This window comes from Stegostoma tigrinum, chromosome 8, assembly GCF_030684315.1.
Source record: "Stegostoma tigrinum isolate sSteTig4 chromosome 8, sSteTig4.hap1, whole genome shotgun sequence".
Taxonomy (NCBI): Eukaryota; Metazoa; Chordata; class Chondrichthyes; order Orectolobiformes; family Stegostomatidae; genus Stegostoma; species Stegostoma tigrinum.
Window position 1 is genome coordinate 62,166,601 of NC_081361.1, and position 576,716 is coordinate 62,743,316.

Genomic DNA, 576,716 nt, shown 5'->3' on the forward strand with positions numbered 1-576,716 from the left:
CTGTCATACCAATCTGAAGCCCATCTAACCTACACTATTCCATGTACGTCCATATGCTTGCCCAATGACGACTTAAATGTACTTAAAGTTGGCAAATCTACTACCGTTGCAGGCAAAGCGTTCCATTCCCTTACTACTTTCTGAGTAAAGAAACTACCTCTGACATCTGTCCTAAATCTTTCACCCCTCAATTTAAAACTGTGCCCCCTCGTGCTCGCCGTCACCATCCGAGGAAAAAGGCTCTCCCTATCCACCCTTACAGGGGAACTTAGCTGCTTGGATACAGAATTGGCTGGCCAGCAGAAGACAGCGAGTGGTAGTAGAAGGAAAATATTCTGCCTGGAAGTCAGTGGTGAGTGGAGTTCCACAGGGCTCTGTCCTTGGGCCTCTACTGTTTGTAATTTTTATTAATGACTTGGACGAGGGGATTGAAGGATGGGTCAGCAAGTTTGCAGACGACACAAAGGTTGGAGGTGTCGTTGACAGTGTAGAGGGCTGTTGTAGGCTGCAGCGGGACATTGACAGGATGCAGAGATGGGCTGAGAGGTGGCAGATGGAGTTCAACCTGGATAAATGCGAGGTGATGCATTTTGGAAGGTCGAATTTGAAAGCTGAGTACAGGATTAAGGATAGGATTCTTGGCAGCGTGGAGGAACAGAGGGATCTTGGTGTGCAGATACATAGATCCCTTAAAATGGCCACCCAAGTGGACAGGGTTGTTAAGAAAGCATATGGTGCTTTGGCTTTCATTAACAGGGGGATTGAGTTTAAGAGTCGTGAGATCTTGTTGCAGCTCTATAAAACTTTGGTTAGACCGCACTTGGAATACTGCATCCAGTTCTGGGCGCCCTATTATAGGAAAGATGTGGATGCTTTGGAGAGGGTTCAGAGGAGGTTTACCAGGATGCTGCCTGGACTGGAGGGCTTATCTTATGAAGAGAGGTTGACTGAGCTCGGTCTCTTTTCATTGGAGAAGAGGAGGAGAGGGGACCTAATTGAGGTATACAAGATAATGAGAGGCATAGATAGAGTTGATAGCCAGAGACTATTTCCCAGGGCAGAAATGGCTAGCACGAGGGGTCATAGTTTTAAGCTGTTTGGAGGAAAGTATAGAGGGGATGTCAGAGGCAGGTTCTTTACGCAGAGAGTTGTGGGAGCATGGAATGCGTTGCCAGCAGCAGTTGTGGAAGCAATGTCATTGGGGTCATTTAAGAGACTGCTGGACATGTATATGGTCACAGAAATTTGAGGGTGCATACATGAGGATCAATGGTCGGCACAACATTGTGGGCTGAAGGGCCTGTTCTGTGCTGTACTGTTCTATGTTCTATGTTCTATGTTCTACTGAGAGTCACCTGCCCAGGAATACCTTTCTCGGCCTCAACTGCTGGACACAATGTATACCTGACAGATTGGGGCTCAAGAGGCAAGGCAATCTGGACTATCTTGGGAAGAGGTTCCAGGAGTGCATGTCTGTTACTTCTCCTCCCTGTGTGTTCTTGTTGGCACCATCGTATCGGCTTGAGAGGAGCAACCTTAAGTCATTACTAATGCTGAGCACCAGTGGCTGGACTGATAGAGTGCAGGTTTGAGCAAATATCTAACAAACACTGAGTGTTCTGCTGGATCTGGACTCCAAAGTGAGTGAAAGTGGCAACATTGTGCTGTGGAGAACAACACAAGAATACAATGTGTGTTGTTTTCCCTAGCACATCGTTGCCACTCTAACTCGGGGAACTGCTTAATGATGTAAGTTCACTTTACAAGAAAACTTCCAACAGATTTATTTAACAGACAAACCAATAACATGCAGTTATGAACTAACTTCCTTATTCTAACATGCTGTTTCCTCATCTCATCAAGACTGCTATCATGTGGTGTTAACTTGGTTCTTCACTCATAAGCGTTGTTGCAATCCGAATTGATATTATACTGGACAAGTCTAGAGGTTTAAGGTGAATGAATCTTTAATTCCTAGACCGAAACCTCTGGAGCTATCATTCACCTGAATTTAAATGATTCAGCTTTTTTTTTCAATTCACTCATGGGATGTGGGCATTGCTGACTGACCAGCATGTTCCAGCATGAAAACGTGGCGCTAAGCTGCCCTCTTAGACTCCTGCAGTTCTGATGTGGAGTCACCAGATTCAAAGCATTAACTGTGCTTTCTTCCCATAGATGCTGCAGACCTTCTGAGCTTCTTCAGCAATTTCTGTTTTTGTTTCATAGAACATAGAACAGTACAGCACAGAACAGGCCCTTCAGCCCACGATGTTGTGCCGACTCAGATGTTCAGCATCCAAGAGAAACTGCAAATGGTTGACACAAATTCGCCATCCGTGGAAGCTAGCTGTCAATCAATTTGAAATACTTACCAGAGTAGTTGCTAAGTGCTGGCACAAAACGGAATCAGCACTTGTAAGTCGGATGTGCAACAAAAGGGCACATAAAAATCAACAATATCTACTGATGAACAGAATGGGTGCAAATGGAGCATAGATAATGAAAGTTAGGAATTTGGTGTAGAAAGGTCTGTGAATCCAATAGTTTACAAAAGGATGAGAAAGTAAGTAATTAAAATTATTATCTCATGTTTTGGTGCAAATTAGTGTGTAAAGAGGAAAAATACTGCAAACCACGAAGTTGATTAAGCTGTTAACTTGGCAGGGCAGATTTTTTTTTTTCCCCGGGCTGCTATATATGCTGGTGTTTGTGAGCACCAAGGCCACAAAACACAGTCACAAAATTGTTTCAAGATGTAGGCAGCAGAATTTTGAATAGCCTCAAGATTATTGGAACGCTGAAGATGGGAGAGTGCATTAGAATAATCGATGAAAGTTTCAGTGATTGATGGGACAAGACGGGGTGAAGCTGAATGATCTCACAAAAGTGGGAATATAGGGTTAGAGAGCAACACACGTTACTGAGATTAGTGAAAGTAAAAATAAAGCAAGTGCAGCTGGTGGAACAGAGCTTGCCATGAAGTAACTGAAAATACTTTTGTTACTGACATTTCATTCATTTCAACCAAATGGTACACAGTACTATAGACAAATGCAACAGTAAATTACAATGTAAAGATTATTGAAACTTGAACAACAGCCTCATCACAAATGAAGAGGGTCCAAAGGGACAACAAGGGTAAATCTCAAGGTAAATCCACAGACAGGAAAAAGACATCTCATAGGCAAGCTTATAAAGGTGCAAATTAAATCCAAAATATAAATATGATTATATTTTCAGATCCAGGGCACAATTCTAGGAGAATCACTAACGTACAGCAAAATTACAAGTCAAACCACAGGATGCTGCCCAAAAAATTACTGGAAAATGAGTTTTGAGGTGGTAAGGAGGCCCCTGTATAACCCAATTTTCCTACAAACAAGGACCGTGTAAAAAGAAAACTAAATGAAGTGATACATCAAATATGTGAACAGTGTCTTTATTTTTCAATTTATTCACACCGCACCTCATTTAAAAGCATTAAGGAATGTTGGGAGTTAGTTCAGAAAAACTCAGTAATTCTATTCTGTTTACTGTGCTTTCTTTGGGCAAATGTAGTAAAGTCCGCTACGTTGTCAATGCAGCTTAAAACATTCTCTGTGATTTCATGCTGCAGTATAAATTTCCAGAGCACTTCTAAGGCTCTTGTGGTTTCAGCTAGGGAAACAAGTGTGTGAGCCAGTGACATTCATCAGACTCTTCAGCGTCTTCAGCTTCCTCGGGATCCTCAGTGCAAGAACATACCACATCAATGATTGTCTCATCTGTCAGTTCTGTTGTGCAGTGGACAATGACATCCACCTCAGCATAAGTTTGCATGGTCATATCTTTATGTTATGATGATGGATCAGAACCCGAAATACGCTAAGCCTCTTTAGTCCTCTAAGGAATCAAAACTACAGAATCTTAAACCATCTACACAACTAAGGATAACCTCAAATACCAACATCAATATAATGGTTAAATTCCACTGAAATGGCCATAATATTCAACTATCCACTCTTCATGTACAGTTCTGAGATTAACCTGTCCATGTGTGCCTTTTTTAAACTTTCTTCTATTTGGATTCACATCTTATTTCTAACATGTGTAGACGTGCTTTGTTCATATTTCTTCACATGTGTAACAATTAATAAACTTGTCTTTTTCATTAATTCAAGAAAGACTGGCTTAATTTTCTCCTTTTTAAAAGCTTAGGTTCATTTGGTCTGGAAGAAAGGTATTCACGAAGGAAGAAATACTTTTGAAAGTAGCCTGTTGCATCTGACTGAGTGGGTGTGTGAATAACCTTACTGATTTGGGGTAACTGTCTGAACTGTAACAAGTTGGAGAACCTCATCTCTGGCATTATTCTAACAGGACATTATATTTTACAGAGGATATACATTACTGTTTGGTTATACTTCCCTGATATTCCAATAATTAAATGATATGAAAGAAACAGAAGGTTTGAAAATATTTTAGAATCCTGAAGTTAACCCCGTGTGGCTTACATCTCAGGAAAATTTAAGTATATTCTTGACCATGGAAAAAGTATTAATTTAAAATAATTCTGTAAATGTTTAAGTGAATACCTGTTAAGGCTGCTGTTATATTAATGCACAGTGCTTTGAAGCTGTTACCTGTGAAACAGTAATTCACATCCATGGTTTCCTAACAAGTATATTGCAAATTTTATCCCATGCCGGGGAATATAGGAATATAAGACTATTTCTCATTGTATGTTAAATTCTCAATGCAGAATCATCCGACTTTTGCAAATCTTCTTTTCAGATAGTGATCATCTTTAGTAGAGATTGGGATTAAACTGTCTGCTTGTTCTCCCGATCATGCAGCAGTGAACTGAGAGACTGAAAAATGAAATGAAAAAAAAACCAAATGTGACTTAATTCATCTCATGAAAGAAGTTTGTTATACTTAGAATTTGTTTGTCATGTTAGTCTGAGGCCAGTGGCCTGGTGACCTGAGACTTTAAATGTGAAAGATACAGTCAGCAAAACATAAATTCAGAAATCAGAACAAAATAATAATTTGGGTAATGTTAAGCAGAGTGTATCAGAAAGATACAGAGAAATTTCTTTTAACTAAAAAGTGACAAACTTAAAGTAATTAGTATTGACAAAGAAAAATTGCCAAAGGCTGAAAAATTCCTCTGACCTGATAGTCTGGGGTTTTAGTGGAGGTAGTTACAGACATATTGAATGTAAAGGTTTTAAAGTTCAAGAACTCCCTGATTCTAGAACAGTCCCATATATTAGAAGGTAGTAAATGTAATTCACTACTTAAGAAAGGAGGGTCAGTGAAAACAGGGAACTATAGGTGTGTTAGCCTAAAATCAGCAGTAGGGAAAATGCTATAACCTGTTATTGAGAATGCAATAACTGGGCGTTTGGAAAACAATAACAAGATTAGGCAGAGTCAAGTTGGTTTTTTGCAAGGAAACTTGGAGTTGTAGTACATTGAGAGCATCAGTAAAATACCATAGAAAGGATTGCTATACAACACTAGGGTTTATGTTGTTGTGGCAAAAATATGGATTGAGGATTGGTTAAGGGACATAAAACAGATATTAAGAATAAATTGATCATTGCTAGATGGACATGTTGTCATGACTGAAGTGCTTGCATGAATCAAAACTTAGTTCCCAGCAACTTACAATTTATTTCAATAGCCAATATATCTGGGTTTGTTGATGGTACAGAGCTAAGTAGTATAAAAAAAGCTGTGAGAAAGAATCTTCAAATGGGTTTGTGCTTGAGAAAGAAAGTGGAAAATGTGCTCATGTTTGTATTTCCTTATAATATTAAAGATTCAGACCAATGCAAACAGAAGAGATTATATTGTACCAAAGCATTGTTCCTACAGATCTTCAAAGGGCAAAGGTTCAAATAAAAAGATGTACAACTAATTATTAATATAAACATTAATTATTGCTGGCAACACGAATAAGTAAGTACTTGATTCAGTCCTAATAGATTTATCAGTATTACTTGTTTTCGATTGACCACTGGTTCCTAAACTCTCCCAATTTCAATTTCTGTTTAGTTTGATGGATATGAAAACCAGGCTGTTTGGATAATGGCAACCAATCTGCACCATCAGTTCTCTACCCCAGTGTCAAATTGAAAATCTACCCCTGTGCAGTACATACGAACAGCTCAGGGTGATGTGCTTTTTGGTCTTTCTCTCCCCACTTTTGGGGAGATGCTTAGAGCTCTGCTTTGTGATAATGACAAAGATCATAGACAATTTTCTTGGGAATTATAGATGTGGATCAACTTTGAACATCTGAACAACTTGCACTGCACTATATAACCATGCAATTCTTTAACCAAAATATCTTCCAAATGCTTAAGATTTAAAACCCCATCATTGTCTAGTCAAACAAATAGGCTTTTTTTTATCAAAAATAAACTGTGTGGTAAATATTTATTAATATATAATCACTCTTTATACAAGTTATTAAGTAATCAATCAGGTGAAGGGCAATAGCTTAGCTTGTACATAATTTTACATACACAGTTTACTAACAATTGTTCTTCTTAACTTCAAGGTTTTATAAAATGTCAAATTAAAATAAGTTACATTTAGATATTTAATCAATACCAAGTACAAAGAAACAAATAGTTATAAAATATTCATAAAAGAACAGAAAAGAGCAAATCCAATTTTATGGGTAAATACTAAGTTATCACTTCTACTTAATGTAATGGGAATTGATACTAACTTTTTTTGATAAAATGTGTAACTTCTAACAAATATACTCCAATTGTGGGTTTGTGTGGATAAAACTTAAACAATCAGATTAGGGATTTAAGGTCTCAAAGAGTTGATTAATCACAAGAGGAGCACATGTCCTGAGGTATCAGTCACTCGTGCTTTCAGGAGTATGTGAAGAATGGTATTGGCTGATCTCAGTGTTCTAATAAACTGACTTAATATGGGTCCTTTCCATGCTTTCTGTATTCAGACAAAACCCAATCACATTTAAACTGTCCAGGGGAGTTTCCCAATGGAAAGAAAACAAAACAAATAAGCAAAAACAGAGGTTAAGTCAAACAGTATGGATTTTCAATTCCAACCAGCTGCCAGATAAAAACCTCTTTTGTAAGAGGTCTGGGAACAGGTCATGGGTGCCTACTTCAGAGAATGGTTTTGGAACAAGAGGCCACATGGACAGCAGAGAATAACAAATGATACTGATGTGGAATTAAAGGATGTAGTTATCGCCAGTGCCTCAGGAATAATTATCATCCATGTTTTGAAATGCAAACAATCTTCAACTAATATTAGAAGTCAGCATATAAATAATCTACAATTAATGCATCTTGCACTTTCAATTAGTTTTATCAGTATCTAGACCTTTTTTGTTGTTCTGCTTCAAAAATTACATCAGTTATTTTTGCAGTAAAACCAAATTTAACAAATTAGCCTTAATAAAGGAATATCAAATTTTAACAACTCAAGGCCAGTTTTATGCATAATTTTATTCCTGCAAGAGGTTTCAGTTTAGAGGTGGCAAAAAACTGCGAAGGGGATGTTAGCCTATTCCCTAGATTCAGACAAGTTGCACAAAAAGGGAAGAAATATCGTCTAAAGGATACGTGGCATATTTAATAAACAAAGAAAATCTGTATATAAGAGTAAATCAAATGATATGGCTTTATGAACTGCAGAGCGTCTGATTACTCCTTGAAAGAACTTTGACTTCTGCCTCGTTAATAGTAATCTGAATCTTTTACTCGCAATGCTTACCAGAACCTTTTCCTGCTAGCTCATTACTTCGTGTGTACGATAACAAAACTGGTATAGACATTGCACCAGAATTGAATAACTAGTGCGAAACAACTTATACTTCTGCTCTTTTTGGCAAAATGCAACCTTCATTTGGAAACTGATTTGAGCCTAAAAAAAGATCCGCACAATAGATACAGAAAACAGAGACAATCACTTGATCTATTTTTAACTCATTTATCCAGGATAAATTAAAAATACCTCTTTCACTGTCGTGACATTTTCCGGTGCCATATTTTGACATGTATTATGGTACTTGAAAGGCCTTTGTGAGTGTTGATGCCACTTTTTAATTAAAAAGTCCACAAGTAGTTTTGAATTTCTCTTTCAGCAATTTTGACCTAACTCTATTCTGTTGTGTACACTAGTATAACATGTACGTCTGTTACTTGTACATTCTGTATGCATATAATCTATGCTCTGCCTACACACTTCGATAAAACAATTTGAGTCTCCTGTCAATGCTACAAGATTTTGGTTTGCCCAAAGACTACTTATAATTCAATCATTTAAAATTAGAAATTAACATTGCTGCTCTTCTCTGTATGGTTTCCAGAATTTGAGTATATCCCTTGTGTCTTAGTGATCAAAGTTATGTACGGTATTCAAGCTTTCGAAGCAATGTTATTATCGATGAGCATTAACCCCACAGACAAAATAAAATATATTGATTTACATCATTACTTTCATGTACTGAAGATTTTTAAGGTGGTTTTAAGTGCGTTATCCGAGGTCTAAATTTTAAGTGTATGAACATAAAATAAGTAAAATCCATTAATTGGACGCTGGGAGGATCTCTTGATACCATTAGCTGGTATTAGATACTTGGGACATAAGGGGGCGCTAAAGCACAAAACAAGCAGAAGGAAGGAGGCGCTTTGAATTCAGTGCTTAATTTTTCTTTAAAAATCCGCCACAAATTAATTTTCAACAGTTATTTGTGGTGGATTTAGAATGAAACATCGTTTCAACATCATAATTTGTGGAAAACATGAAATGAATAGAACCCTCACTGCAGATGCACTGTGAGGAAATAGCTTTGTCACTAAACTCATGCACGGATTTATTTAACTAAAATGCATACGCTTTGCAAGTTATGATTTAACATAATAAACGTCGCAACTGGCCCTTTAAAAACTAAAACTAGCAGATGGTGTACTTATCTTTACGGGTCGGTCTGTTTTCAATTCTACCACCAACATTTTGAACACGTACGTCAATAATCACACTCGGGAGCGTGTTTATGATTTTACGAACTGAATGTGTTTTAAATTCAGTAGTTTATGTCGTCAATAGTATGAAAATATGCGAAGTCAAAATGAAAGGAATAAGTGCAGATAACGCCTGAGTCATCAAAATAGCGGATTACTCTTACCTGACACTAATATATTTTCCAAGTTCAAAGACTTGCAGATTGCTCCTGAAATTAAAGACAGCCAATCACTCGATGAGCACCGCAACTCAACAATCTCCTCTGAATGATTTACTGCTGATGGAACTCACTCGACAGGGCCAGTAAACCTGTGGTTTTACTTTTTCTGCGTCTCGCTGTATCAAAGGCAGGCTGGCGATATTTGTGTCATTAGTTTTCAGGCACCTGCGAGAATTTACACTCGACATTTCACCGAAAAAGACGAATGAATTACATTGCACAACATGTCAGTAATACTTACGTCTTCGTGATTTTTTGGGAATTTAGATTGTAAACTAAATCGCGGGCACACTGCACAGTTGAAACTAAACCGCTAGCTGTTCGCATCGACACCTGAGTAGTTAATCGCACAACGGGAACTGCACAACCCTCCAAACATTCAGCGAGAAACTCGCTCCTACTTCGATGCTATTTCGTGAGAAAATAGACCTTATTTTTTATTAGCTGAAAAGTCTCGTGTAAAACTCAATAAACCGTTTTTTTGTACTATAAGACAGATTCTAAATGGTTTTTGTAGAAAAGCAAATCAGAATAGGCATATTGCTCACAATGAATGCAAAATAGGACGTACTTTCATCCGAAAGGCCATGAGCTAGTATTGCCTTGAACATTTAAAAACTTTTTTTTCGTTTTGATGCTATAACGTCTGTGAGCAAATATGGTCATTGATGAAGTGGCACGTCAATTCTAACCAGTAACTTTGCCCAACCTGTGAGGAAACCGGGCTCTTCGTGCGAAATTTGTTTCTAGTTATCAGTTTCGTCGATTCAAACGCTTAACATTGATTCATAATCCAGGATATTCAAATATTTCACCAACTGTTTTCGGATCACTGTTATTTGTCAAGACTTGCTACCCAAATTACTAAATATTTTAAATACCCATGATTTTGAAATGTTAAAATGCATTCATTATTTGTTGTTACAAAATTTGCCATTTAATTAAATGCGAATAGTGTAACGGGAGTCTATGAAAGAAGCAAGAAAGATATTTTGTAAGATAAATGTTTATCGGCCATCTAAATTTATGAAGTGTTTTCTCCAACAAGTAACAGCATTGCCAACACTGCGGTCAAAGAACCATCTCTCTAAACTCTAGAATCAGTCAACTGGCGTTATATTTGTCTCGGCTATTGATATTTTACTTGTAATTATAATTTTCAGCGCATTTTCCAAATAATAATCAAGAAGTTAAATATCTCTCAAGGAAGAAGTCCTTTCAAATGACATTTATGTCTCTTCTACACGTTTTGATGCAATGGAGACAACCAGTTTTGTTCCGATTTTCACTGAATATTAAAAATTTATGAATAATAAATGTCGTAACCTTTAATAGCTTACGCTTTTCTTAATGTTTAAAACTACTGAACAAGTAACTACATACTGACTACCAACTATTTTCCGACTTGCCGTTAAATGATTTAATTTTTGTCATTTGAACACATTTTTCTAAGCAATTTTGACGACGTAAACACGAGCTTTACGTATCTGAAAAATACTTAGGCGAAAGCTCCTTAATGTACCGCTTGTTAAGTATTTCAGGAATATATCGAGTCGATATTTCCACAATATTATGCTTAGTAATGCTTCGTTTGTCATTGTAAAATATGTTTGCAATTAATTAAACAAAGTGGCATCAAAAAGGTTGAGGTTTTGCTCATTCCAAAGCAAGATGGGGTGTAAATCAGATTAATATCGACGTTCAGGTTTTAAATTAATGAAACCTTCAGTGTTGTCTGTAATAAACCGCAGCCTGACAGAGACCGAGCGAAAGTCCAAATGTTGTGACCTTACATAACCGCGGTGGCAGTCCTCTGTATCCTACCGCCCATGGCAGTAATCCCAGATATACAAACTCATCCTGAACAAATTCAGCTGTGAAGGTTTGTTCAGATGTTGGCCACTTTCCTAGTACAGACATGCTGCTACCATCCTAAATACAGTGTTTTTTCCAATTAAAGTGGAATTAGGCAACCCAATCAAATTAGCTGTTATTAAAACCCTGTTTATTAAATCATTGTATTGTAGCCATATTATATTTCACTGCCTTAAAGATCCGCACATTGTTTTGTCATACTGCCTGCAAACATGTGCGTTGGGTGAAATGACGGGATAATTATACGAAGTCTAGTAAAATGGCGCAGATTAAATTGCATTTCTTACAATAATAGCAGCGATATTTGTGTGAAAGTAAAAACTGGTCAAAAAAAATTCTGTGGCGGATATTAATCCGACAGGTTTATAGAAATTTCCCTGTTGGAACAAATTTCGTACGTGTCTTTCTGGGCATCAGTATATGAGCGGTAGCTGCAATTTGAACACTGTCCTTTTAGACATCATGTTTACCCAGTCATACTTGATGCAAGAAAGTAAATAGATCAACTCAGCCAGAGTGCCGTTTAGCAGGATTAGGTTGCCATGGTTACGAGTTTGATGAGTTATGCAATCTTAATTCAATGCAGTGAGCCATTCTTTATTATACCTAGACGGTCATGAAGTTTTAATGTCACTGGGATGTATTCTTCGGATTTAGTTGAAAACATCAGACATTTCATGGATCCTTTTTTCTTATTTTAGAATTGTTTACAAAACTAATAAAGCCTGGAAAGACAACACCTCACCAACTTTATGTATTCGCTGAAATCAGAAATTTGCTGCAGTGTTTTTCGACTCTGGGTTTTCGATGACCACAACTAAATATCTCCCATTTCTTCGTTCTCGTCAAGCGAAGATGAGGTGCACCAAAATAATTTCGAAAAATATGCATAAATTATTGTACTGTCAGTTTTGCTTTGATCAAATTAAATATTTAAATCAAAATGAGTGTCCAGAAATTTGTTTACAAAATAACTTTTATTTCTATCAAATGCAAACACATAACTTTGACTGTTTACATGAAAATAAATGCTAGATTCAACACAGACCAGCACCAAGCTTCTATATACAATGTAAATGCATGACTGAACATTATACTACCGTCTTGCTGCAGCCTTTGCCTAAATAACAAATACAAATGCAGCTGGTTATCCTTACTTTTCATATATACACACATTTGCCAAAGTCTACTTGAAAGAAACAGTCGCAAAGCAAGTCCCAACTCAAAAGTCTATATTACATTTAATCTGCACCTTTACAAAGGTACGTAGAGGGCTTTCCGCTGTACCATGTGAATAACTTTTTTCTACAAAACACATTAATAATTTAGGATTAATTATAGACATTACACTCGTATCTACGTACACAATAGTCAAAAAAGGAATTTAGTGAGTATGGCTATGAATTACAATACCAGCGAAGTATACCGTTGACAAAATTGCACGTCAGCACTTTTAATGTACAATCATGTTTATTATTAAATATTTAACTTTCTCCTGTGCCTGTTCTATAATAATCACGTTGGCACGGGACAGTTTCGACAATTGGGCCAGTGCTTTGTCAAATTTTAGGATGCCTGAGAGTGTTGCAACTTACTGTTTATCCGGGTTATTATTTACAACTGATCCGTAAAGTCCATTAGTGTACACTTGATCTTTGTGTAAGTTGGACCTATCTCGCATGAGGTCGCTGAAGGCGTAATCCATTGGTGGACGAAAGCCCAGTGTTGGGACAAGGCCCGTTGTTGAATAAGGCGTCATGAAAGCAAGTCCCCGACTATGGGTCGAATACGCCAAGCGAAGAGGATTGAGTCCTAGATGTGGCCCAATGGCATAGGCGTTGGGATCTGTAGTAAAATGGGCCGCATTAGGTTGCAGTGGCGAAAAAGCAGACCTGTTGCCCAGCGTCCCAATGGTCGGGGGCACCGCCCCAGCTACCAGAGGCCGATGTGATGTAGGTCCTTGAACAGCCTGATGAGTCCTATCACGGTGCCAAGTTTCTTCGGAAACCTTTTCTTGCTCTCGGTTGTTCAGAATCTGCTCGATGGCTTGGACAACGTCCCCTCCGCAACCTTGCAGGACTAGCTCCAGAACACTTCTCTTGTGTGAGGGGAAAACCCTGGTTAGAATTTCAATAGGAGTTCTCTGACGGGAACCTGTGGACGGGGTACCGTCTCTCTCGTCCTTTTCCGTCTCTGACCCGGAGTCAGAGCCCAGTGGCGTGATGGTCCTTGGGCTGTCTTGTCCTTCTTTAAGAACTTTACAGATGGGAGAACTAAGAAATGATTCTCCATCTCCGTTCTCTGATCCAGATCCATGGCGAACGTCTGGCGACGAAGTCCCAGGCACACTACCTGTACCCGGCTCACTGTCACCCGGGATTGGCTTCACTAAGGACTGCTGAGGAGTACCAGCTCTTGGCATTAAACTCTTTTGAAATAATTCATACTTCTGGAGTTTAGTTTCTGCAAATCAAGAAATTTAACAGGTTTTAAACTATGATAATCCATAATGAAGTTGTTTTAAAAAATTAAAGACATTGTTTATGAAATCAATAAACATTCCAGATGAAAATAAAGATTACAAAGAGACAATGGAATTGTGAAAACTTCTGGTGGTGTGCATAAGTTGCATCTATGTCAGCTAACAATTCGACATCAGTAAATGTATTTGACATATGACCACATCGGAATATTAGGGCTTAATGTTATGTTTCCAAAACAAGCCCCAACATCGAAACTGCCCCTCAATTAATGGCGATTTGTTTAAACGTTTTTGTAACTGCTGTTATGTAAATTGTATCTGCAATTACTTTGCTTCTTAATCGTTACTGTCAATTGAATCAAACATTTTTTGGAAATTCTAAAAGTCTGGTAAGTGACTTCTCCGGTTAAACAAAAAAAGGCAACAAACGATCGGAAGATCAGTGATTAAAATCAGAGAAGGGACAAGAGTTCTGGTAGGGTCACAGTTTATCGTGTCAGTTATTCCCAAATAAACCAATTCCCCAATAATATGACAGTACAATTATTTATCAAATTGTGGAAATGTTTAATGGAATGGTTTTCTGGGGAATAACGTATTGTTATCAATGTTAAAAATCAACAAACATTGTTAAATTGTTCCTTCATAGCGCCGTCCTTTGACACAAGCTCGATTTTTTTATTTTAAGTAAACATCAAAATCGCATTATTCCCATTCTTTTTCCATGATTATATAAAATGGTACAAATATTTGTGTGATCTGTATGCGAGAAATTGATAGAAATGGAATTGAATGCTTTCTGCAGTAAACGCTGTGATAACCGAAATCCGAAAAAAGGGCAATTCTCCAAAAAGAAACACAATTACAAATTGTGGGGCTGGATGAACACAGCAGGCCAAGCAGCATCTTAGGAGCACAAAAGCTCCTATTATCTCTGATCACAATTACAAATACTAGTTTTCATGGAAAATTTTGTTTTCTCGAAATCGTCAGTGGTTGAAGATTTACATTCTAAAACGGCGAGTGTGTTCCTTAATCCAGGCTTTGCATCGAACGACCTACACTGAATGTCTGAGGCCTGGAGAATTCCACTGCTGCTCGGGGCGGGGACAGTGTGAAGTTGCCTACTCTTCAGTCCGCAACAAATGAAACTTTCCGAGCAGCATTGCATTTGTAAGTTTGACCGGTTACTGTTTAGTTATTTGGCAAAACCACATTAAAATATTTAATTGTATGCGGCGCGCGGATTAATTGTTACTACGATCTTAAAATAAACAAGGTTTCATGGCAGAAACCTTCCCACGAATACGGCTTATTTATGGGATTTCTCGATCGGCTTTATTTCGTTGAACAGAACTGGACGGACGATTATTGTCGAGTGCTGTAAATATAAACAAGGAGCTTACAATGGACCAAATAAAAGTTTTGTAAACTTTGGGAGAGGGTGTTACCTGCGTTACCCTCGGAACAGACCGAACCAAACACATCGTAAGAAGATCGAGATGGGATTATGCCGTTCGCAGCTGCAATGGCCAATCCTTCCGCCGTCCCGTACAGAAGTTGCAGCTCCCGGGCTTCGTTTTCTTCCTGCGCCTGCTGCCTTCTCAGGGCTACCTGGGCCGCCATCACTCTCTGCCTTTCGGCGATAAGGGTACACTTGGCGCACATGCAATCCTTCCAGCGACAGTAGCGTTTGTGGCCCTTCAGAGCCGAGACGACCCCATGGTTTCGACAGCGGGCGCACTTGGGAGTCCTGGGATACTTTTCGGTGGCACGTAGGAGCAGAGGCGGAGCGCGGAGGAGAGTCCCCGACACTGAGACAGGTATAGCTGTCGGAGTAGTCTGGCTGGTCGAGAGCTCCGTGCGCAATTCCATCACTTGAAAAATAGATTGCCGCTAATTCCTGCCTTAAATTTCAGTCTCAAACTAGTTCTTCAAGCTGTGCCTGAAACAGTTGCGACCAGCACGTATTAATGCGCGGAGAAGATTAGGAGAGGCGCTAAGATCGGTGTGGGAGAAGGCGATGATATGGACGGTATTAACATTAATGCTGCTGGATACAGAGGTTCAATGAGTCCACTCCCGCGCTCTCTCTATTGTTGCTCGTTACGTTTTCATTAGAATGAAATTGACAACATGTGGCGCCTGCGATTGGCCGAATGGCACGCGGCTGAAAGCACACTCCTGATTGGCTCTGGTTACTGTTACCTAGTGTCCACCTGAACCTTCCAAAATAACCAAGTGCCAACTACAACAGTATCCTACAGGTACAACTGAGACCCAAACTAAACTTAAACAGCAACTTTGTTCTGTAGTTTACACCCGGCGTTGTTTGGAGACGGTGGTGCAGTTAACAACAGTAACCAAATGTGAAATTCCACTTTCTTTTGCAGGCAGTCGTTATCATGATGATGTAATTACCGAGTAACTCCGACGTTGAATTCTGGGTAAGTAACACTTTATTAATTATTTCCATTGGTAGTTGCAAAAGGTTTTTAAAATTAGCCTGCTGTCGGCAACAGGTACAGTTTTCAGCAGAGACTATAGTTCTATTTATGCGTTCGAGACTAGGCATAGGCAAACGAACTTTTATCATTCTCCCCCCACCCCCACATTGCCGGATCGATATAAACCCATTTAGCTGTTAATCTTTTTGGGGCGTAAAAAGGGTGTGGGAACAAGTTATTTAAAATGTCGTGAAGAAATTAAATAATTATAGTTTTAAAGTGTACATGAAACATTTTATAATCAAATTAATAGTTGGCCAGTAGGCTTTAAAGGTAACAACAGTCGATATTCAATCGTCATTCTGGCGCAGTGACGGTAAACTATATACCGTCGACCCGAGTCAAAGGGTGGGTGGGGAATCCTTGAAGTTCGCTTATCAAATTTGAGTATGCCTTTATCTGCTGCAAGAAATTGAGACATTAAACTGTATCGTTTATATAATGCTTTAGTGGATGCTTTGTATCCCCAATAGCACTTACCCCTCCCACCCCCAAACCCAAACCCCTTCAAATCTATATGAATAAACCGTAACAGTGAGCTCCACCTCAGCAGAATTCACTTCAGTCAAACTTCTGTTTGCTCTTTCCAAAACACAATCCAACAACATCCCGGCTGGAGGAGCAACGTACAACGGACGAGAGAGGCAACAATAACGCGATTCATACAGCCGCAGAACTATGTTCCGGAAATGGCGGTGGACCTTAACTGTTGCTCCCATCCCATCTCATACGTTGTTTATGATTAAAAGATGCAACTTCATCTCGTTGTGCTGCATTACCTGTATAACTGAAGACATGTAGGAACAGGGAAAAAATATTTGCCCCTTCCAATAGTGAACGTCTTGCGAACAACGCTAAATTTCAGATGTTTGTTTAATTACCTGTACCCTTCAAATGGAAAAGAAACTAATTTAGTTCAATATTTACACGACTGAAACTGGAAGCAACTGGCAGAGAGATTCCGTATTAAATGGAGCTTTGCTGTTATAACCTGTCTGTAAAGTATTATGTGCGATGTTGACTATACTTAACGGTAGTTTCTAAGAAGACGGATCAATGTTTATTAAAACCGCAAGTGTGCCTTCAGGACAGCAGCGTACTAGGTTCAACATTCGAGTGTGATTTATTTTGTTTCCATAATTGGTGATAATTAAGATTAATTGACAAAACATGCCCAGCTATCCACTTGATTAATTAATTGTCCCTAAGTTGCACGTTCGCAACAGAACATATATCTAAACAGCACAACGTTATTTGAAACAATAGGTTAAACAGTTTAGACCAAGCGTATACTGTGTTGCGTAATCAACAGTGGAACAAAAATACTCTAAATTTACAAAGGTCCTGCCGAGCTGCCATTCTTCAAACTAGCATCAATCAATCAGTTGCCAAACAGCTCCTCCCCGATGAGAGCACTCGGGTAATTTAACTGGTAATTTCATCCGCTGTCACGTTTATTCACTGCAAGATGCATCGTTTAACCTGAATCGGCTAGATTCTTTGGAGTAAATTTCGCGCCTCGATACCAAAGAATTGCGCGACGCGGTTTTAATTAAGAGAAAGGGCTGAATTTCAGATTTATGTGGTTACCCCATTCACGTGACTGCTAATTGGACATGTGAAATCAAAGTTTTTGGCTGGAGAAATATAACGTTGATTTGTAGGTTTATTAAAACGAATTATGTTGTAATGTGGAGCGTACAAATAGATTGATTTACCACGCCTGCAAGGGCTCTTTGATGTTGGAAATGTGCAGGTTGCCGAGCAAAAGGGCGCCTATCTTGTTGCATATTCTATTTTGAACTTCATAATTCCAAAATATTTATTAAAATATCTATCAGAGTTAAGAACAGAAAATATGAAATGCACAGCCCATCAGTCAGCATCTGAGGAGAGAAGTACAAGCAATAACTATTCAGTTTGATTTTTTTTAGAAAAAACAAACATTTTCTGTCATTGTGCGATTACAAACACTGAACTCTTTGACAAAATGACACTGTTTCAGATTTGTGTATTTGCATCGCTAAAATTTTGCAATCAGAATAAATATAAGAACTAATGGACATTGATTGGCCAGTGTGAAAACAGTAGCATTAAAAACACCATCTCTTTTTTTTCCCTTCATCGTATCATCACATTTTTTTTCAAATGCCAAGATTTTTACTCAAAATCAAGTAACGGTTGAGTTGCGTACCCGAGAATGTTAAATGCATCTTAATCAGTGCATGGACTTAAATAACTTTTGATAACAAAATGACGACAGTGAAATAATAATAATAATGTCGGTGGATGTATATGTTTTTGGAGACATAAGACAATGTGACGTTGCAGGGTTTGGTTATGGTTAGAAAGCACATTTTGTTTATATGAAGAAAACATCACGAATGTATTTTGTACCAAGTCATAAACGTAACTACTTTTCAATTAATACTGTGTTTGTTTAAAACCTCTGAATATCCAACGTTAATTAATTCGTACCGAATTTATCGAAACAAGGGGCTTGGCTGTGCTGATATTCTGCACAATGAACCAAACTACTTTGAATATGTGGCCACCGAGTGCGCATCGAAGAAAAATACGATTGTCAACGCTTCTCCCTGCAATGTATGTGATCGAGATCTAATCTTGAGCGTTCCAAAATGTATTTATTTTTTTAAGTGCAGCAGATGGACCTCTGTCTACCTTCAATTCTATTTATTCAAATGAACTTTAAAAGCGAAAAACATAGATTAATGCAACGTTCTATTCAAAACAATGTTATTTAGTTTAAACCAAAAATGTTGTATTGCCTTTTAACAAAATGTATGAGCAATCATATATGGACATTTTACTGTCCTCTCCGAAGTATGTGCAACACTGGAGGCTGGTTTCTTTGTAACAAATGATTTTTTTAAAAAAAAAGTGGTTATTGAACAATTTGCACTATCAATGCGTGGCCGGCTGTTTTTTTCTATTATTTCAGCAATAGTTTGCTGAAAACCACAGGTCAATATCCTTTTAAGTGTGTAACTATTTATATAAACTTTTCAAATTAAACTAAATTACGTATTTATCCATTGGCAAATTATCACAGCGATATTCTTATTCGGGTAAATATTCTCACTTCTGGCTGTCAATTAAGTAACAAAACTGACCAATATTAATGCTTATGTAAGTACTCTCTTTTTCCGCTGGAATTATCCGTAAGTGTTTATTATCTGTTCTCTTTCCCTTTCATAGATGACAGTCCTTATGTACCTGCTAATGTAAGTGGTCTTTAAGGTTTCATTTGTTCCAGGGCTGTTCCATTGACTTTTTCATTGTTTACTGAATGAATCAGTGTAAGTAAATGCCATCTGTTTCCCGCTGGTTTAATCTGCACCTTTAATTACCCAGCCAAGAGTCTAATAGAGATGATATTAAACTAAATCTTTTTGACATTAAAAGTAATTATCTCAGGACGAATCTTACACCAATGAAAATTACCTCGAAGACATCCGATTTTGATGCTCGCTTTCGCAAACGTCAGTCAAGTAGATTTACACAATATTAAAGTTTTTGCACCCTGATATCACTACGCAGTTGATGTCAATGGTGTTGATTACCATGTTTCGTGCGGTTCCAATTACAACATAAGCTACTTTTCAAACAGAAACCCTGATGATTCCTAACGTTCGAGATGTCATATGCGTTTACCAAGGACGAAAATAAACCATATATTTCCGATTTCAACATCATGAAACAATCTTGTTTCTTGCTAGGCTGTCGGGCAATGCTTTTCCAGAAATGCGCTTTTAAAAAAATTGCGCTGTCATATTCGAAAGTAAACAAATTACTGGTCTCGGTATAGGTGTTTTCATGCGGTAGAATATAGCATGAAAAGGATAGCGTTATATAAGCAAAATGAAGTACACATATCCTTTATATATGCACACAAACGAAACGTGTGCACACAACATCCAAATTCATTAGTACACACGCTAACTAACTGTCAAACTTCATCTTGTTAAATAGGTTAGCCTTTAAAAGGCGGTAAATTGTAAATGCGGTTTGATATTTGGTTAACCCGTATTTATTGTGGTCTCGGTTTAAATCGAATCATAGTTTCACAGTGACTGAGTCACTTCTTTTTCCTTCAAACAATTCACCTTTGAACAAGCGAGTCTTTATAAACTATTCTGGAGCAAATCCAGGAACATCTTCTTAAAACCCGTAGACGATTGAGTTTTTCCAGGTTTTTAAATTTTTACAAAGGAGAAGATTGACCCAACGTATGTAGCAGCATGTCGCTGACCCTGGCTCCCTGGTGCGGCATTCTCACGGCTTGTTGGCTACTGCTGTCCCACCTGAAGGCTGCCCAGTCCCGGACTGCCATTGAGCCGCTCCCTGGAGCGGGAGCTGAAACAATTAGGTTACTACAAGGTTAGAGTAGCACATATAACATCAGATAAGCTTTGGGAAACCCAGCACTTTATGCACGCTTCGTCTCCTAACTAAGTGTTCATTAGGTTGTTAACCTCTTTGAGAAGCAAAGGGCATGTGATAATGTCCTCTTCACAAATGCAATCCTTCCCTTAAGGCAGTTCACAAAACCTAAAATACCTGTGGAATACAGAACTGGACTGTACAATTCCTACTTTTCAATATTTTCCTTGTTATGCAAATAATTATATGTTAATTATATATGTTCATTTGCGTGCTGTTCTGATAACGAGCATGTTACAATTAAACGACGTGTTAATTATTTTCTCCTTTTTTTAATATAGTTAATCCATTTCTTCTGTTGAATTTATATTTGGATGGTCCCGGTCGTTTAGAATACGTTTACAGCATAAAATACGCTGCTTAAGTTAAATTGTAATTCCAGCATGTTTATTGCGTTGATATTGCAGTGATGAACTATTATACACGCTATCAATTTCTCCGTATTACTTTCAAACAATTGCCAGTGAATGCAAATCAATATTCTCAACAAAATTTCATTTGAGCCAGTTTTACGACAAAAACGTAATAAACCGATCATTCCCGCAAGTTTATGCGTGTAATAAGTGTGCAATGGTGTAGAGTTTTGTACAAATTGATGATTAAATTTAAGATCGTAATTTGTTTTACCCAGGTTTCTCAAAAATATGGAACCTCGCAAAACAAAGATTACACATTGTTCTTTATAGGAGTTGGGTTAGAGGCAATATCTGACAGAAGGCTATCCATGGCCAATTCATTCTGTTTAATCGCCTTCAAGAATCGCTGTTGGCAGCATGTCGGACCTCTTCAAGTTTAGAAAGTGAATGGCTTTTTAAGCAAACAGCCTCACCTTTAAAGAAATCCGCTAGTTCCGTTTAATAATGCTCTTATTTCTAATTGATGGATTTCCAAGGAAGAGCCCGAAATGAGTAACTCTGACCAGATTCCCATAGCTATTGTGTGAGTTTTCGGTTCTTTTAGGACCATTTCTGTCTCTTTATTTTCTAACCCCTCAGGCATGGATTAAAGCGTCAGACAATTTTATCTTCGCACCTCTGCGCGGTTAAAGGCACTTTGAGGTAATGTGAATAGAGGGCTTTAAGAGAAAAAAAGTTGCATGTTATTATAACTGCACCACTGATCATTCTGAAAGGGTCTACGGCAACTGTAGGAACAAACATCTACAAAGTACTAATTGATCACTTAAAACGGCGGTCTGTGCACCACATCTTTCGGAGACTAGCTTCAAAAGTGTTTACAAAGGAGATGCGTTGGTTTAATGGGAAACTGCCAACAGCAATAGCAATAGCACGTGTCTTTTTATGCAACTAAAAATAAGTTTATTTTTGGGTTAAGCAAAAATAGTGCTGATTACTGCAATGAAAACGATCCTAATGAGATAATAATGCATAGGAATATTTAATCTGGTCGACCAACGTCATTAAATGTGATTCGCTTCAAATGGCATTAGAATAGTCGATTAAAGTTTATATAATATCAATACGAGTTAGATATTAAGGATACTTATTTGCTCTCTTCAACATGAAAACGGATTTCATTTCTTGTGCACCAGGTATTCGCTGTAATTAAAATTCAAACCCCGTAACATACATCTGCTTCGTCTTTGCCAAATGAATTGAAGAGGAAAAAAGATTGCATTTAGATCACAGATGGGTGCAGGTTTTGGAAGAAATTTGAGAAACACCATTGTCCGAAATCAAAACTCAATGTGTTCGCTGAAAGGAGTATTCTTTAGCCTTCGGAGTTGTATTAGACTTGTTTTTTAAACTTGAAGTGTTCCACACAATTACTCCGGTCCTAAATGTCACAACCATTCTGATTCCAAGCGTGGCTGATTCTAAATGTTATAAAAAGCTAAAGAAAAAGAGTACAATTATGAAGCAATAATTATGCTACTTTGTTCGCACGCCAAATCTTCCAAGGAAGCCGTTCCTTGCAGCATAGACGTTCACCGTTCCAGGCAGCTCCTTTTAAATGAGGTGGTAGATGTAGTTGCCAAGTAGCTTATCAGATTTACAGCACCAGTAGGAGGGTTATAGTAAAGACAAAGGGTTATAGTAAAGACAATTCCTAACAACAAAACTTGAAGTTAATTATCTGGAGTTCAATGTAAAGATCATGAAATAATATACACCAAAGTAGCCAGTAACTTAAACAATGTGCAATTTTCAATAATTAGTTCTACAAGTAAAACAAAGAAAATAGATGTATATTACAAAACTCTGAATTCCCTTTGTACAAAAAGTATGTAAAGACGATAAATTTAAAATGTAGTGGTTAAATGCTTAGCTTTGATTTATTTTGAATGAATTTTCGTTCGGATTTGTATACGTTACCGTAAGATTTTACGTAGTTTAACGCATGTAATGTTTCATATGAACATTAATGAAGGTAACGTATTTAACAACCAGAGAACTGAACATATTTTACTTCTAATCACAGTCAAGCTAAAAAATACGATTATAAATGCCAATATCTCCAGAAATGTTCCGCCTGTATTTCTTTATGTGTAGATTTAATTACCTCAATATTAGCGCATGGATATGAATATAAACTTTTCATTAAGATGTTAGCTTCAGTTGGGACATCAGTAACTGTTCATTTGAAATGAAAAAAAAATAAGATTCGATACCCTAGCGTGTTGTCTTGTCCAGTATTTAATTAAAATGCCATCAATTTCTTGGTAATTAATTAGATGAGGTACAAACAAAGGTAAACAGTGTACAATTTTACTGTTAAATATTAACAGTTGAAAAATGGCAGCAAATAGAAATATAAACTTTACTCACTGTTAGAAAGGTGATGCGACTAACGTTATTGTGTAGAGGCTGGGAAGTTTAGAAGTTCCTGTTTTATTGTATCGGTATCAATATTTATTGATTAGTTTTTAATAAATAGGCAGGCTAGCGTTTTAATTGTGTGTTTGACATCGTGAAGCCTGATTTACAAACAACATTCCTCTTCCTGAAGAAAAACAAGCGCAAGGGAAAGACATTGCCATTGTTTGAACTATAGCATTTATGTCAAAACATATTAAACTCTATCCTACTTTAAATGAGAGACTGATTTCTATCCAGTGCTAGTTTGGTGTATCCTCATCAGGCTTTACTTTTGATACGGAGGATTGTACAGCTGGCTGACATTTAGTCTCGAGAAGTCTGAAAGGAATCCCGTGTTGAAAATAAAATGGCCAAAAGACTAGATTTGACCACAGTACAGAACACTTCTGAATTTGTAACATGACAATCGGACACTATAGGACTTGTTCTTTTTAAGACAAATTTCATCTTCTCTTTTAAAAAAAACTGACACATCATTTAAATGAATAGTACCTTTACCTGGGAAGTTTTGAAAGGTTACGTTCCTTGTTAATATACAAAAAGGCAATTAGTTGTGTGGTTTACGCCATCTAGCATAGATTTTGCTTCTAGTTATCAACTGTGTCAACCCTAAAGTGCTAATTTTAAAAATCTATTGAAAGTGCTTCGTATAATTCATTCCTCTCGTACATGACCGTGAACGATAACTTTACAGGAAAGATATTTTTAAACTTAACGCAATTCTAAAAATATTACAATATACACAAATAAACTTAGGAATTTTCAATGTGAAGATTAAAGATCCAGCGACCTATCAGCTGTGTCACTTATTAATGGGGATTTAAACTTATTGAATCAACTTAATGGATATACATTATAAATCAAATTTCTTTCAAAAGTTAAAATTCATCGAGAAATTTTCAATAGGGCATTGTTTGACAGTTAAATTATGCTTAAAGTACAGTATGTACTGAGATGATGCGGCACTTTTACAACTTGCCACTATCTAAAGTGTAAGCAGTGGACACGTAATGCTAAAGTATACTGTGATTTGATTATATTCGAACAGGAATATTTACAAAGAACAAAGCAAAATTAATTGTGTGAAAGTAAATGAAGGCATGACACACTCACTTCGAAATATAGTTTGACTGTTAGGCCACCATATGTGCTAAGGAGGCCATTCTACACTAGAAGGCCATTAAGTGCTTGCATTGCCAAGTTATTGGAGCTTGTGTTTTAATTTAACAAGACAATTTTATAGTTTCCTCGCCGAACAACTCCATTAGTCACCACTGGAGTGTGATATTACTCTCGACAAATCCGAGTTTAACACGGACTTGCTGCGGTGCAGCGATTTATTTGCAGCAAGATATACTCATTAAATTATATCTTGTGGTTAAGTTACCATTATTTGTCATGTAAGATAAACTTGATAAATTGCATTCCGTTTTCTCATAGTTGAAATGTTAAGTATTTAGCCACACTGATGTCAATAATTACCCCTTCCCAGCAAATCATTTACTAACGCTCAACTATCAAGAGCGATTACATCAAGTAAATGTTAGCCATGCGATTTATAAGCACGACTGTGGATGATAGCTGCACGCATCTCTTAAAGACATTTGATTAATCCTCTATCTCCCCCAAAATGCCACCAGCCTGAATTTTTACGGACATGTAAGAATTGGTTTTAAAAACACATGCATGCGAATGAAAGAAATGCCATGATTGTTGTTTTTAACTGAAAAGATTTTGCAACAGACCTAAAATTGCCCGAAGCAACTCGTTAAAACTACGCGATAACCATTTTTGTCAAATCTGTTGCCTGCGTTTATTCACTTGGAAATATTAATCCATGAGTGCAGCTCACAAAGCCATTGCAAATTCTAGGCTGTGATCTTTATGGTGCTAAAAGACTGACAGGCATCAAAGCAAAAACTTTCAGACTTTAGTTACAGCACGTGTACAGATGGTAGGGGTTGTCTTTCAGTAACTTCACAGATTTTTTGATGAGCAAAGATCGTGGCTGTGTAAAGTAGACAATGAACTATAGGCTCCGATCTATCGACCCTTTTGATTAAAACTGCATGGGAAACGTATACACACAGCAGGGCCAATGCACAAAATGTACTTGCGAAAGTTAATTCCAAGCGTCAGTAATCATTTGTTTCAGGGCATTTGACCAAAATAAGATAACAGTTCAATACATTTTGCACTGAGTACTTATTTAAAATGACGGATTTTAAAACAATATAATTATACATCATATGTACATGGAAAGCTTTATGCTAGATTCCATTCTAAAAGACCAGAAGCCAACTTTCAAGTATACGTTAATTAAGCATAGATCAAGTTGCCTTACTTTTGTTACAGGAGTTTCATTATTCAACACAGTACAACTGAGAAGACGTCACTAATCAATGGTATTTTGTTTACCGCTGCACCCACATACAATCTTAGTTGGAGCAGCTCAACAGGTTCATAATCCAGTATATCTATCCACCAGTGTAGCTTCCAGGGCCCTGTAAAAATGTCATGGGAAAAGAGGTGTTACATTTAATTTCAGGATAAGGGAATGGACCTCAGATACCTTCCTGTATGTTCATGGCACGGTAGATGCTGTTTCCCATTTGTAACTCACTTAAAAAGTAGATTAGACTGTACAGTTACCCTCATTTTTTTTTCAATTATTCCAATGAGAAAAACAACACAATCCAACTAAATTGAACCAAAATACTCTGTGGATGCTGTAAACCTGAAATATAAGCAGAAAGAACCAAAGAAAGCTCAGCAGGTATGGCAGCCTGAACACAGAGAAACTGAGTTAATATTTTGAACCTAATCTGATTTTTTCAGACATCAGGGCTCACTGACTCAAAATGTTAACTCGGTTTCTCTCTCCACAGAAACTGCCAGGCCTGCTGAGTTTCTCCATTATTTTGTTTTTTTATTACAATCCATTAAATTCTTAAGTTTAATATGAACCAGTCCATATTCAAATCGCTCACCAAACTTTACGATCAACATAAATCACTCTGTTTTGTTATTTCCAATCTAGTGGTCATTTAGCAAATGTAAAAATGCCTTTTGGAGAATCTTCCTACAAGCACAATAAGAAGAGATCTGGAAAATACAGTTAGTTGATATTTGCATGTAACTGCAAAATAGAACCTGCTACAATGTTTCGAGATGAACTGAATGTTTTCTCCCCATGCAACAGCATTTGATTTGTGCTGGTGTTTTGATCTTTAATAAATGATATACAGAAACATATGAAGTGAAATTAGTCATCAATATTATGAAATAATTCCATTTGTTCCATAACACAAACATTAGGTTTATTACCCCAAAATATGTTCAAGTCTTGACCAGCTAATTAGCAACATATGTTGTTAGGAAAGGATTCCTTGAAGTGTGAATCTTAGAATATTTTGACTAAATGCCATTTTAACCAAGTATCATGAAGACACGATGAGTTTTCTTGTATCAATCACCACATGACCAGAAGGATGTAGATTCTTTGGAGAGGGAACAGAAAAAGTTTACTAGATGTTGCCTGGTATGTGGCATTTTAGGAATGAAGAAAGTTTGTTTGCAGTAGAATGGAGGAGGTTGAGGGGTGACCTGAAAGAAGTTTATAAGATTGCGAATGGCATGGATAGACTGGAATATATGAGGCTTTTTCAGAGGATGGAGGGGTCAATTACCAGGGGGCACAGGTTCAAGGTGCAGTGAGGGTCATTTAAAAGAGATGGTGTGAGGCAGGTTTTTCACACCAAGGGTGGTGAGTGCCTGGAGCATGCTGCCCGAGCAGGTGGTGGAAACAGACACAAAAGCAGCTTTCAAGAAGCACCTGGACAAATACATGAAAAAGGAGGAAATAGAGGGATACGAATCCTATAAGTGAAGACAGTTTTAGGTGGAAAGGTAAAATGTGTTGGCAGAAACTTGCAGGGCTGAAGGGGCTGTTCCTGTGCTGTATTGTTAGACCATAAGACACAGGAGTGGAAGTAAGGCCATTCGGCCCATCAAGTCCTCTCCGCCATTTAAATCATGGCTGATGGGCGTTTCAACTCCACTTCCCTGCACTCTCCCCACTGCCCTTGATTCCTTTTGAGATCAAGAATTTGTCGATCTCTGCCTTGAAGGCATCCAATGCCCCAGCCTCCACTGCACTCTGCGGCAATGAATTCCACAAGCCCATCACTCTCTGGCTAAAGAAATGTCGTCTCATTTCAGTTTTAAATTTACCCCCTCTAATTTTAAGGCTGTGCCCACGGGTCCTAGTCTCCCCGCCTAACGGAAACAACTTCCTAGCGTCCACCCCTTCTAAACCATACATTATCTTGTAAGTTTCTATTAGATCTCCCCTCAACCTTCTAAACTCTAATGAGTACAATCCCACGATCCTTAGCCGTTCATCATACGTCAAACCTACCATTCCAGGTCCTAGCGTCCACCCCTTCTAAACCATACATTATCTTGTAAGTTTCTATTAGATCTCCCCTCAACCTTCTAAACTCTAATGAGTACAATCCCACGATCCTTAGCCGTTCATCATACGTCAAACCTACCATTCCAGGGATCATCCGTATGAATCTCCGCTGGACACGCTCCAGGGCTAGTATGTCCTTCCTGAGGTGTGGGGCCCAAAATTGGACACAGTATTCTAAATGGGGCCTAACTAGAGCTTTATGAAGTCTCGGAAGCACATCACTGCTTTTATATTCGAACCCTCTTGAGATAAACGACAACATTACATTTGCTTTCTTAATTACGGACTCTACCTGCAAGTTAACCTTTAGAGAATCCTGGACCAACACTCCCAGATCTCTTTGCACTTCTGATTTGCAAATTTTCTCACCGTTTAGAAAATAGTCCATGCCTGTATTCTTTTTTCCAAAGTGCAAAACCTCACATTTACTCACATTGAATTTCATCAGCCATTTCCTGGACCACTCTCCTAAACTGCCTAAATCTTTCTGCAGCTTCCCCACCTCCTCAGTACTACCTGCCTGTCCACCTATCTTCGTATCATCGACAAACTTCGCTAGAATGCCCCCAGTCCCTTCATCCAGATTGTTCTTCGTATCTCACCTTATTAACTATGTACCACACCCCTAAGACCAACCCCTCCCAATGTTAACCCATGATAAGACAGAAAGAGGCAAAATGGCTGGTTTTGCATCTGACATTTGGCTCCTTAGTCCCTAGGGGCAGAGTAACCTAACCCTCTCTGTCCCAAGTAGCTGCCTGACTATAGCCAAGTCCCTGGTCTGGCATCGGAGGCTGCACTTGACTTCCTGATTGAAGGGTGTCTCCATTGACATGACTGAATACCACTCCCCTCAAAATGGCCATTTCATTGAAGCACATGCAGAATGTTTGTTGCATCAGTTGTCGGCACATGGTACAAGTGTAACAGTAACAAAGCATAGTTAACTGCTGCAGTATGTCCACCCCTTGATTGGTAATTCCTGACAACCTTGACAAGTTGTTTGGCTTTGTGTCTGCACTAAAAAAAATCGCGATAAGGCAAAACTAGCCTGTTGCAAACCAATAAGTAGACATTAAGTGAGTGAGCATCTGAAAGTGAGCAGTCCTGAAATGCCTGGCCCAAACCTTGAGTTGAGTGCTTCTGTAAGGGCATAAAGCATCCTTGCAGCAGCACTGCAATAAGAGATGCCAGAGGACTCCAATGTGCAGCATTGAAGTGTAGAGCTGTACTGATAGATCAGAAGTGTGCCATGACTGTGAAGAGGGTCTGATTCCAATGCCCATGGCAGGGCGTGCAGGCAGTCACAGCTCATACAACATGCCCTGCAATGTTAGTGACTGCTGTTTGGGGTGAAGAGCCAGAAGGGCAAGCAGCTAGCTAGAGTTGCCAGATATGTGCTTTAACTTTAATGTTGGGAACTCTCATGTCATGGTTTCTATGAAGTGTATGGTACAATAGATACCTGCCTATTAATGAGGAGAAATTTGCTGTAAGTTAGGCTGACAATAAGCAATAATTCCTGTTAATAGACATCTTGATGCTCACTACTGAGAATCACATCTCAACACCCTGAAATCTGTTGGAAGATGTGATCTGTTCTCCCAGCATCAGAAAAGACCTCACTGGATTTCTTGCATGATTCTCTCAGATTTCACGCATTGCCAATGTCGTTCAAGGCCTAAAGATTCTGGTTTAACTCAACTGTGTTTTAAGTAGCATGGAAACAAAACATATTTCATAATTTTGGAAGATTCATTATTAAAAATTGAGAATTATGTCAAGTTAAAAGCAAATAACTCACAATCACATAATTGCATTTATAGCTTTTAGGTCACCATATGATGCATATTTCAATAATTATCAAAGTTCCAATGGAAATTTGATGACCACATTTGTAGGAGGAGGAAGTAGATATATGAGTTAAATTAGAAGCTATATCAATAGATGACTTTACTTGGAGCGTATGAGGTGCTTAATCTAAGTAGAAGTCAATAATGGAAAATATTTTGTGCTGATGTTTACATAACATTTTGTTGAAGAGTTTAAACCTTCATGAAGAATCTTTTTCAGACAACAAAAAACAATACTGTATCCAATCTTTAAACTACAAAATAACTTAAGAAAATAAGTCTTGGGCTGTAAGAATTGGGATAACTTAATTGCATTGCTAGGATAGACGCATGCAGATCTCACTTTATGCTTTTCCACGATACATTTAATCTGCTCATTGTGTACTGGTATAACAGGCCAATTATAAGCCAACATTTGATATTTATTCACTGCCATGTACAAATTAATGTGGTCTGGGTTAAATAGTTACTTCTGATGCATGAAATACTATTTACTGGAAAATGCATGAGAACAACTATATTTTCTTGTTGTTAGATGTGATTGTAGATACCATGTTGCTAGTACACTATGCACAAGTTAAGATAGCTAGCCTTATCTAGTCACAGGTAAAACTACGTCCAAAATGTGAAAAGAGACAAAATGTATTTAAAAAAAATCAATCATGCAGTAATATGAACAGGATGGATTGTCCTTAAACAAAGACAGCACTCATAATTCTTGCAATTTCTATCAGTATGTCCATTGAGGCAGTTTCCATAGGCTAGCTTGGATACATGATTTGTGATGCTAAGTATGTGGGCTTAATTCTCTTACCAACTGAAGTCACTATGCTGGCCTTGCCTTCTCAATATGATGGCCTTCAGGTTAAACTGGCCAACCAATTGTATGTCTCTCTAACAAGACAGCAGACTATGGCAACTTTCACAATATTCACTTTCACAATGGACATGCCATGAAATAATGCCTTACAATTTCAGTATTTTTCCCAGTAATCCAAAAGATGTTGAGAAATAGCCGATGATCCAGCATTATAAGGATATATATCATTTCATGTGGTAGAGGTGAAAATAATTTTAAAATTTCCTACTTGTGTTAAATGTTTGATCTCAAAGACAAGGTATACAGTGCTTTAAAATGACACAAGAAACTTTTTCTGTTGTCAGCTACAAAATTCCATCTTGATTCCCTAGCAGTCACATCAATTTTAGTTGACCTTGCTGAATCTGAATTTCTGCCTTCGGATATGCTGGTATCATGACAGTCTCGATGCTATTTACCCAGGAATTGCAGTTAGTCATCAATGCCTAGACTCTGGTCATGCTGAAAATTAAAGCATTGATTGCAAATGCTGCTTTTGAGCAATATCTTACTTCTCCATTGCAGGCTCGTTCCAAAATCAATACATAATTAAACAAAACTAAAAGCAGCATATATCCTGCTTCAAAATTATTCCTCAGTTCAACATTCAATATATAATTTTAATCCAAGTTGCGAAATGTAATACAACTACTATTTTTGTGGCTCCTCAATTTTTTTTCTGTGTTTAACTACTTAACCTAAGACTCCCGTCATGGATTTTTTGCTATTTTTTCTGAAATATTTCTCTTGGTTCATCTCTAGCAAAGCAAGTTAATTTATTTGATTTTTGAAGTTAATAAATATTGAAACAATGTATACTATATCACTCCTTGTTATTGCTGTTTCATTGAATATTCTTTCCTTTAATAAAAACAGGAAATTATGATCAAAGGTTATTAAGTTGAAATATTAACTCTGTTTCTGTCTTGATAGATGCTGTCAGACTTGTTGATTATTCTAGCACTTCTTTGAAAAAGAAAGTATTTCCAACATATGCAGTGTTTTGCTTTTGTGTTTTTACAATGTTAGCTGCCTATGGCATTTATATATTGCTAAAAATTGATATAAAGTAAAAACTTTTCTTCTGGTACTCATGAGGACCAACACACAAGAAACCAAATTTGGACAGGGAATTACATAACCAATTTATGCAATTTAAAAAGAAAGCTTTTTCAAACTTGAAAACACTCATATCCAACATTCAATGTGATCCTGCTATTAGACAACATGGATTAAATATTACCAACTGCGTGCTAAAAATTACACTGGAAACTAATTTGTCTGTTGGACTGTCAAATGATGTATATATGTGTTAAATGCATCAACTCACAGGACCCCATACTATGCATGGTAAATGAATTCATCCATGTGCTGCAACTTTTTCATTGAGGAAAAGACATGGAAACTGCCAGTGCAGGCTATATTTTCATGTCAAAGCCCTAAAAATCAGAAATAACAGTGTGGAGCTGGAGGAGCACAGCAGGCCAGGCAGCATCAGAGGAGCAGGCCTGATGCTGCCTGGCCTGCTGTGGTCCTTCAGCTCCACACTGTGTCATCTCTGACTCCAGCTTCGGCAGTTCTTATTAACCATAAAAATCAGATACCATCTGCCTGATCTGAGATCACTGATGCCAGCAGAGATGGTGGCACTGTGATAAACAGTGGGAGGGAGTTGTCCTGGAAGTCATCAACATTAACTTTAGATACCATGAAGTCTCATAGCACCAGGTCAAACATGGGCAAAGGAAAGAAAACTCCCTACTAATTACCACATACTGTCTTCCTTTGGTTGTGCTTTGCACGCTGAACAACATTTGAAGGAAGCATTGAGGGTGGCAAGGGTGCAGAATTTTCTCTGGCTCAGGGATTTCAATACCCATGACCAAGGTTGGCTTGGAGGCGGCACTACTGATTGAGATGGTCAAGTTATAAAGGGCATTGCTTCTAAACTGGGTTTATGGAAGGTAGTGAGGAAAGCAACAAGAGGGTAAAACATCTGTGGCCTCATCCTTACCAATTTTCCTGCCACAGATGCATCCATCCATGACAACATTTGTCAGAGTTACCATTGAACAGTCCTTGAGGAGATGAAGTCCCACCTAAATGTTGAAATATCCTCTATTGCTCGGTGTGGCACTATTACTGTGCTAGTTGGAACAGACATCTGACTGATCTAGTAACTCAAGATCAGGTGTCCATGAGGCACTGTAGGACATTAACAGCAGTAGAATTGTATTCTAACACAGTCTGCTACTCCATAGTCCCCACTGAACTGTTGCCATCATGCCAGAGGATCAAACCTGTTTAACTGAACAGTGTGGGAGGACATACCAGGGCAGCACCAGACATATCTAAAAATGAGTGAAGCCAAAAACATACTACAAGCATGCCAAACAATACAAGCAGCAAGTGCTGAACAGAGGTAAGAGATCCCACAAACAATGGATCGGAATTAAATTTTGCTGTCCTCTATCTTTAGGCCATACGTGGGAATGTTCACTGGTAATTCCACAATGTTTAGGACCAGTTGTGACCGCTCAGATACTGAAGCAGACCATGTCCAAATACAGCAAGAAATGGACAATATTCAGGCTTGGGCTGAAATCAGTATGTAACATTCATACCACACCAATGTCAGGCAGTGACTATCTTGAGTAAGAGATGATCTAAACACCACTCCTTGAAATTCAATAGTGTCACCATGACTGAATCCCCCACTGTACTATGGTTACCATTGCCCAGTGTTAGAAAGGGATTTTAAACAGGAGCCTTGGGTCTTGTGTTCAGGAGTACAAATTGATGTTTATTCAAGGCGCCTTACCAATGCAGTATGGGAGAGACCTCTGGAGACAGACTCCAAGACACTCTATCTCTCCCAATAAACCTGTTCTGAGGAAGGGTCATTAGACCTGAAACATTAACTCTGATTTCTCTCCAACATTGCTACCTGACCAGCTGACTTTTTCTAGCAATTTCTGTTTTCATTTCTAATTTCCAGCACCTGCATTTCTTTTGGTTTTATTAATTAGTCCCATTCTCCCTTTCTGTCCAAACTAAGCAACACATTTTAAATTAATTTGCTATAAGCATGCCACCTGAGCTTCCCTGATCAAAAATGTTGATGTTTACATTCCTATGAGGCACTTCCTTATCTTATCTGGTTGCCATGAGCATGAAGCCCATGATTCTAGCTGTGGAATCTGCTGTCTTCAACAAACAACTCTCTTCAGCTACCTTATGTTATCTAAAAACCACAGGTAGCTATTCTGTTACATTCAGCCACAGGCAGCTCCATCACTGAATTGGACTTGCCATTTTAATAAAGTGCCTACCAGAGCAGGTCAGATACTAGAAATGCCACAGTGAGTAATTAACCTCCCGACTCACCAAAGTCTGCCCACCATCTACAAGGGTCAAGTGTGTGTGCGATGGAAAACTCCTCACCTGCCTGGATGAGTGCATCTCCAACAATAATATGGAAGCTTGACACCAATCACAATAAAGCAGTCTGCTTGATTGGAACCACATCCATAAACTTCCACTCCCTCCACTACCAATATCTAGAAGCAGCAGTGTATATCATCAACAAGATGCACTGCAGAAATTCACCAAAATCCTCAGACACCACCTTCCGAACCCGCTACCATTTAGAAGGACAAAGGTAGCAGATATTTGGGAACCAACACCAACTGCAAATTCCCCTCCAAGCCACTTGCCATCCTGACTTGAAAATATGCCACTATTCCTTCAGTGTTGCTGGGTCAAAATCCTGCGATTCCCTCCCTAAATGGTATTGTGGGTCTACCTACAGCACAAATACTTTTGTGATTCCAGAAAGCAGCAGCACCACCTTTTCAAGGCCAACTAAGAATGAGCAATAAATGCTGGCCCAGCCAGTGATACACATGTTCCACGAGTGAATGAAAACTGAAGTCTAAACAAACAGAACACATTTCTCATGCTATATACATTTTGAGTTCTCTTTCCAAATATGGTTTCCTCCAATCAGTTCTGATGCATGCCAGATGAGAAGGTTTTTTTAACAATGCTTAGACTCCATACGCCTAGCAAATACATGTAGAGAAATATGGAAACATGTGAATTAGCTTAGTATTTTGCCACATTTTTAAATCTTTCATTTATAGTGAATTATGATAATACATCAAGCAGAAAAAACATAGCAAGCATTTTTACAATAACTCATGTTGAGATGAATTCCAGATAGCAAATAATTTTGTATCGTTGCTGGAAGGAGAAATGTTACACAGGCAATAGGATAATTGTTCCTTATTTTTGAATACTCTTTGAGACCCCTGGTATTATTCTATATACTAGAATGGGCAAATTGCCATCTATAGTTTACTGCATCATTCCAAGAATGCAACTTCTGGTATTGCAGGTTTTTTTCCCTGCACGCAGCATTGAATTGCCAGCTTAGATTATGCAGCCAGGCCCGAGATACTTCTAAAAAGTAGTCACTATGAACAATTATGTTTTGAAGTATTAGGCAATGGCACACAACCAGAGCTGGAATTTGTATTTGTATTGGACAAATAGTAAAAGTTGTTGGGTCAGGTTGGGTGCATACACAGCTCAGGAAAACTTTGGAGCTGCTCCCATTTTTCTGACTTATTTTACCAGAAATGTGGCACAAGGAAATCTACAGGAAAGTGACAAAAGTGGATCAGAGAAAGTACCTGTGAATTCTCCTTCTTCATCCTTATTTCCAGAATCAAACCCATTTTTTAAATATTTAAGCTTTCATACCAAAGACTGATCATAACCTGATGCTTCTGAGTGGCTATCTGCATCTCTTCATCCTTTTCTTCCCCTTATACTTGGTGGCTGATCACATCACCATTTCAGCTCTACTCTCTGAGACTTCTTCCCTCAACAATTCTGCTTATCTTTTTCATCTCACAAAACTATCTCAAAATCCATCTCTCCCACTACATTGATGGTTACGTTTCCTAATATCCCTCACCAATGTTAGGCACTCAGTATCTTTTATCTATTTGTTTCTCTGGACAATTTTGCATTTTATGTGCTTTGGAATAGGACCAGTTCTATTCCGATCAGACAGAGAGTCTACTCAGGAAGGGAATTTCCGCTCCATGTTTCTTGAAGCCCACTCGCAGTAGCAGGAGCGAAATTTCAGGGATGACAGCAGGTTGGATTTTGTTTAATTGCATGTAACTTTTAGTACGGACTGTTGGAGTCCATTAAATGTTTATAATTTGCCTCATTAAAAAGACCGAAGTAACCTTTAACACATGTCAAAATGCATGTGACTTTACCATACTAAAGAGTAATAAGACATTGAGTCCTTGTCAGCTCTCTATAAAACAATCTACTCAGTCACGTAATACTGCTCCATCCTTGCAGCCCTGCAAGTTTATTTCCCTCAAGTGCTCATTCAATTTCTTTGAAATAATTTGCCAACTTTGCTTCCACTACATGGGCTGAGTTGCAGATCTTTATCACTTAATGCAGAAGCATTTTTTTGTTGATATCCCCTCCTTGACCAAAAGCTTAAATCTATCTTCTGTAGATCTTGTAGCATCAGCAAATGGCTTTTTTTAAAAATCAAAATTACCCAAACCTGCCATAATCTAGTAGACCTTTGAAAGATAGACCCTCAACTTCTTTGCTTCAAGGAGTAAAGCTCTTGCTCCGCACATTCAAGGATTTTCACATAATTTCCCAGGCTTGGGAGATAAGACAACAAGAAATTGAGAGTCATAGGAGTGAGATTTTGGGAAATAACACAGTGAGAATTCACAGTATAAAGCAGAAATAGTTTGGGAGCCAAAGCAGTGAGTGTTCAATAGGTAACGCAATGAGTGTTTGGGGGACAAAACAGTAAATGTAAAAGGGATAAAGCAGTGAGAGCTTGAGAAATAAAACAGTGATCATTCAGGAGCTGAAACAGGAGTGTTCAGGGGCTGAAGCAGCTAGTGTTTGTTGGTTAAGGCAGTGAGAGTGCGAGGAATAAAGCAATGAGCATTCGGGGATAAAATAGAAAATTTGGGGAATAAAACTGCAAGTGGTTGTGGGATGAAGACTTTGAGAGTTTGGGGGGTAAGTAGCTGGTGTTCATTGGGTAAAGCAGTTAGTGTTTGATGGATAATACGATGAGTATTTGAGGGAATAAATTAGCAAGTGCTTGAGAGATAAAGCTGTGTGATTTTAGGGGACACGGCAGCAAACATATGTGGGATAAACCAGCAGCCATTAGGGGTATAGAGCAGTGAGTGGGACCAAATTGGTAAACATTTGGGGGATAAAGTAACAATCATTCAAGGGATAAAGCAGAAAGAGTTTGGTGGGTAAAGCAGGGAGTGTTTAGGGAATAAAGCAGCAAGCAGTTGGGTAAAGCAATGAGATACTGCAGTGGCTTTTCAAGGGTTAAAGCAGAAAGCATTAAGGAGAGAAAGCAACGAAAAATTGGGGATAAATTAGTGTGTGATGTAGTAATAGCAGTTTGTGATGGGGTAAAAACGCAATTTATGGTGGTGTAATAACGCAGAGTGTGGTGGAGTATTATGCAAAGAGAAAGGGCTAATTAATAATCCCAGTATATAGGAACCTCTGGGGAGAAGTAACCATAACATGGTAGGATTTTATATTAAATTTAAAAGTGATGCTGTTCAATCCACAACTACGAACCTCTAAATCCAAATAAAGGAAACCCATGTTGGCAAGAGGGACAAGTAGCTTTGAAAGATGGAAATCTACATTAAAAGATATGATGACAGAAATGTAGTAGCTAGCTTTAGAAAAGTAATACCTGATTTAAAACAAATATCCATTCCTTTAAGACACAAACATCCAAAAGGCAAAGGGATGCAGTTAACAAGAGGAGATAAAGACTTTTTATTACTTTAAAGAAAGAGGCTTCAAAGTTGCCAGCTGATCTGCTTCCATCCATGAATATCCTTTCACAATATACAAAATGGGAATGAAATGAAAAAAAAAACAGCTTCTGACCTGCCTTTGGAAATAGAAGAGCATGCTTGTAACTGTATTGCTACATTACATCTGTCTGAATGACTGACTACCATTGTAACTTCAGTTACGAGAGTGAAGCCATACAAATTACCTGTCCTTAGACAGGATTCTAATATGTTATGGCCCTAAGTGAGTGCTGCTTTTTCCGTAATGCTCAGTGTAGCATAGCTTTTCGGCATTATTCATTGTGGGTGTATAACATTCTGGAAAGCCGTCATAAAGTTAAAAACATTAACTTTTAATAATCAATAAGAGTAGAAAAGGTAAAGCAAACAAAATAGCTGGCATTTGTTTCTGGGAGTATATAGGGGCTGCTTGCATTTTTACAGACAACAAAATAACAGTGAGTGAATTATCAATTCACCAAACTCGTGCCTATTGGAAATTGGTATCAATTAAGAACCAAACGGAAGCTTGGGGACTGCTTTGCGGAACACCTACGCTTTGTTCACAACAAACAACTACACCTCCCAGTCAGGAACCATTTCAATTTCACCCCCCACTCCTCGGATGACATGTCCATCCTGGGCCTCCTGCATTGCTACAATGATGCCACCCGAAAGATGCAGGAACTGCATCTCATATTTCGCTTGGGAACCCTGCAGCCCAAGGATATCAATGTGGACTTCACAAGCTTCAAAATCTCCGCTCCCCCGACCACATGCCAAAACCAGCCCAGCTAGCCCCCGCCTCCCTAACCATTCCTCCCACGCCTATCCCTTACCCACTAATCTCATCCTGCCCCCCTGGCCTGCCCGTCCTCCCTCGGCTGACCTATCCCCCCCAACTCCCCACCTACATTCACCTTCACTTTCTCTAACCCTGCCTCTTTGACCTGTCTGTCTCCTCTCACCTTGCCTTCTCCTTTATCCATTTTCTATCTGCCTCCCCCGTCTGCCTATTATTTCAGAATTCCCTATCCCTCCCCCATTTCTGAAGATGGGTCCCAACCTGAAATGTCAAGCTTTCCTGCTCCTCTGATGCTGCTTGGCCCATTGTGTTCATCCAGCTTCACACCGTGTTATATCAATTAAATCCTGTCTAGTTGTTTGTAACCAATGCCACACCACTTTATCATGTGGAAGGAGATGCTCTACCTGCCCAGTGTTCTCATTTTTCTCCTCAGCAGACTGCTGCTGCTCTCCCAACTCTTCAGCATCAATAGTATCCCCCCTTTGCCTGCTCCGGTTGTGCAAAGTACAGCATGCAGGGATTATGTGTCACACCCTCTTTGGACAGTGTTGCAAGAACCTCATGGACTGATTCAAGAATCAGAACCTCATCTTTGGGATGCATATTATCTGGTCAGCATGATCATGATGGAAGATTGACTGCCTTACATCTTCCTTAGGGGATTGCCTTACTGAGTCATCTCCATTGTTACAGAGGGTAGCTCTCATTTCCCAGTGCCATCATTCTTGTAAGTCATCTATCCCTTGAAATAAAGGAAGAACATGAGCGTTCCAAAAGATAGAAGCATTATGGCAGCTTCCAGGATACTTGTTCCACACTTTGAAGATCTGGTACAAATGATCATCAACAACTTGCACATTGATGGAACAGAACCTGTTTCTGCTGGTGAAATCTGTTGTGTAATGATAGAGTGACAATACAATGTGTGTAGCACCCTGTAGCAGTGGGAAAGCCAGATGTTGGTAAAGTTTGCTGTCCATTCCAGAGCATTGGCCATGAAACAGGGAAATGAAATGAAGTGTTTTGAAGTGTTAGAAATTGAATCAGTAACAGCATTGATACATTTGTGGAGTGAGGATTGAAAGGTTCCACACAAGTCTCCATTGGTTCCTTGGAAACAACCAGTTGCATAAAAACAGATGCAACTTGATGGCCACTGGGATTGAATGGCCACAAACCCCTTCAGTTTGTAAGTTCTACTCCAGCAGGAAGAAAAGTTCTGTCACGGTGTCTCAGAACATCATCAGTCTGGTGTGACACTGTACATCTTTCATCTAGAGGAAATGGTATTGAGGATGATAGACTCTGGACCTCCTTACCACCTCAATATCCTGAGGAGATACCAACCGATTATATCTGTTTTCATGGAAGAAGGTGCAAAAGAAAAACCTTCCAGAAATACTAGAGAACAAAAACAAGGAACCAGTGAAAAAGTGCCAATGAAAAAATGTGGTCCTGGCAAAATTATTGAAATTGGAAGCTACTAAATCCTTTGGACCTGATTATTAATATTCCAGTGTTAAAAGAAATGGCTGTAGGGGTAGTGGACATATTGGTGATCACCTTCCAAAACTGAATAAATTCCTGAACAGTCCTGCAGATTACAGGGTAGCAAATGGATATCCACTATTTAAAAAGCAGAAAGTAGAGAAAATTGAGAAGTACAGATCTATCAATGGTAGGAGCTAAAATGCTGCAATGTATTATAAAAGACATGATAACTGGGCATTTAGAAAATAATAGAGATAACAAAGTGTAGAGCTGGATGAACACAGCAGGCCAAGCAGAATCTTAGGTGCATAAAAACTGACGTTTTGGACCTAGACCGTTCATCAGAAAAGGGGGAGGGGGAGAGGGTTCTGAAATGAATAGGGAGAGAGGGGGAGGCGGATCGAAGATGGATAGAGGAGAAGATAGGTGGAGAGGAGACAGATAATATAAAGGGGCAGGGATGGAGCCAGTAGAGGTGAGTATAGGTGGGGAGGTAGGGAGGGGGTAAGTCAGTTCAGGGAGTACGGACAGGTCAAGGGGGTGGGATGAGGTTAGGAGGTAGGAAAGGAAGGTGCAACTTGAGGCGGGAGAGGTGATAGGTGAGAGGAAGAACAGGCTAGGGAGGCGGGAACGAACTGGGCTGGTTTTGGGATGCAGTGGGGGGAGGGGAAGAACTGGGCTGGTTTTGGGATGCAGTGGGGGAAGGGGAGATTTTGAAGCTTGTGAAATCCACATTGATACCATTGGAGTGCAGGGTTCCCAAGCAGAATATGAGTTGCTGTTCTTGCAACTTTCGGGTGGCATCATTGTGGCACTGCAGGAGGCCCAGGATGGACATGTCATCTAAGGAATGGGAGGGGGTGTTGAAATGGTTTGTGACTGGGAGGCGCAGTTGATGGTTGCGAACCGAGTGGAGGTGTTCTACAAAGCAGTCCACAAGCTTCCGCTTGGTTTCCCCAATGTAGAGGAAGCCACATCGGGTACAGCAAATGCAGTATACCACATTGGCAGATGTGCAGGTAAACATCTGCTTGATGTGGAAAGTCTTCTTGGGGCCTGGGATGGGGGTAAGGGAGGAGGTGTGGGGGCAAGTGTAGCACTTCCTGCAGTTGCAGGGGAAGGTATGGGTGTGGTGGGGTTGGAGGGAAGTGTGGAGAGGACAAGGGAGTCACGGAGAGAGTGTTCTCTCCGGAAGGCAGACAAGGTTGGGGAAGGTAAAATGTCTTTGGTGGTGGGGTCGGATTGGAGATGGCAGAAGTGTTGGAGGATGATGCGTTGGATCCGGAGGTTGGTGGGGTGGTATGTGAGGACTAGGGGGATTCTCTTTTGGTGGTTATTGCGGGATGGGGTGTGAGGGATGAGTTGCGAGAAAGGCAGGAGACACAGTCGAGGGCGTTCTCGACCACTGCGGGGGTGCGGGGAGTTGTGGTCCTTGAAAAATGAGGACATCTGACATGTACGGGAGTGGAATGCCTCATTCTGGGAGCAGAAGCAGTGGAGGCGAAGGAATTGGGAATAGAGGATGGAATTTTTGCAGGAAGGTGGGTGGGAGGATATGTATTCTAGGTAGCTGTGGGAGTCAGTTGGCTTGTGGACTTTCCACATCAAGCAGATGTTCACCTGAACATCTGTCAATGTGGTATACTGCATCCACTGTACCTGTTGTGGCTTCCCCTACATCAGGGAAACCAAGCGGAGGCTTGGGGACCACTTTGCAGAACACCCACGCTCAGTTAGCAACAAATAACTGCACCTCCCAGTCGTGAACCATTTCAACTCCCCCTCGCATTCCTTAGACGACATGTCCATCCTGGGCCTCCTGCAGTGCCGCAACGATGCCACCTGAAGGTTGCAAGAACAGCAACTCATATTCCACTTGGGAACCCTGCAGCCCAATGGTATCAATGTGAATTTCACAAGCTTCAAAATCTCTCCTCCCCACACTGCATCCCAAAACCAGCCCAGCTCTTCCCCGCCTCCCTAACCTGTTCTTCCTCTCACCTATCCCCTCCTACCACCTCAAGCCGCAACTCTATTTCCTACCTACTAACCTCATCCCGCCCCCTTGACCTGTCTGTCCTCCCCGAACTGACCTATCCCCTCCCTACCTCCCCGCCTACACTCACCTCTACAGGCTCCATCCCCGCCCCTGTAACTTATCTGTCTCCTCTCCACCTATCTTCTCCTCTATCCATCTTCAATCTGCCTCCCCCTCTCCCCCTCCCCCTTTTCTGTTGAAGGTTCTAGGCCCGAAATGTCAGTTTTTGTGCTCCTAAGATGCTGTTTGGCCTGCTGTGTTCATCCAGCTCCATACCTTGTTATATCGGATTCTCCATCATCTGCAGTTCCCATTATCTCCGATACAATTTAGAAAATAATTGTGGGATCAGATAGATTCAATGTAGAATTATGAAAAGGAAATCATTTATGATGAAACAGTTGGTTTTTTAATTAAGTAAATAACAGGGTAGCGGGGATCAAGTGTATCTGGTATATTTGGATTTTCAGAAGGCTTTTGATAAGATCCTACACATCAGTTTAGTTAACAAAATCAGGGCACGAGAGATTTTGGGTGATATAGTGGCAGGGATTGAGAATTGGTTCATGGACAGAAAATGGAAAATAGGAAGAACCGGGTCTTTCACAGGTTGACAGGCTGTGATTAGTATGGTACTTCAAGGATCAGTGCATGTGCCCCAACTATTCACAATGTATATTAGTGACTGGAATATGAGAAGTAAATATAACATTTTCAAATTCGTTAATGTCACATAGCTAGGTTGAACTGTCAGTAATGAGGAGGATGAAGAAGATTTCAAAATAATTTAGATGGGCCAAGTGAATGGGTGAAAATATGGGAGCTAGTAGAAATGGTATTCCTTCTATCAGAATTTTCTGCATCCCATTCAATCTGCTGTTTGTATCCCATTTCACTAAATATTTTTTGTTGCAGTGGTGAATGTCACCATCACTTGGTATATTTGGAAAACTCTTCAAATTTCCCTCTGCATTATGATTTTCAATGTGTATAAAACAATCATTGACAATGATCCTCCATTCTGACAAACAAACATTGATCATAACATCGTAACTTGCTGTTTTCTGTGATTAAGCAAATGTAAAAGATTTTATTTCAGCTCGGTCAAAGTGACTTTCAAAAATGTATCTAATCAAAAATTCTGCTTACATGCAAGTGACATTCAAAAACGATTTCAAAGTAACAGCCTTCTTTTCTTTTGAAATGCATTTCTTTTTCCTGTATAGGACAGGGAGCAGTTTATGGTGCTTCATACTATAAATAAATTTAGAACTGTAGAAAACTGTCCAAGATTGTTATGATCTTTACAATTTTGTCTGCTGTAAAGACTGACCCTTCAACCCACATACCAGTGTGAGTAATATCCGCTGAAATGGAGAATACCAAATGGATATTGCAGGCACCATGGACTTCCTGAGGAAGTCCTGGATGCAGCCACTAGACTGTTAGAAAGCTGCTGGTAGCTGATTTGGATATTAAGCTCTCCACCCAGAAATCATTCAAAAGGTGAACAGTAAAATAAGTATTATCTTTTAGGTGCAGAGCCTGTTTGCAAGGATTTTGAAATTGTTCATGAATATCTTCAGTTGTTTATTCCAGGTTTTCTGTTAATGAGATGTTTCTACTTTTTAAATAATTATACAGTTAAAATTTGTCGTGCTAATGAAATTTTTTTGAACTATTTGGAACGACCGCCAACTAATGGTGTTTTGTCGGCTTTATCAAGTCAAGAACCTATTTTTAGATATGTCTCATGCTGTTTCTGGCACGCCTTCCAGTACTCTTCATTGAATGCTGGGTTAATGGTAGCGGTAGAATGAATATATTGTCAGCCATATAATTACAGGCTGTGATTGAATATAATTATGCTGCCATTGATCAGGCATAGTACCTCATCAATCACTAATCTTGAATTGTTAAGATTTTAAATCTATCCCATTTAGCATAGTAGCAGTGATGCACAACATGAAGGTATAATACTTTCATGGACAAATGCACAGGCAGATTGATGAGGATGAGGACTAGAAGATTACGTACATTTGTTGGCTTCTCACCACCCTACTGCATATCTAGTCTAGCAGTTATGTCTTTTAGAACATGGCCATATTGGTCAATATTAGTACTAGTGAGCCATTAATAGTGATGGACATTGAAGTTCCCACCCAGAGTACCTTTGTAACCTTACCAACCTCAGTGCATCTTCTAGGTGGAGTTCAGGTTGGAGGAGAACTGATTCATAAGATGAAGGGATGTGACGGGTGATAATCAGCAGGAGGTTTCCTTGCCCATGTTTTACTTGATGCCAGGGGGCTTAATGAGATCCAAAGTCCTTGTTAAGGACTCGCCAGATAATCTTGTGCAACTGCATACCACTGCACTGCTACCTGCGCGAGGTCTGCCTCTGTCAGTAGGACAGGGCATACCTAGGGATGGTGATGGTGTTGTCTGTGACATTGTGTGCAAGGTATGATTCAATGTGTATGCTTGTGTAAAGATGTTACTGGACTAGTACGTAGGAGAGGATGCCCAGTTTTGGCAGACATCCCCAGATATCGATAAGCCGGGCTTTGCAGAATCAATAGGACTGCATTTGTTTGTTGCTGGTGCCTTAGTCATTGCCAGTTCATCTGGTCATTCCTCTTATCTGGTTTTGTCAGACACAACTGAGTGGCTTGCTAGGCCAATGCTGTGGATCTGGGATCACATATAGGCCAGACCAGGTGAGGATGGCTGATTTTATTTATCTAAAAGCCATTAGAGAACCAGATTGGATTTTACGCCAGTCACTTGGAGGACAATTGTTTGAGGAATAGGGGAAGTGAAAAACCTTGGAGGCCATGTCTTCATCTTCCTTAAGGTGTGGATATGTTTGTGAAGAAGGCCTGTGGGAAATATTCCTTCATTGAGTGTGCCATTGAATATAAGAGCAGGGATATAATGTTAGAGCCATATAATACACTGGCTAGGCCACAAGCAGTGTTCTGTCTACAGTTCTGGTCATCACCTGAAAGCAGGCACATAAATGTTGTAGAGAGAACGCAGAGGAGACTTACAAGAATGTTGTCGTGGCTTGAAAATTGCAGCAATGACAAAAAAATTAGATGGCTTGGGGTTGTTTCTTTAGAGCAGAGAAGGATGAGAAATAATGTAATTGAGATGTACACAAGAATGAGGGACTTGACAGAATGGACAGGGAAGATCTGTTTCTCCTAGAGGAGAGGTCAATTACCAGAAGGTACAGATTAAAGGTGATTGGTGGAAATTTAGAGGGGATGGTAGCAAAAGTTTTTTCATCCAGAGGATGATAGGAATTGGCTATCCAGTTTGGTAATTGAGTAAGAAACCCTCAACTCATTTAAAGAGGACAATGGATCTGCACCTGAGGCACTGTAACCTGCAAGGCAACAGATCAGGTGATGGGAAGTTGGATTAGAATATGCAGGTAGTTTATTCAGCCAATACAGACATGATGGGCTGAATGGACTCTTCCATTCTATAATTTTCCTATGGTTTTGTGATCACCATTAGCTTTTCATTCATCTACATCGAGGAATATAAACTCATATTCCCCTAGATCATTGACACGGATCTGTGCATTGTGAGTCTTGTGACAATTATACTATGTCATCATCTGTTTCCTCCATTGTTAGAAGATACAAGTCTCAATGAATCATTACAAAATAGAGATGATATCAAGTCTCTTGACATATACTTTGCAAAAAAAATCACAAAATCAATCAGCTAATTTAATGTTATTAGTTACATTATATTATAGTTTCATACAAATTCCACTCAACTGAAGGGATATAGAAACCATTTCTGTACTTATAATTTAAAATTAATGCCTAGTTCTTTGAGAAATGAGTGCAGATTGCAGCATAGCAGCAACATATTCATAATCACTCAAAAGGTGTTATTGTACATTTTTAAATGAAAGCTGTTTTGGTGAAAAATTGTAGCAATCACGTTTAATCAGCCACTGGGTGGGAGAAATTGTAACTTCACCATCTTATTCAAAACAAAGTATTGAAAGACGTTTAATTTTTACACCTATGAAATCTTGATTGTTTTAATTGTGACTCGTGGACTATGGTGTGTGTTGTCGTCACCTGAATTTATTCTAGGATATAGATTTGCACTTTATTGTGAGAGATAGTATACTTTCAGTTCTAAGTTTCATGATGGACTGCAGGCAACCCAAGCTAGTTTATTTAAGATGTGTCCCAGAGGCAGCCAGTAGGCGTCAAAGTTGAAGTATTTAGAAGCTATAGAAGTTTTTAAGGGCTGTGTTGTGGGTTGAATATAGAGCCCAAAGTATTTGCTTTAGATTTAGAACATAGAACATAGAACAGTACAGCACAGAACAGGCCCTTCAGCCCACAATGTTGTGCCGACCATTGATCCTCATGGATGCACCCTCAAATTTCTGTGACCATATGCATGTCCAGCAGTCTCTTAAATGACCCCAATGACCTTGCTTCCACAACTGCTGCTGGCAACGCATTCCATGCTCTCACAACTCTCTGCGTAAAGAACCTGCCTCTGACATCCCCTCTATACTTTCCACCAACCAGCTTAAAACTATGACCCCTCGTGCTAGCCATTTCTGCCCTGGGAAATAGTCTCTGGCTATCGACTCTATCTATGCCTCTCATTATCTTGTATACCTCAATTAGGTCCCCTCTCCTCCTCCTTTTCTCCAATGAAAAGAGACCGAGCTCAGTCAACCTCTCTTCATAAGATAAGCCCTCCAGTCCAGGCAGCATCCTGGTAAACCTCCTCTGAACCCTCTCCAAAGCATCCACATCTTTCCTATAATAGGGCGCCCAGAACTGGACGCAGTATTTCTGGGTTTTCTTAATTCCATTTATAAGCTCTCCTGTTCTTTTTTTGTAACCTTCCAATTTTTTTTACCATCACTTATTTTATGCACTTGTTAAAAACTGTTTTAATATTTCTTGCTGGATTTCATTGATTCTAAGTTTAATCAATTGCTCGGTCATCCCTTACTGATTCTTAAAACATTTTGAATCCTCAGGGTTGCTATTTTATTTGGCAAAATAGTAAACCACATGCTTAAATCTAATAACATTTTTACCTCATCTAATTACAAGTAGCTGTGTTAAATTTTCTTTACTAATGGAGGTTTTATTCTTGAAGTATGTTCATTAAGAACCATTAATTTAGGAATGAATGTGTGTTCTATTTGACTTGTAGAAATGACCATATACCTTAGGGTTTGAATTTTGAACTTAGTGGCAAATGGATTTCAGTCTGTATGTGCGAGGGGGACACGTAATTAACTTGTCAGTCTTTTTTGAGCCATGATTTTTAAATGTGTGAGGGAACAGTTCCTGCAGTGAAAATTGGAATTTGCTTGCGTGTGAGAGTTTTAAATTTAAAGGAGTAAATACTGGAAAACGTTAGCTTGCTTTCAGTTTGGAAGAAGCAGGAATTAATTTTTATTGTGCTTGGGATAAACCCATAGATTGTAAATTGTGTGGTTTCAGAAGACCTACTTGAGGTTAGGTGTAAAAACAGTTTCTCTTGAAGAAAGGATTAGTCACAACAGTTTGTAAATGGGTTACTTCAGTGTCAAGGTTTTGGAATAAAAATTCCAAATCAAAGGTGCTCGGTTAGAAATCTGAAGGAGTGATTTGAAGTGAAGAATGTCCAATCTCAGTTCTGATAAATCAAATAAAACACCAAACTCTCATGATGGAGAATTGAAACAGTTAGTTCAAACCTATAGCTGGATAGTGAAGGGAACTATCTTTGGCATTTGAATGCTGTAAATTGGTAGCATTGGGACTCAATATTTTGAAATCTTTTAAATTGTGTTTTTTATATAAATAGCTTGGTTTGTTTTACTTTATTTTTTTTACAATAAATATATTTTATTACAGAAACTAAATCTGCAACATTGTGCGCTCATGTTTCATTACAAGACCACCACATTAATAATAAAAACATTATTAAGAGAGATTTCAGCCTCGTGTCTGACTTATCCAGTGATAACATCAGCTGGGATCAAAACAATTGTTTTGATTTTAAAAATTTTTTGCCTCTTATTTTCAAGCACTATTCCATTCTTTACCTTCACTGATTTGATTCCTGTTTCCTGAAGGCCTCTTTGTATGATCTGATTCCGTTTTGCTGCTTCTTATTGCGTGACAAGATTTTCGATGCAGTTTTCTTATCAATTTATGTATTTCTTTTTACGTGTCAGTCTCTATGTACTAAACTTGTACTTCTGCTTTGACTGTTCTATTTCATTTATTATTTATTGCTGTTTTTTCTTGACTTAAGTATATTTCAATTGAATTGATATAATCTACTGTTATGAGAATACATATTAAGAGAATAGTTCCGTTCCTGTGGGAATCTAGAACTTGGGAGCACAGTTTCAAAATAAGGGGTGTCCTATTCAAAGCGGATATGAGGAATATTTTTTCTCTGAGGGCCATTACTGTTTGAAATTTGCTCCCTGATGAGCAATGTAGTTCATTGAGTAAATCTAAGATTGAGTATGATAGATTTTTGGTTGATGAAGGATTCAAAAGTAATGGGGAAAAGTAGGAAAGTGAGTTAAGGACACTTAAGAGCAGCCATGACTTTATTGATGAGTGAAGCAGGTTCGATAGCGCTGAATGGCTTACCCTGCTCCAGTTTCTTAATGTTCAGTTTCGCCTGCAATTGATCTTTTCTTGTTCCACGTGTGGTTTACTTATATGCTACCTTCCATATTCTTCATTTGTTGCCATGATCAGGTCTGATCTGCTGCTTTCTTCCAAAATTTCATTTCTTGGAAATGCTACTCAGAAAGCCTGTTTCCAGTTTGGTATTTTGCATCAGTTCTACATTACATCTAGCAATAGTCTGTTTCTATGAAATATAATTTTTAAATGTTTGAATTGACTTGGATGCGGAAGTAGTCTGAGATGACACGCTTCTTCTTTCTGCTGTGATGTCTAATAGTCAACTTCTTAATTTTACAGCCAATAAAGATATGATCCATTTGATTTTCAGTGCCACATTCATTCTATCATACCACTTTCAATGGTATTATCAAACTAGATCACAGAATTTATTACTTATTTATATCACCTTGCATCTCCATCATTGTGTGGCCACATTGTTCTTATCTGCAAACACTGCAGAAAGAATTGTGCTTTTGAACTGGTTTGTCCCAAGTCCCTCTTAATGTTATACTTGTTTCTCTTTTGCATTGTCCATTGTGCATGCTTTTATACAAGTACAATATTGTATATTTTAGAACTCAACTGAGCAATTAAAGATGAAACTACTCCTTACTAAAAACTGAAGGAACTGCAGATGCTGTAAATCAGAAACAAAAACAGAAGTTGTTGGAAAAAACTCAGCAGGTCTAGCAGCATCTGTGAAGAGAAATCAGAGTTAATGTTTCAGCTTTGGTGACCCTTTCTCAGGACTGATGGCAGCTAGGAAAATGTAGGTTTTTATGCAGAAGATAGGGTGGGGATAGGCAGAGAGGAGTAAATGATAGGTGGGTATAGATCCCAAAGAGAAAGAAAAAAAATGGTTACGCAGACAAAGGAGTGGATAACAATCTGGCTAGGGGGTGAATAATTGTTAATGGAGACTGTAATGACTAAAATCAGTTGTGTGTAATGGCAGACTATGTGATGAGATATCTGAGAGCTGGCCCTCAGCCTCTGCGATGTTGGTGTCAGTACGCCAGAATACGACAGCACCACCAGGCTTAAGAACAATGTCAGTGCTGTATCTAAGTGCATGGAGTGCAGTCAGTTTGGTGGAGATTGGTTGGTTTGGATGAGGGGGTGGGACAGAATAATTGAGGTGGCCAATGTCACGTCAACAGTTCTCAATGAACAGGTAAAAGGCCGGTGGGAGGGGTCCAGGTGGAGTGAGTGTTGGAGGTCAGTGAAGGGGTCCAGAAAAGGCATGGAGTCAAAGACAACGGAAGAAGAGAATGTAAGGTCGTGCCTGAAATTTGTTAAGGTGGGAACACAAAGGAATAAAGCTGAGACCTCAGCATTGGACAGGCAGAAGCTTAGGAGGGATGATGAATATCCAAAGGGAGGGGATTGCATCAGAGGGAACAGGAGAGCAGGAAAGTTCCAGAGGGCTATGTGTATCTCTGAATCGTTGCATCTTGTGGGTCTCAATGCCTGAAAGGAAAAGAAAAGAAGTTTCTTGTTAGCAAGGCGAATGAGCTGGAGGATGAAGTGGAACTGCAGAGTGGTGGAGCCCTGAGCCAGCGTGATGTGATGCTGTTGGCAAGAGAGATGAAGATGTTGTGGTTGGTTACATTACATTGGACAAACAGGAAGGAAATTAACCACAACAGTACAACGAACATCAACTGGCAACAAAAAGACATGACCAATACGCACTCATCTCCATCCACATTGATAAGGAAAACCACCAGTATGAATGAGACAACACCAGGATCTGCGGACAGGCAAAACAGAGGCAAGCACGGGAATTCTTAGAGGCCTAGTTCTCCACTAGAGAAAACCATTAATAAACACATAGAGCTCGACGCCATGTACACTCCATTGCGATGGAAAACCAAAAGTGAGGTAATCCAGCTCAATGGATAGAGTGAAAATGACAGGCAGGAAAACACAACAGCACTTCTTCGGAGGCTGCACTGATGACATCACTCAGCAGGGTACTGAAACATCTGCGGAACAACGAACCAGCTTGGTGAGCAAACCAATCACAAAATCCACATCCCAAGTTACAAATCCACTCGAAAACCTTAGAGAGGTCAAGAGTGTGCATGCAACACCCATATGGCACCCGAGGTTTGGCGAGAGCAACTGTCTGTGGCATGTTGAACATCATGGAGGGACCTATGATCCTGGGTGAATTCAAAATATGACGGATGAAACTTCAATTCTCTCTGACTCCATCCACTCACCCAATCCTACCTCCTGTTGAGAATTCACCATCCCTCCTAATTTTCCACTCCCTGATGCTGAATGCTTGATATTCAGCAAAGATCTCAGCTTTATCCCTTTGTGTCCTCATATAAATGAATTTCAGGGCAGGACATGACATCAAACTCTTGTTCTGTCATCTTCGCTTCTGTGCCCATTTCTTTGGACAAATGTCCTCTCCCCATCCTACAGACCTTTTCGCCCACGTCCAACACTCTCCCTCCACCTGGACTCCTCCTGCTGGCCTTTTACCTGTTCATTGCAAACCGTCCACATGATATTGGTCACCTCAATTTCTCAGCCGCCACCACCACCACCGCTCCCCCCCAACCCATCTCCCTTCCAACTAACTGCACTCTGTGCTCTTAAATCCAACCCTGGCTTTGTTATTAAGTCTGCTGGTAAGGATGGTGCTGCCACAGACTGGCGTACTGATGTCTACATTGCAGAGGCTGAGTGCCAGGTCTCAGATACCTCATCGCATGGCCTGCCATTACACCCTATCTACTCCTAGTGACTAACAGTCTTTGTTAATAGCAATTCACCCTCCCAGCCAGATAGTTATCCAGTCCTTTGTCTATCCAACTGTTTTTCTCTCTCTTTGGGCTCTATCCTCACCTACTACTTAACTCTTTACCCACCACCCCCACCCTACCTTCTGTATAAAACCCCACATTTTCTGAACTATCTTCAGTTCTGACAAAGGGTCACTGCAGCCAAAACATTAACTCTGATTTCTCCTCACGAATGCTGCCAGACCTGCCGAACTTTTCCAGCAACTTCCGTTTGTGTTTCGGATTTACTTAGCATTTGCAGTTCCTCTGATTATAATTTAGTATTTGACTCACTGCTCCATCTCTTCTAGGCATGCCCACCTTGAAGAAGTTCTGCTCCTCTCTCCAATGGGATTTCATTTCCAATCTTTTTTCTTGTCCATTGACGTTAATTTCACTGTCACATGTTTCATCAGGTATTTGCTAAAACTCATTTCCACAGCCATATTACATTCCTCAGTGACTGCCACCAGCTCAGACTCAACCCACATAGATTCCAACTGAAGTTTCATTTCTCATGTTTTGAATTCACCCGGGGTTATAGGAACTCCATGATGTTCAACATTCCACAGATAGTTGCACTCACTACATCTGGAGATCCACACTCTGTGCTGCACCACTCTGCAGTTCCACTTCATCCTATGGCTCATTCACTCTGCTAACAAGAAACTCCCCCCCACCCCCGACTCTTTCAGGCATCAAAGTGCACAAGATGCAACTACTCAGATACTCATGGCCTTCTGGAACCTTCCTCCCCTCCTGTTCCATCTGACTCCATCCTCTCCCCTAATCCTACCTCCTGATGGGCATTCACCATCATTCCTAACCTTCTGTATTCCAATACTGAATGCTCTGTAGTCATCAAAAGTCTCAGCTTTATCCCTCTATGTCCCGATCTTAATGAATTTCGGGCAAGGCATGACATTGAACACTTCTTCCATCATCTTCACCAACATGCCCTTTTCTTGGACAAGAGTCCTCTCCCTGTTCTACAGACCGTGTCCCATAGACCCCTTCACCCACCTCCAACACACTCCTTCCACCCGGACCCCTCCCGCTGGCCTTTTACCTGCACTCAATCTATTCATCGAGAACTGTCAACACGATATTGGTCGCCTCAATTTCTCTGGCCCCCTCACCCAATCCAACCTGTCTCCCTCCCAACTGACTGCACTGTGCGCGCTTAGGTCCAATCCTGGCTTTGTTTTTAAGCTTGCCGATAAGGGCGGTGCTGCCATAGTCTGGCATACTGACCTCTACATTGCAGCAACTGAGTGCCAGCCCTTAGATACCTCATCACATTGTCTGCTATTACACTCTATCAATTGTTAGTCACTACCTGTCTCCATTAACATCAATTCACTTTTCCAGCCAGATCATTACCCAGTCTTTTCTCTGTCCAACTGTTTCTCTCTCTTTGGGCTCTATCCCCATTTATTGCTTACTCCTTAACCCCCACCACCACTTTATTTTCTGCTATAAAAACCCACATTTTCCTAGTTACCATCAGTTCCGAGGGTCACTGGATCTGAAACATTAGCTCTGATTTCTCTTCACAGATGCTGCCAGACCTGCTGAGTTTTTCCAGCAACTTCTGTTTTTGTTTCTGAAACTACGCCTTATTTTACTTGTGATTTTGTAATTTCCTATCAGAGAAGTGAACTATTTTTATAGGAGGCATTTTTTTCATGACCAGAATAAAGCAATATTTCATCACTTACAAGGTATGAGGATCTTAGATGCAATGATGGAATGGTCCTGTCTAGCAGCTTTATTTAAATGTAGACAAATGTGGCATGACACTCTTGAAGCGTAAAAAAGAATATGTTCCTTTCCAAACAGAAACTAACCTCCAATGTTATTGCAGCTCACCCTGTTCAGATATGGTGCGGCTTTTTTCTAAACAATGCTTAAAATAGAAAAAATAAATACATTTTTTGACACTCTTGCAGCATAAGGCTAATACATTCACCTAATAAACCCACCTGTTAGCATACCACAAAGAATGCCATCGACTGCACATCTGTGCTCCTTTGTGTTGGTTACTTTTAAACAGAACATGAATGGCATTTCTGACAACACTATAAATTTAGCTAAGTTAACCAATTGAGTAACACAAGACATGGTATAAAATCAATTCAGTACCAGAGTGAAACTTGGAAGGCTTAGGGTTAACTGAACTTGGGTGACTTACATGAAGTGTTTTCCCTTTGCTTACACCTAAGTGAGCGTAAAATGTAATTCATCACTGACAAGATGAACAAACTCCCAAACCATTCCCAGGCAGTTTACACATGAAAGCTATAGGCTGTGCCAATTTAGAAGAATTTTGCTTGTTAGAATATCACAGGGTTGTGCACTGAGTGTCAAAGGTCCAATATTCAAGCTCAGCTGTGGAGCATTCCTGCAAATTCAGGCATTCCATAAAGCAATTTGTTCTCCTTCTTTCCCCTGGATTAAGTGCAGTGATTGCAAATTTTCATTACGTCTCCAACATTGTCAAAAAGGTGACAGTTGTGGAGGTCTGATTTGAGAAAAGCCTTGATGGAATCAATTGGTTTAATCTTTCTGGCAATTCTACTAATGCTGCATCTAGAAATATCCAATATTTATTGCAAAGAACAAAATTATTTCCATTGTTTGTTGGTATGTACAATAAATGAGGCTATAAGGGGTATGAATGCTATATATACACTGGAACATGCACAAAGATGGCCCAAGTGGTATACAGTCAGAAGACACCATAGGAGTCAACAACATTGGTTCCAGATTCCATTTATTCACATGGCATCAATGGGTAAAGAAACCTCTCACTGACTATCACAAAGCACACTCCAACTGATAAATCAATGCTCTTCCATACCAAACACCACTGGGGAAAGTCTTTCAAGGTAGGTCACATGGCTACAGAATGTATCCTGAGTGGGGGACATCAATGTCCATCAGTAAGTGTGGCTTGGTAACTCCACTCCTACGCAAGAAAGCCCAGTCTTAAAGAACATGTGTCCAATATGATCTGTGAAGAAAAACCTACTTGACCTCATTCTCACTAACCTAGCCATCAGACACCTTTGTTCATAACAACTCTTACGATTGACCACTGCAGTCCTTGTACAGATGAACATTAACTTTCATACTGAGTTACGTCTCTATTATGACTTTTCACACTGTCATGGAGTTAAATGAGATAGACTTGGTATTTTAATCCAAATGTACTTATTTCATATACTTGATTGTCCTTGCTGCTCTACTGTAGCTACTTGATCTCTATTATGAGGCACCAACACATGTAAAACCATCTTAGAAGCACTTCAGTAAAGGGGGAATGGGTCCCTCTTGGCTGCAATGGTGGTGTCCCTGCCACGGACCAGGGAGTGCCTGGATCAAGTCCCACCTACTCCACAGGTACATAATAGCATCTCTGAACAGTTAGATTAGGAATAATAGGCTAAATAAACATGGGGAAGTGTGTCTACCACCAGAATAGTCTGAAAACGCCCAATCGTGGATGTGAAGCAGATTCAGGCCTGGTTAGGACTTGGATTGGCGATTGTCTGGGAATACCAGGTGCAGTAGAAGGAGCCCTCTTGTGACATAGCGGTAGTATTACCTACCCCTGGACCAAGAGAACTAGGTTCAAGTCCCACCTGCTCAAGAGATGTGTAATAAACTCTCTGAACAGGTTGATAAAATATGTCAAATTAAAAAAAGAGTACAGGCCAGACTGTATCAGAGATAATGGGAACTGCAGATGCTGGAGAATCCAAGATAACAAAGTGTGAAGCTGGATGAACACAGCAGGCCAAGCAGCATCTCAGGAGCACAAAAGCTGACGTTTCGGGCCTAGACCCTTCATCTGATGAAGGGTCTCGGCCCTAAACGTCAGCTTTTGTGCTCCCGAGATGCTGCTTAGCCTGCTGTGTTCATCCAGCTTCACACTTTGTTATCTACAGACCAGACTGTTCCTTTTGAGCATAAAATAATGGATGTATCATTTTAAAACTGGGCATCTTTAAGGTGCCGTGGGCCACCAGCAGCAGAACTGTTTTCAAACATAATTTGATAACCAATGGACAGGCATCTACCTCTTTCTACAATTACTAACAAATCAGAATGATCTACCTTAGTTCAATAGGACATGAAGACATGGCTAAAGTAAATAAGGAAAATAGGTTAGAAGATAAATGCCTGCTACTGCTGAGCTACCATTTTAAGGTATTTTGTAGCTTTTAAAGAGTTCCACTGAAGGAGAAAGATTCTATGACCCAGATGAACCATCTATGGCTAACCAAGAAAGTTGGATGATACCAAATTGAAATAAAAGACAAACTATAATCTGCAGACCAGGTAGGTCAGTGATTGTCAAAAAAAACAAAATAGAGTTATATAGCATAGAAACAGGCCCCTCGGCCAACTATGTCTATGATGACCAATAGACATCAAAATCCAAATAATCCTATTTACTTGCACTTGGTCCATAGCCTACTATACCCCCGCATTTTAGGTAATCCTACAGAAGCACCTATACTTCTTAAGTGTTGCAAGAGTACCTGTCTCCATCACACTCTTAGGCAGTACATTCCATATGGCTACCACCCTACAAGTGAAATTTGTTTTTTCTCTGATCTCCTTGAAACCACTTGCTTTTCACCTTAAACTAATGCCCTCTGGTCTTAAAAACATCTACCGTGAGGAAGAAATTCTCATGATCTACTTCGTCTATACGTCTCATAATTTTGTACATCTCAATCAGTTCCCACCCCTTGGCTTCCTCTGGTCCAAAGAAAACAAAACCAGCCTACCCAGTCTCTCCTTACAACAGAGAATTTTCATCCCATGCATCATCCAGGTGAACCTCTTGTGCACCTTAAGTATAATTATGTCCATTGATAGCATGATCAGAACTTCATATAGTATTCCACCATGGCCTAACCAATGTTTTATAAGGTTGTAACAAGCTCCTAGATACTACACTCTGACTAATGAAGGTAAGTATTCTGTTTGGCTTCTTCACCACCTTGTCGACCTGTACTGACACTTCAATGGAATTGCATACCAGATCTCTTTGTTCCTTAGTACTTCCCAGGGGCCTATCATTCATTGTGTATATCCTTCCTTTATTAGACCTCCCAAAATGCATTACCTCTCACTTATCAGGATTAAAATTCCTTCTGCCATTGCCCTGCCCAATTTACCAGCTGATCAGTAATCAGCTTTTGTGCTCCTAAAATGCTGCTTGGCCTGCTGTGTTCATCCAGCTCCACACTTTGTTATCTAGTATCAGACAGGAACCTGAGGCCATCCCCCTCATTATCAACGACCCCATTAATTTTCAAGTCATCAGCTTACCAATTATTTCTTGTGCATTCACATCCAAGTTATTAATGTATGTAACAAACAGCAAGGGTCCTGGGCACTGATCTCTGAGGTATAATGCTGGTCATAGACTTCCAATTACAAAAAAAATCCTTCACTATCACTCTTTGCCTCCTCTTTGTAAGCCAATTCTTGGATCCAGTTTGCCTACTTGCCTTGGATCCCATGGTCTCTTACCTTTTGGATCAGCCTCCCATGTGTGACCTTATCAGAGGCCTTACTGAGATCCATGTAAACTGTGTCAGCTGCACTATCCTCATTAATATATTTAGTCAGCTTTTAAAAACCTCAACTAAATTAGTCAGACTGGATGTCACTCTCACAAATGATGAGTAAAATATTAATTAGAAAATGGTAAAAGCCAGCAAGACTTACTTTTTTACAAGTACATTAAGAGGAATTGAAGAGCTCAAATAAATGCTGATCCCTTTTATGTTGAGACTCTGGAATTAATAACTAACAAGGAAATTGGAAGGACTCTCAACAAATGTTTTGTGTCGGTTTCCACGATAAAAGACAAAAAGCATTCCAAGAAAAGCTGTAAGGGAGCAAAGAAAGAGTGGAATATGCCTTGACAATCTTGACCATATTTGTTAGTCTTTAGCTTTTCTCCCATCTTCGTCTGTGATCTTTCCGGCTATATCCTATTCTTGAGATGCTTGCTGATGTCCAATTCTTCCTTAAATTTCAGATTACCCAATGGTATCGTGCTAGATAAAATATTCAATTGATGCAGAAATGATCTTACCTCCAACATAAGGTTAGACACAGGATTTTCTTTATGATTGAAAAGCATTAAGTACTATGTTAAACTCCTCAGGTATTAAAACAGTTTTTTTTTCTCATATGCAAAGCATGAACAACATTCAAGCTTGGACTGATGAACCACAATTAATAAGGGAGTCTAACCGTTTACTCGTGATATTTAACAGCATCAGACTGCTGAATTCCCACAACATCTTGGATGTTACAACTGACCAGAAACTTAACAGGAATACCCATTCATGGCTGGGAATTCTGCAATAAGTAATTCACCTCCTGATACTCCAAGGCCGGACTATCAGCTGCAAGGCGCAAGTCAGAGATGTGTGACAAAATATTTTCTAGCACCAAAATATAGTGGTGGTAATGTGCACCATATGTAAGAGGTCCTACAGCAACTTACCACGGCTTCTTTAACGCACCTTGCAAATCTGGAGGACACAGGCAGATGATGCATGGAAACACCGTGTCCTCAGGTACCGTACTCCCTCTGAAAACTGTCAGCATCACCCCCATTCACATATACTTGCTGCCATCTGTAAATGAAAACTGTTGCCCTACCTACAAAATTCCCTTCCTCTGAACTTGCTGCTATGCTTCAAATTTATACTCATTTTTCCCAAAACTTCATTTGTATCTCTGCAGGTTCTGGTACCAGCCAGAGTACCAAAATGTCTCCAAGTCCTAAACAACATTTTCTGATCCTCTGACTCTAACCTCATTAGGAAGCCTTTGTTTGATCCATGATTAGTAACTTTACCTACAGCTGACTGTTGCATTCCAGCCAAAATCAATGCATCTTTCCTCCTTCAAGGTTCTCCTAAAAATCTTACTGATCGAGCTTTGAGTTACAGTTCCTAATTTCGTTCTTTGGTTTGCAACCTATTCTTTCATTTTCAACTTTGGGATATTGCTATTGTTTAGAAATTGAAGGTGGTATTGAATTTAGCTAAGAAATAAAGAAAAACAAACTATTGCAAAAGAGAAAAAACTGAATTTAAATATCTCAAGCAGCTAAGCAGATGGCGGAAAAATGGACAGTATAAAAACTTGAGTCTAATTATTTGTACAAGTCCAATGAAGGCTTAAGACAAATATACAGAATTATATTTATTGTAAAAAGTTTTAAATATTGCAATGCATTTGCAGTTGAAATGTCTGTTCTTAATGTCTATCAAAATTATGTCATTGGAAACTCATGTTCACTTACATGTAGGTTTCACGCTACCTTAAAAGCTGAAACATGAATCTTTATCGTGAAAATTATTGAAAGTGCTACTTTTTTATCCGACACTAAGGTAGCAGAAAGGAACCTGCATGCTCTGCCAAATACCCTGTAACGTTGTACAAGGCTAGTTGTACTAGGCAACTTATTAGGCTGCAGAAAAAGATTAGAATAGATATATTGATAATGACTTTTACTGTTTAAAGGAAAACCAGTACGGTTTTAAAAGTTGAATGTTTTCATTCATGTTCAGGATGAAAGCATAGTTTATCATTTGGTTAACTTTCATCAAATGGTTTTACTGCACACCAATGCTAAGACTAAGACTAACACAAGTCATATTTGATATAAGGAAATTCATACAACAAACTGCAATGTTGGATAGCATTTTAAATTTAGGACTTAAGCAAATTTTCCAGTCACAGTTAATTTTGACATCTCAGTGATATCAATATAAAAATAACACTGATACTTACTTTAGAAATAATGCAAATAGACACAAATAGTTTCCAACATACTTATTCAGAGTGATACAATGTTTGGTCCACTTACCATATTAAATATTCTATATTTGAAATTTCATATTCAATATTAATATGATAAGTGGACCAAACACTGTACCACTCTAAATAAGTGTGTTGGGAACTATTATATTTAGAATTTTATCCAAAGGCAGATTATGTTCCAATAATCCTCCCTAAATATGATGTAGCTCACACAATGCATGTCTACTGTAATTAACATATACAGGTAGTACTTCCATAAAATCACCTACATCTTCTTGCACCAGTATAGCCATGAACATGATTACCCAGATGTAAATACATTCTCATCTATCAATATCATTCTTAATAATGAACCTTCACATTTTTGCTTGACAAGAAGAAACCTCCACACCAGCTGTATTTTCTTTTACATTGAGGAAAATATTAGCTCTCGCCTTACTTCAACAACTGTAAAATTTAATTTCCCAATTAAAAAACCCAGATGTTGTGTAGCCTTGGCCCGGGAATTATTTTACTGAGGTATCCATCAGTCTGCTGTCAAATAATTAACTGGTTAAAATGATATTTCTGATTTTTTAAGCATTTTTCTTTATCAACTTGTTTGGGTATATTTTGACTTACTTACATGGCCAACACATCCAAACATGGACTCAAGCCCAGATCTTCTGACCCAAAGAACAAAACACTATCACATTTGACCTGTAAATGGGTACTTTGATATTCAATGCCAACCCGATCAAAGATGGCTATCATTGCCAGCAGTGACCGATAGCATTCATGGGTTTGTGAATCTTATAGTCATTCCATTAAAAGTATCTTATCAAAATGTCTCATGGCAATATACAAAAAGAACCAGAACACAGCAAAAATGGCTGGTGCTAACCACCAGGGCATCCTACCAAATACAGAGTTAGTCCTCTACTAATGCATATTGTTAGAAGTTTAACTGGGACTTAAAAATGGAAGGAATAGACTTTTGAATGCTTCTACCATGGTTTTCACCAGCTTGTCCAGAAAGCCACATTAGCCAACTACTCAAACAGCATCCTATTCTGCAAGACAGCCATACTGAGTATATTATTACATTTGATGAGCACCCTGGTGCAAATGTGCACTGATTTCTAGAAATATATTTTCAGTGACAATCTATTGAAACTGTATCCCATTGATTGTTGCTTCTAACAGGTATCATCTTGAATTTTTGTTTTGTCTAAAGCCCATATAAGGCCAATTCTGTGCACTTACATCCACCTTGTAATGTTGTAGAAGTTCTTCAAGATGAGATTGTGATGTTTTATGTGGTATAAAAAGTATCTTGCAACTATTACCGAGATAAACCCACAAGATACAGTGGCATATAACTGCACACAGTTGCACTTTAATAGATTAATAATTCAGGAGACTGAAGTAATGAGCTGGAGACATAAGTTCAAATTCCACAATGGCAGCTGGTAAACTTAAATTCAACAAATTAAACAAATTGAGATTAAAAATTAAGTATCAGTAGTAGTAGTAGTAGTGATCATGAAACTAATGGATTGGCATAAAAACCCATGTGGTTCACTTACATCCTTTAGGGAAGAAAATCTGTATGCCCTTATCCATACGAGGAAATCAACCCCCATTGCAAAGCAGTTAACTCTTATTCCCCGTCTGAAATGGCTTAGCTTGTCACTTCATTCTGATTATGAAAGTAGATCACTAGCACTTTTGTGGGCAATTAGGGATGGACAATAAATTCTGGTAACGCCAATAATGTTCATATCTCATAAATTAATTAAAAAACAAACAGATTTTGGACATTAAAAGAGTATCAAAATCCTGGTATCAAAATCAATTCCCAGTACACAAAACAAAAAAAACTGTGGCAACTTTACATCAAAGACTCAAAGAATACTCCATGTTAAAACGAATATTCTCACAAAGTCTGATGTACAAAAAGATTTTTGGTTGGAGCAGATTAGAAGACATAAAAATTCTTTCCAAGCTGGAAAACATTGAAATCATACTTTTACCATGGCACAGATTAATATTTGAAACATTACCAAGCCTTCTGAAACATCTGATCAACAGAAACTTTGTACTCAATTGTTCTTGGTTGTACTGAATATAGGCCATTCTTGGGGCTTCACTTTGCAGTTACATCTTCCTGTATTCTTTCCAAACAATGATCACTTCTTTTCTTCTTCGAGTTATTAACTAGTTTTTGCTAAATGCTTTGATCAATTTGGAATCTATCAGCATTTTCCAATAAAGCATTTCACATTTTGTACATTCTTTTCTCGAAAACTAAGAAAAATTAAAGTCAAAAATGTTTATGATCATAAACTTTCATTTTGGTTTTACCAATTGATGGAAATTATCTGTTTATGCCATTGATTCCTTTTATCATTTTGCACATACTTCAGACCTAGAGAACACAAGATGGATTTCCACTAATGGTTCCTCATAATTAATACACTTCAGCTCTGGTATCTGTTTTTAGGGTTATTCTTTTCATGCAGTAAGCGCTAAAAACTGCACATGGTATTTCAGCCATGACAGACCCATCATACTGCACAGGCTCATTACCCCTATTTCTACTGATAAAATCTTGACTTGTACATCATCTAGATGCCTTTGCTTAATAATAAGACTGAGAAACTTACCAGTTGAAATTCTTATGCCTTTATTATTCCTCATTTACATATATTAAATGAGATCTGTCACTTACCTGCCATTTTCTTAGATGGTTTATGCTTTCTTGTAATCTGCCTTTTTCTTGGCAGTTCATTATTTTCCGTAGATTTCTATTTTAAGCACACTTTGGTCAGCCCACAAATTATTTCTGAGTGGTGTAACTGTTCTTTTCTATTTAAAGTTGAAATGTAGGTAACCTTGGTTTGTTGATATGCATTTCACAAATATGAATTAACCAACTTACGCTTATCATACTTCCATGGCTTGAGGACATCTCAAGTAGTTTACAGCTAATGAAGTACCTTTACATGTAGTCACTATTGTATTGCAGGATATAATGCAATGTAATGCTTTGTTGAGGCCTTTGTTCAATTTGTAAAAACCAACAACTTGCAGCAAAAGCTGCTCTAGTTACATCTAAATGGACTTGCTTAACTTAACTGAAAATAGAATGTTATAGGGAGGACTAGATCATTACTGTGTGATCTAGGAGACTAGATAGAAAATGATGAGAACATTGGTAAAGGATTAACTTCAGTGTGCTTGGGCATAACACTCTTGACTAGTCTTCTCTCTACATCAGTTTATTCCTGTATAATATATACCAACAATTTAGTTACTTCTCTGACTCCCGAAAGGAGAAAGAAGCAGCTCTGAGCATGTGGAATAGGTTCAACAAGAAATAAGGCTGCAAATGGAAAATTATATCCTTACATTTTACCAAAGCCAAAAACCAAATAAGAAATCACATGGTATAAAAATCATACACATTCCAAATAATACTGTAAATCTCCAAGGCCAAGAATGACCCCTTATCTACTGTGAAATCATAAATTAGGCTTTATGTAGAAATCCAGACATGGAATTATGCACATTTATGAGCATAGTCTCAAGTATGTATTGAATTAAAACAAATACAGAATTTTGAATCAAAGCACTTGCTCCAAAAAACTCGGTGAATTGTAATACAGGGTTTGTGGTTGAATGGGTACAAAGAAACCAACTCTAAACTAAGATAATTCTCTTCACCTTTGAATAGTGCATTGATGAATAAACATAGGCCAGAATAGTGTGAAGGGTGGAAGTCAGTGTTCATCACAGATCGCTATCCTCCTATATATCTTTGTAAACATCTACAATTCTTGAGAGGTTGGCAGCATACAGGCATTTTACAATGATGATGTTGATTTAAGAGTTCTGGAAGAGGCAGATAGTTGTAGCATGTGGCTGGACAAAACAAAGGAGGATCTTGCATCTTTCAGACATAAGCTGAGCTTTTATCAACTATCTGGGAAGTCAGAGTCCCATGGATGAATTCATTCCTTTGCTTCCAGGAAGAGTGTTTCCTGAGGATAGAGTTTCACTTCCATTAATGTTTCAGTTGGATCAAACTGAGTCACCTGTTGGAAAAAGACAGTCCCCATTAGATAGTATTTCATTATAAAACTTCTAATTTTGACGTGTTTTATTAGCTTACTGTTTCAATGGCAGAAAACTGGATTAAGCAATAGGTGTCATCATTTTCCCCACACAGTAGACTTGATACCTTATAGTAAGAAGCATGTCTAAGAACAAACTGTTCACTGCTCATTTAACCTGAAACCTGAAGATCTGTGCATTTAGACAGTTCTTTGCTACATACAAATTCATGTACTCATCTGTAAACCATTTTACCTATATTAGAAACACTGTCCTCTTCTGAACAGTGAACTCCCTTGACAACTTGACCTGAATTTTGATCACAGGAGCTGAGGTCTTCCATTAAAGTGGAACTGGGGCATGACTTTAGTATAGCAGAACAGCTGCCTGCCACAAAGATGAGTTCTTACATCTTTTTATTTTCCTACCTTAGTGTATTTGCTAAACGTTGTAAACTTCTGAGCATCCACACTGAGTTCATACAGAAGGGAGGGTAGCAAATCGCTGAGGGGGGTATTGGAGGTCAGTTCCTACTAGCAACTTCAACAATGTGATGATAAAGGGTACAATAAACAGTCAGCTTTATCAAATTTAGCATCAAACCCTATGCAATTATTTGTAACAAATTTCATTATCCACAGAAATGGTAATTCCACAAAAACAAGAATTAGGAGCAGCAGTAGGTCATGCAGCCCCTTGAAGCTACACACCATTCAAAAAGGTCATGACTGACCTAATTTGGCCTCAACTTCACTTTCTAGTTTACCAGCAGTCACTAAGGAGATCTATAATCAGCGGGGAAGAACTGATATCTCTGGCACAGATTATGGGTAATATTTAGGATAACACTTGGCCTTATTTGTGTTGCATCACAATCCAACTGCTTTATATCTATGGCCAATATATTGTACTCTCTCTCCTATTCCTACCAGAAAATCCAATAAGCAGCAAGGATGCTTGCAAAGCTGCCAGATAAAACTGCTGTTGTACTTCCCATCTTTCTTTGTTCGATTGGAAAAATGTGCACAAGAGAAGGCATTAGGTCCTTGCTGGAATAATTGCTCACAATACAAGTCAAAAATAGTTCAGGCAAGAGAGAAAGTATCCTTCATACGAAAGTGCTTAGTCTGAATACATACATGAACTAATTTGTCATTTTTCAAAGTTTAATTTTATATGCTTATCCCTCACAGTGTATTAGTCGAGATTAGAGAAAGAACAATTACATTCGTGACATTGTATTAGAATTCACATTTAAGTCTATAAAAGTTGTAAAAGAATCATCTGTTAAGTAACAAACGAAAGTAACATTTAAACACTGCTTCACAACAACTAGAGCATAGTGCCCTTTCAGGAACTATTGTGCAAGTGCAGTGGGGTGGTAACAAGGTCATTGTGGTTCATTAGAAGAAAAATTCCTGCAATTCAGTATTCAAGCAGGTGGGATGTTGAAAGTATTAATATATGCATTATCACCATTCACAATCACAGTACAATTCAAGTATTTAAATACTTTTCAACTATACTCAGTAATGTTGGGGCTTACCTCTTTAAGACTATATTTAACAAAATTTTAGTAGTTTAGACAAAGCACATATCATGCTAAATTTTCATTTTAGTCAGCTGGTTAACTAGTTTATGAAAAACTCAGTTTGTAAAAGCGATCAATATTACTAAAAAAGTGGAAAGCATTTGTAATTGCATGAACTTTAAAAAGAAACAAAGACTTCAATTTACACCTGTTGCCCACTTCAAACTTTTAACATTTATGAAAGGTCAAATGATATAAAAATTAGCTATAACACCAGAAGACAAAGTTTAAATCAATTGTACACTTCTGTTAATTGCAATGAAACAGTACACACACTTACACTTCATGCTACAAATCATTTAAACGATTTTAGCTTCCAGCTAACACCAACCACACCGTTGACTGTTGGACTTATTACGAGTAAGGTATCATAAGTAGCTAGCACCATTCATACTAGACTACACCTCATAGAGGAGAGGGCACTAAAGCAGGGGCAGGTATTCACAGGTGTGAAGGGAATGGCTTTCATCCAGGGAATGCAAAACATGGAGGAATCAGTGTTCCTAGATCTTTGAAGGCTTCAATGCAAGCTTTGCTGCAAGGACTTCGAGGCCATCAAGGTATGCACATAAAGGACAATGAGAGCAGATAGTTATAAAGGTCAATATCAAAAGTCTAACTCCAAGAATCTGACCAAATTACCGCAATTTGTTCAATGACCTAATAAGAGTGTGTTCAAGGTCAGTGATTACATTTTCAAACGTTATTTTCTACCAAATGAGTTTAACTAAACTAAGACACTGCACAAATCATTATACCTACACAGAAGATGGTGTAGTGGTAATGTGGCTGGACTGGTAATCTAGAAACTCAGGTAACGCTTTGGGGACCTGGACTTGAATCTCAATCTGAATTTTAAAATATGTGGAATTAATAGCTTAATAATGGATGTGAGTTTGCTCACTGAGCTGGAAGGTTAGTTTTCAGACGTTTCGTCACCATTCTAGGTAACATCATCAGTGAGCCTCCGGTGTAGCACTGGTGTTATGTCCCGCTTTCTATTTATCTGTTTAGGTTTCCTTGGGTTGGTGATGTCATTTCCTGTTCTTTTTCTCAGGGGATGGTAGATTGGCTCCAAATCAATGTGTTTGTTGATGGAGTTCCAGTTGGAATGCCATGCTTCTAGGAATTCTCGTGCGTGTCTCTGTTTGGCTTGTCCTAGGATGGATGTGTTGTCCCAGTCAAAGTGGTGTTCTTCCTCATCTGTATGTAAGGATACGAGTGATAGTGGATCATGTCGTTTTGTGGCTAGTTGATGTTCGTGTATCCTGGTGGCTAGCTTCCTGCCAGTTTGTCCAATGTGGTGGATACTACATTGATTGTTGCCGTGTAGGGGTGCCCTCATTCTGAGATTATTCATTAGTCAATTGCACTATACCATATCTAGTATCAGAGATAATGGGAACTGCAGATGCTGGAGAATCCAAGATAATAAAGTGTGAGGCTGGATGAACACAGCAGGCCCAGCAGCATCTCAGGAGCACAAAAGCTGACATGTCGGGCCTAGACCCTTCATCAGAGAGGAGGATGGGGAGAGGGAACTGGAATAAATAGGGAGAGAGGGAGAGAGGGGGAGAGGGGGAGGCGGACCGAAGATGGAGAGAAAGGAGAGGATAGTGGAATTCCATCCCCTATTCCCAATTCCTCTGCCTCCGCCGCATCTGCTCCCACAATGAGGAATTTCATCCCCTATTCCCAATTCTCCGCCTCCGCCGCATCTGCTCCCACGATAAGACATTCCACTCCCGCACATCCCAGATGTCCAAGTTCTTCCAGGACCGCAACTTTCCCCCCACAGTGGTCGAGAACGCCCTTGACCGCGTCTCCCGCATTTCCCGCAACACATCCCTCACACCCCGCCCCTACCACAAACGTCCAAAGAGGATCCCCCTCGTTCTCACACACCACCCTACCAAACTCCAGATACAACGCATCATCCTCCGACACTTCCGCCATTTACAATCCGACCCCACCACCCAAGACATTTTTCCAACCCCACACCTGTCTGCTTTCCGGAGAGACCACTCGCTCCGTGACTCCATTGTTCGCTCCACACTGACCTCCAACCCCACCACACCCGGCACCTTCCCCTGCAACCGCAGGAAATGCTACACTTGCCCCCACACCTCCTCCCTCACCCCTATCCCAGGCCCCAAGATGACTTTCCACATTAAGCAGAGGTTCACCTGCACATCTGCCAATGTAGTATACTGCATCCACTGTACCCGGTGTGCCTTCCTCTACATTGGGGAAACCAAGCGGAGGCTTGGGGACCGCTTTGCAGAACACCTCCGCTCGGTTCGCAATAAACAACTGTACCTCCCAGTCGCAAACCATTTCCACTCCCCCTCCCATTCTTTAGATGACATGTCCATCATGGGCCTCCTGCACTGCCACAATGATGCCACCCGAAAGTTGCAGGAACAGCAACTCATATTCCGCTTGGGAACCCTGCAGCCCAATGGTATCAATGTGGACTTCACCAGCTTCAAAATCTCCCCTTCCCCCACCGCATCCCTAAACCAGCCCAGTTCGTCCCCTCCTCCCCACTGCACCAAACCACCAGCCCAGCTCTTCCCCTCCACCCACTGCATCCCAAAACCAGTCCAACCTGTCTCTGCCTCCCTAACCTGTTCTTCCTCTCACCCATCCCTTCCTCCCACCCCAAGTCGCACCTCCATCTCCTATCTACTAACCTCATCCCACCTCCTTGACCTGTCCGTCTTCCCTGGACTGACCTATCCCCTCCCTACCTCCCCACCGATACTCTTCTCTCCACCTATCTTCTTTTCTCTCCATCTTCGGTCTGCCTCCCCCTCTCTCCCTATTTATTCCAGAACCCTCACCCCATCCCCCTCTCTGATGAAGGGTCTAGGCCTGAAACATCAGCTTTTGTGCTCCTGAGTTGCTGCTGGGCCTGCTGTGTTCATCCAGCGTCACATTTTATTACCATATCTAGTATAGCCTCCTCTCTATTTCAAAACATGCTATTATAAGACATTATCCAAAAATAATTCTATGAAGTTCTCATGTAAGCTACCTTTACCCATCTGATTATGGCTCTGTCTATACTGTCTAAATCCCCAATGATTATTGCTGTGCCTTCCCGAAAAGCTCCCAATATTTTTTCCTTTATTGTCCATGCATTAAATATGCATGACCCTGTAGGGGACTCTGGAACTGTCTGAGAAGAAGGGAAATGAGCTGTTGTTCTACCTGGCAGCAACATGTCTGTTGTTGAAGGCTTATGTCAGCCATCAACAACTGGTCAACATCAGGCCTTCCTAGAGCACCTCTTGTCACATGTAGCAGGAATCTGGGAACTGTCCTGATCACTGTGGGAAATGAACTGTAAGGCACCTATGCAGATTGCCAATTTCAGCAACAACGACATTTACTTCCAACCGAGATTGTTCATAGGTGTCCTGAAACCTGTCCCTAGTATGGATTGTGGACCCACTGGAGGAGACATCTCTAATCTCATGTCAAGAATGGACATTGGCAAGTTGGATGAGACCAAACGGAGGTTGCTTAATCCTATTCTCACCATCATGTGTGGATTTTAAACTAGTGGCACACAGATGTTGGTCTATTTATGTGAAAAGTTTTAATAAATGATAAGGCTGGTCTTTTCGCTGCCATGATTTTAAATCAGTATGTGTCACAGAGCAGATGACCGAAGGCTTCTTGAAATATTGGTGGAAGTTTGTTCGCATTACAGAGATTTATAAAAAGGAGAGAAAACACTGAAAGACATTAGCTTGCTTCTAATTTAGAATAATCAAGGAATGAGTTTTAGCTTAGAAAAATCAAGAGACTCGGAAGGTTTTGGGCAGTTCAAAGACAACCTGAATGCATGTCAGATGCTAATATAGTATTGCTCCTAGAAAAGGAGATTATTCAGAGCAGTTAAGGAAATTGGTTACCTCACTGAAATAATTTAGATTGTGAAAATTCCAGACCAGGAATGTTTGGTTAGAATTTGCATTGGTTATTCAAAGCTGAGAAAGTCTAAGATTTCAGCTACATGAGGATTCAAATGCAACACTTCAAAGCTCACAGGATAGGAATTGCCATTATCACCTTCATGCGCATGAAAGCTTTTCGTGACCCGTGTTTTCAATCTCTCTTTACGTACCTGGATAATATACTCATTTTCAATGTCACATTTGAAGAGACTCTTAAAAGACGAGACACCGTCTCAGCTTGCTCGTTACAGTTTAACTTGAAAATCAAACCAGAAAAGTGCCAACTTTTCCAGATAAAAGTACAGTATCTTGGGCACTTTGTTACAAAGGAAGGCATTATTCCTGTGGGGAGAAATCTGAGCAGTAGAGTAGCAGCCCTGACCTAAGACAAGGAGGGAACTGCATGGGTTCCCTGGTCTAGATGGATACTCTAGGTAATGACATTTAGTCACTCTACTCTATGGTTTGCTGAGGAAATCGGAAAATTCTAAAGGATTGATTGAAGGAGCATGTATGAAGCATGATGCTGCACAGTACATCTCAAGGAGTTGGACCCCAGTGTGAAGACTTCTTTTGAGTGCTCAAGCAAAATCTTGTCTCATAACCTCTCTTTGACTACCATAATTTCTATCTCCATCTCAAACTGGGGAGCAACACCAACTTTCTTGGCCTAGAAATGCTGCTCTCAGAAGTTCAAAGGCAGAAGAGTGGTTATTGCAGTCAGGGTCACAAGCCAAACAAGAGGAAATGTAGAATTACTCCAGTGTGAAACTTGAACTGCTAGCTTTGAGGTTGGCTATTTCACAAAGGTTCAGAGGCAGTCTGATGCAGAGTTTGAAGTATTTACAGACAACAGCCCACTCAGCTACTTTCAAACTTGTTAATCTTTGAACAACAGAATTTGCTGAGTTTCAGCTGCAGATCTGGTACTAGTCAGTCAAAGGTAATGCAACACTCTGATGCCCTTAGTTGAAATATGGCCACAGGAGGGATCTCACCTCTGCCAAGCTGAACGGGTCTGTAGCTGATGCCATGTCCCAAGTCAAAGTCAATATTTTGTCCCTGATTCCCTATGGCATTTTGCCTAAGATTCAGCAGGGTGTTGCCAACTGATTTAAGAATAAAATCCAAAACTGGTCTAGTCAAGCAAAATTAAGTATGGTTTCACTTTTTTTGCAACTACCTTGAAACACTACCTCAGATAGTTTCAACTGCAACTAGTACTGGAGTGCCCAATATTCACCATCCCACTGCTAGTTGATGAAGAGATCCAAACAGGCATAGAGACTGTTGAGATGCTGAATAGAGGAAGAAGTCGTCACCAGCTGGTCATGACAGGGAGAGAGGTGAAGCAATATGTTTTCCTGAGACCCTCAAGGGCCAAATGATCATAGCAGTTCGTAATCAAGCATGACACCAAATGATGCAAAAGATAACTGCTGCAGAAAGCAGTGGTACTGTGCCAGGACAGCTGTTGATATTGATGACGACTGTCAAAATTGTGAAAGGTATACTTTTGTGAAAGCAACCTCACTGCAGCACGGGATTCTAGGTCACCAAGAGACCTCTAGAGGTCTTTGAAATGGCTTTCATAGTCCTTCAGTCTAGTAGTAATGGGTCTGAGCATGTTGTCATATTCAGGGATGTCCTCATGCAGTTAAATGTAGGCCATTCTCACCAGTGGCCAATAGTCCTCAACTACAGTCAGAATGCCAGCTCATGGTTTGTCTGTCTGTTCTGGTGTTGCATGTCAGATTTTCAGTGAACATGAGTTCAAATGAACTTTGGGAAGTCTTTCGCATTGTTAGGAGTTGCATTACCCCCTATCATCCAGAGGAAATGGACAATGCAAACAATTTAAACTAAACTCTACTCTTATGTCCTGAGAGAAAACGAAAGTGGTCCTAATACGTGCTGGAGTTGGTTTATTCTTATAATAGTATCTCTAATTATCTGCAGGCTATTTTCTACACCCTTTCTTCTTTCAACGAAACCCTATCCTTACTATGGATGCTTTCCTTGGGCTCACCACACCTTCTGATGGATGTGTCAGGCCAACGAGTGGACAGCATCACATGATACTAAGCCAGGAATTTGAGACCATGTCCTAGAGGACAGAGAGAAGCACTCAGAAGAAAAACATTAAATGATTGCAAGGCTATGGACTGACCTTCTAATTGGGGCAATAAGTTTACAGAATCAGAGTAAGAGGGGTAGAAATAAGAAGCTAGGTATCTGGTATCCTGAACCCCATAGATCAAGTGGTTAGACACAGTCGGTCACACCTGTGTTGCTGAACTAACAGCTGGAGGGCAGTTCATAAAATGGTTCATGGAAGGAAGTTGCTTAAGATCATAATCTGGTGGAGTATGTGGAGACAAGAAGCTCACTCAGAAGTTTTGCAGAATGAGTAGTGTCAGTTCTTGACAGCTCAAGTGAAAATCGAGTTGGATAACAATAAAGAACTCTGTGATGGCTTGTGTATTGTGACACCATGACGTGCATGCAACCTGGGGAGGCCTGCTCCAACCCTGGCAAACAAACAGGAATGTTGGAGGGGATACTGAAGAAATGGGTGCACCAATCATATGACTCTTGGACACCTGACTGACCTCAACCTCAATGTGGGTAATCATCCACAAGGCCTGGATCCCCTGGAAAATACCCAAACAGGTGAGAGGCTGAGAAGGTCCTTGAGTGAATGCTGGATATCTCCTCAACCCTCATCATTTACCTAGACTGATGATGCAAAAACAGAATGCTGCCACTAATGTGGACCGACAGATTTTAGCCATCATGGCACAACTGAACCTTGCTTTATGATCTTGAACTTTCTATGTGTTCAAAACCCTTGCTACAGTAATTACAGCTTTCTCTTTCACATTGTGTCTACTCTTCGATGCACAACATCTTCCCACACTTGATCTCTTGACTCCACAGTTCAGTTTAAATTCCTCTCCGCCTCCTTAGTTATGTGGCTCACAAGAAAACTGGCCCTGGTATAGTTCCGGTGGAGACTGGAATCTGTACAATGGGACACTTTCCCTGGTGCTGGTGTTACGGCACATGAATTAGAGCCCACTTTTTCCAAATCAGTCTTTGAGCCATACATTCACCCCTCTAACCTGATTTGCCCTCTACCAATTTGCACACGATCAGGAAAGAATCCAGAGACGATGACTGTGAGACTCTGCTTCTTAATTTGGTGCCTAGATTCTCATACTCACGATGTAGAATCTCTTTCTTCAGTCTGTCTATGCCATTTGTACCTAAATGAACCACAATGACTGGATTCTCCCTCAACCACTGCAAGGTCCTCTCAACTCTGAAGAAATGGCTTGACATATGGAACCGGGCAGGCAACACTATCCCCTCAGGACTCATACTCTTTGAAGCAAGGTCAAAAATCACGCAACACTGGGTTATCGCCCAACTGGTTTATTTAAAAATGCAAGCTTTTGCAGTGCAAGTCACAGAATTTGTAAGTAGAAAGGTAACAACCCTAAAAGTGGCCACCTCTTGTTGAATTTTTAATCAGTTAGGAGGCTGACTACTGATTAAAATGCAAAATCCAGATTCCTCTCAAGTCATTGTCCTGAGATAATTAAGCTTTTTATCAAAGTATACAAGAGGTGACATCTCAGGTCAGACAAAGCATTTTAGGTGTGAGATCTTACTTAGAATCTGCTCGTTTTAAACTGGGGCAAGTTGTATATTTTCTGAACAAAACAGAATGTAGGTGCAACTACACCAACATCTCGGATGAAATAATTCCTGCGTGTGTCTCCATGTGTGTGGCGGAACGACGGGGAGAGGGAGCGGTGTGTGTGTGTGGCGGAACGACGGGGAGAGGGAGCGGTGTGCGTGTGTGGCGGAACGACGGGGAGAGGGAGCGGTGTGCGTGTGTGGCGGAACGACGGGCAGAGGGAGCGGTGTGCGTGTGTGGCGGAACGACGGGGAGAGGGAGCGGTGTGCGTGTGTGGCGGAACGACGGGGAGAGGGAGCGGTGTGCGTGTGTGGCGGAACGACGGGGAGAGGGAGCGGTGTGTGTGGCGGAACGACGGGGAGAGGGAGCGGTGTGTGTGTGTGGCGGAACGACGGGGAGAGGGAGCGGTGTGTGTGTGTGGCGGAACGACGGGGAGAGGGAGCGGTGTGTGTGTGTGTGTGGCGGAACGACGGGGAGAGGGAGGGGTGTGTGTGTGGCGGAACGACGGGGAGAGGGAGCGGTGTGTGTGTGTGGCGGAACGACGGGGAGAGGGAGCGGTGTGTGTGTGTGGCGGAACGACGGGGAGAGGGAGCGGTGTGTGTGTGTGTGTGGCGGAACGACGGGGAGAGGGAGGGGTGTGTGTGTGGCGGAACGACGGGGAGAGGGAGCGGTGTGTGTGTGTGGCGGAACGACGGGGAGAGGGAGCGGTGTGTGTGTGTGTGTGGCGGAACGACGGGGAGAGGGAGGGGTGTGTGTGTGTGGCGGAACGACGGGGAGAGGGAGCGGTGTGTGTGTGTGGCGGAACGACGGGGAGAGGGAGGGGTGTGTGTGTGTGGCGGAACGACGGGGAGAGGGAGCGGTGTGTGTGTGTGGCGGAACGACGGGGAGAGGGAGCGGTGTGTGTGTGTGGCGGAACGACGGGGAGAGGGAGCGGTGTGTGTGTGTGGCGGAACGACGGGGAGAGGGAGCGGTGTGTGTGTGTGGCGGAACGACGGGGAGAGGGAGGGGTGTGTGTGTGTGGCGGAACGACGGGGAGAGGGAGGGGTGTGTGTGTGTGGCGGAACGACGGGGAGAGGGAGCGGTGTGTGTGTGTGGCGGAACGACGGGGAGAGGGAGGGGTGTGTGTGTGTGGCGGAACGACGGGGAGAGGGAGGGGTGTGTGTGTGTGGCGGAACGACGGGGAGAGGGAGGGGTGTGTGTGTGTGGCGGAACGACGGGGAGAGGGAGGGGTGTGTGTGTGTGGCGGAACGACGGGGAGAGGGAGGGGTGTGTGTGTGTGGCGGAACGACGGGGAGAGGGAGGGGTGTGTGTGTGTGGCGGAACGACGGGGAGAGGGAGGGGTGTGTGTGTGTGGCGGAACGACGGGGAGAGGGAGGGGTGTGTGTGTGTGTGTGTGTGTGTGTGTGTGTGTGTGTGTGTGTGTGTGTGTGTGTGTGTGTGTGTGTGTGTGTGTGTGTGTGTGTGTGTGTGTGTGTGTGTGTGTGTGTGTGTGTGTGTGTGTGTGTGTGTGTGTGTGAAAAAGAGAGAGACACACACAGCGACGGCGGGGAGGGGGTGGGTACTCAATGGACACCTCCATAGGAACAGGATATGATGCTCAACGTTAAGGGCTCAGTTGTTAGCACTGCTGCCTCATAGTGCCAGGGATCCAGGTTTGATTCCAGCCTTGGGCGACTGTCTTGTGTAGAGTTTGCACATTCTCCCCGTATCTGCATGGGCTTCCACAGGGTGCTCGGGTTTCTTCCCACAGTCCAAAGTCATTAAGTGATTTGGCCATGCTAAAATTGCCCATAGGGAGGTGTGGATTAGGTGGGTTATAGGTGGGATGTTTTGAGGGTCAGTGTGGACTTGTTGGGCCAAAGGGCCTGTTTCCACAGCGTAGGGATTCTACGATTCTGTTCTATGATAACTCATTGATTGTCAATTCTGTCATGCCACAGTGTAAAACCATAATGACTTCTTCAGAAGACAGACACAAGATACAACCATCAAGGTAACCTTCGTCATCTAGTACTTCCCCAGAGTGGAGAAACTACGCATGTTCTTCACAGCCTTCAATACATTGTCAACAACAATGAATACCTCACCATAATCTTCCCTATGCCTGCACTGCTCACCTTCAAACACCCAACAAACCTGAAACAGACCATTTATTCACAGCAAACTACCCAGGGCTTCAGGGCAACATCAACCACAAAACACACAACTCTACCATGGTAATGCCTGCAAAACATGTTAGATCATCGACATGGATACTACGACACATGTGGGAACACCATCCACCATGTACATAGCGGATACTCAAGTGACTCAGCCAATGTTGTCTCTGTCATACGATGCAGACTAGGATACCCCGAGGCATGGTATACTGATAAGACTACGCAGACACTACGACAAGAGATGAATGGACACCGGGCACTGACCAGTGGACAGGGGTGTTCCCTCCCAGTGGGGGAACACTTCAGAGGTCATGGACATTTAGCCTCCAATCTTCAGGTAGGCGTCCTCCAAGGTGGACTTAAAGATACAAAGCAAAGCAAAATCGCTGAGCAGAGGCTGATAGCCAAGTTCCATACCTATGAGGATCACCTCAAGCATGACCTTGAGTTTATGTCACACTGCAGGTAACCCCATCACGCTATATAATTAAGCCGAACTGCTCTTCCACTGAAGACTTCGTTAAAACTCTATTTAAAACTGACAACTGCAGAATTTAAACTGTACATTTAAAAAGGAACAAAAATCAGCTATTTATAAAAGATCTTGCCCACTAACTGGGAGAATTCAGTCCTCCACTTGTTTTCTCCTCTCGGTTCTGCTGACTGTCATGATGTCCTCCCCTTAACCTTTCTGCTGGAAGATAAGGACTGCCTTTCTCCAGATCTTCCTCCCACCTGTTCCTCTAGGTGCTGCTGGCTCCATGATGTTTCCTCTCGAAGCAGAGCACCATGAATCTTGACACATGCACTAAATACTCCAGTAGCATTCCCACTATTTTTTGCACTGGACATCCTCACCAATTACTTGCTCCTCATCTCCCTTTATCAAGAGTATTAAAAATAAATTCCCACCACACTTCAGTTGTAAAAATGAATCATGGGATTAGAAATGTTATCTGTTTCTACAGCACTGTTTCTTTTTCAGATCATCATCACTTTGTTTTTATATTATTAAACAAGTTCATCATATCGGTATGCTAGACCCAATCATTTAAGTTGCTTCATCCTCACAATATTCAGTATACCTGCGACTCCTCAGATACTGAAGCAGCCACTTTCCATATGCAGCAAGATCTGGATTACATCCAAGCATGAAGTGATGAGTGGCGAGTAACATTCACACCATTCAACTCTCAGGCAATGGTCACCTCTAACAGGACCGAATCTAACCATTTGCCCTTGAATTTTAATAGAAATACCATCATTGATTCGCGGGTTTCCAACATTGAGATTACTATTGATCAGAAACTTAGCTGTACCGCCATATACAGGTGGTGACAATAGTAAGGGGCGAGAAAGTTGCAGTGAGTAACTCACCTCCTGACTGCCAGGTGCCCACTTAGCATCAACAATGTTCAATTGCTCCTTAACAGCAAACTTGAGACCTTTACTATCTAGAAGGACAAGGGCAGCAGATGCACAGGAACTCCATCACCTGCAAGTTCCCCGACAAGTCACACTGCCTCCTGACTTGGAACTGCAGCACTGATCCTTCACTGGTGCTGGGTCAGAATCCTGGAACTCTCTTCCAAATAGCACTCTGGGTGTACCTACATTCCAAGGACAGCAGCAGTTCAAGATGGCAGCTTGACAGCACCTTCCCAGTGCAACTTGGCATTGCAATAAATGCTGGCCTACCCAGCGATACCCACATTCCAAGAACAAATAATAAACTGTATACTGACTGGGTCAACTCTACTTATCACCAGTTTCTCTCTATTGTTAAACTATTAGATTGTTTATCTGATATTGAGTATTCAATAAACAGAAATTTCTACATATTAAACATTGAGAAGATTGAAGATTCTTCTTACTACTTCAAACTCCAATTTGTAACAAATTATTCTCTCCTAGAAAACCAGATGGTTTTAACCTTGGTATCATATCTGAGATAAACTGACCACGTATTCTGCCATCAGTAACATAGCTTACTTTTACATCCTGCAGTTACTTGACTTTATCCTTGTCTCAGTTCATCATCCACTGAAACCTTCATTCATGGCCTAATGCCCTGAACCTGCCTGCTCCAATACAGTGATAATGGGAACTGCAGATGCTGGAGAATTCCAAGATAATAAAATGTGAGGCTGGATGAACACAGCAGGCCAAGCAGCATCTCAGGAGCACAAAAGCTGACGTTTCGGGCCTAGACCCTTCATCAGAGAGGGGGATGGGGAGAGGGAACTGGAATAAATAGGGAGAGAGGGGGAGGCGGACCGAAGACGGAGAGTAAAGAAGATAGGTGGAGAGAGTATAGGTGGGGAGGTCATAGGTCAGTCCAGGGAAGACGGACAGGTCAAGGAGGTGGGATGAGGTTAGTAGGTAGATGGGGGTGTGGCTTGGGGTGGGAGGAAGGGATGGGTGAGAGGAAGAACCGGTTAGGGAGGCAGAGACAGGTTGGACTGGTTTTGGGATGCAGTGGGTGGGGGGGGAAGAGCTGGGCTGGTTGTGTGGTGCAGTGGGGGGAGGGGACGAACTGGGCTGGTTTAGGGATGCAGTAGGGGAAGGGGAGATTTTGAAACTGGTGAAGTCCACATTCATACCATATGGCTGCAGGGTTCCCAGGCGGAATATGAGTTGCTGTTCCTGCAACCTTCGGGTGGCATCATTGTGGCAGTGCAGGAGGCCCATGATGGACATGTCATCTAGAGAATGGGAGGGGGTGTGAAAATGGTTTGCGACTGGGAGGTGCAGTTGTTTGTTGCGAACTGAGCGGAGGTGTTCTGCAAAGCGGTCCCCAAGCCTCCGCTTGGTTTCCCCAATGTAGAGGAAGCCGCGCCGGGTACAGTGGATGCAGTATCCGGTGCGGCTTCCTCTACATTGGGGAAACCAAGCGGAGGCTTGGGGACCGCTTTGCAGAAGAACCTCCGCTCAGTTCGCAACAAACAACTGCACCTCCCAGTCGCAAACCATTTCCACTCCCCCTCCCATTCTCTAGATGACATGTCCATCATGGGCCTCCTGCACTGCCACAATGATGCCACCCGAAGGTTGCAGGAACAGCAACTCATATTCCGCCTGGGAACCCTGCAGCCATATGGTATCAATGTGGACTTCACCAGCTTCAAAATCTCCCCTTCCCCTACTGCATCCCTAAACCAGCCCAGTTCGTCCCCTCCCCCCACTGCACCACACAACCAGCCCAGCTCTTCCCCCCAACCCACTGCATCCCAAAACCAATCCAATCTGTCTCTGCCTCCCTAACCGGTTCTTCCTCTCACCCATCCCTTCCTCCCACCCCAAGCCGCACCCCCAGCTACCTACTAACCTCATCCCACCTCCTTGACCTGTCCGTCTTCCCTGGACTGACCTATCCCCTCCCCACCTCTACTCTCTCCACCTATCTTCTTTACTCTCCATCTTCGGTCCGCATCCCCCTCTCTCCCTATTTATTCCAGTTCCCTCTCCCCATCCCCCTCTCTGATGAAGGGTCTAGGCCCGAAACGTCAGCTTTTGTGCTCCTGAGATGCTGCTTGGCCTGCTGTGTTCATCCAGCCTCACATTTTATTATCTCGGAATGCTCCAATACAATTCCAGCTGCTTTCCCACATGCATGCATTGTAAACTTGAGGTCATCCCAAATCTCTGCCCAGGTTTTAATTTTGCACTAAGTTCTGTTCACATATCATCTGTGAACACTAGCCTACATTAGCTATTGGTCAATCAAAATGTTCATTTTAAAATGCTCATCCTTATTTTCAAATCTCTCTATTTCTGTAATTTCCTGCAACCGTGTGAGATATCTATGATCATTTAATTCTGGCTTTCTGAGCATCCCTGATTTTAAACACTTGCACAATTGCGGCTGTGACTTCAGTAGCCTTGGCCTGAAATTCTGGACTCCCTACCTAAAACTCTTCAGCTCTCCACCTTATTTTCCTCCTTCAAGTCATTCCTTGAAAACACTTTGACGTAGCTTTTGTTCTGGTCTAACACTTCCTTATGAGGTTTGGTGTCACATTTGCTTTTTTATTGCTCCTACCATGTTGCATTACATTAAAGGTTCTATATACATAGTAGTTACTGCTGTTGATACAATTACGACAATGCCCTCATTAGATCATGATTAGCTGGATAGAAAGGGGCTGTCTGGAGTGCTACTGCCCAGGCTATATCTAATTCTCGTCCTTCTTATGAATCATCAGCTGCTCACAGTATAACAGATATACACGTTCTATTCCCTTCAAGATGATGCAATTCTGTAGCATGAAGCACAACACAATGAGTCTTAATACCAAGTCAAAGGACTCCTCGGCTCCTCCAAAACAGTCTAGGCAGGAGAAGCAATGCTTCAGGACACCAATCTTGATCATACTTGTGTGGCACCATGGCTTTCTTGTATGCATTCTATGCACAAGGGCATGAGTTGTGCAAGATCAGCCATTTTATTAGTGGATTACACACTCTTTAGTTCACTGTGATGACTCAAGGGACAAGCAAAAATGGTGGCCAGCCAGCAACACCCACGTCCCACAGAGAATAAACAAAAATGCAAAATTGAAGTGTTTTAACTGCTTCAGGATACAGGACATTGCTCTGCATGATGTTTTGCTGTTGATCACACACTAGAATGGAATTCTTTCCAGTTCTGAGAAAGGGCAACATCCAACATCAGTGAAGAGACATGTATGCAAACAATGGCACATTACATCATGGGGAAACATAATGCGTGTTCAAACCACCTGGCAAAAAAATTAAAATATAGATATTTTAACTGAATAAGCAACCTTGCAAAACAGGTAACAGAAAGGTGCGAGAGGTTACAAACAGCTAGATGGAGGAGTTCATTGGCATGGTCACCTTCAAGAGCAATTGACAAGGTAGCAGCTATAGTTGCAGCAGGCAGATGATTCCAGTGACGATGTCCTGACATCTCAAATGTTATTACTGGCTGAGGTTAAGGTGGAGAAATGTTTGCTGATATGGCCTCCCACTGCTCTCCAACCCATTCCTCATCTCCCTTTTCCAGCAGCTTGGTCTGTTCTGTAAGGCCACTGTTGACTCTCCAAGTCACAATATATTCCAAGGGGAATGTCTGATAATGCATAATCAAAACACCAAAATAGGGTAGGAAAACTTGTTACAATCACAAAATCTCAAAAACTACAAAAACTAAAACAAAACTGTGCACGGTAAAAGCATTGCGTAATCAAATTTTCGAAAGGTCCCAACCCGAAATGTCAGCATTCCCGCTCCTTTGATGCTGCCTGGCCTGCTGTGTTCCTCCAGCTCCACACTGTGTCATCTCAAATTTTCAAAATACCTGGATTTGTCAAACTTCTTGTCTAATATCCATCATCAGATGATAAGAACTTTCCTCAAATCATTCCTGGAGAAAATCAATGTCATCGGTAGGGACTGAAGACAAAGTTCATTCCTGAGCCAGCAACCCCATCTCTCCACCTATTTATTATCTAAACTGAGCCAGATCACTGGTGACCTAGCTGACACTGAACTTTGCTTTTCATAGAATCATCAGAGAATCCCTACAATGTGGAAACTTCGGCCCAACAAGTCTACACCAACCCCTGGAGCATCCCATCCAGACCCATTCCCCTTTAACCCACCTAAGCAACGCATCCCTGAACACTATGTGCAATTTAGAATGGCCACTCCAGCTAACCGCACATCTTTGGACTGTGGGAGGAAACTGGAGTACCGGAGGAAACCCAAACAGACACGGGGAGAATGTGCAAACTCCACACAGACGGTTGCCCAAGGGTGGAATTGAACCTGGATCCCTGGCACGGTGAGGCAGTTGTGCTAACCACTGGGCCACCATGCTGCACCCATGTCCTCACCATCACAAAAAGTAGCTGCATTTTTCTCCCTACAACCATCCACAATCTCATCAGTTGCTGAAACTCAGATCTATCTGTTTACTACTACTTAAATTTACAATTCCATTGCTTTCTTGTTTGGCTTCCCTCGATAAACTTGAACTCATCTGAAGTTCTGCTCCCGATATCCTAACTCCAGGTTTGCTTCCCCATCAGCCATATTTGCCAACCAACTGCGACAATTCCTTAATTTTAACATTTACGTTACTGTTTTAAGTACCTCCATGATTTTGTTCTTTCCTATCACTTGTGATAAAAGGTGTGTGAAAAACATCATGATGTTTGGAATATGGATTGTTTTAGTAAAACACAAATGGATATGGGTTAGTGTTCAACAGGCCAGAAGCTCATTCGAGTGAGTTACATGTACCATTGAAAATTGCCCTGATTGCCAACAAGGGATTGGGAGAACCGTGAAGGAAGATACCACGAGTGTTAACAGACTAACATTTATACCTTGAGGTTTATGACACGCAGTGTAAGTGTATTAAGTAATTAACTTTGCACTGAATTCAGTTCAGAAAACATCAAAGTTTTAGTTGGGAAGAATTAAGAGTTGAGTTCAGAACAAAGGTTTAGTTTCTTTCCTAGCAGACTATAGTTCAGAAGCAATCAGTCACTGCTACAGAAGTGTTTTTCTATTTACAATGTTTCCAAGCAAACAGAAATTGGGACTAAGTTTTCAGGGTGTTTGAGCTGAAAAACACCAGACCATTAGAATTATGGAAAGTTCATGCCAATATGAAATTTTCCCTACAGCTCAAGAAAAAAAAACTGGAAGGAGTCAGTCAAGTCGAAGCTTAAAGAGCTGAAATAAAAGGGTAATTTCTCTGTAATAGATAATGATGGGAAAAAAGTTGAAACTTGGTTTTAATGTTTATATTAAGATCTTTTCGAGTTCTTAAAATATAAAGCTTCCTTCATTCGCGTAATAAAATCGTGTTCACTTGTTCGAAAATACCTGCAGTCTCATGTGAATATATTAGTGACCAACCTCCATATTTATGAACAAAACAAAAAAAAGTCCAATCAAGGCAAGTTTCATTCTTGGATTTGACTTGTCCAGATCATAACGCTCTACAATCCTGATCACTTCTGTATCCTGAATTTTTGTCGCTCTACTTTTTGGAACAGTGCATTCAGTGGCCTCAGTGTTATATGTGAGAATTCTCATTTAAAAATTCTTGAAACTTTCTTATCCCCTTCAAAATACTCTTCCAGCCTACTTCTTAAAGTTAGCTTTTGATCATTGGTCCAAGTATCTCATGACTCAGGACAAAAGTTTGTTTGATGAACAACCTTGGAATGTTTTAGGTGAAGGTGTGATAGAAATGAAAGCTGCGTGTGACTGCTGCAGCAAAATTGTCCATTTTACAATCTAATGTCTGCTTGCTAGATCCATTGTTGGGGTTCTTTTCCTCACTCTCAGTAACTGTGGTATGATCAACCCGGGCACCAGGGTTTTCTTTATCAGATAGATTTTCTTAATTTAGTTAGTCCAAACAAGTTGCCGGCAATTGCAGCAGACATAGGTACTTCCTCTGTTGGTGGGGATGCATTGACCAAGCCGGAATCTTTCTAGTTTTAGTGTTTCCCATGACAAATGGAGTGCGTGCATTGTTTATGTACATCAAATGAAAATCGCACTACAACTTTATGGGTTCCAAATATTTGTTGAAGTGCCATTCCACAGAATAAATTGCACCAAATTTTAAATGGGCTGGATCGTGGATATTTTCACAGAAAAAAATACTAACTCGCTTTTTAATTTTGCAGACATTTCATGTGAACACCACAGTTGTCAAAACAATGTTTCTGTGATACAGCAAATCTCCAAAAATAGTGCCAGTTATGCATATCATTTTGTTTTTCCTTAGGGTATAGATCTTGCTGTAATATTCAACCTTACCTTGCTGGAAAATTGGAATGAAAATCAGAATTTACACAGTAAAGCTTTGAAGTGGGGTTAGATTTCAAATTTCTAATCATTAGCGGCTTTTTCTTCCTCTGTCATTGCTAACACAAAACATGGTAATTTCCCCCGGCGCCCATTTTTAAGTACACTTCATTGAAAGTTAATATTCTGGTTAGGTGCAACTGCAAAAAGAGTGAATTCTGTCAGTGGAAAAATATCTTTGGGTTTGTACAATTTTGGATATTTTACCACGAAGCTAGTTGACAGCATGTATTTTGACCACACTGCTTGCATTCTCATTTGTAAATCTGGACTCAGCTGCGTAGCAGCTTTGGAAGTGGCTGATCTATGATGCAAAAATACAGTCTAATCTCAATACATATACTTTTTCCAGCAAGGCAAGGTTAGCTTTTCTAGCCTGATTGCATCAATTTAACAGTGGGAGAAGTCGAATCATGCATCCTCTTCATTTTGCCTGAAAAAGATCTGCAGGTAGTTAATTGGAATTGCTCGTCTTACTAGGGGCTAAAGATGAAAGGGTTGTTAAATTTGATGTCATTTTTCTGGAGTTGTTTTCATATAGTTGATGATCTTACATTTTCCTCAGGTGTAAATTATTATACTTTTAGCTAGTTATATTTGCAAACTTCTCTTTCCCACTTGATTTGTTGTGCTTCAGTAAGGAAGGCTGTCGTACTTGAACAACTAATCTAGATCAGGAATTTAATTCAAATTTAGTGAAAAATGTTACTAGTCAGGTGGAAATTATAATTCACATTTAAGCAAAAAACTGAATTCAGACAACAAACTAAGCAATGAATTTAAAAAGTATTTTTGATCCGGAACATTTTGATTCCGATTAACAAATAAGATATATTTAAATGATGAATAGACCATATATATTATATATTTCAAAATTCCACAAGCTTCCTTTGTGATACAGGTATGAAAGATCCCCTGTTTATGCTTTCTCACCATAGAGTCCATCTGCTACAGTCAATTGCACTAGAGTACTGTAATGATATTACATTGGGATTTATAAATCTCAGCTCAAATGTATGTACCAGAAGGAGGTAATTTTCTCGCTCTAACTCATATCACTTTCATTTTATGGTTTGCATCTAATTTGATAGCACTTCTTTTCAAATCCCCATAGGTAATACAATTCTATGGAGTAGAACAAGAAATCATGTTGGGAGCCAGATGCATCCAGAGCTCACCAACTCCAGTGACAACAGCATGGAATACAAATATCTTTTAATGAACATTGTTCACTAGACTGTAACCATACGAACTGGGGTGTATTCAAGGTCATGGGCATATCTTAACAAATACATTTTCCAACTTTGTGCTATCAGTTTAAATACTAATAATGACCTGAAATTACAAACTCAATTTATTTACCTGCAAGGCTGTACGAAGGGAACACATACATATGGACCGTACACAGGGATCATGTCTCTTGTTGCCCTTCAAACACTGAATTCCCCAAGGAGAGCAGAGTTTGCAAATGTTTACACCATTATCCAATTAACAGACAATAACACTCCAACATCTGTCAACAAACAAAGCTGTTGTTTTGCTTTGCTGCAAGGCATTTCTGTTCATTTGGCTTGTCTATGAGCTTAATTAACACACCATACTGGCCTATTATAAATAAACTTTCTGCTCTCTTATTTTGTATGGCTGTTTACAATATCCTTTTGTTAGTTTGTTCTGGTCCTTTATTCATCAACTTTGTATGGTGACTTAATTTACTCATTTCATGAAGGGTATTAAGTATATCATTGGATTTTATAGAAAATGGAAATTGAAAACAATTTTACAATGATTTGAGCCAGAATATCTTTTGAAAAACAAAATAAAAACTATATCAAATAGAAAAAATGCAAAATGACTACAGGAATGAAAATAGACTTGAATTTGAGTTTGTAAAAATAGTGGAACAAAGTTTTGGAAGCTGTCAACAGCAGGCAAGACAGGATAAAAGAATGTGCATTGATAAATGACTGTGAAGACTGAAAGATGCCAAAGGCACAGATGCTGATAGGGCAGAGACTTTTTGTCAGCATTTTCATGAAGCACAACTCATTACTTTATCTTCTGCCACACTTCCAAATGTGTAATAAAGCCAATTTGACTCCAGTTCATGATGTCAGCCTTAGTTTTGGTAAAAATTTTAAAACAATTTTATATTCTGTTATTACATTGTTTCATAATTTTTGGTAGCAGTTTAAAATGATTTATGAATATAAATGTTAATACATATTTCAAATAATAACATCTCTGCCTTCTAACCCTGACATTGTGATCTTGCAGGAGCAGCTCATCAATTTCAAGTATATTACTGGTCAAGACTATTACTTTGCCAAAAGGTCATTCATAAATATACACACATATACAAAAGACTGTATGATCTTTTCTGATGTTGCACATGGAAATTCAAGACATATCTTAAGATGAAATGGAATTTTGGTAATGGGATAATTGGATTAACGTCCAATCTACATCATAAATTATACATTTTATTTTGTCATCATAAATGCTGCATAGTTGCTTACAAAAACTGTCTACATTAATATAGTACGATTATGCCCATCGATTAGTGATGGCTCCACCAATTTCTGTGAAAATCTGAGCAACCTAATCTCCAAAACGAGGGCATTCTGCTGTTAATCAGATAATTATAAATTTATTAGTTAAGTACTGGTCTCTAATCAAGCAGTTTATTTTAAACCAAACATTTTCTAAACTGCATTTATCCCCTACTACATTTATAAAGAGGAGGTGGATTTTGGTTGGGATGATTGCTTAAATAAATTCAATTATCAAAAATACTCATTGGTTGCATTGTTTCAGATGGCTGCACCACAAAAATAACAAACTGTCAGAGGCAGTTCATATAGCATGTACTGCGATTGTTCTAGCAGGTAAGTCCATTTTATCAAGATCAAGATTCAAATTAAATGCATCTCCCTTTCACTCAGAGAATTTGTGAAGGATATACTATTCACAAATGCCCTCCTTTTGAGATGGTATCTGAACAGCCATAGAAACTATGTTCAATATTTGCATTCCAACTGATTGTCAAATTATTTATGTTCCGCACCATTTAACTGATATACTACTCAATTTTGCTGCTCAACCCTTCCTAAGCGTTGTAATAACTTCAACAAATTCACACAATCTGCAACTCTGGTCATAATGAAAGAAGGAGTTAATATTATTTATTTCAAATTAACATCCACTATTTTCTACTTGATATTATCTGATGCCTTTTGTTCTTCATGGAGGCAAGTATAGAAATTGAGTACAAAATGAATCAACCTAGCACTCTATGTCAGTGCTGATGTTTGAAAAGTCAAAGTACTAGACTCACTACTGGATTGGCTCAAAAAGCAAACATGTACGAAACTGAAAATCTATAATTTAATAATAGAAGTGCATTCAAAATATGCATGCACAATGCTAAAGTAATTTCCACTTCAGTAAAAAAAAAAACTGGACAGTATAATTGCATTCGCCATCTGTTCTAAAATTAATATTGCACTGGCAGTGATAATATAGAGATTATTAATGAAGGAAGAAGAAGGGGAAGTGACTTCATGAATACTTAAGCAATTTTGTTCAAGTCAGAAATGTGCAGGTCTAGGTGAAGGCCATGTGATATAAATAAAAAAATTCAGATAAAGTTAATAAAATCCGAATTGGAAAGTAGATATGTCAAGCAGGAGCATAATGGAGTCAGAATGAATGGGTCTTCGTTTGATATGAACAATCATAACAATCTGGGGATTGTGATGACTGTTGGATCCACTATTTTTGCAATGCATGTCATCTCATTATATATGTTTGTCACTTTGCAATTAACTTCATAGATCAACAACTTTATAAACTATATCCTGTGGTTTGTTAAGATTTATAAGTTTTGGCACAGATCTGTAGCTCGGGTTGTGGGTGAGGTTGTTGACTTGCTCATTGAGCTGGTTGGTTAAGATGTTCTTCTCGATTGTTTCATTTTCTGTATTTAATGCCTGCTTAAGCCTTCACAGCTGCCTTATTTTTTGTAAGAAGGAAAATAACAATGCAGAACATTGAGAAAGATAATGGTTCTGAAGGGATTCATGTTCATGTACACTGATTGCACCCATTTGATTGATACCACACAGACTGTGGGTAGGGATAAGTAGATCTACTCTAGCTTTTGGAAGGAACAGATGTCCCTGTACCAACCAAGGTCTTAGTAATTATGCCTGAACAAATGCTATCATGCAATAAATCTTGTTACTCAAAAGCGATGCCTCATCTGTACATGCAGTATAGCAGTGTATCTTCTACTACAAATCAGTGGATATGTCAAGACAAAGGAGAACTGCAGGCAGCAAACTACTTCAAACAATCTTTACCCAGTACAACGTACTGGTTAATGTTTCAAATACCATAAGGTCTACTTGGACTTTAATAAAGCTTTTGACAAGGTTCTGCATGGTAAACTGGTTAGTAAAGTTAGATCACATGGGATTCAGGGAGAGCTTGCCAGTTGGATACAAAGTTGACTTGATGGTAAGAGACAGAGGGTGGTGATGGAAGGTTGTTTTTCAGACTGTAGACCTTTGACCAGTCACGTTCCACAGGAATTGTGCAGGGTCCACTGTTGTTTGTCATTTATGTAAATGGTTTGGATGAAAATTTAGGATACATGGTAAGTAAGTTGTGGATGACACCAAAATTGATGGTATAGTGGACAGTGAAGAAGGTTTTTTAAGATTAAAAAGGGATCTTGATCAATTGGGCCAACGAGCAGAGGAGTGACAAATGGAGTTTAATTTGGACAAATGTGAGATGTGGTGAGATGAACAAGGACAGAAATTATATAGTAAATGGTGGGGCTCCTGGGTAGTGTTTTCAAAGAGAGACCTCAGGTGCAAGTACACAGTTCTTTGAAAGTTGCGTCACAGGTAGATGATGGTTAAGACGATGTCCCGCATGCTTACCTTCATTGTTCAGACTACTGAGAATATTGAGAATAAGAGTTGGGACATGGGTGAGGCTTTTGGAGTACTGTTGCTCTCCTGTAGGAAGGATATTATTAAATTGGGCAGGGTTCATAAAAGATTTACAAGGATGTTTTTGGGACTGGAGCATTTGAGCTATAAGGACAGGCTGGATAGGCTGAAACTTGTATCACTGAAGCGTAGGAAGTTGAGGGCTAACATTGTAGAAATTTATAAAATCTTGACGGGCAGAGAAGATGAATAGCAAAAGGTCTTCTCCCTAGAGTAGAGGAGTTCAAAACTAGAAAGCATGTTTTTAAGGAAAAAGATTTAAAAGGGACCTGAGGGGCAATTGTCAGGTGGTTTGTATGTGGAATGAACTGCTAGAGGGAACGGTTGATGCAAGTACAGTTACAACATTTAAAGACATCTGGACAGGTACATTAATAGAAAAAGGTTTAGAGGGATATGGGCCAAATGCAGGCAAGTGGGACTAGCTTAGTTTGGAAAACTTGGTCAGTATGGGTAAGTTAGAAAGAAGGGTCTGTTTCTGTGCTGGATGATTCTATGACTATCTGTAAAAATAGCATATTTTGTACTGCAACAATATGGCAGAGACCTAGGTATTAGTTGATATCGAGAGGAGTTTTTCAGAACTACTTATGGAGTTAATGCTGATAAAAGGAATTAAGAATTTAAGCTTTTGAAAGTTTGCACAGTAGGTTTTACTAAATCTGACCAGAAGGATTCTTTTAAAGAGAAGCTGCTGATTTTCTTCTCATTTTTTTCATATATCAGAAGCTACACAAAGTGGTTAGTATTTCACAATGTTATTGCATGGCAGAAAGTAAAACGAAAAGAACCAAATAGAATATAATCTGTTTGGAATGAAGATCAAATTATTTGAAAGCGTGTATAATACAAATTGTAGCAGACTCATAAAATAATAACATGAAACACTTACATCTCTTCTAGGGAAGGTACTCAGCAGTTTGTATTCATCCCTTGGGAAGCCTTTGGAAGCCACAAAATCAAAGACAACTTGGAGCCTGTTGCTGGCTAGGAAACGCCGTTCAAAGAATTCCCCACGTGGTGTTCTGATGCGTAGCTTGCTGACAAGTTCAATGCTCTCCTCCCTTGGCTCTGGGGGTAATGATTGCTCAAGGGACAATCGAATAGCCTGGACAAATAAAGAAGCAAAAACCTGAGCAAGTCCTCAGGTCAACTTTATCTTTCTTCTATCTTTATTAGTGGTGCACAAAATATTGACAAAATAAAGATTTAGTCTGTGCAAACACAGATATGACTTATACTCTAACGTCCAAATTAACACGAGGAAAGCATGGCTAACAAACAAATGGTGGTTGGTCATCCCACAGAACACATTAAATAGACCAAAAAAACTCCTTTGGATTTTTCAGCAATTCTGTCAGAAATTAAACGTCACCAAATATCAATATAACTTCTCAAGGGATTACAATTCTTTACTTGCGATGACTTGACCTTGAAACTCCTTCAAAGGCTGTTGTCATAGAATCCCTAGAGAGTGCAAGCAGGACATTCCGCCCACTGAGTCCGAATCGACCCTATGAAAAGCATCCCATGCCACGCCTGGATCCCTGTATTTCCCATGGCTAATCCACCTAGCCTGCACCATTTTGGACTGTGAAAGGAAACCGGATACTGGAAGAATGTGCAGATTCCACACAGACAGTTGTCCGAGGGTGGAATTGAATGCGAGTCCCTCGCACTGTGAGATAGAACTGCTGATCACTGAGCCATTGTGTGGCTGCTCACGTTCTGGTGTCCACCCTTTCCTGGGACGATGTTCCTCTGGATTCTTGGAAAATGCACTCCAACACTTAACCACAGGAGCTACTCCAGCTTTTCACCGTGAGGTTCACTAAACCAGTGCTACCCCAGGATTTGTTTCCTGAACTGTAATCTTGCTCAAGGAGTCCGAGCAAAACTGGAGTCAATGGGATTCGGGAAGTAAGCTCTCTTTGGATTGGAATCATTCTTGGCACAAAGGAAGATGATTTTGATTGTTAGGAGTCAATTGTCTCAATTCCAGGACATCTCTGCAAGGGTTTCTCAGGGTCCTTGGAGCAACCATCTTTAGCTGATTCATGAATGACCTTCCCTCCAACAGAAGGTCAGAAGTGAGTACGTCCACTGATGATTGCACAATGTCCAGCACTATTCAGGACTCTTCAAACAATGCAGTCCACGGCCAAATGGTGCAAGACCTGGACAATATCCAGGCTTGGACTGACAATGGCAAGTACCATTCATGTTATATGAGTGACAGGCAACGACTATCTCCAACAAGAGAATCTAGCCATTGCTTCATGATATTCAATGGTATTTCCAATACTGACCTCCTCACTATCAACATCATGGGAGTTACTTTTGACAAGAAACTGAACTGGCCTAGCTAAATACTGTGGCTCCAAGAGCAAGTTGGAGGCTCGGAATCTTGCAGTGATTAACTCATCTCCTGACTCTCCAAAGCCTGGACACCACCTACAAGTCACAAGGAGTGTGATAACATTACTTGTTTGAAAGACTGCAGCTTTAACAACACTCAAAAAGCTTGACACTATCCAGGATAAAGCTGCCTGTTTGACTGGTATCAAATCCACAAATGTTCACTCCCTCCACCACTGTCGCTCAGTAGTACATACCAGCTACAAGATGCTCTGCTGAAATTCACCAAGGCTCCTGAGATAGCACTTTACAAACCAGAGACCACTAGATACATTAGAACACCATCCTGACTTGGAAATATATTGCTGCTGCTTCAGCATTTTTTTTCTTTATTCATTCACAGGATGAGGGTGTCACTGGCTAGACAGAATTTATTACCCATCCCTAATTGCCCAGAGGGAAGTTAAGAGTCAACCACATTGTTGTGGGTCTGGAGTCACAATTAGGCCAGATCAAATAATGATTTTTTCCAACAATTGACAGTGGATTCACGGTCATCATTAGACCCCGAATTCCAGATATTTTATCTAAATTCAAATTCCACCTTCTAAGATGGCGGGATTCGAACCTGGGTCCCCAGTACATTATCGGGGTCTTGGTATTATCACTGGACTGTTAATCCAATTGGGTCGTTGACTCCTCCTTTTGCTGGATCAAAATCCTGGAAACCCCCTCCCTAACCGCACTGTGGACCTTCCAATAGTGAATGGGGTTCAAGCAGGGAGCTCACCATCAACTTTTCAAGGGCAATTAACCGGGGATGGGCAACATAAGATGGATCAGGCAGTGATGCTCATGTCTTAAGAATAAGTTTAAAAAAAAGAGTTGCAATACTGTTTGTTTGACCTTCAACTTCCATTCTCTGCTGCACTCGATTATTAACGACACACAGTTTCTTCTGAGCTCTTCACTGCTCCTAAGCCCTCACTATTCAGAGCTATTCAACTGCTTTAGCATTTCTCTGAGCTCCAACTACTTTCAGGTAGTTCTGTTGCCCAACTATAAATTGTGTGCAGAGTTGTTTCAAGCCCTACAAAGCTCGTTGGAATCTTCTTCTTTCTCATTACTATCCCCATCAATATCCCTCTATTAATATCTCCATCCTGCCTGTCAAACTGTTTTACCATTCCCATGCACTTCTTGTTCGCAGAAGGCTGACTGTACTGTTTTCACTAATTATATTATGGTGCAGCCACTTTTCTTCCAGCTTGAATGCCTTTGATTCTTATGCTTGCAAATACATATAGAAATCTACACAAAGCTACAGTACACAATAATATGCATGTGTGTATGTGCATGTAACATGTATATGTATTGAAAACAACATATCTACAACTATTCAACAATATTACTAATGCTATTGACTTTAAAGCACAGAATTTTTAATTGGCAGAGATAAAGCAATTACCTTATCAGGGAATTAAAAACATCAGTAGCTCATTAAACTCTTTCCTGTTGCATATGGTCAATTCCCAAAGTTACTATTCTCCAAGGCTTCTCTATACTACGTGAGTTAACAAAGAAGACTGCCTTACAAGAGTACAACTTTGTTCATCAAAACAATTAGAATGATAATGTTAATAATACTAGGTAGAACAAATACCAAGCTGAATAAACATTGATTTGGCCACTAGAAAAACAAATACAGGAAGCTGCTTTATTCCTGCAAAGAATACTACAGCTGTGTGTGAAAATTAGAATTCGAACAGAAATTGTGGGCAAGTGAGTATTATATATGAGAAGCAACAGTCAGCAAGATTCAAACGCGAAAAATAAGCGCCAGACTTACTGCTGGTAACAATGAAAGCTGTTTAGTCTTGCAGGTAAACATCTCATATTACGCTGGCTTTTAACTAGTAAACTCATTCAGCCGCAATAAAAATTTAGCCCAAAAGCAACATTACAGAAAGCATACTAAGGTTCGTAAGGGTTTGGAGTTAAATCCAACTGATTTGCATAGTAATCTAACTTAGCCAAATTACATGTATGTGCTCTGATAAAAAGCTACAGGATCATAACCCTAATCTGCACCTTCTCCAGTCCTGTAAAGCTAAGGCCAAAGTAGCTTTGTCAAAAGGCATAATGCTGCAGATGCTGGAAATCTGAAACAGAGAATGCTGGAGAAACTTGGTAGGTGTGGCAGCATCTGCAGACAGAGAAGAAGGGTGAACTTTTTGAGTCTGGAATAGCTTCTTCAGAACTGCAAGATTTTGGAAACATTTTTATACACATCAAAAGAGGCAGAGGACCAGTACAAAAGACAGTTGGGGGGGGGGGGGTGCTGATAGTGCAGAAAGAGAAAAAGATGTAAAATGGGCGTAAATTAAGGAGTGAAAGCAAGGGAATAGGCTCTCTTGGCTAAAAGCAAATCAAAGACGACACAATCAAGACAAGGCTGTGTGTGGGGGAATGTAAAAAACAGGAAAACAGAAATAATGTTTCAGAGACAGTAGGAACTGCAGATGCTGGAGAATCTGAGATAACAAGGTGTAGAGCTGGATGAACACAGCAGGCCAAGCAGCATCAATGGACTGGATTAGATTAGATTAGATTCCCTACAGTGTGGAAACAGGCCCTTTGGCTCAACAAGTCCACACCACCCCTCCGAGTATCCGAGCCAGACCCATCCCCCTATAACCTACACACCTCTGAACACTACAGGTAATTTAGCATGATCGATCCACCTAGCCTGTACACCTTGGGACTGTGGAAAAAATCAGACAAATCTTTCTGAAGAAGGATCTAGGCCTGAAACGTCAGCTTTCCTGCTCCTCTGATGCTGCTTGGCCTGCTGTGTTCATCCAGCTCTACACCTTGTTATAACAGACATAATGTGGTTAGTTTCTGAAGTTAGTGAATTCAATATTGAGACCTCAAGCCTGTAAACTGTCTAACAGGAAAATAGGTTGTTGCTCCTTGAGTTTGTGTTGGGCTTTGTTAGAAAATTGCAGGAGGCCTACAGCAGAAGTGCTAGCATGAGAACAAGGGGTTTTCCTGAAATGGCAATCAACTGGAAGCTCGGGTCATTTCTATAGGCAGAGTAGAGGCATTCTGCAAAGCGGTCACCTGTCTGCATTTGTAATGTAAAGAAGACTACATTGTGAGCGGTTAATGGAATATACCGGATTGCATGTGAAACAATATTTCATCTAGAAGATTTGTTTGGCGCCTTGGTCAGTGAGGAAGGAGATGGTGATTGGGAAAGTGTTATAACTTTTGTGATTGCAATTAAAAGTGCCATGGAGGAGTATGAAAATTTTCATGAGGATGAAGGAATGGATTGGGTGTCAGCGAGAGAGCAGTCTTTGCAGAATGCTGACAATGGAGGAGAGGAGAAAGTAGGTTTGGTGGTGGCAGCCTGCTGGAGTTGATGGAAATGGCAGAGATGGTCCTTTGAATATGGAAACTGATGGGATAAAAACAAGGACAAGGGAATCCTATCATTGCTCTGGGAATGAGGGGAACAGGTGAAGGCAGATGTGTGAAGTTGGACATGGCTGAGGGCCCTGTCAACCACAATTTTGAAGGGGGTGCTGCTGGATTCCTCTGTTGAGGAAAAGGAAGTAGTGTCAGATGCAGCCTCGTGGAAGATGGCATCATCAGAATGGATGCGACTGAGACAAAGAAATTAAGAGAATGGAATGAATCCTTCCAAGAAGTAGCGTGTGAGGTGGTGTAGTTGAGGTACCCAAGCACATACTAGGTGACTGCTTTGTGGAAAACCACTGTTAAGTCTTTTGAATTGGACCTCTGTTTCTGTAAAAAGTGTCTAAATATATTCTCCAGCATCTTTTAATTCTGAAGAAGCATGTCATACCAGACTCAAAACGTTAACTCTGTTTCTCTATGTACGGATGCTGCCACATCTGTTGAGTTTCTACAGCATTCTCTATGATTGCTAGTAGTTTTGTCTTCATGCCTCATGAAGATCAGTTCACTCAGTACAGATCTGACCTTCTGGCTACGGTTCTGTGTCTTAGAACATTTTTTGGATAACTGTCATCATAACAACTTGTAATGAGCCTTTCACAAAATATAATGTACCAAGGCACTTCATAGGAGCATTCTATTAAATATAACACCAAATTACCTAATAAGGTATTAGGCTGGATGAAGAGTAGCTTGGTCATGGGATGAGGATTTAAAGATCCTTAAAAAAGGAAACAACTGCACCTCCCAGTCGCGAAACATTTTAACTCCCCCTCCCATTCCTCAGATGACATGTCCATCATGGGCCTCCTGCAGTGCCACAATGATGCCACCTGAAGGTTGCAGGAACAGCAACTCATATTCCGCTTGGGAACCCTGCAGCCTAATGGTATCAATGTGGACTTAACAAGCTTCAAAATCACCGCTCCCCCCACTGCATCATAAAACCATCCCTGCTCATCCCCTCCATCCACTGCATCCCAAAACCAGCCCAGCCTGTCTCTGCCTCCCTAACTGTTCTTCCTCTCACACATCCCTTCCTCCCACCTCAAGCCGCACCTCCATTTCCTACCCACTAACCTCATCCCTCCTCCTTGACCTGTCCATCTTCCCTGGACTGACCTATCCCCTCCCTACCTCCCCACCTATACTCTCCTCTCCACCTACCTTCTTTTCTCTCCATCTTTGGTCCACCTCCCCCTCTCTCCCTATTTATTCCAGAACCCTCTCCCCATCCCCCTCTCTGATGAAGGGTCTCGGCTCGAAACGTCAGCTTTTGTGCTCCTGAGATGCTGCTTGGCCTGCTGTGTTCATCCAGCTTCACACTTTGTTATTCTCCAGCATCTGCAGTTCCCATTATCACAAGCTATAGGGAGGGCATTTCTGGGACTTAGGGTCTAAACAACTGAAAGTCTGGCCACCATTGGTGAAGTCAGGGTGCTCAACAGGACACAACTAAATGATTACACATTTTCCTGAGGGATATGGGGCTGGTGGATATTATGATGATGCAGGGGGACACAGCCATGGAAACTTCTGAAAAAAAACGGGAATTTTAAAGTTGAACGGTTGATTGACTCCAAGTCAACATAGATCAGCAAGCCCTAGGGTGATAGTTGAAGCAGGTTGTGTGCAAGTCAAGGCAAGAGCAGAAAACGTTTGGCTGAACTCATATTTACGCAAGATTCAATCTGGGGGATTCTCAGAAGTGCAATGAAGGCTGAAGTAGGCACATTTTTAATCAGTAAAGAAATCAAGGGTTATGGGGAAAAGGCAGGAAGATGAAACTGACAATTATTAGATCAGCTGCGATCTCATTGAATGGCGGAGCAGGCCCAATAGGCATGATGGCTACTCAAAGGAGCAGAAATGGGTCAAGTCTCAAGGTAACGAAGGCATGAACCAGGTTGCAGCAGCAATTTGTTGACACAGGGCAAACTGTAATGATTTTAGACAGGTGGAAATGGGCAGGAATACAGAGAGGATGGTGAGGAGGTATGTCATGGTTTACATAGAATATAATTGGTGACCTTGCTAAGTCCTGTTTCAATATTGTGGCCAGAGAATAAACCTTTGATGAATGATTCAGAAATGAAGAAAAAAATTGTTCTGAAACTCCGTAACTCTTTATTTATGATTTCTGATGTAGCAAAAATATTGGCGTAGCTAATCTCAGGGACAACTATGCCATCAAGTTATGAGCAGACTGTTGTCGAGAGAGGGATACAAGTTGAGAGATAGGAAATGCATTTTGTGCAGAGTTGTAAACAATGGTTCTTTGTTTTCAACTAAGTTTCATGGAGGCTAACTTGATGGGGTACTACTTTACAGAGTACTTAACTCAAAAATTTAATGAGTAATGGAATTCTGAGTAATGAGGGAAGAGGTACTTGTAAAGGTCCCATTCTTTACAACCCAAAAGTGGCCCAAAAGATGGAGTAGGACACAGTAAGAGCCAAACCTGAAGCCCCGAGGTATTAATTAGGTAAGCAGATAGATGATTAGTTGGTGACCCTTAACATTTTTACGCTCTAAAATGGGACAGTAGTTTAAATTAATTCCAGGAAGATTCAAGTGCAATACTGAATACTGTATTATGGTTGAACTATGTGGATTACTTAATATAACAAAATTAATCATTCAATAATGATGCGAAATGTCAAAACCTAAACTGTTAAATGAAATACATTAAAGATGACAAAGCAAATGATGTGTTGCAGCCATAATACTTGGGAGCTGGTTGACACGAGTGTGATCGACTGCAACTATGTACATGGAAAAACCTACAGCTTGTAAAACCTTGGTTCAGAGTTGATGAGCTGGAGTTTGAGCTTTGGACACTGTGAACATCAGGAAGGAGGAAGTTACTTGAACACTTTATTCCAGGAAACAGGTACATCTCTTAGGTAGTGTCAGATTTGTTTTGTGGTCAGAGACAGAACAAAGGTAACTACTATTGAGGCGGGTATGAGTATTCAAAAGGGAGAACTAGAGAAGCCTCAGCCCTTGTACATGCTCTGCAGGAAGAGATCTTGTGGTCTGTGTGGACTAGAGCTCGTACTTAAGGATGGATGAGCAAACTGACCATAATAGGATGGTACGGGGGAAATTCAAGGGAGACGGAGTTAAAAGGAATGTATTAGCAATGGAGGACAGGAAAGCTGGGGGGGATAGATAATGTTGGCTGAAGCCAAGATTAAGCGTTCTGCTTGGCACCAAGGTTAAGGACATCTGCTCAGGGCTGAACAGGGTCATGGAGGAGGAGGGGAAGAATTCAGTTGTTGACTTCCACATAGGATCAAATATTGCAGGGCCAAGCAAGAGATTCTGCTAAGGGTTATCAGTAGCCAGTAGCTAAACTAAAATGCAGAGGCACAAAGGTAATAATATTTGAATTAATACCTGAACCATTTAGAAATTGCCATATCAGAATTAAGACCCGAGAATTGAATGCGTGCTCAAAGATGTCAGTGGAGAAAAATGGGTTTCGATTCATGGGGTACTGGCACCATACTGGGGAAAGAGAGAGGTGTACCACTGGGTAGATCTCTAGATATGATTGGACCCGGGCAAGTTACAGGTACAATGGTTTCATATTTGATAGAGGAATCACTGTTTCCTGTGGCCTGCTTGGATGCCATCAACATAGATGATATTGAGAAATAGGGATATTAATGTGAGCAATGAACATACCGGCATTGGGCAAGTAAGGTCAGAAAGTTGAATATGTGGTTCATACAGCAGCTTGTATCAAATTGTTTCCATTCATGGGGCATTGGCACCAGTATTGGAGAGAGAAGGTTGTGTATCATTGAGATGACCTTCACTCAAACCATACTTGGATTAATGCCTCCCGTAACTGTATAACCAGCACTAAAAAGTGCAGTGAGGTTGAGGGTTTGAACCAGGGCAGATTTAGTAAGTCAAAAAAGGCCGAGGGCATCATTCAAAAATTAATGGATGAACTGACAGCTCTGGAATAAATAAATAGATATGATGGCAAAGTCACAAAGTTACCAAAGTTGGAAACTAAATTGTTGAGGATGGCTCAGTGGTTAGCACTGCTGCCTCACAGCGCCAGCGACCCAGGTTCGATTCCACCCTCGGGTGACTGTGTGTGTGGAGTTTGCACATTCTCCCTGTGTCTGCATGGGTTTCTTCTGGGTGCTCCGGTTTCCTTCCACAATCAGAGGTGCAGGCCTGTTAATCCAGAGACCCAGATAACATTCTGGGGAATGTGAGGCTGGATGAACACAGCAGGCCAAGCAGCATCTCAGGAGCACAGAAGCTGACGTTTCGGGCCTAGACCCTTCATCAGAGATGAAGCTTCTCTGATGAAGGGTCTAGGCCCGAAACGTCAGCTTTTGTGCTCCTGAGATGCTGCTTGGCCTGCTGTGTTCATCCAGCCTCACATTTTATTATCTTGGAATCTCCAGCATCTGCAGTTCCCATTATCTCTAACATTCTGGGGAGCTGGCTTCGAGTCCTGCCACTGCAGATGGTGGACTTTGTTTAGATTAGATTAGATTATATTATATTAGATTCCCTACAGTGTGGAAACAGGGCCTTCGGCCCAACAAAGTCCACACTGCCCCTTGGACTATCCCATCCCCCTATAACCCACACACCCCTGAACATTACAGGCAATTTAGCATTGCCAATCCACTTAGCCTGCACATCTTTGGACTGTGGGAGGAAGCCAGAGCACCCGGAGGAAACCCAAGCAGACACGGGGAGGCTGTGCAAACTCTGTACAGACAGTTATCCGAGGCTGGAATCGAACCCAGGACCCTGGTGCTGTGAGGCTGCAGTGCTAACCATTGAGCCACCGTGCTGCCCTTGTATTCATAAATACCTGGAATTTAGAGTCCAATGATGACTGTGAATTGTTGATTGATGGAAAAACCCATCTGGTTCATTAATTTCCTTTAGAGAAGGAAACAGTCATCCTTACCTGGTTTGGCCTACATGTGACTCCAGTCCCACAGGTGGTTGACTCTTAACTGCCCTCTGGGCAATTAGGGATGGGCAATAAATGCTGCCTAGCCAGCGACACCCTCATCCCATGAATGAATAAAGGGGAAAAAAAAAGGCTAGGAGGATTGGCCATGCTAAATTGCCTACAGTGTTCAGGGATGTATAGATTTGGTGGGTTATAGGAGGCTGTGTCTGGGTGGGATGCTCTGAGGGTTGGTGTGGACTTGTTGGGCCAAAGGGCTTGTTTCCTACATGGTAAGAATTCTTTGAAGGTGACAATTTAGAAGAAGAGCAATAAAGGAAAACAAAGTGCGACAAAAGTTACATCAGTTCAATAGCAAAACGTGATCTAGGCTCAGAAGATCATGATGTAGAATCAGTTTGGGTAGAGATAAGAAATAAAAAGGGGAAAAAAGCCACTGGTCAGAGTAGTTTACAGACCACAAACCGTAACTGCTTTGTAGGACAGAGTACAAATCAAGACATAATGGAAGCTTGTGGGTAATTTTAATCTTCATTCAGATTGCACAAATCAAACTGGAAGAGCAATGGGTGAGAATTCTGTGCCAGGTAACTCACCTCCTGACTTCCCAAAGCTTGTCCGCTATATTCTGTCAATGTGTTAAAATCCTGGAAATAACTCCTTGTGGCACCGTGGGTATCACATGGTCTGCAGTTGCTAAAGGAGGCAGTTAACTACTCTGCTCTCTAGGGCAAACAGAAATGGGCAATAAATACTGGTCTTTCCAGAGGCACTCAATCTGTGAGAGTGCATAATTAAAAAAAAAGATGCCTGAAGAACAATGGCGTTAACGGTCATGACCTATACTTACACAGTGGCTTAAAAACAGGTGCTTATTTACTTGGTGAGATCATTTTGGAAGTAGTGATGCATATAAATAATTATAATTAAGGAGGGTTCAACTGGTTTGTTGAGGTTTGAACAACATAACACCTGACTAACAAGTAATAAAAATATTTGTTTCCCGTTGAAAGTAACTCCTGAACCAAATAATTGATTAAACACAAATGAAATCACCTGTTTGCCAATCCTGGGAATGAAGCATTGCTTCAACTCCCACTTCCTAAAACAAGCCTTAAATTTGTCTCATATTATTAGTCATAATTAGTGAAGAGAAGATAATTTCACATCTTGACCGTAGCAGTTATTTCACATTTAATTACATTTGGAGTATTTATTTCAAACAACATCAAACCTCAAATTCTTTAGAAAGCTTTATGGATAAATTTTAAGTTATTTTCTACACTGTGACCATAAACATTACGGCTTCCATACTTTGCCACTAACTTATCAAAATGAAATATTTTATTTATACTGAAAATTGTGAATAGTATATTGGATTACATTTTAAGATCGGGGAATGCTAACAATCCAAGGACCAGGATGTCACCACAAGATCAACAGCCACAAGGACTCCAAGCAGTACTGTATCAAAATGGGATTTGTGCAAAAATTGCTCTGTAACAACAAGTTATCAGTTTCTTTTAAACATAGGTCTGTTTGAGACTTCCAAGTAAATTCAATCCTACTCGACTTTCCAATAGAGTATGAGATTAGTAATTCTGTCAAGTCAGAGAGTGCTACAGCACAGAGATAAGCCCTTTGGCCCAAATGGGTCCATGCCGACCAAAATGTCCATCCACATTAACCTGATTTCCCTGCACTTGGTCTATAGCCTTCTAAACCTCTTCTATCAATGTATTCATCCAAATGCCTTTTAAATGTTAATGTACCTACCTCAACCACTTCCACTGGCAGCTCATTCCATATGTGTAATACCTTCTGGTGTAAAAAAGTTGCCCCTCAGGATCCTGCGTATTCTTTCCCCTCTTAAACAGATGCCTTCTAGTCCACGATTCCCCAATCCTGGGAAAAAGACTGCATGCATTCACCTTATACATGCCTCTCATGATCTTACACACTTCTATTAGATTCCCCCTCAGTCTTCCAAGCTCTAAAGAAAAAAGTCATAGCTTGTCCAACCTCTCCCTATAACTTGGAGTCCCAATGTCTTTGCAAATTTCTCCTGCCCTCTTTCCAGTTTGAGAACATCCTTCCTACAGCAAGGTGACTAAAACTGAACATAATCCTCCGACACTTTCGCCATTTACATACAACGCATCATCCTCCGACACTTTCGCCATTTACAATCCGACCCCACCACCCAAGACATTTTTCCATCCCCACCCCTGTCTGCTTTCCGGAGAGACCACTCTCTCCGTGACTCCTTTGTTCGCTCCACACTGCCCTCCAAACCCACCACACCCGGCACCTTCCCCTGCAACCGCAGGAAATGCTACACTTGCCCCCACACCTCCTCCCTCACCCCTATCCGAGGCCCCAAGATGACATTCCACATTAAGCAGAGGTTCACCTGCACATCTGCCAATGTGGTATACTGCATCCACTGTACCCGGTGCGGCTTCCTCTGCATTGGGGAAACCAAGCGGAGGCTTGGAGACTGCTTTGCAGAACACCTCCGCTCAGTTCGCAACAAACAACAGCACCTCCCAGTCGCAAACCATTTCCACTCCCCCTCCCATTCTCTAGATGACATGTCCATCATGGGCCTCCTGCACTGCCACAATGATACCACCCGAAGGTTGCAGGAACAGCAACTCATATTCCGCCTGGGAACCCTGCAGCCTAATGGTATCAATGTGGACTTCACCAGTTTCAAAATCTCCCCTTCCCCTACTGCATCCCTAAACCAGCCCAGTTCGTCCCCTCCCCCCACTGCACCACACAACCAGCCCAGCTCTTCCCCCCCACCCACTGCATCCCAAAACCAGTCCAACCTGTCTTTGCCTCCCTAACCGGTTCTTCCTCTCACCCATCCCTTCCTCCCACCCCATCTACCTACTAACCTCATCCCACCTCCTTGACCTGTCCGTCTTCCCTGGACTGACCTATCCCCTCCCTACCTCCCCACCTATACTCTCTCCACCTATCTTCTTTACTCTCCATCTTCGGTCCGCCTCCCCCTCTCTCCCTATTTATTCCAGTTCCCTCTCCCCATCCCCCTCTCTGATGAAGGGTCCAGGCCCGAAACGTCAGCTTTTGTGCTCCTGAGATGCTGCTTGGCCTGCTGTGTTCATCCAGCCTCACATTTTATTATCTTATAATACTCCTTGTGCAGCCTCACCAACGTTCTGTACAACTGCAACATGACTTCCTAACTTCTGTACTCAGGGACCTGACTGATGAAGGCCAGTGTGCCAAATACCTTGTTCACTCTCCATGCAATAGTAATCATTAGTCATTTTTTCCTGAAATGAAAGCAGCAATACAAATTTGAAAATCACAGGATAAAGCCTCAGTAAAGATTTCAATTAGTACAGACATTATATTCATGCTGGGACAGATTAAGCAGCAGTTAAATAAATGGTATTGGCTAAACATTGAACACTTAATTTGTAAGATGGCTAGACTGGTGGTCTGTGCCAACGGCAAGTCTGTTCAAAATTGGGCCGTAGTACTGCAGGGCCAATGAGACAACCTTGACTGCCATTGCGTGAAAAAAGAATGCTCGCCAAACAAACAGGCTGAGGTGCAGTCAAAAACAGCACCAGATAAATTTAAAGAAGCAAATGAAGCTGCATTGCTGCATCTCCACACGGAGTAGCCTTGTAGTATGGCTACTATAAATCCCCATACACATCCATTCATTTGCAAAAGATGAGAAACATAAGGGAGATTACCTACCAAATTCCCTAGCACAAACTGGAAGACCACAAACGTTTTCTCTACTTGGATATTTTGGGATAAAAATAAAGATAGCCACTGAAAATTAGGATTGTACAAAGTCAATGCCTCAGGTCTGTGGGAAAAGGTCCAAAATATCTGCTAAGTCATGGGAACTGCTGGACTATCAGCTTCAACTGAAGGTAAAATTTAGAATTCAATATCTAGAGTTGATGTCTTAACAGGCAACAGAAACAAGAATCAATTAATTAGTTTGTTAGAAGGTGCTCTGACTAGGATAAAGCCTGTAATTTCTGAGGCTGAGCTGTCTAGAGTGGATAATGGAGCTGGTTATTATTTCAGTGCCCAAACGTTTTCTAAAAATATCTCTTGCAGCAAAAGAAATTTCATGATATCAACACATTGCTAAATGATAGCACCACTGTAGCTGGACAACATCACCTGCCCTCATTAGGTGTAACTACAATACTGACAGGCGAGGACGTCGGGAGCAAGCAAGTTATGTGCTAAGTGTAGTCTGTGCACCCAATGCTGGGCTTACCAATGCCCGAGAAATCTGCATTTAAAGTATTAATACATCTGGATCGTGGGAAGTCAAGATCTAACCAATTAACTATATATAATGGGTCACCAGTCTCTTGCCTTTGTGCACTGACAATTAAACGACTGCAATCCGACAAGGACAGCACAAGTATTTTACTTGGTGAATGTGAATGGACCAGCAATAGTAGGACTACCAGTGTGTCCAGAATGCAACATTGTGAGCATTCATAAAATTATCAAGATATTAACAGCAGCAGAAGAAGCCAAGAATTTTAAGGTGACAGGAGAAAGAATTAAGAGGGGCCTGACAGGCAACTTCTTTCACATAGAGGGTATTTCATATGCAGAACGAACGGCCAGAAGAAGTGATAGATGCAGGTACAGTTACAACATTTAAAAGATATTTGGACAGGAACACAAGTAAGAAAGGTTGAAAGGGATGTGGGCTAAATACAAGCAGTAGGACAAGTTTAGTTTGGGAAACTTGGTTGGCAAGGCAACAAGTTAGACCAAAGGGTGTGTTTCCTGTATGACTCTACGACTTGCAGCATTGGTCTAGGCTCTACAACAAATATATCCAGGCAGATATATCCAATACCATAGGAAAATTCAAAGGTGCTGCGGTATTGCATCTCAGAGAAGATGTAATTGCATCAAATAACCCTCACAGAAAACGTGAAGCTTAAGAGTGAGCCGAAAGATGTGGGCATAATAGTATTCACCGTGTACACCAGCACAGGCTGGTGGAATTCTATTACATCCATGCTAAATCAGGTATGCAAGACTTTTTTGTAGTGTGATAACCACACAAAATTTCCAAATTAGAACAAGTGAAACTCAAATACACAGGAGCTGAATATCTTTCCAAGATGGATGCCAAGAATGGATACTGAACAGTTCATTTTGTAAAGCAATCTCAAGAACGCAGCACTTTCAGAATGCTATTTGGAAGATATTGCTTCAAAGAGTACTTTTTTTTCTATGTGTCAGTCAAGATTTGATCCAGTAGCTTACAAACAGAATTACAAGAGGTATTCCTCAATGTGTATGTTTTGATGATTACATCGGAGTGATAGGCAAAAATCTAAGAATGGCAGAACTGAAATCAACACTCACTAATGGTGCCTGCTTGTCATGAAGTACTCATCTTCAAAAGCAAGAATTGTGAGGTGAATGGCGTTCAGATGAATGTTTTAACCTTATCTATCCAGGTTATGGAATCCATCCTAACCCAGCAAAGTCAAACATGTATGACATAAGCTTACACAACAAAGATGCCGTATAGCCTGCTTCAAATTTTTTATCCAACATCGCTGTTACAATGGAGGCTGGAATACTACATTGTCTCTCTTTCTCTCGTCATGCCACTACACTAGTCACAACAAAAATTTAAATGCTTTACCCAGTTATAAATATGGTGAATAATGCACTTTATCTATTTTAGGTTCAGAACAAAAAGATGTTATTAGAATAACAAGGCTTATTAATTAAGACGTAAAGCCAACATGGTTTGAAATATGAATGTATGGATATTCAGGCTTCGGAATACACCACACACCCATGCAATAAAGAAAACAAAAAGAAGATTTTCTCTGCAGAGCTTAACCTTGGGAAACAACACATATGGGCAAGAATATTGTTAATTCTCAATGAATAAATGTAACAGAAATGAAATATTCCAGATTGCCTTCAGTTTGGTATTCTTGCACAAACAGGTCACTCATTAGACACAGAACACTGTCACTGGTAACTTCAATGACAGTTGGTTCAGGAGATATCTTCCTGAATCTTTGAGGGAGAACAGATATTTTGATTTTTCAGATCTCACACATTGTTCTCAAAAGTGTATATTAGAAAGGCGGTGAAGTGTAGTTTTCACAGGCTACACCCCAACTAAATTCCAAACAATCACAAACAGTCATGCCTCTGACTGCTACAAACTCAAGCATTTACTTGTAGTAAATCCAAGCAGTTAGTTGATAAATGACTACAATAACCAGATTCAGATAATACAAATAAACTGAAGAAACTCCAAAGCGGCACAGTGGTTAGCACTGCTGCCTCACAGTGCCAGGAATCCGGGTTCAATTCCAGCCTTGGGTGACTGTCTGTATGGAGTTTGTACTTTCTCCCCGTGTCTGCGTGGGCTTTGTCCCAGGTGCTCCGGTTTCCTCCCAAAGTCCAAAGATGTGCAGGCCAGGAGGATTGGACATGCTAAATTGCCTGTAGTGTTCAGGGATGTGTAGATTAGGTGCGTGAGAGGGGAGATGGGTCTGGATGGGATGCTCTGAGGGTTGGTATGGCCTTGTTGGGCCGAAGGGCCTGTTTCCACACTGTAGGGATTTTATGATTCTTTGGCAGCATCTGTAGAGAGAAAAACAGAGCTAACATTTCAAGTTCAATCTGACTCTTCTTTGGAACTGTTGTGAAGCAGATGAGTTGAGACAGGGCCAATTTCAGGCAATAGCATGCAGGTGGGAATAGGCAGGAATGGGTAGAGGACATGGAGGGAAAACACAGCTTGTCACAGTCACATAGGAAATAATTTATGACTTTGGTAAGAGCTGTTTCATTTCTGTGGAAGGCAAAGTGAGCCCGATTTGAAGACTCAAAAGGGAACACATTAGTACACAATATGACAGTATTGATGGAGGATGTATTTAAAGCTGATTTGATGAATTTAAGTCAGCACAAAACAATCAACTTCAGGAACAAACAGCCAAGATCCACAACCTACTCCAACTGCACACAGAACACACAAAGATACAGTTGGATAACTAAGATGTAAAAGACCATCATGACAACAACCAACATTAACATCACATAACAGACCAACACACATACACGTTGAGAACCAAGCATGAAGTCTAGAATTCCAAAAGGTTAACCATCACGAGATCCAGAAGAATTGTCAAATGACTTATATGTTGTACAGACTCAGACTCAAATCCATAAATTTTACAACTTTTTTGTTGCTTTGCAGTTTTGCAGAGGCTTTTTGTTTGTGTATTTTCAGTCTAATTGCATGTGTCAGGACTGCGTCTTTTTTGTATATTGAAAAACTGGGAATTGGAATGAGAAAGGTGGTTTAAAAGACAGTGGTTGAAAGGCTGGCTGCAATTTTGCAAGTGATTAATCTTGAACCCATTGCAGGCATTGTTTAAGCAACTGTTTAAACAAACAGTAATTGCAATTTGAGTTGCAGGTGGATTTTGAGTTGTTGGGTGTGCACTGATGCAGCTTTTGCATGATTGGTTTATGTACTACTGATCAATTGTTGAATGACAGAGACCTTCTTGCTTCACAAAAACTGTGACTGGTTCTCAGGTAACTGAACAGCTTGAGGCTGAGAACAAGTTACAGATGAAGAGGTTCTTGCCCAGCTCAAATAAAGTTCCTGTTCTCTGCAGTCTAAACTCACAGTAAACCTGAAGAAAATCGATTTGTCTTCCCCGTAACAGTTGTTGTATGCTGTGACTTTTAACCGATAGGTCAAAGGGTCTTTCAAAAGAAACCAGCCAGCCACCTCCTGTCTCTCACCAACTAGAGGAAGCAACCAACCACAAAAAGATGACAGAGGCAACTGCTGGCCAGCAGAAGAGTTATGAATATCAACTCATCAAATTACCTAGGAACAAACTGTCTTTCCAGACTTTGTCCTCTGCCCAAAACCTGTCTGTTTATCTGTGTGTAAGGCGGAGTTTATAAGAGGATTAATGTTTGAATTAGTAGTGTTTTCTGCCAATATTTGGAATAAGTAGTGATTCTGATTAAGTATAGAAACCTGCACTGTAATTTATAAATTCGGTAGCTTTTATGAGGACTCCAGGAATAGCACTTGGTGATTTCCACAGCGCTAGCTCAACGAGTCGCATAACACGTAATTTTATCCATGAAAAAAAAGCGGCTTTGTATTGCTCCTTCAAAAGTCGAGTATGCTAACAAGCCAAGGTCTAGGATAATATGCATGGTAATTTAACATGAGAGTTCCAAGCAACAGCATGCTAGAATAAGGGCGTGTACATTTATTGGTCTGTAACTCTGAGTTATCAGTTTGTGAGTAAACTTGAGATTTTCAAGTAAATTGAACCTAGGCCACTTACCAATCCAGTGTGATCATGCTGATTCTGTGATAAGGTTCACAAGAATAAAAATATGATAAAGTGCTCACTGCTAAGATTATTTCTGTCAAAATGATAAACTGCATCATTCACTGTGAGCAACTGAACAGGAAATCTGATTCAGATAATAATCATAGATCTACTTGAACCTTACACACACCATCCAGAGAAAGCAAAATTGAGCTAATTATCTGTCATGTTTCATCCCAGGTGCTTTATAAATGGAACTGGTCTCCCTACCTGACACTAAGTAGTAATAAAAAGCAAGGATAGTAGGAACTGCCGATGCTGGAGAATCTGAAATAACGGCAGTGAAGAGCTGAATGAACACAGCAGGTCAAGCAGCATCCGAGGAGCAGGAAAGCTGGCATTTCGGGTCGAGACCCTTCTTCAGACACTGGACACTAACCTACCGCAACGCGCAGATGGTGAAAGAAAACTTCACCAATTTGTGTGGGTTCTGGTGCTTTTCATTGACTCTCTTTTTGACCATAGAACATATAGTTAATTTAGGTGGCACTACAGCTACATCCTCCTTGAGAGCCCTTAAAACCATTAGTACTATTTCTGAGAGGGGTACTTGCTGGGGCCATGGAGGCCAAGAACAACAATCTACTCTGCCTTAAGCAGTGAACAGAAGAATGGAGAGGATTCTAAGTGGATGACAAGTCTCCAACTGTCTGCTTTCCTGCAGATATGATAAAAGCCTGATAGCAGGGCATGTTGCCTTTTCATGACTCCAGTGGATCTGCACCTTGGATATTACCTTCTCTGCAGCAAGACAACTAGGTGGACTGCATTGCCTTGGCTGTAGGTGGAGTCTCTCAGATCTCAGCTCCTACAAATTGCGGAGCATGAGCTTCTCGTCACTATGCTATAGGAGGAATATGATTGTACTAAAGGGGATGAGGAGGAGATTCATTAGGATGTTGCCTGGGCTGGAACATTTTAGCCATGAAAAGGTCTGGATAAGCACAGGTTGTTTTCTTTGGAACAGAGCAAATTGAAAGTGAACCTGATAGAGGTGTATCAGATAATGAGCAGCATGGACATGGTGAATAGAAAGCAGCTGTTCATCTTAATTGAAGGGTCAATAACAAGGGGGAATAATTTTAAAGTGAAAAAAAGGAGGTTTGTAGGGGATTTGAGGAACAATGTTTTCACCTATAGGTTTGTAGGGGTCTGGCATTCACCGCCTAGGAGTGTAGCTGAGGTGGCACACAACCATTTAAAAGTACTTGGAAGAACAATTGAAGTGTCATAACATTCAAGGCTTTCAGCACAGTGTGGGCCATAGATTCAAGACGGTGACAGAGTAGAACACTCCTGCCAGAGCACCTCTGCTCCGCCTGTTCTTTTTCTTTCATTTTAATTTTTATTCTCTCTTTTTCTCTTCTTCTCTCCCCTTAGCACTGGAGGCAAATCCTGGTGCAGCGGCAAGCACTAGCAGCAAGTCCCTGGAGCAGCGAACCCTGGTACAGCACATGGACTACGAGCCCCGGAACAGCACGGGCAATGAGCTCTGAAACAGCGCATGGGTTACAAGCCTCACAGCAGCATAGGGAAGCAGCCCCTGAGCATCATGCAGGCAGCGAGTCCTGGGTAACACAGGGTCACCATCCTGGCACCTATCTTGAAGCAGCTGAGTGCTGGTACGGAGCGGTCTGGGGTTTGGAGCAGACTGAGGATGACTGTTGGACTCAGGTATTGCGCAGCAGTCAGACCACATGCAGAGGCCCTGAGCTGAGCTGCTACACGGTAACGTCTATTTGAAATTTCCTACCTTATCATAATGTCAACCTTTTAATGATGTCCTATTTTTAAATTACTTTTTAATTCTGCAAGTAATGCAATTACTTTTATTCCTTTGCTGTATCCAAGAATAGTACCTAGCCACTTGTACCCAAGATGTCACTATAAGAAAGCAGACTTTGTAAAAGCTTTTCACTGTACTCCTACAACGGAGTACATGTGACAATAAAAGGATATTGTAAGGTATGGAAAGTGGGTTAATGTTGTTAGTAGTACACTTTTAGCGGTCCAGATCTGATGCGCCAAAGGGCTTCTCCATTTTTATGTTTTATGAACCGCACAACATTCCCAGTTAACCATCCATTCTCTCTCTCTCTCCCTCTCCCTCTCTTTACAAGTAAAACAACAGAAAATTCTGGAAATGCTTAGTAGGCCAGGAGGCATCTGTGGAGATAATTAATATTTCAGGTTGATAACCTTGCATAAGAACTGAGAAAACTGAACTGAGCAAACAAAAAGGAGTTGAGGAAGGAAAGAACAACGAGAGCGGAAGGCAGAAGAGATAACACAAAAAAAAAATTTCATGGTACAAAAGCCAAAGTGAATGATAATGGGAAAAGCAGAGAAACATAAGATGTTCCAGTGTGGACAATTCAATGTTTTCTTGCAACAAAAGGTGTGCTTGATGTTTGAATGGCTGGATATCTGCCTTCAGAATGCAAGCAAAGAAATAGTCATTTGTCAGTTTGGAACTTGATTGACTTGCTGAAAAAATGCACCTTTTGTCCATACTTTTCATGTTGCACTTATAGGACAATTTTCATGAATATCAATACAAGTTGAAAATGAAGATTTATACTGGTTGATAGCATTGATGTTCGTACCATAACCAATGCTGCTTATATCCACTTCTGCAATATTACATAACTTCACGTCTGAATCAGCTCATGACCTTCTGAAACACTCACCTGTGCAATGATTTCATTTAGATTTGACGATTCCAAATAAATTCCTGGCTGAGCTTTTACATTGCATCCTCCATAAACTTGAGGACATCTAAAATCTGATACCTGTTTTTTAACCTGCCATGTGTCCTAAGATCACCATGACCAGCCATGTCCGTTCTTATTTTTGAATCACTCCATGATCTTGTCCTTCCTATCCTGCAAACTCCTCGGACCCTACAGCTGTGCTATCTGTACTTTTCTAATTCAGACTTATTGCACAGTTCCAGTTATAGTTGTTCCACCATTGGTGGTCTTGCTTTTATTGCCCAGGAACCAAACTCTGCAATTTATTCCCAACACTTGTTTAAGTTGTTTTCATTATTTAAGAAACCTCTTAAAGCAATGTAAAGATTGCTCACAAGTTATCTGACCTAATAGCTTATGTAGTTCAGTCTCATGCTTTGCTTTGTATTGCTCCCGTGAAGTGCTTTGGAATGTTTCATCATGTTAAAGGTGCTGTAAAGTGGATAGAGAAGCAACTTTTAATCCATGTTAATTCAGTTCCCTCCCTTGTAGACTTCGCCAAAACAGTTTCTTCTGATGTTGACAAGGGCACTAATTGTTAAAGCAAACAATTTTAAACATAGAAATAAATTTTTAAAAAAAACTTTACTCGGTGAATGGTACTTCTATACAATGAAGTTTTTGAAATATCATTAACAGCAAGACCTCCTGAGGAAAGTTTACATATAATTCAAAGTGCAAATATAATTAAATGATGCAGCCTTACCTCACGCTCTTCTTCTTGTTCTTTTTTAATCTGCTCTTGGCGTACCTGTTCTGCTATTTCTCTTTCTTGTGCTTCCCTCTGATTTGGAAAAGAGGAGCGATTTGGAGTTTGAACACGAAATTTAAAAGCAATTTAAGGTATCACTTTAAAAATGCAGTACTTAACAAGAATATCATTTTATCATTTGAACTTCTACTTCTGATTAGTTGACGCAAAGGCACAAGTATTCATACAGCATATGAACAAAGGGCAGAAGTAGGCCATTCAGCTCCTCAAGACTGCTCCACCTTTAAAAGATCATGAGTGATCTGATTGTAAGTTCAAATCCATATTCCTGACTACCCTGATAACGTTTCACTCTTTTGCACATCAAGAATCCATTCCACCTCTGCCTTAAAAGCATTCAAACACTCTTCTTCAACTGCCTTTTCAGGAACAGTTCCAAAAATTAATCGCCTTCTACAAGAAAGAATTTCACCTTATCTGTCTCAAAATGAATGACACTTTATTTTTAAATGGAGACCCCTAGTTCGAGATTCTCCCATAACAGGAAGCATCCTCACCTTATCTACCCTGTCAAGGCCTTTCATGACCTTATATTTTTCGGTCCAGTCACCTCTTAGTCCTTTAAACTCCAGGGGATACAAGCTCAGTCTGACCAATCTTTCCTCACAAGACAATCTTCCTATTCCAGTTTTAGACTAGTAAACCTCTGAATTTGAATTTGAATTTTATCCTACATTAAACTAAATATAAAATTTACTTAATATGCACACATTTCTAATAGCAAAAGAGCAAGAGGATAAAAGATATGGATTGAGAGGCCTACCCACAATGAGACTCATAGCACAGCGACATCTTAAACAAATTAGTGCAAAGGACTAGTGAATATTTTTAATCTTTAAAGCAAGAATAAAGTCTTCAATTTTTGTTTAGATGTCCAGTGCTTCTCTTCGCTCTTTTCTTAAAAGTAAAAGGTTATCTATTAGGTTGATACTTTTCAGTTCATAAAAATTAAGTATCATTACAGTAAATAAAACTGCAGACACTGGGATTTGAAACAAAAACAGTCAACTACTAGAGAAAATCAATGCATCCACCAGCATATGGGGAGAGAAAAACCGAGCTAACATTTCGAGCCTACTGACCCTTTATCAAACTGTTCTGACACCATCCAATACAAAATACACTTTCCACCACTGATACTCAATTGTAGCAGCGTGTACCAATATCAGCACTGCGGAAATTCACTAAAATTCTAAAACAGCATCTTCTGAATTCACGACCATTAATCCATTTAGAAGTACACGGGCAGCTGATACATGGAAACATCACTACCTGCAAGTTCTCCAAGCCCTCACCATTCTAACTGAGAAATATAACACCATTCCTTCAATGTCACTGAGTCAAAACCTTGGAATTCCTTCCCCTTTCTGATCTTTCAGTTATCTTTCATTTCAGCTTTTTTAAATATATATTCTGGTTTTGTAACCAAGGTGGTGCTGAAGGACGGTGACTTCGTACACATTTCACCGTATTCACATTTTCCTTTACTTCAGTACATCTGCAAGCAAAATCTAATTCTAAAATTCTAATGCTATTGTGGGTCCACTTACATGATGTGGACTGCAGTAGTTCAAGGCAGCTCACTACCATCTTTTCAAGGGCAACTAGAGATGGGTAATAAATGTTGGCCCAGCCAGCAATGCCCATGTCCCAAGACTGAATATAAAAAAAAGCTAGCAACCAGTTTCAGCAGGTAATAGGGAAAGCAAATGGAACGTTGGTGTTTATTTCAAAGGGACTGGAGTATAAAAGGCTGGAAGTTCTGCAAAACTAAACAAGGCATTAGTCAGACCATAGCTAGAATAGTGTAAATGGCTTTGGACTCCTTACCTAAGGAAAGAAAGATATACTGGCATTGGAAGCAGTCCAGTGAAGGTTCACTGGGTAAGAGAAGAAACTGAGTAAAAGAATGAGAGGAGATCTTATTGAAGCTTACACGAAAGATGTTTTACATGGATTGGATGATAAACACATTTATTAATGTACAGTGAGAAGAGTATTTTAAGAAGTTGAAATGTTGCGGATGAATTTGTTTTGAAGGTATTTAAAAATAAAAAATAAACCTTATTATTGCTATGAGGTTAATTGGTCCAATACAGTGGGTGAATGGGCGTGGATGGGCCATAGTTTGTCATGGAGATAAGAGGGGAATTGGAGTTTAGTAGAATTCAGTATAATAATAAGGCATGGGCAAAACCATTTGAACTTACTTTTTGAGATGATTCCCCATCTCGACTATGGTTCATGACATCTCTGAGGTGCTGCAAACCACAAATTCATTCAAACCAACCCAACAACACAAAAATTGTAGACAGTTAGGATTATCTTTTTAGGCAATATTTAAAGCAGCTCTAGTGAAAACCAGAAAACTCAGGAATGAGGTTGGGAATCTGGGAATTGTGTTCCAGCCTTCATTTTCAGTTCTCCACAGAATCTTTCTGCTCCATAAAAAGAGCTCCGAGTCCAAAAACCAGCTATTTTATTCATGAAAATTTTGAAAATAATGGAGTAATCTTTCAACCACTGATGTATTTAAAAAAAATTCTTCTTGCAAATCAATGCCATGACTATCTATCACCCGTTCTTAAACGTTGACAATATCAGTGTTGCGCACATCCAAAGAAATGTCAATGAGAAAAACTACATTTTTGAAAACAAACTATGATAACTTCAGAGATAATGTGAACAGCAGATGCTGGAGATTCCAAGATAATAAAATGTGAGGCTGGATGAACACAGCAGGCCAAGCAGCATCTCAGGAGCACAAAAGCTGACGTTTCGGGCCTAGACCCTTCATCAGAGAGGGGGATGGGGGGAGGGAACTGGAATAAATAGGGAGAGAGGGGGAGGCGGACCGAAGATAGAGAGTAAAGAAGATAGGTGGAGAGAATGTAGGTGGGGAGGTAGGGAGGGGATAGGTCAGTCCAGGGAAGACGGACAGGTCAAGGAGGTGGGATGAGGTTAGTAGGTAGCTGGGGGTGCGGCTTGGGGTGGGAGGAAGGGATGGGTGAGAGGAAGAACCGGTTAGGGAGGCAGAGACAGGTTGGACTGGTTTTGGGATGCAGTGGGGGGAGGGGATGAACTGGGCTGGTTTAGGGAGTGTTGGAAGCGGATGAAGGGGTCAGTGGAAGGAGGGTTGGGTTCCCGGTTGAAGAAGTAGGCATGGAGGCGAAGACGGCGGAAAAACTGCTCTATGTCCGACCGTGACTGGTATTCGTTGATGCGTGGTTGTAGGGGGACAAAGGTGAGCCCCTTGCTAAGGACTGACCGTTCGTCCTCCACCAGTTTCAAAATCTCCCCTTCCCCTACTGCATCCCTAAACCAGCCCAGTTCATCCCCTCCCCCCACTGCACCACACAACCAGCCCAGCTCTTCCCCCCCACCCACTGCATCCCAAAACCAGTCCAACCTGTCTCTGCCTCCCTAACCGGTTCTTCCTCTCACCCATCCCTTCCTCCCACCCCAAACCGCACCCCCAGCTACCTACTAACCTCATCCCACCTCCTTGACCTGTCCGTCTTCCCTGGACTGACCTATCCCCTCCCTACCTCCCCACCTACACTCTCTCCACCTATCTTCTTTACTCTCTATCTTCGGTCCGCCTCCCCCTCTCTCCCTATTTATTCCAGTTCCCTCCCCCCATCCCCCTCTCTGATGAAGGGTGTAGGCCCGAAACGTCAGCTTTTGTGCTCCTAAGATGCTGCTTGGCCTGCTGTGTTCATCCAGCCTCACATTTTATTATCTATGATAACTTCAGAACTTGTTCTAAAATAACTTATAGAAAAAGACATACTGAACCAACTTTGATAAGAGGGAAATGGAGTTGAAAAAGAGATAATTTTGACAAGGCCTTTCCCTGGTCAGTCTGAATGATTGCATAATTTTCTGTTGATAGAAATACTAAGCCACATTTTTGCAGGTGCATCCTTGACATCAACCAGACATTATTTTTTAAAAGATGAAGATCTTAAACGTAATGATATCCTACTAGATGCATTAAAATTGATAATAAACAAGCACGAACAAACCTTAGCTCGATCCGCTTCTAGAGAAACTCTGTATGCCTCATCCTGTTCTCGTTTCACCCTTTCTCTTGCTTCACGTTCATCCTTACAAAAGTAAAACATTGATAAAATTAGTGGGAATCAAAGCATCCTCTATGAGTTGACTAATATCCAATTTTCCCTTTAACTCCAGTTTGATGTAGGCAACTGGCTTATTGTGCTGTGTAATCCTTTTAAAGAGACCTAAAAATGAGGAACCAGGCATTTTATACGGAACGTTAATTGTGTGTGGCCTGCTTGTGCTCTGCACAGCACATTCCTAATTGCTGGGAAGAGTATTAGTATAAGGGCCTGTTGTGCACCAAGTGTTGTGAATTATGTAATCTCATCAGTTTGCTGTCACTTTTAAATGATTATAAATACTGAGTTACAAAGACAATATTGTAGCAGATTCAATGTTAATTGCTATATTTAGAATTGAATAACATTCTAGAATTTAAATGAATTAGCAAATCTGAAATTAAAACCTAGTCGAGTGGTGACCATGAAACCACCTTTACTTGTCATTTCAACCCACCTGGGTTAACTAATGTCCTTTAAGAAAGATAATCTGTCATCCCTAACTAGTTGTGGATGATTCCAGAACTACAGCAATGTAGGTGACATATAACTGTACTCTGAAATAGTCTAGCAAGCCACTCAGCTGTACCAAACAGCCACAAAGCCTAGAGAAAGGAATGAAACCGATGTACCATCTAGCATCGGCCTAGGCACCAGAAATAAAACCAGCAACACCTCGTCGAACCCACAAAGTCCTCTTTAACCACGAAAACCAAAAGAACTGCGGATGCTGTAAATCAAAAACTAAAATACAAATTTCTGGACAAGCTCAGCGGGTCTGGCAGCATCTGTGAAGAGAAATCAGAGTACAACATTTTGAGTCCGGTAATCCTTCTTCAGCTTTGGTTTTTGTTTCCTCTTTATTGCCCAGCCTGGTAGCCTTGAGAAGGTGAAGGTGAGTTGTCTTCTTGAACCACTGCAGTCCATGTTCTGTAGGTACAACGGCAATGCTGTCTCACAGAGTAGTTAAGCAAAAGCCTGACATAGTCATCGAATCATACCTTTCAGACTATGTCATAGACAACACCTTCACCATCCCTGGATATGTTCCCTACCACAAGAAGGTAGATGCATCAAAATGTGGCAACACAGTGGTATAGTCAGGTCAGAGTTACTCTGGAAGTACTCGGCATTGACTCCAGACCCAATGAAATCCAATGGCGTAAGATATGGGCAAGGAAACAACTGATTATCACCAATTTACTGCACCCCTCTTGGTAGATGAAAAGTACTTAATGCTAAACACCACTTGGAGGAAGAGTGGCAAAGGTGTAGAATGTACTCTGTGCGAGGAATGTCAATGTCCATATCAGGAGTAGCATCACTAGTAACTGAGCTGACTGAGTCTGAAAGGACATAACTTCTAGATTGGATCCACGGCAAAAGCGTGAGGAAGCCAACAAGAGGGAAATATCTAATTAACCAGATGTTCACCAAACAACCTATTGCGCTATCACTAAGAGTGACCACTGCAAATTTCATCTTCACAATGAGGTTACCCTCCGTTGTGTGGCACCACTACCATGTCAAATAGGTCTGAGTTGAAACATATCTGGCAACTCAAAATTGGGCATATATGAGACACTGTGGACCATTAGCAACAGCAGAATTGTACTCAACCATAATCTGCAACCTCAGAGGCCAACAGATCCCTTGCTCTACCATTACCACAATGCTCAGAGAACAACCCTGGTTCAACGAAGAGTCCATGTCAGCACAGCAAAAGCAGCACCAGACATATCTAAAAATGAGGAGTCAACATGGTGAAGTTTGGTGGACTACTTGTATGCCAATCAGCGGAGGCAGCATGCAATAAAATGGCCAAGTGATCCCACAAGCAACAGACCAGATCTAAGCTCTGTAATTATGCCACATCCAATCATGAATGGTGGTCAACAGTTAAACAGGAGCTGGTGGTTCCACAAATATTCCAATCCTTAATGATGGGGAATCCAATGAATCCAAGAGAATGAAAAAACAAGGTTGAAGCATTTGCATCCATCTTTCAGCAGAAGTACCAAGTGGATGATTCATCTTGGCCTTTCCTGAAAACCACCTAGCATTACAGGTGCCACTCTTCAATCAATTTGATTCACTCCAGCTGATATCGAGAAATGGCTGAAGGTACCGGATACTGCAAAGGCTATGATTCCTAACAATGTTCTAGAAATAATACTAAAAACAAGTGATCCAGAACTAGCTATGCCCCTATCCAAGCTTTTTAAGTACAGCTAGGGCACTCGCACCTACCCAATAATGTGAAAAACTGTACAGATCCTCCACGCAAAAAGCAGAGTAAATCTACCCAGGGCAGTTACCACCTTATCAGTCTACTCTCTATCAACAGTAAATCACTAGAAGAAGGCATCAACATTGCTTTCAAGCAGCACTTGCAAAAGAATAACTTGACCACTGATAGTCAGTATAGGTTTTGCCAGGGACACTCGCCTCCTGAAGTCATTACAAAGAATGGTCCAAACATGGTCAAAGACCTGAAATTGATGTGGTGAGAGTGACTATCCTTGAAATCAAAGTATCATTTGACTGAGAATGGGATCAAGTAACTCCAACAAAACTGGAATCAAAGAAAATCAAAGGGAAAACTCTCCACTGGTTGGAGTCGTACCAAACTTAATACAAAACACACATGGTTTTAGAGATAATGGGAACTGCAGATGCTGGAGAATCCAAGGTAATAAAATGTGAGGCTAGATGAACACAGCAGGCCAAGCAGCATCTCAGGAGCATAAAAGCTGACGTTTCGGGCCTAGACCCTTCATCAGAGAGGGGGATGGAATAAATAGGGAGAGAGGGGGAGGCGGACCGAAGATGGAGAGAAAAGAAGATAGGTGGAGACAGTATAGGTGGGGAGGTAGGGAGGGGATAGGTCAGTCCAGGGAAGACGGACAGGTCAAGGAGGTGGGATGAGGTTAGTAGGTAGGAGATGGAGGTGCGACTTGGGGTGGGAGGAAGGGATGGGTGAGAGGGAGAACCGGTTAGGGAGGCAGAGACAGGTTGGACTGGTTTTGGGATGCAGTGGGTGGAGGGGAAGAGCTGGGCTGGTTGTGTGGTGCAGTGGGGGGAGGGGGACGAACTGGGCTGGTTTAGGGATGCGGCGGGGGAAGGGGAGATTTTGAAGCTGGTGAAGTCCACATTGATACCATTGGGCTGCAGGGTTCCCAAGCGGAATATGAGTTGCTGTTCCTGCAACCTTCGGGTGGCATCATTGTGGCACTGCAGGAGGCCCATGATGGACATGTCATCTAAAGAATGGGAGGGGGAGTGGAAATGGTTTGCGACTGGGAGGTGCAGTTGTTTGTTGCGAACTGAGCGGAGGTGTTCTGCAAAGCGGTCTCCAAGCCTCCGCTTGGTTTCCCCAATGTAGAGGAAGGCACACCGGGTACAGTGGATGCAGTATACCACATTGGCAGATGTGCAGCTGAACCTCTGCTTAATGTGGAATGTCATCTTGGGGCCTGGGATAGGGGTGAGGGAGGTGGTGTGGGGGCAAGTGTAGCACTTCCTGTGGTTGCAGGGGGAGGTGCCGGGTGTGGTGGGGTTGGAGGGCAGTGTGGAACGAACAAGGGAGTCACGGAGAGAGTGGTCTCTCCGGAAAGCAGACAGGGGTGGGGATGGAAAAATGTCTTGGGTGGTGGGGTCGGATTGTAGATGGCGGAAGTGTCGGAGGATGATGTGTTGTATCCGGAGGTTGGTGGGGTGGTATGTGAGAATGAGGGGATTATACACATGGTTTTGCAGGTCTCACCCCCAGGACTTTGCCGGAGGAGTTCTTCATTGTGGTATTCTAGGAAGTACTGATGGTTTACAACATAAGTACATCCTAGTGAGAAAGGAGGATTCCAAAATGGGGATAAACCAATGGGGGTTAACCAAGGAATATAAGGATAGTGTGACAATACTATGGCTATGGTACCAAGAGGTGTATTCTGTCCTGCCTTTTTTTTAAAATGAAGAAAGGTTGAGACAGAGGGTGTAAAGTGTTCAAAGCCAATAAAGTAAGCTGCCTGTGAAGACTTTTGGTTTTGGTTTTAAAAAGTTCAAACAAACAATAGAAGCAGCTTGAACAGGTAGGGTCACGCTTCCATAGATCCAGGGTTTTTAGTTTTGGCTTTCAGCGCTTGCTGGAGTCTTGAAGCCGGATGTGGAGGCTCTCATTTCTCTGTCTATTACAGCTTTTCAAGAGTGTTATTATGGGAGGTTACTATTTTGGAAGAGTAAATTAGTAGTAGTTTATATATACACATGTTTATATGCATATTTTCTTCCTTATTTCGACAGCTACAGTTAAGCCAGTTCTTTTATTTTTACCTTCACTCTATTTTAACTGTCGTGTAAAAATGAAGTGTGCTTTGCTTAAAGTCAGAAATCACATGACATCAGGCTATAATCCAACAGGTTTATTTGAAAACACGAGCTTTTGGAACGTAGTCCCTTCATCAGGTGAAGTGAGAAAGCAGCACAATAATACAGAATTTCTAATAAAAGATCAAAGGGTCACGCAACTGATGAGGATGTATTAAACAACCTTAAGATGCTGTCAAGTCTTTAATCAGTTAGAAGGTTTTAACTGATTAATATGTACATGTAAATCCCCGTATTTCATTCAAGTCACTGCCTTCAGAGAACTGAAGGTTTTATCAGTGTAAAAGAAGAGGTGACATTTTAGGTCAGACAGTGCATGTTTGGTGTGAGGCTTTGTTTGAAATCTGTTTACATTTTGGTTCGGAGTCAGACTGGTTTAATTTCTAAAGTAGAAATTTATAAAATGCAACATTGACTGTGTGCTTTTTGAACAAAATGGATTGTATCTGCAAATACAAATTCACCCCATAGATTTATATGTGTGCACACGTGTGTGGGAGAGTGAGTATGAATGAGAGTGAGTCAGAGTGAGCAAGGCGAGTGTGTGTATCAGAGAGAGAGAGTGAATACATGTGGGGGAAGGAGGCAGTGAGTGTGGTTTGTGTGTGTGAGAGAGAGACAGAGACACATTAGGGGAGAAAAAGAGTGTGTGCACGCCCAGTGGGGGGACAGAGTGAGAGAAAGTGGAGAGAGTGTGTTTGTATGGTGTGTGTGAAAGTGAGAGAAAGTGGAGTGTGAGAGTGTGTGTGTGTGTATGTGTGTGTGTGTTTGTGTGGGAGAGTGAGATGGAGGGAAGAGACAAAGTGTGTGTGTGTGTGTGTGTGTGTGTCTATATATTTATGCACGATAGTCTGACTGCAAAACAAAACAAAACAAACAGATTTTAAGATAATAAAATGGGAAGCTGGATGAACACAGCAGGCCAAGCAGCATCTCAGGAGCACAAAAGCTGACATTTCGGGCCTGGACCCTTGATCAGATTCTGAAGGGGGGGGGGGGGGGGGTCTAGGCCCGAAACGTCAGCTTTTGTGCTCCTGAGATGCTGCTTGGCCTGCTGTGTTCATCCAGCTTCACATTTTATTATCTTGGATTCTCCAGCATCTGCAGTTCCCATTATCTCTGAGAAACAGATTTGAAACAAGGCCTCACACTTAACATGCACTGTCTGACATAAAATGTCACCTCTTCCTTACACTGATAAAACCTTTTGTTCACTCAGGGCAATGACTTGAAAGAAATTTGTAGATTTAGATATGCATATTAATCAATTAAAACCTTTTAACTGATTAAAGATTTAACAGTATCTTAGGTTTGTCTAATATATCCTCATCAGCGGTGTAACCCTTGGGTCTTTTATTCATAAATTTTGTGTTTTGCGTGCTTCTTTCTCACTTCACCTGATAAAGGGGCTACACTCCGCAAGCTTGTGTTTTCAAATAAACCTGTTGGAAACTAACAAAAATTGAAAGATCTGCGCCTGCGGTAAATCAGGAACAAAAACAAAGTAGCTGGAAATGCTCAGAGGTCTGGCAGCAAATGTGAAGTAAAAAATTAGAGTTAACATTACCGGTCTGGTGACCCTTCCTCAGAACTCAGACTATACACACACACACACACACACACACACACGCACACACACACACACTCAGACAGATCCTCTCAGATACACACTGTCTCTCAAGCACAGAGAAATGCACACACTCTGGGTTCTGAAGCGTCATTGGACCTGAAACATCAACTCTGATTTTTTTCTTCACAGATGCTGCCTGACCTGTTGAACCTTTCCAGCAACTTTGTTTTTGTTCCTGTTGGACTATGAACACAGCAGGCCAAGCAGCATCTCAGGAGCACAAAAGCTGACATTTCGGGCCTAGACCCTTCAGAGAGGGGGATGGGGTGAGGGTTCTGGAATAAATAGGGAGAGAGGGGGAGGCGGACCAAAGATGGAGAGAAAAGAAGATAGGTGGAGAGGAGAGTATAGGTGGGGAGGTAGGGAGGGGATAGGTCAGTCCAGGGAAGAGGGACAGGTCAAGGAGGTGGGATGAGGTTAGTAGGTAGGAGATGGCGGTGCGGCTTGGGGTAGGAGGAAGGGATGTGTGAGAGGAAGAACAGGTTAGGGAGGCAGAGACAGGTTGGACTGGTGTTGGGATGCAGTGGGTGGAGGGGAAGAGCTGGGCTGGTTGTGTGGTGCAGTGGGGGGAGGGGACGAACTGGGCTGGTTTAGGGATGCGGTGGGGGAAGGGGAGATTTTGAAGCTGGTGAAGTCCACATTGATACCATTGGGCTGCAGGGTTCCCAAGCTGAATATGAGTTGCTGTTCCTGCAACCTTCGGGTGGCATCATTGTGGCACTGAACGAGGCCCATGATGGACATGTCATCTAAAGAATGGGAGGGGGAGTGGAAATGGTTTGCGACTGGGAGGTGCAGTTGTTTCCCATTGTCACAGAGTGTCATTTCAGACCTTGTTCACCCCAGTCCAACACTAGCACCATTGCATCGTTGCTCAATGTCGAGCAGTTTGACCAATCAAATTGCAGACTGCAACTTGCAAAAATAAGAAAAAGTCAGGGTCCAGGCTATTTTCTTAACATATTTTGAGGGAATTTGGTCTGGTTGATAACAATGGCATCAAATGAGAAAAAACATACAAATGCAGCGAAGAGGATTAGGAAAGTTGTAAAAGTTTGCAATTCAATACTTGACAAGCAATATCAGGGAGGATAGTAACAGCTTCTTTAAATTACAGTGTACCTTGACAGACACAGCTCATGAGCAGTAAGTAGAGAGTCTCAATAAGGACTAGGAATTGGCATGGGCTTGGTGGCCAGAAGGGCCTGTTCCTGTGCTCTATAGAGACAGCAAGGCCAAAGTGATCACACGCACCTTAGAGGATAGGGTAATAATAAGGGAAACCAGGAAATGACAGAGGAGTTGAATAAATATTTTGCATCCGTCTTTACAGCAGAAGATACTAATAGCATTCCAAAAATACTAAATAATCAAGGGGCTAAAAGAGGAGAGGAAATAAAATAACTATAACTAAAGGAAAAAGTGCTGAAGAAACTAATGGAGTTAAAGTCCAACAATGCGGTTGGGCCTGACAGGTTGCATTGCAAGATGTTAAAAGAAGTAGCTACAGAGGCAGTGGTTGAGCTGGTAGTAATCTTCCAAGAATCCTTAGATCTGGAAGGGCCTCACAGGATTGGAAAACTGGCAACGTAACAGCTGTATTTAAAAAGTGAAGGAGACAAAAAAGTATTTAAAAAAAGGTTAGTTAGCTTCACATCTTTTATTGGAAAAATGTTAAGAGGTTATTATAAAGGATGCAATAGCAATGGATTTAGAAATAGATAATATGATCAAGGAGGGTCACGAAGAGGAAATCATACCTGACAAATTTATTAGAAAATTCTGAGAGGGTAACAGGGTGGAAAAAAGGGAAGCTGTGCATGTAATATATTTGGACTTCCAGAAGTAAAAGATTGGCTAATTAATAGAAGACACAGAGCTCAGGTAAGGGAATGTCCTGTAAGGAGTGTTTTGTTCAGCTGGGCCAGTATAGAAAGATGAGAGGAGAGCTGATTGAAATATATAAAATTTTAACAGGGCTAGAAAGACTAGGTGCATGGATGATTTTTTTTTTTCCCCCTGGTTGGGGAGTCTAGAATCAGGAATATGGCACTCAGATTGAGGATCAGCCTTGATCCTATTGAATGGTGCAGCAGGATCAAAGGGACGAATGGCCGACTCCTGCTTTTAGTTGCTATATTTTTCCTAAGTGACACAATGTTCATAAGTGATAAACAGACTTCAGGCTTTAATTTATTCTTACCTTCCAATTATGTGTTTGGTTAATGCTATCATCAAGTGTCTCTATCTTTTGAATTTCAATTGTAACTAACCATCAGCCTAAGTTTTATCTCCAAATCTTTAAATCTCAAAAATTCAACTATTTAATTGTACCAAGGTGGCAATTGATAGGATTTGAATTTTCTTTGCTACTATATTAAGGGAACTGTTAAAATTTGGGTATAGTGGCACGAGTAACTTTTGTATGGCGTTCTCGCTGGAATTTAGAAGCTTTCCTGTGCGTGTGGTTGCTGGGGATGAATCAATTCATCCTGGGACATTGTTGCAGGAGCTCCTCAGGTTAGTGCCCTACACCCAACCATCTTCACCAATAGTCTTCCCTCCACAATAATGTCAGAAGTGGGGATGCTTATCAACGATTGCACAATGCTCAGTAACATTCGCATGCTCAGATCCTGATGCAGGCCACGTTCATATATAGCAAGATCTGGAAAACAATCAGGTTTGGGTTGATAACTGCAAGTAATACTTGTGCCACGCAAGAACAAGGCAATGGTCAACTCCAATAAGAAAGAATTATCGGAGCCACTTGGCCTTGACCGTTAATAGCATTACCATTGCTGAATCCCCCAATGTCAACATTCTGAAGGTTACCAATGACCAGAAAGTGAACTGACCCAGGCATATAAATACTGAGACCGTAACTGCAGGTCACAGGCTCAGAATTTTGCAGCAAATAACTCACCTCCTGACTCCTCAACAGCTGTCCATCATCTACAAGAAACAAGTTATCAGAGAGACAAAATACTCTCCACCTCCTGGATGAGTGTGGATCCAACATGAAATGTTACAGCACTCAGGATAAAGCAGCCCACTTGATTGTCACCCCATCCATCATCTTCACTTCACCATTCACTTCTTCTACACTGATGCACAGTTGCAGCAGTGAATACCACCTGCAAGATGCACTGCAGCAACTCTAAAAGGGTCTTTTTGAACTGCACTTTCCAAAGTTGCAAGGACGAGGAACATATGCACGGGAGCGTCCCTAACTGAAAATTTCCCTCATAGGCATACATCAACCTAACTTGGAACAATATCACCATTCCTTCACTGTTGCTGGGTCAAAATCCTGAAATTTCTTTCGGAATGGCACTGTTGATGTACCTACACGACAGAAACTAGAGTGGCTAAAGAGCGCTGCTCGTTATCATCGTCTCAAGGACGATGAATGCTGGTCTCACTAGAAATGCATATATCAAGTGAACAAACAGAAAACACAAAGAGGATCCAATTATACCACAACGCTACCCAAACAAGTAATGACAGGATCCTCTTATGGTAGAGTCAGAGTAGTACAGCATGTAAACAGGCCCTTCAGCCCAAACTGGTCCATGCTGACCACGGTGCCCACTCAGTTAGTTCCAACTACCCGCATTTGGTCCACATCTCTCTAAACCCTTCCCATCCATGTACCTATCCCGAATTTTTTTTTAAAATGTTGCTTTTGTACCTGCCTGAACCACTTTCTCCGGCAGCCCATTTCATATACATACCACTCTGTGTGAAGAAATTGTCCCTCAGATCCTTCCTAAATCTTTGCCCTCTCACCTTAAATCTAAGACTTCTTGTTTTCAATTCCCCATTCATGGGAAAAAGACTGAATGCATTCATCCTATCTATGACCCTAATAATTTTATACACCTCAATAAGGTCAGGTCTCATTCTCCTACATTCCAAGGAATAAAGTCCAATCCTGTCCATCCTCTCCCTATAACTCAGGCCTACTATTCCTGGCAACATCCTCATAAATCTTCTTTGCACACTTTCTGGTTTAACTAAGTTCCTCTAAGAGGGCAACCGAAACTGTACACAACAGTCCAAGTGCAGCCTCATAAACGACTTAGACAACTGTAACATAAATTCCCAACTCCTCTACTCAATGCCTCGAACGATGACGGCCAGCACGCTAACTGCTTCCTTCAACACCCTGGCCACCTGTGACGCTGCTTTCAGTGAACTATGTACTTGTACTCCGAGGTCCTTCTGTTCCACAACCCTCCTCAGGACCTTACCATTTACTATATCAAGTCCAACCTTGGTTTGACTTTCTAAAGTGCAACACCTCACACTTATCTGTATTGAACTGCATTTGCCAATCTTCAGCTCACATTCCTATGTGATTAAGATAATTTTTGATCACTTTCTTCGCTATCGATGATACTGCCTAATTTTGTATCATCCGTAAACTTACAAATCATCCCTTCCATTCACATCCAGATCATCGATGTAATTAACAAAACTAAAAAAAATTTGCAATGTGAATAGCTTCTGCCCATAGATACGCACCTCAATTTTTAAAGACAAACTATGAAAATGGTGGCGAGCTATAAATAACAAGTTTCATTGCCTCTGATAAATTTGACAATCCAAAGGGTAATGAGATGATTGTTTGAAAAAGAACAACGTACAAGGCTTTGATAAGAAGACAAAGGGATGGCACACAGTAAGATACTAATTTGGAGGCCTGGTACAAACATAAAGGGATGATGGCCTCATTCTCCATTGAGACGTCAATAATTCTGCAAGTTAGCATTTGGAGCAAGTAGCAACCAGACTAAATCAGGGCATCCTGTCCATGTCTAAGAATACTAAATACTGAAAATGGTACATTTCCACACAGATATATTCATATTTCACACAAACAATGTAACTTCTTACTCTCCTCCCACACACTTTAACCTTTTGAGTGAGAACAAGTCTATCAAAACAAAAGTAATGCAGTGGCAAGAAAGTGATTAGAGATCAGAATATAACTATTTTCTGTTATTTTTACCTCAGTATTTATTGTTAGAGGGATGAGTCTGCCTCAGGCAACTCTGCTCAATGATGAGGAATGTCCTATTACAATGGCTGTGAACGGTTATAGATAACCGGGTTGAACAGACGAACTGCTTATTGCTTTTGACATGAGGTTTTGAACCTTTCAAGAAACAAATTTAATGCCTAGCTCTTTCAGAATTTAAATAATTTTCAACATAATGCTTTGAAAAAATGATGTCAATACACTATTAAAACAGAAGCAAGATCAGGTAATTTAATCTTTTCAGACAGCTCTACCATTGTGATCATGGTTGATGGATGGTTTGTGCCATATTCCTTAAAACATTTGAATAACAAAAAGCTATCAATCTTAGATTTAAAATATACAATTACTCTGACATTGCTCTTTGCAGAAGAGAGTTTCAATCTTCTATCACCCTTAATGTCACAGGTGTTTTCCAATTTCATTCCTGAAAGGTCCTAGTTTTGACACAGTGGCTTCAAGTGTTACCTCTCACTGGGGCAGCATGCTGAAAATTAAGATCTGCTATTCCTGAAGGCATCACAAAAGTCAAAGAATTTAAAACAAGTGCACAAAATTCCCTAATTTAACTGATTTTCAGACCCGGATTGAGAGAAAGCATGGACCAGATTTCTGTACTTAATAAGATTCACTATTTTTTACAAGTGATTAAGACTCTAGCTACAGGTAAACAGGTACAAACCCATTTACAAATGACAAACAAAAGTTTTAATCCGCTTATTAACTAGCCCCTAACACAGACAGAGACACCAGAATAAAACATCATGGGCAGAGAAACTCCAGGAAATGGTTCAATGGTTCCTGAATATGAATTGCTGAAATGATCCATAAGATTCCTAACAAAAACAAAACTTGCTCAAAAAACTCATGTCTGGCAGCACTTGTGGAGAGAAATCAGAATTATATTTCGGGTCCAGTGACACTTCTTCAGAATTGACAGTAACTAGGATAAGGTTGGTATTTATACAGAAGATGGGATAGGGGAGGGGTGCAGAGTAAACAACAGGTGGAAATAGAACCTAGAGAGAAAAAACAATTGGACCAAGGAGTGGATAAAGGTCAGCCTAGGAGAATTAAAAGCTCTTAACTGGAATATTAGTAGTTGACAATGGATGGTGTGCGGTAGCAGCCCATGTGATAACAAGAGATAATGGGAACTGCAGATGCTGGAGAATCCAAGATAAAAAGTGTGAAGCTGGATGAACACAGCAGGCCAAGCAGCATCTCAGGAGCACAAGAGCTGACGTTTCGGGCCTAGACCCTTGATCAGAGAGGTACAATCTAGGCCCGAAAACGTCAGCTCTTGTGCTCCTGAGATGCTGCTTGGCCTGCTGTGTTCATCCAGCTTCACACTTTGTTATCATGTGATAACACAGCCTGGTCTGTGGGGGTGGGGGAAAAGACATGGGGAATGCTGTTCAAGCCCTAATATTGTTGAACCTGACATGAAGTCCAGAATGCTGCAGAATTCCGCAGAAGAAATGAAGGTGCTGTTCCAGTTTGCGCTAACCTTTGCTGGAACAATGCGGTAAGCCTGAGACAGAGGTATTGGCCAGGGAATACAGTGGTACTGGCAGGCAACTGGAAGCTCAGGGTCTTTTTTGAGGACAAAATGTAGGCATTCCTCAAAGCAGTCAAAGAACAAAGAATAAAGAACAAAGAAAATTACAGCACATGAACAGGCCCTTCAGCCCTCCAAGCCTGGATTCATCCAGATCCTCTATCTAAACCTGTCGCCTATTTTCCAAGCATCTGTATCCCTCTGCTCCCTGCCTATTCATGTATCTGTCCAGATACATCTTAAATGATGCTATCATGCCCACCTCTACCACTGGCAATGCGTTCCAGGCACCCACCACCCTCTAAGTACATAGAACTTAGAACACAGAACAATACAGTGCAGAACAGGCCCTTCGGCCCTCGAAGTTGCGCCAACCTGTGAACTAATCTAAGCTCCCCCCCCCGCCGCAATATCCCATCAGTATCCACATGCTAATCCAAGGACTGTCTAAATGCCCCTAATGTGGCTGAGTTAACAATATTGGCAGGCAGGGCGTTTCACACCCTTACCACTCTCTGGGTAAAGAACCTGCCTCTGGCATCTGTCTTAAATCTATCACCCCTCAATTTGTAGCTATGCCCCCTTGTACAAGGTGAAGTCATCATCCTCGGAAAAAGACACTCACTGTCCTCCCTATCTAATCCTCTGATCATCTTGTATGTCTCTATTAAATCCTCTCTTAGCCTCCTTCTCTCCAATGAGAACAGACCCAAGCCCCTCAGCCTTTCTTCATAGGGCCTGTGCTCCAGATCAGGCAACATCAAAGTGAGATTGAGGGAGGTGGATGGAAACAGTTCAGGTCACTTTTTCAGGGAGAAGCAGAGAGTCCTGACACCATTCTAATGGGGGATGGACGTGTGAAAGGATTGCATGTCCATGGTAAAGAGGTGGCAGCTGGAGACTGCAAACTGGAAATTCAGAAACTGATGTAGCAAGTCAAAGGAATCACAGATATAAGAGGGAAGAGACTGGACAAGAGGAGAAAAAAAACCAAGTTAAGATAGGAAGAGATGAGTTCGGTGGAACAGGAGTAGACAGAAACAATGGGTCTGCCTGGGCAGTCCTGTTTGTGGATTTTGGGAAGGAGGTAGAAGCGTGCTTTGAGGAATTCGGATACTATGAATTTGGAGACAGTGGAGGGAAGATCACCAGATGAAATGACGTTAGGGACCGTTGGGGACAGAGTGGTCTGGTGTTCCATGATGGGGTCATGATCAGAGGAGATAGGAGGAGGTATCAGAGAGCTGGTGCTCAGCTTCTGTAATGTAGAGGTCAGCCTGCCAGATAACAACAGCGCTAGTCTTGTCAGAAGGCTTGATTACAAAGGGCTGGATCTGAGAGCATGGAGTGCCAATCAGTTCAGAGGGACTTAGGCTGGAATGGGTAAGGGAGGGGGTGTTCTCCCTTGACAGTTCTCAATGAATAGATCAAGTGCAGGTAAGAGACCACAGGGAAGTGTCTAGGTAAAGGGAAGTGTTGGAGACAGATGAAAGGATCTGTGGGACAGGGAAAAGATTCTTGTCTAAAGAAATGGGCACAAGGCTGAAGAAATTGGAAGAAAAGTTCAATATCGTGTCATGTCCGAAATTCATTTTGGGGGGAATGCAGAAGGACAAAACTAAGACCTTTGCTAAGTACAGAAAGTTCAGCATTAGGCAGAAGGTCAGAAGGAATAGTAAATACACAACAGATGGTGCAGTTGGGTGTGGTTGGTGGTCAGAGGAGGAAGGTTCTACAGGGGCATGGGTATCTCTGAGTTGTCGCATCAATGATTCCCATGATGGTCAGAATGCTACTTTTCAGTCATTTCACTTCAGATGCTTTCACTGCTTTATAAGAGAAACAAATGATTGGTTCTCTTATAAAAGGTTTCTGATTTATCAAAAATTACAGATTGCAACAGTTGGTTTTCTCCTGGTTTAAAATGGGTTTTGACTGCAAAGAACTGACAGAAAACTTTTGTGCTAGTGGAGGTCAAGATGCTTCTCTCCTTTGTTCCCAGCCCTAAGGTATTCAGTTACCTGAGAACCAATTGCACAGTCGTTAACTTTTATAAGCAACAATTTATACTACTCCATGGACCTCAGCAATTTCTTGTTGCCACCCTGCTGCATCTGGACACAGAACCCCTCAGCTCTGAATTGTCTGCAATCACTTCAATTATTGCTTCAATTCAAACAGCTTGTTACACAACGCTTGCCGTATGTGTCAAGTTACTGACTTTTCAAAACAAGCAGCCATCCTTTAAAACACTGACCTGAAAACAGTTTTCCCCCATTTCAGCCCACAATTTTAAAAAGCACAAAAAGGTAAAGACACAGTCTTTACACAAGTCAGAGACTTCCAAATCACTGGAGATAGGATAAATCGGGAGAACTGTTTCTCTTCATAAATTGAAAATTTTCATTCAATTCTTTCTTACTCCTCTAAATTCTATGGAATACAAACCATTTGCTCAACCTTTTCTTGCCATTTAACTCTTTGAGGTCACACTGAGGCAAATCTTGGCTATTCTCCCTCCAAGCAACTATTTTCTTCCAAGGGTGTAGGGTTCCAGAACTGCTCAGTGCGTCAGCCGTGATCAAACGTGGGCTTTATCGTGTTGTGGCATTTCATAAATCTTATATTCTGGGTCTTCAGATACAAAGGCCAATATCCCAAAAGCCATTTTGATTACTTTCTATATTCGTTCATGACATTTTAAATATTCATGTACTTGGGCCGTCCAAGTCTCTTTGGACCTCCACTATTTCTAGTTTTTCACTATTTAGGAAGTACTCAGTCCAATCCTTTTTAGGTCTGCAATGGGCCACCTCTCAAAAATTTGCCTGAATTAAAATCCATTTGTCACAGTTGGTCCATCCATTTTATCTTCAAATACAACTTTGTAGTTTCCTTGAAAATGGATTTAGTTACATATTCCAAAATTATGTATCGCCTGCTAATGAACTTTACCAGGAACTGAGTGCCATTGACATTAGTGAACACCCACATCATACCGAAATTGGAACCTGAAGTGGTGTGCCATTGTTGCTGCCTCTCACTTATCAACACATTGGCCACCTCCCTTGCTGCTCCCTTTGCTGTCCTGCTACCAATCTCTCAGCACGAACACTGTCACCCCACCATCTACTGGCTTCCTTCTCTCAATCTCACTGGGCACCCTCTGTGCTGCCCAGGAGCTGCAAATTCTGCAACAAATTGTCAAAGACAATGAGACATGTAGTTCAAAAGGACAGGTTGGCCATAACGACACAGGCGCTCTATGGGCTGTAAGTTCGTCCACTAAAAATGCACTGATAACAAATATAGCCTATTCCACAACCCGATTCCTTCAATGAAATAAATGAATCAAAGTTTCAAACATAACTTTCATGATTTACAATTGGCCTTGAATTAAAATCCTTCAGTATTTTCTTGATTAAAATATCCATGTTTCCAAAGCAGCTGAAATAAAGGAGAACTATGAAAGTTTTTAAACTGAGTGTAAGATATTCAGTAATAATTTTCTTTCTGAAGGAATACAAGCTGTCACAAACATTTTCATTTAGTTATGTGAAGTGATAATTCTTTATGACAAGCTATTTCCATAAATGGCATACAATAATGCCAAATGTTTGTGAACTGAGATTACAAAGCTAGTTAGAGATGCACAGTGTAATTTTAATTATCTGTCATGAATATAAACTTCACACATGAATTTCTGCAAATGTTTCACCCAAGTCAGTGACATACTTGAACTTGATTGATAGCTTACCTGACAATACATGCAGCCCAGATTTTTCAATCAGGTGCTGCGGCACGTCAAAACTATTTAAGAATAACTCCATTTATCATGAATGAAGGAGGCTTCCCATGAATCACAGTAATTACACAGAATGCATCAGTCACAAGCCTCCGTAACGCAAAGTACCAGGTCAACGTCTCGAAAATATGACAACATGCTTTCACTCAACTTTTAACCATACTAGAACTACAGTCATAACTGCTTTATAAAGGCAGATCACTGAATTTTATTTTTGAGCTTTCATAATTATCTAATAATATTTAACTGTGAACTACATATGAAGCATTAAAGAAGAGAGAATCCAACAAAAGTTCCTTGACATTCAAAAGTATCACTGTTGCTGAATCCTGCTTCATCAACATTCTGGGGGTTACCATTTACATAAAACTGCAGTGGACTAGCCATATAAATATTATGGCTACAATAGCAGATCAAAGACGGGGAATTCTGCAGCGAACACCTCACCTCCTGACTCCCCAAAGCCTGCCCACCATCTGCAAGGCACATGTCAAAAGTATCATGAAATACTCTTCAACTGCCTGGTTGAGTTCAGTGATAAAAAAGTCAAGCTCACTGGCATTCAGGACAAAGGAACTGACTTGATAGATATCTCAATCATTTTGAATGTTCACTCTCTCCACCACTGATATGGAATGAAATGGTAACATGAAGCAGTATGTATCATGTACACAATGCACAACAGCAACTCACCAAGACGCTCTGATATCACCTCCTCAACTCTGGCCCTAATCACCCTTATGTTCAGGGGCTCCAGTTACAAAGGAACACCACCACCTTCAAGTTCACTTCAAAATCACACATTATCCTAATTAAAAATATATCACACTTCTCCTCAATGAAAAACTGAAACCTCCTTCTTGATAGGACTGTAGATGTACCTACATCACTGCAAAAGCTGAAGGCAGTGGCCCAGCAGCAACACCAACAGCGTAATCAAGATGAATAACTGAAGTTTACCTAGCCTTTTAAATATCTTATAAAATAATAAAGCCAGGATTGAAAACAACACAAAATATTTAGTTCATATGGGCTAGCAATGTAAAATATATAGCACACTAGCCAAATGGCAGCCATAGGATACTGTTGGGGTGTGTGACTAACTTGCGGTGGGCGGGATGAGGAGTGGGGGTATGGGCAATGCAAGAGGAATGAGGGATGGAGAGTGAGTAAGGAGTGAGGGGGTTGGGAGTGGTGGAGAGAGAGAGAGAGAGAGAGGTGAGGGATAGGATGTAGGTGAGGAACGAGGTAGTCCAGGGTGGGGAGTGGATGTAGAAATATGGGAGTACGAGGTGTCGAGTGTCTGAGGAGTGAGGGGTGGAGTGCAGGGAGTAGATGTCAAATGAGGGGAATTGGGAAGTGGGAGTGCAGATGAGGAATGAGTGAGGGATGAAGATTGTGTGTGAGGTGAGTTGGTGGGTGGGAGGTGAGTGGGTCAGAGGGTGAATGACAGGTGAATGGGTCAGGTTGGGTGAGCAGTGAGCAAACACTCAGTGGGGTTGGGGCTTGGATGAATGATGAGTGGGGTGGTGAATGAGATGAGATTGTCAGAGGCAGGGGTTCGTAGAGGGGTGCAATGATTAAGGAATAAGCTGCATCAACTTGCAATAAATAACAACAGGTCCACATCCAGATCATACCATTAATTTGGCAGGCTGTGCTGCGATTATAACAAGGGTCAGAAATCAAATTATCATGATTTTGTTTCAAGAACAATATTCTACATTTAGAATTATCAGTAAGCAAGACTTCAAAGATAAAACTTGCTAAATTTTAACTGTCAAAAACACAATCCAGGAGTCCAAGTGAAATATTATCTGTTCAATGTTGTGTTGTTACACCAACAGTAATGCAACTAACACTGTAAAACAAACTTGTTTTGTACTAAGATGGTTCATCATTTTTCAGAATTGTGAACATAAGACCATAAGACACAGGAGTGGAAGTAAGGCCATTCGGCCCATCAAGTCCACTCCGCCATTTAAATCATGGCTGATGGGCATTTCAACTCCACTTCCCTGCACTCTCCCCATAGCCCTTGATTCCTTCTGAGATCAAGAATTTGTCAATCTCTGCCTTGAAGGCATTCCAACATCCTGGCCCCCACTGCACTCTGTGGCAATGAATTCCACAAGCCCACCACTCTCTGGCTGAAGAAATGTCATCTCATTTCAGTTTTAAATTTACCCCCTCTAATTTTAAGGTTGTGCCCACGGGTCCTAGTCTCCCTGCGTAACGGAAACAACTTCCTAGCGTCCACCCCTTCTAAACCATACATTATCTTAAAAGTTTCTATTAGATCGCCCCCCCCCGAGCCTTCTAAACTCTAATGAGTACAATCCCAGGATCCTTAGCCGTTCATCATACGTTAAACCTACCATTCCAGGAATCATCCGTGTGTATCTCCGCTGGACACGCTCCAGGGCTAGTATGTCCTTCCTGAGGTGTGGGGCCCAAAATTGGACACAGTATTCTAAATGGGGCCTAACTAGAGCTTTATAAAGCCTCTGAAGCACATTGCTGCTTTTATATTCCAACCCACTTGAGATAAACGACAACATTACATTCGCTTTCTTAATTACGGACTCTACCTGCAAGTTAACCTTTACAGAATCCTGGACCAACACTCCCAGATCCCTTTGTACTTCAGCTTTATGAATTTTCTCACCGTTTAGAAAATAGTCCATGCCTGTATTCTTTTTTCCAAAGTGCAAAACCTCACATTTACTCACATTGAATTTCATCAGCCATTTCCTGAACCACTCTCCTAAACTGTCTAAATCTTTCTGCAGCTTCCCCACCTCTTCAGTACTACCTGCCTGTCCACCTAACTTCGTATCATCGGCAAACTTCACCAGAATGCCCCCGGTCCCTTCATCCAAATCATTAATGTATAAGGTGAACAGCTGCAGCCCCAACACCGAACCCTGCGGGACACCACTCATCACCAGTTGCCATTCCGCAAAAGAGCCTTTTATCCCAACTCTCTGCCTTCTGTCAGACAGCCAATCCTCAATCCAAGCCAGTAGCTCACCTCGAACACCATGGGCCCTCACCTTGCCCAGCAGCCTCCCGTGAGGCACTGTATCAAAGGTCTTTTGGAAGTCTAGATAGATAACATCTACTGGGTTTCCCTGGTCTAACATACTTGTACCTCTTCAAAGAATTCTAACAGGTTTGTCAGGCACGACCTGCCCTTACTAAATCCATGCTGACTTGTTCTAATCTGACCCTGCACTTCCATGTATCTATTTCAAGCTTTGTAGTAGTCTGTTTTGTTTTAAAAGGTTAATGCAAGGGCACACTGAGCAATGTTTTATAAAGGCACTTCCGGTAACACAACTTCCATGATTTTCTTAGAGTCAGCTCTCAGGGATCAACCAAATCAGTTTTATGTCTGTCTTGATTGAATATTGCTTTGGTCATTACTTTAGGGAAGAAGCCTACTGAGGAAAAGGCTGCCCAGCTCAACTCCCTGCCTTTCACCTTTCTTTAAAGTCCAGCATGAAAGCTGATTATTCTCTTAAAAGCGTGTTTGGAAGTTTTCTTGATACCATATTTTCTAAGCAAGCTGCGCCTGCTAAGACCACAGAGACAAGTGCACATCTCGTGGCCGTTGCGTGCTGGAACATCAGTGGTTAGCACTTCTGCCTCACAGCGCCAAGGACCCAGGTTCTATTCCACCCTTGGGTGACTGTCTGTGTTGAGTTCTCCCTGTATCTGCATGGTTTCTGCCATGTGCTCCAGTTTCCTCCCACAGTCCAAAGATATGCAGGTTAGGTGGATTGGCCATACTAGATTTCCTGTAGTGTTGAGAGGTGTTAAGTTAGGTGAATTAGACATGGGAAATGCAGGGTAACAGGGGAAGGGTAGGGGGATAGGTCTAGTGGGACGCTTTTCGGAGCGGTGGTATGGACTTGTCAGGTTGAATGGCCCATTTCCACACTGTAGGGATTCTATTACTCTATGATCAACCACGCAACTGAACTTTTCACACAGTTTTCCTTCAAGAACTAATCGTTACTAGTCAAAAGAGTTTTGTTTCTCCAAAGTGAAAAAGCTGATGTGTTTTCCTTTACCTATTGTGAACGTGCAAGCGTGCTCTTGGGTTATTTAGAGTGGTAAGTACTTATATTGCTATATTACCAACTGTTAATCTTTGTAACTTATTACAGAGTTCTATGTTAATATAAATCAATAATTTTGTGTTTATTAAAGAAACCTGGCTGACATATAATTTTGTACCAATACTAATCCAGATAAAGCATACAACTGATCATTTTGGAAATGAAGCAAAATTGGTATGGAGGGAAAGCCTTACGAGGAAAGGCTGAGGGAGTTGAGGCTGTTTTCATTAGAGAGAAGAAGGTTGAGAGGTGACTTAATTGAGACATATAAAATAATCAGAGGGTTAGATAGGGTGGATAGGGAGAGCCTTTTTCCCAGGATGGTGATGGCGAGCATGAGGGGGCATAGCTTTAAATTGAGGGGTGAAAGATATAGGACAGATGTCAGAGGTAGCTTCTTTACTCAGAGAGTAGTCAGGGAATGGAACGCTTTGCCTGCAACGGTAGTGGATTCGCCAACTTTAGGTACATTTAAGCTATCATTGGACAAGCATTTGGGCGTACATGTAGATTAGATGGGCTTGAGATCGGTGTGACAGGTTGGCACAACGTCGAGGGCCGAAGGGCCTGTACTGTGCTGTAATGTTCTATCTATCTATCTATCTATCTAATTAACATTAAATTGTGATCTGTAGAGTGATGAAGCCATAAACAGAGAGAGTTCACTCTTCTCATCCTAGTTGTAACACTGGTCATTAAAGTTGAAACAGGAAAGGTATCTCAGCAAGATGATTAATATATTCTTAACACAAAACAGCTGAACTGCTTAGTCAATCAAACCATTTTGAAATATTATTCTTATCTCCAGATGAAATATCTGTACTCCTAAGCAAAGCACCACGACTTAAATGAAGGACAGACATTTTATTTCAACTCTGTAGAGCTTGAAGTCACGTTGGTTATTTTTAAGAAATGTTGTTACTGAACACTTAAATTTGTACAATGTTTAAATTGTCTTTGTTCTTGAAAGTATTTTTTCAGCTTTTAAAATGAATCAATTCAATGTAAAGTTACAATACAAATCACCAGGTTCACAACATTTCTCAAATAATTCATGGTACCATCTGTTCTCATTATAATTGCAGTGGTTAGGAAAATAAAAGTTTTGTTCCCAAAAAGAATGAAAACTAACCTTCAGAATAAGAGGGCAATTGGGAAATGGTTATCCTGACTTCACGAGTAGCTGTCCCATATCATTGGCTAGAAGAATTCAAATTGTTAATTGATACAGCGTAAACTATCAGCTACTTGAAATAGAGATAGCAAAAACCGCAGAGACTGGAGTCAGAGACAAACAGTGTGGAGTTGGAGGAACACAGGACAGGCAGCATCAGAGGAGCAGGAATATTGATGTTTCAGGTCAGGGCCCTTCTTCAGAAGATTTCTGATGAAATGTAAACATTCCTGCTCCTCTATTGCTGCCTGGCTGCTGCATTCCTCCAGCTCCTCACCATGTATCCACCAGAAATAGGATATATCAACAATTGCTCTGAGTTAGAGGGCAATCCTCCTCAGGAGCTTTGTTTTTCCAGAAGGAAAACAGACCGAAGAGGATTGAGAGAGGACCCAGGTAAGAGACCCCATCACTTCAATTATACAGTAGGATGCTACTTTTCTCAATTTTAATGAGATTGATAATCCATGCCAACTGCCTGTTTGGCCTCTGGTATCAGTGTACCATCCTCAACTTGGTCATGGGTTATATTTTTTGATGAATTAACTAATGTATCACATCTAAATTTCTGCTTCTTAACAAATGTAACTCCTTACCAATGGTAAACATCCTACATTAAGTAACTGTGATAACATCCTGTGAAGTCTAAGTTCTGAGGAAGTGTCACCGGACCCAAAACGTTTACTCTGTTTTCTCCTCCAAAGATGCTGCCAGACCTGCTGAGCTTTTCCAGGAACTTTGTTTTGGTCGCTGAAGTCGAACAACTGAATTGAAAGTAACCTTCCAACACCAATCATAAATTTCTTAGGAAGTAGTTGACAGTATATTCAATAAAGGTTACGAACTCTGCTTTGTGGCATTTTCCAAATATCTCGGCAAAAGCTTTCACAACCTATTTATTCATGATTTGGATGAAGGAAGACAGTCGCATATCAAGTTGGCACAAAATACAGAAAAAGAAGTTACAATTGGACATTGATTAAACAAGTGTGAAAAACAGTGGCAAATGCAGTTGCAATTTAAAGATCACTCATGTCAGATCAAGGACGGAGAAACCTAGTATTTTCTAAAAGGTAACTACGAAATATGCAGAAACAAAATGATGTGGATGTCCACAGACATAACGGAAAACTATAAAAAACAATCTGGATGACAGATATTTTTATCTTCTAATGAAGTTGGAATACAATGGGAAACAAAGTATGCTTCAATTGTAGAATGTAAAACATGGAACAGTACAGGCATTTCGGCCCATGATGTTGTGCCGAACATTTACTCGAAACCTACGGTCTATCTAACCTCCACCACTACCTTAAAACATCATCCATATGCCTATCTAATAGCCACTTAAATGCCCCTAATGAGGCCAACTCCACGACCTCTATGGCAATGCATTCCACATCCCTACCACTCTCCGAGTAAAGAACCTACCTCTGACGTCTCCCCTATATATACCTCCTTTCACTTTAAAATTATGTCCCCTTGTAAAAGCTACCTCCACTCGAGGAAAAAGTCTCTGGCTGTCTAATCTATCTGTACCACTGATCATTTTGTACACCTCTATCAAGTCACCTCTCATCCTTCGTCGTTCTAAAGAGAAAAGCCCGAGCTCTCTCAACCTTTGTTCGTAAGACCTTCCCTCCATTCCAGGCAACATCCTGGTAAGTCTCCTCTGCACCTTTTCCAATGCTTCCACATCGTTCCCGTAATGAGGTGACCAAAAATGGACACAATACTCCAGATGTGGCTAAACCATGCTTTTGCATAGCTGGAGCATAACTTCACGGCACTTGAACTCAATCCCACTATTAATGAAAGCTACCACACCATACGCCTTCTTAACAACTCTATCCACCTGGGTGGCAGCTTTCAGGGAACTGTGAACGTGAAGGCCAAAATCCTTCTGCTCCTCCACACTACCTAGAATCTTTCCATTAACCCTGTATTCTGCTTTCAAGTTTGTCCTTTCAAAATGAATCAGCTCACACTTTGCAGGGTTAAACTTCATCTGCCACTTCTCAGCCCAGCTCTGTATCCTATCAATGTCCTCTTGGAACCGAGAACATCCCTCCCCACTGTCCACAATGTGACCCACCTTCGTATCGTCTGCAAACTTGCTAATCCACCCTTCCAGTCCTTCATCCAAATCATTTACAAAAATCACAAACACAAGGGGACTCAGAACAGATCCTTGTGGCAAACCACTTGTAACTGAGCGCCATGTTGAATATTTTCTGTCTACTACCACCCTTGGTCTTCTGAGGGTCAGCCAATTCTGAATCCAATCTGCCACAGTTCCCCCTATCCCATGCTTCCTTACTTTCTGCATGAGCCTACCACGGGGAACCTTACCAAACACCTTACTTAAATCCATGTATACCACATCCACTGCTCTAACTTCATCCATGTGTTTGGTCACCTCTTTAATGAATTCAATAAGGTTTGTGAGGCATGATCTACCCCTCACAAATCGATGATGACTAACACAAATCAAACTGTGCCTTTCCAAGTCATCATAAATCCTATCTCTCAAAGCCCTTTCCAATAATTTGCCCACCACTGACGTAAGACTAACTGGCCTATAATTTCCAGGGTTATCCCTGTTCCCTTTTTCTGAACAAGGGAACAATGTTTGCCTCTCTCCACAATCTTCCGGCACTATACCCATGGACAGCGAGGATGAAAAGATCATTGCCAAAGGCCCTGCAATCTCATCCCTCACTTCCAACAAAATCCTCCGATAAATCCCATCAGGCCCGGGGGACTTATCTATCTTCAACTTCCTCAGAATTCCTAGCACATCTTTACTAACGTCCATCCCCTCTAGCCTACCTGCCTGTTTCACAACATCCTCCGCTACAACGACGTCCCTCTCAGTTGTGAACACTGAAGAAAAGTATTCATTAACTTGAGGATGCTGTGTTGCCTGCCTGGTGCCGGGATCCAGGACGTCACCGACAGAGTGCAGGGAATCCTCAAAGGAGAAGGTGAAGAGCCAGAGGTGGTGGTACATGTCAGCACAAATGACGTCGGGAAGAAAAGGAGGGACATTCTATAGCGGGAGTTGAGAGAACTCGGAAGAAGGCTGAAAAGCAGGACTTCCAGGGTGGTTAGCTCCGGTTTGCTTCCAGTTCCTTGGGCTGGAGAGGGCAGGAACAGGGAGATAATGGACTTGAATGTGTGGCTGAGGAACTGGTGCAGGAAGCAAGGATTTAAATTCTTGGATCACTGGGGTATGTTTTGGGTAAGGATAAATTGTACAAGCTGGATGGGTTGCACTTTAATAGGTGGGGGTCCAGCATTCTGGCAGGCCGGTTTACCACTGCAACACAGGTGTGTTTAACCTAAGTAGTGGTGGGAGGGGACAAACTGAAAATTTAAGCAAGACGTTAAAGGGAAAGTGAGAATAAGAGAAGTCAAGAAAGACGACAGAATCAACTGAGCAGAAAACTCAAGAAGGGATCGTACAGTGTGGCCAAGTGAAATAGGGAATGATAGGAAGGGTGAGGGGAGTAACGAGTTAAAAATATTATATATAAATGCCTGAAGGTGGATGAGCTTGAGGCTCAGTTGCAAATTGGCAGGTACGATGTTGTGGGGTAACTGAGACGTGGCTTCAAGTGGACAGGGCCTGGGAAATAAATATTCAAGGCTATACTTGCTATCGAAAGGACAGGCTGATGGGCAGAGGGGGTGGGGTGGCCCTGTTGGTGAGGAATGATATTCAGTGCCTTGCGACGGGGGACACAGACTCAGGAGATATAGAGTCAGTATGGATAGAGTTGAAAAATTCTAAAGGTAGAAAGACCCTGACGGGAGTTACCTACAGGCCCCAAAACAGCAGTCAGGATGTAGGGTCTAAGTTGAATCAGGAGTTGAAATTGGCCTATTGCAAAGGTATTACTCCAGTTGTAATGGGGGATTTCAACATGTAGGTAGACTGGGAGAATCAGAATGGTATTGGACCCCAAGAAAGGGAGTTGTGAAGTGCGTCTGAGATGGATTCTTAGAACAGCCTGTACTGGAGCCTACCAGGGAGGAGGCAATTCTGGATCTGGTGTTGTGCAACGAACCGGATTTGATCCGGGACCTCGAAGTAAAGGAGCCATTAGGAGGTAGTGACCACAATGATAAGTTTTAATCTGCAATTTGAGAGGGAGAAGGGAGAATTGGAAGTGTCAGGATTGCACTGGAACAAAGAGAACTATGGAGCTATGAGGGAGGAGCTGGCCAAAGTTCAATGGTTCAATACCCGACCAGGGATGGCAGTGGAACAACAATGGCAGGTGTTTCTGGATATAATGCAGAAGGTGCAGGATTAGTTCATTCCAAAGAGGAAGAAAGATCCTAAGGGGAGGCTGGGGCGGCCGTGGCTGATGAGAGAAGTTAAGGACTGCATAAAGCTAAAAGAGAAGTATAACATAGCAAAGATGAGTGGGAAGCCGGAGGATTGGGAAGCTTTTAAAGAGCAACAGAAGATAACTAAAAAGGCAATACGTGAAGAAAATATGAGGTAAGAAGGCAAACTGGTCAAAAATATAAAGGAGGATAGTAAAAGCTTTTTTAGGTACGTGAAAAGAAAAAAAACGGTTAAGACTAAAATTGGGCCCTTGAAGACAGAAACAGTTGAATTTATTATGGGGAACAAGGAAATGGCATAAGAGTTGAATAGATACTTTGGATCTGTCTTCACTAGGGAAGACACAAGCAATCTCCCAGCTTTTGTGCTCCTGAGATGCTGCTTGGCCTGCTGTGTTCATCCAGCCTCACATTTTATTATCTTGGAATCTCCAGCATCTGCAGTTCCCATTATCCCAGATGTTATAGTGGCTGAAGGACCTAGGGTAATGGATGAACTGAAGGGAATTTATATTAGGCAGGAAATGGCATTGGATAGACTATTAGGTCTGAAGGCTGGTAAGTCCCCAGGACCTGATGGCCTGCATCCCAGGGTACTTAAGGAGGTCGCTCTAGAAATCATGGATGCATTGGTAAAAATTTTTCCAATGTTCTATAGATTCAGGGTCAGTTCCTGTGGATTGGACGGTGGCTGATGTTGTCCCACTTTTCAAGAAAGGCGGGAGAAAGAAAACAGGGAATTATAGACCAGTTAGCCTAACGTCAGTGGTGGGAAAGATGCTGGAGTCAATTATAAAAGATGAAATTACAACTCATTTGGATAGCAGTAACAGGATTAGTCAGAGTCAGCATGGATTTACGAAGGGGAAATCGTGCTTGACTAATCTTCTGGAATTTTTTAAGGATGTAACCATGAAGATGGACAAGGGAGAGCCAGTGGATGTCATGTACCTGGACTTTCGTAAAGCCTTTGATAAAGTCCCGCATAGGAGATTAGTGAGCAAAATTAGGGCACATGGTATTGGGGGCAAAATACTGACTTGGATTGAAAATTGGCTGGCTGACAGGAAGCAAAGAGTAGTGATAAACGTGTCCTTTTCGGAATGGCAGGCGGTGACCAGTAAGGTATCGCAAGGTTCGGTGCTGGGACTGCAGCTGTTTACAATATATATTAATGATATAGATGAAAGCATTAAAAGTAATATTAGCAAATTTGCTGATGACACAAAGCAGGGTGGCAGTATGAAATGTGGGGAGGATGCATTGAGAATACAGGGTGACTTGGACAGGCTAGGTGAGTGGACGGATGCATGGCAGATGCAGTTTAATGTGGATAAGTGTGTGGTTATCCACTTTGGTGGCAGGAACAGGAAGGCAGATTACTATCTAAATGGAGTTAAGTTAGGTAAAGGGGAAGTACAACGAGATCTAGGTGTTCTTGTACATCAGTCAATGAAAGCAAGCATGCAGGTTCAGCAGGCAGTGAAGAAAGCTAATGGCATGCTGGCCTTCTTAACAAGAGGAATTGAGTACAGGAGCAAAGAGGTCCTTCTGCAGCTGTACAGGGCCCTGGTGAGACTGCACCTGGAGTATTGTGTGCAGTTTTGGTCTCCAAATTTAATGAAGGACATTCTTGCTATTGAGGGAGTGCAGCGTAGGTTCACGAAGTCAATTCCTGGAATGGCGTGACTATCATATGTTGAAAGATTGGAGCGACTGGGCTTGTAGACACTTCAGTTTAGAAGGATGAGAGGGGATCTGATTGATATGTATAAGATTATTAAGGGATTGGACACTGTAGAGGCAGGAAGCATGCTTCCGCTGACGGGTGAGTCCAGAATCAGAGGACACAGTTTAAAAATAAGGGGTAGGCCATTTAGAACAGAGCTGAAGAAAAACTTCTTCACCCAGAGAGTGGTGGGCATATGGAATGCTCTGCCACAGAAGGCAGCGGAGGCCAAATCTCTGGATACTTTCAAGAAAGAGATGGACAGAGCTCTTACAGACAGTGGAATCAAGGGTTACGGGGCTAAGGCAGGAACAGGATACTGATTGTGAATGATCAGCCACGATCATAATGAATGGTGGTGCTGGCTCGAAGGACCGAATGGCCTACTCCTGCACCTACTGTCTATTGTCTATTAAGGACCTCTCCTATCTCTTTAGGCTTTGTGCACAAATTCCCTTTACAATCCTTGATCGGCCCTACCCTTTCTCTGGTCATTCTCTTGTTCTGCACATAGGTGTAAAAAGCCTTGGAATTTTCCTTGATCCTATCTGCCAAGGTTTTCTCATGCCCCCTTACAGCTCTCCTAAACCTTTTCTTCAGCTCTTTCCTGGGTAACTCGTATCCCTCTCGAACGTTTTCTGTTCCTCTTTTCCTAAACCTCTGTGCAGAGATTTGGTTAGATTCCATATGGAGCACGCTGTTCAGTTCCAGGTACTGCAGGTCAGGATTATATCAACAGTTCAGAGGATACAATACAGTTTCGTGGGAATGGTATCAGGGCTTAAATTATCAGATCAGGTTGCATAAATTGTTAGTATCCCCTTGACTAAAGCAGGCTAGAATGATCAATATTGGGATATTTAAAATAATAACAGTTCCTGTTTATATATCATACTGAAACTTATTTCCTTTGTTACTGGTGTGCAGAATAGGAGGACCGATCTTAATATCAGAACCAGACCATTCAGGAGTGAAATCAAGAAGTGCTTCTTCCCACAAAGGGAATCAAATTCTGCATCTCTCTTCAACCATAATCTAACTGAATGCCAAAACTGGCCCAAGGAGGAGAATGGCAACCTTGATTTCTCCATGTTTGCAGGGGTGTGAAAGTATGGCAGCCAAAACTAAAGAATTCAAGATAGAGTTAGTTGGTGTGATGACAGCATTTGGAATATAAGAATGATCAGCTTTCATGGAAATAAGGAGAAAAGAAGAAATGGCTAATAGCTGCTACAGAGAGACTTGAGTCAAACATCTGCTTTGCAGTAGTCCTGTATACCTATTCTATACATGCTGTGATCTAGAATCAATGAGAAAGGAATTATGTTAAACCCTGTCAGTCACAACTGCTGTGAGATTGATATATAACCCGGTGGTGCTATATTATAGCATTAAGCCAAACATCCTACGAGTCTTTTCATCATTTTTCCATTCCACTTCGCATGAGGGTGGCATAGCACTATATACATTTACTTATTGGTGAAAGATGGACTGCTTTACAAAGACAGGTTGTTTGAATGGGATGGCAGATCTGTTGATTTAGGACATGAAATGTTCATTCAAAATTTTGACTGTAGTGCAGTTCCAACTGTCAGGGCAAGTGAAGGAATCCAAAGGGCAAATTATTCCTTCTGATCCACACTATTTATGGAAACCAACCACCAATTTTAACTTTTGGGTGCAATGTTGCGCACCAACTGCCTTTGAACTTGGTAAGCAAGCAGTATACATCAAATGGGCATGCTGATGCAGCCCATTGCTCTGGAACATTGGCCAAGTGGGAGGTGGACACAGCTTTAGCAAAAGCAAGGCTGGGAAAAGTTTGAGTCTCGAGTAGTAGGACGGTTTTCTCAGATTAAGATGGCCATTTCTGTTATTTCCAAATCTACAAAAATAAAACCCCAATCAGAATGTGTCCATGTGTACAGGCTATGTCCATCTCAAACTCAATCCATTCATCCTTTAAAACTAAAATTGACCATAACTGTAAGACCATTCATTTTACAGTAGATCCAAGTCATTTGGCCCATTAAGTTGCTCCATCAATGAGATCATGGCTGATCTGATAATCCTCAATTCCACTTTCCTACCTTGTCCTCATTAACTTTTATTTGCTTACTGATAAAAAAACCTGCCTATCTCAGTCTTGAGTATATGTAACAACAGCTTCAATAGGCCTCTATGGTATTGGGATTCTCTGTGATTCAGATCCCAATTTACATGGGAAAGAGACCCACTGCTTACATCCAGCTATTACTTTCAGAATCCCATGAAATGCAATATGGAAGCTGCAATAGGGTGATAGTCATGTCAAATGGAAAGATCTCACTTTTAGGTTGGCGTTACCCTATAAATGTTCCATTCTCAAGTTATTGATTTTACTTCATACAACTTACCAACAGTTGCTCAATCCAGAAGATAGTTTGGAAGGGGAAAGGATAGTTTAGAATGAGAAAGGATAACTTGGAAGGAGAAAGGATAACTTGGAAGGAGAAAGGATAACTTGGAAGGAGAAAGGATAACTTGGAAGGAGAAAGGATAACTTGGAAGGAGAAAGGATAACTTGGAAGGAGAAAGGATAACTTGGAAGGAGAAAGGATAACTTGGAAGCAGAGAGATAGTTTGGTGAGACAGGGATGTGTATGGTTAAGCACTGTAAAACAGCTTTTATTATTTTGTTTTGAAATAAATGCATTCTTTTAAATATATATTCAGAGTTTTATTTATCTAAGCTAACAAGACTGGTTTACAAAATCCCAGTAAGTTTATACCACTGAAAGACAATTTTAACAGCACTGCCAGTTGTGCAACACTGGCCATTTTAACAGTAATAAACTTTGACAGCTGAAATAGAAGAATGCACTGTGGAGATATTATCAAACAATGTTGTCTTTAAAATGAACTCCACCCAGTAAACTTGTCAAAAAGAGTTACTGTAATCCATAGAATAGTCTAACCCTCAGGCAAAAGAGTCAGACGGCAAAAGACAGGTGTGCTAAGTTCTAATACTTGTGGTTAACAATGTGTATCTACTCATTAGTTTCGTATGTGACAAATTCAAACATTTTGAGGTTTGTCATGCAACACCAAACTATCAATCATCTGGCAAGTTAAAAGCCTAGATCTCTGAACAAAGCTTTCTAGTATGATGCACTGCTACACAAACTCAAACCTGAGAAATTTCCAATTGCGTGACCTGACTGCAAATGTAGCATTTCTGTGCTATTAGGAAAATACAAACCACAGCAAAAAATATTCAGTCCAATGTTCCTTCCCTGGAGTTAATTAAACAAAGTTTTTTTTTGTTATACTTGTACCAAAAAGTAAGTTTTTGGGTTTCAAAATTTAATAGAAATTTGACCAAATTGCTTCTTCATATTAACAGCAAATTAGTAACTTATTCAGTAACATTACAATTAGTTCTGAAGAAAATTCGATGAAGTGACTTTAAGATATATTTCCTAGGTTATGAAAAGCAAAATTCACAAGATTACGGTGTTATTAATGTCTTCTCAACCATCTTTTGAAGCAAAATTCAAGGGATGCAAATAACTTGCATACTTTTGCCAGATAACTTTGCACCCGAGGACATAATTGCATTTCATGACCCCACAAAGGATGCATCTTGCGGCTCTTAGCTTACATTTTTAGTGCTCATTTAATTTAGCCCTTACTTGAAAGCTACCAGTCTCTGTGGTTTGCATTGAATCAAGACATAAGCTTTTTAATGCCAAGTTACAGACTACCATCCTCTCTGGTTTGCACAGTTTTTTTTAGTGCATAGGATTGTTGTCAAACCTTGTGGATTACATTGCTTTTTGGTGTGGAGAGAGAGAGAGAGAGAGAGAGAGAGGGAGAGAAAGACTGGCAGCTTGTCACAGTTCAGAGCACTAAAAAACAAAAATCTAGCTGTTCAGTGCAGTGCTGTGGTAATGTCCCATTTACAGAATGTGCCAACCAGCACAATACATGGAAAACACCTTGCATAGGCTTTAACCAAATGGCCAAGTCTGCAAGGTGAAGACAAGCAGTCTTTTGTGCAGCCAGTGAATTATGGTCAGTCAAGGGTTGCTGCCATAATCAGTCAGGGGGATCATTCAATTGCAATCCAAAGGATCAGCCACTGTCAATCAGATGCTTAGCCTTTGCTGTCTGGGATTTGGGCCACAGTCAATCCTACAGACCAAGTGCATTCAGTATGGGGTTTACAGGTACATCAGTTAGGGTGCTGCAGAGACATCGATCTGTGAGCTAGTTGAGAGTCAGGGTGTCCCAGCCAAGTCTGTTTGGGGACTGGGTCACAGTCAGTCCTGGAGGTTTGGTCATTAGTTTAAATACCACTTTTTCCTAGCTGCTGGCAGTTCTAATGAAGAGTCACCAAATTCAAAAGTCAACTTTGCCTTCTCCCCAGAAATATTGCCAGACTGATTTAATTTTGCCAGAAATTACTGTTTTCTTCCATCATCACCCTTTCCTACTGATTTAGGAGCCAATTTTGGATCCAGTTTGCCAACTTGACATGGATCCATGAGCAATTACGTTTCTCTTGTGAGGAGCACTCTGGCCCGAAATTCTTACCGTTCTACTTTTAAAAGACATGAACTTTCCAAATGTATACTTAACTGTAATTGCTGCTCCCAGTGTATGTACGGAGTCAAAAAAACTGCAGATACTGGAATCCAACGTAGACAGACAGAAGGCTGGAAGAACACAGCAGACCAGGCAGTATCTAGAGGAAAGGAGCAGTCAACGTTTTGGCTCTTACCCTTCTTCAACGTCCAGGTGCCACCTAGCCTGCTGTGTTCTTCCAGCCTCCTGTCTGTCTATCCAATGTATTTTTGTCAGGTCCCGTCTAATGAAAATGAAATCAACCTTCCCCCAATTTAGACACTTAATTTTTGCTGTATCCTTATCCCTTTCCACAATGACTTTGAAATTTACAGAGGTATGGCCACTCTGCCCAAAATACTTGCCCTCTGAAAATTCAAACACTCATCCAGCTTCATTCCTTAGAATTACATCTACTACTTCACCAACTACAGGAGGACTATCAATGTACTGACACAAAAAAAGCTTTCCTGGATGCACTTGAAAAATTGTACCCCATCTAATCCTTTCACATGAAGGAGATCCCAGTTTATGTTATCAAATGTTGTTGAACATTTAAAGTTCACTGTGTAAATGTGGTAACTCTGATGCACTGACAGCTAATTTCAGGTGGGAAATAGGATTCTGAAATCATAAACCCCGGTGAGGCTTCGAGTTAGCAACTGAATAGATCCGGCTTGACAAGGAAACAATGAGTGCAGATTGTGTAATAGTGATGATTGCTTGAGGACTTACTTTTTGCATGAATTAAAATTAAAAACTGACTATCATGAAATGCAGTGCCAGATGGGTGCCATTACTGAATTAGTTGAAGCATGACCAATGCAACTGGCCCTATCAGAATGCCTCCCATCCTCCATGCATTGCTATCCCAGTGTATCCAATAATCTTTCAACTTACCAACCCACTTCCACTTCCATTCAGTTCTGAGGAAAGGTCACCAGATCCGAATATTAAGTTTGCTTTCTCCTCCACAGATGTTACCAGGCCTGCTGAGCTTTTCTAGCAACTTAGTTTTTGTTCCTGATTTACAGCATCCGCAGTTCTTTTGGTTTCCATTTCCATTCAACCCCTTTATACTCCCTGCAGCCTTTAAGACTAAACTGAAGCTGAAATGGTGGCGCAGATAAGAGGAGACAGAGCCCAGAAAGAAAGGGAAGTATGAAAGGGCTAGTTCAACAGAGATAATGGATAGCAGGACGGGACAGAAGTTGAATAGATGATAATGAGCTAAGAATGAGAAACTGGGTTAGCTGTGCATAATGCAACTTATAATGTGATAATCAGCAGAGAAGTGTATGGGATGGATGACAGTAACTGAAATCCATGTCATAACAGGACCGGGTGTGGGGTCGGTCAAAAACATAGAAGGATGGAGTCACACTCTAAAATTATTGCATGGTCCCCAAGCAGAAAGTGAGATCCTGGCCTTTGAGCTCATGCTACGGCTTACTGGAACACTGCAGCAGGCCTGCAACAGAAATGCTGGAATGGGTACATGGTGGTGTGTTGAAGTTGCAGGAAACTAGAAGGTCAGGATCATTTTCGCAGATGGAAGGATATTTTTGAATTGGAAGCATGTGACCAGTGTTGTACCAAAGGATTTGACGCCAGGATCTTGCTGTGATGTACATTAAAGAATTGGATGTTAATGTAGAAGGTATAATTAGTAATTATGCAGATGGCACTAAAATTGTTATGGGATGGTGGGCTTGAAGGGTCTGTTTCTACGCTGAATGACTCTGTATTTATGATTAACATGGTCTGTAATGTTCAAAAATGTCTTGTTCTGGGAGTGGAGCAAGCATGGTCGATTGATGCTAAAACTTCACACTCCCAACATAGCATGAACACTTACGTTTTGCAACATACATACCTTAGGTTACATACTTCAGAGCTTTCGTCAAGGCATGTCGTGGCCTCCTTTCGAAGCTTCCATGGCATAGTGTCAGAGCATATTTTGATGCTTTTTTATTACTGCTATGAGGGCTCACCAGTACTGTTGCAGAAATGTTCTTTTACTTCTGCCATACCCCAGATTATTGGCTTTCGCATCTGACATGGACATATGGCAACTCCCAAAATTCAATCCATAAATGCATCTGGGCCATCACTGATGCATTTTTTTTCTCACCAGTTTATATCCCTCCCCTGATACAAGAGTCAAACAGCCTGAAAAGGGATTCTCCACGATTGCTGATTTCCCATAGGTGCAGGATACACCCGGTGATAGACACCCTCAAAGCAACCTGAAGAATTGGCCAACAGAAAAGGCTTCCACTCTATCAGTATTCAGCTTAGCTGTGATAATTAATATCAGATTTTGGAGATGTGTCTCAGATATCCTGGGAGCCAATGACGCGTACATATGACAGCAAGGCCACAGGTTCCTGCCTCAGGCCAGACAAAGATGGCTATTGGGAGACAAGGGCTATGCACTCCATAAACAGCTCATGACACTTTTACAAAACTCAGAGTGATCCAGAATGAAATTACAACGCTGCTACATAATAGCAGAACAGACCACAGTTCTCCTTAAGGTGAGGTCTGATGCCTGAACTGTTTTGAAAAGGCCTTGCAACAGAGCTGAGAAAGGATAGGTTACATTATTGTGGCATCCTATGCCCTTGCAATTGGAGATGACAAAGGGCGAATGTCCTGGATAGAGAAAATGTGGGAAAACAGTAATCTTTGGAGGATGACAGCCAGGAGGATGATTTGGGCACCAGGTGAACATCCAAGAGGTCACAATACAGCTGTGCATCATTAGAGATCAGACAGAACCTCATTTAAACCTGCTTCCCGCATGAACGAGCTGGGCTTGGGCTTCCTTTCATTGTACAACATTCTGTTGGATAGACAGCAAGCAGCCCTCGGATTGATGAACTGCCCTGAAATCTTTCAGCATTGAATAGAGAAATGTTTTGTGCAGCTTCTTAGTAGCCAACTACACTGTGAGGTAGTGTGGACGGAAAAACTGCTGATTGCACACGTCACAGCCATGTGTGGCAGTATGCCTCTGGAAAAGTTACAAAATGAAATGAAACTTTGCCTTCTCACTGATTTAATATTGCAACACAGAAGATGGGTCCAAGTGCGGATGATTAATGTAGGACAGGCCTGCCACAATGATTATAGACTCAGTGTTGTCCATATTTAAGTGCAACACTTTGGCTGAGGTCATGAAAGTCACCGTTCAAGCATCCCAGACATTGGGTGCTATTGACAGAGAAGGAATCACTTAGTGGTAGACATAAGCATTTACATTTATATTTTGGCCATTGCAACAACTTTCATTCTTGAGATGTGTGAAGAGGTTGTACATCTCTGTACATCAGGAAGAGGGACTGAGAGATTTTTGGGCAGTTTGACACAGGAAGTGAGCAGGTATTGGAGGTTTTGGCTTAAGAGTGGACAGATCCCCAGGTTCAAATGAGTTGTATCCCAGGCTGCTGTGGAGACGAGAGAGGAAATTACAGGGGCTCTGATACAAATTGTCACACAAAGAGTCCAGTGCTGGTTCACTTACTGTTTGTGAATATATAAATAATGTAAAAGGGAATGCTAGGGATGATCAGTACATTTGTGAATGACATGAAGGTGGGACAGGTGGCTGACTGTGCAGAAAAATATCTTAGGTTACAGGAGGACACAGGCAGGTTGGTCAGATGAGCAAATCAATGGCAGATGGAATTTACCCTGATAAGCATGAGTTGATGCATTTTAGGAGTGGTAACAAGACAAGGTGTACTCGATGAACGGCAGGACACTGGAAAGCTCAAAGGAACAGAGGGATCTTGGGCATCTTGTCCACAGATCCCTCAAGATGGTAGGGCAGATTAACAGGATAGTTTTAGAGGCATATGGAACACTTGCCTTTTTCAGTTGTGGTATGGACTATAAGAACAGGGAGCTTTATGTTGGAGCTGTACAAGATTTTGATTAGGTCACAGCCGAAGCACTGCGTGCAGTTCTGGTCACTGCACTTCAGGAAGGATATGATTGCACTGGACAGGGTGCAGAGGTGATTCACCGTGATGTTGCCTGAGATGGAACATTTCAGCTATGAAAGATACTGGATAAACATTGGTTGTTTTCTTTAGAACAAAGAAGACTGACAGGGGATCTGACTGAGGTGTGTAAGATTATCAAGGGCATGGACAAGGTAAATAAAAAGCAGCTGTTTCCCTTAGTTGAAGGATCAATAACATGATTTTAATGTAAAAGGCAGGAGGTTAAGAGGGGGTCTGAGGAAAAAAATGCTTTCACCTAAGGGTGTTGGGGGTGTGGAATTTACTACCTGGAAAAGTAGTTGAGGCAGGAAACCTAACGATCTTTAAAATGTACATGGATGAGTACTTGAAATTTCATAACATTCAAAGCTGTGGTGTTGGCAAGTGAGGCTACTTTTTGTTTTATTCAATCATGGGATGTGGCTATCACTGTCTGATCCAGATTTATTGCCAGTCCCTTTGCCGGATCTTTGACAAAACTTTGTCCTTAAGTTGCCCTTGAGAAGGTGATGGTGGGCTACCATCTTGAACCTCTGTAGCCCAAGGTGCACGCACAATGTCTTTAGAGCAGGAATTCCAGGATACTGACCCAGTGACACTGAAGGAACGATGACATCCTTCCAAGTCAGGATAGGAATGACTTGGTGGGGATCTTGCAGGTGGTGGTGTTCCCATTTGTCTACTGACCTTGTTCTGAAGATGGAAGTGGTCATGAATTTGGAAATTCCGATCTAACGATCTTTGGTGAATTTCTGCAGTGTATCTAGTAGATATGATGCACTGCTCTACTGCATGTCAGTGGAGGAGGGAGACAGATGGTTTTTGCAGATGTGGTGTCAATGACATGGGCTGCTTTGTCCTGGATGGTGTCAAGATTCCTGAATGTTCTTGTAGCTGCACACATCCAAGCGAATGGGGAGTATTCTATCACACTCTTGACTTGCGAGCTGTAGCTGATGGGCAGACTTTGGGGAATCATGAGGTGAGGCAGTCAACACAGTATTCTTAGCCTCTGACCTGCTCTTGTAGCCATTGTGTTAATGCAGTCAATGCAATTGATTTTTTGGTCAAGGCTAACTCCCAGGATGTTGACAGTGGGAGATTCATGGATACTAACACCACGGATTGTCAAGGAGCAGAAATTATATTGTCTCTTACTGAAGATGGTTATTGCCTGGCATTTGTGTGGTGCAAATGTTACTTGCCATTTGTGAGCCCAAGCCTGGAGATCGTCCAGATCTTGCTGTATGTGAACATAGACTGCTCAGTATCTGAGAAGTTTCAAATAGTGTTGAATATTGTGCCAATCATCATCAAACATCCCCAGTTCTGACCTGATAATGGAGGGAAGATCCTTAATGAAAGAAGTCGGGCCTAGGACGCTACCCTAAGAAATGCTCGCAGAGATATCCTGCAGCTGAGGTGACTAGCCCCTCCAACAATCACAATCATCTTCCTATGTGCCAGTTATGACTCCAATCAGGAGAGTTTGCTCCTTGAGATCCATCGATATCCATTGATTCCAGTTTCGCTAGGGTTCCTTGATGTCATACTTGATCGAATGCTGCCACTGATTGCAGTTTTGCAAGGGCTGCTTGATGCCATACTTGGTCTAATGTTTCCTTGATGTTAAGGAATGCCGCTATTACCTCAATTCTGGAATTAAGCTCTTTTGTCCATGCTTGAACCAAAGCTTTAATGAAGTCAGGAGCTGAGTGCTCCTGGTAGAATGCAAATTCGACTTCACTCAGCAGGGAACTACTCAGCAGGTGCTGTTCGACAGCACTGTTGATGACACATTCTACCACTTTACTGAAGATTGACATTAGACTGATGGGGTGGTAATTGACGAGGTTGGATTTAGCGTAGATTTAGACTAGTTTTTTTGTCAGTGCAGACTCAACGGGCCAGAGGGCTCCTTCTGTATTGTACGTTTCTATGATGCTTGCATTGATGATGAGCACTTATAGATACAGCAATGGAGTGCAGGTCAGTGCACATATTTGGCAGACCCTGAGTGTGCTGGACCTGGCGCTCCATGGTGGTATCAAACCTGTCCATGAAGGAAGCCAGACATACACATACCAACCAGCAAGATACTACAAATATGGGTTGACTCCTCCATTCTTTGAGCGAGTTTATTGACTTGCCCTGACAAACATGCCTACTGTTCCTGTCCCTACCTGGGCATTTTAACAATGTCATTAATGGGAAAAACCATGGAGTTGTCTTCTACCTGGCAGTGCTCCAAGTGCCAGAGACTTGGGACATTTCTTCCTTGAGCAGCAGCTGAAAATCCTTAAAGACTTGCTTAACAAGTTGTGCTCCCAAGTCTAATCCAGATAGAGAATGCACTGAAATGGAAGTCTGTGTGTTGATGTAGCCTTTGAGGATTGAGTGGCTTCCACCTTAGAGGTGCAGGTGGAGCATGAGTATCTCCGGAGCAGGTCTCTGCTTGGTGAGCTGCCATGAACGCACAAGTGCTTGCACAAGAGGCAGAATTAGTTCTGTAAAATGCATAAACATTTGTTTTAGGTTATGAGATAGCTTTGATGTAATGGAAGAACAATGGAGAACAATGAAGTTCAATGACCTCGTTGGACCATCGAGGTCTCAGCAGCTGCACAAGTGGCGTTTCACTTTACTGGCCAAAACCAACATTCTACTCATATGCGGTGAGGAGCTACTGCATAAATGTGATAGTGAAAGTTACAGCCCGTGACCCTTACTGAATGGCATATGTGACAGCAGAGTTCAAGTAAGTGGGTGGCCTTGTGAGTATGAGGTAGCAGAGACAAAGTGATGGCTCTTCCCTTTGAGGAGTGCAGATGGTCACTCACTTTTTTCCTGCACTGCTATGCAGTGTTTCATCTGGGAAACTGCAAGGACCTGGATTGTTAACTTGGTCCAGACTGGCTGTGACTGATGGTGTAGCTCCTTCTGCCAGTCAGCAGGAAAAATGATAGCCCTCCTCTCTTCCAGTCCATGCACAAGCACCTGCAGGTCCCTGTTGCAAAACCAAGCAACTAACTTGCCTTTCCTGGCAATTTCCTTCAGTATAATGATGAAGGGCCATAGCATGAGGGGAAGGTCCAGTCTTACAGTCTGAAGTGGCACACAGTTGAAGTTTAACTATGGAATCAGTAGCATGAACATTGAGAAATCCAGGCAACGGTGAGCACTTCTGCCTCTTCGGCCACATGATTTCACAAGATAGGCAACGAAGCTGAACGTGTCATTAACCAGACGAAGAGCAGAAGGCTGTGTGTCCAGGTGCCATGAAACTCACTCAGAAAGACACGGCCAAAACAAAAAGAGAAATACCATGGTCAACTGCTGTGGGTTTCAAACGCTCAGCTTTAAGCCACAACCAGAGAAGCAGCAGCAGCTGCACCCGGGGGAAACAGAATCTTTGTTTGGAGAAGTAGTTCCGTCATTCCAACCCATGCCACTCCTCCATTCACTACAGTGCCACGAGGTCCCACTCTCCATTTCACATTTCTTTAAAAAAATGATCAACAGTTGTTCAAAGTGGGCAGCTTCCTGACTGGCTGACTTACATAAAAAGTCAGTGGACTGAAGGTCACCCAGATTGAACTATTTCTTGGGCAGCTTCAAGGATTTCTGGACAGTTCCAACTGTTTTAACCTAACTGGCAAGAAACACAAAAAGCTGCCAGAGAAGCAGTTTAATCTGCGTGGCCATCTGTTAACTGACTCAAACTTTTTAAAAGCTCCCAACCAATACAAAGAGTCCAAAGGCAAAATTCTAAAATCCATGCCATTTATCAGAAATTTATAATTTCTGAAATTAATATACATAGAAGTCATTTACCTTCCTAAAAGTGAGAAGCAAGTGGTATGATAGGATGCCTAGAAGGCAGGCTGATCATGCACAATGACGAAAGTAAATGCTACCAAAAATCAATTTATAATATAACAACGCATAATGCAAAACAAAACAAATGCAAAGCAAAATCATGTCAAATACTATGAACAGTTGAAGAAAAGGCTGCTATTAGGTCAGCTAAATTATTGGAAAAGAGTGCAACAAACAACCCTAGTAAATGTTGCTCAAAGCTTTCTCAGCTGTTAAGAATCAAAGACTTTGTTGCTGAATGACGCTGTGGTTCAATGAATCAAGGACAGTTTATAAATAATCCAACGTATGCCTAAAATGCAGCTGAGCACTACGTACTGGGCTTTATTGTTGAAGATGATGCTGAAATGACTTGGCATTCACAGGAAGGTTACTAATATATCTGAAGATATCATCTTGGGTATAAGGAGAGACCTTAAAATCAGCTGCTGACCCAAATGAATCTATCACTTCTCCTTAAAATGTTGGGATAGCTCCATGCTAATCTGTAGCTTTAATAACTTGGTGGAGGCAGGTGGGTGCTTGGGTCAGTTCTAAAAGACACTGTATTTTTTGCGACATGTGGTTACCATAGCAAGCACTTTATTGCAATTTAGTAAATTTTGAAGTCACTGTTGTCAAGTCAGGAACCATGGTGGGTGAAACCAAGGCTTTGGAAACAGCACAGGGGAGGGGCCCAAAATGAATTCTCAGTTTAAAACATTTCAGTAGCCCACATAGCCCCAAATGGGAATATAAAAGAGAAAGCGCTGGAAACACTCAGGAGATCTTGGTGCATCTTTGAATAGAAATGCTGTGTCAGGCATTATGTATCAAGAAGTAAAGGTCACAGATTTAAAGTAACAAGGTAATTATGGTGACATGAGGAAAAATGTATTCACCCATGAGTGGTTAGGATCTGGAATTCATTTCCTAGGAAACTGATGGAGGCAGGTTCAACTGAAGGATTCAAAAGAAAATTAAACCTATCTAAAAGAAAAAATGTGCAGAGCTGCAAGGAGAAATGGGGAAATGGCACTCCGTGAACAGCTCATTTGGACAGCAGGTGCAGACACAATAGGTCAAAATACCTCCTTCTGCGTTGTAACAGTTCTGTGATTCTGTATCAAGGTCAATGACCTTTTGTCAAAAATCACTAATTTGTTTTTGTTTCAAAGAGTTTGGCCTGTGTGGTTAAAGGGGCGCAGATCTGGGGAATTCAACTGAGATTTACAAATTGTAAAGAGCTAGGTATGGCCTTGAGGGCCAATTTCAACCAGATTTTTTCAATGCATTCTGAGGAATCACTAGTAAGGATAGCATTTATTGCACATTAGTCACGAGCCTGCTTAAGGTGAGCAGCCATCTTGAACTGCTGTGAACTTGGTGATCAAGGTGCTCCGAATAGCACTGTATTGTTTGAACGGTGATTTGAATAGAACTAGGAGACATGCTAGGTAATTTCAGAGGGCAATTAAGAGTCAGTCATATTGTTTGGGGTCTGGAGTCCCATGGAGGAAAGAACAGTAGAGCCTCTTCCTTCAAAGTCATGAGGGAAACTCATGGTTTATGACAATCTGGCCTGCACACACCACCAGCAATTCAACCATAAGCAGCCACATCAGGCCACAGGATGTTACAAACTCACTGACTCATTTTCTTTGTATTGAAAGACAGGTTGCTGAAAAAACAGCAGTGACAGTCGCTGATGGGAGATTAGCATATTTGCACCTTCTATTCTCATGGAGAAGGCAATGGCTACCATCACTGAGAGTATTCACATCACATTGCCGAAATTCAAGTTTGAATTGTGATAACCTACCAAGGGGAGGCCCTTTGCAAAGGGGAAGTTTACCACATTTATGTTAGAATGCAACTTTGAAACATGAAGGAGGAAGAGATCAGTAAAAAGGACAACTAAAATCCTGCTCAGAGTGGAATTCTACATTTGCAATCATTTGACATATTTTATACCAATTTGAATATTTGCAATATTACAATCCAAGTTAAACTCTAGAGGTCCAAACTATGTAAATGATTTAACACCAAAATTGAAATCCTCAGGCTTGAATCCTTTATTCATACTGAATTGCAGGCCTTAACTGTGATTCAAATACCTCCAAGCAACAGAATAAGGAAACCAGAGTTCTTGGATTAATGGCTATCCAATGACTTCCCTGCAAAAATGTGTTGTCAGCACAGTCGGTTAGGACAATATTGCATTCAGCAACATTAAGGATGCGCTTGTCGATACACACGATAGTGAAGATAAACAACTTTGGTGCAAATAGTTTCCACCAATATGTCACCAGCTTCAGGAGTAAAAGTGATGATAGGAAAGAATGTTAAAGGCTTTTGCTAAAAATAATAATAATGCAGAACATCAGATTTTAGTAGTTTGAGGAGTTGGTTATGAAATTAATGCTTTGTTTAATGGAGACACAAGATGCATTAAATGCAAAAGGATGAAATCTGGAAAACTAATAATTCCTTTTTAAAAAAGCTTTTGTCTCAGAAGCTATTTTCATTTTTTTTCCAGTATTTAATTCACTCTTTATTGAATATCCAATTTTAATTTAGAAAAATATTTGTCTTTTTATTTCATTAAACAGTCCAACAGATTGTAACAAATAAAACATCTAAATATTTTCACATCTATTTACCTCATCCCTTATATCCTCTTGTTGTTGCGCTGTGAAGATCTCCATGGCATTCATCAGCCGCATCATCAGATCATCTACTGTTGTATTACCTAGCAACAAAGGGACACAATTGAGCTTTAAGCTATTAAGATTAATGCATGTTTGATGGAAGCAAGCAATTTGAGCTTTCATTAGAAAGGCATTAAGAAGTGGCACTTTTTTTTAAAGTATGAATTCAGGATGAGGTTGAATGTATTGTGTGCTGGCACAGCTATTTTTACTCATTTTCTAACTTAAAAACAAGTGAGTTAAATGGAGGAAAAGCAGTCTGAAAATATTTTCTTTGATAGTGGAATGAATTTCTTGGAAACGATTAATTTACCAGGAAGCAATTTGACACTGATTATTTCTGTATGCATCATACACAAAGACAATTTAAACCAAAGCACTGCGTTCAAATTATCTCATCTGTACCTGAACATTGCAACTTACGGACTTCTAACATTTGCCATTGTCTTGCATACTCTGCATATGAATGACATTTATAACATACAGACTTTCTACTTGAAATTACCTTGAATCACATTCAAAACTTCATTGGATGATCGTTTCCCCATAATAATAAGAAGCAGGGGAAACTGATCAGTTTTATACGTTCTAACGGTCTGTGCCACAACACTGCCAAAATGTCTCGTACACATGCTCAAAAATCTGGGGAGAGGGGGAAAAAAAAACAATTAGGTCAAGGAAAGCATCCAATAATCAGTACTTGGGCCTTAATCAGACCGGAAACTGAACATTGACCTTGTTACAAATGAAGATCTCTTTGATATTACATTTTAAGAAGCTTTGAAAAAAATCCTATTCGAGAGAAAGGCTTTCTCATTCTTTCTACTGTGATGTTTAGCACATGTTGAAATTAATTGCACTACTTCTTCATCACTTTTTTCTTTAAACACATCACGTGCATACTACACCTACAGAATGCAAATCCACAACATTTCCTTTTGTAAACTGGTTGACAGTTCATTTGGCAAAATGTTCATCTTCTTTCTAGTTACATTGCTCAATAATCAATGTACCCATTGTTTTCAAGGGGTCTGTGTAGGGGGGTGGAAATTACTTTTTAAGTGAACACTTCAATCTGTTAACTTATAGTGAAGAAAATTAGGTAGCAAGACTTGTGTACTGGGAATGGAGCCCTTTCAATTTCCCAACCCTCGGTACACGAAAAATCTATTTCACTAAATTTATAGCATCAAATAATTCTCTGTACTTATGACTGAGTTTAATGCTTTGATTTTCTTTATTGATTTGAAAACATTCAAATATCCTTGAATGAATACTCTCAAAAATAATATTCTGCAACTTCATTACAAGCAGAAAGAGATTATCTTACTTTTAACAACAATGACAATTATGCTCAGTAAGTGTACTTCAAAAACTTGCAGGTCTTATTTCCAATTCCTTTGCTTTTAAAACCAAAAATTAAACTGCCAAACTTCCTCCATCATTATAAAAACACAACTTGCTAAGGTAGGACCTAGTTTTTACAATGTCAATATGATTCAGCAAATAAAAAGATGGTAAGATGGACAGCTCAGTATGTTTCATTTTGGGATTAGCTTTAGAACATTCCTCAGTACTGAAAAGTGTTTTTTTACATATTAAATAAACTGAATCTGATAATAAAACTGGTTCGGCTTTCTCAATCAAGGCATAAATCAAAAGACAAGAGGTACCTGCACCAGGAAAAGTAGATACAATATTACAACTATATATGAAAATAAAGCAATCTGATGTTACATTTAAATATTGATGGTAACTCAAATGTCATCGTGATAATTAAATGCAAAGGATGGAATGCAAATAAAAGTTCTTTTTTCCAGAAAATCCAATTTCATAGTCTGCAGCTCAGTTGCCACAAATATGAGCTGATGAATGCAAAATAAAGCACAAATGGTGACAGAATGAATTTGACCACCGCAGCGGAAAAAAGTACAATAATTTTTGTACTGACTCAAATATGGGACCTGTTCCTCTGGTCTTGATTATAACCATTGCCTTAATTTCTGTCCGAGCAATATGTAGCTGCATGAATAACAACTCAAAGAATTAATCTTTTGCACTAAAAACGGTATAAATTATAAAATTTCTAAAAACAAGTCATCCAGTATCAGAAAAAAATTATTAAGTTAGATATAGTTCATAGGGCAAAAAGGATCAAAAGGTATGGGAAGAAAGTGGGAACAAGCTATTGAGTTGGATAATTAGCCATGATCATGTTGAATTGTCAAGCAGGCTTGAAGGGATGAATGGCCTATTCCTACTCCTATATTCCATGTTTCTAAGTCTGTAAGATACTTGCAATGGTTTTCCTGTTTTAGTCAGTGTGTACCTGAGGATAATAGACTGAGATCTCTGTGATTATGACAGCCTAATTGTGAGAAATGTATTTCTGAGCGAGAGAGAGAAAGAGGTGGGGAGGGAGGTGAATGAAAATGTATGTACTTAAGCGTGGGATAAATTTACAGGTAGAGGTAGACAGTCAGGTTGATATCATGGGAAATACTCAAAATCAGAAATTGTTGGAGAAATACACAGATCTGGCACCATCTGTGGAAAGAAAACAAAGTTAATGTTCTGAGTTCAAAGACCCTTCCTCAGAACTGTTCCAAAGAACAGTCACTGGATTTGAAACATTAACTCTGTTTTCTCTCCACAAGTGCTGCCAGGCCTGCTGAGTTTCTCTAGCAATTTCTGATTTTGGGTGTTTCAGATCTCCAACATCCGTAGTTCCTTGTTTCATTGATATCATGGGACATCACTTTCATTTCCTGCAGAATTGCATGTTCCAAGATAACATCCTGATATCTAGGCAGTAAATAAACAAATGCAAATAATGAGTAGACATTACAGGAGGAGGTATGGCAAACATAGAAAACAGAAATAAATCAACACTTCTACATAATTTGATATAGCTTATGTTAAGCAAAGTGATCAATTCAGGGTGTTATAACGAAATAAAACTCTTAGCATCACTCAGTGAACACAAATAAAAATCAATTAGCGTGTGCCAAGGATAAAAGGGATGTTTAGATGCATTTACACGCATTACTCAGGTATTGAATTAGCAGTAGTATTATGAGCAAAATAAAAATCAAACTCACAATTAAATGCAAGTAAATGTTAACACTTAATGTTTCCTTTCCATCCAAATGTTTGCCACAAAGACAAGAAAAACAGGAACAGAATATTTACAACATGGAATTATTTAGCCCATTGTGTGTCTGCCAGCCAAAAGGGCAAAACAGTTTAATCAATTTGCTATCTGTTGCATGTAGCCATGTGAGTTACAGCCCATCCTAATGCACACCTAAATATATTTTATGTGAAAGGGTAGGGATTTGGATTTTAAAATAGAGGTAGCTGGATGTAGGTTAGTTGTGTGAAGGCATTTATACAAAAAAAAGCTTGAAGGCAATTCTCAACAGTGAACTAAGCACATTAGTTCCTAAAAAAGATGTGACTGCAGTGAAATGCATGGAAGTACCCCTGCAGTAATAATCACAGAAGTATTAAAGTGCAAAGGAGGCCATTTGGCCCACTGTACCTGAACCAGCTCATTAAATGAATATCATTACTTATCGCCAATCTCCTGCTTTTTTCCTGTACCCTTAAACATAATTTACACACACAATTAATCATCCAAAGTTTTCTTGAATATCTGAATTGAACACACCTCCACTACTCTTCCAAGCAGTGCATTCCAAGCCCTGACAATTCATTGTTTGAAAATGTTTTTCCTCATTTCACCTTTGCTCTTTTTCTACAGATCACTGGATCAATGCCCTCTAGTTCTTCCTCCTTTTATGAATGGGATCAGTTTCTCCCTATCAACTCTAACATGCTCATGATGTTTGAAACCCTCTACAGATCTCCTCTTCGCCTTCTTCTCTCCAAGAAAAACAATCTCAACTTCTGCAAGGTATCCTCATAAACGAAGTTCTCTCATCCTGGAGCCGTTCTTATAAACTGCATTCAATCCTTCCATATGGCTTTCAGACCTACACACAATAATGAATGGAATGTTTATATTATTGAGTTGACAACAGACCAGAAATCATTACTTTAGTTTTGATGTCAGAACAGAAGGTCTCATATCCGAAGAACCAGGAGTTCAGTTTGGAAAGGAGAAAAGTTTCCCTTAGCAAGATAATCAATTTTTAATTCAGGGGAATCAGTTACATGGTGGAAGTGTTTTAGTACTGTGGAGTTTTTCAAGCCAGGCAAGACTGGATAAAAATCTTAAAGTTATTAGAACTGAAAATATTTATATCATCAAAAAGACAGTGTCAAGAGAAGCATGCTTCAAATCAAGAATGTAAACTAATAAAAAGATATTGAAAAATATTGCAGCATGCCATTTGTCTTCCAAAGGGCTTAATGAAGGAAAACAATGTATTTGGAGGCACCAAACCAATCCCATTATACAGAGTTCAACATAGTCCATCAGGTAACAATTACACCTATCATAACAAAAATGCTTCATGAAATTCCAACAGCAGTTCACTTTGGTGTTAAGAAAACAAATGTTAAAATATTAGAACAACTTCACTGGCCAGAGTTACATAAAGCGGTGATGATATATGAATGCCATGCCTGGCAATATCACACAGTGGGGATATCCAAACCATCAATTGTGCCTTTAATTCAAATACCAGCTTTGGAAGAAACATTAAGCAGGGTGTTAATAGGTTGCATAAGTCACCTGCCTAAAATGAGCAAAGACAATCAGTACTTTTTAACAATAATCCATGCTTTGATAAGATTTCCTAAAGCGATGCCTTTGGAAGAAATGAGAGTGGTTGTTAAATAGTAGTTACTTATAAATTAATACTTTGAGAATAAAACAAATGTCTTCTACTTATCATCTACAATTTCAGGAAGCATTGGAAAGATGACATAAAACTTTAAAGACCACGATTATGGCCTGTTGCCAAGAATACCTTAATAATTGGAATAAAAGAATTCCATTACTCCAGTCTGCCACGAGGGATAGTCCCTAATGCCACCATCAGATTCATTCGGCTTGAACTAATATATGGGCATGAAGTGATAGTGACCTCAACAGACCTGATCATATAAATACTAAGCAGAGTAGAACAATATCACTTCATCGGAGGCCGCACTGATGATGTTAACTAGCATGGTAATGAAAAGTCTGAACTATAACCAGCCAACTCGGCAAGCAAGAGAACAACCTCAGTGAGATGACCCCTTAAATTAATTAAAAAGAAACATAAATCAAATTTGAGAGGTTACATATCTGGTCTGTTTTGAATTTCAACAAGAAACTAACCAAAGTGAAAGTTGGCCAAAAAGCATTTGAAAAGTGCTCATAAACCACGGAAACTAGAACAGATAAAAATACTAAAATGTGGAAGTTTATTGTGGGAATACATGTGCTCGGTACAGAAACCATCAAAATCAATGTTCACCAGACCATCACAAATCAGAAGAAACTCAATGATGTGAATTATTTAGCAAGTACTCTGGGCAAGAGAAAATCAGTGAATGTATCATGTTAAAATGTTAAAGAGATACAACAACAGAAAGGATAGTCAGGTTAGGGCTGATATTCACGGACACAGCCAAAAAGAGAGAGCTTTTTTAACACTGGGTGTATATTAACAAGGCAGTCATGCTGGCTGGAATAAAAATTGAAAGAACAACTTTCCAATCATTTAGCAACAAAGTTATTGAGGAACATGTTACTCCATGTGTAACATTAATGATTGATTGAGTTCAATGTGAAGATGGTATAATTAATTTTTTATATTTTCAATTCTGGACTGAAATAGGAAAAGGCCTGGTTTAAAACCAAGGATTATTGAATTACTGCTGCACAAAGGCCATTTCACAAGCGTCAAAATCTCCCCTCCCCCAACTGCATTCCAAAACCAGCCCAGCTCATCCCCACCTCCCTAATTTGTTCTTTCTCTCACTTATCCCCTCCTCCCACCTCATGCTGCAACTCCATTCCCAACCTACTAACGTCATCCCAGCCCCTTGACCTGTCCATCCTCTCCGGACTGACCTATCCCCTCCCTACCTACACTCACCTCTACTGGCTTCATCCCGCCCCTTAAAAACTTGTCTGTCTCCTCTCCACCTATCTTCTCCTCTATCCATCTTTAAACCGCACCCCACCTCCCTATTTATTTCAGAACCCTCTCCCCCTCCCCCTTTTCTGATGAAGGGTCTAGGCTCAAAATGTCAGCTTTTGTGCTCCTCTGATGCTGTTTGGCCTGCTGTGTTCATCCAGCTCTACACTTTGTTATCTCAGCAATTATGTGGTTGGCTTCCAGGTAGCAAACAGCTTGGGGATGTAATCATGGGAAGAAGCAATCAGATCTCCGAAAGGAAAGGAACTATCTTTCTCCTACGCAGTAAGTAGCATGTCAAGCCTGAAGCTATTCAGTTTCATCAGCTGCTGTATGTGACTTTTAATGAATAAGTTAGAGCCTTTCTGGTGTGAAACTGTCTGCCTATCTCTTCTACAAGGAAGAGCAAGTATCTGGAGGGGAATCAAGCTGCACAATGTGCTAACAAGCCAAGAGAGCCATCTAAGGTAAACATGTGGACAGGAACCATTGAACTGTTTTCTCAAACTTTCTCTCTGCACATTACACCCTTTTTTTGTCCTGTCTGGGTCTCTGTCAGTATGTGTGGAAGGGAGAGTTCATAAGGGGTTATAGAGTATTAACTAGGAGAGTGCAAAGATTGTTCAAGCAGTAGTTGAAATATAGTTTGCAGATGAGCTGAAGCTGATGGGTATGTCAAAATGTGAAATCACATGGTAACAAGTAGTTGATTGGTCTGCAGACAAATGACAAGTCATCAATAACAAAGATCCTCTTCCTGCCAACAACTGTGTGATTTGTTTTTAAGGTAGCTGAACAGTTTGGGCTGTGAACAAGATAATGAGAAGCCTTCAAACCTATATCACTGCAGGAGCTCTCTGTACTCTGCACTGAAAGCCACTTTAATTATGAAAAGAACAAGTTTATTTTTTCCTTTAGCAGTTGCTGTGGCATTTAATTAATAAGTCAGCAATCTTTTATAAGCGTGAAATAGCCACTGAATACCTCCAGAAAACCAGTGAAAGCATCTGGAGAAGGAAGACAGAGAAGTGACATTCTAATCAGCACAAGAATCATCTGAGCAGATCCGGTGAACAGAAACTACTGAACTGCTTTCCAATTTCCCTCTGTCCAGAACAAGCATCTTTTGTTTCGTATGTCTGTGTGTGTATGTGCTTGAGAGTGTGAGAGAAAGAGTGTGCAAGCACGTATGACGGCGGAATTTATTAAGAGGTTACAGCTTTTAACTAGAAGAATTGTATGCTGATGGCTCATAATTGTTAGCTGCAGCTAGTCTCTCTACCTGTAATAAATAATAATCTTTGTTAAATACTAAAACATAGTCTGCGCTTTCTGCCAACTTGGGTCTGAAAATTAGGTAAATTGGGAATTCTGCATATTAATACAAATGTTGACATTTGCAAGGCCTCCAGGTGTAGCGCTTCATTTCCAGTGTGCAAGCCCAATGGGGCATGACAAAGTTTAGAGGCACTGATTTTAAACTGACAATGAGGACTGGATGTGGTTCTGCACTTCACTTAAGACATGGCACTGGAAACAGCAAATGAGTTTCCGCAGTTCCCCAGCAGTCTTCAGGGTAATTTTAAAGACACTGATTGACTTGGAAGGTAAACTGGAGGCAGTGTTGCCTGGCACAGCTTTGAAGGCAGAGATAACTTAAGTACCAACATAACACTTGGGGACTACAAGAAATATAACAGAGCCTGGCATTCGAGGAAATGTTCGCTGATAACTGTACAATGTTCAGCACCATGCATGACTTCTCAGATTTTGAAGTATGCTCAAATGCAACAAGATCTGGACACTATCCAGGGTTGGGTAGACTAGTGGCAAGTAACACTGGTGTCACACAAATGCCAGGCTATGACCATCTCCAATAAGAGACAATCTCTTGACATCCAATGGTGTTACCATTGCTGAACCCCCCCCCCCCCACCCCCCCCCCCCAATTATCAACATCCTGGGGGTTACTATTAACCAGAAACTCAATTGGACTCACCAGACAAACACAATGGCTAGAAATCCAGGTCTGAGGCTAGGAATACAGTGGTGAGTAACTTACCTCCTGACCTCCCCAAAGCCTGTCCACCATTTACAAGGCACAAAGCACAAGTCAGGGGTGTGACGGTTTTATTCCCCAATTGCCTGGATGAGTGCAGCCCCAACAACACTCAAGAAGCTTGAGCAATACATCCACAGCAACTACTCCCTCCACCCACGAGCGCTCAACAGCAGCCGTGTATCCTATTTACAAGATGAACTCAAATTCACCAAAGATCCTCAGGCAACACCTTCCAAACTCATGACCAACTCCACCTAGAAAGAGAGGAGCAACAGATATATGGGTGCATCACCAGCTTCATGATCCCCTCCAAGCTACTCACCATCCTGACTTGGAAATATATAGTTATTCCTTCACTGTCACTGGGTCAAAGTTGTGGAATTTCCTCTAATGGCATTGTGGGTTAACTCACGGCAGGTTGATTGCTGCAGTTCAAGAAAGCAGGTTGATTGCTGCAGTTCAAGAAGGCAGTTCACCACCGCCTTCTCAAGAGCAACTAGAGACAGGCAATAAATGTTGGCCAGCCAGTGATGCCCACATCCCACAAATGATTATAAATAAATATATCAGGATCAGTTGGTCTTCAGTTACAGGTAAGTTAGCTTGAGCATAAGAAAAGAATGAAGAAACTAAAGATGGCAGAAAAAGATAACGAAGGAGATGTAAAAATGAAAAGGCAGGAAATGGAAAAGAGAAAATTAAAATTATAAGTGCAAGAGAAAGTGACAGAATATGCATATAAGATTAAATGGAAATTTGGAGATGACTAATACTGAGGCAGGCCCTGGTGGAGAAAATTTGTGTCATCATTCGAAGTTCACCAAGTTTGTACACATCATATTTAACAAAATTTTGTGAGTTTATGAAAATATGAGGAAAAGAATGTAGAGGCACTCCTTATGTCACTGCTGAAAACAGTTAAACAAATGAATTCGGCAAGATAGGGCCAGATGCTGCTCATGCCAACTAAGTGGATAACCAATATACAGTGAATTTGTGATTTGCTATCAGAAGAGGTTTCTTGGGATTAGGCCATTGTAAGGGAAACAATATTAGCTGCATATGAGTTTGCGTTTCAGGCAAATAGACAAAGAGTCCAGAATTTAAGGAATCAGGCTGGGTAAATCTACATTGAATTTGCAAGGTTTAGTCGAAGTAATTTTGACAGGTAGATAGCAGCATAAGAAGCTGAAACCATGTACAAATTTCAGACAGGTTATTGTCCGTGAGGAACTTAAAAGTAGGACTAAACTACATCCCCTTAATCCCAAAATACACATTCATACACAGATAGGATGAAACCACAGAGCTCTGTGGAACAATGGTGAGTTTGAAAAAAAAGTCAGTCAAAAAAAGAACAAGGCTACTGTTGGTCAAGAGTTCGAATGAAGAAGACAGAATTGTTCAACTTCTCGCAGTTTCTTTTATTTCCTATTAATGAGATCCAATTATTGTTAACTGCAGAGTAACAATATTTTGTGCTCTGTTTGGATAGCAAGTTACTTAAACATAAGTCTTATGATCGAGTTAACAATTTGGCCTGAAGTTTGAGGAAATCAGAAACATTAATTCTGGGAACTTCTGATTTTCAACAAGTACTTCACTGTGATATTTCTTCATTAGTTTTCTTAAAGAGTTTTAACACTTTCTCAATGAGTACTGGTACGTTTTTCTCTTATCAGCACATTCCATCTACCCATAATTTCCAAGTCTATTGGAAAACAAAAATCACGAGTTCAGATGCTGCTGCCAGGCAACACACAAAACCAAGCTCCTTCCAAAACTCAGTTTATTTCATGTCCCTTTTAAAGGCTTTTCTCCCAAAGTCACTTGTTTTTGCTTAAACTGTGTTGAGGTTGTTGCTTCGCAAGTAGTAGTCACGGTGAGATAAGTTGGCACAGCACCTGAGTGCGCGTGCAGAAAAAGATTTGGCCAGTCACAGATCACTGTTTGGAGCATGCAAATGTGATCAGACACATGTGGATGACAGAGGTCGTCAACCTGGCAACAACTCTGGTGACTTACCTGGGCCAGTAAAGAGCTTGGAGGTTAACAACAGACAAAGACAAGCCTCCAGACTACTGGAACAACAGGTTTTGTGCCTCCCACCAGTTGCTGCAAGTTGTTGATTTTAACCAGAAACTAAGAGACTTTGTAACAAGTGAATCAATTGCCCTGTGCCTCCTTCAAAGAAGTGGAAGAACCTGGAGAAACTGAATCGAAGAACAGAAGGTTTTGGGAAGAAAAAGGAACACCTCATCAAACCCTCTGAAGTGGTGCTTTTGAATTGCCTATGTGTGTGTAGTTGTTTTAAGGATGTAGATTTTTAACCAGAAGAATTACATGTTGATTGTTCATTGCAGTTTATTATGATTACAATTTACTCATTTGTAATAAACAATAGTTCTTGTTAAGTACAGGAACCTGGTCAAGATTTTTAGTTAACCTAATTCCATCAGACAGGAAAATTGGGGTCTTTGTGTACTTTGATCAAATTTTTCACTTTTATGGCAACTCCAGGATGAATGGAGCTTGAGAATTGGTGCACATTCAAAAGTTGGTCATTAACAGTTACCTCAACACAAGGTTAATTTGTACAGTTTCCAAATCATGAAAATTTGATGAAAAATACGTAGGTGAGAAGAAACTGAGAAAATTTAAGCTTTCAAATTTGAGAGTAATCATGCCTGAATCAACCATTTCCAACGGCTAAGGAAATCCTGCTTGAGACACAGTATGGATTTAGACCTTCCAGAAGAACCTCTAACATGGCCTGTGTGACTAATCAATTCCAAAAAAATTCTTGAAAATGCCACCAGGAACTCTTCATTGCTTTCAGCTACCTGACCAAACATCTGACTCAGTAAATTTCATAGTTCTGGAGGAGTTTGCAAACATGTGGATGTCCAAGAAAGTTTATCACAATCTTGCAACTGCCTAATGATGATACCACTGTAACTGTAACGGAACTGACCAACAACAGCTACCTTGAAAACTTAGACTGGTGTGAAGCAAGACTGTGTATTTGGCCCATACTATTTACAATCTGCTTGACAGTGGGTATCATCTCACCTTGGTACATTTAACACAGCTCAGATTTAAAAGGTAGTCTGAGTTCAGTCACTTCTTGGTGAAAACTAAACTGACCACCAGAGATGCACATGATTTACTGTATGCAAATAACTTCAGGGCAGTTTCCCACCTTTTCAACAGATTTGCAAGTTATTTTTGATCTCTTCCGTTCCGCGTACATGAACCAAGGTTGTTCTTTAATGTTGCCAAAACAAAACTTAAACCAATCCAGAGCTGTCAGTCAAATGTTCCACATCCCATGCGTATTGAAGGAGATGCCCTGGAATATGTTGAGCAATCGCCTTAGCAACTGCCTCTTTCAAAATATAACCACAGAAAATGAGACCCAACACCACATCAGCCATGCCAGGCTAAGCTTCGACCAACTACAACAGCAAGTGTTTGACAACAATAGAAGTCTGAATGTACAAAATGGGCTGCCGTCACAATGTTGTTCTACTTCAGTGAAAGCAATAGTGTGCATCACCCACACACAAGAGTTAGATGAAGTCCATTAGCAATTCATACATTATTTATTTATTTACATAAGATATGGGCAATGCTGACTCAGCCAACATTTACTGTCCATTGCTAACAGGCTTTGAGAAGATGAAGCCTCCAGGTAAAATAAGAGGTCTACAGATCAAATCTTAGCAGTCTTCCTGAAGCCACCTCCAAAAAGCATTTGGGCAAAATTCCAAAATCAACTATGACAGATAAGATTTTGCGCCCAGTTCACCAAAAACATCTACTCCCTCCAGGTCTGTTTCTTAACTCAAAAACTGCTAGTGTTCTAAGGGAAAACAAAGGCAACACTCAAAGACACATTGGAGTGTTCCATGAAGTGGAGCATAATTCCATGTGAAGCGAGTAGAAGCTCATCAGACCTTGGATTGCAGGGCTACTTTATGAGGAGCAATTGAGGATACTGGGCCTATATCCTCTAGAGTCTAAAAGAACCTAAGATAATTTCCATGAAACTTGCAAAGTTCTTAAAAGGTAGCTGCATAAAGGATTCTTCTCCAAGCTGGGGATGTGGAATCAAGGGTCACAGTTTCAGAATAAAGGATAAACCCTTTAGGACTGAGATGAGGAGAACATTTTTTTTCTGCAAAGGGCTGTGAATCTTGGGAATTCACTCCTCCTCCTCATCTCCCTTGAGGGCTGTCAAAATTCAGTTGGCAAGTAAGTATAGGGTAGAGATCAAATAGCTTCCTGATACTAATAACATGAAGAGATATGCGGATGATGAGGAAAAGTGGCGTTGAAATAACTGATCTGACATGATCTAGCTTGGTGGCACAGGTTCGAGAGATCGAATGGCCCAATCATGTGTTCCTATAATGGAGATTAATGGCTGTGTGGAACTTGCTACCAATCGTTCAAAATGGTAGCGACTTGTCTATCAAGCAACATGTTTTGAGTCAAAAATCCTTAACTATGCAAAGGAGGAAAGCAGTACATGCATGCTAAATATTAAGAATAAATATTAAGAACACTAGAATATTTAGATAGATATAACTGATCCTCTAACAAATGATACAATCAAAGCTTTGTACTCCTGCCTACTGCCAGTTCTACTTAGAACAAAGAAAATTACAGCACAAGAACAGGCCCTACAGCCTTCCAAGCCTGGGCTAATCCAGATCCTCTATCAAAACCTATCGTCTATTTTTCAAGGATCTGTATCCCTCTGCTCCCTGCCCATTCACGTATCTGTCCAGATACATCTTAAATGACGCTATCATGTCCACCTCTACCACCTCTGCTGGCAATGTGTTCCAGGCACCCACCACCCTCTGTGTAAAGAACTTTCCCCGCATATCTCCCTTAAACTTTTCCCACCTAACCTTGAAATGGGGGGAAAAGCTTCTTGCCATCCACCTTGTCTATGCCTGTCATGATTGTATAGACCTCAATCAGGTCCCCCCTCAACCACTGCCTTTCTAACATAAATAATCCTAATCTACTCAACCTTTCTTCATAGCTAGCACCCTCCACACCAGGTAACATCCTGGTGAACCTCCTCTGTACCTTCTCCAAAGCGTCCACATCCTTTTGGTCATGTGGCGACCAGAACTGCACGCAGTATTCCAAATGTGGTTGAACCAAAGTCCCATACAACTGTAAGATGACCTGCCAACTCTTGTACTCAATACCGTGTCTGATGAATGAAAGTATGCTGTATGCCTTCTTGACTACTTTATCAGCCTGAGTTGCCACCTTCAGGGTACAATGGACCGGAACACCCAGATCTCTCTGAGCATCAATTTCCCCCAGGGCTTTTCCATTTATGAGATAGTTCGCTCTTGAACTGGATCTTCCAAAATGCATCACTTAGTTTGCCTGGATTGAACGCCATCTGCCATTTCTCCGCCCAACTCACCAATTTATCTATATTCTGCTGCATTCTCTGACAGTCCCCCTCTCAATCTGCTACTCCAACTATCTTAGTGTCATCTGCAAACTTGTTAATCAGACCATCTATACCTTCCTCCAGATCATTTATGTATATAACAAACAACAGTGGTCCCACCACGGGTCCCTATAGAACACCACTGGCCACACTTCTCCGTTTTGGGAAACTCCCTTCCACTACAACTCTGTCTCCTGTTACCCAGCCAGTTTTTTATCCATCTAACTAGTACACCCTGGACCCCATGCGACTTCACTTTTTCTATCAGCTTATCATAGGGAATCTTATCAAACGCCTTACTGAAGTCCATGCATGTGATACCTACAGCCCTTCCCTCATCTATCAACTTAGACACTTCCTCAAAGAATTCTATGAAGTTGGTAAGACATGACCTTCCCTGCACAAAGCCATGCTGTCAATCACTAATAAGCCCATTTTCTTCCAAATGTAAATAGATTCTATCCCTCAGTATCTTCTCCAGCAGCCTCCCCAGACACTCACGTCAGGCTCACCAGTCTATAATTACCTGGATTATCCTTGCTACCCTTCTTAACACAAGGGGACAACATTAGCAATTCTCCAGTCCTCTGGGACCTCACCCATGCTCAAGGACGCTGCACAGATATCTGTTAAAGCCCCAGCTATTTCCTCACTTCCCTCAGTAACCTGGGATAGATCCTATCCAAACCTGGGACTTGTCTGTCCTAATGCCTTTTAGAATACCCAACACTTCCCCTCTCTTTATGCTGACTTGACCTAAAGTAATCAAACATCTATCCCTCACCTCAACATCTGTCACGTCCCTCTCCTCAGTGAAGACCGACGCAAAGTAGTCATTAAGAATCTCACTCATTTTCTCTGTTGCCCCGCATAACTTCCCTCCTTTGTCTTTGAGTAGGCCAACCCTTCCTCTGGTTACCCTTTTGCTCTTTACATATGAATAAAAGGCTTTGGGATTTTCCATAACCCTGTTTGCTAAAGATATTTCATTAGCCCTTTTAGCCCTCTTAATTCCTCATTTCAGATTGGTCCCACTTTCCTGATATTCTTCTAAAGCTTCGTCTGTTTTCAGTCGCCTAGACCTTATGTGTGCTTCCTTTTTCCTCTGCTTAGTAGTGGACAATTGAAAAGTCAAGAAGAGGAGGGTACACAAACATTCCCATGCTCAGTGACAGGGGAAGAATTGCACATAAGTACAAAGTCAAGGTTGAGTTTGCAATGCTCTTGAGCCATAACTGCCAAATGGCTGACCCATCTCAGTCTATTCCTAAGGTTCTCTGTGTCACAGTTGTTAGTCTGACAAGAAAAATAATTTAGTCCATCTGATATCAAGAAATAGTTAGGTGCACACTAGATACCGCAGAGGCTTAGAACTCTAGCATCAACTGGTTTTAGTTTGTGTAAGAAACGCCTTAGAACTAGCCACATGTCTAGTTTTTCAGTAAACTGACATTTACTGAAGTGGAAAATCAGCCAAGCATTTCCTATCCATAAAAATCCAATCTGACCAATTAATACCTTATCGATACTCAATCATTAGTGAAGCAATGTAAAGTGCTGTTAAGTGTGCCACTTGATAGCACTTTCTCACCAATAATCTGGATTTTTCTCTCCACTGATCCTGCAAGTCCAGGGTATTTCCAGTATTATCCATTTTTATTTCAGATTTCCAGATCCACAGAGTTTTTTGATAGTTTAAAACTTGAAAATTGCTGAAAAGAGACACACGCTGAAGCTTTTCATCTTAAACTCAACAAAATGGTACTTACAACTACCTTTTGAAGGACAATTTGGAATGGGCCCAAAATACTAGTATTGGTCAGAACATCCAGATACCATGTATAAACTTTAACAAATAATGATCGCACTTTGCAGTTAGGGATATTACATCCAACATAATTCTGTGCTTCAAAATTTTTTTAAAGTAGAAAAACAGACACAGTATAATTCAAGCAACAGTTTTTGGCACACAGAACTGAGCTGGTTATATACAATATTTAGGTTTGGAATTATTTCCTGGCTTTTCATTTGAATTGCATCTTTTTTAAAATAATTCCTGATTAGTACTTGAACTATATATTCACTTTCATTGTTTTGATTGCCTTGTACATGAAGCATGGAGGGAATATATTTGTCAGTCCACCACCTCTCAAACAATTACCTGACAAGGTCTAGTGGTGTTATTCTACTCAGACAAATACCTTTTATCCTAACTTCTTGTGTTACTAGGAAATCATTTACAAGTGCACCAAACAATACTGTAGTAATTATGAATAGTTGACAAGGAGGAGTGAACAATGAACAAGTCCATTTGAAACCTTACACTAATGAAGTCATTAGATGCTGCCCTTTCTATGGTTCTTTACAACTTCTGAAGTTACAGGAATACACTAGCTCATTTGTAAGGATACCACTAAAGAATAAGTGCTGTTGGCAGAAAGCAGATCTAGTGTTAAACCATGCTGCAAATTGATCTAGACATATCAAAAGCTGTGGAGAAAAGGAGAAAATGAGAATGTCCAACATAATCCAACAGTAATAGGAGCCCAAAAAAACCAGGAAGAAACAGTGGGAAAGTGACAAAGGCTCCAGATGTTGTGGAATCTTAATCTTTTGTAAACTAGTTTGTAAAGGACTCTATTGGGGGAGCCCTAAATAAGGCTGATACTTTAACTACCTCTTTCTAAACACACTATGCACAGACAGAACGTTTAGATGACTACTCTACTGGAAAACAGTTCAGATCATGTGCCCCTCCGTCCCTTTCCACAGAACAACAATTAAACTCCATCTGTTTCCTAACTACCTACAGCGAAATCCCTATTCAGCAGGCTAAGCAGCAGGACAACATGAAACTTTGGAAGCTATGTCCTGCACTGAAGCCCACACCTGTAGTGGATTTGTAAATGGGTCAAATGGGACCAGCACGGTCAACTGCTCTCCAACCAGGCGTGCATCATTCAAAGCCCTGTTTGTGCCAAGGGTCAGCAGCTGTGAATATGGTTAATTACTTGATGATTAGGAATGACAGGTGAGGAAAACCTGCTGCTGAAAGGTGCCAGGGCTACTTAGCACTCTCGGCTGCTTGGCAGATGTAGGAGGGAGGGAGGGACAAAAGTCCCAATTTGCACCCTGTGTTGATCTGCAGTTATACATATCTTATAAATACATCAACATGTTGAATTTCAACATTTTATGTATTTGTTAAATATATTAATATTTATTAGATGCAGGTGAATTTACATCTGCCAATAACAAACTGTTGTCACAGACAAAATCTAAGCAGTTTCTCAAAGAACAATCAAAAAAATAATTAAAGGTTACTGGTTGTCATTTTGTCGAGTAAATTTCCAACACCACTTGTCAATAACAAATACATTACAAACTTGCTACTTAGAAAAAAATTTGAACTGGCAATTGAAGAGCAAAACAAAACTCCAGGCAATAAATTCTATTTGAGGAATGCAGATGATTGAAAAGAATATTCTTACTGGGCCAAATTCAGTAACAAGGCAGAGTTCAATAATGTCCAATTGGAACAGACAAGATTAATTACCAAATGAAAAAAGGAATGAATAAACTTTACACCTGTGATGTCTCATCAAGAATTAAACTGTCACACTTAAAATTAATTTTCACAGTTTAGAAATATTTTAGAATAATTCCTGTAATCAAACTCCTCTTGAGGAACTATTACAAAAGAACCATTTGCTTTATATCAGTTAAAGTAATGGAAAACAATGTGATACAATATTACAAAATTCTGACCAATTTTCAACAATACCAAATAACCAAACTGAGTTCAAATTTCAAAATTCAGTATAACAGGCAATACCTTAAGACAACTTGATCCTCTCACCTCTTTTTCTTATCATCCCACTGTAAATAAAGGGTTAATAGATTGATTTGAAGTGTGGCAATTGAACAGGTAACAATAAAAACCAAAGAACTGTGGATGCCTTAAATCTGGAACAAAAACAGAAGTTGCTGGAAAAGCTCAGCAGGTCAGGCAGCATCTGAGAAGAAAAAAATCACAGTTAATGTTTTGGGTCCAGTGACCCTTCATCAGAACCACAAAGTCTACAGTAACAGTCAGCTGCCTTCTTCTACAAATTCCTTTGCTGAAATGAAAAAAAGTCACTCGAGACTCTGAAAGGGATGAAATCTCAACCAGTGAGTGAAGTCTTTAACATTGGTGTGCAAACAATTTTATGTCAACATCAAGTAATTGAAAGGAAAAGAAAGAAAATAACTTACTGAAAACTGTTGCCCAGTTATTAAACCATGTTTCCCTGATTTTTTTTTTTCCCCCTTTTTCACTCTTAATATCCATGTCTTGTCCGTCTTTGTATGACTGTCTGAATGTGAGATGGTGAATTTAGGACGGGATGAACGTACCGCCAAGTTAGATTTTCATTTCCCCAATTTCCAAAGATAATTAGTTCATGATAAACAGTTATTTTTTTTGTTAAGAACAGCAATGCTGAGCGTTTCCTTTTCATTTGAATTAGTGCCGGTAGCATACAGCAAAAGATTGAAATTTAATGAAATAGCCTTTGATTTGATTTATGGTTCTTGATTTGATTTGTTTATTGTCATACTTGTGTACTTAAGTACAGCAAAAAGATTTGTTTATGAGCAGTATAGGAAGGTCAGAGCAAATAAGGACATACAGACTATAGGGTAGGAAAAAAACCTACAGGCAGACAGGTTACATTGCCCCAAACTGCACTCGGCAAGATCAATACTAGCAAGATTGGCATTATTTGAAGTTAGAGAGCCCATTCAGCAGTCTAATAATGCTGGGAAAAAAGCTGTTCCTGAATCTGCTGCTGCGTGTTCAAGATTCTGCAGCTTCTGCCAAATGGAAGAGGTTGGTAACAGCATTACCAGGTTGTGATGGGTCTTTGATGACATTGGCAAACCTTTTCACAGCAACAAGCCATGTAAATGGAATCCATGGATGGAAGGTTGCCTTCCGCGATGGTCGGTGCATACATACAATGTCCTGTAGTTTCTTATGGCCTCGGCCTGGTGCATCTGTGGAAATGGGTGATAGCTGGACAAACCCAAAATTCTTAAACCTTTCAAATTCAAAGTAATTTTGAGAAGTGGATACCAGCATCAGGAACTGAAACTACACATGAAGCTCTCGAAAAGATCATTCTCTTGGAAGAAGTTATAAATTCACTATCTTTTAAAGTAAGAACCAATGTTGAAGACTAAACAAGACTAACTGGTTGCTCTGTCACCTCCATAAACTCAAGGAGGATAGAGGACGGGAGAATAATAGAAGGCAAGTAACGAGGGTAAAGAAAGGACTGCTAGGAATGTCACAATATCCTCCATGGATTAGAATGAAAATGTTGAGGGTGGAGACGAAAACTGAAGGCTGAAATGTTCCACTGTAATAAAGTGGGATCCTCAGTTCAGAACGCTGGAATTGTGGGGACAGCCCATAGGACTTGTTGTGGTTCATAAAAATGAGTCTAAAAAGCTAACTCAGAATGAGAAGACTACAGGTCCAACTGTAGCATTAACTACAGGAAGGTAGGGGTAAGAACTGTCACAACTGTTCTTGAGATGAATAGGCTCGATGAGAGTCTCAAAAGGATTTTGTCAAAAGACAATTTTGGGAACATCCTGCATTCACCCTGTTTAATCCTGCTAATGTTTTATTGGTTTCTAAATCCCACTCGTTCTTCCAAACTCTCGTGAATATAATCCTAACCAATCCAGTCTCTCTTCATACATCGTTTCTGCCATCCCCGCTATCAGTCTGATCAATTTCTTTGCAATTTCTCAAACCAGAACATCTGTCCTCAGAAAAGGAGACCAAAATTGCACACAATACTCAACATGTGGTCTCACCAAGGTCTTGTACAACTGCAACAAGACATTCCCTCTTGCAGTGCATGAATCCTCCCACCGTGAAGGCCAACAAACCATTTGCCTTCCTCACTGCTCATTGCACCTCCACTTTCAGTGACTGGTGTACAACACCACCCAGGTGTCTTGCACCTCACCCTTTCCCTATCTGTTGCCATTTAGTTAATAGTCTTTCTAAATGTTTCAGCTACCAAAGTGGATAACCTTACATTTATTCTTATGGTATGTCAGCTGCAATGCACTTACCCACTCACTCAACTTGTTTCAATCACACTAAAGCATTTCTTCAACCTTCTCACAGTTCCTTTTCCCAACCAGTTTTGTGTTGTCTGCAAATGTTTAGATATTGTATTTAGTTCCCTCATCTAAATCATTAAAAATTTTCTGAATAGCTGGGGTCCAAGGAATTATCTTCAAGTCTAGTCTCTATGTCTAAGTCTAAGATTAGCGTCGTATTAGTCACTACATTGTCTCTCAGAAAAAGACCCTTTATTCTTAGTCTTTGTTTACTGTCTGCCAAATAGTTCTCTTGCAAGTCAGTATACTATTCCTAACCACATGTGCATGAATTTTACTTGCTAATCTCTTACGTAGGACCTTATTGAAATCCTTCTGAAAGTCGAAGTAAACCACATCCATTGGCTTCCCCATATCAACTCTACTCATTACATCCACAAAAACCTCCAGCAGATTTATCAAGTGTTATTTCCATTTTGAAAATCCATGCTTTTTTCTTAAATCCCTGACTCTGCCCAATCCTGTCACTGTTCTGCATGTGCTCTGCTACTCTGTTAATTATTTATAATGAACTCTAGATTTTCCCCTCTTCTGATGTCAGGCTATAATTCCCTGGTTTTTCTCCACCCACCTTTTTTCAAAAATAGATGGTTACATTACCTGGTTTGCAATCCCAGAGGAAATTTTCCACAGTCTGTACAATCTTGAAAGATGACAAACAATGCATCCACCATTTCTAGGGTCACTTTTTCAAGTACTCTGGGATTTAGATTATTCAGCCCTGGGGATTTATCAGCCTTTTATTCCATCAAATTCCCTACTAATATGGATTTCCGTCACTTTCTCCTTCTAACTAGACCCCTGAATTCCTAAACATTTTAGGTCATTATTTGTGTCCTCTTTTGTGAAGACAGAACCAAATCATGTATTTAATTGTTGTGTCATCTCTTCGTTCCCAATTAGAACTTTTCCCATTTCTAGCTGTAAGGGACCTATATTCGTCTTCATCCATCCTTTTCTCTTCACATATCTACAGAAGCTTTTACAATAATTTTGCATGACCACTGCAAAGTGATACTCTCTTCTCCTTCTTAATCACTCCCTTTGTTCTCCTTTGTTTCAATGTAGACTGCTGCCAATACTCAGATCTGCTCCTTTTTTGGGGCTAGTTTGTATGCCCCTTCCTTAGATCTGACACTATTTATTTAACTCTCGTCAGCCATGGCCAGCCAGTCTTCCTATCCTACTTTTGTCAAACAGGTATGAACAATTGTTGCAGTTTCTCCACGCCCTCTTGAAACGTTTGCCATTGGCTATCCACCTTCATTCCTTTAAGTAATGTTCTCAAGTTTATCATACCCAGGTTGCACCTCATAGAATTATAGTTTCTAACATATAAATTCAAGACCTGACTCTCAAAATCAACTACATCATTTTCCATCTGGATTCCATCGCGTTTTGGAAACTTTTCCCAAAGGGCCCTCACACAGCAAGATTGCCAATTATTTCTTTATCAGTCTAGGATGACCTACTTGGTTTCCAGATGTATTGATCCAAAAGTGATGCCATACACACTCCAGGAATTTCTCCTCTACTGTATTGTTACTGATATGATTTGTCCAATCCATATGTAGAAGAACGTCACCTGTAATCATGGCTGTGTCTTCATCCCTGACGTCGCTAATTTCCTGTTTAATGCCTTTCCCAATGTTACCACTACAGTTTGGGGGTCTTAATACAATCTCCAATCGAGTTTTCTGCCCTGTGGTGTTTATAAGCTTTGCTCATAAAAGCTCCACCTCATCGGAGCTAATATCCTTCTTCATTATTGAGTTAATTTCCTCTAAAACCAGTAATGCTACCCCCTACTTCCATTCCCTTTTTATCTGTCTTTCCTAAAAACTGAATATCCTTTGATATTCAGTTCCCATTGCTGGTCAAGTTGCAATCACATCTCATTAACCTCAACTACATCAAACCCATTTATATTGCTTTGCACGATTAATTCATCCACTTTACTCAATCTTTTCACGCTTATGGTAATTTCAGGAATATTGGGGCTACCTTTCCAGCAGCCTACTTCTGAGTCACGACAGATTGTAATCACCTGCTTAATGATTAACAAAAGGGGAGGCAATGGCCGAGTGGTATTGTCGCTGGACTGTTAATCTAGCAACCCAGGTAATGACCTGGGTTTGAATTCCGCCACAGCAGATGGTGGAATTTAAATTTAATGATGACCATGAATCCATGCCAAATGTCAGAAAAACCCATCTGGTTCACTGATGTCCTTTAGAGAAGGAAATTGCCATCTTTACTGGTCTGGCCTACTTATGAGTCTAGACCCACAGCAATGTGGTTGACTCATTACTGCCCTCCGGGCAATTAGGGATGGGCAATAAATGCTGGCCTAGCCAGCAATGCCCTCGTCCCATGAATGAATAAAGAAAAAAATAAAAATGGAAACTGAATCCCTTGTGGCTCAAGGTCAAAGCTTCAGAGGAACTTGGAAGAGGTTAGGCCCCGAGACAATACAGTGTGCCAACATGTGAATATGGTATTCACGAACCAAACTCTCAGATTTGGGCAAACATCTTCAGTGTTGTATGCATATCTTAGGAGAATTAGTGGATGAAGGACTAAGCCTTGCCAAAAAATCTGTGATGCTGGGGACTATGGAAGAGGCTGAGATGGATCACTCACTCAGCACTTGTGTGCAGGTTAGGTTGGTTAGCCACAGCAAAAATCCTAATACTGATGATGGGTATATTTATGGAGCTTCTCTTGAGCCTGATCTGCCACTCAATAAGATCATGGCTGATTGTAATCTCAAATCCACTTTCCCAACTACCACTGATAACCGTTCATACCCTTGCTTAATAATGGCCTATCTGACTTAAGGACTTTGCTTCCACTACCTTTTCTTAGCAGGAGAGTTTTAAAGGACTCAACCCTCAGAAAAAATGTTGGCTAATCTCTTTTTACATGAGTAACCCCCAATATTTGAGTCTTTCACAAGAGGAACCAGCTAACCTGTAAAATTGCTTCAGAATTTTATATCTTTTAATCTAAAATAATTTTAAAGATGAAGACTCGTACTCTTCTAAACTCAATGAATACAAGTCTAGTCTGTTTAAATTTTCATCATAAGATACCACAGCCATTCCAGCATGAGTCTAGTGAACTGTCTCTGAACAGTTTCTGACACATTTACATTCTTCCTTAAGTGGCCAACAGACAAACATCTAAATTCACAACAAATGATTCTCAAATATATTTTTGGACAAAAACATTCTTTTTATAATGAATTTATTTCATTTACTTTCTGCTTTAATCCAGTTTAATTAGTTTTTTTTATTATTATATGATTTCTCCTAATCATCTCTACATCCTGTGATTACTAGCAGGTTCTGATGATACATCTGCAAGGTAATTAGGCTTATCTAAAAAGGAAAAAAAATGTGCAAGATACATGAAGACGACAGGAGAATGGCATTATGTGAAATAGAACTTCAGAGGACCAACACAGATACGATATGACCAATGACTTCCTTCTATGATCTCTTTCACTCTCAAGATTAGAATCTACACCTAGAACTATCTCTGCAATGTTTGCTAATACTCTGAACATTTCGTGATCAGTGGCAAAGGCAACATTTGTAAAACCAGTCTGCATTTTCATTGTTTGTTGAAAGATTAAACATTTCATGCGATGGTCTTGTTTATTTCTTGAGCCAAAATAAAGAGACTTACTGCTGATTTGACTTGGCACTTCTTTTCAAGAAATGTTTTGATTTTGTTATTGTTCATGTACAAAGAACATTCCGGTGGCTCACTTAAGGGTAGCAATCAGGATTTACCATTTGCTCAAAACATTCTTTCCACATTGTTGCACCACAATATTCACATACTTCTCACCTACCACCAATATCATATTCTAAGTCTGACTCATTATTATGATGAGAATCATAGATGAAAGCTGACTCATCCTTCTTACATTCTGTCACTCTCTAAAAACTTCTTGTTTCTTGCTGTAGACTCTTTGTTTTCTCTCTCTGCATACTGTCTGCCATTTTCTCAACAAAGTAATATTGACTAGTGTCTCAGAACATAACATGAAACAAATAATCTATGACAAAAAGCAAATATATAAAGAAAGAAAATCAAGGGCTGCTGATGCAAATTTGTCAAATTCTTTCTTGGAATGTACGGTTAAGGTTGGTTAAATAATGCCTGAGTTTAAGATGGCAGCAGGAATAGAGTATACTACAGTCCACATGGGATCTCCTGCGAGAGGACCAAAGCACTGCACATCACTTCATGTTATGCCCCGAGGCAAAATGTAATAACATTATTAACTGCAGATCTCACCACATTACTATGTTTTGCTTTAACATACCACTTGCCTTGAGAACTGGACATTGGCACTTCTCAACATGGAAGTCAGAACAAGAACCTGATGACATCAGCTCACCAACTTGTTCCAAAGGACCTCACCTGGATTCTGGCAATTATCATTCATGCTGCAGCTGGGACATGGATCCGTGGACAAGCAAGGCTGCATGCCCTGACTGTTTGTTTGCTCTATTTGTGCTCACTCACTGTCTTTTCTTTTTGCATCTTGCCCCTCAGCCAGAGATGTCAGGATCACAGTACCGCGATGTTGTCCTGCTTTTTAGCACAGTTGCAAAGCCAGGAATCTTTTCACAGCTGTCAGCTTTCTTCAGTCGAGTCAAAGGAAATACAGACTTTGGTGAGAGTGTCCTGGCACAGTACGTCAATAGCAGCCTCTGATATCAGTCCAAGAGTTTGGGCACAGTCAGCAAGCCGCTCAGTCAGGTCAGGCAGCTCACACTGTTTTTCATTCGTTGTGCCTTGCTGCAGACTGCTTTCTTTTTGAAATGTGAGAGAGACCACTATTAATGGAGATGAAAGTAGGTGGCACTGGTGTAACCATTGAGGCACATGGGGAAATGTCCCAAGCAAGTGAACAGGCGCGCAGAGGTTAGTGCTTTGATGGTTGAGATGGGTGGTAGACAGTGAGGGAAACTTTTGCAGGCAAAATTTTGTGGCAGCACATGTGTCTTGGCAGGAGGTTTGTGCTGTAGCACCAGAGTCAATGTGGGCGATTGCAAAAAGATTACTTTGGCAACAATGAGAAGGTCATTGACCCTCTTCTCTCATCATACCACTTTTTCTTCCTGATGGCTGAGACTGCACTGACCCAGGACGGCATGGTCTCGTGTCGTGGATTCCACCACTGGCAGAAGAGGACTTCTCATCTCTGCAGCACCCTGTATACCTTCAAAGAGGGGTGTTAATCTCCTAGCCTGTCATGTCTGGAGAAAATGCTAGGAATTGCAGTCAGTTAGCTCCGGCCTGAAGGCGCTTGTCTGGGTGCACAATTGCCTTTTAAAGATTGCTTCACTACTAAGGATACTGGTCCATTCCAGATAGAATGGCGACAGAACCGGACTGGAGAGGAACGATAGGGATGGGTGAGGTAGTTAGTAAGGCATGTTTGGTAAGCTGTGGTGAGAAAATTTGCTCACCTTCACAGGGAGAAAGCCTCTTTGATAGCCAATGAAACTGACACTTACCATGAGGAAAAGTGAGATTCATCCCATTGCATCCCAAGGCTTACATAATCTATTTCCTCATCATACTCACTAACTAACTGTTCTTAAAGTAATTTGCAAACTAACTTTGCTCAGTTCACCAGTGATTATGTTTGTAAGGCTTTGATAGATATGTTTAAAAGAGAAACTTCAAACATATTATTTTGCTTAATTGGCTCTCTTATTCGCTTGAGGGAAAAAAGGGAAAGAAGTTTTTTTCTAAGCTTTAGGGTTTTAAAAAAAAATTACAATCAGTACGATAATACCTGGCAGAAGTTTATACCATTATGCTTTGGAAGAGTTTAAGCACTACCCACTAACGTTTAAAAATCTTACTGTTTGTTTATTTACACTGCATGGCCTACTAACATCACAATTTTCTTATTAATCTGTCATCTAAACTTCCCGTTATAATCAAAAACATGGACAGAGCATCACCACTGCATAATCTGGCTACTTGCTCCTACAACAGCTGAGGATAATTGCTAATTCTTTTTCCAACTGTCATTTTTCCTTCAGTACCTGAAATTGATCATGATTGAAAGAAATAAATAAAAACAGTACAAGTTAATCAAACATATTTTCTGGACGACATAGAAAATCCAGCTTTCTTCCCTTTCAGACTGTTCCATTATACCCAGAACATACAACAGTTCTGATCACTTTGATGAGGGAGTGGGGGGGAAGACTTCATTAATTCAGACATAAACATGGAAAGTGCTAGAGAAACTCAGCATATCTGGCAGTGTCTGTGGAGAGAGAAACAGAGTTTATGCTATATGTTCAATATGACTGTTACAATCTCAAAAGTCATACTGGACTCAATATGTTAACTCTGCTTCTCTCTCTACAGATACTGTTTAATCCAAGTTTCCCCAGGGCTTGGTTTTTAGTTCAGATTTCCAGTGTTCACAATTACTTGCTTTTGTTTCCATTAATTTAGGTTGGGCTGAGGAAGGCAAAGCCTTAGGAACATGCTGGCTAAATGTTAATATCCTGCATGGTAGGGTTAATGGAACTCTTCATCAGGGGTTCAAAATCACAAGCCCTAGCGATATTAGTAACACTGCTAACAAAAATTCTATATCAGCAATTATTAAATAAGATTCTCACATATAAAACTGATATATTAAAATATCCTCTCAATAAAATAGGGCAGCACTTCGATTGCACAATATTCACCTTCAGGTTAACTTTCCCTTCATGGTAACTCAACATCAGATCACACCACATTTAGAAAATGTCTTTTTCTGCTCATATGGATTTAATAATAATAAATAGTAATCTCCAATTACAAAGTAAATTTAGAGAATAAAATTGAGTACCTTGCTCTGTTGGATTCCCTTGTCATGTCCCATGCCCAAGTGATAAAATTTTGACTGAGGTAGGAGACAATAGATTCAGCACACAGCAGTTGGGAACAGAACACATTTGTTAGAACACTGTCATCATGATGGAGGTAGATGGCAAGCAGCTTTCTCTGATTAAGGAAAAAAGCACAGATTAGTGATTTCAAAATTGTGAATACTTTACTCTTTACTACATCCTTCATTATACAGAACACACTGCTTAGAACTCTTTCACTTAGAAAAACCCTAGAATGCATTCGCTGTAATGGAAATTTTCACATAACTCCCAGATGGTCCCATATTGTACAGGAAGCTTTATACATTTTATCCTTACGAACTAATGCAGATAAAGTCTCATCATTCTCAAAAATAATGGAGCATAGATAAATAAAGCACATTTTGGCTATTCACAACACAACATTTCTTCTGAAATTAAAGTTTGCGCAATTAATTTTAATGTTTTAACAGCTCTATAATTTCTATACCTTGGAATTTTATATCTTCAACATAAATTTGTCAAAGGAGGTGCAACATTTAAGCATTTGCTCCTTTGAAGTGTCTTGGTTCTTAGGCTGTGATAAAGCAAACAGATATTTTGATTTATTTTACGCAGCGAAGAGCTTTGTTCAATTTCTGATGCTAATGGGACATTAATTTTTTATTCTATTATGGAATGGCGAGAAATGTATAATTTGTTTGCCCAGAAATGTTGTGCTTAAATTTGGAGTGTGCTTGGATCAAGGTCTTTATGAACTGCAGACAAAAGCTGTTAATTAGCAAATCTTTACATCATAACCTGTTTAAATGATTCATTTATTAGTTTAATGTCAACAAAAATAGAAAACAATGCGAATTTTATGCAAAATAGATTTGACTTCTAACATATGCTGCAGTATCTAGATAAAATCTGGCAAGCAAGTGGATGTGGTATAAATGTACTTTAAACTAAATGAGATAAACAGCATATAAGTTCTTCGATTCAAAATTGTGCATCACTACTCAGACAACATACCATACATAAGAACATAAGAAACCGTAGTAGAGAAGGCAATTCAACCCTTCACGTCTGCCCTGCCATTCAACAAGATCACATCTGATTTTCCCAGGCTCAATTCCTCTTTCAAGCAGCTCATTATGGTCCTGAACTCTGAATTTTCAAAAGTCTGTCTGTTTCCTCTTTAGATACTTTCAATGATCTAGCCTCCACAACTCTCTTATGTACAGACATTCACCATCATCTGGAAGAAGAAATTCCTACACATCTCGGTTTCAAATGAGTGGCCCTTTATCCTGTAACTATGTTCCCGCGTTTGAAACTCCCCCATTGATGGAAATATCTTCCCAAATACCTACTTGGTTAAGCCCTCTCAAAAACCTGGATGTTTTAATAAGATCACTTCTCAAATTCTTCTAAACTCTGATGAATGAAGGTCTCGTTAGTGTAGGTTCCTCCATAAGAATATAAGAAATAGAGCAGGATGGGTAATTCAGCCCTTGAGCCTGTTCTGCCATATAATACAGGGCTGATCTCACCTCGGCCTCAACTCCACCTTCCTGCCTGCATTCCACAACCCTTCGATCTGTCACTCATGAAAAATCTGTCTACCTCTACTTTAAACTTACTCAACGCCCTGGTATCCACCACACTCTGGGGTGGTGAATTCCAACTTCACAACCCTTTGACAGAAGTAGCTCCTCCTCATCTGTCCTTTAAATCTGCTACCAGAGATGTTCGCTGATGATTCCACAAGGTTGAGCACCATTTGCAACTCCTCAGAATATGGAAGCAGTCCATGTTTAACGCAACAAGATTTGGAGACTATTCAGGCTTGAGCTGACAGATGACAAATAACGTTTGCACCACACAAATGTTAAGCACTGACAATCTCCAGCAAGGGACCATCTAAACACAGTCCCTTGACATTCAATGGTGTTACCATCACTAAATCCGCCACTATCAACACCCTGAGGGATACCATTGACCAGAAACTCAACTGAACTCGCTTTACAAACAAAACGGCTGCAAGGGCAGATCAGAGGCTAGGACTCCGGCAACGAGTAACTCAACTCCTGACTCTCCAAAGCCTGTCTATCATCTCCAGGGTACAAGTCAGGAGTGTGATGGAATATTCTCCACTGGCCTGGATGACTGCAGCTTGAATAACACTTGAAGCTTGACACCATCCAGGACAAAGCAGCATACTTGACAGTCACCACATTCGCAAACATCCACTCCCTCCACCACCAACACTCAATAGCAGCAGCGTGTATGATCTACAAGGTGCAATGCAGAAATTCAAAGATCCTCAGACAGTGTATTCCAAATATACAATCACTTGCATCTCGAAAGACAAGGTCAGACACATGGGAACAACACGACCTGCAAGTTTCCGTCCAAGCCACTCACCATCCTGCCATGGAAATATATTATTGTTCCTTCACCGTCATTGGGTCAAAATGCTGGAATTCTCTCCCTACCAGCATTGTGGGTCAACCCACAGCAGGTGGACTACAGCAGCTCAAGATGACAACTCACTACCACTGACTCAAGGGCAACTGGGGGTGGGCAACAAACATTGGTCAGCTAGCAACACCCCTGTACCATGGACGAATGGCTAAAAAAACTTGGTCTTCCTCATATTAAAGGCCGGGCAGGCTTTTCCCTCTTGTAGGATTAGATTCTTGACAAAGGTAGGGTTTCAAGGTCTCTGCTGTCCTGCTAATGATTAAATACTTTTGTACTGCAAGGAATAATCTTTTGAGAAAATGAGTCATGTGCTTCTCTGCTTGTAAAAGTGAATATCAGGGTATCTTTGGGTGGGAACAGAATCCTTCTGGTGCACCATTACCTACCCATTTGGCATTCTTGCATTTAGTCTCCTCCTGTACCTCAGAAAAGCTCAGGAAAGAAGGATTTCAGATGGCAAAATGTGGTGTTATTGATACTGTAGCAAAATGGATCACAGCAGCTGTCATAATGCTTGCTGTGGTAAGTCAGAAACACAGCAAAGCAAAGTCAATTAGAAATGTAATGGAAATTGCTCTATGGCTCTGGATACCAGAAATGCAAGATTAGGGACAGCATGTGACTTCAGGTTCTCTGCCTGTTTCTCTGACTCACCCAAATTACACATGTCTGTCTGGAAACCTGAGCGAAACAACTTCTATAAATACAATTGGCTTTACAAAAGGTTTAAAATATTGTTAGTGGATATTCTTAGGACAAGAGAGGGACCACTTGGAGTTTTTTGCTGCAAAACTCCTTTCAATCATTACTAAAGATGATACAAATACAACCACATATAGAAAATTCACACATGAGTCTGAATACTGTAAAAAAAACCTCAGGACAAAGCCAAAGATTTAACAAGTATTTTTCAAGGTATATCACAGGGGTGATACGCTAGAACAGTGGTTAGCATTGTTGCCTCTCAGTGCCAGAGACCCGGGTTCAACTTTAGCCTTGAGCAACTGTTTGTGTGGTGTTTTCACATTGTCTCTGCGTCTGAGTGGGTTTCCACCAAGTGCTCTGGTTTCCTCCCATAATCCAAAGATGTGCAGGTTAGGTGGATTGGCCATGGTAAAAATTGCCCTGTAGTGTCTGCATGCGTGCAGGTTAGGTCGGTGGTCATGGTAAAAACCCTATGCAAGGTTACAGGATGGATGGAGTTTGGGTGGGATGCTCTTCAGAGGGTTGGGTAGACTTGAGGGGCCAAATAGCCTCTTTTTGCACTGTAGGGATTGTTTGTCTGATTCTATGATCCTAAAACTGTGACCTCTCATTCTAGATTGCTCCACGAAAAACATCCTCTCAATATTTACTCAAACAGATCTCCTCTGCTTCTTCTGAACTAGACAGTGCATATGAGACAAACTCCATATCTCTGAGTTCAATCTGGTGAGGTCCTCTGAACTGCTTCCAATGTAATTGCATCCCTCCTCAAGAAAGAGGATCAAAATTGTACACAATACTCCAGGTGCAGTCTCACTAATGCCCTGTACAGTTCCAACACTTCCCTAATTTTATACTCCATACAGCACCACAATTGACTTTGTACAGCAGAGAGCGCTGAAGTCTAGGCAAGTGGTAATGGTAGGGGACTGCACAGTCAGGGGCACAAGTAAGTATTTCTGTGGCCGTGAGCAATAGTGTGTTGCTTCCCTAGTTACAGGGTCGAAGATATCTCTCAGTGACATCCTGAAAAGGGAGGGGGAGGAGCCAGAGGTCGTGATCCATGTTAGTATGAATCACATAGGCAGGAACAGAGGTGAGGTCCTGCGAAGAGAATTGAGAGAGTTAGGTAGAAATTGAAAAGCGGGACATCTAGTTTTAAGTATCTAGTTTAACTGTCAAGATAGTTGTATATAAGGATAAAAGCGGACTTTAGGTTAAAGTGCTAAATTGTGGGAAGGCTAATTCCAACAGTATTAGACAAGAACTGGAGAAATTAGACGGCTTCATCAGATGAAGGGTCTAGGCCCGAAACATCAGCTTTTGTGCTCCTAAGATGCTGCTTGGCCTGTTGTGTTCATCCAGCTCCACACTTTGTTATCTTGCATGTACACAATGCCTTTCACATTGAGAGTATTGCAGAGTTTTTAAACTATTGAAATACAATTCATAGAATCATACAGCACTGGAGGAGACCATTCAAATCATCATGCCTAGCCCAACTTACCTAATGAACCCCCTTTCCTTGCTCTTAGCCAATAGCCCTACAAATTTGTTTTTATCAAGCATAGTCCAAAAACTGCAATAACATAAGGAAACATAGCAACCAATTTTCAATGAGCAAGGAACCACAAACATCTGAGAGACAAATGACCAGACACACTGTACAACGGAATCAACTTTGAACATCCAAGAACTCAAAAGTAGGCATCGATGAAGCCTACAGTGGCAGCAGAATTATATTCACCCACAATTTCTAATATTATCACGCAGAAAATTCCCCACTCTAGAATTATCATCAAGCAGAGAAATCAACCTTGGTTCAATGAGAATATGGGAGCATCATCAGGCATTCCTTAAAACAAGGTGTCAACCAGTTAAACCACAACAAACACAACTTGCATGCCAAGGAACTTAACCAGCGCATGATAAACCCAGCAAAGCAGTCCCACTCTGATCAGATCAAATCTAAACTCTACTGTTCTGATACGTCCAATCGTGAATGGTAACAGACTCTTAAAACACTAACCTAAAGAAGAAGCTCCACATGTGGCCATATCATTAATTTTGCAGCAGGTCAGAATGTCAATGTCAAATTCAGGACTGGAGCATTGGCAACAACATGCAGCCAGAAGTGCCAAGTGTATGATCAAGATTAGCTTCATTTTGATTTCCCCAGTGTCACAAATGGCAGGCAAAAGAGCTCAACATCAAACAGGTGTTGAAACGGACTGTCCTTAATATTGAGGCAATTTGACAATGTGACATCAAGGAGTCATGTCAGAATTGAAGTCAATGGGAATGGAGGAAAATTCTTCACTGCGGTCATATCTAGCACAATGGAAAATGGCTCTGATTATTGGAGATCAATCATCTCAGTCCCAAGACATTGCTGCAGGAGTTCCTCACAGCATTGTCCTGAGCCCAACCATATGTAGCTGCTTCATCAAGACCTTGTCTTTTTTTTGTTCTTCATTCACCAGATTTGGGCATTACTGGTTAAACTAGCATTTACTGCCAATCCCTAATTACTCAAAGGGCAGTTAAGAGTCTGCGACACTGCTGAGAGTCTGGACCAGGTTAGGATGGCAGTTTTTTTTCCCCTCAAGTAAGCGAACAAGAAGGGTTTTATCCAACAATCTACAATACTTTCATGGTCATCATCTTAATTTCAGATCATTTTTTCAAATTCCACCATCTGCCAGCAATAATACCACTGGACCATCAACTACCTGGGCCAATACAGTCAGAAGAAGTGGAGCTGTTCACTGATGATTCCATAATCAGCACTAGCACTTTCCCAATTCCTCAGATTCAGAAGCAGCCCTGGTCCATATGCAAGGCATAGACAACATTCAGGTTTAGACTGATAAATGGAAAGCAACATTCAGTGCCAGGCAAATGACCAATTCAAACAGCAGAGATCCCAGCTACTACTACTTTACAACACTGACATTACCATCACGAAATCCCCTAATTTGGAGTTACCATTGACCAGAAAAAGAACTGGACCAACCAAATAAATGCTGTGGCCACTAGGTTTGGAATTCTGTGGTAAGTAATTCAGCTCTGACTTCCAAATGCCTGGCTGCCATCCAGAAGGCACAAATCAGAAGTGAGATGGAATACTCTTCATTTACCTGGATAGGTGCAGTTTCAAGAACAGTTAAGAATATTGCAGCACACTTGGTTGGCACCTCATTCACAACCTTAAATATATATTCAGAGTCATAAAGCTGTACAGCATGCAAACAGACCCTTCACTGCAACTTGGCCACATCGACTAGATATCCTAAATTAATCTAGTCCTATTTGCCAGCATTTGGCCCATGTCCATCCAAACCTTTCCTATTCATATTCCTGTCCAGATGCCTTTTAAAATGTTGTTATTGTACCACCTCCACCACTTCCTCTGGCAGCCCGTTCTCCCTCTGACACCAAAGCACAACTGCAGCAGTGAATTATCTACAAGTTGCACAACAACTCACCAAAGTCCTTTTCATAATACCTTTCAAATGGGCAATCCTTAACACAGAAAAGGCCAAAAGCAACAGGTTCACAGAAACATCCACTCATTTCAAATACTCTCCAAGCCACACAACATCTTGACTTGGAATTATACCACTGTTTCTTTATTGTTGTTGGGTCAAAGTAGTGGATCCCCCCCCTCCCTCCAACAACACCAGTGTGCCTTCACCACATGACTTGCAGCAGTTCAGGAAAGTAGCTCACCACCTTCTCAAAGGAAGCCAGTAATGTTGGCACCCATATTTTATGAAAGAATTTTAGACATCTACAATACTGCAACATTTTGCACAAAATGGGATATATCAAACAATACAATTTTTATTAGTAACAATTTCAGCAATGACACAAAACTGGATGTTGCCTTAAAATGTGTGACTAGTGTAAGTTTGTGTCTAAGAAAATCATTGCACTTTTCAGTGTAAACACAATAGGTTATCCTGTTTGAATCTGAACTTAAAGTCCCATACTGCTGATTCACAATATCTGATTATAATATTAAAATACAGTGATGCCCTTGTGATCCTTAATTAAAAAAAGGAAGATCAGTCACAGTCTGCTCAGTTGCTCATCCATTCTACATTTCAAAGCACAGTGTGCAATATCCAGGTTACTCCACTAGAATCCCTGCTATTGTATGAACGTTGTTAGAGAAGGGGGGCAAGGCTATGTTTGCGCAATGATTAGGCTTCAAAATAAGCTTCAAGCTCCTAGAGAGACAGCTACCCATTCATTCATAGGGCCAATTCAAAAGCCTGGAAAGATTAAACACCCCTGCTGAGCAGGCAACCAAATGCAGGCAGGGAAAAAAAGAAATAAAAATTCTTTAAAAACTCTTAGATGACTTCATTATTTTCTGCATACGAAACTTTAAGACAGTGTTTAGTTAGCGAAAAACCCACATTGACCTTTTATAAACCCTTAATCTGTCCTTTGTAGTACTGTTGCTTTGTGGCAAGCGGATGGCTTTCCTCTTCTTTCACTGTAAGCCATTAGAAGAGGTCTTGTGAAACAGTCACACTACTTAAGAATAAATTCCTATCTGAGCTTCTCCCCAACATCCCACACCCATCAAATACGAAACAGAAAACCAGAGAAGTGACTTGTGTCGCATAGAAAAACGAATTATGCACTGCTTACAATGTGCCTAGAACGATTTCACAATCACACTGTTAGTTGCTGAAAAATTGTGCAATCTGTACAGCGTCTTGTACCTTTTGAACATCGTAACAGGCAAACAGAGGTTTCACTACTGAACATCAAATTTTCAACTAACTATTCTGAGGAAACAATGTGATGTGCAACAAGCACCACACTGATAGCACTTAGAAAGTGGTTTAATTCCTACAATTAATGAGAAGGGTATGCCAATACTGGGTGATTTAGCAAATTGCACGTAAGGTTTAAAAACTGCAAATACATTTTTTTCTTGACCTGTTGTCATGAAGTCATTTCCTTTTCCAACAAATTCATAATTCAGTATTTTTTTAAACATCATGCACTTCTTCAGGCTACTACCAAACAACATGTGTATCTCAGGAATGTGCAAATTACTGCTGGAGATGTTGGATTCCCAGAACCTAAATGGGAGCCTTGTTCGGTTACAAAATATCAGAGAATTGGATATAAAAACTGATAATGATCAACTTCTGTATGTCTATTACTTCCCAGAAATCTGTTATTATATTGATGGAGTATTAACAACCAGGATATAACAGAGTGGACATTATTTGGTCCCTTCCTTCTCAGGGAGATATCAAATCCAGTTGTCCAGCTCTTCTTGACCAAATACCAGCAAGTGAGTAGCACCAAGTAGCTGCAGTGAAGCCAGTTGCAAGGCCTTCCAAAGACACATCAAGGAGATAGTGAATCAACTCTAAAATTCTAACAGATGAGACCAGCCACTTCTCTGTCTCTTACAAGGTATGACAGCATGGGTTCCAGAACATACGGCAATTAACAGCCAACAAGAGAAAGGACAATAAATCTGAGGCTTTAAATTTTGTTGCACTCTATCAATTGTGATCCAAAAGCTTCCTTGGCATTATGCTGAAAGTGAACATGGCTATGATGCAATGGGTGCCATGGCAAATTAATTCACACAGAAAGAAAAGGTAATGTAGGTACATTTGCAGAACTACATAGATTTATGGATGAGGCCGATGCAACATTAAGGTACCTTTTTCTTCGTTGAGAGTTTTCCAAGTGACTTTTCATACAATCATTGAATCTCTACAGTGTGGAAGCAGTTCATTTAGCCCACTGGGTCCACACCGAAGACCATTCCACCCAGACCCACTGTTTCCCCCATATCCCTGTAACTCTGTATTTACCATGGCTAATCCACCTAACCTGCACGTCCCTGAACATTACAGGCAGTTTAGCATGGCCAATCTACCTACTTAAACATCTTTAGGAGGAAACCAGCGCACTGGTGGAAACACACGCAGGCACAGGAAGAATGTGCAAATTCCACACAAACAGTTGCTTGAGGGTGGAATGGAACCCAGATCGTTGGTGCTGTGATGCAGAAGTGCGAATCACCGGGCCACTGCCTTTTCTGGATCATCTTTACATTGCGCTGCACAATGCCCTGAACACACGAGTGCTCTGTATCTTCCATATTTTAATTTCTTTCGATAGAAGTGTTAGAACATGTAACTCATTCAGCACTCCTTGGAACACCATCAATGTGTCGTGTTTCAGAATGTCCTGCTCTGTTTATGCACCTGAGGAGCCGTTTAAAAAAGCTATATATAGTCCTGATGGCTTTACGAGATTTGATGTCTTTCTTGATACAAAATGTGAGGGTTTAGAGGAATATGGGCCATATGGCAGCAAATGGAACTAGATTAATTTAAGATATCTGATCAGCATGGGTGAGTTGGACCAAAGGGTCCGTTTCTGTGCTGTACACCTCAATGATTGTTTCCACACCATTGGGATCCTATGGATCACATTGATTGCAAGACTCTAAGTCAAGCTTGGTCGAGGAGAAAGCAAGGTCACACGAACATATGAATGAGAAGCAGTAGCAGGTCACTCAGCACCTTGAACCTGCTCCACAATTCAATAAAGTCATGGCTGATCTGACTGTAATCTCAAATCCACATGCCTATTTACTACATTATTTCCCTTGGCTTAACAATAAACTATTTCCCTTTGCCTTAAAAATATTCAAAGGTCTATACTACCACCATCTTTTGAGGAAGAGAGTTCCAAAGTCTCATGATCCTTGAAAAGATTGTGCCTAACACCATTTCAAATAGGCATCCTCTGACTTTTAAACAGTGACTCTAGCTCACAAGAAGAAACATCCTGCCCAACATCTACTCTATCAAGACTGCTCAGCGTCTTATGTATTTCAATCTAGAAAATCCCTACTCTTCTAAACTATATCAGTCATCAGCCTAGACTGGCCAAACTTTCCTCTTAAATCAACTCTCTCACTCGAGATATGAGTCGGATAAGCCTTTCTTGAACTTCTTCCAAATGCAGTTACATCCTTTCCTGAATGAGGTAACCAATACTGTGCAGGACTGCAGACATTCCCACACTCTGTACGACTATAGCATGACCTCCCAACTCTTGTATTCAACTCCCCTTCATAATAAATGATGAATTTCTACTGTCTATCCTAATTATTTGCTGCACTTGCATTCCAACCTTTTGTGATTCACATTCTGATCTCACAGCTCTGCAATCTGTCACCCTTTAAGGAATATGCTTTTAATTTTACCTGTCAAATTACAATTTCACATTTCCACATTGTACTCCATTTGCCACATCTTTACCTGCTCACTTAACCTATCTGGATCTTTTTGTAGCCTCCTTATATATTTTCAGAACTTAATTTCCTACCTATCCTTTCACCATCTGTAAATTTGCCAACTATAGCTTCCTTCATCATTTATATAAAATCTGAACTGTTGAGATCCCAGGACCAATGCCTGTGGCACCCCACTTATTGCAGCTAGGCAACCTGAGAAAGACTGATTAATGCCTATTCTCTGCTTCTTGTTAGCCAGCAATCTACTATCTATACCCATTAGCCACCCCCTAAACCGTGAAGTTTTATTTTCTGCAATAACCTCTGATGCAGCACAAATGCCTTCTGGAAATCTAAATAAAGTGTATGCACTGGCTCCCCTTTAGCCACTACTCACGTCACCTCCTCTAAGAACTAGAGCTGACTGGCCAAAAAATGATTTCCCTTTTGAAAGTCATGCATTTTCCTTTTGTTTTATTCAATCACAGGATATGGGGATCACTGGCTAGGCTAGCATTTATTGCCCATCCCAAATTGCCTGGAGGGTCGTTAAGAGACAATGACATTGTTGTGGGTCTGGAGTCACATGTAGGCCAGACCAGATAATGTTGGCAGATTTCCTTCCCTAATGGGCATCAGTGAACCAGATAGGTTTTTCCAAAAATTGACAATGCTCATCATTAGACTTTGAAGCTCAAAATGTAATTAGAAAACGTTTTCAGCTCTATGTAAAAAGCATCCATGTGGAGAGCTGAGCAAACTTTCATTGTGTAGACACAGTATGAATTATTCTAGCACGTACTTTATTGAGTTGTTTGAGATCCCAGAAATTCACATTGAGCCACTGAGTTTGGGAACTGTTAACATACCTGAGCACCATTCTGTTGGTTTGTTCATGAGGAAGATAAAATCCAAATTGACCATGTCATCCAAATGGTTATTCACCTTTTCTGTTAATGAATGAAGGATTTCCGAGGTGTAAAGAGACATACTGATTTGATGTCAGTTTTCAAAGTAACTTCACTGGATGCTTCAAGGTTTCCCATTCCTATAAATAGTTTGATCTTTGAAAATCATTACTACATGCAACTATAGATATGGTACGTCCAGCTGCACACAATCAGGTCGCACCTAATATGTCACCCTTAGCAAACTATGGAGTATCATCCAAGATAACCTTGATGTTGACACCAGCATTCAGCTTAAATTTGGTTGGATAGGCATTTATGTAGATGACCTCTGTCACAGCTACATCAGGTTACTGTATAACATCTAAGGAAGTATAACACTGGTTTTCAATAGACAGCTGTTCGTCACACAAAGAAACTTGTTCCACTGCACTATGGTCTGCTCTTCAAGGTTCTGTTCCAAGCAAGAACATACATGTTAGTTATTCAGACTGAGCACATTTTTGGAATGTGACCTCTTATCTACAATAAATATATCACTGGTGTAAGGCTGAATGGTTTTATTTTCACTGACATAGAGCATTGGAACTGCACCTATGATAAGATTCATAGCATCAGATTGCTTAGGAATTCATATTGACATTATCACAGATGGATTATTTTTCAGATGAGAGGTTGGTCTCTTCTGGTTGAATGCTCTATTGCGCTTTAAGAAGTCAACACTTTCTAAAGGACGTTCTGCATTAAATGGAGCTTTTGCAGCACGATACTTCTTGAACAATTTCCCATATCCTGTACCCACTGCTGTTTAAACAACTCATTCTGGAAGAAGATCTTCTTTCGATTGAAGGTCAGTGACTAATGAATCTGAGACACTCACAATGGATACTACTGCAAATGAGCTCCTGTTGTAAGTTTCCAAAGTTGCACAGATCAGATGGTAAATATTGCTAATGAAGCTCACTCAGACCCACCTGGTATCTGCTACTGAAGAGTGATCCTACCAGTGTCTTAGTTGTACTTGAAGTTAAATATCAAAAGCTGTTGAGCACATTCTCAAATGTAAGTTCTTTCTCATTTATTAATTTCTCCAACACATGATCTGAAGTTGTTCCCACATTGTAGTGAAGTGTGCTAACCAGTTCTGCTTTGATTTGGTATCCAAATCAAACGGTTCAAAATCTTATGAATTGTTTTCCACGTGTGCCAATCTGGTGACCTATGAAATGGATCTGACAGGTTGAATTTTCTTACTGAAAGAACAGTAGTGGTGAATTCTGTTGCCTTGCTCATAGGCACATGAAGTTGTTAATTATTTTCTTGCTCTAGATGATTGTTATTAGGATATCGATCCCTTAGTACTACGCTGTGTTTTCTTGTTGTATTCAGAGTTGATGAAAGCTGTAGGGGAATCTTTGTTGTGGTAAAGATCATTGTTGCAGTAATAAGACTGAAGGTTATGAAAGTTTCTTTTGTTCTACATGTTGTTTCCAAAGTATATGCAGTTTTTCTTTACAAATATGACATCAGACATATATGAAGTTAATCCTTTTCCAAATGGCTTAAAGATTTTTAGAGGATTGGTGGGTAGAGTATTTCTCAAAATAGCTTCAATCAATATGATTCAATGACTTCTTTTGGTTGTATCAAGGATGGCTGCCATGACATCATTAACAACTACTTGCATCCAAGATATTTTGTTGAACATAGAACATAGAACAATACAGCACAGAATTTGAAACAATGCACTAAGATTTGTGGCTCTTTTTCCTTTATCGCTGACGCTTTCCTTAACAATTTGAATCATGAACACTTTTTAGTTACTGAATAAAACTTGAGCCTCTTACACAAATCATCAAAATAATAAAGATTGAATCAACTGCACAGTTGGGAGCAAACTCTGAATTCCAACAAGTCATTTAAATTCCTAATTTTTATTTTTGCAGAAACTTCTCAACTTGCTCATTGTTAACTTCGCCAAATAGTCCACAACTGCTAAGTCACTGCCAGAAGTTTTAATTCTACTTGCGAGTCTAGATTTTTGGGTTTTCCCTCCAAGGAATTAAATTTACTTTGGATGCCTTGTAATTGGCCACTTTTCATGGGTGTTAAAACCAGATTTAACCCCATCGCAGCAAGTGTTGTTTTACTGCTCTTAACACCATATTATTGAGATCATCTACTGTTTTTAGTAGTTTCTGTAGAATAGTCTGATATTGCTCTCTTTCCCTGTAGGTAAATGCTCAAACTTGGCTGACTGGCTGTGTGGAGCAAACTGGAAAGTGAATATGCATTTCTAATTGTAGGACAACATTTGAGGGTCAACTTCATTTGTTCCAAAGAAACAGGAGCAGAATTAGGCCATTCAGCCCATCATGTCTGCTCTGCCATTCAACCATAATATACAAAAGGAACCCAAGCTAGAAAAGACCTACATTTGTGTTGTGCTTTTCACAACCTAATGGAGAACTTAGGACTTACAGCTTATCTCGTGATTTTAAGCAACCGATCTGTACACAAAAACCACCCTCAAGCAACGTGATGATGACGAGATTATCCGTTTTGTAAAAACCTAGTTGAGGGATAAAGGTAGACCATCAGGAACTCTTCTTGCTCCTCTTCCAATCAATGCCATGGGATCTTCTGTTCAACTGAGGGGGGAGATGTGGTCCTGGTTTAATGACTTCTCTTAAAGATTGCAACTCCGATAGGAGCACCCCCCTCAACTAGAGTCATCTGTTCACAAATTTTTCCTTTACTGCAGCCATTCAGCTGTTTTTTTTTCTATTGAGCTGCTAGTCTTGAAGCTGTACCAATGAGTTTTCAAAAAGTGACTTTTATTTATTTCTTCACTTTTCAGAATGATTTTGAGCCTGTTTCTTGATTTTCACTGCTGCCATTATTTTCTAGGCAGTAGATCCTACTGCTGCCACTTTTTGTTGTGTCATTTTATGCCCACAGTTATGACTTTAGGTTCAAGATAGACTGGTTGAGCAGAAGGCAAAGCACCAGGTGGTAGATAGTCCTTCAATAGTTATGGTGGACAGGTTGTAAAGTAGGTACATAAATAGGGAAGGAATAGAGGGATACAGATTGAAAAATGGCATGTTTGTTTTTAGATTGAAGAGGGCATGATGGTCGGCAGAGGTTTGGAGGGCCTAAGGACCTGTTCCTGTGCTGTACGTTTTCATTTGTGCATTTGAGGCCATGTTCAGATCAGCTGTGATCTCGACAAACGGTCACAATGCAATTCCTTACACTGTCTTCCTGTAATAGCCAATTCTATCACACCAATACCACTCTCAAGTAGAACAACAGAAAAGCAGCATATTTTACAGGAAAAATAGAAAATCAATATGTTATTTAAATAGAAAAAGATTGGAAAACTTGGTGGTATGAAGAAATCTCTGTCTCCTAATATATGAATCACAAAGCAAATATGCAGGCTTACCAAGTGCTTAGAAAGTTCAGTAGAACGTTGTTATTTATTGCAAGATGAATGAAATATCAAAGTATAAAAGTTTCACTGCAGCTGCATGGGACATCTGTCTCACCATATTTGGAATATTGTGCACACATTTTAGAAATAAACTGTATATTTGCTTAGAAGCAGGTCTATATCCACTGGAGTTCAGAAAAATGGCGAGCAATCTTATTGAAACATCCTAAGGAGAATTAATAGGGTGGATATCAGGAGGAAACTAAAACAAAATAACTTGGTTTAAGATTGAAGAGTTTCCATTTTCAGACAGAATCAAGAAGATTCTTTTCTCTCTCGCGCTCTCTCTCAGAGAGTTGTTAGTATATTTTTCTCCTTATTCATTTCCGGGATGAGGGAGTCCCAGTTAGGCCAGCATTTACTGCCCATCTCTAATTACCTAGAGGGCAGTTAAGAGTCAACCACACTGTTGTGGGTCAGCAGTCACACGTAGGCCCAGACCTGGGAAAGATGGCAGTTTCCTTCCGTAAAGAACATTAGTGAACCAGATGGGTTTTTCCTACAATTGACCATGGATTCACAGTCATCATTAGATTGTTAATTCCAGGTATTTTATTCTCTTCAAATTCCCCCATCCTGGGATTCAAACCCAGGTCCCCAGAACGTTATCTGGGTCTCTGGAGTAATTCAAGATAATAAAGTGTGAAGCGGGATGAACACAGCAGGCCAAGCAGCATCTCAGGAGCACAAAAGCTGACGTTTCGGGCCTAGACCCTTCGTCAGAGAGCCCAAAACGTTAGCTTTTGTGCTCCTGAGATGCTGCTTGGCCTGCTGCGTTCATCCAGCTTCACACTTTATTATCTTGGATTCTCCAGCATCTGTAGTTCCCATTATCTCTGGAGTAATTGTCCAGTGAAAATACCACTAGGGCACTGTCTCCCCTAAATGGAATTCTTTTCCCCAGAAGACAGTAAAGACTGGGTCTTTAAATCTATTCAAGAAGAAGTTGGATTTTCGATTGAAATGGGAGAAAAGTGTTATGGGCTATGGACAGAATAGTAGAACAGAGACCATAAGGAGATAGCCATAAACTTATAGAATGATGCAGCAGGTTTGAAGGGCTCAATGCTCCTTGGTCCTCAACTCTGCCACTGTTGCTAAATACTCAATAGTCAGCTCCAGCCTCACAATCCTCCAAGATATCAGCATTCAATTATTTCTGGCTTCTTGGGCATCCCCAATTTTAATTGCTCCACCATTGTCAATCCTCCCTCATTTGCTTAGGCCCGAGGTCTGGAGTATCCTTCTGACACCTTTGGTGTACCTCTGTGATTTTTGTGTCATATTCATAAAGTTCCTTTTTCAGAGGACCAATGACTGCAGATCTGATGGTTCGCATCAAAGCTCCCCTGAAAAATCTGGGAAATTGTAAGGTTGAATGATGTTTCTTTTTGCAGCTTACAGTGAATCAGCATACATTCTTTCATTTGTCTAAATCTTCCTGCAACAGATAATTTCAGTTCCCTTCGTATTGTGATGATTTGTTTTGGCTATCCATTTAACATAGTCTATTATTTTCAATATTAATACTTGACTCTCATCTCTACATTTTTATTGGCCAGGTCTTCAAAAATCCGATTGTTTGCACCCATTATATAATTTAAAAATTTATCTACTTCCCTTATTATACAACTCACTAGAACACCATCTGAGAAGCCTCCTTCTCAACCCTATCCTAACTGTACAGCCATCACTTTCCCCAATATTGGTGTGAATGCCCTACAAACAGGAACTCACTACTTCTGCACCAGTCTTTAAGCTACACAGTCATGTCTCTAATCTGATTTGTGGAAGGTGGACTTCTGATGTTCTGTTTTCTAATTCAGTGCCGAGCTCCTGACAGTGACCACAGAGACTCTTGTTCCTTCAATTACCTATGTTGCTAGAACTTACATGGACACAAAGACTGGACCCTCCCCCACCAATTTTAGATTCGTCTCCTGTCCTGAATAGATGTCCCGAATCCTGGAACCAGGCAAGCAATGGACTTTTGCTCTTTGCTGCACAGAACAGTGACAATCCGCCTCAATATATTGTCTTCGATCACCATTACATTCATTTTTGTTTTCCTACTTGAATAGCTTCCTGTCCCACCATTGTCAATTAGCACACCTACAAAACAGTTTTCAGACTCATACAAAGAATCTCAATGATGGCTGACAAAGTAGAGCTATAAGGCAGTTCATAAATTAGGTTTAAGTTTTATCTTTGTAACACATCATGCTTCTCCACATTTGATCTTAAATCAGTTCTGAATGTTCATTCTCCCTTTTGGTGCTATCATACAACTCAAAACGTCCAGTGCCAACATCAAAAATAAATTTTTAATAACAAAATAAATTAGTCACTCTAATTGGTGATATCACATTGTATTCCACAATTAATAAGAAGTTGAAGCATGAATAGAGAAACTAAACAGCCAGAGAACAAGCTATATTATCACCAATAGATTTCAGGTGTTCCTTTAGTCATACAGAAGACTATCCAAGTTAACAATATGTATATTACATTCCATTTCTCCTTTTCTATTTGTAAAATAAATTTAAGTCTTCCATAATGAGATGTCCAGTATGTATTCAAAATAGAACAGACCACAAACAAGCAAGCAGCTATAAACTCCTTGCATACAGAATCAAATTTATTGCGTCACTTCAGTATGTCCTGATCAATGTTATTATATTTTACAGAATAAACCCTTGATTAACACTCTATTATGCTTTGTAGAAAACAGAAATTCACCTTATTTTCTAAATGATAGACATTTGAAAAATGCCGTATACAAACATAAATCTGTGTTTGCTAATGTTTTCTGTTCTCCAAATGTGCACAAGTTTCCCGAAAACATGTACATTTAACATTAAGTAAAGAAACTTTGACTAGTGTGTGGTCATAATTATTCATTGGAACTTGTTAGGTTGTAACTTGCAACACATGTCAAGAGAAATCTACCATGTAACACAAACCCAAAGCATAGTATTTAAACGTTTTACTTCAGCATGTAAATAAAGCATGATTCAGATGTTCACGGTAAAATATGCCATCAATCTAAACTTGAAAGGTACAGTAATATTTTTAAAACACTACCTCACCCAATAAATGTAACAAACCTCTTAACTGCAATTTCTGATTTAAAAATATTTGCAATAAAACTGAAAAATTTAGACTGATTTTGACAGGAGGACAATGAAAAATTATATATTTAGAAATTTTGTATAAACGTTCTATGGAAATTTTTATCTATACATTATATTACTTGACATTTGTTGGGATTCAACCATAGACTTTTTTTAATATAAAAGGCCACCAAGTAAAAATGGAAAAGATAAAGAATGGTCAAATGGGCCAATCTAATCTGTACATAATCGGTTTAAAGCATACTGATTAGATGAATTGTGATTGGCGTCGTGAGAAAGACTTAATCAAGTGTAGTGTTTTACTTAGCGATTAAGTATATATCAACTGATGGTATTCAAAATCCATGGTAATCCAGCCACTCAAATAAACATTTAATGAGTTTAGGTTCAAAAACCCTGGCAGTGGATTTAGGTCAAAATGAGTTTCAAGCATCATATTATTTTTCTTCCTTCTGTGTGGTTGGTTACTTAAAAGACTGTTTTCTTTTACCAGAGAGCTTAATTACAAAATTTAAAATCTAAGCTCATAAAGGAAAAACATCTCTGTATTTTCCATTACATTAGTCCATTGACAAAAGGATGGCCTTTGCAAAATATGTAAACTATGTAAACTATGTGAAATAGTTCCTTCAAAATATTTAAGTAAAATATGTTCTCTTAAAAAATGGAAAATGTCTGCCTACAAAAAACTTCTATCTTTTGTATTCTGGAACAAGGCAGTTAGCCACAAACAAGAAAAGAAGAGCAATGGCAATTGTTTAAGTAAGTAAATTGAACATTGCAGAAGCTGGAGAGAATGACTTGGCTAGATTGGAGAAAAGACCATTTTAAGTTAATGAGGCTACTTTAAATTAATTAAAGTTTAAGGCAGGAGATAAAGCACTTCAAACTTAGCTTAAAGGCACTTACTCCAGTACGAAGCTTACTGTGTCACTTACTACAACCACTATTTTCTTTTCAAGGACCAAAACAGTTTTGTTCCTCTTTCCATGAAGTTACAAATTAGGTGTTTATTACACATTATCTTTTGTTCATCTTTTCTACACAGATGATTTAACTACTCAAATTTTGTTCTCCACTCTAAATATCCAGTCTTAAGAGCTTTGAGTTGTCCAGCTACATAGATTGCACATAATATGCAGTTACCAGGTTGAGTGGTGAGGGGAGGGAGGAGTTGCTTGCAAGGAAAGAGGCGCTGTCACTCTTTACAGGCCATTTTATTTTGTAAAGGCATTTTCAAATGAAAGGATTGAAAAATTAATGCAGATTGAGCTAACATCCTGAAAGGTCACTTACATCTCTGGCTTTTCCATAGAATGCTTCTTGAAAGGCAGCTTCAAGTGATCCAATGAAGAATACAGGATGACAGTCACCATATCTGTTATGTGACAAAGAAAATTAAGTTTGATCTATGCAGAGAAATTGTATTGGCAGTGGTGAATTGTCACATTACCGTAAACATATAAGACATGAGGAAAAGCAGGCTATAGAGTCAGAGTCACACAGCACTGAAACAGGCCCTTTGGTCCGACTAGTCCATGCCACCCAGGTTTCCTAAACTGAACTAGTCCCATTTGCCTGCATTTGGCCTTTCCTATCCATGAGCCTGTCCAAATGCCTTTTACATGTTGCAACTGTACCCGTATTTACCACTTCCTCTGGCAGCTTGTTCCATATACATACGAACCTCTGTGTAAAGTTGTCCCTTGTGTCCCTTTTACATCTTTTCCCTCTCATCTTCAAATTATGCCCTCTAGTTTTGGACTCACCTAGCCTGGGAAAAAAACCTTGGCTAATCACCTTAAGTGTGGTCCTCATGATTTTACAAACCTCTATAAGATCACCCCTCAGCCTCCTACGCTCCAGTATTAAAAAAAAGTCCCAGTTTATCCAACCTCTCCTTATAATCCTCCTGTCTCAGTAACGTTTTTAACACCCTTTCCAGTTTAATATCATCCTTCTTATAGCAGGGCAATTAGAATTGTTCACAGTACTCCAAATGTCGTCTTACCAATGTCATGTACAGTTGTAACATGGTGTCCCAATTCTTACTCAATGCTCTGACCAATGAAGGTAAGCGTGCCAAACACCTTCTTCAGCACCCTACCTGTGACACCACTTTCAAGGAACTGTGTACTTGTTCCCCTAGTTCTCTCTTTCCAACAAGACTCCCCATGGAGTTTTACAGTCAAAGTGTAGAAGTTTTGACTGTAAAAGTTCTGCCTGTTTGTCTTACCAAGATGCAACATCTCACATTTATCTGAATAAAACACCAACTGTCTTTCCTTGGTCCGCTGACCCAGTTGATCAAGATCCCACTGAACTCTTAGGTGACCTTCTTCATTGTCCACTGTATTATCAATTTTATATTGGCCTTTAATCCTGAGCTAATATTCAGATTATAGCCAAACTTCTAAATCAGCTATACTATCCTGATATACCTTAATTTCCTCAGTGCCAAAATGTTATCAACCTCAAGTCTTGATAATAGTGAACAACTGAGCCATCTGGGGGAAAGACAATTCCAAAGATTCACAATGCTTTTGGGAAAACATTTTCGATTTGGATCCTGAAGGCCTTGGTTTAGATCCTCCAGACATGCAAATGGTTTTAGCACATTATCCTGTGAAGCTATATTTTCCAATGATATCATGTCTCAGTTTTCCAAATTCCAGTAAAAGGAAAGGCCCATACTATTAGAAGAAACAGTGGGATCTCAGTGAGATCAAATCAGATAAAACAGTGGGAATGGAATAGGCCCGAAATCAGTGTTAAAAGAATGCTTTATATTTAATATTGTTTGGATGACTTAACTTTTCCTTCCACAGTCCTCCAAAAGTTATTTCGAGTTTTGTAGGCACACCTTGATTGTGTTTTTTAAGAAAGGTCAAAGCTTACTGTTGACATCAGCTTTTTAAAAAATGGCTTCCGAGAAATGACAAAACTGGCAACAACGACTTGATTTGCTATAGATCCCACTGTGACTGTTTCTGAACAGTGACTGACCAGCACATGAGTCTGAGAAAACGTACAGCACAGGAGGAGACCCTTTGGTCCAACTTGTCCATTAGGACCAGATATTCTCCATTAATCTAGTCCCATTTGCTAGCATTTGGCCAATATCCCTCTAAACCCTTCCTATTCATGTACCCATCCAGATGCTCCTTAAATGCTGTAATTGTACCAACCTCGACCACCTCTGGAAACACATGCCATACACGCACCACCCTCTGTGTAAAAAAAGTTGTCCCTTAGTTCCCTTTTATATCTTTTCCCACTCACCTTAAACCTATGCGCTCAAGTTTTGGATTCCCCTACCCTGGGGAAAAGACTTCGAATATTCACCAATCCATGCCCCTCAAGATTTTATAAACTTCCATTAGGTCCCCCCTCAGCTTTCAACACTCCAGGGAAAATAGCCCCAACCTGTTCAGCCTCTCGTTATAGCTTAAACCCTCCAACACCAGCAACATCATTGTATATCTTTTCTGGACCCTTTGAAGTTTCACAACATATTTCCTTTAGCAGAGAGACCAGAATTTAATGCAGTATTGCAGAAGAGGCTTCACCAATGTCCTGTACAGCCAAACAAGGATCTTCTAATCCTTTATTCAATGCACTGTCCCATAAAGGCAAGGATACCAAATGCCTTCTTCACTAACCTGCAACTCTGCTTTGAAGGAACTGTGAACCTGCACTCCAGGGTCTCTTTGATAATAAAATGTGAGGCTAGATGAACACAGCAGGCCAAGCAGCATCTCAGGAGCACAAAAGCTGACATTTCGGGCCTAGACCCTTCATCAGAAATGCAGCACTTCACATTTATCTAAGTAAACGCCATTGGCACTCCTTGGCTCATTTGCCCAGTTGATCAAGGTTCCTGTACTCCGTACTCTGAGGTAACCTTCTTGACTGTCCACTTCACCTCCAATTTTGGTGTCACCTGCAAACTTACTAACCATACCTCCTATGTTCACATCCAAATCATTTATATAAATGACAAAGAGCAGTGGACCCAGCATCGATCCTTGCAGCACACTGCTGGTCACAGGCCTCCAGTCAAAACAACAACCCTTCACTGTCAGCCTCCGTCTCCCATCTTCAAGCCAATTTTGTATCCAAATGGCTGGTTCTCCCTGTATTCCATGTGATTTAACCTTGCTAACCAGTCTACCATGTGGAACTTTGTTAAATGGCTTACTGATGTCCATATAGACAATGGCCACCGCTCTGCCCTCTCAATTTTCTTTGTCATTTCTTCAAAAAACTCAATCATGTTAGTGAGACATGATTTCCCACACACAAAGTTACGTTGACTATCCTTAATCAGTACTTGCCTTTACAAACACATAAAATCCTGTCCCTCAGAACCCCCTCCAACAATTTATCACCCACTGACAGCAGGTTCACTGATCTATAATTCCCTTGTTTCTTACCAGCTTTCTTAAACAATGGCACATTAGCCAACCTCCAGACTCCTGATATCTCACCCGTGGCTATCAATGATACAAGTATCTCAGCAAGGGGGCCAACAATTACTTCCCTAGCTTCTGACAAAGTTCTAGGGTACACCTGATCACATTAAGGATTTATCGCTCTTTGTGTGCTTTAAGATATTCAGAACCTCCTCTTCTGTAAAATGGACACTTTTCAAGATATCACTATTTGTTTCCCCAAGTTCTCTAGCTTCTATATCCTTTTCCACAGTAAACACTGGTGCAAAATACTCATTTAGTATATCACCCATGTCCTGAGGTTCCAAACTTAGGTGGCCGATCTTTAAGAGGCCGTATTCTCTCCCTAGTTAGTCTTTTGTCCTTAATGTATTTGTGAATCCCTTTGGATTCTCCTTAACCATATCTGACAAAGCTTTTTTGCCCTCCTGAGTACACTCCGACCACCCTTAGAGTGTGCTGGGCATTCACACAATCTCTGCAGTCTATATCTGACATATGCTTGCTTCTTTTTCTTGGCTAGAAACTCAACTTCTCCAGTCATCCAAGCATTCCCTACACCTACTGGCCTTTCCCTTCACCCCAACAGGAACATACTGTCTCTGGGTTCGCATTATCTCATTTTTAAAGGCTTCCCACTTTCTAGCTGTCCCCTTACCTGCACATCTCTGTCCCCAGTCAACTTTTGAAAGCTTTTGCCAAATACTGTTGAAATTGGCTTTCCTCCAAATAAGAACTGTAACTTTTAGATCAGGTCTATTCTTTTCTACAAGTATTTTAAAAAAATGACAGAATTATGATCACTGGCACCTCAGTCAAATGCCCGGTCATATTTCCCAACAGGAGATAGAGTTTTGCTCTTTCTCTGGTCGGTATATCCACGTAGTGAATAAGAAAATTTTCTTGTACCCACTTAACAAATTCCACTCTATCTAAGCCCTTACCATTATGGCAGTCCCAGTCCACGTTTGGAAAGTTAAAATCCCCTTCCAGCACAACCCTATTATTCTTACAGATAACCGAGATCTCCTTCCAAATTTGCTTCTCAATTTCCCATTGATCATTGAGGGATTTGAAGTACAACCCCAATAAGAACATCATCCCTTTCTCATTACTCAGTTCCACCTAAATAATTTCACGAGACGTACTCCCTGGAATATCCTCCCTCGTACAGTCATAACGTTATCCCGAACCAAAATTACCACCTCCCTCCTCTTGCTTGCCCTTCTGTCTTTTCTATTGTATCTATACTCTGGAACATTAAGCTGCCAGTCCTGTCCAGCTCTGAGCTACGTTTCTGCAATTGCTATGATATCCCAGCCCCATGTTTCCAATATCCCTTAGTTCATCTGCCTGACCTGGCATGCCTCTTACAGTGAAGTAAATGCAGTTTAATTTATCAGTCCTACCTTGTTATCAGCCTTGTTCCTGCCCCTTTGACTGTTTGATTTACTCCGTTTCTCATCTGTACCAGCCTCAGACTTATCTTGTTTCTCACTATCTCCCCACTTACTAATTTAAATCCTCCAAAATAACTCCGGCAAAATTCCCTGCCAGTACATTAGGCTCTTTTCCAATTCAGGTTCTTGTTCACTTGGTTCCATTGGACAGAAGGCTGTTGAAGCAAGCCGAGTTGGAGGAAAGCCTGCTAAGAACAAGCTGAATTGGTAGAAAATTTTCTACCAATAAGTTGACCAGTTGATCGCTCCTATTTCATAAAGAAAACTCATTCAAGGTAAAACCCATTTGTTCTTTGAAACTCAGTAAAAGCATATTTCAAGGATGTATTTCCTGAATAGGCTGTGCAAATAAGGTTTCAGAAAAAACTGTGTACTAGTAACTTATCACATGACACCAGAATATGTTTCATTTTATCTTCTGCCTTCACGAATAAGCCTTTGTCCAAAATGATTTTTATCAGAAAGTTAATCTCAGGAGAGAACATTTCTCTTCTCTCTTTTTTTTAACTGAGTGAAAGTACTTATGTATATGCTTCAGTCTGAAAAAAGCAGTTATACTTCTATATTACTGATTGAGCATGTTAATCAATCATGGCATCTTTATTGATGCTTTTTGTTTTGGTAATAAATCAATAATTGTGGTTATCAAGAAACATGGCTGATAAGACACTTCAGTTTAAAGCCAGATGGAGACAGCATATTTAAGTGGTCATCTTGGTACCTGGATAAATTATCATCATTTTATTTTGTGGCCCACAGAGTAGTGGGTCTAGAGCAACAGAACACCCTTCCAGTCTCAGCGATTAGCAGGCAAGAGTCAGTACGAGCACACAGCCTTTGATACATGAAGTGACACGGATAATGGAATACAAAATCAAGTTTTAAAATTTGCTGATGATGCCAAGCTTGGAGGTGCAAGCAGTCAAGTTGAGGCCAATTCACGGCAACAGGACAAAGATAAGCTAACAGAATACACAGATAATCACCATAAGGAATTTTATACAAACTTTCCTGTACTTTCCACTTTCCTGCAAAAATGCCATACCCTGTTCCCAATTCCTTCGCCTCCGCCACATCTGCTCCCAGGATGAGGCATTCCACTCCCGAACATCTCCGATGTCTTCGTTTTTCAAGGACCACAACTCCGCCATAATAACAACCAAAACAGAATCCCTCTTGTCTTCACATACCAACCCACCAACATCTGGATCCAACGCATCATCCTCCGACACTTTCGCCAGCTGTAATCCCACTCCAACACCAAAGACATTTTTCCCTCTCCACCCTTATCTGCTTTTGGGAGGGGCCACTCTCTCCGTGGCTCCCTTGTCTGCTCCATACTCCCCTCCAACCCCACCACACACAGCTCTTTTCCCTGCAACCACATTAAGTACTACATTTGCCCCTACATCTGCCCCCTCACCTCCATCCCAGGCCCCAAGAAGACCTTCCACATCAAACAGATGTTCACCTGCACATCTGCCAACATGGTACACTGTATCCATTGTTCCAGATGTGGCTTCCTCCACATCAGGGAAAGCAAGCGGAGGCTTGGGGACCACTTTGCAGAACACCGACGCTTGGTTCGCAACAAACAACTGCACCTCCCAATCGCAAACCATTTCAACTCCCCCTCCCACTCCTCAGAAGTCATGACCACCCTGGGCCTCCTGCAGTGCCACAACAATGCCACCCAACAGTTGCAGGAACAGCATCTTATATTTCGCTTGGGAACCCTGCAGCACAATGGTATCAATGTGGACTTCAGATGCTTCAAAATCTCCCCTCTGCCAACCACATCTCAAAACCAGCCCAGCTTCCCTAACTTGTCCTTCCTCCCACCTATCCCCTCCTCCTACCTCAAGCCCCACCCCTATGTCCTACCTAACAGCCTCATCCCGCCCTCTTGATCTGTCCATCCTCCACGGATTGACCTATCTCCTCCCTAACTCCCCACCTACACTCACCTTTACTGGCTCCACCCCTGCCTCTTTGACCTGTCTGTCTCCTCTCCACTTCTCCTTTACCCATCCTCTATCCGCCTCCCCCTCACTCGCTATTTATTTCAAAATCCCCTTCTCCTTGCCCATTTTTGAAGAAGGGTCTAGGCCCGAAACGTGAGCTTTCCTGCTCCTCTGATGCTGCTTGGCCTGCTGTGTTCATCCAGCCTCACATTTTATTATCTTGGATTCTCCAGCATCTGCAGTTCCCATTATCTCTGATTCCAGGTTAAAACTTGGAGACAGATTTTGGAAAAGGCCTCACACCTGCAATTCAGTGTCTGATCTGGATTGTCACCTTTTGTATATTCCTATCACTCTGCCTGTTTGAAGTTTGGAAAGTTAGGCAGACACTAATGAAACCTTTAATTATCTTGGAGCAATAACTGGAAACAGACTCTGGAATTTGCATCTTTATCAACTGAAATTTGCATCTCCTTTCTAATAGAGTTCTCCATAGCCTGCTTCTGCAATTTCTAGAATGCAGGAATGTATGAATGATTAAAGGTTCAACAGGAGGCACTCAGTCAGCCATTATAGGTTTGCTCACTCCACTCACACCAGTTCCATGATCTTTGATGTCTCTGCCTATAAACTCTGTGACCGTGTGGTCTCCTCTCACTGCAACTGAAGGGGCTGAGCTGCAAAAGCCTGTGATTTGAAATAAATCTGTTATTGTGGGGCTTCTGGCTTTCTCCACCCCAGCCCAACACCAGCATCTCCACATCATCTCAGTAATCAGGGATGAAAGAGCATGTATATTCAAATCAACCACATATTTTTCCAATGTTTATCATTTTGTTCTCTGACATTTTCCATTCACAAGTCAGCAATTTTCTGCTATTGTTGCTGCACAGTCTAATTCACCATCACTATATTCCTGAAGCTTCAGTTATCATTTTAGCATGCATTACTTAATGAGAAGTCGTGATCTTTCCCATCCATTTATCACTTTCTCTGCAGTGACCATTCCAAATGGTTTTATAATTGAGTAATTTAAGTGTCATCCTAACTATCTGATAGTACAGAAGACTTGTCTTTCAACAGATGTCTTAAATAAGCACAGCATTCTACTTTAATGGGGAAAAAAAATTACCTTGAAGAAAACTCTGCAGTAAATTGCAGCAAGGCATCTCCCTCATTTTCAGCATCATCAGGCACTGGAATAGAAATAAGTAAAAGTTAACTTTTTGTTTCACATCAAGATGCTTAAGTATATTAGAAAACTTTCATTTTGAATTGAGGAAGTCTTCTGTAACTTGTGGAAAATAACGGCACCTCAGAAAATAATAAATTGACATTGTGAGATTATTGTTCAAGTCAAAGTACAATTACACAGTTCCACATTACAAGTTTACTGTAAACCCATACTTTATTCACACAACACATTAGTTTTACATTCTAAACTCGAAATGATGCAAACTGAATAGTTGCCACACATTTAGTACAGCCAAGATTTGGGACTACTATTCACTTGAAAACTACTGTACAACTCAGACCGGACACATACATGTTTCTATTACAAACTGCACGATGAATTAAAACCACCCGAGACTTAAAGCTGCAAATCATGTGTATCGCAATAATGAAAAATCATTTTTAAATTAACTTATGCTTGAAAACCATTTGGTGTGCACATACGACAACAACACACAAAAGCCATACTTATTCAAAATTGCGTGTTAAAATGTCTTAGGCTAATGGTAGAGGAGTTCAGCTCAGAGCTTCAGCAACAACAAAGCACATTTGCTTTGCTCTGTGGAAAGAAACAACAAAATTATCTATTCCTTTAAATGTGAATTCTCAGAAAAGTAGACGTGGAAATATTTTACATTAATCAATTGTACATTTTGACTGCATTGTACAAGTGGGTGTTAGTGCCTGAAGGTTTCTTGCCATGACTTTGCACAAAGTGTGAAGAATGTGGAGTAGGAAGTGAGGCAACGAGTAGAATTTAGTAGCAATAGTTTTGAACAACAAGCTCTATTTCACATGTGATTTAGATTTCAAGTTTATTCAAATACAATAATGCCTTGGAGTCAATCTCAAATAAATGTCAGACTTTAATTTATAAAATATACCTTTTGAAATGGCTAAAATGAATAAATCTTGAAGTGGTCATCAATTTATCAATGTAAGATCATATGATGAAACCAGCACTTCAATTTAAACCTACGTGAATCAAAGTCTAGAAATACGTCCCATGCTTGCACAAAACCAGACAGTGACTGCACCTCAAACAATGTTCAATTTTGGTCCTTCCACATAATGAGAAATCTCAAGATCCTGGGAAAGATTCAGAGGAGGGAAACATAACTGAAGCCAAGTCTGAAGAGCCCTCAGTTATCAATCGAGGCTGACCGAATGAGGCATTTTAACATATCCACAGGATACAATTTATGATCCTTGAAATAAAGAATGAATTACATTTTGGATATGTGATTAGGTTTCTTAAGTTCAAAGGAAAGGGGGAAGTAGAAGTCATGGATACACATTAATAAGCAAAATATCAGGTTATTTACAGGAAAGGAACCATTCTAGAGAGATTGGCCTCTGCTAGGAGTTTTCAGCGAATGCAGTGTATGTGCATTCACTGCAAGCAAGCTCCTGAGAATGGAAAATATCCAATTTCACAAACAAGGCACTTTTATAATTCAAGCAGGGCATGTGGCTTCACTGCCTGGGCCAGCATTTATTGGCCATCCCCGGTTTCCCTTGAGGCGGTGGTGAGCTGGCTTCGGGAAACACTGTAGGCCACACATTGTAGGTTGACCCACAATGGCCTTGAATTGAATATCCTTTATTGTCACGTGCATTCAATATAAAACACAGTGACAAGTGTGTACTGCTACTTGTTTTTTCTCTTGTACTCAGCAGAACAAATACAAGAATTCTAATGTCAAACAACCACAACAATTCATACACAGGTGAAAGGTGTATTGTAGTTAGCGAGTTAGCTAAAATTAATCAAGTGTTACCATGGATAAAGCAGTGGCAAATTATAGTTTAGTCAAAAAAACACAGACGTGAACATAGACTTATTCAGAGATGGGTCACTGCATGTCAATAAACACTGCTTCTAACAGTGTAATGTTAGCCATATTACATGCTTACAAGAGTCATATTGAAACATTAATTCTGTTGCTCCCTCCATTGATACTGCTGGATCTCCCAAAACTCTGCAACCTTTAGTTTTATCTCAAACTACAGTGTCTGCAGTATTTTGATTTTATTTCACGTTATTAGCTTGAGCATTTGTCTTTAAAAAGGTTGCTAAACTTGTAGCTATTAGTCCACCCAAGATTGTTCATCAAAGGCCACCCATGTGTAGAATCACATTGAATGGGAGGCACAATGGCTCATGTACAGCATGTTGGCTCAGCGGTTAGCACTGCTGCCTCACAGCGCCAGGGACTTGGGTTCTATTCCTGACAGATAGTAAGAACTGCCGATGCTGGAGTCAGAGATAGCACAGTGTGGAGCTGGAGGTGCACAGCAGGCCAGGCAGCATCAGAGGAGCAGGAAAGTGGACATTTCAGTTTGGGACCCTTCTTCAGAAATGGAGGATGGGGAAATAAGCTCTGAAATAAATCAAGAGGAGGGGTGGGGCTAGGAAAGTTGGTGGAATGGTGAAGGGGGAGTGCATGTAGGCAATGGTGGGATGGGTCAGTGAGGTCAGAGGAATGAATTGGTGGCAGAGATGATGGACAGGTTGTGTCAGGTCATGGAGACAGGGATGAAAGGGAGGGTTGGTCATGGGATGAGGCTGGGGTGGGCAGATTTTGAAACTGATAAAGTTCACATTGAGACCATTGGGTTGCAGGGTCCCAAGGTGGAATATGAGGTGCTGCTCCTCCAGTTTCTGGGTGGTGTCATTTTGACACTGGACAAGACCCAGGATGGACATGTCACCCAGGGAGTGGGAGGGGGAGTTGAAATGGTTCGCAACTGGAAGGCATTGCAACGTGTTGTCGTTTGCCTCCGCTTGGTCTCACCAATGCAGAGGACGCTACATCTGGAGGAGCAGATGCTGACCACATTGATAGATGTGCAGGTGAACCTCTGTCGGTGTGAAAGGTTTTTTTTGGTTCTTTAGATGGAGGTGATGGCAGAGGTGAAGGGGCAGGTGTAGCTTCCTGCAGTTGTAGGGAAAGGTGCCGGGGAGGTGTGGCTAGTGGGGAGTGTCGAGTGGATGAGGGAATCGCTGGAAGAGCGGTCCCTACGAAAGGCAGATGGGGTGAGGAGGGAAATATATCTTTGGTTGTGGGGTCAGACTGCAGGTGGCGGAAGTGGTGGAAAATGATGCATTCAATTCAGAGGTTAGTGGGGTGATACACGAGGACAAGGGTAATTCTGTCTTTGTATTTATTGTGGGGAGGGAATGTGACAGCAGAGGTGTGGGAAATGCAAGAGATGCAGTCAAGACCATTTTCAACCACCAAAGAGAGGGGTGGAATTTCTGATTCCTGAAATAGGATGACATCTGGGAGGTTCGGGAGTGGAACACCCCATCTTGAGAACTGATGCAGGGGAGGGGGAAGAATTGGGAGCAGGGGATGGCATTCTTGCAGCAAGGTGGGTGCGAGGAAGTGTAATCTAAGGAGCTGTGGGAGTTGGTGGGTTTGAAATAGAAATCAGTTTTGAGGTGGTCACCAAAGTTGGAGACAGAGAGATCCAGGAAGAAGAGGGACGTATCAGAGATGGCCCAGGTGAACTTAAGGCTGGGGTAAAAGGTGTTAATAAAGTTGCTGAACCGTTCAAGCTAATCGTGGAAGCACGAGGCAGCACCAATGCAATCATCGATGTTGCAGAGGAAGAGGTAGAAGAGAGTGCCAATGTAGCTGCGGAAGGAAGACTGTTCCATGTATCCCATGAAGAGGCAAGCATAGCTTGGGCCCACCCCCCTAGTCTATAGAAAGCGGGAAGAGTTGAAGGAGAAGTTGTTAAGTGTGTTGGTGGAGGTTGGGCCTGTGGAACAGGAAGTAGTGGAGGGCTTTTAACCATCTGTGTGGGGCATACAACTGTACAGGGATTGGATGTCCAGTGTCAAGATGAGATGTTGGGACCCAGGGAATTGGAAGTCTTGGAGGAGGTGGAGAAAGCGGGTGGTGTCCCGGATGACTGTGGGAGTTCCTGGATTTGGGGGAAGAAAATAGATTCAAGGTAAGCAGAGATAAGCTCAGTGGGACAGGAACAGACCAAGACAATGGGTCAGCCGGTACAGTTGGGTTTGTGGTTTTTGGGAAGACGACAGAAACGGAGAGAACAGGGTTCAGGAATGATGTGGTTGGAGGCTGTAGGTGGTAGGTCACCTGAGGTGATAAGGTTATAGATGGTCTGGGAGATGGTGTTTTGGTGGTCAGGAATGGGGTCATGATTGAGGGGATGGTAAGAGGAGGTGTCAGCTCCTATCCGCTCCTCCCACCTCACTGACCAACCCCAACCCCCACCCCCTACCTACTAGCCACATCCCTTCCCCTCCTTGACCTGTCTGTCTTCCCTCCCATCCACCTGCCTCTCCCTCATCAATGACCAACCCCTATCCCAACTCCCTTATCTACACTCACCTTTACTGGCTTCATCCCCGCCTCCTTAACCTATCCGTCTTCTCTTGACCCACCTGCTCCTCTATCCAGCTTCTATCATCGCCTCCCAACCTCTCTATTTATTTTGGAGGCCCCATCCCCTCCCCCACTTCTGAAGTAGGGTCCAGACCCGAAATGTCAGCTTTCCTGCTCATCTGATGCTGCTTGGCCTGCTATGTTCATCCAGCAGTACATTCTGTTATCTCGTTTTGGATAGTCAAGGTCTGATTAGGGATAGTCAGTATGGATCTGTGTACAGGAAGTCAAGTCCTACAAATCCTTTTAGAGTTTTTCGAAGAGGTAACTAAGAGGATAGATGAAGGTAGCGCAGCAGATGTTGTCCATATGGACTTCAGTAAGGCCTTTGATAAAGTCCCACACGGTGGGCTAGTCATGAAGTATAGGTTGCCTGGGATCCAGGAAGAGTTGGTTAATTGGATTCAAAATTGGTTCGATGGTAAGAACCAGAGAGCGATGGCTGAAGGCTATTTCTCAGACTGGAGGCCTGTGACTAGTGGTGTGCCACAAGGTTCAGTGTTGGCGCCTTTGTTGTTTGTTACTTACATAAATTATCTGGATGTGAATGTACAAGACATGATTAGTAAGTTTGTGGATGATACAAAATTAGGAGACATTGTTATGAGCAAAGAAAGCTAACAAAAATTACAGAAGGACTTTGGTCAGCTGGGGAAGGAGTCTGAGGATTGGTTAATGAAATTCAGTACAGATAAACATGAGGTGTTGCATTTTGGAAAGTCAAACCAAATCTTACACAGCTTATACAGTAAATGGTAAGGTCCTGAGGAGTGTTGTGGAACAGAGGGATCGAGGAGTACAAGTACATAGCTCGTTGAAAGTGGCATCAGTTAAACAGGGTGGTGAAGGCGGCATTTAGCATGCTGGCTTTCATTGATCCAGGTTTTGAGCATAGGATTTGGGACGTTATATTACAGTTGTGCAAGTCATTGGTGAGGCTGCACTTGGGAGTATTGTGTACAGTTTTGAACATCCTGTTACAGGAAAGACATCGATAAACTGAAAAACGTGCAAAGATGATTTACGAGGACGCTGCCAGGACTAGTAGGCCCGGGGTATAGGGAGAGATTGGCCAGGATAGGACTTTATTCCTTGGAACATAGGAGAATGAGTGGTGACCTTATTGAGGTATGTAAAATCATGAGGGGCATAAATAGCATGAATGCATATAGTCTTTTTCCCTGGGATGGGCAAGTGAAAAGTAGAGAGAGGTTTCGGGCCTAGACCCTTCATCAGAGAGGGGGATGGGGAGAGGGAACTGGAATAAATAGGGAGAGAGGGGGAGGCGGACCGAAGATGGAGAGTAAAGAAGATAGGTGGAGAGAGTACAGGTGGGGAGGTAGGGAGGGGATAGGTCAGTCCAGGGAAGACGGACAGGTCAAGGGGATGGGATGAGGTTAGTAGGTAGGTGGGGGTGCGGCTTGGGGTGGGAGGAAGGGATGGGTGAGAGGAAGAACCGGTTAGGGAGGCAGAGACAGGTTGGACTGGTTTTGGGATGCAGTGGGTGGGGCGGAAGAGCTGGGCTGGTTGTGTGGTGCAGTGGGGGGAGGGGACGAACTGGGCTGGTTTAGGGATGCAGTAGGGGACGGGGAGATTTTGAAACTGGTGAAGTCCACATTGATACCATATGGCTGCAGGGTTCCCAGGCGGAATAGGAGTTGCTGTTCCTGCAACCTTCGGGTGGCATCATTGTGGCACTGCAGGAGGCCCATGATGGACATGTCATCTAAAGAACGGGAGGGGGAGTGGAAATGGTTTGCGACTGGGAGGTGCAGTTGTTTGTTGCGAACCGAGCGGAGGTGTTCTGCAAAGCGGTCTCCGAGCCTCCGCTTGGTTTCCCCAATGTAGAGGAAGCCGCACCGGGTACAATGGATGCAGTATACCACATTGGCAGATGTGCAGATGAACCTCTGCTTAATGTGGAATGTCATCTTGGGGCCTCGGATAGGGGTGAGGGAGGTGGTGTGGGGGCAAGTGTAGCATTTCCTGCGGTTGCAGGGGAAGGTGCGGGTGTGGTGGGGTTGGAGGGCAGTGTGGAGCGAACAAGGGAGTCACGGAGAGTGTGGTCTCTCCGGAAAGCAGACAGGGGTGGGGATGGAAAAATGTCTTGGGTGGTGGGGTCGGATTGTAAATGGCGAAAGTGTCGGAGGATCCTCCCTACCTATACTCTCTCCACCTATATTCTTTACTCTCCATCTTCGGTCCGCCTGCCCCTCTCTCCCTATTTATTCCAGTTCCCTCTCCCCATCCCCATCTCTGATGAAGGGTCTAGGCCCGAAACGTCTGCTTTTGTGCTCCTGAGATGCTGCTTGGCCTGCTGTGTTCATCCAGCCTCACATTTTATTATCTTGGAATTCTCCTGCATCTTCAGTTCCCATTATCTCTGAAAAGTAGAGAGCACAGGTTTAAGGTGAGAGCGGAAGCATTTTAAGAAGAATCTGAGGGGCAACATCTCCACTCAGAAAGTGATGCGTATGTGGATTAGGCTGCCAGAGAAAGTGGTTCAGGCAGGTACAACAGCAACAATTAAAACATTTGGGATAGGTACATGGGTGGGGAGGGTCGAGAGGGATATGGACCAAACGCAGGCAATTGGAGCTAGCTGAGTGGGCACCATGGTCAGCATGGGCCAGTTTGGACCGAAGCGCCTGTTATCATGCTATATGACTCTATGACTCCATCCCAATGCCGAATTCTCAGTTTCTCCCAATATCCCTTGACGCATTTAAATTCTAGAAATTTACCTACCTCTTTCTTGAATATATTCAGTGACTTGGCCTCCACAGCATTCGTGGTAAAAATTGCACAGGTTCACTATCCTTGGAGAGAATAAATAAATATTTCCTCCTCACAGTCATAAATACTGCACCCAGTATCCTGTGACTGGATTCCCTGAATCTAGACTCCCAAACAAGGAACGTCATCATACCTGCATTTAATATTTCCAGCTGTATTAGAATTTTATTTGTTTCAATCAGTCACTCTTCTAAATTCTAGTGACTAAGGGTCCAGTCAAGCAAATCTCTGCTGATATAACAGTGCTACCATTGTCAGCATAAGCCCAGTGAACTTCCGCTGCACTCACACGATGGCAAAGATATTTTTTCTGAGGTAGGAAAGTCAAAACTGCACAGAATACTTCAGGGTGTGGCCTCACCGAGGCCCTGTATAACTGCAGGAAGATATCCCTACTTCAGAACTCAAATCCTCTTGCAATGAGGATTTGCAATCATTTGCCTTCCTAATTGCACCTGCCTGCCTACTTTTATTGACTGCGTACAAAGACATTCAGATCCCTTTGTACATCAACACTTTACAATATATCACCATTTAGACAACACTTTCTTTGTGGTTTTCAGCAAGTGTATAACTTCAGATTAAAACTGAAAAAAAAACTAGATAAACTGGATAACCTAAATTAAGTAACTAGTTACTACCAGCTCTGATGAAGGATCACTGGACCTAAAATATTGACTCTGTTTTTGCTCCACAGATGCTGCCAGACCTGCTGAGTTTCCCCAGCAATTTCTGTTTTTGTACGACTTCACATTTAGCCACATTGTACTGCATCTGCCATGTGTTTATTCACTCACTCAACATGACTACATTGCCTTGAACATTCCTTGCCTCCTCCTCACAAAGTCGGCTAGTTTTGTATCATCAATACACTTGAAAATGTTGCATTTGCTTCCTCTATCTAGATCATGTGTGTATACACATATATAGTGATTGGTGGGGCACCAGCACTGATTCTTGCTGTACCCTGACTCATTTAATCCCCCAGTAAAAACCAAAACAACTGCGGATGCTGGAAATCAGAAAAAAAACTGAAATTGCCGTAAAAGTTCAGCAGGTTCGGCAGCATCTGTTGAGCAAAATCAGAGTTAACATTTCAGGTCCAGCGACCCTTCTTCAGAACCCTCAATCCCACTGTTTTCTATCAGTTAACCAAATTTGATTCATGCTAACACATTACTGACTATATCATGTGCTATAACCTTGCCAGCTATTCTTTTAAAAGCCCTTATCAAAAGCCTTCTGAAAATCCAAATAAACCATATGCACTGGCCAGCCTTATCTACTGTGCTAAATATATTCACAAAAGAACTCACATTGGAACATACAACATAACTGCAGGAGTAGGCCATTCAACCCTTTCAAGTTATCCATCATTCAATATGATCATGGCAGATCGTCCTACTCAGAATTTTGTTCTTTCTCTCAAAGCCTTGAATCTCTTTAGCCTGAAGAACTGCAAACTCCTGATCACCCTCACCTGGGAGGAAGTGAGCATGCCTGTAGATCTCAGGAGCCTTAACTGTAGCTTTCTTCAAGAAAGATAATAAGACTGATTTCAGTAACTGCACAAAGGTCTTCTTGATATCCACCATTGCAAAAATCTTCTTCAATCACCCCCGCCAGTGGATGAAGTAATCCTATTAGAGGCAAAAGATGGGCTTCTTCCATCCAGAGACACAGTGGAAACAAGTTCATGCAAAGTACAGAGGCGCCAGAAAACTTTATGTATTGCCTTCTTCAACTTCACAAAGTCCTTCAAATCTTTAGAGTAAGAGGGATCATGGAGCATCCTTCTAAAATTTGGCTGCTTACAAAAATTTAACCTCATTCTCTGCACAATACACAAGCTATGATCTTCATCAATGGATTCAGCATGGATCCAATGAGTGTGCAAGTTGGAGTAAGGTCAAGCTGTGTCACTGCAACTACACTCTCCTCTACCTAACTTGCTGCAAAACTGCAGGCAACATCCATGAAGCCTCCCACTAGAGTGGAACTTCTCTACTGGACAAAGGGGAAACTGTTCAACTTGTGTCACCTCCAGTACAGAAATAAAAACGACCCCAATCTTTTCATTAAGCTGAAGTAGGCACATTCAGAGGCCAAGCTCTAAAATGAATTCACAGAGACATGACAGAATAGGCTTCAGGCTAAAATTCAGAAGACAAAATGAATTTACCAGTCTGTTTCTATCGCACAACATTGATCTAATAAGCTGAGACAACAGCGGCTCACTGATGTGAAGCAATTCTCACACCCTGGAAGCTTCTTTTCACCAAGGATAAGCATTGATAAGAAAGTTCAATCTCCAGAGTGCCAATGCAGCTTATAATCATCTGATCAAGAGTACTTGATGACACAGAACTGCAATTCAGCAACATGTTCGTGATCTACATGGGCCATGTACATTTAATGACTCAAAGCCTTAGAGAAACATCATCTACGCTGCTTCAAAATTTTGCCAAACCATGACAGAATAAGCACTCCAATATCAGTGACCACTTTCATGCCAACACCCCCTTTACAAAGGCCCTTTAAACATCTGCATGAGGACAGCCACATCACCCGCATAACTTACACATGACTTCCAAAGCAAACTCTCTACTCCAAGCCACGTTGTGGCAATCGGATACCAGGAAGTCAGAGAGGGACATCTTCATTTCAACAAATGCAGTATCCCCACTGATTCAGGGAAACACCCTACTCATGGCTGCCTAAACTGGAGAAGAAGCATCCACAAAGGTGCCAATCATCTCAAACAGTTCCAGATGAAAGCTCGGCACAAACAGTGCAGTCTGCATGTGAAAACCTGAGAGTCTCATCCATTCATCTCTTCAAACACCAGTTGCTCAATTTGTTGCAGCACATGTGTGGATCCAGCATTAAACTTTAGTCACCCCACAACATACAAATCTGGGGTGGAGGAAAGTTATCCTCAGTCTCAAGGCCTGCTGAAGACGCAAAAAACCAAAAACTTAAAAGTTGACCCTTAGGTGCGATTCTGCTACTGTTCAGCAGTTGCTGAACAATCATGTGTACGCTAATAGCTACAGTAACAATTGGTTGAGCTTGCTGACGATGAGCTAGCTTGTTCTCGTTCTTACATTTCATCACATGTTAGGCGACATCATCAGTGGAGCCCATGATGAAGCAGTGTTGTTCCACTCTGCTTGGAATTAAAACCGTTCGGTCCACTTTGGTGAGTAGTGTCATTTCTGGTTTTGATCTGTATAGGTTTGTATATGGGGTCTAATTCTGTGTGTTTGTTGATTGCATTATGGGTGGAGAACCATGCCCCTAGGAATTCCTGTGCGTATCTATGTTTGGCTTGGGATACTATGGTATCAGTTAACTGAAGGCCTTCATTGTCTGAGTGTACTGATATTAAGTAGAGTTTGTTGTGCTGTTTTGTTGCTAGTTGATGTTCATGCATTCTGATGGCTGAAAATTTCTCAACAATGAGCAACCTTCGCCAACTGACTAAGGTATACCCACGAACAACTTCACCTTCTCCAAGAATGCCTCAGGAACCAAGTACTACCCTGCAGCGTGAAGTACAAACCTCCAGTCAACAACTCACAGGCATATACAATAGCTGAACAGAATGGACACAGAATGCTATGATTCTGCTATGATTAATGCTGCCCATAACTGACTCCACAGGTCCAAACAGGAAATATCATGCCAAAAATCACAGTGTCTAAACACTACGGACCAGCAGTGGACTAAAATCCTAGAACAGGCCGTCACCATCAAATCAAGACAAGACAAAAACTAAGGGGATAGAAGCTACAGGACAAACTCACCAAACTGATCCATCACAAAGGCAAGGGCAACAACAAACTGGATATATGGATAAGAAATCTTTCCAGCAGATAACTCGCAGAAACTCAGAAAACTGTCCTAATATGCAGACTGTACTATAACCACAAAGATGCGAACAGAATAGATTTTATGGCTGGATAATAAAATGTGAGGCTGGATGAACACAGCAGCCCAAGCAGCATCTCAGGAGCACAAAAGCTGACGTTTCGGGCCTAGACCCTTCATCAGAGAGGGGGATGGGGAGAGGGAACTGGAATAAATAGGGAGAGAGGGGCAGGCGGACCGAAGATGGAGAGTAAAGAAGATAGGTGGAGAGAGTATAGGTGAGGAGGTAGGGAGGGGATAGGTCAGTCCAGGGAAGACGGACAGGTCAAGGAGGTGGGATGAGGTTAGTAGGTAGATAAGGCAGATTTTATGGCTGCCCTGGAGACGACGGACAAAACACAATAAGTCATCCAACAAACTATAATCCACACACTACACAGAAGGAACAAAGGGGACAAACTGAACACATCAGAGAGAAAAGCACCAGATAAACTCAAGAAAGACAAAAACATCATAAGCCTAGCGGCAGACAAAGGGCGCATGATTGTCATTGTGAACAAACCAGTCTATGTTAAGAAATCACAGGCATTGCTTGTAGATACAGCCACTTACTAACAGGTGGCAGTAGGCCCAACACTGCAGCAAGGTAACAGAATCACCCAGACATTGAAGAGACTAAAGGATACAGGGCAGATAACCAAGGCGGACTACATAAGAATGAAACCAGAAGGCACAAACACCCCCTGGCTCTATGAATGTCCTAATGTATATAAATCAAACATCACCCTCAGACCCATTGTTTCCCTGCCCGACACATCTTCACACAAACTGATCAAGGAACTACAACGGAGATTGAAACACCTGGTTGACAGATTACCCCATTCCATTCACTCAACCAAAGATTTCCTCCGTACCCTCAAGAACATAAAAATCAGTGACGACGAGATTATGGTATCCTTTGACGTCACAGCTTTATTCACATCAATTGTCATCCCACTAGCCAAAGAAACAGTGACCACGTTACTAGAGGAAGCAGCAACACAGACCAGCAGCTCAATCAGCAATGACAACATACTGAAACTGCTCGAACTCTGTCTCACCACACACTTCATATATTTAATGGTCAAACATACAAAGAGATCAACGGTACACTAGTGGAGTCACCAATCTCAGGACTCATCATGGAAGCAGTCATGCAAAGACTAGAACATACCACCCTCCCCTGCATTCAACCTAAACTGTGGATCAGGTATGTAGATGACACATTTGTCATTATTAAACGCAATAAATTAGAAGACACCCACCATTTCAGAAACAGCATATTCGCAGGGATTAAGTTCACAAGGGAAGAAGAAAACAAAAATTAACTTCCATTTCTGATTGCTAAAGTTGAGCATATGTGCAACACGGCATTTCAAACTTCAGAATACTGAAAAGCAACCCATACTGATCAAAGTCTCAACTTTCACAGCAACCATCCCAACATCCACAAACAAAGCTGCATTAGGACACTACTGAAACAAACTAGGACACACTGCAACACCCCAGAACTACACAGGAAAGAGGAAGAGCACCGATACAAAACCCTCGCTATAAATGGGTATCCCTGCAACTTCATCCACAGACAGCAGGAGGACACAGTATGCCCTAACACACTGGCCATACTGTCATACATCAAGAACATATCGGAACTGACAACAAAACTCCTAAGACCACAAGAAGTCATGGTGGCCTGCAAGCCTATACAACTCTATGGCAAATGCTTATATGGATTAAAGACCCCGTTCCCACAACATGTTGAACCAACATGGTTTACAAAATACCATGCAACGACTGCCACAAACATTAACTTGGAAAGACAGGAAGGAAAGTAGTCATGAGAATACATCAACTTTAATATCAGTGCACTCAGACAATGAAGGCCATCAGTTTAACTGGGAAAAGGTAACCATAGTAGCCAAAGCCAAACATAGACGCGCACAGAAATTCCTACAGGCATGGTTCTCCACCCGTAATGCAATCAACAAAACTGGACCCCATATACAACCCATACAGATCAAAACCGGAAATGACACTACTCAGCATAACAGACCAATTGGTATAAATTCCAAATGAAGTAGAATAACACCGCTTCATCGGAGGCTCCACTAATGATGTCACTTAGCATGTGATGAAACATCTGAACGAGAACAAGCCAGCTCGTCGAGCAAGTCAACACCCTCACCCACGACCCGAACTACAGATCTTTACCAAAACTTTGTAATATGGCTCATTTATGCTCACTAGAAGTAGCATTCCATCCCACAAAGGCACCTGTTCTCTGCTAACAAAAGGCATATTTTCAAGCCTTGAACCTTTATTGAATAATTTGGGAGTACAGGGAGCCCATAGTTCACTGGTACTTTGCCCATTCCTTGGCAATGCTTTAATCAATTTTAGTGGACTTACTAAGCAAGCAACACCCTGTTCTCCTTCCGAATTGTTTGAAACTTGGTATTTGATGTTTTGATGAACACAAGGCAAAGAGTTCAGCAACATGTTTCTCTTTTCAGCAATGATCATTCTTTTTCACCAAGTCCTTTACATTAGCAACATGCATTTCAGTTAGAAGATGTAAATCATGATAAAAGAACAACGAAAAAATCAAAGTAGTAAACTATGGAATGACACTGTGAAAAGATGCAGGTTGTGCTGGATAATACTGGTATTTTACACATACTCATTGCAGACTTCTTTGGTCCCGAAGATACCATGCCAAAAAGTTCACCATCGTCAACTCCAAACTCAGTAGCATCTTCAAAATCATCTCCCTCACTGTCACTGACCATATGAACATCAGTGCACTGCATGAAGAATTGAAAGCAAATAATGTTAATAAACTTCACCATGGACCATGAGCATTCAAAACAGTAATTAAAGCAAACTGTAACTAGAAAAAAAATCGAGTAAGCAAAAATATGAACTTAAGAATGAGAAAGGAGCATTAAATCACTAACAAAACTAAAGAAAAACAAAATAAACCAAAAGTTATTGCATTTTCTTTATTGATTTTCTGCATTAATCCTATCAAGAAATCTTTAAGGTAAGACAAGAGTGACCTGTCCTTTTGAAATCCTGACTGCAAAACTTAATATCATAACTCATAATTTAGCATCACTTGAAGTTAGATAAACTGCTGTGTTATTTCGTGGTTTACTTCCATTTCAAGTTCCCAGTTTTTCTTGGGATCCATTCAAGAAATATCACGTCTGCAAGGTTAAATGTGGCTTTATTTTCAGAAAAAAAGCCACCACTTCTATTTAAATAACTAACTATCTCCACAACAAGTTCCATATCTAACTACAATGGTTCTACAATCCCTATATATCCTATGCTAGGAATATATATTTATATCTTAGGTTATCTGGAAAAGACCGGAACATTTTAGACAATGTGAATAAAACTGGAAGGTACTGAAATTGTGGGGATTTCAGCAGCCCCATGATGGTTGACAAGCAATCTTGGCTGGCCTTGATTTGCATTGAACACATGGGAAGGGCATAAAGAAAGTAATAACATAGCAGGCATTTGAAAAAAGAAACAGCTGTAAACAAGCAAAAAAGCTGCAGCTCTCTCTCTCTCTCACTCCCCGGTTGAATTTGGGAACCCGTACATTAAAAGTTAACATCTCAATATTTGGACTATCTTTGCCAATCCAAAAAAAAAGCTAAGCTGTAACATTTATTTAAATGTCTAGATCTAATTGGATTTCCATCTGAACCGAAGCTCGGTCTAAAAGATTTTGCAGTAATCTATGGCTGCCAGAGGTTTAGCTTAGTCCACAAGAATCTCAGTTTTTGAGAGGATTCACCAAACTTTCCATTATTTAACACAGCATTGGACAATAAAGTAAAAAACCAAAGAACTGCAGATACTCCAAATCAGGAACAAAAACAAGGTTGCTGGAAAAGCCCAGCAGGTCTGGCAGCATCTGTGGAGGAGAAAACAGGTCTGTGGATCGTTCCTCAGGACTCACAATTTAACCTTGCCTCATTAAATCTTGCAGAGTTGATATTTCTTAAATGGATCCCAAGAAAAACCGGGAACTTGAAATGGAAGTAAACCACAAAATATCACAGCAATTTATCTGTTGTTGTGTGTATTGGACGATAAAGGTTGTTTTTCCACTTTAAAAAAGAATACTCTCTGCAGAGTCTAATATGTGTGTTGTATTAAGGGGGTAAAATTCCCTTTCTGGATTAGTTGTCAAACAGCTTGGCCAATTGTTTGAGGAATAAGTTCTGCTTCTAATACATGAATTTATTTTGAGTTCATTCAAGAAGCCTTGTGAAAATGTCTCATTTTCTGAATGTAATACACTAGGGAATCAATTGGCCATTTCAGTGATTGTATCAACACATCTATATAAATGGTGCAACTTGACGAGTCGTTGGGTTTAAAAATCAGTGCATTCCTCTCATCATGGCCATAACAACTTACGCTGTGAAAATTGAGGCAAGTATATGTCTAGTATCTTTGTCGTTTCTTCACGTACTTCCCTCCACTCTTCATTCCATAGTGGCCTTACCACAACTTACTAATCCTCACAATACTGATCTATCCCTAAAATGTTTATTTGCAATCTCTTCTTGACATTTTTGAATCCCATTCATTCGACTTCCTAATTTTTCATAACATTTTTTCAGTATCAATTACTCTCGTCCTGGATTTTATCGTAATATGTGGTGGCTTCCAAGTGTTAAAGACTATTTTACAAAATTTCTATCTCATTCACACAAATATACACAAAAGTAAATACTTTTTCTTCCTTCCTGGATTGGACTGACACAAACAGAGGAAGACTAATATGGTAGATATAATATTTTGATAATGTGGAAATTAAATATCCAATGCATTTTTTTTTTATTCATCTCTTGTCCTTAGAGTACTTACTCTTACTGGGACATAACTCTATACTCTCGCTTGTAAGTCAGTAACTGCCTTTCCTTGAAGGGAAGTGAGAAATGCTCCAGTACTGGGCAATGTACCCTGTTTCTTAAGAGGTTCCCAGCCAGTGATGAACCATTTTCTTCCAAACAGCCGACCTTCACACATTGGGAATCATGCATAAAAATCCATGCCAGACACTTTAATTACACGTATTCTGCCAAACCAAGGGGATGAAAGATTATCAGGGATATGCAAAAGAGAGAGTTGGGGTTAAAATCAGATCAGCCATGATCTTACTTAATGGTAGAGCAAGCCCAAGGCCCAGAGACCTACTCTTGTTGCATACGTTTGTATGTTATTCATGCCACTTCAAGCCATCAAATGATCAATTATGCGATCTAGACATTAAGAAAGTTTAAGTGGACATTTTACTAAATTATCAAATGGTAATTCTCAAGAGTGCAAAAGGTTGATTGTTGTACAGTAATTCTAAATGGTACGATTAACGTTGTGATTTAAGAACATAGGAACGTAGGAATTAGGAGCAGAAGTAGACAATTCAGCCCTTTGAGCCTGCTCTGCCATTTAACATGATCATGGCTGATCTTATCCTAGTCTCAACTTTACTCTCCTGCCTGCTCTCCATATCTCTTTATCTCGCTTTTCATCAGAAACACATGTACTTCTTTCTTCAATCTGTTGAAGAATTGTGCTTCCACTGCGCTCTAGGGCAACGAGTCCCCCGGATTCACAACCCTCTCAGTTTTGAACCTACTTCCTCTCACTCTTTATCAATGCCCTCTAGTTCAAGATCGTCCCATAAAGGAGAACTTCTGTTCAACATCCACCTTATCAATCTCTTACAGCATTTTATACATCTCAGTCATATTCCCCCCTCATTCTTCTGAACTCCAGCGAGTACAAACACAAACAATTCAACAGCTCCTCATACGACAGCCCCTTCATCTCTGAAGTCATTCTGGTGAATCTCTTCTGAACTACCTCAAATGTCACCATATCATTCCCCAACTAAAGAGACCACAACTGGACACAATATTCCAGGTGAGGTTAAAATTGTGATCAGAGATAACGAGAACTGCAGATGAAGAATCCGAGATCACACAGTGTGGAGCTGGATGAACACAGCAGGCCAAGCAGCATCTTAGGGGTGCAAGCGCTGATATTTCGGGCCTAGACCCTTCATGGGTCTAGGCCCGAAACGTCAGCTTTCGCGCCCCTAAGTTGCTGCTTGGCCTGCTGTGTTCATCCAGCTCCACACTTTGTTATCACAGTATTCCAGGTGTGTTCTCCAACATTTTATATAATTGTAACAACATTCCTTTACTTTTATAGTCCAGTCCTCGTGCAATAAATGCCAAGATTCTATTTGCCTTTCTTATTGTATGCTCTATCGCCATACCCAGTTCCTGCAATTCATGCACAAGGACACCCACATCTCTCTGAACTGACACACTTTGAAGCTGCTTCCCATTTAACTAACAATTTACTCTTTATTTTTCCAGCCAAAATCAATAATATTGCACTTTTCCACATTAAACTCATCTGCCAGATTCTGACCCTTCTCCTAGCCTATCAATATCCATTTGTAAACTCTTGATCTCTTCATCACAGTCTGCTTTATCATCTATTTTAGTATTATCCATGAATTTTGCTATGTTACACTCTGTCCTGGCTTGTAGATCATTTATATGGATTGTAAATAGTTGAGATCCAAGAACAGAACCCTGCAGCACCACACTAGCTATAGTTGACCCTCCAGAGAAGAACCCATTTATCCTGATCCTCTGCTTTGTGTCAGTCAGCCGATCCTCTTTCGATGTCAATACTCTACCTCTAACCCCATGAACTAACCTTCTGGATCCATCTTTTCTGCAGCACTGTGGTGAAATGCCTTCTCGAAGTCTAGACAGATCACATCCACAGGGTCCATATTATCCACCTTGCTACTTACATCCTCATAGAACTCCGGCAAGTTTGTCAAACATGCCTTGCCCTTCACGAAACAGTGCTGACACTGGTGAATTGAGCTCTGTGTTTCCTAGTGTTCAGTTATCGGTGGCATGGTGGCTCAGTGGTTAGCATGGCTGCCTTGCAGTGCCAGAGATCTGGGTTCAATTCCACCCTCTGGCAACTATGTGAAGTTTGCACATTCTACCCGGTTCTACATGGGTTTCCTCTTGGTGCTCCGGTTTCCTTTCACAGTCCAGAGATGTGTAGGGTGGGTGGATTGGCCATGCCGAATTTCCCATAGTGTCCAGAGTGGGAAGGGCAGAGGTTGGTCTGGGTGGATGCTCTTCAGCAGGTTGGTATGGTCTTGATGGGCTGAATATACTGCTTCCACACTGTAGGGATTCTTTTTATGATTGACTCTAGCAACTTCCCCACTACAGAGGTCAAACTACCTGGTCTATAGTATTGGAAGAACCTAGGCCAATGTACTGAAGTAAAGTAACGATAAAGATGTCTCATTTAAAGTATTCAAATCTAAAAATATATTTGCATTACAATGTAAAGAAATATATGTTGAACAGTATTCATTTTTATTATGCGAGTACAACATAATCAGAACCAAAGGCAAACTGATAATATAAAGTCGTCCAATCCCTTCATTAATTATTCAGGGTCATCAATGAATAGAATCTTCAAGTTAATTATTTACAACCACAGCAATAAAGCTGCAGCGGGTTTAGTTAGAAAGTGTGAAATAGAAGCAGAGCAAGAAGACAGAACTCATTGCTCATCTGCCTACAAAAATATTCATTACAATACAAAGACTTCGAAACTTTTTGAAACACATGTCGCCTTCACTGAAGGCAACTAAAGGTAACATACAACAATGTTTTACTAACACTTCAAAATTTGTGCTGCGTTTCCACCCAGCTTTTAAAAACTATCCAAATGGCACATGAAAATGGGGTCACATTAGTAACTCGTTATCCGGCACCATGAATGATTATTTCACAACATGTGGTAATACAAAATATCAGCAAACACAAATCGCAATGGTGACATGGGGAGAAGCCGATTTTTAAAATAACTTCAGTGTTAGGATTTGCATTGTCAGAGAGCGATGGAGGCCAATGCACAATTTCCAAAAGAAAACTGGATAATCACCTGAAGAGAAATAATTTGCAGGGTTACAGGGAAACAACAGGAATGAGTGGAGATGCTTTTGCAAGCACTGATGTGACAGATGAAATGACCACCTTCTGTGTTGCAGCCAGACTATGATCCTGTACAATGTCTTCTTTTAAAAAAGGCAGTATGTAGCAAATTGACAACTTCATACTTTAAAATAAATGAAAGTCAAAAGAAAACAATTGCTTTACCTCTTCAGAGTGTTCTCGGGTTTGTGTAGGTGAAGGTCTTTTACTGACTGTTAGTCGGTGGCAGGGATAATTGAGTCCAGCTGCAGCCAAAGCAATCTGCAAATAGGTTGAGTCAGAGCAAGATTAAAATTAAACTGCTATTCAGTACAGGGATTTCAAATATAGAATAACACAATTTTTATGGTCTTCCAGCTTCCAGATTGGGTTGGAAATAATTTAAACAAAAAAACTTGGAACACTAGTATTTTGCTGCTGGTTTATATGCTAAACCTTAACAAGTGCTCATTTGGCTTCAGCTGGAGTAGAGTGCACAAGTCTGGACACTGCACTCTAGGAACAATGTGAAGACCTTGAAGAGGGTACAAAAGGAGGTTTGTTCACTAAGATTATACCAAGGATAAAGTGGAGAAATTCACATTAGAGGAGAGAGATTTAAGGACAGGGCTGATGTAGGAATTCTAATTACACAGGTTTTGATAGAGCAAACAGAAAGTGGGTCAGTAACCACAGGTCACTGATTTCAAAGAATTGGGAAAGCAACAAGGGTGAAAACAGGGAGACTATTCACAGGGATTTATGAAGATCTAGAACATCTGAACACGTAACAGAAAAAAGTTGCATTGGAACATGGTAAGGGAACTGGACATGCACTTGAAGAGGACTAATTTATCAGGAAATATCTGAAGTGCGGCAGTAAGCAGGAATGCTCTTTCAAATCGCCAGCACAGGCACAAAGGAATATGCTTCAAGATTTATCCATTTTCCTAACCTTGTTTTCGTATGAGATAGATATCAATAAGTGGAAAAAGACAGTCTTCAAGTAATTGAAGATTTAGCATCTATTTTATTACTTCACAAAACAGCATTCCAGCCACAAGAAATAAATGGAGATGCCACAATTCCAGTGACAGCGAAGTACCACCGACACAGCAGCTGCAGATGCATGGTAACAGTACTGACACAACATTTGAATATTATCAAAGAGTGAAGAGAATAACAGTATAGCTAGGTTTTAACATGATATAAGTACGACAATAAATGTTCCATTTTATTAATCTTCTTGTCCTACAGGATGGGCCATGTAAATTCTGAGAGTAGCAAACCAATGGTAGATGTCTAAAAGCTCTGAGTGCAAGTTTCCCTCCAATTTTTAAAATCAACTCCATTCTTCATTTCCAAACTTTGATTTCCTTGTTAGAAGCCTTATTTCATTGGTGAGAATGCAATTAAGAATGAAGCAATACAACATTGGCTGTTCAAAATTAGTTCATCATCCATTTCTGTAATAGCCATAATAACTTATTGGGTCATCGTGTAATTTTTATTCACAGCCTTATGAATATTTGACTTTCTTCTGGACACTATGTGGTTTTCTCATTCACGTTTTTCATGGATATGCCTTTTCTATCCTCTGTTGATCATATACATCTCTTCATGTTCTCCCTTTAGGTTAACAATGGCCACTGTTGTACATTTCCATGTACTACAAACATTGTTCTGGAGATACATTTCTAAAAACAAAAGCACTTCGTTAGTATTGGACTTTTCTACCTGGTATTCCACATTTATATGTTTTCTAACAGCTGACAGAACACTATTAAATTTTCTTTGCATGAACTGGAGCATTAAACAGGCTTTCCACAAAAGACCACTGCATGCTTTTCACACAAAATGTAAAATCAAGCTTCACAGACTATTAGATTAGATTAGATTAGATTAGATTCCTACAGTGTGGAAACAGCTCCTTTGGCCCAACAAGTGCACACCGCCCCTTGGAGTATCCCACCCAGACCCATCCCCCTATAACCCACACACCCCCGAACACTACGCGCAATTTAGCACGGCCGAACCACCTAGCCTGCACATCTTTGGACTGTGGGAGGAGACCAGAACACCCAGAGGAAACCCATGCGGACAGTATCTTAGTTTGGATATGACATGGTAATCTCTGGCATCAAGGCAACATAAGCTTGAGGGTGCAACGCTCCACTTCAGGGCTTGCATGATTTGTACAGAAACTAACACTGCATGATTGATTTCAGTTCAGTTATTATCACATTTTAAAAGTACATATATTGATTAATCTCATATTGTAATACTCTGCTTAATCACAGCCAATGTAGATCTTCACACTACAACATTATGTGACTCAAGTTGGCTTCATTTGAAATGCACTGTGGGATTGCAAACAAGGTAAAGACAATAACCTCATGTTTAGAGTTACAGCTGCAAGGCTGAATCAGGTCAGTTTTGTTTCCGATCCAAACTCCCAAGGAGGAATAAGACAGAGAGAGTACTCTTCTGGCTTGTTACCCTTATCAAGGAATCAACCACAACTGTGTCCTTGTACCAGTATGTTATACATATAAAGGTAAAGTTGCTGTGGTTTGACTGGACCACAGGGGTGCTCTCTCATTAGAGAGTCACAACTGACAGTGGTTTAATCTTAGGATCACCATGGCTCAGGCGAGGGGAGAGATTGAGAAAGACAGTCCTTTGTGGTAACCTCAGCCAGTGCAGGACATGAACCCAAATTGTTGTTGTCATTCTGCATCACAAACCAGCTGTCCTGCCAACTGATCTAACTGACCCTGACTTGAAGCACAGCAAATGAATAAATATAACTTGGTATTAGCATTAATTTTATATAACAATGTGTTTAAGTTTATAACTGCATAATCTTGGGGACTTCAAAACAATTTGTAGTGTCAAGTATCTTCTGTATTAGTTTTGCCTTAAAATATAAAGGTTAGCAAAGGGTTTTCGAGCATTCAAACAGCAAAAACAAAACCATTTTCAACCACTGACTCCAAAAGGTAAAGACAAACTGTTAGTGATAAGTGAATGTTTAATTTATCATGGGGGATTTTAATCTACATATCGATTGTTCAAACCAGGTCGGTCATGGTAGCCTTGAGGAGGGGTTCATAGAATGCATCCGCGATAATTTCCTTGAACAATATGTAATGGAATCTATGAGGGAGCAAGCTATCCTAGATCTAGTCCTGTGTCATGAGACAGGAATAATTGATGGTGTCACAGTTAGGGACCCACTCGCAAGGAGCAACGACAATACAGTTGAATTTAAAATACAGATGGAGCATGAGAAGATTAAATCCAGTAACTATATCCTGTGCTTAAACAAAGGAGGCTATGAAGGAATGAGGGAGGAGTTAGCTAAGGTAGAATGGGAGCAAAAGCTTCACGGTGGGTCAATTGAGGAACAGTGGTAGACTTTCAAAATGATTTTTCACAGTGCTCAGCAGATGTATATTCCAGTGATAAGGAAGAACTGTAGGAAAAGAGAGAGACAGCCAGCCAGCCATGGATGTCTAAGAAAGTAAAGGAAAGTATCAGGTTGAAAAAAAACACATACAAAAAGCAAAGAGTAGTGGAAACTAGTAGACTGGGAAATCTTTAAAGGCCAACAGAAAGCCACAAAAACAGTTATAAGACAAAGAAAGAAAGATGATGAGAGTAAACTTGCTCAGAATATAAAAACAGACAGCAAAAGTTTCTATAAATATATAAATCGTAAAAGAGTGGCAAAGGTAAACATTGGTCCTTTAGAGGATGAGAAGGCCAATTTAATAACCTGGGAATGAGCAAACAGCCGAGACATTAAACAGTTATTTCGTGTCGGTCTTCACAGTGGAAGGCACAAATAACGTGCCGAAAACTAAGGGCAAGAAGGTTATAGCAGGTGAGGACCAAGAAACTATTATCACTAAGGAGGCAGTGCTGGGCAAGCTAATGGGACTAAAGGTAGACAAGTCTCCTGGCCCTGATGAAATGCATCCCAGGGTACTAAAAGGGGTGATAGGGGTAAATAGAAAATGCACTAGTAAATATTTACCAAAATTCACTGGACTCTGGGGTGGTTCCCGCAGATTGGAAAATAGCCAATTTGACGCCACTGTTTAAAAAAGGAAGTAGACAAAAAGCAGCTAACTATAGGCCAGTTAGTTTAACTTTGGTAGTGGGGAAAATGCTTGAATCTATCATTAAGGAAGAAATAGCAAGACATCTGGATATAACTTGTCCCATTGGGAACACCCAGCATGGGTTCATGAAGGGTAGGTCACGTTTAACTATTTTAGTGGAATTCTTTGAGGACATTAATTGCATGGCAGACACTGGGGAACCTGTGGATGTGGTGTGTCTGGATTTCCAGAAGGCATTTGACAAGGTGCCACAGCAAAGGCTGCTACATAAGATAAAGTTGCATGGTATTACAGGTAATCTATTGGCATGGATAGAGGATTGGTTGACCAGTAGAAAGCAAAGAGTAGGGGTAAATGGGTGCTTTTCTGGTTGGCAGTTAGTGGCTAGTGGTGACCCTCAGGGATCAGCGTTGGGACCTCAATTGTTTACAATTGACATAGTCCCCAACTCCAAATCATCTAAGTGTGGTGTGTCAAAATTTGCAGTTGATATTAAGGTGAGTGATACAGCATAGTGTGCAGAAGACACAGAGTCTGCAGAGGGATCTAGATAGTCTAAGTGAGTGGTCAAAGGTCTGGCAGATGGAGTACAATGTTGATAAGTGAGAGGTCATCCACTTTGGTAAAGAATAACAACAAAACAGACTATGTTTTAAATGGTAAAAAAAAAACTGGACCAGGCTGCTGTGCAGAGGTACTTGGGTGTCTTTGTATATGAATCGCTGAAGGTGGGATTGCAGGTGCATCTGAAGATCTACACAGCAAATGGAATTTTGACTGCCATTGCTTGAGTGATGGAGTTGAAAAACAGGGAGGCTATGCTGCAGCTGTATAGGGTCCTGGTGAGGGCCACACCTGGAGTACTGTGTGCAATTTTAGTCTCTTTACTTGAGAAGAGAAATACTAGTACTGGAGGGGGTGCAGAGGAGATTGATTCAGTTGATTCCAGTGTTGAGAGGGTTGTGTTATGAGGAGACACTGAGTCGACTGGGCTTATGCTCTTTGGAATTCAGAAGAATGAGGGAAGATCTTATAGAAACATAAGATTATGAAGGGAAGAGAGGGGCAGGGAGGTTGTTTTCACTAGCAGGTGAAATTAGGGCTCGAGAGCATTGCCTCAAAATAAAGGGAAGCAGATGTTGGACTGAGGTCAGAGGAACTTCTTCACCCAAAAGGTTGTGAATCTGGGGAATTCCCTGCCCAGTGAAGCAGCCTCACTGAATATGTTTAAGGCAAGGCTCAAAAAATTTTTGAATAGTGAGGAATGAAGGGTTATGGTGAGTGGGCGGGTAAGTGCAGCTGAGTCTCAAGAAGATCAGCCATAATCTTATTAAATGGCGGGGCAGGCTCAAGGGGCCAGATTGCCTACTCCTGCTCCTAGTTCTTATGGGAACTCTGCCATATTAGACAGTAACGAAACAGGAGTTCGAGAATGTCAATCATTGCTAACCAACTGCAAATGCTTCTCAGTTTTCTTTGATAATGAAGCAAAGAATATTTCAAGTTATTCTCTTACTTAAGTAAACTGACAATGACATAACTTCTTGAAGAGGATCAAACCATGTATAATTGAAAACTTAGAGAACAAGTCAAAAGGCAATGGGAGGTGACATCAGTCAATGTCCACCGCCTTTAACAGCCAATTAAAGTTTGATCATGCAGCGTTTAAACCAATTAACATTAACTGTCATCTAGCCTAGGCCAATCAGAATGTAACAGTCTAAGTGATCATGCCATGGTTTTTCGGTTAGAAAAAAGTTAATAAGCAACAGCTTACAGTTTGAAACGAACACAAGAAATTTTGAAGTTATCCACTTTCAACCAGGAGAGGAAGGCCTTCAAGGCATTGGAAAGTGATCAAAAAACCAAAGCTGACCTGTGCCCAAGGTTCAACTGGAAAGCAATACACCCATAAAGTCTCTGCTATGTTTAGACAGGCATTATTTATTAATCAAAGTTAAATTTCCTGAGTTACTGCACTAACCTGTCTATTTCCTTATTTGTTAAAATCTAAAGTGAACAAATTAACGTGGGCATTTCAGTATGAGACCTGGAAAATGGCTCGAGCACACTCCAACACAGTGCTGCAGAAGTGCCATGCTATCGGAGCTGCCTATCTTTAAAATGAAACCCCAAGTGTCTTCAGGCAAAAGTTCATTATCCCAAAGAAATACAGGGAATACAAGAAATTCCTCAATCATCATCATTTTTCTAACATTACAGCAGTGACTATACTTCAAAATTACTTAACTGCTATGTTCTCTTATCAGACAAATGTAAAAACGTATAATTGTATAGAACATTTCCAAACATATAAAGTCATTCTACATGAGTTGTCAACAAGATTTATGCTTCCAAGTGAGCTTCAATGAGCAACTAAAAGTATACTGAATTCTATGGAGTCTTCAGGAGACAAAAAAATTCCAAGTGTCTCACAGGTTCATTTAAAAGAAAACAGAACCTCAGAGCTCAAACTCTACCCAGCTGAATGCACAGCGGCCAATAGTGGTATGATTGAATTTGGGCATGAAGAGGGAGCTAGAATTGGAGAAGCACTGATGAATGTCGTGATGGACGAGGAACAAGGTCATGTAAGGATGTGAAAACAAGGATAAATTTAACTGCATAAAGCAGCTTCCAAACATACATTAGGATGGTATGTGATGTAGGGTGTGAGATTTGTTTCTATTGTAACATCATTTATGTTTTAGTTCGGAGTTTTGATTTTGGAACAAGTGACCAATGTATTTTCTGTGTTTTTGAAGGGATTTAAGTTCCAAGTATTCCTGCATTCATGGTGATTTCTTTCGAGACAGCGAGAGAGAGGGAGAGGCATGAAAAGACAGCGTGAGAGAGATAGCCTCCAATGCCTTTCTTCTACATTGGGAGAGTTACCACTGAGCAAAGTACATAGTGTAGTCCACGAGGCTTTCTGCAGGAAATTTCTCATTTTTGTTTAAGCTTGGGAAAAATTACCACAGTTTAAAAATAAATCTTCCAGTTTGGGTTAAAACCAAATCTCAATATTGCTTGTTTGGCACTTCAATGTGAGACCGCCTTGTTGAAACCAATAAAAGACAATATATGGTCTGTCAAGCCAGATTTCAATCTGAAATCTAACTTGTCCAGTAATATCATCAGTCGGCACCATAACACTTACAATCTTGGAATATTCTGTTTTTGCTAATTTCAGATAATCATAAAACAGATTGCGGTATTTCTTTTTTTAGTGCAGGATTATAAACTAGAAAGTATGAATTAAGGTACTCTCGTTGTTCGAAATCATTAATTTTGAACAGAAATATAAATTTTATGCTAGTTTTGAGTGATATAGGCTCAGAACTTCTGATGACCATTGGGACAGATCTGTCTGACAGAAACTGGATCAAAAAATGATCATTTACTTTGGGAACAATCTTATCTCATGTGTTGAGAATGTAATTAGTTTCTGTCAAATACTTCAATTTATTTGTGAAAATAATCAAGTTGTGAAAAGTGCTATGACACAGCATCCTGCATGGGCTAGTATGTTTCCACATTTGAAATAGTTGACAGTTAAACTGCTTTGGGCAAAGCAAGTTTGTAAAATGTGCCCAAATTAGAAGAAAAGTTAAACATGAGATTCTGGAACGAACTATATCAAAACAGACATGTAGGTCCAGAGCAATTATCTTGGAAACCCTTTGATGAATAGCACACAGAAAGTAAAATGTACCAGTTGGGCCACTGCTGTTCTGACCTAACATGTGAATCTTACGCTCACGTAAACTTATTTTTCCTGTTTCACAAAATTAAATCAAATTACATCAAGATAGCAAACTTACAATTGCGAACGATGAAAAGTTATTTAACTGAATCTTATAAACTTAAACTCAAACCGCCAATTGGAATACACATGATTTAAAAACAGAACTAACTTAACCTTTTTTTAATATGATCCATTGAATCCCAGATGATAAATCAATCCAGTGCCCACTTCTCCAAAACTACTTCACGTATGATCATTTCTCTTCAAGCTGCTAATTTTATCTGTTTCTTCTATTATGCCTACGAACTAGCTGTGATAACAACTTAGCAAATTCTACTTAAATTTAGTTCCAGCTAAACCATCAGAGTATCTTAGACTCATAACAAGTTTGATTTTTGTGCATGCTTGAAAACAAAAATTCTTAACAAAACAAGTTACAAATACCTGGATTTATGAATTCCTTCACAGAGGTAATCTCATTTCACAACTTGGTCATTTAAAATTAATTAAAACTAGGCAGCACATCAGTATAATAAGAAAGAAAAAGAAATCAGCAACACCATCTTGCAAAATCTGTTGGAAAAGAATGTGCACTTGAATATCAATTCAAGGCAGAATTAATTCCCAAACACAAAATGTTGAAAGTACTCAGGTTATTGTAACATCCATATAGAGACCAGCAGTTGACATTTCAGGTCTATGACCTTTTAGCAAAAATGGGAAAGTTTACAAATGCAAGAGCTCTTGAGTCCTTCGTTCAAGATTGCCCTGTACTGGAAACATCTTTTCAACCTCTTCCCTGTCAAGCCTCCTCAGATGTTTCAATGAGGTTTTGAGCAAGGGGTGGAAGAGACGAACAGTAAAAGAAGATCTGTAATAGGGTGAAAGTCAGGAGAGATTTGAATGGCACTGCAAACGACAAGCATGACACTGAGTTTCCAGTGACCTATCATTTCGATTCTTCACCTAAACGTCATCATAGCATTTCTGTCCTTGACCCATTGTTCTGTTCCAATGAAGCTCAAAGTACATAACAGATTAAGGAACAGGAACAAAGGTAGGCTATTCAGCCTCTTAAACTATCCCTGCTCTCGGTAAAATCACAGCTAGCCTGCCGCAGGCCTCAACTTCTATTTTGCACCCTCAACTCAATATTTCAAAAATTTATCAGTCTTCTTTAAATACTGTCAGGGTTCCATGCTCACGTTAACCACTCTTTTTATATACCTACACAAACTGTTACTGTTTGTTTTTATGTTGCTTGCCAATTTACTTTCAGAATCAAATTTCTCCATCTTCATTAGCTTTTAATTACTCTATGCCAGTTCCTAAAAAAAATTTCCAATCCTCTAGCCTAACAATCATTTCTGCAGTATTGTATTCCTTAGTTTTTGATTGGATTGTCACTTTGACTGCCTTTGTTAACCACAGGTGATTCACCCTTCCCATCTGGACCTTCCTTTTGACTTGAATAATTTTTTGCTCAGTGTTATGAATTATCTGCTCAAATGTCTGCACTGTTCATCCACCAAAATTCCTCATTGGTCTAGTGCTAGCTTGTGGGGAAAATAGACAACTGTGTCTTCATACTATTATAATTAACCTTATTTAAGTTCAGGACACTGATTTGAGACCAAGGTTGCTCTCCCTCAAAGTGAATTCAAAATTCTACCACCTTGAGATCACTAAGCCATAGCGGATTCTTAACTATGAGATCTCTTGCCAATCCCATCTCATTGCATATTCCTAGATCTAAAACAGCCCGTTCCTGGGGGTTTCTACAACGTACTGCTCTAAAAAACAATACTTGCTGCACATTACATATTTTCTTCCATATTAGCCTGTCCATCTGATTTGTCCAGTCAGTATATAAATTGATTCCACATCAAGATCTATTGCACCTATACCAATATTCACTACCATATTGACACTTTTTTTTAGCAAAGTTATCTACCTCCTCTTCTGGAATATGGATAAACCATAACATTGAATATTGAGTTCCCAATCCTGGTCACTTCTGTAATTGCTAGAAATATAAAAATATTTCTAGTTTTGCCATCAACTAAACTGTCTTGTTACAAATGATAGATGCATCCAGATAAAGTGTCTTACCTTTGATATTGACCTTTATCTCTTTCACTAGTTCTAATTTCTCCTGCACTCAGCAGCTTGGGGGATACTTGTAGGTGGTGGTGTTGCTATTTATCAGCTGGCATTGTCCTTCTTGATGGAAGTGGTTATGATGTGAAGATGCGTGTTGGACAGGTGGACAAAGTCAGAAGTCACACAACACCAGGTAACAGCCAGACAGTTTTATTTGAAATCACAAGCACTGAATTTATAAGCAGAGAGCTCACTGCAAGATAACTCCAGGTAATTAAGAGTGTCAAACAACAGTACAAATGGTGTCAATGGAATGTCAACAGGCTGAATAACAAGTCTTTGCAGGTGATCAAACGTGTCAACAGCTGAATAGCAAGTGAAGGGATGACCTATGAACCAATTAAATAAGACTGAGACATAATTACAAAAAAAATGAAAAACAACATGGTGCTGGAGACAAACCAAAACGCTGGAATAACATGATAGGTATAAAAGTCACATGACAAGGGTCTAACCAAACAGTACGGTGGGGTTACATGTAGCGCTATATGGACCCAAGATCATGGTTCAGGACATCTTCATGGGTACGGAACTTGACGATCAGTTTCTGCTCCGTGATACTGCGTTGTGCGCCTGATGAAGGCCAGATTGGAGGGCACTTACCTAAATATCAGAGGCTGAATGTCCTTGACCTCTGAAGTATTCACCAACTGGGATGGAATATTCCTGCCTGGCAACTTTTTGCACAGTACCATTCATCTGTTGCCGTAGCGTCGCTGATATACCATGCCTCAGGGCATCCTTGCCTACAGTGTATGAGGTAGACACATGCATATCTATCTTGTGAATGGCAGGTGGTGTTCCCACATGTGATGGTAGTGTTCATGTCAATGACCTGGCATGTCATCAGAGATTGACACTTATCGATACTGAAAGATGCCCTCATAAGAACAGGATACGTTGGTCAACTCAGCAAACAGCAGTTCTACCACAAAGAAATCTTGGGTTCAATGTTGCAATACATGTAACCCCACCACATTTTTACAAACACGAAACATCTTCCTTAATGTTCTGTTTTTGACATGTCACCTTGATAACTTGTTATGATTTCTCTACCTTAATTTGTTTGAAAAGTTTTGGATTACTTGTTACTTTGGTTAGACCCTCATCATGTGACTCTGATAGCTATCATGTTATTCCAGCCATTTGGTTTGTCTCCAGCACAATCTTATCTTTGATTTTTTTGCAATTATCTCTCAGTCTTAATTAATTGGTTCACAGGTCATCGTTTCACTTGCTTTTCAGCCTGTTGACACTCCACTCACACCATTTGTATTGTCTTTTGACACTCTTAATTACCTGGAATTATGGATGTGAGTTTGCTCGCTGAGCTGGAAGGTTAGTTTTCAGATGTTTCGTCGCCATTCTAGGTAACATCATCAGTGAGCCTCCGATGAAGCACTGGTGTTATGTCCCGCTTTCTATTTATCTGTTTAGGTTTCCTTGGGTTGGTGATGTCGTTTCCTATTCTTTTTCTCAGAGGATGGTAGATTGGCTCCACTTTGTCCATATTTGAAGCAAGGCTGAAATGAGGTCAGGAACTGAGCAGCCCTGCAGGAAACTAAACTGGATGTCAGAGAGGAGGTTGCTGCTCAGCAAGTGCTGCTTGAAAAGCACTGTTGATGACACCTTCCATCACTTCACTAATAATTGAAAGTAGATTGATGGGGGCAATCATTGGCTGGGCTGGATTTGTCCTGCTTTTTCTGTACAGGACATACCTCAGTAATTTTTCACATAGTATGGTGTATGCCAGTAATGTAACAGAACTGGAAGAGCTTGGTTAGAGGAACGTTCAGTTCTGGGATATAAGTCTTCAGTACTATTTCCAGAATGTTGTCAGGGCCCACAGAATTTGCAGTTTCCAGTGTCTCCAATAGTTTCTTGATACCACGTGCAGTAAATCGAATTGGCAGAAGACTGCGAGCGAAAATGTTGGGGACCAATGAAGGTCGTCAAGATGGATCATCCACTCAGGACTTCCGGTTGAAGACCGCTGCAAATGCTTCAATCTTATCTTTTGCACTGTTGTGTTGTACTCTTCCATCACTGACGATGGGAATACTTACGGAGCTTCTTCCTACAGTGAGTCGTTTTATCATATAACACTATTGATGACTGATGTGGCAGGACTGCAGAGCTTAGATCCGATCCATTGCTTGTGGGGGGCACCTAGTTCTATCGATTGCCACTGAGGTTGTTTCACAAATATGCAGTCCTGATTGGTAGCTTCACCAGGGTGACATCTCATTTTTAGGTACTCCTGCTGCTGTTCCTGACATGTCCTCAATCACTCTGCACTGAATTGGGGTTGATCCCCTGCTTGATGGAATTGGTACAGTGGGGGATATGCCCGCTGATGACATTGCAGTATGATTCTGCTGCTGTCGATGCCCCACAATGCCTAATGGACGCCCAGTTGAATTGCTAGGTTTGTTCAAAATCTGCCCCATTTAGCATAGTGTTGTACCACACAAAATAATGGAGGGTATTTTCAGTGTGAAGACTGGACTTCATTTCCATGTGTTCTGTGAGAATGTCATTCTTACTGACACTGTCACGGACAGAAGTATCTATAACAGGCAGACTGGCAAGGAGGAAGCCAAGTGCATTTTTCCCTCTTGTTGGCTTCCTGGCCACCTGTTGCAGACCAAGTCCAGCAGCTCTATTCTTTCGGACCTGCTCAGCTCATTCAGTCTTGCTGCTGAGTTTAGGTGGTGAAAGGAGAGGATATTTGTTGATGTGATGCTAATCAAGCAGACTGCTTTGTCCTGGATGATGTCAAGCTTCTTGGGTTGTTGGAGCTATGAGTGTCATAGAGTTGTACAGCATGGAGACAGGCCCTGTGATCCAACTTGTCCATGCTGACAAGATTTCCTAAATTAATCTAAGCCCATTTGCCAGCATTTGGCCCATATACCTCTAAATCCTTCCTATTCAATTACCGATCAGATGACTTTTAGATGTTATAATTGTACCAGCCTCCACCACTTCCTCTGGCCACTCATTCCAAAAATATAACATCCTCTGCAGGGAAAAGGTGTCTTTTAGGTCCTTTTTATATATTACCGCTCTCACATTAAACTTATGTTCTCTAGCTTTAGACTCGCCACACTGGGAAAATGATCTTAAATTCATCGGGCTAGGGATAAGGTGAAAATCTATAAACATCTTACCCCTCAGCCTCTGATGCTCCAGACAAAATAGCCCCAGCCTATTCATCCTATCTCCACAGCTCAAATCCCCCAACCCCAGTAACATCCTTGTAAATCTTTTCTGAACCCTTTCACGATTCACAACATCTTTCCTGTAGCAGGGAGATCAGAATTGAATGCAGTATTCCAAAAGTGGCCTGACCAATGTCTTATATAGAGCAACATGGCTTCTCAATTCCTGTACACAATGCACTGTCCAATAAAGCGAAGTGTACCAAATACCTTCTTCATTACCCTGTCTATCTGTGACAGAGAGCAATTTTGCTACTCAGGATAGCCAGGCACCATAAAAAGGAGGAAAAAAGACATCTGGTTTAAAGTGCATTTATTTCAATGCATATAGGGTCTGACTGGTAAGGCAGATGAGCTCATAAACATTACATTTTTTTAAAGACCCTAATGCATCCTCTGTTTTGTGCAGATTGTGGCCAAATCTGAGACATACCTTTTGTTTCTATATACTGCCTTACAAACCAACAGTGTAGAAAGAAGCCATTTGGCCCATCGAGTCTGCAATGATTGCCAAAGATCATCCTACCTAGACCCACTGCATCCCTGCATGGGGTTTTGTACCATGTCTAACCCACCTAACCCATATACCCCCGGACACAATGGGAATTTAGCACGACCACTCCACCTAACTTACACATGTGTGGATCGTGGGAGGAAAACAGAGCACTTGGAGGAAACCCACAGAGACACGAGGAAAATGTACAAACTCCACACAAACAGTTGCTCAAGGCTACAATCAAACCCACATCCCTGGTGCTGTGAGGCAACAGTACTAACCAAAGCACCTCCATGCCACCCCAACGGTCTACCTCGGAAAAAAATCTGTTAAATCTTTGGCCTTGTCCTAAAGCTTTTTTGCAGCATTCAAATCCACGTTATGCGTGGACTTTGTGTACCATGTTGCATTTGGGACATCATTATTAGTGGGTGAAAAGTGCTTTGCAACAAATAACTCCACGTCATCCCTCCCTTTTTCTGTGTCCTAGGAGTATCCATTAACAACATTTTCAACCTTAACTTCAGCCAACTGCGTCTTTTTTTCATCTAGATTTACACAAGAAGTTCTTCTGCTTGGATTTCCAGATAGGCAAGTGTAATTTGGGGGAGTCAGACCAGAGAAACTGGCAAAGAACCTAAAGTCACATTGCTGTATCCATCATGCATTTCTGGCATCCAATGCAATACACGAATTTCTGTTACATCTCTAATTGACTTTGTTTGGCTGTGTTCCTGACCTACTTTATCAAACATTGTGGCAACTGCTCTGTGCGATTTTGCTACAGTATCAATAACATCACAGACAGTTTCCCAACTGAAATCCTTCTATCCTGAGCTTTTCCAAGGTACAGGAGGTGATTCAACAAAAGAATACCAGATAGGTAGACAATGGCGCATCCTGACGCATTCTGTTCCATCCACAGACACCTTGATATGTTTAGCTGCTTTTAGAAGTGAATATGACTCACTGTGTCAAATGATGATTGTTTGCACTACAAAAACTATTTATTCATAAGCAGGACAGCAGAGAAGTTGAACCCCTGAGAATCTAATCCTCCAGGACAGAAAAGCCTGCCCAGACATGAATATGAGGGAGTCCAATTTTTAGTTATTCATCCACAGGATATGGGATGTGGGCATCACTTGCTGAGCCAGCATTTTATTGCCCATCCCAAATTACCCCTTGAGAAGGCAGTAGTGAGCTGCCATCTTGAGCTGCTGCAGTCCACCTTCTGGTTCGCCAACAATGCTGTTAGGGAAAGAATTCCAGGATTTTGACTCAATGACAGTGTAGGAACAACGCTATATTTCCAATTCACGATGGTGAGTAGCTTGGAGGGGAGTTTGTAGGTAATGGTGTTCCCATGTATCTGCAGCTCTTGGTTTTCTAAATGAAAGTGATCATGTACTTGGAAGGTGCTGACCGAGGGTCTTTGGTGAAGTTCTGCAGTGCATCTTGGAGATAGTACACATTGCTGCTACTGAGCATTGGTAGTGGAGGGAGTAGATGTTTGAGGATATGATACCAATCAAGCATATCAAGTGTTTTGGAACCATTTTCAATTATGAAACCCCATGGTACAGATAGAGGCCATTCAATGCAGTAAATTGGCATCAATCTTCCAAACAGCATCCCACCCTTTCTCTGAAGCCCCAAATTTACCACAGTTAATCCAACTAGCCTGCACACTAGGGTCAATTTAGCTTGACCAATCTACCTAACCTGCACATCTTTGGGATGTGGGAGGAAATCAGAGCACCCAGCAGAAACCCACGCAGACACAGGGAGAACATGCAAGCTCCACACAGACAGGCACCCAAGGCTAGACTTGAACCTGAGTCCCTGGTACTGTGCCATCATGCCATTGTGGCAGGAGCATGGCTCAGTGGCTAGCACTGCTGCCTCACAGCACCCAAGACCTGGGCTCGATTCCAGCCTTGGGCGACTGTCTGTGTGGAGTCCGCACATTCTCCCTGTGTCTGCATGGGTTTTCTCCAGGTGCTCCAATTTCCTCCCATAATCCAAAGATATGTGGGTAAGGTGAATTGGCCATGGGATGTGCAGGGTGGCAGGGATGGGGTAGGTCTGGATGAAATGCTCTTCAGAGGATCTGCATGGACTTGTTGGTAGGGCTGATCAAGGATTGTAAAGGGAATTTGTGCACATACCCTACAGAGATAGGAGAGATCCTTCATGAATACTTTTCTTCAGTATTCACAACTGAGAGGGATCTAGTTGTAGAGGAAGATGTTGTGAAACAGGCTGGGAGGCTAGAGGAGGTTGATGTTAGTAAAGAAGATGTGCTAGGAATTCTGAGGAAGTTGAAGATCGATAAGTCCCCCCAGCCTGATGGGGGTTATCCAAGGATTCTATGGGAAGTGAGGGACGAGATTGCAGGCCTTGGCAATGATCTTTTAGTCCTCACTGTCCACGGGTATAGTGCTGGAAGATTGGAAAGAGGCAAACGTCATTCCCTTAGTCAAAAAAGGGAACAGGGACAACCCCGGAAGTTACAGGCCAGTTAGTCTTACGTCAGTGGTGGGCAAATTATTGAAAAGGACTCTGAGACACAGGATTTATGATCACTTGGAAAGGCACAGTTTGATTTGTGATAGTCAGCAGGGGTTTGAGTGGCAGATCATGCCTCACAAACCTTATTGAATTCATCGAAGAGGTGACCAAACACGTGGATGAACATGGAGCAGTGGATGTGGTATACATGGATTTAAGTAAGGCATTTGATAAGGTTTCCCATGGTAGGCTCATGCAGAGGAAAGGAGGCATGGGATAGGGGAAGTGTGGCAGATTGGATTCAGAATTGGCTGACCCTTAGAAGACAAAGGGTGGTAGTGGACAGAAAATATTCAACATGGTGCTCAGTTATGAGTGGTGTACCACAAGGATCTGTCCTGGGTCCTCTTCTGTTTGTGATTTTTGTAAGTGATTTGGATGAAGGACTGGAACGGTGGATTAGCAAGTTCACGGACGATACGAAGGTGGGTCACGTTGTGGACAGTGCAGAGGGCTGTTCTAAGTTACAAAGGGACATTGATAGGATGCAGAGCTGGGCTGAGAAGTGGCAGATGGAGTTTAACCGTGAAAAGCGTGAGCTGATTCATTTTGGAAGGACAAACTTGAAAGCAGAATACAGGGCTAACGGAAAGATTCTTGGCAGTGTGGAGGAGCAGAGGGATTTTGGGGTTCACGTTCACAGTTCCCTGAAAGCTGCCACCCAGGTGGACAGACTTGTTAACAAGGTGCATGGTGTGTTGGCTTTCATTAATAGTGGGATTGAGTTCAAGAGCCGTGACGTTATGCTCCAGCTATACAAAAGCGTGGTTCGGCCACATCTGGAGTATTGTGTCCGGTTCTGGTCACCTCATTACAGGAAAGATGCGAAAGTGTTAGAAAAGGTGCAGAGGAGATTTACCAGGATGTTGCCTGGAATGGAGAGAAGGTCTTACGAAGAAGTCACATCTCAGCCAGACCAGGTGAAGATGACAGAATGCCCCAAAGGACATTAGTGAGCCAGATGGGCTTTTCCGACAATCATTTCACTGTCATCAGTAGATTCTTCATTCCAAATTTTTTTTTTAATTGAATACCACTTCCACCATCTGCCGTGTCGGGATTCAAATCTGGTTCCGCAGAACTTTAGCTGCATTTCTGGATTAATAGTCTAACAATAATATCACTAAGTCATGGCCTCCCCATTATCTATTCTTCATGAGTTCAGCCAGTGAACAGAAAGCTGGGAGCAGAAAGTTGAGTCATTCTGGTACTTCAGTGTAAAACAACCCAAGTCCACACTTGTTTTCTTTTGACACGAAAATAATATTACGTCAATTATAAACACACACTGCTGGGAAGCTGAAATATATTGTTCAATCTCATTATCTGTTGAAGAAACAATACATATCACAATAGAAACTTAATCTGACTATTCTTTCTTAGTTTCTAAACCTACTTGGTTAAATTTAATCAGTCTGGTGGATGCATGGGCATAAATGTTATAGTATTTAGACAAGTATCTGGAATAGACTTATTAGTATTCAGCACAAATATTATTTTGTTCCAGAGGGAAGAAACACCAGATTTTGATACTTCCTTATAAATCAGTGAAGAAAGTACATACCCTAGACTGGCTGGAAGATGTAAAGCCCCAGCTAAGTACACGCCAATAAAATAAGCTGAAAACAATTTTAAAGGGTCTATATTATTCGCTGAGTAGTTCAATATTTTTCAGAAGATTGGAATTTTTTTCCGCCAGGTTTACATTCTGCTTGATGGTCTTAAAACAAATTTAGCACTTTCAAGAAACAAAAATGTTGGCAGAGTTTGAATAGCACCTCATCATCTTGATTGTATAAAAGCTTAAAAGCAACAAAGCAATATGCAAATATGAGCAGTTTTTGGTTTTTAATAAACTCAAAGCAGAGGCTAAAAATCTCGCCTGCAACAGTATATAAGCATCGTTATTTTGGCATCTTTGGATTTCTGTACCATACTGCACAATCTTATCGTCTGCCAGGACCTAACAGACTTCTTGCTGGCATGAAGTAACAAATCATATACAAATCCCATCAGGGAATGATCTAGAGCCCTTAGTTCTTAGCAATGAAAGCTGTTATCATTTTCTGAATTACAAGAACTATAAAAGGACATTCTACTCAAGCTATCACTGAATGTCACCTGAAAGCAATCACAAAAGGGCTCTACCTAGGCTTATCTCTGAGCTCTGTCACTAAGGCAACCAGAAGGGAATAAGTTTCAGTGGGTCTATGAATTTAGGAAACCATAAAAGCCAGGGCTAAAAGGTATGTGCAGCCTCACAAAGATTGACTGCATTAATACATTAGCAAATACTGTGAAACACTGGATAAATGTCAGCAATTATGGAAAGACTCTTCATAACAATGTATGATGTCTGTCAACCCCCTATGGTGTGATATGTAACTGTCATTCACTGATGCCTACGTTCAATTTTTCATTGACCTGAACCCACATCACAACATGCAAATTGGTTTCAAGTCAAACAATTAAAAACAAATTTTTCTGTGGTTGGTTGTTCTCAAAGGTTTTACAGAGCCTAATGATACCTATGCCTTTGCGGTTCTTGTTCATGAAATTTCATGGAAAATTCTCTGTCAGTTTTGAGTTAATGATTGCAGTACATAAAAACAAATACTCAAAACCTGCATTTGCTTCCATTCATTAAAATTTATTTGCTGAATGTGAAAAGGACGCACAGTGCCATAGGAACCATTTTCACTACATTTCTTGTTAACCTCAAGCTCAATAAACAAGGAAACTAGATAGGTTTGCTGTAATTGGATTCCTGTATAATCTTGAGTCTCTTTTGAACCTGATGGACCTGGCTCATCTGGAAACATCAGTTAACTTAATCTAAGTCAACACTCATTTAATATATTATTTTTCAGATCCCTTTAGGTAGTAAAAATACACTGTCTGCTGCAGTTCTCACTTTAGTGAGGGATGGGATACTGTACGAGTTGTCTATAACTCTTTGTTTTAACAGATCCCCACTAGGGAAGAATATATAGACTTCTGCTGGTAAGCAAATGTCTTCATGTTGAGTGAGTTCAACTAAGACAAAGAAACACACAATCAGACTGGTTTGCATTTTACAGTTTAACTAGGGCATATTTTCAGTATTCTGAGGCCAAGAATAATTTTTAACATTGCAAATAACGGCTTGAGTTTTAATTCTAAGTAACATCCTCTTGACAGGCTATAATTTTGAATAACAAAAGTTCACTATTTATGAAAAATAAATTAACATTTTATATTATCCAGAATGTTGACACAATGTCTACAACATTATGAAAACTTTAATTCTAATATGGTTTCCTTTAAAACTAGTGACAGTTTTATCACATTTTCAGAGATGAGTGATAGAATCTGATTGTCACTAGCTATTCACCTTTAAATACATTGACAGAATTACAAAAAGGTAATGAACACATTTATTATTGGAAACTGGACCATCAGCTAACATTGGGGATTTCTTTTATCAACAAATTTTCTGTAATTACATTTCCCTCATAACACTTATGGCAGCACACAAAGATTCTCGTGAAATTACCAATAGCTCTATATTCAACTGGGGTGAAACAAATTGCTTGAGGAATGATCGAGCCATGTAGCTGTGAAGCATTTTGAGTGAAAAAGTTCATGCCCCAATCAAGGACACTGGGATTCAAGATGGCATCCTGCCCAGCTGCTAAAGCTTTAAAAAGGTTGCTGTTGCAATTTCAACACACATTAAAATGATTTGGGTTAACATCACAATTTGAAGCTCTTCTCCCAAGGTGTTCTGGCAGGGCTGACTAAAATACTTGAGGATGAACAGCTTTCTAATAACATTTCAGAAAATCTTTCACCATGAACAGGATGTTTAAAATGTCAATGTTGAGTGATTCATGATGAATACAACCAGCTTAAAAACATCAACTAAGCGACTGAGTACATTCTTGTGTCAGGGAAATAACTATTGCTGCTGAAAGAGTTTTCTTCTTCACGTGTAGCAACTAGATCACAAAAGATACACTACCCAGGGAGAAGCTGACATTCCGCCTGCAGTAGAAACATAATCCAATCAGCTGGGAGGCTCACCATTCAGTCTGCTGCACCATGAATCTGAATTCAAGATTGGTTTGAGATGGGGCCATTTACTGAAAAGATATTGGTCACATTTTTCACCAATTTGTGCTCGGAATGCATTGCCAGAGGTGGTGGAGGGAGCAGACACAAATGCAGCATTCAATAAGCACTTGGATGGTTACGTGAATACAAAGGGAACAGAAGACAGTTTTAGCATGGAAGGGCAAAATGTGTCGGCGCAGGCTTGGAGGACCAAAGGGCCTGATCCTGTGCTGTCATGTTCTTTGTTCTCTTTGATGTACATTCTTGCTGGCTCTCTATTCAGTTACAGTTTCATTAAGCCTCCACAAAACCTTATTCAAGTGTTTGATATTCACTTATTAACAATGTAAACATTCCCAACTGACCATTACCTTAGAAGGAATGATTGAACAAGTAGATCCTGCCACTGGAATTTAGAAGAATGACAGACAATTTTATTGAAACATACAGATTTTGGAAGAATTGAAAGGATGGATGCTGACAGGACATTTCACCTTCTGGGAGAGACAAGTAATTGACTATACAGATTACAAATACGTGATCTCCCTTTTAAGGCAGATCATTTTTATTTCACTCAGAAGTTTTCTAATCTCTTCGTCAAAGAGCGATGGAGACTGCAGCATGGAATATTTTTGCAGCTTAGATAGATTCTTGACTAGCAAGGGAGCCAGATGTTATAGAGATGGCCAGAAATATAGACTCATGCTCACAAGCAGATCAGCCTGATCTCATCAAATAATGCAAGGAGTTGAGCAGTGTACTCCTGTTCTTAATTTGTATGTATACGTTCATCACTATTGTTTTCACTCAGGCATGATCACCTGCAATGGGTATGTTTCTGCCTCTCTTGGTGGATGAAATGCTGCAAGTTACAAGTAGTGTGGCTAGTGTGCTAAGGGAAGGAGGTGGTATAAGTAGTTAACAGAGACCAAAGCAGGTCCATAACAGTCAAGTAAGGAATCACTTGTCAGCTCTATGCTGAACTCAACTTGGAAATAACTGGTATCATAGGAGATGGTACCAAAGAGGATGCAACCAAAATGAATGGCACATATGAGGACCACTGGTCTGCAACAGACAACAGTGGGTCATGTCAGGGTGAATAAAAGCTTTGCAATTGGTATTTCAAGAAGCCAACCCACCTGTGGCAAAAAATACCAAAAATGAACCTATCATTTTCTGAAAAGTCAGTTTAAAATATTGGCACAAACACAATGGGCTCAAATATTGCAGCAATTTGCAGAGATCTGCTGACAGTTAACATTAATGTTCATGTCTGGCTGGTGAGAGAGAGGAGACAATAATTGACCCTGACATGCATCAATATAGTTCACCCCAGGCTGTGTCCAAAGATAGGCAATAGAAAAAGGAGTAGCCTGTGTCCTTCCTTAGATAGACTTTTCTAAGAAAATCGTGCAACTTGTAGGATATTCATCAAGAGCTGATGACAAATCCTTTAAGTCCTGACTTGATGCCTGGCATTCACTTTGTTGAACCGGTTGCAATCCATACAGCATTGTGTGACATAGCCTCGAACCCATAGTGTTGTTTGGGTGGAAACACTGGATAAATGTTGGGTCAACTGTGTCACATGACTTGAACTGTACTAGTCTGAACTAATACATAACACACAATTTGAACTGAAGATCATTAGACGAGGTTTTCCAATACATTTGTTTGGTAGGATATACAGCAGGTATACAGGCAGTTAGATTTGATAGTTTTTACATTGTTGCAATTGTAATTGGTGCAGAAGAAAAAAATTATCAACAGAGAAACAATGTGGTAATCAACCTATATTCAAACCAAAAAAAAACTTGCACAATATTTAAATATATTTGTTTGACAGCTGCATTTATAGTGATAAGAAATTAACAATTTCTTTGTCAAACTGAAGAATTTGCAAACTACAACAGAAAATTATAACTCAATACAAAAATGGAAAATTACTTACATTAATTTTTTAAGGTTTCCAAATTTGCATATGGATTATTTGAGTGTAAAAGTCGAGCGTGTTGGGGCCAAGGACAGAGGGGGTGAGAAGAGCGGGGCTAGTGTGGGCAGGAAGTGATCGGGGGGGGGGCGTGGATGTGGAAGTGAGAAGGCAGGCAAGGTTGACAAGAAGATGGTGAGGGCAAGACTGAAGCTAAGAGGAAGCTTGACTTCAAAGGGGAGTGAGAACAAGGAGAAGCGGATGAAGGGGAGAAAAGGGGAACTGAATGGGAGAGATGGACACTGGTGCACCCAGGGCAGGAACAGAGGTGGGGAAGAAGCAGACAGGGAGGTTGAGAGCAAGGGAGAGGTAAAAGGTGGCTGAGAGAAGCAAGACAGCAAGGGCAAAAACAGACTAGCATGAAAGAGAGAGAGAATGAGCACACAGGCCAAGGTAGGGAAGAAGCCAGGGCATGTGGGACTTAGAGAGGGAAGAGCACGTAAGCAACGCCAGACAGAGGGCGAGCACATATAATAGAAAGAGAGAGAGATTAAGAGATGAAGAAGAGTACAAGAGTGAGTGGGAGACAGAACAAAGGAGAAACTGAAAGGAAGACAAAAAACTGGGGGTGAGAGCGCAAGGGTGGGGGCAGGTGAGAGAGCAAGGGGGGTGCAGGTGAGGGAGCAAGGGGAGGTGGGTGAGAGAGGCGGGGAGGCAGGTGAGGGAGCAGGGGGGGTGGTGAGGGAGCTAGGGGTGGGGCGGGCGGGTGAGGGAGCTGGGGGGGACGGGTGAGGGAGCAGGTGAGGGAACAAATGGAGGGGGCAGGGTGAGAGGGCAAGGGGAGTGGGTGAGAGAGCAAGGGGCTGGTGTGAGGGAACAAGGGGGAGAGTGAAGGAGCAAGTGGGGGACAGGTGGGGGAGCAAGGAGCTGGTGTGAGAGTGACACAGAGAGGAAGAGAAAGCAATAGACACAGTAAGGGACAATGGCAGTCAGGGAGAGCTTGGAATAGGAAGGGAGAGTGCGCGAGGTGGAAAGGTCAGCAAAACAGAGGGAGGTGGGGGCATGAGGGATACAGTGATGGGGGAGAGGGACAGTGAAGTGAAGAGAGGTATAGCAAGAGGTAGGTGGGTGGGAAGGGATAGTGAGAGGTCGGGGGAACGATGGGACAGTGAAGAGAGAGCGATGAACTGTGAGGAGAGGGGGAAGTGGGACAGCAGGAGGAGTGTCCGCAGAAGGGGAGAGTGAGAGCGTGCAAGAGAGAGAGAGAGAGAGAGAGAGAGAGAGCGCGCGCGCACGAGAGAGAGAGAGAGAAAGAGACAGACAGAGACAGAGACAGAGACAGACAGAAACAGCAATAGGAGAGCAAAGAACAGCTAGAAGAGGAACAGGCGGGAAAGGTGGGCTGGGGAGGGTGGAGAAGGTGGGTCGGGGAGCGGGGGGGAAAAGAGGTGGGCCCAGGAGGGGCAGAAGGTGGGCCGGTGGGAGCGAAGGGAATGGGGTGTGGGGCAGAAGGGGGAACGGACAGCCAGGAGGAGGGACAAAGCAGGAGGTGAGAAGGATGAGGGACAGCGAGGGGCCAGGGTCAACAAGAACGGGGAAGGGACAGTAGAGAGAGTGTGAGATACAAGAAAAGAAAGAGTGGGACAGTGGGCAAGCTTGCACAAAATGACAGAATAATACTTCATTTTATTGAGAGTCAACTCTCTTTACTCTGAATTTATTGGAATATGATTAATCAATATTTAGGAAGAATTGTCACATTTCACTATATATTACCAAGCTAGACCATAATACCAGTTTTGAATACCAGTCTTTGCCTTGGGCAAAGGTCTTGACATTATTAAGACACAACATCAAATCAGCATTTGCTTCATGGAACAATTTTTACCCGCAAAAGAAAAGCTGATCAGTCCTGCTTTAATTTCATGCCTTAAATATCTCTATGTAAAATCATGCCAACAGCTCAAACATGAACAAAATTCTAAGCTACAGTGGGCAGGATTTCATTCCAGTTCATTTTAAGAAGTTAAATCAGTTTACAAAATACTTGTTGAATGTACTGAATAGATGGATGAATTATTTTAGACGAAAGCCTTTATGCATGCAGATACTAAAACATCTTGAAATGTTTATACAGCTGACTGGTCTCAACTGTGGGTAAATCTGAAAAGTAAGCTCCTGCGCCCTACGCTTCTCTTCAATTATGAAAAGATGTTTGGCTAATGGTTACAATGGTCATATAAAAAGAGTAATGTAGAAATGAAAATATATCAAAACCACGTACTAACAAAAGCAACAGAAGTACATAAAAGAACATCTGCTGAAAGTATTGTGATGAATAGCCAGGAGAAATTCTAAGGATTGAGGCACAGAACAAACTCTTTGAAAGTAAATTGCACTTACAGAATCATCCTCTGCAGAGGCGGGCCAGCCTTCCCAAATCTGGTGACGAACATGGATATTTGTGAGATCAAATATGTTACGCTTTACCTAATAAAAAGGTAAAAAAATTAGAGGTTACAACACACTGTATTTTGTTTTATTTAAAGTAATCTCAAGCACAGTACATTGCAATGCAAGTCCTTTTCTACTCTTTCTCAGGGTGTGAACATCACTGGCTGGTCAGCATTTATTGCCCATCATTTCTGCTATAAAGTGAGCTGCAATCATGAACTGATGCAATCAATGTGGTTTTAAGTGCAGCCACAGTATTGTGAAAAAGGGATGCTCGGATTTTGAGTATATGATAATGGGAGAGGCAATATAGTTTCAATTTAGGATGATGTGTGGTCTGGAGAGCAATTTACAAGTGAGGGTGCTTCTACTACTGTGGTCTTTCCAGGCAGTACAGGTCACAGCGTTGGAAGTGCTGTTGAATGAGACTTGATAAGGTATTGAAGGCATACTGTATTTGGCACACAATGGACTTTGGTTCTTGAATGAGTGAATGATTTTTGCCATTTCAAATGCAGATAAACTGATTAGATATTCATACTGTCCATACTAGCAGCCTTCAAATCGTACAATTTTAAAAAGTTTGTTCATGATCTGAAAATTTGCTGGCAAAAACAGTATTTGTCGTCTACTTCATAAAATTAGGGGAACTGAAAGAACAAGATGGTTGCAAAGGAGACAACCACGTTGGATAGCTGAACAATAAGAATTGGATCATTGGCAGGAATATAAAGTTTACAGTATGGCACAGATTAAAAATGACCCAAAAGGACTAAGAAGTCTGCATATCATTATATAGTTTAAGAGACTTGATTTAATGAATTCATGGGAATAAACCAAATCCCTATTTTTTAGGAAAATCTAGAACTTCAAAGTTTTGCAAAAAGTGCCTCATTATTAAAGCATATAATACAAGGAAGAACATAGATAACACCCATTAACCTCAGCTCTGAAATGTTATAAGCCAAGTTAACATTAGCAAAGCAAACCTAATGGAGCTATCATTATTTTATCAAATTGCTTTTGGAAAGCGTTAGCATGCTTTGACTGCTAAATTCTTTTTACATATCTGGCAAATTCTAAAAATATTCTGCTGAAATATGTGCAAGAAAAATTGCAAAGTTACTTTATTATTAATGCATCATACAGCTATGATAAGCTAATCTGAGGGGAAAAAAATTTGAAAATGTAATGGTCTATCCCATGAATTGAAGAAGCAAACAGAGGATACAAGTATAGTATTAGTCCTACACATTAAAACAACTTAAACTTCCAAACAATAAGCATTGAAGCAAACCTTACTACAAGAGAAAATCCTCATAAATAGCAATGTCCTACATTTCAAAAAACTTATCAATAAGACTTGCACATTAATCCTCAGAGCAGCTAAACATAACCCATAGCATCTTTGTGGTTTTGGAATCAGAAGTTCACTGAAAACATCACTTCACGTGCTTTCTTTAAAAGTCAAATTAAGTTTACGAAACTTTTGTGAAACGCAAGGTATTTCCAATAAAGTTCAATTACTCACAACTTTGAACATGCTCAAGCATCTCTCACTTCCTAATCTCTGCAAAAATATGACAGTGACTGATTTGGTGCAAGTGAGCTGGGTGAAAAGTTGCAGCAAAAATTTCAAACTTTGATTTTCAGATTTCAAAAATTAAGGAAAAGTATGTTGGATCAATTTACAGAGATTCTTAAAAATTTTTAAATTTTGTATTCTGTTGCTCAATCTGTAAGTTGATTCCCATGATCCTGTTTGCCTTTTAATCACTTTCTCAACTTGTCATATCATCTTCAATGATTATGCACGTAGATTATATGATGCCTGTTCTCATACTAATGCTCCCTTTAGGCTGTGCAGCCACTTTGAAGTGCAACACATTACCAACGCATTGGCTTCTGATTCCAGAAGTCACTGCTGTGTATGGACCTCGGTATTCCACGCAGCAGAAAAAATAATTAGGGGGATATCGCTCTTCATCCCTGTCAGAATTGTGCCTTTTGTTTAACACTGCCTCTCCTCTTTACTAAGTTTCAAACTGTTGCATGCCACTTTTCTATAAGCTTATTCAGGTTGTCTTAAATGCTATCATTATCCTTTTCACAGTTCAAAAGATATAAATCTTGGAATTGAGCTTATACTCCCAAAGTTAAATCATTAATAGGTATCATGCTCTCTGGGAAAGCCCATCATAAATCTTTCTCAAATGCAAAAGCAATCCTTTATCATTGCTCTGGTTTCAGAGCCAGCTTTGTATCCAAGGTGCCACTGCTTTCATTCAATGGGTTTCAACTATATTGGCAAATCTATGACATGGCAATTTTTCAAATTCCTTTTGAAGTCCATTAAGACCATATCAACTGCATTAACTTCACCATTACCTCATTAAAATTGTAATCAAGTTGGTTAAACACAAGTTGCCTTTTATAGTTCATACATTGCTCCCTTAATTAATCTACAATTGTCCAAGCAGCTGTTAAATTCATCTTAAGTTACACTTCATAAAAGCTTTCTCACAATGGAGGTTAAACTGACTGGCCCAGAATTTCTAGATTTATCCTAACACCTTTTTTTGAACAAAGGGTACAACATGTACAACTTTCCAGTCTTTACCATTCCCATATCCACAGAAGATTTGAAGATTAAAACCAACATCTCAATTTTTAATACATACTTTCCTCAGCACTTTCGGATACACCAGATCTGGTGCTTGGTGGTTTAATAAACTACCGCCAGCCTTTTGAACGATTCCACTGTATTAATTTTTAGCCCATCCAGTATTGCTGCAATCTCACCATTCACTATAAATTCGGCAGTATCTGTTGCCTTGGTAAAGACATATACAAAGTAATCAGTTAACACGTCAACCATGCTCACTGTTTCCAATTGTCAATCTCCCTCTTGGACATTAATCAGCTCAACCCCTCCTTTTACTGTTCTTTTCCTACTTACATTGACCTTTCTTTAGAACTGACAGCAGCTATAGAATAGATGAGATTTTTGCTGGTGTGGGGGGGGGGGGGGGGGGGAAGAGGGGGAGGTGGGGGGGAGAAGAGAAGAGTGAGCTGATGACAATTCAAAAATATTTTTGTGTGCTTAACTTTCTCTCTCTCTCTCTCTCTCTCTCTGGACTCCACCTCCCCATATCCATTAATTACTTCTAATTAGTATCGAAAAGGCAGACTGATGCTTGGAAACAGCGAGCATGGCTGACATATTAACCGAGTACTTTACACCTGTTTGTATCAAGGGAACAGATACTACCAAAATTATTTTGTTACAACTAAACAGGGTGTTGGAGGCTGCACCTGTAGAATGATATGTACGTTTGATTCGATATTTTAAAAAATATGTACTGACATTGGAAGCTGTTCAAAAAAGATTCACTCTGCTGACTGCTGGGATAAAGAGGTTGATTTTTCAAAATTAATTAAAAATGTTAGGCCTTAATTCGTTAGAGTTTAGATGAATGAGGGCTGATCTTGTCGAAACATACAAGATTCTGAGGGGACTCAAGACGATAGATATTAAGATGATGTCTCTACTACAGCTTGGGGGTGGGGGGGGGGTCTCCAATTAGGGCACAAAGTTGAAAAACTGAGACGTGGAGGAATTGCTTCTCCCATGGACAGATAGCCAGAGTTGTATCCTCAACAACACCCGACAGAGCAGAACCTCCCTGTTGTGAAACTCCAATCCTCTAGGAATGAAGGACAATATTCCATTTGCCTTCTTAATTACCTGCTGTACCTGCAAACCAACTTTTTGTGATTCATGCACAATGACACCAGGTCACTGGCATGCTGCAATTTTCCACCATTTAAATGAGTCCATTTTTGTGTTATTCCTACTGAAATGGATGACCTCACATTTAATAAACATTGTACTCCATCTGCCATACTATCGCCCATTCAATTAGTCTATCAACATCCCTCTGCAAATTTTCAGTGTCCTCTGTACACTTTGTTCTACCACTCTACTTATTGTCATCTGTGAATTTTGACATATTACCTTTGTTCCCCATTTCCAAGTAATCTATGTAAATTTTAAATACATGTAGCCCCAACACTGGTCCCTGAGGCACATCACTAGCTACTGATCGCCAACCAGAAAATCACTCATTTATCCCCCTTTGCTTTCTGTTACTTAACCAATCCTCTACCTCTGCTAATACATGGCTCGTATCTCCATGCCTAAATTTCAAAGTTTCATTACCTTGTAAACCCTGAAAAGATGTAACTGTGACTACTCTCCGAAGACTTGGAGCCACCTTGGTTTCCACTCAGACTGAAGCCTTGTTTCAAAGTTCTCCTATTGATCTACAGCAGTCAGCAACTTGATCTTGTCAAGGGAAAAACCAGTGGACCTTGAAAATACATCAAATTCTATCCCTTCTTTTTCAGATTATTGACCAATAAGAGCTTTATTTTTCTTTTGGCCTTATTAAAATACCACTCCTGCTTCAATCTTCATTGTGTTTGGGTTGAAGAGTTTGTCTGTTTTGGGCTCAAAATGGAATATAGTTATAATTCCCGAATATAATTTAGATATTAACGACTTCTGCACTTGATTTAAGAGCAGTTTTGTTTAAAAAGATACAGATTATTTTGAGTTTAATTAAAGAAGCCCGCAAAGATTCTTCGTATTTTAGCATTGATTGGCTGACTAATATGAGAGAGAGAGTTGGGCTATAGGGGTTATTTTCAGGATAGCAACTTTTAACTAGTGGAGTCTAACAGGGATCAGTCCCAACGCTACAATTATTTGCAATATATATTAGTGACCTGGATGAGAGACATGAACATACCACTGCCAAGTTTGCAGACAGCACAAAAGTAGATGGGAAGGCAAGGAGTGAAAAGACGCAAACTGTCTAGAGACGGAATCTGCAACTCAGAGGTATTTGGGGCTGTCCGGCTTGAATCACAAACAGCTAATGTCCAAGTTTCAAAAAAGTCTGGAAGGCAAATAGGCTGTTGGCCTGTATTACAAAGGAAATGGAGTATAGAGAGAGGAAGGTCTGCTAAAACTAAATACACCTGAAGTACTGAGAATGGTTTGGTCTCCCTAACTGAGGAAAAATATACTCGCATTGATAGTAATCCAAACAGAAGTTCACTAGGTTGATTCTAGGCAAGCAGGAATTTTCTCATGAAAGGAGACTGAGTAGGTTAGGCTTGCGCTTATTGGAGTTTAGAAGATTGAGAGGACACCTTCTTAAAACATACAAGATTCTTAGGAGGCTTGATGTGATAGATGCTTCCCTTTATGGGGAAGTCTTGGACAAGAGGACATAATCTCAGAGTAAAGGTTCACCCAGTTAAGACAGAGGTCAGAACGAATTTCTTCTCTCAGAGACTGGTACATCTGTGGGGTTGTTTATCACTGAGGGCCATTGAGGCATAGTTATTAAATACATTCAAGGCGAAGAAAGGGATATTTTTAAATTAGTGAGGGGAACAAGACTATGGCGATAATTGGAGTTCAGTATTATCAGATCAGCCATGATCTCACTGAATGAAGGATAAGACTCAATGGGCCGAGTGGCCCACTTATGCTCCAAGAGCTTACGGTCTTATTGTGGATAGCTGTATAAAACCACTGGCAATTTAATCAAAACATTTATACTAATGATGTGAGTGGAGAAATTGGGCTTCATTATATTTATCCCAACACAGTTGTAATAAAGTATTTTGTAAATTTCTGTCAAAGTACTCCTTCTTCTAACTTCTTCCAGCCTCCACGCACTCTCCTCATAAGACAATCCTAACAAACCAGGAATGAATCTGCTGAATCTCTGCTGCATTCCCTCTATGACAAGTATATCCTTCTTCAGACAAACTGACCAGAACTGCACATAATCGTCCAAATGCCACCTTAATGTTCTAGACAACTGAAGCAAGGTATCTTCGCTCCTGTACCCAAATCCTCTTGCAATAAAGATTAACATACAGTTGGCTTTTCAAATTACATGTTGCATCTGCATTCTAGCTTTCAATGGCATGTAAATAAGAACAGGAATATCCCTTTCGGCATCAATATGTACCAATCTCTCATTCCCTAACAAATAGTCTGCATCGTCATTCCTCTTACCACACTTCTCTGCATCATCTTCCGACCTCCAGTCTACATTTCACTGAACAAAAACCCCTGGAATTCTCCTCATAATCCACGTTCCACCAAATTTTGTATCAACAGTAAACTGGGAAAAATTGCAATTTACCCCCACATCCAAATCGTTGACATAGATTGCGAACATCTGGAGTCAAAGCATCTTGCGTACCTTTCCTTGGTCCACCAAATTTAGGATGATCCATTTCCTCCTACTCTGATTTCTGGCAGTTAAGCAATCCTCAATCAATACTAGTATGTTATCCCCAATCCTATGTATTTAACTTCAAACATCCAAATAGACCACATACACTGGTTTGTCCCAACATCTTCAGAGAACGCTCAAGTTTGTCAATCATGACTACTCTTGTGTTGATGCTGTCCAATTAGACAATTGCTTAAATAATAATATTCTTCGTAACAGAATCTAGTATTTTTCCTCCTACTGACATCAGGTTAACGGGTATATAGTTCCCTGTTTTCTTTCCCTTCTTTTTTAAACAACAGGGTTACATTTGGCACCTGCCAATTTGCAGGCACCACTGCAGAATTAATGAAATTTTGAAAGATGATCACCAATGAATTTACCATCTCCGTGACCAACTCTTTCAACACTCTCAGATGAAGGTCATCAGGTCCTGGGATTTGTCACCTTTCAACCCCATTGATTTCTGTAAATACTATCTTTTAAACTAATTTTGTCAAAGAGACACAGTGACATAAGATAACAAAATGTGGAGCTGGAGGAACACAGCAGGCCAAGCAGTATCTCAGGAGCACAAAAGCTGATGTTTCGGGCCTAGACCCTTCATCAGAGAGGGGGATGGAGAGAGGGAGCTGGAATAAATAGGGAGAGAGGGGGAGGTGGACCGAAGATGGAGAGAAAACAAGATAGGCGGAGAGGAGAGTATAGGTGGGGAGGTAGGGAGGGGATAGGTCAGTCCAGGGAAGATGGACAGGTCAAGGAGGCGGGCTGAGGTGGTAGGTAGGAAACGGAGGTGCGGCTTGAGGTGGGAGGAAGGGATGGGAGAGAGAAAGAACAAGTTAGGGAAGCAGAGACAAGCTGGGCTGGTTTTGGGATGCAGTAGGGGGGAGGGGGGGATTTTGAAGCTTGGGAAGTCCACGTTGATACCATTGGGCTGCAGGGTTTCCAAACAGAATATGAGTTGCTGTTCCTGCAACCTTCGGGTGGCATCATTGTGGCACTGCAGGAGGCCCATGATGAACACGTCGTCTGAGGAATGGGAGGGGGAGTTGAAATGGTTCGTGACTGGGAGGTGCAGTTGTTTGTTGCGAACCGAGCGGAGGTGTTCTGCAAAGCAGTCCCCAAGCTTCTGCTTGGTTTCCCCAATGTAGAGGTAGCCACACCAGGTGCAATAGATACAATAGACCACATTGGCAGATGTGCAGGTGAACATCTGTTTGATATGGAAGGTCATCCTGGGGCCTGAGATGGGGCTGAGGGAGGTGGTGTGGGGGCAAGTGTAGCACTTCCTGCTGTTGCAGGAGAAGGTGCCGGGTGTGGTGTGGTTGGAGGGGAGTGTGGAGCGGACAAGGGAGTCACGGACAGAATGGTCTCTCCGGAAGGCAGACAAGGGTGGGGATGGAAAAATGGCTTGGGTGGTGGGATCGGATTGTAGATGGCAGAAGTGTCAGAGGATGATACGTTGTATCCAGGCATTGGTGGGGTGGTATGTGAGGACGAGGGGGATCTTCTGGGGGTGGTTGTGGCGGGGGCAGGGTGTGAGTGATGTGTTGCGGGAAGCGCGGTCAAGGGCGTTCTCGACCACTGTGGGGGGAAGTTGCGGTCCTGGAAGAACGTGGACATCTGGGATGTGCGGGAGTGGAATGCCTCATCCTGGGAGCAGATGCGGCGGAGACGGAGGAATTGGGAATAGGGGATGGAATTTTTGCAGGCGGCTGGGTGGGAGGAGGTATATTCTAGGTAGCTGTGGGAGTCAGTGGGCTTGAAATGGACATTGGTTTCTAGCTGGTTACCTGAAATGGAGACTGAGGGGTCCAGGAAGGTGAGGGATGTGTTGGAGATGGCCCAGGTGAACTTGAAGCTGGGGTGGAAGGTGTTGGTGAAGTGGATGAACTGTTTGAGCTCCTCTGGGGAGCAAGAGGCAGCGCCGATACAGTCATCAATGTAACAGAGGAAGAGGTGGGGTTTGGGGCCTGTGTAGGTGCAGAAGAGGGACTGTTCCACGTAACCTACAAAGTGGCAGGCATAGCTTGGGCCTATGCAGGTACCCATGGCCATCCCCTTTGTCTGTAGGAAGTGGGAGGAATCGAAACAGACATAGTGACATATTGTTTTACATGATATACCAGACTTTGAGATATAGGGTCTACTTACATAGCATCACACTGGCACTGAAATTCTTAACACCACATTTAGGTGACAAGCTGAACATACTTTAGCTCGACAGCAGCTTCATTAGTGGCATATGATTGCAACAGCCAGCTTCACCTGTTGCTCAAAGTTGAACACACTTTATGGGATAAGTAGACTGGGCACTTGACAAGAGTGGAAGTTGGTGGTCTTGGGCCTGGTCATGAGATGGAGCAATCTACAGTGAGAAATGATCTAATCGCGGTAGCTATTACCTCTCACGATGACATTGATGCATCCTACTTTCTGCATCAAACTTGCACAGGGAAAAAGTGACTTGGGCCCAATTTATCAGATTGCCAATAAGACCGACCTTGTAGCATGTGGAACTTTTGAAATCTCAATGTGCACTTTGTCCAGGGCAGATAGGCTTGTGGTAGACTGTAGCAGGAAAAGAAAACCCTCACAAATTTCTCAATTAGCATGTCAAGGAAAAAGAAGCTAATTTGACTGCTCCCTTTCAAAAGTGAATTCCAGTGCAAAATGGAATTCAGAGGGCAAGCAAATTCTTACACGTAGCTGCTAATTATAATTTAGCAAATGTAACATCTACATATTGGAAATATTCAACGATGTCATTCCATTGAAGGCTTGTTTCTCATGGAACCCAACAAAGGTGCTTACAAGATCTGGGCCTAGAGGCATATATGGTATTCATAAAACAGAGCTAAGATTCCAAGTTCAATGGATACTGATTCACACACATGGTACATCTAGATTGCTAAGACAGAGTGCTTCAGTGCCAGGATCTGTGACCTTATTGAATGCCAATTGATGAATCTGCAAGTAATGTTTAATGAGCACATGGGCACAGCAGTGCTATTGAGATTTGAGCCATATACATTCCTCTCAAACATGAAGGAATCCATCATTGTGTTATGTGGAAAACCTGTAGCAAATCAGAACAAGCGATAACAAGGTGTCGAGCTAGATTGACACAGCAGGCCAAGCAGCATCATAGGAGCAGGAAAGCTGACGTTTCGTGCCTAGACCCTTCAGTCAGCTTTCCTGCTCCTACAATGCTGTTTGGCCTGCTGTGTTCATCCAGCTCTATACCTTGTTACCTCAGATTCTCCATAATCTGCAGTTCCTACTATCTCTGAAGCAAATCAGAATAATTTGGCCAACTTAATTTCTGCAGAGCTGATCATAGATAAGAGAACATAAACAGACTTTACTTTTGTGTCACAGCAGCTCATACACATACAAATATCATGAGCCTTAAAATAAATTGCATAACTTATTTTTGCATATTTAATATATGCTAATTGCATATATCACTCAGCAACTTGTTTCCCTTGTACAATGCTCAACAATTTTTTCAAGTAAAAAGTTTAATCAGTCAATTACACAGATGTGTAAGAACCCTCTAAATGCTGGAATGTTCAAGCAGATCTCATGCAGTTCTGTTTCCAAGGTGAGATAGAGAACGTGTATGCACAACATCCTGACATGAAGGAATGAATGAGGAAGATTAGCATTGAAATTTATTGTGGTAATAGGTATAGTGTCACCCTCTCTGAGAATAGCTACCTTTTTGTGGTAGAGAGGTTTGCACGTACCTAGATACCCAAGAGCTAATCTGTCCATAATGTTGCTCCTGACAGAGTCACTCATGATGGTAAGGTCAAGTGGGAGTTTCCAGACAAAGTGATCCAAGAAGACCTCAACAGCAGAGCAGATGAAGTCAGTGTTTCAGTCTCTCATGTAGATATTCTGACGTACACAAACATCCTTGTTCGAGCTTTTAAAATTTGTCCTTAGATTTTTCAAAATGACCAAAAGTACTCTCAAATCTTGAAAGTAAAGGAAAAGTATTCTCAGTATAACAGAATGGAACTGATGCAATGGACAAAATTAGGAAAAGTGAATATGTTCAGACCACACAATCCAAACACAGCTCACAGAGTCACAGCAAAGCTGTCACGTCAAAACTGACAGATTTGGGAGAGCCAAGAGAAACGAAGGCATTAAAAGACAATTCTGTGAATAAATCTAAGGTGTGCAAAGTATGTTTTATTTAAGTATTGAACAAAACTAGAAAGTTCAGTCATACTAGAAAGTAATGGCAGCTGAGATCTTTCAGAAAACGTCAAGGAATCAGCAAACCAGTGACCAGACCGCTCAAAGTTTTTCTTATCAGAAAAGTACAAGTTGACACACAGTACAGCGCTTCATACTTTACATTCAAAAGGTTTATCACAGCACCACCTGCAGGTAAAGCTAAAGAAACATACTGTGGGTATTAGGATGAAGGAATTTTCATTGAAATGCACATTACAAATATAAAATATAATGATTTATAGGTCCCTGAGTGTCAGAGGCTGAGGGGTGACCTTGTAGAGGTTTATAAAATAATGAAGGGCATGGATAGGTTGAACAGCCAAGGACTTGTTCCTAGAGGTGGCATAGCAGACAGCTCCGAGAGGAGCAGGGAGCGGGGGCGTGGGGGGGTCAGAAACCAAGAGGAGAAAGACTCCAAAATTAGAGACAATAGGTTTAAAATGAGAGGAAAAGGACAGAGATTTTAAAAGAACCCGAGGGAAAGTATTTTCATGCAGTGTGTGGTGTATGTATGGAACAAATTGCCACAGTAAGTGGTGCAGGCTGGTACAATTACAACCTTCAAAAGACATCTGGCTAGCCATATGGATAGGAAAGGTTTAAAGGGATATGAACCAAATGGAGCTAGGTCAGATTGGGATGTCTGGTCAAGGCGGACAAGTTAACCAAGGGGGTTTGTTTCCATGCTATGTGACTCTGACTCTACTAGACATCTCAGTGTTGAGTAGCAGAGAGAAATTTCAGCAAATTGAATAAAATCTAGCTGAAACACTCAACAGGAAACTTAAAAGATTGCTTTATTCCAAACACATAAATCATGTTTGAAAGCATCAAGCAAAAGTGGTATAATCAAAGACAAACTTGAAATATGTTAATTAATAATTTTGCCACACTGCTTTTAAGACTTTGCGCCTATGAAGTGGGGTATTTTATCCCTCATTCCGGTGAGAGTAATATTTATGGTACTAGCGAGTTTTGAGAAGATTTGTAGCTCAGGTTGAGGTTCTGGATGTGAGTTTGCTCGCTGAGCTGGAAGGTTAGTTTTCAGACGTTTCGTCACCATTCTAAGTAACATCATCAGTGAGCCTCCGACAAAGCGCTGGTGTTATGTCCCGCTTTCTATTTATCTGTTTAGGTTTCCTTGGGTTGGTGATGTCATTTCCTGTTCTTTTTCTCAGGGGATGGTAGATTGGCTCCGAGTCAATGTGTTTGTTGATGGAGTTCCAGTTGGAATGCCATGCTTCTAGGAATTCTCGTGCATGTCTCTGTTTGGCTTGTCCTAGGATGGATGTGTTGTCCCAATCAAAAGTGGTGTCCTTCCTCATCTGTATGTAAGGGTACGAGTGATAGCGGGTCATCTCGTTTTGTGGCTAGTTGATGTTCATGTATTCTGGTGGCTAGCTTTCTGCCTGTTTGTCCAATGTAGTGTTTGTCACAGTTCTTGCAAGGTATTTTGTAGATGACGTTAGTTTTATTTGTTGTCTGTATAGGGTCTTTTTTAATCACAGGAAATGACATCACCAACCCAAGGAAACCTAACCAGATAAATAGAAAGCAGGACATAACACCAGCGCTTCGTCGGAGGCTCACTGATGATGTTACCTAGAATGGTGACAAAACGTCTGAAAACGAACCTTCCAGCTCAGCGAGCAAACTCACATCCAAAATTTATGGTACTGTCACTAGTTTAATTGAATTTTGTTCCAACAGTCACAAAAGCTATAATTCAAAATAGAAATACCATCACATGTTACAAAGCATGGAATTACCTTAAAGATCCTTATACTGGCTTCATGAATCACACATGAAGATTAACAGGTCATGCCCATATTATCCCCTGTTCGCAGCAATTTTTAAGAAGCACTACTCTTATGACTAAAATATGCTATACTGTCTGTCAATGAGGGAATATGCATATTCAAGATATTATTACATTCAAACTGAAGGGCCTCAATTCAGATGAACAAAACTATGGCTGGAGTTTAATGTTTCAAGGTCAGAACAATTGTTTATCCTCTAACTGACTTCATTTGTTGCTATTCAGTTTTAAACAAAAACTCAAATGTTAAATTTACTATTTGTGAAAAAAGTGAAGTAAGTGCTCTCGACAGCTACTACAAAATGAAGGGAACTCTTTTTAAATTTCTTACTTCTATGATTTCTTCTTCATATACACATAAAACTTTCAATGCTCTCATCTTATTCTGCAATATAATAATAGACCTTAAACTGATGTGGTCTCCTGGTATTAGTGGTGCTTCATTCAGTATATTCTATTCTTTCTTACTGCCCACTTGTTGAATTAGTCCAATGAAGGGATTCTGCGCTAAACTGAAAGAAGGCCTTCCCTTCCAAATTAAAAATTAGCATCGTTTTCTTGCTGTGGTTGGTTTGCCCTCCGAGGAGGTTCGTTAGTTTGCACACTATTCATTGCCCTGTTGGGTAACATCATCAGTGAAGCCTCCGATGGAGCACTGTTGTATTTTCCTGCTTCTTATTTAAACTCTGGGGTCCGTTAGAGTTGATTACCTTATTTCCGGTTCTCCTTATCTGTGTGTATGGAGACGAGTAAAGATTGGTCAGGGATAGTAGGAACTACAGAGGATTGGTCATGTCTTTTTGTTGCTAGTTGTGTTCGTGTATTCTTGTAGCAAGTTTCCTTCCTGTCTGTCTAATATAGTGTTTGTCGCAGTTCTTTCATGGAATCTTGTATATTACATTGGATCTGTCCATAGTGGGTAACAGGTCTTTGGTTCTGGTTAGCTGTTGGCATGGGGTTGATGGAGGTTTGTGTGCTACTCTGATGACCACTGGCCACAGAAAACTTGTGGTCAGTTCAGATACATCAAGAACATATTTGAACATAGCACAAAATGCCTGTGGCCGCTGCATCAGATAAGCACACAAACCTACACCAACTGCTAACAAGAATCAAAGACCCCTTACCCATTGTGGGCAGAACCAACATAATATACAAGATTCCATGCAAGAACTGCAACAAACATGATACTGGACAGACAGGAAGAAAACTGGCTACAAGAATATGAACACCAACGAGCAACAAAAAGACACAATCAATATTCATTCGTCTCTGTACACAGAGGTAATGAGAACTACCAGTTTGACTGGGACAAAAATCAGGATCCTAGGACAGGCTAAAGCAGAGACAAGCACAGGAATTTCAGGAGGCACGGTTCTCCAACAAGAAGGACATCAATAAACACATAGAATTATACCCTTTTTACACACCACAGCAAAGAAAAACAAAGAATCAAGAAAGCAACTCCAGCAGAACCCAGAGTTTAAATAACAAGCTGAAAAATACAACACTTCACTGGAGGCTGCACTGATGAAGTTACCCAGCAGGGTAATAGGACGTCTGCAAACTAACGAATCAGCTCGGCGAGTGAACCAACCACAGCATGACGTCAGGTTCACTGTAGTTTCCTGGCTTTTCCTTACTACCCTTCTTAAATAGAGGCATCCCCACATTAGCCACTCCCCAGCGATCTGGCACCTTGCCTGTACAATGCCACCTTCCCTCGTTGTGCATCATGTTATGATAACAGGCAATAGACAGCAGGTGCAAGAGTAGGCCATTCAGGCCTTCGAGCCAGCACCATTCATTACGATCATGGCTGATCATCCACAATCAGTATCCTGTTCCTGCCTTATCCCCATAACCCTTGATTCCACTATCTTTAAGATCTCTATCTATCTCTTTCTTGAAAGTATCCAGAGACTTGGCCTCCAGTGCCTTCTGGGCCAGAGCATTCCATACATCCACCACTCTCTGAGTGAAGAAGTTTTCCTCATCTCTGTTCTAAATAGCCTACCCCTTATTTCTAAACAATGTCCTCTGGTTCTGGACTCCCTCCTCTACGGAAACATGGTTCCTGCCTCCAGAGTGTCCAATCCTTGAATTATCTTATACGTCTCAATCAGATCCCCTCTCAACCTTCTAAACTCAAGCGTACACAAGCCCAGTCGCTCCAATCTTTCAACATATGATAGTCACGCCATTCCGGGAATTGACTTCGTGAACCTACACTGCACTCCCTCAATAGCAAGAATGTCCTTCCTCAAATTTGGAGCCTAAAACTGCACACAATACTCCAGGTGCGGTCTCACCAGGGCCCTGAACAGCCGCATAAGGACCTCTTTGCTCCTATACTCAATTCCTCTTGTTAAGGCGGCCAGCATGCCATTAGCTTTCTTCACCGCCTGCTGTACCTGCATGCTTGCTTTCATTGACTGATGTACAAGAACACCCAGAGCTCACTGTATTTCCCCTTTACCTAACATGCCTCCATTTAAATAGTAATCTGCCTTCCTGTTCCTGCCACCAAAGCGGATAACCACATATTTATGCACATTAAACTGCATCTGCCATGCATCCATCCACTCACCTAACCTGTCCAAGTCACTCTGTATTCTAATAACATCCTCCTCAAATTTCACACTGCCACCCAACTTTGTGTCATCAGCAAATTTGCTAATATTACTTTTAATGTCTTCATCTATATCATTAATGCATATTGTAAACAGCTGCAGTCCCAGCACAACCTTGTGGAACCCCACTGGTCACTGCCTGCCATTCCAAAAGGGACCCGCTTATCACTACTCTTTGCTTCCTGTCAGCCAGCCAATTTTCAATCCAAGTCAGTATTTTGCCCCCTGTACCATGTGCCCTAATTTTGCTCACTAATCTCCTACATGGGACTTTATCAAAGGCTTTCTGAAAGTCCAGGTAGACTACATCCACTGGCTCTCCCTTGTCCATCTTCATAGTTACATCCTCAAAAAATTCCAGAAGATTAGTCAAGCACGATTTCCCCTTCGTGAATCCATGCTGACTCTGACCAATCCTGTTACTGCTATCCAAAATGATTTATAATTTCATCTTTTATAATTGACTCCAGCATCTTTCCCACCACTGACGTCAGACTAACCGGTCTATAATTCCCTGTTTTCTCTCTCCCTCCTTTCTTGAAAATTGGGACAATATTGGGCACCCTTCAATCCGCAGGAACTGATCCTGAATCGAGAGAACATTGGAAAATGATTACCAATGCGTCCATGATTTCTAGAGCCACCTCCTTAAGTACCCTGGGATGCAGTCCATCAGGTCCTGGGGACTTATCAGCCTTTAGACTTAACAGTCTATCCAACGCCATTTCCTGCCGAATATAAATTCCCTTCAGTTCATCCATTACCCTTGGTCCTTCAGCCACTACAACATCTGGGAGATTGCTTGTGTCTTCCCTAGTGAAGACAGATCCAAAATACCTATTCAACTCTTCTGCCATTTCCTTGTTCCCCATAATAAATTCAACTGTTTCTGTCTTCAAGGGCCCAATTTTAGTCTTAATTTTTTTTTTCTTTTCACACACCTAAAAAAAGCTTTTACTATCCTCCTTTGTGTTTTTGGCCAGTGTGCCTTCTCCACATATTGCCTTTTTAGTTATCTTCTGTTGCTTTTTAAAACCTTCCCAGTCCTCCAGCTTCCCACTCATCTTTGCTTTGTTATAGTTTTTTTTGTCTTTATGCTGTCCTTAACTTCCCTCGTCAGCCACGGCCACCCCTGCCTCCCCTTAGGATCTTTCTTCCTCTTTGGAATGAACTAATCCTGCACCTTCTGCATTATATCCAGAAATACCTGCCATGGTTGTTCCACTGCCATCCCTGGTCGGGTATTGAACCATTGAACTTTGGCCAGCTCCTCCCTCATAGCTCCATAGTTCCCTTTGTTCAACTGCAATACTGACACTTCAGATTCTCCCTTCTCCCTCTCAAATTACAGGTTAAAAAACTTAACATATTGTGGTCACTACCTCCTAATTGCTCCTTTACTTCGAGGTCCCGGATCAAATCCGGTTCGTTGCACAACACCAGATCTAGAATTGCCTTCTCCCTGATAAGCTCCAATACAAGCTGTTCTAAAAATCCATCTCGGAGGCACTCCACAAACTCCCTTTCTTGGGGTCCAGTACCATCCTGATTCTCCCAGTCTACCTACATGTTGAAATCCCCCATTACAACTGGAGTATACCTTTGCAACAGGCCAATTTCAACTCCTGATTCAACTTACATCCTACATCCTTCCTGAATACTGTCTGGGGACCCGTAGATAACTCCCATTAGGGTCTTTCTAACCTTAGAATTCTTCAGCTCTATCCAGACTGACTCTACATCTCCTGATTCTGTGTCCCCCCTCGCAAGGGACTGAATATCATTCCTCACCAACAGGGCCACCCCACCCCCTCTGCCCATCAGCCTGTCCTTTCGATAGCACGTATAGCCTTGAATATTCATTTCCTAGGCCCTGTCCACTTGAAGCCACGTCTCAGTTATCCCCACAACATTGTACCTGCCAATTTGCAACTGAGCCTCAAGCTCATCCACCTTCAGGCATTCATATATAATATTTTTAATTTGTTACTCACCTCACCCTTCCTATCAATCCCTATTTCACCTGACCATTCTCTATGAACCCTTCTTGAGTTTTCTGGTCAGTTGGTTGTGTTGTCTTTCTTAACTTCTCTTATTCTCACTTTCCCTTTAACTGCCTTCTTACATTTCCAGTTTCAATGAGTGAAGGTCAGTTCCTGGTTTTCAGCTTTTGAAGTGATGTGTAGCTCGTGTTCAGATATAGCGCTAGCAATGTGATCCAACAGTGGTGAGCCTTTTTGCCTCTGCTATTACCTGATTGAACAAGACAGACAGTGTAGCGTTTGGACATATAATCCATAATCAATAAGGTGAGCAAAAGAACGTAGTGAGAGAAGTTGCAATGAGTTATGACAGGACAGGTACGATGCAACAAGCTGAAACTTTGCGCTAAACATTTCCATTTTAAGGCTTGATTTTTGAAGTATTTCTGTCATTCATGAAATTTGGTTCAGTATTTTTACCTCTTGGCAGTTGAATGTTTGAGATTTATTTTTGTCTTCGATTGATTTTAACCTGACATTTTGAACATTTTCTCATATGGTAACAGTGCAGCCTCTGATGAAGTGCTTCAGAGATAATGGGAACTGCAGATGCTGGAGAATCCAAGATAATAAAATGTGAGGCTGGATGAACACAGCAGGCCAAGCAGCATCTCAGGAGCACAAAAGCTGACGTTTCGGGCCTAGACCCTTCATCAGAGAGGGGGATGGGGTGAGGGTTCTGGAATAAATAGGGAGAGAGGGGGAGGCGGACCGAAGATGGAGAGAAAAGAAGATAGGTGGAGAGGAGAGAAAAGGTGGGGAGGTAGGGAGGGGATAGGACAGTCCAGGGAAGACGGACAGGTCAAGGAGGTGGGATGAGGTTAGTAGGTAGGAGATAGGGGTGCGGCTTGGGGTGGGAGGAAGGGATGGGTGAGAGGAAGAACAGGTTAGGGAGGCAGAGACAGGTTGGACTGGTTTTGGGATGCAGTGGGTGGAGGGGACGAACTGGGCTGGTTTAGGGATGCAGTGGGGGAAGGGGAGATTTTGTAACTGGTGAAGTCCACATTGATACCATTAGGCTGCAGGGTTCCCAAGCGGAATATGAGTTGCTGTTCCTGCAACCTTCGGGTGGCATCATTGTGGCACTGCAGGAGGCCCATGATGGACATGTCATCTAAAGAATGGGAGGGGGAGTGGAAATGGTTTGCGACTGGGAGGTGCAGTTGTTTGTTGTGAACCGAGCGGAGGTGTTCTGCAAAGCGGTCCCCAAGCCTCCGCTTGGTTTCCCCAATGTAGAGGTAGCCACACCGGGTACAGTGGATGCAGTATACCACATTGGCAGATGTGCAGGTGAGCCTCTGCTTAATGTGGAATGTCATCTTGGGGCCTAAGATAGGGGTGAGGGAGGAGATGTGGGGGCAAGTGTAGCATTTCCTGCACCCCAACCTTCAGTTCACCTGGGCCATCTCCAGCACTTCCCTCACTTTCCTGGATCTCTCTGTCTCCATCTCAGGCAACCAGCTTGTAACTGATGTCTATTTCAAGCCCACCGACTCCCACAGCTACCTAGAATACATCTCCTCCCACCCACCCTCCTGCAAAAATTCCATCCCCTATTCCCAATTCCTCCGCCTCTGCCCCCACAATAAGACATTACACTCCCGCACATCCCAGATGTCCAAGTTGTTCAACTTTCCCCCCCACAGTGATCGAGAACGCCCTTGACCGCGTCTCCCGCATTTCCCGCAATACATCCCTCACACCCCGCCCCCACCACAAACGCCCAAAGAGGATCCCCCTCGTTCTCACACACCACCCCACCAACCTCCGGATACAACACAACATCCTCCGACACTTCCGCCATCCACAATCCGACCCCACCACCAAAGACATTTTTCCATCCCCACCCCTGTCTGCTTTGCGGAGAGACCACTCTCTCCGTGACTCCCTTGTTCGCTCCACGCTGCCCTCCAACCCCATCACACCCGGCACCTTCCCCTGCAACCGCAGGAAATGCTACACTTGCCCCCACACCTCCTCCCTCACCCCTATCCCAGGCCCCAAGATCACTTCCCACATTAAGCAGAGGTTCACCTGCACATCTGCCAATGTGGTATACTGCATCCACTGTACCCGGTGTGGCCTCCTCTACATTGGGGAAACCAAGCGGAGGCTTGGGGACCACTTTGCAGAACACCTCCGCTCGGTTCGCAACAAACAACTGCACCTCCCAGTCGCAAACCATTTCCACTCCCCCTCCCATTCTTTAGATGACATGTCCATCATGGGCCTCCTGCAGTGCCACAATGATGCCACCCGAAGGTTGCAGGAACAGCAACTCATATTCCGCTTGGGAACCCTGCAGCCTAATGGTATCAATGTGGACTTCACCAGTTACAAAATCTCCCCTTCCCCCACTGCATCCCTAAACCAGCCCAGTTCGTCCCCTCCACCCACTGCATCCCAAAACCAGTCCAACCTGTCTCTGCCTCCCTACCTATACTCTCCTCTCCACCTATCTTCTTTTCTCTCCATCTTCGGTCCACCTCCCCCTCTCTCCCTATTTATTCCAGAACCCTCACCCCATCCCCCTCTCTGATGAAGGGTCTAGGCCCGAAACGTCAGCTTTTGTGCTCCTGATATGCTGCTTGGCCTGCTGTATTCATCCAGCCTCACATTTTATTATCTCTGATGAAGTGCTGTTGGATTTTCTCGCCTAGTATTTAAACTATGGCTTCTGTTGGAATTCGTTATCTCATTTCCAATTTTTCTGCTCAGTGGTGCATACATAGGGTCCAATTCTACATGTTTCTTGATGGAGAACCAAGCCTCTAGAAATTCCCATGCTTGTCTCTGTTTGGCCTCTACTAGGATCATGATGTTGTCCCATTCGAACTGGTGGCTCTCCTTATCTGTGTGAATGGAGACAAGTCGTGTCTTTTTATTGTTAGTTGGTGCTCATGTATTCTTGCGGCCAGTTTCCTTCCTGTCTGTCCAATGTTATGTTTGTTGCAGTCTTTGCATGGGATCTTGTACATCATGTTGGGTAAAGGATCTTTGGTTTGAGTTAGTAGGTGGCATAGGATTTGACATAGGTTTGTATGTCACTCTGATGCCCAATGGTCATTGGAGTGTTGTGGTCAGTTCAGATATGTTAATGGTAATGTGACGAGTGCGTCAAGGCATACTGTGTATTCCTATTGCTGTTTGTGTGATAGGTATCATCAGACCCAGCTGTTCAGGTATCCATGGTCCTTGAATACTTGGTAGAGGCATTGTTCTTTGTTTTGGGGTGGTTCCGGGTTGATGCAGGGTGTTGTCCCTCATTTCAATAGCGTTTTTACGCAGCTCCATTTGATGTTTGTGTTAGGTACGTTGATGGAGGACGTGTGGGAAATCATGTCTCACTAACTTGATTCAGTTTTTTGAAGAGGTGACAAAGATGATTGATGAAGGCAAAGCAGTAGATGTTGTCTCTATGGACTTCAGCAAGGCTTTCAGCATGGCAGACTGGACAGCGAGGCTGGATCACCTGGAATCCAGGGAGAGATAGCCAACGGAATTCAAAGTTGGCTTGAAAGTAGGAGACACAGGATGCAGGTAGAGGGTATTTTTCAGACTGGAGACCTGTACCCAGCATTGTATCACAAGGATCAGTGCTGGGTTGACAGTTTTTCTTCATTTATATAAATGATTTGGACACAAATAAAGGAGTTATGCTAAGTTTGCAGATGACACCAAAATTGGTTATGTAGTGAACAGTGAAGAACATTACCTCAGAGTACAACAGGATCTTGGCCAAATGAACCAATGTTCTGGGAAATAGCAGATGGAGTTTAATTTAGATAAATCTGAAGTGTTACATTTTGGTAAGGCAAATCAGGGCAGGATTTATACACTTAACATTCCCCGCACCTCCAACCTGCTTACAATTCCCAACCATGTAGAAGTTGTAGCCGAGGATGTCTGAATCCTCTAGCCATAAATATCTCTAGGATTGTCCACTTAAATCTTCCACACCAGTAGGGTGCAGAGGGCTGGATGTAGTGGGAGACTAAGAGAAGAAAATGCATTGGCAGCACATGGGTCGTATGGGTGAGAGACCCATTAACCATCTGGACAAAGCAAATGAGGGGATTGTTGCTAAGTTTGCAGATGATACAAAGATAGCTGGACGGACAGGTTGAAGAATCAGGGAGGCTGCAGTGGACTTGTACCGGCTGCCAGAGTGGGAAAACAGATGGCAACCTGGACTTTGGAAGGAGGAAGAGGCACAGACTATTTTCTTAACAGGGAAAAGCTTCAGAAATCTGAAGCACAGAGGGACATTGGAGTCCTAGTTCAGGATTTTGTTAAGGTTAACATACAAGTTAATTTAGAAGTTAGGAAAGCAAATGCAACATTAGCATTCATTTCAACAGGGCTAGAATGCAAGAACAGAAACGTACAGCTGAGGCTATACAAAGCTCTGATCAGACTGCATTTGGAATAATGTGAAGAGTTTTGGGAGCCTATCAAGGAAGGCATTGGAGGGGGTCCAGATGTGATGACAAGAATGAACCCATGGATGAAGGCCTGTCATACAAGAAGCAGTTGAATACTCTGGGTCTATACTCGATGGAGTTTAGAAGGATGAGGGAGGATCTGATTGAAACCTATGGGGCACTGAGAGGTCCAGACAGAGTGGGTGTGGAGATGATATTTCTACTAGTAGGACAGACTCAGAGTGAGAGGATGACCCTCTGGAACCAAGATCAGGAGGAATTTCTTCAGCCAGAGGGTAGTTGCTCTGTGCAACTCATTCCAATAGAAGGCTGTGGACGCCAAATCATTGAGGTTGTTAAGACAGAGACAGAAAAATTCATGTTTAGTAAGATAATCAAGGGTTATGGGGAGAGAGCAGGAGAATGGGGTTGAGAAAAATATCATCCATAATCAAATAGCAGAGCAAACCTGGGCCAGATGTGCCGAATGGCCTAATACAACTCCTATGTCTTATGGACTGCATTTAAAAGCATTTTACTTCTGTAAATATAAATGCATTTTCAATCATCACATCTCATCAACTGTTGTTTAAGTTGTACGACATGGCAGCGACTTAGTCAGCAGGTTAAGCAGTTTTTTTTTATACATCCCAAGGATATATAAGCTATGTGGGTGAGTAATTATTCATGTGAGAAACATTTTAGATAGCAGATGTTAGAAATCCTTCAACATTTAACTTTCACGAGTTCAGATAAGTCTTTGTGCTTTAAGTAAGAAAGCACCAAGATTAATGGTAATGTGAATGTAATTGTCACAAGGCTCTGCCTATGCTCATGTTCCACAGTTATGGCCACTTGGTGTATGTGACTACATGATCTTTCATGTGTGCACACTTCTCTGCAGACATAGATTCATTCTACTACATGTCTTACAAGGGAGCACATAGTCATTGAAGGATGGTTAATGTCAAATGCTCAAAAAACACCCAGTACTCCAGAAGAGGCCTCACCAATGTCCTGTACAACCTCAACATAATGTCCCAAGTCCTATGCTTAAACATCTGAGCAATGAAGACAAGCATGCTAAAAACTCTCTTAGCTATCCTTCTATATATGATGCAAACTTTAAAGAATTATGTACCTGAACCCCTTGTGTCTCTACTCTTTAACATTACCCAAGGCCTCTTAATTGTATTAGTCTTGTCCTTGATGGTTTTACCAAAATGCAATTTTTCTCATTTATCCAAATGAAATTCCATCTGCCATGTTTCAACCTATTGACCCAAATGATCAAGACCTCTTAGTAATAACCTTCGTCACTGTCCATTACACCACTAGTCTTGGTGTCATCCACAAACATACTAACCATGATTTCTATATTCTCATCTAAATCATTTATATAAATGACAAACAAAAGTGGACCCAACACTGATCCCTGTGGAACACCTCTGGTCACAGGCCTACAGTCTGAAAAACCCTCCACCATCACTCTGTCTCCTTATGTTAAGCCCATTTTGGATCCATTGGGAAGGTCACCCTGAATCCCCTGTAACCTAACTTTGCCAATTAGTCCACCATGTAGAACCTTGTCAAAGGCTTTACACTAAAATCCAAGTACATAATGTTTACTGCTCTGCCCTCATCAATCTTGGTTACTGACTCAAAAAATTCAAATCATGTTTGTGAGCCATGATTTCCCTTGCTCAAAGCCACATTGGCTATCCATAATCATTCCTCGCCTCTCCAAATGCACATAAATCCTTTCTTTCAGAATCACTTCTAACAACTTACCCACTACTGAAGTCAGACTCCAGTTCTGGTCTTCCCATTATAGGATGGATGTGATTAAGCTGGAGAGGGATCAAAAGGGATTGACCTATGAGAGAAGGCTGGATAGATTGGGACTTTTCCCACTGGGGGTATAGGAGGTGGATAAAGATTTATAAAATATAGGGGTATAGATAAAGTGAATGGCAAGCGTCTTTCCTCGAGGGTGGAGAATTTCAAGAGTAGGGGCATTTTTTTTTTAAGATGACGGGACAAAGACATGAGGACTTGTTTTTACACAAACTGGTTCACGTGTGGAACGAACTTCCAAAGGAAATGGTAGATGTGAGTACAATCACAACATTTAACAGACCATTAGGTAAGTGAATGAGAAATGTTTGTGGGGATATGGGCTAAGTGCAGGCAGATGGGACTAGTTTAGTTTGGGATCATGGTCAGCATGGACTGGTTGGACCAAAAGGTCTATTCCCAAGTTGTATGACTTTCTGGCTCTATAATACCCAATCTCTGCCTCAGACAATATTATTCTGTAAGTAAATAATTCATGGAATTGTGGCCTCTGTCATGTTAAATACTGTGCTGAAGTACAAACCCAATCAGCATTGTATGCAACTTGTAATCACTCAAGGCTGAACAATGCTGGGACCCTTGTAAGGGCCTGCCTCAGGATGGCTCTCAAACTAATAATGGTCTCTGTGGGGAACAAACTGCAGCTATCGGATGCAGGACTGAATCACAGAAAAGTCAATGCACTGAAAGAGACCATTCAGTTCATCTGGTCTGCACTGGCTGAATTAGCTAACCTGCCATTCCAATTCCATTTTCCAGCAGTTGGTTCTATAGCAGTCGGTTATAAAGAGTTCCAGGTTTAGATCCAGGCTCTTCTTAATTGGGTTAAGGGTTACCCCCTCAACCACCAAAATGGTTGCCAATTCCAGACTGCCACCACCATCTGGGTGAAAATGTTTTTCTAACCCTTGTACTAATCACCTTAAGTTTGTGCTCTATCATTATGGGTCTTCATTTGGGGGGATACAACTACGGTACTCTCATTACTGTGTACATCTCGATTCAGTGACACCTCAGTCTCTTCTGTTGAGGAAAACAGTCCTAAGTTATATGCATCTTTCTTCATTTTCAATCCCTGACAAATTCTTGTAAATCTCCTTAGTACTCTAAAGTGACCAGAACCATACACAATGCTCCAGCTGTTGCCTAACCAGTAGTATTCCATCATCCCAATACTATATCCTGCTCTTATATTTAATAGCTTACTAAATGAAGGAAAGCATCTCACATTCCTTCATTCCCACCCTATCTAGCTGTCCTGTCACCTTCACGATCTGTGCATATGCACTGTGCTTTTTCTCACTTCCTCTATGTCTCTCAATACCCTTTTGAGCATTGTGCATTCATTTAGTTTGTTTGGCCTTCTCAAATGCAGAGCTGGGATTGAATTCCATTTGCTATGTTATTACCCAAACAACCAAACCATTTATATCCTCCTGCAGATGACAGCCATCCTGTTCATTATCAACTAACTGGTCAATTTTTGTATCATTTGCAAATTTGCCAATTACCTGACAAATTCAAATCAAAGTCATTCACGTATAACACAATTGCCAAGGGACCCAAAACTGAACCCTTTGGAACATCACTAAAAACCATTCTCCATTCTCAAAAACATGTGTCAACCATTGTCCTTCATTTTCTGTCACTAAACTAATTTTGGATCTAACTCACCACGTTCCATATCCCACGGGCTTTAATTTTGCTTAACAGTCTGCCATTTAGGACTTTGTCAAATGCCTTGCTAAAATCCATGCAGACAATATCCACTACAATACCCTCATGAATCCTCCTGGTTAATCCCTAAAAAATTTCAATTTAGTTACTGAAGACATGGCCTTCCATTAACAAAAGTATATTGGCTATCCCTGGGTGATCTGTGCCTCGAAAATTAACAGTTCTCTCTACGTCACTTTCTGTCATCTTCCCATCACTACAATCAGACTGGCCAACCTATAATTATTGTACCTATGCTTCACAGCAATTTCTAATAATACTGCAGCATTTGCAAACTTCTAATATTCTTTACCTCATTGGTATTCTAGTGAGGATTGGTAAATGACCCAAGAGCATCTGTTATTTCCTCCTTGGCTTTCTTTAACAGCCTAGGATACAAATCAATTGGTCACAGTGAATGCTCCACCTTCAAAGAGCTCAGTGTTTCTGTTTTCATTATGCACATTTTATATTTCTCAAACCTCCTCTTTAGCTGTCATTTCTGCTTCATCCCTCTCCTTTGCGAAGGCAGAGGTAAAATATTAATTTCGAACCCTTCCCACAATTTCTACATCTCCAACAAGTTACCACGTATACCTGTTAGGCCCATCCCTTTTCTCAGTCACCCACTTCTTTTACGTGTTAATAAAACATCATGAATGAAGCCGCAAGTGCTAATTTACCTAAATGGCACTGGAAGTTATATCCCTTTCTGAACAACTGTTTCTCTTTCCCTCCCTAATGCTCATCAAAACTTACAATATCTTCATTCTTAAATGCAACAACAGAAAATGGTTGGAAGCATGTAAGCAGTTGATAACGGACTCTTATCACACAACAGGAAAAGTGAATAAAAGAAAACAATAAAAGCTATTTTTGCTTTTGGAAGTAAAAAGGAGCGGTTTTCCTGTGGAGCAACAAAAATTAAGGAAACATAATTATGTCTTCTTCTAACTCATACATCTTGGAAGTGCCAATCAATTAAGTTCTGTCTAACTTCCTGTGCTCAACGATAGATTGCTCTATCATGGTCAATGTGATGTTCATGTTCATCTTCATCTTGTCAACTTTGATCATACCAGGGTAACGTGCTGGGAAATCATGCCCTGCTATTCTTGGATTTGGCAGACAAGTTAAAGACTTCATAAAAGTACACAAAATGCCTCAATTTACCCAGATATTAAGATCCAGGTGAACAGAAATCAAGGCCTATTTCCACACTGTAGGGAATCTCATCTAATCTAATCTAATCTAAAAATAAACTGACCAGGTTTATGTGCTTTACAAGAATGACAATTTATTATAAATAAACATTCTAACTACAAGTAAACAACTATGAACTGTCAAGGTATAATTCTACTGGTTAAAATTCTAACCTCCTTATGGGGGCGCAGTGAGAGAAGGTGGGAAAGCAACTCAATACTGCCCATCAATAGGATTTGCTGAGTCAATCCTTTTGGCTTGCTGGGACTTGCTGTCCAAAATCTTTCTTTTCCAGTTACTTTCATTTGCTTGCAGGAAACAAATCATTTGGTTCAATACTTAGAAAAGTCTCTGACTCATTACTTAAAAGCAACAGCTTACAGCAACTGATATGAAACAAACAGGTCCTCTTCAGGCTTCAGATGCTTTTTTTTAAAAAACTGCAGGGAAAAGGACATGATATAATGGGAACTGCAGATGCTGGAGAATCCAAGCTAACAAAGTATGAAGCTGGATGAACACAGCAGGCCAAGCAGCATCTCAGGAGCACAAAAGCTGACGTTTCGGGCCTAGACCCTTCATCAGATGAAGGGTCTAGGCCCAAAACGTCAGCTTTTGTGCTGCTTGGCCTGCTGTGTTCATCTATCTCTACACCTTGTTATGGCAGATTCTCAAGCATCTGCAGTTCCTACTATCCCATTCACAATTCAGTTCACAGCTGAAACAAACACAGCTGTTAACAAACTCAGCAGCATTACAATATTGCACTCTCAAAGCACCACAGATACAGTCAACGGTGTTTCTTGAAATTCTTGTATGGGATGTGGTCATGTCATCGATCCCCAGTTGCCCCTGAATGGACTGGCTCTCTCGGCAACTTCAGTGGGCAGTTAAGAGTAAACTGCATCACTGTGGTTCTGGAGTCACATGTAGGCCAGACCAGGGAAGGAAGGCAGATTTCCTTCCCTAAAAAGGATAGTACTAAACCAGATGGGTTTTTATTACAATCAACAATCATTTCGAGTAGCCTAGATTTTTTTTTTTAATTCCACAATTTTATGGAATTCAAATTTCATGAGCTGGTTTGGTGAGGTTCAATCTCTGCCTCCAGAACACTGGATTACTAGACCACTAACTTCACCACATGTCCTACAACTGCAGGAAGTTGCTGATGCTGCAAAATGCTGCTGTCCACACTGCTGGAGTGACTTCATCATGGAGAAAATAAATGAAGGGCTGTGGTCTTCAAAATCTCTACTACATTTCAGGGTTCAGGAATCCGAAACATCATGTTGGTCTCCAGTGCTTCTTGGAACAAGGCAGTTGAATGGAAATTAAACACTGTCAGCTCAATGGTCTATGGTTAACAACTCCTTCAGAATGCATGTTCTGTTGCAGTACACGACAGTTCCATTATGGTGCCCTAGGGCATCTTCAGTCAGCACCAGTATTGAGCTTTGGACATCTGGAGGAAATTATAGCAAGGATGGTAGATCTACATCTCCTCATCCTTCACAACATTGTGAGGGGACACTCTGCTGCTGCTTCTCCCTCTGGAAATTATGTGGCAGTCAGTGGAGGTCACGAATGTTCCTCGGCTTGCCGACACCTTTGTAATTGTTGCTTTCTTCTGAATCATCTGCATCAAGGGCAACAGCAGTGATTGCTCCAGCCACTGTTAGATCCATTTAGAATGGCTATGCTGATACTATGTGGGAAAAATCAAAATCAGAACAGCTTATCAACAATGTGATTTCTGAGGAGTGAAAACAAACAGGCCTAAAGGCCAAGATTGACTATGGTATGGAAGCAGAAGAGCAATGTAATGCCTCTCCATGGATCTCACATTATTTCACGTCCTGCAGATAAATGCAGCATAATATGGCCAAACAACACTGGCGATTCCAAGTCTGACAGGGCTACATATCATTGTTCCTCCTCTCTTCTTTTCCTCCTTCCTCTCCAAGAAAAACACTATGGAAATTGCAGATCATATTCTTAACATACTTACAGATCATAAATGTGAGTAAAGCAAATCAAATCAAATCTGTGGCATGTGTTTCTGAATTGGCGAACTCAAGGCCCTTTTAAGTTCCCCTGTGATCATATCAGCATCACAGGGATCACAAGGATGCAACTGTTATGAACAAAGGAATGGTCATGATTGCTTGAGCTATGACTTTTAATGTGCATTGTTAGTCAATTCATCATTTGCGTACAAAGTGTAATTTGTTAACAGATATGTGGCATAATTGAATCTATATTGCCTGAATAAAGCAAATGTCTCTGGCAGAGTTTCATATGACAAACATTTCCACCCCAGCCATGTAAACAATTAAAGAAACTTACTCAACTGACAGTGAATGCGTTAGCTTTCGTTTTTCCTTCTGAATGTGTAGTTGAGGTTTTGTTGAGCTTGGCACATTATCCAGTTTGTGGTCTTGCAAGTCAGTAACAGGTTCAATGTGATAGTCAAGAATTGCCCACCTCCCGCTTTCAAGTTTGATTTATTGTTGCCAGCACCCCATGAGCTTTCAGACTCCCCACATTCCTAGCCGGCTCTTTCATTTGACAGTTAACATCACTGATGTTTCATCAGTCCACAGCTTACGACATTGACATGCCCACACCAGCAATCCATTATCATTCCACTGAATTCTGAGAAGGGTCATTGGTCTCAAAACATTAACTCTACTTTCTCTCTGAAGTTGCTGCCAGACCTACAGAGTTTCTCCAGCAACTTCTGTTTTTGTTTCAAATCTTCATCACACACAGTTCTTTATTTCATTATCTTCCAACTGAGAGTGAGGAAATGGTCGAGTGGTACTTTTGCTAGACTATTAATTCAGAAACTCAGCGAATGTTGAGAACGCGATTTTGAATCCCATCACATGGTAGAATCTGATTTCAATTTTTAAAAACATGGAATTCAGAATCTACTGATGACCACGAAACCATTGATGGAAAAAAAAGCATTTGGCTCACTAATCCCCTTCAGTGAAGAAAAACTATCCTCACTGGATCTGGTCCGCATGTGACTCCAAACCTACAATGTGGTTGACTTTCATCTGCCCTCTGAAATGACCTAATAAGCCACTCAGTTGTATCAATCACTACAACGATTCAACAAAGAAATGAAACCTGACAGACAACTTGACTATCAGAGATAATGGGAACTGCAGATGCTGGAGAATTCCAAGATAATAAAATGTGAGGCTGGATGAACACAGCAGGCCAAGCAGCATCTCTGGAGCACAAAAGCTGACGTTTCGGGCCTAGACCCTTCATCAGATGAAGGGTCTAGGCCCGAAACGTCAGCTTTTGTGCTCCTGAGATGCTGCTTGGCCTGCTGTGTTCATCCAGCCTCACATTTTATTATCTTAGACAACTTGACTATGACTGAAGCCCTGGAAACAGCGGTGGCAGAAACAGCCCTGTTGACCCAGTACGGTCATCTTGTTAACATCTGTGAGGTACTGCCAAAATTGGGAGCCTGTCTTACAGACTAGTCAAGCAACAGCATGTCATAGTCTGTAAGGCATAATTCCATGAGTATGGCTATGAACCAGACACCACCGACACCATCCGAAGAGATTTCTTGTTTTCATCCAGGCCAAAGTTTGACTGGCACCATAACTACACCCTTCACCTCCAAAGATCAGTAACCGCAGTGTGTCCTATCTACATGATGCACTGCAAAATTCACCAAAGCATCTTGCAATATACCATCACTTCTATCTAAAAGGGCAAGGGCAGCAGATTTTTGGCAATATCAAGATCTCCAAGCCACTCATCATCCTGTCTTGAAAATATATCGCTGTTCAATCATGGTTGCTAGGTCAAAAATCCTGAAATTTCCTTTATAAGGGCACTGTGGGTGTACATGCAGCACGTGGACTACAGTGGTTCAAGGCGGCAGCTCATCACCAGCTTCTCAAAGACAACTTGGAATGGGCAATAAATGTTGGCCAACCAGTGATACCCACAATCCAAAAGTGAATACAAAAAGCATCGCAAACACCCACCTCCCAAAGTAGCCCATGTCACCCTATGTTGCTTCAGATTTGAGTTAGAATATCCTTCACTGTCATGTGCATTCAATACAAAATACAGTGAAAAGTGTGTACTGTCACCCATTCATAGGTGCCATTTACATTAACATAGAAAAAAAAGAAAAATTTACAAGATTCCAAACTTCTATGTGGAGTTGCCCCCTCGCCTGTTGTTACATCCTCAGTTTCATACTTTCATGCACACCATCTGCAGACTTGAGTCTCCCCACTTCCCACAATATTGCTTCTTGGTAAGCCTCCTTGACATTTACTGTCCAGACCCTGAAATCTAATGGTGGCCTGTGGCCAGAAAACCCACACGAGAACAGCCCGATTGAAGCAAGGCTCAGCCCCCAGACCGATGCCTCCACAGCTCCTTGTCCCCAGACTGGTGGCACTTGGCCTGCAGCACTGGCGATGGCCTAATACCAATGCTGCAAGGACATAGATCCTAGACCCTGGTCAGGGCAAACACCTGAATGTGGCCAACCCCTTGAAATGAGATAAGAGAAACCACTTCACTCCAGGTTACAGCACCCCTGACTGAATATGCTTCCATTTCACTCCACTCATGACTGGTCTCTTTTAACATTCAGACATTGCCATCTGACTGAAGCAAATACAATATGTTTACCCGAGACCTGACAAGAACACTGAAATGTAAGGTGTCAGTCAGCTCCAAAGTGCAGTGAAGAAGTGCTGAGGTGTATTATGAATTAGTTTAAGGTCAGCCATTATAATGTGATTAGGCTGGCGTTTTGCCAATCCTGATTTCGATGGACAAATTATGGAGGCAGATATCGTCCATGAAGCATGCAATGGGATGGTGGTGAATGGACCTAAAAAATCAAAAGTCCAGAGAACTAAGCACAAACTGCATTTGCCAGTTAACTGTTCTGACGTGAATGTCAGAATTGCTGTGTATAGTTTTTAAGGAGTGGACACGATAACTCAACAGCTGCATATAAGTGAGGCATAAAAACAGAAGTTGCTGGAAAAACTCAGCAGGACTGGCAGTATCTGCAAAGAAAAAAAATCAAAGTTAATGTTTCAGGTCCGGTGACCCTTCCTCAGAACCCTTTCATCACAGATGCTGCCAGTCCTGCTGAGCTTTTCCAGCAACTTCTGTTTTTGTTGCTGATTTACAGCATCCACGGTTCTTTCGGCTTTTATAAATGAGGCACATTAGCAGATACTTTCATGTAAATGCATAGAAATAAGGTCCTTGCCAACAAAGAGATTTGGAGCTTGGCATTGAAAGCTGAGGGAAAATCGCAATTATCTTCTGGGACATCAAGATTTTTTCCTTCTCACCATGTTTTCCCCAAATTTCTTGCTGTTACCCATGTTGCCCAAAGGCTGGGGAGATTCCACTCTAGGGTACGAAGTATCAGTAGAATCTCAAATTTCATTATCAGTAACAAACCAAAGTCATAACATGCTTGCAATATTAACCTATGACCTTCTTCAAACATCGGAAGTATCTCAGGGCAATTTCCCAATATTTAATCAATAGACTACCATGTACCCAATCCCAGCAAAATATATGCAAATGTGCCAACAAGAGTTTTTAAATTTTTGTTTCATGAACAGATACAATATGTATAAACCTGATCCACTGAGAAAGAATATGAAGTTTGATTTGAAATCATTTCCATTACGAATAAGTGAAGCAAAATTAATAAGATATTGCACAGGAACTTGGCTGTGTTGCTTCAGGAGCTGCATCATTAATCCAGTCTAGAATAGATACCTTGCCTTTAATGAAAGAAAAAGATGCTGTGTCACAAGTTCAGAAAAATCAAATCACAACAATTAGGCAAAGAAACAAAAAGATTCTTTGGCTCTTGAACTGCATAAAACAATTCCAAAAGAAGTTCATCAAATAAAAAATTCTACCATGGAAAACTTCTAGTTGCCAGTTAAGAGACTCAAACATACCAGAAACTTCCTTCAATGCATTCTTTGATTACTTGTGAGCATAAAACTCCACATTTTAAGAAAATAGTTTTCAGCATCCCTAATGACAAGAGATGCAGTGTGAAGCAAGCCACATGGAAAACAACTATAGTGACGACTTATTCCATTATACAATTAAAGCTCCTTTTCAAAAAGCCTTAGAAAAATTGCACAACCTTGTAAAGCACATGCAACTTGTGAAACAGCCATAATCTCACTAATCTTTGTTTCAGAGTACTTGCCTTTCCTAGTCAGGAGGATGGAAAATAAGATTCTATAGAAAACTTTATCCAACTTTAGAATGCCCAATTGGGCACAACAGAATACTGCCTTTAAGTACAAATGAAGTTGATCAGGTGCAAATTGAAAGACACTTAAATTTACCCAACATGATTTCAAATTCCTTCGCATAAAAGATCATGAACAGGGATTCTAATGTTACATATGATTTTATCTCTGAGCACTTATTACAAAAGTAGGGATTTCTTTCATGCGGACAGAATGTTCAATACAATTATATCCAGTTCCATATATTCATTCACAATTCTTCTCATTTACACAAACTATGCCTAATAAACTATCTTCCTGTCAATTTTCTTAGTTCCTTGCCTGAAGGCAGTCTGTCGTCACCCATCATTGTATATTTTGCTAAGTACATGAGTGTAGGATGCACAGCCCCTTCGTCAGGTGAAGTGAGAAAGAAGCACACAGAACACAGAATATATGAGCAGAAAGAGATCTAGGGCAGAGAGAACATAAGTGTGAGTGGAGTGCTGAATAATATGTCCCTACAGGTGATCCAAAGTGTTAGATGGTGTGAGTAAAGTGTCAACAGCTGAATAATAAGCAAAGGGATGACCTATAATCCAATTAAATGAGGCAGGGAGAGAATTACAAAAAAATTGAAAAGAAGGTGTTGCAGACAAACCAAATGACTGCAATAACATGATAGGTAAAAGCTGTGTACACAGTGGGTGGTATACCACATGTGATGGTAGTGTTCATGTTGATGATCTGACATATCTTGCAGAGGTTGTATGGTGCTGTGGTTGATGTTCTCCTGAAGGCAGGGTAGTTGGCCGAGATGGTCTGTTTAAGATTTGGTGCTTGTTAGAATGCAAGGAGTGGAGGCGTAAGGATGATCTTGGCAAGATGCTTATCATTATCGATAACACTTTGAAGGCTGCAAAGAACATGGCATAGTCTCTCCACTCCAGGGAAGTACTGGACAACGAAGGGTACTCTATCGGTCGTATCCTGTGGCTGTCTTCTAAGGAGGCTATTGTGGTTTTTCACTGTTACTTGTTTACACTGTTTCTGAACTTGTGAATGATGAGTTGAGTATCACATTCTGTTATTCTGAGGGTGCCCTTCAAACTGTTTAGGTGTCCATCGCATTCTTCCTCATCTGAGCAGAATCTCTGTAGGCGATGGCTTCTTTAACACGATTAGGGTAGAAGTTAGAGAAGTGCAGCATTGTGAGGTTATCCATGGGCGTGCGGTACATTGAGGTACTGAAGTGTCCACCCCTGATGGAGATGCATGTGTCCAAGAACGAGACTGATGCTGAAAAGTGGTCCATGGTAAGTCTGATGATGGTATGACACATATTGCTGTTGTTTCAGTGATTCCTTGCCAGGCGTCTAAAGAAAAATGTTACCAATGTATCTGATATATAGCATTGTTCAGATGTCCTGCGCAGCAAAGACGACTTGCTCGAATTTGTGGATGAAAACGTTAGCATGTCAAGGTGCAAACTTAGTCTCCATGGCTGTTTAGTACTGAGGCTGTTGAAGAAAGGCCGCTGCCCTAGGCTCAACACGTATGCTCAAGCGTCAGGAGATCATGACCACCAGATTCTTCAGGCGGGCGCACAAGATAGCGCAGATCACCACCCAAGCACAATGCAAAGTCGTTCATGCTCTCAAGACCAATCGCAACATTGTCATCAAACCAACAAACACTGTTATACAGAAGAGAACAGACTACTACAAAGTAGCATACCAACAACTGAACAACCAGGGACACTACAGACAACTACCTACCGATCCAACCAAAGAACACAACTGTCAACTGAACGCACTGATCAAGACAAAGTCAATAGGTATGAAGCTGGAGAAGAACAACAGGTCAGACAGTATCTGAGGAGCTGGAAAGTCAAGGTTTTAGGGTGAAAGTCTTAGTTCTGGGAATCGGCGGGGGAGTGTGGGGGAAGAGAGGAAGCCGCACGAATAGAGGGAGGGTTGTGGGGCTTGGGGCAAGTAGGTGAATGGTGATTGGTGAATGCAAGTATGGGGTTATTGTGATTGGTCAGTGGAAAGGATGGAGCAGATAGGGGAGTAGGAAGATGGACAGGTTAGGTTCGGTTAGGTCACGTCAGGTCAGGGAAATGAGTGTGGGCGGGGGGGAGGGAAGGGCTGATCAAGGGATAAGGCTGGGGGTGGAGGGATTTTGAAGCTGGTGAAGTCATTGTTGAGGCCATTGGTCTGTAAGGTCCCAGGGCAAAGTATCAGATGTTGTTCCTTCAGTTTACATTCAGCCTCACACTGACAGTGGAGGCCCTCTATTTACTTGTGGGCTCCCCTCTCCTTCCCCAGTCCTGACGAAGGGTTTCGGCCCGAAATGTTGACTTCCTGCTCTTCGGATACTGTCTGCCCTCCTGTCCTTTTCTCGATTTACATCTATTGACATTGGTTTCCAGCACTTGCAGTCCTTTCTTGCTTCAAGACTGATTAAGACCTTTGATCCAGACATTCAGAGTATCCTATGCACTCTCATCTCATGCATATCCTACAACAATGGCATTGCTACTGAGTAGGGTATGCTGGTGTAGAGTGCCCAAATGTCTATTGTGACGAAGAGTGTTCCTGTTTTGACTGGTCTGTGGGTGCTGAGTTTCTGTAAGAAATCTGTGGTGTTGTGACAGAATCTGGGATTCCTTCTGCAGTGGGTTTCAAGATGCCTTTGGCATATCAGAGACATTCTTGCACAGGGTCCCATTGTTTGGTAGACGGAACTGCCAGATATTTCCTTTGTGTACCTTTGGAATGCAGTAGAAGTCTCCTGTGCGACACTGCAGAGTTCTCCTTAATATCTCAGGCCAAGTGCCAAAACTGGTACATCAGTCCCACAGACAAGTCAAACAACAGCCTGACACTGTCATATTCACGGAATCATAACATGTCCCAGCCACCATCATCACCTGCCCTGGACACATCCTGTCCTACCTCTGGGACAGACTCAGAGGTGGTAGCATAGTGGTATACAATTAGGAGGGAGGTGCCCCAGGAATCCTCAACATTGACTCTAGACACCATGAAGATTCATGGTATCAGGTCAAAAATGGGCAAGAAAACTTCTTGCTGATGGCCATGTACTGTCCTCCCTTGGCTGATGAATCACAATTCCATGTTTAGCAACACTTGGAAGAAGCACTGATGGTGGCAATTCCACAAAACATACTCTGCAATGGAACTTCAATATCCACCACCAACAGCAGCTCGACAACAGCATTCCTGATCGCGATGATTGGGTCTTAAAGATATAGCTGCTGGACTGGGTCTGTGGCAGATGGTGAAGGAATCGAGAGGAAAAAACATATTCAAGCTCATCCTCACTAACTTACCTGCTGCAGACCCATCTGTCTACAGCGGATCAGTAAGCGTGACCATCGCATAGTCCACATGGAGATGAAGTCCTGCCTTCAGCATATGGACTGTAGCAGTTCAAGAAGTCAGCTCACCACCACAAACTCAAGGGAAGGGATTTGAGATGGTAAAAGGAAAAGTTTCAAGGGAGGCCAGAAAAGAGGAGAAATAAACCTGAGCATTGAGAATGCCTTGAATGAAGAATTATGTCAAAAATACAAAGTTAAAGGCAACTACATGAATGCACACAGCTTTTGCAACAAAATGATTGGAGGACACAAGGTGAGGTTGAGGATTAGGATACAATTGTCACTACAAAAACATGGGGGAACTGAATATTCAAGGGCATTTGAAGTTTCATCAGGACAAGGTGGAAAAAGAGATCAAGTTGCACAAATGATTCAAGGTGGGATCAGTACAAGATTAAGCGTAGATCTCAGATTGGAGAATGATGTGACATCAAGAAACAGCAAGGGCAGCAGAAACTGGTTTAAGTTATTTCAGGATTTTGTCTCACCAATACTGATGAAATGGTTATAAATTTCAAAGTCAGAACTGAGAGTGGTTTGGATTGGAACCTGTAGGTAGGGTCCTACATCACACAAGGTCAGCCATACTTTTGGAAGAAGCTGATGTCCTTACGTTGAAAAGAAATCATATTAATTCACCTTTTGTATATTTACTGCAAGAATGTAACTATATGTATATTTAGAACTGATAGAACATAGAACATATAGCAATACAGTGCAGAACAGGCCCTTCGGCCCGCGATGCTGCGCTGACCCGTGAACTAATCTAAGCCCCTCCCCCTACACTATCCCATCATTATCCATATGCTTATCCAAGGACTGTTTAAATGCCCCTAATGTGGCTGAGTTAACTACATTGGCCGGCAGGGCGTTCCATGCCCTTACCACTCTGAGTAAAGAACCTGCCTCTGACATCTGTCTTAAATCTATCACCCCTCAATTTGTAGCTATGCCTCCTTGTACAAGCTGAAGTCATCATCCTCGGGAAAAGACTCTCACTGTTCACCCTATCTAATCCTCTGATCATCTTGTATGTCTCTATTAAATCCCCTCTTAGCCTCCTTCTCTCCAATGAGAACAGACCCAGGTCCCTCAGCCTTTCTTCATAGGGACTGAGCTCCAGACCAGGCAACATCCTGGTAAGTCTCCTCTGCACCTTTTCCAATGTTTCCACATCCTTCCTGTAATGGGGGCGACCAAAGCTGCACACAATATTCCAAGTGAGGCCGCACTAGCGTTTTGTACAGTTGCAGCATGACATCACTGCTCCAGAACTCAATCCCTCTACCAGTAAAACCTAACACACGAAGCCTTTCTAACAGCACTATCAACCTGGGTGGCAACTTTCTGGGATCTGTGTACACTGACACCAAGAGAGCTCTGCACATCCACACTACCAAGAATCTTTCCATTGACCCAGTATTCTGCCTTCCTAATATTCTTCCCAAAGCGAATCACCTCATTTATCCATATTGAACTCCACTGGCCACCTTTCAGCCCAATTCTGCAGTTTATCCAAGTCTCCCTGCAACCTGCAACATTCTTCCACACTGTCCTCCACTCCACCAACTTTAGTGTCATCTGCAAACTTACTAACCCATTCACCAATGCCTGCATCCGAGTCATTATAAAAATGACAAACAACAGTGGTCCCAAAACAGATCCCTGTGGCACACCAATAGTAACCAGACTCCAGGCTGAATATTTTCCATCGACTACCACTTGTTGCCTTCTTACAGAAAGCCAGTTTCTCCTAATCCAAACTGCTAAATGTCCCTCAATCCCGTGCCTCTGTAATTTCTCCAATAGCCTACCATGTGGAACCTTATCAAAGGCTTTACACTGAAGACCATGTACACCACGTCAACTGCCCTACCCTCATCCATATGCTTGGTCACCTTTTCTAAAAACTCAATGAGGTTTGTGAGGCACTTGATGAATCCATGTTGACTATCTCCAATCAAATTGTTGCTTGCTAGATGATTAGAAATCCTATCTCTTATAATCCTTTTCAAAACTTTTCCTACAACAGACGTAAGGCTCACAGGTCTATAATTACCTGGGTCATCTTTACTGCCATTCTTTAACAAGGGCACAACATTTGCAATCCTCCAGTCCTCTGGTACTAAACCGGTCGACAATGAGGACTCAAAGATCAAGGCCAAAGGCTCCGCCACCACCTCCCTCGCTTCCCAGAGAATCCTCTGAAAATCCCATCCAGCCCAGGGGATTTATCTACCTTCACATCTTCTAGAATTGATAACACCTTCTCCTTACTAACCCCAATCGTTTCAATTCAAGTAGCCCGTAACTCAGTCGTCTCCTCTACAATGTTCTCCTGCTCCTCAGTGAAAACAGATGAGAAATAATCATTTAGCACCTCTCCGATCTCCACAGGGCCCACACACAACTTCCCACTTCTGTCTTTGACTGGCCCTATTCCTACCCTAGTCATCTCTTTAATTCCTCACATACCTATAGAAAGCTTTAGGGTTCTCCTTTATTCTACCTGCCAATGTCTGCTCATATCCCCTCCTTGCTCTTAACTCTCTCTTTAAACCCTTCCTATGTAATCTGTAATTCTCCATCGCCTCATCTGAACCATCTCGTCTCATCGTCACATAAGCCTCCCTCTTGCACTTAACAAGAGATACAATTTCTTTAGTAAACCACGGTTCCCTTACCTTATCACTTCCTCCCTGCCTGACAGGGACATACCTATCAAGGACACGCAATATCTGTTCCTTAAACCAGCTCCACATTTCGATTGTCCCCATCCCCTGCATTTTGCTACCCCATTCTATGCCTCCTAAGTCTTGCCTAAATCGCATTATAATTGCCCTTCCCCCTTCTATAACCCTTGCCCTGTGGCATGTTCCTACCCCTTTTAGTTTGAAAATTTCAACTGAAGAAAAATCACGCAAAATTTATTCTCATACAGCTTCTGTAACAGTTCATCAATAAGGCACGAGTAGTAATGTGTCTATTACTTTAATTTAAAATGTCCTTTTAATTTATTAAAAGATTCTTAGCTTTCTTTAGGAGATATTTTAAATAAAAATTGCCTGAAACTAGCATGGTAATACACAGCAATAAAATAAAATGAAGCACTACAGATGCTGGAGATCTGAAACAACATAAATTGCTGGAGAAACTCAGCAGGTCGGGCAGCATATGTCATAAGAAAACAAAGTTAATATTTTGAGTGACTCTGTATCAGAACCAATACTAGCTAGGATAAAGGACTAATATAGGGATTGCGTGTCCAAAGAGATGATAAGACAGCTGCTGCTCGCAAACTGAAAATGTGAATCCACCCCAGCACCCTGGTCCCGTCATGACACAGGTTGTTTCAACACAGCCAACCCATTCTTATAGTTCCTATTAGCAGTTATTCATTCTCTTGGGCTGACCTTTATCCACTCCTTTCTCTATCTAACTGTTTTCTCTCTCTTTGGGCTCTCTCTTGACCTATCGTTTAATCCTCCCTCTACCACCCCACCTTCAGCATAAATACCAACCTGTTCCTTGCTACCATCAGTCCTGAAGAAAACAAACCGATTTCTCTCCACAGATGTTGCTAGACCTGCTGAGATTTTCCAGCAATTTCTGTTTTTGCAACTTATTATGAGTCTACCATTTCATTACATTACATGCATTGTTTACAGCATAGCCTAGCTATTCTGTCCTATTCTTTAGTTTCTCTGCTATTATCATTTATGCTCAATAATCCCCTTGGGTGCCTACCTCTTTCATCTCTCTCTCTCTCGGCTCCATCTCCACCTATCAGCTACCTCCTGCCTGGCCTCCTCATCTTCACCTATATACCACATTTTTCTAGCTGCTATCAGTTCTGATTGAGAGTCACTAGACTCAAAATATTAACTCCACTTTCTCTCCACAGATACTGCCAGGCCAGCTGAGTTTCTCTAGCGAGTTCTGTTTTTGTTGACAATACATTTTCCCATCTTGGACAGTGATTATTGGTGCTTAAAAAGATGGAGTAAGCCTTGGTAACCAGCAATGTTTATTCAGCTGTAAACACTTCACACTGAGCAGGATCAGATCCCATTGTCTTAGAGAAAGTACATGTATGCTCCAAGTGTCACCTGACCTGAAGTCACTTTGTGAATTCTTGAAATGGTTTCATAGAAAATGGGCAGCATTGAAAAGGCCAGCATCTGTTGTCCATCCCCAATTATTCTTCAACTGAGTGGCTCGCCAGGGTATTTTAAAGTCAACCACATTAATATGGACTCAAGTCACATATAGACCAAACCAGTTAAGGATGGTAGATTTTCTTCCCTAAAGTATATTAACGAAACAGATGGGGTTTTTATGGAAAATTAACAGCAAGTGTCATGGTCACTAACAACTGAAACCAGCTTTCAATTCCAAACTTTTATAAACTGAATTTAAACTTCTCCAACTGCCACAAAAATGGGATTTGAACACGTCACCACAGCATTAGCCTGAGGCCTCCAAATTCCTTACCTACATTACTACGAGGAATCATCTCCTCCCAAATGATGTAATCAGCTATCCTTTTGGTAGCTGCTAACTTATACTACACTTCAAACCAAACATTCATCCCTTACCCTCTGTCATCATAAATATTCATTAACAAATTACAAACCACTCCTTTCCCTACCAGGTCTCTTGTGGCAAGGCTTTAATGTTTACCACATTTCCAGTCATACTTGAGTACTCATAGGACATGGAATGAAGATGAACATTTCTTTGTGCTTGCCAGTGTGGATCAGGGTTGTCATCGAACAGTATGCATCTAGTAGATCTTTTTCTCAGTTGCCAGTGAGTAAAAAAACCTGCAAAGCCACATGTGTTTCCCTGCTAGGTAAAGAGTAGTGTTGATTCAGAAAGATTTATAGCTGCTACCTTGTACCACAGTAATGCCTTTCAGCACAGATTCAGGAGAATTATATAAATGGCTTGGCCATGACTTAACACATTATCTTGCCATCTGCTGCTTCATGGCTGTCAAAGACTTCTTGGCAAAAATATCCAGGTTTGAATGATACAAAGAAATCTTCTAAAATTTGTCTCCAGTGCAGTTTTCCAAACTTTTATATGTGAGACTTGAACAAAGTGCAGATATAGCCATTGCACCACTGGTAGCACAAAAATTCACTCAATACAAACATCACTCAGAGATCTAAGTGCAGATTTTGTATCGATCAAAGTTCCACAGCATCATAGAGCTTCAGCTTTCACAGTGACTTAAAGCAGGAAACAAATAATACTCCCTTATCTGTGCCTTCACATTCTTTCTCAGTTTTCTTCCTGTGACAAATAATCCAGTCTTTCATTTGTATAAACAAAAAATACATTACAAAATCAATCTGTAGGTTATAAAATACTTTGGGATGCCTTCACAACATGAAAAGCTAAGTTCAATATACTGCAAGTACTATAAATCTGAAATAAAAACAGGAAATGCTGGTTCTCTTCAGAGCCATGTCTGAAAAAGTAATATCAAGCTTGATATGTTAACTCTGTTTCTCTCTCCACAGATGCTGCCAGATTTGCTGAGTTTCTTCAACATTTTCTGTTTTCAGTTCTATGTCATCGATTCTATAATATTATCAGAGTAGCATACAAATTCCAGACAGCAAGGCTGATGAATATTTTGCTGTACAGAAATATATATTAGAAGTTGCAAAATTTAAAATTTTAAATATTTCATATTTAAGTCAGATTTCATGAGCTGCAACTTGTACACACTGAGCTCACTCTGTGCCAACTCATCAGCAAATTATCAAGAAATAAGTTTAAATTTCATCAAGCTGTTTACAGGAAAAATAAATGTATGCAAAATATTTTACCAAATAATGGATAGATTTCAACTGATGTATGAAAATATAAGAACGCGTGCCTCACTCCATCAGTCATAGGTTACTCAAGTTTTCCCATGGAAGATCAATTTCAGGAATGTGTGGTTTGTGTATGCACACCCCTGACCTCTGCTTTTTGTCAGAGTTCAAGACTAGGCATTGGTAAGAACCCAGGGTGGGGAGCAGAGGTCAGCAGCATTAATACACAAATCATGCACTCCTGAAACTGACCTCTGATGGAGAAACTTGAACACCTTCCTAATTGTTTGAGCAATAATGATTTTATATCCGTTATATGCAAGTTAAGAAAATCTCCAAGTGCAGAAATAAATGTTTTGAGAAATGTTTTTGGTATATGCCCTACTGCCTTTTAAAAATGTTCTTGTTAATTGATGACTCTGAAAGGGAGATTATCAGGTATTCTAAGTTTTTTATTTGTAATAAATAACAAAGGGAGAAATGGTTCCAATCAACCGCAAACAGTTTGTTCTGAAGCAAGCAGCACGGAAACATTCAAGTGGTTTAAGTCACTGGATCTCAAATAATTTTATAACTTATTTTAAAAGAATGCATGGGACAATAATTTAGTATTTGGCAGACTGTCAAAAAAATTAAGACACATCTGTTAGAAGAACTAAAGGCAATTCTTTCTAATCCTGATTTCCTAAACATCCTTGAATTAAAAATGAGAACATATTCTTGCACAAATTAAGTCCAACTCTTCTAGATTTGTTAAAAGATCTATGTTCAGTTAACTTTAAACTGTATGCAAATCCTCAATGATAAAATATAATGTGGTCTTATTTAAAAGAAATCCTTTTATAAATAAAAACTGTTCACTTCTAATTATGTTTTGATTTTTATGCTAATCAAAGGATCTATGACTTTGACTCTATCATACCCCTTTCAAGAACCATGACATTCGATAGCTTCTACCTCTCTCTCTCTCTAATCAGCAAGCAAAAAGCGATCAAAAGTGATAAAGAGAATTTAGAAAGGTACTGGGACCATGAGTTCCTAAAATAATTTAAGCTACAGCCTCACCCCAGCTTTTGAGGCAACTATCCATCTAAATACATAAAAGCCCAACTTCGAGACTCAAATATTCATCCTAACCTCCTTAAAATTATCCAACATTTGTTTCTACTTACAGGTCAGATAACATTTTGTAAATACTTTCATGGACTCCTGAAATTGGCCTCTGATGGAGAAACTTGATTACAACTCTGTACGCTTTAAGGTATTAAAAGATAAAGATAGGTGGAGTTGTCAAGTGAAGGTGCTAAATTGGAGGGGGGAGGCAAGGCTAATTACAACAATATTAGGCAGGAATTGATGAATGTAGATTGGAGGCAGCTTTTTGAGGGCAAATCAACAAATGGTATGTGGGAGGCTTTCACATGTAAGTCGCTGGGAACTTAGGACCAGTATGTTCCTTCAAGGATTAAGAATAAATATGGCAAGTTCAGGGAACCTTGGATAAGGACAGATATTGTGAGCATAATCAACAAGGAAAAGGAAGCACTTATCAAGAGGCTGGAAACACAAAGGAAGGGAGGAATATAAGGAAAGTCAGAAGAAACTTAAGCAAGGAGTAGAGAGGACTAAAAGGGGTCAAGGAAAGTCATTTGCCAACAGGATAAATAAAATCGCAAGGCTTTTTATACATAAATAAACAGCAAAAGGGTAGCCAAGCAGAGGGTTGGCCCACTCAAGGGTAGGGAAGGGAATTTACATGCAAAGCCAGAGGAAATGAGCCAGATATTAAATGAGTACTTTGCTTCAGTATTCACCAGAGAGGACGACGTGGTGGATGATGAGTCTGGGGAAGGGTGTGCAGATAGCTTGGGTCATCTTGAGGTCAAAAGGACGGTGGTATTGGGGGTCTTGAAAAACCATGAAGGTAGACAAGTCCCCAGGGATACACCCAGAATACTGGAAGAGCTAAGGGAGGAAATTGCTGGGGCCAATGAGGGAAATCTTTGTATCCTCAATGGCTGCAGGGTAGGTCGCAGAGGACTAGCGAATAGCTGATGTTGTAACTTTGTTTCAGAAGGGTGGCAAAGATAATCCAGCTAAATACAGGCCGGTGAGCTTTACATCAGTGGTGGGGAAATTATTGAAGAGGATTGTTCAAGACAGGATTTATTCCCACTTGGAAATCAGTGGGCCTATTAGCGAGAGGCAACATGGCTTTGTGAAGGCAAGGTCGTGTCTCACTAACTTGGTTCAGTTTTTTGAGTAACTGACAAAGATGATTGATGAGGGTAGGGCAGTGGATGTTGTCTACATGGATTTCAGTACAGCCTTTGACTAGGCTCCTCACGGCAGGCTGATACAGAAGGTAAAGTCACACAGGGTCAGAGGTACACTTGCAAGACGGATTAAAAAACTGGCTCGGTCAGAGAAGACAGAAGGTAGGAGTGGAAGGGTGCATTTCTGAAGAGGGTTGTCACCTGTCTAGCTCCTCTCCACCTATCTTCTTTATCCATCTTCTATCCACCTGCCCCTCTCCTATTTGTTTAGATTAGATTACCAACAGTGTGGAAACAGACCCTTCGGCCTAACAAGTCCACAGCGCCCCTTGAAGCATCCCACCCAGACCCATCCACCTATAACCCACACACCCCTGAACACTACAGGCAATTTAGCATGGTCGATCCACCTAGTCTGCACATCTTTGGGCTGTGGGAGGAAACCGGAGCACCTGGAGGAAACCCACGCAGACATGGGGAGAATGTGCAAAATCCGCGCAGACAGTCGCCGAGGCTGGAATCGAACCAGAGTCCCTGGTGCTGTGAGGTTGCAGTGCTGGCCACTGAGCCACTTCCCCTCCCGCATTTCTGAAGAAGGGTCTCGACCCAAAACGTCAGCTTTCCTGCTCCTCAGATGCTGCTTGGCCTGCCGTGTTCATTTAGCTCTATAAGGTGTTATCTCAGATTCTCCAGATCAGCAGTTCCTACAATCTGTGAGATTAGTGGTCTTCCTCAGGGATCAGTGTTGGGAACTTGGCTGTTTATAATATATATAAATGATTTGGAGAATATAACTGGTCTGATTAGTAAGTTTGCCAATGACACAAAGGTTGGTGGAATTGCAGATAGTGGTAAGAACTGTCAAAGGATACACCTGGATATAGGTCGGTTGGTGACTCGGGCAGCGACTTGGCATATAGAGTTTAATCCAGAAAAATGTGAGGTAATGCATTTTGGAAGGTCTAACCCAGATGGTAAATATACATTAATTTGCAGAACCCTTAAGAGTACTGATAGGCAGAGGGATCTGGGTGTACAGGTACACAGGTCACTGAAAGTAGCGGGCACAGGTGGAGAAGGTTATCAACAAGACATATGGAACACTTGCCTTCATCGGCTGAGGCACTGATTTTAAAAATTGGCAGGTAATGCTGCAGCTTTAGAGAACCTTAGTTACACGACATTTGGAATACTGTGTTCAATTCTGGTCACCTCACTACCAGAAGCATGTGGTGGCTTTGGAGATGGTCCAGAAAAGATTTACCTGGATGTTGCCTGGTGAGGCAGGCACGAGCTATGAGGAGAGGTTGTAGAAACTTGGGTTGTTCTCACTGGAACAATGGAGGTTGGGGGGCAACCTGATAGAGGTTTACAAGATTATGAAGGGCAGGGACAGAGTGGACAGTCAGAAACCCTTTCCCTAGGGTGGAAGAGTCAGTTACCAGGGGCCATAGGTTTAAGGTACAAAGGGCAAGGTTTTAGTGCTGTTGCCACCCAGGTTGAAAGTGCTGTTAAGACGATTTATGGTGTGTTAGGTTTTACTGGTAGAGGGATTGAGTTGAGGAGCAATGATGTCATGCTACAACTGTACAAAACGCTAGTGCGGGCTCATTTGGAATATTTAGTACAGTTCTGGTCGCCCCATTACAGGAAGGATGTGGAAACATTGGAAGAGGTGCAGAGGAGACTTACCAGGATATTGCCTGGTCTGGAGCGCAGGCCCTATGAAGAAAGGCTGAGGGGACTTGTGTCTGTTCTCATTGCAGAGAAGGAGGCTAAGAGGGGATTTAATAGAGACATACAAGATGATCAGAGGATTAGATAGGGTTGACAGTGAGAGTCTTTTCCCGAGGATGATGACTTCAGCTTGTACGGGGGAGCATAGCTACAAATTGAGGGGTGATAGATTTAAGACAGATGTCAGAGGCAGGTTCTTTACTCAGAGTGATAAGGGCATGGAACGCCCTGCCTGCCAATGTAGTTAACTCAGCCACATTAGGGGCATTTAAACAGTCCTTGGATAAGCATATGGATAATGATGGGATAGTGTAGGGGGAGGGGCTTAGATTAGTTCACGGGTCAGCGCAACATCGAGGGCCGAAGGGCCTGTTCTGCGTGGTATTGTTCTATGTTCTAAACGTAATGTGCCAGGCAGGTTTTTACACAGAGGGGGGTGGGTGCCTGAACTCGCTGTTGGAGGTGGTAGTGGAAGCAGATACTAGAATGACACTTAAAGCGTGTCTTGACAAATACATGAATAGGATGGGAATAGAGGGATACGGTCCCCAGAAGAGCTGGGCATTTTAGACGGGCAGCTTGTTGGTGCAGGCTTGGAGGGCCTAGGCCTGTGCTGTAATTTTCTTTGTTCTTAAATAGTGTCTGTACAATCTGGAGCTAAGAGTAGGCAAAGATTATAGAACTTAAACAGCTAGACTCTAAATTGACTATAGAGGGAAAGAGAACACTGAGAACACTGAAAGAGAACACATATTAGAATTAGACATGGCCATGAAAACATAAACTGCTTGGATTGACAAGCACTGATCATAAGAATAGAGACAATAACAGCAAAATCATGGAACAAAGTATAGAAGAGGCCCTTTAACCCAAAAATATGCCAGTATATATCAGTCCCACTTTACCACACTGGGCCCACAGCCTTGAACGTAACAATCATTCAAGTGTTCATCCAAGCACTTTTAAAAAAGGTTGAGATTTCCCAAGTAACTTTGTTATTCACCTTATCTATGGCCCTCATCATTTCATAAATCGAGAAAGTCAACCCTCAACCTCCTATACTCCAGTGAAAGAAGTCCCAGCTTATCCAGCCTTTCCTTATTATTCAAACTCTTCAGTCCCAGTGACATCCCTGTAAATCTTTCTGCACCTTTCCAATTTAATATTATCCTTCCTGTAGCAGGGTGATCAGAACTACGTACAGTACTCCAAAAGTGTCCTCACCAACATCCTGCACAATTGCAAAGTGAAATCCCAACTCCAATATCCAATGGTCTGAGCAATGACTGAGCATGCTGAACTGCCTTTTTTTTACCATTCTATCTACATATAACACAACTTTCAATGAACTATGTGCCTGAATCCCAAGGTCTCTGTTTGATAACAGTGTCCAGAATCTGACTATTAACTGCACAAGTCCTGGTCTTGGTTGTCTTACCAAAATGCAACACCTTGCATTAATCAAAATTAAACTCCATCTGCCACTCATCAGCCCATTGACCCAATTGATCAAGATGCCTTTTCAGTGTCTATTATACCAGCAAATTTGTTGCCATACACAAATTTACTAACCATGCTTCCTATTTTCTCCTCCAAATCATGGATATAAATGACAAACAATAGTAGACACAGCACCAATCACTGAAGAACACCATTGGTCACAAGTCTGAAAAGTAATGATCCACCATCACCATCTGTCTCTAACTGCCAAGTCAATTGTATATCCAATTGGCAACTTCTCCCTAAATCCCATTTAATCTACCTTTAATAACCATACTACCAAGTGAAACCTTGTCAAGGCTTCATTAAAGAATACGTAGATACCATATAGCACAGTTCCCTCATCTGTCTTCTTGCAATGCAACCTACAACAGCCCAGGTTCTTTGGGGTGACATTATTCTGATGAATGGAACGAGTTCCATGTGTTTGCTGATGGTGCTCAATCTTACTTCCTCTCCCACTGCTTTCAAAGGCCTGTGTACAATAAGATATAAGAGCAGATGTAGGCCATTTAGCCCATCAAGTCTGCTCCATCATTCAATGTGATCACGGATGATCTCAACAAAGAACAAAGAACAGTCTTGCACAGGAACAGGTCCCTTGGTCCATCAAGACTGCACCAACACACGATATTCTTCCAAACCAAAACCTTTTGTTTGTATCTGTATATTCCCTGACTATCCATTTATCTGTCAACATAGCTCTCAAAATGCCACCACTATATCCATATCCACCACCTCCCCTGACAGCGCACCCCAGGCACCCACAACCCCCATGCAAAAAACTTGTCTTGTCTCTCATATCTCACTCAAATCCACCCCCGTCTACCCCTAACCCATGTCCCCCAATAACTGACATTTCCACCCTGATGTAAAGCTTATGACTATACATTCAATCCATGCCTCTTATAATTTTGTAAACTTCTATCAGGTCACCCCTCATCCTTCAATGTTCAAGCGAAAACAAACCAAATTTGTCCAATCTGTCTTCATAGCTAATATCCTCCAATTATCTGAAATCCCCAATTCCACTTTGCTGCCTTTTCCTCATAACCCTTAATTCACTTACACACCACAACTGTCTAGCTCAGTTTTGAACTTAACTAATAGTCCAGCCTCAACAGCCCTCTGCGGTAAAGAATTCCACAGATCTGCAATCCTCAGAGGAAGAAATTCGTCATCTCTCTCTTACATGTGTGATTCCTCACCGAGATTATGCCCTCTGACCCTATGAACTCTTTACTCTCAGTCAATAGTTCCCTAGTTTCTCTCCACCACCCTTATTCTGAAGTGGAACCACATTAGTTGTCCTGCAGGCATCCAGCACCTCTCACAGCTAGAGATGATTTGAAAATTTGGATCAGGACCTCTGTAATTCCCATACTAACATTTAAAATCAAATAAACCAATTTGTACACCTTATTTGGTGGTTCAAGCTTTTAGTGCAACAAGTAAACAGTGCACCTTCAATATTTAGACATTCTCCCATCTCCTATCCCAGAATCCCTTCAATTTTCACCTTAATCTGGGACTTACAGGTCAACTGCTTTGCGTTGGATTAGTTCATATTGGATGACTAGCCACCTTGACAAAAATTTACAATTCTCATCATGAGAAATGTGAATCCCTTAATGCGAATGGTTCAAGGATCCCTCCATGCCCCAAACACATGACACAATTCCAGTCTTTGTTTTCATTCAAACCTCAAGTCTTGTAAAAAAAAATGACAGACTTATGTAGTACTATCATTCCTGCGAGTTAGAACAGATCTATCGCCAAGCATCATTCAGGTCACATGTCATAAAGCAAGCATTACCATTAGTTGCATGTCATATCAGTGTAAGCCTTCAGCTAAGAGGCAGGAAGTGAAACTAGTTCTTCAGAAAGCTACTGCCTTACATTATCTCCCTCACAGAGTTAAATCAGTCTTTGTGAATTCAATGAATTGTTACATCTTTCTGCATATAGCAACCTGAAATCTTAGAAACCTTAGGGTTAAACAATCCATAACTTATCCAGTCTTGTATCTCTGCTTTTCAATTACCATTTGAAGTTTTCTACTTAAATATAAAACATATTTGCAATTTTTATGCAAAGTCATTTGACTTCAATAATAATTTAGAGAACGATGGATTCAGTTGAGCAGATTCACTTCAAGCAGCTTTATTTTCTCCCGTAATGAAATTAATATTTTTCACTGGTCAAAACCGTAATTTTAATGACTTTTAATATGACAAGCATTTTTTACAAAGTGGTCATCTACCATGTCTATTCCAGTAAATGTCCGTCTTAGGTAAAAGTTGATCCCTTATTTTTGGCCAACCAATCTGGAATTTTCCTTATATCTTATGTAAAAGTCAATGCTTGTTCTTCATGGATAACAGATCAACATTTGAGAGTCAAGGTATCATCCTGTATGATGAGGAAATGATTTTTTTTCGTGCTATTATGCGTTTTGATGTACAATTCACACCAATGTTAGGCTACAGATTTCTTAAGTTCATTATCAAACAAGCACTCTAAGTAGTAATAATTAGTGTGACACAAAGTTTATCTCACCGTCATTTCCTATACATGATTAGCCGAAATGCACTTAATTCACCCTGATTACCGTATCCCTGATTCCTTCCTTCCTTCATGCAGGATTCAATCGGGCAGGCATCTGTTGACAATTTCACATGGCTACAATGATCGGTGAGACTGTATGAGAATCAAATGTCTGATCATTTGTATTAAAATCAGAAATAAAAGCTTAAAATGTTAGTTTCAAGAACTAAAAGAACAGTAGATGAGATAAAATAGAGGGAAATGGAAGAATTTGACACGTTAAGTTTAAGACGCATCAGGTCAGAGTCAGGTAACAACCTCAGTTTGTGGACAGCTCAGCTGAGCTCAAACCCCCTGTAGCACTGAATTTCAGTCCCTCAAAAGTAATATCTATGTAATAGTCAACACTATAAATTTAACCTTAAAAATAGTCCAAAAAATTAACTTTTAAACAAGTACGTATGGTAATTATCACATTTCTGCACCATTTCACTTATGGAGAGGTCTAAGGTGCTAAGAAACAAATTTTAGCACTAGACTTATCGTCTTCATAACGTTCATCATAATGTTGGTTTCAAACTCACATAATTCCACCTATTCTTATTAATGCAGCCTCAGTCTCTGCCTCAAAAATGGGTCAGATATTAAGTGCCAACAATGACAGCTAGAACTTTTACTGCTTGCCTGCCGGCACTGTAAGTGTGAGCAACGAGACAGCAGAAACACTAGTCAGTTAATTTGCTTTATCCTCACTTATTAAAAAAATCTCTACTGCCATTGACATTTTCTTAAATATGTTGCAAAGACAACATTTTTATTTTAGTGTTTTTAAACCTACGGGGTTAAATGAGAATGTGCTCTTTTAAAAAAAAATTGTCTCAAAGAGTGTCTGCAATTTTGAAAGCAAGTAACCTGATACCCACAGCAAAACACCCAAACAATTATTTGAACAAGCAAAGATTGAAGTTCAGATCGTAGATGATCTGGAAACAACTGATAGACTGATGCTGCTCTTATTGGCAACAAGCAGTCAACTGGCCTGTGGACTACCGACAGTTACCAGTGACAGAGCTCGTGCTTGCCAACAACTGTGATTCGTTCTTGGGTGGCTGAGCAACTTGGAGCTGGCACAAGTTGGAGAGAGACAGAGAAAAAGAAGAATGCAGGCCTTAATCCTACCCAGATGCTGCCTGTTCTTTGCAGTCAAAAACTTGGTTTAAGCCTGAAGAAAACCAGTTACTTATCCTGCAGCAGCAGCTGTGAGCTGTGACTTTTGAATTTGTAAATTGGAGACATTTTCCAAATGAATCTGTTACCCTGTACTTCTTACAATCTAATGGAAGCCTCCAGAGAAACATATCTGAAGAAAGGCTCTAACCAACAAAAGAAACACAATCTCAACGTGAAAACTGGGAAGGAAAGACAACGTTGCTCTAATATTGCAAATAATCAAGTTTTCCTCTTTGCATATATGCGTGTGTGTAAGAATGAGTTTGAGGGGATTAGAGTTTTACTAAGTGTTGTTATATGCCAGAGGTTTATATCTATTTCCCTATAACTGTTGTTGAATTACTTGTAATAAATAGGAATTCTTATTCAGTACAGAGGCTTGGTGTGCTTTCTAACAACATTGGTCTGAAAGCTAGGTCAATTGAAAGACTGCACACACTTTCAATAAAAAATGTTAACATCTGGTACTAATCAAGGAATAGCAGGGCTTGATTTCTGGTGCACGACTGCAGTGAGGCAGAACAATATTCAGTGTGTTCCTCCCACACCACCTGTACGGAGTGGCTTCTAATTCTTAGAGTCTTCAACCTCCATTTCCGTTGATCATGGTTGCTCTCCTCTAGGCTCATACCCTTCTATTCTTCCACTATCTCTTTCTCCAGCAAAATTCTCTAATCCAAATTTAAAGTTTCACTTCTTAAACTTACATGCCCTCACTGCTTTCATTGCATACAGGACTATTAAAGTAATTTACTCGCTAATTTACTTTACCATTAATTCACTTCTTGCTTTGTCCGTGGATATCCACTGTCATCATGAGAACCCACTTATTTTTCTCAGCAAAGCAAAGCAACTGCACTCTCAAAATTTCCAATGTATAGCTTCTTGTCCTCTATTCACTCCATAGCTACCAGTCTGTTCAACTACATTCTAATACTTCCACTTCTGATGCCAAGGCGCCCATTAAAATCATTAAGTCTCTCATTCTTGCCAACCCACTGGTACGGACTCCATTTCTGCTACCACAGATTCAAGAAGCATACATGTCAACAGAGAAGACAAGCAACTGGTTTCTCCATTCAACACTGAACCTTGATGGGGCACAAAGTCCTGCTCGCTTCTACCCAAAATACTCACTAATCCAGGATCATTTTGGACTGCAAATGTAACAACTGTTTTCTCAAATCCCTCTACCCAACTCTTCCACCCTCAACTCAAACAAGCCTGAGAAGCTTTTGACTTTTGACATTTAGATTGAAACCATTCAATTAGCTACTTCAGAGATCTTTCTCCCTTCATCTAACTGAGCAAGGCAAACCTCCACTCCCAAGTCCATTCCTATGCCAGCTTGAACGTGCATCCTTCTTTACTCAATCTCTCCTCATCCTCCTTTGAAACTCATTCTGTTCACATTCCCACTTTCTGCTCATCACCCAACTTCGTTCCCTGGAATGCTTGTTAAATAAGAATTACATTTATAAACTGTCTTACAGAGCCAACAGATGTCTCACTGTGATTTAGAAAATATTTTTCATGGCGACAGGTGTCCAAAAATACTTTAACCCAAAAAGAAGTCACTACTGCAATATAGGAAAACCTCACACTAAGCCAGTGGTGCGAACTTATGCCATTCACACTGCTGGCATTGTATTTAAATCTCAGCTGTGCACCATTTGAAATGCTGCCAGACTGGTCTGAAGCAGTCAACCTGGTCAGTGCACTGTCGATGGTCCAGAGGAAAGCACAATCCCACAAGGTTAATAACCCCCTGCAATCTACAAGGTTAAAAGCTACCATTGTTCTCTCTGCTACCTCATACTCGACCATTGCATTCACTAAGGCTCATGGTCTACCAATGTTACTATGTTTGCAGCATATTTCTTGAATTGGTCTCCTCACCGTATCTCCCAAACTACTAACCCTTCCTGCCCTCTTTGTTTTAACCCAGTTACTCAGAACACCTCATCACCCTTCCTGACTGAGGCTAAACCAGCTCCTGACTACAGTCCTCTTGACTGGACTAAGGATTGCTCCTGTTAGCCATTTAGAAACGGCCATTTGGTTAGAGCACGTGCAGTGAGTTTCCACATGTGCTGTTGCCACATGCTCCAGATGTGACGTTGACATAGCACAGTTCTTACAGCAACAAGCTTCTGGATGCGAGTTTGCTCGCTGAGCTGGAAGGTTAGTTTTCAGATGTTTCGTCACCATTCTAGGTAACATCATCAGTGAGCCTCCGACGAAGTGCTGGTGTTATGTCCCGCTTTCTATTTATCTGTTTAGGTTTCCTTGGGTTGGTGATGTCATTTCCTGCATTGGTGATGTCATTTCCTGTTCTTTTTCTCAGGGGATGGTAGATGGGCTCCAAATCAATGTCTTTGTTGATGGAGTTCCGGTTGGAATGCCATGCTTCTAGGAATTCTCGTGCATGTCTCTGTTTGGCTTGTCCTAGGATGGATGTGTTGTCCCAATCAAAGTGGTGTTCTTCCTCATTTGTACGTAAGGATACGAGTGATAGTGGGTCATCTCGTTTTGTGGCTACTTGATGTTCATGTATTCTGGTGGCTAGCTTTCTGCCTGTTTGTCGGATGTAGTGTTTGTCACAGTTCTTGCAAGGTACTTTGTAGATGACGTTCGTTTTGCTTGTTGTCTGTATAGGGTCTTTTTAGTTCATTAGCTGCTGTTTTAGTGCGTTGGCGGGTTTGGGGGCTACCCTGATGCCAAGAGGTCCGAGTAGTCTGGCAGTCATTTCGGAAATGTCTTTGATGTAGGGGAGAGTGGTTATGGTTTCTGGGCCCGTTTTGTCTGTTTGTTTGGGTTTGTTGCTGAGAAAATCGGCGGACTGTGTTCATAGGGTACCCATTCTTTTTGAATACGCTGTATAGGTGATTTTCCTCTGCTCTGCATACTTCCTCTGTGCTGCAGTGTGTGGTGGCTCATTGAATAATGTTCTAATGCAGCTTCGTTTGTGGGTGTTGGGATGGTTGCTCCTGTAGTTCAGTATTTGGTCCGTATGTGTTGTTTTGCTGTAGACGCTGGTTTCAAGTTCCCCATTGGCTGTTCGCTCTACTGTGACATCTAGGAATGGCAGTTTGTTGTTTTGACAAACAGACAGACAAAACGGGCCCAGAAACCATAACCACTCTCCCCTACATGAAAGACATTTCCGAAATGACTGCCAGACTACTCGGACCCCTTGGCATCACAGTAGCCCCCAAACCCGCCAACACACTAGAACAGCAGCTAATGAATTTAAAAGACCCTATACAGACAACAAATAAAACGAACGTCATCTACAAAGTACCTTGCAAGAACTGTGACAAACACTACATCCGATAAACAGGCAGAAAGCTAGCCACCAGAATACATGAACATCAACTAGCCACAAAACGACATGACCCACTATCACTCGTATCCTTACATACAGATGAGGAAGGACACCACTTTTGATTGGGACAACACATCCATCCTAGGACAAGCCAAACAGAGACACGCACGAGAATTCCTAGAAGCATGGCATTCCAACCGGAACTCCATCAACAAAGACATTGATTTGGAGCCCATCTACCATCCACTGAGAAAAAGAACAGGAAATGACATCACGAACCCAAGGAAACCTAAACAGATAAATAGAAAGCGGGACATAACACCAGCGCTTCGTCGGAGGCTCACTGATGTTACCTAGAATGGTGACGAAACGTCTGAAAACTAACCTTCCTGCTCAGCGAGCAAACTCACATCCAGAACCTCAACCTGAGCTACAAATCTTCTCAAAACTCGCTAGCAACAAGCTTCTTGGCTTTTAGTCTCTGCCAAAAGACAAAGCAAGGCAGAAATGCCGAGAGTGTCAAAGTAAATGCAAAGTCAGTGAGTGTGAAGAAAGCAAACTAAGGCCCAACATGCACAAGATGGTTGCATGTCTCTGCATGCAAAGTGGTCGGGCTGCAGCACTGTATACCAAGTGGAGCACGTAAGTGCTGAACTGTATTATAAGTTAGTCCCAAGATGTGCTATGACAATGTGGTGAGGCTGATGTTTTGTCAATGCCAACGACTGTGCAGAGGATGCGGGCTACACATACAGCATGCCCCAATAGGTTGGGAAATGCTGACCAAGATGGATACCCAGAAAAGATGTCAGCTGGATTGCAACAACCAGAGTACTGCTCAGATGTATGTTGGGAATTCGCACTATCTAGTTTCTGGAAACAAAAATAGGCTGGGACTCCATGGGTCAGGCAGCAGCCATGCAGACAGAGAAAACTAACATTTCCAGTCTAGATGGCTCTTCATCGAAGCTGACCTGCTGTAATTTCCAGCATTTTTGTTTTTAATACAGATTTCAGTATCCACAGTAATTTGCTCCTACCATCTAGCTTCTCAGTGGTACTAGGGAAAACAGCAATCTGAAATAAGGTAAGATTAGATAATAATATGTATGCAAATAGGCCCCTTGCTACTCACAAGCTAGAATCTCATTTAGCCATGAAGCAGAAAATCAGAGTTTTATTGTCAATGTACAGAATCTCATCTTTTCCCCTTGCTGTTAATTGGCCAAATTTCTCGTCATTGCTCACATTGTTCAGAGGCTGTGAATATTCAGCCCAGGGAGACCTCTGCTGGATGACACAAATAGCAGGCTACTCGAGTTTTACACTGATAAAATTAACAGCTTGGTTTGTCCAAGAATTATGGGTCAATACAAAAAATAAATCAGGAAATTTTACACATGTTTTCACCATGGCAAATGTAGTAACTTATTCAGCCAGCAAATCTAATCATGAAGACTTTACAAAATGCCAATATATTTTACTGTGATTTACGTTCTAAAATATTCCACCACTTGAGAAGAAATTTAGCAGTAAAATGCCTTGATTACTTGAGAAGCAGATAATTGGAGAGTAATTTATGCCTCACTGTTTAGCATAACTAATAAAATCAGAAATGTTATTTAAAAGTGCATACGAAGTCCTAGTTGATGTATTAAAATGTGTTTGTTTGAACACATTCATTCTTGAATTAATTATGCTCTTATTCAAGTTCCTTCATTGCATTTTGCAGTAAAATTTGACTGCATTAGCTAAACACAACATTTTTTCTTTTTTACTCATATGTAGCTTCCTAAGTTAGCATTCATGTTTCTACTCTTCTCTCGACAATGCACAGTTCTATTTAATAGATGATTCCAATTCTAAGTTTCAGATGGACAAATCCATATTTGTAAGACACATCAATTGAAATAAATCAATTTTAAAAGAAATTATCAATTCAGGATACACATCCAAGAGTTTGTAAGTAGTACATCTTTTATCATATTTTACTCAAGAGATTGATGAGAATGCAGAACCAATCTTACAGCGTGACTGAGATAAATAGCACATTTAAGGGAAAGTTCACTGGGCAGAAATGAATATAAAAATATATTGATAGGGTTAGATGGCATTCAGTAGAAAGGGATTTGCATGGAACATTAGATTCTCAACATAAACCTGTTGGGTCAAGTGAACTACTTCTCATCTGCAAACACTGCATACTTAATGCTGTCAACGTGAGGTTCAGCTATAACATTCTGCCTTTTACTGAATGTCTTAACAGACACATTTAATTTCTGCTTTCAAGGAATTTTTTTGTTGACTAACATTCGTTGATTATGAACTGAGTTGTTTGCTAGGCTATTTCAGATGGATGTTCAGTGCCAACCACATTGCTGAGAGTTAAGTGTAGACCAGACCAGTAAGAAAGGCAGATTTCTTTCCCTCAAGGGTATTAATGAGTAATTTCATGGCACCATTACAGAGATTTCCTTTATGTTTCAGATATTACTATCTGAATTTGAATTTCACCAGCTGACATGGGATTTTTACCCACATCCCCAAAACCTCAGCGTGCACCACTGGGTTACTAGTTCATTGACATGACAAATATGCCACTGTCCTACCAGCGAATAGTTACAAGACATACAATACATAAAAAGTGCTCACATAAACTTATGACATAGTCATTGTTATAGGTTGCAAGGAAACCATTTGGTCTGCAATCTCAAGATGATCTTTGTAGTCCCAGACACCTTTACATCTTTTAAAAAACTTACACAGATTCCATTACAAAACCTGGCACAGCATCTCATAACCTCACACAACGTAGAAAAAAATCTCGTAACCTCTTGCGCCTTTCTGTTTAATCCAAATTTAGATCCTCTAATTACTGACTAAATTATTTTTTTCACTTTGTGCTTCATCAAAATCCTTAATAACTTCGAATGTATAAATGAACATGCTCTTAGCCTTCAGCTGTACCTCAGGTGATGTTTGAAGATTCAGATTCCACTAGTACTTCACCGCAATAAAATGTGCTTGACATTCCAGCACAGTACTGAGGAAATGGTGCATTGTTAGAGGTGTCACCTTTTAAATGAAACATTAAGCTGAGACCATAATTACTCCTTCAGGTCAATGTAACAAAGCTCCCACAGCATGATTTTCAATTTGGAAATATGGGAAGTTATCCATACAGTACTGACATGAAGCCAGGAAATACTGGAGCAGAATTAAGCCATTTGGCCCATCGAGTCTACTCCACAATTCGATCATGGCTGATATGTTTCTCAACCCCATTTTCCTGCTTTCTCCCCATAACCCTTGATCCCCTTGCCAATCATGAATTTATCCAGTTCTGTGTTAAATCCACTCACTCAATGACTTCGCCTGCAGAGTCTCCGGCTACAATGAGTTCCACAGGTTAACCTCCCTCTTGCTGAAAAAAATTCCTCATCTAGTTTTAAAGGGTCTTTCCTTCAATCTGAGGCTGTGCCCTTGGGTCCTAATCTCTCTTACAAGTGAAAACTTCTTCTCCACATCCACTCGATCCAGGCCTCTCAGTATTCTCTAAGTTTCAGTGAGATTCTCCCCCTCAACCTTCTAAGCTCCATCGAGTACTGACACAGAGTCCTCAACCACTCCTCATAAGAAAAACGCTTCATCCCCGGGGATCATTCTTGTAAACCTCCTCTGGACCCCTTCCACTGCCAGCACATCCTTCCTTAGATACAGGGCCCACATATATCACTCAAAATCACGAAAACAGATTATATGCTCATCATTACTTTGTTATTTGTGGAGGTTTACTAGGTGCAAGTTGTCTGCTTCATTTCCCACATCACAACAATATCTCCACTTCAAAAGCCTGGGTTGTAAAAAGCACAAAATAAATGCAAGTCTTAAAAAAAATGTTTATCTGTTTTTATTCTAATAAATAAAGCCTCTAATCCCTGATTGGGCGAGTTAGTAAAATCACTTTAGTATCTTCCTCATGGCCTTATAATGCTTCCAAAAGTGACATTCTAAAATGAGATACATTAAACAAACTGCGGCATGACCAATGAATTAAATGTTGGTTTAGCATTACGTTTTGGCTCTATTTTTTCACCATGCCCTTATTTATGAAAATTCTGTGCTAATATATTGTTGTCAAACTTAACCCTAACCCTTCTATTTATAAAGATTTATGCGGCTGATCCCTAAAACCTTGATGTGGAACTACTCTGCTCAAAGAGTTACCATTTAACATATACTTGCTAATTCTTATTCTGGAAATGTATCACCTAGCATTTTCTGCAGTCGACTGTAGCTAAATATTAATGTCACATTATTAGTAAGTTGATACTCTCTGAAACCTCTTACAAATCTCTTCACAATTCAGACAAGAGTGCATATCTAAATGTGTAGTTTGTGGTACCTCCTGCTGAAGGCCATCATACAGGTATATACTTAAGTATTGCTCTTTGTCATATGGAATTACATTCAGAACCTGCTAATGCCACAAAATATTATATCCATATAAAACTTCCTAAAAGCCTGATTTTTCTGGCCAATTTCACCAACTTAAAATTATAATCCAGTAAATACACATTTGCATGAAATTAGGGATGAGACAATCCAAAACCTGGGTTACAATTAAATATACAAATTTAGACACTATTCAAATTTCCATAAAAGAATATAAATTATTAAAATATGTTTTCAGTAGCTTTTAATTTTAGACGTGTAAACTTATTTGTATTGTCAATAACAAAATTAACAGAACAACACAACTTCTATCAGCAAATAACTGAAGCAGTGCTCAGAAGAGGAACCATCCAAAGCAAACAAGGAGACCTCCATACAAAGATTCTTGTGTGAATCATGCTTGCTGTTCTTAAGCTTTTGTGCCTATGTCTGAACAGCTGCAATGGGGTAACATAAATGAATCGCATCTTGGTTGTACCTAATCCATTGCTGGGTATGAAAAAGAAAGTCAGTGTCAAAACTAAACAAAGATTGCCATTCTAAGAACACATGGGGTTTTTCTGCAGCTGTAAAAACCCCACCAAAATCCTCAGTCTGACCCGTCTAGTCACGGATCTGCAACTCAACCAAGCATAATTTCTGCCAAAATTTGCAAACATTTGCTCTGAGCTTGCTGTTGCTCAAATTAAATGTGAATAGGTCAAACAGTCAGAAAAAAATGTTTAAATGCTTGGTGGGATGGTACTTGCAAATCACCTTATTTTGTTGCTCTAGATCGATCACGTACAGGAGCCTGTATCAGACTAGCATTATTCATTTAAAACATAGGTTGGGCTTCTGCAGTATTTATCACTAAACAACTGCACAAGCTGTTAAACTGCCATTTGGATTAGCAGAATCTCTATGTGCATAATAGTTTCCAATTATTGCAATGTATCTTGCCCTGGTTGGACAACTAACTAAGCTACGATTAATTATAGCATAGTTCAATTGGAATTGATTTCATTTATCAATTTTGTTAAGGCTAAACAAACTGGAATATGCCATAAAATTAAAATATTCATCTTTTTGACAATGAACATCTGTCATTGTTATAAAGCAGCATGAGCTGAAACTGACAAATTCTGAGATGTTTATTTAAAAAATTATCCATTGGAAAATCTTGCTTCTAGCAATATCGATATTTTTAAATTAGCCTCGGAAGAATATTCTGATTTCACATGTTAAATCCTTTCACCCTGGTGACCATAATGCTTGATTACAGGATTTAGAACAGGAAGACAAATTTAATTCCTTGCCTTGGTGTTTTCATGTAATTCATCGAAGTATAAGCATTCATGAAACTAAACATAAACACCAACTCTGGGATATAAATCAACTCCTTTTTCCCCATTGTGCAGCACTAACCCACACCCCACCAGACCACCAAGATGCTGTACTCTCCACCTGCAAGTGGAGAGTACAACAACATATGCTTCTCAACATTGCTCTGGAAAGAACACAAGTCAGGAGGAGGTTAGATTGCTAATGTCAGTCTTTTATCCAAAGTTAGAACTTCCTTTTGTTACATTATAAGGTTTACTGTCTTCTGAGTGAATGATCAAAATTGCCAATCATAAAAGTGCAATACTAAGTTTGCAGCCAGGCAATTCAAGTTCAGATGCCAAACTAAGTTGAAGTTTATCCCTGACTTTCCCAACAGGGGGAGCTTCAGCAAATTTCATGAAGGTGCCCTCATGGTGGGGGAGAAAGGAGAAGGAGAAGGAGAAATAATAGACTTCAATATTGCACCTTTTGCACTAAAACTTATGCATTTTCAAAAAACTTAAAGGAAAGTAGATTTTAAATTTAATAAGCTTGAAGTAAATTTATTATTGTATTTATATGTTAATACGAACTATAAAATTGCTCAGAAATAATTTTAAATGGACACAAATGGACACAATACCTAAAATTAGATTAAAGACGTTCCAGTTTAAGGACATAAACAACCAACTGTTACTAAACGTTGCTGTTGTGTTCATATTCATAAATCTCAAATAGTGCACTTACAACAAATCTGAAATGGCTTTCCATTTATATACACAAATAATGCACTTAAAACAAATTCTATATAAAAGGGTTTAAGGCGTTTTCTCCTTTTCATAGCACTTCTATTTCTGTTTGCTATAATCTGCCTTTCACTTTTTCATTGCTGCAGAGCAAACAAGAAGCTCAGAGCTTTGAAAAGACAGCTCAATGTGTAATGGTCCACCAGAATTAATTTAGTTGCACAAAATCTATTCAATGCAGCTTTCTCAACCATTTTGAGCTCAACACAGATCAGTCTTTGTAATTCTAGTAAGCACTTAAAGTGCACAGTAGGTGTTCATCAGTACCATCTGGTCAAAAGCAAAACAAGCTACCGATTCTCTCTGAATAGAATGAAGCAAGTGTGAATTAATCTGTTCAATTAGCACTATTACAATCTGTCAAGTGCATATCACAAAACAGGATTATTACAGTAATGGTCATATCCCAATAATCCACATTTTTTTAAAAACCTCAACATTTGCTGATTTAATCAACAGGTGAAACAGTAAGCACAAATTACTTAAATTTCTCAGATTTCAGATTCAGTTGAATGGAATGCAAATACTTTACCTTCATTTAGCATTGAGGTTTTTACTAAGAATTGGAACCATGACTTTCAAGAGGAGATGCCCTTTACTTATGAAACACGAGATGCCAACAAAACTCACAATTAAAATTAACAAGGATATGGCGTCCTCAATTAAATATACAGTGATCAATGTTTCAACTGGTCATTATAGACTTAAGCACTTCAGAATGTCGCAAGCATTTATCACTATTTTAATTTTTAAAACTATACTGTTTAAGCCTGTGAATATGAAGAAACAAATGAAAATACTAAAACAAGAATATGGTCCTAAGGGTGACAAACGATACAAAAATTATCTTGCATTATTTATAAATGCATGCATTCATGAGTTGAGTCAAACTATTACAAAGGTGTTCAGAAATCACATTTATTATCACAAAAGGAAAGATTACATTAGCCACTAATTTTTGATCTGAGCGGAGATAAATAATTAAACAGGTTATTTAGTCCATGTCTTACTCCAATGAACCAGTGTTATTTCACTCTTCCATCTACATCCTTTAACATTAAAGTTCATCTTTCCAAGCAACCAGTGCTTAAAATACACCAAATGGGGTTGGCTTCAATAATGATCAGTGGCAGATTACTTCAGATTCTAATCACTACATAAACAATGTTTTTTTTCTAGCCACCCTTTTTTTAATCTTAAGTGATTAGTTCAAATTTGTGCCCATTTGCTACTGTCTCACCCATCAACGAAAGCATTATTAATTTCATAATTATTTTTCATCTTCACATTCTCCACATATATACACACATATTATGTTACACACATATAAACTATAAAATTGCTCAGGTTATTTTAAACAGACACCAATTGATGTGTAAAATTAAAGATATTCCAGTTTAAGGGCTTAAACTGTTACTAAATGTTGCTGTTGGTTTCATATTCATAAATCTCAAATAGTGCACTTAATATATTTCTGAAATGGCTGTCCATTTATATACACAAATAATGCCCTTAAAACAAGTTCTACCTAAAAGGATTTGAAGCAGTTTCTCCTTTTGGTTTAAATATACATCTATAAACTATCTTCACATACCAAAGTAGCCTTGCATTAAAAGAGAGAGATTTGCCCCGCTTCAATAGTCAATACAAAAGTTCATTTAAAATCTGACCTTGCCTGCTCGGTAATGGTAAAGGCAGTACAAGAAACAGTGCAACTGCTGATGTGGAGATAAGCATTTCATCTGATGATGCCAACTATGTTATAGGAGCCATTTTACATTCAGTTTAACAGATATAACTGATACAAGATGCAGAATAACATCTCAAACTCCTAATTTCCACGGATGCACAGACTTGTGTGGAACTGAAGCTTGCAAATCAAGACAACTTGCTTTACATCACAGTCTGCACTAAGGTAAATAATCACAACCAAAGTTACAAAACAGGTAGGATACTGAATTCAAGTGGGCCCGAATTAGGAAATGAAATGGAGGCGGTGGGGTTCGGGTAGCATTGCGGTGGGGAGGTGGGAAGATAAAATCAGGTTTCTGCACGATCACTGTTCAGTATCATCTAATATAAAGTTCAATGTACATACAAGGACAGGCATGAATTCCTTCATCTCCCTGAAAATCCAGGCACAAAACCTATTCTTACACAAGAGAAATGATAATTAGTTAAGCAGAGTCCGTCACTGGTAAAGATCTGAGACAACGTAACAACACCTTGAGTCCACTCACGAGACACACCGACCATGAAATTATCAACAGAAAATAAAATTGGCCAGAAATACAATAAAACATTTGCACAAACCCAATTGAATGTACTGATTCGTAACCATCCAGACTAAGGGCCAAGCACCAGAAAATGGGACTTTTGTTGACTAGCATGCACACAATGGATCAAATTGCCTCATTCTGTCCAGTAACCCGAGAGTCTGAAAACGTGATACGTGCTGATGGATAAATCTTCGTACATAGACTAACTGTCACTGCAGTTAAACAATTGTTACTAATGGAAAATTGAATACATAAATGATTCGGATCTGTACTTCCAAAGTGTGGAGGTCGATTAAATCATGACCTTAAAAACAATACGAGACAATTATTTGAAGAGAAAACACTTCTGGGACTAAGGCAAAAAGGCAGGTGAGTCAGAGTAATGTAGTTGTTCTTGTTGAAAGTCGGCACAGGCACAACAGACCAAATGGCTTATCTTTGTGCTGCAGTCATTCTATGGTTCTGAAGCTGGTTCTGCCAAACAGGAAGCTGCCAAATGATGTAGCAGGTTGTTGCTTTCAGGTGGCACACATGTTGACAAGCTGTTGTAGCAACTCATCATCATGGCAGTCCACATCAGCACACTGCATGTACTGCAATTTGCTTGTACTGTAAGCTGGTGACTCCCAGGTATGAAGGTTGACGTCAGGACCTTCACATCATGCTTGCAAGCATGGCTTGCTGGACTCGTCTTCTGTTCCAGCTAGTGCATCAGACAGATGATCTTTAGGTATGCAACAACCTGACATCACACACATGGACCAGAGTCGACACTGCATTGCAGACAATACACTTTCATCTGTTTTCAGAGACTGAGAGCCAGAAGACTAAGAGATAAATCTATTTGCTGAATTTACGATGCTTTTTTTCTGACAGGCAAGTACACACAACATGCCACAGACTTTGACCAGCTTCTTCCTAATAAGAAGTTTTACAGCCATACAGGTGACTGCTGAGAACAAACCCTAAAACTCTCTTGCTTCAGCTTAAGGGTCAACTTGGTGTTATCCTATGTGCCTTTCAGGACTTGGCAAAAGGTGAGAGCTGCTTTATCTCCAAGTATAACAAGGTCTGCATCAAGAAACAGATTGTTTGCCACCGTGGACCCAAAGTAGCAAAATGTGTGAACACCCAAGATATCCTCATGTTACTGGCAGTTTAGTTCATGAAAAAGAGGCATCTGAACCTCAACTAATTTGCACAAATAGCTTTTCTGGAACTAATTCCACAGGCACTAAGACATTTGATGAAAGCCAAATCTAGCACAAACATATTTTAACTTATTCAAAATTAATCCAAGTACATTAGTGCACAAAATATCATAGCTAGTTTCCTCCACCTTTGTATTGTAATAAATCAGTTATTTGTGGACTTAAAATACATATTTTGTGAGCCTTGTTATGAAAGTACCGGAGAAGCCAAATCTCTGTTATGATCGCGTTTGAAAGACCAAAATCTTTTAAAGAACAGACCTTGCGTGGCCAAGTGTAAGAAAATAAGTGGTAGGATTTCAGAGTTTAACTGAAAGGCCAAAAAATTCTTTACTTTAGTACCTTAAACAAAACAAATAAACAATAATGATTAAAGCAATATAGCAAGTAAGATAATGATTTTTGACCATATCTGTTACGTACGTAAGTTAGAGTCTAACATTCAGGATTAACAAGGTAAATATGAGCTAACAGACAACCTGTGGTCGAACACCCAAAGGACAGTATTTTAAACCAACAATGTAGCCAAGGCAGATCTCACCTAGACATTTGTAACACCATAGGTTCCAATTTTCATTAAAACTCCACCTTACTCGTAAGAAATTCAAATTATTCTCATTTGAAAATCTAACCTCTGAATATCTTCAAAAGCATATCTAATTTGGAATTCCTCAAGGATTGCTCACGTCCATATGATAATAAGAAACAGGAGCAGGAGTAGATTGTCATTCCCTTGAACCTGTTCTACCATTCAATAGGACCATGGCTGATCCTCCCATCTACTTTCCTGCCCTTTTCCCTGCAACCCTTGATTCCCCTACTGATCAAGAATCTATTTATCTCCGCCTTAAATATACTCACAGCCCCCTACAGCTCTCTATGCTAAGTAGTTCCAAAAATTCATAGCCCTCAGAAAAGAAATTCCTTGTCATCTGTCTTAAATTGGGGCCCCTTTATTCTGACACTATGCCGTCTGGACCTGGACTCTCCCATGAGAGGGAACATCTCTCAACATTTAATCAGTCAAGCCCCTTATGAATCCTGTATGTTTCAATGAGATCACCTCTCCTTGTAAACTCCAGTGAGTAGAGTCCCAAACTTTGCTCGTAAAACAAACCCTGCATACCAAGGATTATCTTAGTGAACCCCTCTGAACTGCCTCCAATGAAATAACATCTTTCCTTAAAGGGGGAAAAAATTGCTCACAGTACTCCAGATGTGGTATCACCAGCACCTTGTACAGTTGTAGTCAGATTTGTTGACTCTTATGCTCCTTGAAATAAGGGCCAACATTGTTAGTATTCCTGATTACCTGCCGCATCAATGTGCTAGCTTTCTGTGTTTCATGCGCAAGTATCCCCAAGCTCCTTTGAATTGCAGGTTTCTGCAGTTTCCTCCATTTAAATAAAATTCTGTTCTTTCGTTCCCCATTTCAAAATGAACAACTTTGCATTTTCCCATGATACTTCATTCACCAACTTTTGCCCACTTAATTAATCTATTAACATCTCTCTATAAACTGTTTGCATCCCTTTCGCAGCCTGCTTTTTCACCTAAGTTTGTATTGTCTGCATATAATGCTATAGCACATTTACTAACTTCTTCCAAATCATTAACATATATACTATAAACGACTGTGGACCCAGCACTGATCCCTGTGGAACTACATTGGTCACACCAATCTGAAAAAGAACCCCTTATCTTTACTTGGTGTTTCCTGCCCATGGATCAATTCTTAATCTGTGCCAATGTACTACCTCCATCACCACAGACTCTTAACTTATGACTTAACATTTTACGTGGTACTTTGTCAAAGATTTTCTGCATGTCCAAATATACCACATCTATGGGTTCTCCTCTATCCACACTGCTCGAAACTTCCTCAAAAAACCCAAATAAATTAGGTGGTCACGATTTCCCTTTCACGTGCTGACTCTGCTTGATCAGATTATGATTTTCCACATGTGCTGCTATTACTTTCTTCGTCATTGATTCCAATACTTTTCCAGCAATCGATATTGAGCGAATCAGCTTACAGTTACCTCTTTTTGCCCCGCCCCCTTGAGTATGGGTGTCATGTTAGCAGTTTTCCAATCTTCTGGTACTTGTCCAGGATCCAATCATTATTAGAAAATTGCAACCTATGTATCCACTATCTCTGCGGTTATCTCTTTTCAGAACCTAGGATGTTAGGCCAGTCTAATATTACTTCCTTGGTAATGGTGACAATACTTAATTTTTCCCGTTTATTCTTCAATTGTGGTTGATGGTTCTCTTCTCCCAAGTCAGAATTCCCCAGGACTCCTGAGATTGCTCCCAAGTACCTAATTACTAACATAAAATTCAGCTTCATCAAACTGCTAATATCACCAAACTACTGAATTTTCTTGAGTTGCAATCTTTTTCAACTGCAACAAGCAAATATTGCTTATGGATTTCCTTCATTCAGTTCTCAGCTGCACTGTCAATGTTCCCAGAGCCTCTTTTTAGACCTAGCTTTCTTCCATGGCAAAAGTCATCATCTCTTGGGGCTTCTCTTAACACCCAATGGTCTAGGCACTGCTAATAGCAGGCCTACCTAGTGCAACAACCTCTCCTTCAGCACTCACTTAGCTCCAAATTGCAAACATGTTTCTCTACAAAAATACCCCCAGATAAACAGAAACCAAACAATCTTCTGGAGTTCGAACCATCATTATGACAATGAATACTGTTCTGGGCTGCTTTTGGCCTCACCTTTAGGATTTACTGATTCTTTTTATGCTGATTTGGCTCCACACCTCTCCAGGTTCACATTATTGCAAGTCTCCCAGCTACCACAGCTCCAGCCAAGTAAGCAGACCTGCTGTCTTCATTTTACCTTGTTTATTCATTCATGGGATGAGGGCATCACTGAGCAGGCAGCATTTATTGCCCAGAGGGCAATAAGCTGTGGGTCTGGAATCACATGTAGGCCAGACAGTTCTCTCCTCAAGGACATTCGTGAACTAGACTGATTTTTCTGACAATCGACAACAGATTCAGGGTCATCATTACAGTCTTAATTCCAGATATTTACTGAATTCAAATTTCACCATCTGCTATGGCGGATTCAAACCTGGGTCCCCACAATGTCATCTGGATCTCAGGATTAATAGTCCAGCAAAAATACCACGAAGCCATCACTATCTTCTAGCTTTGTCTCTGTTCTTATTTTCTTAAGCAAACATGGGCACCAATCTAAACTGCCATTTTCCTGGAGTTCTGGCAATCACATGCTGCAAATTAACTGATCTACCAAGCATGTAACTTTTTAATGCACATGGACAAGAATCTTTAGGTGCACTTAACTTCAGGTGTTCCAGTTACACTTACCCGAATTCAATTGTTACTTTTCAGGAATGATAGCTTTTGTATTAAAACACATGAACCATGAACTTGATAATCCTACCATGTATAACAATTTTCGTTGAGTATTTTAGGTCAGTTGTTCAAAGAACATTACTGCAAGAAAGTACCGTCCATAAAGCTCAATCTGCAAAATAAAAATCTGAGGCACAGCATGAGTAATCAAGGAACAGACGCCCATAAATCAAGGATGTTTTATTTTCATTATGTATAAAATTATGATATGCAAGTAACAAAGTCTTGTCCCCGCTCCTCTGAATTTTAAGCAATCTTGTTTGTTTGTGGTGGACTTTTTTGGTAGACTATATGTTGCCTGACTTTGTTATTCACCATATCTTTTTGCCATGTCTCCTTTTTCTTCAAGTCACAGTAAACAGTTGAGCAGAATTCACACTGGGCAAAGAGACTTAAGGTTGGTTAATAACCAGGTAAGCTTTATCACAATACATGGCTCACTACTCAACATTTTACACAGGAGCAAAATTGCATTAGTGTTTCAGAAGGATCACCAATGAGTTACATTCAGTTGATATATTTAAAAGGGGAAACAACGTGCAAGGTTGATGAAATAAGTACAATAAAGAAATGTGTTCCACAGTGAACAAGATACGTACACCGAACCCGATTAAAAAAGTACAGATGAACTAGACCTGGCTTATAATCAGTCTGCCAAAAATAAACTCTTCTTAACTATAACCATGAATGTGTATTTTCCAGTAGTCAGGATAGACAATACCAATAATCCTTGTATTCAAAGTTTTGACAAAGATCTGTAGCTCGGGTTGAGGGTGAAGTTGGTGCCTTGCTCACTGAGCTGGCTTGTTCTTGTTCACACATTTCGTCACTGTGCTAGGTAACATCATCGGAACAGTCTCCGATAAAGCGATGTTATTCTATTCTGCTTGGAAGTTATACTGTTTGGTCCGTTCTGGTGAGTAGCGTCATTCCGGTTTTGATCTGTGTGGGTTTGTACGTGGAGTCCAATTCTGTGTGTTTGTTGATTGCATTTTAGTGAAATGAACAATTTTCTTTTCAATTTGTTAAGGACCAGACCAACGTTCATCAACAATCTCATAATCCTTGTGTTTCTAACTGCATCAGATAACGTTAGCAAAGCATATAACCCAAGACACAATTATCACAAATTAGAGGTCTGACACAGTCATCGGGATATTTCCGTGCTCTTCAATCCAACCTGTCCATGCTAAAGATAGTCCCAACCTAAACTAGTCCTATTTGCCTGCGCTTGGTCCATATCCCTCCAAACACTTTTTATTAATGTACTTATCCACACACAAACCACTCCCTGTTTAACAAAAATTGCCCTCAAGTCTTTTTATACATTTTTCTCCTCTCATTTTAAAACATGGGCCTTAGTTTGAAATCCCCATCATGGGGAAAAGACACTTGCCATTCACCTTATCTGTACGAGCTGCCAGAGGCAGTGGTGGAAGCGAGCACAGTAACAACATTTAAAAAGCATCTAGATGGGTACATGAATAAGAAGGGTTAGAGGGAAACGGACCAAACGGGCTAGGCCAGATTAGGATGTCTGGTTGGCGCAGATGAGTTGGACCAAAAGGTCTGTTTCCATGCTGCATGACTGTATGCTTCTACAAGCAGAGAATTTATGGGAATCTAAACGGCATTGTTTGTGGAATCAAAGACAGGCTCACTCTCACATTTTCTACTGATAGGATAATGACATTTCTTCAGGAAATAAACAGCTTATAATCGGAGCAGTAAGTAATTCGAAGTAGCAAGCATGAAAATTGCCAGGCAGCCCATTTGTGCAGGATTGGAATTGTGAAGCATGTCAAGGTTGTGCCTTGTGCCAGGTTTAGGGCAGTGCTGTTTTGCTGCTTTTGGGTTTCGGAGATATGTTTCAGGGCGGGGAGAGCAAGGATCCAACTGACCAGATGCGGCTTGACTCGGTGAGCTTTTCCAGCAACTTCTGTTTTTATTAAACATCCTAATCTTTGAGTTAAGTGCACTTTTTGAAAGAACAATGAAAATTATGCTTTGAAACAGTTTACAGAAACAAAGTTAAATTTTTGTTTTATTCCATGAAATTGAGATTTTTGAGAATAGTGTTTCACGATTATATGTGTTTTGTATGTAAGCTAAAATCCAATTTACTTATAACAAAAGGTGGCATTAATCTGCCAACTATAAACAGGAACTGAAAAATACACACCAAACATACGACAAGAGGGTATTAAAATACAGTTTCAAAATGCAGTGTATAATAAACAAACTATCAAATAATTAGATGTTTTCACAAGATGATGGACAATGTATTATGATGATTATTGGCTTTTTAAAGTGAGTGGCGTGCGTCAGCAGATATACTTGGAAGTCGGCAAACAGTCTTTGCATTTTATGCTGTACTGCTCTTAATGAAAGTCTATTTAATTTGATTTGCTTTTTGCTCCAACATTTTTATAAGCCTTTGTTGCCAGGATTATCTATATTCTTGAATTCAAATGATGCAATAACTCAAATTTTAATTTAAAGTCTTGGGCGTTCTCAAAAAGTAGACTGTAAGTCTGCAAATAAGAGGTAATTTCTATTCTTATATGATCTGTGGTCATCATTCTCAAAGGCAGAATTTGCTGCCCATCCCTTATTGTACTCAAGGTGGAGCAGGTGAGCCAACTTCTTGAACTACCTGGTTATAGGTATATCCAGCAGTGCTGTTGGGAAGGGAGCTCCAGGTTATTATTCCAGTAAGAATGCAGCAATGGGAAAATAGTTCCACTGTATCCACTAAGATGCAGTGTGCCTTGCAGGTAGCAATATTTCCATGTTTCCAAGGTTGTTGCACTATCTATTTAGATGGTATAGGTCACAGTTTTGTTTGGTACTTTCTAAGGAGCCTTTGAGAGTTTCTGCGCTGGACCTTCAGAGGGTACACACTACTGCCTCTCTGCAACAGTGGTGATGGGAATGAATGTTTAGGTGGATAGGCTGAATGCCAGTCAACCAGGCATTAATGTCATGGATGTCTGGGCTACTGGATAACATCGGAGCTGCAGACTTAGGCAAGTGGACAGTATTCCGTCACTTGCCTGCCTTGTGTCTTGTAGATGCTGGGCAGGCAGTTAGGAGTCAGGATCTGAGTTACGAACTTCAGAACTCCCAGCCTCTGGCCTAGCCACTGCACTTATATTATAATATTTCCCATCAAACATCTCCACAGCAGGTGGAATGACTCAAAATATGGATTTTCTGTCAAAGAGATAGAGACACTAGCATTATGCCACAACACCAGTACAAAACTAGATAAACTGTAATGCCAGGATGTTGATAATGACAGCTTCAACAATGGTACTGCCATTGAATGTTAAAGGGAGATGGTAATTGTGTGGTATGAATGTTATGCCACTTATCAGTGCAAACTGAAAGTTGTCTGGATTGTTTTGCGTATGGACAACATCAGAGGAGTTGAGAAATGGCTCTGGATACTGTTCAATCAGTATAGAACAGCCCTACTTCTGAGCTCATGATGGGAGGAAGAATATCGATGAAAAAGATTATAGTTGAGCTTAGAACACTATTTTGAGGAACACGTGTAGTGATGCGCTCGAGCTGTTATGATCGGCTTCCAACAACCACAACAATCTTCCTGTATGCTAGGTATGAACCCAACAGCAGAGATTTTTTCCTGATTTCCAGTTTTGCTTGGGTTCTTTGATGCTGTGCTCTCAAATCCTGCTTTGATGTAAAAGTTATTCATCCTCACTTTCCCTTTAAAATTCAAATATTTTGGTCATGTTTAGTCAAGCAATAAGGAGGTCAGCTGACAAGCTGCCTGCCAGGACCAAAATTGAGCGTGCAAGTACATTATTGCCGTACAAGTACTATTTGACAGCACAATCAATGACACCTTCCACCACTTTGCCAAGATTAGGTTCAAGGAGTGGTAACTGGCCAGATTAAGTATATTCTGTTCTTGACAGGCAGAGTATCACGAGGCAATTATCCATCCCATCACATGGATGCCAGAATTGTACCAGAGCCCTTTCAGTTTAGCTCAATGTATGGTCAGTTCTGTAGCACAAATCTTCAGTACTACTTATGGGGTGTTATTATTGTCCATGGGGTGTTATTATTGTCCATGTAGTCTTTGCAATATCCAATGCCTTGAGCACTTCTTGATATCAGCAATATGAAACAAACTGGCTGAACTCTGGCTTCTGAGATGCTCTGGAGCTCAGGAGAAAACAAAGATACATCATCGTTACAGCACCTATAGCTGAAGACTGTTGCAAACGTTTCAGCCTAAATTTTTTCCTGGCTCCTTGATCATTAAGAGTAGAGATATTTGTGAAGCCTCCTCCTTTGGTTAGTTGTTTAACTGCCCCATGACCCCATTATTCATGATCGACAGTGGCAGGACCGCATTGCTCGTTGCAGAATAGCTCAGCTCAGATGATCATATACTACAAGAAATTTAACTTTAAAATGCATGGGTGATGATAAGAAAAACAAAATAAAAAGAAAAATACTAATATATAATATCAAAATCATTCCATTTTGACCTTTCCAGTGAAACTTTGCACGTCCACACGAATAATGGCAATGTAATTCAACTGTCAGATCTCAGCCGACACTGCAAAGAAATGCCTAGAGTCTAAGCAACTTACAACTCTAATTAGATTCTTAAACTGCTTTAAATTTAACTATATATAAAATCAAGCTATGAATGAAAATGGAATTTATGACTTTTAAATGGGCAGTGGTTACGTCCAATCACCTCTTCCCCTTCTAATTCTGCATCACACAAACAGTACATTAGGCTTTAATTTCTCATATGCAATGTTGCAAAGAAATTGATACGCGATTTAAACTGCATTGACAAAATGATAAGTATTTCTTACAGGATTTGCAACATTAAAATGTCATCTGATAAATGCTATAACTGCTCAACATTCCTGTAGAACTCACATCAATATATTTCCATTTCCATGGTCATAGGTCCTTGTCACCCTAGTCACTTCAAGTTAAGGCATACCTATTTCATCTACCAACATGAAGCTGAGCAGTCTCCCTTTAACATCACATTCTTATTTTACCAATAAGAAGCAATTTTCTTTTCAGTTTGTTAAGGGCCAGACCAACCCCATCAAAACATGTCAAGGAGATAGTCAAGACCATGACTCTTTCTTATTTCAAAGGCAACTGCCAGGCATTGCATTAGATGCAATTTGATTGGTCAAATTATCAGGCTTGAAGTAAAACACACTTCATTCATACACTACACAGTTAAAATACAGACAAAATGAAAAAGAACTGGCTGAGCTATAACTCTATTAATATACTTAAAGTAATAAACTACTCACTAACTGTTGCAATATTGGAACATCTCAAAAGCATACCCTTGCCAAAAGCAGTGACCCCAGTGGGAACAGGAAAGGAGATCTCAAAGATAGTTTACCACAGGCTAAAAAGGTCTGAAGTCTGGTGTGAAGCAGTGAAGTGGTGGGAGAAGTAATAGAGAAACTCTCAGTCGCAGAAATACAGTTTATTTTCAGTAGTGATTTAACTGGATCGCAGGAGTGAGCGATGCTTATTGTGGTTGAAACTCCAGTTGAAAATCAGACAACTGAGGTGTTACAGGAACTATATCCTAGGATTTTTCCTGACTGTGTGACAAGGTCACAACTCACAAGGTGAAACAGGAGGAGCATTCAACGAGTAAAGATAAGAAAGTTGAAGTTCAATTATCAGAAAGTGTGTTTAATCAAATGGTTGGGGAAGAAAACAAGAACAGATGTAGACCCAAGTGGATATTTTTAGATCAGACAAATGAGATAAATTACAATGGAAAAAAGAAAACCGAAAGCAGCTGTATCAAAAAGCATAGACAACAGAAGATTCTGAGTGTATTCCACAATGTTACTGTCTTAAAAATGAAGTATTGATGAGGACATGGAGACCAACACAAATTCAGGTGGATAAGAAATGGGCAGAAGTTCATCAAGTTGCATTACCAGTGGGTAATGAGAAGGTTACCAGTAAGTGGTTATTTGGGAGTAAGGAAAACTTGAGCAGAAGCTCAAACACAAACGTTTTTATTGGCCTGGTCTACTTAAGCATGTGGTTGTATTTTGCTGCACATGTCACACATGTTACATAATTGGAAAACCTCAGGGGTAGTGATAAAACCAGCATCTTTAATACCCATAGAGATGGTAAGAACTGTCAACGCTGGAGTCAGAGATAACAGTGCGGAGCTGGAGGTGCACAGTAGGCCAAGCAGCATCAGAGGCGCAGGCAAGTTGACATTTCAGGTTGGGACCCTTCTTCAGAAATGGGGTAGGGGGAAGGGAGCTCAGAAATAAATAGAGGAGGGGTGAGGCTGGGGAAGGTAGGTGGGATGGTGATAACTGAGTGCAGGTAGGCAGCGGTGGGGATTGGTCAGTGAGGTGGGAGGAGTGAGCATGAACAGATTGTGTCAGGTCAAGGAGGTAGGGATGCGAGGGAGGGTTGATCATGGGATGAGGCCAGTTGTGGGGAAGTTCTGGAACTGGTAAAGTCTACTTTGCTGTCAGGGAAGAGTACTAATGAAATATGGAGATTGTTTAAGGAATGCATACTATGTGGACTCGATATGTTTGTCTCTAGCAGGCAGGGAAGATGCAGTCGAGGGAGCCTTGGTTCTCAAAAGAGAATGAACAACTGGTTAAGAAGAAGGAGGATACTTATATAAGCATTAGGAAACAAGCAACAGAAAAAGGCTCGAGAGGGATACAAGTTATCCAGGAAAGAGCTGAAGGGCTTAGGAGAGTGATAAGGGGGCATGAAAAAACCTTGGCAGATCGGATCATGGAAAACTCCAAGGCTTTTTACGTGTACGTGAGGAATAAGAGAATGACCAGAGTACGGGTCAGGCCAATCAAGGATTGCAAAAGGAATTTGTGCATGGAGCCTAAACAGATAGCAGAGGTCTTTAATGAATACGTTTCTTTGGTATTTGCAACTGAGAGGGACCTAGTTGTACAGGAGGACAGTGTGAAACAGGCTGGTAGTTTAAAGGAGGTCGATGTTCATGAGGAGGACATACTATGAATTTTGAGGAACTTGAAGACAGTTAAGTTCCCCCAGCCTGATGGGATGCGTTTGATAAGGTTCCCCATGCATAAGGTGAGGAGGCATAGAATGGGGGAAATGAGACAGATTGGATTCAAAACTGGCTGACCCTTAGAAGGCAAAAGGTGGTAGTGGATGGAAAATATTCAACATGGCGCTCAGTTACGAGTGGTGTACCACAAGGATCTGTTCTGGGTCCTCTTCTGTTTGTGATTTTGGTGAATGATTTGGATGAAGGAGTGGAAAGGTGGATTAGTAAGTTCGCAAACGATATGACGGTGGTCACATTGTGGAAATTGCAGAGGGTCGTTCTCGGTTACTAAGGGACATTGATAGGATGCAGAGCTGGGCTGAGAAGCAGCAGATGGAGTTTAACCCTGAAAAGTGAGAGCTCTTTCATTTTGGAAGGACAAACTTGCAAGCAGAATACAGGGTTAACAGAAAGATCTTGGGGTTCATGTCCACAGCTCCCTGAAAGCTGCCACATAGGTGGATAGAATCGTTAAGAATGCAAATGGTGTGTTAGCTTCCATTAATACAGGGATTGAGTTCAAGAGTCATGAAGTTATGCTCCAGCTATACAAAAGCCTGGTTCAGCCACATCTGCAGTACTGCTTCCAGTTCTGGTCTCCTCGTGACAGGAAGGATGTGGAAGCATTGGAAAAGATGCAGAGGAGATTTACTAGGATGTTGCCTGATATGGAGGGAAGATCTTATGAGGAAGGGTTGAGGGAGCTCCGGTTTTTCCCTTTAGAACGACAAGGGATGAGAGGTGACTTGATAGAGGTGTACAAAATGACCAGAGGTAAAGATAGAGTGGACAGCCAGAGACTTTTTCCTAGGGTGGAAGTAGCTATTATAAGGGGGCATAGTTTTAAAGGGAGTGGAGGTAGATATAGGGGAGATGTCAGAGGTAGGTTCTTTACTCAAAGTGGTCGGGGTGTGGAATGCATTGTTGGAGAGGGTAGTGGAGTCGGCCTCATTTGGGGCATTTAAGCGGCTATTAGATAGGCACATGGATGATAGTGTAAGGTAGGGGTGGAGGTTAGATACACCATAGGTTTAGAGTAAAAGTTTGGCACAATGCTGTGGGCCGAAGGACCTGTCCTGTGCTGTACTGTTCCATGTTCTGAGAGACCACCGGGTTGTCGGCTCCCATGGCAGAACATAAGGCGCTGCTCCTCCAGTTCCCGGCTGGAGGAGGCCCACGATGGACATGTAATCCAGGGAGTGGGAGGGGAAGTTGAAATGGTTTGTGACTGGAAGGTGTTGTCATTTGTCATGAACAGAGTGCAGGTGCTCTACAAAGCCTCCACTTTGTCTCACCAACGTAGAGGAGGCCACATCGAGAGGAGCAGATCCATCGAACACATTGCCGGATGTGCAGGCGAACCTCTGTCTGATGTGAAACGTTTTTTCGTTCCTTGGATGGGCATGAGGGGGGAGATGTAGGGGCAGGTGCAGCACTTCCTGTGGTTGCAGGGAAAAGTGCTCAGGGTTGCGGGGGTATGGTGGTTAGTGGGCAGTGTGGAGGTGACAAGGGAATCGCAGAGACATCGGTCCCTACAGAAGGCAGATAGGGTTGGGGAGGGAAATTTATGTGGTGTGGGGTCAGATTACGGGTGGCGAAAGTGGCAAAGAATGATAATGTTGAATCCAGAGGTTAGTGGGTGATACACAAGATGAAGGGGGATTCTGTCTTTGCTTTTGTTGCGGGACGGGATGTGAGGACAGAGGTGCAGGAAATGCAAGAGATGTCGTCCAGAGCATTTTCAACTCCTGAATGGGGGATCTTGCGGTCCTTGAAATAAGAGGACGTCTGGGATGTTCAGGAGTGGAACACACCACCTTCGGAGCTGGCATGGCGGAGGAATTTGGAGTGGGGGTCACATTCTTGAAGGAAGGTGGGTGAGTGGAGGTGCAGTCTAGGTAGCTGTGGGAGTCAGTGGGCTTGAAATAGATATCGGTTAATACCCATTCCTGCATTTGAGGAACCTTTTACAAGAGTCCTAAGAACCCCTAGATAATGCTCAATACTGGTTCCCACATTTGTATGTGTCTTCTGGATTCCCAGAGGCTATTTAATTGTGTAGTATCATGGCAACAAAGACGACAGAAGAGTTACTCAAACTTCTTACCAGATATTGATTACTCATAGAGATAAGACAATGTAGATAATAAATAGCTGAGTTACAAGAACGCAACATGGCTGCACTCCACTAGTTACAGTTCATCATCTGGAGAAGAACCCATTTATTCCCAGCCTTTGCTTTCTGACAGTCAGCCAATCCTTTACTCTTAAACCCCTCCCCCACCACCTGCCCCCCACCGCCCCGATCTAACGTTCTGAATCAATGTTTTATGCAGCACCTTGTCAAATGCCTTCTGCAAGTCCAAACATACCACATCCACCAGATCTCCTTTATCTACCCTACTGGTTACATCCTCAAAGAACTCCAGCAAGTTTGTCAGGCACAACTTGCCCTTCACGAAATTGCACTGACACTGATGAATTGAGCTATGAGTATTCAATTATCTCTTCCTTTATGATTGACTCGAGCAACTTCACCATAACAAAGGTCAAACTATCTGATCTACAATTTCCTACTTTTTACTTTAGAGTGTCACATTAGCATGTTTCCAATCCACTGGTTCCTTTCCAGAATCTGGGCAATTTTCGAAATATCATGACTAATGCATCTATCTCTGCAAGTAGTAATTGCAGTTTTTGTGTCACAAATTATCTTTTACTATGAAAAGAGAGAAGAAATATTGGTTTAGTATCTCTGCCATTTGTGTTTTTCATTATTACCTCACCATTTTCATCCTCTAAAGGGCCAACATTTACTTTCACTTTTCTTTTCCTTTTCATGTACTTATGGAAGCTTTTGGTATCAGCGCTTATGTTTTCTGCTAGTTTCCTTTTGTAGTTCATCTTAGCTCCTCTGATATCATTTTTAGTAATCCTTTACAGTCCCCATGCTCCAGAGTGCCACTAACATTTTTGGTAGGATAGGCACAAGTCTTTGCCTTTATATTATCAATTTCCTTGTTAAACCACAGTTGATTTCTCCCAATTTTACAATATCTCTTTTTCACAGGAATATAATTTAGTTGCAGTGTATTCAGTATCTCCTAGCATTGGGCACTGTTCTTCAACTATCCTGCCTTTTAATATTTTTTTCCAAGTTTGCCTGGGCCAATTCCTTCTTCAGGCCTTTGCCTAACACTAGAACTCTGGTATGTGACTCAATCTCCATGTTTCCAATCTGAATTGGAAACTCCTTCCAAGAGGAACCTTAACTACAAGATCATTCATCAATCCTTCCTAGTCAGATAATACCAAATCTAAAGTAGCCAGTTCTCTGTTGAATCCGTGACATGTTGCTCAAAGAAACAATCCCTCATATACCCTATGAGCATCTCTTCAGGGTTACCTTTGCCAAGCTGATTAATCCAATCAACATGCATGTTTAAACCACCCATAATTACTGTTCTGCCTTTCTCACAAGCCTGCATTATTTCCTGGTTTTTACTATGCCCCAAGTACTGTTCGGGTGCCTTGAATTACTCCTACTAAGGGGTTTCTTTCCTTGTTTATTATTTCCACCCAGACTGATTCAACCTTTCGGTCCTTACTGCCATTTTCATTTCTTAACACACACTTAAAGAGAAAGTACAGCTAACATTTCAGGTCCAATGACCCTTTTGTAGAACTGATAACCAGGAAAAGGTTCATACATCTGCTAGAGAAGGGGTGGGAGGAGGAGGATAGATTAAATAATAGATGGAGAAGGTGGCCAGATTGACAGACAAAGGAATGAATAACTGGTAATGGGGGCCGTTAGTGCATGACAATGTTGAAGTAGAAGTGCAGGTGATGACAGGGCCTGATATGTGGGGGTAGAGGTAAGGAGATGGGAGAAGGTACTCTGGGCGAAAAATAACTGAGTCCAGAAGGCTGCAAAGTTCCCAAGCAGAAAATGAGTGGTTGTTCTTCCAGGCTGCACTGAGTTAAGGAATCAAATGTGGTGTAACTGTTCTGTGTGATAATACATGACAAACCTGGATTTGGGGCACATAGAACATCAAAAGTTTGCAGATACAAAACCTTGAAGTGTAATTAGTAGTGAGGTGGCCGGGGGGGGGGGGGGGGGGGGAGGGGGGGGGGGAGAGACAGATGGTGAAACTTGGCACATGAAATATAAAACCAAAGAACTGTACAGACAGAAAATTAAAATCAAAAACAAATTGCTGGAAACCTCAAATGATCAGGTAGCACCTGTGGAGAGAAAACAGAGTTAATACAGTTTCAGAACAGAGAGGGGTTCACTGGACATGAAACATTAACGCTGATTTCCGTCTAGAGATGCTGCCTGACCTGATGAGTATATCCAACAATTTGTGGGTTATTTGCAAATAAAACATCAATGTTGAAAACAATTTACCAGAAAGATGCCGAGTTTAATGATCTTCAGCTACCAGAACTATGACTCCCACCCATAAAGTCAGAATGTTTTCCAATAATTGTGCAGTTGCAGCAAAACACCAAGGCTCCTTTGAAGATAGTAGATTCTCCAGCATCTGCAGTTCCTGTAATAACAAGGTGAAGAGCTGGATGAAAACAGCAGGCCAAGCAGCAGAGGAGCAGGAAGGCTGACATTTCGGGCCTAGACCCTTCCCCTAGGCCTGAAACGTCAGCCTTCCTGCTTCCCTGATGCTGCTTGGCCTGCTGTGTTCATCCAGCTCTACACCTTATTATCTCAGGTTCCTTTGAAAATAGGTTCCCAACCAGTTATCTTCACCATCCAGAAAAACACGGGCAGATGATGAAAGGGGATCTGGATCGGCACAGGCTTGGAGGGCCGAAGGGCCTGTTCCTGTGCTGTAATTTTCTTCGTTCTTTGCAACACCGCTATCTGAAAATTCCTATCCAAACCACTTACCATCTTGACTTACAAAGTGAACAAACATATAGGGGAGACAATGGCCTAGTGGAATTATCACTAAACTATCAATCCATAAACTCATCAAGTGTTCTGGGGATGAGTTCAAATCCTGTCATGGTTGAAGGTGGAACTTGAAATCAATATGGAATCTTAGAATTAACAGTCTGATGATGACCGTGAAACCATGGTCGATTTTGAGAAAACCTATCTGAATCACTAATGGGCTTTAGGGAAGGAAATCTGCCATCCTCACCTCATCTGGCCTACAGCAATTTGGTTGACTCTTAGCTGCCTTCTGGCCAATTAGGAATGGGAAATAAATGCTGGGCTAGCCAGAGACACCCACATCCTGAGAGTGAATTTATAAAAAAAAACTAATTAGGAGCAGAGTGACCCTATTTAGCCATGTAAGCCTGCTCTCACAATCAGTAAGATTACACATCATCTTGCAAATTCCACTTGTCCTGATAACACTTGATCTCTTTGTCTCATAAAAATCTACCTACCTCCTCCTCAAAAATATTTCTTGACCCTGCATCCATCAAGTTCTGAAGTTGAGTTTCCAAGTAATTCAACCTTCTGACAGACAAGAAAATTCTCACATCTGCTATGAAACTGCAATTCCTTGGAATAATATTAATGACCCACTTTCATTGGATCAGATTCCTATAATGCACTTAGATACAGCACTGTTTGTGTACTACATCTCTTCGACTGCAGCAATTCAAGAAGGCAGCTCACCACCACATTCTCAAGGGGAATTAGGGATGGGTAATAAATGCTACCCTTTTCATCCACACCACCCCCCCCCACATATCATAAAAGAACCGGAGAATAATATAAGATAACGAAGTGTGGAGCTGGATGAACACAGCAGGCCACGCAGCATCTCAGGAGCACAAAGTTTCGGGCCTAGACACTTTTGTGCTCCTGAGATGCTGCTTGGCCTGCTGTGTTCATCCAGCTCCACACTTCGTTATCTTGGATTCTCCAGCATCTGCAGTTCCCATTATGACTATCTCAGGAGAATAATAATGAGGGTATTAAAATACGTGGAGATAGAGAATCAGGTTGCTTCTCCTTAGGGCAGAAAACTACAACAATAAGGTCACGTTTTTATAAAAAGCCAGAACACTATATTTTAAAGAGTTATAATGCAGTTTACTCAAATACAAATAATAATGAAACTAAAACAAAGACAGATGTCAAAAACATCTTAAATGGTTTTAGAAAAATTGTTAAATAACATTTCTTCACAAAAAGAATGTTACTCTAAGTTTTTTGTTAGAAAAGCTGCTTAATTTCCACAAAAATGGATTTGATTCATTAAAAACAGGGAATGCGGACCAGCCACTGTTGGTGCTTTCTATTGGCAAGATGCAGCTGATTTCAGTCCAGTGAATGGACATTTTTAGAAATCAAAAATTACAGCCAATCTTCCTTGGGGCACACTTGAGATAATTGGCAAGTGCATTTAAAAGTCATTCAGCCCCTCTTTAAAAGTTATACTTCTGCAGAGTATTTTTATTTTATGTTCACATTTCTACATAAATTTGCTCAGGAGAATGACTTCCAAGAAAACTGTTCACTGTTACACTGACAAAATTATTTCTGGCATTATATTTTTAAGATACTTATAAAGATTACCCCCCACACCATTATGTGTTTAAATATAATTACAGTATTTATATAACATTTCAGATTTATTCACAACTAGTCAATGTTACATAAAAATCAGACATATCATGTACTTCTTATTTTCTGCCTCAAAATGCAAATTATATTCTTTGCAAAATTAATTTGAAGTAAATTGCGCATTTTAAAACTGAAAATCAACATCTTGTTAGATAAGGCTTAGTTACATACATGGAAGTTCTCTAAATTTTAATATGTCAAGTTAATAATTTATATTATAATTTGAAGCATGTGCACAGAAATCAGAATAGCTAGGGATACAATTGAAACAATTAAAGCCATCAGAATAGTTAACTATAATTGTATTAAATATTTATACACTACAGTAACAGTAATAAAAACAAAGCAAACAAAATTTTATGAACCCGCAAATTATAAATTATTAATACTGTCATTTTCAGAAAAGCTCATGTTTAATTTAGAAATGAATTTAAGACTTCTTCTTCAATTTGCCAATTATTCACAAATCAAACAGTTCTCATACTATGTATACAACCAGAACTAATATGAGAAAAACAGACTGACTAGATCTTTATAAGGACTATTTCAATACTGCTATTTCCTTTTTGACAAGTATCAATTACGTAATGCTGACTTAATATTTCACAGATCTTCCTTTGGTATTGTTGCCTTTATATTAATGTAGTGCTGACTTGGGTATGCAATTCTCTGTGAGAAGGTATGAATAAAGTAAACCATTTATCATTAAAAATCCTATTAAAAACCTAACATGTAATCTCTGAAAGTATCCTATTACCTCTCAAAATATCCAATTCATAATTTTAATCTGTGCTAATTTCACACTGCATTCAAAAAATTTTGACTCTAAATGTAAAAACACATCTAGAAACAAGATCAATGGAATGTCAGTTTTCATGACAAATTTAACAAAATTTCCACCGTCAAGTGCAGATGAACTGAATGTCACACTAAATTTCAAATTAATCTTGTTTGAAGTGAATAGTGTAAGCAATACAAAGCGATTAGGTCAAAATTTTGAAAAGAAAATTCATCCAAACTCTGGGATCGTTCATACTTGGACAAAAAGTACTCAGTTAAAAGCAAAAATAATGCTAGGTGCAATTGGAACTCAACTCTGTTAGAAGTACATTACCCAACAGTCAAAACATTTCAATGAAATTTTGTCTGTTAAATTCAAACTGTTCATCACTGGCATCTTTTCCTGCCATTACATCTTCTGAAGGCCAATTTCAGTGATAACTCATTCAAAGGCACAGAATAAAGGAGGTAGTATAAGCCTGTTTTTCTCCATTAAGTATCCTGCACACATATAAATATACTAAAACAGCACAAATTGAAGAGAGGAGAGGGAAGGAACCACTACACGAGAAAACAGATCTTCAGCAGTATTACATTATTATTCAAATCTATGCATTGGTGTTGTGTAAAATATCAGTCATAGTGTTGGCCAGGAGCAGCCTTGGTTTCCTGCCTTGGACATGTTAGAGGTCAGAATACATTCAATAATGTACTTCGCATCCTATGGATGTATAGCCAGTATTCCTGAAATCCTGAGACCTTGTAGATAGCTTGGTATTCAAGCACCAGAAGACTAGGCAAACCTCACTGAGGCAAAATGGCCAGAAGAAAAGTCCTTGTCTATTTGCTAACATGACGTTTGTCATGAGTGGATCGAAAACAACCTTCATATGTACCTATTTAATGCCTGCTTTGAAAACACATTAAACAGCTCAAAGATGGCAACAGTGTTCATCTGACTAGACTTAGCAGTAACCTTTCAGAAGCTTCTCAGTTGTTAAAAATCAGGAAATCAATGGCTCATGTACCTGCCAATGAGATTGCGATAGTAATTATTGTGTTATAAAACTGTCTCAGAGATAAATGCCTTCAACAGAAAAGGACACGCACAAGAAATACAAGTTATCCCTATCCTGAAAGATTCATTAATAGCTTCACATTTAACCAACAGCCTGGAGCCCATCTTCGAAGTTATCTGCAATACTAGGTTGTGTATTGATGTTAACTATTCACACAATTTCCACCATTCGAGGAGACTCAGTCACATTACTCCTACAAGCTCTACAAGTACACAGCTGGCCTTTAGACATAGGATTTTGAGAAAGGAGTCAGTTAAGGGGTCAATGCTACATCCATGAACAGCAACAAAACCCATAAAACTCAGAGTTAAAGGAAAAAAGCCCATGGCCTGTGTAAAACTACCAACAGCTTGTATTTCAGTTCTCTGCACATAATCAATCTTCTGAATGGATTGCATGTTGAAAGTCAATGGTTTTAATATTTTTTTGTACAAATCTGAAGTTGAAGAACAACATGTGGCAAACAGAACAATGTGGGAAAATGTGAAACTGAGCTTTTTGCCATAAAGAATAAAAGTGAAGCACATTACCTGAATGGTCAAAGATTGCAGTGCTCTGGAGGTGCAAAGACATGTAGGTATCCTAACACGTAGAAAAATGCAGGGCAGAACTGGCCCTTCGGCCCTCGATGTTGCACCGACCTGTGAACTAATCTAAGCCCCTCCCACTACACTATCCCACCATCATCGATTAGGCTTATCCAAGGACTGTTTAAATGCCCCGAATGTGGCTGAGTTAACTCCACTGGCAGGCAGGGTGTTCCACACCCTTATCACTCTCTGAGTAAAGAACCTGCCACTGTCATCTGTCTTAAATCTATCACCCCTCAATTTGTAGCTATGCCTCCTTGTACAAGCTGAAGTCATCATCCTCGGGAAAAGACTCTCACTGTCCACCCTATCTAATCCTCTGATCATCTTGTATGTCTCTATTAAATCCCCTCTTAGCCCCCTTCTCTCCAATGAGAACAGACCCAGGTCCCTTAGCGCCCTTCTTCATAGGGCCTGCGCTCCAGACCAGGCAACATCCTGGTAAGTCTCCTCTGCACCTTGTCCAATGTTTCCACATCCTTCCTGGAATGGGGTGACCAGAGCTGCACGCAACATTCCAAGTGAGGCCGCACTAGCGTTTTGTACAGTTGCAGCATGACATCACGGCTCCAGAACTCAATCCATCGACCAATAAAACCTAACACACTAAGCCTTCTTAACAGCACTATCAACCTGGGTGGCAACTTTCAGGGATCTATGTACATGGACACTAAGATCCCTCTGCACATCCACACTACCAAGAATCTTTCCATTGACCCGGTATTCTGCCTTCCTATTTTTCCTCCCAAAGTGAATCACCTCACATTTATCCATGTTAAGCTCCATTTGCCACCTTTCAGCCCAATTCTGCAGTTTATCCAGGTCTCCCTGCAACCCGCAACATTCTTCCACACTGTCCACCACTCCACTGACATTATAAAAATTATACTAAACTATAAAAGAATAGTTTGAAAGCATAAAAGTAACTGAAAAAGCTAATAGATTAGTATAATTTATTGATTTGTTGAGGAGGATGCCAATGAGAACACACTTGGATTAGCATGCACCAAATGGTCTTCTCCTCTTCCTTGTTTGTATGTTATTTTTTCAAAGCAGGAAGGTGGAAAGTAAATTTCATCAATATCCCTCAGAAGATATTCAAAAGAAATAAAACTGACTATGATTCCTAAACTGCTGGCTAACTCCCATAAAGGAATTCCAAACTGGTCACTCACGCCTTGGACACCATCTTAAAAGCAAGGGCATTGAATAAAGTGATATTTCCCCAGCTGTTCTGTACTTAAGTTGTTGCCAATTGAATGAGCTCTCTATGGTTTCTGATTTGGTCTCTCTTCGTTTGTTTCCAAGCAGAATGTGTTGCAAAGTATCCCAACCCATGGCTCAGTGTTTGAAATAAATCCGACCTCGGGTTTTACTTTTCAACAGTCGTTTTACAATCCTTAGAATCCACAGACTGGGGCAATATGTCACCACTGCTTAAAAAGTGGGGTACAAACTGCTTATAGAGAGATCGTGAGAATAGGGACACGAATTTGTTTCGAAAGTCATAATCCACCCCTAAAAGTATCACTATATGCACTGATTTGATATGTTCTCAAATCTTTGAAGTATCTCAGTGTACCTTATTGTCCTCAATTACAGAATGTTATCTTGGTTGATGCTGATTTATAGTAGCAATCGTCCTGAACCCATTCTGCCAAAGGTACCAACTGCACTAATGTTAACAGCAGAACAACTTACATAGAGATTCCTACAGAATATTACTATCTTTTCCCCTGCACGTGAGATCATCAGCTGGACCTGATCTCTTGATTTAAGTTAAAAAACACAACTTCTTGTTGCGGTCGCCAAGCAAGCTAAGCTGAAGCGAATTCAAAAGTCAAACAAACAACTTAAATAAAAGCAAAGTACTGTGAATGTTAGAGTCCTAAAATAAAAACAAAGGTCTGCAGAGGTTCAAGAGGGCTGGCAGCATCTGCATAAACATGAACAAAGTTAGCTTTGTTGCAAAGAAGGAACATAATCAGATTCAAAATGTCAGCTTTGATTTTCTTTCCAGAGGTACTGCCAGACCTCTCCATTTTCTCCAGCTTCATTTTTTTAAAAAAAAACTTATTTTCCATAAGATATTCTGGTTGTCATTTCCATTCCTGAACAGGTCTCGGAGTACAGTAAATTAATGCTGCTAGGGTTTTGTTCAGTAATGAAAATCTATTTTCCAATTATTGAAGAATTTGCTTCTAATGAACGTGAATTGCAAATCATACAAAGAAACAAAAGGACGTCAAAAATGAAAAGGCTTTTAATTAATTCAATATTAATTTTTGTATAGAGGGTTGCTAGGACAAAGAACCTGACTACAAGCAGCAGTGGAAACAGAATCCACAATAGCTTGCACAGTGAATATGGAATATACTTACATTAAAAGCACATTCAAAGCTACGTAAAAACAAAATAAAGAAAACAGGATCTAAAGCAGAAAGTGCTGGAAAACCTCAGCAGGTCTGTCAGCAACCTTGGAGAGAAATCAGAGTTGATGTTTCAGGTCAAGTGGCCCTTCAGAGCATTAAGTCTGATTTCTCTCCACAGGCAGTGCCAGGCCTGCTGAGATTTTCTAGGAATTTCTGCTTTTGTTTCTGATTTACAATATCTATAGTTCTTGATGTTTTTAGAGAAAATAGGATTGTGTCAATACCTTTTTCAGAAAGCTAGCTCAGGAATGGTCTTTTCATGTGCACTGGAAAAGACTAGGATTCTAAATGCCAGTGATCGTAGGAACTGCAGATGCTGGAGAATCTGAGATAACAAGGTGTAGAGCTGGATAAACACAGCAGGCCAAGAAGGGTCTAGGCCCAAAACATCAGCCTTCCTGCTCCTCTGATGCTTCTTGGCCTGCTGTGTTCACCCAGCTCTACAGCTTGTTATTCTAAATTCCAGTTCACAGATTCCATTTTAATCAGCTGTTTTGGCATGTCAATGAAATCAAGACATGAGTTTCAAAGAAACAAACTGCCCTGAAATGTGTATGTTGCATGTACAATGGGCTGTGACCACACTCAATCACTTTTTCAAGTAGGTGGTGCATTTAAAATGGCAAATCGTAGCACCTTCAATTAACTGCTTTATTGTTCTCCACATACATTATCACCATCCTACCCCACCTGCCTATTTAAATTGTCAATCATTTCCTTCAAACCTCAAAATCTACCTGATCACCGCCATCTCCTCTAAAAGATAAATTCTTCAATCTCCCAAAAATGATTTCTTTTATATCTCTCACCACTGTTGGGATAACCTTCCATTATTAAGTCTCTTCTCTCAGGAACTGCTCCAGAATCTACTATGTCTCTTCATCTCTTTGACATTCTTCACAAACCTTTGCAAAAACCACGCTCTCTCAAAGCCACATGTACCTCCAAACTTCGCAATCATTTCAGAGTTCCATTACTCTGATTACCTTGAATATATTTTATAGCTTAAAAGGTATTAATTAAAACTGATATATTTGTAATTCAGCCCAAGAAATAGGCCATTGCACTTATGTACAGCAATACGTAAGTAGGTGTAATATAGATTCTCGCTACTGGATCATCTCATAGACATTTCACCTCAATGATTGGTATATCCATCATGACCATTTTTTGCATCAGGAAACTGATAACTGTCTCAAAACTGCATACTGGAAAGAATATTCATGAAACCGGGAGATAAAGCTTACAGGCCTGTTCAAACCTCGAATTTTGAATTGCAAAAATGGGATTTGTTAATTTATTTAATTTGTGAGATTTAATAAATTATTCATTGAAATTTACAGCTTCACTCATGAAAGGAACTGAACTGCTTTCTCTGATAGCCTCTAAACAGTATAAACTTTCATGAATCCTCATTTCCCTATAAAAGGGCAGAAGCAGCCATCTACATGGGTAATGGACAGCAAGGTATTCAACAAGGATTATAGCAAATCTGGCATGCCTATAGCTATGGTAGAAGCCTTGTGATGTAGATTCCGACCATTAGGAGGAGCCATTTTGAAATTCAGAGGTTAGAAATGCTTTGTGATGCCAAAGTGTGTTTTGTTCGGCCGTGAAGTGACCTACGCCACTTTTGGAAAGTCATTCTTCAAAATCATTCATAAAACTGTCACAAGCATTGTTATAATTTTTTGAAGGTTTACTCATTTGTTAGCAAAATTACCTTCAATGATTAAAAGAACAGGTGTGCAGAAACTGTTGGTGCAACCTGCAGTGAGATACCTCGAGTAAATCAAATGCAGCAGCTCAAGAAAGCAATTCACTGCCACCACCTTCTCAAGGTTAGCTGGGGTTGGGCTGTAAATGCTGGCCCAGCTAGTGATATCCACATTCCATGAATGAATGAATGAATGAATGAATGAATGAATGAATGAATGAATAATAAAAAAAAGGAAGCATAACATTGCCATTCTACAAATGCCTTTCACTTGTTCATGACCAATACACGAACAACTGCTTGTATTTTAATTGATTCAGACGCAGAGGTGCACTGTGACAGTGATAATAGCTTACTTTGTTCAACTGGTAAAATCTGTAAGACTGGAGTTTCACGAACATCACCAAATGAGCGTCAGAATGCTGCTCAGACCTGTTAGGTCTCAGTAGGTAAGTTCATCATCAGAACTCCTTCATATCACTAGAATCATGATTTGAAGATTTGGAATTAAACTCCAGCTTAGTAGAGTTTGCATATCTGGAAAGAACAAAGCACTAAGTACAAAAAACAAAAAAATTATATCACAGGAACAGGCACTTCGGCCCTCCAAGCCTACGCAGATCCAGGTCCTCTATCTAAACCTATCGCCTATTTTCCAAGGATCTGTATCCCTCTGCTCCCTGCCCATTCATGTATCTGCCTAGATACATCATAACTGACGCTATCGGGCCCATCTCTACCACCTCCGCTGGCAATGCGTTCTAGGCACCCACCACCCTCTGTGTAAAGAACTTTCCCCGCATATCTCCCTTAAACTTTTCCCATCTCACATTGAAACCGTGAGCCCTGTAATTGAGTCCCCCACTCTGAGGAAAAAGCTTCTTGCCATCCACCCTGTCTATGCCTCTCATGATTGAGGTCCACACAATCAGGTCCCCCCTCAATCACTGTCTTTCTAATGTAAATAATCCTAATCTCCTCAAACTCTCTTCATAGCTTGCGCACTCCATACCAGGCAACATCCTGATGAACTTCCTCTGCACCCTCTCTAAAGCATCCACATCCTTTCAGTAATGTGGTGACCAGAACTGTACGCAGTATTCCAAATGCGGCTGAACCAACGTCCTATACAAATGTAACATGACCTGCCAACTCTTGTACTCAATACCCCGTCCGAAGAATGAAAGCATGCCGTATGCCATCTTGACCACTCTGCCAACCTGCGTTGCTACCTTTAGAGTACAAATGGACCTAAACACCCAGATCTCCCTGTGCATCAATTTTCCCCAGGGCTTTTCCATTTAACAGATAGTTCGCTCTTGAATTGGATCTTCCAAAACACATCACCTTGCATTTGCCTGGATTGAACTCCAGCTGCCATTTCCCTGCCCAACTCTCCAATTTATCTTTATTCTGCTGCATTCTCCGACAGTCCCCTTGACTATCTACTACTCCAACTATCTTAGTGTCATCTGAAAACTTGCTAATCAGACCATCTATACCTTCCTCCAGATCATTTATGTATATCACAAACAACAGTGGTCCCAACACAGATCCCTGTAGAACACCACTGGTCACAGTTCTCCATTTTGAGAAACTCCCTCCCACTACAACACGCTGTCTCCTGTTGCCCAGCCACTTCTCTATCCATCTAGCTCGTACACCCTGTACGCCATGTGGCTTCACTTTCTCCATCAGCCTACCATGGGGAACCTTATCAAACTCCTTACTGAAGCCCATGTATACGATATCTACAGCCCTTCCCTCGTCTATCAACTTTGCCACTTCCTCAAAGAATTCCATCAAGTTGCTAAGACATGACCTTCCCTGCATAAAACTATGCTGCCTATCGCTAATAAACCCATTTTCCTCCACATGTAAATAAATCCTATCCCTCAGTATCTTTTCCAACAGTTTCCTGACCACTGACGGCAGGTTCACTAGTCTGTAATTACCTGGATTATCCTTGCTACTCTTCTTAAACAAGGGAACAAGATTGGCAACTCAGTTAGAACTTACATCACCAACTTGGTGATTGATACAATAGAAAAAGGTTAGGAGAAGCCCAGAAGAGATTCATTGCAAATGTTTAAAATAATAAAGGATTTAGATAGGAAAAAACAAAAATAATTTTGTGCAATGGATAACTGTTCACTATCCAGATATCACAGTCTTATGGTAATCAATAAGGAACCCAAGATGACATACAGAAAGAGAAACAGGTGTGGGTTTGGAATGCACGTTCCAAGACAGTACTAGACAGATTGGACAGAAGCTTTTAAAGGAGAATGAATGAAAATACAAGAAGAAAATTTTGCTTAAATCTGGGGAAAGAGCAAAAACTGGCTGAAGTGCTTTTCGGAAGGGCTAGCACAGACTGGTTGGACTTAATGGCAGCACCATTCTCCTTTGTTAAAATCTATTTTGAAATCACTGAATTTAAGTCTTGCAAGTCAACACAGATATCCATGACCGTAAGTCAGAGACTATGCGTGTGGGCAAATAACAATATCAGTAAAATTCAGGGGAAAATTTCTATTCCAAGGTTGGCATTTGCTACAACTATACTGATGCACTATCCACACACTGTCTTCCTCCTTTCCATTCCCCTCTTCATGGAAATCAATTGCCTGTCGATATTCCCAGAAAAACTCCTATGGTTTCACTTGATGGAAAGGTGAAGGACTCCCCTGCTGGAAAGCACAAGGTTTTTGTTAGATTTACCCAAACAAAAATAAATTGAGTACCAAACCCTGAATGCAAAATACTGCTACTCCTCTGTAGGATTTGCACTATAAATCTGGTTACCTTCTGTCGAGGAAATTTACTTGTTCACAGCAGTGAATTTTATTTGGAAATGGAGTTGGATGTCTTAATGAGATCTGGACTATTTTCTTGTTGTTTTAAATGTGCATCAAACAGCATCAACAGCACCAGTTGCAAATGCTCGGGGGATAAAAAACATTAAAAAAAAATGGGCTGGCTGCTTTACACGTTGCGTAAAAATAGGAAAGATGAAAATTATCAAAACTAACTCTCATTTTTAGCAAGTCTGCTTCAATCCAAAGAGGATGTGAATTGCTATATTTAGCAGGATAGAAAATATCCAAAGCTTTTATCAAATTCAGGAATTGGACACAAAGTGTGGCAATTGCTCTTTAAATATTCAATGACATTTTATGTGGGTGCTGAACAGTTCGGTTTCCAATAACCAGGTAAATGAGATTCAAAATCTGTGCAGGGTGATTGGACCTTGCTAGATTATGCAAAAATGATTGAATGGCCAAAATATTATGTCTGTCAATTTGGACATGTGAGTTTGGTAGAAAGGGTCCCCCCCACCCCGGAAGAAATTTAAAGTCTTCACATTATTTTACTGATGTACTGAAAAATAGCCTTACATTGCCGTAGTGTTGCTAAGGCACACTTCTTTATTCATTTAAAATATAGACCATTGCAAATGATGGAATCACAGAAATTTACAATTGAGATGGATCACTCAGTATCTGCATCAGATCTCAAAGAGCTATCCATATACTTGAGTTCAACTCAATTTTAACAGCACGAGACCAATTCTTTCAAACATAGTTGAGAAAACAAAAATAAAATGTGCTGCCCATTTCATTTAAATCAAATATTTCACAATATTTTAATCAACAGACATTTTGCAACAAGTGATAAAATGAATTTACATTTCAGAAGAACAAAAAGGAATGCAAGATCTTACTGCGGCTAACAGTTATCATCCCAAAGCAGAGTCTCTATTTGCACATAATATTTGCAACAATCCAATTTTAAATTTAATTGATTTTCCTGCAGTACTCAAAATAGCAAAATAATGACTAAAAAGATCACGGCAATTTAGTATCGCATGATTTTGAAAGCTTCTGGAAACTATCATTTTTACAAACGGATCAATCCTTCTTCTGAGAAACTCAGTCAGGTCTCATGTTGAATGATAGACAATAAAAGTACTGTTTGTCTTCACAATATAGGTTATAATAGGTGCACTAACCCCTGGAACTGCCAATTGCTGAATCTAACAAGTGTGAGGGTGACAACAACTATGTGGAAACTACAACCCACATACTCCGTTCTCTGACCCCTCCCTAAAAAATCTGTGACAATGTGTAATAATATAGAAAAATAAAAAAGCCACTGTAAATCTCTTACAGCAACTTTCAGACAAGCAAAGAAAACAAGAAATCAGAAGTTTGCACAACAATTACAAAATATTAGAACCTCTTTAGCAGAGCTTCGATTAGTGATAATGAGCTATTTGTACCTTCCAATTCCACTGTAACTCACCTCTTGTATAGTTCTGGTGCCTGGAAAGTTCAGGCTATAATCCCGTTGGGCTTCTCTATGCGTAATGATCAGCATGAAGTTTTGATTTAATGACTCCTGTAGGGCACTGAAAGAGTGGAGATAAAAACAACTGAATCAGGGGAACAGCGTGTTCAAGCTTGCTGTCAGACTGACTATATAAAGTCTCAAGAGTATGCTGACTACCAGATGGGCAAGTCTTAACAAATTCAGCTGTAGACTGATCTTAAAGCAGAATAGTAGGGTGTGAGTGACCAGAAGGGATGTACCTAGTCGGTTAATTTTCTCTTTACTTGTAAGAGTAATCATTTACTTTACATACCAATTACATGGATAAACATAGCACCTGTTGGATTAAACAGTTTTCAATTTAATAGTGATTTGTAAAACCATTCAAGTATTTCTCACTTTACATCAGTAACATGATAAAAATTATTCTATCAAATTAATCATTCCCTTTTAATTACTGCACATAATTTTATAAATTGTTTCATCTGAGATCATAATGTGTCACAAAATAAACACTTCCAAACACATTATGCTATCAAAGATCGCAGGTGCTGCCCAAGGAACTCAGTTATCAAGACAGCTGATTTTATGACGAAAGGTTCTGATAATGATGATGAACAACTTAGATAAAAGACAAAAAGTTACATAACACCTTTGACATTGTACGTGGCAAATGAAATCTCGGTGGTGTCTTACAAATTTTTAAAAAATTATTCCTTTTGAAATCATACACTTCTGTTCCTGTGCATTTCAATTCTGTATCACAGACATCCTTAAATCTGGAAAGATGGAATGATTCACTAACACAGCAACAGCAGCAGCAGCTTCCCTCCCAGCGACTGTGTCCCTCCCTGCCTTCAGGTTGTTACTCCGAGCAAGTGGGTGGGGGTGTTCAGATCAAGAGGTCAAATTTTCAAGGTGAGGGGAGAAGGATTTAAAAAGGACAAGGGGCAACTTTTTTTTAATATAAAGAGATGGGTCTGTGTTTGAAATGAAGTGCCAGAGAAAGTGGTGGATGCAGACAAAGTTATATTGTCTAAAAGAAGTTTGGCTAAGCGCATGAAAAGGAAAGGTGTGCAGGTATATGGGTCAAGCACAGACAGGTGGGACTACTTTAGTTTGCGAACATGATCAGCATGGACCGGTTAGACAAAAGGGTCTTTTTCCATGCCGTTCCCTCTGCCAACCAACAGAAACTGCACATAAGCTGGGAGGATGGAAGTCCTCGATTCAGCATTCTGACAAACAAAAAACTCAAATAATGGGTGACTTGAATCTGCTCATGTCACTTAATAATGGTCTCATGAATAACATTATGCTAATTAAAAGTAACAAAACTAAACCATTTGGACAGTTTTTTTTAGAACAGCATGAAATATACCTAGTTTAGTTTCAATTTTATTCCCACAATTCAGATTTAACATGGTTAGATTTTCCGTCGTGTGATTTACTGAATGAATTTGCATTGATACAGTTCTCCACACAACGGATTTTTTCTGAATCACAGTAACTTAAAAATAAATGCCACAGCCAAATTACACACAGGAAGATCCCACAACTAACAGAATAATCCCATCATCTGATATTTGTTCATGTTCACTGTAGTAAGAATGTCATTTAGGACAACTGCAGAACTCCCACTTGCCCTTGAACAGAACCAAAGGATTTTTCCTGCTCACACAGGGGTGGGCCTTGATTACATATTTCATCCGAAACAGCACTTCAAATAATGCATCAATTCTTTACATGGGGCACAAATACAAGTACTCTACTTTCCATATGGAATAGAAAATCTTACATCAAAACTGGAAAGTAATCATGAAAAATCACACCATAATATCTTGCAAAACTTTGAGGATGTATGCTTGTATGACAACAAAATGAGAGTCAATGATATTGGCTTTACTCTGGAAAACCCATTAACTCCCATCTTGGGCAGCACAGTTTAGTAAAGAAAAACCATTGTCCCGTCTAGATATAACAAGATCAATGAGGACAGCCAAAGTCTGGGAGCAGGTTGCCAGCAAATCATGCTCTTCACCAGTAAAACTCCCAAACACAGACAAACTTGTTATACACATTACCTTGAAAATAAAATTACCAATTTCTCCACTTATTTCAAATGTACATAAAAAGTATGTACTATGCTGAATAAATTTGTCTACTTAAATAAGTGAAATATGGAAAACCAAAGCCATGAAAATATTTACATACTTTGTGAATAACCAACATCATTTTAAATGAAATGCCTTTATGTATTTGTGCAACATTCAGTTTTGTCTCTGTTTTTCCAATACCCTCTTTTCAGTGTACACACTTCACATTATTTTGATACAGACAATCCTAAGAGAGCATCAAATAATTTTAATATGCATTTATTAAAATACTATTCAGATTCACTTTGATTTCAGTCACACAAAGTACACATGAAGCAGGTGTTTTCTGAGAAAAGCAAATTTGATACGCCTTTGATAGTTCCAACAATTAATAAGTTATGGCACACAGTAAAGACATTCTTTTACTATGAGTACAATACTAGCTTATGCTAACAGAATCCAAGTTTACTGTAATTACTGCATATTTACATAAAGTAAAAAAAATTAAATCACTGTGAGCAAGTAATGTTTGATGTGGCTTGTACAGCTATATTTGGCAGATTGATGTTTAAAAGGACAGACACGTGACAGACTGAAAATCCAGCAAATACGCTTTTGCTGAGGCTTTCGTGTTTATTTTGTATTTTAAATTTGGACATTTTAATATGCCATGGCATGCATTTCCAAACTTCAAATTATAGTTCTGACTTTAGCTGAATTTTCAAAGTAGCCTAGCTCTGTATGATGTCATTCCCCAGAGACTGATCAAATTAATGATAAGTAACGATGAACTACATGATGCATTTTACATAATTAATGCTCTGTTACACAAGTCAATAAATACCAAGGTACCTGAAGGTCTGCTCCAAACATACAGCTTTTCTGAAAATCGTTTTCTTTTGAAGCAAGTGTCGTCTTTTTCCAATGTTAAAGAAATGTATTCATCTGCTCTATTCCAAAATCATGAGAATCAGTTTGGGCACAATTAATTATTGCCTTACCGTCACAGAACAATTTATAAAACTTAAGTGCCCCTGCAATTGTTTCAATAATGCAGTTAGTGAAGTTATGAAAATTAAAAGAGCGCTTCCAATTGTTTTCAAAGAAATACTTATGCTAAGAAACTGGCTACACAAATAATTGGTCAGAGACTGTGTGGGAAATGTTAATTCACACCGAGCTGGGAAGCAGGACGAGTGAGGTGTTTGCAGCACTGTCAGAAATGGTGTCAGGAGACTCTTAAACAAAACAGGCTATTTTGAGTGCCCATGAATTGGTATCCGGAGCGTAGAGACAATAGTTCAGAAATACGAGAAAGGAACCAGGGAAGACTTACATAGAGTTTGAGAGAATTAACCAGAGCAACTTTGAGAGATATGGGTGGGAGCATTAAAGATAGAAACAACATACCAGGATCTTAGAGAGATTATTCTGCTGGAGTTTAAAAACTCACTTCCAGAAGTGGTAAGACCTCAAGTTGACGATTAGAAAGTTAAAACAGCCAGAAGAACTTCAGAAATGACAGATGAATACACATTCGTGCATAAATTGAAATCTAGCTTCCGACAGCAATTTCATTCCATGAGGGATAGAAATTGGTAAAAAGGGGGGTCCTTCAATGACAAACAGTAGATCACACCAGGAATAGTTTACCATATGTGAAAAATGAAGCCTAAGAAGGTGGAAGAGAGGTGAAAGATTCAGGTGTTTTCACTGCAATAAGGTGGGACATAGTCACAGTGCTGGTGGTTTGAGAGAGGTGCTGGGAAAAAGGATGTGGTAAAAGCGGATAAACCAGTGAGATTAATTGATATAGTGAGAAATCTTTTGAGAACTAAATGACCTGCAGGAGAGTGCACAGCCTAGTCACAGGCTGAATAGTAAGATAGCACCCAATCTCTTCAAAGTCTTTACTTCTGTGGGTAAGTTATACTCAGGTAGAACAGGTGGAGTGCATAACGAAGTGCAAATTTTGAGAAATGGGAGCTGGTCGGTCTCAAATAGTTAAAGATAAAATTACTTGCATACCTTCTGAAATGCTGCCTGAGAAAGTGATATTCTGCGCAATAAATTGAGAGAAAATTCGTGCTCCCCTGTGTAAGATGAGGCTCGGCAGTCCAATCAAGACTGGGTAAGTGATAGTGGGCGTGAATAAAGAGTGGCTATTCTGGTATTACAGTTTGTTCTTGGAAACGAAATAGCTGGATCAAAGGCGAGAGTGATACCCATTGTAGTGGTGAAGCCAAAAGAAAGCCAGAGAACTGAGTTGTTAAAAGGAAAATATCCTGGATTTTTTCCAGACTGAGGTGGTGATAAGATCCCAGTCACAAGTTAAAACAAGAAGGTAAAACAAATGAGAAAGATAAATGAGTTGAGGTCCAGTTATCTGACACCCTGCTTGATGAAATGGTAGAAGGAAAAACCTAAGCAGATAGACGATCACGTGGAGGAGTTTAGATCTGAAAGATTAATGGGCTACAACAAAAAGATGAGGTGATAAAGGATTTCTAACCAAGGCTACTCCAAAAAGGAATCGAAATGTATTCCAGAACGTTATTACATTAAGAATAAAATCTTAACGTGGAAAAGGAGACCTTAGCTGGTGAGTGCAAAGGAGAAATGGGCGGAAGTTCGCCAGATTGTGTTGCCAGTAGAATATAAACAGAAAGTATTGTGGGTAGCACACAAATTACCTGTTATGGTCATCTAGGAGCAAGGAAGGCTCAGGCGAAGATGCAGAAGCATTTCTATTGGCCGAGATTACAGAAACATGGGGCTGAATTTTGCCGTACCTGTCATACATGGCAGATGGCAGGAAAGCCACAGGCCGTAATAAAATTATTGCCTTTGATGCCAATTCCTACATTTGAAGAACCTTTCAAGCGGGTTATAATTGATTGTATAGGTCCCCTCCCTAAAACCAAATGTGGGAACCAGTATTTGTTAACCACAATGGACGTGTCTATCAGATTTCAGGAGGCAATTCCATTCCAGAATGTCAACGCAAAACAGATTGTGGAGGATCCAAGATAATAAAGTGTGGGGCTGGATGAACACAGCAGGCCAAGCAGCATCTTGGGAGCACAAAAGCTGACGTTTCGGGCCTAGAACCTTCATCAGAAAAAAAAACTAGGCCCAAAGCATCAGCTTTTGTGCTCCCAAGATGCTGCTTGGCCTGCTGTGTTCATCCAGTCCCACACTTCATTATCTTGGATTCTCTAGCATCTGCAGTTCCCATTATCTCTTATCACAGATTGTGGAGGAGTTGTTTGCTTTCCTTACCCATTATTAACTACCCAGTGACATTCAGTCAGACCAAGGGTTCAGTTTCACTGCCAAATTAGTTAAAGTGGTCATGGATAGTTTAGGCATCCGCACATTAAGTCAAGTGTATACCATTCTGACTCTTAAGGAGCATTGGAAAGGTAGCATCAGACTCGAAAGACCATGCTGAGGGCTTTTTGACAGGATTACCCAAATGATTGGGATAAAGGTATCCCATTTATATTATTTGCTATGAGAAATACTCCAAATGAATTGACTCAGTTTAGTCCCTTTGAATTGATATTCAGATGCAAAGTAAGAGGACATTTAAAATTAATTAAAGGAAAGTTGACAGGTCCAATCTCACAGATCTCTCAGTCCGATTATGTGCGAATAAAGTATTGGCGCTGTTACCAGTGGTAGGAGATCCCTTCAAAGCAAGGTTTAGTGGTCCCTATCAGATTGAGAAGCAGTTAAGTCAGGTGAATTATCCGGTAAAAATTTGTCAGGGATGTCATGGGATCATGCTGAAAAAATATTAAGACAGGGAAAGGGGACCAGAGAAACTGGTTTTTGTTACTGCCATTCAGAGGGAGGAATCAAATCCAGATGATTTGGATTTTGATGTGCCTCAGAATAAATTGAATCATGAAGAAGCCCTTAAAGAATGGGAAAGGATAATGAGCTCTCTGTTCCAGGAATGGAGAACTGAATTGAAAGGCCTGTTAAAATGCTATAAGGACAGAGAGAGAATTAGAATGGTGAGGACTAATACCATCGCACATGAGGTTTACAGAGGGAATGGTGTTCCAATAAAACAATACCCCTACAGGTTTAATCTTCTCAAAGCATCACAGGCTCAGAAGGATGTGGACGTGATGCTCCAAGAAGATATCACATAGCCGAGTCAAAGCTGTGACCAAATCTGACTCATACCCAACTCCAAGGCTGGAGGACTGTGTGGAAAATGTAGGACAAGATGCTAACATCACAATCTTGGATTGACTTCATGGTTAATCGGCAAGTACCTTTGTCGGAGAGAATGAAATATGTTTCTGCTCTTGAAACGTCAAACAGGCTGTATCAATTTAAAGTCATCCCCTTTCAAATGAAGAATGCACTGGCTACTTTTCAAAGACTTACAACAGTATTGTGGCAGGATTGACTAATTCTGCCATCTATATTGACGACTGAGTGATCTTAAGCCATTCATGAATGATCACAAAGTATTTGGCAGAGCTCTTTGAAAGACTACAGAAAGCAAACTTTTTCAAAAACCTGGCAAAATCAGAATTCATGAAGGCAGAAGTGACATTCTAAGGGCACAACATTGGACACAGATGGATGACGCTGAGAATGATAAAAACAAAGGCCATCAAGGAATTTCCATGATCAACTCAAAGAAAGAAGAGCTACATTTTTGGGACTGAGCAGATTCTACAGGAAATTTGCACCAAACTTAGGGATTGGATAAAGAAGAATACAAAATTTCAGTGGATAGAACAACGCCAGGAGGCTTTTGAGAATTTCAAAGCAGTGTTAACCACTGCTACCACTAAAACATCAGATTTAGCCAAGCCAAATATTGATGCAAGCGGAATAGGGTTTGGAGCAGTGTTGTTGCAGGAGGATGACTGTGGAATTGAAAGGCCAATCGGTTATTTTTCAAAGAAACTCAATATCCACCAGAAAAGATATTCAACCACTTGGTATAGGTCTTATAGCATCTTAATGTCTACACGGCAAACAATACATCAGAGATGGTTGGGTATACGAATCATGATCCTTTGACATTTCTGGAAGGATTAAAGTCAAGAACACCAGATTATTTCATTGGAGTCTTATGTTACAAAGCATTTAGTTTACAAATTGTACATGTTGCAGGTCACAAAAATGTTGTTGTGGATGCTGTGTCGTGGGTTTAAAAGAAAAATGTTTCTCTAAGACAGAAATGGTAGTGTTCAATGTTGTATATGTGAGATGTGTACTCTGGATTAATGAGATATGGATCTAGTAATACCACTGTTTAGGTTTAGAAAAGAAAAAAATGAAACCAGCTTTTCATAATGACAGTGCTTTTTTCTTATGGGGAGGTGTTGCGAAGTTGGGTACAGTATTTGTGGATTGGAGTGCAGGAAGACAGAATTTGGTGTTTGCAAAATATTAATGGTTATAAGATAAAAGGGGTGAAAGCAATGTGGGGTGCCTTTAAAAGATGATGTGCTTATATTAGGTTTGGAGATTTTAAGAAAATGTCAAGGGCAGATTGTGGGTTTGCAGGTGCACAAAGTACCTGAATTGTAACATTTTTATCAATTGGCTGGTTCGTTAACAGTCCAAGCCGCAGTTTTGTTATCAAGACAAGTTTGAATTTGACCAACTAATTTAAACCAAGCGCTTAGATACTAAAAACCAATCAAAATTTAAATTGAATGGTTTTGACAACACAGAACCAACTCTGTTTTAAGAAACTGAAATGTAATTAAGTGTACACAAGATGAGCGCATTTGGAAAGTTGGGAAAGAGCAAACTGCCATCTGCTAAAAGATCAGCTCTCTCAGCACTCAGAGAAAGCATCATCTAAACAAAGCTAACATGGCACTCTTAGCTAATATTCCTGACAAGAGAATTCAATGGAGGTGTTCTTGACAGAAGATCAACAGAGAAGACACAAAATGCCAAAGTAGTGACCTGGTTGTAATTTCGAGAGACGAAGTTCTAATTTTTTTTTATTTGCGTTTATATAGGTGGGATTTGTATTCATTGGAATATTGTTTTATTCATTATTTAGTTGTTGAGGGGGAATTGTTTGGTTTGTTAATAGTTCAGTGAATTTGGTCACGGTCAGAGTTAGAAAAATAAATTGTTACTTGTGTGCGTCAGGGAACTATTGAATTGAACTACTCTTTTATAACAGATTAAGGGTAAGAAGCAGGTGATACCAATTTTCACATTTCATTTAACAGATCATAAGGCAAGGCAAGCCTCTCTTCATGTTTCAATTTTAGTTATCAGAGGGAGGAGTGAACCTCCACTTCATAATATAAGCAACTCCTTTTTTGAAAGCATCCATGGGTTGAGGGCACCACTGCTAGGCCAGCATTTATTGCTTATCCCTAATTGGCCAGATGACAGTTAAGAGTCAGCCACATTTCTGTGGGTCTACAGTTGCATGCAAGCCAGACCAGGTAAGGATGGCAGCTTCGTCCCCTAAAGGATATAAGTGAACCAGATGGGGTTTTCCAACAACTGGCAGCAGTTGAGCAGATAGAGGAAGCCCTAAATGAGTTTTTTGCTTCAGTTTTCACTAAGAAAAGGGACCTTGTTGTGAATGAGAACTTTCAGGAGCAGGAAAACAGGCTTGAACAGATCGAGATTGAGCAAGTTGATGTGCTGGAAATTTTAGCGAACATTAAGATTGTTAAGTCCCCAGGGCGAGACCAGATTTCTCCTAGGTTGCTCCAGGAAACGTGAAAGAAGGTTGCTAAGCCGCTGGTGAAGATCTTTGCTTCCTCACTCTCCGCGGGAGTCGTACCGGAAGACTGGAGGGAGGCAAATGTTGTTCCTCTTTTCAGGAAAGGGAATAGGGAAATCCCTCGAAATTACAGACCAGTCAGTCTTAAGTCTGTGGTCAGCAAGGTTTTGGAAAGAATTCTGAGGGATAGGATTTATGAGTATTTGGAAAAGCATAGCGCGATTAAAGGGAGCCAACGTGGCTTTGAGGGGGGCAGGTCATGCCTGACAAATCTAATTGACTTCTTTGAGGAGTTCACGAGACAGGTTGACAAGGGTCAAGCAGTGGATATGGTGTACACGGACTTCAGGAAGGCATTTGATAAGGTTCCCCACAGCAGACTCATTCATAAAGTCAGGAGGTATGGGATACAGGGTGATTTGGCTGTCTGGATTCAGAATTGGTTGGCTGAGAGGAGGCAGAGAATGGTTGTACATGGTAAGTATTCTGCCTGGAGGTCAGTGTTGAGTGGCATCCCGCAGGGCTCTGTTCTTGGGCCTCTGCTCTTTGCAGTTTTTATAAGTGACTTGGATGAGGAGGTTGAGGGGTGGATTAGTATGTTTGCCGATGACACAAAGGTTGGAGGTGCCGTTGATAGTATCGAGGGCTATTGCAGGCTTCAGCGAGATGTTGACAGTATGCAGAGCTGGGCTGAAAAATGGCAGATCGAGTTCAACCTGGATAAATGCAAAGTGATGCATTTTGGAAGGTTGAACTTAAATGCTGAATATAGGATTAAAGACAGGATTCTCAGCAGTGTGGAGGATCAGCGGGATCTTGGTGTTCAAGAGCAGAGCTCCCTCAAAGATGCCACCCAGGTGGACAAGGTTGTTAAGGAAACATATGGTGTTTTGGCTTTCATTAACAGGAGGATCGAGTTTAAAAGCTGCAAAGTTATGTGGCAGCTCTACAAAACCCTGGTGAGACCACACTTGGAATACTGTGTCCAGTTCTGGTCACCCTATTATAGAAAAAATGTGGAGGCTTTGGAGAGGGTGCAAAGGAGGTTTACCAGGATGCTGCCTGGACTGGAGGGCTTGTCTTACGAGGAGAGGTTGACTGAGCTCGGACTCTTCTCTCTGGAGAGGAGGAAGAGAGGTGACCTGATCGAGGTGTACGAGGTAATGAGGGGCATGGATAGAGTCGGCAGCCAGAGACTTTTCCCCAGGGCAGGATTGACTGCCACGAGCGGTCATCGTTTTAAGGTGTTATCAGGAAGCTATAGAGGAGACGTCAGACAGAGGTTCTTCACCCAGTGCCCAGAGAGTTGAGAGCGCGTGGAATACTTTGCCAGTGGTAGTCATGGAAGCAGAGTCATTAGTGACATTTAAGCAGCTGCTGGACATGCACATGGACAGCAGTGAATTGAGGGGAATGTAGGTTAGGTTATTTTATTTTTGGATTAGGATTATTCCACGGCACATCGTGAGCCGAAGGGCCTGTACTGTGCTGTACTTTTCTATGTTCTACGTTTCATGGTCATTATTGGACTCTAAATTACAGATTTTTTTTATTGAATTCAAATTCCACCATCTGCCATGGCTGTACTCAAATCCGGGTCTCTGGATTAACAGTCTAGCCAATACCACCCCATACGCAGAGCAAGATTCAACTACTTGAGTCTCTTTCCAATTCGCCTCCCAAATTCTACCCTCTGTCCTTACCCACCTCCCGAAGACAACATTTCAAGAAGCAGCTCAATAACACTAATTCCAGGGCAATTAATGATGAAAAATAAATACTGGCCTAGCCAACAATGTTCAGATCCAATGAATAAAAATAAGCCTTTAGTTCTACCAAAACTCTTAATCAGCATCAAAATCCCTCGCTCTTACCCCTATGCTTGCTGAAAGAGTTTGGGCATTTTCCACACATATGACCTACTTCCTGACCCCTTTTCTTTACCCCATACCTCCAATTACAGCATCACCTTCCTCCCTAAATAACAAATTTCCAACTAAGATTTCTATTGATTGATGCATCCTTGCCACTTCGGACCTCTCGCAACAATTCACAAACCAGAACAATAAAATTGGGCGTGCTCATGACAGAGACAGAGGCTGCTATGTTTGTTTATTCTCTTCCCCCTGCAGCCAACTATAGGCTGGGAGAGAAAATAAAACAAATATACAAATCCTGGGGTTGCAGATCTGGTCCCAATATCTGCACAACAATGTCTTTACTGCACAACTGCCAAAACAACCTCTGAGTTCACAATTAAAAATATTGTTCCATGACCAACTCTCGCTTTGGTAATCTGCCATAAACACTATTACATTTTCCCCCAATATTACACAGTCAAAACCACTTTTTCCAGATGCACAACATATTTGCAAGTGTTTTCTTGTAGCTCATGTCAACAGTGGACTTCCCGAAAATAGTAACCTTAGATATTTAATACAGTTACCCTTAACATGAGAACCTTTGCTGGGAGTATCAGAAAATACCGATTCTCCTAAGTACAGCTAAATTTGGAAAGCTTCTGTGATCAGAAATTTTTATCTCCAAGTATCCGATTTTAATCGTGCACACCATCTAGTGGCAAGATAAAGCTATCGTACTGATTAAAGGTCTTCAGCACACTGCCTAGATCTTTCAGTCTCTGAATAGTCAGATTCCGGATTTTTGCTGAAGATATGCAGAACAATCATACGGAAGTTCATAAGTAATGGTGACGTGGGAATTGCCGAGAAAGTTAAAATTTTCAGCGGGCAAATACCTGACAGTTGGAAACCTCTGAGGAAGTCCCTAACTGAGTTAGAGCTGGAGGCAGAGAAGGGTTGTGGCTTCCTAAATCGTAGAATCCCTACAGTGTTGAAAGCAGGTCATTTGACCCATCAAGTCCACAGCGATTTAGGAAGCCACAACCCTTCTCTCCCAAACAGCATCCCACCCAGACCCAACCCTCTACCCTATTCCTGTAACCCTGCATTTCCGATGGCTAACCCCAGCCTGCACATTCCTGGACACTATGGGCAATTCAGCACGGTGAAACCACCTAACCTGCACACCTCTGGACTGTGGGAGGAAATTGGCGGTAACGCACACAGTCATGGGGAGAACGTGCAAACTCCAACACAGACAGTTACCCAAGGCTTGAATCAAACCCGAGACCCTGATGCTGTGAGGCAGCAGTGCTAACCAGTGTGCCACCCACAGTAATATCTCTACTTAGCCTGCAGGCAGAACAGTGACATGCCAGTCACTTGCCAGTTAAACTCACCATTCTGGTCCCATGTTCACATTTCTTTACTAGGCCTTGTGTAGCGTTTCAATAAAGCCAAACACAATCTGAAAGAAGAGCACTTCATTCTCTATTTAGGGAGTTTACAGTCTTCGACACTAAACAGAGTTCAACAACTTCTGGCCAGCAAGTCCATTTAATATCGTTTTTCCACATTAGTGTCTGGATCTCGTATCTCATGATTCCGCTTTCAGTCAGAGCTCATTTCCATTCTGCATTTGGTTCCTACTCTGAATCTATTCCCTGCCTTCTCCACTTTTTCATCTTTACCATTCCCTCCTTTGTACTGACACCTTTATTTTCAATCTTCCAGAACTTTTCCCTGACCTGTCCTTCTGTTCCACTTGTCCCACGTCTCTTCTCAACAGTGTGATAAAAGTCTGCAAACATATAATTATTTAAAAGAGTTTGCATAGCAAAGTAGTGACAGCTGAGTGTTGATTTCTTTTGTGCAAGATATTCTTACCAAAAAAAAAACAGAGTATCCTTCCAGAATAGTGATCAAAACCAGTACTGAACAGACCCCACAGTCCAGGTGAGTGAACCTGGAAGAAGTCAGTTAAGTAAAACCCTAAGAGTTGAGATATGAGGTGTAATTCCTCTGAACTTCAATTTTTGTCGCGCTAATATCAGGAAACAATTTAAACACAGCATTGTTGTATTTTGACATAATTCTAATTATCATATATATTAGGATATCGTGGTTTAGTTTTTAAAATCTGCAGTCTTTTGTGAATGCCTCTGCAATGAACCAACACAGTTATTAACCAAAGAAAACTTCCAAGCTATGTTTCATTCCGAGATCCGAATTATCTAATAGTACCATCAGCTGGGATCACAGCAACAGCACAAAATCCAGGACATTTCTGACGTGCTTCGATTCCAAAGTCATGGAATTCGAAATGTTAACACTGCCCGCCGAATATCCATCAAAGAATCAAACATCGTTGGCGTTTGACTTACTGCTGCTTCTCTCCCAGGAAAAGCTATTTTGAAGAAGCTCTGCTCCTCTCTCCAACAGGATATCTGTTGGCATCCTTCATTATGTTCAATGTCTTCACTTTTGATTTCTCTCCAAGTGTTTGATAAGGTAGTTACCAAAACTCACTTTCACAGGTATCTCCTGAGACAGTGGCTATCTCTAGCTAGAACTCATCCGACATGGATTCCAAATGAAGTTCCATCCTTAACTTTTTAAATTCTACCCAGGATTAGATATCTCTAAAATATACAATGGTCCTTGGACCAAGACCACTCTGTGCTATGTGTAACCTCAAGCATACACACCTCACTCCCATCAGCACCAACCTACCCTACTTTAGAGGTGTCCCGGACTCATTTCATTGTTTATCCCAGCTGCTGTCTGAACAAGAGGCTTCTTCTCTTCCCTTTGAGTGTTGAACTGAAGTTCCAACAACTCTCAGGTACTGATACTCCACCAGGTCCTTCCTCATATCTCCTTTTCAGTGTACCCATCCCTTGCTCTAATCCCATATCTTGTTATGTATTCAAAACACCATCTGACCTGCTATTCCCTGGCAATGAACAATCAATGCTCAACAAAAGATTCAGTTTTATCTTCTTAAGCCACCACCTGAAGTGAGTTTCAGGTATGACACAACGTTCAACTTTTCTTCTACTACCTTCACCAATATTTCAAATTGTTCAGGCAAGAGAAGTTCAGCTGCTTAAAGACCTTTCCAGCAGTCTCCAAAAGACCCCTTCCACCTGGAATCCTCCTTCTAGGCTCTTATCTGCTTTTGCTCTTTTCAATAAGAACAGTTGATGAGATAGTAAAAGTCTATATTTCTTTGGTCCCCTCATCCATTCAGAACAATCACCATCCAAACTTGCTACACTGTTCTAAACCTGACTGTGATGAAGATGCTGACAAGAGAGTGAGGCTGTTATCATCTGGGATTGTGACCTCTGTCAAGCAGAGACAAAGCACCGACTCTCAAACATTTCCCCACCTTCCCTGGATTACTTTTATTGGCGTGACTGACCAAAACATGGCTGGTATATTTGGCAACTACTTTCAAGTCTTTGGAGAAGGCATGTTTAGTTAGTTTGTCTGGCAGCAGTCTGGTGCTTGTCACGATGAATCAGGTATGAAGCCTCAGAGACAATGCACTCGAAACTGTCGATGACAACGGAGTTCATGACATTTGAGACCTTGAACACAATTCTGGTGGAAGGACGGACCTGGATCAGCAGCCAGTACACGCAGGTCAAACAGCTCTGTTTCTTAGTCTTCCCCACTTCTTGGGCAGTTTCTTGGTGACTTCATTAAGCGACCATTTTGAAGCCTTTCAGGACACAGCACTCTTCACCATGGCCACCGGTTCAGGCAGGAGTTCTGACCACAGCAAACTCCTCTTCCTCAGAACATCGGCCATTACTGAACATTAAGCCACTACTTTGAGGTCTGCCAATGATCTCATTTCCTTTGGAGATCTTCTGTCCACATTTTCCACCTTACATCCCACAATGCCACACAGCCTTCTTCTCATTTCTTCTCAAACCCACAAGCATAATCGCATTGGAAGACCCACTGTTTCAGCTTGTTCCTGCCCCACTGAGCTTACTTCTTCCTATCTTGATTATTTTTCTTCATTGAACAGTCCCTTCCCAAATGCATTTACGATTCTTCTGATGCCCTTCTTCAGTACAATAATTTTCAGTTTCCTGGCCCTAACTGCCTCTTCTTCACTCAGTAACACAATTACTCCATGCCTCTATTTCCCAAAAGGATTGTCTGACAGCTCTTTTCACTTCTTCCTAAAGTGGAAGCCGGAACAGTCCTCCAGTCATCACCACCCTCCTCCAGCTGACTGAGCTAACTTTTACCTTGAACAGCTTTTTCTTTAAATGGTCACATTGTCTCCAAATAAAGCATGCAGCTATAGGTACACACGTGAGTCTTGATTTGCTTCACACCTTTCTGGGGAATGTAAAAAATTCCTTGCTTGAATTCTTCTTGGGTTCCTCATATGCTGCTCCCTGTAAAGACTCCATTCAATTCTCCCACTTTTATCATCTTAATCGCTCTGTGCTAGCTTCCCCATGATGCTTTAAACACAAATTATTTTAAACCCAACTGTGAAATAGGTTTGAATTCATGGGACATGGGCGAAAGTACTGGGGAAAGATGGAGCTGTTCTGATAGAACAGGGTCCACCTGAATTATGCTGGGAGTAGAATCCTGGAGAATGGAATAACAAAGGGTGTGGAAAGGGCTTTAATTCAAAAGTGAATGGGGGTTTGGTTGCAAGGAAAACTATTAAAGAAGTTAAACAGGGAGGTAAGGCTCAACAGAGATTAAACTTCCCAGAACAATAGTAAAAGGATAGACAGTATGAAAAGGATCTGAAATCTAACTTCAGTCACAGCAGGTAAGGGGAAATCCCCGAGAAGGGGGGACAGTCAATGCATGACTGGTGGTATTGCACTTAAATGTATGCAACAACGTAAATGAACTTGTAGTGCAGATAAAAGCTGGCAGGTATGATGTGGCTGCAAGAGGATTGGGGGCTGGAAACTAAATATCCAAAGTTATGCATCCTATGGAACTCACTGCCACAGATAGCTGTGGAGGCCAAGTCATTGAGTGTATTTAAGATAAAGATAGGTAGCTTCTTGACTGGTAAGGGGATCAAGGGTGACTGGGAGGCCAGGGAATGGTTTGAGAAAAACCTCAGCCCTGATCGAATGGTCGAGAAGACTCAAATGGGCCAAATGGCCCAATTCTGTTCCTATTTCTATTGTTCTAATTTTGCATGCCACTAGCCTCCACTGCCTTTTCTTTTGCTAACTCCAGCATGATGCCATCAAACACATCTTCCTCACTCAACCACTATAAGCACTCAGTAGAGACCACTCCTTCCTCAACAGTGTTATCCAATCCTCTGTCAACCCTAACGTCAGTCTAACATCCACAAAAGCCAATTTCCATTAAGTGGTAGAAGTTACAACACGTGCCCTTTACATGTTACCTCCTCAATGTTTAAGACTTTAAAAGCCCATTCTAGGTGAAGAAATTTATTTTCAGTTCTTTCAACCAAGTGGATCGAATCTACTGCTTATAAATGCAGTTTCAGATTCACATGGGATGCCAAATGCAAATGTGAAAAGACTGGCTGGAACACCTCCACCCAGTTCATAAACATTATTTCATCTTTCCAGTCACTTCTAATTTCAAACCACCGTCCTGCCCTAGTTGCATGTGTGTCTTAGGCCTGCTGCAGTGTTCCAATGAAGCTCAAAAGAAAACTGGTAGAAGAGCACCTGATTTTCTATTTATACACTAAAGTCTTGTGGATTGAACATTGGGTTCAGCAGCCTCAGACCATAAACTCGTCCTCCATTCTTTGCATCCACCATAATGCCAGAAATGGGGATGCTCGCTGATGACTGCATGAGGTTCAGTAAAATTTGTAACTCGTCAGGTACTGACGTAGTTCATATCCAAATGTAGCAAGACCAGGATGATATTCAGGTTTTTGCTGACAAGTAGCCATAACAGTCAAGCCACACAAGCATGATCATCCCAAGGAGAGAATACAACAATAACCATTTTGTAGATAGTACACACTGGTGCCACCATGTGTCAGTGGTGAAGGGAGTGAATGTTGAAGGTGATGGGTGGGGTACCAATCAAGCAGTCTGCTCTGTCCTTGACAGTGTTGAGTGCCATTGACCGAGAATTAGTTGACACTTATCCCATTGAAGTTGGCTTTCCAGCCAGTCTGCTCTGATTCTAGATTTTTTTTTGCCCTATTCCATAGTCAGCCTCAACTTTGTAGTACAGCAATCACTATACTCTCAATATTCTCCCACAAGCAGCTAATGCACCTCATTCCCAAAACCAGATTGAACAGAGCTCTACCCTCCTCATGGGCTGGATATTTACTGCTGTTTAAAAAAAAACCAGAGCTCTTACCTCTTGTTGCCCATTACATTGTTACCATCCCAGTCAATACTCATAATTGGTGAAGTCCCCCACTATAATTCTTGCCTCTCCCTGTAACATCCTTGAAAACTGTTTTCTTTCCATCTTTCCAAAGAGTTCTTGTTTTTTTCAAATGCACCCAAACGAATAACTGTATCAGTTTTATTCCATCTCTTTAACCAATTTGATAACCTCCAAGACATCCTCTGTCTCCAGCACTGCAAAGCAATGCTCTCTTTAAATAATAAATCCTCCTTTCCTTCTTGTCAAAAAGAATTTGTATCCAGGAAAATTAACATCCAGTCATGACCTTCTTTGTGGCAGGTCTCAGTTCCAGCCAGAACATCATATTTCCACATCTCAATCTTAGCCCATAACCTCACCACTTTTGCTTACGAAGTCCTAAGTTTTCAAAAAATAACTAGTCAAAAATTCAAGAATTATAGCATTTTAACAAGAAACCTATTGCATATGATATAATTATCAAGTTTTTCTTCTTTGTCCCAAGTCATCCCAAGAGATAATCCATTCTGTCATGAAAACAACAATTCTGGCAATCACAGCAGGTCAGACAAGCATTTATGGAGAGAGAATCTGGAAACATTTTGAGTCTGGATGACCTTCAGCATAATGTGATCTGCAGCATTTGTTGTTTCTGGGATAGATTCTAGCATCTGCAGTAATTTGTTCCTACATCCATACTGTTATGTCTCATTCGGATAGCACACTGGAAATCAAGCTGCGCTTTACAAGGAGTCTTCACAAAGTTAGATATTTTGCAAATGTATGCAAAAATTTCTAGTTTACCTGCCTTTTTAGATCAATGTTGCCAGAAAGCAGGGGCTAGGTCTTTTTTTACTTTAGAAGAACGAGTATTTATTACATATAAATAAGCTATAGCTACAGGTAAACAATTGTAAACCATCAGCACGTAATACAGCTAGCTGAAGCTCTAACTGCCTTATAAAACTCCCTCTACATAGGTACTCAGATAGACCAGGAAGCAACATTGTTGTTATGGGTGGAGGAAAAACTCAGATGGCAGTTCAACTGCCCTCATTGAGGTGTGTGGGACCTGTTTTTTTTTAAAAAGTTAGAGAATACCAGAAAGTATATCAAGCCTGTATGAAAATAGAGAGAACTGCAAATGATGTAAATCAGGAACAAGTTGCTGGAAAAGCTCAGCAGGTCTGGCAACATCTGTGAAGGAAAAAAAAGCGTTAATGTTTTGCTTCCAGTGACCCTTTCTCAGGACCCCCAGTTTCATGGAAAAAAAGAGAAATGCAGACCTTGCAATACTAAAGACATGCTACCCAGACCACAAAAGCCTTGTTAATTGCTAACTGATATGGGTGAGCAGGGCAAAACCTAAGCAGACCACAGGATATTCAGGGGCAAAGGTTACAAGATGAGCAAGTGACCACATAAGCGAACGGGCAGCATGTGTTTGAATCCCATGAGTACGTACGTAATAGACAATGATTTGATGTAACCCACATGCCTAGTTAGTTGAATTATGAATTTGATGTAATTAATTTGCAGACTTGATGTGACTGACTGACTGACTAGTGAATTGATTTACAGACTATGTAATTACTGCTTAGTTAATTGATCTAACAGATCTAATCAATCTGAGTAAGTTTGTAGAATTACACAATTATAGTGCAACAAAGTATAAAATAGTGTTGTGCAGCTATTCTGTAGAGCTAGTTCGATTGCCCTGTGTGACCATTTAAGAACTTGTTTCCTTGATGTAATTGATTACTGCTTGAATAAACTACCGTTCCTGCTAAATTCTCAACGCCTTCACAGTCTTCTTGCCTCGGACTGAGGTCACTCTGAAATTGTACTTTCATTGTTTTGCAGGATTCACAGAGCAAGTTTCACAAGTTAAAGTCTCTGACTTTTTAGCTAAAAACAACTGGTGAGGGAAGATAAACTGGCTTTCTTCAGACTTTAGATGCTTTTTACTGCTTGGAAAAGGAAGCACTTTGCTTTCTGGTAATCTGATAGTTGCTGCTTGTTGCCATTTAGATGATAGTGTGATCTGATATTCCAATCTGATAGTTGCCTGGGAGCCAATCACATCATTGTTGGCAGGCACAAATCTTCAGTTGTCAACAATGATCATCTTCTGCAATTTATCCCCTACAGTATTCGAAAATGCGCTCAACCATATCTCTTGCATTCCCCGCACTTCAGCCCTCACAACCCCTCCCCACAACAAAAATAAAGACAGAATCCTCCTTGTCCTCACATATCACCCCACCAACATCCACATCCAACATATCATTCTCTGCCACTTCCACCACGTACAATCCGACCCCACAACCAATGAGATATTTCTCCGTTTACCCCAATCTGCCTTCCGTAGGGGTCACTCTCTCCACGGCTCCTTCATCTGTTCCACGCCACCCACTAATCCCACCACCCCCGGCACTTTTCCCTGCAACCGCAGGAAGCGCTACACCTGCCCCTACACCTCCCCCATCACCTCCACTCAAAGCACAAAATAAACCTTCCACATTAGACAGGGATTCACCTGCACATCTGTCACCTTGGTCTGTTGTATCTGCTGCTCCCAATGTGGCCTCCTTTACATCAGGGAGGCCAAGAGGAGGCTCAGGGACCATTTTGTACAGCATCTGAGCTCTACACGCGACAAACGACAATACCTTCCAGTCACCAACCATTTTAACTCCCTCTCCATCTCCCACTCCCTGAGTGACATGTCCATCTTGGGCCTCCTTTAGTGTCACAATGATAGCACCAGCAAACTGAAGGAGCAGCACCTCATATTCCACCTCAGGAGCCTACAGCCCAATGGCCTAAACAGGGAATTCTCCAGTTTTAAAAATTTCCCCACCCCTGGCCTCATCCCATGTCCCTCTCATCTCTGCCTCCTTGACTTGACAACCTGTCCGTGTTCTCTCCCACCCCAATGACCAATCTCCACCACTCACCTATCACTATCCCAACTACCTTCCTCAGCCCCACCGCTCCTCTCTGCTTTTATTTCCGAGCTCATTTCCTCCTCCCCATTTCTGAAGAAGGGTCCCGACCCAAAACGTCAACTTGCCTGCTCTTCTGATTCGACCTGTCCTGCTGCATTCCTCCAGCTCCACACTGTCTTATCTCAGACCAATCAATTACTTGTTTCTGGCTGAATCTCATTTTATACATACTTCCTGGCTCTCATTCATCCGCAACTAAACTTCTACCACTGGGTGAACAACACATACAATAAGTACTGGAACTTTACATTTAAAAATGCAGCAATGCCCGACACAATCCTTAATAAGTCAGGAGGTATGGTATACAGGGTGATTTGGCTGTCTGGATTCAGAGTTGGCTGGCTGAGAGGAGGCAGAAAATGGTTGTACATGGTAAGTATTCTGCCTGGAGGTCAGTGTTGAGTGGCATCCCGCAGGGCTCTGTTCTTGGGCCTCTGCTCTTTGCAGTTTTTATAAGTGACTTGGATGAGGAGGTTGAGGGGTGGATTAGTATGTTTGCCGATGAAACAAAGGTTGGAGGTGCCGTTGATAGTATCGAGGGCTATTGCAGGCTTCAGCGAGATGTTGACAGTATGCAGAGCTGGGCTGAAAAATGGCAGATCGAGTTCAACCTGGATAAATGCAAAGTGATGCATTTTGGAAGGTTGAACTTAAATGCTGAATATAGGATTAAAGACAGGATTCTCAGCAGTGTGGAGGATCAGCGGGATCTTGGTGTTCAAGAGCAGAGCTCCCTCAAAGATGCCACCCAGGTGGACAAGGTTGTTAAGGAAACATATGGTGTTTTGGCTTTCATTAACAGGAGGATCGAGTTTAAAAGCTGCAAAGTTATGTGGCAGCTCTACAATACCCTGGTGAGACCACACTTGGAATACTGTGTCCAGTTCTGGTCACCCTATTATAGAAAAAATGTGGAGGCTTTGGAGAGGGTGCAAAGGAGGTTTACCAGGATGCTGCCTGGACTGGAGGGCTTGTCTTACGAGGAGAGGTTGACTGAGCTCGGACTCTTCTCTCTGGAGAGGAGGAAGAGAGGTGACCTGATCGAGGTGTACGAGGTAATGAGGGGCATGGATAGAGTCGGCAGCCAGAGACTTTTCCCCAGGGCAGGATTGACTGCCGCGAGCGGTCATCGTTTTAAGGTGTTATCAGGAAGCTATAGAGGAGACGTCAGACAGAGGTTCTTCACCCAGTGCCCAGAGAGTTGAGAGCGCGTGGAATACTTTGCCAGTGGTAGTCATGGAAGCAGAGTCATTAGTGACATTTAAGCAGCTGCTGGACATGCACATGGACAGCAGTGAATTGAGGGGAATGTAGGTTAGGTTATTTTATTTTTGGATTAGGATTATTCCACGGCACATCGTGAGCCGAAGGGCCTGTACTGTGTTGTACTTTTCTATTTTCTATTCAAAACAGTCATTTTCCCATCTCAGTTCACAATCAAAAATAAAAAATGAAAAGATATAGTCTTTAAAAGATCAACATTCTTACTTGAAATATTGCATCATGACCAATCACATGTAACTTTAAAGTGTAAAATCCAACTTAAAAAGGTAGAAGGTCTTTAATATTTTACTTCTCATATAAAAGAGAAATTATGTGTTGTGAGAGATTTTGAAGATCTTATATATTTGTGCATGCTTAAAAACTGGCATAATTCATTCAATCTGGCTAACTTTTTCACATTTTCACCACATTGCAACTTACCGATAATCTCTGCTATTTTGGGAGTTGGTTTAATGTTTGTTGTAAATCCAAGCAAAATTTTGTCACAGAGATAACAAAGGTGTAGAGCTGGATGAACACAGCAAGCCAAACAGCATCAGAGGAGCAGAAAAGCTGACATTTCGGACCCAGATCCATCTTCAGAAAATTTTGTCACAACTCTTCTCATGTGGATTCAGTCAATCCTTCTTGTTCTTCTTTAGAAGCCCACAGTACATTGTTAACATAAGAAGGTGTAGAGCTGGATGAACTCAGCAGGCCAAGCAACATCAGAGGAGCAGGAAGGCTAATGTTTTGGGCCTAGATCCTTCTTGGGTCTAGGCCCGAAATGTCAGCCTTCCTGCTCCTCTGACGCTGCTTAGCCTGCAGTGTTCATCCAGCTCTACACCTTGTTATCTCAGATTCTCCAGCATCTGCAGTTCCTACTATCTCTGAAACATTGTCGACATAACTGTTCAATACAGCCCAAGAACTACTTTGTTCACGGTTTAACTGCAGGTCACCATTCTCTTACATATCTAAGCTTTTTTTCTTGCCCAGTCAAACAGCTGAATCATTCTTCTCTTGAAATATGGAATTAAAATTCTCCTTTACTGCTTTAACAATCACCTTCAGAACACAACAATGATCAGCCAAAGTCATCCTGATAATCTGTTATTGTTATAATAAAGTGTGGGGCTGGATGAACACAGCAGGCCAAGCAAGGTCCTAAGATGCTGCTTGGCCTGCTGTGTTCATCCAGCCCCACACTTCTGTTATCTTGGATTTTCCAGCATCTGCAGTTCCCATTATCTCTGATAATCTGTTAACTGGCTAGAAAAGAACTTTCAACATTTTCTTTCCCCCCCATTTAGAACAAACATTGTTTGAATACTCTTTTGCAACAGCAACAGCTTCTTCATTCTGAAGTTATAAGTCACTTTCCAGAATCAAATCTTGTCCTTGTCGTTCCTCAGCAAGTCACAGACAAACTGTTTCAGTTTAACAATCACTATAACCCTTTGTTTCTCTATTAACCTAGAGTACTGCTGACACGGTCTGCTCTGACACCTGTGCCTTCGAAGTGCTGCCAGCAAATTTAACTTGGACCACTTAAATTCATGTCCAGCTATTTTTAACTCTGTCATCAACCTGATGTTTCACTGCCTTTTTAATCTCGGAAGTCAGAGTTTTGTTTATAAACCTCTCAAGTCAAACCATTGATCTTTACAACAGATTCAGAGATAAACATGGCTTTTTCCAAGTCTATCGAGCTTGATTAAATATCTTTATCTTCAACAACTTCAATGGATTTTGTGGAATGTCTTGAAGTCAAACATGGCCTCCAGCTAGATTTCCTAAAATAAATTCAACATCATTAATTCTGACACCACTCCCACCAAAGAACCACTAAATAAAGCTGCACAACAGAATAGGTAAACAATTCCCAATAACTGGTATTAATATACTTTTAATTAGCAAGTATGTCCAAAATAGAAATAGAATCTTACACTAACATGAGAAAATGAGTCAACCCTAGAATCACAGAACCCCGACAGTGGGAAAGCAGGCCAATCAACCCATTGAGACTACACCAACCCGCCAAATAGCATACCACCCAGACGCACATTCTCTGCCATCACCCGGCATTGCCCATGGCTAATCTGCCTAGCCTGCACTTCTCTGGATGCGATAGGCAATTTAGCATGGCCATTCCAACTAACCTGCACATCTTCAGACTAGGAGGAAACCAGTGCACACGGAGGAAACCCAAGCAGACACAGGGAGAATGTGTAAACTCCAAACAGACAGTTTATCCTGTATCTTTTCTTATTCTTCCAGGGGCTGGGTGTCACCAGCAAGGCCAACATTGTTGCCAATCCTAATTGCCCTTTAACTAATTAGCTTCCAAGGCCATTTCAGAGGTCAGTTAAGAGTCAATTATATTGTTGTGTGATTGGAGTCATGCAACTGGACTAGGTAAAGTCAGCAGATTCATTTCCTTCAAGGACACTGGTGAATCAGATAGGATTTTACAATGACTGGCAATGCTTACATGATTGCCATTAACCTGATTTAATTTTCAATTCTAGATATTAGTTTAAATTTCAACATGATGGGATTCAAACTCATATTTCATCATTATTAGCTCAGGGATCTTGATTATGAGCCCTGTGGCATGAACAGTATACCACAACCTCCCTCCTCTTGAAGGTTAATGGCCATTTTTTTGGTCTCCAACACCCTCGTTTATAAAATTCCCATAGCCTTTTATGTTCCAATAGCCACACACCGTAAATATATTGAAATGAATTAGAGTAGAACTTGCCATTGTCCCAGAGGACATAAGTTACTCTCTCATTTGACAGAGATGACTAGTGGTGAGTTTAACACAGGGATCATCATGGCTCGGGTAAAGAGTGACATGAAGAAGGCATGTGACTTTAAATTAACCCTTCATGTAACCTCAGTTGGCACAGGAATTAAACCTAGACTGTCGGCAGCACCACATCACAACTGTATTGATTTGTCACGGATTTCACTTGCTGGTACAGCATTTTCTTGAAAAAAAGCAGCACCAGGCATGGTTACAAATCCAATTTAGCTTCTAATTCCTATCAATTTGTTTTTGCATATGCTGTCTTACAGCAAAAATAGCATGTTGGTTCCTGAGAACAATGTATATCTCCCACATTGTGTTTTTAATCACTCTGAGAAGCATTTGCCACTTCATTTCAGATTTCCCCCTCATCAAGATTTCTGTTCTGTTCACTATCTCCCCAGTTTTTCTGTTTACAAAGGTTTACTGACAGTTGTGTTTTTGGGTCAGATTGCATCCATCAGCCAAAACAGCAACTTCTCTGATCTCAGAAACCTCACAATTCTAGGTGGAGGAAAGGGATGACTGCTTTTGAAGTTTTTCCATTGAAAGCACCTCTCTGAAATTTCCAAAATCTTGCTCAAGTTGCATAGCCCCATACCTTCAATCAAATTCAACTTCTTGTAAGATAAACAAATTCCAAAAAAGGTCTGATTCCATCTCTCACAGATAGCAATAACTGCAGATGCTGGAGCTGGAGTTAACACAGTATGAAGCTGGAAGAACGTAGCAGATGAGGCAGCAGAGGAGCAGGAAAGTTGACATTTCAGATCAGGACCCATCTTCAGAAAACTTGAACTGAACCGAGAACAGTTTCAAAAATATGAATTGGAAGAAGTTTTTCTGAAGAAGGGTCCCAACCCAAACTGCCAACTTTCCTGCTCCTCTGATGCTGCTTGGCCTGCTGTTTCTTCCAGCTCCATGCTGTATCTCTGATTCTGACTCTTGCTCTGATTTCTAAACTTTTGTTTGCAAGCTTTTGGAATTAACTCAAATGTATTACGCACAGCAGTCTTAATCATGTTATAACTTTGGACTGTTCAACTAGAACAGCTAAATGACCTCCACCACTTGGTTCCCAATTCTCTAGGCCATTGAAACATACAGCAACTTCTTCAAACGATACAGAATATATTTCAACTACTTCTTCAATAAATTTAGCTGCTAAGAAAATATTTCTTACTAAATCAAAATCACAAATTAAAATCTATTGATGCCTATCTCTCAACTACTTCCGATTCACGTTGTCGAAACTGTTCTCAGTTCAGTTTAAATTTTGTGGCTTTGCTCTTTGTTTATCAACAATTTTTTTTTATATTACTGAGATTTGTCAATCCTTTTCTTCTTGTATTCATCTTGAATTTGCAGAATACCAGTAAAGATGAAACTAATATTTATGCTGTTTGAGAAGAGAAAGGTGACTGATTGGTAGAAGCACACTCATTAATAATGACTGATAGTTAACAGCCAAGCCTTGTTTAAATTTTAAAATTGGGCAAGTTACTCTGATTTCTCAGAACAATGCTTTGACCAATGCATCAGAGAATGGCTGTCTCCTATTGTTGAACTGAAACAAGTACCGTGATTAGAATCATCAGTCTGACTTGTGATGTAGTGCACATGTATAGACTACAAACTAAATATTTTAACACACAATGCAATGTCCTTTGAAAGAACATGTGCTTGTGCTGTATCTCTTTCATTATCAGTTCTCACTTTCTGCATACTTTCCTTTTTGAAAAAGGGCATTGTATACACCATTTTCATATATAATGGAACCTTTTCTAAAATCCCCGAGATTTGGAAATTAAAACATGCATCAACTATTGCATGAAACACTTTTTTCAAAACCCTAGGATGAAGTCAGTCAGGGCTTGAGGTCTTGCAGCTCACAGCTACAACAATTTGCCCAATATCACATCCCTGGTGATTGGTAATTTTCTTGCAATTTTTTGGCCTGTCTTCCATTTCCAGATTGATGGCTGGGATGTTACTTGCATCCTCTATCGTGAAGACTGATGTAGAATATCTGTTACCATAGTATTACAAAGCATAATCACTATTACAAACTATTTGCAACGGTCCCGGCCTGGTTGATTCCAAGCATAGTGTCAAAATGCAGCATCAAAACATTATAAAGTTCCAGAGATAACACAGTGTGAAGCTGGATGTACACAGTAGGCCAAGCATCAGAGGAGCAGGAAAGTTTGACGTTTCAGGTCGAGACCCTTCAGAAAAATTATTTTTCTGAAGAAGGGTCTCAACCCGAAACGTCAAACTTTCCTGCTCCTGTGATGCTGCTTAGACTGATGCAGCTTCACACCGTGTTACCTCAGGTTCTCCAGCATCGACAGTTTCTACTATCACTGTAAAGTTCCACTTTAGTTGCCATGACATGGTGCTGTGCAACATCTCAATGAAAATCTCATCCAAACACCACCACTTGCAAGATTTTACTGAAGAGTACGAATTTGTCGGAACATTGTGAAAAACTCTGTATAATTACTTACTTTAAAAATAACTGTACCTCAATTAATAATTGACGGCTGGTCATTTTTTTAAACATTTTCTAATTGATTGTCAGTGTATTCCGAAGATTAAAATTCTTCAAGAGGTCTGCACCAGACTCTCATTCTTCAGGAAACACAGATGCATTTCTTTGGTGCAATGATACAATGGTATAACAATCATTTGTTTCAAGCCAAAATAATTAACAGCTGAATCTGGATGTAACATTAACCAGTACAATCTGAAAATTTTTTAGTCTAACTGCACAATACCCTCTTTTCAGATGCTGTGCATTTCTCAAATGAAGTAATGTGCAATTCTGAGAGTTTTATCTTTGTACTTAGTTTTATCTTCGTATTTCAATTCTACTAATTCATAGATGACGTCAACTTATTTGAAAGATTTACAAGTGCCAATATATATCTGACAAAATATATTGTTCATTTCTGAGACCTGATACACTAATTTTAAAATCACATTAGACAAGGTAATCTTACAGCATAGCTGTAGACCTCCTTTCCATTTAGATTCAATAGGGCTGAATTTCTGCAATGGTTCTCCTGCTCGTCCGCCATAATTTTGCTAGAAGACCTACGGAAACCCTGGAAAAACAGCATAAACAGTCATAATGAAGATTTTCCAGGGTTTCCGTGGCTCTAAAACCCAGCATTCTGACAGACAAATGGGAGATCCCCCTGAAAATACACCTTCAAAAGTTTCTAAATACAAGACCTGCTTTTCTTTCTGATTCTTGGCAGTTACAAAGAATTGAATTTGCTATTATTCACAATATATTATCACATGGATATTTAAAGATGTGTTCTGGCTTGGTTGTTACACTCCCCCTCCAGGCAACCACACAACAACAAAATACAGTCAAGCAAATCAATGCTGAAGAAAAGTTATCAGGCACAGTACTTACACAAAATATGGAAAAAAACATCTTGATAGCTTACCTCGATTGACTTGTGGCTGGCGCATCTGACCCTGGTTGGGCTATGTCAGGTGTGAGGACGTAAAGGCTATTATTCTTAGGCAAGTGAAGAGACCTCAGAATAGTCTGCAGATAGGAAACAAAAGTGATCGAATTAAAAATCAAGTATTCAAAACGGATTAAAATAAGTAAAAAGAGAAGGTAATTTAGAAAGTAACAAAAACCATGCTAACAATCGAGAAGTTAAAATCACTAAACTCTTTCAGACATCAGATCAAAATCTCATGCCACCTGCTCAAATCCAGACTCCAAAGTAAACAATATTAAAATATAGATAAATCACACACCTTACACCACAAAGTAGTTTTTAAAAGGGATGCAGGAGTAGAGGCACTGAGGGTATATCTGTATAAATCACTGAAAAGCAGTTAATAAAGCATGCAAAGTCCTGAGCTTTATTGAGACAGAGTATATAAAATGAAATTATGATACTCCTAAATAAAACACTGGCTTGGCCTCAACGAGAGCATGGTGTTCAAATTTGGCCACTAGCTTCAAAAAGGTAGTGATGACATCAGAGAGGGTTCCAGATAGACTGGAAAAATTTGTATCTCCTCCTTGAAGGATTTCCTCCTTGCACTCACTCTATAGCAAGAGCATCCTTCCTCAGATAAGCAGACCAAAACTGCACACAATATTCTCAGTGTAGTCTCAGCAATGCCCTGTACAACTGCAGCAAAACATCCTTGTTCCCGTACTCAAATCCTCTTGCTAATGGAGGCCAACACAGCGTTGTCCTTCTTTATTTTTCGCTGCACCTGGACGCTTACTTTAGCATCTGGTGCACAAGAATATCCAGATCTTGTTGAACTCCACTCTTTAATTCACAGCCATTCAAATAATAACCTGACTTTCTATTTTTGCTACCAAAGTGGATAAACTCACATTTATCCAGACGAAATTGTGTTCAACATGCCTTTGCCCACTCACTCAGCCTGTCCAAATCACACCGCAACATTTTTGCATCCTCCCCACAGCTCAACCTTCCAACCAGCTTTGTGTCATTTGCAAATTTTAAGATACCATATTCTGTTCCCTCATCTAAATCATTAACGTACACTGTGAATAACTGCTTTCTTTGAACTGATTCCTGCGGTACCTTACTTGTCACTGCCTGCCATTCAGGAAAAGACCCATTTATTCCCATTCTTTGGTTAGCAGATGGGAAACAATTTTTTATCCATCTCAGTACACTACCCCTAATCCCATGAGATTTAATTTACGTGTTAATCTTTTACATGGGACTTTGTAGAAGGCCTTCTGAAAGTCCAATTAGATCATGTCCTTGGTTCCTTGGATCAACTCAACTAGTTACTTTCTTGAAGAAGTAATCTGTCAAGCAGGATTTCCCTTACGTAAATCCATACTATGTCTGATGCTGTCGCTGTTTTCCAACTGCTCTGCTATAAAAATCTTGATAATGAACTCGAGCATCTCCCCCACTGTCAATGTTAGACTCACTGGTCTATAATTCCTTGTTTTCTCTATACCTCCCTTTTTAAATAACAAAGTTACTTTTGCCATCCTCAAGCAGTTGAATATGTGGCCAGAGGGATCACGTAGGAAAGTGAATTTAGATTCTTCAAGCTTTGGGGCAGATTCTGGGAAGGATGGAATCTTGACAAGCTGCATAGCTGCTGTCCAACAAGAACAATATCCTCACGGGGTGTTCACACATACCATGAGGGAGGGTTTAAAATAGAATAGCAGGGGCCGAGGAAACCTGAGGGATGAGACAGAAGTGAAGAAAAGTAAGATGGAAATGAAAGATAGGAAACTAGAAAACAGAGGAAACAAAAGTTAGCAGCCTAGCAGCAAATAACTCAACATTACCTCCTGGCTCTTGTATTCTACGCCCTTATTAATAAAGGCAAGGATATTGTGTGGTATAAAAACGTTGCCGGAAAAGCCCAGCAGGTCTAGCAGCATCTGTGAAGATGAAAACAGAGTTAACATTTCAGGTCCGGTGTCCCAAAACGTTAGCACTGATTTTTTCCTTCACAGATGCCGCCAGACCTGCTGGGCTTTTCCAGCAATTTTGTTTTTGTTCCTCACTTACAGCAACTGCAGTTCCTTCAGTTTTAATATGATATTGTGTGGCATACTGACTGGTCTCTCTACCTGCTCTGCCCCTTGCAATGACCTGTGCATAAACCCAGGACCTTCTTCTCCTCACTCCCCTCCACCCTGAGGGAGAGCGCGGTGGCTCAGTGGTTAGCACTGCAGCCTCACAGCACCAAAGACGCGGGTTCGATTCCAACCTCGGGCGACCGTCTGTGTGGAGTTTGCACATTCTCCCCATGTCTGCGTGGGTTTCCTCCGGGTGCTCCGGTTTCCTCCCACAGTCCAAAGATGTGCAGGCTAGGTGAACTGGCCATGCTAAATTGCCCGCAGTGTTCAAGGGTGTGTGGGTTATAGGGGGATGGGTCTGGGTGGGATGCTTCAAGGGGCGGTGTGGTCTTATTGGGCTGAAGGGCCTGTTTCCACACAGTAGGGAATCTAATCTAAAAAATATTTTGTGCTGTCTTTCAACGCTCTTCGTACCAAAATTCATCATTACACATTTCTCACCACTGAAACCCATTTGTCTACCCCAACATTGTCCGTGCCTGTCTGGAGAAAATGCCAAAAATTTCACCACCTTCTGGAAAAAGAAATTCCTTCACATCTCAGTTTTAAATGAAAGTCCCTTCACTCAAGACACAGCCCCCCAATTAGTGGAGACATTTTGTCAACAAGAATTAGCCTAGTGAGCAGCCTCTTAAAATGCTTCAGTACTGGCATATCGAATTGTTTAAATACTAGGAATTAAACTGTACACAGAACTCCAAACGTGGCCTCTCCAACATTCTGTAGATTTGAAACATGACTTTCCCAGCTTAAATTCCAACTTACTGGCAATAAAGGCCAAAATTCTATTTAACTTCTTAATTACTTGCTGCGCCTACGTTACCTTTTTGTGTTTTATACACAAATGGACCTAAATCAAACCGTACTGCAACTTTTTAACTGTATTTCTCCTTTTAAACAACAATCTGCCTTTTCAGTCTTCCAACCAAAGTACAGGCCCTCATACCATCTGACGTGAAATCTGAGAACTTTTTGCTTACTCACTCAACCTATGGCACCTTGCAGATTCATTGTGCCCTCATTATAACATGGCCTTCCACTTATTTTTGCACCATCAGCGCATTTAAATACATTACCCTCTCGCTCCTCCAAGTCATTAACATGGATAATAAATAGTTGAGACTTTAGGACCAATCCTTGAGAAACTCCACGAGTTATGTCTTCGCAACCTGAAAAAGACCCATTAATCCCAACCTTCTATGAACCAACACTCATCCATGCTAATGGATTAACACGAATACCATGAGCCCCTGACTTATTCAATACGCTTTAATGTGGCACCTTAACAAAGGTCTTCTGGAAAACCAAATACACTTTATCTATTGCTTCTCTTTTGTCAACTCTGCTTATTATATCCTCAAAGAGCTCTAGTAAATTTATCAAACATAATTTCCTTTTCACAAACTTATGCTGGCTCTGATTGTGTTAAGTTGTTCTAAATTTGCAGCTATTTCTTCCTAAATCACAGTCTAGTTTTTCTCCAACAACAGATTTTAGATTAACTGACCTATAGTTTCTTGCCTTCTTGAACACTTGTCTCATTAACGTTTTTCCTAAATCCATTAGGACGATCCCAGAATCCAGTGAATATTTCAACCAATGCTTCCATTTTCTCTGCAGCCAGAATCAGATTATCAGGTTTTGGTGACTTGTCTGCTTTTACTCTCATTAATTTGTCAATCACTGGTTCAAGAAAGCAACTTACCACCATCCTCTCAAGGGTGGCTAGGGGCAAGCAATAAATACAGGCCAGCCAGTGATGCCCAAATCGCATGAGTAAATGAAAAACAACTTTGCCCCTTGTGATAGAGACTGTTACAAGATCTTTCATAACATGAGCACCTTGCTTACTGGTTGTTTTTGTCATGTTTATAGCATTCTAGACCATGAAGTTCAATGCAAAATATACATTTGAATTTTCTGTCATTTCCCTGTTCCCCGTAATCAACTCCCCCGTTTCATCCTCCAAGAGTCCTATGCTTACTTTAGCTATTCACTTTGTTATTGTATATGCCCAGAGAAGCTGCTACTACTTGCTTTTGGATTTCTTGCCAAATAATTGCTCAATAAATTTTCTTGTCCTTTCTTAGTTTTTTGGTCATCTGTTCCTACTCCAAAATAAGATTCCCAATCCTCTAGCAAGCCACTAGTTTTTGGAGCATTGTCTGCCTTGATTTTTGATTAAACATTCTCTCTGGCAACAATGGGTGGTAAATCTTTCTCAGAATCTTATGACCTGAATAAATTTTTATTGAGTGTTATGGAATATCTCCTTAACTGTACGCTATTGTACATCCAATGATATTCTTCCCACTTTACTTTCCCAGCCTGCTTTAAAAACTCTTACTTCATACCACTGTAAGTGCCCTTTTATAAATTGAGGTAACTAGTTTGAGATCCAAGTTGCTCTCCATCAAACTGAATTTGAAATTCTATCATGTTGAGATTGCTACCCTCTCGAGGATCCTGAAATGCAAAATCTCTTATTAATCCTACCGCATGGCACAATATTAGATCTAACATAGCCGACTCCCCGGTGGGTTGTACAACGTACTGCATGAAGAAACAATCCTTGATGCGCTCTACAAATCTGTTCCCACGTTACCTTTGCCCATCTAATTTGTCCAGTCACTTTCTCAGTTAAACTTTCTGATGTCAATTGTACTACCCTCTTTCATGGCTCCATTATTTCTCAATATATACTTGCTCCTATATGGAAGCAACTCTTCAGAGACTACAGATGATTCCCACCAGTGTCTTTTTATCCTTGCTATTCCTCATTTCCATTGAGACTGATTCCACATCATGGTCTATTGCAGCCATATCATTGCCCACCACTGCATTGGTTGGCCTCACTGGGATAGCACATTGAAAATCAAGCCCCGCTATTCCTGGAGTAGTATCACAAAAGTTAAGCATTTTTAAAAGAACACCAAGTTTCTTGATTTTCCAATCCAGATCAATAGAAAGCATGAACCCAGTTTGTGTACAGAACAAGAATCATTATTTATTACAGATATGTGAACTGTCACTACAGGTAAACAGTTATAAACCATTGGCACATAATGCTACCAAAAATAAAACTCCAATGCCCTTATAAACACCCCTTTACTTACACACACACACACACACACACGCACAGAAAGGGATAGGACAAAATAGGTCATGGATGGACAGGAAGAAAAAAAACTGGAAAGACAGTTCAGTAGTTTTCAATCCCAAGTAATGTTGTTGAGATAATTCTTATGAAGCTTCTGCTGACCATCACATTACTTTAGTTCTCTTTCGCTGGATGCTTCTGCCAGATGATGAGATACACAAAGTGGTCAATTCACCTACAGCAAGTCTCTGATTGAACAGTTATTAGTCACAACTTACAAAAACTGCTGCAAGAAAGATAAACAGTGAGTTTTAACTCCAGAGGACAGAGAGACTGCTCCCAAGCTCTCTCCCTCTAACTTGTTTCCAGCTCCAAGCTGTTCTGTTACCTGAGAACCAGTGATCAGCAGACAAAAAGGTCTGTCATTGACAACTGGTCACTAGTCCATACACCAATCAACTGCTTCATTATGAGCAAAAGCTGCACTGGTGTACCATCTTTACTCCAAATCATCTGCAACTCAAACTCCAACTTTGTTTGTTCAAACAGTTGTTTACATAACGCCTGGCATGGGTTTCAGGTTCAAAATGTCCCCATCCCGACCTTATCCCAAGACCAGCACCCCACTCATTTGCGCCTCCTTGAGCTGTCCATCTTCTCTCCCACCTGTCCACTCCACTATCTACCTGCTATCACCGCACCTCCCTCTCTATTTATTTCAGAGCCCCCTTCCCCTCCCCCATTTCTGATGAAGGGTCCCAACCCAAAACATGAGCTTTCCTGCTCCTCTGATGCTGCCTGGCCTCCTGGGTTCCTCCAGCTCCACACCCTGTTATCTCAGACTCCATTAACAACAGTTCTTACTATCTCTGGGTTTCAGGTTACTCGTTTTCCAAAATAGCAGTCACTTTGTCAAATAGTGCTTTTTAAAAATAGCTCTGTCATTTCAGTCCCCAGTTTTTAAAAACACAAAATAGAAATACATGGTCCTTATATCACTGAAACCTTCCTTTACTAATAAAGCTACCCTTTCTTCCTTTTCTGTTTGACTTATTCTTATCTGAATACTGGTGAATATTGAGTTCCCAATCTTGGTCATCCTGCAACCACATCTCCATAATATTCATTTATTTCTATTTGTGTTATTACTTCATCCACATGCTCTGTGAACATACAGATATTCTGTGCATTCCAGGTACAGCACCTTAAGATTAACTTACTTACCATTATTATATCCCCAGCTCTAATTTCAGCTGCACTCTTCTACCCTTTCCTGTAACATTTTGGCTACCGTTTGGCTCTTACTACCCTATATCTCAGCTCTCTCAATACTTAAAAATGTTTTCAACTTCACTTCAACTAAACTCTCCCTAATACCCCCCAACACACCTTCGACTAATTGGTTTAAAACCTTATCTAGAACCCTAGTCATGTGATTCAGCAGGACATTGTTGAACCAATGGTTGAAATTAAAACCAAAAGAACTGCTGATGCTGCAAATCAGGAACAAAAACAAAAGTTGCGAGAAAAGCTGAGCTGTCTGGCAGTATCTGTGGAGGAGAAAACTGAGTTAATGCTTTTAAAGAAGGGTCACTGGACCCAAAACGTTAATTCTGCATTCTCCTCCACAGATGCTGCCAGACCTGCTGAGCTTTTCCAGCACAGTTGAAATGAAACCGGTTTCAAACAACAGCTCACTTTTCCTAATAATGGTGCAACTGCCCCATGAATCATAACCCATTTCTGCCACACCAATTTTTCAGTTTAATATTTACCTCTAACATTATTTACCTGAAACCAATTCAGATGTGCCTTAGATAGTATACTGAAGACTACCTCTACGGTGGTTCCATCTTTAAATTTAGCATGACCTGCACATAATCCTTCAGCAGAACATCTTTTCTAGTGCTGTCACTGGTATCCATGTAGACCATGACAACTGGATCCTTCCCTTCCTATTTGAAGTTTCTCTCCACCCAAAAGAAATGTCCTGAATGTTAGGACTCACTGTCTTTGCTGCAGAGAGCATTATCTATTTGCCCAATTATGCTATCCCTATGACATTTCTCTTCCCTCACCGACAAAAAAGCCACGCTGGACTATAGTGCCGTGAGAGTTGACTCATTCACCTTTAACTCTGTGTCCTCATCCACACCAGGTGTAAAAACCTTGCACCTATTCAACAAGGTCACTGACTGTGGCTCCTCCAAATCTATATTCTGGATCCAGATACCTTCCTTGCTTGCCATCACAGCCTCCTGCCTCTGACCACAAACCAAATTCAATGTAATTAAAGATAACAAGGTGGATGAACACAGCAGGCCAAGCAGCATCAGAGGAGCAGGAAAGCTGATGTTTCAGGTTGAGAGCCTTCTTCAGAAAATGACAGAGTCTAACCCTCCCTACTGACCCCTTCCCCGCCTCCAACACATCCCCTCCTCCTGGACACCACCCCAAGGCCTCCTACCCTCCCTTGACCTTTTCATCTCTAACAAATCCCTCTCCCACTGCAATCCTCAATGTAATTAATCTAAAGGGTGTGATTACCTCCTGAAACAGTGCCAGGTACCTGTAACTCTTCCTGGTGCACTACTGTGTCCACAGTTCAGACTCCAGCTGTTCAACTCTCATTCAAAGTGCCTCAAATCACTAACATTTGTTGGAGATGAGGTCATTTTGGAATGCACCAACTCTCACAAAATACGGCTGCAACATATTGCCTGTCTAGCCATCGCTATTTTATTTAATTAAATTGCACGTTAAAACTGAAGTTCTTCAGCTGCAATATCTCCGATTTAAACTAAATCGACCAATCAGAAAAGAACACAGGAAATACCCACAAATCACTTCCTTCCTTAGTTTCTATGTCAACTTGAGTTCTGACAGGTAGAAACAGGGTGAAGCAGCACTCTATCATCCCATCACCTTGGCTTGCTCACAATCATCTGCTTTTCTAGTAGCTTTGCAAATGAAGTCAGGGCTTTAAATCTGAACGTACAAAATCATGAAGGTTTGAGGGGCAAATTTGCTGAGATGGATTGGGAAACAAGTCAAAGGTATGGCAGTATACTGCCAATGGATAGCTGCTGTCTCCCACTCTTTGTCCTGTTCTTGATGAAGGTTCTGTCCCCATTTGCTGTCACGTTGTTTCAGAAGTATAGGATCCTCCCCTACCGTGCTTTATTGGATGCTGCTGTCTCCCGCACTTTTAGAAGGTGGTGGCAATCTCTGGGTCTTTATTTCTCCAAATCCAGATAACATCCTCAAAAAACTCCAACCGATTCATCAAACATGACTGCCCATCCTATATCCTCAAATCTATACATACTATGGAGCAGCATGGTGGCTCAGTGGTTAGCACTGCTGCCTCACAGCACCCAGGTTCGATTCCACATTCAGGTGACTGTGTGTGGAGTTTGCACATTCTCCCCATGTCTGCGTGGGTTTCCTCCGGGTGCTCCAGTTTCCTCCTGCAGTCCAAAGATGGATTGGCCATGCTAAATTGCCCGTAGCCTTCAAGAATGTGTAGATTAGGAGGATGGGTCTGGGTGGATGCTCTGAGAGTCAGTGTGGACTTGTTGGCCCAAAGGGCCTGTTTCCACACTGTAGGGTATTCTATGATTGACTCTATGAAGATATGCCTAATCAGATTATTGTCCAAGTGTATATTTATCACAGATATTATCCACTGTAATAGATTTTAGCATTTTCCCTCGTCCCAACATAATGACAGCAGGTCTGTAATCGCTCTTTCTTTTTCTCTCCTTCCTTTCTGAGATAGTGGGATAATATTTGCTACTGTATAATCTGCACGAATCATTCCAGAATCTTTAGAGTATTGGAAACGCATCTATTATCTCCATAGCTAGTTTTTTCAACACTCTGGGATGTAGAATGTCAGATCCCAGAAATTTATTCAGTTTCAGTCCCATTAAATATCTCTGGCAGAACCTTAATACTAATTTTCTTCAAATCCTCATTGTCTCTCGTCCCTTTTGATCTCTAATTGAGTTTCTCATACCGTCCTCAATGAAGACAAAGTAACTATTGAGCATCACTGCCATCTCTCTATTCGCCATCATAAACAGTCCTGACTCAGCCTGCAAGAGACCCAAATGTCTTAGTTAAACGTTTCTCTTTTTTAACTCACCAATGGAAGTTTTTACAGCTTGTTTTTATATTTTTGCTACATTACATTCATATTCTATCCTTCCTTTATCAGTTTCTTTGTACTTCATTGCTGTATCCTAGAATTCTCCAAATCATCAGGATTATGACTATATCTGGCACCTGTATAAGCCTTTTAATCTTATACAATCATTAACTTCCTTCCCTAGCCATTGTTAACTTAATTTTTTGGATTTATGCACCCTGAAGAAATCATAGCTGCTATAAAGTAAGCAATGTTTCTTTAAAGAATATCCATTGGCAATGTAATGTCATTCCTTTGAACTTATTTTTCCAATCATCTGTGCCACTTCACCCTTCAAACCCTCAATTTCCTATGCTCACATTTAACACCCTGGCTTCACTTTTGCATATAATGTAAAATTCTAGTTTATAATGGTCACTCCTCCCTAAAGGCTCTTTCACAGCAAAATAAGACAATTTATATTACATATTAGTTCTATCACAGCCCAGTCTCTGGGTGGATCCTCAAGATACTACTCAAATAGCAACCTAATTTATACCAGAAACCAATCCTCTGCAACCTAACTGTTCATTAGGTTTACTCATTTTTTTACATATTCAAGTCAACCATGACTACTGTATTATCCATGCTACATACTTGTCTAATCGCTTGATTAATGTCCCATATTACTATTACTATTCAATGGCCTATAACCAACTCCCAACAGTGTTTGTTGCCCCTTGACATTTCTTGGCTACATCCAGGTTGGGCATTTTGCAGTCCGAGATCCCCTTGCTAATGTACTGATCCCACCCTTGACAATCAGTACAGCATCATCTTGTCCTTTTCCGCCTCCAGCCTCCACAACAACATTAGCAAATCTACTTGCAACTATACTATTTCCGGACCTGTTAAGCTGTGACCAATCTAGCTTGTACATGTTTCACCTGTCAAAATGTCTATTCTAGTGCCTCAGAAATCTGATGCCCTCCCTCCTACACCAATTCTCCAGCCAGGTGCTCAAACATTCAATTATCTTATTCCAATACTCACCAGCACTAAGTGTAATCCTGGCATCACTGCTCAAGGCCCAGTATTTTAACTTATTTCTAAACTACCTAAAACCTGATTTCAGAGCTTCATCCCACTTCCTATGCACGTTAGTTGGTACCAATGCTGACCTGCACCTCTAGCTGTTTACCTTTCCTCAATGAGCTTGACACAAGAGAGGCAACACCAATCTGGAACCATATTACTGCCACAAAAACACTAGTCTGATCTCCTAGCACTGTTGCCCTTTCACTCTTCTTCATCAACCCCTGTACAGCTGAATCACCATTGGTGTCACGGACATGGCTCTGGCTTGACTCCCCTAAGGGATCTTCAACCTCACCGGTATCCAAAAAATATCAAATAGCAAGCAAGATCAACTCAAAAGACTCATACACCACCTGTGTTGTTCTCTTAGACTTTCTGGTGGTCACCCATTTTCTCTTTGCCTTATAGGCTCTTAAAGTGCAATACTTTCCTAAATGTACCACCCACCCAATTCTCTGCCTCACAGCTGCTTTAGCCAGTGCTCAAATTCAGAAACCTAGAGCTCAAGCTGATAACACTTCCTGCATCTTCTATGACATGTGTCACATCCAAGATTTCCCACATACCACAGGATGTTGATTAGACTTAGCTAAGCTGTAATACCATGTCTTTGAAAACTATTTACTAAAATTAGAGTGTGCAGAACAAGTAGAATAGGTAGAATAACTTACCATAAACTCACCAAGCAACGTCTTCCTCTGCACTACACTAACAGTGGAAACAACCTGTTAGGAAAGCTGAGAAAGGCAAGTAACAAAGGAGCATCTCTTTACCTCTCTGTACACAACATGGACAAGGAAACACTGAGAAAGGCTGCTCAGACGTATTATGACACCTCCAGGGCAGTGCAACTCAAACCTGGACGTTCTGGCCCAGGAACAGACATTACCCACTGTACCACAAGGCTCTTCAGGCCTCTTCATATGATCCCCAGGAAACAACTGATTCAAGCTTTCAGAGATTTTAAGTGAGCTACCTCTTTAACTAGTTGTATCTGTGGCAAGGTAGCTTACAAACTTTTGTCCCAAGATAGAAATAAAACTTCTCTTAATTTATTTAGTTAAATGTTAACTGAAGAAAGAAAGTCGACTTCAGAGCCAGCTCTCAGTACAGTCCAATATCATCAGCAAATCTGAAAATACAGCCTCCACAGATTCCCTTGATATTTTCTTCTTATTCTCTAGGAAGATAGATATAAATTATTTATGTAAGAAGTCTTTCATTCGCTTCTGATTCAGCATTGTTTCTCCCATATCTGACATGAATGGGCCACAAATTCCCTTCTACCACACTGTCCTTTTCACTAATTTTTAGTTAGTTTTCAAACATCTTGAAAGCTTTCTCATATTCTCTTCATGAAGTTCATTATTTATATCCCTTTAATTTTCCCATACAACTGTCCCAGTCATTTCGATTTTCATCTTCCCTTACATTTACAGGAACATATATTTTTAGCCTGAAGCAATTTCTCTCTCATTGGTTGGCCATGGTTGCTTAACTGTACAAAGGCTGCTTTTGCCTTTTGACAATTATTTGACAACACCAATTCATGACTTTCTAAGGCATCTCTGCAAATTTATGGTATTTGTTAATTATTTCACTGGATTTGAGCATCCCTGGAGGAACAGGCATTCATTGTCCATTCCAAATTGTCCTAGAGAACACTGAGTGAAGTTAACTTCTTGAACCACGTCACAGCTTGTGCGGGCAGACCCTGTACTGTTGGAAAGGGTCCAGGATTTGATACAGCGGTGAAGAGACAATGGCATAGGTCTAAGTCAGCATTGATGGCAGGTTGGAAGGGAACTCACAGATGGAGGCTTCCCCATGCTGCCCTACTAGAGATCACAAGTTCAGAAAGTACCACTGGAGAGAGTTTAGTTAATTGCTATAATGTTTGCATCTTGCACACCATATACACCGCCACACTGTACGCAGTAGTAAAGCAACTGAGTGTTTAAGATGCTTAAGTATTAGTATTTGTCTCTCTCTTTCTACGCGTCTTTCTCTTGTTTCCACACAGTGATGAAACATTAACGTTCTAATTACAATGAACATAAAACATAGTTATAAAACAGACAGCAGCTAACTAAACAGCGATGACTATTAACAATTTCTAAGGATGTTATGGACCAGACCAAACAACTCGAAACATTTCAAGGAGATAGCTTAGACCCTAACTTTTACCTTATTCCAAGACAAGTGTAAATTGCTGTGCTCCACATGTAATCTGATTGGTCAAACTGCGAGGCTTTATGCAAAACACACTTTATTCTGACACCACAGTTGAAATACAAACAATAAAGAATGAGCATAGCTTTAGCAAAATTCTTAACAAATTAATATATATTATTTAACTACTATTAATCAACTGTTCCAAAATAGCACCATCCCACAAACATGCCCTTGGCAAATGCAAATTCAACAAAACAAATTTCCCTCACTTGCAATCTCTCCCAGTCCAAGAGAAGGGACACCAATAGAATGAAGTTAACAACAGACAGAGAGAGAACTCGGGCTTTTTGCGACAATATCTAGCAGCTTCCAATCTTAAAAACCCTGAAAGCAAAACAATAACACTGAGTATGTGTGAGCCTAACTCCGCCCACTCATGCTTCTTTTGTCTAGTCTTAATAAACCGAAAGCTATTCTCTCTGCTTTCCATGGAACAGACCCTCAGCACCAAGTTTACAGCACGACTCTTCAAGCGGAACAAGACAGAACAAATCCCTCTTAAAGGTATATCTCATTACAAAGATCAATTTCAAAGTCTCAGTTATCATGTCCTACATTTCAGGCAAAAACAACCTTATTGTTTTTATGATTAACTACTTCCATATAAATTATCCAAAAGATTGATTAAAGTGAAAATATAATTAACAACTTGCAGTACTATGGATTATTATCCATTTCACTATCAAATCATAACCATTTCAGTCAACCAAAATAAACCTAAAACTGTTACAAATCATATAATCTGGAATGCTATTGAGGCAATCCCATTCTAAAAGTATTTCATAAATTACCTGTACGTATAAAAACCTTAACAATCTGTCACACATTGGTGACTAGTTATTGACTGTAGCGATATTGGAAAATTTCCTTTATTTTTTCTATCAAGGTATTTAGAGGGCATAAAGCAAAAAGTCATTTAAATCACCATTTAAAAATTAAATGCAACAAGAGTTTAAATAGCAACATAAACTTACACTGTCGCTCACATCTGTTGACTTCCAACCTTTCAACTGCATGAGAGATACAGGAAGTTGTAACTCATTTTCTAAAATTTGCTTGATTGCACCTGTAAAATTTTTTAAAAAATCTACATTAATTCCCATTAATATACCAAATAGCACAGTTCTGTTATAAGTACTGTTATCATGGCTCAAAGCTTTCCAAATAACAAACAAATTAAGACAAGGCAATATCTACAAAGCACTTGCTAAATACAGAATGTCTGAAAGCACTTCACAGGCACACAAGGACAAAAAGCATAATACAGGAAAAAAGAAAGGGGTATTAAGTGGAATGACCAAAAGCTTGGTAACTGATGAGGTTTGGCAGGGTCAAAGGTAGAGAAGTCAATGGTTGCAAGAAATGGAAAATAAATTCTAAATCACACAGCCCAGAGAGCAGAATGCAGAGACACAAATGGTGGTGTTTTTGAGACAGATGCAAAAAAAGAGTAATGAAAGGAACTAGAAGTTTATTAGAAGGGTAGCCACAATGGAGAGAAATAGAATAGAAGGTCTGTGGATCATAAGACCACAAGACACAGGGGAAGAAGTCGGCCGTCATAGAGATCACGGCTGATCCAAGAATCCTCACCTCCCCTTTCTTGCCTTTTCCCCATAAACCTAGATCCTCATACTGATTAGGAATCTGTCCATCTCAGCCTTGAACATACTTAACTACCACACTCCTCAGCCCTCAACAAAACTTCCACAGATTGACCACACTCAGAAAAACTTATTTCCTCATCTGTGTTAAATGTGCGACCCCTTCCTGCAAGATTATTCCCACTCGGCCTCGAATTTCCACAAGGGGAACAACCGTTTCACATCTACCCTGTCAAGTCCCCCAAGAATCTTACAAAAATATTTCGTCTCATTCTTCTAAACTGTAATAGGTACAAACCTAAATCATTCAACCTCTCCTCAAAAGAAAATCTCTCTATTCCCAGGATCAATCTGGCAAACGTTCTCTGGACTGCCTCCAATGATGGTATATCATTCCTTAAGTAAGGGAGCCAAAACTGTTCACAATATTCAGGATTTGCTCTGACCAGTGCTGTGTATAATTTTAGCAAGACCTTCCCATTCTATTCATTTCTGAAATAAAGGCCAATATTCCACTTGCCTCTCCTATTACGTGCTGATTTTGCTAGTTTTTTTGTGATTCATTCAAGAGAAGACCCTAATCCCTCTGTGTGGAAGCTGTCAGCAGTCTTTCCATATTTAAAGAATATTCAGCTCTTCTACTCTTCCCGCCAAAGTGCATAACCCCTCATTTTTCCACACTGTATTCCATCTGTTAAGTTTTTTGCCTACTCAGTTGAGTTGTTTATATTCATCTGACGACTCCATGTGTCATCCTCATTATTTGCCTTCCCACCTATTTTTATGTCATCTGCAAACCTGGTAATTGTACATTCACTTACATTATCCAAGGCATTATAGCATATTGTAAATACTTGTGATCTTAGCATTGGTCCCTTAGTTACAGCTTGCCACCCCAAAAACACCCCCTTTTCCCAACTCTCTATCGTCTAATAGCCAATCCTCGATTTGTGTTAATATCCTGCCCCCATCAACATGGGCTTATATCTTATTAAGCAACAAGTACTAATAAAATAGAACTTGGAGTAGGATATGAGCAGGAGGTAAAATATAGAACATAAAACAGTACAGCACAGTACAGGTCCTTCAGCCCACAATGTTGTGCTGAACTTTTACCCTAATCCTAAAGGTTTACTAACCTCCACCCCACCTTATACTATCTAATAGCTGCTTAAATGCTCCTAATGACGCCAACACCACTACCCTCTACCGCAATGCATTCCACGCCCTGACCACTGAGTAAATAACCTACCTCTGACATCTCCCCTATATCTACCTCCACTCACTTTAAAACTATGCACCCTCATAAAAGCTACCTCCACCCTCGGAAAAAGTCTCTGGCTATCCACTCTATCTATACCTCAGATCATTGTGTACACCTAAACATGCATAAGATTATATAAATGGAGGTCAGGTGGAAGGTTTAGCAAGCAGTGCACCATTGACTTTAACTAATTGAGTCATCAATGATGGTTTCTGCAGAAGATGGATGCAGGTATGGACAGAGGTAGGCAATGTCATCATTGTATTAAAAATATACTGAAAACACAAAATCTGATAAATACATCAGGTAGGCCCACATAAAAAGGAAGTTAGAGTATGGAATAATTCCATCAGAGGAGTAATTTCTTCTTTCAAAGAAACTGTCATTGGAATTCTCTTCTCCAGTGAGCAGTGATGGCTGACTAATTATTTAAATCAAGGCTATGTTTGACTGAAAATGGGTTCAAAGGTTATTTGGTCAATGTGGTTTGTAAGGCGTTTGGACTAAGTAGGCAAGCGGATTTTAAGCCCACAGGCTAATTAGCCATTATCTTATCAAATGGCAAAGCAGGTTTGAGGGGTCATATGTTCGACTACAGCTCCTTATGCCTTGACATTTTCAGTTTCACAAAGGCCACAACTGTTAATATGCTGGCAGAACATCCAAAATTTGAACTTGCAGATTCAGCCTGAAAGACAAAGAATGAAGAAGATAATATGGGTGTAACATGACAGATTCAATCTTTCCAATGTTTGGTTTAAAAGTAGCAATAACTCATCTGAGACGAGATACCAGACAAAGTAGGCCAGCAAGAAGGAAGAAGTTGAAGCATGGCTTTGGGGCATCATCAGCTAATTTTTTAAGCTAGCCCCGTATATCAAGTGGAAGGGTTCAGATGAAGAAGAAATGGCCACTTATGGTTGGTTAGGAACTCTGGACATAATGGCACGTAACATGGAAGAGAAACAACAGTTATAAACATTCTAACACAAGAATATCCAAGAATGAAACTGGGAGAGAAGCAGTCACAGAGTCACACAGCACAGAAACAGACTCTTTGGCTCAACTCATTCATGCCAATCAGATGCACTAAATTAATCCAGTCCCATTTGCCAACATGTGGCCCATTTCCCTCTAAATCCTTCCTCTGTTCATATACCCATCCAGATGCCTACTAAATGTTATTGTACCAGCTTCCATCACTTCCTCTGGCTGCTCATTCCATACACACACCACCCTCCGCATGATAAAGTTGCCCCTTAGGTCCTTTTAAATCTTTCCCCTCTCACCTTAAACCTATGCCCTCAAGTTTTTTTGGACTCCCCCACCCCAGAGAAAAGACATTAGCTATTCACCCTGTTCAAGCTCCTCATGATTTTATAAACCTCTATAAGATGACTCCTCAGCCTTCAAGATGCCAGGGAAAATAGCCCCAGCCTAGTCAGCCTCTCCCTTTAGCTCAAAACCTCCAGCCATGGCAACATTGTGGTAAATCTCTTCCGAATCCTTTCAAGTTTCTCAACATCCTTCCAATGGCAGGGAGATTAGAATTATATAGATAACAAAGTGTGAAGCTGGATGAACACAGCAGGCCAAGCAGCATCTCAGGAGCACAAAAGCTGACGTTTTGGGCCTGGACCCTCCTTCAGAGATGACCCTCTCTGATGAAGGGTCTAGGCCCGAAACGTCAGCTTTTGTGCTCCTGAGATGCTGCTTGGCCTGCTGTGTTCATCCAGCTTCACACTTTGTTACCTTGGATTTTCCAGCATCTGCAGTTCCCATTATCTCAGATTAGAATTACATGCAGTGTTCCAAAAGTGACCGAACCAATGTTCTGTACAGCAGCAACATGACCTCCCAACTCATATACACAATGCACTGACCAATAAAGGCAAGCATACCGAACTCCTCCTTTACTATTCTGTCTACCCGGAACTCCAAGGATCTATAAACTGACAGTCCAAGGTCTCTTTGTTCAGCAACAAGCCCCAAGACCCCATGGAGTTGTATAACAGATTAATGACTTGGAAATAGTGGTGGAGCTAATGGCACTCAAAGCTGTTGGGGTTGGTCAGAATAATCCACCATAATTAAAATCACAGAGAATATTGTTCTTTACTTGGATTAACGTTTTTGGTCATTAACTCCTTGAGCTAAACAAAAACAACTGCAAATGACTTCACTCCTTCAGCAGGGACATGTGTGATTTCCCTCACCATTAATACAATTGTTTCATACCCATTTTCTGTCTATTGCTTGCCACATCTCCTAAAATCCTCAGTTCTTCCCTTGCACCAAGCTTCCAATACCCTCTCCACTTCTAGCCTGCCACCCATCTCCAGAGTCTGAGTCGTCACTCTCTCCAAAGCTTTTGCTGCCTCCAACTTGTGACTGAAGATCCAGAGCTCAAATTGCACAAGTACATGAATTATTCAGCCTCTTCGAACAGAAATTATTGTTTTTATTTGTTGTCTTTGAACATAAGCAAACAGACAAAAAAGGAAGAGTCATCCAGACTCAGAACGTTAGCGAGCTCTCTCTTCACAGATACTGCCTGACACACTTAGATTTCCTTTATTAAATTTGCCTCATTCAGCAGTATTTCACTACATTAGGATGTGGAGGCCAAAAATCTCATCAGGCATTTTAACATTAGATTTCATTTCATTTTAAACTGTAATACCTGACCTGAGTGGCACCATTTTAGTGTAGTCTCTCCAACTTGGACTTGCAGTTGCTGTGCCCAGCCTTCCAACTTGAGGTTTCTCTTCCCCAGGCTGAACGCCCATCTGAGGTGAGCTCCAGCAAGTCCCAACCAAACAAGCCCCAGACTGCCAATCGACACTATCTTCGCAGAGAAAGCCAGCAGAAAAGCACAGGAGAGCTACTCAGCTCCAGGACAGTGCCATCCAGTGCTCAGCTTGGACTAATTCAGCAGCTCCACACACTGCTCCACTGACCAAGAAAGGGTGGGGAGCAAAGGCCTCAGAATCAGCCACAATTAACAGCCAGGAGGACGTGCAGCAAGTGCAAGACCTTGCAGTCAGCCAAAGAGACAGAACCCCACCGAGCGGACCCAAGAGGCAGTGGTGACCAAGAAGATGGGATATCACATAACCCCAAAAGAGACTACCAGCCAGTGGCCACACACAGTCAGGAATGAGCAAATGACAACCCTCCAATGCATATGCCACAATTTATTGCTCCCCCCAGTTGCGCTTAAGGTAGCAGTGGGCCACATTCTTGAATCACCATAGTCCTAACTCCAGTTTTAATTATGGGAATCAATGCTTCACTTAAAGCTGTTTCTCTGAAAGCTATCATTTTCAGAAACACGGTGGCAACTTTACGAGAAGACTTTTAGTGCAAGAAATTAAGTTTGTATCAAAGTTGAAATTAAAATCGTAACCAAATTCAAAGTAGAAAGATTCATTTATCAGACATAACTTGCTGCAAAATAAATTCTTAATGACATAGTCATGCATTTACAAGAAAACAACTGCAGAAAAAGTAGCGTGCAAATTATCAAAGGGTTTTCTTGACAGTCCTGCAAGAGCTTCTTTAATGTTGGAAATTCTACTTTTCCCCGCACTAAACAAAGAGGTGGGGTGGAGTCAATAAGCTCAGGCACATCATTTGGGAGTTGTAAACACACTTGTATGCTGGTATATTACAAAGAACAAAGAAAATTACAAAATGACAAGGTGTATAGCTGAATGAACTCAGCAGTCCAAGCAGCATCAGAGGAGCAGGAAGGCTGATGTTTCGGGCCTAGACCTGCTCCTCTGATGCTGCCTGGCTTGCTGTGTTCATCCAACTCTACACCTTGTTGTCTCCTCTTCACCTATCTTCTCCTCTATCCATCTTCTAACCGCCTCCCCCTCTCTCCCTATTTATTTCATAAACGCCTTCCCCTCCCTCATTTCTGAAGGAGGGTCGATGTCAAAAAGTCAGCCTTCCTGCGCCTCTGATGGTGCTTGGCAGGCTATGTTCACCCAGCTCTACACCTTGTTATCTCAGACTCTCCAGCATCTGCAGTTCCTACTATCTCTCAAAGAAAATTCCAGTACAGGAACAGGCCCTTTGGTCCTCCAAGCCTGCACCGACATGCTGCCCATCACAACTAAAATCTCCTACTTTTCCAGGGACCGTATCCCTCTATTCCCATCCTATTCATGTATTTGTCAAGACATCGTTTAAAAAGTCACTGTAGCATCTCCTTCCACTGCCTTCCCTGGCAGTGAGTTCCAGGCACCCACCACCCTGTGTAAAAAAAAACTTGCCTCATACATCACCTTTAAACCTTGCCCCTCACCCGCGACTATTCCACCCTGAGAAAAAGCTTCCGAATGTCCAGTTACCCCTCAACCTCCATCATTCCAGTGAGACAACCTAAGTTTCTTCAACCTCTTCTCAGAGCTAATGCCTTCCATACTAGGCAACATCCTGGTAAATATTTTCTATGTCCACTCCAAAGCCACCACATCCTTCAGGTACTGTGGTGACCAGAACTGAACACAGTATGCCAAGTGAGGTCTAACTAAGGTTCTCTAAAGCTGCAACATTATCTGCCAATTTTTAAACTCAATACCTCAGCCGATGAAGGCAAGCGTGCCAGATGTCTTGTCGACTACCTTTTCCACCTGCGCTGCCACTTCCAGTGACCTGTGTCCCTGTACACCCAGGTCCTTCTGCCTATCAGTACTCTTAAGGGTTCTCTCGTGCTATCTACTTGATATTTTCAATTTGGATTAGACCTTCCTAAACGCATTACCTCACATTTTTCTGGATTAAACTCTGTCTGCCATCTCTCTGCCCAAGTCACCAACCGATCTATATCCAGCTGTATTCTTTGATGGTCCTCATCACTATCTGCAATTCCAACAGCCTTTGTGTCATTGGCAAACTTAATCATCAGACCAGTTATATTCTCCTCCAAAATCCCTCCATTTGGAAACACACCCTTCCAAAGCTACCCTCTGTTTTCTATGATCGAGCCCGCTTCTTAGCTTCTTACCCATCTTGCAAGCTCACCTCTAACCCTGTTTGACTTTATCTTGTGTATCAGCCTGCAATGAGGGACCTCATCAAATGGTTTCACTGAAGTCCATGTAGAAAACATCCACTGCTCTACCCTCAATCATCTTCATCACTTCCTCAAAAAACTCAACTAAGTTAGTGAGACATGACGTCTCCTTCACAAAACCATGCTGGCTCTCACTAAAATGCCTGCTGATTTCCAATTGGGAGTAGATCCTGTCTCAAAGAATCCTCTTCAATAATTTCCCTACTGCTAACACAAGGCTAAACGGCCTGTAATTAACTAAATTATCCTTGCCACCCTTCTTCAACAAAGGAACAACTCTGGCTATTCTCCAATTATCTGCTAACTACCCTGTAGCCAGTGAGGATACAAACATTTCCCTCAAGGCCCCAGCAATTTCCTCCTTTACCTCTCTCAGTATTTTGGGGTATATCCCATCAGGCTCTGGAGACTTGACTACCTTCATGTTTTTCAAGACTCCCAATACCTCCTCCGTTTGATCTCAACATGACCCAAACTATATACCCACCCTTCCCCAGACTCATCTTCCACCAAGTCCTTTTCAATAGTAAATGCTGACAAAGCATGCTCATTTAATGCCTCATCCGTTTCTTCTGGCTCTATAAATTCCCTTCCCTACCCTCGAGTGGACCAACCCACTGCCTGGCTATCCTCTTGTTCTTTATTTATGTATAAAAAGCCTTGCAATTTTCCTTAATCCTGTTGGCCAATGACTTTTCTTGACCCTTTTTAGCGCTCCTGAATTCTTGCTTAAGTTTCTTCCGACTTTCCTTTCAACACCCTTGCTTCATGGTGTCCCCAGCCTCCTAGCATTGATAAATGCTTCCTTTTTCTTTTTGATTAGGCTCACAATATCTCTCCTTATCCAAAGCTCCCTAAACTTGCCATACTTATCCTTCATCCTTGAAGGAACGTGCCGGTCCTGAGTTCCCAGCAACTTACATGTGAAAGCCTCCCACATAGGCATGACGCCAGAAATGCTGACTGCAACTCAAAGACATTTGTTGTGAGCAAATTTTCTTGAGAGCCTTGCTGTTTTCGCCAATCACCACTGAAATAACTGCAGAGAGGCCGGTATTCCATCACCAAGTCACCCTTTATTTACATGTGCGCAGTATGTAGGCTCTGACCAGCCAGCTCCAAGCCAGTCACCAGACTGAGGAGGCATTCTGAATCTCAGGTTTTGTCAGCCAAGAATCCTGATCCGCCCAGGTTAACTACCCCAATGAAGGATCCCAGTCAATGAGATCCACCTGGCCATGATTCCAATCGCAACACTGGCAAAACATGCTGCATTAGCCAAAGGTTGATCAATCAAGCATCTATTATTGGAAAAGTATTGGACTCAATTATAAAGTATGGTAATAACAGAACATTTGGAAAATCACAATCTGAACAAGCGCAGTCGGTACAATTTCATGGAAGGGAAATCATGTCTGACTCATTTATTAGAGTTTATTTGAGAAATTCTCAACCAGATTCGACAGAGGGGAACCACTTGATGCATTGCAGTGGAATTTCCTGAAGCATTTAATAAGGTACTTCCCAAAAGGTTAAGTCATAGGATAACAGCCCACAGTGTTGGAGGTAATACACTGGCATGGATAAAGAATTAGCTAATGGGCATGAAACAGCAAGTGGGGATGAGGTGTTCTTTTTCAGGTTGGCACCAGTGGTGTTCCACAGGAATCAGTACTGGAACCACAAGGGTTCATAATATATATTGATGACTGGGAGGAAGAAAGTGAATGTATTGTAGCCAAATTTGCAGATGACACAAAAATAGATAAGAGAAATATAAACAGTTTACGGAGAGATACAGATAGGTTAAGTCAGTGAGTAAAAGGTTAACAATTGTAGGAAAATGCAAAGCTGTCCATTTTGGAAAGGACAGCAAAAGAACAGACTATTATTTAAATGGAGAAAAACTGTAGAAAGCTAGGATACAAAAAGACTTGATGTACACAACACAGACACGGATCAGCCATGATCCTCTTAAATGGCAAAGCAGGCTTGAGAAGTCGAACAGCCTACTCCTGCTCCTATTTCTCATGATCTTATGGGAAGTCCTTACCAGACTGATTGGGGAATGTTCAAAATAAATTGGCAGGGAGATGGTTACCTATGCAAGTAGTCAGAGGAAGTGGAACTATGGACAAGACAAATGACAGAAAGGAGACAAAAGAAATGGTAGGCAGTGGAACAAAATGAAAGTTTCAACCAAGGATACAGTAAAAAAAAGTTACCGCAGATGGGACACAATGTTAAAATCTGCTGTAGACTGCAGTTGTTCAAGAAAGCAGCTCACCACTACTTTCTCACGGGTAACTAGGGACGGGGAATAAAAATTGCTGGCCAGCCAGTGGTGCCTACAACCTACAAGTGAACTTAAGGAAAGACGAGCTGCAAGGCTTTATGCCTAAAGGCACAAAACATTCAAACAAAAATGGACGAATTAATCACACAAATAGATATAAAAAGGTACGATATGGCTGGGATTACAGAAACAAGGCTGAGGGAGACCAGGGAGAGGACCAGAACATCCATGCGTTTTCAGTATTTAGGAGGGGCAGACAAAAAAATGCAGAGTTGCATGACTGATTAAGGAGACAATAGACAATACGTGCAGGAGTAGGCCATTCGGTCCTTCAAGTCAGCACCACCATTCATTATGATCATGGCTGATCATCCACAATCAGTATCCTGTTCCTGCCTTAACCCCATAACCATTGATTCCACTATCTTTAAGAGCTCTGTTCATCTCTTTCTTGAAAGCATCCAGAGAGTTGGCCTCCACTACCTTCTGGGCCAGAGCATTCCATACATCCACCACTCTCTGGGTGAAGAAGTTTTCCTCATCTCTGTTCTAAATGGCCGACCCCTTATTTTTAAACTGTGTCCTCTGGTTCTGGACTCACCCATCAGTGGAAACATGCTTCCTGCCTCTACAGTGTCCAATCCCTTAATAATCTTATACATATCAATCAGATCCCCTCTCATCCTTCTAAACTCAAGTGTCTACAAGCCCAGTCGCTCCAATCTTTCAACATATGATAGTCACGCCATTCCAGGAATTGACTTCGTGAACCTACGCTGCACTCCCTCAATAGCAAGAATGTCCTTCCTCAAATTTGGAGACCAAAACTGCACACAATACTCCAGGTGCAGTCTCACCAGGGCCCTGTACAGCTGCAGAAGGACCTCTTTGCTCCTATACTCAATTCCTCTTGTTATGAAGGCCAGCATGCCATTAGCTTTCTTCACTGCCTGCTGAACCTGCATGCTTGCTTTCATTGACTGATGTACAAGAACACCTAGATCTCATTGTACTTCCCCTTTACCTAACTTGATTCCACGCAGATGGTAATCTGCCTTCCTGTTCTTGCCACCAAAGTGGATAACCACACATTTATCTACATTAAACTGCATCTGCCATGCATCCGTCCACTCACCTAGCCTGTCCAAGACACCCTGTATTCTCACAACATCCACCTCACATTTCACCCTGCTATCCAGCTTTGTGTCATCAGCAAATTTGCTAATATTACTTTTAATGCCTTTGTCTATTATCATTAATGTATATTGTAAACAGCTGCGGTCCCAGCACCGACCCTTGCGGTACCCCACTGGTCACCGCCTGCCATTCCGAAAGGGACCCGTTTATCACTACTCTTTGCTTCCTGTCAGCCAGCCAATTTTCAATCCAAGTCAGTATTTTGCCCCCAATACCATGTGTCCTAATTTTACTCACCAATCTCCTATGTGGGACTTTATCAAAGGCTTTCTGAAAGTCCAGGTACACCACATCCACTGGTTCTCCCTTGTCCATCTTCACAGATACATCCTCAAAAAATTCCAGAAGATTAGTCAAGCACGATTTCCCCTTCGTAAAGCCATACTGACTCTGACCTATCCTGTTACTGCTATCCAAGTGAGTCGTAATTTCATCTTTTATAATTGACTCCAGCATCTTTCCCACCACTGACGTCGGACTAACCGGTCTATAATTCCCTGGATATAAACATAATGTACAATCTGTGTAAGCATCCATGAGGGGTGGTATTTAGACCACGTAATTGTTGAGGTGCTGTTGGGAATGACAGTATACAGGAAATCAGAGATGCACACAGGAAAGGTACATCTGTAATTATGGGTGATCTTAATCTACATATAGATTATGTGAATCAAATTGGTCAAAATACCATTGTGGAGGAATTCCTAGAATGTGTACAGGATGGTTTTCTGGAACAGTACATTGAGAAACTAATGAGGGAACAGGCCATCTTCGACTGGGTATTATGCAATGAGAATGAAATAATTGGCAATGTATTTGAGAGAGACCCTTTAGGGATGAACAATCAGAAAATAATCAAGATGAACAGCAAGTTACTTGATCCTGAGATTCAGGTTTAGAATCTTAACAAGGCAAACTTTGATGGTATGAGGCAGGAGTTGACTGTAATGGACTGGAAAAGGAATGACAGTGGGTAGGCAATGGTTAACATGCAAAGAAGAAATGGGTGAAGTACAAAAAGTGCTGATTCCTACCTGACACAAGTACACAGAGAACAGTGGTCAAACCATGGCTTATAAGGGAAGTTAGGGGCAAAAAAAGCAGGTTGCAAGTTGGCAAGAAAACTACAGACCTGACAATTGACAGCAATTTACAAATCAACAAAGGAGGATCAAAGGATTGATTAAGAGGCAAATAGAGTTTTACATTAAAAATGTGAAGAAAATAAGAACTCACTGCTTCTATAGGTTTGTAAAGAGAATAAGATTGGTGAAAACTTCTCCTTCAACCTTTCTCACTTTCTTCAGATCAAATGGATGGCCATGGGTACCCAAATGTGCCCCAGTTATGCCTGTCTCTTTGTGGGGTACATGGAAAATTGCATGTTCTACTCTAGCCCCAACCCAAGACTTTCTCCAGTACTTCAATGACATCATCGATGCTGCATCCCTCTCTCATCGAGAATTCTTCAAATTAATCAATTTCGCTTCCAATTTCCAGTCTGCTCTCACCTTCACCTGGCCAATCTCTGACTACTCACTTTCCTTCTTCAAAATCTGTTCCATTTCTGAAGGGAAATTGGCCACCAATATCCACTTCAAAACCAACAACTTCCACAGTTATCTTGACTATGCATTCTTGCACCCTGCTTCCTGTAAAGTCTCCATTTCATTCTCAGTTCCTCCATCTCCATTGCATCTGTTCCAACGATGCTAACTTCACCTAGGGGCCTCTGCAATGTCTACCTTCTTCCTCAAACAAGGATTCCCCTGCACTGTGGTTGATAGGGCCCTCAACCGCATCAAAACTATCGCCTACCCCTCAGCCGAAACCCCCTTCCCTCCCACAAAAGTGGTAGGGACCCCTCATCCTGAACTAACATCCATCCAGCATCACATCCAAAGGATTATTAGCTGTCATTTCCACTATCTCCAGTGGGATGGCACTACCAGGTACACATTCCCCTGCCCTCCCTTATCAACCATCTGTACAGACACCTGGATCCACTCCTCCTCCGCTGCCAACATTTCCCCTTAACCCCCTGGCAGCTTCCCTTGCAATCGAAGGTCGAACACTTGCCCATTTACTTCCTCTCTCTCACCATCCAAGGCCCCCCACACACCTTCCAGGTGAAGCGGCACTTTACTTAATCTAGTCTGCTATATTTGCTGTTCACAATGTTGCCTCCTCTACGTTGGAGAGATTAAGCACAGGCTCAGTGACCACTTTGTAGAACTCGTATGTTCAGTCCACAAAAATGACCCTGAGCTTCTGGTTGCCTACCATTTCAACTCGCCACCGTTTCCTCTGGTCAACATCTTTGTCTCAGCTTGCTGCAGAGTTCAGCACAAATGCAAGGACAACACCTCATTTCCCATTTGGGAGTTCTGCAATCTTCTGGACTCAATATCCAGTTTAATAATTTTAGGGTCAGTGCATCTTCTCATGTCCTTACACTAGGCCTTGTCATCACATGGGTTGCTACCACTAACAACCCATTGTCAGCTACTAATGGTCCTAATTCTCCCATATTAACCTTTACCCATTCCTTTCATCTACCCAACTGTTTTACTCTCTCTGGGTTCCATCTCCACCTATCGTTTACACCTTCCCCTTCACACAACACTATCTTCAGGGTATACATGAATCTTTTCCTAGCTCCTCTCAGTTCTGAAGAAGGACTCAAAATGTTAACTTGTGCTTTCTCTACACTGATGCGACCAGACCTACTGAGGTTTTCCCGCAGATTCTGAATTCTAGCATGCACAGTTCTTTGGTGATTTTTGTTTACTGTAATCAAATGTCCCTTACAGTCAGAAATAAGGGAATTTTGTAATAGGGAACAAAGAAATGGCTGCCAAATTAAATTCATACTCCACTTCTGCATTCACAAAGGAGGGAACAAATAATCTGCCAGAAATGATGGGGAGCACAGGGTTTATTGAGAGGGAGGAGCTGAAGCAAATCTGTATTAGTAGAAAAATGATGTTAAAGAAATTTATAAAATTGAAAGCTGATAATTTACGTCCCAAAGTACTTAAAGCAGCAGCCCAGGAAGTAGTGGATGCATTGGTGATCATCTTCCAAGATTCTTCAGACTCTGGAACAGTTCCCACATACGGAAGGATAGCTAATGTAACCTCACTTTTTAAAAGGGGAGGTAGAGAGAAAACAGGGAATCACAGAGCATTCATTATCAAGGATTTTACAGCAGAGCACTTAGAAAACAGTGGGAAAATCAGATATAGTCAGCATAGCATGCTAAACAAATCTACTGGAATTTTTCAAGGATATAACTCGCAGAATTGATTGGAGAAGTTAACTAGTGCGATTTATTTGGACTTTCAGAAGGCTTTTGATAAAGACATGCAAAAGACATCATTGTGTAAAATTAAAGTGCATGGTACTGGGGGAAGTATTTTGAGATGGATACAAAATTGGAAACAAAGAATAGGAATAAATTAGGGTCTTTCTGAATGGCAGGCAAGACAAGTGGGATACCACAGGAATCAATATTAGGATAAGTTAATCACAATACATGACAATAATTTAAATGTAAGAACTAACTATAATAACTCAAAATTGTCAGGTAACAAAGCTGGGTGGAAGGGTGAGCTGTGAGAAGGATGCAGAGACATTGCAATGTGATTTGGACAGGCTGAGTGAGTGGTCAAATAATGGCAGGCACAGTATAATGTGGATAAATGTGAGGTTATCCACTTTGGTAGCAAAAATAGGAAGGCAGGTTATTATTTGAATGGCTATAAATTGAGTGGGAGGGAAGATGTTCAACGAGACCTGGGTATACTTGTGCATAGTCGCAGAAAGTTTGCATGTAGGTGCAACAGGCAGTAAAGCAGGCAAACTCTACGTTGGCTTCAGAGCAAGAGGATTGAAGTACTGGAACAATGATGTCTTGCTGCAATTCAACAGGGCATTGGTGAGGCCACATGTGGATTATTGTGTGCAGTTTTGATGCCCTTATCCGAAGGAGGGCTTTCGTGCTAGAGGGAGTGCAACGAAATTTACCAACTTGATACCTCTGGATAGCAAGATTGATGTATGAAGAGAGATTAGGTTGATTAGAATTATACAGAGTTCAGGAGAACAAAGGGGAATGTCAGACAAACCTTTCAAATTCTAACACAGCGAGTTAGGTTAGATGCAAGAAGGCTGTTTCCAAAGGTGGGCGAGTACAGAAACATGACACATAGCTTACAGATATGTGGTAAATGTTTAAGAGAGAAATGAAGAGAAATTTCTTTACCCAGAGAGTAGAATTCAATACCAGAGAAAATGGTGTCAAGAAAGAGGATGTGATTCCGGTACTGAGCTCAATGACCAGCCATGCTCATACTGAATGGCGGAGCAGGCTCAAGAGGCTGAATGATCTACTCCTGTTGCTTTCTTCCATGTCTTATGACTTAAGCTCTTTCCTGGCCTTTCTTTTTTATTCACCCTCTCAGTTGCCCAGTTCTTTGTGGTCTCCACTTCTTTGAAGCCAGAGTTTAAATGCAGATTAATTTACTAATTTCCTTAACTAGTCAGTTAAGTTGTTTGGTACCTCAAAGTAGATGCTATTTTTCTGTCCCACAAACTCAAATCAGAAATTAAGACAGCTTTACATCTGCAACAAAGATAGAAGGTATTATGTCTACGTGTGATAGATTTTCTGATTTTATCAAAAAAATGCTGCAAAGGGAATCCAAGACAAAATGTATTCTTTGAATAAAGGAGTCAAGGGAAGAGAATAATTGTACTAAAATACAATCATAATTCACGCCCCATTTTGAAATAAACCACTGTTCTTATTTTCACATAGAAGTTTTTGTTTTATTCAGATACTTAAATCAGAAACTGGGAGCAATTAGGAAAGTTAACAGGCAGAAAGGACTAGGCTTTAGGAACTTCTTTGTAATATAAGCTAAGAAGCCAAGAGAAAGAATACAAAATTATCACAGAATCACCATTTTGTCAGAAGGTGAAATTACAGATCTACGTAGATTGTTTACTTACAGAATAGTGAATTGCCTGGACAGAGTGCCTGTTGGGAAGATGTTTTCATTTGTAGGAGAGACTAGGACTCGAGGGCACAGCTTTACAGTAAAGGGAAGACCTATTAGAACGGAGATAAGGAGAAACTTTTTAAGCCAGAGAGAGTGGTGAATCTATGGAATTCACTGCCACAGAAGGCTGCAGAGGCCAGGTCATTGAGAACATTTAAGACCGAGATAGATAGATTCTTGATTATCACGGGTTACGGGGAGAAAGCAGGAGAATGGGGCTGAGGAACTTATCAGCCATGATAGAATGGCGGAGCAGACTCGATGGGCCGAGTGGCCTAATTTCTGCTCCATGTCATATGGTCTGAGGGTTCCAATTTACAACAACATGCACGTACATATCAAATTTTAAACCCAAGAGGAGAGAGGGCAAGAGGTAACCAAAAGATACATCAAAGATGAATTTGAAAGGAGTCTAGCACATCAGCACAAACAAAAAAAGGTCGAAGCATTTGCAACAATCGTCAGCCAGAAGTGCCAAGTTGATGATTCATCCGTCTGCCAAAAGAACCCAGCATCAAAAATGCACACCTTCAGCCAATTTGATTCACCCTACATGATATCAAGAAATGGTTGAAGGCACTAAATATTGGTAAATCTAAGGGCTCTGACAATATTCCAGCAATAGTGCCAATGACTTGTGCTTCAAAAACTGCTGTACCTTTAACCAGGTTGTTCCAGTACTATTATAACACGAGTAACTACCCAGTAAGGTACAGAATAAAAACCAAAAAGAACTGCAGATGCTGTAAATCAGGAACAAAAACAAAATTGCTGGAAAAACTCAGCAGGTCTGGCAGCATCTGTGGAGGAGAAAACAGAGTTAACGTTTTGGGTCCGGTGACGCTTCCTCAGAACGGTTCTGAGGAACGGTCACCGGACGTGAAACGTTAACTCATTTTTATCCTCCACAGATGCTGGCAGACCAGCTGAGCTTTTCCAGCAACATTGTTTTTATTCTAGCAAGGTACAGAGTTGGCCAAGTATTTCCTGTACAAAAGAAGGGGGACAGATCCAAGCCAGCCAGTTACCATCTGCGAATGATCATGAACAAAATGATGGAAGGGATTGTCAATTATACCATCAAGCAACACTAACAATAATAAGAATTAACAATAACCTGTTCACTAATGTAGAGTTTGGGCTCTGCCTGGGACATCAGCTTATGACTTCATACAGTATTGGTTTAAACACAGACAAAAGAGATGGACCCTGGAAGTGAGTTGAGAATAACTGCCTTTGGTATCAAGGCCACTTCAACAATGTGGCATGAAGGAGTCAAAGTGAATCTTGGGACTTAGCAGGAAAACTCTTCACTGGTTGGAGTCATACCTAGCACACAGAAGATGGCCGAGTTAAGGTCCAGGGCATCACAGCTAAAGTTCCTCAGTGTAGTGTACTAGGCCAATGGCCTTCTCTCCAACAAGGTCAGAAGTAGAGATGTTCAGTGATTCACAACTCTTCAGATACTGAAGCAGTGCACATTCAAATGCAGCAAGGCCTAAACAATGTAAAGGCTTCAAATGATAAAAAGCAAGTAACATTCACGCTACACCAGTGCCAGGCAATGATCAGTTCCAACAAGACAGAGCATCTTAGCATTACCCCTTGACATTCAATGGCATTACTATCACTGAATCCTTCACCATCAACCTGAAAGTTATCACTGACCAAAAACTATACAGGACTAGCTATATAAATACTGTGGCTATAAAAGTGGATCACAGGCTGGGAATCAATGCGTAATACAATGCATAATGCACCTCCAGAATTCCAAAACCTGTCCAAAATCTAAAAGGCATAACTCAAACATGTCATGCAATGCTCACCACTTTTCTGGATGAGTGCGGTTCCAACACTACTCAAGTTGCTTGCACCATCCAGGACAAAGCAGCACATTTGACCAGCACTACATCCACAGTCATTCATTCCCCCCACCATCAAAAAGCAATAGCAGCAATGTGATCTATGAGATGCATTGCACAAATTCACTGTGGGTCCTTAGAGAGGAACCTCTCCCATCCCATAACTTCTACCATCCAGAAGAACAAGGCAGCAGGTATCAGTTTCTCTCCAAGCAACTTAACACCATTATTGGAAATTTATTACCATTCCTTCACTGTTTATTGGTCAAAGAACCTGAAACTCCCTCCTAATAGCATCGTCAGTATACTCGGGAAAGGCAGCTGACCACCACCTTCTCTAAGCAAACAGAGATGGGCATTTAAGTCCTTGGCAAGTAGATGTAAGGAGAACATCCTAGACAAGTAGGATTAAGGAGAATACTTAGACATGTTATATGCATATTAAGAGCAAGGGGTAACTAGGGAAAAAGAACGTCCACTCAATGACAAAGGAGGAAATGTACCTATGGAAGTGGGTGAGGTCATTAAAGAGTACTGCACATCACTATTCACCAAGAAGGATGGCACAGATGATGGAAAGATTAGGATTGGATATATTGATATTCTGGGACATGCCAATATTAATGAGGAAGCATCGAGTGTCTGGAAAAACATGAGGGTAAATAAGCTGCTATAGCCTGATGGGATACTGAAGGAGGCAAGGGAGGAAATTACTGGGGCCTTTGTATCTCGTCTGTAATAGTGCGGTCCCAGAAAACTGGAGAAGAGCTAATGGGAAATTATAGGCTGATGAGCCACACATCATCTGCATCGACTGGAGAAGATTCTAAGGGATGGGATTTACTTGCAGAGGAGGTCTTCAGTCACAAATTTGATTGAGCTTTTTGAAGAAGTGACAACGATGATTAATGAGGAAGGGTTGGGCAGTGGATGTTATCAGCATGAATTTTACTAAAGCATTTGACAAGGTCCCTCATGGTAGGCTGGTTTAGAAGATTAAGTCTCATTGTATCCATGGTGAGTTGGCAACTTGGATATGAAATTGTCTTCTATGAGAAGCCAGAGGGTAGTTATGCAGGGGTGTCATTCTGACTACAGGTCTGTGACCTCCGCTGAGAACTCTTATTTGTAATATATATATAGACAATCTGAATAGAAATGTAATTGGTCCAATTAGTAAATTTGCAGATAGCAAGAAAATTGGTGGAATTGTGGATAGTAAGTTATCCAAGAATACAGCAGGACATAGATCAGTTAGAAAGTTAAACAGAGAAATGACAGATAGCAGACAAGTGTGAGGTAATGCATTTTGGGAGATCAAATGCAAGAAAAGAGTGTAAAGTAAATGTCAGGACCTTTTGAAGCAAAGGTTATGCAGAGAGATCTTGGGATCCAAAACCATAGCTCCTGAAGAGACAAGACAGGTAGATAAGGTGATAAAGAAGTATGTTTTCCTTCATCAGTTGTGGCACTTATATAAAAGTTGGCAGAACATGCCACAGATGTCGAAGACTTCAGTTAGGCCACAAAAACAAAGCTGCTGGAAAAGCTCAGCAGGTCTGGCAGCATCTGTGAAGGAGAAAGCAGAGTTAACGTTTCGGGTCTGGTGACCCTTCCTCAGAACTGATGGTGGCTAGGTAAACATCAGTTTAGATGTAGAAAATAGGGAGGTGGGTGTGGTAGGGAGTAAATGACAGGAGAGAGCCCAGAGAAAGACAAAGACAGTTGGACAGACAAAGGTGTTGCTAACAATCAGGCTGGGAGGGTGAATAGTTGTTAACGGGGACTGTTAGCGACTAACAACGGGGGTGTGCAGTAGCAAGCCATGTGGTAACAAGGCCTGGTGTGTGGGGTAGGGGGCTGGGACGTGGGAGAGTTTAGACTCCAAAATTTATGAACTCGATACTGAGTCCAGAGGGTTGTAGGGTGCCCAAGCACAATATGAGGTGTTGTTCCTCTAGCTTGCGTTGAGCTTCACGAGCACACTGTAGCAAGCCAGAGACAGAGACAGAGTTGTTGACCAGAGAGCAGGGTGGTGCATTCAAGTGGCAGGCAACAGGTACTTCAGGATCTTTTTTTGCGAGCAGTGCGCAGATGTTCTGTGAAGTGGTCACCAAGTCGACGCTTTGTTTCCCCAATGTCGAGACCACATTGTGAGCAGCAAATGCAGTAGACTAGATTATGGGAAGTGCAGGTGAAGTGTTGCTTCACTTGGTTGGTATGTTTGGGCCCTTAGCTAGTAGGGAGGGAGGTGGTAAATGGGCAGGTGTTACACCTTCGTCAGTTACCGGGAAGATGCTGTAGGGCGGTGGGGAGGTGTTGGGAGTGAAGGAAGTGTGGACCACGGTGTCCCGGAGGGAACGGTCCCTGCAGAAGTCAGACAAGGGAGGGGAGGGGAACGTGTCTGGTGTTAGCATCTTGCTGAAGGTGGTGGAAATGGTGTCTGATGATTTAGTTAGGCCACATTTGACTCATTGTGGTTTTGGTTGTCACACAAGGCAAGTAAGTGGAGATTTTGGAGAAGGTGCAAAAGAAGTTTACCAGGATGTTGCCTGGATTGGAGAGTATGAGTTATGAGGAAACGTTGGACAAACTTGGATTGTTTGCACTGGAGCCTTGGAGGCTAAGGGGCAATGCGATACAAGTATATAAAATTATGAAGGATTGGAAAGGGTGAATAGTTAATCTTCATCCCAGAGTGAAAATTTCAAATCCTACGGGGTTAAAGGTGAGAAGGAAATGTTTACAGGAGATGTGCAAGGAAATTTTTTTGTAACATACAGTCTGATAGAAAGAGATGCATTAGGAACATTTAAGGGGCATTTTGACAGGCACACAAATATTCAAGGAACAGGGAAAGATGGATGTGCAGGCAGAAGGGATTAGGTTAGAACAATATTAGCATCGATACAGACATTACAGACGAAGGTCCTATTCCTATGCTGTACTGTTCTATCAATACTGGCTCAGTCAGCAAAAATCACATTGCCAGATTTTTTTTAAAATCCTGTAGGCCTTGCATTTTGAATTAGTAGTAAATATTACCTCACCGAGTCATAGAGTCAGAGTTGTACAACACAGAAAGAGGCCCATCGGTTCAACTCATTCGCACCAACCAGATATCTAAACCAATCTAGTCCCATTTGCCAGCATGTCACCCATAAGTCTCTAAAATTTTCCTACTCACGTACCCATCCAGATACCTTATAAATGTTGTAACTGTACTCACCTCAACTTTCTCTGGAGGCTTGTTCCATTCACGCACCATTCTCTGTGAAAGAGTTGCCCCTCAGATCCCTTTTAAATCTTTCCCCTCTCACCTTAAACCCATGCCCTCCAGTTTTGAACTCCCCTATCCTGGGGAAAAGATCTTGGTTATTTATGCCTATCATGATTTCATAAACCTCTGTAAGGTCACCCCTCGGTCTCCAACACTCCGGGGGGGAAAAAAGCAAATCTATCCAGCCTCTCTTTATAACTCACACCCTGCAGTCTTGGTAACTTCCTTCTAAGTCTATTTTGCACCCTTTGACAATCATAATCTTAGAATCATACACAAAATAAGAAACTGGAGGAGTAAACCACAAAGCCTCTCAAGCCTGCTTCACTTTTCAATATGATCTTCTGCTTGGTACCTCTTTTCCCAACTCATTCCCAAATTCATTATCTGAGAGAGACTCAAAAAAAAAAGTTCGGTTCTAAGCCTAGAATCTACTTTATCTTGAAGATCCACATCTCAAGGAGAGAATTCCAAACATTCACCACCATTTGAGTCAAGAAATTTCTCCACATGCTGGTCCTCAACTCATGCGTAATTTGCCAGTCTTATTCTGAGGCTATGCCTCTGACATCTAGATGGTTTGCTAACTGTTCAGACTCCTGGATCATCATATCTGGGTATCTTCTATCCCATTATTGGAATATGTGGTGACAGAGTACAGTTCTAACCAAACAATGAAGTGTACTGTGATTTTTAAGACATGTGGTCATAATGGGAACAACTACTTGCATTGTAACTGATATTAATGGCACCTTAATTCTAATACTGTTGCGGCAAATATTCACCAGACCTTTTGTACATGGACTGTTCAAAACTACTTAGTTGTTAGCGTAACATAGAGGTTTCCTTTTGATCAAAGTCCCAATGAACATTTCTACTATATAAATTTGGTACAGTGACTTCTTTTTTGAAATGCCATTATGCTATCTTGGTGAGGCTCAATATGCACATTACACGTAACTGCTCTTTCCTTACTTTCATGCCGTACAAATTAACTCAGTATTCAAGGCTGGGACAGATTTTTAAATCTGTAAGGAACTCATCTTATGAAGACAACATAGGCAAGTGGAGAGTGATCTGCCAGAATCTCATTGAATGGCACTACAGACGCAAAAAAAACAGAATGACCTGCTCTGCACTTTACATTTTTTGGTCATACATGCTGGGAAGAAGCTCAAGAGTATAACTTAACAGAACTACCCAAAACGTGCATCAGCACACTGAGTGATACAGTTATCAAGTGTGAAGAAGAAAGATGGCACAATCCAGATATGGCTAAACACAAAACATCTGGATCTCATTCTAAAAAGAGATATCTTGCACTAAATTCCAAAATTATGGAAACAAATTCCAAATTGACAGAAGTTAAATTCTTCTCCAAGCTGGGCACACTTGATGGCCTCAGTTGGTAAAGGTATTCTCAAGAGCCATGATCTTTAAGACACCATTTGCAAGATGTTGCCTCCAAAGTCCATTTTTCAGTCTATCCATCAGTTAATATCTATCCTAACAGTATATGGACAGAATTACGGAAAGCATTCCAAAATTCATGTGTGTTGTCGACTACTTCATAATGGACAAATCAAAAGAACAACACAATGGAAATCTACACTCACTGATTATAGCAACTCATTGCAAAGGATCTAGTCTTCAACAGCAAGAGAAACGATGTGAATGTGGGTTGGATCCACTTTTTCAATGTTATCTATTCAAGTTCAGGATTGTGACCCAAACCAGACAAAAACTGAAGAAATACATACCTATTCCCATAGTTTCCTTGCATCATACATACAAAACATCTGCCAGTGAAGCTTTGATATAAGAGCAGCCCCTGAAGGATAATCTGTATCTATGGCAAGAGGACTATTAACACATATTCAAATCACTTAAATAGACACTGTCAGAAGAGGCAACCAAACAAAATTTTAACTTGTTCCAATATTAGCCTTTTAATGTTACACAATTCAGAGAAATTTCATTCCTGTCTCAACTCTAACTTTCAACTCAACTGGCTCCTCCTAGTTTCTTGTACTTAGTCTGTGAAGACAATTATGATTCCTTTCCAAATCCACTGACATGAACATTGTACAATTCTGATGGCCCAGGATTTTCCAGTTCCAACAACTTGAAGTTATCCAGCCAAACTCTCTTGGCATGAAAACTCAACTAAGCAATTCAGCTGCGGTGACTGGTTCCCTTCAACTCAAAAACTTGATTTGTTTTGCTCAGAGAAACTGTTCTCCCTTCTGAACTGAACACAGATTCTCTTGAACACCTTTTCAAGGTTTCATTGTACTCTAATAGATACTTTTGCATTGAATAGCTATCATCAGTTGAAAATTCCGACATAGATTTACTTATGATACAATTTTCATCTAGTCTCTGAACATTATTCCAAATTTTCAACTGTCAGATAATTGGAAAATATCTCAAACATGTCCACAGCAGACGCAAGTGCACTATTCAGTCTGTTTGGTACACTAAAAGAGATTATATCTGACAAACCGCCGCCTTTACAGGCATTATTCCCAGATGGAGAATGAATTATGCAACTGGCTCATCACACTATTTCAAATCCAACAGTCTCACAATGAACAGCTCACAGCATTAAAGCACAGATCAGGAATTGCAAGGTAGCAAAACAGTATCTCCACAATGCTGTGTTAACCTTAAGAACAATACACAAACATACATTTACCATTACCAGAGGAGATAACGCCCAGAAAACCTTGTCAAGCCAAGACCTACTCAAGTTCTCAGAAATATAAGGCAAACATAGCAAAAAGAGAAGGGAGTGAAGATGATATATTATCACCATGCACGAAACTGCCTTGTCTGCACATAAGACATGAGTGACCAGGTCATACATCCAACCCTTGATGACCTATAGTAATATGTAATGGCCTAAATTCAACAATATCACAAAACTTAATGGAACAACATTGAGGAGAAACAGAAGTCAATTCAAAGAACTGTTCAACAGTATAACATCAAGCACACCAGTTGTGCAAAGAACACAAAGAACAAAGACAGAAGTTTCTGGAAAAGATCAGGAGGTCTGGCAGCATTTCTGGAGAAAAATAAATAAATCTATTTTTTTTCTTCACAGATGCTGCCAGACATGCTGAACATTACCAGCAACTTCTGTCTTTATTCCTCAACATCATCTGCAGTTCGTTCCGTTTTTATACAAAGAAATTTGGAGTGTGACTACTATGCAAACCATCAGGGGTCAACAATAGGTAAGACACCAACAGGGCAAGAAAACACGAGTGATAACTATATCTCGGAGAAATTAACCCATCAGGAAATCCAGGAAGATTGTTAAATTGTTTTAACCTTTGTGTGAATTGTTTTCACAATACTTACAGACAAAAACTTCAATTCTGAATGTATATATTTCACGTTGGGGAAAAGGTGATGTTCTCATATTGCACAAAGAGAGAGTATACTAAACAACTACCAAGTAGGATAGAGAAAATGTGACTAGCATGTGATGATATAGTTTGCATTGTGTAGTGTCAAAGAGTGCAGCTGTGCTTTCCCATGACAGTAGTTGCTGAGTTTCATTAACAAATCTGCTGGCTTGGCAATCCTGTAACAGATCTTCAAATTACCTACGTCCTATTACAACTAGCAGTTGTACTGTGAGATTCATAACGTTTCTGGAAGTAAATAAAACATCAACAACTGGCTACATATGTCTGATAATGTCAGAGTTAGAAGCATGGCAACATTAAACAATGGGAAATCCTTCCGAGTCTTGGTAGTGTCAAGATGTCCACAGTTATCTTCTTAACAGGGGTCCCAGATCAAATAGATATTACAAGTAAACAAGGGTCAGGTTCAAATACCATGATGAGAAAGTTATGTATTTGCCAACAGCCAGAGCAAGAAGCAGAGAAATCATTGGAAAATCGCGAACAGCCCTGATCTGGAGCAGCCAAGCAGAATTTGAGCGGGGGCAATTTGCAAAATTAAACCCCAAGGAATTAAAGTAACCTATTCTGGCTGCTGACGCTACTGGAGGAGATTAGAACTGAAATCCTCAAAGACAACAAGCTCTGGAAAGCTAAGTGCCAAACTAGAAGTTGAGGAGAACTAAACCGAATTCCTCAAATCTGTGCCACACCTCCTTTTGGATCTGGGGGAATAAAGAAATCTCAAGGTACTTTAATGTATAAGGGAACTCCCAGGTGAAATTAAAACCAGGACAGAATGTGGTATTTTCAGATTCTTAGGTTAAATAAAGAATTGAATATTTTTAAGGGAGAGGTTGATGCATCCTTGACAAATAAGTGAGTCACAGGTTATCATGGCTAGGCAGGAACATGAACTTGAAGCCACAATCACATCAGCCATAGTCTGACTGAATAGTGCAGCAGGCTCAAGGGACCAAATGGCCTACTCCTAAATCATATGCTTGGAACAGTACCAACCCAGTAGTAGAACATAGAACATTACAGCACAGTACAGGCCCTTCGGCCCTCAATGTTGTGCCAACCTGCCATACCAATCTAAAGCCCATCTAACCTAGACTATTCCATGTACGTCCATATGCTTTATCTTGAACGTTTCTATTAGATCTCCCCTCAACCTTCTAAACGCTAATGAATACAATCCCAGGATCCTCAGCCATTCATCAAACGTTAGGCATACGATTCCAGGGATCATCCGTGTGAATCTCCGCTGGACATGCTCCAGGGCTAGTATGTCCTTCCTAAGGCGGGGGGCCCAAAATTGGATGCAGTATTCTAAATGGGGCCTAACTAGAGCTTTATAAAGTCTCAGAAGCACATTGCTGCTTTTATATTCCAACCCTCGAGATAAACGACAACATGACATACGCTTTCTTAATTACGGACTCTACCTGCAAGTTAACCTTTAGAGAATCCTGGACCAACACTCCCAGATCCCTTTGTACTTCAGCTTTATGAATTTTCACACCGTTTAAAAAATAGTCCATGCTTGTATTCTTTTTTCCAAAGTGCAAAATTTCACATTTACTCACATTGAATTTCATCAGCCATTTCCTGGACCACTCTCCTAAATTGTCCAAAGCTTTTTGCAGCTTCCCCACCTCCTCAGTACTACCTGCCTCGCCACCTATCTTCGTATCATCGGCAAACTTCGCCAGAATGTCCCCAATCCCTTCATCCAGATCATTAATATATAAGGTGAACAGCTGTGGCCCCAACACCGAACCCTGCGGGACAATACTTGTCGCCGGTTGCCATTCCAAAAAAGAGCCTTTTATCCCAACTCTCTGCCTTCTGTCAGACAGCCAATCCTCAATCCATGCCAGGAGCTCACCTCGAACACCATGGGCCCTCACCTTACTCAGCAGCCTCCCGTGAGGCACTGTATCAAAGGCCTTTTGGAAGTCTAGATAGATAACATCCACTGGGTTTGCTTGGTGTAACATACTTGTTACCTCTTCAAAGAATTCTAACAGGTTTGTCAGGCACGACCTCCCCTTATTAAATTCATGCTGACTTGTTCTAATCTGACCCTGCACTTGCAGGAATTTAGAAATCTCATCCTTTATGATGGATTCTAGAATTTTACAACAACTGAGGTTAGGCTATTCAGCCTATAATTTTCCATCTTTTGTCTTTATCCTTTCTTAAACAAGGGGATTACAACAGCGATTTTCCAATCATTTGGCACTTTCCCTGACTCCAGAGAATTTTGAAAGATCACAACCAACGCCTCCGCTATTTCCTCAGCCACCTCCCTCAGAACTCAAGGATGTAGCTCATCAGGGTCAGGAGATTTATCAATTTTTAGACCTTTTAGCTGTTGGAGGACGTTCTCTTTTGCAATGCCTACTGTACTCAACTCTGCCCCCGAACTCTCCTTAATTGTTGGGATGCGCCTCATGTCTCCTACTGTGAAGACTGATGCAAAGTACTTATTAAGGTCTTCAGCTATTTCCTTATCTCCCATCACCAGCCTTCCAGCAACAATTTGGAGCGGCCCAATATCTACTTTTACCTTTCGTTATTTCTTATGTATTGAACGAAACTTTTACTATCATTTTTAATATTACTGCCTAGCCTACCTTCATGTTCGACGCTCTCCTTCCTTATTTCTCTCTTGGTTATCCTCTGTTGGTTTTTGTAGCCTTCCCAATCTTCTGATTTCCCAGTGCCCTTGGCCACTTTATAGGCTGCCTCTTTTTCTTTGATACATTTCCTGACGTCCTTTGTCAGCCATGGCTGTCTCAACATCATAATTATTCAAGATGATTTGTGCTGTATTCATCCTGTGGTCTGAGCAGGCAATACACTTGGCCATGGAGAAGGGGATGGCTCAGAGTGTCATGCTTTACAACTTCTGTCCTTTGCTGTCAGTGAGTTTCTCCTCCCCCATCTGCAATTACTGAGGCAAATCTAGTCAGATGTAACTCCTGCTCGGGCTAAAATACTCCACCCTAAAACATGTATACTCCTTTTGGCACCAGGTCTTGATTTATTTGGTCTGGGTGGAGTTGTCTGAGGATTCAGAAAGTGTTCAGGGACAAGCTGTGACTGTAAGTGAGGCAGGTAGGGGGATTCAGAGTTCAGGAGTGCAGGAGCCTCAGCCCTTGACCTTGACCAACAGGTATGAGATTCTTGCTCCCTGTACGGTTGAGGAAAAGGACTGTGGACAGGATGAGCCAGCTGACCATGGCACCGTGGCACAGAAGGTCATTCAAGAGGGGGGAGCAAAAAGACAGGTCGTTGTTACAGGGGATTCTATAATTAGAGGGACAGATAGTATCCTATGCAAGCCGGATCGGGAGTCCCGCATGATGTGTTGCCTGCCCGGTGTCACGGTGTGGGACATCTCCGACCGGGTTGAAAGGATATTGGAGCAGGAGGGGGAGTATCCAGTTGTTGTGGTCCACGTTGGGACTAACAACATAGGCAAAGCTAGGTTAGAGGACCTGTTCGGGGATTATGAAGCACTAGGAAAGAAATTGAAGTACAGGTCCTCAAGGGTCATAATCTCCGGATTATTGCCCGAGCCATGTGCCAATTGGCAGAGGGAAAAGAAAGTTAGGGAAGTAAATACGTGGCTAAGGGATTGGTGTGGGAAAGAGGGATTCCATTTCATTGGGCATTGGCATCAGTTTTGGAACTGGGGGGGGATCTGTATCATTGGGACGGTCTCCACCTGAACCGATCTGGAACCAGTGTTCTAGTGTAAAGGATAAATAGGGTTGTCAGTAGGACTTTAAACTAGTGAGTGGGGGGCGGGGAGTGAAAGAGACAGGGAGTATGGAGTTAAAGGGAAAGATAAGCAACAGGATAGCATACGTACAGGTGGATTTAAGCTCGAGGCAGACTAGGAATACAGCAAAAAGGAAGGATAACTTAAGACATCTTGGGATTTCCAACCTCTCTAATAATGATAAGAAAGCTAGCATTAAGACACTTTATCTAAATGCTCATAGTATTCGCAACAAAGTAGATGAATTAACAGCACAAATCCTCTTGAATGATTATGATGTGGTAGGCATCACAGAGACATGGTTGCAGGGAGCTCAGGACTGGCAGTTAAACTTCCAAGGATTCACAACATATCGAAAAGACGGAGGTGGGCAGAGCAGGTGGGGTTGCCTTGTTAGTTAAGAATGGAATTAAATCTACGGCACTGAATGACATAGGGTCAGAAGATGTGGAGTCGAGGAACCACAAAGGCAAAAAACTATAATGGGAGTTATGTACAGACCTCCGAAGTGATCAGGACCAAGGGCGCAAGATGCACCGAGAAATAGATAGGGCATGTCAGAAAGGCAAGGTCATGGTGATCATGGGGGACTTCAATATGCAGGTGGACTGGGTGAATAATGTTTCTGGTGGATCCAAAGAAAGCGAATTCATGCAATGTTTGCAGGATGGCTTTTTGGAATAGCTTATGATGGAGCCCACATGGGAGCAGGCTATTCTGGACTTAGTGCTATGTAATGAGCCAGACTTTATAAAAGACCTTACAGTAAGGGAACACTTAGGAGGCAGCGATGATAATATGGTAGAGTTCAGTCTGCAGTTTCAAAGAGAGAAGGCAAAATCGGATGTAATGGTGTTACAGTTAAATAAAGGTAATTACAGAGGCATGAGAAAGGAATTGACGAAAATCGACTGGAAGCAGAGCCTAGCGGGGAGGACAGCAGACCAACAATGGCAGGAGTTTCTGGGTGTAATTGAGGACACAGTACAGAGGTTCATCCCAAAGAAAAGAAAGATTATCCGGGGTGGGATTAGACAGCCATGGCTGACAAACGAAGTCAGGAAATACACCAAAGAAAAAGAGACAGCCTATAAAAGTGGCCAAGAGCACTGGAAAAATCAGAAGATTGGGAAGGCTACAAAAACAGAGGATAACAAAGAGAGCAATAAGGAGGGAGTAGACCATATATGAAGGTAGCTAGCTAGTAATATTAGAAATGATAGTAAAAGCTTCTTTCAATACACAAGAAACAAACAAGAGGCAAAAGTAGATATTGGGCCGCTCCAAATTGATGCTAGAAGGCTAGTGATGGGAGATAAGGAAATAGCTGAAGAACTTAATAAGTACTTTGCGTCAGTCTTCACAGTGGAAGACATGAGTAGTGCGCCAACAATTAGGGAGAGCCAGGGGCAGAGTTGAGTACGGTAGACATTACAAAAGAGAAAGTGCTAGAAAAGCTGAAGGGTCTAAAAATTGATAAATTTCCTGGACCCGATGGGCTACATCCTAGAGTTCTGAGGCAGGTGGCTGAGGAAATAGCGGAGGCTTTGGTCATGATCTGTCAAAAGTCACTGGAGTCAGGGAAAGTCCCAGATGATTGGAAAATTGCTGTTGTAACTCCCTTGTTTAAGAAAGGATCAAGGCAAAAGATGGAAAATTATAGGCCGACTAGCCTAACCTCGGTAGTTGGTAAAATTCTAGAATCCATCATAAAGGATGAGATTTCTAAATTCCTGGAAGTGCAGGGTCAGATTAAAACAAGTCAGCATGGATTTAGTAAGGGGAGGTCATGCCTGACAAACCTGTTTGAATTCTTTGAAGAGGTAACAAGTATGTTAGACCAGGGAAACCCAGTAGAGGTTACCTATCTAGACTTCCAAAAGGCCTTTGATACAGTACCTCACGGGAGGCTGCTGAATAAGGTGAGGGCCCATGGTGTTCGAGGTGAGCTACTGGCTTGGATTGAGGATTGGCTGTCTGACAGAAGGCAGAGAGTTGGGATAAAAGGCTTTTTCGGAATGGCAACCGGCGACAAGTATTGTCCCGCAGGGTTCGGTGTTGGGGCCACAGCTGTTCACCTTATATATTAAATGATCTGGATGAAGGGACTGGGGACATTCTGGCGAAGTTTGCCGATGATACGAAGATAGGTGGCGAGGCAGGTAGTACTGAGGAGGTGGGGAAGCTGCACAAAGATTTAGACAGTTTAGGAGAGTGGTCCAGGAAATGGCTGATGAAATTCAATGTGAGTAAATGTGAGATTTTGCACTTTGGAAAAAAAGAATACAAGCATGGACTATTTTCTAAACGGTGAGAAAATTCATAAAGCTGAAGTACAAAGGGCTCTGGGAGTGTTGGTCCAGGATTCTCTAAAGGTTAACTTGTAGGTAGAGTCCGTAATTAAGAAAGCGAATGTAATGTTGTCGTTTATCTCAAGAAGGTTGGAATATAAAAGCAGCAAAGTGCTTCTGAGGCTTTATAAGGCTCCAGTTAGGCCCCATTTAGAATACTGCATCCAATTTTGGGCCCCACAGCTCAGGAAGAACATACTAGCCCTGGAGCGTGTCCAGCGGAGATTCACACAGATGATCCCTGGAATGGTACGTTTAACGTATGATGAACGGCTCAGGGTCCTGGGATTGTACTCATTACAGTTTAGAAGGTTGGGGGGAGATCTAATAGAAACTTTTAAGATAATGTATGGTTTAGAAGGGGTGGACACTAGAAAGTTGTCTCCGTTAGATAGGGAGACTAGGGCCCGTGGGCACAGCCTTAAAATTAGAGGGGGTAAATTTAAAACTGAAATGAGACAACATTTCTTCAGCCAGAGAGTGGTGGGCTTGTGGAATTCATTGCCGCAGAGTGCAGTGGAGGCCGTGACGTTGGATGCCTTCAAGGCAGAGATCGACAAATTCTTGGTCTCAAAAGGAATCAAGGGCTACGGGGAGAGTGCAGGGAAGTGGTGATGAAATGCCCATCAGCCATGATTTAAATGGCGGAGTGGACCTGATGGGCCGAATGGCCTTACTTCCACTCCTATATCTTATGGTCTTATGGACGACTTTATTGTGCTCCACGAGGGCGCAATCTACCAGGAACTCTGGACGGTGGATGCATTGTGGTGCCACCTCTGCCGGGAGGTGGAGCCATATAAAGAAGAACTGCCCCACTCTGAAGGCTACCCAGTCTGCACCCGCCCATCATCACCTAACATTGAAGGTGTGGGACAGGACATAACACAACCAAATTTCCCCTCCCTTGCCACTCACCCTGCTTTCCCTCAGGGGCAGGTGGGAGGGCACTTATGTTCCATGAGCAGTGGGGTAGGCAAGGGAGCAGAAGCCATCATGGCAACCATGGTTACAATGGCCACTGGAAAGATGCGTTGCACCTTGCAGGAGTAGGAGAACGCCACCACTCGGGTAAGACATAGTTCCTCCCCCGGGGTGAACCCACAGCATCTCCTGTGTGTCCCATGCCATGGCCTGACCAATCCAGAGACCCGGGCTTTGCGGCAGGTCCTCTCATTGCTGTGGCTTACATGGGTCATGGTGTGGGCACTGAAAATCCCATTGGGTCATCGGGCTGTGTACAGGAGGTAGGTGTTTTTCCACAGTCCTCCCTCCAATGCTGTTTTCCCTGGCACTTTGGCCCTGGAGGGGGACCTTATCCCCAAAGAGTCGAGTGTCCTGGTGTTGGGAGATGAGCGGGGCTCCAAGTCTCCACCATCAGATGACCCATACCTCAAATAGACCTTAAGTGCACAGAGGACATTCCTGTCAGTGACCCAGGGATGTTATCACTAATGGATTGGAACCAGCTGGTGGCACCAGGCCAGCTCCTTCTCTGACAGTGGGAAGGGGCTGGTGGCTGGGGACTGCAGCCCGGAAGAGGGCTTGAACTTGGTGGCGGGTGTTGGGGATGACACTGTGACTGCCTTCAGCAAGGTTTTAGACCACTTTCTGCAATTCTTATGCAGTAAAAGTTCATTTTTAATAAAGTAAGATCAAGGGGTAATTTCTTTCAGTTCGTAAGAGACTATGAGATTCTTGCCCCAAGTTGAAAGATTTCCTTACGATTATAACTATACAGTAATATCAAAACTTAAGTTACTATATCAAACTAGTGGTATGACAAACCAAAAGGACAAGTCCACGACACTGCATAATGAGAGGGGGGGGGGAAGAGAGAAAAAAGAAAGAAAGAGAAAAAAGAAAGAAAGAGAAAAAAGAAAGAAAGAGAAAAAAGAAAGAAAGAGAAAAAAGAAAGAAAGAGAAAAAAGAAAGAAAGAAAGAGAAAAAAGAAAGAAAGAGAAAAAAGAAAGAAAGAGAGATCAGAGATGGAACTCAGAGACAAACACGAACGTGCATTTGTTGGGTAAAATTGAAAACATACCCCAAAATAAATGCACATTTAAATCAATGGTATACAATGACAGGAGTAGATAGGGCATCCAATTCAAATACCCTGACACTATTTACTGGTCTTATGATAGAAGACTGATACACAACAGAACGATACCCCTAAACAAATTAGCATCTGCTTTTAACTTATGATGACAATGCTTGTAGCACACAAAACAACCATGGGATGATACCTCATTCTACATATCAAACACCAAGTCAAGTAACAAACAGGAAATATGGGGAAAAGAAATTATCATTAGCACTTTAGGTCGACTGTGACAATAATATGGCCCAAGACGATCCAAAGTGGAGAAGAACCATCTGGGAAGATGTCGAGAACCTTGTGACTTGCCTTTGGGAATAAACGGAAGCCAGGCGAAAACAGCCAAAGGAGCACACTGCCACACCAATGCCCCAATCACCTCTTCCCATGACCACCACGTGTCCCAGATCTAAGAGCCTGCAGTATCCACAGTGGTCCTCACAGCCACCAATTGTCTCATCCTTGCCTGCAAGGAACCGCCAATGATGATGGCTATAAAAGGTGTATTCTTTCCTTTTGTTTTGAAGGTTGAGACAAAGGTGAGAGCTGTCTGATTCAAGCCAATAAAGTAACCAGTTTGTGAGGCGTTGGATTTTCTCTTAAAACAAGTTGGAACAAAAGAAACACTCTGAATGAGTAGGGTCAAGATCCCATAGAACCAGGATATTTAGTTAACTTTCAATAATTGCAGGGATTGCAAAAGCTGCTACATCACTCTCTCTTTGTTACAAATAAAAGCTTGGGTTGTCTTCCTGCTGCTAGAATTGATTATCTCACATGCAATGTTACTGAATTTGCCTTTGCCATGGGTGTACTTATGGAATGCAACTGTTTTGGAACAGTTGCTATTTAGTAGGTAAATAATCTATTATTCTGTTATCTTTTCCAAACTGAGTTTGGTTATTCCAATTCTTCTTTCGTTTGTTTGTATTTTAATCATACTGTATGAATAAAGTGTGTTTTGCTTCAAGCCTGGTATTTTGACCAATCAAATACACCCAGAACACAAGACCTAGCACTTGCTTTTAAAATAAGAAAATGTTAGGGTCTCGGCTATCTCCTTCATATGATTTGAGGAAATCTAAGCTGGCCCATAACACAATGAATTCTTGACAGTTCTACCAAGTCAGTTTTTATTTCAGATTGCCAGTGTCACCAAGATTTTGCTTTTGGATTTAGTAACAAAGGTGGAAGTACATTAAGTGCAGTACAAAGTAGTATATAATTCAGTGTGGAGCTGAAGGAACACAGCAGACCAGGCAGCATCAGAGGAGCAGGAAGGCTCACCTGTCGGGTCAGGACCCTTCTTCAGAAAAAATGGCCAGGACAGCTGTGTTCCTCCATGTCCACATTGTGTTATCTCAGACTCCAACATCAGCAGTTCTTATTATCTCTGAGTATACAATTTATATTTCTTCCTGTTATGCAGTTTTGTGTCGTTAGTTTTATGAGACGAGGTCTAGGGTTAAGACCATGGCCATGTATACATGGTATTGTTTCTCTACAATAGTAGCCTCTCTTCCATATTTGTCATCACACGGTAGCTCAAAGTAGGTAACTGCCTTCCCTCAATAGAGTACAGTGTTCTAACCTTCGGTAATGATTCAAAATGTTACTGGATTTACCTATATTGTATCACAAGGATCATAGAATGGTAACAGCATAGAAGGAGGATGTCAGATGGCCGAGTCTGCGCCAGTTCTCTGCAAGAACAATTTAGCCAGTTGGGGGAGGCAACGGCCCAGGTGGTACTATCGCTGGACTGTTAACCCAGGGACCCAGGTAATGTGCTGGGGGCCTGTGTTCAAATCCTGCCACGGCAGATGGTTGAATTCAATAATTTGAATTCAATAAATATGTGGAATTAAAGAGTTTAATGATGACCATGTATCGATTGTTGGGAAAAACCTGTCTGGTTCACTAATGCATTTTAGGGGAGGAAACCCCTTACCCGGTCTGGCCAAGATGCGACTCCAGCCCCACAGCAATGTGGTTGACTCTTAACTGCCCTCTTGGCAATTAGGGATGGGCAATAAATGCTGCCTGGCCAGTGATGCCCTTATCCCATGAATGAATAAAGAAAAAGCAGCCCCATGTCTCCACCCTATTCAAGTAGATCTATAAACCATTTCTTTTTGCTGCTTATTTAATTCACTTTTGAAAGCCACAACTGAATCTGCAACAATCTTCTCTGGTAATTAAAGTCATTTCCAGTGTGCTGACCAAATTATATAAACAAGGATTCAACTTGTTACGAATTGTAAAAGCTCATTTTTACAGAAAATTGGCCATGTCATTCTATTGACATTTGATTTAACTAATTGGCCTCTTATTTTAAGGCTGCGCTGAAAATCTGATCAGTTTAAGTGAGAGCTATGCTTTCAAGAGCAACATTCTTCACTTACTTGAAAACACAAAGGCTCAACAACAAAACTACCAGGAACAAATACAAAATTTTCTGTATTTCTAATGAAACTGAGCTGATGTATTCAGCACATATATCCCAGCATTAAAACAGATGCAGGTCTGCTCAATGCTGAAAACATGCTCAAGTCTTTCTTATACAGTCCTGAAGGATCAACATTATCTTGGGCCAAGAAGGTACTGAACGACCCGAACACAAGTATTTAGTTATGTTCAGTGCAAGGGTTCAAATATTGCTGGTGTACAAAGATGATCTTTTGGGAATAAATATCAGAGTAAGTGGTACAAGAAGCTGGGAGGTGGCTGGAAAATACACAAAACCTCTTGGTCAGTTTAACCACACCTATGTTGTTTCAAGAAGAATACTTTTAAAAATCTTACCAACTGTGTTCGTGTCTTCAACTACTACTTCCACATTTCTGTCACGGTATTCTACTCTGAAGTTTAACATTCTTGGTTGCCTTTCTACAACTGGTCTAGATGGTACTATTGGGCAGAAAGCTGATGAAGTTGAAGAGGAGGAAGAAGGTTGGCTGGTAGGACCGTAAACTGGCTCCTGCGATGTTTCACCGCTAACAAATTCACTGAAAACAAAGTGAAAGGAATTTCAAAAATAACCTTTAAAAAAAAACAGGTTAAGATTTATGCAGCACAGAAGAACAGCGATGAGAAACTATTTTAATTCATCACATGTTACTTTCAATTGTAGGTAGCTGCTATCTAACAGGTTGTCTCCATGTTTCACATTGTAGATTTTTTCATTCTAATACATATTTTTCACTCAAGTTGCTTTTAGGTAGCCATAGCAAAACTGGTGATTCACCGACATATTAAGGGAGCCAAGGAGGATTTTGATCCAAATTTCTGATTACAAGTTTAAAGACATGATTTTTGCTCTGTTTTTAGAATTATCTTTTATAATTCATAAAATACAACAGGACCCATTTATGAACATATACAGCATTAAATAAAGAAACCTAAATTCAGAACACTTTAGTCATAATAAACACCCAAGGACACAAGGACTTGTGCATTTCAAAACAAATTTCAAGTTATGAAAATATATTCATTTTGTTACCATATGATTTACTTACATTGTAAATATTATTTACACAAGTTAGCAAGCACAAACATAGCAGCTCAAAATGGAGTATAGTTCAAGGTAGAGTGCAAGCTGGAGAATCCGAAATGTGAGGGAATTTTAAATGTTGTAAAGTTTGCATTTAGCTACAATCTATCAGTCTTAATGAAAGATGAACAAACTCCCTGCAGGCACTATAAGGAGAGCACACTTATTATAACTGGCATCTACAGAACCAGGAGTATACTGGTTGACCAATGGGTCCACATAATGAACTTGAAAACACACACTAAGTAATAAAAACAATACAGGAGCATACACATCACTTTTATACTTGGTTTACAGCATAAATCACAAGAACTAATAACGTAACTTACCAGCAGACAGCCCTCTCATTCACACGCTCAAGTGACTACTCAGACATCACGGACAGCATGCTATTATAACAAACTTGCAGTATTTGAGGTATAAAATACATGAGTGCCGATTCAAACAAAATTTGCTAATTCATACAGGCTTCTCCGGCCAGCAGTGCTTGACTCATCTCTATGGGATATCAATGAGTATAAAAACAAGTACTCTCACTGAACAAAACAGGCAAGGATAAAAATAGCATCCCAAGACAGAGTGTAAGCTTGGGAAACTGATGAGTGAGGGAATTCAATGCAATGGCAGAAAAGATGCTGTTCTGTACAGGTGCAGAAAAGAAGGGTTGGCCTGAGAGAAGGTGCTGGAAGGCTGCAGCAGGGCACGGGAACTTAATGGCAAACAAATCAACAGATAGATGAGATTGGTGACCTTTACGTTTTCTTACCTCTCTAGAACCACAGTAGTTTAACCTGGTACTAAGGAAATATGGTATAAAAATCAATGTTGTGTAACCAGGGAAATCGCTTGATATAACTACATCTGATCAAGGACAGGTGATGTGTCGCAGCTGTAGCCCATGGACATTGGTGGACAATTGTGTGATCCACAGCAACCACAAATACACGGTCTACAGCTTGAGGAACTTTAGCCCAGAGATTATTAACTAGGTTCAGACCAAATACTGAAACGCATCAAGGAAAAATAATAGTTATCTAAAGACTTTCTTCCAGGAAGCAATCGCACCCCAAGGCAAGGTACGTCGTATGAAGTCCATGGTAAGGGACAGGTGGGTACGACTACAGGTGAGATAGTATGGGGATCCACAAAGTAGCACTGGAGGGACCCCAGTCCTTGCAACTGTCTGACACAGAGAAAAGGTTCCTGCAGCTTCTGTTGACAAAGAGCTGCAGTAAAGATGAACAAACTGACCCCAGCATCACAGTGCAGGGAGTAATTCAAGTGACAGGAGTAAAGAGAAAAGCAGTTGCAGCAGGGGAAAACTATATGTAGTAGGATAGATACATTCTCTGCAACTGTGAACACAAGTCTTATTCTGACCTGCAAGTAGCAAGGTAGAGAATATCTCCTCAGAGCTGGAATTGAACCTGCAGTGGGAGGGGAAGAAGCTGGGTCACATGATCCACTGAGCAGGGAAGAATTTAGAAAGACATTCTGCTAAGATTGAGGGAAATTGACAGGGTGAATGGAAAGCAATTGTTTCTCTTAGTCAAAAGTTCAATAACAAAGGGGCATAATTCTACAGTTAAAGGCAGGAGATTTCAAGGGGATTTGAGGAAAAGCTTCCGAGGGTCTTAAAATAAGTGACTGCAGAGATAGTGGAATCATTGGGCGCAAAATTTGAAATGCCCAATATTCTGGAAATATCCCACTGCACAAAAGAAAGGCAAATTGCACAACACTGTTCAAGTACATGGAGACTGCACAGCAGGAAATTATAAGCCATTGAGCCCAACATCTGCCAGAATCCACTCTTTATAGTAATCGTAGGAGGACATTTGGCAAATCATATTACCGTCAGGCAATGTCATCATGGTTTTAAGAAAGATAAATCATGTTGGGTAAATTTATGAGCATCCTTTGACAATCTAAGATGCAAGGGTTTGATAAGCTAGGCCTTACTAGATTTTACGTATTTGGATTTACAAAAGATATCTGATGGCATGTCACATAAAAGGCTATGACATAATGGTTTACAGTGCTGGGCCTGATAGATTGCATAACGGAGTGGCTAGCTAATCGGGACAGAGTTGCAATGAATACATCATTTTTAAGATGGAAAGTAATTATCGGTGTAGTGCCAGATGGATCAGTGCTAGGGTCTTATATGTTTACAACATATAAATGACTTGAACAAAGGAACTTAATTCATTAGGGACATATTTGCTAATGAGAAGATAGAAAGGCACATGAGTTGTGGGAAGGGTGAAAGAGTCTGCAAAGGGATAGAAATAGGTGGTGAGCTGTCAAAAATTTGCCAGGTTACATAGAATATGTCACAGTCAAAGGAACGAGTTTAAATTTGAGTGAAGTCTGGTAGTAAACAGTCAATCAGCATTACCTGTTGCATTTGCCATGGCAAAGCCTCTATTCATCAGATTACACATGCCAACCAATCAGTACTCTCATCAGTTTTCCCCTTTAGTTGGTTTTCTAGTAAAATGTCCTGATCAGTGCAAGACGAGAAGCTTCAACAAACTGTTTTTTTTAACAATACTCAAGTTCCGTACTACCAAACAACTGTGAATGTTAAGTTTATCTTTGAAGATTGTGACAATTTACAATACTAGAACATCTCAAATAAATACTCTCTTCTGAACAGTCATATTCAAACGGACATGGAAATGTTTTCTCTCTCCACTGATGCTACTCCACTTGAGTAATTCCAGCACTTCAGGTTTTTATTTCAGATAGCAAACATCCATTTGCTTTTATTTTAGTGTTCTCCTCTTAAGCTATTCAGATTATGAACATGTCTATACTTCAGCATCTGGCAAAAATTAATGTTACTTTATTTTAAAAGTTAATTTTTAATTTATATTTAGTAGCAAAAAAGAAACAAAACATTTATAATTGCCCAAAGTTCCCATTAATTCTGGTGAGCTTGTTTTGTAATGGCAAGTGAAAGTAGATGAGAGAGAACTGGTAGTTGTTCTGAAAAATTGAGAGAACCATTGTGTAAGAAGATCAAGTTATTTTTCTTGTACTGTACATACAATGTGCAACATAACTCATTGAACACCGTAAGTAATTCACAGCAATGTTGTATAAAGATTGAAAAAAAAGCTACTTTGAATCTTAAAAACGCAGTTAAATATCTACTTCATACTATATATGGTTGGTTTTGTATGAAAGTCAACACCCCAACATTTGATCAAAAACTCAACTTTATCTGTTTTCCACCCACTCACTTGTAAAGCGTTTTATCAGTTAAAATAATATCAAACTTGTAAACCGATTCATTAGAAGACATCTATACAGCTCCTTGTGTCTCTGCACATGAACATGTGCTGTCAAGGCTATCATCGTCAAATATGGCAACATGGTAAAAGAAGGAACAGGAAATAAAAAGCCAATTTCAAAATTAGTCATCAAGATTTCACAGCAAATAGCTACAGAATATTGGACAAGCACTATAGAGGCTAGAGGAATCTCTTTACACAACTTAGGCAGAAGCCCAAGATTAGATGTACAAATCAAGGAATGTCTACCCTGTGGCCACAGCTGGGATATGAAACTGTTGGACTATTACGTGGTGTCATGCGATAGCTGATGATGTTATCAAATGACGCAATAGTCTCAGGCATTTACAAATAGCCCTCTTGTTCAAATTATAGTTTCGTTCGGCTTCGAGTGAAGTCTCAACCAGTTTCCACCCGCCATCACTCTCCCCCCAGCTGTTCTTGCTCATACATTGAATGGTTTCTTTAACTTCACTCTCCTTCTCCATTCGTGAAGGTTACTGATATGGTTTGTGTCTCCTTTTCTGCCAGATATGTGGAACATTCCTGTTTCCCGTCATACATCAGTTCCCACCTGCATCTCTTTTACCAGTACATTGATCACTTGAATAATTGTTGTTTCTGTTCTTGTTCTGAACTGTAAAATGTCAACAACTTTCCAAACTCTATCACAAGCTCACTTGATACTCTGTGCTGAGGAAGGGTCAATGGAACCAAAACATGAACTGTGATTTCTCTCCACAGATGCTGCCATACCTGCTGAGGTTTCCCAACAACTTCTATTTTTGTCTCACCTAGTGATCGTCTATCTCTGATTCTTCACTTCTTCAAATTCTTGTCTCCATTTCTTGGGACAGGTTACCAATTAAATTTCATGATCAACACATTGACTTCCATTGCTACATCAACTATATTTCCTCACATAATGCATCCTCCAAGGACTCCCTTCCATTCTGTCAACCTCTCTGGTTGTTAAATGTTTCATCATCAGAAAATTGTATGTCAGTGCTTCAGGTTAGGTCTTCCTTTCTGTCTGTGATAGTCTAAATGCTTTTGCGACAAAAATAAACTTATACCTTGTGTTGGGGTGAGGATCACTTTAAGAATTACATTTTTCTGGACTACAATTTCTGGTAAGAAATTGGGATTACAATAAGTGATCACTTGACCAGATTTCCTGGCAGATAAATAACAGGGAGAGAAAATCAAACACATTTTTAGGACTGTGATTCTGGATTCAAGCCTGCAAGGATTTAGATAAAGCCAGCTCACAAGAGAAAAAATTCTGAGTTATGCCAATACAAAGGTAGTCTTCCAGGAAAGGGGCAGTGCTAGACCTAATCCTATGGAATGGTTAAGTGGTTAAGGCATTAATGGGTGAGCATTTTGAGGATAGTGACCATAACTCTAAGTTTCAAAATTATAATGGAAAGGGGTAGGGTAGTGCAGAACTTAAATGTTTAAACTGGGAGAAGGCCAAGGGAAGAATATAAACAATGAATGGTAGGTCCCTAGGAACAAACAGACCTTGGTGTATAAATCCACAGATCTTTCGAAGTGTCAGCACAGATAAGCAGGGTGGTGAAAAAGGCATACAAGATGCTTGCCTTCAGTAGCCAGGGCATAGAATATAAAGAGCACGAAAGCCTTTTTGCAACCTTATAATTTAAGCCACAGATGGACTACTGCACACAATTCCAGTATCGACAATATGGGCAGGACTTTTTTTTAAAAAATTCATTCATGGGATGAGGGCGACACCAGCTCAGCCCGCATTTATTGTCCAGAGGGCAGTTAAAAGTCAACCACATTGCATGGATCTCAAGTCACATGTCAGCCAGACCAGCTAAGGATGGCAGATTTCCTTCTCAGAGGACATTAGTGAACCACATGGGATTTCCCAAAATCAATAATGGATTCATGGTCATTAGAATCTTCATTCCAGATTCCTATCTTCTGAATTCAAACTCCACCATCTGCCATGGCTGGTCGTGATCCCAGGTCCCCAGAACATTCCTGGATCTCTGGATTAACAGCCCAGCAATAATACCACTCAACCATCACCCCCACCTAAAGAGACTGCACTGGAGATGGTGCAGAGGAGATTCACCAGTATGTTGACTGGGATGTGAAGCGACTGGATAGGCTGGGTTTAAACTCCCAAGAGGAGTGATCTGATTGAGGTATACAAAATCATGACAGGCATAGATAGGGTAGATTATGAGAATCTTCCCCAATGGCAGATGTGTATATGACCAGTGACTACAAGTTTCAAGTGAGGAAAAAATGGTTTACAAGAGGAACAGTGTTTTCACCCGTATGAACATGCTGCCTCAGAGGATGGTGGAAGCAGCTACTCCTACAAGATTTAAGCAGCAGCTGGATGAACACTCAGAATGCTAAGACATATTAGACTACAGACCAAGTGCAATTACATGGAATTAGTACAAGTTGGTGTTTTGTGGTCAACAATCGACATATACATAGACATAACGGGTTGAAGGGCCCATTTCTACGGTGTACGACTCTGTAACTTCAGTTGAAATTGTTTATGTTGGCTGAAAGAATTTAACTTCTTGTTAACTGAAGGATTCCTAACAAGGAGTGGAACTTCTGGGATACACAAGCTCAGAAAGAGCAAAAGCACCAAGTGGGTAAAGGTTAGTTCTACATTCAAAACATCTATGACAAATTGGGAAAATACAACCTCAGGACAGTTGGATGAGACATAAAAAGAGTACCTTTCCAAAAGTAATCAGGAAGCTTAAGAAATTGTAAGCTCTAAATAAAGGTTTAAAGCATTACTCAGACCAGCTGGTTAATCTTTCAAGTTTTCCAAGCATCACACCTTATTGAGGGGAAAAGCTTAAAAGGGTGTGCCTTTTTTTTGGTTTAAATTTGCAAGTAAAGTTTTGTGTAAATGAGTTGAATATACTTATGGCTTCTAGTAAAACTTACTATTTCAAATTAAGTATATTAATTGCTATTTGTATTCACTGATGTTTCTGTAGTAAAATTCTTTTGATTTTAACAGTAAGTTCTGTGGTTTCACTATTTTAGTAAATACTTGGATTTTCAGATTCTAAAAACAAATACCTAACTGTTCTCTACCAAGACCAAAACACATCATCTAAGGGATCCTCCTCACCATGGATGACAGCGTCTTGGAAGAGGTCTATCCCATTCTAATATTTTGCTTTCACCATTTCATCTCCATTACAAGAACAAGACTGGGTTCATCTGGTCCTCAGCTTCTACTGTATCATCCTTGTATTCCACTGATAATTCCTTATTATTTCTGCTACCTCGAGAGAGTTGCACCAAATGTACGTTGCTCTCCCCTTCAGCATTCTCAATTGTCTCCATAACACCCTTCCAACAACACCTACTCTTTCACCTCTTCTCTCACTTGCCAAGGCCTTTCAAAGCAGTATGCAATTTAAGTACTTCTTCCAGTTTAGTACACGTATTCACTGTTCACAATATAGCCTGTTGTACACTGGACTAGTCAAATGCAAACAAACTGATCAGTTTGTGGAATAACAAGGTGTAGAGCTGGATGAACACAGCAGGCCAAGCAGCATCATAGGAGCAGGAAAGCTGATGTTTCGGGCCGAGACCCTTCTTCAGAAATGAGGGAGGGGAAGGGGGTTCTGAAATAAATTGGGAGAGAAGGAAGGCAGATAGAAGATGGATAGCGGAGAAGACAGGTGGAGAGGAAGTCAAAGTGGCAGGGATGGAGCCAGTAAAGGTGACTGTAGGTGGGGAGGTAGGGAAGAGATAGGTCACACCAGGGAGAACGGACAGGTCAAGGGGGTGGGATGAGGTTAGTAGGTAGGAGATGGGGGTGGGGCTTGAGGTGGGAGGAGGAACAGGTTAGGGAGGTGGGGATGAGCTGGACTGGTTTTGGGATGTGGGAGGGGGAGGGGAGATTTAAAGCTTGTGAAGCCCACATTGATACCATTGGGCTGCAGGGTTCCCAAGTGGAATATGAGTTGCTGTTCCTGCAACCTTCAGGTTGCATCGTTGTGGCACTGCAGGAGGCCCAGGATGGACATGTTGTCTGCAGAATGGGAGGGGGGAGTTGAAATGGTTCATGGCTGGGAAGTGCAGTTGTTTCGTGCAAACCGAGCATAGGTGTTCTGCAAAGTGGTTTCCCCAATGTAGAGGTGACACTAGCAGATGTGCAGGTGAACACCTGCTTGATGTGGAAGGTCTTCTTGGGGCCTGGAATGGAGGTGAGGGGGGAGGTGTAGGGGCAGGTGTAGCACTTCCTGCGGTTGCAGGGAAAAGTGCCGGGTGTGGTGGGGCTGCAGGTGAGTGTGGGGCGGACAAGGGAGTCAGGGACAGACTGGTCCCTCGGGAAGGCAGATAAGGCTAAGGAGGGAAAATTGTCTTTGGTGGTGGGGTCAGATTGCAGATGGCAGAAGAAGTGTCGGAGGATGATGCATTGGATCCAGAGGTTGGTGGGATGGTACGTGAGGACGAGGTTGATTCTGTTTCAGTTTTTATTGTGGGGAGGGTGTGTGTGCCCAACAGTACCCATGCAGGTACCCCCATGGGGCCAAGCTATGCCTGCGTCTTTGTAGGTTACGTGGAACAATCCCTCTTCCGTACCTACACTGGCCCTAAACCCCTCCCCCTACATTGACGACTGTATCGGCGCCGCATCGTGTTCCCACAAGAAGGTCTAACAGTTCATCCACTTCACCAACACCTTCCACCCCAACCTGAAATTCACCTGGACCATTTTTAATACTTGTCTCTCCTTTCTGGACCCTTATGTCTCCATCTCCAGCAACCAACCAGAAACCGATATCCATTTCAAGCCCACCGACTCCCACAGTTACCTCGAGTACAACTCCTCCCACCCACCTTCCTGTAAATAATGACATACCCTGTTCCCAAATCCTTTGCCTCCGCAGCATCTGTTCCCAGGATGAGGCACTCCACTCCCATACATCTCAGATGTACTCATTTTTCAAGGACCGCAACATTCACCCCCTCAGTGGTTGTGAACACCCTTGACTGTATCTCCACATTTCCCGCAACTCATCCCTCACACGCCCTCCCTGCAATAAAATATGTTAAGGTTACTTACGTCTGTAAAATGCCATTCTCTTGTGGAATTATTCCATTAATAGCAGCCTGCAAATAAATGCAAAATGTCAAAACATTATCAGAACCACATCAGTTCCGTAGAACAGTCACAATGGACTTGAAATTTTAGCTCTCTTCCCTCTCCAAAAGTGCTCCAAGACCTGCTGAGACTTTTTCCAAAGTTGTACTTTAATTTCAGACTTCCTGCACCTGCAAAGTGTTACCGTAGAATCGAGGACATTTGATTCGGCTAGAAAAAGCCACAGAATGCCATTTTGGTGCCAGAGTGGCAACATAGTAAAATTTCTAGTTGTCTCCATTTCTTTCAGGGTTAACATTGACAAAAAGAGACAGAAACATTGAACATGAGGACACTGTCTCCTTCTGTCAGAATTTTGTGATAGAATCCCACGCAATCACGGCTATTTAACTGCACAGATTGCAAGCGTAAATAGATTCCTGAAAGTTATAGTGCAGATGGTCATCCAACTCATCGTGCATCTGAAATCAAACTGTCAATGTGTTTCACTCTTCTGCCCTTTTCATTGTCTAACTCAAACTTATCCATTTCACTTCTGAAAGCTACTAACAATTCACTCATCACTGCTTCTAGCAGATTCCAAGCACTAAGAATCTGTACTTGAAACAATTCCCGTAACCTTTCTTTATTGGGTTTGGGTTACCACTTCATTGATTAGTGGAAAGTGGTTTCCCCCACAAAACCTTTGTGACACTAAACAAGTTCACAAAATTTGTTTTAGCTATCACTAATTCTCATTAAAAAGACCAATTCTACAAGCGTCGCTTCATACAGTTTCTCAATTCAACGAAACATCATCTTTGTAAAATTGAAGAATTAAGTGAACATGATACAGTGCACGCAGACATCCTTCTTGGACTTCCCAAAAGTGAGCACAGACACGGTCACTACTAACTAATCAATGCTTTCTACACCATGTTAGCATTAACTCTTCACTTCTTGGAGGGAGTATTTTTCGCTGTACCTTAATCATCATCTCCTGTTTAAACAAATTCCACTGTTTATTTAATATTTTGTCAGTTTCATTTTTATTACACTGAAATCAGCTACAACTCTACATCCATGTGCACCCGTGCTGCCTTTACCAACACTAAGTCAAAATCTGTGGAATACTCCATTGTTCAATTAATAAAAGTAACAGCTTTCTTTCACATGATCCAAGCCCTGCTTCAGAGAATCTGAAAAAATACATGCAGACACATATTACAACATCTACTCAAATCAGCTTAAATTTAACCCTAAGTACCAGAACAAGAATATAATATTCTTGGTAAACCATTAGTGCATCGATCACAACTGTCATCCAACAATGTGACTTGGACATCTTTTATTTTCTTCCCATCGATCAATGGGTTATTTGCGGTATTACTTAAACGAAATTTTTACCACACAATACATCCCACAAATTTGCACTGCATAAACACCTCTCCCAATTATATTTTGTTTCGATTCCGTAAAAACTCTAAATAGTATACAGTTAGACAGCGTAGAAACAGACACTTCAGCCTAACACAGATGAAAATCCAACAGGGGAAAATCACAAGATCTGTATAAAAAAAAATCAACTCAATTTATCACTCAAATAATATTTCCGATGCACAAACTGAAAATCCTCAACTGCAGATACCCTGTCAAAATCCTGACTTCAAAAATGTCCGAAAGTTTACACTTCTACAGCACTCTTATTCAGCAAGACTGACCAAAAGCACAGAGGTATAGAGGATGCGAACCATATAAAATCAAAATAGCAAGTGAGCACCACAAATAAATTACAAAGCACAAAATACACCCTTCTCTTCTCTATAGATAATAAAGTGTAAAGCCGGATGAACACAGCAGGCCAAGCAGTATCTCAGGAGCACAAAAGCTGACGTTTCGGGCCCAGACCTTCATCAGATGAAGGGTCGAGGCCCGAAACATCAGCTTTACACTTTATTTTCTTGGATTCTCCAGCATCTGCAGTTCCCATTATCTCTCCCCACTCCTCTTCTCTCTTCTGTGGCTCTTGTGATTCATCCCATCTTTGCAAATCATGTAATCACTCACGAAATGTTTGGTGATAGCAGTACATGCATGCACATTGTTTCTCCCACCCTACTGGTATCTGTGGTATCTGGTCTATCTTCACGCACACACTTCTCTCTTAACATGGCTTTCTTGTAAATCATTCACTCAGATTACAAGTCTTACACTGTATTAGCTCTTTGTGATCCTCAATGGAAGTAGTGGACTCTTCTTCAAAAGTAAGTCACTGGGTGTGAGGTACCTTGGGTCATCCTAAGCATGCAAGAAATTTCAAATGCAAGATTGCTAACTGTGACTCAATCTTTGTGTGGCGTGAGCACAAACACAGCCACTCTCATTGCTCAGTCATGGATTAGTTTGAATGCATGCTCCTGTTTTTGGTACTTCATTGGCTTCCTCCTTGGGTTCTCAGCAAACACTGCAGCCCTGTAACTACCTTCCATGTCTCATTCTAATTGTACACTATATCTCGCTTGCTCACACTCATCAGTCTCCATTTGATTGTGTGCATGCAGCAGCATCACAGTGAAGCAGTTTCGGAAAGCATCCCACAATCAGTATTGTGGTGAAGCAGTTTGGGAAGAAGGTTCTGCAGGTAGCACTATATTAAAGCAGTTAATATAGGGAAATAGGGAATAATAATGAGGGAAAAAGCATCCTGTAGCAGCATCACAGTGAAGCAATCAAAAAGTGACACTGGCTACAGGAATTCACTGATACGGCAAGGTCGGGTAAGTATTTATACTTGGCTTACTGCTTATAAATTTCTAACGTTTTTATTTCAGATTTACCATTTATATGGGGAAGAAGACAGAAGTCCACAGAAGGGCACCAGAGAAAATAATTACGAATAGTATTACATTTTAAGGACAATGCAAGGGCTCAATTTGAAGGAGTAAGTCAGAGTGTCATTGAATTGCACAGCACAGTAACTCAACTGTCGGTCCAACTCATCCATGCAAATTAGGTATGCTAAATTAATCTAGTGCCATTTACCAGCATTAAGCCCATATCCCTCTAAACTCTTCCTTTCCATGGACCCATCCATATGCTTTTTAAATGTTGCAATTTTACCAAACTCCACTACTTCTGGCAGTCATTCCAAACACACACCTCCTGCATCAAAAAGCTGACCCTTACAGCCCCTTTTAAATATTTCCCTTCTCATTTAAACCTCTGCCCTCCAGTTTTAGACTCCCCAGCCCCAGGGAAAAAGACCTTAGCTATTCACGCCCCTCATGATTTTATAAACCTCTGTAAAAGGTCACCCCTCAGCCTATGATGCCCCAGGAAAAATAGCCTTAGCCTATTCACCTCTCCCCATAGCTCCAACCTCGGCAACATGCTTGTAAATTTTTTCTGAACCCTTTGAAGTTTCACAACATCTTTCCTAAACCTGGGAGACCAGAATTGCATGCAGTATTCCAAAAGTGGCTTAACCAATGTCCTGTACAGCTGCAATACGATATTCCAACTCTTATACTCAATGCACTGACCAATAAAGGCAAGAATACCAAATACTTTCTTTACTACCTTTTCTGCCTGTGACTTGACTTTCAAGGAACTATGCACCTGTACCCCTAGGTTTCTTTGTTTGGCAACATTCCCCAGGGCCCTACCAGTAACTGACTAAGTCCTGCCTCCATTTGCTTTACCAAAATGCAAGACCTCATATATCTAAATTAAACTCTGTCACCCATTGGCCCATCTGATCAAAGCCCCATTGCACTCTTAGATAACCTTCTTCACTGTTCAATACACCATCAATTTTGTCATCTGCAAACGTACTAACCATGCCTCCTATATTCACATTCAAATCATTCAGATAAATTACAAAAAGCAGTGGAACCAGCACTGATCCTTGTAGCACACCAGTGGTCACAGGCCTCCAGTCCAAAAAACAACCTCCACCACAACCCACTGTCACCTACCTTCACGCCAATTTTGTATTCAAATAGCTAGCTCTCCCTGCATTCCTTGTGATCTAACCTTGATAACCAGTCTACTATGCAGAAACTTGTCAAACGCCTTACTGAAGTCCATACTGACAAAGATAAAGGCAGAGCAGTGGACAATCTTCTTTGTCACTTCTTCAAAAAAAAAGTCAATCAAGTTAGTGAGACACAATTTTCCATGCACAAAGCTACATTGACTATCCCAAGTCCTTGCCTTCTGAAATACACGTACATCCTGTCCATCAAGATCTCCTCCATCTGACATCAGGCTCACCAGTCTATTGTTCCCTGGCTTTTCCTTACCTCTTTTCTAAAATAATAGCATTACATTAGCCAACCTCCAGTCTTCCGGTATCTCACGCATGGCTATGATACAAATATCTGAGCCAGAGGCCCAGAAATCAATCCCCTAGTTTCTCAAAGTTGTGGGATCAGGTCCCAATGATTAATCCACCTTTATGTATTTTCAGATGTCTAGCACCACCTCCTCTGTAACGTGGACACTTTTCAAAGTGTCATTATTTCTCCAAGTTCTCCAACTTCCATATCCATAGAATCCCTACAGTGTAGAAGCAAGCCATTTGACCCATCGAGTCCACACCGACCCACGAAAGAGCATTTCACTCCAACCCACTCCCTCATCCTTATCACTGTAATTCTGTTTTTCCCATGGCTAATCCACCTAATCTGCACATCTTTGGACTGCAGGAAGAAACCACAACACCCAGGGGAAATCCATGCAGACATAGGGAGATTGTGAAAACACAACACAGACAGTTGCCTCAGGGTGGAATTGAATCCGGGTCCCTGGTGTTGAAGCAGTACTGCTAACTACTGAGCCACCATGACGTCTGATCCATTACTCTTTGTGGCTTTTTAAGCAGTCGGATAAAACTCAGTGGTTTTCTCAGGCCATTTCAAGACCACTTATGAGTCAAGCAAGTTAGTGAGAGTCCGGAGTCACATTTAGGTCAGACCAGACAGGGATAGAGGATTTACTTCCCTAAAGGACATCAGTGAACCAGATGAGCCTGTACAAAAATTGACAATGATTTCATGGCCATCATTAGACTTTTAATTCAAGTTTCTGTTTTCTGAATTCAATTTTCCACTGTCTGTTATGGTAGTATTCAAAACTGGGTCTCTGGATTACCCGTCCATCCTTTAACAGGTCTAAACTATTCCTTCAAAGTTCTCAAAGTCTACGCACTTCCTCTATCATGGGATAGCTTGAAAAGAAGCTCATTTTCCACTGTGAAGTTAAGTGAAGGAACAACTAGATTTTTCTCCAGGGTTCAGTAGATCTCTCCACTCATTAGCTGAGGCAGAGAAGCCAATTAATTCCAGGTATAATTCTTCATCCAAGGTGACTTTGTTGATTTTAGCCAAGATGTGAGAGTAAAATACTGATGGCCTCTGTCTGAAATAGGGTCAACACTTGAAACAACATGACATCTCTCCACAGGTGCTGTATCTGACATGCAATGTTTCCAGCATTTTCTGTGTTTGGCCTCCACTTTACTGGACTATTGACGAATCCCAAAATTGAACATTAATCAACGATCACTTCTGCAAATGATTTTGTAGAGGTTTAGGCGGATGGGGAGACAGTGTGATGTGAATCACAGTGAAGTATGTGCCAGTATTTAAGGTCAGACATCAACATGACTCATCATTATTTCAGCTTATGGAAGGAGAGCTCAAGATCATGCTGGATTCCTGCTGCTCAATATGTTGAAGTTGGGCAGAATTACAATGCCTGAAACCAAAAACGTGCAAGAAGTGTCTCCACACGCAGGATCTGGAAGTCAGAGTTTGAGCTGTAGCAGCTGCCACGGAGACTTTGCACATCCACAAGGCTAAGAATATCGTGGGCAGCATGAAAAAAAAAAGAGATGGCCATTCTTCAGAATAAGACTCAACTGTCACAGAGAGAATGGATGACCACCAGGCAGAAAAAGAATAGGCAAGCAGTGCAGGAATCCCCCACGAAATTCATATCCCATTTTGGATACTGTTGAGGAGAATGGCACCTCAGAGGAAAGCAGCAACAGCCAAACTAATTGATCCACTGCTGACTCTGCTGCACAGGAGAAGGAAGAACGTGTGGGAAGACTAAAATAATAAAGGGATTCAATCATGTCTTTTCAGTAGCTGCAGTGGGATTCCAGAATTCTATGTTTCCTCCTGGGTGCTAGGATCAATGATATGCCGAAACAGCTACAAGACACTTCCATGGGAGAGTGAACAAACCCTGATCATGAGTATCAACAAAAAAAAAATGAGGATGGCGTCTCAAAAGCACAGGGCCTCAAAAAGCTGTGATCTCGGAATTGTTACCAGTGCCATGGGCTAATCAGTGTAGAAATAGTAGGATATATCAAATGAACACATGGATGTAGAAATGGTGTGAAGTGGGAATATTCCAGATTGCTTAGCCATTGTGGCCAGCTTTTGCATAAGTGGAACCAGTTCAAGATAGACAGGTTGCAACTGGGCAAAACCAGAACTGATATCGTAGGAATAGTATTCAGGAATTGGGGCAGTTGGGAATGGTCTAAACTAAAATGGCAGCTTAGAAACACCAAGAGGCAAAAAAAAAACGCGAGTTGGGGTTGGATAAAGGCACCCAACCTGTATTATGTGCTTGGCCCATATCCCTCCAACAGTTCTTATTCATGTACTTATCTCAATGTGTTTAAACATTGCAACTGTACCTGCATCCACTACTTCCTCTAGAAGTTCATTCCACACACAAATCACTATATAAAAAAACAAAAATTGTCCCTCATGTCTTTTTTAAAATCTTTTCCCTCTCATCTGAAAAAGATGTCCCCTAGTCTCGAAATCCCCCACCTTACAGAAAAGGCACCTGCCATTCACCTTCTTTATACCCTTCATTACTTTATAAACTTGTGTAAGGACAGCCCTCAACTTCCTGTGCTCCCGTGAAAACAAGCCCCAGCCCGTCCTTATAACTCAAGCCTTCTATTCCCAGCAACATCTTGATATATTTCTTCAGAACCTTCTACAGCTTAAGAACACCATTCCTATAAAAAAAAGCAACTAGAACTGGACAACATACTCCAGAAGACACTTCTTCAACATCCTATACAACCTCAATGCTCCAACTCCTATACTCAAAGGAGTGAGTAACGAAAGCAAACATGCTAAACTCCTTAACTACCCTATCGAAATGTGATACATGTGGAACTGAAGGAAATTATGAGTAGGAAAATGATGTTAGGGAAACTGATGGGATTAAAGGCTAATAAATTTCCAGGGCCCAATATTCTACAAGCCAGAGAATTTAACTACATAAGATACGTGAATACACTGGTGGTCATCTTCAAAACTTCTACAGACTCTGAAATACTTCCTGTGGATTGAGTCGTCGCTGACGTAACCCCACTATTTAAAAAAGTTGAGAGAAAGCAGCAAATTATAGACTGGTTAGTCTGTCACTGGTAGTGGGGAAAATGCGAGAGTCCGTTATGAAAGACTGAATAGCACAATACTTGGAAAACAATGCCAGGATTGGACAAAGTCAGCATAATTCTATGAAATGCTTACAAATATAATGGAATTTTAAGGATATAACTAACAGAGTTGATAAGGAGGAGCCAAAAGGAAGTAGTTTTCTTGGACTTTCAGAAGGCCTTCAATGAGGTGCAACACAGGAGACTGGTATGCAAAATTAATGCATATGCGATCTAATGCTAGTTTACTGACATGGATAGAGAACTGGTTGGCAGTCAGGAAACAAACAGTAGGATTAACAGGATTTTTTTTCCAAAAAGACAGGCAGTGACTAGTAGTGCACTGCAGGGCTAAACGCTTAGATCCCAGCTAGTCACAATATACATTCATGGTTTAGATGACAGGACTAAATATAAATATCTCCAAGTTTGCAGATTGCACAAAGCTGGATTAGGAGAGTGAGCAGTGAGGGGGTTGCGAGGATGCTTCAGTGTGACTCACACGGATTCCTGGGATGTCAGGAGTAACATATGATGTCAGACTGAATTGATTGGAACTACATTCACTGCAGGTTTGGAAAATGAAACGGACCACATAGAAACCCATAAAGTTCTAACAGGACAGATAGGGGAAATGCAGAACTATGTGATCAATCACCAGGGAGTTACAGATCACAGATATAAGATAGATCATTTAGGACTGAGCAGAGGAGAAATTTCTCCACCCATAGAGTAGCAAGCCTGTGGAATTCTTTGCCATATGAAGCAGTTGAGGCTGAAACATTGAATGTTTTCAAGGAGTTAGTTATAGTTCTTTGGGCTAAAGGAATGAAATGATATGACAAGAAAGCAAGAATAGGGTACTAAATTGGATGATCAGCCACAATCACATTAAATGCAGGAGTAGGTTCAAAGTGCTAAATGTCCTGGTCCTGTTTCTACTTTTTGCTGTTTGTATCTCCCCACGAATCTGCTTGCACACTGTACATGTGACACACCTAAATTAGAAGGAGAAGTAGATCCATTTGCCCTCAAGTGATCTGTGACCTAACTCCACAGGCCTGCCCATGTTCATATCTGTCAATGACCCAATAGTTAAATTCGATCAACTGATCCAGCAATCAATATTTGCAAAAGTGAGCTCCAAACTTCAAACAGCCCTTGCATTTAAAAGTGCTTCCCAATTTCACCCAAAAGGTCTGGTTCTAATCTTTAGACAATGCCTCATACTCGATTCACCAAACAGAAATTACTTTCTTCCAACCTCACCAAGAGTTCCCGTTACTATCTTGAAAGGTTTAATAATATCAGCCCTTAAACATCGAACCTCCAGGGAGTACAGTTCTTGCTTGTGCAGTTCCTCCTCAGAAGTAACCCTGGAATTGAAGATATCATTCTAATATGTTCGTCTTTCTCCAATGCCAGCAAATATATCCTTCAGAGGGTGCGATATACCATAACTGCTCAAAGCATTCCAGATAAAGGTCCAAACAGGGATTTGAGTAACTGAAGCAGGAATTCCAGCATGCATCATCTATTCCTCTAGAAACGGCCACCACTCCAGAAGGTTTTCTAATTATTTTCTGTACCCATTCTTAACATCTCAATCAATCATCGACAAACCCAATCACATTTTGGATCTCACTGCTTCTAGCAATTCATCACATGCAAGGCACACAGTTCTATTCTTTTGAGGTATATACATTTGCCTGCATTGAATTCTATTTGGTACAATTATGCCCATTCACTTCATCTATCAGCATCCTTTGTAATTTTGTGCTTCCACTGCTTACTCTTGCCTTTGTGTTGCTTCTGGCTTTTCTGACTTGTGTGTGCACTCTCCATTGTTTTGACATGTGATGTAATGCGCAGTTTATTCCTGGTACACAGTTTCTTTCTGACAAGCATGTGTCACTGTTATGTTGGCTATCCCACAGGCATTGTAGGAGATATCAGACCTCTATGGTTTGCAAACATGAACTCTCAACTGGAAACAAGTTTGAACCTCTGAACATTTGGACATTCCAAGAAAGAGTCACCAGATCCAAAACATTAACTGTGATTTCTCTTCTCAGATGCTGCCAGACCTGCTGAGCTTTTCCAGCAACTTCCGTTTTTGTGTCTGAAACAGTTTGGAACTGACATGCTCTTTGCCTCCCCAAATGCCCATATATTTTCTCATATGCCATACGCACTATGAAGTGACATGTAGGTTGCTGCATTACATTTACCTCCTTCCATTCTCCCCCAAACACAGTTCATTTTTCAGGGTGCAAGTCTGCTTTTGCTCATGCTCTTGACATTCATCTGGATGTGCGCGCACAGTTTTAGTCCCTTTTATCAATCTTCCTCCATTCACAATCTGCTTCAATATAGGTTGATCCCAAATGTTTCCCCTCTCTAATTCAAATTAACTTTGCCTAGTTGACTCATGCATGCTTCATTGGATTAAGTACATGCCGGGTCTGAACCTTTGCAGCTGATGTGCATGGCAGCACGAGTATTCATACACTCAACTTGGCAGTTCTAATAAATTTAACCTGAGCTCCAAAGTGAGTCACATGACACTAGGTCAACAACATGTTCAGAGTTTCTGCAACGGCTTTTTACAGAAAAAAAAACTAGTTTACCTCTAACGTGGTGGTTGGGGAAACAAGCATTCTAGGTCTTGCGCTCTCTTTTTAAGAAATTTACTTAAGTACACTCTAATCAGTGCAAGTAGTAAACTTCCCCCTTATAATCTGAACTTGAGTTCATGCTTTAACACTTTTTTGTCATATCTATCACTGTTGCTCTGTTGCATTCACGAGTGACTTGCTCGTGTGTTTTACTTTCCTGTTGGGTATCATAGCCCCAAATGTCTTGCAAATGACTCCACTGCAGCCAATGTTCATTTCATCAAAAACCATTTATTAACAGACAATTTACACAGCTAGAATTCTCCACGAGATTTCAGTGTCATCTCCATGATAAATCTCTTCAGACTCTCTCTCTACATGTGACCTTACACAACAACAGCTTCAACCTCATGCTCTTAACCCATTACTCCAAATCTCCCAAGTCTCGAGTCCCATTATTTACCTTTCTCTCCCCCAAAGTCTTAAACATTACAAGGGATTATCTACAAAAGAATTTTACAACTCTCCCTGGTCTTGTTCAAATGTTTTCCAAGGTTGGTAGTCTGGTACACAGTTTATTTTATTAAGTGCAGAATGCATTTTCTTTTTGGCTATTGTTGTTGAGCTTTCATTGGTCTCTGTTTTTCCAAAGTTACAGTCACATGTCATGTTTGCACTGGTTTTCTTTTCAAGGGTAATAAGGCTCTTGGATTTCTCATGTATTGCTGAAATAAAATATTTTAGTGAGACTATTCATCTTGCACTCATCAGGACAATGTGAAAATAAACGTTTATACTGCATGAGAGGATGGGACTGAACAGTTAGCAAGCAGATGGTGACTGGAAGAGGCTTTGGCGTGGAGAGTGTAACAAATAACAATACTGACAGTTAACTGCCAAACTGGAGTTAAATTTTAAACCATGTAGTTAATTATGTCAGAGATGTTGCTATCAAGCCAAAAGGACGTTCTATCATGCAAATGACTAATGAAGTACACAGTTTTCAGTGCCAATGGTACGTAAGCCATATGTTCCAAAGGCCAGTGGATCGTAACTAATGGCAGATCCTTTCCGCAGCTCACAACAAGCAGTTTGGCATGGAGCATGGCACACATGCACGTACCGGAAACTACATGAATAAACAAGGTCCTATTCTTTACAGGCCTGCACACATTTCAACTCCAAACAGGTAACATTAAATCACTTGTTTTGGCATTGGTTAACTTTAAAGGTCAATCAAGAGTCAATCTGTCTGGTTTAACATTTAAATAAAGTCTGGCAGTTAGCTGTCAATCATCATTGATTGATACTTTCCACGTAGCACTGCCTCAACGTCCCAATCAGCACTCTCCTGTCCTACAGTATGAACACTGGTTTTCCACTTTAATTAATGTTTTAGCCAATTGTCCTGCTGGGCATAAGATGAAAGGCTTTAATTTTTTTTTAAAGTAAGTATTCAAGTTCTATATTGCCAGAAGACTGTTTCTCACAATACCGTGTGATGCTTCCTTGTAATATGACCTTGGTTACTACATTTACTCAATAGTTCCTTCTTGCTGATGGTCTCAGATCCATAATCTTTCCCGTGGCTAAAGAACTGGTAACTTCCTCACTGAATAGCAGTTTCTAATTAGCTTTTCTCTTTGGAGTTCTCGCTCTAATCTTAATTTTCCATGGTAACGAGGTTCTCGAATATCAGTCAATAAATGGAAATAGAGTTCAGACCTCCAATTCATCACAATTCTGAAGATAATCTATTTTTGTAATGGTGATGATACATAAATCAATAGAGCAAAATTATCATCCATTTTTAAAATGATCTCATTTGTTATAAGGTTAATTATTACATGAATGAACCATTATTCTTTGCAAAAAGAGCAATTTGGAGAATTTGCCAAATTATGGTTGATCAGATACAACCATGCCAGGAATACTATGAATGAAATTAGGGGGGGCAAAGTGGCTCAGTGGTTAGCACTACAGCCTCACAGCGCCAGGGACCCGGGTTCGATTTCCACCTCAGGCGACTGTGTGTACAGTTTGCACATTCTCCCCGTGTCTGCGTGGGTTTCCTCCAGGTGCTCCAGCTTCCTCCCACAGTCCAAAGATGTGCAGGTTAGATGGATTGGCCATACTAAATTGCCTGTAGAGTTTAGGGGTGCATGTGGATTATAGGAGGATGGGTCTGGGTGGGATATTTCAAGGGGCGGTGTGGACTTGTTGGGCCAAAAGGCCTGTTTCCACACTGTAGGGAATCGAAAAGAAATAGATCTGTTTCAACGATTTTATTCTCATGTCTGCTGCAATACTATAAATACTAAATATCTTCCCTTCAAACTCAACAAGATCATTCCTAACCTTTCAAAATGCTTCATGTTAATAGCACAAATTTGACAACTGGATATGAACTCTTGAACTGACTGAATAATCCTTTACCATGGAGAAGACAAGTTCTGACAGTTTACATCCTACCAATCTTTCATTAAAGACAAACAAATCATCTGTAATCATGAGATGTTTTCTGTTGCACAAGTATTATCTTAATACAAGGTTGTCGCAGATGTATTCTGGCCTGGCAGCATTTCCTAATCTGAAGATATTCTTCATCTGTTTTGAGCTTCTCCAGTCTCTTCCAATTTGTTTCCACTGATGTCGGCAAGTTTGTTACTGATGTCTATCCTTCTACTACTGTAAACTCAAAAATCTTGCTTTTCAGCCTCTTCAGAAAGCATTCTCATTAAAGTATCTGCCGTAATTTGACACTTCACTTGCATGTACTCCATGGTTGAATCCTAGCTCAAACATGGTCTGACATGCTGAAATACAGACGGCAGCTTCAAAATATCCTTTGTGCTATTTAGAAAAAAAAAGTGGTGCGTGATCTGTTACAATATCAAACCTCTGCCGCCACCCCTCATCCCAAAAATACTCAGAACTTCCCACAAACCTGTCTTGCCACTGAGACTTCTTTTTCTATTGTGGCATATCTTTCCCCTCTTTTTGTTAAGAAACTTCTAGCATAATTTACTGGCCTATGCTTCCATCTTCCTGGACCTGCAGCAATAATGTCATCCATGGATGAAATAGGCACCAAATTAAGAAGCAGAATCTCAACTCTTTATATTATTATTACCTCAGACACATGCAAATTGGTCTTGGTGAAATCAGACGAGGGGGATGAACACAAAGCTCAAAGCCTGATGTGGAAAAAATGGGTTCCTGTTCCTGGGGCACTGATGCCAGGACTGGGGAAGATAAGATCAGGATCGATATCTATGGGAGGTTCTCCATCTGAACCAGGCTGGGATTGGTATTTTTGCTAACCACAAAGCAAGGAAGACTGTAAACTGAATAATTGGTGCACAAGTCGGAATGGATAGAGAGTATAAATCTCAGAATCAGCAAACATACAACACTAGAATATACAAAGCAAAAAATATCTATAACTAAGGCTCAGAATCTGACTGCATTCAGCATGTGAAACAAAAACAGATGAGCAAGCGTACAGCAAAAATGAATAAGTACAATCTGGAAGCATTACACAGAGACATGTTTGCAAAATGACACGGATCAGAACTTAAATCTTAAAAGGTTATTTAGGAATAACAAGAAGGAAAAAAAAAAGGGAGTGGTATTCTGTTAGTTCAGGACGGTATTAGCACAACAGAGAAGGATTATCCAAGTCCAGGAATCCACAATGTGGAAATAGTTTGGGTCGAGATGAGTGATAGAAAAGGGAAGAAGTTTCTTGTGACAGTGGTGTAGAGACGTCCTCACAGTGGGCAAGAGCATAAAAGGAATAAGTAATGAGAACTTGTTTGAAAGGCATGGTGGTAATCATGGGAGATTTGAATCTACACACAAATAGGAAAAGTCAGAGGAGTACAAGTAGCCTCGGTAAGAAGGTCATAGAACGTTCTCAGAATAACTTCTGAGAACACTATGGTCTGGAGTCGAACATAGAGCAGGTTATACTAGATCAATTACTGTGCAACAGAATAGATTATTTAAATAATGATCCCATAGTGAAAACATTCCCAAGTAGCAGTGACTGTAAAATGCGTGAATTTTACATTCAATCTAATGGAAAATGAATTGGATCCAAGACTAGTAATTTCAATTGAAATTACATCATTTATCAAAGCTTGAAAACAAAGTTGTCTAGAGTGAATTAGTAAATTAGATTGAAGGATGGGTCAACAGTGATGCAGTGGTAGACATTTATTGGGGATATTTCAAAATATAACAAATAAAGACATCCTAACAATAAAAAAAACCTTCAAGTGACAGACCCACCATTCATGGTGAGCTAGAAAGGTTAAAGATGGTATCAAACTTCAGAGCATAAACTTTCCAAAGGCAAGTGGCAAGTCAGAAAAATAAACTGAAGACAAAAAAGAAAAACCAAAAAAAAATGTAGCAAAATTAGGCAGGCCAGAAATATTAACAAAATGAGCACTGGTCCTATAGAAAGTCAGACTGGAGAATCAATATTGGAAATTTAAAAGATAACAGGTGAATCGAAAGGTATTATCTCAGAATCCCTCCAGCATGGAAGCAAGCCATTCGGTCCATCGAGTCCACACCAATCCTCTGAACAGCATCCCACCTAGAACCACCCCTACCCCGTAACCCTACATTTACCAAGCATAATCCACCTGGCTGACATATACTTGGACACTACAAGCAACTTAGCATGGCCAATCAACCCAGCCTGCACATCTTTGCAATGTAGGTATAAACCTGAGCACCAGGATAACATACAGACTCCACAGTCATCCAAGGCTGGAACCAAATCCAGGTCCCTGGCACTATGAGACAGCAGCCACTGTGCTGCACCTAGAGTCTACCCAACAAAGAAAACAAGCAAAATCCCAAAAGCAGCAATAAATTTGGAAATGCATGGTAGGGAGGAACTCAGGAAAACCACAGACCACATAACAGTACGAAGTAAATGATTCAAGTTGTGGGTTGATCCAGAAATGGGTCGCCATTTCAAATTCAGGAGTCGTCCATCTGAAACAGAGATTAGCATTTTTATTCCCCCACTTTCAGAGGGTCCTGGTATTTTGGAATTCTCTTCCTGGAAAGATGGTGTAAGCAGAGGCCTTGAAGACATTTAAGGGTAAATAGATAACCTCAAACCCCTTGACAAAAACCATCAGTGGTAGGCAGGCACATGGATTTAAGGTTACAATATTATAGGGTCATAGGTCATATTTAAGGACTCTGCTTCCACCACATTTTCAGGAGGATTTCCAAAGACTCCCAGCCTTTTGAAAGATAAAAAACAAAGATCCCTCCAATTTAGTCCAAGAACTGATAGTTTACACATTATATTCTTGAATAGCACAGCCAGCTCGACGGGGCTAAATGTCCTAACCATCGTTTGTATCCACAGGCGTTGTGTTGCTAACTGCAAGTTGTAATGTCACAGTACTACAGAAGGATTCAATTAGTTGGATGGCTAAGTTGTGATGCAAAGCAATTCCAATAGCACGGGTTCAATTCCTGCACGGACTGAGGTTACCATGAAGGACTCCCTTTCTCAACTTCTCCCATCAACTGAAGTGTGGTCACTGTTAAGTTAAAACACCACCATCATCACTTTCTAATAGAACAGCCCTATGGCCAGGTAGGAATATGACAACTTGACCTTTATTACCACAGAAGTTAACAATTTAATCTTCAAAGAAATTTTCCATTGGTATTCCAGCACCACACTACTGGCCTTGTCTCAATAGCATTCTCTTCTCTCTCTCACACACACACACACACACACACACACACACACACACACAACAGTCCATTAATTACTGAGATTTTTTTAATGAATTCCCCCACTAGGTGAACCATCCCTTGGAATCTCTGTCACACTTATTCTAGAGTTGCAGAAGTTCTCCAATTACCCTTGTTGTGAGGATCAGTCATTATTCCTGTGGTCTGCACTGTGATCTCAAACTTGATCATTCACTTTAGAAATTAACACTCACTATCTCGTGTTAGGCCTACATCCATCATCATCCTCAACTCAATAATCATGTTCCTCCCTTGCAAAATCATGCATAAAATTATTATTCATAAAGTAAGGCATTGTCCTCTGGATTATATCTGATACAGATGATAAACAGAGTTGTCTGCTGAAACAATAATAATGGAAAATGGTTGCTTCAGCATGCTTTATGAATTTGGGTCTACAAATTGCCCAGACTCACTTCTTACATTGTGCCTCAGACTCTCTGCAAAATCTGACCCTATTCTGATTCCAAATCTCAGTGTGCTTTACAAACTGTGCTCCCTCCACAAGGAGTAAATCCTTCTTTCCTTGCATTAAATTAGATATTACTTCGTCTACCAACCCAGCAACAATGTGGTCCCACTCTAGGTCATCTTATGCAGTGCAATATGCACAATTTTACTGCTGAAATCAATGGACTCCCCTGGTCTCTGCTTCTTTCTTAACTTTAGCACATTCAATGATCAGGTTCTTACTGATATTAAACCTTGCCAAGGCTTCAGAACTTCCTTTTTAAAGATGATTAAATGCTCATCCAGCCCTTGCCCGGTCAGCATCTATGACGATTCCAGTGGCATAGGGTAAAGTATTGACTTGATTTTTCTGGTCTTTTTGTGTAACCTCAAGACTGACTGAAACTTGCTGGAAAACGTCTTCCAGTTATGTCATTCCCAGCCCCCTTCAGTGCACACTATCCGCAGCCCTCCAACTCAAACATTTCCCAAACCCTACATTTGGCAGCTCCTCCTCTAAGTCAGCCATCCAGCAGCCACTGTTCCCAGCTCTAAATCCCTTTCTCACTTTTACACAGCAGATCCTATTCCAAATCCCTGCTCTGGCTCCTACTGCATTCAGGGTAACAGCGTCAAAGGAAGGTGACATCTGTGAAAAAGAAAATTTAAAAAAAAGGACAGAATTCTTATCTAAAATTGGAATCCTGTCAAATAGCAGAGATGTCTCATGACTGGATTTATGCACAGTTATATATAAGCTCAAGTTCATGAGGATGCAAGTAATGTTTCCTTTAGTTGTTTTGCTGTGTGCAGACTTCTAAGGGTCCACGCATGGCATCAGCTTCCAATGTGGAAGCCATTCATCAACAAATCTATTGATGCACAACTACACAGTTTAAAGGGAATGTGGGATACAAAATGATCTAGGGCAGTTTTGCATGAGTTGTATCTGGAGGTAACAAAGCTCTGGACAAGATTTTTAAGCAACAGATGGGTTGAGACAGGTCATATTGTGAAGGTCATTGGCAATGGAAAGGATTATAAATGTCAGAAGATCAGCGAGGGTTACACATAAATCTGACGTTACAAACACTCTGGTTCAGCCACAGTCAATAATCAGAAAGGGGGCTAGAATCAGCAGTTAGGTAATGAATTTTACAGCAGTGACCAAAGATAATTACTTCAGTAGTTATTACTTATTAACTGGAAGAAACCTTTGCACACCAAATACTGGCTGTTAGTTGACAGTGGAAGAAATTAAAAATAATAGAAACGTTGAGAAAACTATGGTGAGATTGAGATGGGTATTGTGCATATCAAGCTGAAAGTTACGCATTCGGATGATGTCATAAACAGTCACAGACAAGAAATGGAATTGATACAGATTTATAACAAAAATTACTTTCACTGCCCCAACAGGTATTTCTACATGTCACACTACAGCAACAATCCAGCAAGTCTGCATTCTTCAGAAATTTAATTGCACAGTAAAGTTAAAAGTAGTATTTAATAAATTTTGGAAAGGACTCCTAAAAATACTTTACGGATCAAAATTATTCATTTCTCAAATGCCACACTAGGAACTTACCACTAAATCCCAATTATTCTGCTCGAGCAATGTAATAGCTTCATCAATATTTTCAATTCCAGTGCATGCCTAAAGAGGATGAAAAGTAATGTTTTAAAAGACAAACATTTGTAAGTTTCTCAGGTATAGCAAGTGTAACATTGTACAGTGAAAAGTTATTTGTTTTACCAAATTTCACCACTGAACATGATACATATTGTGAATCAAAATTTAAAAAAGGTGTTGTGGAACAAACTGCATGAGCTAGAAGAGAGAATTGGTAGTGTTGAGAAAATATTTCTTGTTTGAACTCTTGGCTCAGCTCCACAGAGGGTTACCATTACATATCTATGTAACAAGCGCATGCACACAAAATGTTTGTTATTCTTGTGTGGGGGAGGGAAGGGGAGAAAAATGACAGCGTAAAAACTAGTTCACTTGTCAAAACTTAAAATTTAAGGCAAAAAAGTCCAATATTCTGCAACATAACACTTCCTCATGACTTAACCAGGTGTAACTGTTGCATTTGACATATCATGTTTTATATTGTTCTGTACACATTTGAGATAACCAAAGAAAATGGGAAATCTTTATAATCTGTAAAACCCAATGAACTTAGCTGTGTAATTCAATGGTGAAAATTTCAAAACTCCAATAACATCAACATTTAATAAAAAAAAACTGCTATCAAAAATCCAATAACCAACCTAAGCCTGTTATACTTCATAAAACACAAGAATAGCCTCTAATTAGTTCTATGTAACATCCAGATTTACCTCACCACTATGTAATGCTTACAACTGTCATTTTATTTATTTTGGAACAGTGCTATGGTAAAGCAATCCCTGACTCTCACCACAAATTCTGGAATACCTGCACAATTAAAACAGAACTGAAGATATTCAGTTATTGTCCATCAATGGTTTGATAGCGCACTATATTACAGGCAAAACAACTTTGCCAGTTTGAGAACATTTATCATCCGCCTCAGCATCAGCAATACTGGAGATAAATCTCACATCCACATATTTTATAGCTTAAACCCAATGCCCAAGGACAAAATTGGCAATGCAGATTGTCTCCCAAATATACAAATGGCCAAATTCACTGATCCGATTTCGAACAGGAAGGTAGTGCTATTGAGCACCACAGCAGTCCTAAACTGGAATACAATAGTGAGAAAATCAAACCTGAGAGGCAATCTGTATGCTGCTATGCAAAGAGGTGCAATGCTTAATCATGTTCTGTAACGTAATCTTGGTACTACTCCATACAAATCAGGAAAAAGAAAGTTTAGCTGACATCATGTTCCGTTGTTCTTTATCCAAGCACAGTTTCAGTATCACCTTGGACAGGCTTCTCTGCCTGCTCTATTACCTATGGATACCCTCGTAGATTTAACCCTAACACCGTTACATTCCCCAGATGCATGCTGCCCCTCAGCAACATGTAAACAGTTTACACAATTTTACTTGAAATGTGAGGTTAAGACGACATCCAGATTTACCTCACCATCACACCTTGACTCCTCTAGTGTCAATAAGTTATCAAAATACTTGAACTGCATTTAGTACAGGGTAAGCCAAAATTTCCTCTAATACTAGCAACACTTTCGTCATTGCTTTCACTCCCACAACAAACTCCATTCCCCAGTTACAGACTACATCCCTCTCACTGACAACCTGAGGGGCAACCAGACTAATTACAACTCAGTCTCACATTTGGACATAACACAGGTTTGCCACTACCTATCCACTCCTCACTTCTCTAACACTGCTCAATGAAGTCCTTGGTTCAATCCAAAGATTTAATCTCTATTAACAGTGTATTGTTGTATTTCTCCGAATAACAGCAAATTTCTGAAACAAAATCTAAAGACTTCACCATCTTTTGAGATTGCTTGAATCTAACACCCATCACTTTTCTAGGAGACAGCAGCCACCAGTAAATGTCACCGAACTAGTAATCCAGAGGTCCAAGCTAATTCTCTGAAGACACGGATTCAAATTCCATCATGGCAGCAACAGAATTTAAATTAGATGAGTTATTATGGAATTGCAAACCAGTCTCTGTAATGCTGACCATGAAACTACCATCAAATGTCATTATAAAATCCATCCAGTTCACTGATGTTTCTTGGAAGGAAAACTGTCATCCTCACTTGGGCTGGGCATACAGAACTACGCTGACTTGACTGCCCTCTGAAGTGGTCTGGCAAATCACTCAGTTGAAGGACTGTTAAGGAGGGGCAACTAATGCTGGTTTTGCTGCTGATACCCACAGAAAGTTAATTATTTCTTCTTCCATGAAAAAGACAAATGACACATTTTTCATTATGGTTTAAAAGTGACTAAGAAATATTTGCCATACATAAATTCACATGGAATACATTGCATTGACAAGGTAATGTCTAACTCATACCAAAAGGAATCTAGTACAACACAAAGCAATATCAGCTTTCCAATCTTAAAATCAGCTCCATAGCATGAATACAAAAAGTTGACACAGCAAGTAAAACATAAGAATGTGGAAATAAAATGACAAAATCTGAAGAAACTCAGCATGTCTGGCAGCATCTGTGGAGACAGCAACAAGGTTAATATTCTGAGTCCAGTATGACTCTTCTTCAGAATGGTTCTGTTTGTCTCTCCACAAAGGCTGCCAGGCATGAGTTCTTGAGTTGCTCCAGCACTTCATGTTTTAATATGATAAGACAGGAAGCTTTCCTTGGTATAATGTAGTCTAGAATATAAAAACAGCGAGGTTATGCTCAACCTTGACAAAACACAGGCTAGACATCAGCTAGAATGCAGTCTACAAATCTGACCACAATTTAGAGAGAATAAGGCCTTGAAGGATATCAGGCAGGAATAACAATTGAAATTCTGTGCTATGAATCAAGCTATGTCAAGAGCACGCAGAAAATGGGAATAATTCTCAGAGCAGAAAAAAAAAATGGAAGACCTAACAAATACTTAGAATCGTAAAAAAAAGTTCTGCTACAGAAGTAGGGAGAAGTTGTTTCCTCTGGTACATAGGTCGGTGACCAGAGGCCACACAGTTAAAACATGACAAGAGAACAAGAAGGGAAATTGAGTTTTCTCCCCATAAAGGGTTAATAGGATCTGAAATGCAATTCCAAGGGAATGATGCTAGCACATTCCATCGGAAGTTTCAAAAGGGAATATACTTTAAGAGGACCAAAATGCAGGGTTTTGGGACTAAGTACAGGTGGTTCTGTTTCAGTTACCTAGATATGAAGCTCTGAAGTTCACGCTCCAAACATGTGCAACTTCCCAATTCATTTTCCTTCTGTAAAAAGTAAAAATTCTAAAAATTGTTGGTCATTAGCTCTAATATCCCCTGATATTGATCTGTCATTTTGCTTTCCAATGCACAAGATGCTCTGGGACATCCCGGTACAGGAAAGAAACTATACAAGCACATGCTGATGTAAATGTCAAAGATCAGGCACAAATAGGACAGGTCTAATGGCCGCAGTATGTGCAACAGTATTGAATAATGGTATTCCTTTTACTATGCCCTCTCCATTCCATTGTTTACAAACACCATTCTGGGCCCCTCTTCCTTATGCCATTTCCCTCCCCTTCCCACTTCCTTGCATCTTACCACACACTTGACACTGCTTTGTCTGAATTTCTGACCTGCTCGTCACCAGCCTACTGGTATCCTGTCTTTCCAGGAATTTTACTTGTACAAATCAAGAATGGAACAAGGGGACCTTCCAAGACTGCAAGCCCAAGGATCAGTTAATTCTCGTATAGCTGATAAATTTAATCAACATGAATCCACTGAAGGTACTTACTTGCCCTGCAAAAGCATTATACAACTCCATACTTTTAGGTAGGTAAAACTAAATTACTTAATAATAAAACTCAAAAGGTTTAGCAGAGACATCCACCCACTCACCTGGAGGGCAAAAGCTGGCTTGATACTATGTCACTACAAGGATAACCAAACTGATTACAGACTACTGTCAAAAATGCTTTGAAGTTGAGGACTAGGAGAATTTCCTCTTCTCTTGTACATCTGGTGGAGCACTTTTACTTTCAACTGGTTTTCCCCTACCCCATTATCAATATCAGAGACATCACGGTATTGGAGGCCACCACTTCGTTCAACAGTACATGACAGCTCCCTATATCACAATTCAGTCAGTCCCATTCCCTGCTCTATCCCAAAGACCTGCAAATTTATTTGCCTCAAGTATCTATTAAAGTTTCTTTTGAAATTATTAATCATCCACAACTCCATCTCCTTCAAAAACCATAAGACCACAACACATACGAGTGGAAGGCCAATCAGCCCATCAAGTCTGCTCCACCATTTAAATCATGGCTGATGGGCATTTCAACACCACTTCCCTGCACTCTCCCCGTAGCCCTTGATTCCTCATGAGATCAAGAATTTGTCGATCTCTGCCTTGAAGGCATCTAACGTCCCGGCCTCCACTGCACTCCAGAACAACGAATTCCAACAGCCCACCACTCTCTGGCTGAAGAAATGTCTCCTCATTTCCTTTTTAAATTCACCCCCTCTAATTTTAAGGCTGTGCCCACAGGTCCTAGTCTCCCCGCCTAACAGAAACAACTTCGCAGCATCCACCCCTTCTAAACCATACATTATCTTGTAAGTTTCTATTAGATCTCCCCTCAACCTTCCAAACTCTAATGAGTACAATCCCAGGTTCGTGAGCTGATAATCATAGGTTAAACCTACCATTCCAGGGATCATCCATGTGAATCTCCGCTGGACACGCTCCAGGGCTAGTATGTCCTTCCTGAGATGTGGGGCCCAAAATTGGACACAGTATTCTAAACGGGACCTAACTAGAACTTTATAAAACATCAAGTTTCAGATCACCAATACTTGCTGACGTTTTAAAACAAAAGGAAATTTCTCACATCTCTCTGCATTTCTTGTCTCAAACTTATATCAATCTCCTCACGTACCTTCAGATATTGGGGACTGCTCGTCCCACAAACCAAAACAAATAGCTGGCACAGACATAATCGACCAACTGGATTTCTCTTGTACTGGAAAAGTATTTGGCTCTATAATTGACTGACAATAAAAAAAATTACAACTTGGGAAGAAAAGTGATGATTTGACGTTTCACATTCCTTCCAAAACATCAAAGACTTGTCAATCTGAACATGAACATTCACTGATATCACAAATGATGATTTTAAGCAATCAGCAGATCATCAGATCCAGACATAAAAGTCATTCACCACTTCATTTGATGCAGGTCACCAATTCACTTTCTGCTCTACATCACCAGTGTTCTCATTTAACAGTTTGTCAAGTATTTAACATTAAAACAGCAGGTACATTAATATTTTATTCCACAGCCTAAATGGTAACATACCTGAATGGATTACTGATTTTGTGATGCACAACAATTTAGGTTTCAATCAGCTGTTACATATAGGCTCATATTTTAATAGCAAATAAGTGGTTTAGATAATAAAACACTAATACATAATAGATCAAGCATATAACATCGCAAGTTTGCCCAAACCATTTGATATCGAATACAAATGCCACTGAAGCTTTAAAAATGGGAGTTAGACAGAGTTTATCGGGCTAAAGGGTCTGGACCCGAAACATTAACTCTGACTTCTCCCCACAGATGCTGCCCAGTCCGCTGAGCTTTTCTAGCAACTTCTGTTGTTGCTTCTGGCTTCCAGCGTCCGCAGTTCTTTCGGTTTTTACTTGGTACATTTTATGATTGTTGAGTTGTTGCTTTCAGTTAATAAATTGTGCGAATTATAAGTAAGAAACAAAGAGTCAGATTCCTTCAAATAAATTAGATTGTTCCAGCAAACCCTAGCATTCAAAAGTACATGTTAAACATAACTTTTTAAAATAAATTTACAGCAAAGGATAAAACCAGCTAAATCGTCCTTTCCTACATTTAACACCCGCAACATGTGGTCAATTATTGACATGACAACCAGATAACTGGTTCACCATTTAATATAATACAAATGGTAAATGTTCCTGTTCATCCACAGTTCGTTAGACAAGACATAGGGGGGAAAAAAAATCTCTGTAAACATCAAATGCACCTGAAAATCGGCCAGAATCATCTCTCGGTCCATGGCCGCCATTCTGCTGCTTCTTTCAACTATGTCCGGCTGTTCAGGACAGTCACAGGGAGGGAGGGAGGGAGGGACGGACGGAATTCACCTCTCAACAACTTTTCCCTCGACGGCAACAAAGAAAAATACCACTGTTTAATAAGCCTTCTCAGCTCAGAACTAAATACTCACTACCGACGAAAACAACATCATTGAAAATTTTGGCCCACTATTATTCTAAAGGAAATAAGATAATACCCTCGACCCCTGGAAAGAATGAGCGCTTCCAAACCAGTTTACGGCAACGTCGTTCTCTAATTTTGCTTGTCACGCTGTCGTGAAGAGAAATAAACATCGTCTTTACGGCCGCGTGTGCACGTGACGCAGCTGTCAACTGGCTTCGCAGCAGAACAGTGGAGAGGGAGAGTGAGGTTCCTCTGTAACAGGACAGAGCAATCTCAGTACTCCCCTCCCAGTACCACAACAGAGCAATTTCAGTACTCCCCTCCCAGTACCACAACAGAGCAATCTCAGTACTCCCCTCCCAGTACCACAACAGAGCAATCTCAGTACTCCCCTCCCAGTACCACAACAGAGCAATCTCAGTACTCCCCTCCCAGTACCACAACAGAGCAATCTCAGTACTCCCCTCCCAGTACCACAACAGAGCAATCTCAGTACTCCCCTCCCAGTACCACAACAGAGCAATCTCAGTACTCCCCTCCCAGGACCACAACAGAGCAATCTCAGTACTCCCCTCCCAGGACCACAACAGAGCAATCTCAGTACTCCCCTCCCAGTACCACAACAGAGCAATTTCAGTACTCCCCTCCCAGTACCACAACAGAGCAATCTCAGTACTCCCCTCCCAGTACCACAACAGAGCAATCTCAGTACTCCCCTCCCAGTACCACAACAGAGCAATCTCAGTACTCCCCTCCCAGGACCACAACAGAGCAATTTCAGTACTCCCCTCCCAGTACCACAACAGAGCAATCTCAGTACTCCCCTCCCAGGACCACAACAGAGCAATCTCAGTACTCCCCTCCCAGTACCACAACAGAGCAATCTCAGTACTCCCCTCCCAGTACCACAACAGAGCAATCTCAGTACTCCCCTCCCAGTACCACAACAGAGCAATCTCAGTACTCCCCTCCCAGTACCACAAGGGAGCAATCTCAACACCCCCTCCCAGTCCCAAAACAGAGCAACCTCAACCCCCCCGTCCCACAACAGACCAACCTCAATCCCCCCGCCCAGTCCCACAAGAGACCAACCTCAACCCCCACGCCAAACACAGAGCATAGCAATCTCCACCAGCACCCGCAATCTCCTCCGAAAGCTTGTGACATCAAATAAACCTGTTGAATTATAACCTAGTGACTTTGCTTCTCTCTCCCAGAACAGAGCAATCTTTCCACCAGAACAGAGCTACCCCCATGCCAACACAGCAACACAATCCCTCTCCCAGAACAAAGAAAGCACCCACACCTCCCGGCACAGAGCAATACCCCATCCCTCCAGTTCAGAGCAATCCCTTCTCCAAGGACAGAGCAATCCCCATTCTTCTCCCAGCACAGAGCAGTCCACCACCACCCCCACAACCACCCCAGGACACAGCAATCCCTTCTCTCAGCATACAGTAACCCACCTGCTCTCCCAGCACAGAGAAATCTTCCCCATAGCAGAGGGCAATCCCTTCTCCCAACACAGGGCAATCCCCTCTCCTCTCCCTGCACAGAAAAACCTCCACCTGTCACAACACAGAGCAACCCGTCTTGTCCCAGAACAGACTCCATTTGCCACCAGCATAGAGTAACAGCTCACCACACCCCCCAACAGAGGATAATCACCCAACTCCAAGAACAGAGCCATTCCCAATCTCCGTACACTAAGCAAACTACCCATACCCAAGCACAGAGCAATTTCTCCTGAATTTCCTGCACCAAAGCAGGAGTTCTGGGCATTTCGCCCTGTCCCTATCCTAGCACAGGTTGCAGAGTGATTTGTCCACCACTGTCTCTCCCAGCGCAGAGATATAAGCAAAAATTGGATAAGCTTGGGTTATTCTCTATGAAACAAAGGAGGCTGAGGAGAATTTGATTGAGATATACCAAATTTTGAGACACTGGTGTAGACTGAATGTGAAGAGTGTTTTTAGCTTGGCTGAGTGCTCACTGACAGGAATATAAATTTCATAGTTTACAAGGCTAGTGGATAAGATGTTGGAAAATGTGTTTAGGTTGGATGCCTTGTTTTTGGCCAACGTAGACATGATGGATTAAGTGGCCTCTTTGTGCGCTATACATTTTCTATGATTCTAAACCCTCCTCCATTCTCTCTACCAGTGCAGACCTATCCTTCTGCTGTACAACTTTTCCCACCCTACTCTCCTTCACCTCTTCTCTCCTTCACTGAGGGACAAAAAGAACTAAAGCAAAGTACAGCGTAGGAACAGGTTCTCCTGCCCTCCAAGCCTGTGCCAATCATCATGCCCTAACCAAATTAAAAAACAAACCTTTTGCCCTTATTTGGTCTGTATCCCTCTATTCCCTCCCTATTCATGTAACCATCCAGATACCTCTTAAATGTCACCAACATGCCTGATTCCACCACCTCTTCTAGCAGTGCGTTCCAGGCTCCTACCACTGTCTGCGTGAAAAACTTACTTGGCACATCTCCCCTAAACTTTTCCCCTCTCACCTTGAACCTGAGTCCCCGTGTAATTGAAACTTCAACACTGGGAAAAAGCCTCTGTCTATCCACCCTATCTCTGCCTCTCATATTTTTGTAGACCTTTGTGCTGCTGTCTTTCCAGTGAAAACAATCCTAGTCTTTTTAACCTTTCCTGATAGCCAATACCCTCAAGACCAGGCAACATCCTGGTGAACATTCTCTGCACTCTCTCCTAAGCTTCCAAGCCCTTCTGGTTGTGTGGTGACCAAAACGGCACACAATACTCTAAATGCAGCCTAACAAGAGTTTTATACAGCCGCAACATTTTTGCCAACTCTTGTACTCCATGCCTTTGTCAATGAAGGCAAGCATGCCAAATGTCTTCTTAATCACCTTGGCCACCTCTGTTGCCAATTTTGGGGAACTGTGGACCAGTCCATTTATATTAGTGTTCCTAAGGGTTCTGCCATTCATAATTTAATTCATGCCCGAATTTGATCCTCCAAAATGCATCAACTCACATTTGTATAGATTAAACTCTTTCTGCCATTTCTGTGCTCGAGTCACCAATCTATCTATATTCTGTTCAGAGATAATGGGAACTGCAGATGCTGAAGAATCCAAGATAACAAAAGTGTGGAGCTGATGAACACAGTAGGCCAAGCAGCATCTTAGGAGCACAAAAGCTGACGTTTCGGGCCTCGACCCTTCATCAAAACAAGGATCTGATGAAGGGTCTAGGCCCAAAATGTCAGCTTTTGTGCTCCGAAGATGCTGCTTGGCCTGCTGTGTTCATCCAGCTCCACACTTTGTTATCTATATTCTGTTGTATCCTTTCACAATTGTCGGCACTACCAGCAACTCCACCAATCTTTGTGTCATCATCAGACTTACTAAGCAGACCACCCACATTTTCCTCCAGATCATTTATAAATGCTACAAACAACAGAGGACCTAAGACTGATCCCTGTGGAGCACCACTAGTTACCAGTCTCTATTCGAAAAACATCCTTCCACCACTACCCTCAGTCTTCTATGACCAAGCCAGTTTAGTATCCATCTCACCAGCCCACCCTAAATCCTTTGTGATTTTGGTTTTTGTACCAATCTGCTATGTGGGACTTTATCAAATGCCTTATTAAAATTTATATAAACTTCATCCACAGCCCTTCCATCATCAACTATCTTTGCCATGTCTTCAAAACATTCAATCGGGTCAGTGAAACATGACATTCCCCGTACAAAACCATGCTGCCTTTTGCAAACTAGTCCATTTTCTTCCTCTGTATCTTCTCCAAGAGCTTCCCCACAATAGACATCAGACCCACCGACCTATAATTTCCTAGATTATCCCTGCTTCCTTTCTTAAATAAGGGAAACACGTTGACTAATCTCCAGTTCTCTGGAACCTTTTCTGTGGTCAAAGAGGATGTGAAGATATCTGCTAGTGCCCCAGCTTTTTCTTCTGTTGTCACTTGCAGTAACATAGGTTAGATCCCATCTGTCCCTGGGTACTTGTCTACCTCAATACAATTTAGGATACCCAAGACTTCCTCCTTCAATATATTGACATTCTCGAAAGTATTCACACATTTATCCCTGATGTCAAAATCAGTCATGTCTTTCTCCTTGTGGATATTGATACAAAGTACTCATTACGGGTCTCTCCCACTTCATGTGGATCCACTCATAACTTCCCTCCTTTGTCCTTGAGTAGGCCTACTCTTTCCCTCACTATCCTCTTTCTTCTAATATATGCATAAAAAGCCCTGGGATTCTCCTTGACCCTGTTTGCTACAAACATTTCACAGCCCCTTTTAGCCTTCCCAATTCCACGTTTAAGTTCCTTCCCAATTTTTCTATTCTCCTCAAGGGCTTAGTCACTTTGTAGCTCCCCAGACCTATTGTATGCTTCCTTTTTCTTTTTGACTCAGCTTACAATTTCCCTTGTCATCCATGGTTCCTGAATCCTGCCTTTCCTATTCCTTATTTTTGAAGACACATGCGTGTCCTGTACTTTAATCAACTGGCCTTTAAAAGCATCTCACATGCCAGATGTAGATTTGCCCTCAAGTAACTGCTCCCAATCCACATTCCCCAATTCTCGTCTAATTTGGATATAATTGGCACTTGCCCAATTAAGCACCCTCACCCAAGGTCCACTCTTGTCCTTGCCCATGACGACTCAAAATCTTACGGAATTATAGTCACTAAGTCCAAAATGCTCTCCTGCTGTAACATTGATATCCTGTCCTGGCTCATTCCCCAATATCAAGTCTTGAATGGCCTCATCTCTGGTTGAATTGTCAACTTACCATCTCAAAAAGCCCTCCTGGACACATCTAAAACATTGATCTCCATCCGAGCCCCTGGCTCTCAGGGAGTTCAAGTCAATAAGAGGAAAGTTGAAGTCATCCACCATAACTACCCTGTTTTTTACACACCTTTCCAGTATCTGACCACATATCTGCTCCTCTCTCCCCAGTGGGCTGTTGGGAGGTATATAGAAAGCTCACAACACTGTGATAGAGGTGTAAAAATCATTATTACTTTTCATTGTACTTTGTCTTGAAATATATAACATTTACTGATTCTTGTCAATCTGCTTCCAATTATTACAAAAGTGGATTTTGCTTAATATGAACTTGATGGCTGTATCAGTTTTTGCCTTACATTGTCTTTCCTTGCATATTCCATAATAGAGTATTGTATTTTATTATAAAAGGTGCAAATTATTCTCAGCTGACTCAGCGCAATATATAACTCTTCTCTAAACTTGAAGTGATATTAAAGATGGCAAATTATTTTCACAGTTTAATTATCTGTCATACTCATGATGAAAGAGATACTATTCTGTAAGCAATTTTTTTGGCATTTTATTAGTTCTATATAATCATTTCTGTGCTGAAAAACTAAGAATTATGACACAAACAATCCAAAAAATTGAATAATAATCATGTTAATCTCGAGGAATTAACAAGAGATACAAAAAATAGTTCTTGCATATTCAATTTCTCATTACCATTCTCTATGAAGAAAATTAGTCTTGGAGTCAAGCTGACAAAGTTGAAAATTGTTTTTAACTTACATTCAGTAAACTATTATGCATTAGATGTTCCAACTTTCCAAAAAACACTAGTGCTGCAAAATACCTAGTCCTCTGCCTAATGACCTCTGGATGGCACTATAACTTTAACTATCAAAATAAACTACGAGTTTGGCAACTGCTTTCCACATTATCCTGAATCTAGTTTTAAAAAATTGGTAAAATAGATTTGAAAATGTAAGCTCTAAACCTAGGTGGTTATTCCTTTAAGAGTACTTGTTAAAATAATGGATCTTAAAATTTTAATCATAAAGTTTAGAAAGCAATATTTCATGATATTTCGTTACTTTATACTAGACTTCTCACCATCTCCTCCTTCTTCCTGATTTAAATGTAATAATGGACAAAGAACTTAAATATTTTTAGGAATGTGGAAAATATATGAACTTCAACAAGCAAATCAAAACCATTAAATACTTCATTGCCCTATCCCATCAGTTGAGCAAATTTTTTGTTCAGTTTTGTCAATACTCTTCAAAATATTCTAAGTCTTTTCACCAAGTCCTTTTACAACTAGCTCTGCTATATCCTGGAATTCTGATGCTAAGAACACATGCGTTGTATTTCTCTGCACCATTCAAGGATAATACTGCAGATCCATAGAGCTTTTAACAGCATGGAAAAAGATCTTGCAGACTGTCATGACCATGCTAGTCATCAAGCATCTAATTGTTCTAATCCCATTTTCCTGTTCATAGGATCTGCTGAGATAATTCTTGTCCTGATCTGAACACAACTTCTTGATTTTCCTTCTCCAGATGTTTACACCAGTTTGCAGGAGATACAGGATGATTGGTTCACACTTATAAAAGGTCTCTGACTTTTTAGTTATCTTACAGAAAATGCTGAAGGAAAATCAAACCAGTTTTATTCAAGTTTACAGTGGCTTTCAATACAGAGAACAGAAGAAGATCCTAAACTTGTGGAGACCTGATGGCTTCTTACTGCCTTGTTTACTGCTCAAGCTGTTCAGTTCGAATTGAGATCTAATTGCATATCATTCACAGGAAGAATGCCTTTGCCATCCATATACATTCACTAGTCCACAGATCAACCAGCCATTTATTACCACTGGCTTCAGCTCATCTTCAGTTTTTCCTACCATTGCTTGTACAAGTAGCTGTGTAGGCGGTGCTTACAATGAGTGTCAAGTTACTGCTTTCAAAAGATGCAATAATCCTTCAGCAATCCTTGGTTTTTAAAACAGTTCTTTTCCATTTCAGTCTGCAGTCAAAAATACAAGAAAATTAAAAACAATCATTAGGTGATGGCAACTGGGAGTCAGAAGACCAGCAAAATGCCCAAAGCTCTGATTGAAGGACATTCTGAAACCCCTGACCTGAAAGCTGTGGAGATCAATTTTTGATTCTGGGAGACAACACCTAATGGCAGAAGAAAATAGTGACATCACCTGTGAGGTAGCATACATTATCAAGCAATCAGTGGCTACAACATCTTTACAATATATGCACAAAAAGTACTTAGTTTTTAAAGCGTGTTAATTATTAACATGATGAATATTAGCTGATAGTATTGGTTCAGTTACAAAAGTTAAAGGATAAAGTTTTAGTTAACTGTGACATAATACACTCCTGATGATCCTGCCAGTGTTAATACAACAAGATATGGGCAGGAGCCCAGCTGGCTAGATTCTATGATAACAAACACAGTTTGTACAAAGTAAACAATCATGAAGTTATAGATCCACAAACTGATGTCAATAACCGATAAGTTATTCTACTTCTAAAAATATAGTTTGTAAAGTTAAGGTAAAGTAGTCACAAGTGCAACATTACTTAGAGGAGCAGACAGGTGTTTCTGCAGCCATGGACATGACTCTAGGATGGTACATTGCCTCCCTCATGCCTGGGTCAAGGATGTTTCGAGTAGTGCAGGAGATTGTTAGTCCTCACTTTTACTGCTGTGACTAGATGGAAGGATGCAAGAAGCTATTACTTTCACTCTAGCCAAATCCTTCCCCAGAAGTAGGACAACTCCATCCATCAGCAAATAGCAGACAACCCTTTCAGTTACCATTCTAGACATGAGGTTGCACTCTAGATAAAACCAATACAAAGGTATCGGTATATACTCTGCACCAACATTTATTTACTGAAACCTTGGCATTTAAAGTACACTCTGGTGAAAGTTGTGCCATTCCCCAGCAATTGAGAATGGGTAGCTCCAATACTCCTTTGTACAACTACAGGTTTATCTTCTTCATTTGAGGAATAGCAGTTACTTTTCCTTTTAGTAAAAACTGCTCACAATTCTGAGGCATCTTGCCCATTTTTCCAACAGTCCAAACAGCCATTTTTATTTATTTGACAGCTGCAGTCAGAGCCACCACTCGGTCTGTTAGTCTCTCAGTCAAGGTTCCCTATTTTGCAATGATGTTGTATATCCCTGTATACCCCATTGGTTTACCATAGCAATCTGCACAAAGGCGTCCCACCCTGTATCAATTATCTGGAATCATGAAATTTCCAAGAAAACCCTTGTTGAAAAAAAGTTCCTCCACTTTTTCATTGATGTCTTTAAAAATATCTTCCAATATCTCCCAATCTTTCAATCCCAAGAGCATAAAAATGATTAAATATTGAGCCATGATGACAACATCTTTGAGGGGAGATAGTAGGAACTGCCGATGCTGGAGAATCTGAGATAAAAGTTGTAAAGTTGGATGAACACAGCAGGCCAAGCAGCATCAGGGAAGCAGGAAAGCTGATGTTTCAGGTCTGAACAGAAATGTCAGCTTTCCTGCTCCTCTGATACTGCTTGGCCTGCTATGCTCATCCAGCTCTGCACCTTGTTATCTTTAGGAGGGAGGTTGAAAAGCCAGAGATCGTTAATCATATATATACCAAGCACATTGACAGAACAAGAATGAGATTCTGAAAGCAGGTTTTGGGGATTTAGGAAAGAACATTAAAAGCAGGAAAGCAGTAATACAGGACAACAAAGTGTGGAGCTGGATGAACACAGCAGGCCAAGCAGCATCTTAGGAGCACAAAAGTTGACGTTTTGGGCCTGATGAAGGGTCTAGGCCCGAAACGTCAACTTTTGTGCTCCTAAGATGCTGCTTAGCCTGCTGTGTTCATCCAGCTCCACACTTTGTTGTCTCAGATTCTCCAGCATCTGCAGTTCCCATTATCTCTGAAGCAGTAATACAGGATTACACCCAGCATCATGTGCTGGTGAGGATGCGAATGGGAGGATGGAGCAATTGAACACATTGGTGTAGGAGGGAGGGTATCAGATTTCTAAGGTATTATTACTAGTCCTGGAGCAAGCGGGGCCTCAATGAGAGTAGCAATGCCAGGATTAACATGCTTTTAGGGAGATTTGCTGGTGTTGTTGCGGAGATGATTGGCAAGAGGATGCAAATCTGAGAGGAAGCTCAGACTGGAGGGAAGCAAAAGTGATTATAGTAAGCGGAAAAGTGGTATGTAGAATTAGCTGACCTAACATAAAGGGACACACTAAATAGGATCAACGTGCAGACATGCAGAATAATATAAAATTAGTGTACTGTACTCAGGAAAGACTTCCCCGGATGTTGTCAGGGTCGGGGGCTTTGAACTATGGGGAGAGGCTGAATAGGCTGGCTCTATTTTTGCTGGCGCATCAGAGGTTGAGACATGGCCTTACAGAGATTTATAAAATCATGAGGAGCATGGATATGGTGTATGGCCAAGGCCTTTTCCTCAGGGTTGAGAAGTCCAAAACTAAAGGGCACAGGTTTAAGATGAAAGGAGAAAGATTTAAAAGGGACCTAAGAGTCAATTTTTTCACACAGAGTGTGGTGCGTGTTTGGAAAAAGTTGCCAGAGGAAATGGTAGAGGCTATATGATTACAACATTTAAAAGGCATCTGGATAGGTATACGAATAGGAAGGTTTTAGAGGGACATGGGCCAAATACTGGCAAACGGGACTAGATATATTTCGGATATCTGGCCGGCATGGACGAGTTAGACAGAAGGGTCTACTTCCATGCTGTATATCTCCATTACTGTATCTAAATGCATGAAGGATTTGCAACACAATAGAGATTTGAACATATGAATAAAGGCAGATGGATATGAGTTAATTGCTAAGTTGGAGACAAGATGACCAGGAGAGGGCACTGAACATACAGGTTGTAATCATCATTTAAGAAAGATGGGCAAAGGGAAAAAGAAGGCCATACAGTACAATAAGTAATAAAAACAAAATCAGAAATTGCTGGAAAAGCTCAGCAGGTCTGGCAGTGTGTGTGAAGAAAAAAATCAGTGCTAATGCTTTGGGTCTGGTGACCCTTTCTCAGAACACAAGAAACAAAAAGAGTACATTTGTGAGAGAGGACCTTGAATTGAATAGTCAAGTTATAGAATCATAGAATAATTACAGAATTCCCTGCAGTGCATAAAGAGGCCATTTAGCCCATGAAGTCTGTACTGACCTTCCAAAGAGTGTACCACTCAGGCCTCAACTCCACCCCCAACTGTATCTTGGGATCCCCACATTTTACCATGGCCAGTCTACTTATCCCACATTTCCCTGTAAACTGTGGAGCAAATTAGCATAGCCAATCAACCCAAAAAAAACAATGATCATTAATCATTTAAGAACCAAGCACATTGATAGAACAAGAATGAGATTCTGAAAGCAGGTTTTGGGGAATGAGGAAAGAACATTAAAAGCAGGAAAGCAGTAATACAGGACAAAAAAGTGTGGAGCTGGATGAACACAGCAGGCCAAGCAGCATCTTCGGAGCACAAAAGCTGATGTTTCAGGCCTAGACCCTTCATCCAAAAAAAACCCTGAAAATCTTCGGACTGTTGGAGGGAGCCAGAGCACCTGTCAGAAACCCACATGGACACAGGATGAACGTGCAAACTCCACATGGATGGTTGCCCAAGGCTAGAATCAAACCTTGGTCCCTGGCACTGTGAGGCAGCAGCGCCAACCACTGCTAATCAGTTTGCCTGGTGCAACAAGGGACATCAAATATTGGTGATACTGGTAATATTGGGCACAATTTGGAAATTAGAGCTGCATGTAAGATATGGATATCTTCAATTATATAGGGACTGTGTCAACCTAATTAGCACAAATATTATCAAAGTTAATTTTTGAAATGGCCACAGAATTGGTTTTGAGATCAATTAAGAGTTGGACCATTTTAGATTCATAGAACATAGAACATAGAACATAGAACATTACAGCACAGTATAGGTTCTTCAGCCCTCGATGTTGTGCCGACCTGTCATACCAATCTGAAGCCCATCTAACCTACACTATTCCACGTACGTTCATATGCTTATCCAAAGACGACTTAAATGTACTTAAAGTTGGCGAATCGACTACCGTTGCAGGCAAAGCATTCCATTCCCTTACTACTCTCTGAGTAAAGAAACTACCTCTGACATCTGTCCTATATCTTTCACCCCTCATGCTCGCTGTCACCATCCTCGGAAAAAGGCTCTCCCTATCCACCCTATCTAACCCTCTGATTATTTTATATGTCTCAGTTAAGTCACCTCTCAACCTTCTTCTCTCTAACGAAAACAGCCTCAAGTTCCTCAGCCTTTCCTCGTAAGACCTTCCCTCCATACCAGGCAACATCCTAGTAAATCTCCTCTGCACCCTTTCCAAAGCTTCCACATCCTTCTTATAATGCAGTGATCAGAACTATACGCAATACTCCAAGTGCGGCCGCACCAGAGTTTTGTACAGCTTCACCACAACCTCTTGGTTCCGGAACTCGATCCCTCTATTAATAAAAGCTAAAACACTATATGCCTTCTTAACAACCCTGTCAACCTGGTTGGCAACTTTCAAGGATCTGTGTACATGGTCACCGAGATCTCTCTGCTCATCTACACTACTAAGAATCTTACCATTAGCCCAGTACTTTACATTCCGGTTACTCCTACCAAAGTGCATCACCTCACACTTGTCTGCATTAAACTCCATTTGCCACCTCTCAGCCCAGCTCTGCAGCTTATCTATGTCTCTGTAACCTGCAACATCCTTCCGCACTATCCACAACTCCACCGACCTTAGTGTCGTCTGCAAATTTACGAACCCATCCTTCTACGTCCTCATCCAGGTCGTTTATAAAAATGACGAACAGCAGTGGACCCAATACCGACCCTTGCGGTACACCACTAGTAACTGGTCTCCAGGATGAACATTTCCCATCAACTACCACCTTCTGTCTTCTTTCTGCAAGCCAATTTCCAATCCAAACTGCTATATCTCCCACAATTCCATTCCTCTGCATTTTGTACAATAGCCTATTGTGGGGAACCTTATCGAATGCCTTGCTGAAATCCATGTACGCCACATCAACCGGTTTACTCTCATCTACCTGTTTGGTCACCTTCTCCAAGGACTCAATAAGGTTTGTGAGGCACGACCTTCCCTTCACAAAACTGTGCTGACTATCCCTAATCAAATTATTCTTTTCTAAAGGATTGTAAATCCTATCTCTCACAAACTTTTCCAAAACTTTACCAACAACTGAAGTAAGGCTCACTGATCCATAATTACCAGGGTTGTCTCTACTCCCCTTCTTGAACAGGGGAACCACATTTGCTATCCTCCAGTCTTCTGCCACTATTCCTGTAGACAATGATGATTTAAGCCAAAGGCTCAGCAATCTCCTCCCTGGCTTCCCAGAGGATCCGAGGATAAATCCCATCCGGCCCAGGGTACTTATCTATTTTCACACTCTGTAGGATTTCTAATACCTCTTCCTTGTGAACCTCAATCCCACCTTGTCTAGTAGCCTGTATCTCAGTATTCTCCTCGACAACATTGTCATTTTCTAGAGTGAATACTGTTGAAAAATATTCATTTAGTGCTTCCCCTGTCTCCTCTGACTCCACACACAACTTCCCACTACTATCCTTGATTGGCCCTAATCTTACTTTTGTCATTCTTTTATTCCTTAAATACCTATAGAAAGCCTTAGGGTTTACCCTGATCCTATCTGCCAACAACTTCTCATGTCTCCTCCTGGCTCTTCTGAGCTCTCTCTTTAGGTCTTTCCTGGCTACCTTGTAACCCTCAAGCGCCCTAACTGAGCCTTCACATCTCATCCTAACATAAGCCTTCTTCTTCCTCTTGACCAGAGATTCCACTTCCTTCATAAACCACGGCTCCCGCGCTCTACAGCTTCCTCCCTGCCTGACAGGTACATACTTATCTCGGACACACAGGAGCTTTTCCTTGAATAAGCTTCACATTTCTAATGTGCCCATCCCCTGCAGTTTCCTTCCCCATCCTATGCTCCCTAAATCTTGCCTAATCTCATTGTAATTGCCTTTCCCCCAGCTATAACTCTTGCCCAGTGGTATACACCTATCCCTTTCCATCACTAAAGTAAACATAACAGAATTGTGATTGCTATCACCAAAGTGCTCACCTACTTCCAAATCTAACCCCTGGCCGGGCTCATTACCCAGTACCAAATCTAATGTGGCTTCGCCCCTTGTTGGCCTGTCTACACACTGTGTCAGGAAGCCCTCCTGCACACACTGGACAAAAACTGACCCATCTATACTACTCGAACTATAGTGTTCCCAGTCAATATTTGGAAAGTTGAAGTCCCCCAATGGCAACTACCCTGTCTTTCTCACTCCGATCGAGAATCATCTTTGCTATCCTTTCCTCTACATATCTGGAACTATTCGGAGGCCTATAGAAAACTCCCAACAGGGTGACCTCTCCTTTCCTGTTCCTAACCTCAGCCCATACTACCTCAGTTGACGAGTCCCCAACCATCCTTTCTGCAACTGTAATACTGTCCTTGACCAACAATGCCACACCTCCCACTCTTTTACTATCTTCTCTGTTCTTACTGAAACATCTAAATCCCAGAAACTGCAACAACCATTCCTGTCCCTGCTCTATCCATGTCTCTGAAATGGCCACAACATCAAAGTCCCAGATACTAACCCATGCTGCAAGTTCACCCACCTTATTCCGGATGCCCCCTGCATTGAAGTAGACACACTTCAAACCAACCTCTTGTTTACCGGTGCCATCTTGCATCCCTGAAACTTTATTTTGGACCTCCCTACTCTCAACCTTTTCTATACTCGAAGTACAATTTCGGTTCCCATCCCCCTGCTGAATTAGTTTAAACCCACCCGAATAGCCTTAGTAAATTTCCCCCCAGGATATTGGTACCCCTCTGGTTAAGGTGAAGACCATCCTGCTTGTAGAAGTCCCACCTACCCCAGAAAGAGCCCCAATTATCAAAGAATCCAAAACTCTCCCTCCTGCACCATCCCTGTAGCCACGTGTTCAACTCCTCTCTCTCCCTATTCCTCGCCTCACTAGCAAGTGGCACGGGCAACAAACCAGAGACAACAACCCTGTTCGTCCTAGCACTAAGCTTCCATCCTAGCTCCCTGAATTTCTGCCTTAAATCCCCATCTCTCTTCCTATCTATGTCGGTGCCAATGTGGACCACGACTCAGGGCTGCTCCCCCTCCCCCTTAAGGAACCCAAAAATGCGATTAGAGACATCACGAACCCTGGCACCTGGGAGGCAACACACCAACCGTGGGTCTCTCTCGTCCCCACAGAACCTCCTATCTGTCTCCCTAACTATGGAGTCCCCAATGACTACTGCTCGGCTCCTCTTTCCCCTTCCCTTCTGAGCAGCAGGGAGTTTATGTAATGAGAGAATTGGGAACTTGCTGCAAAGAAACCATTAAGAAATAATGACCTGAGCATGATAGAGATTATGTCAAATTTGTCATTGATTTAATTCATTCTGAAACTGAAGTCTTAAATCTGAATAAAGAAAATTGTGAAGGTATGGCGGGGCTAAGTTTGCTATGATGGATTTGGAAGATACATGGTAGGATATGATGGCAGGTGGGCAATGGCTAGTATTAAAAGAAATATTATATGGACTACAACAATATACAGCCCTCTAAGACACAAAAACCCAACATGAAGGATAAATCAACAAGAACCAAAAGAACTGCGGATGCTGTAAATCAGGAACATAAACAATGTTGCTGGAAAAGCTCAGCTGGCATGGCAGCATCTGTGGAGGAGGAAAAACAGTTAACGTTTCGTGTCCAGTGACCCGTCCTCAGAACTGAGGAAGTTCTGAGGAAGGGCCACCGGACCCGAAACATTAACTAAGGATAAATCAACAGTGGGGTTAACAAACACAGTTAAAATATGGGCCTTTGTGGGTGGTGTAGGAACCTGATCCCACTCTTCCAGAGTTTTTATCCACCCCACACCCAGTCCTGTTATGATATGGGTTGCTTTTAGCATTGCCAACCCATTTTCACCCACCCTCAGACCGATGATCACATTATATGGTATGCTTTCAGCACAGACTACCCATTTGTTGCTACCCTCAGCTCTCATCAGCAGTTACTCAGTTTCTCTTATGCCGTAGCCGGTCAGCCATAATCCCCTCATTTACCTCCCCCTTTCAATGAAAAGTAAAAATTAAGAGCGATGGATGTGAAAGATGTCATGTACTGTTTAAAAGAAGAGTAAGAAGTTCTGTCAGTATCTTGGACAAGATTCCACTTTACCAGCCCAACCGCAAACAGGTTAGCTGGTAAAGGGCAAATACTGTGGATGGTGGACGTGTGAAATTGAAACAGAAAATATTGGAAATATATAGCAGGTCAGCAGTATTTTTGAAATAAAGAAGCCGTTAGTGGGCTGAATTATAAGGTGTTGAGTAAACATTGTGCTTGCTGCCTTGTCCATTCGCATTTCAGCTGCAAAGTGGCAGAGGAAGCATTTGGTGGGCCATCTGTCAAAAGTCCAATTGAAGCCATTAGTGAACAAATAGACAGTGAGGGTTCCCAGACCAAAAGTGATGGGGCGTATTAATGATGGTACAGCAAACATATTGATGAAGAATAAGTGTTAATGATATATGCTAATAACTGAAAATAAGTTAGTGCTCACACTCTGTTCCATAAGCTCCTCCTACTTTGTCGAGAACATAAAAGCCACCGCTTTCCTACCCCCTTCAGTTTCAAAAAAGAGTCATATTCAACTCAAAATAATAGCTGTATTTCTCTTGCCACAGATACTGCTAGACCTGTTGAGTATCTCCAACACTTTTTGCAGTTGATTGAGCTTGATTTTTGATTGACAAGGGAAACAGGGGCCATGGGGAAAGACCAGAAAGTGGAGTTAAGGGCTCATGATCTTATTGAAGGGAGAAGCAAACTCAATGGGCAAGATAGCCTGTTCGTCCTCAAATTTCTTGTGACCTTATAGACAACACCGGACTTAAACGCAAGTCTCATTTTCACAAAGATATCCGGCCATGGATCAGTCCTGAAACTTTCTAGTTGCTTTGCATATCAGCCACATGTCTGAAGTCACAGCACCTTTTAACACTGAAGCAGACCATTAGGGCTGGCACCAGTGTTTGACTTTCCTCTCCCCCTTCAAGCTATTGGTTCCATGTTCTCCTGGAGGAGAATTTTGGTTACTTGAACTGAGAAATTGAAGCATTTCAGCATACAATGGAAGAAATAGCTTTTGAGAGCACATCACCTGTCCAACTCTATACCTTGAGGAAAATCATCCCTTCACAATTGTTGGAAGACTGCTCAAATTATGAAGGAACAATGAGATAAAGAATATTGTAATTGAAATCTAAAGCATATTTTGAATTTTTTAAGTGTCCTCTCCCTAGTTAACCTCAAACATTCTGGTTTACCGGGCAATTACCATATGTTCCTATATGCTTTGGAGACTCAGAGTGCCTCAGATCACCAAATAAGTACCACCAGTATTGCTTGCTGAAGTCCTGTAAATTTGGTGCCACAGAAGGTGAATCCATAACAACATTGTCTCTTAAACCAACATGACCAGCATCAATGTGTCAATCATTCAAAACATGCATATTTGGATGAGAATGTTGTTTATATGCCTGACCCACCGGACTCGTAAATCACCTGTTATACTTAAAACTTAGTAGCAGCAGGAGGCTCCCAGGAAGACGGCGGAAACATTCTTCATACGTTCTCAAAGCATCCCTGGAGACATCAAATGTCACTACAGACTCATGGGAATCTCTGTATAAGAAGGAGAAAATGGCTGCTACCACTTATATTTTTAACTGCATACTATTGTTTCAGTGAATACATTTCAGCAGGTGTTCTTCCTGAGCATTTTGTCACCAAAGCTACATGTCACTGAGCAGTGCAGGATGAACTTCATGTTTATGAACAATGCAAATGGTCAGCCACTGTTGTTGGTTGTACTGCAGTTTATAGGAAGGCACAGTACATGTCCTAACCACTAATATGAGACTTTAACTGGCAGTGAAATTGCTAATGTTTAAATTAGATCTTTTTAAACATTCGAGAATCATTTAAACTCAAATTGCTTTCTTTTTTAAACTTTAACAGTAAGTTTAAACTGCATGTTAAACATCAATTGATTGCAACGCCAGAGCCAAAGTTGCAAACTCTAAAAATGTTGTTTTGCATTGCATCTTTAGCAGGTCTGATTTGAAAGATAATGAATAACTGCTGGAAGCCAGTGTTTGTAAGATTCAGCTCTTAGAAACTGTTAGAAGCATCATATGATTTTATGAATCTAGATAAGGCTAAAAATGTTATTTCAGATTCAAGACCATGATGTGAATATGTTATTCATCTGAATTACAAGGTATTTTACTTCTGAGCTTAAGTAGATGATGCAAAAAGTGAGCAAATGTTGAGCAGCAAAGCAGTCTCAGTTCCTTCACCTCAATAAAGTATGCAAATGAGAATGCAACAACACAAATTTATCTCACAGTCAACGTTACCAAACTTCTGGTATAAACTAGTCTGTTTTTGGTATATCGATGAATCAAGAAATATTCTATTTTGAATTCTGCTTATTTCGTTCAAAATTTAATCTCTACCCTTTTGATTGAACAAGAAAGCATGCAATTGGCAAAACAAATGTGTTGATTGTAGACTTGTTACTCTTCCTGTTTCAACCACAAAGTCTATGTTACTTTATTTTTAATGTATTTTTATTGACCTTTTACAAATTGTGCAAGATGAAACATATTGATGATCAACAATTATTACCTGAATACACAAAAGCTTTTCCACTGCTCTGGCAAGAAGTATTACGGTTAAATACAATTTCATTGGGAAAAAAACATTGGCTAAAAATTCTCATTTCTGTTCCTTTAAGATTAATTTGTCTCTTCCCCCAAGCCAAAGTAAATGTCAAATAAGAATCAGATTGTTACAAAAACTATATTTTTCACACTCGTTCTTTATTTGATTTCTCCCAGTTAACTTGGGTTTATGCAGAGATTATAGGAACTGCAGACGGTGGAGAATCTGGACTTGTTATCTTGGATTTATGCAGACTGATTCCACGTTTACTGAAGCCATACAAAATGCACCACAGACAAGTATTCGGAAGTGTGAGACCAAGAAACTTTAATGCATAAAGGGTATGTATGTATAAAGTATTTGACTATATGTTAAATTTCTTTTTTCACAGTGGCACGTAAAACTAGCACCACTACAATATTTTGCTGATTCCATGCTGACATTCCAAATATCGACTCCTCCTTTCTTGTTATTTATGTTGTATGTCATCATATGACAGGACTCTGGGTAGATGTAGAATGGCTGTTTGAGTGGCAAAAGGACTGTATGTTTGACATGGAATGTTTGTCGTAAAACATAACTTGCAACTCTAAGTTTAGTGAGGCACAAGTACCAAATATGGTACTAAAATAACTGTACTCCATTGCAAGATGCCAAATTTGAATTGTTGTGTAATTGGCATTTATATTTTATGAATACTGTATTTTTGGTCAAAAACAAACAGCTTTTCAGCCTTTTGGCTAAGATCAAATGTAAGTTCCAAATTGGGTCTTTTATTTACTTTTTATTTTTGGGTACATTTCAATTTTGACTTCTCCTATGACTGGCATCTGTTCAGGCTGGGACTTTATCATTTTATAACTTTGTCTTGTTTTGGGGTTTTGTCTTTCATTTGGGATAATTTTAAGAGAGTCAGCCTGTTTCAAAGTCCATCAAAATAGGGACATTAAAAAAAAGGAACGCCCAGATTTTTTTTTTTGGAAGGGTGTAAATTTTTCATACTGATAAAATGGCAGCAGCACCTGTGTTTACAGTGATTAAACTGCAGTCTCCAAAGTCCTAGCAGGGTGTTGGGAATATTAATTGGTAAACAGTTCTGCCTTAAACTGTCCTCTTTCAGCATTCCTACATGGAAACAAGGTGCATGTGATACACATTGCCATGGAGAGGGCAAGGGTTGCATTGTAAACCTTGGGTCTTTACAAGCACCATAACAAATGATGCAATCCTAGTGGAGCATGGTTAATATGGTGCTCTGATTGGAATAGAGTGTAATCCAATTAAAAGTCATGTGGTCCTAAGGGGATGCAATGTAAGTTACACGTTAAGTATCAAGAGCCTCCTTACAAAGTCACACAATTGTTATATCACCAAGGTATGCCATTTGGCCAATCAAGGCCATGCTAGCACTCTGCAGAACAAACTAGCCAGTCATTTCACTCTACTCTGCAAAAAAATGTTCTAATATATCTCCAAAACTCACATACAGAAGTGAAGTGCCAGATTCTGGGAAATATAGAAGAGATGGAGACTGAACTTGCCATAGCTCACTTCATTGGAATGTTGGTGGTAGTTTGTGCTTGGGTTGAAATGACGTGCAAATGAAGTTGAAAGGTTTGCCTAGACTGCACTAGAGGATGAACTGTCAGGAAAAACCCTGATAGCAAAAGACAGATCTGAGGTTTAGGGTTTCCAGACTGGGAAAAGAAAGGAACTGGATAAACCAATAGGAACTGAAAATGAATTTGGATTGGTTCCAAGAAAATCAAATAACTTTATGGGACAGATTAAGGTAAACCTGAAAATGTTTTTTTATTGCAGTTGTGTTAAAATTAAAGGGAACTTTTATGTTGTAGTTTAATGTGTAAATTGGCAACTAAAATAGTATTTGGCCAACATTGTTTTTATTTGGTTGTTGTGCTAAAAGTCTTAAAAATGTAAGATCTTGTCATATCATCTGCCCAGTTATCCATTTGAAGTTTTAATATTCAAAAAAGTTAATAGTCTCTCCAGGGATCATAACGTTGGTGACAATGAACGAAGATTCTGGAACGCACTGACCGACAGGAGCTTCCATGGACTTTAGTGAGGACTAGCCCCCAAATACTTTGAAACCTGGACGTTTGATTGTTGCATATGCAGTGTGTCTACCACACAAGCTGCTGGCAAATGGTCCAGGTGTGCAATTGACATGGCACACAGCCACAAAGCAAAATATATACCTCTTGATTGAGGGCTGTTGAGCGGCAAGGCAAGATGCCTGATTGTGTGACTATGCTAATTGGCTCAACAAGGTGAAGCATGGCTAGGCGGGGAGGTTTGAGCATTCAGGTAATCACTAATAAAAGCAAGTGCTAAGAAAGAAAACTAGCAGCGCTGAGATGCAGCCTCATCAAATCTTTAAGCTTGATGTCTGTAGGCAATATGTCCCTTCTGCAGCCTTTCAATGCTAGTGGCCAATGCGCCCTGTGGTGCAAGTCTCTCAAACTTTTCCATCAGAGGATATTGGGGAATCTTGATGTATACAAGGCAGCCAAGAGTTTGCAGCACATATGACATTGGCCAAAAGCAAAGTCTTATGCAGGAAATGCTAGCAAGAGGCCCACCAGTGAAAGGACTGCAGGGAGAGTAACAGCTTGTGTTATAGTCTGTTTATCAGTACAAGGCTTGTCCAAGGCTCAACATCAACTATGAGCAAGCAACAAGATTCAAGTAGTACAGGGAAAGAGCAGTGAGCAAAGGAGACCAACAATCCTTCCACAGTCAAGAACCTTGTAGAGAAAACTTGGGAAAGTGGAGCAAGGAGTAGCAAAAGGCTACTGTAGCAAGCTGCCAAAGCCCAGTGCTCAATTCTAAACTTTTATCCAAGCAGAAGGCAGTATTAGAATAAGAGCCAACACACACGCAAACCAAAAACAGATAGGTCATCATGACGGAAAACAACAGAAGGATATCATGCAAATGCAGATGGTATTGCTGAGGTGAATGACAAAAGACATTCCTGTTCCAGATGGATATCAGCTCCTGTTGCTAGTCAGATAATGAAGAATGGGACAATACAGTACGAGTATCAGAACAAATACCAAACTGCCAAGAATGACAGAAAGGCCACCTTAGATTTAGAAAACCAGAAAATTTCCCATTACACCCCAGCTCCAAGAAACCACGAGCACTCCTCACCAGTTCTGGAAACTGGAAGCAGCAACTTGATCAGTGCAGCTTAGGTTGGGGAAACTGGAAACATCAAAGCACCCAGTCAATCCCAATACCAGAAAACTGGGAGCAACAAAGTCCTAGTAAATGAACAATGGTACAAGACAGCACCAGCACAGAATAGTCAAAATGTCCTCCTTACACAACCAACTCAATGTCATCCCAGATGAACAACCCTCCCATGAGTAACAAGGACAGATATCTCAGATAGAAAGAGTGCAACTTTTCATGAAGAGTGAATGTATAAATAAAATATCCAACGGTCTGAATTATCATATGCAACTAAACTGGAAAACTGTTACAGGTTAAATTACCTTTAAAATTGTTTCTATTAATGTGCATTGTGTTAAAGCCACTTGACAATATGTTTTAACTGTGCCATATCTTATGAAGGTCAGAGCTAATTTGCGAGCCCCTTTTTGCCTTTCCTCACCTCTTTTCTCTTAACTACTGTGGATGGACCTGACAGATTGATGACAACCCATCCCTTGAATGGCCGAATTGGACAGACCTGGATGAGAAGTTACCAAACCTCTGACTGGTGGCTGTACATCTCCCTGACTACATTAGCCTTATCCCTGGACTCTCTGCTAAGGAGCTACAAGACTGACTGTGATGCACTCCCCACAATGCAGAGGCACAGACTCCATGCCTGAGTACACCCAGACTGGACACTTGATGATCCCCTTGGGCTGTTTCAGAAGTTTTTATTGTTACTGTTTTGGGATTCTGATAGATGCCTCCAAGGACTTCAGTTTGGACAATTCAGCTAGGACTTTGAGATATTGCTGCTTGCTTGCCGCATGTGCAGTATATTATGCTGTGTAAGCTGCTGTTGCATGGTGCAGATGTGAGATTGATAGTGCATAATGCCATATGGCAAGGTATGGGTCTGGGCCTGGTTGTGTGACTGCGCAAATTGGCACAGCTAGGCAAGGAACAACACAGATGCCAAAAGCAAGCACATAGGTTCTAAGTCGGCAAACGCTAATAAAGCCAGTGGGCAGCCCTGAGATGCAGTTTGGTCCAATCCACTAACTGGGTGCCTGTTCCTGTGTAAAGTGTCCTTGTCCTTCTAGGGGAAGTGGTCATGGATTTAGAAGGTACTTTTTAAAGATAAGGAGCCTTGGTGTGTTTCTGCAGTGCATCTTATAGGAAGTACACAGTTGATATATTTGGTGTTGGTGCAGAGGATTGTGGATGTGGTGTCAAACAAGTGGGCTGCTTTGTCCTGAATGGTATCAGGCTTCTTAAATGTTGTTGGATCTGCACACATCCAAGCAAGTGGGAATGTTCCATCACACTACTGATCTGTGGCTGTTGACTTGCTTGCTGAGCTGGCTTGTTTTTGTTGAGGCGTTCCATGACCGTGCTAGGTGACATCATCAGTGCAGCCTCCAATGAAGTGATATTATTCTCCACCGCTTGGAATTTTTACTGTCTGGTCACTTCTGATGAGTACTGTCATTTCCAGTTTGATCTGTATGGGTTTGTATATGGGGTCAAATTCTATATGTTTGTTGCTTGAATTATGGGTGGAGAATCATGCCTTTAGGAATTACCGTGGGTGTCTATGTTTGGCTTGGGCTACTATGGTTACTTTGTGGCAGTTAAATTGATGGTCTTCATTGTCTGAATGTACAGATTTTAAGGAGAGTTTGTTGTGCCGTTTTGCTGCTCGCTGATGTTCATGTGTTCTAATGGCTAGTTTCCTTCCTGTCTGTCCGATGTATTGTTTGCAGCAGTCATTGCATGGCATTTTGTAAACTACATTATCTCTGCATGTTGTGGGATTGGGGTATTTATTCCTTATAAATGTTTGTTTTAGAGTTGCTGTGGGTTTGTGAGACACCATGACTCCTAGTGGTCTTAGGAGTCTTGTTGTCAGTTCCAATATGTTCCTGATTTGGGGCAGTGTGGTCAGTATATTTAGGTGGTACTGTGTCCTCATGTTGTCTGATCTGTGCCTCGTAGTTGGTGGACAAGCTTTGGGGAGTCACTCAGTGCAAGATTTCTAGCCTCTGATCTGCTCTTATAGCTGTGGTACTTATTTAACCAGTCCAGTTCAGTTCTGGTCAATGGTAAATAATGTTGAAAATAGGAGATATGGTGAATAATTTTATTATAATTTTAAATGAGATAAAGGGCTTAAATAAGTCCCAAAATGGAATAGTTATAAAAGCAGAGATAATGGGAACTGCAGATGCTGGAGATTCCAAGATAATAAAATGTGAGGCTGGATGAACACAGCAGGCCAAGCAGCATCCCAGGAGCACAAAAGCTGACGTTTCGGGCCTAGACCCTTCATCAGAGAGGGGGATGGGGGGAGGGAACTGGAATAAATAGGGAGAGAGGGGGAGGCGGACCGAAGATGGAGAGTAAAGAAGATAGGTGGAGAGAGTGTAGGTGGGGAGGTAGGGAGGGGATAGGTCAGTCCAGGGAAGACGGACAGGTCAAGGAGGTGGGATGAGGTTAGTAGGTAGCTGGGGGTGCGGCTTGGGGTGGGAGGAAGGGATGGGTGAGAGGAAGAACCGGTTAGGGAGGCAGAGACAGGTTGGACTGGTTTTGGGATGCAGTGGGTGAGGGGGAAGAGCTGGGCTGGTTGTGTGGTGCAGTGGGGGGAGGGGATGAACTGGGCTGGTTTAGGGATGCAGTAGGGGAAGGGGAGATTTTGAAACTGGTGAAGTCCACATTGATACCATATGGCTGCAGGGTTCCCAGGCGGAATATGAGTTGCTGTTCCTGCAACCTTCGGGTGGCATCATTGTGGCAGTGCAGGAGGCCCATGATGGACATGTCATCAAGAGAATGGGAGGGGGAGTGGAAATGGTTTGCGACTGGGAGGTGCAGTTGTTTGTTGCGAATTGAGCGGAGGTGTTCTGCAAAGCGGTCCCCAAGCCTCCGCTTGGTTTCCCCAATGTAGAGGAAGCCGCACCGGGTACAGTGGATGCAGTATACCACATTGGCAGATGTGCAGGTGAACCTCTGCTTGATGTGGAATGTCATCTTGGGGCCTGGGATGGGGGTGAGGGAGGAGGTGTGGGGACAAGTGTAGCATTTCCTGCGGTTGCAGGGGAAGGTGCCGGGTGTGGTGGGGTTGGAGGGCAGTGTGGAGCGAATTCCATCCCCTATTCCCAATTCCTCCGCCTCCGCCGCATCTGCTCCCACGACAAGACATTCCACTCCCGCACATCCCAGATGTCCAAGTTCTTTAAGGACCGCAACTTTCCCCCCACGGTGATCGAGAACGCCCTTGACCGCGTCTCCCGCATTTCCCGCGACACATCCCTCACACCCCGCCCCCGCCACAACCGCCCAAAGAGAATCCCCCTCGTTCTCACACACCACCCTACCAACCTCCGGATACAACGCATTATCCTCCGACACTTCCGCCATTTACAATCCGACCCCACCACCCAAGACATTTTTCCATCCCCTCCCCTGTCTGCTTTCCGGAGAGACCATTCTCTCCTGTACTCCCTTGTTCGCTCCACACTGCCCTCCAACCCCACCACACCCGGCACCTTCCCCTGCAACCGCAGGAAATGTTACACTTGTCCCCACACCTCCTCCCTCACCCCCATCCCAGGCCCCAAGATGACATTTCATTTCAAGCAGAGGTTCACCTGCACATCTGCCAATGTGGTATACTGCATCCACTGTACCCGGTGCGGCTTCCTCTACATTGGGGAAACCAAGCGGAGGCTTGGGAACCGCTTTGCAGAACACCTCCGCTCAGTTCGCAACAAACAACTGCACCTCCCAGTCGCAAACCATTTCCACTCCCCCTCCCATTCTTTAGATGACATGTCCATCATGGGCCTCCTGCACTGCCACAATGATGCCACCCGAAGGTTGCAGGAACAGCAACTCATATTCCGCCTGGGAACCCTGCAGCCATATGGTATCAATGTGGACTTCACCAGTTTCAAAATCTCCCCTTCCCCTACTGCATCCCTAAACCAGCCCAGTTCATCCCCTCCCCCCACTGCACCACACAACCAGCCCAGCTCTTCCCCCCCACCCACTGCATCCCAAAACCAGTCCAACCTGTCTCTGCCTCCCTAACCGGTTCTTCCTCTCACCCATCCCTTCCTCCCACCCCAAGCCGCACCCCCAGCTACCTACTAACCTCATCCCACCTCCTTGACCTGTCCGTCTTCCCTGGACTGACCTATCCCCTCCCTACCTCCCCACCTACACTCTCTCCACCTATCTTCTTTACTCTCCATCTTCGGTCCGCCTCCCCCTCTCTCCCTATTTATTCCAGTTCCCTCCCCCCATCCCCCTCTCTGATGAAGGGTCTAGGCCCGAAATGTCAGCTTTTGTGCTCCTGGGATGCTGCTTGGCCTGCTGTGTTCATCCAGCCTCACATTTTATTATCTTAGTTATAAAAGCAGTTAGTATGTTCACGTAGGTAACTCCCCCTCGCACTCCTTTGATGACATGTCCATCCTGGGCCTCCTGCAGTGCCATAATGATGCCACCCGAAGGTTACAGGAACAGCAACTCATATTCCGCTTAGGAACCCTGCAGCCCAATAGCATCAATGTGGATTTCACAAACTTCAAGATCTCCCCTCCCACCACTGCATCCCAAAACCCCCCAGCTCGTCCCCGTCTCCCTAACCTGTTCTTCTTCTCACCTATCCCCTCCTCCCACCTCAAGCTGGACTTCCATTCCCTACCTCCTAACCTCATCCCGCCCCCTTGACCTGTCCGTCCTCCATGGACTGACCTATCCCCTCCCTAACTTCCCACCTATACTCACCTCTACAGGCTCCATCCCTGCCCCTTTAACTTGTCTGTCTCCTCTCCACCTATTGTCCCCTCTCCACTGATCTTCTCCTCTATCCCCCTTCGATCCGCCTCCCCCTCTCTCCCTATTTATTTCAGCACCATCTCCCCACACCCCCTTTTCTGATGAAGGGTCTAGGCCCAAAATGTCAGCTTTTGTGCTCCTAAGATGCTGCTTGGCCTGCTGTGTTGATCAGGCTCTACACTTTGTTATCTCTTAAGTAGGTTCATGTGCTGATTCGTTAATTGTAAAAGACAACTTTATCCTATCTAACTGGAATCTAAGTTCAGCTCCTTGCTTTTATTCCCTCTTTACAATACCATTTCCCTTCAGCTGCACATCCTAGCCCACATAGTTTGTTCTTTTAACTCTTGACAAAATATGTGCCCCCTTCCTTCTCCTGTTTTGCTATTGATGATAGAACATTCAATAATCATAGGCTTATCCTCTACAAATCTGTTTCAAGTGCTTTGGCCTTCCTTCATGTCTCTCCATTTTCAAAACATTCTCAAAATCAACCTCTTTGACCTTTGCTTCAGTATGTTCTCATAGCTCTTCTCACAATTCCTGCTTGGTGTCTGATGAACTGAAATGGATTATAGAATGGTAAATTGCTGCTGAAAGCAAAGGGATGGATTGTTGTAGATGTGATCAATGTAGGTAATTCATGCCTAAAGTCCAAAATTCCAGTAAATTCTGCCAAATATACCTTATAAATCATAAACAAAACATCGCCAGTAATTTGAAATGATCCTTTTTAGATGAACCTTAATCCAGTATTAAAGCACATTTTGCTATCTTTTTACCAGAAGATCTAAAATGCATAGAATCAGGAATAATCATAGGGTCATACAGCATGGAAACAAATCCTTTGATCCAACATGTCCATGCCGAGCATAATCCCAAACTAAACTAGTCCAACCTGCCTGAACTTGGCCCATATCCCTCCAAAATTTCTTATTCATGTGCTTATATAAGTGGCTTTTCAATGTTGTAACTGTACCCACATCCACCACTTCCTCTGGAAGTTCAATCCATACATGAACCACTCTCTGTGTAAAAAAAATGCCCCCATTCTTGAAATCCCCCAGCCTAGAGAAAAGACACTGTCATTCACCCTGTCATTTGTTTCAACTGGATATGCATTGTACAATTCAGAACCAGGCCACAACTGATTTCTGATCCAACTATAAATTAAAATTGATTCAACTTGGACAGTTTATGGAGGTGCTGAAACTCAGCCTTACTTCCTGTTGGCTCTGTCAGCTAATTGTTGACTTCACTCCACAACAGGGTGGCTAGCTTGTGTGATTTTGGCCATTATCCTGCTCCATGTTGACTTTATTAGTGCTTTGACTGACTGAATGTAGAAGCATTGATCACATCCACAAAAAGTTTTAATATCTCAATATTGACTTTATGCAGTCCTAATGTTGTTATATATAGCCAATATTAAATATGAGCAATAGTACTACAATATTTTACTAACATTTAATACATCTGTGAACTATAGTTTTTAAATAGTCATTGTACAGAGCTTGAGTACTGTTGAAAAAATACACATTTTATGAAAGCTTTTTGTCTTCCTTTCATCAGGACATTTTGCAATAATACCAAATCAAGGGGAAAGGCCAACATTTGTATTGCTGAGGGAACAGTACTGATTGGTTGGTAAGTGGACTCTGATTGGTAGAGGTGTTGCCATGAAGAATACATCCATTTAAGCTGATTGACAGTTAATAACCAGGCCTTGTAAAATAATAAACTAGGCATGTTGACTCTGATTTGTCAGGGTATTGCCCTGAGAAATCAACTAGCGAATGGCTGTCAGCATTAACAGGTGCATTCTCCATGGCAACACATCTACCAATCAGAGTCCAGTTACCAACCAATCAGCACTTTCCTCTGATGCAGTACAAATGTTGGTTTTCTCTATGAATTCATATTCTTATAACATGTTTTAAAACATGTCTTTTTCAACAGTGACATTATTATACACAACAATTTTTTCTCAATAAGTGAATATTCTGTAACCACAGAATTCAGCTGTATTTTATTAAATAAGATTAATGTCCAGATAATTCTTGAGGAAAGTGAGTGATGAGGAATAAATGTTGACCTTACTAGTGACACCTACCTCTGTGAATAAATAAAGCAAATTGAAGGAGTCTACAGAATTTGCAGATACATTTTATTTTGTTCAAAAAGCACACAATTAATAGACAGTCGTCAATACGGTGTTTTATAAATTCCTACTTTAAAAATAAAACTAGTCTGTCTCCAAACTAAAACACAAACCAATTCTAAACAAGGTCTCACATCGAACATGCATTGTCTAATCTAAAATGTCACCTCTTCTCTACACCGATAAAATGTTTAGTTATCTCAGGGACGTGATTTGAAAGGAATTCAGGGATTTACATATACATGTTAATCAATTAAAACCTCCTAATTGATTAAATATTTCAACAGCATTTTAGGTTTGTTTAGTGCATCCTCATCAATGATGTGAATCTTTAATCTTTTACTTATAAATTCTGTGTCTGAAACTACTCTCTCACTAACACCTGAAGAAGGACTGAGGCTCCAAAAGCTTTTGTTTTCAAATAAATTTGTTGGACAATAACCTGGTGTTGTGTGATTTCTGAGCTTATCCAGCCCAGTCCAATACCAGCACCTCCACATCATATCTACAAAATGAAGAGGAGCTCAGGAAAATATGGAAATTTTTGGTCCATCCTATCATTATAGCACAAAATGATAATGTCCTCTCCTGATGCCTCTGGAATACCTGGTGTAAGGATCAGGTCAATTTTTTTTTAGATAATGTTCCTGTATCTCCTTTATCACATTTTAGATGTGCACCAAAGGAAGGAGTTGAAAGTCACTATCCCCATAGCCAGCACAAACCACCACAAACACTTTTTGAAGATTGCAGCAATTGGCTCCATTAAAGGCCAAAATAGTTAGTTTCAAAATTTTAAACATTAGGTGGAATGTATGTCAGCTGCTTAAAGGGCCTGGTGTCCGACGTGCTCAGTATTGGAGTTTTCAAGTTCAAACTTGGGTATTTGATTCTCCAGCCTCTCCAACATCATTGACCAATTATGGTCATGTAATCTGGGTTGAAACCTGGCATATATAGAGCATCATGCTTCTACTAACTGGGAAGAAACCTCTTGCCCAGTTGGAAGAGGGCAAGCAATTGCTTATTCCAAGCAATCCCCAAACACATTATGGAAATTGACAAAATAAAGGCCAGGTCAGTAACAAGAACAGTGAATGGATACAACTAGTCTGAAATCATGAGAGACTTTGAAACTTCTAAAGAGGAATGGGAGTGATATGATTTATTCTATGGAGGTGGCCTCAGTAGGGTAAGGCCATTACCTGCCTTCTTCTGGAATATGACTTAAGAAGAGATGCAGTGGTTATTGTCAAATTTCATCCATGAAATGTAAACATATCTTGTAGATAAAATTCATGAATTTGACTACTGCGGCATTTCAGCATGCTACATGCTGTATTTGATAAAACTGAACTGTATGGTACTTCATATACTGATATATTTGAAATGTACTTCTATATACTTTTACAAATGTTATGACTAATCTTCTCTATAAATTCTTATTCATTTTTCAACAGTTAAAAGGAAATTGTAAAATAAGTTTGCACATACAAATAAATAGGTCATCCTTTTTCCACAAATTGCTCATTTGGAGAGCTGGTGCAGACATGATGAGCCAAATAACCTCCTACTGTGCCAATAAAATATTTGTGATTTGGTGCTTAATGTGGTCGATTCATAGGAAACAAATTGTGCAGATAAATACTTCGATTGAAAAGTTTTGTGCCAAATCATGTGAAAACTTCAGTAATAAATTGTCAAACTATATTTTCTGTAACATTTTTTAAGAAGTGAGAAATATTTGATGTAATTCTGGGAAGTCTGCTGCCTTATCTTGCTCCCAGTTGTTGCCTTGGGCCTACTTATTGTTACATCAACATTTTTATTTACTATTTATTAAAAATTCACATTTCCAGTTTAGCAGACAGCTATCATCACTATGATAAAAACAGGCTTTCTTTTTCAAACAAAGAACTATAAACAATTTTCCAAGTTGCTCACAAACATTTCTGGAAAGTATTCATATCATCCCCAAATGTAAAGAAGGATAGAAATGCAATTAAAACTCAGCATGTCCATTAGCATATATGATGAGAAAAACAGGGTTAACTTTTAGACTCTTTGTGGTCTCTTCCTCAGAATGGCATTTTCTGACTTTCTTTTGATTTTATTGCAAAGAAAAATAAGTTATATATAACATCCAAAACTCTTTCCAAATAATGGGAATTGTTCTATCTTTAAAAAGCAACCAAGTGTAGTTTATCATTATTTTTGAAAATCCAGCTGCAAGTGTTACTTTTTGGGAAATCTGAGTAAATTTTATAATTTTTCTAATATTACATCAATGATTCATCTCCCGTTTCATTTATATCAAATCAACTTAATTTACAATTATTTTATTTCAAACAGATCTCTGCCTCAAACTTATTAACACAAATTTGTGAAAAAGGGAATGATATTCAATAAGTGCACAGCAAGGTTTGAAAATGTTCTGTAAGATTCAGTCTGTTTTGAAAACAATCTCAGAAGAGTAATTGAATGTTCCTGTACAGAACAGGGCCTAGTCAAAGTCATGGGGTCCAGTAAAGCAGCACGTAACATCGCTTGATAATTCTATGTTTTCATATTACCTTTTTACATGTACATTTGCAGTTTGGATGATAAAATTGGTAGCAGTATGTAGCAGCTCCCTCATGTCAGATGTGTAATTCTAACAGTTATACATTTTTGTTGGTCTCTTTGATTTCTCAGCAGAAACACAGATACTAATAGGAACTGCTTACATTATTGCAATAACAAATAGTGATATTATAGAACTAAATAAAATTGCAGCAGTTGTGGAAAACAGGATATTTTCACCTATTTGTATCCTGATTAAAAGCTCAATAAACTCTTGGGGATGAGCTGCATGAGTGAACTAAAGAACCAATAAGCTATGTTCAAAAATTTAAACTCATTGAAAGCAATCTGGTGAGCTTTCCTGTTCAGTTGTCCAATATGGAGTTAACTACTACATATAATACATAAGCATAGGGTCCAGATTTAATCCCCAGACTCTACTGAGTGGTGACTTGCAACCAAGATAGCAGGGTGGGATGCTACAATTAATCTACAGAGAGAAAGAAAATAATCAGTGTTTCTATTCCTGACATCCGTCCAATAAGCATTGATCTAAAGTACATATGAGCAGATGCCTAACTAGCCATGATTGAATTTGATAGTGATGTTTTTTCTAGTTGAATAATCTGCCATTCCAGGCCAAATGCTGTGGCATCTGTCAACATCTTGACATTGTTCCAGCTGTAATAATTAAGGTAGTAACTAACTTTTCCAGTATCGGTTAAGACATTGGTAGCTATGCTACAACGTGGAAAACTGCCCCAGGTATTTCCTGTCTACAGAAAGGACAAATCCAAACTGGTTAATTGCAGTCCCAACTGCAGTCTATTCTTAATCATCATCAAAGTGATGGAGTGGTCAGTGACTACTATTAAGCCACATTTACTCAGAAAAAAGCCAGGGGCACACAGCTTTAGACTTCTTTCTAGCCTCAATTAAAAATGGACAAAAGCAAGAGAGGTGAGCGTGATCGTCCTTGACATCAAGGCAACATTTAACTGAATATAATCAGAAAATATTAACAAAATTGAACTCAATGGAAATTGGAGGAAATCTTCAAGTCATTGGAATCATAACTTGAACAAAGACATTAGTTCCCCAGGACAGATTTTTTTTTCAATTCAGCCCGTTCTCACACACCCTGAGAGCAGGCAGGAATTGAACTGGGCCTCCTGGCTCAGATTCAGGGACACCACCACTGTCTCGTAATAGCCCTGAGTTTCCTCAGGGTAGATATTTTAATCAGCCTGTTCAGGAATGTTATAACACACCTCATGACCAGGTGGGACTTGAACTCAGGCTGCATAGACCAGAGGTAGGGACACTACCACTACACCAGAAGAGCCCTAGTTCATCAGGATAAATATTTCCAATTGATCTGTTCCGATATGTTATTACACACCTGCGGTTGTGTGTGTGTATGTGTGCGGGAGGACAGTGGTGTTGATGCTTGAACCCAGTTCTACAGGATAGCGCCCCAGCTCCAATCATTTTGAGTTACTTCAATAATGATCTTCCGTCAGAAGTGGAGATTTCGTAGATTGAATGTATACAATCATTCCCAACCCGTCAGATTCTAAAGCAGTCCATGTCCAACATTTTTTAAAAAACGTCCATATTAAAAAGTTATTTTTCCAGGACTGGAACATCATTGGTGTCTCCATAATACATGCTCCAGGAAAGGTGAGCATCCTCAGGGCATTTGAGAAAAAATGGTATTAAAGTTCAGAAAAAAAGTTTAAAATCACCGTTTGAAAGGTATTGTCTGTGTTTGCGAGGTCTATGATTGAAGGGCCGTTGACATGTGAGAAGCATTCGAGCTCGTCTTATGTTTAATCGGTCAGGATTTGGACAGAAAGTTGCTGCACTTGCACTCTTGTGAACCTGGTTCTGGTCTGACCCGTGCGCGGGTAACACGTTTCACGCCTGGTTCAAATATCACATTCATACTTCTGAAATATGTGTTCCAAGTTTACATTGGTGTCGCTTCACAGCGGAGTTTTGCGCCGAATTTAGTCGGGGTATGTGTCCTGCGACTGCTGTACACACGCAGTGATTTGCAGGATACCATCTTGAATAGGTTCTGAGCTGAGCTATGTCAGGCATGGTTGAATTTGCTCCTGCAGTGACAGCTGCCTGCAGTCAGCGATGCTGAGGGGACTGACATACATCGGGCGGTTTAGCCAATTCGGTCATTTTCGATTGATGCGGTTGAATTCACAAGAGCTGGGGTTGGAGAACGGTGTGCGTTAGACAGGTGGCCGAAAGCCGAGCAGCTTCTCAAAGTTGACGAGCCTGGGAACCTCCCCGCCATGAGGGCAAAGCGCCTGGAAACCCTCCAGTTCTGACACACCAAAGGCCCCGACTAGAAACCTCTGCTCTGACCTTCGCACACAAAATGCAAATCAACGGGTTCAGAAGCGGCGTGGAGGTGGGCATTGGCTCGTTTAACTTGGGTTGCACAATTTGAAAATATGCCCACTGTCCGTTAGTGGAAACCCGTCAGCTCGAAATCTGGAGGAGGTGGCTTTGCAGAGGTGAACGTGAGAGCAGAGCCCGAGCTCAGCGACTGCAGAAAGCTCTGAGCTCGACTCCGCGCACAGTGCCGCACTCCCAGCTCCAGACCGTGCCTTCCATTTCCGTTACGACGCACAGTGTGGGCGGCACTGCCAGAAGCCAAGAAGCGCTCATTTTTAAAATTTGATGATGTCAATAATTTTTTTTCAAAACTGCTCTCAGCGATCGGCAATTGCGGAACCGCCACTATTTTCATTAGGAAAACGGGAACGTTCTCTTGCTCCCAGAATAAACTGCAGGAACCGTGGAGCTGGGTCAAAAGGACGACTTCAAATGTGAACATATGCGCGTTAGCTGTAACAGCAAGTTACTTTTCAGTTTTGCAGGATCGCAATGATCGGCAGCTGCCTTCCGAGTCCCGGACGGGAGATGTCAAAGCTGACGGACACACTTTCTTCGAATCGAGCGGCTTTTTCGGAGTATTTCTGCAACTCAATTTGACTGAATGAGTAAGTGGAACCAAAAAAAGGAAACGTACGAACCAGCCGGAGTTTACTGCTGAGAGCAGCCTTTCATTTACAGTGAAGTAACAGTTGCAAAATGGGCGGGAAAAGTGCAAAACATTCGAATATTGCATCTCTATCGGTATACAGTAACTGATTCAACTGTTACATTTTCTGAAACTGTCCTGGGATTTTTTTTACAGTCGTGAAGGTGAAATATTAAATATCCACGCCGTGGCTGATGAGATGTTAATCGTAATTTAATTTTTATGCTTTGGGGTACCATGGCAAAATCACTTGAAACTGTTAACTTTGAGATAGCCAAGCTATCATTGGACTTGTATCACGTGTATTATATTGATGAGAGAAAGGGGCGGACCAGGCAACGTCATTACTAGGATCACACATCAATTACTCTAGTTTAGTAAATACTATACTACAGAGCGGGACGAGATTCTTCATCTCACTATACCTATTGGCCGTCTGTGCTTATCGGATTTCGACATTTTTGAAGTATTAATAATGGAAACAGCTGATGGATCAGACGGTGATAAATTAACAAGCGCTGCAGCCAAAGGAGACTCGAAAGAAGTCAACATTTTGCTAGAAAACGGGGTGAAAGTGGGTGCAATCAACAAGTTTGGCAGAACTGCACTTCAGGTCAGTGTTTTTTTCTATTCCGTATATTGCATTTCCATATCTAAAGTAAAATCTGTCCTACATGTATTTTTTTTCTAAAGGAAGTCCACCTCCTTTTTGTCAATATATGTCAGAATAAATCAGGCATCAGTAGGTATAGTAACTGACGCATTGCTTAAAAAGCCATAAGCCATTGAATTTCATAACACCTTTGTTAAAACAAATGCATACTGCTTTGATAACAATGTTACTTAACTATACGATTCTCTGCAAGCATCTTTTGGGACAATGTGGTTCCCCTTCAGGTAACATTCACAGAAATAAAATAACGTTTTCGGTTGTATGAGGCTTACAGAAGTGCAGAAAGATTGCAACGTGGACTGTCTTCGACAGAACGTTTAATTTTGTAGTGTACATCATTCAGAAGTATGCAATGTGTCAGATTGTTACATTCACCGGTTTTCAAACAACTGAAGCAGTGACAAAAATACAACACTGTGGGAACGACACTTGATTGAAAGCTTTTTTGCACACAAGTTACCTTGTTACGTAACCAATAAAGCTGATGATTAACAATTAATTTTACTATGAACAAATGCATTTTAGTGCCAATCGGTGAATTATATTTTTACAAAACTTACCTTTTTTTAAGATGTGGCAAATAATTATTGTCCTATGCGAATTTAATGTAGGACGAATTGCACATAATGTATCATTATGGCTTTACATGCCTTTCCCCAGACCTTAAGAACGAATAAAACAAATTACATGAATAGCGTTCCAATAGAATTAAATTTTAGATTAGTTTTATTCATTCAGGATTGTGGCAACTATTAGGTAACCCTGGATGCTAAAAATGATTTGAAAGCAGAATAAGTAAACAGTTTACTACAATGATACAAAATACTGTTTAGAATAAATTGGTTATTTTGCTTAAATGCGTTCATGAAGAACTTAACAAATGTACAAAAAAAACCGATATCATTTTCAGCCGAGGTTTAAACAGGGTCAGTCCGATGAATAGTACATATTGACGAGAACCTGTTGAGGCCCTAAGTTTCAAATTGTGCATAATGCTTATTGCTTCATTAAGTCAATCATAATTAGATGAATACACTGTGATTCGGTGATCGAACAAAATGAAGCTCGAGAAGTACATGATTAAGTGACTATGTTTTTATTTTGAAAGGTGTACTCGACTGTTCGTTCAGTACTTCATTTCAAATGGCATTTTAATATTGAATAGAATGACAGCAAAATTACTACTTTATATTTTCAAGTGACTACCATTAGTTTGACGCTTGGTGCTTGATTTTCGAAAAGCCAATATAAGCCCACATTCAAAATCACAGTAAATAAATAATATACTCTGTAACGTTCATATTTTAACTGCTGTTTAACGACTTTTAAAATCCTCCATTCAAATTACCTAACACTTCTTATAAAATATGGTACCAGCTCCAATTTATGATCCAAAATAATGGATTTCCTCTTGCATAATGTAAATATTATTGTTTCAGAAAATGTGATAATTTTTGCCCTTTCTTATATTTAAATGTTATGAAAATAGATGTTCATGATGTGTTTATGCATCACTGTCTTGCCTCTCGAAACTCCATGTGGTTTACCTCGAATCGCGTTTTAACTGTGCAGTGAAAAATACAATGCCGTAACGAGACATTGTGGTTCAAAAGAATAAAACGTTTATTGCTTCTATAGACAGATAGAAAATACCAAAACAATAAAACCTCGTTTTATTTCGTATCGATATCTGGTGGTTGAAATAAACACTTTGTTTTGAAAAGTGTTCAGATAAAATGTAAAAACAACGTAGTTCAATCGGTGTTCATTGCTGAAAGACCGACATAGAGAAAAGTCTTCACGAATTCGTTCAATTAAATGTTAGTTGGAAATGTTGAAGATGCAGCAGCTGGGTTCATTCTGTATTCCCTACAAAACAAATGCCATGAGTAAATGTGATTATATGTTTTCACTTTGCATAGTTAACCGAGTTGAACTTGTCTTTTTTCACATTTTAAAATGGCACTTGAAAAGTCTAAACTGTTAGTCTGGCCGTGCAACCTTGAACCTTACAATTGTTAACATTTGATTTTTAGTTGCGTATGTTAGTACAATCTTGAATTTCACCTTTTATTTCTTTCACACACTTCGCGTCCACGTTTCTATATTTCCAGGTGATGCAAATGGGTCATACTATAATAGCCAAGTCACTATTGAAAGCTGGAGCTAAACCAAACGAACAGGATCGCAGTGGATTCACACCAGCTCATGATGCAGCTAGGGAAGGATTTCTGGACACTTTGATAACTTTGGTGGACTTTGGGGCAAATGTAAATATTGAAAATTCTGAGGGCAATTTGCCCATTCATCTTGCTGCACAGGAAGGTCACACCGATGTGATTATATTTTTGGCTAAAAAATCAAACTTAACACACAAAAATAAAAAGGGACAAACTCCGTATGAGCTGGCTCAGATGTACAAAAGGACGGAGACAGTGCAATGGATGGAACAAAATTTATAGCAAACTAATAAGCGAGTATAGTCTTTTGTATTTATTGTATTTGTCAGCTAACATATGTAGATTTGTTTATTGGTTTCCAATGTTTGTATTTCCATATAAATAGTCTTTTATTTTCTAGTATGTGTTTAATGTGTGTATGTATGTGTTGGCAAGAGTGGCGCAGTGGGGACTGAATGCTTTTTAAAAACATTTATATTTTTCATGATATCGTGCTAAATTCGCTTTGTATGTTGCAAATTAATGTTAAAATTAAATCTCGCAAGTGTTATTGTTTAGTGTTCCATTGATACACAAGATTCCGTCTTTTAAGGACATTGCGTCGTTAAACAATGTGCCATATTTGACTTTATTATATTAAGCAATGAAGCTAACAAGAAGGATAATGTCCAATGATTCCATTAGTCGCTTGAGACCATGTCCTGCGTCTTTATGCAGCTGTTGAAAATTTGCCCTTTGTAGGGAACAGAGATGTGTTAATATTCATAAAACGACGCTGTTTCCGTAGAATGCGATACTTCTTATTTTGTTTATTTGAATTTGTTTATCTTTTATTTTCAGTGGACGGGTATGGAAACGTTGCTTCCTGCCTGTCGTCTTAAGTGAAAACAGACAAATGTAGCTGATAAACATTATTTAACAGGTTTTGATTGTTTTAATGAAAATTTAAATTATAAGCTTTTCATTTACTCGATGTAAATATTGCATTGCTTTCGTGGTGTTGAAATGTATCAAAATAGATTATATAATTTATAAACTGTTTAACTGTTCTTTTGTTCCAATAAATACTTCCTTGTAATTGTTAAAAATGTATTTATTTTAATGCTGTGAATGGCGTTGTGTTTCGTGAATTAATTTATTTTATTATCGAGATAGTTAACATAAAAGGTACCATTCAGCATTTAGCCCTTTCTACAAATCGCATCGTGTAATAATTGGTGTTTAATAATAGATCTGAATAATAGACGGTGTCATACAAAAGGAATTGTGGATGGAATAAAAATATGTTCATCTTGATGGCTCTTCAGTAATTTGTTAACATAATTAACACATCGTGTGCGCTTTTCCTCACATACTAATTTTGTTATAACTGCAACTTTCCGTATTTTTTTTTGTCCAAGGTCCAGCCTTATTCGTGACCAATATTTTTTACCGAAAAAGCTACAGCTTGAAAACAGAGATGGAAATATTTTCCACATTAGAAATTCAAACCATACGGCATTATGTTTCAAACAAACCAACATTTTGATATTCAAATGTGGCTTGTCTCAGACTATTTTTAAAATCGAAAATAACCTTTGTTAACAAAATAATTACATCTTTCTAGCGTAACAAATAAATATTTTAACGAAAGATCTTAAACAATGGCTTTTACTAAAAGCTGGAGTTATGTCACTAAGTGACAAAGTTCCCCCATTTCAACTGTCAATGTTTAAAGAAGACGATTAAGTGGTGTTCAAGCTAGTATCTAAATAATTCCACAAATGCTGCAACGTAACTTGGTTTGCCTTAGCGAATGCAAAAATATAAAAATATAAACCCATCCATCATTTAGATGAAAAATTGAAAGGTTTAATTGTTCCTTTCGTATTGTATCACGTGCATGCAACAAACAATATTGAGTGAAATCACGGCCTGTGCCTATCTTTTTATCGCAGTCTGTTCAAACTACAGTATTTATTTCGCACAAAAATGTAAGTTTGTTGAATGTAACTTTACGAGGAAACAAAAACTGTAATATCATAATTGAAGCATTTTGGGGGAAACCCGAAACTTTTCGTTTGTAATTAAACACGTGGGAGAAAAGGGTTGTTGGTACTTCTGTGAGAAATGGAAAGGTAAATTCATCATCGCACTGTGTCAGTGAAAGTGATCCGAAAAGTGGAAACATGAAAACTGTTGCAATATGAAAACGGAGAACATGGTGACATGCCTGCGCAACGTCAATCAACGGAGGCCCTTCTTTCGGTAGAAAAAAGCAACATTCCAAACTAATGGTGCCACTTCTGCAATTTGCCTCAAGTTTCTCAACCTATTACACTTCAAATAAAAAAAATCTCGTTGGTTTTGTTTTTGAAAAGTAACTAAATAAATCCGAAAAACCGTTACAATTTGCGCCGAGTTTATTTTCCCTTTTGTTGTCTTGTTTGAACATTTCAAATATTTTTTTCCCGCCGCCCACTCGGATCGTCAATTCTCCACTTTAAATGTTTGATTTTTTCGGTGCACTTTTCGGAAGCTTTTATTGCAAAATTTGATTTCGAAAAAACGTTGAAATGGGGAGGGAGTGGGGGGGGGGCGGTGGTTTGGGGAGAAGGGAGTGCGTCAAATTTCACCACACCTCCCGGCGTCCTACGTGAACGTTGTGCTTCCTGTTACAGAAGTGTTCACAAAACAACGCTATGTTAACACTTCTTACAAAATAAGATTTTGGGCGACTTATTGACAAATGTTCACAAGGTGCTGAATCCTCTGTATAAAAACCGCTTGTCTCAGCGCTGGGCGAGTGAGGTGACGTTTCGAATGCAAGGAGTCAGGTTGAAACCCTGTCACTTCAAAGTGAAGGGAATACTTGAATATCACCGTCAATACGGAAAGCATCGCAGAAGTGCTCGCTGCAAGAGAACAACTGGTGGACAGCTCAAAAAATACTCCAGTGAGAGAAACCTACCCCGACTTCCTCTCCCACTTGGCCGTTCCGTCAGCACAGAAAAAAAAGCACAAATGCAGGTTTGTAATTACAAGACCAAGTAAACAAGTATTAGAAGCACTGAGGCTCTCAGACATCCGCTCTAACCCTGATTTTAAACCCAATGGATGCTGATTTTCTCGAGAGCTGTGGGAATATCCATGTTAACTTTGCAACACTTGTCAAGTCTGTTAACCATTTGTGGCTAATCTGTGTGCGACAACATCGCACAGCTAATTTAAATATACAAATTTAAAAGAAGACGTACGATATCTTTTACAAGTGTTCGCAGGGAGAGTGCAAGCATGTGCATTCTGACTATTTTTGGAGGTTGGACAAAAACAGAGAGCAGTTTCAATGTTTGCTTTTATTGGTTGCCACAAGTAAGACTGCCAGATTTCACCATGAGGTGTGTGTGCCTGGGTTACAGTGGTGGGGGTGGTGGAGGTGGATGCTGGAGGGCCAGAAATCCCCGTTAGTTTGACTGATTGGAATGTTCTCTCCAGACTAGGAGAATCAACCAACAGCAATTTGGATGAGGAACATCTCTGAATCGTGAGGCGGGTGGCGCTCTTCTTGCTAACATTCTTATGTTTTTTAAAGTATTCCTAACTGCTAGAAAATTGCAAACTTTGTGAAAAGAGGCGCGCAACTTTTTGCAATAGTTATTGGTAGGTGTTAACCAAATATATACGCATTTACTCGCGCGCAAAGAATTTTCCACGAAAAGTACTCTGTGATTTATAAATTCATTCGAGGTAAGACTGAATGTCAGGGCGCCCACTGAGGAAGGGTCTCTGGACGCGTAAGGTTAATTTTGCTTTCTCTCTACTGATGCTGCCAGACTTGCTGAGTTTTTCTGTTTCTGATTTCCAGCATCCGCAATTTTTTTTTAACTGAAACTCCCTGTTGAGCGCCACACAATCCTGACGTTGTCAAAAACGCAAAGCGAATTGAAAAGAGAGGACGGGTGAGAGCAAGTGGGCAGCCTGCACAGCTCCATGAACCAAGTGTTGAAGTTGTGAGAAGCTCATCAATAGGCCTCAGCGAAGCAAACTTAAACTTTTAAAAGTCAGGAATGGGCAACAGTTCTTCTCTGGGGCATGTTCAGGCCGATTGTCGCCAGGAGAGCAAATGTATCCACTGGCCAACAGATGTGAGAAATGAAGAACAGCTCAACCAATGGCATAGAGGTGCCACTGCTGTACTGGTAAGTGTGTAATTTTGAGTAGTGAGTTAGAGGACTTCTGAGGAGAGGTGAGATTGCACTTGGACAACAAAGGCTGACAGGGGAAACTCTAGTGAACAAATGAGTCTGATGAAGAAGTGGAAATTAGGAGCAGGCTGCCCTGACACTTGGAATGTATAACTTGAGGAGCAGCTGCAGTAGACACCACCTACAGGTTATGGGGCAGTAAAGCAAAAATAAGGAGGGGCTGCAAAGGGAGGAAGACGCTGCCCTTGACATTTAGTCACCCTTCGAAGAGTCAATGATCTGCATAGGACAGAATGCAAGATATTGCACCTAATTGGCATTTAGTTTGCATTCTGGTCCTCAAAGACCTGGGACTGGAAGGATCCTGTGAAAGCCCCTTAACCTGCAGCCACCAAGGTCACCATTGCCATGACATTTTAAGTTTCTGGACTGTTCAGGGATCAGTTATAAATCTGGGCAGTGAAGAGAAGGGATCTGTTCACCGTCAGGTCAGATTATCCAAAGTTGCTGGAATATGACCAGTGTGTGTACTAAAACTTAGAAGAAGCATTTTGTCAAGGTGAGGCAGAAACTGGGAAGATAGAAGTACTTTCCATATTAAGCAGAGGCTCACCTGCACATCTGCCAATGTGGTATACTGTATCCATTGTACCTGGTGTGTCTACATTGGGGAAACCAAGCGGAGGCTTCGGGACCACTTTGCAGAACACCGCCGCTCGGTTCGCAATAAACAACTACACCTCCCAGTCGCAAACCATTTCCACTCCCCCTCCCATTCTTCAGATGACATGTCCAGCGTGGGCCTCCTGCACTGCCACAATGATGCCACCTGAAGGTTGCAGGAACAGCAACTCATATTCCACTTGGGAATCCTGCAGCCCAATGGTATCAATGTGGACTTCACCAGCTTCAAAATCTCCCCTTCCCCCACCGCGTCCCAAAACCAGCCCAGTTCGTCCCCTCCCCCCACTGCATCTCACAACCAGCCCAGCTCTTCCCCTCCACCCACTGCATCCCCAAACCAGTCCAGCCGGTCTCTGCTTCCCTCACCTGTTCTTCCTCTCACCCATCCCTTCCTCCCACCCCAAGCCACACCTCCATATCCTACCTACTAACCTCATCCCACCTCTGTGACCTGTCCGTCTTCCCTGGACTGACCTATCCTCTCTCTACCTCCCCATCTATATTCTCCTCTCCACCTATCTTCTTTTCTCTCCATCTTCGGTCCGCCTCCCCGTCCCTCCCTATCTATTCCAGAACCCTCACCCCATCCCCCTCTCTGATGAGAGGTCTAGGCCCGAAACATCAGCTTTTGTGCTGCTGAGATGCTGCTTGGCCTGCTGTGTTCATCCAGCCTCACATTTTATCATCCAAGATAGAAGTACTGCTGCTTTTCCATTTCAGACAAAAACCTGGTCAGCAGGTGGAGGTACTCTCAGTGTTAGAACATAGAACAGCACAGTACAGTACAGGCCCTTCGGACAACCATGTTGTGCCAACCTATTATCCTATGAAGATCAAACTACCCTGCATACCCTACATTATCCAAGAGTCGCTTAAAAGTCTCTGAAATATCTGACTCCACTACCACTGCCAGCAACATATTCCATATGCCCACCACTATCTGTATAAATACTCTACCTCCGACATCTCCCCCATACCTTCCTCCAATTACCTTAAAATTATGCCCCCAGGTAATAGTCAATCCCAACCTGGGAAAAAGTCTCTGGCTATCAACTCTATCTATGCCTGTCATCATCTTGTACACCTCTATCAAGTCACCCCTCATACTTCTTCACTCCAATGGGAAATGCCCTAGTTTCCTCATGAGGCCTGTCCTCCAGTCCAGGCAGCATCCTGGTAAATCTCCTCTGCACCCTGTCTAAAGCTTCCACATCCTTCCTATAATGAAGCAATCAGAACTGAACACAATATGCCAAGTGTGGTCTAACCAGAGTTTTAAGGAGCTGCAGCATAACCTTGTGGCTCTTAAACTCAATTCCCCTGCCAATGAAAGCCAACACACCATATGCCTTCTTAACAACCCTATAAACCTGGGTAGCAGCTTTGAGGGAACGATGGACATGGAGCTCAAGATCCCTCTGTTCCTCCACACTGCCATTAACCAAGAATTTTGCATTCAAATTCGACCCTCCAAAATGTATCACTTCACAATTTTCTGGGTTGAATTCCATCTGCCACATCTTTGCCCAGCTCTGCATCCTGTCAATGTCCCATTGCAACTTACAACAGCCCTCCAAGCTGTCCACAACTCCACCTTCATGGCATCAGCAAACTTACTAACCTACTCTTTCACTACCTCATCCAAGTCATTTATAAAGATCAAAAAGAACAGATCCCTGCAGAACACCACTGGTCACCGAACTCCAGGCTGAATACTTTCCATCCATTACCATCCTCTGCTCTGTTGGACAGCCAGTTTTGTATCCAGACAGCCAAATTTCCCTGAATCCCATGCCTCCTTACTTTCTGAATGAGCCTACCATGGGGAACCTTATCAAATACCTTGCTAAAATCCATACAAACCACATCCACTGCTCTACCTTCATCAACGTGTTTTGTCACATCCTCAAAGTATTCAGTGAGGCTTGTGAGGCATGACCTGCCCCTCACAAAACCATGCTGACTATATCTAATCAAACTGTGCTTTTCCAAATAAGCATAAATACTATCTCTCAGCATCCTCTCCAATAATTTTGCCACCAATGAAGACAGACCAACTGGTCTGTAATCCCCAGGATTATTCCTATTCTCATTTTTGAACACTGGAATAATATTTGCCACCCTCCAATCACCTGGTACTACTCCAGTGAACAATAAGGCTGCAAAGGGGACTTATCTATCCTCATGTTTTTCAAAATCTCTAGCACATCCTCCTTTCTAACATCAACCTGTTCACACATATCTGCCTGTTTCATGTTGCCCTCAAACATCAAGGTCCCTCTCACTGGTAAATACTGAAGCAAAATATTCATTAAGGACCTCCTCTTACTCTGTGCACAAGCACTATCCCTGATTGGCCATACCCTCACTCTGGCCATTCTCTTGTTCCTCACATAACCATAGAACACCTTGGGACTTTCCTTAATCCTATCTGCCAAGGCTTTTTCATACTCCCATATAGCTCTCCTAAGGCTACTCTTAAGTTCCTTCCTGGCTACCTTGTAGACCTCTAGAGCCTTGTCTGATCCTTGCTTCCTCAACCTTCAGTAAGTTTCTTTCTTCCTCTTGACTAGATGTTCCACGTGTCTTGTCATCCAAGGTTCCTTTACCTAACCATTCCTTGCTTGCCTTAATGGGACAAACCTATCCAACACTCGTAGCAAGTTCTCTCTAAATAACCTCCACATTTCTGTCGTTATTTCCCTGAAAACATCTGTTCCCAATTTATGCTCCACAGTTCTTGCCTAATCTCATTGTAATTCCCCCTCCCCCAATTAAATACTTTCCCAAACCATCTGCTCCTATTCCTCTCCATGACCATAGTAAAGATCAGAGAGTTGTGATCATTATTACCAAAATGTTGTCCTACCGAGAGATCTGACACCTGGCCTGGTTCGTTGCTAAGCCCAATCCAATATGGCCTCCCCTCTAGTCAGCCTATTTACATATTGAGTCAAAAATCCTTCCTGGACACACATGACAAAATCTGCTCCATCCAAACTGTTTGCAGTTCGGAGGTTCCAGTCTATATTAGGGAAGTTGAAGCCAACAATGATAACGACTATTTTACTTCTGCACCTTTCTGCAATCTGTCTTTCAATCTATTCCTCAGTGTCTCTATTGATATTGAGGGGTCTACAGAAAACTCACAATAAAGTGACTGTTCCTTTCCTGTTTCTGACTTCCACCCATACTGACTCAGTGGACAAACGCTCCTCCACGACCTCCCTTTCTGCAGCTGTGATACTATCCCTGGTTAGCAATGTCACTCCCCACCTCTTTAACTTCCCTCCCTATTTCTCTTGAAACATCTGTACCCCGGAACATCCAACTATTCCTGTCCCTGTGTTATCCAAATCTCCATAATGGCCACAGCATCGTAGTTCCAAATACTGACCCATGCTGTTAGTTGTCTTTCTTATTCCTCACACTTGGTGCATTAAAATAGATACACTTCAACCCATCGCATTGACTGCAACTTTGCCCTTTCAACTGCTTATCCTCCCTCACAGATTTTCTGCATGCTGTATCTGCCTGTACACTGGCTACCCCATCCCTGACCCGTAGCTCCAGTTCTTGTCCCCCACTAAGTGTTGTTGTAAGCAGTGTAGGTATGGCCCATTCATCAAGGCTGTGCCATTGCAGTGATCCCAGCTATCAGCCCCTTCATCTGAAGGTCAAAAGTGGACCATGTCCATAGGGACACCATGCACATAGCTCTGGATGGCGGTGGGGGGTGGGGTGTGGGGTTGCGGTTGTGGAGGATGAGACATGCAGTCCAAAATGGGCTTTGGGAGGGAATTCACAATTGGATCCAAATGTTCTACACCAACATTGTTAGTGCAGTCTCAATCAACGAGTGGGAATCAGAAACCTTCCTGATCAGATTTGTATTCAGGCAGGGCTGCCCCTCTCTCCTACCTTGTTTGTGTGCTTTTTGGAACCTTTTGCTGATTCCATCAGGAAGGATGTGAACCTGAGAGGGGTGACTATTCCAGGCAGCAGAGGCCTGTAGGTCAAATTACATGGATGATGTCGCCATTTTCTGCTCGGATCCTGTCTTGATAAGGAGGAGGGGGATAAACATACCCAAATCTGCCCTCATCCTGATGGCCATCTTTGTGCACAGACACATCAAGCTGTATGTAGAGTTTTGGTTCGCAAATAACAAGTGTCACAACGTACTGAGATTCTACCTGTCTCTGATGTTACAAAGGATGGGCCTGGTCTTGGCACTGCAGAACACTCCAAATAGTTGGACCATCTTGTAACACCTGTCCTTCATGGAGAAATTTGCAAAGAAAAACACCTTTGACCACAAGTCCATCTGGAACTGGTCAGCACGCAGCATCCTTGAGACTTTGCGGGAATGCAAGAGAGTGGATCCTTGCAGGTTGTTCCCTGAGCAGGCTGTCAGTGCCCCATCACCAGAACTTTCCAACAAGCACCAAGATGTCATTAGGGTGGTGTCGAGAAGGACACTGCCCATCAGACCCTTCATGCATGCCCAGACTCTCTCCGCTACTGCACACTGCCCACAAAGCAGTTGTGGGAACAGACTTACACACCTCCTTCTGGTATATTCCTTTGCAAAGAAGCTCTGGAGAAAGATGCTGTCACTCCGTGTTTGTCAAATTCCGATACGTCATTTGTAATTTTCATTTCTCTCCAGAAAGTCTGCAGGTGGTGGAATCAGAGACAGTAGCAACATTCAAGAAGCACTGAGATGAAAATATGAATAGGAAGTTAAAGGAGGGATATAGATCCTGGAAGCGAGGACAGTTTTAGTATGGAGGTCAAAATGTGTCAGCGCAGGATTGGAGGGCCAAAGGGCAGCTTCCCGTGCTGTATTGTTCTTTGTTGGCTGATGTTCTTAAGTTGGTTGTCACCCACATTCTGAGCAAAATCAGGAGTATTTACAAATGTTATCCAATTGCAGAATCCCACACCATTTAGATTTCTGTGAGCATGCATTGATTGGGCACAGTCAATGTCTTGTGTATTGTGAAAAGTTGAAGTCACATGTTGTTGAATGTAATCTGCTCATCTTTAGGAGAGACAGCCTATATATGTAGGATCACACAAGCACTGAACTTCATAAATCACATTGCTCATGTGCATGATTAGCAGAAAGGTACTTTGGTTTGATGGCAGTTAGTGTGAGTGGCGAACATCCCTCACCTTGCTACTGAACATAGTTGGTTTTGCTGGTTGCTCGAATTTTGAAATGCTTTCAACTCGGATGGTATTTTTCAGGACCGGAAGTGGCGGCCTTAGGCCCTTTGGCATTGTTTACAGTGAGAAATTCTCCAATATGGATAGCTACTGCCTCACTAAATGGTTTTGATGTGCACTACTTCAGCATCAAACTTGTACAGTGAGCAAATTACTTGAATCCTATTTATGAAGCTTCTGATAACAGTAGTCTTATATTGTGTGGAACTGTAGGGATTTCAATGCATATAATGTCCAGTGAAGGCAGGTTTGTGGTACACAGTAGTAAGAGAATCCACAGTAGACTTCACAGCTGACACATCAAGTAAAAGGAATTCATTTAATAGCTCCGTTTCAAAGGTGGATTTGAGTCTAGTCCAGGATGTGAAAAGCTTCCAATCCTGATTGGAAAATCCAGGCCATTATTTAAATGGATGGAAATTGCAGTAATCAGAGGTACAGAGGAAGTGGTGCCCTGGTATATGAATCACAAAAAATTACTGTACAGTATATCAACTGATCCAGAAGGCAATCAGTATGTTGTGATTTATTGCATGGGTCAATGTGGTGGCTCAGTGGCTACCTCTGCTACCTCAAAGCACCATGGATCTATATTCAAATCCACCCTTGGGTCACTGTGTGGAGTTCTCTCCCTGCCTGCATGGATTTCCTCCGGGTGCTCTGGTCTCCTCCCACATTCCAAAGATGTGCAGGTTAGGTGGATTGGCCATGCTAAATTGCCCAAAGTGTCAAGGGATATGTAGGTTAGGTGAATTAGCCATGGGAAATGCAGGGTTTCAGGGATAGGGTAGGGGGGTGAGTTCAGGTGAGATACTCTTCAGAGGGTTGACATGGACTTGTAGGGCTGAATAGCTTGTTTCCACACCACAGGGATACAATGAACAGATTAAGAACTCTTTGTATGTAGTTATAATTTTTTAATGAATAAAGTATTTTTTTTCAATAAGGAAGAAACTCTAACAGTGCAGTACAGACTGGATGTCGGAATGATCTTTCCCTAGCTGTGGGATCCAGAACTAAGGGTTAGGGTCTCTTGATATGAGGTTGGCCATTTTTGGTTCAATGGTCTACTCTTGCTATTTTTTTCAGTGCTTCACATTCAGCAGTTCATCAAGCCATCAGGCAGATTACAGATACCCTATTCCAGAGGTCAGAGGACAACATTCATGTCCAGACAGATGAATCAGTGCACAAATAGAAGAACTTAAAGTTGGCTGCTGTCAATGGATTCCATCAGTTCAGGGAGCCATTGATGGCACTCATCTTCCAGTACAGACATTGTAACACTAGACAGTTAGATTTCTCTCTCATGTATTATAGTGGTAGAGCTCATGGCTGCTGACCCCCGTGAGTTCTTGTTTCCAAGGTTTGGGACAGACAGAGGATATGCTAAAGTTGATATGGTCAAAGAATGAAAGAGTCATTTGAATGCTCTGGATATCTGGTATGGTCATGCATGATGACTTTGCAGTTGGTAGTTACAAATTAGCTGAAAATCAAAAGGGTGGAATGTTTTACAATTCAAGCACCTAACTAATTTGAGGGTGTCTCAATTTGCCATGTGCTGGGGGCATCACTTCCTACAAACTGCATCTGTTTCTGCTTCTTACCCTCATTACTGTGAATGTTGGAGATGCTGATCCTATTGCTTATTCTCAGAGATACAAGGTACTGCTCATAAATTGCAGCGAGTTGGGTGGTGGTGGTGAGGGCAATTTCAACTTGAATGGGAAATGGCTTGGATCCCAAACCAATGTCATTTTCAAGTGATTTAAACTTTAAACTTTCTCCTTGCCTGTGAAAATTTCCTGCATGTGTTCAATTCAACAATGGTACCAGACATACAGATAATTACATGGAGAAACTTTTGTTTTTGTACTGAATTATTTTAGGAATACAGCCTAATATTGGTCAAAGGTCTGGTTTATTGCTTGAGCTGTGCGCATATTGCTTAGGGCAGATCAGACTGGAAAGATCAATGCATGGCTCAAGGACTAGAGTGGGATCAATGGTTTCTGGCGGTATGTGGGACACTGGCTCTGGAATTGGCAAAGTGAAACAGCGTGAGTTGTGCTGGGGACAGTTGTCTTTCAATGCACATGACAAGGGAAGTAGTGTGAATTTCAAACTAATTAGCTTGAGCAAATAATCAAATTTGAGAAGATGTGGAAAATCAAAGGTGAGAGCCAAGTCCAAATTTTGTATTGTATTTGTTGTCGTACAAAAAGTGATAAACAGACTATGATAAAAAAAAGATAAAGAATACAAATCTAAGAATAGTGCAGAGCATTCAAGATCAAGCGAGCTTTTGCCCTTCTGCTCCATGGGAGGTTTCTGTCCTCCCTGAGCTCACCTTAGGACACCTGCGTTACGGTGTGACAGGTGTACCGCCCCAGTCAAACTCCCCACCTGCCACTGTCCCCAGAGCACGTCATGCCCGGCTGCCCGGGCGCTTCCGACCAGAAGTGAGAGCCCCTCAGGTCTTGCCCCCCCCCCCCCCCGCCTCACGGCACCAGGGACCCGGGTTCAATTCCAGTCTCGGGCAACTGTCTATGTAGAGTTTGCACATTCTCCCCGCGTCTGCGTGGGTTTCCTCCAGGTGCTCCGGTTTTCTCCCACAGTCCAAAGATGTGCAGGCTAGATGGAGTGGCCACGCTAAATTGCCCGTAGTGTTCAGGGGTGTGTCAATTATAGGGGGATGGGTCTGAATGGGATGCTTCAAGGGGCAGTGTGGACTTGTTGGGCCGAAGGGCTTGTTTCTACACTGTAGGGAATCTAATCTAATCTAATCATTTGAAATACACAGATGAACTGAGAGTGCAAATGGAAATAAATAAGTACGATCCGGTAACAGCTGCAGAATGACATGGATGGGGACCTGAGTCTTGAAGAATATAGTACAGCTATAAAATTGGTGGGGGTGCTTTGTTAATTAATGATACTATCAGCACAATACAGAAGGGTGACCTAAATCTAGGAAACCAGAACATGGAAACAGTTTGGGTGGAGATGAGAACTAACACCTTTATCATTTTCAAATTACTTGTGAAAGGGCTGTACAGCCTCCTTAAAAGTAACTACTTGTTAGAGTGGACCAGAAAGAAAAAACTAATAGAGGTTTTTAGAAACGTACAGCAATAATCGAGGGAGATTTTAATCTATTTTTACTTTGGAAAAGTCAAATGGGCCAAGGTAACCAAGATGAAGAGTTCATACAATGTTGTTGAGATAGTTTCTTTGTACACCATAGAGAGCAGGTTAGACTAGACCTGGTATTGTACAACAAAATAAGATTAATTAATGATCTCATAGTGGAGGCACTCGTAGGTGGCAACAATGATAACATGATTGAATTTATAATTAATTTGAAAAAGGGAGGAGTGGGCCCAATATTATTTTTATAATCTAAATAAGATAAATTATGCACACAGTAGTGGGGCTGGCGAATCTAATTTGGCAAATTAGGTTAAAGGTTAGGTTTAATGGAGATGCAATGGTGTACATTTTAATTAATTAGTTTAAAAACATGTCTTCCTCTACCTTGCAAAGAGGTATCATTTTGTACACGCTGTTGCTGCAGTATACCATCCACTTTGATTTCATTGTGTGCCGCCCAGACTTAACTTGGCATTCTTATTTATTGCTGGGCAGTGGGGATCCCCATTGGAAGGCTCTGTCACTGGAATCCTCCTATTTTGCATTGGAGACCTGGGGTGGAGGGTGTTGTATGCAGCAGTCCCATGCAATTGTGGCAATGCAGCCCAACTGTTTATATTGCAGTGCTGTGAAGTGTGTGGATCAAGTATATATTGGTTGTGCCCCCTTTTTTAATAATTTGGTGGCACTTCATCCTCATACTCCTGATCTTTGGGCATCCAGTGTGGAAGGGTGTTGACAAATCAGAGGACCTCCTCATGGGTCTGCCCTTGAGCCCGGTCAAGTTGGCTATTAACTGGTCCAGACAGCAGGCAGTGAAGGGGATCATTTTTGCTGACAGCCTGCCCCTCTTCTGTGGGTGTGTGCAGGCCCAGGCGTTCTTGAAGAGGAAGCACACGGTGACCACTAATACGCTTGATGCCTTTAGAGAGAGATGGGCACCATGGGGATACAGTGGTTTATATCCCCAACCAACTCCATTTTTGTTTAACTGCTTTGGATTCTCTCTAGATTCTCTCTACCTCTCTTTTACTTTTGATGTTTTGCATTGCCGTTAACAAGCTTTGTACATAAATATCTAATCACATTAATGATTACTAGTTAATAGTTAAAAAAAATATCATGGTGATTTTGTGATGGGGAAAGAAAACATTTACAAAAACAGAGGTTGCTGTAAAAGCTCAGCAAGTCTGGCAGCATCTGTGAAGAGAAATAAGAGTTAACATTTTGGGTCGAAAGACCTTCCTCAGAACTGAACTGCTGAGTTTTTCCAACATCTTCTGTTTATATTTCTGATTTACAGTACCCACAGTGCTTTCTGTTTTTATAAAGAAAATATTTAGCTGTGTTTAAGAGCAATTCTGGATATAATAACAGCATTAACTGGATATTGTGGAAAACACAGAGTTGACACATTACAACAAGTGAGATGCATTCTAATGGATGGAACCATCATCTGTTGTTAACTAAAGTGATTAAAAATAGTCTTAAAGAAAAACATATATTGTGCAAAGACAGTTGGTAGCCTGAACAGGATATAAAACACTATGGGAGGGATGTAATTCCATTGGAGAGGGTGCATAAGAGATTTACAGGATGTTGCCTGGGCTGGAGAGTTTTAGTTGTGAACAGAGATTGGATATACTAGTTTTCCTTGGAGCAGAAGAGACTGAGTGACCCAAAAAAAAGGAAATATTAGCATACAAGAGACAAGCTAGTCAGAAAATAAAAGCATGTGGTAAGACTTTCCATAAACAGTAAAAAAAATTAACAAAATGAGCATTGGAAGTGAGAAAGTGAGTCTGGAGAATTAATAATGGAAAATGTGGAGGTATTAAATTACTTAAAATTAAATTTTGCTACTACCACCCTTACAGACAGTTATTTCCAGATTCTCACGACTCACTCGATGAAAAATGTTCTCTGCACATCACTTTTAAACCTCATGCCCCTCACCTTAAATCTATGATCCCTTGTCATTGATCCTTCACCAAGAGCAAAAGTTTCTTCCTGTATACCCTGTCTATGCACCTCATCATTTTATACATCTTAATCATGTCCCTCCTCAGTCTCCTGTGCTCCAATGAAAACAACATCAGTCTATCCAAGAGATAGTAGGAACTGCTGATGCTAGAGTCTGAGATAACAAGGTGTTGAGCTGGATGACCACAGTAGGCCAGACAGCACCAGAGGAGCAGGAAAGCTGATGCTTCGGGTCTTGACCCCTCTGAAGAATAGTCTACACCCGAAACATCAGCTTTCCTGATCCTCTGATGCTGCCTGGCCTGCTACTTTCATCTAGCTCTGCACCTTGTTATCTCAGTCTTTCCAATCTCTGTTCATAACTAAAACTCTCCAGCCCAGGCAATGTCTGGTAAATTTCCTCTGCACCCTCTCCAATGCAATCACATCCCTCTAACAGTGTGGATCTCAAAACTAACCACAATATTCTGGCTGTGACCTAACCAATTTTTTATTAGTTATAGCATAAACTCCCTGATTTTAAGCTCTGTGCCTGAGCTAATAAGGGCAAGTATCCTATGTGCATTCTTAACCACTTTACCCACTTAAGGAACTGGTGGACAAGCACACCAGTCTGATCATCGGTGCATCCCATGGTCATACTGTTCATCATGTATTCCTTTACCTTGTTTTCCTTGCCCAAGTGCATCATCTCACATTTATCCAGATTGAATACTATTGATCACTGATGAGTCCATCTGACTAACCCATCTATACTCTCCTGTAATCTCAGGCTGTTCTCCTCACCATTTACCCAACCACTAATTTTTGTCACTTAACTGATCAATCCTCCTCCAATCAAGTCTAAATCGTTTAGATATACCACAAACAACAAGGATCTCAACAACGATCTCTGTGGATCCCTACTAGACACAGCCTTTACTCAGAAAAACACCTCTCAACCATACCATCTGCTTCCTGCCACTCAGCCAATTATGGATCCAATTAGCCAAATTTCTTTGAATCCCATGGGTCTTACTTTTGCTACCTTGCTATGCAGGACCTTAACAAAGGCTTTGGTGAAGTCCAAGTATATCATGTCGAATACATCTGCTACATCTACACACCTGGCTACCTCGTCAAGAGATTCAATCAAGTTGTTCAAATGTCACCTTTCCTCGTCAAATCTATGCTGACCGTTCTTGATTTGGGGCGGCATGGTGGCTCAGTGGTTGGCACTGCTGCCTCAAGATGCCAGGGACCCAGGTTTGATTCCACCCTCAGGTGATTGTCTATGTGAAGTTTGTATGTTCTCCATGTATCTGCATGGGTTTCCTCCAGGTGCTCTGGTTTCCTCCCACAGTCTGAAGTTGTGTAGGCATGGTGGATTGGCCATGATAAATTGCCCGTAGTGTTCAGGGATGTGTACATTAGGTGTATTATAGGTGGATGGGTGTGAGTGGGGTGCTCTGAGGGTCGGTGTGGACTTGTTGGGCCGAAAGGCCTGTTTCCACATTGTAGGGATTCTATGATTAAGTGCAGATTAATTCTGTCCTTCAGAATTATTTCTAAAAGCATCCCCACCACTATTGTTAGACTGACTAGCCTTTAGTTCCTGGTTTATCCTCTGCTGCCTTCTTGAATAACAGTACCACACTGGCTGTTCTCGAGTCCTTTGGCATCTGTCCTGTGGCCAGAAAGGAATCAAAAATTATTGCCAGTGCTCCTACTATTTCCTCCTTTGCCTCACTCAATAGTCCCAAATGCATTTCATCTGTCCCTGGATATTCATGAAGTTTTAAGCCAGGCAGTCTACTCCGAATCTCATTTCTGTCTATGCTAATTCCTTCAAATACATCAGAGCTATGCTAATTTATTCAAGTATTGATCGTTTTCAGTTTGGCAAGATGTAATGAGTGATATGCTACCAGGATTGATGCGCGGACCTCAGTTGCTTACAATTTATATATGTGGCTTGGCTGAAGGGACCAAAGGTATGTTTGCCAAATTTTGCTGACAACACAAAGATAGGTAGGAATAGGTAAGTTGCAAAGAGGACATTAAAGGGAGCAAAAAGATCTAGCTAAGTGAAGTGAATGAGCAAAAATTTAGCATGTGGAGTGCAATGTGCAAAATGTAAAATAGTCCATATTGGCAGGAAGAATAAAAAAGAAGCAAGTTATCTTAATGGTGTGATATTGCAGAGCTCTGAAATACAGAAGAAATTGCATGTTCTGATCTATGAATCATGGACGGTTAGTATGCAGGTATAGCAAGTGACTAAGAAAATTAGTATAATATTATCATGTATTGTAAGGGAGTTTAATACAGAAGTAGAGAGTTTTAAAGGCACAGATCACCTTTGGAGTATTGTATTTAGTATCAGTCATGTATTTACAAAACAATGTACATAACTTGGAAGCAGTTCAGAGCCATTTACCCAACCAATATCTGGAATGGTCAGGTTGTCTTACAAGAGGTCCTCAAGAGGTTGGACAGGCTCAGCTTATATCTGCTCAAGAAGAATAAGAGGCAATTTGAATGAAACATAAGAACCTGAGGGGCAGTGACAAGTTAAATATAGAATATATAATATAGAAATAAAGAGAGAGCTGAGAAGAGCCAGGAGGAGACTTAAGAAGTTGTTGGCGGATAGGATCAGGGTAAACCCTAAGGCTTTCTATAGGTATTTAAGGAATAAAAGAATGACGAAAGTAAGATTAGGCCCAATCAAGGATAGTAGTGGTAAGTTGTGTGTGGAGTCAGATGAGATTGGGGAAACGCTAAATGAATATTTTTCAACAGTATTCACTCTAGAAAAAGACAATGTTGTTGAGGAGAATACTGAGATACAGGCTACTAGACTAAGCGGGATTGAGGTTCACACAGAAGAGGTATTAGAAATCCTTCAGAAGGTGAAGATAGATAAGTCCCCTGGGCCGGATGGGATTTATCCTCGGATCCTCTGGGAAGCCAGGGAGGAGATTGCCGAGCCTTTGGCATTGATCTTTAACTCATCATTGCCTACAGGAATAGTGCCAGATGACTGGAGGATAGCAAATGTGGTTCCCCTGTTCAAGAAGGGGAGTAGAGACAACCCTGGTAATTATAGACCAGTGAGCCTTACCTCAGTTGTTGGTAAAGTGTTGGAAAAGGTTACAAGGGATAGGATTTATAATCATCTAGAAAAGAATAAATTGATTAGGGATAGTCAGCACGGTTTTGTGAAGGGAAGGTCGTGCGTCACAAACCTTATTGAGTTCTTTGAGAAGGTGACCAAACGGGTAGATGAGAGTAAACTGGTTGATGTGGTGTATATGGATTTCAGCAAGGCGTTCGATAAGGTTCCCCACAGTAGGCTATTGTACAAAATGCGGAGGAATGGAATTGTGGGAGATATGGCAGTTTGGATTGGAAATTGGCTTGCTGAAAGAAGACAGAGGGTGGTAGTTGATGGGAAATGTTCATCCTGGAGACCAGTTACTAGTGGTGTACTGCAAGGGTCAGTGTTGGGTCCTTTGCTGTTTGTCATTTTTATAAATGACCTGGATGAGGGTGTAGAAGGATGGGTTAGTAAATTTGCAGACGACACTAAGGTCAGTGGAGTTGTGGATAGTGACGAAGGATGCTGTAGTTTGCAGAGAGACATAGATAAGCTGCGGAGCTGGGCTGAGAGGTGGCAAATGGAGTTTAATGCAGACAAGTGTGAGGTGATGCACTTTGGTAGGAGTAACCAGAATGCAAAGTACAGGGCTCATGGTAAGATTCTTAGTAGTGTAGATGAGCAGAGAGATCTCGATGTCCATGTACACAGATCCTTGAAAGTTGCCACCCAGATTGACAGGGCTGTTAAGAAGGCATACAGTGTTTTAGCTTTTATTAATAGAGGGATCGAGTTCCGGAACCAAGTGGTTATTGTGAAGCTGTACAAATCTCTGGTGCGGCCGCACTTGGAGTATTGTGTACAGTTCTGGTCTAGAGAGAAGAAGGTTGAGAGGTGACTTAATTGAAAGATATAAAATAATCAGAGGGTTAGATAGGGTGGATAGGGAGACCCTTTTTCCTAGGATAGTGACGGCGAGCACGAGGGGGCATAACCTTAAATCGAGGGGTGAAAGATATAGGACAGATGTCAGAGGTAGTTTCTTAACTCAGAGAGTAGTAAGGGAATGGAATGCTTTGCCTGCAACGGTTGTAGATTCGCCAACTTTAGGTACATTTAAGTCGTCATTGGACAAGCATATGAACGTACATGGAATAGTGTAGGTTCGATGGGCTTGAGATCGGTATGACATGTCGGCCCAACATCGAGGGCTTAAAGGCCTGTACTGTGCTGTAATGTTCTATGTTCTATTAAATGTTCTATAAATGTTTCTTCCCGCCAGAAAAACAAGAACTAGAAGTCACTTCCTTTAAGAAATAGTCATCCATTTAATACAAATGAGGCTTTTTTTAAAATCTGAGGGTCATAAGTCTTTGAAACTCACTTGCAGAAGAAAGATGGAAGCACAATCCTTGAATATTTGTAAGGCAGAGGAAGATTCTTGTAAAACAAGGGGATGAAATGCTGTCAGCAGTCGGCAGGAGTGTGGATTTGAAGATACAACCAGTTCAGTGATGATCTTTTTGAATAATGGGGCAGGCATGGAGGTTGAATTGTCTATCCACGCTCCTTTTTCATTTGTGAAGCTAAGTAAAGCATAGAAATTAAAGGTTTCATAGACGTAAGCCTAGAAGTTCAACAAATGAAGTCATGGCACAACTGGACCATCTTTGGGAATGGAACCTCACTCTATGAATAACATGTCTGAAAATCGTTCTTTACTAGAGCAAACCAAACTAAGTCAACCTTACTTGCCAATTTCCAAACTTCCCATCAGTTGTAGAGGGTGTGCGGGATCAAGCATGCATTCTATCAAAGGAAGGAACTCCAATCAAAGAAACTAGGGCTTAATTCAGAAAAGCTCACCAAGACTTGTATATTTCAGTCTTCAACAGCTATAGTAGTGGAGAGGAGATCTGGGAATGCTCTCCCACATATCTTGACATGTGGAGGCCCTACTGTGGGATCTCAGGGTGCAATAGTAAAGTGAACTCTTTCAAGGATAGAAACAACTTACACTTTTGTAGCACCATTAACGTAATTAAATGTGCTAAGCAAATTAGCTGTAAGGAGAGACCAGATCGGCTTGGATTGTTTTCTTCGAACAGAGAAGACTTAGAGGGGGCATGATCAAGGCGTATAAGATTATAAGGGGTATGGACAGGATGAATAGGGAGCAGTTGTTCCCTTTGAAGGATCAATCATTAGCAACATAGATTTAGGATTAGGGACAAGAGATCAGCATGGGAATGGACCCTTCATTCCAACCCATCCATGCCAACCAAGAAGAAACATTTTCACTCAGAGGGTGCTGAGAATCTTGAATGCACTGTCTGAGAAGGTAGTGGAGGTTGGAAACCTTACAAACTTAAAAAATATTTGGATGAGCACTTGAAATATCGTAACACTCAAGGATGTAGGACCAGTGCAGGAAATTGAGTTTAGTGCACCTTCAGTGATAGTTATTGTCAGTGCAGACTCGATTGGTCAAAGGGCCTTTTCTGCACTTTATGACTGTATAAGATGGTATATATTATGAAGAAAAGAAGACTGGATCATATAAGAAGATATTAGATCAGACAATCAGAACTTTGGTGAAAGAAATAGATATTTCTAATATGCCTCCCTTTACCCCAATCAATGAGTTCCTTCCATGCCCAATCCATCTACCATGTTGGACAAGGTCCTAAACTGTGTTTCCAGAACTGTAATAGTGTCCCTTATTCTCATTTTCTACCCTACCAGCCTCTGAATTCAAAGATTATCCTATAATATCTTTACAATCTCCAGCACAATGCTACTACTAAGACATTGTCTGCTTCCCGTCTCCTGCCAGCATTCCATAGGAGCCATTGTCTCAATAACATCCTGGTCCACTCCTCTGTCACTCCCAACATCTCCTCTGTCTCTGTCTCCCATACTACCTTTCCATGCAATCATAGAAAGTGTAACACTTGCCATTTGACCTTCCCTGCTCACTGTCCAAGGCCCAAAATACTAACTTTAGGTGAAGCAGTGATTTACTAGTATTTCTTTCAATCTCACCTACTGTATTTGGCACTAACAAGGTAGTCTCCTCTATGTTGGTGGGACCCAACTTCACACAGACTGGGTGACTGCTCTGCAGAACACCGTCACCCTTTATGCAAACATTCCCTTTTAATATGTCGTCTTGCTGTCAAGATCACATTTCTGAGTTGGGTTTGCTGCACGTTACAGTGAAGTCCGCTGTTTCCATTTCGGCACTTTACATCCTCTGTACTCAACATTGAGTTCACCAGCTTCAGACCATGAATTTAGTCTTCCATTTTGTTACTCTCATACCTTTTCAGATGAAGACAGCACACAACTTAGGAAGAGGCAGAGTCATGAATGTGGTGGATTTCCCTTCAAATGATAAGTACCTTGTCAGCCATTGGCAGTGCATGGCAATGTGGTGTACTGTGAAGGCATCTTCATTCTAGGATGCAGATGTCAGTAGCAAACTACTGAGAGACCTTGAGCCTTTGTGGAGATATCAAAAGAATTGATCGTCTCCTGTCAACCCTGTGTTGGGCGATTCACCTCCTTCGGCTGGATTCTGTTTCACTTTCCCTTTGAAGGTGCATGTGGCTGAGGAGAAATCAGGTGACACTACTGCTCGTGTGGCTCTTGTTACTGCATGGAGAAATTGGTGCTGATGTGAGTTCTGCTGCTGATCTTCAGGTGGACAGCAGAGCAAGAGAAACTGCTTTGATGCCATGCTGAAGGCTGGCAGCAGGGCAGTAAAGGTGAGTACTGAACTAGGAAGGTGAAGTGCTTTAAAATACATTAGCAATCACCTGTCAAGCAGTGAAAACACTATCTGAACAGCAGTCTAGCAATTGCAGTGGATTGAGCTCTTCAGTGAAAAAGTAAGCTGATTACTAGTTGAAAAACAGATTCCATTACCAAATTTTTCCACTTGCCTCCAATGCTGGTCTGGCGAAAGGCAATGCTACTTTCAGATTTTCTCAGATCTTTTTCCTCCAACGCCACCTCCAGAGCACTGGTGTAATTCTGCTCATCATATCTCATGGCAATTCCTTACCATGCACATTTTTAGCAGAGGTTGATTCCGTTTAGATGCCTTTCATCAATTTACCATTTTTATGTTTGTAAATTGCATTTTGCTTCGCTTGTCTGTTCAGATGTGTTACAACACACTTCTGCAGCAGGTGGGTCTTGAACCCAGAGAAAACACAGTGTGGAGCTGGAGGAACACAGCAGGTAAGGCAGCATCAGAGGACAGGAAAGTCAACACTTTGGGTCAGGACCCTTCTTCAGAACTCTGATATTCTGATGAAGGGTCCCGACCTGAAATGTCAACTTTCCTGCTCCTCTGATGCTGCCTGACCTATTATGTTCCTCCAGCTCCACACTGTGTTGATTCTGATTCCAGCACCTGCCATTCTTGCTATCTCTGAAGGTCTTGAACCCAGGTATCCTGGCTCAGAGTTAGGGATGCTACCATTGGACCACAAGAGCTCCTCATTGTTCTATCTGAGTATATTTGGCTCGGGAAGGCAAAGGGATTTTCAAAAGTAATTCTGAGTGACTTAATTGGTTTTGCCTGTCTTTACTACTTGTTTTATTGGTGTTTATTTGCTAAGTACTTAATTAGTAGCTTTGTGCCTTTTTATTACTCAGTCAATGGTAGATACTCTTAATTGCACAGTTGGCTTTTGTGAAAATAGCATTTGAGCCAAATGAGTCGATGTGACCTCAAGTTTTGCATTGTGATAATTCAAAGTTGTTGAATATAAACTAGAGGTGAGAATGATGTTTATATAAATAGATTTATAAAACATCATAAATTGATTGAAACAACAAACGAGCAATGAAGGGGGCAGATTTAATAGAGTTGCTCAAGGCAAGTGGATTAAAGAACTAAAGGGGTGATGAGAAATGTCTTTACACATTGAGATGATATGATCCAAGTGTAGAACATAAAGGATGATAGAAGAAGATTCAATACTAATTTTCAAAAGGGAGTGCTTGAAAAAAATAGATTAGCAGAGTTCTGGGCAAAAGCAGGTCACTGGATAACGTTTTTTAAGAGCTGGCACAGGCATGGTGCACTGGATGGTCTCCCTACTGTCCTGATAGGGTTTACCATTCCACAAAGACAACTTGCAGATTCATCAACTATGAAAGATATTACAATGCTTGTCGTATCTCACCATCAATTACAATAATTTTCACTAAGATAAGGACTCAAAGACAAAAGTCATTGAGGTATTTCACTGAACTAAACAAATTCCTAAACCTCACAATCACTGTTGATGTGTTGCATTTGTGCTACAGCACTAAGCTGAAGGGTAACTTTAAATTAACTGGAAATGTTACTGCCAAAGCAGTAAAATTTTAGTCCACAAAGCTGGCAGCTTGCATTTGCATAGCAACTTTAAATCAGCACATGTCACAAGGAGCTTCTCAGAAGTTCTTGAGAGTAGATTTGTAGCTGGGTTGTGGATGCTATGGTTGGTTCACTCCCCAAGCAGGCTCGTTCACTCACAGATGTTTGATTACCCTGCTGGGTAACATCATCAGTACAGCCTCCCATGAACCACTGTTGTGTTTTCCTGCCTGGTATTTAAATTATGGGGTCTGTTGGAATTGGTTACCTCATTTCCGGTTTTTCTTTACAGTGGTGTATACAGAGGGTCTAATTCTATGTGTTTATTGATGGTCTTTTTGGTGGAGAACCAAGCCTCCAGAAATTCCTGTGCTTGGCTCTGTTTGGCCTGTCCAAGGATCTTGATGTTGTCCCATTCGAACTGATGGTTTTTCTTATCCATGTGAATGGAGACAATTGAATACCGGTCATGTCTTTTTGTTGCTAGTTGGTGTTTATTTATTCTTGTCGCCAGTTTCCTTCCTGCCTGTCCAATGTAATGTTTGTCACTGTCTTTGCATGTATGAGATCCCATGCACATGCAATACTCACCTGAGAAGTTTAAAGTTCAATGGGGAGAATTATGCTGCCCTGATTCATCTAAGATGGCCTCTGTCACTGACCTCAGAGGTAGATATTTAGGCTTTGTGCTCTGTGCTAAGGCAGGATTTTACTCAAGGATACCTTTAGTTAATTACAGGTTAAGACTTGAGTTAACAATGATTAACAGCAGGTGCTGTACACTGAAGAATTAAAAAAAAGTTAAACTTGAATAATTAATTCCCACCCTACCATCCCCCCACACAAACCCAGAATTGGCAGGTACCTGAAGTGTTTTTGCTGTAACCCTGACCGTCTGCTACTATGTCCAAGTCTGATGTTGAATGACATGTCCTACCCAACAAAGCTGGTTCTGAGTGATTAGTACCTTGATTATGGGCAGGTTTGTTTGGGTGAGGATACTGTTGTTGGACCACTTTTCATACCAGCAGATTTGGAGGATCTTGCAAAGCCACTCCCGGTATCTCTACAATACTATGATTTGCCTGTTGTAGTCACCCAAGCATTATAGGACGTCGGGGCTCAATGTTGCCTGGTAAACTTTAATCTTCTCCAGCTTGGAGATCCTGGTTCTCAAGTTGTCTTTCTGCTCAGTTGGACAAAAGCTCAGCCGGTACATTGGAGAATATGATAAATTTCATGGTGTGTGTCTGCTTTCTTTGAGAGGATGCTGTCAAGGTGTTTATTCACGCAGAGAGTGCTGAGCCTGTTGCATTATCTGCCATAGAAAATGGTTAAGGCCAAAACATTGAATGTTTGCAAGGAGTTAGACATGGTTCTTACGGCTAAAGGGATCAAAGGATGTGGAGAGAAAGTGGAAGGAGGTTAAGATGGGATTGATTATAATGTTAGTTATGCCACAGTTGGAGTACTGTGTGCATTTCTGGTCATCACACTGTAGGAATGACATGATCACGGTCAAGAGGGTGCAGAAGAGATTCACCAGGATATTGCCTGGCTGGAATGATTCAACTACTAGAATAAGCTAAGGTTGTTTTCCTTACAGCGGAGAATGTTGATGAGGGAGGGTATCTGATTGATGTATAAATAATTCTGAGGAGGATAGACAGGGTAGTAGAGAACTTTTTCACTGAATAGAGGGGTCACTGACAGGGGGCACAGTTTTAAGGTAAGGAGCAGGAGGTGTAGAGGGGAAAATGAGGAAATAATATTTTGTCCAGAGTGTAGTGGGTATCAGGAACTCACTGCTTAAAAGGGTTGTAGAGGTGGGAGCTCTCAAAATTTATAACTATCAAGATGAAAAACTGAAATGCAACAGCACAGAAGCCTATGGACCAAGAATTGGAAAATGTGATTAAAATAGATAGATGTTTGATGGTCTAAGGAACCTCTTTCCATCCCGGAAAAAACTCTGTGACCTTATCACTGTCTAACTTCATCCCACCACTGTTCAGAGTCCCTTACTTCATTCATGAATGTGTACTTCTCTGACAACTTCTGCTACATGCATAAAGGCCCCAGTGAAGATGAAATATATGAGGTGCACATCCTCACATCCCCATGTGTCTATCCACTATTGGCACTCTTCCCATCTTTTGGCAATGTAGGTCACAAAATATACAGCATCCACTGGATGAGCACATGTTATTATATTATATTAAATATTATATAGTTGTGTTTTTTCCTCTGTTGTAAGAGAAAGCAACATAGAACATAAAGGAGAGAGGAAGACCCGGAAGTGGGCTTCCACAAACTTTGCAGTTTACTATGCAGATTAAGATCACTAGAGATCAGTGACTCCTCAAAACTTTTGAACAGTGGAGGTGTGAAATGGGAAACACCCAGCTTTCAGATGATACTTAAACATGAGCAACATGAATGTCATTCAGTGTTCAGTCATGCTGACTTGGTTTCAACAGTGAGTTGAAAACTTTGATTGTCTTTGTAGACATAACTTGTAATGTTCTTATCTTTTTACTATTAACTCATATCTTTCATCTTCACCAGGGCCTTTGTGCATTTAGCAGCAGTTAGAGCATGTTTTGGATGTCATATCCTCAAATAAACTGGTTCATTTTCAGGTAATACCAAGTAGGACCATTTTCTTGTTTGTAGCATGTGAGTGCCATTAGCCAGGCCAGCATTTAGTGCCCATCTGAAACTGCCTTTGACAAGGTAGTGCTGAGCTGCCTTCTTAAAATGATGCAAATTGTGCATTTACGACCTGAGTTCTGAGGAAGGGTCACCAGACCTGAAATGCTAATTCTGTTTTTCCTTCACAGATGCTGTCAGACCTGCTGGGCTTTTCCAGCAACTTTGTTCCTGTTTCTGATTTACAGAGCGAGTGTGTACCTATGCACCAAAATCCCCCCTCCTATGCTGTAACTGTTCTAAAATCTTATAATCCGAAAATTACCACATGCCAGCTTAGACACTTGCACCCCAGTGGAACAGTAAAATTGGGTTTTCAGTTGGTGACTCAGAATTCATGAGAAAGCAAGAGTAAACGACAGTAGCAGGAGAGCTGGGGAAGTCGACATCAAGGGGTGCAGCCCTCTCAGCTGGATGCAAGTCATATACCCCAAGTATCATGAATAAAATGGACAATCATTGAGTGGTAGCAAAAACGAATGTATTGAGAGGCCTCTTAAATACAATGACAATGAATGCAGAGTTAAAGAGGAGACTGTCTCCAGAATGAGTATGTTACCCCCAAAGTCAGCTCTATTCCAATCAGAATTTGTACGTGTTACCTCATGTCACATGCCTGAGTCTGCCTGTGCAATGATGCAGTGATGCTGTTTTTGCGGGGTTCTTAATGATTCCAAAACCCAGATGAAAACATCTTGGTAATCAGAAAAGAAGTCTGAGTAATCTGCTCCTACCTCTTCTCAAGTCTCAGTGGTTCTCCATTTAGGAGTTGTAGAAAGGAAACTTAAAGTTTTGCAAGTGAAATTTCCATTCTTTAGTTGAGTTGATAAATTTTATTTTTGGTGCCACTCTTTCTGCTTCAGTATTTTTCTTTGCATTGCGGCACGTCATCTACTCACTTACTTGATGAATGAGAAGACATTAATTGTCAGGGATCAACATAAAGATGGCTGGATATTTACAAGACTGCTTTGTGTCAGTGGCATAATGGTGACTTGAATCGTAGGGAAGAGTCAATGTGCATTTGCTTTTGATCAAGCTCAGTGAACCTTGCATTTAAAAAAATGCAATGTGACCAAATGCTGGTGAGTTTGCCTCCTCATCTCTCTCCTCCCTGTCTTTCTTCTTCATTTCAGGAAACTCCAAAGACAATCTATCTTCTTTCACCTAGAGGTCCAAATCTCATGGATGCACAATATTGTGAAGGGCACATTGCACCTCATCATTCTGGTTGGTGTGTACTGAGAAGGGACACTCCAGATCTCCTGAGACACTTGAAGCATATCTTTATGGTACCATTGGCTTTTTCACTCACAGATGTGGTGATCATATGGGTCTCTGTTGTTTGGTATCAATGGTCAGTTTCAAGACAGATGTCATCAACCAAGTAGGAAGAGTTATCTCTTGTTTCCTAACAGTAACCCATGAAAGTAATTCAGGTTCACAGATGTGAAGGAGGTTGAAGGGTTGCAGTGATTAAAAGTCATGGCAGTTCCTCTTGTACACATTACAGTACACTAGATGTGCAATAATGGAATAGAATCCTTTGCTGTTCATTCATGACCTTGGTTGATGTGGTTATGACTGGATTGCCATATGTGTGCAGTTAATGATGCCCTGCAGCTACGAGAAGTCAGCCAGAGATGCAAATCTGAGCACCTGCTCATTCTGGCTGATATCACTGTCAGCAAAATTCACCTAATTGCGGACCTGGCACACACCAATCAGTAATCTGGGTCATAACTTTCCATGTAAGCTTTTACCCTTCCATTCTGTTCCAGTGGTGATCAGAAGTCCACAGATAGTTACACAAGTGATTATCTTGAATTGTCCAATTAGTAGCCTAAGGGCTAGCTCATTTCTAATTAATTACAGCCGGTGAGCTATTGAAGCCAACAGGAGGTTGTCTATCTAGAAAGCAGCAACAGGATGCCATTGCAGGTACATGAAAGATGGATAACCCTGGAATAGAAGAGCCTGCTCTAATATTTTAAATTTAAGATAAAAAAAACTTGATTAAGCAGCCATTGATTAATCATCATGAGGGCAAACAAAGTGCAGGGAATGGAAATTTCTCCAGCAGAAATTTGCCAAGCTCAGAGGGCCTGAAAGTCTGTCTGGAGAAGTCTCCAAACTGCCATTGAAGCCCACAAGCTCCTCAATATTAAAATTCTCCCATACCACTGGCATTTTCTGTTTCCAAGGTATCATAAACCTGGAGAAGTAATCAGGTGAAAAATATGTGTTTATTCTTAGCACCCTGTTTTCTCTTTACAGAGTGCCTGGAATCAACTGAGGAGCCATATATTTGCCCAGAGCAGGAAGGCATTTTTCAATAGCACCGTGCATTTTATCCACTCACCAAACTAGATCCAATTTGGAATCTAATCACAGGATGTTTAGCCAGTGAAGAACAAAAGTCATTGTAGGGTGTGGCTCAAGTCTTACATAATGAAGGAACATTTAGTAATTGAAAAAAATGCTTGGCACGGAATTTAACAGATTCAAGGGTCATGCAAAATTGCTTGTCAATTTTGGCATCTTAAGACATGTTTCAAAAGAAGAATAATAAAGATCCTGCATAAAAACTGGAGCATAGATAAATGGTATGTTTGGAAGGAGTTCAGGGTAGTGTTAAGCAGTTATTGAACCTTCAGGTAGAATCATTTGCAGAGAGGCTTTCATGGTTTCGTGGGCCATGACCCTTTAGTCTATGACAGTTGTCTTTTACTCTCTTTGAAGTGAGGAAAAATACCTGTATATGGTTTCACAGATCTTGTGAGAGATCTTGTGCTTCATGTGATCAAAGCCAACCTTTGCTGTCCACATTATGTGACTGAATCATGATGCATCCTACACTAATGCGTATTTAGGATTTGTTCACCATATGGGTGACCGGCACGAATGGCAACATTACAGGCAAGGCATATCCACAAATACCAAGTAAAACCTCTGTATGTTCAGTTGCCACTGGAGGGCTTATAATAAGACAAACTAGTGCAGTATTGTGGGCATTCTGTCAATGCACATTCCGCCACTTGGGGTAGACAAAAATCCCATGGCACTTTCCAAAGAGTAAGATATTGACCTGCATTTATCTCTGAACTAACAAAATCAATATATTATATGATCTTTTATCTCTGATGCTTGTGGTATCTGGCAATTTACAAAATAGTTTGTGAAGAAATAACAATCATTGAACTTCAAAGCTTTTCATTGAATGTGAGAATTCCAAAAGATCAATGGGATATGATAATGTGCTTTGTGAAGGTCAATCTGTCTTTTACAGTAGAACATAAGGTAGATCAGTCAGCACTTGCATGAAAATAAAAGGTGGGCACATTAGACCATTATGACGCACACTACATATTACATAAATTAGCCAAATATGAATGAGTGAGTATGTTACTAGAACTCCTTACATGTACAAAATCAAATCATATCCTCATGTCAACACTAACTGCGTCAAATGTGTTACTAAAATGGGACCTTGTACTTCATTATATCATACAGAGATTTATCATCACAATAAAAAGAACATAAAAACAGCAAATACAGGAGATCTGAACAAGAAACAGAAAATGCTGTCATTTTATTTGCATATCAACAGAACTAAGTCGTTCTTGGTGATATTGCCACTGGTTTGCAAATCAATCTTCAGATGACTATGTAAGTGCAATCAATAACTGTCTGCATTCTTGAGAAATTAGGCATGGTAGAAGTAATTTTTCCTCCACCTGTTGTCTCCTTTTGATTTGGGTTGCAAGCAATTTGAGTAATATTACAGGTATGAATTGTGAGAGAGTCTAATGTGGTTGTAGAACTGTGGCATATGGTTGCAAATATGCGACACTGAAATATAATTTGTTACAGCCTTGTGAAATGTGTGACCTCAGGTAGTTTTGATGCTCTCATCAGATGGAATAATATCAGGTGTGCTTGGTGAATTTTCAATGAAGCTTGATTTCAAAACTACTCTGCTCTCCTTTCTCAGTTCCATCAAGTATTTTTGACTCCGTTGCCAGTAAAACTGAAACAAAAATGCTATGGTTATTATAGTTGGAATCTTTTTCCTGGGGTGGAAACATCAAATATGAGGAGGTAAAGGTTTAAGGTGAGAAGGCGTAGTTAAAAGGAGATGTATGACTCAAGTTTTTTTCCATAGTGTAGGTCCCTGGAACATGCTGCCAGAGGACATGGTAGAAGGAGATACAACAGCAATGTTTAAGAGGAATTTAGACAGACACATGAGCAGGCAGGGAATAGAGGGATACAGTCCATATGCAGGCAGATGGGATTAGTTTTAGGATGGCTTCCTGGTCAGTGCAGACATGTTGGGCCGAAGGACCTATTCCTGTGCTGTACAGTTCGATATGTTCTATGAAGGGTGATGGTTTTGTTGTTAAAAACTTAACAATTTTGTGAATGTTGCAGGAAGGGACTCGCTATCCTTATCTGTTCTGTATACGTCTCCTGTCCTCTAATATGCAATTGATTTAAGGTGCCTTTAACACATCCAATAAACCACTAAAGTTTACTTTACCAAACCCTTCTTAATTTTGAACATCTTAACCTATCTTTTGTAATGAAATGAGTCACATTTTCTCTATATCTCCACCTAATGGAAGTCTCTCATCCCTATTGTTAAGTATCTTTATGATTATCAGCTATATTGCCAGGCTTTCCAAAGTGGCTTTCACAACTCAAAGACACTCAAATTAATGTTCTAGCTACAGCATAACTATTTATCAAAAGCATTACCATTTTCTGAGATAACAAGGTGTCGAGCTGGATGCACACAGCAGGCCAAACAGCATCAGAGCAGCAAGAAGGCTGACGTTTCAGGCCTAGACCCTTCTTCAGAAATATCTGAAGAAGGGCCTGGGCCTGAAACATCAGCCTTCCTGCTCCTCTGATGCTGCTTGGCCTGCTGTGTTCATCCAGCTCGACACCTTGTTATCTTAGACTCTCCAGCATTTGCAGTTCCTACTATCTCTGAAACAATTTTAACCCCGTTACCATTTTCTGTTTGCTTTTGTGCTTAATGTTCCTGTTGTAAAGTCTAGGGTTATCACATGCTTGTTTTACTGTTTATCAGCTTTGCTTCATTTTCAAAAATTTATATACCCATACCTCCAGTACATCTTCTTTCTCATTTTCTTTTAAAGTTTCAGTAGTTAAATTATATTTCATCTATTTCTTCTTAAAATATATCAGCTTTCATTAATTGGCACTAAATCTCCCCTGTAATTGAATTTTCAACTTTATAACCTGTCTACCTGAACTTAAGTGTTTTCTCCAAAGCTAATCGTGCTCCCTACGTTTGACATTGTCCTCACTATTTCCAACAATAAACGCACTCAGCAAACTGTTTGCTAGTTTCACAGCCAATTTTTATTCAGGCAATTTCATATGTATCATGTGATTAATCAGGAGGAATTTTTTGGTTCCCCAGTAGAAAGTTTGAAGGCTGAAACCAGCTGATAAAGTGCAGCATAATAAAATGTGAGGCTGGATGAACACAGCAGGCCAAGCAGCATTTCAGGAGCACAAAAGCTGACGTTTCGGGCCTAGACCCTTCATCAGAGAGGGGGATGGGTTGAGGGTTCTGGAATAAATAGGGAGAGAGGGGGAGGCGGACCGAAGATGGAGAGAAAAGAAGATAGGTGGAGAGGTAGGGAGGGGATAGGTCAGTCCAGGGAAGACGGACAGGTCAAGGAGGTGGGATGAGGTTAGTAGGTAGATGGGGTTGCGGCTTGGGGTGGGAGGAAGGGATGGGTGAGAGGAAGAACAGGTTAGGGAGGCAGAGACAGGTTGGACTGGTTTTGGGATGCAGTGGGTGGAGGGGAAGAGCTGAGATAATGGGAACTGCAGATGCTGGAGAACTCCAAGACAACAAAATGTGAGGCTGGATGAACACAGCAGGCCAAGCAGCATCTCAGGAGCACAAAAGCTGACGTTTCGGGCCTAGACCCTTCATCAGAGAGGGGGATGGGGAGAGGGAACTGGAATAAATAGGGAGAGAGGGGGAGGCGGACCGAAGATGGAGAGTAAAGAAGATAGGTGGAGAGAGTATAGGTGGGGAGGTAGGGAGGGGATAGGTCAGTCCAGGGAAGACGGACAGGTCAAGGAAGTGGGATGAGGTTAGTAGGTAGATGGGGGTGCGGCTTGGGGTGGGAGGAAGGGATGGGTGAGAGGAAGAACCGGTTAGGAGGCAGAGACACGGTTGGACTGGTTTTGGGATGCAGTGGGTGGGGGGGAAAGAGCTGGGCTGGTGGTGTGGTGCAGTGGGGGGAGGGGACGAACTAGGCTGGTTTAGGGATGCAGTAGGGGAAGGGGAGATTTTGAAACTGGTGAAGTTCACATTGATACCATTGGGCTGCAGGGTTCCCAAGTGGAATATGAGTTGCTGTTCCTGCAACCTTCGGGTGGCATCATTGTGGCATTGCAGGAGGCCCATGATGGACATGTCATCTAAAGAATGGGAGGGGGAGTGGAAATGGTTTGCGACTGGGAGGTGCAGTTGTTTGTTGCGAACTGAGCGGAGGTGTTCTGCAAAGCGGTCCCCAAGCCTCCGCTTGGTTTCCCCAATGTAGAGGAAGCCACACCGGGTACAGTGGATGCTGTATTTATTCCAGAACCCTCACCCCATCCCCCTCTCTGATGAAGGGTCTAGGCCCGAAACGTCAGCTTTTGTGCTCCTGAGATGCTGCTGGGCCTGCTGTGTTCATCCAGCCTCACATTTTATTATCTTGGATTCTCCAGCATCTGCAGTTCCCATTATCTCTGATAAAGTGCAGCACTTGGTTGCACAGTGCTTACCCATCCATCTGTTAGAAGTGGGGTACTGTGGAAATGTTAGGCAGTCTGCCTATTGAGATCTGGAAGTCTTCAATAATGAGGTCACAAATGCCTCATCATATCCCTGTCATTATTTTATCTGGGATAGGGGAGGCAAATACCAGATGTGTAGTCTGGCAAGTTTTGCTAAGTGAGCTAGGTATAGTCAAGGGGTGAGGGACCTCCTTTGGGATCCCATATGTGCCCATTGGAGGCGTCCCTGCAAGGTCCTTTTCCCTTTAACCCTCCACTCCCAGGTTTCTCAAGCCTGGTCATTTAGCCACCTCACTGGAACCTTTAAATGCTAGCCAGGCCCTATCAAAATTTAGAACTGTTTGAAGTCCAATTTCTGTTTTCTCCTTTTCTTTCGACGCTGCCTGTATTCTGAGCAATGGCCACCACTTGAACTTGGTAATCAGGCTCGCCAGTGGTTCTCTAAGGTGTGAACTCCTCCCAGGTGAGGGGTAGAACTCCCGTTCCCAGCCAGTTGAGGCTCCATAAAGGATTAAATGGCAGCATAGCAGTTGGCATTGGTTGGAAATGCATTCCTAGTAGTACGCACCATCACTAAGTAATCTAACCATGAAACAGTGGACATTTTAACGAAGTGGCTGCAATGCCCATCAACAAACAATTAACCATCTTACTTGTTCAGCAATTCTGTCACAATGGGATTAAAGGTTATATATGTGGTTAGAGGATGGTTACAATTAATGTCCTTCAGCTGTGATGATAGAATTATTGGAATTGATAGGATACAAAAATCAATCAAGTGAGAACTTTCTCATTGATGAAAATAAACTGTTGCAGATCTTAATGCAGTAGAAAATGAACTTTCATTCAGCAAATATAATGCAATACATTTAAATGCATTTAACATATCATGATATATATTTAAATATGTCATGTACATGGATGGAGGTTATGCCTACAGGGTAGAGAATGAGAATCTGTAGAAAACAAAATATGTTTTCTGCTGAAAAACATAATTTTCTTAAGGTTTGAGCAGTGTTGTGAAGCAATAGACAAAGAGATTCAAGTATTGGATTGTATTGCTAGGATAAAATCTTGTTTAGGACATATTTAGAATACAGTGTCCAGTTTTGATCATCTCACAAGAAGAATAATATAGAGGCTTTTGAAAAAGTAAAGAGAGTCAAAAGACAATAAAACAGTACAATTACCATGACAGTCTTAAAATTCTAAGTCGGTTTACTTTAAAAATGAATAGACTGTGAGCAGATTTGAGGTGCTTAAAATAATTAGCTTTGGTTACCTTAAAGAATCAAAGAAGAACTTGTCAGATTTGTTGCTTCTTTAAATTACCTTTGATTTTTAAAAGGCAGCATTTTTTAAACTCCTACCCAGAGATTAGATGACTGCTGTGGGAGGAGAGATGCTTGGAATCATGATGTTAAAATAACTTACCACCTGTGTACTGCAAGCTCACTATCCCAGTTGTTTCTTTTCTCCTAGTCACCATTTTTGATTTTTTAAAAATTTCATGGCAGAAAGTAGTCTGTTACTCTGCACACATCAATATCCTGTAATAGAAACTCAGAATTTACACGTATATAGATTCCATTAACATAAGTGTTTTACTCTAAGTAATTTTTTTTAATTGTGTGGCACCTTGTGTGGCACCTATTCACAACTGGCTCAAACTGCAGCATTTAATTTTGTTGCTTTTCAATCATGTGATTCTTGAACAATAGGTTAGAAATATTGGATGGCAAAGGCCTAGTCGTATTATTCCTAGACTGTTGATCCACAGACCAAATAATGTTCCAGGGAGATGGGTTTGATTCCTGCCATGGTAGATGGTGGAATTTGAATCCAACAAGAGTCTAATGATTGCCATTAATCAATTGTCTGAAAAAAAACATCTGATTCACTGACATCCTTGAGGAAAAGGACCTTTACCTGGTCTGTGGGTCCAAGCCAGAGGAATGTGGTCGACTCTTAACTGCCGATTCAGCAATTAAGGAAGGGCAATAAATGCTGGCCTAGTCAGCTCCAGCCACATCCCTTGAATGAATTTTTAAAAAACCCCAGCAGGTTAGAATTTCTTATTGAATTCATTGAAAGAAGGTGCACAATTATTTTTCTGCTACCAATAAATTTCATTTCAAAGTCAACCCTTTTAACATAAGCATGCTATTTTTCTACATTATATATAAATACATATCAACATTTATATAAATGTCACAATAATCACAATGTTCACAATTTGATGTCTGCAATAATACAAATACACCATGATCAGTGAGTGAGAGGTCAGCAAGACATTAAGTATATCCACATATGTCATGGACCCCAGATTGTGGTTTGCTGGCGATCCCCCAGGCAGATTCTTATAGACACACCTTGAATGAAGGAGGAATGGCGGTATCCAGAAAATCGTATGTTATGCACTGATTTGCTTTGAAGTACTTATTGTAGATTGAAACTTTCTTAACAAAGAGAAATAATATCTTCAAAAACAGCTCAGCATTTGATGTGGGAGAGAATAATTGTTTAGCAAATTCAAATGCCTGTGACCTTTGTGGGAGCTGCACTTAATGCCAGCAGCAGTCAACTATGAAGCAGGTTCCTGTTTGAACAGAACTGGAAGCAGGCATTGACAGATGACACCTTGCTGCTGTTGCTGCTGCTGTGCAGGAATGAGTGTGAAGACTAGAAGATAAAATTAATTATCAGTGTGAGTCAGTACAGATTTTGTAACATGCTGTTGGAAAATTGGTAAACCTATTAATTTTCAATAGTAAGATATAAAACATAATGGAAAAACATTTTTATTACAGGTAATGGGTCAAATACAGTGGTCCTGATTTACAGCGACTGGATGGTCTATGGATTGACAAAGAAGGATTCTTTATATATTTATATGTGTGCATGCAAAACAGTTTACTCACTGCTATCCAAATATTCATTCATTATGTTAGTTAACAGCAGACAGTAGAAAAGGCACCAGGAGGACATTGGCTCACAGCACCAAAGACCCAAGTTCGATTCCACCCTCGGGCGACTGCCTGTGTGGAGTTTGCACATTCTCTCCATGTCTGCATGGGCTTCCTCCCACAGTCCAAAGGTGTGCCAGCTAGGTGGATTGGCCAGGCTAAATTGCTTGTAGTGTTCAGGAATGTGCAGATTGGAGGGGGGTGGGTTGGGTAGTGGTTCTGGGTGGGATGCTCTGAGGGTCGGGATGGACTTGTTGGGCCAAAGGGTCTGTTACCACACTGTAGAGATTCTATGAAGTTCAAAGGCATATATTTTGAACAATACAATTTTTAAAGTTTGTTTTGCACAGACTACAGTTTCACTTGCCAGATTTGCTACCCCATCAAATAAACAAATTAATTTTCTAGTTAATCTGCAAGTTTTATAACAACAGTTCAAAGTTATATTAAATCAATGCGAAAACTATCATATTGTTAGAATATTAGAATCTTGGCTACAAAAGAAATCCTGTGAAACAATTTTCTAATTTCATAATAAAAAGTTAGCATGTGCCAATAACATCTCAAAACACTCCGCATGCACTAAATAAAAAGGTCTGAGTGCAAAATATTTAAGATCCTTCATGTTGTCATCTGGGAATACTCATGTTACATTTGCTTCTGGTGTGCTCAAGTTTATTTTTAAAAAATCATTATTCAACAGTGCAAGTTGCCTGAAAAACATGAAACAGTTGAGTTGTAAGAAATATTCCTGGAAGAAATGTAGCTTGGAAAATACAAATTAAGCAACAAAAATCAAATAAAGAGGTGTGAAGTAGGAGACAGAGAACTAACAAAATCAATCAAATGATATTTTTTCATTGTTTTCACATACTATTTCTACTTCACTGCATTCAGATAAACTAAAATTTACAACAACAGCGTGCTTTTACATTACATCTTTGCTATAGTATTTCCACAACAACTCAAGTTACTTCACAGGCATGTTATCTAATAAACCGTTACAGATAGTCCTTTATTTTATTGATCCACAAAAGCTATTCCCCACTTTGGGTCTGAGTTCAATTTCAGATTAAATTTCAGTTTTATAACTTTAATCTGAGGATTGGACAGTGGGAATTTCTAGTTACAACAGACAATGGCTGTGTCTGTGGTTGTGTTGGTGTGTGGGGCAGGTGGGGTGGAATTAATGGTTGTAAGTAAGAGACAGGTATGCACCTTAGAAGTTACAATTTTCACTCCATTGTTATGCAATAGTATTAGCCAGAGTGGACTCTGGCAAACTGTGTTACATAGCACAAAGATTAAACAAAAGAACCGTGCATCTGGCTGGGGTTGTGCCGGGTGGAGGGTTGCAGTTTCTGTTGTGACGAACAGAGTGACGTAATGTGGGAGCTGTTTTAACCTGCTGTTGAATAACTGACAAGTCATAATTTGTGACATAAAAATCAGAGGTAAATAATATAGCAGAAAAAAGGTTTGATTTGCAATTTATACCATGAAATAAATACCATGTATTTTTGTGCCATTAACTGAGATTTATTTTGCTTAAAGCAGATAGTGCTGCAAAAATTGTGTTTGATGACCAGCTGAAGAGAGGGTGAAATAACTGCACAGAGGCCATTATCCTTTCACCAAGTCACCCTTCATTTACATATGCACAGCTGTGGCCAGCCAGCTCAGAGTCATTCCCTGAAGTGAGGAGATTCCGAATTCCCTGTTTATATCGATCAGCCAGGGCTCCCTGATTGGACTAGGTTAACAACCCCAATCAAGGATCTCATAATCAATAGGATCCACCTGGTTCCAATCACTACAAAAGGCATCCTTGTAAGGTAGAGGCAGCAGGAATTGGGAAAGGTGTTCCTAATAGAAAAAAACAGTAGTGATGTGGTGGACCACTGTTCAGAGGCAGGTGGCCAATTAAATTAATTATGTGCTGACAATCTGCCACCATCACACAATAATACCTACATTAGTTCCCATAATGTAAGGATTGAGATGTGGGTATGTTGTACTGAAGAATTCAGTGAACTTTTCTGACAGCTCCTGGTATATGTGCATTACAAACAGAAGCAATGCATGTCTGGGCTCAGTCCAGATGTAATGAAGCATGCTTCCCTCAGTGCAAGAAAATTGAGCACAGTCAGATGAAGCTCCAGTGTGCCATTTGCACAATTGTTGCCATTGAAGATTCTTCCTCAGTCTCTGTGTGAATAAGTAGCACATCATGCTTGGTTGCTGTTCCTTCAAAGTGTAGCTCCAAGAGTAGTAATAACTTCACACAGCCTGGGCTGTTTGCATAGCTTAGAAATGTTTACTGATATTAAGTAGCTGTGGTGGCACACTTGACTACATTCCCTATCTGTATAGATATGACAGTTCTCTGTTGATGTATCTGCTCGCTCTGCTCTGTCTTTGAACAGGAAAGTTTTGTGGCTGTCTCGTTCTGACCACTGTGGGAGTGGTTTGAAGCTCATGAATGGTCACAATATTCGTAGTCCTGCCATATTGATATCTGCCAGGAAGAAGAATTCAGGAATCTGAGCCAAACTTGCATATTAGCACTGCAATGTGATCATACCACTATACAGAACTGATTATATGCCATGAGCTAGTATTTTGTAGCTTATACCAAGAAGCATAGTTGTGGGGGTGTGGGAGGTGGGGTGCACGGTGGTGGTGGGGTACACATCTTTGAGAATCAGTAGAGGTAATACCTTTACCTCCGATATCAGCTTTGGATTTTAGGTAATTTTGGGTAGGTATGACAAACCACATCTAACATTGATCTTGCTGATTTTATGTATTTATCTGATTGTAGCAATATTGTTGTCTGCATCCAAAATGTGTAATTGATGTTGGCTGCCACTGTGGCTTCATTCTGCATCCATCTTCCAACAAGACATCAGTGGCATGACTCTTTTCTTGTCCAGAAGATGTTCTTGAAGGCTTTGATTAGAGATGATACCAAACATTACATGTTTTACATATCTTCATTGCATCTGGATTACTTGGTTTGAAGAACCTCTCTTCACGTTTCTCTTGGGAGAAATCACACTGAGGTGGGAGAGTGGCATTACTAGTCAGGGCTAGTATAGCAGCTACTGAAAGGCAGTTCAAGAATGATATGTCGACAGAGTCAGTTTGGGTTGAGGCCTGGAACAAGAAAGGAGCAGCCACTTTGGGTTTTTTTTTACAGGCCCACTAATTGTTGCAGAGAAGTGGACGAGCGGATTGGGAGGCAGATACTGGAAAGGTGCAGAAGTTCCAGGGTTCTAGTCATGGGTGACTTCAACTTTCCAATATTGATCAGAAACGTTTCAGTTGTAATGGTTTAGGTGGAGTGGATTTTGTCCAGTGCGTTCAGAGCGGATTCCTGACGCAGTATGTGAATAGACCAATATGTGGAGAGGCCACTTTGGATTTGGTGCTTGGCAATGAACCGGGCCAAGTGTTAGACCTGTTGGTAGGAGAGCATTTTGGCGGTAGCAATCAAAACTCTGTTACTTTTACAATAGTCATGGAAAAAGATAAGTACATACAGCAGGGTAATTACAATTCTGTTAGGCAAGAACTGGGTAACATAAAATGGGAACAGATGCTGTCAGGGAAGAGCACTATTGAAATGTGGAGATTGTTTAAGGAATGCACACTGCGTCTGCTCGATATGTTTGTCCCTAGCAGGCGGGGAAGATGTGGTCGAGTGAGGGAGCCTTGGTTCTCAAGAGAAGTTGAACGAATGGTTAAGAGGAATAAGGATGCTTATGTAAGGCTTAGGAAACAAGGAACGGAAAAGGCTCTACAGGGATACAAGTTATCCAGGAAGGAGCTGAAGAAAGGGCTGAGGAGTGCGAGAAGGGGGCATGAGACAACCTTGGCAGATAGGATTAAGGAAAACTCCAAGGCTTTTTACACGTACATGCAGAATAAGAGAATGACCAGAGTAAAGGTAGGGCCGATCAAGGATTATAAAGGGAATTTGTGCATGGAGCCTAAAGAGATAGGAGAGGCCCTGAATGAATACTTTTCTTCGGTATTTACAACTGAGAGAGACCTAGTTGGAGAGGAGGACACTGTGAAACAGGCTGGTAGGAGGTTGATGTTAGTATGGATGATGTGTTAGGAATTTTGAGCAAGTTGAAAATAGATAAGTCCCCTAGGCCTGATGGGATTTATCCAAGGATTCTATGGGAAGTGAGGGAAGAGATCGCAGGGCCTTTGGCGATGATCTTTTCATCCTCACTGTCCACAGGTATAGTGCTGCAAGGTTGGAGAGAGGCAAACATCATACCCTTGTTCAAAAAAGGGAATAGGGATAACCCCGGAAGTTACAGGCCAGTTAGTCTTACATCAGTGGTGGGCAAATTATTGGAAAGGGCTCTGAGAGACAGGATTTATGAGCACTTGGAAAGGCACAGTTTGATTCGTGATAGTCAACATGGATTTATGAGGGGTAGATCATGCCTCACAAACCTTAATGAATTCTTTGAAGAGGTGACCAAACATGCGGATGAAGTTAGAGCTGTGGATGTGGCATACATGGATTTAAGTAAGGTGTTTGATAAGGTTCCCCATGGTAGGCTCATGCAGAAAGTAAGGAGGCATGGGATAGGGGGAAATGTGGCAGATTGGATTCAGAATTTCCTGACCCTTAGAAGACAAAGGGTGGTAGTGGACAGAAACTATTCATCATGGTGCTCAGTTATGAGTGGAGCACCACAAGGATCTGTTCTGGGTCCTCTTCTATTTGTGATTTTTGTAAATGATTTGGATAATGGAGTGGAAGTGTGGATGAGTAAGTTTGTGGATGATACAAAGATGTGTCATGTTGTGGCCAGTGCGGAGGGCTGTTCTAGGTTGCAAAGGGACATTGAAAGGATGCAGAGCTGGGCTGAGAAGTGGCAGATGGAGTTTAATCCTGAAAAATGTGAGCTGATTCATTTTGGAAGGACAAACTTGAAAGAAGAGTACAGGGTTAATGGAAAGATCCTTGGCAGTATGGAGGAGCAGAGGGTTCTTGGGGTTCATGTCTACAGTTCCCTGAAAGCTGCCATCCAGGTGGATAGAGTTGTTAAGAAGGCGTATGGTGTGTTAGCTTTCAATAATAAAGGGATTGAGTTCAAGTGCTGTGAAGGTATGCTCCAGCTCGACAAAAGCCTGGTTCGGCCACATCTGGAGTATTGTGTCCAGTTCTGGTCACCTCATTACAGGAAAGACGTGGAAGCATGAGAAAAGGTGCAGAGGAGATTTAACAGGATGTTGCCTGGAATGGAGGAAAGGTCTTATGAGGAGAGGTTGAGAGAGCTCGGGCTTTTCTCTTTAGAACAAAGAAGTATAAGAGGTGACTTGATAGAGGTGTACAAAATGATCAGTTGTATAGATAGAGTAGACAACCAGAGACTTTTTTCTCGGGTGGAGGTAGCTATTATGAGGGGATATAGTTTTAAAGTGAATGGAGGTAGATATAGGGGAGATGTCAGAGGTCGGTTCTTTCCTCAGAGAGTGGCCAGGGTGTGGAATGCATTGCTAGAGAGGGCAGTGGAGTCGGCCTCATTAGGGGCGTTTAAGCTATTAAATGGGCATATGGATGATAGTATAATGTAGGGGTAGAGCTTAGATAGACCTTAGGATTAGGGTAAAAGTTCAGCACAACATCATGGGCCAAAGGGCCTGTACTGTGCTGTACTGTTCTATGCTTATGTTCTATGATGCTGTTTGCTGCAGCATTTGGTGACAAGTTTTCAGTGTACTGTTGCGATTCCTGCCTATAAGACATAGCTGGCGTCTGTGAACCCGATATTTACCCATACGTTATGCTGGCCCCCAGGTACTCTCCATACTTTTTAAGGGATTTTTTTTACCATCCTCAGAAAGACTGAATGTATTTATATACTATCATCGTTGATGATAGCATGTATTATTATGAGGTCTTCTCATTATTACAGCGCAAACTGGAGGAACAACAGCGTATATTCAGACCAGGCACTTTATCGCCTTCTGGACTTAATACTGAGTTCAACGCCTTCAAATTATGAACCATTTCTTCCCTTTTTTTAGCTCGTTATCATGTCCTGTCTCTCCTCCTCCCATCTCAGTGTCTATCCTTTAAAGTCTAGCTGGAGACACGCCATTGTTTTGCCATTCTCACATTCCAATCACTTAATCTGAACTGCCAACTTCTTTCCTCTTCCAGCATCCTACATGCACTATCCACAACCCCCACATTCCCAATCTACAGCATAAATGCTGTCTACTTTGCATTTCACTTCAGCTCTGATAAAGACTCATCTAGATTTGAAACATTATCTTGCTCTCTCTCCATAGATGCTGTCTGACGTGCAGTGATCTCCAGCATTTGTTGTTTTCAGTATTATTTATGGTTTGATCTGTGAAGTAAAGCTGGACATGTTGCTCAAATAGTTATAGGTCACTGAAGACATCACATGCTGTCTCATCCGTATCAAATCCTTGCCTTTCAGTTATTATCAGTGGCTGTGGTTTCTTGTTTTTTTAAGATTGAATGCTGGGCTTGTTTGTTCTTTTCATTGGTTGACTATTCTGTGCTTCTATTTTCCCTTCTGTTGTTACTTTATTTTTCATGGGCTGCAGCCATTTTAAGAATTTTTCCTGAGTGTGGATCTGCTCATTTAAGAAATAAAGGCCTGTAGTAGATGGTTCAGAGACTAGGGAAATTTTGCTCCAAATAGCAAGTGATGGCATTCCACCGACTTAGCCACTGAACTGAAGGAAGCAGCCTGATGGAACCAACTGACCACAACACACAAGTAAGCTTCTTTAGGTTAGAAAATCTCTTTTTAGTGCTTCACGTATCATTTTTTGAACAGGAGGGCTGTGCCATTAAACTGACAGCATCCTTTAACTATCAACTTTAGTTTTCTGTGTGTAAGAAGCCTTTCTCCTATGGAAATTGCTTTTAATAAAAGGTCTTTTAACTGCAGCATGTTAACTGCTTAAATATTTAAGTAGAGGTAAAGTCAGTCTTTCTCCCAGCTATTAAAGTTGGAAATCAGTGCCTATGTAAACTTATTGTAGTTATGATATGGAGTTGCCAGTGTTGGACTGGGCTGGACAAGGTGAAAAATCACACAACACCAGGTTACAGTCTTCAAGTAAATCTATTGGGCTATAACCTGGTATTGTAATTAGTCATCCAAATGCTCAGTGCTATCTGATTTTCGATGACAATTCTTTAATAACTAATTACTGGTGCTCACTATTACATTGCAACCATGACACTAGGTGGTAAGATATACTGATGATCTGCCACTGTCACACTGTGATGCTTTTTCTCAGTTCACATGACATGAGGATGAGATGTGGTCATCTCATAATTAAGAATTCAATGAACCTTTATTACGGCTCCTGATAGTTACATTTGGATTTACAAATATGGGCACTTATGTGTCCGGGATTAAGCAAAGCACTTCAGATGTATTTTAGTATGGTCCCCTCAGTTTGTCATTCTACAAGAGATCAAGCTCATATGGTCAACGCTGAGACCTTTATTTCGTTAGGATATATTCTCTGATATAGTGGTGACATCATGAACATGTCTCTTTCAGACATATCCCACACCTCCTGCAAGACATGTCACAGGTAGCATATTACTGATCTTGGAAAGTCCCTGCCACATCATGGCCTCTAAATGGGTCTCTGGGAGCCTTCCTTAGTGGTTGTTCCATGATCCATGAAGAGGCACCTGGTGACACAGGCCAGCCCTACCATACCACTGCTGAAGGGCTCATCTTTCTGATTGCTAGTGTCTGCTTACCTGGTCCTAGAATGGTAAATTAAAGCACTTGTCTGGTACCTGGTCTTCTTCTTATAGCCTCAGCAGTGACCACCTTGATTGTTTGCACTGCAATGGCTACCAAATTGTCAATCTTCTGATTTGGCTGGCATCTCTGAGAAGCGAACCACCACACTCAACTGGATGGTGATCCTGGTGTTGACCTCCTAAGCAAGCACTGCTGAAGGTATCCTATCCGTTACACCACTGTCTCTCCACTTCAGCTCAAGATCCACTCTTTATCTTCGTAGTGTGATGACTTAGGTTTTTGGAAATTCTGCAAAGGCTGGCAGCAAGTTGATTGATCAATTTGTTGAAGATAGCACTGAGTGTACATTTAGTAAGAGTCTTCCTGGGTGTAGTGCTGCATCTTTGAATTGTACACCTAGTGTGTTTCATTATTCATAGGTGGAGGGTGTGAATTGGAGAACTTAGATGAGAACTGCATGCATGGTTGATTTACAGGGGTATGCTTTTAATGTTTCACCATATAAAGAAATGTGAAATAAATAAAGATTGGCTCCAGCGTTATCCTTCACCACAGATTAGAACATTACAGAAAACTGCAAATTGGCTGAAAAACAGATTTCTTTTTAGAATTATGGACAGAGAATAAGATGGATGAAGAGGAAATACAATACTAACAATTTAAGTATCCATTGTCAAGTTAGCTTGTTTCTCATAAACTGGTTGACTAACTCCCCAGTCTGGCAAGCATTTTGAATGCACATTTATTGCCAGAAGCTATGTTCCCTCCAACGTCTCCAACCACAGCTCAGACTTGAGGTCTATGTGCAGCAGAAGTGAATACGTCTGTGTTTGCACACCGAGGAGTGCGCGTGTGCGTGTGTGTGCATGTGTGTGCGTGTGTGTGTGTGTACACCCGCAGTGTGGTGCACAGCCACACAACCCTTACGGAACGTTGGCCACAACTGTACCACTAGCTAAATGAGGAAATAAATAAATACTTTCTTTGTACGCTTGATTATGTCTTTGGACACACAAGCAAAGAGCCTGTCCAGGATCGTCTTTCAAGGCTACCTTTGATTATAGTAAGTAGCACTGAAGCCAGTCGCATTCAGAGAAAGACATTCATGTTTAGTTGACTGATTCTAGAGATAGGAGGAATGGGCATGTGCCTCTTGACCTGATATTTAAAAAATACCTGTTGCTGGAGAGATAATAAAGTGTGAAGCTGGATGAACATAGCTGGATGAACACAGCTGGATGAACACAGCAGGCCAAGCAGCATCTCAGGAGCACAAAAGTTGACGTTTCGGGCCTAGACCCTTCATCAGAGAGGTGGATGGGGTGAGGGTTCTGGAATAAATAGGGAGGACGGGGGTGGGGTGGGGCGGTGGGGTCGGTGGGGGGGGGGGGGGGGGATGCGGACCGAAGATGGAGAGAAAAGAAGATAGGTGGAGAGGAGAGTATAGCTGAGGAGGTAGGGAGGGGATAGGTCAGTCCAGGGAAGACGGACAGGTCAAGGAGGTGGGATGAGGTTAGTGGGTAGGAAATGGAGGTGCGGCTTGGGGTGGGAGGATGGGATGGGTGAGAGGAAGAACAGGTTAGGGAGGCAGAGACAGGCTGGGCTGGTTTTGGGACGCAGTGGGGGGGAAGGGGAAGAGCTGGGCTGGTTGTGTAGTGCAGTGGGGTAGGGGACGAACTGGGCTGGTTTTGGGATGTGGTGGGGGAAGGGGAGATCTTGAAGCTGGTGAAGTCCACATTGATACCATTGGGCTGCAGGGTTCCCAAGCGGAATATGAGTTGCTGTTCCTGAAACCTTTGGGTGGCATCATTGTGGCACTGCAGGAGGCCCATGATGGACATGCCATCTAAAGAATGGGAGGGGGAGTTGAAATGGTTCGCGACTGGGAGGTGCAGTTGTTTATTGCGAGCCGAGCGGAGGTGTTCTGCAAAGCGGTCCCCAAGCCTCTGCTTGGTTTCCCCAATGTAGAGGAAGCCACACCGGTTGCTGGTGTGGTATGTGAGAATGAGGGGGATCCTCTGGGGGCGGTTGTGGCGGGGGCGGGGTGTGAAAGATGTGTACCAACCTCCAGATACAATGTATCATCGTCCAACACTTCCACCATCTACAATCCGACCCCACCACCCAAGCTATTTTTCCATCCCCACCCTTGTCTGCCTTCCGGAGAGACCACTCTCTCCGCAACTCCCTTGTCCGCTCCACACTCCCCTCCAACCCCACCACACCCAGCACCTTCCCCTGCAACCGCAGGAAGTGCTACACTTGCCCCCACACCACCTCCCTCACTCCATCCCAGGCCCCAAAATGACCTTCCATATCAAGCAGATGTTCACCTCCACATCTGCTAATGTGGTATATTGTGTCCACTGTACCCAGTGTGGCTTCCTCTACATTGGGGAAACCAAGCGGAGGCTTGGGGACCGTTTTGTAGAACACCTCCGCTCGGTTCGCAACAAACAGCTGCACCTCCCAGTCGCAAACCATTTCAGCACCCCCTCCCATTCCTCAGACGACATGTCCATCATGGGTCTCCTGCAGTGCCACAATGATGCCACCCGAAGGTTGCAGGAACAGCAACACGTATTCCGCTTGGGAACCCTGCAGCCCAATGGTATCAATGTGGACTTCACAAGCTTCAAAATCTCCCCTTCCTCCACTGCATCCCAAAACCAGCCCAGTTCTTCCCCTCCCCCCACTGCATCACTTAACCATCCCAGCTCGTCCCCTCCCCCCACTGCATCCCAAAACCAGCCCAGTCTGTCTCTGTCTCCCTAACCTGTTCTTCCTCTCACCCATCCCTTCCTCCCACCTCAAGCCGCACCTCCATTTCCTACCCACTAACCTCATCCCGCCTCCTTGACCTGTCCATCTTCCCTGGACTGACCTACCCCCTCCCTACCTCCTCACCTATACTCTCCTCTCTACTTATCTTGTTTCCTCTCCATTTTCGGTCCGCCTCCCCCTTTCTCCCTATTTATTTCAGTTCCCTCTCCCCATCCCCGTCTCTGATGAAGGGTCGAGGCCCGAAATGTCAGCTTTTGTGCTCCTGAGATGCTGCTTGGCCTGCTGTGTCCATCCAGCTCCAGACTTTGTTATCTTGGATTCTCCAGCATCTGCAGTTCCCATTATCGCCTGTTCAGTGATGCCCTGTCTGGGTTCTGCCAAGGTCATTCCTTTCCTGACCTCATTACAGCCTTGTTTCAAACATGAACTAAAGAGCTGAATTCCTGACATGAGGTCAGAGTGACAGTCTTGACATCAAAATCCCATTTGACAGAATGTGGCAAAACTAGAGTCAATGGGAATCCAGGGACAATTCTTCGCTGGTTGGAATCATACCTGGCACAAAGAAAAACTGTTGAAGTTGTTGGTGTTCCATTACTTCAGCTCCATAACGCTGCAGGAGTCCTTTAAGACTGTGTTCAAGGCCCAGTCACCTTCAGCTGCTTCATGAACGACATTCCTGTTGTTGAGATGTCAGCTAATTATTACACAATATTAGTACCATGCAAGACTCCTCAGATACTGAAGCAATCCATGTCCAAATGCAATAAGATCTTGACAATATTCAGGCTCGGGCTGAAAAGTGGCAAATAACATTCATGCCACACAAATGCCAGGCTCTGACCATCTCCCATAACAGATAATCTATCAACTGCTCCTTGACCTTTAAGGATCAGGCCATCTGTGAATCCCCCAATATCAAAAATCCTGGGAGTTATTATTGATCAGAAGCTGAACTGGACTAGCAATGTCAATAAAGCAGCTACAAAAGCAGATCAGAGGCTAGGAATAACCCACCTCCTGACTCCCCAAAACCAGTGCACTATCTACAAGATGCAAGTAAGGAGTGTGATGGAATACTCCCCACTTGCCAAGATGAATGCAGCTCCAACAGTATTCAAGAAACTTGACACCATCCAGGACAAAGCAGCCCGCTTAATTGGTATCACAGTCACAATTTTTCAGTCACCCCGCCACTGACACCGAGTAGCAGCAATGTGTATCCTACTTACTAGATGTGGTGCAGGAATTTGTCAAAGTTCTTTAGAAACCACCTTCTAAGCCCAAGACCATCAACATCTAGAAGACAGGGACAGCAGATACATGGAAACATCACCATCAGCAAATAGCCTTTCAAGCACAACACTATCCTGACTTGGAAATACATTACCATTCCTTCAGTGCAGTGGGTCAAAATCATAGAATTTTCTCCCTCACAGCATTGAGGGTCTTATCCACACTCTCTTGGCAGCATGGGCTGGCAAGCCCAGGGCAGACTCTTGCAGTGGCAGGCTGTAGCAGTGGAGAAGGACATGTTAGACTCTCTTTAAGTTTTTTTTTCATTCTGTGAATGGTGTTTATGTACGAATGACAATGCATAGTTTTCACTGTATTTTGTTTTATGTGGGATGCATGTGACAACAAAGCATATTCAATATAGCACATGGACTGCAACAGTTCAAAAAAGGAGCTCATCACCTTCTCAAAGACATTTGGATATGGGCAATAAATGCTGGCCCGGCCAGTGACACCTACATCCGGTGTGTGAATCAAAGAAAAATGGTACTGTCACTTCCTAAAGGGATAGTTATCCAACTTGCACCTGAGGTTCTTTTGACCTCTTTCGTAGCAAAATGGATGGAAACACTGGGCTGGCTTTGGAGGGTTCCTGATTAATTGATGAATCCATTCAGGAAGAGCAGAACATGTCGTTACCTGTATGCAACAAGTTTTAAGAGGTATGGGGCTATAAGTGCAGTGCCTCTGTTTCTGGAAGATGACCAACAAATCAAGCAGAGTGTGCAGAGAAGTAAAGCCTGCGAAGAAGAAGGAGGAGGAATGCAATCCGCAAAGGCTGTAAGCATCACAGGTTTTCAAAAAACAATTCTTGTAACTTGACTTCACTGAGGAGCAATGTCTTGGTGGCTCAGGTTCAAGAAGGTGGGGGGTTACAGAATCATGTCATTTCTTTCAAGAGCACCTGCAGCTTCCCATCAGGGGGAGGACAGTGCTGCCAATGAGTGTAAAAGTCACTGTTGTGCTCAACTTCTACATAGCCAGAGAATTCTAAGAGGGAGCAGGCAACATAGTGAACATCTCCTCGGACACCAATGATTTCCATATTTGGGGTGCTGTGAATGCAAAGAGGTGATTTCATCAAGTTCTTTTTATGCAGAGGGAAGCAAGATGAATGGGCACATGGATTTGCTAGGATTGTAGGAGCACGGTGGTTCAGTGGTTAGCACTGTAGCCTCACAGTGCCAGGGACCCAGGTCCAATTCCACTCTCAGGTGACTGCGTGGAGTTTGCACATTCTTCCAGTGTCGGCATGGTGCTCCAGTTTGCTCCCACACACCAAAGATGTGCAGGCTTGGTGCATTGGCCAGGCTAAATTGTCCCTAGTGTTCAGGGATGTGTAGATTAGGTGGGTTATAGGGGGATGGGTCAAGGTGAGATGCTCTGAGGGTCGATGTGGACTTGTTAGGCCAAAGGGCCTGTTTCCACACTGTAGGGGATTCTATGATTCAAGTGTATGTATGTTTATCTGTGGACATCACATGTCAACAGGCAAGGTACAGGAACTGCCATGGCTAACATTCCAATGTGCATTTGGTGTACAATGCTGCATAAATTATGATGATGACAGAGTGTGTACTCAGTATTATATGGCCACTGTGATTCATCTGTGCATGCGCACTTCCGCGTCTGATGTTATGCTTGCATATGACAACTGATTGACCTCTTCAATTTTGTATTTTAGTTTATTTACATAAGTTTAACTGGACTGAGATTTTAGAAGTTTACGATAATTGGAAGCAAAAGCTTTGTAGCATATTTTGGCTTTAGTGCAGATATGAAACCTCAAACCTCTAAACTGAAGGTATCTATTAGTGGAGGTGAAGATTGAAGTCACATATACAATGTATTGAGAATTATGGAAAACAGGACAATGGTTTGTTGAAATATGAGTTCTGGTCGGAAACTGGTTTAAACAAGATGGCTAATTGTCAAGGTTGCGTGGTGATGCTCCACCTAGTGGTGGCATTGATTATATCATGAAGGCCTGCCTTTTCAGGGACCAAAATGTCTTCACCATGTGGGAGCTTGCTGATCCCACCATCTTCAGGTATCAAAGAAGAATCAGACTGTGGCTTCTCGAGACAAGAATTACCTCATCTATACATGAAAAATATTAGCCTCCACCAGGTTGACAATAACTACGGACAATCATACAATACTTCTCTTTATTGCTTCTAGTGATTGAACTTACTGTTTTTTCACCGTGGGTTGGGTAACATTTTCTTCCTTATGTTCACAATGATAGCTTGTGGTAAAGCCACTGCAAGATAGAAAACACCAGTAGTAGCTTTGATAGTCATTGGCTGGGCTGTGATTGCAAATTAATTTTGTTAAATATGTGGCTCAGCTGTCACAATGTTCCTTATAAATTGTAGCATCCGAAGGCACGACCCCTTGAACAAATTTAGGCATGCATACATCTGCTGATAGTTTCTGGAATGGCAGTATACTTAGAGAGTGTAGAGTTTCTGGTGAAACCTGACCTATCTTGTAAACAACTTTCTACTCCAAAAGCACAAATTTAGTAATTTGGTAATGGTGACCTACTGCAGCTCATGGAACAAAGACAGTGCTCCAATCATTAGACCATCAGACATAGGAGCAGAATTAGGTCATTCTGCTCCACATTCGATCATGACTGATATATTTCTTGACCCCATTCTCTTACCTACTCCCAGTAACCTTTGACCCTCTTAGTAATCAAGAACCTATCCATCTCCATCTTAAATAAACTCAATGCCTTGATTTGCACAGTCTCTGTGGCAATAATTTCCACAGATTAACTGCCTTTTGGCTGTAGAAACTCCTCCTCTTCTTAGTTTTAAAGGATCGTCCATTTACTTTGAGGCTGTACCTTCTGTCTCTCTTACTAATGGAAACATCTTCGCCATGTCCACTGTATCCAGGCCTCTCATTATTCTGTAAGTTTCAATGAGAATCCCCCCTCATCATTCCGAACTCCATCAAGAACAGACCCAGAGTCCTCATATGACAAGCCCTTCACTCCTGAGATCATACTTGTAAATTTCCTCTAGATCCCCTCCAGAACCAGTATGGAGTGCAAAACTGTAAACAGTATTCCAAACACAGTCTTACCACTGCCTTATATGGCCGCACCAGTATATCCCTCCTCTTGTATTCGACCCCTCTCAAAATTAATGCTAACATTGCACTTTGCCTTCCTAACTAACAACTGAACCAGCAATGTTGACCTACGAAGAAGCCTGAAGGAGGACTCCTTCATACCTTTTTGCTTCAGAGTTATGAAGCCTTTTCCTATTTAGAAAATAGCCTGCGCCTCTATTCCTTCTCTGAAAGTACATAACCTCACACTTCGCTGCATTGTATTCTGTCACTTCTTTGTCGACTCTCCTAGCCTGTTGAAGTCCTTCTGTGGCCTCCCCGCTTTCTCAAAACTACTGATCCTTCTATGTATCTTTGTGTCATCCATGAATTTAGCAACAATACCCGGAGTTCCTTCATTCAGATCATTAATTAAAGTTGTGTTGTGATCCCAACACTGACCCCTGCGGAACTCCACTAGTCATCGACTGCCATCCTGAAAAAGAAACCTTTATTTCCACTTTCTGACTTCTTCCAGTCAATCCTCCATCCATTCTAGCACCTTCCCCCGATGCATGGGCTTTTATCTTATTTAGCAGCCTTCTGCATGATACCTTGTCAAAGGCCTTCTGGAAATCCAAATAGACCATGTCCACTGCTCTCTTTCTACCTTGCTCAATAACTCCTCAAGGATTTCTAACATAATTGTCAGGCATGACCTCCCCTTGACAAACCTGTGCTGACTCAGGCTTATTTTACTATGCACTCTGAAGTAACTCGCAATCTCATCCTTAATAATGGATTTTAAAATCTTACCAAAAAAAGAGGTCAGCCTAACTGGCCTATAATTTCCCATCTTCTGCCTTAATGCCTTCTTAAAGAGAAGTGTTACATCAGCCATTTTCTGTTGGTCTGGGACCTTCCCTGACTCCAGTAGTTCCTGAAAGGTCACCACTAATGCCTCCAGAATCTCCTCCACTATCCCCTTCAGAATCCTGGAGTGTAGTCCATCTTGTCTGAGTTAGTTACCCAACTTCAGACCTTTCAGTTTCCCCAACATTTTCTCCTTAGTGGTGACTGTTCCACTGCTACTTGAGCCCTCTGATTCTCTTGAAGTTCTGGTACACTAATAGTGTCTCCCATTGTGAAGTACAAAAATATATAGAACGGCTGCTTAATATCGAAGTGACATTAATGAAACAAAAAACCTAGAAAAACAATTGAGAGCTATTTTGAAAATTAGAAACATTATTCCACATTGGCAGCAATAGACTATATATACAGATAACTGCAAAGAAGCAAGTTCAGTGTTTTGGGTCATTTATGCCATTGGATTCAGTCAAACTAAAGGAAATTTCAAAACTGAATTTCTGCCAACTTTGAAACTCCTACTGAATAGTTTGAGAGAAAGATCTTTGTGCAATTACAGTACTACAGTGCAGCAACCTTAAAGCATGTTCCAATGCAAAACATATTTCACATGCTGTGTGTGAGGAATACTTAAATAAATGCATTCAATTTCCAATGACAGGCTTACAAGAGCCCTGTATAATTTTCCACTAAACATAAGTACTTTAAATGCTGATGTTGGTGTACAAGTGGGAGTGAAACCATTTTCTGCACAATGCAGGTATGCTTTCTCTTTGTCCTTTCTTAATTCAAGATTAAATTTATAGCCTGTAGCACACAAATGATTTTTTTGTTATATAATCCTGGTAATCCTGGGAGCATTTATTGTTCTTTATTGGCATTTTCCAATTTAACTGACAAACACAACAAAAAGTGACATGTTAATTATAAAAAAAGTTCAGAATATGTTACACCTGCAGTTTTGTCCCATTTTGAAGGAATAAGCAATGGCATATTATCAATTTGAAAATGCTGTGATAATTATATGTATGAGCTGGATCAAAGATTGTGGTTTGTTTTAAAGGAAAATTGAAGGTATTCAATCAACTTACATTCACTATAATGACTGTTCAATTTGAAAATTCTAAACAATTATAATTTTTTAAACAAACCAACGTAATTACTGGAAGATAATGAATAATTGTCTCTTTCTGACTTAATTTCAGCCAATGCTTTCCCATGCTTGGAAGACAGCTCAGGTGACCATGACTGTATACAGCATCCAAAGTGACTGCCTGAAAGGAGTCAACAGTTCTTTGCATATCCACCGGAACCTTTCTTTTGCCAAAAAAGGAAACAATTTTTTTATATCTCTGCAATGATAACTGCAGTTTTAGTTTCAAGCTAAAGATGTGATTTCAGAATTATCATATTGAATATTAACTGTTTTATGTAAACTGAAGATGTCAATATTGTTAGTTTTTAAAAAGTAACTTACGGTCTCTCAACAGCATTAGCCAATGTGTACTTTAACATTACCATGTGAAAATTCAGCCATGCCTCCTGTATTTCTTTACTGGTGACTTGAAAAGTCAACAGGTTGTTCACATTCACTTAGATATTTTATTGGTTTGTTTCAAGAAACTTCTATATGATTTGGTATTGGTATTGATTAAGTTTGCATTTCGCTTGTTTTGCAGATTTCACATTGACAAAAAAGAATCAATAATTTTTATCAATATCAACAGCTATTGACTTGTACCCCAGTCTGTGTCACCTTCTGCAAAAGGGAAAACTGGAATGGAGAACAATTTAAAAATCCTTCATCATTCTTAGATCTTTCCAATTGCAGCTCCATTGAGGAGTTTTGAGGTCACATTTGACAATTTTGCAAGATTCCCAGCAAATCTTGTGTGATCATTAAAATAATAGTTAGTTTCCTGTGGTAAGATTCATATTTCAGTAGTTCATCACTGTGGAGGAGGTGGTGAGAGAGGCAGCATCTAAGAATTTTGACAGCACTGCAGTATTGAAATACCAGAGTGCAGGGAGTGGCAGATGGCGTTTTAATGTAGATAAATGTGAGGTGCTGCATTTTGGAAAGACAAACCGTGCAGGACTTGTACGCTGAATGGTAAGGTCCTGGGGAGTGTTGCTGAGCAAGGAGACCTTGTGGTGCAGGTTCATAGTTCTTTGAAAGTGGAGTTGCAGGCAAAACGATAGTGAAGAAGGCATTTGGTGTGCTTGTCTTTATTGGTCAATGCATTGAGTATAGAGTTGGGAGGTCATATTGTGTCTGCGCAGGACATTGGTTAGGCCACTATTGGAATACAGCATGCAATTCCGGTCTCCCTGCTATTAGAAGGATGTTGTGAAACTTGAAAGGGTTCAGAAAAGATTTAGAATGATGTTGCCAAGGTTGGAGGATTTGAGCTACAGGGAAAGGCTGAATCGACTGGTGCTGTTTTCCCAGGAGTGTCAGAGAGTGAGAGGTACCTTTATAGAGGTTTATAAAATCATGAGAGGCATAGATGGGGTGAATGGCCAAGCTCTTTTCCTTTGTGTTTGAGGAGTCCAAAACTAGGTGGCATAGGTTTAAGGCAAGGGGGAAAAGATTTAAAAGGAATCCAAGGGGCAACCTTTTCACACAGAGGGTGGTGTGTATATGGAATGAGCTGCCAGAGGAGGTGGTGGAGGCTGGTACAATTAGAACGTTTAAAAGGTGTCTGGATGGGTATATGAATAGGATGGGTTTAGAGGGATATGGGTTAAATGCTGGCAAATGGGACCACATTTATTTGGGATGTCTTGTCGACATGGACGAGTTGGTCTGAAGGGTCTGTTTCTGTGCTGTATACCTCAATGACTCTATGACCTGCAGCTGTTTAAAGTCACTGATTTAAAATCTTGGAGCAAAATCCCAGAATTGTGTCACAACAAAATACTGCCTCAAAGTGCTCCAGTAGGACAGTGTGCCCAATTTTCTTAACTGCTCATTTTGTATTAACTAAAGTGATTGATCTTTGGGGCTGAAATATACACACCACCTTCATGATGAACAACAGGTGAATGGACCTGTATGACACTGCCATATCTGTCACTAATCCACCTGGCCCTCCCTGATTTCACATACACATGTATAAATTAGATTCAGGACAATGCCACGGAGCCCTTGGGCCAGCTTTGGCATTCAATAAGATCATTCTCACATATCATTGATATCCATTTGCTTCCTTGAGTGAACATTCAGGAATCTACCTTTGCTTTGAAACTGTTCAAGGACCGTGCTTCCACTAACTTTTCAGGAAGACAGTTCCAAAGACTCATGACTGTGAGAATTTCTTTTGCCCAATCTTGGGTTTGCATTGGGCAGTGACTCTTCGTTCTTGATTCTCTCATAAGAGGAAACATCCTTTCTACATCTATGCTATGAAAACCTGTCAGAATTTTCAATGTTTCAATCAAGTCGCCTCTTATTCTTCTAAAGTTACACAAATACAGCCTAGTTGTCCAAAGTTTCCTTGTAAGACAATCTTCTCGTTCTAGATATTAGTCTTGTAAACGTTCTCTGAATTGCCTCCAACACATTTATACTTTCAGGTGACCAATACCGTGCACAATACACAGACACAGTCTCCCCAATGCCTTGTAAAACTGAAGCATAATCTTCCTAATTTGTATTCAGTTCCCCTTGTAATGATAAATGATAACATTATATTGGCTTTTCTAAATACTTGCTGTAACTGCCTACTAATCTTTTGCAATTCATGTACAAACACTCACACGTTTTTCTGTATATCAGAGCAATGTAATCTCTCACCATACAGACAATATTCTTTTTAATTCTTCCTGTCCAAATGGATAATTTCTTATTTACCCACATTATTGTTCATTTGCCACATCTTTGCCCTTTAATTTTTTTTAAGAAATACAGAGAATTCTAGAGACACTCTAGGTTACAGGGTGATCTAACTGAAGTTTTCAGGATATTAACATGGAAAGGCAGGGTAGATAAACTATTTTGCTGGTTGAAGATTCAAGAACCAGGAGGCATAGTCTAAGAATTGGGGCCAGGCCATTCAGGATAGATGTTAGAAAGCACTTCTACATGCAGAAAGTAGTGGAAGCTTGGTGCTAATTCAGTTGCTAAATTTAAATCTGATATAGTCACCCATTGTCATCTACATATAATCAGGGCAAATGGGCACTTTGCACATCTCACTCACTCCTTTCTCCTTGGTTTCTGTGGATACACCGACGAACTGGTTGTGACTTATCCCCTTTCGCAACTTAACCCAAAGACCCAGTCAAGAGGTGCTCAGACCACTGATTAGTGGTTGTACAAGCCCCCAACCACTGTCATGTCATTATATCTCTTGTGGTACAATCATGTTCTTGGGTCCAGATTCTGAAAGCTGGGTTTCCTGGCCATATATTCCCACTCCCTTCTGAAAGCAATCTTTGAAGATCTCCCAGCTCACTGCAGAGCCATGCTTTTCTGCTTCCCAATCCTAGTGCTTCTATTGCCACATTCATCAATGGCTTTCTTTCAAGGCTTTCTGTCTAACTGCAGAATACAGAGTCTGCAGGTAGCATTTAGAACAAGAAAACCACTCATGGCAGTGAGGTCACAAAATAACTTTGTATGTTGTCTCCTTAGATTAAACTGGGCACTGGCAGGCTCCAAATCCCAATCCTTACATCCAAAGAATGGCTATGTATCCATATATATCTTAGCTATTAAGTGACTGGTTTCTTAGCTGTGGTTCTGGAGCCACAGATAGGACTGAAAAGGTAAAGATGTAATTAATCTTTCTTAAAGTATATTGGTGTAACCAGATAGGTTTTTATGACAATATGATAGTTACATGGCCATTGTCACTAATGCATTTGTTAATCTCAATTAATCTTTTCTAATGTTGCTATTTGGTAAATTTACATTGTCATTTTCAGTTTGTCAAATCCAATCAATCAATCAATTAGTAAATTTTCCCTCTGAATTGAGAATTCACAATACTAAATCATTGTCATTGTCAGCTTTCAGTCAATTTGAGGAAGATGTGTAGTCTATCTCTAGTGGAATATGAAGATTATCTGACATACATGCAATTTAACCAATAATCATTGTAAAATTAACAAACGAAAGATTGTTGTTCTGAACTTCATAAACCATCAAATCAATCAATTTGCTGTAAATACTTGATGGGGCGCGGTTAAGAGACTTAGCTATATCCTGCATCTGAATTTAGTCACATGGTGAGCCAAAAACAGATCAAATTGACGACTCACTGCCAAAGTCTCTAAATTGTTTCCATTATTTGGAAAACCTAATGGCTAAATTGACAAGAAACTTTACAGACTATCCGAGTTAATGTGACTTTTTGTTGAGCAGGAATGTATGTGTAACATCATCAGTAGCAGAGAAAACCTAGCCAGATTCAGATGCTTTGAGTTGGTCCCTATCGACAATGTTGCATGCTGGCAATGTCTTCATTCAGAGGCTGGTGAACTTGTAGAATTCTCTACTACATAAGGTTATAGAGCCAGGTCACTGTATATATGCGGCAACAAATAAATTATCTGGATAATAATTGTGTTGAGACACTAAGTGAGCGACAGGGATAATAGTTTTCTTTTGATTAAGGATTTACTGTTACTATGGTGAATGAAAGACCAGGGTCAATGGACAAAATGGTTTACTTCTCCTCGCTTTTTGGGAGGAGAGCGAGAGCCAGACAGAGAGAGCACCAGGAGGCTGCCAGGAAGGTAAGGTTTCTTTCCCCACTTTAAAAAGCTTACCTGGAGCGGGAGCGGTCTTCATTTTTGGGAGGAGAGCGAGAGCCAGACAGAGAGAGCATCAGGAGACTGCTGGGAAGGTAAGGTTTTTTCCCCACTTTAAAAAGCTTACCTCGAGTGGGAGTGGTCTTCATTTGTTTGGGCAGCGGCTGAACCCGAGACACTACACGTGTAGTGTCTCCCACCCGCCCTCCTCCTCTAACCAAAAAAAAGACTCGGTGGTGTGTAGATAAGGTAAGGCTTTTTCTAGTTCATGTTTCTTTATATATATCGTGTGATTGCCAAAAACTTTTTGGTTCCTTTTTCATTTATCTAAGTTAAGTTTAATAATGTCAGGAGCTCTCACACCCGTGTTGTGCTCCTCTTGCTCAATGTGGGAGCTCAGGGACAGGGCTGATGTCCCTGACTCCTTCATGTGCAGGAAGTGTGTCCAGCTGCAGCTCTTGTTAGACCGCATGAAGGCACTGGAGCTGCGGATGGACCCACTTTGGAGCATACGCAATGCTGAGGGGGGTCGTGGATAGCACAGTTAGCAAGTTGGTCAGACCGCAGATTAGGATTGCTGAGGGAGATAGCGAATGAGTGACCAAAAAGCAGAGGAAGAGCAGGAAGGCAGTGCAGGTGTCCCCTGCGGTCATCTCCATCCAAACAGGTATTCCATTCTGGATACTGTTGGGGGAGATGGCTCACCAGGGGAAGGCAGCAGTAGCCAGGTTCATGGCACCATGGCTGGCTCTGCTGTACAGAAGGGCGGGAAAAAGAGTGGAAGGGCGATAGTCATTGGGGATTCAATTGTAAGGGGAGTAGACAGGCGGTTCTGCGGTCGAAAACGGGACTCCCAAATGGTATGTTGCCTCCCAGGTGCACAGGTCAGGGATGTCTCCGATTGGCTGCAGAACATTCTGAAGGGGGTGGCCGAACAGCCAGCTGTCATGGTGCATATAGGTACCAACGATATAGGCAGAAAACGGGATGAGGTCCTTCAAGCAGAATTTAGAGAGTTAGGAGCAAAGTTTAAAAGGTAGGACCTCAAAGGTAGTAATCTCAGGATTGCTACTAATGCCACGTGCTAGTCAGTGCAGAAATGAAAGAATAGCCAGGATGAATGCGTGGCTTGAGAGATGGTGTAGGAGGGAGGGTTCAGATTTTTGGGACATTGGAACCGGTTCTGGGGAAGGTGGGACTATTACAAATTGTACGGTCTACACCTGAGCCGGACTGGAACCAATGTCCTTGGGGGTGCTTTTGCTAATGCTGTGGGGGAGGGTTTAAACTAATGAGGCAGGGGGATGGGAACCAAATATTGGACAGAAAAGAGGTAGTAACGAAAGCCTGTAGGGAAATCGATGATGGAGTCAGTGTGCCTAAAGGGAATAGTAGTCAGAGAGCTGATGATGAACATAAAGGGACAGGTGGTCTGAGGTGCATTTGTTTTAATGCGAGAAGTGTAGTAGATAAGGCAGATGAGCTTAGGGCTTGGATCGGTACCTGGAGGTATGATGTTATTGCTATTACTGAGACTTGGTTGAGGGAAGAGCATGACTGGCAACTAGTTGTCCCAGGATATTGATGCTTCAGGCGGGATAGAGAGGGAGGTAAAAGGGGTGGAGGAATTGCAGTAATGGTCAAAGACGATATATCAGCCGCTGAAGGAGGGCCCCATGGAGGACTCAAGCAGTGAGGCAATATGGGTAGAACTCAGAAATAGGAGGGATGCAGTAACAATGCTGGGGCTGTACTACAGGCCTCCCGACAGTGAGCGTGAGATAGAGGTACAAATATGTAAACAGATAAAGGAAAGGTGTAGGAGAAACAGGGTGGTGGTGATGAGAGATTTTAATTTTCCCAACATTGACTGGGATTCACTCAGTGTTAGGGGTCAAGATGGAGCAGAATTTGTAAGCTGTGTCCAGGAGGGTTTTCTAGAGCAGTATGTATGTAGTCCAACTTGGGAAGGAGCCATAATGGACCTGGTGTTGGGGAATGAACCTGGCCAGGTGGTTGATATTATAGTAGGGGACTACTTTGGAAATAGCGACCACAATTCCATAAGTTTTACAATACTCATGGACAAGGATGGGAGTGGTCCTAAAGGAAGAGTACTAAACTGGGGGAAGGCCGACTATACCAAGATTTGGCAGGATCTGAGGAATGTAGATTGGGAGAAACTGCTTGAAGGTAAATCCACATTTGATATGTGGGAGGCTTTTAAGGAGAGGTTGATTAGCGTGCAGGAGAGACATGTTCCTGTGAAAATGAGGAATAGAAATGGCAAGATTAAGAAACCATGGATGACAGGTGAAATTGTGAGACTAGCCAAGAGGAAAAAGGAAGCATACATAATGTCTAGGCGACTGAAGACAGACGAAGCTTTCCAAGAATATCGGGAATGCAGAGCGAATCTGAAATGAGGGATTAAGAGGGCTAAGAGACAACATGAGATATTGTTGGCAAACATGGTTAAGGAAAATCCAAAGCCTTTTATTCATATATAAAGAGCAAGAGGGTAACTAGAGAAAGGATTGGCCCACTTAAGGACAAAAACGGAAAGTTATGCGCTGAGTCAGAGAAAATGGGTGACATCTTAACGAGTACTTTGCATCGGTATTCACCAAGGAGAGGGACGTGACAGATGTTGAGGTTAGGGATAGATGTTTGCTTAGTCTAGGTCAAGTTGACATAAGGAAGGAGGAAGTGTTAGGTATCCTAAAAGACATTAAGGTGGACAAGTCCCCAGGTCCAGATGGGATCTATCCCAGGTTTCTGAGGGAAGCGAGAGAGGAAATAGTCGGGGCCGTAACAGCTATCTTTGCAGCATTCTTAGACACAGGTGAGGTCCCGGAGGACTGGAGACTTGCTAATGTTGTCCCCTTGTTTAAGAAGGGCAGCAAGGATAATCCAGGTAATTATCGACCGGTGAGCCTGATGTCAGTGGTAGGGAAGCTACTGGAGAAGATACTGAGGGATAGGATCTATTCCCATTTGGAAGAAAATGGGCTTATCAGTGACAGGCAACATGGTTTTGTGCAGGGAAGGTCATGTCTTACCAACTTAATAGAATTCTTTGAGGACGTGACAAAGTTGATTGATGAGGAAAAGGCTGTAGATGTCATATACATGGACTTCAGTAAGGCATTTGATAAGGTTCCCCATGGCAGGCTGATGGAGAAAGTGAAGTCACATGGGGTCCAGGGTGTGCTAGCTAAATGGATAAAAAAACTGGCTAGGCAACAGGAGACAGAGAATAGGAGTAGAAGGGAGTTTCTCAAATTGGAGACCTGTGACCTGTGGTGTCCCACAGGGATCTGTGCTGGGACCACTGTTGTTTGTGATATATGTAAATGATTTGGAGGAAGGTGTAGGTGGTCTGATCAGCAAGTTTGCAGATGACACTAAGATTGGCGGAGTAGCAGATAGTGAAGGGGATTGTCAGAGATTACAGCAGAATATCGATAGACTGGAGAGTTGGGCAGATAAATGGCAGATGGAGTTCAATCCAGGCAAATGCGAGGTGATGCATTTTGGAAGATCAAATTCAAGGGCGAACTGTACAGTAAATGGAAAAGTCCTAGGGAAAATTCATGAACAGAGAGATCTGGGTGTTCAGGTCCATTGTTCCCTGAAGATGACAACGCAGGTCAGTAGGGTGGTCAAGAAGGCATATGGCATGCTTTCCTTCATTGGACGGAGTATTGAATACAAGATTTGGCAGGTCATGTTGCAGTTATATAGGACTTTGGTTTGGCCACATTTGGAGTACTGTGTACAGTTCTGGTTGCCACATGACCAAAGGATGTGGATGCTTTGGAGAGGGTGCAGAGGAGGTTCACCAGGATGTTGCCTGGTATGGAGGGTGCTAGCTATGAAGAGAGGTTGAGTAGATTAGGATTATTTTCACTAGAAAGACGGAGATTGAGGGGGGACCTGATTGAGGTCTACAAAATCATGAGGGGTATAGACAGGGTGGATAGCAAAAAGCTTTTTCCCAGAGTGGGGGACTCAATTACTCGCGGTCATGAGTTCAAAGTGAGAGGAGGAAGGTGTAAGGGAGATATGTGTGGAAAGTTCTTCACACAGAGGGTGGTGGGCGCCTGGAATGCGTTGCCAGCGGAGGTGGTAGACGCAGACACATTAGCATCTTTTAAGATATATTTGGACGGGTACATGGATGGGCAGAGAGCAAGTGGACACAGACCGTTAGAAAATAGATGACAGGTTAGACAGAGGATCTTGATCGGCGCAGGCTTGGAGGGTCAAAGGGCCTGTTCCTGTGCTGTAATTTTCTTTGTTCTTTGTTATTCTTTGTTCTAATCCTGTTTTCTATGTTTATGTTGAAGATACAGGATGGAATCTTTCATTATGGAATATAAGTCAAGCATGGAACACATTTGTGATCATCACTTCCACTCAAGGGCAGATAAAGGTTTCTTAGAAGAGCATGCAGTTTTCAGCTCATTATATATAGAACTGCAACAGCAATTTGTATGAAACAGATAGTTTCCAGATAAGTTTTGGATGCAAGAATTCCTAACTGGAGAAGCTACAGAGTTCTAAACAGGAGACAATTTATTTTCTGAAGAAAGAACTTATCACATGACAAAATACAAATATAGACTTTTTGCAACAACATTCCCTCTTCCATCCTGCTTTACTGAAAGGTTTAGTTCCTTACTGTAATTTGAATTCAGTACCTCACCTAAGCAATTGTCTTATACGATATGTTTGAGTCTGAATTTGTTGTCACCCAACTTCCACAAACACAAATTTAGTACGACAGGACAGTATTCAGGAGCCTGAACTCAAATTTTACTTTCCCTCACTTATAGGTACCAACTCTGGTGCCAGTAATGCCACAGAGGATGTTCTCAGGTAACTGCACAAATCAGGGAGCAAATCTAAGAACTTCCTAGTTCGAATGTTCCAAATGCATATTGTCTGAACTCTGAGGCAAATAATTAAGCTATTTGGAGAAGAATGCTTGAGAGCATCTACTTAATCAAAGTGAAAATCTACAAACAGCATTTACTACATCTGATTGGAGTGTCTTAAAGATGATCAGAAGGTAACGAGATGAAAAGTTGTAAGAATTTCATAGTGGGGAGTCTGGATGGTTGGAGGGATATGTGCCATTGGTGAAGTGAACAAAGGAGGACATGCAAAATGATCAATATCAGAAGAATCAAGGATTTAGACAAGAAGGCTATAGTGATGAAAAATGATGGGAAGGAAAAGAGTCAAAATGGATGCAAATAACACAGATGAAAAGGGCAAATTCGACATGCGGAGAATTGTCGGTTAATTAGGTCAACAGTTACAGCAGTTGCAGTCTCCCACTGCTGATGACATTGTGGTGCCCCTGTGCCCTGTTGCCAACTCCACAAGAGTTGCCACTGCATTCTTCCCCACCAACCAATCATGAGTGGCAAAAAAAAAGTGAATAGCCAAGATCTTTTCTCTTGGCTGGGGGAGTCCAAAACTTGGGCAATAGGTTTAAGGTGAGAGGTGAAAGATTTAAAAGGGACTTGAGGGGCAACTTTTTCATTGAGAGGATGGCGCATGTACGGAATGAGCTGCCAGATGAAGTGGTGGAGGTGGGTGCAATTGCAGTATTCAAAAGGCATCTGGATGGGTATGTGAATAGAAAAGTTTGGACAGATATGGGCTAAATGCTGGCAAATGAGACTAGATCAGTTTTGGATATTTGGTTGGCATGACCAAGATGGGCCAAAGTGTCTGTTTCTATGTTGTATAACTTTATGACCTCAGTGACGGAAAGAATCATCATCAGTCCTCTCTGTTGACACCCACTCACTGTCAATATGTTCACCGATGCTCAGGTTTGGTCTTGCCAGTAACAACTTGGCTCCAATCACATGACTGCCTTAGCAAAGTGTGGAGCTGGATGAACACAGCAGGCCAAGCAGCATCTTAGAATACAATTTTAACCTCACTGCGAAGCCTCTTCCAGGGATGCCTAACCGAAAGAAGTTGCCCTCCTCCCTCTGGACAAACCTCAGGGGATCTCTCTCCCACTGCAATTCTCTTGTAATCTCTTCAGCCTTGGAACTGCTTGACCATGTCCTGAAGCAAACCAGGTACTACAGCCACGTCACCTTCCTCAGCAGCTGCTGACAGAACCAGATCATCCCCAATGGACTACAGTCCACATTCAAGCCTTCCCAATTTGGCTCCAACTGTGACTATATCTACATTCAGAACATTGAGACCCTTCAGAAGAGTTTCTCCCTGCGAGTCCTGAAACACACACTTGCAGCAATGCGCCGGTATCTCCAGGCACTGCACTCCAGCCTAACCCAGCTCAGAGCCTTCCTCTCCCAGACTTGCAAAGGACCTCTCCTGTTTTTTATTCTCCATAGGATCCACAACCTGAACTCACAATTCTACTCAGCTTTACTGGACACTAAAAACCATAAGTACAGCTAACTCACTGGTCTCTGCCACCTAACACGGGATTCCTCCACCTCCCAAATCCCCAGCCTGACCCTGCATCTTCCCCACAATGTACTCGCTGCCATTGGCCATGAGGCCACTGCCGGACAACACACAGATGATGTCACATCTGCCACTGCCGGGTACACCACTTCCAGGACAGCGAACACAACCGCTGCTGTAGCCACCGTCGCCACTTCTGCAACCAACACCACAGATGTTACCGTCACTGCTACTGCCGCCGCCTACCCTGCTCCACCCACCACTGACACCGCTTCACCCATCATGGACGCGGACGCAACTCCGTCCACTGCCAGCACTATACCCACCGCCGACGCTGACACAACTCCACCCACTGCTGATGTCAACGGAACCCCGCCCACCGCTCATGCCGACGGACCCCACCCACAACCAACGCCGACATAGCTCCGCCCACAGCCGATGCCGATATCGCTCCGCCCACAGCCTGCACAGCCAACAGCTGCAGAGGAGACAGCATCACTGAGCCCTGCCGAATCATCACCATCCCCCCAGATCTCTCCCATACTGAGGACGAACAGTCAGTCCTCAGTAAGGGGCTCACCTTTGTTCCCCCTCCACCCACTCATCAACGAATACCAGTGATGTCTGGAGATCGAGCAGTTTTTCCGCCGCCTCTGCCTCCATGCTTACTTCTCTAACTAGGAGCCTAACCCTCCCTCCACTGACCCCCTTCTCCCGCCTCCAACACAAGTCCTCCTCCTGGACACCACTCCAAGGCCTCCTACCCTCCCTTGACCTCTTCATCTCCAACTGCCGTCGAGATATCAATCGCCTCAACCTCTCCACCCCTCTCACCCACTCCAGCCTCTCCCCCGCAGAACATGCAGCCCTCCGCTCCAACCTCGACCTCATCATAAAATCCGCGGACAAGGGAGGCGAAGTTGTAGAATGGCGCACTGACCTTTACATCGTTGAGGCCAGACACCAACTCTCTGACACCTCCTCCTACGGCTCCCTGGATCATGACCCCACCTCCAAGCACCAGACCATCATCTCCCAAACCATCCACAACCTCATCACCTCAGGTGACCTCCCACCCACAGCCTGCAACCTCATTGTTCCCCAACCTCGCGCTGCCCGCTTCTATCTCCTTCCCAAAATCCACAAACCTGCCTGCCCTGGCCGACCCATTGTCTCCACCTGCTTCTGCCCCACTAAACTCATCTCCACCTATCTGGACTCCATTTTCTCCCCCTTGGTCCAGGAACTCCGTACCTACGTCTGTGACACCACCCACACCCTCCACCTCCTCCAGAACTTCCAATTCCCCGGTTCCCAACACCTCATTTTCACCATGGACATCCAGTCCCTATACACCTGCATTCCCCATGCAGACGGCCTAAAGGCCGTCCGCTTCTTCCTGTCCCGTAGGCCCAACCAGTCCGCCTCCACCGACACCCTCATCCACCTAGCCAAACTTATCCTTACCCTCAACAACTTCTCTTTTGATTCCTCCCACTTCCTACAGACAAATGGGGTGGCCATGGGTATCTGCATGGGCCCAAGCTATGCCTGCCTCTTTGTAGGTTACGTGGAACAATCCCTTTTCCGCACCTACACTTGCCCTAAACCCCACCTCTTCCTCCGTTGCATTGACAACTGTATCGGCGCCACCTTGTGCTCCCACGAGGAGCTCAAACAGTTCATCCACTTCACCAACACCTTCCACCCCAACCTCAAGTTCACCTGGGCCATCTCCAACACATCCCTCACCTTCCTGGACCTCTCTATCTCCATTGCAGGCAACCACCAGAAACCAATATCCATTTCAAGCCCAACAACTCCCACAGCGACCTAGAATGCACCTTCTCCAACCCACCTTCCTGCAAAATTCCATCCCCTATTCCCAAATCCTTTGCCTCCGCCGCATCTGCTCCCAGAATGAGGCATTCCACTCCCGTATATCCCAGATGTCCTTGTTCTTTAAGGACCACAACTTCCTTCTTGCAATGGTCAAGAATGCCCTCAACTGTGTCTCCTGCATTTCCTGCAACTCATCCCTCACACCCTGCCCCTCAATAACTGCCAAAAGAGAATCCCCCTCGTCTTCACATACCACCCCACCAACATCTGGATCCAACGCATCATCTCTCAACATTTCCACCATCTGCAAATCAACCCCACCACCAAAGACATTTTTCCATCCCCACCCTTGTCTGCCTTCTGGAGGGACCACTCTCTCCGTGACTCCCTTGTCCGCTCCACACTCCCCTCCAACCCCACCACACCTGGCACTTTCCCCTGCAACCGCAGGAACTGCTACACTTGCCCCCACATCTTCTCCCTCACCCCCATCCCAGGCCCCAAGAAGACTTTCCACATCAAGCAGATGTTCACCTGCACATCTGCCAGTGTGGTATACTGCATCCGCTGTACCCCTTGCAGCCTCCTCTACATCGGGGAAACCAACCGGAGGCTTGGGGACTGCCTTGCAGTACATCTACGCTCAGTTCGCAATAAAAAACTGCACCTCCCAGTCATGAACCATTTCAACACCCCCTCGCATTCCTTAGACGACATGTCCATCATGGGCCTCCTGCAGTGCCACAATGATGCCACCCAAAGGTTGCAGAAACAGCAACTCATATTCCACTTGGGAACCCTGCAGCCCAATGGCATCAATGTGGATTTCACAAGCTTCAAAATCTCCCCTCCCCCACTTCATCCCAAAACCAGCCCAGCTCATCCCCGCCTCCCTGATCTGTTCTTTCTCTCACCTATCCCCTCCTCCCACCTCAAGCCGCACCTCCATTCCCTACCTTCTAACCTCAGCCCGTCCCCTTGACCTGTCCGTCCTCCCCCGACTGACCTATCTCCTCCCTACTTCCCCACCTACACTCACCTCTACTGGCTCTATCCCTGCCCCTTTAACTTGTCTGTCTCGTCTCCACCTATCTCCTGCTCTAACCATCTTCGATCCGCCTCCCCCTGTCTCCCTATTTTTTTCAGAACCCTCTCCCCCTCCCCCTTTTCTGATGAAGGGTCTAGGCCTGAAACATCAGCTTTTGTGCTCCTAAGATGCTGCTTGGCCTGCTGTGTTCATCCAGCTCCACACTTTGTTATGTTGGATTCTCCAGCATCTGCAGTTCCCATTAGCTCTGACTGCCTTCGCAACTGAGTGCCACAAGAGCGTACAAAGTAGCAGGCCTTGAAACTTAAAACAGCCTTTAACCAAGCAATACATGAATGAGCTGCAAGAAAACCAAAGTCATTCAGGGTTATAGAGCAGTCACAGCAGCCATATTTGATAACATTAGATGCTTGTGTTTGCCGGAGAAAAATCATCACTGTAGAGATTTCTCAAAAATGTGTTAATTTTCTATCTCCCTGCTGTTTCTTACAAGTGTCAGTTTAATAACATACTTCCTTGTGAATTTTCATGCAAATTGATGCAAAATAAATGGAGTGTGAGCAGTCCTAATATTTGGAGCACTTGTCCACAGTATATCATCAATAATCAATTCCATTAAAATTTACTCATGCTGGAAAAATGTTACTCTGCATCCTTATGTGTCTAAATAAAAGTGTAAATCCACAGACAGACAGAATATCAAGAACAGGAAAGCACAACAGGGTTCAGAAGACAGAAGTTCAATATTTTTGGTTTATTTTAAATGTTATCCATATGTGTTTTCCTTTGCTTCCTGTTTATGGCATCCCGAACCAAGCATTCTCAAGTATGACTAACAAAAACAGAATCTTGTAAGCTTATTTGGATTTATTGGTGAAGACATTGGAACTTTTTATTCCTGACACATGAACCTAATGGAGGCACAACAAACGTGTGATTGACAAAATACCACATTGGGAGTGTACAGAGTCACTGTTCTTATGTTCCCCACACAGGTTTGTTGCAAGTGTAACTAATGGATTCAGCTACAGAACGTATTACCAATGAGAACAGGGAGACAAGAGATAAACAGTTGCACCACCAAGCCCAGCACCTGTGAAAACCTTCAGTCGACGCTGAACAACCTTCGTATCAGAAGGTGAAGGCCGTTCAGCATGTACAAGAGATAGAAATGGACTGGAACCTTTCACAATGCATGCCATTTCCTCTAGATAAATGAGGAGCTATGTCAGCACAGACTTAGGCTGTCCTGGGAAATTGTCAGGTGCTGGACTGGGAACTATGATGTGATGGGTGGGTGGCAAGTGACAGCTGCATTGAACTTTTATGCAATTGGTTACTTCCAAGCAGCCACTGGAGACCTGTGAGGGATCATTCAATACTTGACTAACAAATGCATCATGGCTTAAAAACAATACTCAGCAGGTGTGGCAGCATCTGTGCAGAGAAAGCAGAGTTATTGATTTGAGTCCAGTGACTCTTCTTCAAATGTATCAAGGTTGTTACCAATGAAAATTGTATCAGATTACATTATTTTATTTTGTTTTCCCGTTATGAGATCAATGCTGCAATCTGGGCAGTAACCTTAACCAACATAGCAGCCTTAACCCAGGTGCAGGGCTTGAAATACTGTGCACGTGTTGTACTGAGAGGGCCATTTCATAACACAGTTGAGTTCATCAATGGAAAAGGCTTCCATTCCATCAATGTACAAGCCATCTGTGATCAGTGGTGCTGTGATCAGTGGTGCTACATCTTAAAAGTTTTCACCAGGTACCCTGGGAGCTGAAATGATGCCTATATCCTTGAGAACTTTCCGAGTCCTGCAGTGTTTCAAGGGCCAGATACTTTACAAGGATGGTTACTAGGGACCATGGCTGATGATTTGATTTTGACTTGATTTATTACTGTCACATGTACTGAGGTACAGTGAAACATATTGTTTTGCATGCTGTCCAGGCAAATCATGCTTTACTTAAGTACAGCAGGGTAATAGAACAGAATGCAGAATATAACGTTATAGCTGTAGAGAAGATGCAGAGAAATATCAACACTTAACATATGAGAGGTCCATTCAAAAGTCTGATAACAGTGGGGAAGAAGCTGTTGTTGAATTTGTTTTTAAACTTTTGTATCTTCTGCCCAATGGAAGAGGGTGGAAGAGAGTATTTCCAAGTGAGTGGGATCTTAAATTAGGTTGGCTGCTTTCCCAAGGCAGCAGGAAGTATAGGCGGAGTCAGTGGATTGAACGCTGGTTTCCATGATGGACTGGGCTACATTTACAACTCTGTAATTTCTTGCAGTTTCAGGCAGAACAGTTATAATTCAACCTAAGATGCATTCAATGGTGCCTCTAGAAAAATTGGTTAGAGTCATGTGGACATGCCAAATTTCCTTGGCCATCTGAGGAAGTAGAGGAGTTGGTGTGCTTTCTTGACCGTAGTGTTGACATGGCTGGACCAGGACAGATTGTTGCTGATATTCATTCCTAGGAAGTTGAAGCACTCTATCACTCCACCTGAGCATTACTGATACAGACAGGGGCATGTCCTTAACTCTTCTTCCTAACATCGATGAACAGCTCATTCATTTGCTTACATTGAGAGACAGATTGTTGTCTGTATACAATGCCATTAAGCTTTCTTTCTCTTGTCTGTACCGAAATTGAAAAGATGTTTATTGAAGTTTTTTAAAAAAATGTTATGCTGAATTTTAATAGAATTAGTGGAAATGGTTCATCTGTCTAGGGAGGAAGTGAATTGCAAAATAGCTGTAAATTGCCTTTCTGTATATTTGATTGGCAGAGTTTGATGTTACACTTTTAAATTGTGGCATTTTTTGTTCATTCATTTGGGGTATTTTAGTGTACTTGCCATAACTTTGTATATATATTCATAATATGTGCCATGACTTTGCGTTTAAAGATGCTCCACTGATCTTCGACTGAGAAGTTGACCATCAGAGCTATTGTTGTCATCATTGCAAAGAACCAATCTTGTAACTGAGCTGAAATGAGATGTTTGTGATACACTTTGACATTAACTTCAGGCAGCACGGCCTGAAACTTTGCACAAAGCCCTCATGATGCTGGTCACTAAACATTAAATAGGAGAAAACTTCAATGATTGAGTGCTGGGACAAGAAAAATGTACAAACTAATGAATTAGAAGGAGGACTGGGCTGTTCAGCCCTTTCAGTCTAATTCATTATTTGATAAGATCATGCCTGCTTTAAATATGACCTCAATTCTACTTTTCTCCAACTCTACTTACTCCCATACCCTCAGATTCTTGACGGATAAGGGAGTCAATGAAAAAAAAATGAAAGTGCTGGAGAAACTCAGCAGGTCCAGCAGCATCTCAGAAGGCAGGAACTAAGTTAACAAAGTTAAGTTTTGAGCCTAACATGATTCTTCTTTTGCATTCAAAGGAGTGGAAACTGACAGCTGTTATGCTGCTGACAAAGGTGGAGGAGGACCAAGTGGAATAACTCTTCTATTTTAACCTTAAAAATATTAAATGACTCTGCCTCCTCTTCTCCCTGAGGAAAAGAATTCTACAGACTATCCATCCTGTGAGAAAAAAATTCACAAAATTCACCTAATTCTTACAGTGGAGAAGGAGGTGTTTTACACTTTTGACCATTATGCCTGCACAGGTCTTCATATGAGCATTATTAGGTAATTATCCTGCTTTTTTGCCACTCTCCTGCACATTAGTTTTAACCAGATAACCATCCAATGCCCTCTTGAATGCCTCAATTGAACCTACCTCCTCCCACAAGTCTAGGCATTCCATACTGTAACTACTTGCCAAGAGAAAATGGACTTTTTATCATATCATCCTTGTTTCTTTTGCAAATCACTCTAAATCTATGCCTTCTTGTTCTTGTATATTTTACAAATTGTAACCGTTTCTCCCTATCTGCTCTATCAATCCAGCTCATTTTTTGAAAACCTCTATCAGATCCACTTTTATTCTTCTTCTCTCTAAGGAAAACATTTTCAAGATCTCCAATTTATCTTCATAACCGAAGTTTCTCAGCCCAGGAACCATTCTTATGAATTGCTCCTGTATTTTCTCCAATATGTTCACATTTTTCCAATAATGTCGTACCCAGAGTTCAACATCACCTCCTTGCTCTGTACTCTATACCCAATATAAACCCCTGGGGAACTCAAATACAGCTCCTTCAGTCTGCAAGAAAGTATCCATTAATCATTATTTTCAGCCAATGTATCCACATTTCTACTGACTCTTTTTGCCATGACTTATAACTTTCCTCACAGGTCTGTTGCATGGCAGTGTACCAAACACCCTCTGAAAGTCCATATATACCGTGTTATCAGCATTAGCTTCATCGAACATTTCTGTCACCTCTTGAAAAAACTCCAGTAACTGAATTAAATATGATTTCCTCTTTGCAAATCTAAACTGATTGTTCCGATTCAACCTCTAGTTTTCCATGTGATTAGTAATTTTATACCAAATAATTGTTTTTAGAAATTTTCCTACCACTGAAATTAAACTGACTGGTCTATAAGCGCTGGGCTTACACATACAAGCTTTCTTGACTGAGGCTGCAATGTTTGCCAGTGTCCATGCAATTTCCACTGTCACTCCCTCAAAACCCTTGAATGCATCTCATCTGGTACTATCAATGTTAACTTCTTCCTTATCAATTCTGAACTCATAGAGACATAGAATCATACAGCATGAAAACAGACTCTTTGGTCCAACCCATGCATGCTGACCAAGTTTCCCAAACGAAACTCCTTGTCTGGATTTACCCATATCCTTCTAAACCTTTCCTATTGGTTTACCTGTCTAGATCTTTTAAATGTTGTAATTGTATCTGCATCTATCACTTCCTCTGGCAGTTCATTTGATAGATGAACCACTGCCTGTGTGAAAAAGTTGTCTGTCAGTACACTTTTAAATCTTTCTCCTTTCACCTTAAAATTATGCTCTCTCGTTTTGAACTCCCCAAACTATTCACCTTATCAATGCCCCTCATGCAGATAAGCTTAAATATTTCTTAATATTCAAGTGATGAGGGAGGAAAAATCAAAACAATGTATATGAATTTTCAGCATGTATTGTAGAGTGGCAGATAAATAGTCTTCCAATTATTATGTCCATGAGGTCTGCACCATTTTTGACAACAAGATGTGTTTTATGTTCACCTTGTATCTGTAAGTTTATATTGCATTGTCATGATCTACTTGAGAAAGTGCACTGAAACTCAAACCTCATTACTTCCAGTAGTCATCATAGGAGTTAAATACTTAATTAAATTACTCAAACTGTGTAATTTTCCTGTCTGATGAGCGCAGATTGACAGAAAATAAGAGGTGATACCATTGAAACATGTAATATTCTTAAGGGGATTGATAGGGTAAATGTTGAGTGGATGTTCCCCTTCATGGAAGAATCTCGGACCAGAGTGCTTAGTCTTTGAAGAAATGGATGCCAATTTAAAACTGACGTGGAGGCGCAGTGTTAGACTGGGGTGGACAAGATCAGAAATCACAGGACACCAGGTTATAGTCCACCAGGTTTATTTGAAAACACAAGTTTTAGGAGCTTCAATCCTTCACCTGGTGAAGAATTGAGGCTCCAAAAGCTTGTGTTTGCAATTAAACCTGTTGGACTATAAGGTTGTGTGATTTCTGAATTTAAGACTGAAATGAGAAGGAATTTTGTCAATGGGTTGAGAGTCTTCGGAACTCCTTGCCCCAGATGGTTGCAGGGGCATTGTGTATATTTAAGGCTGAGATAGTTAGATCCTTGATCAATTAGGGAATGAAGAGTTCTGGGGAAAGGCCAGGAAAGTGGACTTGACAAATGTTGGTTCAGCCCATGAGACTAATGAATGGTGGAGCAGGCTTGAGGATTTTAAAGGCCTACCCCTACTTATGGTCTCATTAAAATGCTGACCTGGTTCTGTACTCAGAAAGAAACTATTACGAAGAAATCAAGTCTAACCAGAGGCTTACAAGACTATGAATTGTTAGCATATAACTCTACTGGTTGGAAGTCCAACCCCTTTTTTAAACATCTACACATGAACACACACACAAAAAAACATGGAAATAAAAGCAAAATACTTGGATGCTGTAAGTCTGATGTTAAAAAAACAAAGTGCTGAGGATACTCAGCATGTTTGCTGACATTGATATTAACAGTTTTAGATCGGTGGGACGAAGAAGTCATGGGAGTGGACCATCTACCTTGGAATTACACTCAAACCACATCACACACTAACTCAAAGATGTGCTGTAGCATTAAAGGTTTCAGTGCTTACAGAAAACCTGGCAATTAATGGTATAGCAGCTTGCACAGGGGGATGATGCATTCAGAGCAACAGGGTTCCAAACGATTGTTGCGAGGCTTGGGGAAAACCTAGGGCAGGAGTCCGGCTATGAACAGCTAAAACCTCCCAGGGCAGGATCGTTGCTCGATGAACTGACAGATTTTAGTAGTTTAGAAGGGTAACACTGGCTAGAATTTCCACCTAAGCACCAAACTACATAGTTTGCGTTATTCACAGATGAACATTTCGACACCCGCAGCTCATGGTTTAACAGAATAAATGCACGTGCAGCTCTCGCGACTAAATACACGAAACCTTCGATGGGAACTGAATATTCGCGAGATTTCAGCCTGGTACGTCACAAAAGGTGCGGTCTGCTTGTGCGGTGGCCCACGTGCAGAGACGGTTGCGCTTCCATCATGGTGGCAACTTGGGAATTAGGGCGACGGCTGGGGAGCATGTATTCACTTAGCATAGTTGATTAATGGACATTTGTGAATAGCCCGTAGATGTTACGGAGAGAATCAATCTCTTTATGCCCCCAACTTTGAGACTTTTGGAGGCTCCATGTTCATGAAAAACCGACGACTGAACAGGTTTAATAGGGCAGGTGAGAAAATTTTGCCTTATCTAAACCTTGTGCTCGTGGATGCTGATTACTGTACTTCATTCATATGGACTGATCATTGAACAAAACTTACCCATTACTTCTGTATCTGATTAAATGCAAATGTTTACCTAAACAAATGTGTTTAAAACAAAACATTGTTTGTACAGTTTAATTTGGCACCCTGCTTGACTATGGACGAGTCCTCCGTGGTCCGTTCATTTTGAAACGATGATGCATTGTGTCTGGTTTTGTTCATACCGACTTTCGGGCCCTCGCGTTTTTAATTAAGCCGGTCTTCGTGATCAAATTTATGTACCTTCCGAATTGAAGGCGAGCACATTAATTTTCCAATTATGATCGCCACGGTCACATGATCCATATGATTTTAATTTTAAATATTCTTATATTATTCTCACTTTGTAGCCCAATTCGCTTGTCTTTATCATTCATCTTATAATTGGAGGCTTTCCGTCATTCTGTTTTTAAGTTACACACTTCATCCAAATGCAGTCATTAAAATCATCACTGGTCAGAACAGAACGTGATTTCTCGGCAATGTCCAATAGCAAACAGATGGCTGATGGAAAACTGAAATAAAATAAAGTGCTGTAACATTCGGCAAGCTTGACAATGTTTTTGATCCACTGATAGAAAAAAATCATGGCGTGTTCGAGAAGGGTCTAAAATGAGCATGATAGCTAAAGTAAAATAGGAAAACTGATTGAACTAAAGGCTGATGAACTGTCTGGATTTGATAGCCGGTATTCAAGGGTGTTAAAAGTAATGAATACATTGGTTGTTATCTCCCAAATACTGTAGTTTCTTGAAAACACCAGCAGGTTCAAGCACAGCAAATATATTATCCCTTTCAGGAATGTAGGAGACTGTACAGCCATATAAATAAATAAGCACAGAAAGAGAGGGAACCTAGTAGATTTAGTCTATATAGATTTCCAGAAGGCAGTCAGGAAGGTTCCATACAAAAGGCTTATATGTCAGATAGGAACTCGGGATAAGTAAAATAATTTACAAGCATTTAGAGGATTTGCTAACAGAACAGAGATTTGGAATAAATAAGTCATACTGTAAAGTGCCATCAAGACGAGTGAAGCCTTAACTCTCAGGAATCTTTATTAATGACTTGAAGGAAGGGACAGGGGATATAGCATGAATCGAAAACAAAAATTACTGAAGAAGCTCAGCAGATCAGGTTGCATCTTTGGAGAGAAAGCTGAGTTAATATTTCTGGTCCAGTGACCTTCAGAATGTTTTGATCATGAGTCACAAGACTCAATGTTAATTCTGTTTTCTCTCCACTGATATTGCCAGATCTGCTGAGTTTTTCCAGCAATTTGTTTTTATTTCTAATGTCCAGAATTGCAGTTTTTTGTTTCTTTTTGTATTTGCATGCATATTTAATGACCTGACAATGATAGGTAAGAAACTAAGCTGTTAGGAGGCCCCAAAATCGATTGTGAATTTGTTGGGTGGGCAAAAAATTGTAAGTGGAATATAATGTGAAAAATATGAAGTTATTCAATTCAGCAGGAAGAATTGAAAAGCAAGTCATGACTTTGTAAAGAAGGGCTGCAGAATTCTGCAGTACAGAACAGTTTAGGGATTCTCATAAATTAATTTTTAAAAAGCAGTGTGCAGATACAGCAGGTAATTAGGAAGGCAGAAGGAATGTTGGCTTCTTTGCATGGGGTATCAATCAAAATAGAGGAAGTCTGCTACGACTTCACAGGATATGGTGAGACTGCACCTCGATTACTGCACACAGCTTTTGTCTCGTTATTCAACAGAGACTAGAATTGCATTGGAGGAAATACAGACATTGCAATCGATTGATTCCTGGGATTCCTGGGAAAGCTTGAACATTATTTGACTTATACTCATTGGAGTTTAGAAAACGAATCTCATTGAGGATTTGACAGATTTGACCATTTCAATGCCAAGATGATGCTTCCCACTCCTGGAGGAAATCGACAATTGGGGGCACATGTTATCTCACCATTTAAGATGAACTTGAGGCGGAATTTCTTCTCTGAGGGTCCTTCACTTTCAGAATTCTATACCCCATAGAACTTTGGAGCCTTGGTTGTCAACTATAATCAAGATTGTATTAAACAGATTTTTGATCTACGGGAATCAAAGTTGTGTGAAGCGGGCAGAACGGTGAAGTTGAAGCTACAGTCAAATCAGCTGCAATCTTGTTGAGTGGCAGTGCAGGCTCGAGGGCCAAATGGCTTTCTCCTGAAAGAAACAGAGTTAAGTTCAGGCCGTGCAGGCAATGTTCATGCTTTTGAAGCTGAATTCAATATCTGTGATTTGCACAAAGTTTAAAACTCGAAATTAATGAGTTTTATATGATTCATGCCTCATGAGGAAATGTATAAAAAACAAGGAAAATAACTTTAAACGTCATTGGGGAAAAAAGGTAATGTTTCATAAAATTTAAGATGCATGTGTAACTAGCCATTCTCTGAATTTAAAAAATCTAAAAAATTCTAAGAATTTTTATTACTGGAATGTTTAACTCAGAAATACTGTCCCCCACATTTTGAGGAAACACAATCAAAATATTCTTTAAATTGAGATCAGCAGGGGAATGGATGGAGATTTTCTACATAACACAAATTAACACATGTCTGAACGAAAATAAATCAGACGCAATATGTTCAAGAAAAAATTATATTCCTAACTTTTGACTAGTTTACATTAGATTATGTGTTCCTGGAAACAACAGTCAGATCCCCCCTTCTGCTAATGAGACAAAACATGCTCCTCTTGTATGGACCTCATTCTTTTTAGACACTAAACTCTTAATGACTTAATCTGCTGAATGGAAAATTCTGCATTTCAGAGAATGTCTTGGACTTATGGCTGTTGTTATGAGACAATGATTAAAAAGCTACCATAGCCTCTTTTCACTCTGGTTGGGAATTGGATTGCCCCTTAAACCTGTGTTAACTCAGCATTCTATGTTTGATATTTCCAGTGTAGCATGACATCTGGTCTAACTGTGTCACATCAGTAACTAGCCTTCTGTAAATGCAAGCGAATCTCCTGATGAAAACAGAGGAGCAGTCATAAGAATCATGAAGTATTGATTCACATCAAAGATTTATTAGGCGTCGCACCTATTCCAATATTAAGGCAGTATATCAAAAGTAAGAAGTTTTGATCTTAGAAGGAATGAAACTAACTTTCAAGCATTGATTGTCAGTCTCCAAAATCAGCTGTAGTAACAGGGACGGAAGGGTAAGGGGCAAGAAGATCGTCGGAGTCACGCCACATGGCTCTTGAGGGAAAGACCAGGAAGATCAAGAGAAGAACAAAGACTGCTGGAACTGAGACCACAGAATATCAGAGAGTGCCAAAGAAGACAACAAGCCAGTTGGGACATGGGAGTGTGCTGCCTCTTCTTCCATCCATAATCGTTCCATTATCAGTAAAGTGTTCTCACCTGTCATGGATCGTATGTTTTAGTTCTTTGCCTAATTAACTTGCACCATGCCTAAAGTGCTGCCTCTCTTCAAACTATCAGAAAGTGGCAATAAGTTGTTGACTATCTATGTTAGGTAACTGATCATGAACCCCATAAAACTAGCACCCTACATGGTACTGTAAGCCTGATAACCCTGCAGTGCCCACAACATTTTATTGCTGTAATTACAGTGCTGTGCGAAGGGCTAAAGGCATCAACTTTATGGTGCTTTGAATTTTCAGCACTTATCCAAATTTTGTTTTACTGTATAAGTCTTTATTGCACCTTTTGGAATTGATTTGCTCCCAATCATGGATTTGGGTTCTGTTACTCTTGTCAAAATATCTAGATTTACATTATTCTGTGAGTAACTAACTATGAATAATGGTGAGTATTTATAGTGTTTATATGAGTATTTACTTTGCTTCTAAGATTATAATAGTGTGAACAAGTATTAAGTTGTTTTGTAAGTTTCAACTAGTTATTTTAAATTGGTAATTCAAAACAATAATCATTCAGGTTTCATTTTTGTATGAATGGTAGCTATTACTGTTCACTTAATTTTGATTTTGTGGTGATTCATTTTCATTCTTGCTTGCTGCTTTTGGTTGGTACATTGTAACCATCTTCGGTTGAGATTTTCTGCCGCTTCGTAAATACTAAATTAATCTGGTTCAGTACAATGTTGACACTAAAGTCTCACATGCTTACAGTGAGACCATATTTTATGACAGGACTGAGAGAGAAGTGCTGATGTGCTGTCATTAATTCTTTTATTTCCTGATTTCTACTGCAGTACATATCTTGGATAATGGATATAATACTTCAATATTATGGAAATTGCATTGTATAACCACCATATTATTACATTTGATGTATAGTAATGAGTCAAATTGAGTATTAACACTAAGATCTTTATTGGTTTTATTGCAGAGAGAATTGCATGACTTCCAATTTTTTCTAAAACTCTTCACCTGTCTCCAGTGTGGCATAAACTGTGTGCCATCTTGATGTGTATCCTGGGCTTTGGACAAAAGACAGTACTAAAAATTAAATAGATTTTAAAACAATAATGAAAGCTACTACTGTCCATTTACTCACAAAATTCTTTCCAATTTCCATGGTGTGGATTTCCCCTCTCCAGCAGCAATTTAAATCTGGTGTTAAAGACTGAATTTTTTTTGTGCTTTTTAAATATTGTGGCATGAAATTAAAAACAAGTGTTTTAAAACCAGTGTTTGAAGGGGTGGCATTATGTTTTGAATGCAAGTAACCTGGCACCCATACCAAGCATTATTTAAACAATTATTTGATCAATCAGTAGTTGAAGTTTGAGTTGAAGACAGTTTGGAGCTAGGGAGTGTACGATGCAGCCAATTTCGGCAACATGAAGATAGTTGGTCTATGAACTGGTGACCAGTTATTAATGACACAGACCTGTTGCCTACCAACAAGTGTGTGATCAGTTATCAGGTAACTGAACAGCTTGTAGCTGGATCAGTGATAATGGGAACTGCAGATGCTGAAGAATCCAAGATAACAAAGTGTGAAGCTGGATGAACACAGCAAGCCAAGCAGCATCTCAGGAGCACAAAAGCTGATGTTTCGGGCCTAGACCCTTCATCAAAGAGGGGGATGGGGAGAGGGTTCTGTAATAAATAGGGAGAGAGGGGGAGGCGGACCGAAGATGGAGTGAAAAGAAGATAGGTGGAGAGGAGAGTATAGGTGGGGAGGTAGGGAGGGGATAGGTCAGTCCAGGGAAGATGGACAGGTGATCCCCCTCTCTGATGAAGGGTCTAGGCCCGAAACGTCAGCTTTTGTGCTCCGGAGATGCTGCTTGGCCTGCTGTGTTCATCCAGCTTCACACTTTGTTATCTTGTTAGCTTGTAGCTGGAAACAAGTTAAACAGAGAGTGTTTAGTTCTTCCCTAGCTCAGGAGTGTTCTCTCTGTTCTGTAGTCAAAATCAACTTTAAACCTAAAAGAAAAAGCAGTTGTAAGGTGTGATTTGCAGTGTGCAAATATGGCAGGTGATTAGGAAGGCAGAAGGAATGTTGGCTTTTTTGCATAGGGTGTCAGTCAGAATAGAGGAAGTCTGCTACGACTATACGGGATATGGTGAGACTGTACCTAGATTACTGCACACAGCTTTTGTCTCATTATTCAAGAAAGACTAGAATTGCATTGGAGGAAATTCAGAGCTTGCAGTTTATTGGTTCCTGGGATTCCTGGGAGAGCTTGCACGTTATTTGACTTATACTCATTGGAGTTTAGAAAACAAATCTCATTGAAATGTATAATGTTGTAAGAGGATTTGACAGTTTCAATGCCAAGATGATGCTTCCCACTCCTGGAGGAAATTGACAACTGGGGGCACAGTATCAGAATATGTTATCTCACCATTTAAGATGAACTTGAGGAATTTCTTCTCTGAGGGTCCTTCACTTTCAGAATTCTATACCCCATAGAACCTTGGAACCTTGGTTCTCAACTATAATAAAGATTGTATTAAACAAATTTTTCATCTACAAGTGAACCAAAGTTGTGTGAAGTAGACAGAACGGTGAAGTTGAAGCTACAGTCAAATCAGCTGCAATCTTGTTGAGTGGCAGTGCAGGCTTGAGGGCCAAATGATTAGTCAGAGAATTTGTAAGGGAACCCGCCATCTTGTGATTCTTAGTAACTAGTGGAAGCATCTGGAGAAAGACAACTGAAGCAATGTGTTGGCCAATAGAAGAATCATAAAAGTCATCTCAGCCACATAACCTGTGGCGAAAGACTACTGAACTATCTTTCCAGATGTTCCCCTCTGCCCCAAAACCTATTTTTTCAGTGGCTGGAGTCTAATCACTTGTGGTAACACTGTGACAGGCACAACACATGGACACTTAACAGCAGTAACAGCAACGTGCAAATAGCAGAGGATGGTTTTGATCCACTGACCTCCTGGGTTATGGGCCCAACATACTCCTGCTGCGCCACTCTGCCACCTTTTCTTCAGCATAAGGGCAGAAGTGGGGATGTTTGATTATAGCATATGTTCAGCATCATTGAGGACTCCTCAGATACTGAAGCATCTGTGTCCAATTGCGACAAGATCTAGACAACATCCAGGCTTGGGCTGACAAGTGAAGAGTAACATTGCTGCCACACAAATGCCAGGAAGTGACCATCGCCAATACGAGACAAACTCACTACTACCCATTGAAATTCAGTGGTATTACCATCACTGAATCCCCACTGTCAACATCTTTCAGATTATTGTTGACCAGAAACTGAACTGGATTCACCACAAAAACACTGACTACAGGAGCAGGTCAAAGACTAGGAATGCGGTGGTGAGTAACTCATCTCCTGACTCCCCAATGCCTATTCACCTTCTACAAGATACAAGCCAGGAATGTGATGGGATGCTCCCTGCTTGCCTGGATGGGTGCAGCTCCAACTGTCCTCAAAAACGTTGATAACATCTAGGGCAAGGCAGCACATTTAGTTGGCACCATATCCAAAGGCGTCCATTCCCTCTATCTCCACCTCTCTCTCCAAAAAGCAGTAGCAGCAACATGGACTATCTGCAAGATGCACTGCAGAAATTCACCAAAGATCCTCAGACAGCACCTTCCAAACCTACCTATATGTAAAAGGACAAGGATAGCAGATACTTGGGAAAGCATCACTTGCAAGTTCCTCTCCAATCAATTCACCATCCTGATTTGGAAATATACAATTGTTCCTTTACTGTTGCTTGGTCAAAATCCTGGAATTCCTTCCCTTTGGGCATTGTGGGTCAACCTACAGCACGTAAACTGCAGCAGTTCAAGAAGGCAGCTTACCACCACCTTCTTAAGGGCAACTAGGGATGGGCAATAAATGCTGGCCAGACAATGATGGCCACATCCCACAAGTGAGTAAAAAAAGTGTTTCTTTTTTAGTACAGAAACCTGATTCATGCTTTGTGTCAAAATGAATCTGAAGGGTCAGATAAATACAGGACCTTTGCATACTCTATAGTAGCTTTAGCTTTTGTGATGACTGTGGGAATTGCTGGTCTTGATTTCCAGTTCACTGGTCCAGTGAGTCATAACACTGGTTGCAAGTCAAGGAGATCACTGGGCATCCAGCAGCAGTGATGTCAGTGAGCATGGTAATCACCAGGCAAACTAAACCTTTTTTATGAATACCAAATAAGAGAATCAAAAGCATTGAATAGCCTTCATTTCTGGCTTATATTTTACATAGAACAGTACAGCACAGAACAGGCCCTTCAGTCCACGATGTTGTGCCGACCATTGATCCTCATGTATGCACCCTCAAATTTCTGTGACCATATGCATGTCCAGCAGTCTCTTAAATGACCCCAATGACCTTGCTTCCACAACTGCTGCTGGCAACGCATTCCATGCTCTCACAACTTGTGGTTAAATAAATGATAATGGTGAAAGAAAAAGGGTTTATGATATTTTAAGTTATGGGAATAAGGAGAAATTTTACACCACTGCTTTTCAATTCCAACCTGCTCAGTTAGTTGAGAACCAATCAGCTTCATTTGTAAACAATATCTTGACTCTTGATTCTCTGCTCATTTTTGAAACCCGTATTCACAATTGATTCACAACAGGTATCAAATTCCTTGCTGTAAAATTACGCAGCTATCCAGGTCGGTCACTGTCTTCTCAAAAAAAAGTTTTTTTCTCTCCTTTGTAGCCCACAGTTTTTAAAGACACAAAAATTAAATGATACAATCATAACACTTGCCATAGCTGATGTCAGTTGGATCCTTATGCATTTCTGCACATTCACATGACCAACAAGAAAACACAGCTCTGCAGAGATAAGGTTTTAAGAAACAAAATAAACCAAAGGCAAAAAAAGACACGTGCACTATGGGTCTGAATTCAAAGGATAAATTAGGATGACTTTTCATAGTTCCCAAATTCAGAGAGTTCAAAATGCTGACCTTTGTAGAGGGATGGAAGATCTTGAGACCAGTCTTAAATTCAGATGGAAAGTCATTTAGACTTGAG

At 41.0% G+C, this 576,716-nt stretch overlaps 4 protein-coding genes and 1 long non-coding RNA gene across 12 annotated transcripts; 3 read left to right on the forward strand and 2 right to left on the reverse strand.

The window, feature by feature from the left end:
• Window positions 1-12,188: 12,188 nt before the first annotated feature.
• dmrta2 (DMRT-like family A2) lies at window positions 12,189-15,655 on the reverse strand. Its single transcript, XM_048539690.2, has 2 exons — window positions 15,038-15,655; window positions 12,189-13,567 (listed from the first exon to the last, which is right to left on the reverse strand). The coding sequence occupies exons 1-2, from the start codon at window positions 15,459-15,461 to the stop codon at window positions 12,696-12,698; spliced, it is 1,296 nt and encodes a 431-aa protein (XP_048395647.1). The 5' UTR covers window positions 15,462-15,655; the 3' UTR covers window positions 12,189-12,695.
• A 138-nt stretch (window positions 15,656-15,793) lies between these two features.
• Window positions 15,794-19,026, forward strand: LOC125456545 (uncharacterized). Of its 2 annotated transcripts, none has more exons than XR_007248466.2 (3): window positions 15,794-15,853; window positions 15,980-16,033; window positions 16,644-19,026. It is a non-coding gene; the product is annotated as an uncharacterized LOC125456545 (long non-coding RNA). The 2 variants fall into 2 exon arrangements; XR_007248465.2 differs by having other exon boundaries at window positions 16,647-19,026.
• Window positions 19,027-62,681: 43,655 nt separating this feature from the next.
• On the reverse strand, window positions 62,682-457,619 carry faf1 (Fas (TNFRSF6) associated factor 1). Of its 6 annotated transcripts, XM_059647929.1 has the most exons (19): window positions 457,546-457,619; window positions 451,472-451,540; window positions 433,519-433,565; window positions 424,368-424,570; window positions 389,215-389,306; window positions 375,508-375,611; window positions 347,853-347,958; window positions 255,307-255,393; window positions 230,724-230,819; window positions 225,164-225,287; window positions 211,251-211,314; window positions 203,537-203,618; window positions 184,210-184,364; window positions 157,998-158,134; window positions 157,445-157,533; window positions 114,392-114,472; window positions 110,298-110,375; window positions 88,486-88,701; window positions 62,682-63,269 (listed from the first exon to the last, which is right to left on the reverse strand). In XM_059647929.1, exons 1-19 carry the CDS (start codon window positions 457,585-457,587, stop codon window positions 63,186-63,188), a joined length of 1,956 nt encoding a protein of 651 aa, XP_059503912.1. In that variant the 5' UTR covers window positions 457,588-457,619; the 3' UTR covers window positions 62,682-63,185. The 6 variants fall into 6 exon arrangements, with proteins under 6 accessions (XP_059503912.1, XP_059503913.1, XP_059503914.1 ...); XM_059647930.1 differs by lacking the exon at window positions 230,724-230,819; XM_059647931.1 differs by lacking the exon at window positions 88,486-88,701.
• Window positions 457,620-490,275: 32,656 nt separating this feature from the next.
• Window positions 490,276-495,373, forward strand: cdkn2c (cyclin-dependent kinase inhibitor 2C (p18, inhibits CDK4)). Its single transcript, XM_048539656.2, has 2 exons — window positions 490,276-491,890; window positions 494,065-495,373. The coding sequence occupies exons 1-2, from the start codon at window positions 491,753-491,755 to the stop codon at window positions 494,410-494,412; spliced, it is 486 nt and encodes a 161-aa protein (XP_048395613.1). The 5' UTR covers window positions 490,276-491,752; the 3' UTR covers window positions 494,413-495,373.
• Window positions 495,374-496,776: 1,403 nt separating this feature from the next.
• Window positions 496,777-561,875, forward strand: LOC125456606 (uncharacterized). 2 transcript variants are annotated; one of them, XM_059647935.1, is made up of 3 exons: window positions 496,777-497,139; window positions 497,975-498,308; window positions 547,367-561,875. In XM_059647935.1, exon 3 carries the CDS (start codon window positions 559,051-559,053, stop codon window positions 560,224-560,226), a length of 1,176 nt encoding a protein of 391 aa, XP_059503918.1. In that variant the 5' UTR covers window positions 496,777-497,139; window positions 497,975-498,308; window positions 547,367-559,050; the 3' UTR covers window positions 560,227-561,875. The 2 variants fall into 2 exon arrangements, with proteins under 2 accessions (XP_059503918.1, XP_059503919.1); XM_059647936.1 differs by lacking the exon at window positions 497,975-498,308.
• The last annotated feature ends 14,841 nt before the right edge of the window (window positions 561,876-576,716 follow it).

Coding starts and splice junctions, on each gene's coding strand:
- cdkn2c (XM_048539656.2), top strand. CDS start 491,753: ATGGAAACAGCTGATGGATCAGACGGTGATAAATTAACAAGCGCTGCA. Junction 491,891..494,064: donor TTGGCAGAACTGCACTTCAG/GTCAGTGTTTTT, acceptor CTATATTTCCAG/GTGATGCAAATGGGTCATAC.
- faf1 (XM_059647929.1), bottom strand. CDS start 457,587: ATGGCGGCCATGGACCGAGAGATGATTCTGGCCGATTTTCAG. Junction 389,307..424,367: donor TGAAGACACGAACACAGTTG/GTAAGATTTTTA, acceptor AAAATTTTACAG/GTGCAATCAAGCAAATTTTA. Junction 211,315..225,163: donor ACCAAAGAAGTCTGCAATGA/GTATGTGTAAAA, acceptor TTTCTATTCCAG/TGCCTGATGATGCTGAAAAT.
- dmrta2 (XM_048539690.2), bottom strand. CDS start 15,461: ATGGAATTGCGCACGGAGCTCTCGACCAGCCAGACTACTCCGACAGCT. Junction 13,568..15,037: donor CTGTTCCGAGGGTAACGCAG/GTAACACCCTCT, acceptor CTTGATTTGCAG/AAACTAAACTCCAGAAGTAT.
- LOC125456606 (XM_059647935.1), top strand. CDS start 559,051: ATGCTTACTTCTCTAACTAGGAGCCTAACCCTCCCTCCACTGACCCCC.